This window comes from Mustela erminea, chromosome 9 (assembly GCF_009829155.1).
Source record: "Mustela erminea isolate mMusErm1 chromosome 9, mMusErm1.Pri, whole genome shotgun sequence".
Lineage (NCBI taxonomy): Eukaryota > Metazoa > Chordata > Mammalia > Carnivora > Mustelidae > Mustela > Mustela erminea.
In genome coordinates, this window is record NC_045622.1 from 62,508,174 (window position 1) to 63,084,889 (window position 576,716).

Genomic DNA, 576,716 nt, shown 5'->3' on the forward strand with positions numbered 1-576,716 from the left:
TTCCCCATATGAATATGAGCATGGTATACTTGCTGAACTTTTGACTATCTGAAGGTTTCTTCCTGTTGCTGTCAGGAATGGGAAAATAGCTGAAGACAACAATCCTTCTCATACACTTTTTTCCCATCAAAATTATAATATATTGTTCCATTATTTCCTGGTACTTAGCATTGCTGAAGGGTAATATGAAGCTGGCCTTAGTTTCTTCATCTACAAACTTTTCTTTTTTGTGTAATGCCAGCTTAGTTTATTCCTGAATTTTAAACACAGTGACTAAAACAATACATTTGAGTCTTTAAGACTATACAGACACATGTGCTACATAAAGTGAAAATACCTCTCACTACTTTGTCCTTCTATTCCCCTCTCATAGAACTCCTCCAAAATAACCTCACTCCTCAGCTTTAACTACTCGAACAGTTGGTTATGTTTTTCTTCCAAGCTTGCTTCTATATATTTATATGAGTATATAGTTTCTTTTTTTCTAAAATGAGATCATATTCTTATAACAAGGTGCCTGGAAGAGCAGAACTTCAAAAATATTTTAGTAATAGAAGCTGCCAAATTCTTCTTTGTATAGATGGACACAGAGGTTCACATTGAAAGAGATTTTCTTGACCTACTGCTAGAATGCTCTTACTTGATTTTGTAGCTATTAGAAGAGTAAGCACTTGCTGCCCTAGGAAAAAGAGACAATTTAGAGACTTTTGTGTGTTTGCCAAGGCTGCCTTTTCTAAGTGTTCTTAAGTATGTAGACATCTCTGATCTTTGAGTAGAAAGTGGAAAATTTTACATAGGAGCCATGAAGATGCCCCAAAAGAGAGACAAATTCCTCAACCCCTTCCCATTCAAAAGTCAACATTCCTAAAATCTCAGAGATGGATTAGGGTGGTCCCAACCTAGCACAAGTGTCCCAAAGTAAACAAGCGAAGAGGAAACTTTGAGTCTCTAGAAGATTATGAAGAAGTATGAGATCTTGAGATATATGTAGCCCCAGCAACATGTCAGGAGGCTAAGCCAGCCCAGAGCATTCCAGCCAGTGAAAGAATTGTAAGAATGAAGAATAGCTAATATATTTCTAGGAACAATGATGTCTGCTATCAAATTTGAGTGTATTTCCTTTACTGACTAGAATTACCTTCTAATGTCTCTAAACCTTCAGCATAAATCTGTTCTCTAAAATAATCTAATGTTTGTGGTACTTTGTGGTTATGAAGGAAGAGGAAAAGAGTCTATGCAGACCCAGAAACAAAGAAAAGCTTTCAAGAGCAGGCTGTGATGAGGCAGTGGGATTCAGGATGGAACATAACATCAGAACATAATAAGCCCTCCCTGAAAATCCAAGGGGCAAATACCAGTGGCAGAGGTACGTGCACTTTGTACAGTTTTAGGATGGCTGCATGAACCATCTTTTTTGGACAATAGAGTAAGACTTGAAAGATGGAGAATTTGGGAAGTACAGATTGCAAAGGCTTGAGCATAAATAATTCCCAGCTGGAATGACCCTGCTCTAAGGGGCGCGTGGGTAGCCTCTAAGATGGACACCAGTGATCCCCACCTCTTGGTATTCATACCTTTGTGGATATCCCTCCCCTTGATTATGGGTTAGATTTAGTGATTCACTTCTAGCAAGTAAAACACAGCAGAGGTGATGGGATGTCACAATTAAGACGAGGTCACAAAAAAAACTGCAGATTTCAGCTTAGGCATTCTCTTATTCACTCACTCTGAGGAAAGCCAGCTGTGAGATGCCCAATGGAGAGGCCCACATGTCAAAGAATTGAAGGAGGTTTCTAGCCACTAGTTAGCAAGAAACTCAGGCCCTGAGTTCAACAGCCTGCAAGGAATTGAAGCATGTGCACAACCACATGCATGAGCTTAGAAAGGGATTTCCCCCCTTCAGATCTTCAGATGAGACCATGGCCATGACCTGCAGCTTGACTACAACCTCACAAGAAACCTTGAGCCAGTTAAGTTGCACCTGGATTCCTGACCTACAGAGATGGTTAGAAAATGAGCGTTTGTTGCTTTAAGTTCCTAAGTTTTAGGGTAATTTGTTATGCAATAACAGATAATTAATTCAGTGGGAGAAATAATCAAGTATATCTGACACATAGTTGATAAATTTGGGAGAGGACTCTGATTTAGAATTCTGAATGGAATTAAATGTTTAATAGAGTCAGAGTGTAGGAAACCCAATGATATGTTCAAGGATGCATCCTTGTATAAAGCAGCATGCCACAGGATATTATACCAAAGCTTCTGCTTTCATGATTCCACTTGATTTGTAAGATATATATGTAAACCTGTCTTAGAACAGACAACTCTAAGGCTCAGGAGGAGCCTAGCAAGACAACCCTGACTTGTCTTCCCTTCCCTCCCAGTGACATACCCTGTAAATAGAGAGAGTTACGCAGGAATACTGTACAAAAATCTAGTAGATCCCAAGTAGAGCCAATCGCCAGCATGTAGAGAGGGCCTTGAACGAGGAGAATCCAAGAGGTCCAGGGAATTCACCTACCAAAGATTGCCGAAGAACCATTTTCCTTGGACCTCTCCCCACTCCAGCCATACACAACAGTGTCCTCATTAGTATAGCTCTTTCTGGATACTTTTAGGGAATTCAGGCCCCAGGATTCAACATAGCTAAGGGCATAATATAGACAGATGGGGGAGCACTGTATCTGGAGATATCAGGTTCATAGTATACAAGCGTAGAGGCAGAGAAAGCCTCCTTATTCTCATCAGCGTATATTTTTTTTATTTTAGCCATGGGTTGCTGCAATACATTCCCAGTGTTTCCCATCCTTATATTTGCCTTGTTATCATCCTAAAAATCAATCAATGTCTAAATCCATAGTTGCCAAGGTTCTGTTCTATTTTAAATTGTGATTTTATTTAATGTTAACATGATAAGTCTATGTCTAGAAGCTGGCTGTTACAGGCCTGGTTAGTCAGATAGTGTGGAACTGCAGTTCATAAAGCAGTCTCCAGATAGGCTGGCTAGGTTTGAACTCCACTTTTCCTACTTACTGGCTGTGTCACCTTGGACAAGTGACTGAATCTATCCAGGCCTCATGTTCCTTGCTTATAACATGGAGATAATAATAGCACCCATCTGATAGCATTATTTTGAGGATTCAATGAGTCAATGCTTGGAAAGTGCTTAGAACAGCAACAGCTCCACAAATGGGTCTGCTCTCTGTTGGCCATCAGTTTTGTAATAGAACAGCAAATGATGAGGGTGTTGGTGGACACGAAGAGAAACTTTAAGCTTGCCCAGTACAGAGTTCCTTTTGCCTCAGGAGTCATCCTGACCCAGAAACAGCATAAGTGGTATGACAGAAGGCTGTTTTGTGTTCCCTGAAAATCCCAGATTAATATTAACCTCATGGGATAGTCTCTGAAGGCCTAGACTTGGACCTGCTTACACATTAGCCTTGTTGGGCCTTAACTTGAAGATATTCACTCAGACAGAATGGTTTAAATTGAGGGGGATAAGTCAGCTTTTGGGCCTTTGTTTTCTATTTTCTGGTTCTTTCTTTTGAAAACTAGATGATTTATTTTCTTGCCCCTCTGGGAGCAGAGCGGGTCATAAACTGAAAACAAATGTCTGTAGAAAAAAAGAAGTTTCCAGACAGCAGTTCTTCCAACAGATAGAACATTATCTATTCAGTAGAAAAAGCCAAGCTTGCTCACTTACTATTTTTTAATACTCTAAAAACAGCCAAAAACCACACCCCTGAGAGTGGCTGCCTTTCCATGGTCATCTTTATCTAAAGCTTCACAGTGAAGTGACTCATGACTCCAAAGAAGAGGGAATGGAGGCCCAAAGTCTAACAAGACCATGAGCCCCCACCTCCACAGAGCCTTTTCTTTGGGCTAAACTCAGCTAACTTGGAGGAAGTCTTCTGGTTTGAAGTGGGGCAAGGGAATTCTGCAGGACATAGAGAACTCCCTTCCTCTCATGGAACAAACCAGCACACACAAGTGCACACTCCCAGTCTCTCTCATACATCTTGCATGCACACACTACTAAATGTCACATTTACTCTAAAGTTTTATGTATATGTGTATGCATGTATACACGTGCGCACACACAAACACACACACTCTCTCTGTAGTCACCTATAAACACTCATACCTCAAGACACATTCACAAATATGGGCACATACGTGGTGGTCATTTTCTAGGGTGTTGAGTCAGAGAGGATCCTGGAGGGTGCGGAGCTTCTGTCAGTTCAGAAAAGGGAGTTTTTGACAGATTACTATCAAAGTAAAATGGATTCACAGAACCGCTCTCAACTGCTCTCTTTGTAAGGATTCATGAGGGTCAAGTGCTAGGCCAGGAGGAGCTCCCTGCAGGCATTTATTTTTTGTCTTTAATTTCAGTAGTTTGGGGATGCCTGGGTGGTTCAGTTGGTTAAGCATCTGCCTTCTGCTCAGGTCCTGATCCCAGGGTCCTGGGATCGAGTCCTACATCTGGCTCCTTGCTCAGTGGGGAGTCTGCTTCTCCCTCTGCCTGCTGCTCCCCCCACTTATATTCTCTCTCTCTCTCTCTCTGACAAACAAATGGATAAAATCTTTAAAAAAAAAATAAAAAATAAAATAAAATCTTTCAATTTAGGATAAGAAATTCTACCTTTTTCTGAGATATTATAATAGGAGAGAAAGATGAATGTCAGTCCTCAACCAATTAACATGCATTTAATGTGTGGTCCTGTCGGCCAGGCCCTGCCCTGAGATCTGGGACAGAGGGATGACTGAGACATGATTCCTACCCCCAATGTAGTCCAACAGGGAGATGAAACCAACACACATGAAACAGATAATCCAAGGTCAAGGTTATACTCTCAGTGCCTAAAAGGACCTGGTCGTGTCAAACACGTTCATTTTGGCACTGGGATACCAATGTCCAGAACGTCATTTACTTATGGCCACACAACCAGATGTTAGACAAATGCTTCTTGATAGAATTATTCTCTCCATCCCTCTGCACCGTTTTATATATATATAAAACAACTATATATATATACATATGTATATATATATAAACAACTTCACCATGGTTCTGTGTTTTAACTAGGTACCACTATCTGTTCCTTTTCCAGAATTGGGAGGTCCCACAAGGTAAGAGCTGATCTTACACATTTTCAAAGCTCACAGTGACTGACATAGTCATAATTATCCAAAAGGTGCTCATTAGCCTAAAGTGATCTGACATAGTCTAGGTAGTTCTGCTGTTGGCGCAAGTCTGCATGCATTACACAAGAAAGCAGCACAGGTGGGAAAGAACTGAATCTTGGGCACATATTCAAGGTAGAATACCTCAAAGTTGGCATAAAAATTACAGCCATGTTTCCAAGCCTTTCTGTTTTCTTACCGTTTTGACCTCAGGTCTTGTGTGATTATATGGACAAAGGTAATGCATTTTTATTTCAGCCAGCAGGAAAAGGTCAGGATCCTTAGGGTGTTTTAGACTCTTTATATTCACACATAGAATTGTTGAAAGGTTTTGATATATTTCTCCTAAGGGTTTTTTTCAATTAGCAATAATCGCGCCTCGGATAAACCTCATTGGCTACGATACTGCCACTGCGCAAAGCTCTCCTAAGGGTTTTTTTGAAATGATACCAGGTTACCCAGTCATCGAACATTTATTTCAACAAGAATTTTTTAAAATCATCATGCCAAACACTGGGCAAGTTGTTGGCTACAAATTTGCCTGGCTGAATTACTGAACATGTACTTTATGCTGAGAAAAAAAATGATAAAACAGCACAGTGTTGTATTATTTTCCCAGGTCTTCTGTAACCCATTGCTATAACCAGAAATGACAGAAAGACAGCAAAAATGTATTCTCTCACTATTTTGGAAGCAGGAAGTTCAAAATCAAAGTGTTGGCAGGGCTACACTCCACCTGGAGGCTCTAGGGAGAATCTTCCCTTGCCCTTTCCTTGCTTCTAGTGACTCCTGGCAATTCCTTGACCTTCCCTGGCCTGTAGCTGCCTCACTCCCATCTCTGTCTCTGTCGTCTTCTCTTTGTCCTCTCCTCTTCTTAGAAGGAGTCCCCCCACTAAATACAGTGTGATTTCACCTCTAGATCCTTAATTGATTACATCTGCAAAGACCTTGGATCCAAATAAGGTTACACTCTTGAGGTTCCATCTGGGCATGAATTTGGGGAGACACTATTCAATAGCTGTCATTGCACTTTGCTTTCTTGGGTCTGCAGTGACAAGACTGACAGTGAAAGAGATAGCCATGGAGGGAAGCTTCACTTTGATTGCATGAACTAGTTCCTGTCATCTTGCTTCTGGTTCTCCATAGTCTTACTCCCTGTCCTACATAGACCCAGATCCAGACTGCTCACCTGGAATTCAGATTTCTTGATCCATGTGACTCTTTGACTCTTTCTCATGTGCTCCAAGCTGTTGACCCATGCTGTCCTGAGTACCCTGGCCCATCTGGATTTGAGTGCTGCCTGTCATCAACCACCTTTTTTCATTTAACAGTTATGCACTGGATCCTTCATAAGAGTCAGACCCCGTCTTGGAACCTGGATTCTCAGCGATGACAGACAACGTCCCTACCTCATGAGTAATGAGGGATAGAAACAGGGAGAAAACAAGCAAACAGATACTTGGCACCTACAACAGTTTCTGGTGCTTAGCAGGTGTTCAATAAGTATTTGTGATTTGGTAAAATTAGCAAGATAATTTCTGATAGTGATAAGTAATAAGGAAATAGATGAGTGTGAAATAAAGCATTTAAGTAGGATCAACATGGAAGGCCTCTCGAAGAAGGTGATGTTTAAGCTAAAATGTTAAGAAAAGAAAGGAGCCAGCTGAGGACACATGTCTGAGACAGAGGAAAGAGTAAGTGAAAAACATCACTGAACTAAGAACAAACTGATTGTATTTGGGGACAGAAAGAGAACAATGGATCTGACTACAGAATGAGCAAGGGGGAGACTAGTACAAGATGACATCAGAAAGGTAGAGGCAATTCTGCTCAGTTCTGTTAGACACTATAGATCAAACAAAGGAGTTTGGATTTTTAATTTCCACTGCAGTTGGAAGCCATTTGAGGCTTAAGTAATGAATCGATGTGATTTAATTCATGAATTAAAATGAATTAAAAGATCACTATAGCTGCTCTGAGGAGGAAGGATTGTAGAAGGCAAGACTGGAAGAAGGGAGAAGAATGTTTTAGCACTTAAACAGGTTATAGGTGTAAAAGATACTGATTCCTTCAGTCCCAAGTGTAACCAGGAGAGGATGGAGCTGGCCAAAGCCACAGGGTTGGTCTGTCTACAGTCAAGACTCATACACTAACCTGAGCTTACTGGATAAATAGCATCATTTTCCATGTCTGCCACAATGCGGAAAAGATTGGAAAGCACAGCACTTATGAACATTTTTCATGTTTTCTGATCATCAAGCTCGTTTTACACACTCTTACTGTGTTTGGAGAATTTCCTGCTGTGGTGACCAGCCTCCAAGATGGTCTCCAGTGATTCCCACATGCTGTGATTCACACCTTTGTGTGGCCCCCCACACTCAGTACCAGGGTTTGACTTGTGTAACTAATAGAATAGGACAGAAGTGATTGTACATCACTTCAAAAACAAGGTTGTGAAAGACTGTGGGTTATCTCTTGGGCTCTGTGTCTCTCTTAGGTAACTCGCTTTGGGGTACCCAGCTGCCATGTCTTGAGAATACCCAGGTATTGGGCCTATCCAGCCCAAATTCCTCTCCCCATCCCTGACTCTATCTCTGGAGGCCTGTGTTCAAAGGCAACGCCATCTTTTGCATTTTAACTTGCATCTGTGTTTGAAGTTCCATCGAATAGATTCACTTTAAGTGAGTTGCACACCCCCTCCCCCAACTGAGCCTAAAAACTACTGAAAATCAAAGGAAAATAGGAACGTAACTGAGGGAGAAAAAAATACTTAAAAAACTTGTCTACTTTTTCTTTCTTGAATAATATATGTAAGATATTTCTCTCCAAAATGGCATAGTGAAAGGCTAATAAAAAAAAAAATCACTCACAAAACAAGCTTTGAATAAATCTTTTAACATTCTAAGCCACTTTAAAACAAAAAATAAACAAGACTACCTCTTGCTATTTTATTGAGTCAGTAACCTTAAAGTAGTTCACAAATAACATTATGTTGATTAAAATAGAACTATTTCAAATAGGACAACAGATATATAATGACCCCCTTTTTTTTAGATTTCAAAGAAAATTAAGGCATATGCTTTTATTTTAATCAATGCAAGTTAAAGTTATGATGTAAAAGGTACACCTCTTCTTCTAATTAAACCCTCAAAGCCAGGCAGCCATCCACAGTTCATTAAAGTTCAGATTTTGCACAAAACCTTCATTATCTCAACTTAATGAGTTTCCTTTTCTTTCAATGCATTGCACTCTCACAGAAGATGTCTGATTTCAAAAGACCTTTTAAGAAATATGAAATAGGGGTGCCTGGGTGGTTCAGTCATTAGGTGTCTTCCTTCAGCTCAGGTCATGATCCCAGGGTCCTGGGATCAAACCCCGCATTAGGCTCCTTGCTCAGCGGAAAGCCTGCTTCTCCCTATCCCACTCCCCCTGCTTGTGCTCCCTCTCTTGCTGTATCTCTCTCTGTCAAATAAATAAATAAAATCTTAAAAAAAAAAAAAAAAAAGAAATGTGAAATAACCCTCTCACTCTGGCTTACTGTTGTGCCTGGACGAACCTGAAGAATTCCAACCTTTTCCTGAAACACATACTCTTTCATAGGGAATAACGTGGCTCAAAAGGGGGAAAATAGCTTATTTGCTACATCCATATATATCTAGGGAGGCTGTTTTGTACTGCAACAGAATCTATTACTTCCTCTCCTGGCCAAGTCCTGAAAAGAGTTCCTCTTTTTCAAACAAGAAAACAGAGATTATTTAACACACACACACGCGCACGCGCACACACACACACACACACACACACAACATGTATTTTGGAGACCCACATGAAAGTGAGAGAAATAAGATGATAGAGAAATAATCAAGTACTGCCCGGGTACAATGAGGAAAAAAAGTATTTGTGCAGTAGAGGACAGTAATTATTTTGCACCTATTGAATAGGAAGAAAGCTTATGTCTGGTTAGTGGAAACTCTTAAAGATTTATTTATTTATTTATCTATTTGTGAGAGAGATTGCTGGGGAAGGGCTGAGGGAGAGAGGAGAAAGAGAATCTCAAGCCAACTCCAGGCTGAGCATGCAGCGCCACGTGGGGCTCGATCTCACCGCCCCAGAGAGCATGACCTGAGTCGAATGGTTTGTGGAAATTCTTGATGCAAATTCTGAACTTTGATACATTACAGATGGAAAAGTTGAGGTCTCTGCGACTGAAAAAAAGTGATTCTAATGCTGATGTGAAAGGCAGAAGTGCAGGAGAAAAGTAGTGAGAGAATGCACACGAGGGGAAACCCAGTGACATGCACTCAGACTATGGTGGGATCGATTTTATAATCAGGTGGGAGTGGACTAGCAGAATAATAGGAGATCAGAGAGTTTTGCTTGTAGTTTAACATGTAGTTGCCTGGGATTTAATCAGTTCTTTAGTCAGCTACATGTAATTCATTATACACTGTGGATTTGGTTTTCCTGTCATTGTCCAAGGGGATCATAAGAGTCTCCAAGAATATACGTAAAACTTGAAAACTCCTGTGAGGCAGTTTGGATAAGAAATTCATAGGGAGGCATATTGTGTGACAGTTAGATTTTGGTCTTTGGAGTCTCCCCAACATGGGTTTGACTTTTCATTTAATCCTTTGCTAACTGTGTGACCTTAGGCAGGTGACTTAGACCTCAGAGTTCTAGGGTTACCATCTCTAAAGTTAGGACTATAACAACAACTATTTCAATGGTTGTGATTCAGTTAAGCCAAGTGCGTGAAGCACAGCATATAGTATATGGCATGGAGCAATTGTTCAGGAACCACAATGCCAGGTCTGCTTTTGGCCTTTGGGTTCATTAAGCTTCAGGACGTGGGCTCTGTGCTCTCACCTGGACCCAGTGTCCCCCCCTGCGGAAGAGGACAGTGTCCAAGGCAGGGCTCAGGAGTCACCCAGTGCATCATGACTACAGACTAGCTTTATGACCTTGGGCGGCCACTTAAATTCTGTACTTATGTCTCCTCACTTGAAAAGCAGAGATAGTTAATAACAATGCCCTGCTCCTATGCTTGTTATGGAGATCATATGAGCAATACACTTGGAATATTTTTTAGAGTGTCTGGCACATAGCATGAGCTCGAAAAACTATAGTAAAAATAATGTCATCATTATAAGAAAGTTTTGAAGGAGACCTTAGGGATTCCACATTCTAGGCCTCCTGACAAAAGCTTCGCAGGATGGACTCATGGAAACAAAATGAGGGAGAAGAGAATGAGGAGCAGGTGGGTTAGAGGAGGGAAAGGCAGACGGGAAAATTTGCAATAGGGATAACTCAAAGTATAAGCAGCACCAAGGGTGAAGTTTTAAATAACAAATAAAAGATACAAGAAGAAAGCTTAAGTATGGAAATTTTTAAAAAATTTTTAAAATTTATTTTCAGTATAACAGTATTCATTGTTTTTGCACCACAAAAATATGGAATGCTTCACGAATTTGCGTGTCATCCTTGTGCAGGGGCCATGCTAATCTTCTCTGTATGGTTCCAATTTTAGTATATGTGCTGCCGAAGCGAGCACTAAGTATGGAAATTTAATATTCAACCCGGAAGTTCTCTCCAAAACCCCTTGCATTTAGTGAGCACTCAGTAGACATACGATTAATTGATCGGTTGATTAAATGTGTTTAACACTGAACTTTGCAGCAGACAACCCGAAGCTTGGTTCTTTGGATAGAGTGAGGGCTGAGAAAAGTGTACCTTCTTATGGGCTTCTGAATAAGGCTAAAGAAACAATGAAATGGATTCCCTCCCTCCCTCTCTTCTTCCTCCTTCCTTTTCTCTCTGTGTCTTTGTATAACTAGAGCTTTTTGTTCAAGCCATTTATTGCTACCAAAGATCAAGAACGGGATTGTTGAAACTGTTCCTTACACGCTTAATGCTTACATTCTTGTTCATAAATATGCACATTGACCCCTTTTCTTAATAAGCAGGCCCTTGAGTGCAGGTCAACCTATTTTTAACACTGAAGATGAAAGGGAGTTTAATGTGGAAGGCAAGGAAAAGTATTGGCTATTTGGAGTCTTTTCTTCTGACACCTCTTTAGCTAGTTGGCTATTTCACAACCACTGTGACACAGTCTAGCCAGTTTTGGATTTCATCATCCTTTTCTCTCTTTCCAGCATCCACAGTGACTCCAGCAGTTTCCCAGACTTGTCTAGGGTGAGGGACATCAGCCACTTTGAAAGGGAGCTCCAGGGACACAAAAACTATTACACAAAAATTACTTGGTGGCAGAAGGGACTTAGGTGTGGCCTTTTGTCAGTCATCAGAAATCTGACCTCTGCTCTCTCCCCTGTCCTCATTCAGAAAAGATGAACAAATGTAGAACCACGAGTGTCTACTAAAAAGAGATAGCAGAGGAGTGCCAGGCCCTCTGACCCGGAACATTGCCTTCTGTTCCTTTTAATATACTCCTTTTATGGTGCATCTTTTAAATACTGAAGCCAATAAATCTCTACTTTCTTTAATGTCAAAGAAATTGGAGTTATAATTTTGTAACCGGCAATCATAAAACTGGCAAGGAACGGCACAGCTCAAGAAGGAAGAGTAAAGCTTTTGAACATCCCAGCGCAACCTGCCAGTTGGTGCAATGAAAGCGGACGCAGGGGCAAAGTCGGGCTGCCCGATACAAAATCTGCTTTAATTTCATCTCTCAGGAAAAATTCACTCCAAACAGGGCTCACAGATTTAAAAGGAGATTGGTGCCCAAGTTGAGAGAATGCTTGTCACAGGACATGATTTCGCTTCCTGTCTCCTGGTCTAGGTGATTCACAGTGCAGGCTCTAAACCAGGTGTGAGGATGATTCCTATCAGGATTAATTAAGCAGGAGGTCTGGGAGTATTTCATAGGAGCAGTAATCTCTGGGGAATAGAACAGGCTCTCCAAAAACAAGTGCCAGTTGAATCTTACTTCGTTAGAGGCAATGACCTGGCATGGGATGGAATCAAACAAAAGGCCAAAGAATAGGAAGTTCTGCCATTAGGAATGCTGAACTATTTCCCAAGAACAGAATCTGTGTCTTGGACACAGGAGTAAGGATATGGTCTAAGAGCAGCATGAAAGACTTACAGATTTAAAAAAATATGTATTTCCTCCCAGCTTTATTGAGGAATAATTGGCAAGTGAAGCTGGAGGGGCAAAGAGATAGGGAGAGAGAATCTCAAGCAGACTTCACGCTGAGCACAGAGCCAGAGGCAGGGCTCAGTCTCACAATCCTGAGATCAGACCTGAGTGTGTTTAGTTAGCATCTAGTACATTGTAGTAGATGCACAACAGCAACAATACAAACATATGTTAATTGAGCCCGAATTATGTGGCAGCACTATTCCAAGTACTCTAAGTATGTAATCTGTATAACAATTCATTAATGCATGTATTGGTATTATCTGAAGAGAAATCTTACGCACAAAAATTTTAAATAACTTCCGCAAGTTTCCAGAGTAACTATTCCCTCTAAATCACGAATGTCTCTTTACCTGCTACATCCAAAGGGCACTTCTTAGTTTTTGTCACTGTAGGTTCTGTTGACAGTTGTTGATACTGTAGATCACTCCTCCATCAAATGTTCTTCCTCTTTTGGCCCCCATGACTCCCCTCTGTCCAATGTTTTCTTCATCACTGATGCTTTTCAATCTCTTCCTTACTGAGCCACATTTTTTAAATGACAACGATCTCTCCCATTTTCCAAGCTCTCCTTGCCTGGAGAAATCCATCCAACATGACAACTCAATTTCTATATTTCTATGGATGATTGCCAGTCTCCCCTCTCTCCTAACTCTAGGCTTCCAATTCTAAGCATTTTTCATTACTCATCACATATGACCCAGGTCAGTTTGTGAAACTTCTGGTCTTTCATTCTGTCTCATTCCATTGGGTGCAATCTTGTCAGTTAATACTTGAAATATTCTTCAAATTTAGATGTTCTTGACAATCAGCTACATGCTGATTTAGCCTGATCTAGGCCCTCATCATATCTTGCCTGGCTTATCAAAGTGCTTTCTTTACTGGATTTCCCGTTTGCAGTTCCTCTCTGAAGTGGTCATATCAGTGGTATATTTCTGCATGCTTGAACACACACCCTTGTCCCCATCATGACTGTGGGAGCCCTAGCATCCCACTCTCTGGTTCCTCCTCCACTGTTTTTTCCATCCTTTCAAGGACCAGCTTCTGCTCTTCCTCCTCCAAGGGTTCCTTTCAGCTGGCTTCCTCACCTTCCTAGTTTTCCCAGGACTGAGAGTTTACTTCTCTCTTCACTCTCTGGAGTTATCTTTATAACTCTGCATTTTCTCTGCTGTTCTAATATCGGATCCTTGAGGCCCCGGCACCATTCGCAGCAGGATTTCAAAGCCTGTCTGTTGGGTGAACACTCTGTGGCATCCTGAAATACCTTACTGCACAGTATGATTTGCTGTGAGGTGTCCCTAGCAACAGCACGACCTATGGCTGAATGCCAGCTGTAGAGAGTCCACGGTAATCATTTGTGTAGGGCCTGGACACTAGTTTTTCTTTTTTCTTAAAGCTAATTATTATTATTATTATATAATTTTATATAATATATTTATATTACCTGATCTATGATCTAATATATAATGTTATATATAACATTATTTTATATATATATACATATAATATATAATTGTTATTATTATTACTATTATAATAATACCTTACCCTGCCTCCCCAAGTCTGAACTTGGGCAGGTGATGCCTGTCTGAGTCTCAGGTTTTTCATTATTAAAATGAGGATAAGTTATATAGACCTTGCTGGGCTATCAAGGGAATTAAATGAGATTACATATCTAAAAGACTGTGGCAGGGGCACCTGAGTGGCTCAGTGGGTTAAGGCCCCTGCCTTCATGGGGCTCTCCACTCAGCAGGGAGCCTGTTTCCCTTTCTCTCTCTCTGCCTGCCTCTGCCTATTTGTGATTTCTGTCTGCCAAATAAATAAAATCTTAAAAAAAAAAAAAAAAAAGACTGTGGCATAGTGCCTCGAACCCTCTCCTGTCCGCCCCCCCCCCCCGCCTCCCCAGGAGTTCAGTACTTCGAAGTTATTTCTGGGCTTATTGCCTGAGATGCTGAAGAGGTGGGTGTGCGAGAGGTGCCCAGAGTTCCCTTCCAAAAAGCTCGGATTCTGTGATACTCTAACTTGGTGGTTATGAGAGACGCGTTGGCAATCCCGAATTTCTAATCAGTTGTTTAGAAAACCAGCCAGGATCCTTGTCCCGGCGTCTTTTTCCAGAAGCCAATATTTGACCTTAGTTCTAACGAGCAAGCCTCCACCGTCTCCAGAACACCGCCGTGGTCTAAAAGGTCCTGCCCTTGGGAAATCCTTCCTTTGTTGGCAGATCTCGGCGCCGAACCTGCATTTGGGGATCTAGCACCCTTAGGCCCATGGTTTTTGCCCAGACGGCGCTTTTTCAAGTTCGAAGCCACCACTCGGTTCTCCAGATCGGGCGGGTGTGGTCCAAATTGTACCTCTAGCGCCACGCACCCGACGCGCGCTTTGAACACAGGCGGCGAGGGACGGTGGTGGAGGGGTTGGTTTGCCTGAGAACGGAGGGGTGGGCTGGCGAGAATGCCCGGAGAGCGCCTCGCTCCCACTCTCCAAGCCTGGGCGCAGCCGCTCTGAGCGCCTGGTCCGGAGCCGAGCCCCGCGCTCCTCCAGGAGCGGGAGAGCGCCCCCCGTCCGCCGCTCGCCCGGGAGCCAGGCCCACCGGGATCCCGGCCCGCGGCGCGCGCCCCTGACCCAGCCCCGCCCCCCGGCGGCCCGTGTGGCGGGCGGGGCGCCGGGAGAGAGGCGCGCGGGGCTGTGCGGCGCCGCCTCCCCTCTGTGCCGGGGGAGGGACGGAGCGGCCGGGCGGGAGAGACAGAAAGCCCGACCGACCGGCTGCGGGAGAGCTGCATGCAACCGGTGGGAGGCCGGGCCAGCCGGGGAGGAGGCTCGGGCCGTTCCTCGGCGGCTCCCTGACGGCGAGCGCGGACGGCCCGGAGGCGGCGGCTCTGAGCTGGCAGGCGGAGGGTTGTCTCCCGCGCCCGCCTGCCCGGCGCGGTCCGAGGATGCGGGGGGGCGATGCCCGGGGCCAGGGACGCGCTCTGTCACCAGGCGCTGCAGCTGCTGGCCGAGCTGTGTGCCCGTGGGGCCCTGGAGCACGACAGCTGCCAGGATTTCATTTACCACCTGCGGGACCGCGCCAGACCCCGGCTCCGCGACCCAGGTGAGTGCCGCCGCCGCTGCCGGGCGCTACCGGAGAGCCCTGGGCTGGGAGTTGGGGCCGCACCGGGGCCTGAGGCAGAAGAGCGACGCGGACTGGGGCGAGGAGGGGGGTGGCCGCCGAGCTAGAGGAGGGGATCAGGAAGCGGCGCGCCGTGGCCTGATGCTGGACCCCGGCGGGGACCCCGGCGGAGGCCGAATCCAGGGGGTGGGGGCTGGGGCAGGGCTGGAGGGACCACGCCCGCCACCTGCGCTCGGGTCTCCGGGGCTTCGGGGGGGGGCGGCTCCCGAGCTCCGGGCTCTGAGCTCCACTTCCCTGTTTCTGCGCTCCGGGCGAGGGGAGGCCGCGGCCGTTTCACCAGCGGTGGGAAGGGGGACGAGGCCGGAGGAAACTCTAGGAAGTTGGGAGTTGGGGACGGCCCCGGCTGCGGCTGAATCCCGCTGGGCGCTCCTCACCTTTGCTTCGGAGTGCCCATTTCCCTTCCTTGGTCTGGGGTGGGAAGGGCGGGGCGGGATCTGGCTCTGGGCCGGCAACCAGGAGCTCCGGGTCCTGGGCAGCCGGGCCTGAACCGGTTCCCAGCGGGTCGTTTGGCGTGGAGGCGGCCTGGGCCTGGGCGCCGCCGGACACACCCGGCTCGGTGGGCTGGCTGGTCGTGGCCGGGGGACCTGCAGTTATCCCTAGTGAAAGTTGCATAGCTCCTAACTTTGGAAAGTTCGTTTATTTTGGCATTTGACCAATTAAGGTTGGAAGAAGGAGTTTTAGTGGAGCCATTTGCTTTCCCTAAGGGCCCTGGGTCTCCTGCATCTCACCCACTACTGGTTACTGGAAGACACATTGCTTCCATACGTTTACTTGAGATTCTTCTTACCTGGAGAAATCATTTTCTCGAATATTCTCTCAACCTAAAAAAAAAAAAAAATACTATGTTAAAGATGGGGTGAGAAAATGGCCTTTGCCCCTGATATTCCTGTGTATAAATATTGGAAATGAGCTATTGCATTATCCAGGACAAATTTGCCTATATATTATATATATGTTATTTAAAGTCTACTTACAGGAAGGATAAGTTAGGGAATTGTTTGATTTATAAAGAGATATACACGGAGCCTGACTTAAATAACATTTCCTTGATAGCGTATTCAAAATGGGTCTGTGGGGTGAAGAGAAATCATCTGCTAAAAGTTGATATCAGATTTTCCCTATTGGAAATCTGTTTCTCTATTGAAAAAGAAAGATTATTGTTTCCCATTGCCTGTGGTTACATTAATTAGGTTTATCGGATAATCCCTAATGTGTTACTTCAAAGTGCAGAATTAAGTCAAGAAATAAATGTTGATCCCAAATGATCTCCCTGGAGGTTCAATGCCCAGCCTTTGCGTGACTCATTGCTGGCTGTGATGTGCTGCAGAGGCCACACATAGGAATCAGAGCTCCTTATTTTATCAGCTGGGAGTCCTGGATGATTCCTAAGGGGGCAAAGTTTTCTCCTGAAGCTGCAGGAACAAGAAAATTATTCAGTATGCTTCACCCAAAGCAAATGCTAGTGTTGAAATGTCCCACTTCCTTGCCTGTGACTGCTCCATAAGTTTCCATTGTTATCCCACATAAGGGAATAGTTGCTTTTTGGCTTTAAAAGAGAAGATGAATGAGGCCTCTTGCTGAGTCTCCTGTTTAACACTCTACATCTTTTTGGCCGATTTTATGCCTCTGCTTCTTTTCATGCATGGGCTGGATTCCATGTTCTTGGGCTTTGCTCAACCCTTGTAACCTGGCCACCCTTGAGGAAGAGTCACAGGAAAAAAAAAAACTCCTTGCAAGAAACAAATCTGATTCCTTGGCTGAGAAAGAGCCACAGTTAAGAGAAAGCCTTTTGCTAGTCTTTGAGTTCCCGAAAGCACTGTCCTGCTTTTCTCACTGGGACACAGTGATTTTTTGATAGCCTGTGCCCCTCTGGATCTTTAGTTTGGGTTGGAAGTAGCCTGTTCATGAGGCAGGAGTGGGGAGCACTGTGAGTGCAGGGTGAGAGGGGCTGAGGCCAAAATGCACAGCCAAAGTGCATCCTCTCTCCCAGGGCTCTTTAGCTCAGGCCAGAATCTCTCCTCACCTCCCTCCTTCCTCTTGCCTGCAGTAATTCCTACATTACATGCCTTTATCTCCATCCCTCTGATGCTGTTTGATTGTCCAAACCAAGAGTGGCTTTCCTTTCGAGCCCTAAAAGCTGAGTGGCTAGAGTAGTTGCATTGCACAACGATATGCATGGTGCCATGCCGCTGGCTCGTGTGAACCAGAATAAGCCCACGCCACAGCCCTGGGACATGGGTCCCTGGCACACATAGTCCTCTCTGGAAGTGGATGACTTCCTTTTCTGCAGAGGAACTCACCTGAAGGCCATGTACCAGTGCTGTCTGTCCATTGTCCGTCCATGTCTAACTCCGTGGTAGTTCAGTTTTCTCAAGCTCAACTGCAGAACTTTGGCAATAAAAGAAGAAAATGGACATAATTCCCTGTGGGCAGCAGAAGGACACTGCATCTAGGATGCTTGTTCATTTTTTCAGAGGTGGACTACCCTGGGGGAACAGACCAGTGGGCTTTCTGGAAGGGTTATCCTCTGCCCAGGTTGTTACGGTGCTCCGAGGTGGGAATACAGCCCCTAGTCTTCCCTTAAAAGAGGATTTGATGAAGGGGCAATTTTTAAAAGTGAAGCTGAGTCACAATTGGAACTGGAATGCCTCACCCAGCCTTTCATCTGCACCAACTATGGAAAGTCAAGTGCTGATCTTTAAGCTGAGTGTGGGCACTTTTTCTTTTTCCATAGGGAGCAGTTAGAATCCAACATAGTGTTTTTATGTTTTTTCATGTATTGGCAATGTGGGGCATACACATGCTAATCCCAGAGTATAGCCTTCATGACGGAAGAGCAAGGACAGAGGTCCTGAGATGGGGTTGTCCTGGATGTGATTTAAGGAACAGTGAGTTTAAGGGTGACTTGGGAGAGAAAAAGATTGAGAATGACTAGAAATGTGGTTGAGGGCTGGAGCGGAGAGATCACGCTAAGCCTTGTCAACCTGTAGAAGGACTTGGGTTTTAGTCCCAGGAGAAGGAAGGGGTGGAGAAGTGGCAGCACTCTGGCTGCTTGCTGAGAAAATGCTATTGAAGATCAAGGACAAAGACAGAAAAACTTGTCAGGAGGCTGTTATAGTGATCCAGACAGAGTGGAAAGTGGCTTGGCCAGCGCTATCTTAATGGAAATGGTGAGAAGTAATTGGGCTGTGCACACATTTGAAGGTAATAGTGCAAGCAAGGATTTGTTGATGGAATGGATGTGAGGGGTGAGAGAAGTAGAGATAAAGAAGACTCCAGCACTCTTTGACCCAAGTAACTCCATTTACTGCAGAAGGGAAGACTTCAGGAAGAGCAGAGTTGGGAGTGGGGAAAGAGATGAGGTTTCTATTTTAATTAAAAAAAAAATGCTTTTGTACGTATTAAATGTGTGATGTCTCTTAGTTAGTTCAACAGTCACCTGAAACATGAATGTTCTTTCAATCAGCAACTGGTCTGTGCTCACATTTTGTAACTGGAGACTTCACACTCTCTCCTCAAGAGGGCCAAATGATTGTAGGACAGCATTTATTGTTAGAAGATTTTTCCTGGTATGGAATGAAGAGCTCTGTTTAACTTCCACTCGTGGACCTTGGTTGCACTCTTTTGCAGTTAAAAACAATGTGTTTTTTTTCCCCTTTGGCTATAAGGAGATAAAGATTTTAACTTTTCTTAACTTCCCATTTCCACATCTGGAAAAGGAGGAAGAATTGGATCATATGACCTCTAGGTTTTCACCACATTTTATTATTTTCCTTGGTAAGGCTTTTCTTCTGTAGGATGCCAGCCATATCTGTGCCAAGTGTTTTATGTAGGTCATTTTATTTAATCCTCATGATGTCTTCCAAGACCTCGCTGCTCCCAGTGTTCGTCTGCAGGCCAGCAGCATCAGCAGCATCTGGGAGCTTATTAGAAATGCAGACTCCCAGGCCTCACCCAGACCTACTGCATATGAACCTATGTATTCACAGGATCTCCAGATGATTTGTAGGGATGTTCAAGTTGGAGAAATGTGGCTGAGAGAGATTTGTATGTATGGGTGAAAACTGAAGCTCAGAGCAAAACTAGCAGCAAGGCCGTGGGTTCCACAGGTTTGAGTTTAAGTCAAAGTAGCTTCTTAGGGAAACCCATCACATGTGCTAAGAATCTGAGAGTTACTGTCAATGAAAATTTCCTAGGTATTTTTTCATAAGAGCCCCCTTTAGACCCACTTTGTCTATTCTGTTCTTCTATAAAGGATTTAATCTTTAACTGAAGGTTAAATTCTATGTAGTTATGAAGACTCAGCTTAGTTTATAGGTTATGCATTTTTTTGTTCAGGATACTGGGTTTATATTGGCTTTGTATTTCTAGAGATTTTTCTTCATTTTTCTGGTCTGGGTGTGAAGCAGAGCCTTATGGCTCATCATTAATGACTCCTCTTTTCAAGTGGACTTTAACCCTTTTAGGAAAGCTTTTTCTAGACAAATGGTTTTCAACCTGGGCTGCACATTAAAAACATTTAGGGAGCTCTGTCAAGCAAAAGTAAAACGAATGAAAAGCTACCAATGACTGAGTTTTATTCTAGACAAATTTAATCTGAATTTCTGGGGGTAGGGCCTGGTATCTGTATGTTTTTTAAGTTCCTCTGTTGATTCTAAAGTGTAGCCAAGTAGAGGACAGCTGTCAAGACCATCTAGCAAAGGATGAAACCACCTAGTCTTCTCAGCTCATCTCATATCTCTTTCCTGAAAACTTGGGAAAGATGGCATCGAAAGTCCGGGGCCTTGTAACAGTTATTAACACACACCGGCCGATTCTTAACTTTCTTTTGATAATATTACTCCAAATTTTTATTTTGAATGTTCTATAAAAATATAATGAGAATCCATTATGTTCACCTGACTCGGGGGGGAAAAAAAGAACTGAGAAAATTGTGTCCAGATAGTATTTCATTAAAAGACCAGAATGTGGAACTTTCACGAATGTCACCTAGTATTGAATTAGAATGAAATCATTTATTAGAAGATGCACATATAAAATAATAATTAAATATAGTTCTAAGGAAAAATCTTCAAAAATAATCCTCAAGACTAAATACTAGTCTTATTAAAACTTTCAAAGATAGTCAAAAGAGAGTTAACCTTAAAACACTAGGTTTTTTATGAATAGACATTGGGATGATTATGCACAATGGGATTAATTTTTAAAAATTAATGTTAATTGCAGTCAGGAAATAATCTTCTAAGGAACGAGTGGCATATTGGATGCACAACATGTGAAAATAATTTGCATTTACTTCAGTGACATTTTAGGGCTTCTTCATAAATATTTTATTTAAACAAGTGTGTTTTCATCTCTGTGGGACTCTTCTGCATGGACCAGTGAGTGGTTTAGTCATGAGGTAATTATCAAGAGGGAAAAACAAAAGCAAACTGTGGTAAAAGCATTGCAGGCAGCCCTGTGGCCAGCTGCCTCTTTCAGAATAAACAATCAAAAGCACAAACTTTTTGATGTGGGCTAACCTCTTAAGGAAATATTAAGCCAGTACCTAAGGGAAATCACTTAAAATTTCCTATCATTGCTAGAGCGTAGCCATTGCTTTCACTGTGAAACGTATTGGCACTTTTGTGTTTGTGTGTGTGTACGTGTGCTCTCCTATATGATTGGCCTGCAAAAATTCAGATTCCTTTCTTGACTGAGTTACTTGAAGGGACTAACAAGCACCTGCTGAAATGTATAGAGAAAGAGGAGGAGCTTAGCAAGAAGCATAAGTGGGAGTTGCACTCTCACTTTTAGAAGGAAAAGTATGGAGTGTGCGTTTCTACTTCCTAAATGAAATCACAAATTAAGCCATACTGTGCATCGTGACTTTTTCTTCTAAGTGTTTTATTGGGTTCTAGAAACGGCTTTAAACCAAAGCAGACCATTAATGACTAGGTTTTGCAGATCTTGAAATATTCACATGTCCTTGTGCATGTACTTTATCACACAAAAACTTTTATATCGACATTGATGGAGCTACACCTGAAGGGGAAAAACGAAAACTCACCCAGGAAATCCAGATGACAAAGTAGAATAAAACAAGAGCTTTAGAGTCAGAATCTGATCCTGCTCTTGATAGTGTTATGACTTTGAGCACAGTATTTAATTCTTCAGTTGATTCATCTATAAAATGGGAGTGGAGGCTGCTGTAGCAAGGTGCCCAGACCAAGTGCTCCAGAGACTTTGGTGGCAGTGTTGTCATCTGTCACTCTTTCCTCTTAGCCGTGGTCCCTGCACATGCATAGGTCCCTGCACATACAATGTTTTACCCATTTGTAATCAGACACAAAAGTTTCCATTCTACTTCTTTCATATGCTCATTATCTTGTCACTGCTCGTGAGCTGTATATCCCTAGGCGATCTCCGTGTCTTAGTTTCCTCATCAGTAAAATGGATTGCCAGCAGTCAGATAAAATATAAGACTGCCCTGTTCAATTTGAATTTTAGATGAGCAATATTGCATGGGATGGATGTAAACTAAATGCCTGTTATTTATCTGAAATTCAAATTGAACTGTGCACTTATATTTTTATATGCTAAATCTGGAAACCCTATTTAGTACCTATCTCATAATGCATGTGAAATACTTACCATAGAGGTGGCTGCGTGGCCCAGTCAGTTAAATGTCTGACTCTTGATCTCAGCTCAGTTCTTGATCTCAGGGTCATGAGTTCAAGCCCCACACTGGGATCAATCCTGGGTGTGGAACCTACTCAAAAAAAAAAAAAAATTACCATAGTACCTAGCACATAGTAAATGCTCAATAAAAACTAACCATTATTACTATTATTGTATTTTTTCCATGATGAACAGTCATTGTGAAATTTTTAGGATAACTGTTTATCTATATTTCTGAAGAGTAGGTAAATCTTTTTCATTTAATCATGTTTTGGGGGCATTTCCAGCTTCTAATTTTCTATTACCTAAAAATACTGTGATGTATCTGTGGTATGCTACTCCGTTCGGGAAAATTTCTTCCCTTCCCTTTACCTTTCTTTTTTCCTTTTCCTCCTATCCTCCCTTCCCTTCTATCCTTCCTTCCATCCCTCTCTCCCTCCCTCTTCCCTTCTCTCCCCCTTCCCTCCTTCCCTCCCTCTGCCCCTTCCCTCTCCCCTCTCTGCTTCCCTCCATCCCCCCCTTCCCACCCTTCCTAACTTCTTTACTTCCCCCCCTCCCTTCCTTCCTCTCTTCCTTTCCCTCTTCCCCTTCCTCTCCCTCTTCCCCTCCCTCCCTTCCTTACTTCCTTCTCTGGTCTATGAAAAAGAAACTATATCATGGCCCCAGGGCCTTGGGGCTTTGGCAGGAGGCTACCCTGCCAGTAAAAGAAGAACCAGTGAAGGGGCCTTATTTGACCTTCTTCTTGGGGTGCAGGGAGTTGGTGTGCCCGCACTTCTTCTTGTGTGACAGTGCAAAAGTGCAGGTTAGCCCAACACTTAAGGCAAATCATCTTGTGGCAGTTGTATTTCTGGGCCAGCTGGCAGAGGGAAAGCTCAATGATGCCATCCTGCAGGCCAAGCACCAAGTGCAGGGTGGACTCTTTCTGGATACTGTAGTCTGAAAGTGAAGCCATCCTCCTGCTGTTTGCCTGCAAGAATCAGATGAGGCTGGTGAGGTGGGATGCCCTCTTTGTCTTGGATTTTGGCATTGACATCCTCAGTGGTGTCACTGGACTCAGCCCCAAGGATGATGATCTTGCCCTCGGGGTCTTCACAAAGATCTGCATCTCAACATCTGCCACAAGACCATGGCCACCAACCTGCACCTTCACCTCCTTAAAGAGGAAGAGGTGGAAAATTTCTTAATGGTAGGTTATCAGCAATGGGTTCAAATTGCTTTCCTGTATGTTGTCAACCTTAAAAATAGATGCTTCCAGTTATTTCACCAGCAAAAGATGGGTTTATTCAGGAATAAAAGAGAATTGACATCTGGGACGAACAAGCTTTGGAAAAACCATAGGAAGTCTGGAGAACAAAGGTACACTTTCTAAGGAGGGAAGGTGTCAGTTGGGAAGGCTGTTAGAAACTCAAAGTCCACTGGAGTAAACTGGGTTCCAAGTGCTGTGGCTTCTCATTGGCTGAGCCATTGAGTGGGTGGGAGGATAGGAAAGCATGTCTGCGTCAGCTGGGACAGTAAAGTAGCATCCATGTGCAGGGTCAAGTCCATCTCTTCCTATTGGGTCTGCTGTCAGTTAAGAGTGGTAGCGTGGCAGGGTGTGGGAGCACCCTTCCCAAACCTCCTGACTCCATTTTAGGAAGGTTTCCCACTATTAATTTTCACAAGATTTATGCCAACTATCCCTGCTACGATTCAACAATATATCCACTAGCGTTTAGGTGGTGGTAATAATGTGAACAAAAACTTGCTAATGTAACAAGTTTTAAGTGACTAACTGGTTCAATTTGCATTTTTTTTTTTTTTTGCTGGTTGGTGGTGGGATTGAATATTTTTAATACTTTAAAACTACGTATATTTCTTATGTGAAATTTCTGTGTTTACTATCATGCAGCAGTTTATTTTTTGAGAATCTTAATGTTTTTATTGCTAATTTGCATTATTTGGAATATAAATATTCTGTCAGGTTAGCTCACAGAAAGATTAGGTCACTGTACAGTAATGAGCTCTCATTGCCTGACTACAATCAATCTTTATACTAGACTGCCTTTTAAAGTTTTAAGGGTGCTTCAACAAATAGGGATTCATTGTAATACTCTTTTTTGCGGGGGAGAAGTTAAGCTTTAATTGAGTACTGTTGAGAATTTAGAGTTTTTCATATTCTACCCATGAGGGCAAAGAAAAAATTGACACAGTGTAACATTCTTTCCAATGCAAAGTACTGCCTTTTTTACGTGAAATATGAAAAAAAAATTAATATAACTTGGATCTCTTTTTTTCTATGTTCTCTTTCCCTCTTTCCAACTCCTTCTTCCCTCCTAGCACTTAGGAAGCCTTACGCTAGCCACACTGACCAGATCACTCTTTTCTAATTATAATTAAGTTAAATTAAGAAGACATTGGATTGCCTCATAATTGCCAGGTACTAGGTTAGGCATCAGTAATTCAGAGATCCATTAGACGTGGTTACTGCCCCTATGGAATTGAGATAAAACAGCAATTAAAATTAATAAAATGAAGACAGGAAGGGAGATATATATGGGACACAGTACAGGGAAAGAGAAGAGAAGTAGTTAGCTGGCTTGAGTGGATTTGCAGAGGATTCCTAAAGAAGTTGATTCTTGGGTGGAGCCCTTTGCCTAGAATGTGTGGGTGGAAAGGACATTCTAGGAATTTATAAAGGTCCTATGACAGAAAGGATGGATCTTTGGTAGTAATGGTAAGTGAAGTATGTGTTGGGACTGTTGAGGGATGAGTCTGTTCAAATGAACACTGGTCAGATCGTGGAAATCTTGTATGCCACTGTCAAAGTCCTACAGAAGACATAGAAATCGTGAAAGAAGTACAGTTTACTGAGTAATGAGTTTAATGAGTCCAAAGGACCCATTCTCAGCAGAGTACTCTGGGAGATTTCAGGATGAGGGAAGTTCTGTGAGTGCACATCTCAAGTCTTTGTGGTTCCTTGAGAAACAAGAAATAAGCTTAAGTTGGTGGTGATGATGCTCTTCCTGTCCAGGGGAAGTTGCTGAGAGATGAGAATCACTGAATGGGAGATCACCTATTTTAGATCCCCAGTCATGTTAACCTGAAACTCAGGTATAATTACCTCACATAATTGCCTTTAGCAAGTTTAGTCATCTGGTTCAAACATCTGGGCTCCAGATATAATTTCAGACGACGCCAACAGTGACATCTTGCTTCCTCGTCTGTTTATTTAATAATGAAAAAGCAAAGTGTTCAGTTGCATTGCAACTACTCGGTTTGTGGATATGCACAGTCTGTTTTCTCTGATGTTATAGGGCCCAGGAGGGAGTAAGCATGGCAGGCCTGCCTTGTGCCTACCAAGCCAGGCTGTGGAGAGGGTTCTTTATTTTATGTACAGAGGCTGCCAAGTAATGGGCACAGCAGACCCATTGAAGGGTTTTAAGCTGAAAGTGAAGGTAAACAGATTTATCTTCTACTAATTATATCACTCTGGAGACAAAATGAAGGTTGATTGGAGAGATCATGATTGGAGATGCCATTTTCTTACTCATCAAGTGATTTGATTATTGAGTATCTCCTGTGTGCAAGGCTCTGTTCTAGGTAGGGTACATATCTACATACCTAGATACAGCATTGTACATATAGTATGGAATCAAACAAAATGAAAAGCTTGCTCTTGTGGAACTTGCATGTTTCTGAAAGGAAAATGATAATGCATAAATAAATTAACTAATTACATAGTATGTTAGATGGTAATAAATGCTAAGGAGGAAAAAAAAAAAAAAAACATGTAAAGAGCACAGGTGTGGGGACCAAAATGGCATCACTGAGAAGTTGATGAGTAGAGGTCACAAGGAGATGACAAGGGTAGGGCATGCACATGTCAGGGGAAGAACATTCCAGGCAGGGGAACAGCTTGTTTAAAGGTCCTGAGACAGGCACATGCCAGGTTTTAGCCAGGGGCAAGAAAGAGAAACATAGTAGGCGAGGTTGGAAGGGTGATGGCAGGGTGATCATAGGGCCCTCTATGCCATTGTAATGAACATGACTTTTACTCAGAGTAAGATGGGAAATTAATGGAAAGCAGAGCAGTAATAATAGCTGCCTTAGGAATAGAAAGGATCACTCTGACCAGACTGTAGAATACTAAGGGTGGAGTCAGGAAGTGATGTGACCTTATAATCATTTATGTGGGATATGATGGTGACTCGGACCAGAGTGATGGCAGTAGAGATAATGAGTAGTGGTCAGACTCCAGGCAGCTTGAAGGTAGAGCTGACAGGATTTACTAATAGGTGTTTGTAGGGTGTAAAAGAGAAAGACTCTTTACTAATAGGTGGATGTAGGGTGTAAAAGAGAATGACTCCTAAAACTTTGGCCTGAGCAAGGGAGTAGAGGTGTAAGAGATTTAAGTTTGAGTGGAAAGATTAAGAGCTTAGTTTTGGATGTGTTATGTTGGAAATGCTTATTAGTGAATCGGTTGGGACTACAGATTAGTAAACTGGATAGATGAACCGGGAGTTGAGGAAAGATGGCTGGACTGCTGATATAAATGGGCGCATTGTAGGCATTGAGATGACATTTAAAATGAGTCTGGCTAGAATGATCTAGGAAGACAGAGGAGAGAAGAGGACCAGCACTGAATTCTGCAGCTCTCCAATACTAAGAGGATGGAGACAAGTTGAGGAACCAGCAAAAGAAAACTAATAAAGATGAACCAGAAAATCCTGGAGTGTTGACCTGAAAGCCAAAATGAAAAGCCAAGAAAGTGGTGTATCAAAGAAAAGGGCATAAAAGTTGTGTCCATGCTGCCATTAGGTCAAGTAGAATGAACACTGAGTACTGAGCCATATGAGTACATAGGGGCCATCGGAAGTGATTTTGATAAGCAGCTTTAGTGAAGAAGCAGCGACAACAGCCTGCTTGGAGTGGCTATACGAGGAATTGACTGGCAAAAGTGGGGCATATAGTGAATATAGACTATTTCAAGTTTTTCTGTAGATAGCAGAGAAATGAGTAAGTAGTTGGTAAGGGAAATGAGATCAGAGGTTTTTTGTTTTTATTTTTGTTTTAAATTGTAAAAGAGAACATCACTAATGTGATGGGAATGATCTAGTGGAAAACAAAAACACATGATATAGGACAAAGGAGGACAATAATTGAAGCAGTATTCTTGAGTGGGTATTGAGATATCCTTCCTAGGTGCTCAAGAAAAAAGGGTAGCCTGTAGTTATGCATTTAGGAGCTATCAGCATCGAGATGGTATTTAAAGCTAAGAGACTAGATGAACTTACCAAGGCATGAATGAAGATTAAAAAAAGAAGTCAAACCTAATTAGAGGTTAGTGAGATGAGAAGGAACCAACAAAACAGACAGAAAAAGATCAGCAAGGACAGTGGGAGAAAAATCAAGAGTATGGTGGCCTGGAAGTGCAGAAAGTATTCCTGGAAGGAGGAAGTGATCCTTCTTGTGAAATGTAGTTGAAAGGTCAAGGAAGATGAGAACCCAGGACTGATGATTACATTTAACAACATGTAGCTTCACTGGTGACCTTGAACTGAGGGATTCTGAAGGAGTTGTGGGCAAATGGTGTCAGTGATAGTCTGGCTACAGTCTCTTTAGGAAAAAATAAGAAAAATTGAAGAGAACATATACTACATTTTTGAGTTTTATTGTGAAAGAAAAGGGAGGAGAAAATAAGTCAAAAGATGGTTTTTAAAGAGAGGAAAAAATAATTACATATTCATAATTATGTAATTTGTAATTGGATGCTAGAGAGAAGTTAAAAATCATGCAGAGGATGTCTCCTCAGGCAAGGGAAACAAAAGCAAAAATAACCTATTGGGATTCTAACAGAATAAAAAGCTTTTGCACCGTGAAAGAAACCATCAACAAAACAAAAAAGCAGCCCACTAAATAGGAGAAGATATTTGTGATTGATATATTTGATATTGGTATTTATTGATATTTTGATGCATCCAAAAGTAGATGGAGAACTTATGAAGCTCAATGCCAAAAAAACAAAAACAAAACTGAAAAAGTCCACCAAAATCTGTGAAAATAGGCAGAGGACCTGAAAGACATTTTTCCAAAAAAGACATCCAGATGGCCAACAGATATGAAAAGGTATTTAACATTGCTTATCGTCAAGGCAAATGCAAATCAAAATCACAATGAGATGTCACCTTACACCTGTCAGAATGGCTAATATCAGTAAGATAAGAAATAGCAAGTGTCGGCGAAGTTGTGGAGAAAAAGGAACCCTCATGCACTATTGATGGGAACGTAAGCTGGTGCAGCCACTGTGGAAAACAGTATGGCAGTTCCTCAAAAAATTTAAGATGAATTACGTACGATCTAGTAATTCTAATACTGAATATTTGCCCAAAGGAAAAAGAGACACTTAGTTCAAAAAGATATATGCATGCCTATTTTTATTGCAGCATTATTTACAACAGCTAAGATAGGGAAGCAACCCAAGTATCCATCCATAGATGAATGGATAGAGAAGACATGGTACACGTACACACACTGAAATATTACTCAACCAAAAAAAAGAATGAGACCTTGATATTTGCATCAATGTGGATGGATCTAGAGGGTAAAATCCTAAGTGAAATAAGTGAAATAAGACGATGGCCAGGTGATTTCACTCATATGTGGAATTCAAGAAACAAATGAACTAACAAAGAAAAAAGAAACAGAAAAACAAAGTCTTAAATATAGAGAACAAACTGATGGTTATCAGAGGGGGGGTGAATAGGGGGATGGGTAAAATTGGTAAAGAGGATCAACAGGACCCTTAATTGTGATGAGCACTGACGAATGTATAGAATTGTTGAATCAGCATATTGACTAATGTAACAGTGCATGTTAATTATACTTCAATTAAAAAAAAAAAAGAAAGAAAATGATGTAGGGGATTGAATTTCCTGAGCAATGTACTTGAGTAGGTGGGTCTTTCAACAGTACATTCATTGTCAAGGAGTCAGAGCAGAGTATATGAGCCCCGGTGGGCAGATATGGTTTGGAGATCATAAAGAAGTTTGTCTTACGATTGCTCTTCCATTATTAGTGAGAAGGAAGCAGCAAGGTTACCAGCTGAGAGTGAGCATAGGGTGGGAGGTAAAAGTAGGAGAGGTGTAAATGAAAGGCCAGAAGATGGGAGAGTGAGTGGGTCAGAGAAGAGCAGTGTCATTGCCGGGCATCGTTAAGGGCCCACTTGAAGGTAGTGATCTTGAACCTAAAGTGACATCCACCACCACTATAGGCTTGCACGTTTTCCCCCACATGCACCTGTGTTTGTGCAGGCATGAAGAGACAGTGGTTGTGTTTAAGAAGGGTCACACTGATGTAGGACAGTGAGAGAGGGGCAAAAGAATTGAGGGATTATAGAATGGAGGGATTGGGATGGTTGACTCTGAAATCTCATCTGAGTAAAGAGGGAGAAGTGGACATGTGGAAGTAGTGAAGAGTTGGTGGGATTAGAGGCTTGTAGGCCCTCTGGTGTGGGATGATTATTGGGAACGCAGAGAAGAGGAGGGTCTGCAGTGGCTGGTATAACCAGGTCCAGGGTGTGATTGTGGAGTGAGGTCCTACGGTAGCATGAAGGACAAGTTACTGAAGGAGACAGGGATAAGAACAGAAAGACTGTGGTTTTGGAAGTATTGAATTAACCACAGGTTAAGATGAATGTAGTGCTGGAGAGAGTGACTACAAGCCGGGAATGGGGGTAGGGGGAGTGGGAAAGTAGCCTGAGGAATGTAGACATCTGTGACAAAGATGGGCCGCAGTGGTGGAGTGGTACAGTGAGGCCCTATGAGGTTCAGAGCTGGGGATTTTGGAGAAATACCAGAAGTAGTAGACTATTAGTATTTGTCTAGGCAGAAATGTTGAAGGAATGTTTTAAGGTGAAGGAGTTGGAGACAAGAGGGTTGATGTAAAACATATTTAAGGGGTAAAACTAATCAGTATACTGATACGAAGTAGAAGGATCCTAATTCTCCGAGTTTTGGCATAAGCGCCTGGGAGGATGGTCATGTACTTTATTAGGTTTATGACAAGAAGTTGAGAATGGTTTTTAAAAAAAAAGTTTTTTTTTTAAAAGATTTTATTTATTTGGGTGGGGAGATTACAGAGAGAGGGAGAAGCTGACTCCCCACTGAGCAGAGAGACAGATGCGGGGCTTGATCCCAGGACCCTGAGATCATCATCTGAGCTGAAGGCAGCTGCTTAACCCCGACTGAGCCACCCAGGTGCCCCTTGAGCATGTTTTATGGGGGAAAAAATAAGATTAATCTTAAATGTATTAAGTTGAGGATGTACAGGAGATCTGATGCAAACATCCAGGACAGTTGACTGGTGGACCTTAGGGAGGAAGGCACTAGAAATCAGGGAGGGTGAGGATTGGTTGAATGCTAAGGCTCCTTCCAACTTAAAGGGTTTGGGGAAGTGATTCTCAGTTCCAGCTGTGCATCAGAATCAATTGCAGGAACTTTTGAAGACAATTGCGCAGTTCCTGACTGACTAAATCAGAATCTTTAGGGGTGATTCCTAAAGTACCCTTACACATAAGTCTGGTGTGCATTTGGGGTTGCAAATGACATGCATTTATGGTCTTTATGGATTGAAATTATTTTTTACAACCCCATTGTCAAAGTAAATGCTTCAACCATCCATATAAAACTGTTACATTAGGCAAGGAAATCCAAACATGGAAATGCTTTTACTATCTATCATTGATCCTTCTTTTTTATTTTTTTTTTAACCACAGTGGGAGTTATCTCAGATTATATTAGTACAGCTGCTGTTGGCACAACTAATAATACATTCTATAGAAAATCTAGCCATAGGATGTAACTGTAGCACCCTGGTACTAACTAAAATCATGGTCTTCTTTATTGCTAGACATGTAATGTGATTACCACTTATTTTTAACTTAGATAGCCATACTGTAAATAAGCTCTCTAAAAGCTTGAGCTAGGCTGTGAGCTTAGAGAAGACCATGGTGCTTGATTGCTGCAGTCTGTCCCTTGTTCTTGCCAATATGTTCCTTTCCTATCAGAAAAACCTGGGGAACAAAGAAAGAGGCATAAATGAAGGGCTACATTTGAACCACTTTTAACACATTATGCTGAAAATCTCAGGTCAAACCTATTTTCAATTGTGATTTTTTTTTCAAATAATATGAATGCGAATTGATAGCATCGCTGAGCGAGCTCTAAAGGCTTCCCCGGTTATTTCAGAAGAAGGAGACTGTTGTTTGCTCTTCTGTAATCTGTTCCACCACGACTGCTACTTGAGATTTAATGTCACTAATATACTGAATTTATAGGTCATCCTTCTTCTGGGGCTTTTAAAGTACTTTGTGTGTATTACTTTAATTTTGAGGTAGCCAAAACTCATCATGTTATGGAAGCTATTTCAGAGAGAGTCTACAAAGAGAGCTAGAAAATCCCCCAAAGTATTTCTTTTTCCTTTCCTCACGCTGTTGGGAGAAGCATCCTTTGATTCTAACTCCAAACTGCTTCCGAGGCCATTTCTGTGTGGATTACTACAGGCTTCTCTGGGGGCATTGAATCCCCATAGGTGCAGTTTGAGAGGATACACTCAGTAGGCCAATAAAGATTAAAATCACAGCTCTTTTTCATTATATTCGGGGTTTTTTTTAATCTTTTAATTTTTATATTGTCTTACACGTCAGTGACTCAATCACAGTGCTCTTCCCAGTGCCTCAGTATGTGGGAAATGGAAAGTTGAATTGGATAGATTCATGAAAGGAGGGCCCCATAGCATATGTCTTTATAGTAAAAGGTGATGTTTTAGGGCTTGCACTGACAGCCCTAAGGACAGTCATCAGATTTGATCTGGGGAATGGATGGAAGTGGGTGTTAAATAGTGGCCTTAATGATGCAGCTTAGAACATGGGGAAATGTCAGAGGAGGATCAGAGTTGGATGTCCACTACCTGATTTTTAAATGTTCAGGAAATGGTTTCATTGAAAATCTTAAAATAGCAAGTGCAAGACATCTGTGGATTTTTTAAAAAAGATTTTATTATTTATTTTGCAAGAGAGAGAGAAAGAACAGGAGCGGGGGGTGGGGGAGGGGTAAAGGGAGAGGGAAAAAATCTTGAGGAGACTCCAGGCTTGGCATGGAACCAGATGTGGGGCTGGATCTCACAACCCTGAGGCTATGACCTCAGCCAAAATCAAGAGTCGGATGCTTAAATAATTAAGCCACCCAGGCACCCCCTGTAGATTTTATGTTATCTTTTTTTTTGCTCTTTTTCTAAGGCCTCATGCTAATCAAACTAACATTCCTGTAATAAACACACTGCAGGGTGCCTGGGTGGCTCAGTGGGTTAAGCCTCTGCCTTCGGCTCAGGTCATGTTCTCAGGGTCCTGAGATCAAGCCCCACATTGGGCTCTCTGCTCAGCAGGGAGCCTGCTTCCCCCCATTTCTCTGCCTGCCTCTCTGCCTATTTGTGATCTCTCTCTCTCAAATAAATAAAATCTTAAAATAAATAAATAAACACACTGCATATGACCTAAAATTCATCAAATAAGACTTATGTTAGCTTGGTAATAACTTCATAAACAATGGTGAATAGCTTCATAAACAATTATGATATATCAGTCATTAATTTTTAATGAATGAAGTCATATTCAAATGCATGAAGTATGTCCAAATTTCAGAAGTTAGAAAGGTCAGAATTATAAAGAGAGACTATCATACTTCTCCAATAATAACACATCAATAGATAAAAGAAGTGGATAGAAATAATGCCACTGAAAGTTTGATTTATGTGAAATACCAATGGAATTTTCTAGTTACCAAGAGAGAAAAAAAATGTTCATGGGACATTTTTTTTAAAAAAAGTGTCAGTAACATAATAAAAGGTGTTATTATTTTTAATTCCAAAGAATTAAATTTTATGGGACATATTTATAGACCATAATATAATAAAACTATCAATAAGTGTGTAACAAGTCACAATACCTCTGGAACCCTAAACAGCTGAACACTGAACTCTTTCAGAGATCTCTTTAATTAAGAAATAAGATATGGAAACTAAAATTATAGACATTGAAAATATGGAAATGAAAGCACATATGTTAAAACTGTGGAGTGCAGCCAAAGCTGTATTTAGGTGACAATTCATAACTTTCGTTTATTGTAGTAAATAGAGTGATAGAAAATGAATATACCAAGCATTAAATTTATGAACTTGGAAGTGGAAAAATAAACTAAAAACATGTAGCAACAAAGCATTAGCAAAACCATAGTAAAAACCAAAAGAACATATTAATGAATTAGTAAAAAATAAAAAACACAAACAAAGGCAGTATTAATAAGCAAAACCAAGATGTGTTTTTTTAAATATACATAAGTAAATATTTTGCTGTTCTGACCAAGAAAAGAATGTGAAAACACAAATATAAAATAAAGGGGATGAGAAGGATTTTAATAATAGATATAGAAGATATTAAGAGAAAATGCCATATATGCCAATTATGTGGAAGTCATAAACATCTTAGAGCAGGCATAGAAAACTTTAGAAGAAACTGAAAGGTGATCAAAGAGCTATTCCCCATTAAAAGCTATAGGTCCAGATATTTATATAGGGTCAAGTCTATCAAAATGTCAAGTAATGCATCGTCCTCTCTTATGTTGGAACCATAATAGTCATTATAGTCATATAGCAATATTCATAATAGTCATTGCAAATTTGTTTTAAATTCTCATTATAAAAAAATACTTTACTTGGGCACAAGGATTAAATAAAGGTCACTATCACTTTCACTGTCCAGAAAGAGTCACTGTTAACTTCTTTTTATTAGAAGTGGGATTGCTATATCTAGGCTTATACACTTTAAATATTTGATTAAAAAAACTATCAAGTTGTCCTCTGGAAAGATTTAACAATTCACATACTTTTAAAACTGTTTTAACCATAGAAAAGATACGGAAAGCATTCCAATTAATTTTATGAGGCTGATATAAAATCTATCAAAGACAATAGGAAAAATATCCTTATTCACATAAAAGATGAGTTAAGCACATAAATGCCCAAGAGCTATGTTAAATAGCAGAATAAATACAGCTTTGTATTAAAAGCATGATATACTATAGGGGTACCTGGGTGGCTCAGTCAGTTAAGCATCTGAATCTTGATTTCAGCTCAGGTCATGATCTTGGGGTCATGGTATTGAGCCCCATGTTGGACTTCATACTGGGTGTGGAGTCTGCTTGGGATTCTGCCCCTCCCCCTCCCCCCTGCCCCATGCATGTGCTCTCTCTTTAAAAAAAAAAAAAAAAAGAATGATGTAGTATAACCCAGTGGAACTTTTTGCTTTGAGAATACAAGAATGGTAAAGTACTAGGAAACCAATCACCTATTTCTATACCTGCTCTGAGATGTTTATAATTTCCACATCATTGGCATATATGGCATTTTCTTGTAATCTCTTCTATATATGTTATTAAATCCTTCTTCTCATTCCCTTTGTTTTATTTTAATATAACTATTAAGTAATATTACTGATATAATTATATAATTAATAAATTATTAATAGTTGTGATTATTTTTTTAAAGGATTTATTTAGTTATTTGACAGAGAGAGATATCACAAGGACGGAGAGTCAGGCAGAGAAAGAGAGGAGGAAGCAGGCTCCCCGCTGAGCAGAGAGCCTGATGTGGGGCTTGATCCCAGGACCCTGGGTTCATGACCTGAGCCAAAGGCAGAGGCTTTAACTCACTGAGCCACACAGGCACCCAGCGATTATTAAATTATTAATTAATAATAATACCAATGAGACATAATAGAACCTGATGCCAGATTTCATTCTGAGCTTTTCATATAATAATTCATTTAACACAGCCACCTTGAGGTAGGTTCTAGTGCTATCCCCACTTTACGGAAGAGGAAGCCAAAGTGTGGAATAAGTGGTTTGTCTCCCTCTGCACAACCAGTAAGTCATGGAGCTGGAAACTGAATGTGAAGTCCACCCTGTTAATCCTTATGCTGTGATGTACAGAATCTCATTTTGGGTCCTCAGTGCTGCTTGGTTGTTCTTACTTGTCATCAGCCCTTTTCCTTGCCCTTCTCTCCCTCCTCTGAAGCTCTACCTCTACTCTCAATTTCCACTTCTCAGAGAAAGTAAAGACTAAGCAAAAACAAACAAACGCAATAGAACAGACATAGAGTGACATGGCATTATAGTATTTGGTAAACATGGCATTTCAAATCAGTGGGGGGAAGAAATGGATTATTCAGTAAGTGGTGTTGGGAAAAGCACTGTATTTCTGCTCTATTATGCAAACTTGTCATGTGTTTTAAATTTTTCAAAAAATAAAATCATTAAAATTCTAAAGGAAAGTATAAGATAACTTATAATCAGGATTCTTTACAGGTGACAGGAAAACATTAATAATAGTGGCTTAAATACAGAGGGTTCATTTAAAAAAAAAAAGTACTTATTTATTTTAGAGCCAGAAAGAGAGCATGATCAGGGGGTTAGGCAGAGGCAGAGGGGGAGAGAGAGAATCCCAAACAGGTAGGCTCCATGCTGAGCATGGAGCCCATCTTGGGGCTTGATCCCATGACCCTGAGATCACAACCTGAGCCAAAACCAAGAATTGGATGCCCAACTGACTACTACCCACTTGCCCACACACAGCTTCTAACTGAAAGTCACCTCATGGGCTAAGATGGCTGCTGGAATTCCAGCACTCACATTTACATTCCTGGGAGAGACAAAAGAGTCCACCTCCAGCCCAAGTCTGCTCTTCTTAAGTAATCTTTTTGGAAGTCCCTGTCAATCAATACTTGTGCTCTCATCTCTTGATCAGAATTTAGTCACATGGCCATACCAAACCTGGGAACGTAGTCTTTTGGTGTCAAGCCAAATGCAATTTAAGTTTCATTGTTTTTGGGAAAACGGAAAAATAGGTATTGGGTGGCACCTACCAGTTTCAGGCATTATTTTAGGTAGTTGAAGCCTTCTTTAGTGTGACCCCAAAGCCAATAACCATAAAAGACAAGCTTGACAGATTTTGGCAAACACAGTAGCAACAGTATTTTCTTTTGCAAAAAGCATTATAAACAAAATAACAACAAGCCACAAAATGAGACAGAATAATTGCAACGAATAACATGTAATTAATATTCTTAAAATGTAAACAAAAACTTGATTGCCTGTTCCTTTTAGAGAGAAAGTATCAATTTTTTGGTTCTTCTTTAGATGTACATTATAGACGAGATGAAACTCAATCTTATGCCTACTCTTTTAAGAAACATTTTGGCCGAGGAGAAACTTTTTTTTTGTTTGGCGTGTTTTTATTTTAATTCTCTGCCTCTCAAGGGATAATACTAGAGTCCTCTGTTTGATGCTACCCTCTATTAATACACATACATTGCTAGGCTATTTGATTTAGGGCAGATTCAGCTAGATTACCTGAATGCTCAATTAACTGCTATGGTGAGAATTATCTGCTTTCAGAAGGAGAAAATCAAATCAGTAGCCATTCTCAGTTTCGTGCTTCATCAGGAAGTGAATTAAAGTGAAACCATTAGTGGTCATTTTTCTAAAATCTTCTAATCACTGAATTTCAAATCCTAGAAAAAACTTTGCATGTTTTTAATGATTATTACAGACTGGAATGTTTTTACTGAGTTCAGGACTGAGGGGCATTATTAATAATGGCAACAATAATTCTTCGCAGCTTTCTCTTAATATCTTCTGATTAACAAGCAAGTTGGAGCCAAATGATTTCGGCTATTTGGTATCCTTGGTAACCACTGTTAGATGATGAATTCAATCAGTTAAAATTAATTTCTTGTGAAAATCTGCTTCTAGGAGAAAGTATTGGCTTTGATATTTAGATGCACAAGAAATTCGTATGTGTATGTGTGTATCTCATCAGATATGGATAATGTCTGATAAAAATCTGCAAAGCCAAGTAAATTCAAAAAGTGGGGAAGATGAGGGAAGCCTGCAAGGGTTCTGCCTGTAAGGATTCTGCTTCTACCTGGAGAGGGACGATTTAAAATGAAGGAACCTGAAGCATAATAGCCACAGTGTGAGCTTTTGTTCAGCTACAGGAATAAGTAGCCTTCTTTCTCTCGTATCCATGAATGGTGTCACGACAAAGCTATTTTACTGTTAAAGATGTTTGGAAAAAGGTAGAGAACAGTTTTTTCCCCCCACATAAAATAATACAATATATATTTTAGCTCCAAGCACATTTTTAATGTCAATTTAGGAAGAATTTTCCTTTGGTCCCGATGGGTACCCTAGCTGAGGCCTATAGCTGCTGCAACTCACACATTTCCAGAAAATGTACATTTTGAGGGTATTGCTAGAACATGGAGATGTGGTGCCGGACCATGTAGCATGGGCAGGATCGCTAGTTATTATGATAACAGCACTACCACCACCCCATATTTGGAGCCTATAGCATGGGGAGGGGCTAGCACAACCACATTGTAGAGATGGGACCTAGGCCCCTGCAGGCCACACATTTCCCTAGAGGAGGTTGAGGAGGAATGGATGGTCCTGAGATCCATTCCATATCAGATTTTGGCAAGTGCTGACTTTAGGACGGTCTGCTTGCTCTCGGAGGATCTATGTGAGAAAGGAAGGAAGAAAAGCAGAAACTGAACTATCACAAGGTAAATTGCAGTTTCGTTTAAAAAATTTGCTGCTGGGGCCCCTGGGTGGCTCAGTGGGTTAAAGCCTCTGCCTTCGGCTCAGGTCATGATCCCAGGGTCCTGGAATCAAGCCCCTCATTGGGCTCTCTGCTCAGTGGGGAGCCTGCTTCCTGCCCCCGCCTGCCTTTTTGCCTACTTGTGATCTCTGTCTGTCAAATAAATTTTTAAAAATCTTAAAAAAAAAAAAAAAAGATTTGCTCCTTAATTTTTTTTTTTAAACCTTCAAATCTACCTTTGTTCTACAGTTAAATGTTAAATACTTCCTGGGTAGTGCATGTGAAGTGGGTTCAAGGACTGCTTCAACACTTTATATTTGTATAACTTGAAGATAGTTACCTTACTTCTTGGTGCTTCAGTTTTCTTATCTGCAAAAGGAAGATAGTAATGTTGGTAGAGGGGCTCTAATATATAAAAGAGATCATGGATTTGGGGCAGGACTGGCCTTCAGAGCTCAGAAGGTGTTAGTTCCCTTATTACTCCCCTCTGGAAAGACCTGTGTGAACTTCATGAAAATCTGTACAAGTGACTTTGATGCCATCCTTTCTTTTTGCCTTCTTTTACTTGTTCCATTAATCTCTTTGTTTTCCACTTACCTTCTGTGCCTTAATCCATGAGTGTTTTCTCTCCTTTTTCTTCTTCTTATTCCCCCTTGCTTCATTTTATGCTCCAAACTTGTTTTTGGCTTTTTTGTGCTGCTTTTCATAGATGAGGATGTGATGTAGTTTGGCTAATCATTCACTATGTTTAACACCAAATTACCCTGTGCTGGATGCTGTCCTTGGTGCTGGAATTATTGTGCTTGAGAAACATGTAGTCCGTGGCCTCAGGGAGAGGACCTTCCCGTGGAGGATATAGGCAAGTCAACAGGCAATTACAGTTTAGTGCAATAAGGGAAAGTGTGGTGTGTTACGGAAGCACATAGGAGGAACACCTAACTCAAACTTGCCAGGAGTGGTGTCAAAAACAGCATCTCCAGATAAGAAGTAAATAAGCTCTGACATGTTATGGAAGTGTGAGGCTAAGCAAAGCATTCAGAGCAAGAGTTTTTAGGGAAGAAAATAACATGTGCAAAGGCTTGAATACTTGAAGTATGGAGTGACCTTAGGGAGTCTGAATGAGTTTAGAGTTGGTGGAGTTGAATTTGGGAGCTAGAGTGGGGCTATATGAAGAGAGATAAATTCAAAAAAGTAAGTAGGGCTCTAGCAGGCCATGTTAAGTATTGAGATTTTATTCTAGTGGTAATGGTGATCTATTTAACAATAGAATCTGTAGGGCATGGAGTATAGTGGGAGGTAGGTATAAAGGAAGTCTGAGGTTTCTGAATTAGGCAGCTAGGTTATACAAAATGCACAAGAAGGAGCAGGTTGAGGAATGTGTGTTGTGATGTATAGTAAATATTAGTTATAAACATGGGTCTGAAATGAAAAAGTGATTTAAAATCTTATTTTGAAATTATGGTACCGATCATATTTGTTATTGCCAGCAGTTTTCTTGTATCTTTTTGTATGATTCTGGTCCTTCTGCCTGTCTTTATATTTTGGTATGCACAGCTGGGTAATAATGGCTCAGTTATATGTATCCAAGCAGGATCCAAGTGTGAGAGCATAGCTGTGGTGGAAGAGAGAATCCAGTACACACTTTCTGTGAAGGCAACTAGAATAAAATAGAGAGGGTGCAGCCCCTGGGATCATAAGAGTTGCTTACAGGAACTTGGAGGTTGGCTTCTTTAAAGAAGCAGAAATGCCATTCTAAGTGAGTCCCATGGCCAGAAACATGGACCGATGGTGGCCCCAAGGGAAGTATATGAATGAGAGTTTGGGAGTAGATGATAAGTGAGGTCTTATCCTGCCTAAACTCAACCTTCAAAATGAGAGGTGTTTTGAAATCAGCTAATTTCATTTAAGAAACAACTGTGGTTATGTTATTGCTAAATTTATCTAAAGATGCTTAGAATCTATTTTTATTTCTGGCCTCTGTGTCCTTTGAGATGAAATCCTATGTAAGTTTATTACCTGCTGAGCTGTGTAGAGCTGCCTTTGATTAGTTAGAGCCTGACCTCTTCTTTGCTTTCTAGTGCTTCTCTTTTGCTTCTGATACTTCAGAATTTGTTGGCCACATGCATGTTTCTATAATTTACACCAGTCCTGACTGTATAATCTTTGGTCATACCTTTGTAAGTTCATATTTTTATGATGTTACTTTGTGTGGTTGTTTTTTTCCCCATACAGGTGGGTTCTCATTTCCATCACTACTCAAGATTTCCCTTCTACACCTCCCACATCCCACCTGATACATGGAACTGGATCTGACCTTGGCCTCAGGGGCTGATGCCATATGGTATAAATGGAGGAATGAGGAGTTTTCCCTTACAGAAGGCAGCACCACACATAAGGCCACATTCTCAGGAAGCCCAGGCTTCCCAAACCCTTTCTCCTGGCCAGGCCTTTCCACTGACAAACATCATTTGTTACGTTTTGCTTACAGTGTCTTCCATTACACCCACTTCCTCATACATATTTGGGAGAACTTCCCAAAGGTTCCTATAGTCCATGGGAGTGAGGAAAGCTAGGTGATCTAACAGCTCTATCCTGGTTCTGTGAAGTCCAGGGCATGGGCTGGAATGAGTTCTTGGGAGGCAGGACTGCACAAAGCCAGCTGGCAAAGCCTGAATGGCCTCTGTTCCAGCTTAGGGCATGCCCCTGGCCTGCCAGCACTGCCCCAGCTGATTTCTCCAGACTTAACAGATTCTGGAATCTCCCAGTGTAGATATTCTCTCTGCTGCCTGTCCCTTCTCCATATGACCTCTCTCTCTCTCTTAACAGCCACAATCTCCTAAGATGCCTTAACCTCGCTGAGTTTCCTTTTTGTCTTCTGCAAACCCCCATCTTCCAGTTTCCACACCCCCAGTCCTCTGAGGCTGCTCTTGCTACAGTCATCAAGGACCTGCTGATTGCTGATCCCAGTGGCCACACTGCAGTTACTGGAATGATGCTCTTTTGGACATAGTGTTCACTGCTTCCTCCTTTCTTGCATTTTGCAACACTGAACCCATTCTTCTCTTCCTCCTTCATTTCATGGTTTTTTCTACTTCTGTTTGCCTTTTAACTATTCGTGTTTCTTAATTCCTAGCTTGGCCACTGCTTTTCTCACTTCCTGCATTTTCCCCAAGTCATCCCCTCTACTTTCAAGATTCAACAGACTCTAATATGCTGGTTGCTCCAAATCGACTTCTAGCACAGACTCTGCTGAGCATCAACTCCGTGTATTTCACTACCTTGGACCTTGGATGTCTCCATCTGGATAGAAGAAGGTCACCTCAAATTCAGCATGTCCAAAACTGGAGCCATCACTTTGACCTTTACACTGATGCTCTTCCGCCTGGAATATGCATCCCACTGGTCCCTTGGGGCTTACTATTCTCTTCATCGAGACTCTCTGCTCATTGAACTCTTCTCACAAACACCCCACATCTACCTATTCCCAGACATTTTTTCTTTCAGAGCACATAAATCTGAATTGATATGATAGATTTACTTTTACTTGTTTAGTGTTGGCCTCCCCCTATTAGAATGTAAGCTCTCTTTTTCTATGTAGTTCAGGATTATATTTGTAGGACCTGGACCAATTTCTGGAACATAATAGGTACCCAGATACTGAGTGAATGAATAAATGATCCCTCTCCCTCCATCCCTGCTCCCAGACTGATTTCTGTATTTTTTTTTTTTATCTTGATGGGTGACACCACACCCATCCCTTCTCACTCAAATCAGAAACGTGGATATCATTCCAGAAATTTCGTTCACTATTACCACATCATTGCCTTCCTTTATCCAACAGTCAGCAATTCCAGCTAGTTGCTCCAATCTGTCTTCCAAGTCCATTTCTCTGCCACTTTGTTTTAGGCCTCAGACCTCCCTCTTGCATTACTGGAGCATCTAATGTGCTTCCTGCCTCTGTTGTTAACCACCCAAATCTAATGTCTACTGAAGCCAGAGTGGTCTTTCTGAAAAGTAGATCTGACCCTGCTGCCTTCCTTTGAAAAACTCTTCATTGGTTCTGATGAGCCACAGGATCAAGTCCAAGCTCCTTGGCAGGACATGTGAGAGACCCCTCCACTCACACAGTGTGCTGTCCCTTGCCCTACACAAACAGTAGAGTGTGCCAGGCAGTTTCTTGCCCCCTTACTTCAGCTGTCCTCTTAGCCTGGAATGACTCTCCCCTTCCCTTCTAGTGGAGTCTTTAGCATCCTTCTGTTAGCACTCAGCTTTGGGTCTCTTTCGTGTGCATTCTCTGTGCTCTTCCCACTATCATGGTACCTACACTTAAAACATTATCTGTCCATGTATCTGCCTCTTTCATTTGATTGAGAATGCTTTGAAGGAAAGAACTGTGTGTTATTCATCTTTCTGTTCCCCTCTTCTAATCCAGTGGCTGAAGCATAATAAGTACTTGATGAATACTTGAATAGATGAAAGAAAGAACGAATAACCTGTCAAGATGTGTGTTTTCTGGCTGAAGTCCAGTCATTGTCATCAAGTGATGGCACAGAATTGCATTTTCAAAACCTGAAAAATATTAGAGTAATATGCAGGAGGGGCTTCGTCTTGTGCTTTGTGTTACAGAACGTTCTCCTTATACTTGCTTCTCAGAAAATGCCATGTCTTATATTCCCTGTTGCCCTATTAAGACCCCAAATCAACAATAACCAAAAAGAAAAAAAAAAAAGGCCCCTGGAAGATTACATCCATTCGTTTCTGTGTCGTATGAATCTGAAGGGTTTTCTGAAACAAGAATAAAAGGACACTTTTTTGCAGGGGTGAAGTAATGGTGTTATTATAACATATATTGTGTCAGCCACATGAACATTATGGGTTAGTGGACAATTTCTCAAGGACTTAGAGTATGCTTGGCTGAAAGTTACTATTCCATCCCCTAGAGCACATACTGGATTGGAGTTTTCAATGTGGAAATAAATGTTTCTGTTGCAGAATTTTATCATCAACTTGTTGGAATTCATGCCCAGAATTTTTTGAGTTGAACAGTTCTGTGTCAGTGGCACGGAGAGATTCACCAAGAAAGGCAGTGTGCCAATGATACTGTAAACTCATTCAGAGCTAGGAAACCTGCACATGACTTAAATGGCAGAGGAAAGTCAGTCCTAAACTGAGGTAAGCACTTAAATCTGCAAGGTGGTTTTAAAACTCTGTTTTAGTGAGCCCTGAGATTCTACAACATGGTCTTGGCTACACTTGGACCTAGGGGTGAAAGGGAAGCTGCCCGTCACTCCCACTGCACCAGAACAGCAACACTGGTATCTGGTTTATAGAGGGTGGTTTGGAAATCAGATTTCCCTCCAAATTGTACATGGCTTGATTTGGCTGGGCTTGTATTCTATAACTTAGTAAAAATTTCAAGTGCACAGAGCTAGGTATAATTTCATGTAGTCAGATTCCAAATAGCTTAAGAAGAATGAAAAACATAGAAGAGCTCCTAGATTCTCACATTCTAACTTCTAAAAGTAGAGGAAAAGGGGAAGACCCCACCATCTCACTAGGGCCAGTGAGCACAAAATTAAAGGGGCCGGGCAAATACGATCCAGGAATTTTAAGGAGACATATGCCAACAAAGATGTTTCCAGGAATGCTAGTGGCAAGAATGAATCGGTATTTTGGAAACACCCAAGGAATAATCTGAAGTGTATTATTTTAATTTATGTTCAAACCAAGAAGGAAGACATCTCCCTGCCTGGGGAGAGGGCGTAATAACAGATGCCAGGAGACATCCAATAGAAGCAGAAGCCATACCAGCAGAGAGAGCCGGGCAGATGGCCCGGGCCTCACAGTGGAGGATATGCGGAATCTAGAAATTCAAGGCTTGTGAGTGTGGTGTCCATTTCTGGCAAAGTCCTAAGCCAATTTAGCAGACGGTTTGTGAGCACCTTGCAAAGAAAGGTGCCCCAGAATTGGCTCTATTAAAACCAAGTCATAGTACTCTTTCTGTGCATTCTTTCTTGATAGAATCACTCTTAACTTCAGCAAGATTTTTTCCTGACGCTGCTTATGACACCCAACACAAGTTCTTTTTTCACTGAGAACAAAGAAACAGAGTTGGGGGAAGGGTGTGTAAGGTGAGGCTCCTCTCTGCTGTGGAGAAAAGCCAGAGAGGCAGAATGATACTGCCTTGTAGCCAGCTTGACAGCTAGTAAGAGTCTGCTTGAGAAAGAGTGGGGAGCTTTGACAAGCTGTTGTGTCCAGAGTGCCCCTAGCACTGCATTACTTAAACAGGGAGCCGGGAGCCATCTGCCTTCAGAGATACTTGGCCATGCTCATTTAAATGTAGATTCCTGGGCCTCACTCACAAACAGGATCTTCAGAGGCAGAGCCCAGGAATCTGTACTTTTTTTTTTTAATTTATTTATTTGACAGAGAGAGAGATCACAAGTAGGCAGAGGCAGGCAGAGAGAGTGGGGGAAGCAGGCTCCCCGCTGAGCAGAGAGCCGGATGCGGGACTCTATCCCAGGACCCTAAGATCATGACCTGAGCTGAAGACAGAGGCTTAACCCACTGAGCCACCCAGGCATCCCAGGAATCTGTACTTTTAATTAGCTGCTCAGGCAATTATCAAGTGCACATAAATTTCAGAACTATTGCTTTAAAGATAAGCTCATCTGCTGTCAAGAAATTTATCCAGTTAGAGAAGTATAGGGATTTTTTTTTAGTTGTTTTATAAGCAGATTCCTTTTTTGTATATGGTTATGACCCAGAAATTTCCAAACTTCCTCTATATCTAATTGCCCAGGGTCAGACCCAACTCAGTTGCCATCTGGTGATAACCTGTTTATGCTGCAAAAGTAGGGCTGATGAAGAAAACCTTTTGAGCACTAAAATAAGAATTCTGTATTAGGTAAAGACCTTATGTAAAGAGCCGTGGGGGCATCCTTGAAGAAACTTAGCTCTGTACGATTCCTTAAGAAAGTCTCCATGATGCCTGAGTTGGGGTGCTGCCCTATATATAATAACCATTGATGCCCAGATTTAAAAATATTTGCATAAGTATATACACATACGTTTATTATAAATGTTACTGATATTAAGGAAGTACAGCACACAATTCATGATACATATTATACTTTATTGATTGCATTACAATCGATTCTTCCAGAATGCTCTCTGTGATTTTTGTCAAACATCCGTATCCATAGCAACCTTTGGTTGCAGTTGACAAATGAGTGTGGGTCCAACATGCATGGTGGTTGATCAAGTAAGATTAAAGTGAACAACAGTGACACATGTCTTAACATCACTCACTCCTCAATAACCAGAGCAGCCTCTTTGTTGAATCAGGTAACAGGCTGAATACTGGAAGAATGTATCTTTAATCTCTTATGCTGTTCACAGTGTAATGGCTACAAACGTGGCACACTTTTAATCTCTATTATTGACATTTTCCCATTACTCTCTGAAATCTAGTCCATTAACAAAATAAGAAATCAAGCCCTGATTTTTCATGTGTGAAATCTCCATGATGTGAATGTATTTCTACCATGATCCATCTCAACCTACCAGTATGACATCACTGAACTCAGAGCTGGAAGGCATGAGCAGTGGCACATGGTTATATAGGATTTCCACCATACGGATGCAATATAAGTAAATAACCTTGGGATCACAGAAAATAGTAAATGGGGTAAAATGAGTAGGAAATGGCAACTTGTGAATACTTACTCTTTTGTCGTCAATCTAATTTACACAATTGTAAGTTTACGTCACTTAATTTTAAAATAATGGCTATCTTTAATAAGCAGCTCTCAAAATCCCTGAAAATTTGACAATTGGCCCTTATGAGCTCTGTGAGCTGGCTCTAGTCTCCTGCTGAATAGGGGCAAATTATCTGAACCCACAGATCTGTTACTTGGTTATATTCCTGCATTTATGCAGGAGTACAGACTACACACTCAGGTACCTTTTCATATTTGCATAAAACGCAGGTCTTCTAAGCCAGAGCATAGCAGTAACATGCCTGACAAATGTGTCCCGCCCCTGGGCATCAGAGTGAGAAGGAATTCCTAAACAGATGAGTTCAGATCCAATAGAACAGGTTTCCCCTGTCATGTCTGGGAAACTCTATGACTCATGTTCTTTGCCAGCTTCGCGTTTTGCATCAGTAGATATTCTGACATGTAAGGGTACCTCTCTTGTGTTGCATCCTGCTGATTCCAGCAAAACTGTTTTTGATATTTTGACACTCTCCAGTCAGGAAGACCTTCTAAACCCAAGTATTTTATGATATTATTTCTTTCTTTTCCATTTGCTTCTACACCTGTTCTCTAAACAGGCAGTCAGTTCATTATTAAATCTGATGGTGGGCTGGCTGTGGGCATTAGAGTAGATTTTTGGAGCCATTTGCCCAAAGCCAGATATAGAATTTGTTTGTAATTTGTAAGTTTTTGGAACTGGAAGTTTGAGGCTATCTGCCTCAATATCCAAAGATAATTAGAATTTGAGCTGCACTTTTACCTAAGTTCTTATTAAAACTGACAGTGCTGTGCAGTGCTGTTTCTTTGATAGAATTTTTGGATAGTCAGGGAGAAAGTAATATGCCTCCAGTGCACAATCATATACTTTCTTCCTGCTTTCTCACTGTTACGCTTACAAGCACATTGTTGAGTAATTTCATCCTTCTCCTCAAGAGCATTTCCTGAAGTCCGTTTCAATTTCCCACTGTAGGGACCTAGGCTCTATCAATATTTTCTGTACTGACCCTTGTAATTATGGCACTGGGACCTACTTAAACAGACGTTTGCCTAACAAATATAAACGCAAAATTGCTTTAAGTTGCTAATTTTCTTTCCTGCTATGGATATTGGCTATATCATCCGAGAACCTGGCTGCTACTTTAGTCATAAGACTTCTTCCTCAGGCTCTCAAATACGTCAAGTTAAAATTCTTAGGTCACCCCACAATTCTTAGCTGGAGTAAGGAAGTGTCTCTCCTGTAAAAGTTTACATTTACAAAATGAACAAAAACATTTTTTTTTCATATAAAAAAAAAAAACATAAGATGAAACCCAGCAATCTTCTGGCTGGAGGAAGACCCCAAACCCATTTCACAGTATTGACACCATCTTTCTATTTTTCTCTTCAAGCCAAATCCATGTTCATAGATGCTTTCTTCCTAGGTGCGCAGATGATTCTGTGGTTCTGGTTCAGGGCAAAAAGTGGAACCATGACCGGGGGCTTCTCTAAAATACCCTTTGGCCGGGTATGTATCGAAGTGTGAGTTCACAGAGGCAGGCAGGTAGACAGATGGCAGGCTAGGCACCCTGGGCTTCACGTGCAAGATGACAGGCAGTGCCTAATTACAGCTCCTCCAGGGCGCACCTCCCAGGCACTGTGCGCAGGCGCTGACCCCGGGACTCCTGGGCAGCCATCTGGGTCCCCCACCCCAGTGTTACCTGGAGGCAGCTCTGTGGGAAGTTTCGGAGAGCAGAGATCTTCCCAGGTGCTTCTGTGTGTTTTTGGCATCTGTTTCAGTTGAAATAGAGCCCCTCTGGGTCCTTAATGATCCTTTTTCACCAGAACTGGGAATGTTTCAGCTTCCTAATTTAAAGCATATTTGCTTAATTAGTGCTACATTTAACTTTTCCACATTTTATTTCCAGTTTTTAATTTAAACACATATATTACTTAGATAATTATAATTAAATATATATATGCATACACACACACACACACACACACACACACACACACACGTTTAAAAGTGTTTCAAGAAACCACACAATACTTGGAAAAAAGAGAAAGAAAAACTTTATTTCTTACTTGTGGGTCCTCTCTCAGAGGTGACCATTTTACAAATGAAAAGGTGACTCTTTACAAATTTTAGGTTTCCTTCACAATGTAAATAATATACTTGTGCTTCAGTTTTTTATTTATCAGTTTTACAATATATGTAGACAGGGTGAGGGATTTTTCCAGTCCCAATTTTTATTTTTTACTATGTTTTGGATCCTTTTACTGGTTACATGTTAAGTTCTAAAAAATATTTTAATTTCCGTCCCTATTATATCAACCTTAGACACTGTTTCCGAGTCCTCTGCTTTCTAAGTCCTCTGCTTTGTAAATTGGCCGGCTATCATGCTGTTGTTACTCTGTGAAGGTAAAATTCTTACATTCTGTATTGTAATCATGAAGTCATCCTTGTTTGGGCCATATGTTACTCCTAAATATTACATACCAACAAATTGTTTTATGGTACATTTGAGGCTTTCTTAACCAACTTCCAATTGTCTGGTTGGCTGGAATTATCAGGGCTTTCCATTTCTTCTAGAAAACATTTCAGTAAATACCATGAGAGGCTGAGTGCTCTGAGACAGCAGGCTTTTCACTACTATTCCTGTTTATTTCGGCTTCCGTAAATTAAGCTGAATGCTTCCCAGGAAGCGGTTATTTTTGTTCCAGAACTTGTTTATTCTAGTTATATTTATTATTTCAATTATGTAATTTAATTAAATCTTACATATGCTGGTGAATTATGAATACTAATGAATACACAGTTTTCTGTGAAAACTGAATCAAATGCTTTCTAAGGCTTACTAAAGGTGAGTCATTTTTTTTAAACGCTTGCGAAGTAAGAATGGTGGAGCCACTGTGAAAGACTGAAAACAGTGGTAAAAACCGAGGACTCCTCTCTCAGATTGCCTCGCAAATACCTTTAATTTCTTATTCTACTTTAACAAACTTGAGTTGAACACAGACTGTATTGTGCGTTATTTGTGATGTAAGAAAGAAAACACAAAACTATAATCCAAGGACCCATATTCAAAGAAAAGAACTTTACCCTTTATCAAATAATTGATGATTTAATAGCTTAAGTTAAAATAAAATTTTTACATTAAGATTAAATATTTGAGGTATGAGGTGTTTTCCTTTAACTGACTTTTTCAGTTAACTGGCACAACCACATGAGCTCAATTAGCTTGTCATGTTAGTGGAAGTGCAGTGACTGAGTAGCCATCAGCAAGCTACCTTTCTGTGTGTAGGTTTCCTCATCTGCTACACTGTGGTAGTTGTAGGGTTTCTGTAGTTACCAGTGAATTAGCACATTGGGGATGCTTATCACAGCATTGGCCCTTGCTAGGCACTCAGAGGTGGAGCGATTGTTAATTGTTATTGTAATTTTGTGATTTTTGTAAAACTTAGTAACACTGCTTCTTGAAGTGGGATTGGACCTTGGAAAGGGAAACACAGTTTTCTGTTAGTCTTGTGCCACTTGAAGAATTTGATTCCTTGTATCCAAAGTGTTCAGTTATGTGCCATCTCTTTTTCACAATTTTGTCATATTTTAATTGCCTTGATATTTGACTGTTACTACCTTTTGTGACATTTTGTGTTTATTACACTATTTTATAGTATTTTCTCTCACCAAATACTTAGGATAGTATGTAAATAAAAGGAAGCATTTTTCTTCACATTATTATTAAAAATGGGCAGCCTCTTGATTATATATGTGCTATTGGAACCTACTTTCTTCTTGATGGTATTCTTCCCAGGAGTTCCTGCTCTCATCTAGAAATATTCTTTCTTTCTTTCTTTCTTTTAAAATTTTATTTATTTATTTGACAGACAGAGATCACAAGTAGGCAGAGAGGCAGGCAGAGAGAGGTGGGGAAGCAGGCTTCCCACTGAGTGGAGAGCCCGATGTGGGACTCGATCCCAGGAACCTGAGATCATGACCTGAGCCGAAGGCAGAGGCTTAACCCAATGAGCCGCCCAGGCGCCCTAGAAATATTCTTTCTAACCTAGACAGAGGTGATGTCCTGGGACCCCATATCACTGGCACTTGAAGGGTAAGGACACTGTTTGTTAGTTTCCCTACTTTCTCCTTTTCGAATTCCCTTTTTTCCCCATTTAGTTAGAGAATATCCTCAAGTAAATTTTTCAGAAGATGGACATAGGATATAGATATTGAATCCTTGCATTCTAAAAATGCTTTTATTTTGCCCTCATTTTTATAGATGATTTGGCTAAGCATACATTCTATAATTTCTCTTGGATATTTAAAGGTACTGTTTCATGGTCTTTGTGCATTACAGAACTGCTTAGGTGCCTGCTTCTAGATCTCTTCATGATGTTCTCTCTAGCCTTGGGGTTTTGAAATTTCATGGCAATGTGTCTGAATATATGCCTTTTTTCATTCATCTTGCTCAGCATTTTCTGCGGTATTTAATCCAAAACCATATGTCTTTCTTTCACTCTGGGAAATGTTATTTTTATGAGAATTTCTTTCTCTTCATTTTCTCCCTGGGGGGGCAGGGCCTCCTGGATTAATCCTCTTTGTTTCTCAGCTTCTCTGCAGCTTTTTCCTTTCTGTTCTACACTCTTATTAGTGTCTTGGAAGGCAAAAATTTACATCAGAATAGTCTAGTGTGGGGAATCTTTTGTTTCCTCCACTCACTTCCCCATACTTTTCTACCCTTATGTGACCCTTTCACCGTAATTTTCCACATTCTCCCTCTCACCTAATCATGGAATTTGAGCATGGAGAAAGAGAAAGATAACTCAGTATGAGTTTACTCAGGCCGTTGGGTTTTATTTCCACATCCTTAAGGGTCCAAGCTATCTTAGTCCATTTGGGTTCCTATAACAAACTACCATAGACCAGGTGACTTATAAATAATGGAAATTTATTTCTCACAATTCTGTTGTCTGCGAAGTTCAAGATTAAGGTGTAGGCAGAGTCAGTGTCTGCTGAGGGCCTACTTCCTAGTTTATAGATGGTCATCTTTTCACTGTGTTCTTACCTGGTGGAAAGCACTAGAGAGCTCTTTGGGGTCTTTTTTATGAGGGAACTAATCCCATTCATGAGGGCTCCACCCTCCCAAAGACCCATCTCCTAACTCATTGGGTGTTAGGATTTAATATGTGAGTTGGGAGTACACAGTCTATAGCACAAGCCACCCCTACAACCTATCTTAAGGGAATTTTGAGACTGACGATCAGCCAGACTTTTCTCTTCTTTCAATGCCCATATTAAATTAATGGTTCTTTTTATAAGTCAGGAGTGTAAGGTTCAGAACTCTGTGATCAACATGAGTCAGAAGGGGTTTTCAGCAAAGTCCACTTACTTCTTCCCAAGATAACATTGAGTAATGATTAGATATAATTACCCACATTGGTTTCTCAGTTTGGTGGTGGTTGTGGTCTCTATCCTTACTTGTTCAAAGATCTGAGCAGAAATTGAGTCACTCCCCATTTTGGAAGAGGGTCAAGCTCATATTATAACCTTCTTCACCTTGAGATAGTCTGCATTCTTATTTTAAACCTAACTTGTAATGATGATATCTAATTGCAACTTTTCCTTTCTCATTTTGGGACAATGAGATAGGGGCCCCCTTCTAGTTTCCAACAAATTATAAGACAGCAAACATCTAGAATTTTCCAAAATAGTATGCAAGTTATAAAGACAACCAAACACTTTATGCTTTCATTCCATTTCCTTATATATTTTATAAGTTATTTATGGAAGTGGAATTGTTTAGGCTCTGATGTGCCACATTTTCCAAGTGGTATATAGCAGTCCATATGTTCACAGTGGAAAGAAACATCATGACTTCATGGCAAGTGGTAAAGATGCTTCCCAGACTTGATTTTGCAAGATTGTTGAAGGCTCTTGTGACACAGACTCCAGAGTCCTAACAGTGGGAATAAGTGAGTGAGTGCTAGGGCTCTGGGAAACTGTGGAAGGAACCCCAAAGTGTGGGGTCGGCGATACTCCATTAAGAGTATTTTGGCAAAGGATTTGAGAGAAACAGTGTGCCTGGCTACTACTGGTATTTAGTAAAGCTATAGAGTTAGATGTATTTGTTAGGAATCTAACTCTTCTTCAACCAGCTCCTGGCCTAGTAGTTCTTGTACTTTTATGGTAAGTTCTCATCCTTTCTGATCATTTCAATAATTCTTATTTCCTTTTAACTGATTATTCATATAAATACCTCATGGGCTTTGTGAGGCAACTTTAACATTTTATACCTAGGCCTGCTGGACCATCGTCCTTTCTCTACTAAGGGATAGGAACGACTCCTATCCTCCCACTTCTTGTGTTTTCCTATGAGTCTCCCATGGGGACTATGGTAGATGATAATATCCCACTTAGAATGAGCTACTTCCTTCGGCTCTGCCATCTTTCAGCTGAACCTGGTGCTCGTGTCATCCCTCTAATGCATACTTGGTGCTTTTGCTGTTTCCATCTTCCATTGCTGCCCCTGTTTTCCTGGCATTGGCTGCCTGCTAATATCTGCTGTGTCCATAGGACTCCTAGTGATCTAGCCTCAATTTCTTCTACCCCTTTCTGTGTGAGAACTGTGCCCTCTCTACTTGCTATTTAGAATGTCTCCTACACTCATGTTTTTGGTCTTTAGGAAAATACTTCCTCTATCTCAAGCCCTGTTTGTACAGAGTGTCTCATGGTGATGCTGCTTGGACTGCTAGGGATATAGATAGGATGCTGACGAATGCCTGAGAAGTGGGGGAAGTCCTATGCAGCTACAGGAGGGTCCATTCCCTCCAGGGTCTGAGGATCTGGAGAATGTTAGCAAAACACTTACATGTGGCCCCCTTTCCCACTTAAGTCTTTGAAGCATTATGTGGTCTGGCCCCCTAGGCTTTCCCCTTTACTTAGCATTTGGGTAGCCACCAGCCTGTGCTCTCTGGCTGGCATTGTCTTTCGTTCCCTCTGCACTTTTGGGAGGTGCAGAGCCTGTGAGTGACCAACTTTCATTAAAATGAAGCAAACTGTATGGTTTGTCACAGAGATAGAAAGTAGAGCTGTGGTTGCGGGGCAGGGGGGATGGAGAAGTGAATGGGTGGTTATTGTGTAATGGGTACAGAATTTCAGTATGAGGTAACAAAAAGTTCTGGAGATGGATGGCGGGATGTCTGTACCACAGTGTGCGTGTGTGAATGCCACTGAAGTGTGTGTATGAAAATAGTAAAAATGGTGAATTTTCCATTATGTAGAATTTTACCACAATACAAAAGAATATACCCAATATAAGAGAAGTGAGAACTACAGAAATGTCTTAGGAAAAAACGTCTGTGCCTGCTTATAGCTGTAGTTCTGTCCATTGCCTATTAGGCAGAATTTCTGTGACTCAAGGAGAGGCAGGCCTAAGGAGATCATTTTTGAGAAGCATTGATGTTCTTTGTATCTTCCAATTAGAATGAAGAGTAACTGGTATTGAAATCTAAAGTATTTTGTTTTCTTTATAGCCAGTGCTTTTTAGAACAATTACTACATTTTTGGGTTCTATACCGGTATTATTAATCATTCTGATGTTGAATAGGTGCCAATTTCTATGCACAGCTACTAATGAAAATGAATGATTTAAGAGAAACCATCTTCATTTCAGCAGCATGAAATATTTACTGAAAGGAAACTGACTTAAAAACTATAATTTGTAGAAAATTACCTGTTACCTACAAAGACATGAGAGCCCATGCTTTTAACCAGTTGCCAATCATGTAAGCCTGACTGTGCAAGCACAGGCAGAACCATGACCTGGGCTGTGCATTAGGGTTTCAGATAGAGAGGGCCAAACTAGTAAGTAAGCTTAGATGTTGGAAGAGGGCCTGTGTTTTTAGCCCTGGACCAGGGTTCTAGCCAAACAGAAGGGGGAAAACAAACAAACAAACAAAAGATAGGGAAAAGTTGGAGCCAGGAGTTCGCTCTCCGTTCTGACTTTAAGCAGCCTGTGGCTTGGAACTGTTTCTTAGGAGAGGGGATACTAGGGTTAGTGTTGCCCTAAAAGCAAGCCTATCTGGAGACATTATCTGGATTTAAGAGTGGCTCCTGAACATGTAGTTTCTCCGGCGCACTGTGGGTAGGTCGCTCTACCCCCAGCTGCGTAATCTCTTCATCAAGGCAGCTCCATACCAGGCATTGGTGAAGTTCTGCATTGAGGTCTGTCTGTAGAGCCCATGCTCTTTCCATCGCACCGTACTGCCTCTGTGGAGTCTTAAATGTTCAGAGAACATGAAATATTGTACCATTTTCAATCACGATGAAAAGGTTATCTTAATGCTCGCTCTATATATACTGAAACACACGACTTCTTTGGCAGTTTCTTTTCCTGAAGCACATTTTTTAGTGGATATAAAAATGGAAATGATACACAGCTTAGAGTTTTATCATTCATCAAACATTGAGTGCCTCCTGTGTGCCAGACATCATGCTAAGTTGTAGAAGAGACTTTAGACGTAAGATCCCTCTCACTTCAAGGATGTGAGATCTGGAAGGGCTCTTCCATCTCATTGCATCTCATTTTATATATTAGGAAACTTGGGCCCAAATATGAGTTCAGGTTCCCTGAGGTTACTCAGGTGACAAGAGGTGGGGCCTAGAATAGAAAACAACTCATTCTACAGCATATCAGCCTGCGTCCCAGTGGAAATATGCACCGTGGTCAAACTAGGTAATTTGAGGAGAGCTTAATAAGGGACTTTTTTTTTTTTAAGATTTTATTTATTTATTTGACAGAGAGAGCGATCACAAGTAGGCAGGGCGGGGGAGGGAAGCAGGCTCCCTGCTGAGCAGAGAGCCTGATGTGGGGCTCCATCCCAGGACCCTGAGACCATGACCTGAGCCAAAGAGAGGGGCTTAACCCACTGAGCCACCCAGGCGCCCCTAATAAGGGACTTTTTAACAAAGGCATGGTCAGGATGCAGGGAAACCAGCAAGGGAGAGTACAGTACTCTATGGCTTGAAATAGCAAGGAGCCATTGCCACCCAGGGGGCCTGAAAGAATCCATAAAAGGGGCTGTGGCTTTTAGTTAGAGGGACACATGCGGCATGGAAACCTAGCCGGAAGAAGGCTGGGGAAATAAAAACTGTCTACATTCTCTCCTCACCCTCTGATTTCCTCTCAGGGCCTCCTCTGGGCCAAACTCAACAGAAGCCAAGGCAGGAGACCTCCTTCCTGGATATAGTCCATATGGGTCAGCTTCCACGTCCCAAAAGTGAAGTAAAGAGAGAAGATGAATTTGGGGTGGCAAATGGAAGATGCTTTCTGATGGGGGAACCCACTTTACCTCTGAGTGACGGAAGAGGTAGAGTAGGGGAAAAGTCACTCCTTGTGGGAGCCAGGAATGGAAAGAAGCATTCTTGTCCTAGCATTCCACTTTGCTTTATGAGGTTTTTCTAAAGGCTGGTTCACAATGGTGGTCATCAGCAACCTTTTGATCTGGTACCACAGGGTTGGTGAGAGATTTAAATGCTAGTTGGATCAATGCAAGACCAGATCTGGGCTAGGAAATGACGGGGACTTCGAGGAGGTTTGGAAAGGGGTCCTGTGGGTGGTGTGAATTATCGGGTCAATGCAGCAATGCCAGGCTGGAGAGGAATCTCAGACAGCACTATGAGAGCATCTGGCAGGTGTTTAGACATATGCCGAGATACCTAGCTTTCAAAAGAGCCAGGCAAGCAGGAACTTCTCCCCTCACCCCTTTTAGAAGTAAAAAAAAAAAAAAAAAATGGCCCAGGAGAGGGTGCAGGCAGCTCGGAGTCTCATAGAAGGTAAAATAAGTGGACCTCAGCTCTCCAGTTGCTCACCTCTGTGCTCATGCTCTGGATGGGCCGGGGCTCCCATTTTCCACAGACACAAACCAAAAAGGGTTGCTGACCTCTTTGGCTTGTGCCCAGTCCCCACACATGTTCTTGAGTTCAGTTTCATGGTGTTCTTTTCAGGCAAAAAGTCCCTATTGCCTAAAACCCAGCTCATCAGATTTTCTATTATTTTGCAGGAATCTTAGTACATCTGTGTGTTTCCAGTTACTCTGTACAGGCCAGAATCCCATGCTATGGAGAAAACTGTAGATTTGCAGGCACTTGCAAGTGAAGCTACGGTGGGTGGTAAAATATTTTCTTAAGTAGATTTTGTTTCCAATTAAATCATTTCTGTAGAGAGTAAAAAGAAACTGGGAACCCAGCAGTCAACCTGTTGATAATTCCCGAGCCTTCCTGTGGTGCAAAAAGTAGGAGCTCAGGTACACCAGGATGGGAAGGGCAGGGGTACCAGAGGCAGAACCCAGCTGTGGGTGTTGGCGGCTGCAGCCATAGCATCCTCTGAGCAGCCCCTGCCCCATGTGGCCGGGGCAGAGGGGGTGATGGCGGTGTGAAGAGGAGCTGGTCACACTGAGGAGGCTGCACTTTGCAAATAGAAGGTGCAACAGAAAGTGTTCCCTCAGTGCTAATTTTAGGCCAGCTGTTTAGTTCACACAGGCAGATAGGATCGTTGGGGCCACCTTCTGAGGAGAGGATTTGAGGGCCAGAGACACAGTCTTACTAAATATGCCCCACCTTTTGTATCAATCACAGGAAAATGCAGTTAATGCCAAGCTCTATGTTCTGATTCATTTTACTAGTCCACAGGCTTCTTGGGGTTAAGGCAGCGAAGGGCTCCGTTTATCTGGTTCAGTACCTTAATGATGGCATGGCCCCTGCAGGCCCAAGTTAATGCTTCCTAATCCTTGCAATTTGCACCATGAGCTAGCTAGTGCTAAGAGAACCTCCTGTCTGCTGGGATGATGAAAAGTAGGAATAGTCCCAAACCATAGCCTCCAGTTGGATTGCACCCATTGGCTTATGGTCACTAACGGGAATTTTTATAATGGCCTTAGCTCTGGATACAGACATTACTGTGAACTCAAGGTCATTTGGCATTTTCACAAGAACCACAGAATATTAGAGCCATGCCCAGGACCTTTATAAAAGATGAGGAAGACCAGAGAGAGGCAGTGACTTACCCAAGGTCACAAATTATAAATGGTGGCAAAGCAGGTCCTGGAGCCCGTGGAACATGGTGGTTCTTTCCTGAGGCCTCCATGTACAAGCTGAGCACTTGTGTCCTCTACAACATGGGTAACCATACACAGAAACCCTGGCCTTTCTTCTGGTGAAGTCTTTTGGCCACAGGGCCAAGTGACCTGAGTTTGGTCTTTGTATAAGAGAAGTGGTTATAAGTAGGACTCGGTTCACTCCTCTTTCATGGTAAGCCTTTTCTAAAACCCAGATTGGGCTGTGAATCCTCCATGTTTGGGCTTCAGTAGCACTCTGTGAATCATGAATAGCATTGTGAAAATTCTTTTGACTAGTGGTTCCCTGAGGACGAAGGCTCGTTTTATTTATTTTATACCCTGGTTTAGTCCTGAGCAAGCACTGGGTATTCAATAGGAGCTCCTTTTCTTGTCCTCGGTAATTCAGCTCATTAAGCATCTATTAGGCACCTGATGTTTGCTTGTTGCTGGCCCATTTCATGAAGCTATAGGAGGTCTCGCTATTTATTAACCAAGCTGACCACTTTTAGGCTTAAGAATAAGACTGGATGTGGAGTGACTGAATCCTGAAAAAACAAGAAACAATTTATTGAGTGCCAGGACCTTTGTAAGCACTCAGGACAACCCCAAGAGGTAAATACTATTATTATCCCAGTGTTACAAAGAGAAACAAGATAAGGAGAGTTTTAAGTAAAGTTACACCACTGATGGGCTGCAGACCTTGACCATGTGATTCTAGAACACGTGCTCCTAACTACTGTGCTATGATGCCTGCAGTATAATTAAAGAGAAAAGTCTGCAAGATTGCATTTCCCAGGGGCACCTGGGTGGCTCAGTGGGTTAAGCCGCTGCCTTCGGCTCAGGTCATGATCTTAGGGTCCTGGGATCGGGCTCTCTGCTCAACAGGGAGCCTGCTTCCTCCTCTCTCTCTCTCTGCCTGCCTCTCTGCCTACTTGTGATCTCTCTCTGTCAAATAAATAAATAAAATCTTTAAAAAAAAAAAAAAAAGATTGCATTTCCCAGATAACTTAATTGCAGTCATTTACACACCAACACATCTAATTGTAGCCTAAAATCTATTATATGCTTCTCATCAAGACTCCTGAGGATCTCCATCCGGAAGATGCCCCCTGGGCTAATGAGATGTGTACTCTAAGTCCCCCTTCACTGGATAACTCCAGAATGCTCTGATTTTTTAACACAACAATTTAACTATTATTATTATCTTTTTAAATAGTAGAGTAGTACATGTTCATTGTATTAAGGTTAAAAAGGCAGTAAATAACGTATTCAGATGGAAGCCTCACGGTCACATGGAAGGGATTATTGGTGAGGGAATTCTCATGTGGGCTGTTTGGGTGAGCTCTGAGGTTTCTTGCAGTACAGGGTTTCCATGTTGGTTCCATTCCCTGAAACACCTGACAGTTCCTCCCCAGCGCTGACTGGTGTCTCCTGTTTCCTCCATCTAATCACATCACTGCTTTCCCTACCAGGCACCGGGTGATGGCCTCCAGTTCTCTGTGGTCTGACTGTCTAACAAAATTTCCCAGCGTTATCTTTATTAGGCCCTCAAGACACAATTGTTTAAGGATTAGGAAGGCGTCTTGTGTTCCAAACCAGTACCTGTGTGCATGCGTGTGTATATCTAGGCACTCTGTAGATATATGGTCTGGTCTGCTCAGTGCTATCTGTGTACCATCTGCATTAGGTTGGTCTGAGATCTGAGATGCTGATTAAAAATGGAGATTAAAGGTCTTCACCCTGGACCTGTTAAAAACGAAAGTCTAAGACTAGAGTCAGGGATCAACATTTTTCCTGGCCAAAACCCGTTTTGTTTTTTTATTTTTCATTAAGAAATTGTCAGAAGTAGAGAGAAAAATGTAAAAAACTCCACATACTCAGTTTCAACTGTTAACCCGTGGTCAGTCTTGTTTCATCTATAATTTGAAACAAATTTGAGATACAATTTGAGTGTTTTTCTATGTATCTACACAACATAACCAGAATGTAAGTGTTCTATCTAGAAAGTAATTAACAGTAATCTCTAGAATCATTGCATTTCTGGTTCAGATTTTCCTTGTCTCAAATGTTTCTTACTTGTAGACTGTTTTGGATGCTGAATCACATAATTAGTTATGTTTCATTCTCTTCTCTGACAAGTGGGATGTTGGGAGACAATTCTGTAGCCACTTCTGGCAACTTTACCAAACTCCACGCATGCTTTTTGGCTATGTATCTTGCTCCTGACTTCAACTTCTTTTATTTTTCTTCACTCCTAATTTTCTCACCAAGTTTATTTTATATTATTGTGCTGTGTGTGTGTGTGTGTGTGTGTGTGTGTGTGTGTTTCTTCAGGATTTATTTATTTTAGAGGATGAGAGAGAACTCTCATTCACACATGAGCAAGGGGAGGGACAGAGGCAGAGGGAGATTCTCTAGTAGACACCCTGCCAAGCACAGAGCCCATGCGGAACTAGATCCCACAACCCAGATCATGACCTGAGCCTCCACAGATGGAGCCATCCAGGCGCCCAGGGCAATATATATATTTTTAAGCTGCCTCTGATCCTTTTATTAAAAGGTAAGTTGTATGTAGATGAGCATATCAGTGACCTTGAGCCCCTTGCCTTACTTCATTTTGCACCAGTCTTTTAAGCCAGGTCCTATCATCTGAACTTCTGACCGTGACTTTCCTCTTTTTTACGGCCCACTCCATCTCAGGCCCAGTGCTCAGCACCATTTTTCTGGTTCTGATCTTTTTTGCTTCCCTCCTCAGTTGTGATCGCCAGCTTCTTTCGCCTACCCTGGAAATACCACATTTTGTTCATCCTGAGCCTGGACTGGCACTTCTGTGTCCTCATTGTCCATTTCCTCTGGGCAGGAAAGGACTAGACACAGACACTCAATCTTTAGGTTCCAACATAACGTCTTTGAAAATTCTAGTCCTCTGGGACAATGCGAGGTTGGGAGGGCAGTTGAAAGGAGAGCTTGGGACAGGAAGCCTGGGGTGGGATTGAAAACATCATCCCTTTCACAGTTTTGCCCTGAGCTGTGTTTGTTGAAGTAAGAAACAGAGATGGGGCCAGCCTGACATGTGAGAGACTAGGAGAGTGGTTCTCAATCTCTGGTGCCTTGTGTATCCTTTACAAGGCTCACACAGGTCTGAAGCGAACTGGCAAAGTAAGGACAGTGGAATAGTCTTATTCATAAAGTTCAATACAGTATTTTAAGGGAAGGCCATTTGTTTTTGATGTCAAAGTGCTCTTTCTTTTCTTTCTTTTAAAAAGGATTTTATTTATTTATTTGACAGAGATCACAAGTAGGCAGAGAGGCAGTCAGAGAGAGAGGAAGGGGAGCAGGCTCCCTGCTGAGCAGAGAGCCCAATGCAGGGCTCAATCCCAGGACCCTGGGATCATGACCTGAGCTGAAGGCAGAGGCTTAGCCCACTGAGCCACTCAGGCACCCCAAAGTGCTCTTTCTTGTATGACGTGATCATGATAGTGAACGAGTTACATTTTAACATCAATATTAGCAAAGTGAAAAGTTGATAAGCCTGTGTCAGTCCTTTGATATTTTTTTCATGAACCAAGAAGTCTGAACAAAGATGAGTAGACAGGGATGGATATCTTTTATAGGTTTAAGTTGGAAGGAAAACTGTGCTAAGGACATAGAAGTTCATTGTTAAAACGATTATCAAGATTTTAATTCATTTGTTCCTTATATATCAAGGAGCAGAATTAAATAAGGACTGTTTTCAGAAATGCTTTGGGATATCAAAAGAAATAAAATCTTGCCATTTGCGACGACGTGGATGGAACTAGAGGGTATCATGCTTAGTGAAATAAGTCAATCGGAGAAAAACAACTATCATATGATCTCCCTGATATGAGGAAGTGGAGATGCAACATGGGGGGTTTGGAGGGTAGGAGAAAAATACATGAAACAAGATGGGATCGGGAGGGAGACAAACCATAAGTGACTCTTAATCTCACAAAACAAACTGAGAGTTGCTGGGGGGAGGGAAGTCGAGAGAGGGGTTGGGGTTATGGACATTGGGGAGGGTATGTGCTAGGGTGAGTGCTATGAAGTGTGTAAACCTGGCGATTCACAGACCTGTACCCCTGGGGATAAAAATACATGATATGTTTATAAAAATAATAATAATAAATTAAAAAAATTAAAATAAAAGAAAAAAGGGAAAAAAAAGAAAGCAGACAAGTCAAAAAAACCCAAAAAAACAAAAACAAATTCTTTGGGATTAAAGACCCAAGTTCACCAGAATGTACTTAGCCATATATGCATTACATACTATAGTAGCTTGAAAAATCATTTTTTTCTTCTTTGTATCACTTGTTCTTTATAAAAAGTTAATATGGAAGTTAAGTCCGTTCTAATTTCATCCCCACAGAAATGGCTTGCTGAGTCTCTGCATGGTTTTTAATGTAAAAATAAATACTGTGGGGCGCCTGGGTGGCTCAGTGGGTTAAGCCTCTGCCTTCGGCTCAGGTCATGATCTCAGGGTCCTGGGATCAAGCCCCGCATCAGGCTCTCTGCTCAGCGGGGAGCCTGCTTCCCCCCTCTCTCTGCCTGCCTCTCTGCCTACTTGTGATCTTTCTCTCTCTGTCAAATAAATAAATAAACCTTTAATAAATAAATAAATACTGTGATTGTGAAAATATCGATACACACAGGTCTATCAATTACAGACCATATATCTTGTTTCCCTCATTTTGGAAGGCAACCTTCAATCGTGCCTTCTGCTTCTTGCCTTTTTCTGCCTCTTAATTTCTGAAATCTTTTCTATTAATTTTAATTGCTAGAGTTGAATTTGCATTCTGTTCTACCATTGCACTTTTGTCTTCCATGCTTTGTCTATTACTTGATTCTAAGAGTTGAAAGTCAATCAATGGTTTTCATGTTATCATGAATATAAAATTTTATTTAGTACAGAACCGAAAGGTGTACTGTGATTATTCTTCCTTTTCCCAAAGAGTTTCCCTCATGGAATTCCTAATTTCTACCCCCCCATTCAAAGACAAATAATGATGTCAGTAGAAGCTAAACTCTCCATAATGTTGTTTATTTATTTTGAAATACTCTTTATGTGAGGAGGCCTCCTCTCTCCAGCCCTGTATTCCTGCTCCAGGCTGGACTGGCCCCTCTCTAAGTGTGCCGCTCACCTCTCATGCAGTGCCGTCACTGGTCTTCCCAGTGGAGTTGCCACTTCTGCTATGCACTCTGTCTTCTTCTCTCTTGTTTTCATCTCATACATTTATCCTCAAGTAACTCCCTATGATAGGTGCATAGAAAGTAATCTTGCTGCTGTTTTCGGCCCTCATACTATACTGACACTATGATTGGGTATAGAATTCTAACTTGAGCATAAGTTTTCCTCAGAAGTTTATAGGCATTATTCTGTTATCTGGTGTTTTTTGGGGGTTTGTTTTGTTTTGTTTTTAAAGATTTTATTTATTTATTTGACAGAGAGAGAGATCTCAGGTAGGCAGAGAGGCGGGCAAAGAGAGAGGGGGAAGCAGGCTCCCCGCTGAGCAGAGAGAGAGAGAGAGGAGGAAGCAGGCTCCCCGCTGAGCAGAGAGCCCGATGCAGGACTTGATTCCAGGACCCTGAGATCATGACCTGAGCCAAAGGCAGAGGCCTAAGCCACTGAGCCACCCAGGCGCCCCTGTTTTTGTTGTTTTTGTTGTTGTTGTTTTTATGAGAAGGCCAGTACCAGTGTGGTTCTAATTTTTTCGTGTTCATGTTATTTTTGTCTCTCAAGCTTCTGTCATTTTTTTCCCTAATTTTTTTTTGTTCCAAAACTTCACAGTAATGTTTCTAAGATTTTATTGTACATGCTCAGTGGACTCCTATAATTTGTCCTTCAGCTCTAGGGAATGAAAACTTTTTTTCATTGATGGTTTTTATCTTTATTTTCTCTGTCTTCACTTTCTGGAAATCATAGATATTAGACCTTCTGAATGCAAGCTCTATATCTCATATCTTTCACTTAGTTTTCCTGTGTTGTTGGTCCACTTCAGGTAGATAGATGATCCTTGACTTTATCCTCTATTACATTTTTTCCAATATATATCTTTTATTATAAATCACAATATTACACTGAGAAAAAGGATTGGGGATGTGATCCTAGAGAGATGATATGAGGGACAGAGAGATGAATCAGGAGCTAAGGGAAAACAAATGCAAGGATTAGCTTTTCAGTTGGCACACAGGCAAGCAACTGTTTCTTGTTCTTCTGCAGTCTTCTGAGAAGCCTGGCATGTAAGAATTGTTCATCCAGGAGACAAAAATAAAAAATATTTCTTGATCAGCTCCCATCACTAGTAGGACAAGGGTGGTTCCATGGGCAGCAGCTCCCTATACACATCTGCAGAGTGTCCAACTAAGTGGTCCATAGTCTACTTAGCATCTCCTCTTAGAACTTCCAATGTATCATCTCCCCTTTGTTGGTCATGGTTCCTGAATATGCAGTTTGCAATTCTCCAGCCAGGAGTTAAGCTTCTTGAGGACAGGAGGAGGCATGTCTTCTCTTCATGCTTCTCTGCACTATACACATACTAATTAGTGGTTAATTCATTGAAGTTCAACAATAGGCCAAGTAGTTCTCAGAGTATACCCAGACCAGTAGCAGCAGCAGCAGCAGCAGCACCTAGGAACTTGATAGGCAGACCTACTAAATAGAAACTCTCTGCCCCCCTATGAAATTTTTTTTTTAATTTGAAAGAGGGAGAGAGAGAGATCACAGGCAGAGAGGAAGACAGAGGGGAGGGGGAATCAGGCTCCCCGCTGAGGAGAGAGCCCAATGCAGGGCTCTATCCCAGGACCCTGAGATCATGACCTGAGCCAAAGGCAGAGATTCAACCCACCGAGCCATCAAGGCGCCCCTGAAATTTTTTTTTTTTTTTTGGTTCAGTTAGCCAGCATATAGTACATTAGTTTTTGATGTAGTATTCAATGACTCATTAGTTGCATATAACACCCAGTGCTCATCACAACACTTGCCCTCCTTAGTATCCATCATGTGCCAACCCACCGTCCTTACCCCCCTCCCTCTATGAAATTTTTAATTTGTTTCAGCAATCATATTATTTTACTTCTAACAACACTATGTAATGGGACACCTGGGTGGCTCATTCAGTCATTAAGCGTCTGCCTTCAGCTCAGGTCATGATCCGGTGTCCTAGGATCAAGTCCTGCATCTGGCTCCTTGCTCCATGGGGAGCCTACTTATCCCACTGCCTGCCACTCCCCTTCCTTGTACTCTTTCTCTCTCTGGCAAATAAATAAATAAAATATTTTAAAAAACCAGTATCTTATTCCTCATTCATTTACTAGAAGTCTACTCTAGTGTTGTGGACCAAAAACCTTCTGGAAACATCCTGTGAATGAAAAATTCTTGTTTCCTCACTGATTTATCTGTATTCTCTGGGAATCTCTTTTTGGCTTCTATACATTGATCTGAATGCTGTAAGATTTCCTTACATGGCTGGTGATTCTTTGCAGCTTAGTTGTATTTAATAATGAGGCAGTAGAAAAGCTAACTATGAGGCTTTGTAACTGTGGGCAATATTTTAACAGGCAAATCTACTTTAAGGGGATTTAAGGGGTTATGTTTTTTGCAAGAATGTGGAGGATTTTGCTTTTGGGTACTAATTCTCGCACTAGTTGCCTTGTTTTCTCCCTAGACAGATTTAACAATATTTTATTGAAGATTATCAATGCATGCCCATATTTTTAGCTCTGTATCTCAGTCTTAGCTGCTGCCATACTGGAAATGTCTGTGTCCTAAGGCTGAGTTCAGTAGGTCAGGCCTACACCCTTAGGTATATTGCGGTCTGCATCTTCTGCTGTTTCTCTATCTACATAGTCTTCCAGAAAAGTTTTTTAGTTTGTTGATTGTCTTATGCTGTACTCCTTGTGATTGTTGTTTATATTTTTTAATATATGTCCTATCACTTAGTGTGATTCTCAAGGAGAGGTTATTAATATATATCAAATGTACCATTATGAATCAAAGTTCCCCTTAAGTATTTTATATACATAATTGCACCCGTACTTCCTTTTTTAAAAAAATTGTGTTATGTCAGTTACCATAAAATACTTTGTTAGTTTTTATTTTATATATATAAGTTTAGGATGCACACTTGAATTTCTTTTTTTTTTTTTTAAGATTTTATTTATTTATTTGACAGAGAGAGACAGTCAAAGAGAGAACACAAGCAGTGGGAGTAGGAGAGGGAGAAGCAGGCTCCCCGCTGAGCAGGGAGCCAGATGCGGGACTCGATCCCAGGACCCCGGGATCATGACCTGAGCCAAAGGCAGACGCATAACAGCTGAGCCACCCAGGAACCCATCATTAGTTTTTGATGCAGTGTTCCAAGATTCATTACTTATATACCTGTACTTCCTTATTAATATCAAGTTGAAATATTGATAATCTCTGCATGCTAACAATATAGGACATTCAATTTGTTTTTACTTCCTTCCTCCTTCTGCCTTCTGCCATGTTTTGTTGGAATTGGTGGAATTTAAGTTGTGTGTATAGCATCATTTCTTTGCTCTTACATTAAACTCATAACCTCATAACCAACAATTATTTAGATTTAATGCACTTTGTGTTGTTTTCTTTGCTTATCACTAATTTTTGTGATACACAGTATGTAACTATGTATCTTATGTAGTATGTCCTTCCTTTCTTGGGTTCTCTATTCTTACATAAATTTTAATTTGTTCATTTGGAGAATTTCCTTAGATTTAATGCAGGAAAGGTTTTATCCTTAAAAAGGAGAATGGTTTATTTTCTGAGTCATCAACTGCTTGAAAATGCTTTTTTCCCCTCTTTTGTGATAATGTGGCTAGCTGTAGAATTCTAGGACTATGATCTTCTTTTCTTAGATCAGGTGGGATCTCAGACCTGTCTGATTCTGATCACTACTGCAGCCATACTTCTTAGTTTTAGTCACAATTTTATTTATCTCACTGGGTATAAGAATTAATTTGCCTCTTGCATTGATTTGTTTAATGCCAAGGGCCAGTTTATTCTGAATGCTCAGCTTTGCTAACTTCTTTTGCGCTGCTCCTTTGTCCCATGACTTTTCTTTGGTTGTCAGTTTATGTGTTCTTCATGGCCCACCTCAGTTTAGGGGAACAACTGCTGTTCATCTGTCCCTATATAGTGGATGGATGCTTAGCCTTGCATTCATTGGACAATAATATTTGCTGTTCCAAAACAAGTCTTGAGCTTGCATGGATCCCTTAGGATTATAGGTATATAACTGGGATATCTGTTGAGTGTAGGGAAGTCATGGTGTCTTGGATATGGTGTTGTGGGTCTTGCCACACTATGACATGTCTAATCGCTACACCTGATTGCAGGGAGAATAAGAGTTCTGACGGTCAGTCCTAATGGCAGGGTCTTCTATGCCACATCCTCCCTGAAGGAATGTCACCCTCTGTCAGGTCTGGATAGTTTTCATGCACAGTCACCTTAAGCAGCAGCACCTCCAGGGATCTGGATCGGAACTGGGTTGCCATTTGCCTCCTTTCATCCCCAAATAACCATCTGGTTATTCTCTTGGCTCTTGGTCAAAAGAACTAATCATACTTTCCCATTTTTTAGAAAATTTATCTTTAGAATAATTATTTTTTGATGTTACTATTTTCTTTCCTTTTTGTTATGAAGTATGCCATCAATGCCAAAGAATATATATAGTGAATACATATGGTTTCAGGATCAATCATAAAACAATTGGCCATGTACCTACCCCCTAACTTAAGATATAACTTCTCTTCTAAGCAGAACTATTATGTGATTCTGAGCCGATTCTCCTTCTCCCTTTCCTAAGGTCGTGAGTCTGAGGTGGGTAGTAGCTACCACTTGGTTACTCCACAGCAGTTTCTAACACTTTGTTCTGAAGAAAGAGAGAAAAGTGTCCAGAGGGTACGCTGAGTTGTTTGCAAAATAGAAGCCCAGATGATTGTGTTTAGTGGTTGGTGTGTCTGTGTTGGTCACCGTTGGTTTCTCCAGGAAGGTATTCCCTGGCCCATTGCTAACCCACAGGGCACCTTTGTGTGAAAAAGAAAAAAATCATTTTTGCCATTTGCCAGCAATTCTCTGTAATACCTATATGCACAAAAATCGATAATGATTATGAATGTGAGTAGAGTTTGCAGGCCACAAGCATAAGTCATGGTAAATGTAGCAGGTGGCTACAGGGCTCCTCAGGTGGGTATCATCAGACATTTACTGAACGCCTACTATGTGCCAGGCATTCTTTTAGTTGTTTGGCATTCAGTGCTGAGATAGACAAGATGGTTGCTCTCATGGATCCCCCATGCCTGGACTTAGGAGCAAGCTGGTTTTTTGGGTGCACGAGCTTGAGAGTCACCTAACAAGCTGGGGTCATTCTTGAGTTGGGTTAGAGCCCTGTGGTTACTAGCAAAAGTGGGCGTGTTGTCTATGCCATGTTAACCCCGGGAGGTTATGTTGTACCAAGGTGATGAGTCAGAGTGACCATATGCTCTGCTTTACCCTGGGTACTGGGTGAAGTCTCCTGTCCCAAGCAGTCATTAACATCACCCTTTCACTCTCTCTTGGTTTTTTTTAAAGATTTGTTTAGAAAGAGAGGACACACACAAGCTGGAGGGATGGGGGTGGGCAGAGACAGAGGGAAAATGAGCCCAATGCAGGGCTCGATGCCACAACCCTGAGATCATGACCTGAGCCAAAACCAAGAGTTGGATGCTTAACTGACTGAGTCACCCAGGTGCCCCCACCCCTTCTCTCTCTTAAATGTTTCCCAGCTTTGGGCAGTGAATTTATATGGTCATGTGTATTAGTCATATTTTTCTGCCATGGTAACAAACGCCCTCAAAATGTTAGTGACTTAAAACTTCAACTATTTAGATCTTGCTCATGGATCTGTGGATCAGTTGTAGCTCTGCCCCAGTCTGGGAATCCGGTTTAAGTTTGGTCCTTATTCTGGATGTTGGGCCTGTGCCACAAGCCTTCCCATTATAGCACCTAAGTTGGAAGACTGAGCTTTGAGATTTCTTTTCATGGCAAAAGGTGGGATCCAAGAGTCCCTCTAACTAGAGGCAGCATGGACCATATCTACTCTTATTTTATTGACTAGAGCAAGTCATAGGGACAAACACCATCTAGGGATTAGGATTGATTCTCCTTCCTCGGCATAAGGGGTGCTGTGGTGGGGGAGAGCCTCTATTTGGTGAATAACAATGTGACGAGCACATTGCACTTCTAAACCCTACTGCTCTCCAGCGTGCCCCAACTCCAGCCTTTGCCAGTATCTTGTAGCAGTGTCTGTGTCAGGACAGCGCCCAAGAGATTGACAGGACACAGATGAGTTTGGCCTCCCTTTGTATTACAGAATGTTTTAAGGGATTTCAGTATGGTGTGGAGCCTGTTTTGGTTTTAGATTTTATTGGACAAGGTGGAGTTGATGTTTGCTGTGGCAGCCTGATTAACTGTGACAGGGTCTCCTCCCTTCTGTGTCCCTAGTTCTACCACCTGTCCTAGAAGTCAGCACTGAGAAATTTGCCACTCTCCTGTATGAGCCATCAGGACCCAGAGGAGCCTGTGGCCAGACCATGCCCTCTCCCTACCTCATGTTGGGGCTCCATGAGGTGTGATTTCTGGGGCCCTTTACTTTGCTCCCACTGAGGCTCCTTCCTGTCCCCATCCCTGCCCCTGCTGCTCTGCACCTGGGAGTTTTAATTTTTATTGTCTCCTTAGTGTCCCTTCATTTGCTCATGTTCAGTGTTCAGTACTAACTGGCTTTTCCTTTAAAACAATTCCAGGGGCGCCTGGGTGGCTCAGAGGGTTAAGCCTCTGCCTTCGGCTTAGGTCATGATCCAGGGTCCTGGGATGGAGCCCCACATCAGGCTCTCTGCTCAGCAGGGAGCCTGCTTCCTTCTGCCTGCCTCTCTCCCTACTTGTGATCTCGTGTCTGTCAAATAAATAAATAAAATCTTTTAAAAAAATAAAAAATAAAATAAAACAATTCCAGAAATTCCTCAGTGCTATTGGCTTACGGATGGATTGATGGAACCCATCCTTGTTTTCTATTGTTGGATAGTTTGCTAACCCCCTTGCAGTGGGACCTGAGGAGAGAGAGGTAGCAGATTTGAGCTCACTGAGCCATGTGAAACTCCAGTGTTGTCACGTAGAGATGGAATACTACTTTGCCGAAAGGACAAAGACTGATGGGGAGGCATGGGGGAGATACATTAGCTCTATCACCAGCCCTGGCAGCTGGCATTCTCTTGAGAGCAATTTTTCACGAAGAAACTGCTTTATCATTTCATAAGAATGATGAAGTACCCTCAGAGTTGTGTCAAAAAGCACATGGATGGTGGGTGGTCAGCTTGGCTCCCTAGTAAGTGACTCGCAGTCAGGGCTCCCATGCATGCCCCAGCAGGAATACCAGTTGTCTCGCGTCACGGATTGTTGGCATGCTGTGGATAACTGATACTGTGAAAATTAACTTATTCCTAATTCTCCCCTTCGCAAGAATATGGGTCTGTGAAGAAAGCGTGGAATGTGGCTGTCACGTTCCCCCTTGTAGTATCTCCAAAACTAGTGCAGTGCCCAGCCCATAGCTGGGAAACTTGGGCTGAAGCAATGCCAATGCTGATGGTGGACAGTAAAGGCCAAACCTGGGAGACCCCTCGGAGCTCCTGAGTGTAACAGAGCACTGTAAGGGCAGGTGGGAGTGTCCTTGAACAAAAGGGCTTTCCAACCACCCTGGTGCCAGCAGCGGGTTCCTGTTGATGCCTTAGCCTTCCCGGCCTGGCTGTTGCATGGGGCGGAAGCCTGGAGGAGGCCGGACTTTGTTCTGAGACTTAGGGACACAGGCATCGCACCGCCACAGGCCTAGCTGAGGCTGCACAGTCCAGCTAACAAGTGCCCAGGTTGCCTTGCTGCAGCCACTCACCCGCACCATTTTGGCACCTGCCTGCTGACCTCCACAGGCCTGCCACGGTGTTTATTTGAATGTGAGATTTTTTTTGGCTGCTAAAGCTTATTACTTTGCTGCTCATGCTGCCAGTGGGAAATGCCCCTTGAGAGCTGTCCTCCAGTTTGTGACTGAAGGGAGTTGACATTATGAAGAGCCCAGGTCCTTGCCCCTTGTGTGGGGTGACCGAGGTGTGACGCTCGCCCTGGAGGTGTCACCTCCATCAATGGTAACTGGCTTGCGGAAGACCCCTTTGCTGGCTGCCTTCCCTGGACTGCTTCCCTACTCCCCTACCTGTGTTTTCTTCACCTTCTAAATAAACCACCTGCCCTTGAATACTTGTCTCAGGGTCTGCTACTAAGAAACCCAAACCCTCATGGTCAGGGGCCTGGGCCCCTGGGCCCTGGCTGGGACGGTGTTCTTGAGGCTTCAGAGGGCATGAGCTTCATTTTGCTTAGACCCTTCAAAATCAAGATCAGAAAGAGGAAAAAAGCACTCTAGTTTCTCTTGTTTTAGAAAACTGTTACTTAAACAGTTCCCAAATTCAATTCTACAGCTCTCTGAAATGACCGCTGAAACTGCCCTGCTCACAAAACCTCAGGGATTTGTATTGCCGTGGTGTAGGCTCTCAGTGACTTGGGGGGCATTCCTGGTCTCCCTGGATATACCCTGGATATACTTAGACTGTTCATTGTTGAAATATTGCCTGCATGTTACATACTCTGTGCTGTGTGTCTGCCTCTCAGTCTCCCTGCGCCAGAATCAGGTGACCCTGCGGCCGGCTCGTGAGGGGTGTAGGGATGAATGGGTCTTTCTACCCACACTGTGCAATGGATTGCACAGGAAGAACTATCACACTGACCTTTGATCTTTGCTTCTTTGCAGATATCTCGGTGAGCCTGCTGACCCTCGTGGTCACTGCCTGTGGCCTCGCGCTTTTTGGCGTGTCTCTCTTTGTGTCTTGGAAACTCTGCTGGGTTCCGTGGCGAGAACGAGGCCTGCTCTCTGGTAGCAAAGAAAACAATCGGGAACCTCTTAACTACACGGACACAGAAACCAATGAGCAGGAGAACAGTGAGGGCTTCCTAGACCCTCCCACCCCCTGCCCGGACGCCTCCATGAAGATCAGCCACACCTCCCCTGACATTCCCCTCTCGACCCAGACCGGGGGCCAGGAGAACTGTGCCCATGGCGTCCGTGTGCAGCGCCAAGTCACAGAGCCAACCTCGTCGGCCCGGTCAGTAATACCCCTTTCCTTTCTGAATGCAAGGCAGGGACCACTCGCTTTCCTCTCTTGCCAGTAGTAGCACTGATGAGCCCCAGAGCTTGCAACCTTTCCCACCTCCTTTCAGTGCCAGAGACATAAATATGGGAAATCGGGGTGCTTCTTCTGCTCCAGTGAGGTTCCTTATCTCTCCTGAGCTCTCTAAGTAGTCTCCGCTTAGTCCATAATAACAATAGTTACATTGCCAAGACTTGTCAAGTTTAAGAACTTCATGTGCATTATTTTATGATAGTCTACAACTTTGCATGAGATGCAGATGTTAACATTTTCATTTCACAGAAGAAGAAACTTAAGTCAAAGAGGTTAAGTAAAAAAAGTCATGTTGGCATGCACTCGGGTTTTGAACCCTGATGCAACCAACACCAGAGCCTGAGCTCTTAACTACTCTTCCTGCTGCCCTCCTAGTGCTATTGAATTTGTGCTCCGTGCTTCTGACCTAGCCTAGCTGTCTCATACAGGTTGTCTTTGTGGTCTGCAGAGTGGCTGGAGGTCTTTGTCCATCTTCAGCCTTTGCAAGGCCTAGAGTACCCAGGCCGAGGGTCACTCTCTGTCAGTGGGCCGGATGCCCTGTGCTTTATGCAATAGAGAAATCATGTAAGGCAGTGATAAAAAACAAGGGCTCTGGGGTCAGTGAACTGGCTTTACTTACATGCATGACACTGGATATAGTACTTACCTCCATATTTCCATTGCCTCTTCTGTGAGAGAGGGATAGTGAGAATAGCAGCATTTGGGTAGTTTTAAGAATGAAGCAGGAACATGCACATCATACGCTTCACATGGGCTGCACCTGGTACATGCTCCGAAGCCTGAGCTGCCATTTTGATTCCAGTACTTGATTTTGTCCTGATCATTCTCACTGTGACTGGCTCTCCCAGGACTCAGATGTGGCACAGACATGGTTTTGAGGTTAAACAGCCAATTCTGAATCTGGATATAATATCCAATATCATTATATCCAATATCTGGATATAATGATCTACTTTTAACAGGAGATTTCAGGAAGAGAGATACAGGACGCAGCTTTTTCTAAATGAAAATCTTTGAGCCATAGCCAGAGGCAGAGCACGTCCCATCGTTCGGAAAGTATGAGTGTGGTTTGGGGGCCTCTTGAAAAAAATCTTTTTTATTTGTTCCTGAGAAACAGAAATAAGATTTTACCCTCTTTTATGTTAATCGAGTTTATCCTAGAGTCTGCACATTCACATTAAGTGGGATGGAATCTGACAGTTTATAATTTAATTTTTCCACAAACCTATTTTAGCATCATTTCCAAATCTGAATCAAAGAGCTAAACCTAAAATATTCCTCTGTGAGGAAATGGATGGTTGTTTGCCATTTGATTTAGAAGAACTTCTCAGACTTTATCACTAGGATTTCTCTTTAGATGTAGACTTAAATATAGCTAGAGCTATGTTTGATGCTGTCATGGCGTTCGCACAGGGGAGCAAATTCGGAACAAAATTCCTTCAGTATTTCAACAACCAGAGGCTTTCAGGTGGGGCATCCATAAAAAGCATCTCCTATTCGGTTTTCTTCTGCATATTTATTTTTCTGATCCGTGTCCCATCGCAGCAAGGTGATAGTACTGTGCTCTTGTTAGATTATGGATCTGAGGTCTCTACCATAATTCTGATGACTTGATAGCAGTCATATCACTCTTATTATCACAATATTTATTTTAGAAAATATGTATAAGTACTCTATAAATCAAGAAATAGATTTAATTTAAAAATAAAAACTGCTATCTTCACCACTGATTTATGGAAATTGAGTAGAAGGAGAAAAAGATAAAAAGAGGAAAGCAAAAGAATGATCCCTATAAAATGAACTTTACATTTAGATTTTTGGAGTCTTGTAATTATCTTTTCTGATAACCAAATCAAGTTTAGTAATATCTGACCATAAAGAAACTAAACTCTTTCTAGCTACATTTGACCTAATACTAATAATTTGCATCATTATGCATTTAAAACATTCTTACCTAAATTGCTACTGACCCAGTGTTACGGGTTATGTCTGAAAATATATATCTATGATTCATGGTCTCCCCATAATGAGTGGTGTATGGTCTTCTAATTCTTTAGGGATTGTGTTATGTTATAATCAAACACAAAATCTTTTTTACTGATGAAAGCAGAGAAATGAATGAAATTTCCTTCATGTTCCAAAACATTTTTACATTCTTTTTTTAGTAACATTTTTGATACTGATTTTGGCAGGGGGAGGGTTCTCTGTGCTGGGATGGCTCTCAGCAGTCTGCCCTGCTAGTTCTTATTTCTTCCTTTTTCACCCCCTCATGATGCTCCTTACTTCCTCAGTGCTCTCTTTCTTTCTTACTGCTTCCCTCCTGCAGCCATTGTGCCTTGTCCCACGGGGCCCAGGACACCCTTGACCCAGAGCACCTAAGGCTTAGACTCTCCATTAAGGGTGTCCCTGCTGTCCCTGTGACCCATCGGCATAGCTTCTGCCACAGCACTGACATTAGGAAACTCACCCTCTCCTGGCCTCTTGAGCTTGAATATGCGTGCTTCCCACCAATGTCTATGCAAGGCCCTAAAGATGGGCGTTGTTTTTATCTCCTTGGAAGGCTTCTGGTCAGGATGACTTTCTGTTGTTTTCTCAAGATCAGTCATGTTAACATTCTCTTTCTAGTTGGCTCAGTTATTATTAGAACCCTTCGAAGTTCCTGTTCATTCTTTTCAATTTAGATGAAATCTGTTCTGTGTAATATCCTGGGAATACGGATTTTTTTTTTCCCCAGAATACTTCAATACCAGAACCTTTTAAAGATCTCTATTCCAAATCTTAAAAAATCCCTGGGTCCTCAAAATGGAAGGGACTTTGACAGGCAATCTAAGGCATTTCTTGATTCATATCCCAAGATGGGACCTAGGTAACACTTCGGTTTTACAAAAATTTCAATTACCACACTGCCATCTTTTTATCAGGCTTGTTAGGGTCTGCACATTATTGCCACAGTCTCCTTCTGTCAGCTCTCTGCCTCAGTGCCACACAGCCTTACCTTGGCGGACACGGTCTCACTAGGAAGCTTTACCTGGGAAAGCTCATCGCGTTCCAGCTGCACTAGCCTCTCTCTCAGTGCCTTCAGTATCCCTGTATTTTCACACCTTGAGGCCTTCACACACGAAGTTCCCTCTGCCCAGAATGCTTTTCCTTTTCCTCTACAGCTCTTTTGCAGCTTTAATATCCCACCTAAAGCACCACCTCCTCAGAAAGATCTCCCCGACCACCCTGTCTGAGGGATGTGCTCTTTCCTCTACCCCTTCCCACTCTTCATTCTCTCACAAGCTGCCTTGCTTGCATTTCTTCACAGGATTGAACTCTTTTTAGTTTTTCTTTTAAGATTTTATTTATTTGACAGAGAGAGAGACAGCAAGGGAGGGAACACAAGCAGGGACAGAGGGAGAGAGAGAAGCAGCTTCCCGCTGAGCAGGGAGCCCAACCTGGGGCTCAATCCCAGGACCCTGGGATCACGACCTGAGCCAAAGGCAGATGCTTAACAACTGAACCATCCAGGTGCTCCTGGATTGAACTCTTCTAACTCAATGATTATTTGTTGGCTTGTTGCCTCTACCCCCTCTCTCATCTGTGAGTTCTGTGAGCTTGGAAACTGCATCTTCTTTGTTTCTCCCAATATATGTAACACCTAGTGCAGCCCCTGGCATAGAGCAGACTTTTTGCATCAATGACTTACAAAATACCTTCATCAGTATCCAGCCACTAGTCTCGTGTTCTGCTGACAAGAATGGCATAAGGCAGCAGTATAAACTGAGGAAGGGCCTATATGGAATGAGGTTGGTGGAAAGCCTCTTGTTTCAGGTCTTACCTTCATTCAGAGCCTTACACATAGACTTTTGGCCTTATCTCTGAACTAAGCAATCCCTAGAGTCACAGAAATATTCTGACAGAGTTGAAAGAAGATGACAATCATTGCATTTTAGATTTGGGTCCCATTGCTGGCCACAACTTCAGTAAGTGGTATGCCTGTGTATGTGCGGTGTGTTGAAAACATTGGTTAGATGAAAACATTTAAACACAACATTTTTTTTTAATTACCTCTGAGGTATTTCTTCAGGCTTTAATAAACTGATGGCTTCAAAAATGGAAGCTGCTTAGCTCTCCCTCAGCTCCTATGAGATTCTGAAACTTGATGTAAATGTGCATTTTCTCTACTGGGATTTAATTATTGGAAACTGTTATGTCCTTGGCATTTATGTATTTACTCTAGACAGTTGTATTAAGCATCTTCTACGTGCAAAGTCTTCTATCATGTACTGGTAATAAAGAGATTAAAAAAATACAGCCCTGACCTCAAAAGGTCCATAGCCTAGTTGGGGAAATAGACAAGAACATGAAGTGCTCAAATTGTTCTCATAGATTAATTGGGCGGGAGCGTCTAAGATGCTTGGGACGGGATGAAGGCTGGCTATAGAGGCTGATTCAGGCCTGTAATGTTGAGGCCTGAACTCACTGGAAGCAATGGGAGTGGAGACAGACAAGAGTTGTGAGCTACTTTTGAGAAGGTATTGGTGGACACAGGCTCTTAGAAATAGGGAATAGAATATTAGAAGTGACACCAAGAGTTCAAACTTGTTGAATTTGGGTAGGAGGTGTAGGAGGAAGCAGGTCATGCCTCAGAGTTTCCGACTACACTTGACTACACACCTCCATTGGCCAAGGTGTGATGCTTAAATCTTTCTTATATCATTCATTCCAGAAACTTCTAAATCCTGTGCTAAGAAAGAACCCCATTTCCTTCTGCCCTATAGTCAGTTCACTGCATCTGCCCTGTCCGAGACTTCCTTTTCCGTGTCTGCCTTTGGCTCAGGACAACCTAACTCTCTCCTCTCTATCACCTGGGGGCGGGGGGGTGGGGGGTCCAAGAAGGGAAACAATCCTATCCCTATTGTTTCCAAACTTCCCTGTCTTGACTTAAACCTCATGAAGAAAGCCATGTGGTTCTGAAATCACAGTTTTCTTCTCTCTTTCCTCTCCTTGAACCTCTAAACTCTGTCATCATTGGTGCCCCAGAACCAGGGAAGGGATAGGCCAGGTTTCACCTCTGAGATGGGGTCACTGAGGTGATGGTGGATAGAAGAGCCCACACTTGCCTGTAGCTGCATGGGAGACCCAGAGGTGGAAGGGATGGTGGGAATGATGAGCTTTGGCTCTCACACACAGCCTGGATGGAAGATGTAGGCGTATGTGAGGAGAAAGCTGTGGGGGCAGAAGAGTTGAAGATCCTATCTTGCTGGAGAGCTGGGAGCTAATGTGGAAACTTTACTTAATTTCCTATGAGGTCAATAGCATCATTTCGGAGGCTGATAATATGAGGCCAAGTTAAGTAGCCAGGCTTGGTGAGAATACCATTTCCTTCATGACTGTTACCCCAGCCAGGGGCCTCTGTCTCTGTTTGTGTGGCTCCTTAATATTTGGTCAGTTCTTATCCTCTTCTGACCTGCTATGTAGTTGGTGTTTGACTGTTTTATCACACCCCTGGCTAGCCAACTCCTTGCAGGCAGTAGGCTTTGCCCCTCTGGACCTTCCATCCTACCTGATTCCTTGCTTTGCACATTCCTATTTGGTGAATTGTGGTATTGTCCTCTTTCTTAAAACCCAGTGGAGGTAGTGGGCTTTGGGGTCATGGTTCAGGGACCAAGACTTTGTTTGGGGACTCAATGTGTGACCCCTGGAACTGGTTAATTCAAATTTGAGGAAAGGAAAGGAGGAAAAGCTTTTTGTATCTGGGCTCCTGCCTCTGCTGACCTGAGGCTGCAACCAGTGAGGCTCAGATTCCTTTAGGCATTAAAGTGTTTTTGAGTTTGTTGTGGGAAATCTGCTTTACAGATTTTCTTAATCATCTTTGAAATTCGGCTTTCTCCAGGCTCAGCCACCAGTCTTCCAACTCAGATCTGGGACAGCCACATCCAACGTTCAGCTCTCTTCCACAACAGGAAAATGTCCTCCACATGCACTAAGCGGGGATGGGAGGTGGGTAAAGCTGAGGGTCTCAGCCCCAGTGCCCGGCTTCTCTAAGACAGTGTCAGACGTGACTTATTTCCAGAGGACCCCGTCTCTTGGCTTTCCTTTTCGCTCCCAGTCTTTGGAAACCATTCCTCCCCCTTCCTTTCATTTTGCACATCAAGTCCTGAGAACACCAAAATGCTGGATTCCCCAGACCCACTCAGACGACTTCTAGCTTCAGACACAGATCCCTCCTTGTCATACTCTGTGACATTAAAATTCCAAACCCTTGCCCTGGGGCCTCTAGTTTACTATAGTCAAAGGCCACCTCCATTGACCATTTTAGAACCATCTCGCCTGAGTTGGCAGGAGCCAGATCAAAACGTTCTGGTCCATATCTATCCTCTCTTACTTCATACTTTTTAAAAAATTTTTTATTAACATATAATGTATTATTAGCCCCAGGGGTAAAGGTCTGTGAATCGCCAGGTTTACATACTTCACAGCACTCATCATAGCACATACCTTCCCCAATGTCCATAACCTGACCACCCTCTCCTTACCGTCTCTTGCTTCATACTTGCTTTTCCCGCCTGCTTCCATGTGAGCTGCCTATGAGAGCGATTGGATATTGATTTTCCATTTCCTCCCCTTGCCTTCCCATCCCGGGGGCAGCCCTTGCTCATGTCTCAGTCCAGAGAGAGGCAGAGGTTACGCAGGGAGGTGGTGAATTACCCTGGCTCTCTGACTGCTCTGAGCTTCTCCAGTCTGCTCGCCCACCCCGCAACTCCAGTAATCCCTGACTCTCTTCTGAAAGGAAATTGAAAGTGATTGAAAGAGAGCCCCAGAGAGCGAGAACTGTCATGGCCTGTTACAGTCTGCTGTCTGCTTTAAGCCACCGCCTTAGAGTGGGATTCAACTGTTTTCCTACTAGTAAGTGTGACTCTGAATGGAGGCGGAAGTGTTGGGAATGAAACTAGTGATGGAAACCATTTGGGAGGATAATAATGTTCATATCTTTGCTTGATTTTTAAAAAGAATCTTCAGCTCTATTGGAATTTTGAATGGAAGCATCCTGTGCAGTTGGGATCTTGTTTTGGTCTTTGAAGTAAGATCTCTTCGTGATGCCCTCCCCAGTCCACCCCCTCAGCCCCCTGGCAATCCACTATGGTTAGGAGGAGCAGAGAACATGAGACTGATTTCTGTTCAGATTTCTTGTTTAGAAGATGTACAAGTAAAATGGAATATGTTCTATTGCTAAGCAGTCAGGTTCATGTATTTTAAAGATTTTATTTATTTATTTGACAGAGAGAGATTACAAGTAGGCAGAGAGGCAGAGAGAGAGAGAGAGGAGGAAGCAGGCTCACTGCTGAGCAGAGAGCCCGATGTGGGGCTCAATCCCAGGACCCGGGGATCATGACCTGAGCTGAAGGCAGAGGCTTAACCCACTGAGCCACCCAGGCGCCCCTCGTGTATTTTAAATTTACAAATTTTAATTTACTCGGCAGGCCTAGTCCTACAGATAGGGTTAAGACAAAATGTTGCTGTGAGAAGACTAAAGTCAGTACTCAGAAAACCCAGAGATGAGTTGTTATGCACAGAGAGTCTGCTCAGCACCCACCTTGGGAAACAAGTGGTAGCCGAGTGGCAGGCTCTGGGTCTAGCCTTGACACAGGACAGGTGTTCCGTCAGACATTGGCCCAAAGAAAATATGTCTTGTAGGCCTTGAGAGAGTACTTGAGTATTCAAACAACATCACTAGACAGTTCTGGAATGGCCTCTTGTAGGCGGGAACTGACACCAGACCCAAGCATGGCCCTTGTTGGAATCCAGCCTGGAGGGAAAAGTCAATAGCAGAGGCCAGAATGGGCCCCAGCCCCTTATGGGCTCTTCATAGGGCTGGGCGCTGACCGCTCCCTGCCAGTCCCTTCTGCCCAGATATCCTAGTAGAGTGAGACTGGAGCTCTGTTTCAGCAGCATAAAGGGTCAGTGTCTGGACAGGGAATGGCCGAGCTGTACTAGCAAAGGGGGCCGGTTTTAGGTGTTTAACAGCAACTCCTGCTCTCCCCCCTCCCCCAAGAAATCATATGATGCTGAGAAGACTTAAGATGGTGGATTTCTTTGTAAGAAATGAAAATCTGACAACAGAGACTTTCAGACCACATGGTTTTTGCACATATGAGAATGTACGTGCCTGGGTGTTTCCGCCTGCAGTGGGCTGTGACAGGTGCACCTGACAGCTCTGTGGTGGTTCCTGTTGTACCCGGTGGGTGAGGAGTAGCCAGGAGCATATTTGAGGATGAAGAGGAGTGTTCAGCATAACAGTGTCTATATCACAAACATGTTTGGGGGTCTAGTAATGCCATTTTACATCTTTGTTTCATAAAGGAAAAGAAGACAAACTCAAATGTTTTCTCTGCCTCTCCAGTAATTTGTCAGTCCCTCAGAGACAGCCTGGCTGTCCCCTTCCACCTACTGGAGAGAGGCTACTTTAATTAAGGCTATTGAAAGAGAGCAGAAGATACAATACAGTGACTCTGAACTCTGGACTGAAAACAAACACAAATAACATTAAAAACATCCTTGCATCTAATGACTCCTTCTCTCAGTTCATGAGGACTCACACAGGTAAGGTAGGTTTCAAAGAGAATTCCAGGGAAACCACTAACCCAAAGCAATAAGATTATAGGGTGAAGAGTAGATTCTGTCAGCAAATATTTAATTTGCAAATATCAGTTTTCAACCTTCTCTGAATCCCTATGTACACTGAGGGTAGCTTACCTTTAATTTTTATACTGTTCGTGTTTATGACAGAAATAAAACCCCTCCCCCTGATCACTAATCCCCCACGTGGTGTGATGGAAACACTGTCACGGAGCTGCCATTTGTACCTGTCAGAGCCAGCGCAGTCCGCCACAGGCAGACACAGCCTGTCACACACATTCTCACGAGAGCAAACACTATGCTCTTGCGTTGAAATGCTTTGATTTGAGCCAGCAAGAACTTACTTACTAATAAAGTTATAAGCCAGTGACAGGAAATTCTATGTGATTTTAGAGATGGATGCATTCTCCCTAAGACAACAAGTAGCTTAGTGTTTCAGTTTCAGGATGACATTATACGTAAAGGTGGACAATTTTATTTTTAAAGCGATTTGTACAAACCTTTCCATTCTGCTGGCTGAATGAGCTTCTTTAATGCCATATTCTTCTTGAAAGTGCATTCGACCTTTAAAGCACCCAAGGTCATGTGTTAGTGGGTTCATTTCCTGATACCAAGCCTCACTTTTGAGCTTCAAGCCTTGGGGAGCAGCTTACTCACATTGATGAGCATTTTGAATTTAGGCCAAAAAAAAAAAAAAAAAGCCAGCAGATCTAAGCTCTTAACAGCACATAACAGGCTACCTACATCCCAGGCACAAGTTTCTGAAAGAGCTGTGGCTAATGAGGTCATAACTTTGTTCTCTCTTGCTCTTCACTCAAGGCATAATTCAATCCGAAGACAACTCAACCTGTCAAACCCGGACTTCAATATCCAGCAGCTTCAGAAACAGGAACAGTTGACTGGAATTGGTCGAATTAAACCAGAGTTATATAAGCAGAGGTCACTGGATACTGATGATGGGACAAGGGGTAACAGCAAAGCCTGTGGGAAACTGAATTTCATTTTAAAATATGACTGTGACTTAGAGCAGCTCATAGTGAAGATTCACAAAGCTGTCAATTTGCCTGCCAAGGACTTTTCCGGGACTTCAGATCCTTATGTCAAGATCTATTTGCTTCCCGATCGGAAAACCAAACACCAGACTAAAGTTCACAGGAAGACCCTGAACCCCGTGTTTGATGAAGTGTTTTTGTTTCCAGTTCCCTACAATGACCTTGCGGCCCGGAAGCTTCACTTCTCTGTGTATGACTTTGACAGGTTCTCTCGCCATGACCTAATTGGCCAAGTGGTGGTGGAGCACTTCTTAGACTTGGCCGATTTCCCCAGGGAGTGCATCCTTTGGAAGGATATCGAGTATGTCACCAACGTAAGTCCAGCATTTCTCCATCCTGGGGGCGGCTTCTCGGTCCGCATGCAAACAGATTATTTACACCTTATTTATTGTGGGGACGAAGTATAAAATTCACATCAGTGTCTGGATAGCTGTTGTTTCAGAACTTTCTTGTACCTTCCCAGAAACAGGTCTTTAACAATATTCATTTTAGAAGTTCCCAGAATTATTCATGAAAACAGCATGAAGCATAACATTCTCTCTTCTCTGCTTTCTAATTCTTAGTTCTTCCTTAATTGGCAGGAGATATTATCTGCCCTCCTTACCACATTTTCTGTAGAGCTTTCTTAGGTTATTTGTGCTAAATGGATCCTGGCATCCTATTAACTGTAATCTGCAGCTACGAGACCGTTGCCAGACTCTCTGAGAGCATTAAGTCCTTGAGCATGTTCCCAGGTCAACTCAGCTGCATTTGCCATGATCAGATCTTCCTCTTTAATCCCAGAAGTGAGAATGGTTGCAGAGAGTTGGCACCACATTTTTAAGCAGAGAATCAAAACGGTAAGGAGTTCAGTCTGAAAAGATCTGCAGATATCGACAAAGCTTATCTATGGAAGGTCACATCCAATCTAGAGCTCAGTAGTGAGGGCAGAAGTGCTATGAAGTAACACCACATACCCATGTTTACATTTTAAATGAGATCGCAGTGGTGATATTATTACTCCATTTCCATCCTTCTCACCATCCTGCACATGTGTATTGACACTCCTTATAGAGAAGAAAGAGGGACCCTCTTAGGTAACTGATATTTTACTTTTTAAATTTTATTTATTTGAGAGAGAGAGAGAGAGTACAAGCAGGGGAAAAGCAAAGGGGGAGGAAGAAACAGACTCCCTGCTGAGCAGGGAGCCCCACTTGGGGCTCAACCCTAGGACCCTGAGATCATGACCTGAGTCTAAGGCAGATGCTTAACCATCTGAGCCACCCGGACGCCCCAGTACCTCTGATATTTTAAAGCCACTTTTTTCTTTCCTCCCATCCAGATTGCCTCAGGCAATTCTGCTCACATGTCTCCTAGAATACAAGTCCTTCTGAGGCCAGGATAATTTTCATTCTCTGCCTTGGCATCCAAAGGCACCAAGCACCACAATCCTTCCTCAGCTCAAATGATGATCCAGCTTGAGTTTGGAGTCCAGTCAGGGAAAGGCTCCCTTTCCGTTCAGGAAGAGAACACACAAAATCTCTGCCCAATGGCCAAATCCTCATACTAGTACTTTCTCACGCTTGGCTGCCTTTGCGAACTGGGGACTCACCTGCACTTTGGCTGTTCCAAGAGACGCCTTCTCTTCACGTGCCACGAGATCCCGGTGCCAGGTGTGTCCTGCTACTCAAAGAAGCAAAGTTGTAGCATGGAGTTTGGCTGGCCTTTATCATAACGACGAGGAAAGGAAAGAGAGAGCTGGAAAAGGCGCAGGGAGCAGCAGTTGATGAAAGTAAGATGATTTGGGAGATTGGAGAAGGAACAGATCTCGTCAATCTTGTAAAGGTTGATATCTGTAAATCCAAAAATGGGTGCTGGGGAAAGCAAAGACTGTTTCCCAATCCCAGTTGCCAAAATCAGGAGGTAACAAAATGGGCAGACTGCGTATACTAAGATACGAGGGGCTCAAAAAGGAACTCGTTTCCTGGAGCAGTTACCGAGTCCCCTGGGAAATGAGCTGAGATACTGCTGGCCAACAAGGATACTCCTTGACCGGGGTTGGTCACACAATCTGAGAGGACATCCATTTATATTGTTTGACAAATGGATTCCGCAAAATCACTGGAATGATTATCACAAAGCTCAACAGGGATCCTGCTGTGAGCGGACTTCTAGAGACTTTATAGGCAGAGCAACACTGAGTGGTGGAAACATGTAGGCCAGTTTCCAGGGGATGAGAGTATAGAACAGCAGCCTGCAGAGACCTCCAGGCATTGAGATGGTGGCCATTTTAGCACTCTCCCGGGAGTAAAAGTGCCCATGTCTGTGTTGGAAAATCCTAATTTCCACTGAGTTGAGGAGACTGTAGAATTATTTATGAGGAGGAAAACTGATACAGGTAAAGGCTTCAAAATTCTCAGCCCTTTCCTCAGGAGAACAACAAATATTTTGAGCATTGATCTAGGCCTTTGGGTTACCAGCAGGAGAGGGCAGGTTCTGAGAATGGAATTTCAGATTATTTTATAATCTGCCATATAGTTGTTGTTTATTGAAGTATAGTTGACAAATAATGTTAAATTCATTTCAGGCTTCTCATTCTTGTGAGAAAAAAGCTCACAGTCTTGTGAGAAAAAATTTTAAAAACGACCGTGTAGTTTTTAAAATTCCATTTTCAAAATTATTATTTGAGGCTATTTTGATTGTAACTTTGTATAGGGACTGAGCATGAAGGTCTGAGGCTTGCCAAGTTTCTGTTTTTGTAATATAGCACTAGGGCGCACCTGGGTGGCGTAGTACGTTAAGGGTCTGACTCGGTTTCAGCTCAGGTCTTGGTCTCAGGGTCATGAGATCGAGCCTTGCTTCAGTCTTTGGTCTCAGCACACAGTCTGCTTTAGATTCTTTCTCCCTCTGCCCCTCCCACTCAATGCTCTCTCTCTTTCTAAAGGAAATAAATAATCTTTATAATATAGCATGTATACAACACAATGTATATAATGGACAGGAACAGATTAATAAGGGAATAATTAAATGAACAGGCATGAGCCCACTGTTCATCTGAAGAATAGACCAGAACCAGTACTTCTGCTGACCCTTGGAATGTCTTCCTTCCTCTCCTTCCCTCTAGGTCCACTCCTGCCAAGCGGAAAGCACTATTCTGAATTTTATATATATTGTGACATATTTGTAAGACAATACAGTGTTTGGTTTTGTCTGTTTCTGCTTTTCATAGCTCTTCTTTGACTTCTTTTTTTCAGCCCACTTTGATTGTGACATTTAACAAGAGAGATAAGTAAATCGGTGGTTCATGTGTCTTCATTGCTATATAATATTCCATTGATTGTAGATGACAAATTAGCTTTCTCGTATTGATGATATTTGGGTGCTTATTTGTTTTTAATAATTATAATAATACTCCAGAGAACATTTTTGTGCACATCTCCTAGTTTACATATGTAATAATTCCTCTAGGATGTATCCCTGATAGAGGTAAGGTGCACACGTGTTGGACTTTTCTAGGCCTCGCGGACTTCCTTTCCACAGCAACTGTCCAATTTCATCCTCCCTCTGGTGAGGTACGACAGTTCCTCATGCTCCACATTCTCACCAACCCTTACAGTTGCCACACTGTTTAGTATGTGTGTATGTGCCTGCCTGTGACATGATAAGTAATTCATATTTCCTTGGTTGTCAAGGTTGATCATCTTCGGATGGTCATCCACATTTCCTTTTTTGCACAATGCTTATTCAGCACCTTTTCCTCTCATTTTTTTCTCCTTATTGATTCATATATGTTCTTTGTATAGGCTGGAGGCAAATCCTTTGTTGGTGATGTGTATTAACAAACATCATCTCTCAATTTATGACCGTATCTGTTGATCAATAGAGGGTCTTATGTTTAATGTAGTAAAACATAACAAATTTTCCCTCATAAGTTAATGCTTTTGTGTCTTTTTAAAGAAATCCTTCCTTACCCTATGTCATAAAGATATTTCTCCTGTGTTTTCTGTTAGAAGTTTTAAAGTTTTGACTTTCCTAATTATGAATTTAGTCCACCCAGAATGAAAGTGTTTGTACAGTGGAGTGCAGGCACCCTGTGTTAGCTCAGGCTGCTGTAGCAGCATATCATACACTGGGTGGCTGAAACAACACGAATTTATTTCTCTTAGTTCCAGAGGCTGAAAAGTCCAAGACCAAGGTGTTGGCAGATTCAGTTCCTTGGGAGAGCTTTCTTCCTGCCTTGCAGACAGCTACGTTGTCAATGTGTCCTCATGTGGAGGAGAGAGAGAGAGAGAGAGAGAGAGAGCGAGCGCACATGCTCTCTGGTCTCTTTCTCTCTCTCTCTCTCTCTTTTTTTTTTTTTCATTTTTTTAAAGGTTTTATTTTTAAGCAATCTCTACCACCAACATGGGGCTTGAACTTACAACCCTGAGATCAGGAGTTGCACACTCCACGACTGAGCCAGCCAGGCACCCCTTTCTCTTATGATGGCACTAATCCCATCATGCAGTCCCCACCATCATGACCCCATCTAAACTTAATTGCCTCCCAAAGGACCCACCTCCAAATACCCTCACGAGTTAAGGGTTAGGGCTTCAATACGTGAATTGTGGGGGGAGGTGGTGGCACAAACATTCAGTCCCTGATACATCCATGCTTTTCTCTATGGATAATCAATTTTCTGACATAGTTTTTTCAGTAGTCTGCAGTGCATGCTTTGTCCTATATAGGTTTCCATATATGAAGAGTCTGTTTCTGGAATCATTTTTCTTTATTTTGTTCTTTTTGACTGTATCTAACTATAGCACAATTTGCAAATGACTGTCGCTCTATGATAAGGCATAATATCTGAAAGAACAGTCCTCTAGCCTGCTTTTCCTTCAGTTCAGTCTTGGCTGATACTTGACCTTTCACGTCAAATCAAAGAATCAATGAATCAAACCATCAAATTAATAATTCTTTCTGGTATTTGTTTGGAATTGTATGAAGTCTGTAGATTGATAGGAAAATTTTGCATGTTTTATGATATTGAGTCTATTTATGAAAAACTAAAATTCTTTCATTCTTTCATTATGATTTTCTTCATGAGGATCTTGCATATCTCTTATTAGATGTATTGGTAGTTGCTATAATTTTCATTATTTCAGCTACAGCTGACCCTTGAACAACACGAGTTTGAACTGTGTGGATCTACTTACACATGCATTTTTTTTCCCTGCATAAATACAGTCCAAGACTGTAAATGTATTTCCTCTTTCTAATGATTTTCTTTTCTCAAGCTTATTTTATTATATGAATACAATATATAATACAGGTAATATATAAAATATGTGTTAATTAACTATGTTATCAGTAAGGCTTCTAGTCAACAGTAGGCTATTAATAATTAAGTCTTGGGACGTCAGCATCCCTAACCTTCACATTGCTCAAGGGTCAACTGTAGCATTTTTTGTAAAATTACATTTCCTAACTTCTGCTGCTGTATAGTAATGCAGTTTAAATTTTATATATTTATCTTCAATTTGGCAATCTTGCAAAATTCTTACTAATTTTCATAATTTGCAGAATCTTCTGAATTTTCTTTGTAGCTAATTAGACATGTGAATTGTAATAGTTTTGTTTGTTTTTTTCCCTAATCTTTATGCTTTTATTTATTTTTTAATTTAGTTCACAGACTAAGATTTCCAATATAATACCAAATAATAATTTATGGTAGTAGTCATCCTTGGCTTATTCCTACTTTTAAGTGAAATGTCTTTAACATTTTCATGGAGTACAATTTGGCTGTAGATATTTTGTGGATGTCTTTATCATTTAAGAATATATCCTTCAAAAAAAAAAAGAAAAGAATATATCCCTCCATTTTTAGTTGACTAAGACTTTTTATTATAAACATTTGTTTTGTCAAATGCTATAATCCTGTGAAGCTTTTCTCTGCTTTATTTTTTTTTTTTGAGATTTTATTTATTTATTTGACAGAGAGATCACAAGTAGGCAGAGGCAGGTGAGGGCAGGGGGAAGCAGGCTCCCTGCTGAGCAGAGAGCCCTATGCATGGCTCAGATCATGACCTGAGCCAAAGGCAGAGGCTTAATCCACTGAGCCACCCATGCCTATCTGCTTTATTTTTCTTAAAAATTGTATTTATTTATTTTAGAGATAGACAGCTTGAGTAGGGGGGAGGAGCAGAGGGAAAGGGACAAACAGACTTCACACTGAGTGTAGAGCCCAATATGAGGCTTGATCCCACGAACCTGAGATCATGATCTGAGCTGAAATCAAGAGTCGCGTGCTCAGCTGACTGAGCCACCCAGGTGCCCCAGGTTTTTCTCTGCTTTAGCTTGCTATGATCCTGTAAGGTTTTTTTCTCTGCTTTAATTTGCTGTTTTATTCAATATATTGATCAGTTTTCTAATTTTGAAACAATCTTTTATTCCTAGTATGATTGAAACAGGCTTTGATGTATCACCTGTTTTATACATTGCAAATATGTTGTTTAGATTTTTTTTTTAATCTGTCCTGATGAGTGATACATGTCATTTACTTTCTCATATGGTCCTTATCTGGATCGGAGTCAAGGTAATTCTTTTTTTTTTTTTTAAGATTTTATTTATTTATTTGACAGAGAGGGAGGTCACAAGTAGGCAGAGAAGCAGGCAGAGAGAGAGGGGGAAGCAGGCTTCCCGCCAAGCAGAGAGCCCGATGCGGGGCTCGATCCCAGGACCCTGAGATCACGACTGGAGCCAAAGGCAGAGGCTTAACCCACTGAGCCACCCAGGTGCCCCAAGGTAATTCTTGATTTATAAAATCAGTTGAGAGATTATTCTGGATACTTTAATTTTGCTCCTCCTTGGTGCTACTAGTGGCTTTGGTGGGTTTTGTTTATTTTTCTTTGAACTAAAAAGAGCTCTTTTAGTCTCTGGCTTCTGTTTAGGTTTAGGAAGTTTGCAAGGGAGGAGAGTGAGGTTGGGATATTTATTCCCCTAGATACCCTCCTTAGGGTATCTGTGGGCTGGCAATAACCTTAACTGAAAGCCACAGTTCTGAATATGTCATTATTTTGCTGTTGTTCTTAGAATGTTTTTCTGGGTATAACAAATGGGGGGCTTGAAACTCTCAGCTGTTTTGATTTTAGAATTACAAAGCCATCATTCCATAGCCCTCTAACCTCCAGTTGCTTTTGAGGAGCTGACATTTCATAGAATATTTATTCCCTTGTAATTTTTTTCTTTCTTCTTGCATTCAATATCTTGCTTTCCTTTTTAGTGTTCTGTAGTTTAACGTTGCTAAGTGGTTATTTCTTTTTATTTATCCTGACTGAGATTTATTGGGATTCCTGAATATGAGATTGTTTCTTTTGATCATTTCTGGAAAATTCTCACCCATTTACTTTGCCTAATATCTTTGATAGTCTTTGTTTCTTTCAGCATACTTTCAGGTCCCTTTTTTATTTCTTTTATCATTCTATACATAGTCATTTTTATGTTCTTTTACTCTTAACTCCAACTTTGCAGCTCTGATTTTTTTTTTTGTTTGTTTTTTCTGTTGACTCTAACTCATCTTGCCTTATTGCCCCTTGTATTTAGTGATTTGTGATTGTGAGCTCATCTGGCTTGGAACTTTGTCAGTGGAAAATTTCAAGCTCTGGGTTTAAAGTGCATTCCTTCAGAGATGATTTGTGAGTTAACCAACATGGAACCATTCTAAACTAAATTTTGAGCTTGAGGATTTGGGGGCCACAGAGAGGTAGGGTGAATACAGGCTCCTAATGTGTAATTGCAGGCTTGCATTAATGGTTAGAAACTGGCAGGGGGGAGACTTTTTTCCCCTGCTTTATCTAGACCAAATCCAGCATCTACTTATGCAAGGGGAAAGTTCTTGTTTGCTTTTTTGCTCTGTGATGTATTAAAAATGATTTTGTAATCCAGTATTTTTACCTGGAACAGTTTCTGTGAACATCTCCCCTCTTGCTGGAAATACCATGTGCTATATTATATTGCTCAAAGTTTGTTCAAAAAAGCAGTTTTTCATTGTGCTGAGTGGTAATCTGTGTATCATAGGTTTGCCTTGTGATTGAATAGCCAGAAAGATCCTTAGAGGTCTTGTAATCTGAAATCCTCCTTTGGCACATAATACTGAGGTGTGGAGGCGTTTAGGAGATTCAGCCAAGGTCACACAGCTGAGTAATGGCCCAACAGGAATTAGGACTAAGGTTTTCAACAGCTGATTCAGTCAATTCATGAAAAGATGTCTCAAAATTATCATATATGCTGGTTTACTTCTCTTTACCTAGCTAACTCCTACTAAGCTCATAGATCCTAGCTTAAATACCACACTTTCTCAGACCTGGACTAGGAGGGTAGGTTTTTTGGTATTTGTTTCCATGACCTTCTGTACTTTTGTCATTCCTCTTTGCACTTTCTTGTATATATTTGTTCGATTTCATTTCTTCCCCATTAGACTATTCTGTAAGCACATAGACCATATCGGGCATGTTCACTACTATGTGCCCAACCTCTAAAATGGTGCCTGGAAGTGAAATAATTAATATGCACTTACTGAATACAATGCAGCCCCTTAGGAGGGACTAATTTGGTGAGGCTCTAGGGACTGACTTAGTTGGGTAGTGTTATGCAGTGCCGAAATCCATAAACTAATCTTTTCGTTTTTAAAAATTTTGTTCTTTGTTTCTCCAAGGAGATTATAAGTTTTATAAAAGTTAGCAGTCAAATAAAAGCTAATCCTCACACCTTCCTGTGAAGGAACAAAATGGCAATTATTGAGTATAAAAACAGTAGTTTAATTAAATCTCTCAACTGAAGCCATACTAATCAGTAATAGTGTGATGCATCTCTGTGGGACATGTATCAGTCAACAAAGAGAAGATCGCATCTGGGGGAAATTCAGAGTTGGGAGAGCTTGAATTTAGCCATCTGGGTGAATGTTGGTTGTCATGTCTGAATCTTGACATTTTTGTATACTCCAGTCATCACTGACTTCCTGGCGAATAGGCATTGAGCATTAAGGATTCTCTCTTTCAGTGGCACTCTTAGAAACTGATTCAGAGACCTTTTCTGGAAACCTGTGACCATCCCAGCTAGACTCTAATTTGGGGGAGCTGCCAGAGTTTTCATGTAGTTCCCTCCATGCCAATATGGACCCTAATTCAGTTTCCAATAGCATAGACTCTCTTTTAATGTTAGGAATTTTAAAACTTTACATTTCCATCAGAATTTGACTTTGTGGGTCATTGCAAAGTCCTGTATTTTTCAGTGGCTGAGGGAGGAATTTTCCTGTCCTGTCTTCCAACTCCCTGAGGCCATTTTTAGACCTGAAAGAGGTGGATACCTGGAACCACTCAGGAGGAAATATAAGTATTCAGGGAGGCCAGTCGAATGCAAATGGGGCAGGCAGTCTTCAGTTACTAAAGAAGTTTATGTATTTAATCCTGTTTCATTCCACTGCACCCTTAGTCCTGCAGTACTGTCATGATTGTATGGCTATGTCAGATTCAGTACTAGATATGTAACATCTGGCTGGTGGGGGTGGAGGGAGTAGAGGGGGACCTGATTTGTAGCATTTGTCTATTTCTATGATGTATATGCTCCTAGCAGAGCTGATTTCAAGCTACCATTGTGACATCACTGAAGGTGGAATTGGCAGAAGATGCTCACTTTGGCTTTTGCAAGCTGGTGCCAGTTAATAAAAGCTGGCTTAATACAACTCTGCATTTAGGGCTGAAAATACTAAGACTTGTACAATGGATCCTAAGGGAACAGCAATTTGAAAAACCCCATAGAAAGCCCTAGTTTCCAGGTGATGACGTGGAAGCCACCTTCCTTCCATAATGAGGATGTGGGTGGAGTCAGCCTTCCTCCCTAGGGTCTCTCATGAGCTGAATCATCGTGAAAATCTCTGAATCCCACCCACGTGTACCTACAGCCATGTAGTGACTGAAACAAACTTCATTTCTTGCTGCCAGACATTGCTCTGCAGCTATGGTGGCAGCACAAACAGGGCTGGTCTTTGTGCTTTGCCTTTTCAATGTCTGGGGTTTAGGGCTCCTGCTGCATTTCTGGAAGAGGATCATAAAGAGGTTTCTTAAAAAAAAAAAAAAATGATGTTAGCTATCCCCTTAACATCAAGATTATTCAGAAGTAGTGGGAAGTGGTAGAACTGTAGAGAACATCTGAAGGAAACAGTTATTAAAACTGCAGGTCTCTGACAAAGATTTAGATAGGTTTTATCCTCACAGAGGGCAAAGCACTTGCTTTTTTACATGACATATATGACACATACAAGAGTATATAAAATGTATATGTATGATTTAAAAATAATAACAAAATCTATATCCATCCATCCAGAATTTAGGTCAAGAAAGAGAACATTGTCTATCTCTTTAAAGCTCTCTCTGTGCCCTTCTTCCATCCTCCAGATTACCCCAGCGATAATTCATAAACTGAATTTTATTTTATGTTTATTTATTTATTTTTAGAGAGACAGTAAGCAGGTGGAGGGGAGGGGCAGAGGGAGAGAGAATCATAGGCAGATTCCTTGCTGAGTGCAGAGCCCAATGTGGGGCTCGATCCCACAACAGTGAAATCATGACCTGAGCCAAAAATCAAGAGTTGGACACTTAAACTTAAGACCAAGCCACCCGGATGCCCCAATAAACTGACTTTTATATATATACTTCCTTTGTTTTTAAAATCACTTACCACATAAGAATAGGTTGTTCAGTTTTGCCTATTTTTGAAATTTATGTGGAGAAATTATATTGTATATATTCTTCTGCAAACTGCTATTTTTATTATTTTTGTTTTGAACCATTTATGTTTATGTAGATACTGTACTTTTTTTTATTTTGGTCAGGGATGTTTTAGCATTCCATTGTGAGGTGTACCACCCTTATTTATCTAGTCTCTTGTCAATGGATATTAGAATTAATTTAAGTTTTTCCTATTTTAGGAAATGCTACTGTATGTGTGCTTTCTGTACATCCTCCTGGTAAACATGTGCAAGAATTTCTGTTAGGATCTATACCTGGGAATGTAGTTGCCAGATAAGGAACATTCTATCTCAAAGAGGTTTGACCAGCAACAGTGTTTGAGCCCATCTTAGTCTACGCTCTCTCCAACACGTGGTATTGCTCCGCTCTCTAATTAATTGACCACAGATTCTTTTACGCTGACAGTTATTCCATGCATGAGTAAGGACAGTTTTGTTTTTTCTTTTCCTTTTGATTTTTGTCCCCACACCATCCCTTTTGCTTGCTTTATTGCATTTGCTAGGACTTCCAATACAAAGGCCGATACAGTGATCTTTGCCTTGTTCCTTATCTTAAAGGGAATGCTTTGAGGGGCGCCTGGGTGGGCTAAGCCTCTGATTCTTGATTTCGGCTCAGGTCATGATCTCAAGGTCATGGCATCAAGCCCTGCTCGGGCTCCATGCTCAGTGTGGAACCTGCTCAAGATTCTCTCTCTCTCTTCCTCTGCCCTCCCCCAAAATAAATAAATATTTGTTTTTAAAGGAATGCTTTGAATTTCCATAGTAAGTAGGACTTTGGCTACAGGCTTTGAAAACCTGAATGAGTATTGAATTTTATCCATGAATTTTATGAATTTATCTAGATGATCTTATGTTCCTTTCATCTCTTAATGTGATAAAGTATATTGCTTTATTTTCCAATTTTGGTAAAAATTTACGTTTCTATGATAAATTCAACTTGTTCATGATGTGTTAGTTTTCATATACATAGATATACATAAATATATATGTGTTCAGTTATTTGGTTAATATCTTTTTTAAAAAAATATTTTATTTATATGTCAGAAAGAGAGAGTGAGAGAGTCAACGAGCAGAAGCAGGGGGAGCAGCAGGCAGAGAGAGGGAAGCAGGCTCCCCACTGAGCAGGGAGCCCAATGCGGGGCTCGATCCCAGGACCCTGGGATCATGATTGGAGCCCAAGGCAGATGCTTAACCTACGGAGCCACCCAGGTGTCCCTTGGTTAATATCTTGTTAAAGATTTTTGCAACTAAATTCATGAGTGAGATCATCCTCTGATTTTATTTTCTTGTGTTCTGTTTAGCTGGTTTCATGATCAAACTGAGTCGATGGACCACTCTCTCTTACTGTTCTCTTGAGGAATTTGTGTACAATTGGAATAATCTTTTCTTTTGGTGTTTAGCAGAATTGGCCCACACAACCTTCTGGGTCTGGTGTTTACTTTGGGGAAAGTTGATTCCATTACTCTGTTACTATACTACACAAATTGTCTATTTCTTTATAAATCTGATTTAGGGATTTAGATTTTTTCTGTGTTTTAAATGCATTGATTTGGAGTTATTAGTAATTTTATCTTTCTATTATCTGCCTCATCTGTGGTTAGGTCCTTTTTCTCATTTCTAATATTAACTATTTTCTCCTGTTCTCTTTTTCTTTGATCAGTATTGTTGAAGGTTTGTCAATTTTTATTAGTTTTTTCTAAGAACCAATGTTTAGTTTTATTACTTAAATTTAATTTTTGTTTCCTATTCCTTCTTTTGGCTGTGATTTTTTTTTAATTCTTTGGACTTATCCATTTATTTCTTATTTCTTCACTTATATCTTTAGGTCAGTGACTTTCAGTCTTTTTCAGCCCATTTTATTGAGGCATGATTGACGTGAAAAACTGAACATATTTAATGTCTGCAACTTGATGGGTTTGAGGATAAGTATGCATTCATGAAATCATTACCTCCATCAAGGCCATTGACATATCTTTCACCTCCCATAGTTTCCTCCCACCTTCTCTGTTCTTATTATTATGAATAGTGGTAATAGTATTTTCGTGTAGCAAGAATATCAGTGTACAATCTACCCTCTTGGCAGATGTTAGATGTGCAGTACAATGTTGTTAGCTACAGGGGGCCTATGAGAGCTCCAGGGCTGATGCATCTTGTGGAACTGAAACTTTAAATATGCGTTGAAGGCTCTAAATTTCCTTCAAAGTACTGCTTTAAACTGGGTGTCCACAAATTTCGATATTTACCATTGTCATTATCATTCAGATCTAAGGGTTTTCTAATATCAATTATGGTTTTTTCTTTGATTTATATATTTTACTTCAAAGCATGTTTTTAAAATTTCACATTTAATAGTTTTTTTAAGTGTTAGTGCTCTAACTTAATTAGAATGTGATCAGATAATACAGACCACATTTTGCATATTATTTGATATGTGTTGAGATTTGCTTTATGTTCTCTATTACCTCAGTTTTTATAAATATACTATATGTGCTTGAAAAGGTTATACATTACTCATATCCATATCCTGATTGATATTTTTTTCTAACATACCAGTTATTGATAAAACATGCTTAGAAATCTACTATGATCATAGATTTTCAGTTTCTTTTTATAGTTCTATCAGTCTTTGCTGTGTGTGTGTGTGTGTGTGTGTGTGTGTGTGTATTTATATTGATAATATTGGCACTTGTTATATTTTTCTGGCCATTTAAGCCTTTTATCATTATTTGGTATCTCTTGTTACCTAAATAAAAAAAAATTTGCCTTCTGGTATTTATAGAACTATAAAATCTTCTTGTCAGTTTTTTTTTTTTTAAAGATTTTATTTATTTATTTGACAGAGAGAAATCACAAGTAGATGGAGAGGCAGGCAGAGAGAGAAAGAGGGAAGCAGGCTCTCTGCTGAGCAGGGAGCCCGATGCGGGACTCGATCCCAGGACCCTGAGATCATGACCTGAGCCGAAGGCAGCGGCTTAACCCACTGAGCCACCCAGGCGCCCGACAGTTAGTTTTGTCTTACATATTTTTTTCTGTTCTTTTACTTGTGAATTTCCTATATCCTTATATTGTAAATATGAGTACTGTAAGCAAGGTAAAGCTGGATTTTAAAAGATATGTTCTGAAAATCATTGACTTTTAACAAGTGAGATTAGTCTATTTATGTCACTGTGAATATTAGTAGTTTGGGGTTATTTCTACTCTCTTATATTACACTCATTTTAGTCCTGATATTTTTTCCTATTTTTTTAAAAGACTTTATTTGACAGAGAGAGAGAGCACAAGTAGGCAGAGCAGCAGGCAGAGGGGGAGGGAGAAGCAGGCTCCCTGCTGAAGCAGGGAGCCCATGCAGGGCTCAATCCCAGGACGGGGAATCATGACCTGAGCAGAAGGCACCTGCTTAACCGACTGAGCCACCCAAGTGCCCTCCTATTTTGTTTTGAATTAAGTTTTCTTCCTGTTTCATTTTCTTCCTTCCACTAACTTATAAACTATACTCTCCATTTCTGTTTGTTTAGTATTTCCTAAAAATTGTAACATGTATGGTTAATTGAATAAATGAAGAAGTAAATCAAAATTATACTTCTTTCTTGGAACTCTCAGCTCCAGTCACCCCCATTCTAGCTAACATGTTATTATTTCCCAGTGTTTTTTTTTCTGTCTTGCCTTGCTTTTTTACCCTCTCAGTTAGACACTATAATTAATGTTTCATATAGTTAATGATTATTTACATTCATCACATATTCACCACTTTTGTTTGCCATTTCTTCAGGCTTTCCCTAAAGATTATTTTTCATATTTAGTACATCCTTGAGATATTGTTTCAGTAGAGGGTCTGCCAGTGTTAACTCCCTCAGTTTTCATTTTTTTGAAAGTATCACTCTTTTGCAATTATAATTGAAATAAAAATGAGTAGACATGTTTTTTTGTGGATAATTTTTTTCTCAGCATTGAATCTATTATTTCCTTGCCTCCAAATTCCTGGGTCTAAGAAATCAGCTGCAATCTAATGTAATATACCTTTCTCTTTTCTGTTTTGAGACTTCTCTTGGTCTGCAACTTGATGACAACATGAATGTTGTGGATTTTTTATTAAAAAATTATTGTTTAGGGGCACCTGGGTGGCTCAGTGGGTTAAAGCCTCTGCCTTCAGCTCCGATCATGATCCCAGGGTCTTGGGATCGAGCTCTACATCGGGCTCTCTGCTCAGCAGGGACCCTGCTTCCCTCCCCCACCTCTCTACCTACTTCTTATCTCTGTCTGTCAAATAAATAAATAAAATCTTTTAAAAAACTTATTGTTTATCTTGCTTAGGATTCACAGGGTATCCTGAGTCTGGGGATGAGTGCCTTATCAATTCTGAAAATTCCCAGCCACCATCTCTTCCAATATTGTCTCTCCCTGACACCTTCTTTCTTTTCCTCCTGGATATAGATATTTTTAGACCTATCACTCTGTCTTTTATGTTTGTTTTGTTGTTTACTCTTTTTTTGTATTACTGATGCATCCTAGGTAATTTTTAAAGATCTGTCTTTCAGTTCAGTAAATCTCTCCTTAGCAATTTCTTTTTTTTTATTTATTTTTTTATTTTCAGCATAACAGTATTCATTATTTTTGCACCACACCCAGTGCTCCATGCAATCCGTGCCCTCTATAATACCCACCACCTGGTACCCCGACCTCCCACCCCCCGCCCCTTCAAAACCCTCAGATTGTTTTTCAGAGTCCATAGTCTCTCATGGTTCACCTCCCCTTCCAATTTCCCCCAACTCCCTTCTCCTCTCTATCTCCCTATGTCCTCCATGCTATTTGTTATGCTCCACAAATAATTGCCTCTCTCTGCTTGACTTATTTCACTCAGCATAACCTCCTCCAGTCCCGTCCATGTTGCTACAAAAGTTGAGTATTCGTCCTTTCTGATGGAGGCATAATACTCCATAGTGTATATGCACCACATCTTCCTTATCCATTCGTCCTTTGAAGGGCATCTTGGTTCTTTCCACAGTTTGGTGACCGTGGCCATTGCTGCTATAAACATTGGGGTACAGATGGCCCTTCTTTTCACTACATCTGTATCTTTGGGGTAAATACCCAGGAGTGCAATGGCAAGGTCATAGGGAAGTTCTGTTTTTAATTTCTTGAGGAATCTCCACACTCTTCTCCAGAGAGGCTGCACCAACTTGCATTCCCACCAACAGTGTAAGAGGGTTCCCCTTTCTCCACATCCTCTCCAACACATGTTGTTTCCTGTCTTGCTAATTTTGGCCATTCTAACTGGTGTAAGGTGATATCTCAATGTGGTTTTAATTTAGCAATTTCTTGTTAGCTATAGAATGATTCCATTGAGTCTCCCAGTTTATTAATGCAGTTTTCATTCCTAGCAGCTTTGATTTCCAAAGCTTTGGTCATTTGTATTGTCCTCCTTCACACATTTGATATCTGTTTAAAAATCTTTTAAGCTTATCAATCTACTTATATAATACTTTCAGACAATTATAAAATAATATGATTCTGGACATCGCTTCTGCATTTGAGACAAAAGAAAAGCATCAAGAAGAAAGGGCAGTACTTGCTACCTCTCAAATTTTCCATTGGGAAGGGAAGGCTTTCTTAAAATTCACGCCAATGTGATTTATTTTTTATTGGCCAAAGCTGAGTCAAAAAACCATATTCACATTTAAGAATGGTATTGAAAAGATATTTTTAATTTGAAAATTGAAGATATTCAATTGAAAAGATATTTTCAATTTTTTGTCTTCTATGCTGGAATGTGGCCAGATTAGGAGGTTAGAAATTAAGTTAGCCAGTCTAAGGGGTCTGCCCCCATGGCCCAGAAGGAGATGCTCAGGAACCTTACATTGAACCTGAGTGTGAACTGCAGTAGCCCATTTATACACAGTGGGATCCACAATGAGGAGGACAGGGCTCCTGGGTACGCACATGGGGACAGTACCACAGCCCAAAAGAGATAGCAGGGTACTGATATTTTCCTCTACAAAATCTACCCATATTTTCATTACTTTACATGGAACTTGGAAACGAGAACATTTATAGGAGGAAGGAAAACACATATAAAAAATCTCTGTGGATTTGCATGTGAAGGTTTATAGCAGCTTTATTCATAATTACCAAAGCTTGGAAATAGCGTAAATGTCCTTCAGTGGGTAAGGAGATAGAACATGACATCCATACAATCCTATTCAATAATGAAGGGAACAGTGTGTGCGGAATCTCAGATGCGGTGTACTAAGTGAGAACAGACGGACTCAGAAAGCTCCATGCTGTATAATTCCATTTATATGATATCATGAAAAATGCCGAACTCCAGGGACCGACAACAAATCGTTGGTTTCCAGGAGTTGGAACAAGGAGATGGAGTGACTACCAAAAGGGTGACAAGAGGGAGATTTTGAGAACTGATGGAGCTGTGCATGGTAATTGTGGGAGTGGGCATAAGCCTCTGTGCATTTGTCAAAAATCATCCAACTGTCTAGCAAAAACAGTGAATTTTACTGTATTTAAATTAAAAACAAATTAATAAAAATTTAAAAATCACCTTTGAGGGAGAATATAAGTAAGTTAATGAGTGGAAAAAATCTGCTGAAAAGTCAAAAAAGGTAGAGTTTGAAGATACAGAGAGAGTGGGATGATCATTAGAACAAGGTTCCTGACAAGGTAGGAGGCAGAATCCAAAAGACAGGTACAGGGGTTGACTTGAGATAAACACAGAGGCATCATTTTCTTCATCACAGGGGTTAGTGAGTATGGGAGCAGAAGCAGGGAGGTCTATAAAGTTGGAGATGTGTAATGGAAGATAAAGCATAAAAATTGTTGTGCAAAAGGAAGGGCAAGGGGTTTTCACGTGGAGGACCAGGATTAAGCAGCTGGTTACCACCTGTGGGCCGTGGGAAGGTTTCAGGAGCAATATCACAGCCCGGCGAATGAGAAGACCAGGATCCAATAGCAATGAACATCCAATTCCCTCCTGCTGTTCCAGCTTATTCTCTCTAATTGCTCACTCATGTACGTGTTCTGTATACACACTGTTCTCTGTCTGCAGTGACCTTTTCTTCTGCTCCTCTCCTCTGTTCAACTAAATGTTACTCGACTTAGAACTCCTACACTCCACCATCACCTCATTAAGTAAGCCCTCCTTATATCCACTCAGAACCGATGAGGTGTCCCTTGTGTGTTTGTGAAATATCCATTTTGCACCTCTTCATGGCCTTGAACCCATTCAATTTTAAGTGTCTGTTTATCCTGGCCCACCCCCGTGAAACTAGTTGCCCCTGAGGACAAAGTCTGTGACTCTGTCTTTGTTTTGCTTTTGAGTGAAAAAAAATGGATAAATGAACGAAATGAGGATAGCTCCCATTTAGTGTGTGTATCTTACGTAGGGATTCCAGGGATTCCCTCAAAGCAGAGGCTGGGAGGGATTCCTATGCAGGTGGTTGTTGAGGCACTGCTCTCATGGGAAGGGAAGTCTGTAGGGAGGTCAGGGGAGCAGGGGAGGCAGAGGCGAAGGTCTGACCACAGGCAGCTATGGAGCATAAGAGCACACAGAGGTGTCCCATCCTGAGCCAAGGGGAATGGGCTGCCTTTAAACCCTGGACTAGTTTGTTATTGGGTGCAGGCCATTTCTGGGGAGAGGGCATAAGTTCCAGTCTTTTTAAGGTGGCTGCCTTCAGCTGAGGGAAATTCTCCCAAAAAGGATGCAGCCATGAGCTGTTAGCAGCCAGCAGTCACTGCAGCTAAGAAATGGGCGCACCAGCCTGGTGAAGGGGATCTGGGCAAGACGCAGGGGGTCTACTGCAGTGTGATAGAACAGCACAGGGGGAGAGGGCTTGTGGGGACACAGGAGAAACCCCGACTGCCATGATCTCTGAGGAGGGAGATGATGAAGGAGAGAGGGGACCCTCTTCTTCCCATCACCCCACCCTGTGTGCTCTTTTTGCAGCCAAGAATCTGCTTGCTGCCTGGGCAAGGGTACCAAAGGCAGGTGTCTGCATGGTGAGCTGGGCGCTCCTGAGAGGGAGGCAGCTTTTCAGGAAGCTGAAGTGGACTCCACTTCGTCCCCCCTTTACATAGTCCATGGTTGAACATGCAGGACTACTTAGTTCAATGGAAATCTTCTGCAACCCTGAATAACTAAAGGAAAAGTTAATGCAGTTGTCAAGGGGCGGCAGTTTCATCCCTGAAGAAAGGTGAGGCTAGTCAGGTAGAATGTTCCTCTGGGACTGCTTTTAATGATTTTCTACCTGTGGACGCATTAGTGTCCAAAATAGAAGCCAGCTCCTGACGGAAAGCCTTATCCCATGGATTGGTGTTTGCTTGCTTAGAAATGAGTTTTGAGCCTTTGGAGAATCAAAGCAGTCTGTGGTATTTACAATACAGCCTTACTGTCCAGCAGCTAAGTGTAGTCTAATTCTGACAGATGGCTCTCAAGGGAAATATTCTTTCAGATTGGATTATGCTTCCATCTGAAATGCTCTAATTAAGGGGAGTCTATAAACATGGTGGGGGAGTGAACGGGAGGGGAAGGTAGGCTGTTTCTTAGGAAGCTGTTTTGGAAAATGGCCATGTTTGCAATCTTTATCTTTCCAGCCCCACACTCGGCTACCCTGAGAGTCTATCTAGGCCACTGCTTTGCTAAAAAATGTGGTGGTGCTGGGTCACTGGTCAGCTTTCAGCAGGAGGCTGTGACTTCATTTCCTGCAAGGTCCTGCCTCTCTTACCTCATCTCCCTCCTATTTCCTTCATGCTTTGTTAACTGTCTCGTTAACTAACTTTGAAACTATTTTGGGGTGTAACTTTCAGAGTAAATGTATCATTAAAATGAGCGTGACTGACTTTTTAAAAATCTCAACTGATCTATCAGTTCAGCTGTGTCAAACATTGCAAAACTTTCTAATATTTTGATTTTAAAGTATTTAATACTTAAAAATAGTATTTAATACTTAAGCTACTCTGTCATTACATTATCTAATTCTTACCAATTTGAGACTTCAGTAATTACAGAGAAAGTATACTTGGCTGTCAGACAGGATGGATTGCGTGTGTGTGGGTTGAGAAAAATCTAATTTGGAACTCAGGGTGTGAGTTCTTGGTCTGTTTCATTTTTCAACAAATGTTTTGACTACCTACTATGTGCAAGGCAATGTACTAAGCATCAGGTACTCTCTTGGAGCTTTTGGTCTTGGGAGATGGAATATGGGAGGAAGGGAGAGTAAACTGAAAATTATAGAGACAATTGATTACTTACATGTGTGCTTGGTGCCACAAAGGGGACATAGGCAAGTGTTACTTTCAAGACCTAATTCATCAGTGCATCAAAAAAGGGTGCTTAGAAGAGATACCATCAAAACTGCAACTAAAGGAAGGTTAGGGGTTCACCTGGAAAAGGGCAAAGTCATAGGAAAAAGAGCTGGCTGGTGCAAAGGCCCTGAGACAGAAACAATTTGGCAAGTTTCATGAGCAGAAAGAGAAGAGTGGTTAAAAAGAGAAAAACAATGGAAAAGAGACTAGAATTCAGGCAAGAACAAGTCTTTGGGTCTTTATTTTATGAGTAATTTTTTTTTTGCAACAAAAATAATTAATTTATGAGTAATTTTTGAAGGATTTTGAACAGTGATGCGACACAAATAGGTTTATATACTTTAAAAAAATCACTCTGGCTACAGCACAGAGAATGGACAAGAGGATAGTGGGGAAAGGGTCAGGGTGCTGTAGAAGGCCAGGAGGGAGACGGTGATTTCTCCCACCAGGCCGGTGGTAATAGAGGAGGAGGAAAGTAGCATTCTAAGATTTTTTTAAAAAATAGTTTTGTTCCACAAGTAAGTGAAACCATATAATTGACTTTCTCTGCTTGACCTATATTTCACTCAGCATAATCTCCTCCAGTCCCATCCGTAAGGAATAACATGCAGGACATTAGGAGAAGGAAAGGGAAAGTGAATTGGGGGAAATCGGAGGGGGAGACAAACCATGAGAGACTGTGGACTCTGAGAAACAAACTGAGGGTTTTGGGGAGGGTGAGGGATAGGTGAGCCTGGTGGTGGGTATTAAGGAGGGCACGTATTGCATGGAGCACTGGGTGTGGTACATAAACAATGAATCTTGGAACACTGAAAAAATAAAAGAATAGGGACGCCTGGGTGGCTCAGTGGGTTAAAGCCTCTGCCTTCGGCTCAGGTCATGATCTCAGAGTCCTGGGATCGAGTCCTGCATTGGGCTCCCTGCTCAGCGGGGAGCCTGCTTCCTCCTCTCTCTCTGCCTGCCTCTCTGCCTACTTGTGATTTCTGTCTGTCAAATAAATAAATAAATCTTTTTAAAAAAGCAAATAAATAAATAAATAAATAAAAGAATAGTTTTGTTGCAGAATAATTGGTCTACAATGAACTGCATAAGTTTGTTGACATGCATATATTTTGTGAAACTGCTGCCCCAATCAAAACAATGAACATACTGTCACCCCCAAAACTTATCTTACACAGTTTGGTAATCCCTTCCTATGTCCCCTCCCTACTACCCATCCCCCATGCCCCAGGCAACTGTTGAGCTGGATTCTGTCACTATAGGATAGTTGGGATTTTCTTAGAATTTTATATACAGAAGAGCCATATAGTATGTTCTCTGCTTTGTTTGGCTTCTTTCAATCAAAATAATTATTTTGAGATTCATCCATGCTATATGTAGTAACAATTCGATCTTTTTATGGCTGAGTACTATCCTGTGACACAGATATACTGCTATTTTTCCATTGCTTCTTTGGATTATTACTGGATTATTTGGGTTATTTTCAGTGTGAGACTATTACAGATAAAGCTGCTCTCAGCATTCATGTGTTTTGTATGGGCATATGCTTTCCTTTTTCTTACATAATCATATAAGATTAGAATGGCTGGATCATATATATGGTAGTTAGATATTTACCTTTTAAGAAGGTGCCGAACTGTTTACTGAAATGGTTGTACCACTTACATCCACACCAGCAGCGTATGAAAGGTCTTGCAGCTCCGTGCTATACCAGCATTTGGTAGAACCGGTCTTTAATTGTATGCATTCTAACAGGTGTAAAATGGAATCTCACTGGGGTTTAATTTGTATTTCCCTAATGATTTATGATGTTGAACATCTTTTCATATACTTATCTACCATCAGCTTATCTTAGCTGATGAAACGTCTGTTTAAATCTTTTGTCCATTTTTAAATTGGGTTATTTGCTTTCTTATTATTGAATTGCGAGAGTTCTTATATATGATGGATGCTAGTCTTTCTTTTATCAATATATGATATGCAGAATTCATTTTCTTTCATAAATTCATTTTCTTTCGAGCTATAGCTTGTGTTTTCATTCTCTTAATATTGTCTTTTAAAAGGGAAAAGTTCTTAATTTTGCTCAAGTCCATTTTGTCCATTTAATCTTTCAGGGAGCGTACACTGATGGACATGTCAAAGAAATCTTCACCTAATTCAAATTTATGCAGTCTGGTTTTCTCCTGTTTTCTTTGAGAGGCTTTATGCCTTTAGCTCTTACATTTGTGACTATGATACATTTTGAGTTAATTTTTATATATAGTGTGAGCTATGAATTGGAATTCTTTTTTTTTTCTCTATATGGTATTCAACTGTTCCAACACCATGACGAGACTGTAATTCATGTATATTAACTGCCTTTTTCACTTTTGAAGAAAATCAGTTGATCAAATATAGGGGTCTATTTCTGGACTCAATTCTTTTCCATTGTTTATTTTTTTCCAATTCCACAGTGTTTTGGTTATTGTAGATTTTTAAGTCCCGAGATCAGATAATGTAAGCGCCCAATTTCATCCTACTTTTTCAAAATGGTTTTTATTATTCTAGTTCTTTGCATTTCCATATGAATTTTGTTACCTTTCAACACACACACGTACGTATAAAACACTGTTGTAATTTTGATTGGAGTTTCATTGATTATAAAATCAATTTGGAAAGAGTAGACATCTTAAAAATACTGAGTTTTGCCAACCACAAATGATATATGTCTCTCCATTTAATACATCTTCGTTAATTTATTTCAGCAATGTTTTAGTATACGTCTGTGGAGCCCTCTCTTTTCATCTTTCTTCTCCCAGTACTCTAGCTGGGTTGGTCTTTCCAGGTTCCCAAGTGCCTTTCCTCAATGCTGAGAGTACCTGCATCCAGGTAGTGAGCTGGACTCATTGTAGGATTCATCTCCTCTTTTTCCTGTCACTCACGTATCACTTGTCCTCATGCCTGGTGTTCAGTGTTTTGGAAATCACTGTTCTGTATACTGTGTCCAGATTTTTAGTTATTTAAGATGTGAAGATAAATTCACTTCCTGTCTCTCCCTCATTTTCTCTGAGACTTGAAGAATGGCCATAGTCAAAATGATTTTCTGGTTTCCAGAGAAAGCAACCCCCAAAGAAGGTGTTGCTACTTATGGAGACAGGAATCATTAGACAAAGAATTGGTATTTATATTTTCTGCGTTGACAAGTTCACGCATGACATTCCCAGCATGTGCACTTTGTACCACCAGTGACACATTAAGTGCAAGGCGTACTGTGTATGCTCCTTAAGTCATAGAGGGTGAGGGAGTTAATAGGAGAATCTAGAGTGAAGCAGGGAGAGTATGGGACCAGTTCCTGAGACTTACCGTGACCTGCAGTGGGACAGCCAAAGAGGGAAAAGGAACACTGGTTGGTTGTGTCACAGAAGTCACTACATGAATGTTCCGAGGAACTGGGAGTGGTCAGGTATGTCAAAAGCTGCCCCGATGTCAATTAAGAAAGGACCAAAAAGAACCCATTGGAGTCTGCATTAAGAAATATTGGTGATTCTTTTTTTTTTTTTAAAGATTTATTTATTTATTTGACAGAATTAGAGAGAGAGAGAGATCACAAGCAGGCAGAGAGGCAGGCAGAGAGAGAGAGAGATGGGGAAGCAGGCTCCCCTGCCAAGCAGGGAGCCCGATGCGGGGCTCGAACCGAGGACCCTGAGATCATGACCTGAGCCGAAGGCAGAGGCTTAACCCCCTGAGCCACCCAGGTGCCCCGAGAAATATTGGTGATTCTAGTAAGGGAAGTTAGCAGTAAGGAACAAAGCCAGCATGGAGCTGGGAGGCCCTGTTTAAATAGCTCTGTGACTCATTTGCCTGCAAAGAAGAGAGACTAGAGCTAGGGTGGTTTTGTCAAGATGGAAGGGACCCTTGAAATGCTGGCAGGTAAGAGCAGGTAAAGAGGAAGAGCTTCTAGGTGCAGGAGAGCGAGGGTTTGGATGTGTCTTTTCCACGTGATCTCTGTCCACGGCTCTTCGTTGGCCATTCTGGCATGGCCGTGAGATGATTTGGCCCGCATCTTTGCTTTCGTGTCTCAGGAAAGCAGCGGAATCCGCAGTAGTGTGTCTCAGAGGGCACCCTCTGCAGCTGGGTGAGGCCTCTGTTCCCTTCGTCCATGTGTCTTGAGGTCAGCCAGGCAGCCTCAGGCAAACCCAAATCCAGCGTGCAGCCTCCAGAGGAAGCTGGTCTGGCTCCTTCCCTCTCTCTTTGGAGGCCAAGGGGTCTTCGTCAGTGTGTCTGAAGAGGAGCTGACACCAATGAGCCAATGCCACTTCACGCAAATATTCCCCTCAGAGTAGGGTGACTCAGGGCCAGGCACTGGGGGGCCATTGCTGGTCCTGGGGAGTCAGGAAAGTAGCAGCCGTGCGGTGTTTCCACGGAGGCCCGGAGGGAGAGGTCTCACTGTTCTTTTACAGTGGACAGCAGCTTGCTGAAGGGATGGAGGCCCCACAGGAAATTTTGGAGTCTTGTCATGTTGAGCCAGAGATCCACAGCTCAGGGAGAGCAGAGCATGAGAGAAAGAAGGGCCCCAGGTCCAGGGAAACTTTGTTTTCCAACAAGCATTGGTAGTTAGGCTGGATGGCAGGCACCAGGAGGCCCACGGAAGCTGAAGGATAAGATCGCAGTCTGGCAGAGGCCAGGTCTGTGGCATCAGAGAGGGAAGCCATTCCAAGAAGAAGAAATTCACCTCTAGCCAAAGTCATTCCTCTGTCATCTTGGAAGAGTGAGAAAAAGGAAGCAAGCGTATTTCCTAATGAGGGACTTTTCTTAATACCTGGGGTCATATTACTAGGTGCTTTCAGAATTAAATGGGATACTCTCTGCATAGGAGTCTTCCATAAGATTGTGCTTAATAACTATAGCTTAACCACACTCTTCTGGAAAAAAATAGGGATTTCCCCCCAAGGCCTACACAAGCTCCAGCAAGCCACCTGAGAATCTGTGTTAGCCTCTATACCACTCTCACCGGTCTCTATTAATATGTTCCCAAAAAGAAATGTCACCAGATGGCCCTGCAAATGTCACCTGGCCATCAGCATGGCTGCACCCAAAACAGGCAGGCATCAGAGAATCTAATCCATTGTTCATTTTCTTCATTTCAGGTCAGTTTTGGATCCTTTCCTAGGCATTTAGTATATTGTTAACACACTGGGTTAGACAGTAAGGTCCATAACTGTGCTGCTATTAAAGAAAATTGCTTTTGCATTTAATGGAGGAGGGTTCCAGTGACTCACATTTTGGAAGAACTCCTCTCTTGTTAGCATTTAATGCCCGGTTTTACTGCCCTCTGCTTCATGAACTGTGTACTCCCTCAGCATTCTTAATACCTTGAGCTATTTTTAGCATTTAATCCCTTTCAGGTATCAGAGCCACCAGACCTGTTTTGTTTTTCTTTCTTTCTTTCTGGTTTTTTTTTTTTTTTAAGAAGAAAATCCTTCTGTATTTTCAGATTGTGGATGGGTGGTTTTTAGAAATTGAGCTAGTCCTTCTTCAAAATGTTTTTTTCTTTTACCATCTCTTTAGATTTCATACCCAGCCACGGACATCAGATCGGGTCTGGTCCTGGCTGTTGTCTGCTTATTTCTCAATTCTAGCAGTTATCAAAAAGTAACTGATGTCAGTTTGATCCTGGAGAAGGGAAGAGAGCTCAGCTCTCCACAACTGAGGAGCGAACAAAGCACACTGGTTGGGGGGCAGGAGGAGTACAGCAGACCTTTTGTGCCGAGGGGGCCCAAGCCCTGATGTGGTTTTGAACTCATCACAACTTTTGGAAAGTCTTGTAAAGGGGTCAGGAAATTCACAAGTGGGTTTGGAATAGGAAATTTCCGGCGGGTTCCTGCCCAGCATCACCACCATGTACTCTCCTTGGTGGGGTTGTCAGCGGATGGGAGGAAGAGAGGGGGAGTTACTGGTTAATGGGTACAGAATGGGATGACGCAGAAGTTCTGGACATGGGTAGTGGTGATGGGGCCACCTTGGGCACATACTTAACACTACTGAATTATACGCTTACAAATGGTTACAATTGTTGGTTTTGTGTGATATGTGGTTTTTTGCACTATTAAAAAAAATACAGAACAGCAACACCCATCTACCAGCATGCGAAAGAGACTGAGGAGAGCCCAGAGCAGACTGGGCTGCCCTTCCCTGCCTCAGCTGGGAACTGGGACAGTCCTGCAGCGGGGGCTGCTCCAGCATGCAAGGGGCTCCAGGAGGTGCAAGCTGGCCTTTCCTCAGCTCCTGGGACCTGGCTCATCACCCATGGACACTGGTCCTCACAAAATTCACTCTTTTTATGTCATTCTCTTCAGATTCTCACTTGTCTCACCACGCCATCCATGAAGTCTTTCTCCTGGGTGCTGAATATACAAAAAAAAAAGCAAAAGTCTTCATTAAAAAAGGTTTTTCTTTCCCAGAAATCATTGCAGTGCTCAAGGGACAGCTGCACAGCAGTTTGAACCCTTCACACTCAGTGCTTACTTGGGGGCTGATCCCCCAGCAGTTTCCAAATGGGAGTGGGGAGAGGGAGGGGACAGGAGAAGGGAACTCGAGTAATGCATGCGTCCTAGCCTGCCAGATCCGGCTTCAGGGCTTTCACGTTTCCCAACGAATTTTCAATACAGTGAGATAGGTGTTATGCCCATTTTACAGAAGAGGAGATTGAGCATAAACGAGTTCATTACTTGCCTAGGGTAATTACACAGGTAATAAGGGGCAAAACAAAATTTGAATATAAGCGTATTTAACGCCTGTGTTCCAAAACCTATAGTTTCCATTATACCACACTTCCAAATATCTGTCCCAGTGTAAAAATAGGCATTGAACAATGCCTTCTCAACTGTGGAATAAGAATGCCCCTGTATCCTGATTTGCGTCTGGCACACTTATGAGAACTGCTAGCATTCCTGGTGTTTTCGTCACAGACCCCCTCCACCTCATGAGTCACTCATGCCGGTGGGACCCACCCCCAGCACCTTGTCTCCCAGTGTCGTTTTTGATGAATAGATGATATGCCAGAGCTTGAATAAGAGCAGGCTGGCCAGACAGATTTCCAGAGAAGTAATCAATAAAGGACGCTAAAACACTTTGGTGGAGGAAACTATTAATCAAAATTTCTCTCCAGGAGAATCTTCAACATAGTTGGAACGAGCAAGACAGTAAGCCACAGAGGGAGAGCCCTGACATTCCCCAATAGCCCCGACTGCAGGGAGTGCTCCCTATCCTGTTTTCTGATGGTGTCGAAGAGGTATATAAACAATACCACTTTGAAGGACAGCACATCACTCTTGCCTGAGCTGCCCACACACCATGGTCTGTTCCGTAGGCTTAGACATCTGCCTCGAAGACCTGGACCTTCAAATTTCCATCCCGTGGCCTGTGCTGACCTTCTGTCATCTTCCTTGTCTTTCATTCCATCCCTCCTCCCTCAGTGCCCCCCGTCTAGCTCCTTCTACGATGTTGATAGTGATATTGTTTCCACTACCAACTTTCAACCTGAGAGCTTGATTTTTCCAAAATAAATGAGGGCGGGGCACGAGGTAGAGAATAAACACTACATGGAGTGTAGTGGCTGACTCAGTAGGTAGAGCATGTGACTCCAGATCTCAGGGTCATGAGTTCAAGTCCCACATGGGGCATGAAGCCTGCTCTAAAAAAAAAAAAAAAAATTATTTTAAAAAAAAGAAATAAATACTATGTGTATTTTGACACTGCCTAAAAAGAAACAGATCAACTTACAGCTTTTATAAACCTGTCTAAAAATGTATAAAGCAACTGTTTTTAGAAGATTCCCAGTTCTGACCCTGTCTCTATCCCTCCTCCTGTTTGTGAGTGATGATCACTTGGAAGTGGGGTGTAAGATGAGGTAAGTACCCACTTGGTAATAAAACCAGTGATTTTTAGGATATGACGCTCTTGTCTTAAAAATATCCAGATCAAAATGGCCACCTTAAAAAGTCCTGTTCCTGTATGAATAGCCAGAGTTTTAGAAATAATCTTTAGTGATTTTTTTTTTTTGCACATTGAAACAAATAAAGTGGTATGTATTTCCTATTTTTAATAGTTGAATATGATGAACTTTGTTGGGGGAAGAAACTAATAGTTCCATAGTTCCTAAGACCTGTAATTCAAGCAAATTATTATCTGTGTGTCATTTGGGGCAATGGTTACATTTTCAAGACTCTGCCATCTATGCTAATTGGCCAGGGATGTGGCTAGCCAGGGTCAAGCTCCTGCAGCTGGTGCAGGAGGGCCCTGTGGCTTTGGGCAGTCTATCTGATGGCAGTCCCCTAATGTACGAGGCAGTGGTGATGCTGGCCTACTTTTGAGAGTAGCTCCTGAATTCTGGGCTCCCCGTGTGGGGGCTGTGTGTTGGATGGGAGCTCCAGACTGCTCATTCCCTGCCCAGACCCTTAGCCTGTCATCATTGATTTTATGGGGAAAGAAAGCATTTCCTTTTGTAAACACACCAGCGTCTTCAATAAGATGATGTAATGGGATTAATGATGCACTTTCCAGAATGCTCATCGATTCTGAAGATGGAAGTGGAAATTTGAGATGAGGCTAAGCTCTGTTTTGTCAACAATTGGCCACTCTGTTAAGCAAAGTATCCTCAGACAAACAGTGGGCTTAGTTGAGAGATAGGCTGGTATTTGAATACCCAGGATTGGAAAGATTCTAAGTTACAAACATTGCCAGGAGTATGACAGGTCTGAGAATGAGCAGAAAGGGAGAAAAAAATAATGAGCAAACAGCACTCCATGCCAGAGCTTGCTATATGGGTGAGCTGGGGTGACTGGCTTGTAAATGTGTTTTCCAGGAAGTAAACCTCATAGGAGTAGTGGGGACAGGATGGAGTGAGGGGAGCAGAGGGACCACCAGACCTTGTTTTTCTTTGCAGGTCTAGGTCTGCCATGAGCTTGAGGAGGGCCTAGTTGGTGAGCAGTTATGTGGCTCTTTGGCCAAATCCCAACTGACATGACAGGCTGTCTCTGAGTGTCTGGGAAATGTGTGTGTGCGAGACATGCTGTGAGATTTTTACCCAGTAGAGCAATCTCTAGACTTATGACATAAATGATCTCAAAGGAAGTGGGCTTTTTCCTTCTTAAAGATGTGCAAACACAATCTCAGAGTCACAGGAGTTTCATACAAGTGTTGTGTAAGCACTCAGAGATGAAGAGATAAGGTCTCTCCAGTACGACAACCAGGTCTGCACAGCTGCCCTGAATGCCTGTACAGGGATTGAGAGACTATTTCCTTAAACTCATCAGAAAACTGTACAACAAAATTCAAGCTGACAATAATAAGAGCATTTTGTTAAATGTGCTCTCGCCTTGTATCCTTAGAGGAAGTGAGTTTAAAAACAAGACCCAGACATCATAGTTTAAATTTTGGGAACACCTACTGCCCCTGGCTCATTATTACCCGAATAATAAAAGAGAATGGTGTACGGTAGATATTGATGTTATTTAAGAACCATTGGTGATGATGGATATGTTTGTGGCATAGATTGGGGTGATAGTTTCATGAGTGTATACTTATCTTCAAACTTATCAAGTTGTATACATTCAGTTGTTTAGGTTTTTTTATGTCAAGTGTACATCAATAAAGTAGTTTTGCAAAGAAAAAAGAATAGTAACTCAACCATCAGCGGGTCTGTGTCATTTTCATCCAGCCCTGTGGGGAATTGTGTAGACTAGTGTGACATGTGTCCCCGTGGTTGTTGGGAGGGGTGAAGTGCACCTGTGCGACACTGAAGGCACTGTACAGAGCAGGATTCATACGGGTATGGCACGTCTGCGGAGATCGCTGTGAGCTACAGAGCTACGAGAGTAAGCAGTACCACAGAGTAAGTCGTTTGGCTGTGGTCTCTGACAGGTTTGACTGGCTGAAGTACACTGAGGTTCAAGAATAAAATATGAGAATCTCTATATTATCTTTGTGGTTTCTCTTTTTTGCTGTATGTTTATTATATAGAATTTGTTGGAATTTCCTGCATGTAAGTTATACATAAGCAAATATACATATGTGGAGGATAATTCCCAAAATTCTTTAATACTGCATGTGCCAGTTATAAATTTATTTCCTCCCAACTCCAAATTCATCCTTCATCGCCTGCTCTGGAAAAGTAAATTGGAACCTTTACATATTTCACTTTTACCACGAGGCAATGCTAAACTCTGTCAGTAGAGGGCGCTGGGCAGACAATGCAGGAGGAAGGGGTTTGTCTTCCTAGGTCAGGGGTTCTCTTCTCAGGCTCCCACCAGGTGGCCGGGCTTCTGAAGCACCCAGCTCCTGCAGTGTGAGCTGCAGCCTTAGCGCCCTGGTTCTGTAGTGAGAGCATCTGCTTCATCACCAGGCTCCCAACACAGGGGTCCTCTCCAGCACTCAGGGGCTAGCAGCTTCCCCTGGCAGCCCTCAGTTGGTTTTGTAGCAGAGAGCCTCACACCTTCCTGTGAACAGTTCTTCCTGGTGCCTGGATGGCTAACTCCTGGCTAGTCCCAGAGATTGGATACCCCATAAGTTCTGCTGGTGCAGCTCCACGGCGACTCTCATTCAGTGAGTGACAGCTCTGCCCTTTCCAACAATGTCTGGGACTCTTCCTTGAGGGTAGGAAGGATCTCATCGTTGGGTGCTCCAACTCAGCCCTGGGGAAATGGCTGCTCCTTCTGTCCGCTTTTCCCGTGTTCTTGAGTGTTATCTTTCCTCCTTGCTAACCACTCCCTCATTACTCCAGTCCTCTGGTACAGTTAGTAATTCTGCATATTAAACTTTCCCTGCCCAAATGACTGGATGGTTTTCTCTCTCCTGTCTGGACCCAGACTGATAAGTGCACTTCTGTTAGTTTAAGAAAAAAGGGACCTTCACTGCCAATATATGTTTTCTTATTTATCAATTATAGTCATGTACTATTTTACTAATTTTCATAAATGTGTTAAACATACACAAGAATTTTAGTAAGACAAAGATGAAATATTATATTTTAAATTTTGTTTTTTAACTATCTTGTTAATTATAATGGCTTTTATACCATCTTCATTAGATATCTCAGTATAGATCAAGCATGGTTAATCATTAATAATTGTAAATAATTATCTACCTTTCAAATAATGTTTCTGATTGGGATTGAGAGAGGCTGCCCACTTCCATCTTTATATTAAGTCTAAATTGCCTCCTTATCTCCTTTCTAGATCATTACCTATGTCACTCTTTTGCTTCAGACATTTCATTGACTCCCCACTGCTCTTATGATAAACTACAAAACCTATCTGTAGACCATTTGGGGAAGGCATTGTTTCCAAACATGTATGTCCCCGGGCCGTGGTGAATCTGATGGTCTAAAGTCTGGCAGGACCAACATGTTTCTTCTTCCCAGCCTTGTCACCTGCCCCCACTGACTCCGCAAACCAGGGTCAGGAATGAACACTTCCTCTGATCAGACACATCACCCCTTCCTCAGTTCTGAAAAGCTTCTGAGTGAGTCATTCAAGGTCCTACTTCCTCGTGCTCTCAGCTGAATGGTATTCTTATCTGTTCTCCCTCTTTTCAGTGCGACTCTCTGCTTTCTCTCGGCGAGAAGCTGCCCATGTGCTGGGCCCACAGTAATGCTTTATGATTTGTTGTCAGAGGCGGTGGTGGTGGCCTTTGGCATGCAGGGGCTGTGGAAAATACCTCCGTTGTCTTGGCGCTAACACTGCTGCCTGGGAACACTCTCTTAGGTTGCTCCTCTGTAAGTGCCATGGTCACCGTTTCTCTCTATGTCTTTGTTTTCTCAGATGGAAGAGATACTAATCCTCGTATCTACCTAAGGAGTTGTTATGGAGAACTAATGAGTTAGTGTTTGGGCTGGTACCTGTATTAGAGTAGACATTTCAATAAACACTAACTTTTTTTCAAGGGCCACACCAAGACAAAAGTACCTTTCCACAGGTTTTTTCCTTGCTCCTCTGCCTCTACACTTCCACACCTGACCCTACTCAAAACCTGAAGGGGCACTTTGCTCCTTCCCACCACCAGATGCCTGCTCAGCTGACGCGCCGTGGGACACAGGGGTCCCAGACAGCCTCCAGGTGTGCTGACACGCTGATTTCTCTCAGCTTCTGGGAGGCCAGATGGGTTCCCCCCACCTGGAGGGTTTACTCTGTGGTGCACTACAGATAGAGCTTTCTTGGTTTGCCACAATGCAAACTATTAGGGAGGCACCATTTTAGGGTTACCTTCTTATCTTCTCCTATCTCTCCCATTATTCCTTTCAGCCCAACTCAAGTCCCACCTTTCCTGTAAACTCTCTCCTGCCTTCCTCAGCCAGAAGGAATAGAGTATCCATCTGGGGCAGATTACCCCCCCTTCTCTCATGTACTTCTACCACCATTACTGCCTGATCCCTCAATTAGACAATTGAAGAATATCCCACTGCTGCCTTGGGACATCTCTTACATGCATATCTGAGGTTAGAGAGTTGGGAGGGCATAGTGAGATGGATGCGATTGACTTGGGAGATCATCTGGCCAAATGATACCCAGACAGAGAGGAGCCTTATCAAGAATCAGTGGAATTGTTCAGTCACTTGGAGCTGGAACTGGAGTGCCAGGGTTCTCATAACTTGTCCACAGTTGTGCTGTTTACATTCCTCCTGCTGTGTCTTCTCTCCCATTATCTCAGGAGCTGCTTGGGGGCCCATTCTTTAATGCCTTGTGTCCACCTGGGCCGGGTCCCAGAAATGTATGAGTCGGAGCTCATGAAATGTATCTTACAGAACTCTATTGGTTGCACCCAAGTCATTTCCTTGGATTTTATTTGGGAATCAAACTGAAATCATTCTGTTGGAATGGTGATTTCTCTTATGCTCCTCAAGTCTCAGGTCTGGGCTGAGATGACTGACAGTGTGTTTGAGCTTATCCAGGAGCTGAGATTGGTCGCTGAAGTTCACGTCACAGATGGTAATGAGCTTGGTGGAAGGATGGAAGAAGCAGTCCTGTGAGGCCAGTTGTCTGGATCCCAATATAGTTCCAGCACAGAAAGAAAGACTGAACTGTTTGGTGAGTGTACTGTGTGCATCTTCAAACTTGAGTCATCTTTCTTGTTCTTGAAATTTAATTTTAGTCCTTTTGCAACTCTGACGATCAGCATCTAGATTCTCCCTTGGGAGAAATGGCCACTTTTCTATTTCAGTGATCTAAAAGAGCAGCATGCATCCAGCCTATAGCCTAACCTGAGCTGGTCTGGGGACTTGCTCTCTTCCGCTCTTCTGTCCCTTCTTCCCAGCATGGCTCTGACTCGATGTAATGCAGCCCCCCCACCCCCCGGGGAAGGAAGAAGAGGATGTTCTCACCCCCTGGACTCCACTAATGCTACCTTCCTCTTGTGATCGAATTACTTAAGCCTATAAGTTTTTCTTGAACCATCTAAAATGAGTCCTTTATAGACAACTATCAACATTTCACAGTAACTACAATGAAAAGTAAATTACAATAATCAATACTTAAAACTCCACTTGCAGTTTCTGTTATTTGGAGAATCATTATCTTTAATTCACTTTTTTCCCAGCTGTACTATGAAAACATGATAATTCGTCCATGCCACACTAATCTGTTGGGTGATTACTGTGTGCCAGGCACTGGGTTGCCCTATCTGAGGGTCTCTGCCTTCATGGTGTTTCTACTGGGAGGGGAGGGAGGTACATATTCAGTAACTAACTACACAGATGGCTATTTAATTGAAAGTGTGAGAAATGGCACAAGAAAAACTATCAGATACTCCAAGAACCAGGAGCAAGAGGGCAGAACTTGGTCTGAGGCCTGAGGGAAAGGTTTTGCCAAAGAAGTAGTGTTAATGCTGAGGGCAGAGTGTGAATCAAAGCTAACCTGAAGAAAAAGAGGAAGAAGTAGTTCTGGAAAGAGCATTTAATGATGAAAAAACAAGCCATGTGAAGTGTTTGGCATTTTTTTCCCCTCCCTGAAACAACAAGTAGAAAACCTACTGAAGGATTTTTAAGAGGAGAGTGACATGAAATTATTTAGCATTTTAAAAATAACCCTCAGGCTGTTATGTGAAGAAGAGACTATAAGGTGTCTAGGGAAATTGTCAAGGACTATATTGGTATCTTCTTAATGTTGCAAGATTACAAAAGGGAACCAAAGCCTTCTCATTTGGAATACAGGACATGAATACCAGCATCATAAGAAAAAAAAAGCAATATTATGCTTATACTGGCCTTAGGACCTAATCATAAAATTTTTTTTCATTATTGGTATTACTAAACTTTGTCTCCCAAGCAAGGTAATACAAATGAATCATAATTGGGTGAGGGGTCCTAAAGACAAGAAGCCATGAGAAGTAAACCCCTGAAATAATGGTTTTCAGATAAATGGATAACGAGAGACCCCAACTTATTCCTCCTACATTTTTAAGGGCACCTTGGCAGGAGCTAACAAAATCAAAACAACCCAAGAAAGCCACTTAATCCAGGACCTGATATCATGGCCTGAATGGAGGCAGATGCTTAACCAAATGAGCCATCCACCTGTCCCTCCATTGTCTTTAAACATACAGAAAAATGCAAAAAACAGATGTTCATATGTCAATATCTTGCCATAATTGATTCTGATATTTTTATAGTTATAAAACAGTATAGACATAGTCAAAGTCCTGCCAACCACCTGACCTAACTGCTGAAGTTGGTGTGTGTATTTTCTATGCATACTGTATTTTACTATGTGATTATGTCCATAAATAAAATATTGCCACATGTTGAAATGTTTTACAAGTAGCATTACAATTTGTCTGTCTCTTTGTAACTTGCTTTTTTCCTTCTAATATTATTTTCTCAAGGTTTATTTCACACTGGTACTTGGACATATAGATGATTTAATTATTATTTAGAATTCCATTTTGTGAATAAATTAGTTTGCTTATCCATCTTATGCCTGATGGATAGTTGAATCGATTCCACTTTCTACTAAAAAAAAAAAATTCTATAATGAACATCCTTCTACATGTCCCTTTGGGGCATTACTGGAAATGAAATTGGTAAGGGTTGGGTAGACACATAATATGGTTTTATTAGGTATTTAAAAATTGCTTTCCCAGGTAGTTATCCCAATATATATTCCCAACAGAAAAGTATAGTTTTCAGTATCTGGATATGGTCCCCAAAATATGGTTGATTGGTTAATTTTGACAGTTGTAACTCATTATTTTAAGTTACGTTTCCCTATATATTTGTTACATTTATATGTATTGTCATTAGGATTTCTTGCAGATTGCCTAATCATATAATTTGGCCATTTTTCTTTTAGAATTATTTTTGTTCGTTAATTGTTTGGATTTTTTTCTAGTTATAAATCATTTTTCAGTTATGCGTGTTGTAAATACCTTCTCTCATTCTAAAGCTTAGCTTCTAACTTTGTGTGTTCTATCTTTTGCCTTACAGAAGCCTTTACTTTTAATACGGTCAGAATTATCTCTTTATTCCTAATGGTCTGCAGGTTTAGACTGCTTTCAGAAATCTTTCTTTACCCCCCCAGCTTTATAAAAAGAACCTTTTAGACTATCTTCCAAACTTTTTAAGTTTTGTGCCTTGCAGTTTATTCTTTGGACTATGTCGATTTTCTTTTATGTGTGTAATGTGAGTGTTCTCTGAAAGAAGTCTTTTTCCATAAAGATATCTATATCCATTATTTAATGTCACAGTAATGTTACATAACAAATAACCGCAAAACCTCAGTGATGTAATTATTTTGCTCCTAAGCTCGACTTGTGCTGATCAGAGCTGGGCCTCGTGGGCCTCGCTCGTGGCTGTGTTGTCTGCTGGAGGCTGGCTAGGCAGCTCTGCTGATCTTGGCTGGGCACTTTCACACATCTGGGGCTTCTGTTGGGAGGACAGTATTTAGCTCTGCTCTACCTGGTTCCCCAAGCTCGTTCTCCCAGCAGAGGCTCAGGAGTAGAAGAGAAGGGAGAAGCACATAAGGTCTTTGGAGACCTAGGTTTGGAACTGACATGAGGGCACTTCTGTATCATTTTATTGGCCAAAGCAAGTGGCAGAGCCAGCCCAGATTCAATGGGTGGGGAAATAGACCACCTCTTTATGGAGGAGTTGAAACCCGACTTAGCCAAAAGTATATGCAGAGAGTGATAGAGCGTTGGCGCCATTTTTACAGTCAGTCCACCATAAGGGCCACCTGTCTCAGCACTGTTTATGAAGAGTCCATCCTTTCCCCATGAGTCTCTAAGTCTACTTTTGACATATGACAGATTCTCAGACATACTTTGTTTTTATTCTGGGCACTCTTCCCTCTTCCATCAGTTTATATTTCATCGATTTCCATAGCATTTTAGTAACTGTTGAATCCGGCAGTGTGAGTCTCCTCCTACTCAACTCTGTTCTGAATTTTCCTCTCCTCCCTCTTACGTGGATAGGCTATTTTTAGCCTTTCATTATTCCTTAAGAATTTTAGGGTCAACTTATTCAGCTTCATGAAAAACAGTGTAGACATTTTTTATTTAAATTGTATTGAATTGATATATCAACTTGACTAGAACTGACATACTTACAATATTGATTTTTTTTCTACCCTTAGATACTTTATTTCTCCATTGGGTTCGATGTTCATTAATTCATTGAGAAAGTATTTATTGAGCCATACTGTTTAACAGGCACTATTGCAGAGATTTACACAGCAGAGAATAAAAGTGAAAAGAGTACTAACTTCGAGGACTTTATATTCTAGTAGAGGAAAAATACAATAAACAAAAAATACATATGTTGGGAGGTGAGGGGTAGCATGAAGAACTAAAAATGGTGTGCAAAGGAATAAAGAATGACAGTAAGGTTAGTACTATTTTATATAGGTCATTCTCTTTTTTTTTTGTCATTCAGTAATAATGTTCTCCTTAAATTTTTTATATGGTTTATAGATTTATTTCTCAGCACACCATAGTTTTTTTATGCCACTGTGAAAGTTGTCTTTTAAAACACAATTGTTTTAGCTGGTGAATGAAAATGCTATTGATTTTTTGAATATTGATCTTATGTCAAACAAACTTTTATATTTGGTTATTAGTTAAATGAGTTTACAGACTCTCTTTAGGTTATAATTTTAACACAACACAACTTTGTATCTTTTCATTCTTCCTGCTAGCTGTTTCTTGTATTTGGGATATGGTTCGGGCCTCCTATATAGCATTGTACAGAAACAGAGCAGGGATTCCTTTCTTTTCTTCTTGAAGGGAGGCTTCTAGCATTCACCAGTAAGTGTGATTGGTATCAGGGAGTGTCTGATAGGCACCTTTTATGAGACTAAAGATTCCCAGTTTGCTTACTAGTATTTTTTTCGTGAATGACTGTTACATTTTAGTGTTTCTTCAGAGTCTGTTAAGATGATAATACTGTTTTCCATATGTCACTTCCATCATTGTATGTGGTGGGTTATAGGATTATCCTGTCTATAGGGTTATTCTTCTTGAGTGCTGGTGATAAGCCCAACTTTGTCATGATGGTTTTTCCTTTCATATATTGCCTTATTTTGCTCTCTTATAATTTCTTTACTGTTTTTGCAGTATGTTCATTTATGTTCATAAAGGCAGTTGCCTATTATTTTCCTCTCTTGGACTGTCCATGTCTGGTTATGATATCAAGATTATACTGGCTTCACAAAATAAATTGGACGAAGTTTCTTTGTTAAATCTATTTCTAGAAAAATTTGTGCAAGATAAAGAATATTGATTCTTTGAAGATTTGGTAGAACTTGTCAAATTATCTATCATAGAGGGCTTTTTGAGGTAGACTTTAAATGACTGATTTGATTGACTTGATGGTTATTATTTTTTCAAGCTATTCATTCTTGATTCAGATATTGGTACTTATATCTTTCTAGATAATTTTCTGTTTAATTAACTTTTCAAATTTCTGGGCATCAAGTTGGTCGCAGTATTCTCTAAGGTTTCTAAAAGTTTCTAACATAGGTATAGTTACGGCTTTTTTAATGATTTCTAACATTAGTTATTCTTTATATCTATCTTCTTGGCCAACTTTGTCAAGGATTTAACTGACTTGTTAGAGTTTTCAAGGAGCCAGTTTTTTATTATTAATCCTTTTGTCTTTATTTTTGGTATTTCTCCCCCCCTCCCTTTTTGTCTTGTGTTTGTTTTTGGTGTGGTTAGTCTGTTATACTTTTGTGGTGTTTGGTTGCATCCTATGAGTCATCAGTTCAAAGTAGCTTCTAATTCCCATTATAAAACCTGTTTTGACTGGTGAATTATTTAGAAATATGATTTTTAAATTTCTAAATTTGTGGGTTTGTTTAGCTTTTTATTGTTGATTTATAACCTTATTGCATTTTGCTCAGAGGTGATTTGAAGGATATCAGTGTTTTGGGTTTACTGAGGTTTGCTTTGCTGCTTTATATGTGGTCAGCTCTGATAACTCTTCCATGGTTCCTTAAAAAGAACACATTTTCAACTTCTGGTTTCTGGTTCTTCATGTGAGGAACATGGAAATTGCCTCTCCATCCTGACAATAAGTAAAAAGCTGAACCAACTGAAAAGCATCACCAGTTCTTTTAGAATCTAAAAGAGAGGTGAGGATGCAGGGCAAAACCCCAAGACTGGGGAGACCAACAGGCAAGTAGAGAGCATAACAACTTCTGATGTAAGAACTCACTAATGGAAACCACTGCTGGAACTAGTGCCAGGGTAGGAAAACCTGATGAATTGCTAAAGGCTCAGTGTAGACAACTCAATACTAAAAACTCCAGGGGATCCAATCACAATGGAACTTCACAAATATGTGAAATTTACCTCCAGCTCAACCAGGTTTCCATAGTAAAATATCAGAGAAAAATCTCTTCCTGCTTCTGGAAGGCAGAAGGGGAATAGAACCATTTTGAACTGTGCCAGGGTACTCTGTTTTACTTAACAAGACCTGCCCTTGGGAGAAAGTGTTTAACCAGAGCCTAACCTGCTGGTATATTATCAGAGCCTAAATGACTGGGGGGAAGGATATTATGCAACTCCAGTCAGTTCTAGCCATCCTCTCCCCCCTAAAGATGGGAGAAAAAACAAAATTAAAAACACTTGTAAGGTTCGCAGTCCAGAGGCACAGGCTCGTTAAAAGGCTGAGCCCTATTCATAGAACTATAGAATGCTTCCTCTCCCCCCACAACTCAGTACCACATGACTAAAGGCCTATTTACAGCAGTTCTTTTTATCCAGTACATCATGTCCAGCTATCCACAAAAAATTACAAGGCATACAGCAAAAGGCAAAAAAGCACAACTTGAGGAGACAGAGCAAACTATCAGAACCAGACATGGCAGGGATGTTGGAATTGTCAGACGGGGAATTTAAAACAACTATGATTAATATGCTAAGGACTCTAATGGGTAAAATACAGAGCATGCAAGAACAGATGGTCAGTAAGCAGAAATAGGAAATGCTAAGAAGTAACCAAAAATAAATGCTAGAGATAAGAAATACCATAACAGGAACAAAGAATGCCTGTGATGGACTTATGAGTAGACTGGACACAGATGAGGAAAGAATCTCGGTGCTTGAGGATATCTTAATAGAAACCTCTAAAACTGGAAAGCAAAGAGAACAAATACTGAGGGGGAAAAAAGAACAGAATATTCAAAGACTTTGGGACAACTACAAAAGGTGTAACATACATGTAACAAGATTACCAGAAGAAAGAAACTGAAGAAATATTTGAAACAATAATAACTGAAAATTTCCCCCAAATTAATGTTAGACACCAAAACACAGATCCAGGAAGCTCAGAGAACACCACACAGGATAAATGCTGAAAAACTACACTGAGGCATGTCACTTTCAAACTGCAGAAAACCAAAGATGAAGAAAAAAATCCTGAAAGCCAGAAAGAAAAACCATTTTAACCTATAGAGAAATAAAAGTAAAAACTACCTCAGACGGGTTTGGGAGGGAGACAAACCATAAGTGACTCTCAATCTCACAAAACAAACTAAGGGTTGCTGGGGGGAGGGGAAGTTGGGTGAAGGGGGGTGGTGTTATGGACATTGGGGAGGGTATGTGCTTTGGTGAGTGCTGTGAAGTGTGTAAACCTGGCGATTCACAGACCTGTACCCCTGGGGATAAAAAATATTATATGTTTATAAATAATAAAAAATGAAGAAAAAAAAACTACCTCAGAATTACTCTCAGAAATTATGTAAGCAAGAAGAGAGTGGAGTGAAATATTTAAGGTGTTGACAGCAAGAACCACCCACCAACAATTCCATACCCTGGAAAATTGTCCTTCAAAAGTGAGGGAGAAATGAAGACTTTCTCAGACAAACAAAAACTGAGGGGGATTTGTTGCCAGTGGACCTAGCTTGCAAAAAAAGTTTAAAATAAATTCTTCAGAGAGAAGGAAAATAACATAGGTCAGAAAATTGGTTTTGTATGAAGAAGGGAAGAACATCAAGGAAGAATTAAGTGAAGGTAAAATCAAAACTTTGATTTTTCTTATTTTTCATTGATCTATCAGATCAATTCACAGATAACCATTTGTTCAAAATAAGAACTATGTAATTTATTGTGTGTGCTTCTGTATAAAAAAGTTTTCTGCTATTATTGAATTCAAACTCCCATATCTCTTGGATCAAGCTTATTAATTGTATTCTTCAAATAATTTGTACTTACACATAATTTATTTGCTTGGGTTATCATTTACTGAAAAAGGTATGTCAAAATGTCCTACTATGTTTATGAATTTGGTATCTCTTTCTGGTACATATATGCTGGTTCAGCATCATTATATCTTCCTGATGAATTGGTCCTTGTAGCATTATGTCTGCTGAAAACAAAATCAGCTGCATGTTATGGAAAACCAGCTAGAGTGTCTTAGTGACAGAATATAATTTTTCTCAAGAAGTAAGAAATCTGATAATAGATAGCTCAGGGCTGGTCATACTATTTAAAGAAGTTTCCAAGGACCCAGATCCTTCTAACTTCCTACTCCACCTTTCTTAAAATTGTACTTTCAAATTTGTAGTCACTGAATGTCTGCTCAACCTACAGTATCAGCTCAGCATTACATATAAGAAGATGATAGAAAGTTGAAAGACAAGTGTCATTCTTTTATATCAGGAAAATAATAGCCTTCTCAAGAGTACCATCCAGTAGATTTCCGTCTATACGTTCTTTGCCAGAAACGATCACGATCATCCCTTGCTGCAAGAGTCCAGAAAATTGAGTATTTTTAACTGGGCCCATTGCTGCCTCAAACAAAATTGGGGTTCCATTAGTCAGGAAATGGAAAGATTGCATATTTGGTAGAAAATCGTCTGAGTATGCCATATTTGCTTCATCCCTAATAGTGTTTTTCACTTTAAAAGAACCTTTGTCTAATATCATGTGAACTTTTGGTTAGTTTTTACCTTGCATATATTTTTCATTTCTTTGATTTCAAAAGTAATATGTTGTTACGTCTTAGGGATGTCTCCTAAATAGCAGAGAATTAAGTTTTACTTGAAAATTTAATCCACATACATATATTGCTATTATTTATATATGTATGAATTTATTTCACTGTCTTACTATTTTTCACTTTCTGGTTAACATGGTTGTAAGTTTTTGTTTGTTTGTTTGTTTGCTTTTTGCCTCCTCTGGCTTTTTTCTTGTTGTTTATTGAATTGACCACTAATTTGTTGTCCACTGTACTTTTTGGCACCAGTTACTTCTATTAGGCACTGAAAACATCGCCCTTCTACCCTTTTCTTGTTTTCCTCGAACATTCTACCAATCACCAGTTTCTGTAAATCTCAGTTTCTACATTTAGCTTGAATTTCCATTGCTACTACCTTGGCCCAAGCTGTTATCATCTCTCTACCTAGTCTCCTAATTGGCCTCCTGGAATCCCCTCTTGCTACTATTTCTGAGTGATTTCACTGAACTAGATAGAGAAATTAGTAAGAAAACAACTAACCTAAATTCTCCCAGCTCACCCACATGGCACAATTGAGTAATTTTAACACCAGGAAGTCATAAAAGGAAAATGATGATCCTTAGTTTTTTCAAATTAGCATCTAGGTAAATGTTGATGTCATTTATTGAATGAAGAATACTAGAAATGTTTATTTTCGCTTTTGTTTCCTTTCCTTTGGAGACATATCTTGAAAGAAGTTGCTGTGGCTGATATTGAAGAGATTACTGCCTATGTTCTCCTCTAGGATTCTGATGGATTCCTGTCTCACATTGAGGTCTTTTATCCATTTTGAGTTTATCTTTGTGTACGGTGTAAGAGAATGGTTGAGTTTCATTCTTCTGCATATAGCTGCCCAGTTTTCCGAGCACCATTTATTGAAGAGACTGTCTTTTTTCCACTGTATATTTTTTCCTGTTTTGTCAAAGATTATTTGCCCATAGAGTTGAGGGTCCATATCTGGGCTCTCTACTCTATTCCACTGGTCTATGTGTCTGTTTTTATGCCAGTACCATGCTGTCTTGGTGATCACAGCTTTGTAGTAAAGCTTCAAATCAGGTAACGTGATGCCCCCAGTTTTATTTTTGTTTTTCAACATTTCCTTAGCGATTCAGGGCCTCCTCTGATTATACAAATTTTTGGATTATTTGCTCCAGCTCTTTGAAGAATACCAGTGGAATTTTGATCTGAATGGCATTAAAAGTATAGATTGCTCTAGGCAGTATAGACATTTTAACAATGTTTATTCTTTTGATCCAAGAGCATGGAATGGTCTTCCATCTTTTTGGGTCTTCTTCAATTTCTTTCATGAGTGTTCTGTAGTTCCTCGAATACAGATCCTTTACCTCTTTGGTTAGGTTTATTCCCAGGTATCTTATGGTTCTTGGTGCTATAGTAAATGGAATCAATTTTCTAATTTCCCTTTCTCTATTTTCATTGTTAGTGTATAAGAAAGCCACTGATTTCTTTTTTTTTTTTAAGATTTTATTTGACAAATCACAAGTAGGCAGAGAGGCAAGCAGAGAGAGAGAGAGGAAGAAGCAGGCTCCCTGCCGAGCAGAGAGCCCGATGCGGGACTCGATCTCAGAACCCTGAGATCATGACCTGAGCTGAAGGCAGAGGCTTAACCCACTGAGCCACCCAGGTGCCCCAAGCCACTGATTTCTGTACATTGACTTTGTATCCTGCCACGTTGCTGAATTGCTGAATGAGTTCTAGTATTTTGGGGGTGGAGTCTTTTGGGTTTTCCATATAAAGAATCATGTCATCTGCGAAGAGAGAGAGTTTGACTTCTTCATTGTCAATTTGGATACCTTTTATTTCTCTTTGTTGTCTGATTGCTGTTGCTAGGATTTCTAATACTATGTTGAACAAGAGTGGTGAGAGTGGGCATCCTTGTCGTGTTCCTGATCTCAACAGGAAGGCTGCAAGCTTTTTCCCATTGAGGATGATATTTGCTGTGGGTCTTTCATAGATAGATTTTATGAAGCAAAAGCGAAAATAAACTTTTGGGACTTCATCAAAATCAAAAGCTTCTGCACAGCAAAGGAAACAGTCAAGAAAACAAAGAGGCAACCCACGGACTGGGAGAAAATATTTGCAAATGACAGTACAGACAAAAGGTTGATATCCAGGATCTATAAAGAACTCCTGAAACTCAACACACACAAAACAGACAATCATATCACAAAATGGGCAGAAGATATGAACAGACATTTCTCCAATGAAGACATACAAATGGCTATCAGACACATGAAAAACTGTTCATCAGCACTAGCCCTCAGGGAGATTCAAATTAAAACCACATTGAGATATCACCTTACACCAGTTAGAATGGCCAAAATGAACAAGACAGGAAACAACATGTTTTGGAGGGGATGTGGAGGGAATGTTGGTGGGAATGCAAGTTGGTACAGCCTCTCTGGAGAACCTACACTGTTGGTGGGAATGCAAGTTGGTACAGCCTCTCTGGAGAACAGTGTGGAGATTCCTCAAGAAATTAAACACAGAACTTCCCTATGACCCTGCCATTGCACTCCTGGGTATTTACCCCAAAGATACAGATGTAGTGAAAAGAAGGGCCATCTGTACCCCAATGTTTATAGCAGCAATGGCCACGGTCACCAAACTGTGGAAAGAACCAAGATGCCCTTCAACGGACGAATGGATAAGGAAGATGTGGTCCATATACACTATGGAGTATTATGCCTCCATCAGAAAGGACGAATACCCAACTTTTGTAGCAACATGGACGGGACTGGAAGAGATTATGCTGAGTGAAATCAGTCAAGCAGAGAGAGGCAATTATCATATGGTTTCACTTATTTGTGGAGCATAACATATAACATGGAGGACATGGGGAGATAGAGAGGAGAAGGGAGTTGGGGGAAATTGGAAGGGGAGGTGAACCATGAGAGACTATGGACTCTGAAAAACAATCTGAGGGGTTTGAAGGGGTGGGAGGTGGGAGATCGGGGGAACCAGGTGGTGGGTATTATAGAGGGCACGGATTGCATGGAGCACTGGGTGTGGTGCAAAAATAATAAATACTGTTATGCTGAAAATAAATAAAAAATAAATTTAAAAAAAAAGAATACTAGAAATGTGTTTAGAGTGGTAGGTCATGAATTCAGTTTTGTACATAGTGAATGGGAGGTGTCTGTGGGCCATCCAAATGGAGATGTTGGGTAGGCCCTTAAATGTGTGGGTATAAAACTGAAAGGTAGGGTTGACCTGAGCATATTGGAGGCAATGGGAAATCTAGAAGGAAGAGAGTAATCCTAGTACCAAACTGTGAGAGCTTTCTTTCTATGTTTAAAGATCCAGTGGAGTAGAAGCCTTTCCAAAGGAAACTGAAAAGGTAGAGTCAGAAAGAAGGAAGAAAAGCAGGAAAATTTAATGTTGTCGGATCCAGGAGGAAGTGAATGCTTTCACCAAGAGTATGTGGAACGTTTGTGACAAATGCCTCGGAGAGGTCAAGATGAAGATGGAGAAATGTCCACTGTGGTTGTAGATTTCCGAGAGCAGTTTGGAGAGAGCCCTGGATGCGTAAGCCAGGTAGAGGTGGGGTGAGGAGCAAGTGGCAGGCAGATAAGGAATTGAAGCTATTTTGTCTAAACAGCCATTGAAGGGGTTGGGCCAAACAAAAAAGTGGCAGGCAGTAGCTGGGAAGAGGGCCATGTTTTCAAGGAAGAGATTTATTTAGGGCACCTGGGTGGCTCAGTCAGCTGAACGGCTGCCTGCAGCTCAGGCCATGATCCCAGGGTCCTGGAATCTAGCCCCATGTCAGGCTCCCTGCTCAGCAGGGAGTATGCTGCTCCCTCTCCCTTTGCCCTTCCCCCCATTTGTTCTCTCTCTCAAGTAAATAATATCTTTTAAAAAAGGATTTATTTTAAAATTTAGAGAGTATGTTTACTGATGATACATGGGATGCATTAGAGAAGAAAGGGGTGAAAAATGAGAAGAGCAGAGTTAATTTATTAAGTTTTTAAAAGGGCTTAGGGGTGTGGAATGTGAGTCCTGCCTGATTGGGTGAGGAGCCTGGCTTCCAGCTCAGGAAGGAGGATAAAGATACAGAGGTCTTTGTTAGGATGTTGAGGGAACAACCTGGGGGGTTGTCTATCTAATGACTTCCCAAGATGTAAGAAACAAAGTCATTTGCTGATATTGAGGTACAGGAAAAGTTCAGTGGTTTGAAAAAGAGTAGCAAGCCTGATTGACTGGTAAATAATAGCTTACGCTCAGGGTCATGTATTCTAATAATCACAGAAACCCAGTTAAGCATCTGACTCTTGATCTCAGCTCAGTTCGGCTCAGTGCCCTGAGTTCAAGTCCCACATTCAGCTCCGTGCTGGTCATGAAGCCTACTAAAAAACAAACAAACAAACAGTGCTATTACCTTCCTCGAGATGTGGAAACAAATATTTAATAATTGGCCCAAAGTAGATGGCAGAGCTGGGATTGAAGCCTGATCTGTTGGCCTTGCAGCTGACACTTTAACTTGAAACACCAGAGAGTGCGGCCCAGACAAACCGACCCCCGTCCAGTTTTCCCTGGCTCGTTGGAATTCTCTGCTGTCCTTCACTGGCCTGTTCATAGTTCACGTGGATCCTTAGGATCCTTTGTGACCCAGTTGAAAACCCTAACCTGCGCGAGCAGGATTTGGCGTCTTCCGTGGTTACATTTATTTCTGTTAAATGTAAGGCATCACAAGGACTAAAATAGAATTTGGGGTCAGATTCCTTCATGGCTGGGGAACTCTGCAGCTGTGACAGATGGATGAGGGAGCAAATGCTAGCGGGAGAAAGGGAAGAAAAAAGATCTGTCCTAAACTGAACATTCTAACTGGACAGCGAGAACTTGCCTCCTGGAACGGGTTTTCTGGATTTTATTTGTTTTTGTATGGGATTTACATTAGCCCTTGCTCTGTGTCCTGGGGTGTCAGAGTGAGTATGCTGTCGAGGCCCCCAGGCTCCCTCACCCAGGCTACCCTCCTCCCCTCTCAACCTGCTTGGGCAGTGAAACCCTGCAGTAATCTTTCCGTTCCCAATGACACGGAGAGCTGTGATAATAGAGTGTATGTAGTTTTTGTCATCAGGCTTGTGGAGAGAAGAAAAACTGAAGAAACAACTTAGAAACCATCCAGATGGGGGTGGGAGAAGGGGAACAGATGACTTGTGGGGAAAACAGATACCCCAGTCTAAAAAGTACAGCTTTTATTCTTCTCCCATGTTATGAGGAAAAGCACGTTCTCTGGTTTTTTTTTTTTTTTTTTGGTCAGCCAAAAATGAAAAAAAAAAAATTCACATTTCTCATTTTGTGTCTTTGCAAGCCTAAAAATATTTTAAGACTTTATAGTATACCATGTTCTGGTAATGTTTGCATCGTGTTTAATTGCTGGTTGTATTTTATTTGCACTTCCAAGCAAACGGAATGGGATGAACTCCTCATGGTCTGGGGACTCTAATTCACCTGTGCAAACCCCAGATTCTAGTGCCTTGTTCCATGTTTGACATCTCATAGGTGAAAACTTTTTTTTTTAAGTAAATGAATGAATGAGCTAATTATACTTCTCTTGCTGAGTATTCTCACCAGTTTTAACTGGCTTCTGATTCTCTTTGCTTTCTCTTTACTGACATTTTCAGGGATTTTTCTCACCTGTTTTTAATTTTTGCTTTTTTTAGTTGTTACAGTTTTTAGTTTATATAGACCTCACAGGTTTTCATAATTGTATTATTTCCTAATCTAACAGGCAAAGTATAGCATGATGATTTTGATATAATTTGTGTTACAATATTCATGAAGGTGAACATCATTTTATACATTATACAAACAATTGACCTTTTTTCCCCCCTTTGTGACTTGTCTCTTTTATTTGTTTTTTTTTAAAGATTTTATTTATTTATTTGATAGACAGAGATCACAAGTAGGCAAAGAGGCAGGCAGAGAGAGAGGAGGAAGCAGGCTCCATCCCAGGGCCCTGAGATCATGATCTGAGCTGAAGGCAGAGGCTTAACCCTCTGAGCCACCCAGGCGCCCCTCTTTTGTTTGTTTTTGTATGGGGTTTACATTAGGTTTTTTTCTTAGTAGTCTTTAAGATCTCCTTGAAAATAAAGGTGTCAGTCTTTGTTTGCTTTTTGACCTTAGTAAATATTTATATATTCACATATACGATGTTCTTCTACTGAAAATTCTGCATTTGGAGATATGCTTCAAAAGTGCCTCCCGTTTCCGCCCTCATTCCTGAGATTACGAAAATCGCTGATACCCACAACCAGAGGCATCCAGGACGTATGAAGCCGTTTGCCAGCTCCTGTTCCAAAAGCTTTGCACATGCTACCTACCTTCTTCAATTCATCACAAAAACCCTCTAAGGCATATGTTCTTATTGGAACTTATTTTACAAATGAAGAAATTGAGGTACGAAGAGGTGAAGTGACTTGTTCAGGGTTACATAGTGAGTGGCAGAGCCCGTGGAATCAAGCGCAGACAGTCTCACTCCAGAGGCCACAATCTCAACTGCACTCTCTACTTGAAATTTGAATCCACTTGGAATGAATTTGGTGTGCATGCAAGCTGGTGATCCCAAATACTTTGTCCCAAATAATTGGTTATTTCAACCCCATCTAGTGAAGCCAACATTTCCTAAACTGTCAGTATTGTCATATAACAAAAACTCATATTTTTAACTTTTGTACAGTTTGCACCTTTGAGCCTTATACTATACTGACATCACTAAACAGGTTTTTGTAACCCAGATTTGACATTGAATACATCAGCTGATAAAGCTCTTGAAAACAAGTGGCATGGCTGAAACAAATCAGTTTCAGCAGTGTTTCCATCTTCATTTCATTTGTGTATTTAATAATTGTTTAAAAATTGTATATCATCTTGCCCTTATTTTGAAGCCAGATGCAGGAGAACATATATTGTATGATTCCATTAATATGGAATTCTATTAGTATGGAATGTCACAGAAAAGACAAATCTATAGAGATTCAAAGTAGATAAGTGGTTGTCTAGGACTAGGGAGGTGATAGGGAGTGACGAAATATGTGTGAGGTTCCTTTTTTAGAATGATGGAAATGCCCCAAAATGAGATTATGGTGGTTTATAGAATTCTGTAAATGTTCTAAAATTTACTGGGCTTTACACTAAAAAACAGGTGAATTTTATGGGATGCAAATTATTTTTAGCAGAGCAGTTAAAAAAGAAATGCAAAAACCTACACACACATACACACACGTACACACACACACACACACACAAGATGGGAAATTGAAAAGTGCTATTATTAATCATAAAGTATAACCCTCAAAATGTAATAAAATTGGGATAAGTATGGAAATAATAGAATTTGAAAGCACTTCACTGTTATCCTCAAGCACATGCTTTCTTACACTTAACCTGTTGAGTCTGGGATCTATTGTGAATGAGAGAGAATATTGGGATCATGTTGTTAAAAACTGTGCTACTAAAGTAATGGGTGATTAGGGTTTAATAAAATTTTTAGTTCTTAGAGAATAGAAACCCCTTTATAAACAAATATTCAAATACATTTCTGGAATTTTGTGCATTTGCATCCCCTATGATTAATGAGATAAGTATGCACCCAAGTAGGGGACTGCCTAAGTAGTTGGTCTATTTTTGTACTTTATGGGTCTTTTTCCCACTCATTTTCCCTTTTTTGGTAGCAGTATACTGGTATTAGAATTACAGTCTCTCTTCTTTTTATATTATTTTTTATTTTTTAAATTAACATAATGCATTATTTGTTTCAGGGGTACAGGTCTGTGATTCATCAGTCTTACATGTAGAATTACAGTCTCTTAATTGTATATTTTACAATCTAGTAAGACAAATGTCTCCTTCTTATAAATGGTGAAAAGATTGGTTATTTCATGGATATAATCTTGCAGGTAATCCTTTATATGATTTCAGAAAGATGTTTAAAAATTGAATTGCGACATTGCTGTGGGATTTACTTATGTTTATGTACAATTTTGGTATGAATGAGCATCGTTATAAATTTAAATATTCCCATCTGGGAACATAGAATATCTCCATTTACTTTAGAATTTTCAAAAAGTCATTTAATAACATTTTGTAAAATTTCTTTATCTGGATTCCTTACATTTCTTTTTAAGATTGTTTCTGTGTACTTCACATTTTTGCTGCCTTTGAGAATGGGCAATTTTTCATTTTCAAAATCTGTTTCACTGGTATATAGAAAAGACTTTTTAAATTGAGATATAATTTACATTTGATAAAATGCATAGATCTGACGTCCTCAGTTTAATGAGTTTTAGTATTTGTGGTCACCCACGTAACCACCATCCTCACCAAGGTATAGAACATTTCCATTGTTCCAGAAATTTCCATCATGTCCTGTTCCAGTCCCCTACCCTAACAGCAGCCAATTTCTGATTTCTGTCATCACAATTTCCTGTTCTTATACTTAATAATTTGTGTAGGAGGGAAATTCTTTTGCTCAACATAGTTTTTGATATTTAACCACGTTATGGAGTGTATCAGTAGTTCTCTCGTTCCTTTTTTTTTTCTTTTTTTTTTTAACTGAGTAATATTACAGTGTGTGAACACACCAGAATCTGTTTATTCATTCTTCTGCTTTTGGACATTTGGGTTGTTTCTAGTTTGGGTGTGTTTTTTTTCTTTGTTTGCTTTTGTTTTGGCTGATATGAACACAGCTGTTATGAATATTCTTGTGTAAGTCTGTGGGTAAACATATGTTTCCTTTCTCTTGGGTAAATACCTAGGAGTAAAATTGTTTAGTCATAAGGTAGATATATGTTTTATAAGAAAGGCATATAGTTTCTTCGTACAGTGTTTTATTTTGCACATTTCACACCAGCAGTGCATGTGAAATATCACTGCTTTATGTCCCTGCCAATATTTGTGGTGTCGTCTTTATATTTTAGCCATTCTAGCAATGGTGTTTCCTTGTGATTTTCCTCTAGGACTAATGAAATCAAGCACCCTTTCTAGCTATCCATGTATCTTCTATAAAGCTCATGTTTTAGCTTCTTGCCCATTTTTATTGGGTTGTCTTTTGCTTTATGGTTTTTACGTATATATTATTATCTACCCATTTCATTAGTTTCAGTAGTTACTCACATGTTTGTCGTTGATTTCCAGCGAAGCAATTGCATCTTCTGTGAAGAATCATATTTTCTCCTTTCTTGTAATAATTTTACCTTTTGCAAATTTTTCTTACTTTATGGCATTGGTTAGAACTTCCCGAACTATTGACTAGCAGGAGTGATAGCTGGAATTCTTGTTCTGACCTTGAATTCAATAATAGTTCTCATGTTACATGATTGTTGTATTAGGAATGGATATTGAATTTTATCTAATACCTTTCTGTTGAGATGCTTCCTCTTTAATCAGTTAATGTATTTACTAATTTTAAGACATCCATGCATCTTGGAATATACCCTACATTCCCTATTAATGCCCATAGCTTTTATTCCTTAATATTTAGGATTTTTCAACTGTATCCATATAAGAATTAGCCTATAGGTTTGTTGGTTTGCTCATTTATTACTGTTTCGGTAGAGGTGTTTGTATCTTCTGTGCATTTTTGTCAGATGTTAGTCTCAGGCTGATACTAGACTCAATGTAAGAGTTATTTTCTCCTTTGGAACATATTTTTAAATAAAACATTTACGTATGTCACATTTTCATTCCTATCCCCTTACCCATTTTACCCTTGAATGAGTTCCTTAAGCTCACACCTCCTCTTCCCATATTGTTACTGGCCAGTGCTGAACTCCAGATGTTCCCAAGCCCCCTGTCGACGGGCTCATGGTCGGACCGCCTCACATACAGGCTTCGTGGTGTCCTTTGTACGGGCTGCCCTGAGTCACCACAGCTCATATTGTATTTTGGAATGAGTTCTCCTGTACTAAGTCAGAGAGTGTTTATGACAGCACTTAGGGCAGTGGCAAGCTCAGCTCACACTGACTCTGAACCATGAAATAGATTGAATCATATGAAATTACTAATAGCCCATCATTTTTTACCTACAAAAGTGGAATTTTCACATAATTCAATGTAATACCTGGACACCCCTGCCAGATATCTCAGAGCACCTGGAGGCTGGGGAAGCCTTCACCTCTTTTCTGTTGGAGAGTGTAGAGGTGGATGTCTGTATTAGGTATGATTGGGGTCCCCGGTGTTGGGAAAGGTTTCCTGATGAATATTTTCAAGGTTTTTATTTTTTTACATTTTCCTGGATTCCCCTAGAGAGTTATGTTTTGATCTTTTAGGCCCCTATCATGGATCTTTTTTTTTTTTTAAGATTTTACTTATTTGTCAGAGAGAGAGAGCATACACAAGCCAGCAGAAGCGGAGAGAGAAGCAGGCTCCCTGCTGAGCAAGGAGCCCAATGCAGAACTCGATTCCAGAACCCTGGGATCATGACACGAACCTGAGACAGCAGCTTAACCAGCTGAGCCACCCAGATGTCCCTATCATGAAACTTCTTAAGCAAAAGGAGTTATCCTGTCATATCCTACAGCATCTGACTAGATGAGTAGCAGAAATGTCAGTTTCACAGCAAAAACAATGACAATTCCATAACCAATTAAGCCACTTCTTAATGACTAAGGATACCTTATAAAATCCAAGATAATCTTGGGAAATAAGCTAATGACAATGGAAGCTTAAATAGCATAGGTTTCAAGCTTATTGCAGTGGCCTCCTAACTGGTCATCATGATTCAGTTTTGTCTCCTTGCTTCATGATGTTCTCTACACAATAGCTAGAATGATCCCTTTAAATTTATTTATTTATTTATTTAAAATTTTTTCAGTTTATTTATTTATTTATTTATTTTAATGTCCTTAAATCCTAAATTCCATTTTTTTAAATTTATTTTCAGCATAACAGTATTCATTATTTTTGCACCACACCCAGTGCTCCATGCAATCTGTGCCCTCTATAATACCCACCACCTGGTTCCCCAACCTCCCACCCACCCCCGCCCCTTCAAAACCCTCAGATTGTTTTTCAGAGTCCATAGTCTCTCATGGTTCACCTCCCCTTCCAATTTCCCCCAACTCCAATTTCTCCTCTCTACCTCCCCATGTCCTCCATGCTATTTGTTATGCTCCACAAATAAGTGAAACCATATGATAATTGCCTCTCTCTGCTTGACTTATTTCACTCAGCATAATCTCTTCCAGTCCCATCCATGTTGCTATAAAAGTTGGGTATTCGTCCTTTCTGATGGAGGCATAATACTCCATAGTGTATATGGACCACATCTTCCTTATCCATTCGTCCATTGAAGGGCGTCTTGGTTCTTTCCACAGTTTGGTGACCGTGGCCATTGCTGCTATAAACATTGGGGTACAGATGGCCCTTCTTTTCACTACATCTGTATCTTTGGGGTAAATGCCCAGTAGATCCCTTTAAATTTTTGGCTGATTCCTATCACTTCTGATGGTATTGATAACCTTCTGTGGCTCCTAGAGCCATAGCATTTTAGAAGGATATTTTATGTGTTTTCTATCCTGTATAATTCTTTTCATACCTAGGAAATTCTTGTAGCATCTGTGTGTCTCCTTTATCCAGCTAGTAGATCAGGATGTAAGTGTTGTCAAATGTGGGTCGAGCTGTTGGAGAGGTGTTTTTCTCTGAGCTTTCCCTGATAGAAAAAAACCTTCAGTCAAGGTCACTTCCCTCTCTTTCCTTTGTTCTCTTCCCTTCCTGCAGAGACGACTGATGCTCATTCACTGATACATTGTGCTTAGTAGTTCTGGACCTACTCTGTGCCATACAGTGCTCTAAGAGGTGTGGGGGTGACACAGATAATGAGTTAACACATACTTCAGACATTGTGCTAAATGTTTTAAATACATTCATAGTTTTTAAGAAAGAGGTGATTATTACTGTCTGTATTGGAAGTACATCTGAAATGCTTTCTAATTACACCTATATTTGCCTTTATTATAACAAAATCTCTTATTTCCCTAAAGAGTTTTAAGAACATTTAGTGGATATGGAGGGAAATGGTCTGATGCTTGTGCAATGAAGGAAAGGCAGATCCTCTTTTGCTAAAGCCTCATTTGCCCTAATTCTCAAATAGGATTCAGTCAAGGTCACGGCTCTCTCTTTTCTTTTTTCTCTTCCCTACTAGCTGCAACGGCAGGAGTCCCTCCTTATAAAAGGTGAAGGTCAGTCCTGAGGAGAGAAACCTTAGGTTCTGGAGAGTTGTATTTCCCAGTTCAGCTCCAGCGTGCTTCCTCAAGTCTCACTCCACTGCACAAGAAAGGAGAATTCGGCCACCTTCTCCTTTACCAGCCTCTAAGATCCTCTTGGGCTAGGCAGGGGCTTTCCATTTAGGAGCTCTGTAGGCTCTGTAGTCAGGCTGCCTGGGTGGCGCAGGGCTCCAGCACTCACTAGCTGTGTGACCTTGGGCCGATTACTTAACCTCTCTGGCCTAGGGTTCTCTTCTGTCAAATGTCTTAGGAGCCCTGATAAAAGTAGTAAAAGGAAGAAGATATAGCTCCTACTTTCAGGATCTCACAGTAAAACACAAATATCTCTAATTTCATGCAGTAATAGAAATATGGACAAAGCCTTCCCGAGCAGAGAGCACAGGCTTAGAGGGACCTGAGGTTTGCACAGTAGGGATTACTTGCAAGCTGGGTCTTCAAAGATACAAAAGAACATTTTACCAGCAGAGAAGGGAGCCGTCATTCAGGAAGAAGCCACAGCACACAAAGGCATGAAAGGGTAAGGTATGTGTAGGGAGTTAAGAATAGTTCAGACTGATTGGGGAATTGGACATGTTAGGGGAAATAACAGGAAAGCAGCTGGAGAAGTCATCATTTACAGGATGGGCTCAGAGCATCTGGAATTCAGTGAAGGTTTTAAGCAAGGAGTAGAGTGATGGGATCTATGTTTCCATGGAGGATAAATCAGAAGAGGTAGAATTACCCCTGAGGCATCTTTCAGAGACTGATGCAAAAGGAATAGAGAGGAAGTGTTGCAATCAAGACACATTTTGAAGGTCAAATAAAGTGACTTGGTGACCCATGTACCAAACTCCAAGGAACAGTTGATGGGGACAGAGAATAGGTGGGATGCCCAGTGCCCGTCTCCAGTAAAAGGTTAAAAACACCCAGGTCCTATTGTGATTTTCTCTGGAGTATGTCTCCATCTGTGGTAGAATAAAAGTAATATGTTTATGACTATTCATACCATTGAGCATGTTGGTTTCATTCACTCACTGCTACGCTTCTCTTTAGAGGGCATTTTTAGCAGAGAATCCCATTCTTCCATCCCCAGTAAATGCGAACTCTTAATTTTGATGGACATTTTCAGGATGACAAGGATGTTTGGGATGCAAGGTAAATGCATAATTATCTACAACTCATCTTAATGTTTTCTTTTCTCCTGAAGCCGGTGATAACCCATCGTGGCAGTCAGAGCCATCGCATGAAGCCCAGGCTTCCACGGATGCTCTGATATTCCAAAATGATATTTGTGCTTTAATAAGAACATATTTTCATCTCCAGTTACTTCTGGGTTTTTATTCCTAGTGAGAATTGCTAGATCTATAAAAAGTCTTTCAGAATAAATCATTTTACATTCAAATTTAATGCTAAAGCCTTTTCTTTGGCCCTTTAACTTCTGAAATCTGCTTTGTTTTTACAGAGGACAGTCTTTGATTAGACATGCTGTCTGGGAAGATAGGAGCATTTAAAAAGTCATGTGCAAATCTCAAAGAATCTATTAGGGAAGCATGTTGAGAAATAATAAGATGCAGGAAGACTCCAGTACTCAGTATTCCTATACTAGGTGCACCAAGTCTTGGAACTCACCTTCTCTTTCCCTCATCCCCCTTTAGAGTGTACATGTTCCTAAGATGCGCAAGTAAGCTTTATTAGTCAACAGCCATTGCTACTCCCAGCCTCCAGTTTTTTCTCTCAAATACAATTGCACACTCCACCAAATCCTGTCTTCTTTCCTGTCTTCTTAATCTCACTTCTGGTAACACAATTGCCTTGCTCCAAAACTTTTGTCTCTCTTGCCTATCAGTTCATGTCTGATATCAGGGAATTGCAGGATATCAGGACTGGGAAGGGCTTTACATTTGTTTAACCCCATCCGCATATTCCATTCTTCTCTGAAGCAGAGAAACTGCCCAACAGGAAGGGAATTTACTACTTGCAGAGATAAGCAGACTGTGGTTTTGCATTGTGATAGAGATGAATACATCTTCCCACTGCTTCCACTTTCGGGTCCTAGTTCTAATCGTTGGAGCCGTTAAGAATGAGTTTAGTCCTTCTTCTATGTGACATGACTTCAAATGTGTGCTGACGAGAATCTTGTCTTTCTTGGAGCTTTGAATCCTTTCCTTAAAGTTTAAGAGCTCCTCTTTGCTCCTTCTATAATCCCGACCCTCTCCCATGTGGTTACTCTTCTCCCCATCTTCCAGGTGATTACATATCTCTAAAATTGAGATGCCCAGAACAGAGTTAATGTTTTGGTCATGTGGTGGCTGGTGTAGACCCTCCCTTTCTAGACTCTCTCTATTGATGCGGCCCCAAACAAAATCAGTTTCTGGTAGTTTTATCACATTTTGATTCAAGGTACGATTAAACTATTCAAGATTTTTATTTGCATATAATTTTACCTACTTCAGAGGTTGCATCACTGACTTTGTAGGCCCTCAAATAATTTATCTTAACAAATTTATATTGTTAGGCTTTATTCATCTCACTTAGCTATCACGATTTTTATGACTCTTGGTTCTGGGCTCCAGTGTTCTTATAGTGCATATAGTATCATGCCCAAATTCTAGGTCTTTTTCCAAATTATTGATGCAGTAATACAACTGGATAATACCCAATTGTTGGATAATTAAACAGTATCTTTTGGTATGGTTGTCCAACTGGGTGGGAATTCACCTTGTTCTGCTAAAATCCAGCCTAAATGTATCCAGGTCATATACCAGGGGATCGGGAGAAACCTCACCAGATGCTGTGCCGAGGTCCACTTTACTCAGCTTATGAAAGTACACAAATCTGGGAGCCTAGTGGCCCAAATCAAAAAAGGAAGTGATGTTAGTCTGCTGTCCCCCATGTTTAATGAACCCAGGAAGAGTCTATGAAATTTTAGGACCTCTAAAACCATTCATTTAAAATAAATCAATCCCAAGAAGATGAGATGAGCAGCAAGTTTACTTTCCCCTGAAAATGGCTCAACTCTTTACTTTGGACCTATGGCTTCCCCGGCTGCCAGTTAGGACCCTGCCGCTGCCTGTGGTGAAGCTCCACCCACCATCCCAGGTGGTCAGCCCTAATAGAGCACAAGCTAGTCACCGAGTTTTTCTTTTGTCCTCTAGTGCTGAGGAAAGCTGAGCACCCAGTAAGCCCTCAGTGAGATATTGAAGAGAGCATCTGCCGAATCGCCACATCTTCCCTGGCTCTGTGAGGGTGTGTTTGGAAATATGAAAGACTCAAATCTCAGCCATCAGTCACTTGAGACAAGCCGGAGCTCCCTTTTTTTACAGGAGGGAAGAGGTTGCTGAGATTGAACTATTAACATGTTTCTCATCATTAAGTTTTCCCTTGTGCTGTTACTGTTACCAGTCCTGTCTGCCATTGCAGCTCTAGGGTACAGCTGCTTCCCATGTGGTGGAGGCGTGGTGGGAGCTCCCCAGCCACAGGTCTACTCTAGATGCCTTTGAGGGGAAGCGCCAGTCACAGGGGCAGGTAGGGAACTGCAGGGTCCTCTCCCCTGGGGGGACCAGTCCTTTCCTGAAGCCGTGTCCAGGTAGTCACCAGCACCCCAGACCAGACTGGGAATCCCAGACTGAGAGTCACGTCTCTGTGGGGACGGGAGGATATGTAAGCTGACCGTGGAGGCTTCCTCCCACCTTGAGCGCCTGTGCGCCAGGGGAAGCATGTGCTCTGGGCGTAGGGCAGCCATCCAGCCTCAAGGACCCGCCTCTCCTTTTGCCTTTGCTGTTCTTCAGTAGTTCATGTGAAAGAGGTGATGGTATCCTAGAATAGGAAGTGTATGGAGAAGGAGAAAATTGGACAGACTCTAGATATTTTGGGAGGGAGAGATAACATGACTTGCAGATGTGGGAGGGTGAGAGAAGAGGAGGAATATAGATATGCTGACTACCAGATTGTGAGCTTCAGCTTCTGGAGGATGTTTTTACCAAACTGAGATGAAGACGACTTGTGGGGGGAAGGCAGGGGGCAGGGGAGGGAAGGCAGCTCCATTTGTGAACTGTCAAGGTCAAGATGCCTATTGGGCAATGAACTAGACATCTAAAGAAAGCACATGGATGTATGAGTCCATAATGCTGGGAAGAGCCTGGGATGGAGAAAATGTTGGAGTCAGCCGTGCAGAAGGTGCGTTTTAAACCGGGGAGCTGGATAAGATCAGATAAGATAGTGATACTGAATGTTGTAGTCAACCGTGAAGTGCTTTACACATGTACACGTGATGTTATTGTCCCATCCATTTCTAGCTGAACCAACACTAGTCCAAGTAAATGCTGTCTAACGCCAGGCCAGTCCTATGGAATGTGACCTGCAGTCCTATGAGGAAGCCATTCAGAAAAGGAAAGGGAGGGGGCTGGCCACAACCCCTCCCAGCACCCAGGGAGGGCTGCTGGGTTCACTTGCGCCCCAGCACTGCTGAGAGAGCCTCATCCTCCAGGCTTACTGCCAGTGCAATTAATCATGTTAATATCTATAAATAAAGTGTAATCAACAGTTACTTTAACAGTGCATTGCTAATTATTGGTAGGATCTGTCACTGGAAAAGGGTGTTTTTGCCAATTTTGTCATGTCTGTGGCAAGTATCAGGAATACAGTTGGAGTTTCTGAGAAAACAAGATGATCAAATCATTAGCAGCTTTCATGTTACAGGTGGGGCAGGTTTGGACCATCCATGTGATTATTACAGCTGAGGATTAATAACCCGTGAGAGAAATGTTGCAACTAGGATTTCCTCTCCACTTGGTAAATGATGATTTCTTGCTGCTGTGTCTCACAGGGACTCTCTGTAAGAGGCTTTCTCAGGGAGTCGATGGTGCTGGAGAATTTGGGGCCTTTGTCATGATCCCATGGTGGCTCACGGGAAATATGACCCAAAGGCCCCAGGGAGCTAGGCTACTGAGGCTTAGCAGCTGGCCCAGGACCCTTGCACCAACTCTTCATTTGTGAGTCAACCCATTAATTCAAAGAATACTGACCAAGCTCCCGCTAAGTGCTGGCCACAGGGAGGGGTAGGTGAATGGGACTTCTCCTGAAGAGTACACAGACCCCCAAGAGTAAGAAACATGTGATCAAGGACAATGGTGGTAATAGTTACCTTGTATTCAGTACCGACTGCATACACCTGTTTTCACATTTAATCATTTTAACAACCCTGTGCTTTAGATATAACTTCCGGTCTCCAAATGAAGAGACTGAGAATAGAGAACTGAGATGCTGAGAAATTAGGTAGCTTGCCTAAGGTTGCATAATGGTAAGTGAGTCACTGAGACTGGAACTCAGCTCCCATCAGCTGCTCTCTGCCCTCAGGGCCTTTAACATACCAACTACGTCATCTTCTTTATGTTTATACCTTCAGTCCCAATTCCCACTCTACAGAGGCAAATACCTCAGCTGCTTTAACCATTTCTTTTGAAATATACCTCCATATATTTTTAAATGCTTTATTTTTAGTTTTAGCATCTATTGAGTTGTATTACAGAAGATGAGTTCACTACACGTGCAGACTCTTCCCCATCTTCTCAAAATAGTGATTAAATTTGTGGAGGTAATTATGTCTATGCCATTATTTTGTAAACCTGGCTGATAGCTGAACCATGTAGACTGCTGTGGATTATATTCTTTTTTTCCCCGCAGGAGCTGGTCATTTGTATCTCCAGTCTGGCTCTTTCCCCTGATCGCCACACTCATACCTAACTGGCTATTTGGCATCCCCTTTTGGATCTCACATTTAATGTACAAAAAACTGAGTTCTTGATCTCTCCTGTAGCCCAGTGCCTTCTCCCTCTACGTGCAGAAATGAGGGTTAATAGAAATTCCACTTTTCCCTTAATCAGGCCTAAAATATTGGAATCATCTTTGACTCATCCCTTTCATCAATTAATCTACTAGAAAGCCCTCTTGTTTAATTTCAAAATCTGATGACTTCTTAACGCCTCCACTGCTTTCTCTGGACCAAGCCACACGACCTCTCACTAACTGATGATAACCTCTTAACCCAGGGCCTTGCTTCCACCACTTCCCCCTCAGACTGTTCTCAGTGCAGCAGCCTGGCAGGCCTTGTGGAAATCAAGTCATATGGTGCTACTTTTCTACTTTAATCCTTTTAAGGGCTTCCATTCTCACTCAGAGCATAAGCCCGAATCCTTTGATAACCTACATGATCTGGTCCCTCACAGCCTCTCTCATCTCATCTGCTTTACTCTCTTCCCTTTTCCATATCTCTTTTTCCTTCCTCAGAATAGCAGATCACATTCCCACCTCAGGGTGCTGGCACCTCTCCCTGGTCTGTGTGGAGTCTTACCAGTTACCTGCTGCTCACTTTCTCGCCTCTTTTCCTCAAGTCCTTACTCAAAAGACATGGTATTATGTAAGCCGCCTGCTTAATATTCTATTTAACTCCTCAACACTACTTAGTCCCCTTCTCTACTTTTTTCTTTTCCACCTTTGATTCTATGTGTGTGTTACATGTGTACTTATGAACGTATGCGTATAGTTTACTTTGCTCCTTTTCTAGCTTCACAAGAAGTGCAAGCCTCATGAAGGCCAATGATTTTTGTCTGTTTGGTTCAGTAATATTATCATATTACTCTCCAGCACCCAGAGAGTACCTGGCAAATAATTATATTCCATAAATGCTTATTGAATGGAAAATAAATGAATTAACTGGGCTTTTTAAAAAAATTTTATTAATTTTTTTCAGTGTTCCAAGATTCATTGTTTGTTACCACACCCAGTGCTCCATGCAATACGTGCCCTCCATAATACCCACCACCAGGCTCACCCAACCTCCCACTCCCCTCCCCTCCAAAACCCTCAGTTTGTTTCTGCGAGTCCACCGTCTCTCATGGTTTGTCTCCCCCTCCGAATTCCCCCAACTCATTTCTCCTCTCAATGTCCAATTTCAACTTCCAGTGTCCTCCCTATTATTCCTTATGCTCCACAAGTAAGTGAAACCATATGATAATTCACTCTCTCTGCTTGACTTATTTCACTCAGCATAATCTCCTCCAGTCCTGTCCATGTTGGTACAAAACTTGGTATTCATCCTTTCTTTTTTTTTTTTTTTCCACTCTACTGTTTTTTTTAATTTTATTTTAGGCATAACAGCATTCATTATTTTTGCATCACACCCAGTGCTCCATGCAATCCGTGCCCTCTATAATACCCACCACCTGGTACCCCGACCTCCCACCCCACCACCACTTCAAATCCCTCAGATTGTTTTTCAGAGTCTCTCATGGTTCACCTCCCCTTCGAATTTCCCTCAACTCCCTTCTCCTCTCTAACTCCCCATGCCCTCCATGCTATTCATTATGCTCCACAAATAAGTGAAACCATATGATAATTGACTCTCTCTGCTTGGCTGATTTCACTCAGCATAATCTCTTCCAGTCCCGTCCATGTTGCTACAAAAGTTGGGTATTCATCCTTTCTGATGGAGGCATAATACTCCATTGTAGATATTGACCATATCTTCTTTATCCATTCATCTGTTGAAGGGCATCTTGGCTCTTTCCACAGTTTGGCGACCGTGGCCATTGCTGCTATAAACACTGGGGTACAGATGGCTCTTCTTTTCACTACATCTGTATCTTTGGGGTAAATAACCAGTAGTGCAATTGCAAGGCTGTAGGGAAGCTCTATTTTTAATTTCTTAAGGAATCTTCACGGTGTTTTCCAAATGGCTGCACCAATTTGCATTCCCACCAACAGTGTAAGAGGGTTCCCCTTTCTCCACATCCTCTCCAACACTTGTTGTTTACTTATTAATTTTGGCCATTCTAATTGGTGTAAGGTGGTATCTCAATGTGGTTATGATTTGAATCTCCCTGATGGCTAATGATGATGAACATTTTTTCATGTGTCTGTTAGCCATTTGTATGTCTTCTTTGGAGAAGTGTCTGTTCATGTCTTCTGCCCATTTTTTGATATGATTGTCTGTTTTGTGTGTGTTGAGTTTGAGGAGTTCTTTATTGATCTTGGATATCAGCCCTTTGTCTGTAGTGTCATTTGGGAATATCTTCTTTTATTCAGTGGGTTGCCTCTTTGTTTTGTTGTCTGGTTCCTTTGCTGTGCAGAAGCTTTTGATCTTGACCATTCTCTTACACCATACACAAAGATAAACTCAAAATGGATAAAAGCCCTCAACGTAAGGCTGGAATCTATAAAAATCCTAGAAGAGAATATAGGCAGTAACCTCTTGGACATTGGCCACAGCAGATTCCTTGGACATATCTCTAAGGCAAAGGAAACAAAAGCAAAAATGAACTTTTGGGACTTTATCTAGGTTTTATTTGCTATATGAGGGTATGGGTTTCCATGTGCCTGTCACTCATTCTTCCCAAACTCTGTCAGCCATTTAAATCTCTTAAGACACAGATCAGGTTTTATTTCTTACTGTAGAGGACAGCTTTTTAGGGGTATAGAGCAGAGAGTGGTATGGAGAGGCAAAAGAAGATAACCAATATGTAAAACAAATGTCCACACACATGAGTCAGTTCCTGAGCTCTCTCTACAACTCCATTGGTTTGTTTACCTTACACAAATGCTACACTTGTCCAGTCCATTCTGGACACCAGTCCAGTAGAAACTTATTAGTTTTACTAATAAGTAATCCAGTAAAGTATCCCAATTTGTTCTTCAAGAGAATCTGGACTGTTTTCGGACTTTGCATGTCCACATAAAATTTAGGATTACTTTATTAAATTGTAATTTGATTGGAATTGCATTTAACGTGTAGACCAGTTTGGAGTGTATCTTTATAATATTGAGTCTTCCAATCTATGAACATAGACTATCTCTTCATTTATTTAGATCTTCCTTAACTTACTCAGTAATACTTTATCTCTCTTCTCTAAAAAAAAAAAAATTGGTAATTTTTTGGTAAACATATTCCAAGGTATTTGGTGGGGGTGGGGGTTGATGCTATTTTAAGTGGACTCGGTTTTTTTTTTTCTATTATTTTAGCTTTTTTTCTGGCATATTAAAGAAAATTTAACTTTGTTTACTGATCTCGTGGCCATTAATCCATGAGTCACCAATAAACATGCTTATTGATTCTAATAATTTTTCTGTAGGGTTTGTTGGGTATTTTACACATCATATCAGCTAACAATAATGACAGAATTAATTATTTATGGCAAAACTTTATGCCCTTTATATTTTTTACATGCTTTATTTCACTGCATTGTCTAATACAATGTAGATGAGAAATAGTTATTTGTCTTATTCCTAATTTAATTGGGAAACTTTCTACATTTTACCAGTAACTACACCATTGCTATAGCCTTGTTTTTAGATTCCTTGCATCAAATAAGTAAATTCCCCTTTCATATATGGCTTTTATCACAAATGGATACTTCATTTTATCATATTTTTCTACATTCATTTAGATAATTATGTGATTTTTTTTTCTTTATTCTGTTATGGACAATTTTTTTTAAATTTCGTATGTTAAATTAACCTTGTGAATTTGAGATAAAACACATATGCTAGTAATGTGTTATCATTTCATGTTTTTCTGCAGTTCATTTCCTAATATTTTATTATTATTTTTTTAAATCTCAGTTCATGAGTGAAATTGGTCCGTAATTTTGCCTTTCTTGTAATGGACCTCTCAGATTTTGGTACCTAAAATTTTATGGCTTCAAAAATGAATTGGGAAGTTCTATTTTCAACATTTTGAGGAACCTCCATGCTGTTTTCCAGAGTGGTTGCACCAGCTTGCATTCCCACCAACAGTGTAGGAGGGTTCCTCTTTCTCCACATCCTCGCCAGCATCTGTCATTTCCTAATTTGTTAATTCTAGCCATTCTGACTGGTATGAGGTGGGATCTCATTGTGGTTTTGATTTGTATTTCCCTGATGCCAAGTGATATGGAGCACTTTTTCATGTGTCTTTTGGCCATCTGGATGTCTTCTTTGCAAAAATGTCTGTTCATGTCCTCTGCCCATTTCTTGACTGGATTTAAAAAATTCCCCAGTGAACCCAAATGGGCCTGAAAGGTGCTAAATTACAGATTCAGTTTCTTTAACAAGCAATAAAAATTCAGTCTTTTATTCTTATTATATTTTATAAATTTTTTGATTTGAAAAATTCACCAATTTGTCTAATTTTTTGTCTAATTTTTAAAATCTGTAAGCATAAAGTTGTTTATAAATTGTTTTTTGTCTTTTTCATGTTTTTAGTAAAGATCTATAGTGGTGTTGCATTTTCAACCATTACATGGTTATTTGTGTTTTTTTAATTCCCTTGTCTTCCTCTTTTTTGTCTGTCTTGAAAAAAAGGTTAGCAATTTTCATTAGCTTTTTAAGAGCTAACTTTGGCTTTGTTTGGCTTTTTGACTCACTTTAAATATATTTGTTTTTTAGTTCATTAATTTCACTCCTATAGTTATTATTTCCTTCTTTCTACTTTGAATTTAATTTGTTGTTCTTTCCCCAAGTTCTTCAGGTAGATGCTTTGATCAGCCTTATTTTGTTCCATGTTATGCATTTAAAGCTAAAAATTTTTCCTTAATCTGCATAAGGCAGATTTTTAAGCATTTATGTAGAAAAAATCCTACCATTCTCTTCCTAGTGTTTCTCCTTTACTCTCACACAACTACCACGCTCATGACACCTCTGACACAGGACATGTGGAGTTTTCCCACACCAAACATTTCTATGACACCAACTTGGTACCCTAAACTTTATCTCAATTCTGATACTATCTACCTGGAGATAGCGTCAGATCCCACATGTTAAGGACTCAGGCTCATGAGATTGCTTTCCACTTCAGATGCCAGTCACTAGTGGGTCCCTAGGTTACTCACCACTCTGTCCAGTTGGCTACAAATCAGGGATTCCCATGGACTCTCCTCTATTGGGATTTGATTATTTGCTGATCAGCTTGTACCATTCAGGGAAATACTTACTCACTTTTACCAGTTTATTAAAAGACATGATAAAGTAGACAGATGAACAGCTGGATGAAGAGATACACTGGAAAGGATCCTGGAGGGTCTCGAGCATAGGAGCTTCTGTCCTTGTGGAGTTGGGGTGTGTCACCTTTCTAGTATACGGATATGTTCACCATTTTGGGAGCTGTCTGAACCCAGGCCTATTGCATTTATGGAGCCTTCCTCACGTAGACATGAACACTTATGGACCCCCTTCTATCCCACTCTCCTCTGAAGAACAGGGGGTGGGGATGAACATTCCAAGCTTCTTACCATGGCTTGGTCTTTCTGGTGACCAGCCCCCTCCCAGGAGCCCAAATAGAGTTGCTTCAGTAGCACAAAAGATGCTCCTAGTTCTCTTTATCACTTAAGAATTTACAAGGATATCAGGAACTCTGTGTCCCAAGGTGTCCACAGACTGAATATATGTCTCATTTTATAAGTTGTAATGTTACAGCAGTGTACGTATTTTGAAATGTATTATTTTCGCTATTATTGAGTTCAATATACTTCTCATTTTATTGTGATTTTTACTTGTATCCATGGTGTATTTGGAAGTGTATTTCTTCATTTTCAAATATATAGAAACATTCTAATTATCTTTTTATTGTAGATTTCTAGCTTAAGTGCATCATAGTCAACCTTCATCTTACCTAAGGTCTCTGCCGGGCCCTGCTGTTCATTAACCTCCTTCCAGAGTGTCTTCCATTACATCAACTGTTGATCTCTGGGTTATGGTTGGGTACAAAAGCATTGGACTACAAACACCTCTCCCTGTTCCAGCACAGAAAAATAAGTGTGAAAAGGCAAGTGGAAATGAGAACACTGTGTGCCTTCAGTAAAGGGTTTACTCAAGTGAGCTTGGGGTACTCAAACCCTACACGTTTTAAAGAAAGGACTGCTCTTTACTGGTTCTTGAGAGATAATCTCTAAGCCCTTAGAATATCCTGCCTGATAAGAGTTCTTTATATAAAAGACCTTGGGCCACACCAGATGTTTTATGTTAATGATACAATAATGGTGAACACCTGTTTTTGTTCACCTAGGGCCCTGAGCCATGCTTTTTGACCTCTGATGAAGGGAATAAAAACTGACTAGTTAAGGTCAGTCATGTGGACACTCTTTGCCACCCACAGTAAGAATCTTGGACATCAAGGTTTAGGTAAGTGTCCCAGTTGTCAGTATTTGATATGTGTTGTCACACATCAGGACTGGGAAAATTAAGTGCTGTCGGTGTGACTCGACTAGGAGATAACAACTGGTTTCTCTTGGACTCCACCCTTGTATCTTTTTCCTTTGTTGATTTTAATCTGAGTTGTTATGCTGTAATAAACTGTAACTGAGAATAACAGCCTTTCTGGGTCCTAAGAGTCCTTCTATCGACTCATCAAACCTGAGGGTGGTCTTGGGGACCTCCAGTACAGTGATACTCACCAGTATTGAGGAAACCAGTATCAAAAGTCTGTTGTTAATGATTCTTGTTGCCTAACTGCATACACTTCTATAAAGTCAAAGTTCTATAATTTTGGTGATATTAGTATCATACAGGTAGTCTTAAGGAACAGGTCGTCAGAATTTCTATCTAAATACATCAGATGAAAAATATGAGATAACCTCCTCCCTCTTGAGGCCCCTTATAAAATAATAGTAAAGGAACTATGAAGGGCATAAGCAATAGAAGACTTTTGTTTTTACCCTTTAATTATAAATATAGGCAATTAGGGATATCTTAGGAAAACCACCATCATGGCCCAAAGTAAACAAATAGATCATCTGATCACTGGAGGAAAAGACATTAAAAGGAGAGAAAGAATTCTAATTAACATGGATCGCTGAGGACCTGGCAAGATCAGTGAAAACAAGATATCTAAACATCTTTTGGGGAAATTTCAGAAGGTGTAAAGTACAAAGTAAAAGTACAAAGTGACAATCTTAAAATCTCCTTGAAAGGAAAAAAAAAAATAAATCAACAAAAGAATGGCATCAAACACCCAGCTGGAACATGAAGTACATGGGAGACATTGTGACAATGTAAAATGATTCTAAGAGAAAATAATTTTAACCTAAAATCTGTGCCCAGCCAACTTCTTTTAAGAATTAGAACACAGTAAAGATTATTTTAGGGGCACTTGGGTGGCTCAGTGGGTTAAGGCCTCTGCCTTTGGCTTGGGTCATGATCTCAGGGTTCTGGGATCGAGCCCCGCATCGGGCTCTCTGATCAGCGGGGATCCTGCTTCCTCCTCTCTCTCTGCCTGCCTCTCTGCCTACTTGTGATCTCTGTCTATCAAATAAATAAATAAAATCTTTTAAAAATCCTTTTAAAAAAGATTATTTTAACTATCTGCGAACCATTCCTGGAAAAAAAATTCTCCAGGACACACTCAAGCAAAATGAAAAATGTATCTCAAAAATGTATCTCAAAAGGGGGGAATGATGTGGGTTTTAAGATCCCCACACTTTTCTGCAGTGCAAAACTGCAGTTTTGCAGTGAGCAAAGAAATGGAAATACTTTCATCATAGTTGAAACAATTGTTAATTTGGCTGTGAACTGTAATAAAATAGCAAGACAAAAAACAAAGCAAAACAAAAAAAAATGTATTTTAAAAGACAAAAGCATAATTAATTAAATTCTGGGAAGAAGAAGATTTAGATACAAAATGAACAAGCTTGATTTAACAGACACATAGAAATTCAGCCCTGGTAAATGGAGAATAAGCATTGAGCACATTGAGCACTAGAGAATGGGACAGGAGTAGGAAAGAATAGCAAAATATTTCAAATGGTTGAAATCATTAAGGCATAGTCTCTGAACTCAAGGCAATAAAAGTAAAAGACAAAAGTAGAGTCCTCTGCAAAATGTGTCTTTTCAGAATTTTTAATGCCCATTATTAATTTATACATAACAAACTAACCAATTTTAGGTGTACAAGTTTTGTCACATGTATACAGTCATGTAACCACCACTAGAATAGAGACATAGACTATTTCTGTCACCCCAGAAGTTTCCCAGTGCTCCTCCAATCAGTCCCCTCCTCCCAGCCCCAGTCCCACGTTCCCACAGATCACTTTGTATCACTGTCATTTGGCTTTCCCCAGAATGTCACATAAAGGGAATCATACTGTGTTGCCTTTTGTGTGTAGATCCTCTCACTCAGGGTAACACTTTTCGTGGTATATTCATGTTGTTTCTCACATTAGTAGTTTTCCATTTGGTTGCTGAGTAGTATTCCATCGTATGAATATACCACACTTTGTCCATTCACCAATTGATGTTACATTTGGGTTTCTTTTTAGTGTGGGCTCACAAGTGTATACAACTTTTGGATGGGTGTGTGATTTTGTTGCGCTTGGGGAAATAACCAGATGTGATATTTCTGGGTCATTCAACAAGTGTATGTGCAGCAGAGGGGAAACCACAAAACAGTTTTTCCAAAATGGTTTTAAAATTTGCATTTCCAGTAGAGCTCGTGAGAGTCCACTGTCCTGCATCCTGGGCATTATTTCATACTGTCAGTCTTTCATTTTAGCTCTCCGAGTGGGTGTGTAGTAGTATGTCACTATGGTTTAGTGTAATTTTGACAAAGTGTCTGTTCAGATCTTTTGCCCGTATTTTCATTAGGTTTTCTCTCTGAGTTCTAGGAATTCTTTATGTACCCTGGATATAAGTCCTTTATTGGTTGTATGTTATGCAAATATGATCCTTTAGTCTGTGGCTTACTTAACCTTTGCCTTTCCTAAGAATGAGTTTGAAAAGCGAAATATTTTTAACATTAATGGAGCACAATATATCAGTTTTTTTCTCTGATGCTTTGTGCTTTTTATGTCCATCTAAGGAATCTAATGCAGAGTCAAACTGGGTTCTCCTGTGCTTTCTTCTAGCACTTTCATAGTTTCAGTTCTTACATGATCCATTTCCATCAAATTCTTCCATGTCACGTGAAGGAAGATCATACTTCTTTTGTTGTTGTTCCAAATAGATGTCCAACTATTCCCCCACTATTTTTTAAGAAGAGTATCATTTCCTCATTAAATTATGTGGTTTCTTGGTAGGAAATCACTTGGCCATATAAACAAGGGTCTAATTCTGGCCCCTTCATCCTGTTCCATTCATTAGTATGTGTGTCCTTTTGCCAACACCTCCTTGATCCTTGATTACCGTGGTTTTATTCTGTGCCTCATAGTCAGGTAGTGTTAAGTCCTTCAATTTTGTTTTTCTTTTCCAAAATTATTTTGATTATTCTGGGTTCATTATAGTTCCATATACATTTTAGAATCAGTTTGTCAACATCTACTGAAAGTAGGTTGGTTTTTGATTGGAATTGCACTGAATTTACAGATTACAGAAAACTGGTATCTTAACAACATTGACTCTCTTGATCTATGAATGTGGAATATCTCTCCATTTATGTGTTTCCTATCTAATTTTTCTCAGCAGTGTTTTGTGGTTTTCATTGTACAGGTCTTATACATAATACGCTAAATTTGTCTGTGAGTATAAATGTAAATGTATTTTGGGGGCAACTGGGTGTCTTAGTCAGTTAAGCATCTGACTCGATTTTAGCTCAGGTCATGATCTCAGGGTTATGGGATCAAGCCTTACATCAGGCTGTGTGCTGAGCGTGGAATCTGCTTAAGATTCTCTCTGTCCTCCCTCTGCCCCTCCACGCTCACATACTCTCTCCCAAAAAAAATTTTTTTGAAATAATAATAAAAAAATAAGTAAATAAATGTACATGTATTTTTAAATTTCAATTCTGAAGTGTTTTGTTTCTAGTATATAGAAATAATGTTGCTTTTATATTAACCTTGTTGGCCTTGCTAAACTTGTTTTTGTAGCTTTTTATAGATTTCTAAGGATTTTCTCCATAAACAATCATTGCATCGGCAAATAAAGCAGTTTCCCTTCTTCCTTTTTAAGGTATATATCTTTCATTTCTGCATTATTTCACCGTCTGGACCCTCTAGCTCAATGTCAAATAGCTCAATGTGAGAGTAGATGTCCTAGCCTCATTCCCTAATTTAGGGGAGAAAGTCTATCATCATTAACTTTAATGTTAACTGTAGTTTTTTTTTATAGGTGTCTTTTTAATAGAAAGAAGCCCACTTCTATTCCTACTTTGCTGGGAACAACTATCCTGAATGGGTATTGACTTTTTTCAAATGATCGTTTTGTGTTTGTCATTATGGTTTTTCCTTTATAGTGTGTTGATATGGTGATTTACTTTGATTAATATTTTCAAATGTTAAGCCAAACTTGTGTTCCCTGGATAGATCCCACTTGTTCAGGATATATCTCCTATTTAATCTGTTGCTGGGTTTAATTTGCTAAAATGTTGTTAAGGATAATTGTGTCTGTGTCCATGAGGATGCTAGTCTGTAGTTTTCTTATATCTTTGTCCAGTTTTAGTCTCAGGTTATTGCCATCCTCGTAGAATGAGTAAGGAAATGTTACCACCTCTTCTGCTTTCTAGAAGAGCTTACATAGAATTGGCATTATTTTCTTCTTAAATGGGCTTGACTTTTCTTTGTGAGAAGGTTTTTAACTATGATTTCAATTTATTTAGTGGATATAAAACAATTCAGGTTATCTATTTTTTTCTTTAGTATGGTAGTTTTTTGACTTACAGGTAATTAGTTCATTTTATCTCAGTTGTCAAATTTATTGGGATAAAAATGTTCATAATGTTTCATTATTATTATTTTAATATCTGTAATATCTGTGTAGATGTACCCAATTCCATTTTTATAATGATTTCCTTTATTCCTATACATTCCTAATTTATAATATTCCCTAATTTTTGCTCCTGATCATCTTTTTTTTTTTAAGATTTTATTTATTTATTTGAAAGAGAGAGAGAAAATGAGAGCACAACCTGGGGGAGAGGGAGAGGGACAAGTGGACTCACTGAGCAAGAAACCCTATGCAGGGCTCCATCCCAGACCTCCAGGATCATGACCTGAGCTGAAGGCAGACACTTAACCGACTGAGCCACCCAGGGACCATCTTGATCAGTCTTACTAGGATGTTGGTTTCATTGATTTTTCTCTAGGTGTTTCCATTTTCTGTTTGTCACTGTTTTCTACTCCTACATTTATTGTTTCCTTCCTTTTATCTATGTTGTGTTTGACTTTCTCCTGTTTTTTCTGTTTTTTGTGTGTTCTTTTTTTTTTAATATTTTATTTATTTATTTGAGAAAGAGACACTGAGAGAGAGTATGAGCGAGGAGAAGGTCAGAGAGAGAAGCTGACTCCCCGTGGAGCTAGGAGCCCGATGTGGGACTCCTGGGACTCCAGGATCATGACCTGAGCTGAAAGCAGTCGCTTAACCAACTGAGCCACCCAGGCACCCTTTTTTGTGTGTTCTTAAGTTGAAGATTGGATCACTATTTTGAAAGATACCTCTGTTTGAATGTTAGCATTTTTAAAAGACTTATCTATTTATTTGAGGGGGGGTGGGTGGGGTGGAGGCAGAGGGAGATAATCTTCAAGCAGACTCCCACTGAGCACAGAGCTTGCAGTGGGGCTCACTTTCCTGACCCATAAGATCATGACCTATGCTGAAATCAAGAGTCAGAGGCCCAACCAACAGAGGCAGCAGAGCTCCAGAAAGTAAACATTAAATGCTATACATTTCCCTATACACACTGCTTGTCTGTGTCCTACAAATTTTGATATACTGTATTATCATATTCATTCCACTCAAATTAACTCTTAATATCCCTGTGGGGTTTTTATTTGACCTGTGAGTAATTTAGAAAAGTATTATTTAATTCCCAAATATTTGCAGATTTTCCACATAGCTATGATTGCATTCTAGTTCATTTTAGTCTTATTTGGAACAGACTTTGTATGATTTTAGTCTTCTTGAATTTAATGAGAATTTTTTTTATGACCCAGAACATGGTTAATCTTGGTGAATGCTTGGTATATAATTGTAAAGAATATGTTTACATGGCCTAATTGTTTTTAATCTTTTTAACTTAGCTTTGTCATGATATTTTAAGTGGGTTTCCTGTAGATAGCATATACACTTGGGTCTTGCTTTGTTATACCTGTTACTTTTTTAGTGCTTACTATATTATTTGACGTCTACATCTAAGAATATGTATTTTGTTGTTATTAGATGGAATAATAATGGGTAAAGTAAATGACAGGTCAGGTTAGTTGATATTATTGCTCAGGTTAGTTGATATTATTGCTCATTTTATATCCTCACTTCCTTTTTGCTTGCTTGTTCAGTCAGTTACTGATAGGGCAGTGTTGAAATCTCCAACTCCACTTGTGAGTTTGCCTATTTCCCTTCTTAATTCTCTCAGATTTGTTTAATGTATTTTGAATTTTTGTTGGTAGATTACATACAATTTAAGGTTATGTCCTCTTGATGATTTGACCCTTCCTTCCTGGCACTATTCCTTGATTTTAAATATTCTTTGATATTAATACAGTCACTAAAACTTTCTTTTGGGTAGTGTTTACATGGCCTAATTGTTTTTAATCTTTTTAACTTAGCTTTGTCATGATATTTTAAGTGGGTTTCCTGTAGATAGCATATACACTTGGGTCTTGCTTTGTTATACCTGTTACTTTTTTAGTGCTTACTATATTATTTGACGTCTACATCTTTACAGTATTTTATTTATTATTTCCTTTCTTCTGCTTACTTTGTTTTTATTTATCCTTTTTAGTTTTTGTTCCTTTTTTTCTTCTAATTTCTTAAAATGGAAGCTGAGGTTATTGATTTGAGATTTTTCTTCTTGTGTAATAGAGACATTTTGGTCCTATAAATTTCCCTTTAAAGGCTGCTTTAGCTGCATTTCAAAAATTTTAATATGTCATGCTTTCATTTCAGTTCAGTTCAAAATACTTTCTAAATCTTCTTTTGATTTCTTCTTTGAGCCATGGGTTATTTAGAAGTGTGATTTAAAAAAAAAAAAAAAAGAAGAAGTTTGATATTTAGTTCAAAATATTTGGAGATTTTTCCCGATACCTGTTTGTTGCTGATGTCTAATTCATTTCCACTGCAGCCAGAAAATATACTTTGAATCTTCTCAAATTTCATTGGTTTGTGGCCCAGAATATCATCTTTGTTGTTTTGTGTTCTGGGTGCCCTTGGAGAGAAAGTGTATTCTGCTTCTGTTTGGTGAGTACTTTTGTAATGCCACTGGTTATGCCGAGTCAGTTGATAGTGTTGTTCAAGTATTCAAACCTCTGACTTGTCTATCCTCACAATTCTATCAGCTTTTGTTTCGTGTATTTTGAAAATGTGCTATCTGATGCATAAATATTTAGACTTTTTATATGCTTTTCATGAATTGACCCCTTTATCATAATAAAATGATCCTTTTTGCCCTGGTAGTATTCATTGCTCTGACCTATACTTTGATATTAATATACTCACCCCAGATTTTTTTTTATTAGTGTTAGTATGGAATATCTTTTTTTATTCTTTTACTTTTAATCTACTTATATCTTTATATTCAAAGTAATTTCTTATAGAGATGAGAAAATTGAGTCTTGCTATTTTACTGAATCAATCTTTGCTTTTTATCCGGATGCTTAGATCATCTACATTTAATGTATTTGTGGAAATAGTAGGTTTAAATTTACCATCTTATTGTTTGTTTTCTATTCCTGTCAGATTTGTCTCTTCTAATCTTATTCTCTTTCCCTTTCTTTTCTCTCTTCTTTTGGATTAATCTAATATTTTTAAAGCATCTATTTTATCTTCTTTTTTGGCATATTAGCTATACATCCTTTTAATATTTTAGTCATTTCTTTTGGGTTTATAGTGTACATATTTAACATACACAGCCTAACTTAAAGTAATATTATACTATGTGTGCTATATACAGTACAAAAACCTTACAAATCTAGTTTCATATCTTCTCAACAAATAATCCCAATAAAATGATAATTCCTCTATTTCAGTATCAATTTTTCAATCCCAGAATGATCCCTAAGTGGCCTTGCTTGGGTTCCATATTCATCCCTGAATAAAAAACAACAGACATGGGCATGACTATTTTGCTAAGCCTGAATTCCTGCAGCAGATGGAATTGGAAAGGAGCTCATCAGAAGAATCTAGGAAGAGGAATAAAAAAGTGCACTAATTAGGGTTGCTGGGGGGAGGGGGTTTGGGAGAAGGGGGTGGGATTATGGACATTGGGGAGGGTATGTGCTTTGGTGAGTGCTGTGAAGTGTGTAAACCTGGTGATTCACAGACCTGTACCCCTGGGGATAAAAATATATGTTTATAAAAAATAAAAAATTTTAAAAAAAAAGTGCACTAATTAGACAAAAACTAGAGCTATCATAGACCACTACAGGCAAACATATCACATTACAGATTGGCAGGTGGAAAATTCACTCACCACTTGCTATAAATTCCCAATATATTTTGCTGACAATACTGAACTTGGCCACACAAAGCAGGAGCAAATGAAGCATTTCTTTACATGACATTTTCTTTCCCCTTATCTCCCCCAGGGCACACAGCCACCAGTGACAGTCTGCATATCTGATTTTTGTCAAGCAAAAAAGAAGCGAAATACTCCTCTACCCTTTTATATTTGACTTTTATCAGCATTCTAGAAAAAATTTTACAATATAAGTACCTCTGTGTAAGGCAGTTTCTCAACCTTGAAACTATTGACATTTTGAACCAGATAGCTTTATTGCAGGGAGGGGCTGCCTCATACATTGTAGAATGTTTAGCGGCATCCCTGGCCTCTACCTGCTGGATGTTGGAACACCTGCCTCCCCAGATGGGACAGTAAAAAATTTCTCTAGGTAGTGCCAGATGTCCCCCAGGAGAGCAACATTTGCTTCTAACTGAGAACCAGTGGTTTACGGGAATGTTGGCAGACATCGGGATCTATAAGTTCTTGACCCCAAATCAACATCAGCTGGTGGGGAAAAAGCAAAATTAACATTAGGTGCCATTTCAATTCCTGTTCCATATCCCTGCAAGCTCATCTGTCCTTAAGGGACGGAGTGTGATGTTCCCCCACTGCTAAAATAGCTCCCAGCACCTGGAAAAGAGCAGTGCTCCACCATCACAACCATAGCCAATGTTAAAAGAATAAGGGAGTGAGTGGATGGATGGATGGGTGGATAAAAAGAAAAATAGAGATTATTCACAGTGTTACTCTGGGAAAAGGAGTGACATTGATGGTATATATACATAAAAAAAAAAAAGAATATTATTCAGCCATAAAAATGAAGGAAATCCTGTCATTTGTGACAACATGTATGGACCTTGAGGGTATTATGCTGAAACATACCAGTGAAATAAACCAGACTAAAAAAGAAAAAAAAAAAAAAAAAGAAAAGAAAAAGCATATTTTTACCGTTTCACTAAAAGTTTCTGTACTTGAATTTTATCATTTTTACTTGTATGGCTTAGAAAATCTTAACTGTTTTATTATTTATTTTAAAGATTTTATTTATTTATTTATTTATTTGATAGAGACAGTGAAAGAGGGAACACAAGCAGAGGGGTAGTGGGAGAGGGAGAACAAGCAGGCTTCCCTCTGAGCAGGGAGCCCAATGGGGGGCTTCATCCCAGGACCTTGGGATCATGACTCGATCCCACCCAGGCGCCCCTTAACTATTTTATTTTTAAAGCACTTGGAAATCAAATCAAGCATTTTGTCTTTGGTAACTTAATTTGGTCTTTAATTTTGGGTTGTTGTTGTTGTTTTTGGAAGTACGAATGTGGACTTTAGCCCTAGTTGACCTTTCGAATACTATATCACAAAGTCTGAAGCTTGATTTTTTTTTTTCTTTCAACTCATGAGCAAAAGAGCCATACTGTGAGTATTTATTAATGGGATTTATCTTGGGAAGAAAAAGTCACTCCTGTTTTCCTTTGTCAAACTCAGATTTTTCTGGGCAGGAGGAGGAGAGGGGGTGGTGAGGTAGATGCAATGAATAGGCCCTGAGGGAGGAAAGGTGTTTTGCCTTTTCTGCTTAAGGCAGGCAGGAGAAGTCAAAGGGCAAAGGAGTAGGGCAGGGAGTATAGAAGGAAAAATAATTTGTAGGGACAGCTGTTGTTTCTCTTTTCTCCCGGGCCACCAGCAGGAAGCTGGGTCAGATCCTCCCTCTTCAGGGAGAGCAGACACCCATCCTGTGATGGGGAGTCCACCAGCATGAAACGATCCAGTGCCTGTCGCGTGTGACCCCCCCACTCCCATTGAATTCTTGTCTGTCCACCTCACTCTGCCCCAGACAGAAAGGCCCAGCCACCTGGGTCTCTTGAGGTCTGGGCTCCAGGATCCAGGAGAACCTGGCCTGCCAAGTGAGGTCATTTATTTACACAAGGCAAGTGACACACGGAGATGCAGAGCAATCCATCTGCCTTAGCGACCAAGCAGATTCCCTTTGCCTCATCCTCCTGCAGAAGCGGTCAAGGCAGGGAGGTTGGGCAAGGTGACCTTCCAAAGCTGAATCTTGGCTTCTAAAAATAGAAGCATCCTTGGAGAATCAAAGAGGAGGGGAAGCTGTGGATGTTGAAGGCAAAACCCAGACTCCCCAGAGCGTTGTCAGGATGAAACTGTATTAATTAGACACAGGCACCCAGCTTGATAACATTAGGTATCATAGAAATTGAAACTCAATAAACTGGCTTCCCACCTCCCCCCTTTCTGGTAACACTCTCCTAGGGCTAAAAAGGAGAAAGAAAACCATGTCTTCTGACCTACTTGAATGGCTATACACTGTCTGAGGTGATGTCTTCCCCCTCAGAGGGCAACAGGGGCTCCAAAGGGACACCCCAAGAGAAGGCCAGAGCTACAGTTAAGTGGGAATCCCCCGACCTGTCCCAAGGTCAGCAGCAGAGGGTCACCACCCATCTCCCTGGAGGGAGCCCACACAATTTTGTGTGAAGCTGGACATGGGCAGGGCTGGGTGAGTGTTTGCGTTTGGATGGCGTGTGTGGTTCTGCAGGGCCCTCATCTTGAGCCGGATGGTAGGGATTAGATATTTCAGGGTCTAGAGGTGCTGTGTGTTGGGCTACACACCTAGTGTGTGACCAGGTTGTGTGCAGTGCTCTGGCAGGTGGAAGGTTGTGTCCGTGTGTGTCTCTGTGTGTGTGTGCATGCACATGCGTGCATTTGCAGGAGTGTGTGGAAGTATTATGGCCGCCCTGGGGGTGCTGTGTTGGGGAGTGTGGAGGGCTGTAAGGGAAGGCGACATAGGGATGGTGATTGTTGGGAGGACTTTGCTGACTTGATGTGGGGCCTGTGGGGAAAGCTCGGGGGATGGGGAGAGTTCCCTAAAAAGTGGGGAGGAGCTGGGTGGGGTCCTGTTTGAGAAGCTGCAGGAGGCCGCATGGGGCTGTGTACAGAGGGTGTCTGGGCTGTTGGTGGGGCCATGCAGTCCTACAGAGCCTTTCTTCAGGCAGCTTTGTCCTGGGGGCCCTGGGGATTGTGGCGGCACTATGAATGGAGCCATGTGGGGGGCCATGTGGGAAATAGTTAAGGCTCTGGGGGCTGCATTCAAGACTGCAGGGACCTGTGTGCAGCTGCAGAGGGCTGGGTAGAGGGTGATAGAGGCCCTGAGTGGGCTCCACAGCCTTGCTCTCTGAGCGTGGGCTGGACTTCCGTAGGGGCAGGACCCCCAAAGTCCAGGCATAGGTTCTCCATGGGATTGACATCAGGGAGAGACAGCGGGGGACTCACAAGAGGAGCAAAAGGAGAAGTGCTTCCCTTCCAGTGCTGCCCTGTAGCCATCCTTATGCACCCCGGGCTCAGACACTTTCTAACCCGTCCCTTTTTGCTTTCTCAACAGGACAATGTGGATCTTGGAGAGTTGATGTTTTCCCTCTGCTATCTTCCAACTGCTGGCAGGCTGACCATTACCATTATAAAAGCAAGGAATTTAAAGGCAATGGACATAACAGGAGCCTCAGGTGGGACATTCTCAAATTCAGACTGCCTCATAGGGTTCTAGAGCCTTACAAAGTCTCTGGTAGAGTCGCGAGGTGCATGGAACCAAACTACCTACGTTTAATCCTAGCACTAGGCTGTGTGACTCTGGGCAAGTCCTTAACCTTCTCTGCATTTTGGATATCCCATCTGTAAAATGAGGATAATACTAGTATCTGGCTCATTGGGTTGTTGTAAGATTAAGTTAATGCACATAAAAGCGTAAGAATAGTATCGGGCACATACTAAATGCTACCTAATGTGAATAATCATTATTATTCTCTCTTAGGTCTTCTTCACCATAATTGTGAAGTGGTCCTACAGTTTGCACATGCTGATAGAGTTTATCTAACTGGGTCTTCCCTCTTATGTAAGCAATCACCATCTCAGGCCTATGGAAAATGAAAAAAACAATCTTATAGCCTCATAAAAGACTCATCAATGAACAATGTAGTTTGGTATTGCCAGTGAATCAAACATGTACATTTAAATTCTAAACCATAACAAAAAATGCCCCTATATGCAGCTCCTATTTTACAACCTTCGCAGGGGTTCCCAAAATGTGGTCATAAAACACCCAATCCACTGGTTGTTGATCACAGAAATCAAAGGACACTGGATGCAATGTAGTCTGCTTATTGTCCTCTAGTATTTTTCCCAGAGGAAAAAAGATGTGGCCCCTTCTGGTCCTTTGAGTCCCTTCTGGACAGTGTATGGGGAGTCAGTAGTTGTGCAGGTGAGGAGAGAGGGACTGCCCCACTGAACAGAAGGAGAGTAAGGGGGAACCAGAAAAGTCTCACTGGAAGCAGGAAAGAGCCTTGTCACCTGTCCCCCTCTGCCCATGTTGCACCACAACCAAGCCATTGTCGTTTCTTTCCCTGCCTTGCTGCCGTGGGCAGCTCTGCAATCCCCAAAGTTCTCCCTGTCATCTAGGTGTTCTCCCTGTCCCTTTCCCAAAGACACAGTGTCTAGGAAGATTCTCTGGGGTGGCTCAGAGTTCAGGGCCTGCAGCCTGTTTTCCTCTGTCTTGAAAATACTTTTGCGTCTCTCCCCGTTAAAGCCAGGCAGGCCTAGCTGGAACATTTTCTTATTTGATAACAGATGTTTTCATGCTCTTTTTAAATTCCACACACTTTGAGGAGACAGAGTCCTGTACTTTTTCTTGAATGAATGCCTTCATTATCCTAACTCTCGTTGCTGCCCAGGCATCATATTAATTAAAATCCTCAAACTGCAGGCCCCAGGCAAGTAAGGGAGTTGAGCACTGCACCATCTGTGGAACCCCACTGTGATGATACTGCCCCCTGAACCCACATCTATCCTCACAGTCCCCCCGCTTCCCCTGGTTGTACAGATCCCTATGTGAAAGTATCGCTGATGTGTGATGGCAGACGACTGAAGAAGAGGAAAACATCCACCAAGAGGAACACTCTGAACCCTGTTTACAACGAAGCCATAGTCTTTGACGTCCCTCCGGAGAACATTGACCAAATCCACTTGGCCATAGCTGTCATGGACTATGACCGGTGAGATGCCTGGAGCCTTCTCTCAGGGCGCGTCTGCTGCACCTGGGGCAGGGAGGGCAGGGGCGAATGGGGCCGCAGATGCCCAGCTGGCATCCCAGGCTGCTGGAAATAAGTCAGGGGAGCGCCCCAGGGAAAGCTGACTGACAAGGAATCAGCATTTTCCAAACCATGCTGAAGAGTCCTATTACCCAAGTGCTGCTTTACGGTCCCCCTTTTCATTTCTCTCCTTCCCCATCCTCTCCTCCTTCCATCCTCCTCCCCTCGTCATCCCTGCACACTCCCCAGTATCTCACGCTGGGAAACTAGGGCCCCACAGGTCTTAATCTTCTCCCGCGCAATCCTGCCTGGCCTTTGTGGGAAGATTCCACTCAAAATAGCAGAGTGATTCCTTTAGCCACACCACCAACATTTCTAAATACATAACTCTGTTATTTTTTTTCCCTTCTCCCAGTGTGTTTAATAAAGATCATTTCCATCCACTTAAGTCTGAAAGCAAACAGAAATGTTCTCTTGAAAATGCTAGAATCAGTATGGATGACAGGGTACATTAAAATGTATAAGATGCTCGACTTTCTAATTAATACAGCACAGGAGAGATATTTATAGCTTGCATTGTAGCCAATTGTGTATTTAAAGGACAGATTTGAAAAACAGTCATTTTAATATGCAAAGGAAGTACCAACAGGGAATTAGACATGTTAAACCAGTCATTAGACTGAAATGCAAAGTCTCTTTTTAATTGGAAACCTCCCACGTGGTCTGGGCACAATTATAAAAAAAAAATCATTCTAACTTCGAATATAATCTTACAAATATTATTTGCAGCTAAGAATTTTCCCACATACTCCTGAAATGTCAGTAAGGCAGCTTCAGCACCCCCAAACACTCTTGCTAGCAGATGCCTAGGTCAAGCAGAACTGTCTCCCAACCCAGGGAACACATGGCTTAGCTCAGCGGCCCAGGGGTGTGACAGCCCACGTCAGGCAATAGACCTTATCCTGTCTTCTCTGCAGGAAACACAACACCAATAGTGTCAGCCCACAGGAGGGGCCATTGCCCACCAACCGTGGAAAGCTAGGCCAGCTTTTTTCAAGTGATTGCCAAGTTTCCCGCATCGACAAATCTGATTATATGAGCTCTGCTTCAATTCAATTCTCAGTAAACTCATGAATCTGCCTGGAAAAATCCATGGCAGAATTCATGGGGCTTCTGCATGCAACTGATTTTAATGAGTGTGGACTTGAATATCCTTCACACTCCCCTACCCACGTCTCACCCTTACTCCCTACATACAAGTAGGAGAAAAACCACTCATCTTTGCCGGAAGGAAAAAGAAAGCCCATGAGGTTGGATCCCAAAGAGTTAAAGGATTTCATTCTAGTTAGTCAGACGACTTCTAACCAAAAACTGCTAAGGGGGAAAAACTGTCCCAAGTCAGGGATGTACCCTGAAGTTTTCAGAAATATTAACCCTGAAGTTACAGGAGCTCAGTATCATTCTATAGGAGGAAATCAAGTAGGCTCAAAGAAGCAAAGATGGGCAACCAAAGATGGACAACCAGAGTTGTCATCCTTAGCATGTATCAGGAACAAGCTAAGTCATTCCAGTGTTACAAAAGCCAAGGTGTGTCATGGCCACACTCTACTCTTCCTCTCTGTGCCCCTAAGTACAATACCGGATCCCAAGTTCTATTGGCTGTTGAGCTTGTCCTATAGTTTTAAATGAGGGAGGGAAAAGAACCACCCTTCCCCTCATTCCTACTAGTTTCATTGAGTAGCTGTTGCTCTTATATACCAGAATTTTAAGAAAAAATTATTGTGGGCCATTTTCACAGTGTAGGTCATAATGAGATCATCGGCGTGTGTCAAGTAGGCAACGAAGCTGAGAGGCTGGGCAGAGACCACTGGAGTGAAATGCTGTCATATCCTCGGAAGCCCATTGCACACTGGCATTCCCTGGTGGAGGTAAGAACCTACTCCCACATGTTGCACTTTGTGGAAGAAGAAATGCTTTGCTATTGACATGCAGGGGCCACCATAAGTGTGAGTGTACCAGGGTCTATGATCATCGATGGGTTTCTCTGGCTGCCTTTCCTGCGCTGTTGGAAATTGCTTTCAATCTAAGGTTAAATCTATGCGCCCCACCCATCTAGTAGGTTTTGAACATTGATCACTCATCCCTTTGTTTGTCTTCAAAAATGATCGGGATTCTCTGATTCCGTGTTGTGGCTTTGGGTTGACATTTGGAAGGTGTCTGCAAGATCTAGGTGAGTGTGGAGTTTCAGGTTGCCATAGGGAGGTGTATGCGGAGCATCAGAGAGAACTTGAAACTGGGAGAGCAGAGACCCAGATTCCAAGACCGGCTCTAGCATTAACCTGTGATCCTAGACAAGCTGCTTAGAATCAGTTTCAACTACATGTGACAAAAGTCCCAAAAACAACAAATGCAATGGAAATCTCTCTCTTACATTTAAAAAAAAAAAAGGGGGGTGGGTCCAGGAATACCTGAGTGGCTCCGTCTGTGAAGCATCTGCCTTCAGCTCAGGTCTTGATCCCAGGGTCCTGGGATCGAGTCCCACATCCGGCTCCTTGCTCAACAGGGAGCCTGCTGCTCCCCCTTCTTGTGTGTGTGCACTCACTCTCTCTCTCTCTCTCTCTGACAAATAAACAAATAAATAATATTTAAAATAAAATAAAAATTTTTTAAAGGTCCAGAAGAAGGCAATCCAGGGTGTTACAGTGGCTCTGTGATCAATAGAGACCTAGACTTGTGTCTTTCTGCTTCACTGTCACAGTACAGGTTTGTTTTTGTTTTTTGTTTTTTGGGGTTACCTCATTGAATAACATGGCTGCTAAGCTCCAACCATGACATATCTTCCAGGTCACAGAAAGGTGAAAAGAGACAAAAGTCAAAAAGCACACACATTTTCTTTTAAAGGAATTTCCTTGATGTCTCCTGCAACACATCTACCTGTATGTAACTTAGTCACAGAACAGTCGTATGGACACATGTGGGAAATGTATGCTTTTGTTGGGTGGAAATAGGCCCAACTGAAAACCTGGGTTCTGTATGGAGGGAAGAAGAGAGGAGTGAATCCTTGCATACAGTGAGTCATTATTCTGCCCCATACCTTCCTTCATTCACTCACCATCCCCTTCCCTGTCACTTACTTCTCGTTTATGCTTCCCCCATCTGTCTTTGCCCATTGACTCACTCTCTTATTTATTTACTAACTCATTCTCTCAAAAACAAATCGCATTCATTAGGTAACATTTGTGAGAGTGAAATGCCATATTGGATAAAGAAAACAGATGGGAATAAGAAACCTTCCTCCAAAGAGCTTATAGATACCAGAGAGGCAGAAGAAGCATGCAAACGGATCATTACAATGGCCAGTCATAAGCATTAACATCCACATCAGGTGCTACTGGAGTGCAAAGGAGGGAGGTGAGATTGTCCATGTAGCATCCTTCCTCCTGTTCTTGGGAAGGGAAGGGCAGGGAGCCCCTGGGAACCTAGACTCCAAGGAGCATGGGTTCCAGGCTGAGAACTTTCCTCTTATTCTCCCAGAAGTCAACCCGAGCAGCCAAGACAAGAGCCTCATCAGTATGGGCTCTGCTGCCATTGAGAGTCAGGAGAGCCAGGCTGAAGTTGGCTTGCTAGGCAGCTGTGGAGAGGCTGTGGGCCTGGGGAGGAAGGGACGGTCTCCTTTTGTTGGAGGCGGTGCTGGGAGGAGAAGAGCAGTGTAGGCCTTATGCACTGGTCTAAGCTTCAGGCCATTGGGTGTATTCAAGCAGCACTTAAGGTCCCCTAATTTACAGGTCCCTGTGGATACCTCTGCCCTGGGCCATCAAAGCTAGGACTCTTTCTTTCCTGGATTCAAAATTAATCCCTCAGGGAGACCCACTATCCCTGTGAACCACCTGAGAAGTAACTAGGAGAGGGATGCTGACCCAGCTGCCCCTTGCTTGTCCAGCTCTTGGTGGGGCTCTCAGAGGAGACCGTGTAGGGACTCATAATCACCTCCGTCTGCTGGTAGCATGGCCATCTGAGCAATTATAATAGACTTTTTGCACACTTATAGAGTCTCTGCTGACTTTAATTCTTGCTTGTAATCTGGAGGGTCTCAGAGTGTCCCAGAGCTCTCTGTTTCTCAGGACACAGGATGGGAAAGGAGTGGGGTTTAGGGGTGTGGTGTGGGGCTGAGACAAGAGCCCCAATTTGGTGCATAGGCAGCTCCCTCTCAACACCCTTGCTGGGGAGGAAAGAGAGGTGGGGCATTGCACGTGAGCCCCGAATGGCCATTCACAAATGGTACCCAATGGGAAGTCTAGAAAGCACGCTTTGGAAGCTGCCTTGGCAGCTGAGGAAAAAGCACTGTCTGGCTTTGCAAACCTAGGAGATAGTCCCTAGACTCCGAGCACTTGGCGTTTCACAAATGTGTGTGTGACAGCTGTGTGAGTGAGAAATCCTTGCTTTTGGGGTTGAACCACCGAAACTTGGGGAGTCATTTGTTGCAGCACATAGAATGGCTTTAGCTGGCGTGATGGGGTTTTTTCACCTGCTGCCATGGAACCACGTGCCCAGGTACCTTTGGGAGGTGAGAGTCTCTCTGTCCCACGGCATCCTGTCTCTTCAAAGTACGTGTCCCGGACTCCATATCCATCCCCAGAGCAGAAGCCATACTTTCCCTCTTAAAAATAAAGGTGCAGCTAGCAGAATTGGGGCACTGGTACCAGCTGAGATGAAAAGCAGGATTGGAGGTCACCACGCCGTGTGGACAGCTGTGAGGATGGAGGCAGGAGGACTGGAGCCCGAGAGTGGAGACGCTCACTGGGATGGGCCTGGGTTCATATATCTGTGCTGCCGCCCACAACCTGTGGGTTTCTGTTGGACTCTCAGTTTTCTCATCTGCACAGTGGCCACAATAGCATGTATCTCCCAAGGGGGGCTATGAGGAATAAACAGTCTAATGGCTAGATGGGGAGCACAGTGGTGGGCACATAAGAAACACTCCATGAGGTTCTCTGTCATGGTCATTATTATGTGTGTCCCACCTGGGGAGGGACTGCCATGTATCCTCATGGGACTCTCATCCACAGTGCTTGTCCTAGAGCATGAAAGGGAGGCTGAAGTACCCCATCCCCGGTATCCTGAGGAGCCATCACTTCAGAACCAGGGAAGGGGTCATTTGAGGCGTGACTGGACACAGATGCTCCTACTGAAGTTCTGTTTCTTCTCCTCTCTTCTTAGACACTCTACAAATATTTAAATGTTCTGCTTTGAGACAAAAATAGTGATTAAGTCCCAGTCCCATGTGTGTGCATGTGTATGTAAGCATGCAGGTGTGAATGAATGAGAGAAAGGGAAGAGAGAGAATATGGGGTAGTTAGGATTTAGTATAGAGGGAGGCTGAGCTGGCAGAAGCTCCTCACTGCTGGGGGCTGAGGGACCAGGTCAGGGCTGAACCCTGAGCCCTGCAGAGATCTGGCAGCCGACTCCAGGCTGCCTCCAACATGCCCTGACCTTGCCAGGGCAGGTGGCAGATGGAGTCTTCAAAGCCACTGAGTTAAAAAATCCATTTCTCTTGCAGAGTTTCTGGATGGCTTCACTGCACACTCAAAGGTCAGCCAATACAGCTCCCTTTACTGTCCATGATGTCAAAGGCTTGGGAAGCAGTGCAGACTCCCCCAGAGCTGGCTGCCCGGGACCTGGGGGCAGGAGTAGCCCCTCTTTAGGGCCTCTTGGGAGGGGACCGAGCTCTTGGAGCTCCCATCGCAGCCCCCTCGCCGGTATATCCCAGAGAAGGTGGTGTTGGCCTGGCCCCATCCCAGCACCTTTCCCATCCTCCTGTCTGTGGAGCTGGCCTCCATCATGAACCCCAGCAAGAGGAATCAAAATCGTTCCCAGTTTTCATCGCTTCCCACCATAGTGCCGCATAACCTGTGTAGTAACGAGTGGGAGGCCCAGACACAGACACTATTGGGCTAAATAAAATTTTACTTTTCTAAAAGAGTGAGAAGACAAATATCCAATCAGAATATAGAGTGAAGATCAGCAACATTATCCTGACTGGCAGAGAGATAAGATTCTAAACCCCAGAGTCCTACTCAAGCTGTGCTTAGGTGTGGATAAGTCTCCTCTTTTCTTTTTTTTTTTTTTTTTTAAAGATTTTATTTATTTATCAGAGAGAGAGGGGGAGAGAGCAAGCACAGGCAGACAGAATGGCAGGCAGAGGCAGAGGGAGAAGCAGGCTCCCTGCTGAGCAAGGAGCCCGATGTGGGACTCGATCCCAGGACACCAGGACCATGACCTGAGCCGAAGGCAGCTGCTTAACCAACTGAGCCACCCAGGCGTCCCTAGTCTCCTCTTTTCATGCTCAGCATCTCATACATATGCGTGTCTGAGGTTAATGGGGTTCTGCTCCCGGCTGGTCTGCTGGTCTACAGTGCCACCGCGCTGAGCCCAGGGCCCCCAGCGACTCAGAGTTAAACAGTCCCATACAGCTGAGGGTCGGAGGGACAGGTGTGGCTTGAACAGTACTCAGCAACCACCCTCTGCAGCCTCCTTCAAGGGGTAAACTTACAGCTCTAGATCTTAAGCAAGCATCAGTTACCCAGACTCCCCTGGGAGTTACACGAACAGGCCCTTGAACCAGCTCTAGGAAGTGTTCATCAAGTGCCCAGCAGAGCCTGCCTGGAGTCTTTGAGGTACACACATTCCCATTTGATCACCCTGGTTGGGTCTCCCCCGGCCTGCTTTGCCATTGGTCAGAGGTCATAGAAATATAAGCCAGTGCCTGAAGTGAAGAATTAAGAGGCTTTAGCGCTTTGGGCAAATTGTTATTAAAAAAAAAAAAATTTTTTTTTTGAGGAAACAGGAGTGTTTCTCCAGAAAGAGGAGGGATTGACTGGAAAGACCTGAGCAAGAGATCAGGTTCTTATCAAAGGAGTTTGGGTCTTTTGCAGGGCTTGGGTGCCAGTGAGGACTAGACCAGCAGAGAAGGAAACTGAGACTGCTTGTGGGGAGTTGGGGGGAGGGAAAGGTGGATTGTGGGCTGAGGGACAGGACAGAGAGAGCTGGAAAGTGCTGCCACTCAGAAGGAGCTGAGGCGCCTATAGCAGCCCCCTCGCAGGTCTTTGGAAATACCATGAATCCAGTTCTGATAAGTAGGGAATGAACTGAGGCTGGCGATCACATGCTTTGCCTTCGGAAGGGGTGGCTCAGGAACTGGGGCCGTGAGCATGAGCCTAATGGTGTGTCAGGGGCAGTAATGGAGGCAATAAGGAGTGGCACCTGGAGGGCTACATGCTAGCACAGTCTCTTCCCCATGTTGTGACCCTCCTCTCCCCCAGACATAATCCTACAGAAGCTCTCAGTGTCTCAAAACAAGATGCTTGGTCTGGGTGGGAACTGAGAGAACAAGGAGCCTTTAAAGTACATGAAAATAGTGTACAAAAATGTAAATTTCTTTATTCTCTAAAATGAATACTATCCTGGTAAGGAACAGGAAGTAAAAAAAAAATCGTGATCTTGCTAATTAATGTTTCTGGTCTTTTCTAGATTATTTCTCCCTGGCTTATTTAGTCAAATGTCATGTTCAAATTCTCTACCATAGCTTTTTCCCTTCTTCCTCAAGGCCTCTTCTCCTTCATCATTCCCAAGCTGGTGTCCAGGTGTAGGGAAGCCCAGTGGCAGGGGCAGACTGCACGCCTTCGTCTCACTGGGGATATCGTCCTTCTTGTCTTTGGCCATCAGATGCCACTGTCACTGTCTGTGCTAAGGATCTCTGTTCATGGAACTTGTGACCTGTCCTCACAGCACAAGCCAGGCATGATTGCTTCTTGGGAGTATGGCCCCTTCAAGACTAACCCAACCCAGATTTGGCTCTTACCAGCCCTATAGATCTCTGAGGTCTGTCTCTCACTTGATGCCTGGCCTAGGAAACCTGGGAAGTCTTTGCAGGCCTTGGTATGGGGTCACTTCCCCACTTGCTGGGGAACCCTGCAGCCAACAGTCACCTCCTTTCCACACCCTGCAAGCATCGGGGACACATGGGAGCTACAGGAGTCTTGATGACACTACAGGCACCCTCTGCATGCTCATTCAGTTATGTCACCATTTATTTTCATTTTTCTTTTAAGATTTTATTTTTAGATAGGCTTCATGACCAGTGTGGGGCTTGAACTCACAACCCCGATTTCAAGAACCACACAAATCTACCCACTGAACCAGCCAGGCACCCCATGGGGCCATTTCTATGTTTTCCTCTGGCCCCGTGTTGACAGAGGGACCACATCTTGGGATTTGGGGCCTGAGGGGTGAAATCAGGACCTCACATGAGAGCCTTTCTTCCCCTCTCCCTATCTCTTCTACCAAAGACTGACTACTTTCTCCTCCCAGCTAGTGGAAACTTCTGTAACTAAACTCATGTGAGTTTGCTCCTTGGTGATTTACAGATGGAGACTACACCCTGGGGGGTGGTCACGTGAAGCAAACTTCATTTGCAGCAAATAAGATCATAGAGCATAACTTCCAAAGCCCTCCCCCACCAAGCAAGGATGAGGAGGTTCTTTTTAGTTAAAGTTTAGGATAAAAAGAAAAATAAGTTAAATAAAGTTTAGGATGAATATTGAGGGGAGCTTTGTCCTCACTTGTAAAAGTGAACACGGGTTGTGCAGACATACTTAGAAAACATGCCTATACATTTCCTGTGTTAGTGAAGCTCGTGTTCCTTCTAGGGGCTGATACGTTGATGTATCAGCTAGTGAAGCAGAGGTAACTGTCAGACAAGGAGAAGGGGCTGTGGGCATGCTCCTGGGCCACAAGAGCAATATAAGCCGACTGGATTCTAGGGCTCCTTATCTTGGAGCACAGAGCAGGGCCTTGCTTACTTTTGAAACAGCACTGGGGGTTTTACCAGTGACTGATGGTCTCTGATATGGTCAGGCTGTTTCCTGATCTGGTAGACACGAGTGGTTTTTGCATTTCTTTCCAATTCTGCCACCTCCTAGGAAGTTGTGCAGGAAGTGGGCTGATATGGTAGATCAGGGAAAACAGCTGGGGACCTAAAATGATTTCTCTTAGGTCACTGAAGCTATATCTTGTCTTTCTTTCGGTGGGGCTGGTGGGGGGGGGCACCTCTGACTCCTTGTGCTTACACATCCTTTATATCCAACATGATTCCTCTCCACTTATGCCTTATGTTCAGACATCCAGGGTTTCCTCCCAACGTGGGAACATTTGGAATTTAGATATATCTCTTGTCTCTCAACAAGTCCTGGCTTTCCAGATTCCTGTTTCATGAGGGACTTGCTGATGATTGACATTGTGTTATTTGCCCTTGGCTTATAGGAATACGTGGCATGGATTCATTGCTTGGAACCACGTGATTGGCAGATGTAACTGCCTCTGTCACATACGTATTGATAGTATTGATGAATGAATGGATGGATGGATGGATGAGTAAATGAAAGAATGAGACATATAGTGAAAGAATCTGGGTTCCTTTAGTTCTAAAGTTTCACAATTTTCCATTCAACAGAGTCCAAAGTAGAAGTCAGTTCAGGGCGAGAAGTAAACGGTACTGATGCTGAATTTGCAGGGGCTGTTCAAATGAAAATGGCCCTTATTAAACTCCAAGTTTTGATTAACTTTTCTCCATTTAGGAGAAGGATATGAGAAGAGGTCATTTCCTCCCTTTGTTCCCACCATTTAAAAAATCAAAATTCCACTGAGTAAATTTAAAGATCTCACTGACTTTTTCCAGTGATTGATGAATTGGGCAGCACCCCATCTGGCAGATGGAAAGGAGCTCTGAATGAAAGCCTTCTCGAGGCAGAAGGAGGTGAAGCAAGCAAGTTGTTCTTGCAAAGAGTGGATTGTTTCCAGCAAGACTGCCTTCCTTTGAGGGGAGAGAGGGGTTGGGCAGGTTACCTCATGAGTGCTGACCAGGTCAGTCCAGATTGACTGGTTAAAGGTCACATCCCTGGGATGTGACCCACAACCTCTGGGAGAGGTTGAAATTACAGTTAGGTTAGGTTTTAAGTCTTAGTTTGCTGATGTGGGGCTTTTAGCACAACTGACTCCATTTGGGGCCTATTGTTTCTTTAGTTGTGTTTTTTTAACTGCCATCTGGTGATAATTTTGAGTGCAATTGAGAAATATTCAGAACAGTAATGAGGCACCAGAGTAAATCATGAAAGGCCCCTCAAGCTGAGTAGGTAGCTGGATGCTAGAGTACTTCAGAGTCTTCTTTATATAAGAGACAGAGGAAGCAGAAACACCACAAAGACATCTATGATGAGTGGTAAACAGGTGAATGAGAACTGATCGGGAGGGACAAGGACGTGAGTCCATAGTTGGCTTTTCTCACCAGGGAAACACGTTAGCAGTGGTTTTATACAATGTAATGATTCGCTCCATGTGTCTGTGATGATAAAAAAGAGGAAAAAATAGCAGAAAAATATTTTTAGACAAAATAAAGGACTTTTAATTCAGATTGTTTTTCAGAAAATAGACTATTTTTATTGGTGAGATTTAGCATGCTAGTATCCATAAAACCTGTAGGGTCACTGAAGCAAAACCAATTGCAAAGAACATGAAGATATCCTACATATTTGGGATCTGAAAAACATTAACAAACCTTTTAGAATCTGTGCCAGTTGTTACAAGCAGCCAGAATGTCGCTGGGACAAGTGGGCATGGTTAGTGTTAATGGGGCATCGGAGTTCCAGCTGGTGAAGGAAAATAGTCAGCAGACAAAGGCAAGAGCACTCCGTGGCTCCCAAGCAAGTCTTCTTTCTTGTATTGAATTAGCTATACCAAACAAAAAAAAGAAAGAAAGAAAAGACACCAAATATTTTCTTACCTTTAACTGGGATGCAAACTCAGCATTCTTCTGAGTATCTGTAGAGATAGTAATCTTACAAAACATGGAAACATTTGGGAGCAACTCTAGAGATATAGGAGATAATAATGTGTTAGAAAATAACATTTTCTGCCTGAACAAAAAGTCAACTGCATCTTGACTCTCCTCTCATTCAAAAATGATCTCACCCCAGCAGTCACTTCCCTGGAGTGCATCTGCGGCACATTTGAATAGTAATTAAATCAGAAAATGGTTAACAATGGGCTTGGACCTTCAGCAATCTTCCATCCCCAGAAATCGCATTCAGAGGTGATGGTTTATACAGTGGGCCAGTGGGCCAGTTCTTCCCCCCTGCAGACCAATGCGCTAGAATGAATGCCTCTTGCCAACTTCTGAAAGAGGGGATAAAAGGGAATTTCCTGGGTTAAGGGGCCTAGAGCAGGGATAGTGCATCTTGGCAAAGGATGGCGGGTGTCTGGAAGGCCACTGAACGTGGAGGTCTGTCAGGAGCTGCGCCCATTGAATGCTGCTTCCTAAATATCACGAGATCACCTGTTTGGTAGGGCAAAGCTGAGTTTATTGCTGCTTGCCTGGTACAGAATAGGGGAGCTTGGGTTGAACTGGGTAAAGATCAGGATGTGATAGTTTAAGTAAGCACAGCAAGGTGAGGATTGTGAGGCCAAGATCAAAAGAGTTTGGGGGTAGGGGTGTCTGGGGGCTCAGTTGGTTTAGCATCCGACTCTTGATTTCAGCTGAGTTCATGATCTCAGGGTCGTTCATAAGATCAAGCCCCACCTTGGACTCCACGCTAAGTGTGGAGGCTGCTTAAGAGTCTCTCCCTTCCCCTCCTACCCCCTCCCCACCAGCCTACACACTCACCTGTGAGCTCTCTGTCTCAAAGAAAAAAAAAAGAAGAAGAAGAAGAAGAAGGAGGAGGAGGAGGAGTTTTGGAGTATAAACTTGTCTTTTGATGCTCTCTAAGGAAGAACCAACCAATGGTCTTTTGAGAACTCCATTTAATGAGCAATGATATTATTTGCAAGTTTTATCTCACTTGGCAAAGGTCTCTAGGAATAGTAAAGTTGTGTTAATGAAGACAGTAGAAGAATAAAGTAAGTTAATATAGAGCATATTCTTTAGACAGTTAACTGTCTTGGGGTAGATGGCTTTAATTCTCATACCCCAAGAGTAAGAAGCAGGAGAGCTGACAAGGATTTTGCCCAGTTCTATAGGTGCCCACAGACAGTGTGAACATTTATTAATTGCCTGCCCAACATCAGCCCTTCTTTCTGACAGCTCTGATTCTCACTGGGGATTTTAGGGAGCCTGACTCCATCCTTGCTTCTAGTGATGAAACTATGACCTGTTCCCAGGCTAAACCAGTCAAGCCAACCATGGGGATTAGCACTGCATAAACTGATTCAGTCAGAGAGCATTGGAGAACATTTGGTGTGAGTGGTTGGACATAGATGCTATCTTTCCTCTTGGATGTAAACTAAGAAGCATATACCCCAGCAGCAGCTGTGGCCCTTTGCAGCTCTAGAAGATCCAGGCGTAGGGTGAGCTCAACCCCATGGATGGCAAAACAGAGAGATAAAAAGAACGCAGACCCTTGATCCTATGGTTGAGCTGCTGGATCAAGCTTTTCCTGAATATAGTATTACCTCTGACCTCTATGAATATGTAAGCATATAAATTCCCTTTGTTAGGTAAGCAATATGAGATAGGATTTCTGTTGTCTGAAACAGAGACTGGACTCTGGTAAACACCCACCCTACTCCTGACCCATTTTGTGTTCCCTTGGAATGAAGAGAACCATTCTCGAAGCTGCCATGAGATCAGCTCTTCTGTCTTGCTCACTGTGGTATGTCTAGGACCTACCAAAGTATGTGGCACATGGTAGGCATTGAGTGAAGTTTTCCTAAGGAAACATCATCAGTGTTTTGTTGATTAGCTCATCTCTTGAAATAGTTATAGCTAAAAGAGAGACTCTCCACTCCTAATAAGGCACAAATATTACTGTATCAAATTAGGGGGAGGGTTGCCTGACTTTGGCTCAGGTCATGATCCCATATTGTGTTTCTTGCTCAGTAGGGAGTGTTTCTTGCTCAGTAGGGAGTCTGCTCTCCCACTGTCCTCTCCCTCTGTTTCTCCCCCAGCTCCTCTCTCTCTCTTTCGCTTTCTCTCTCTCTCTCAATTAAGTGGATGAGATCTTTGGAAAAAAAAAATTAGGGGGGAAACTGCTTTCTTTTTGTATTTGTATCCTATTTTGTAAAGGGAAATTCAAACTCCGTGTGGACCTGAAGGACCTGTTGGCTGCTCCGTAGCAACTGGTGGCCCCTTGGGTTGATAAAGGCACAGTTGTTCAAGGGTGAAGAGCAGTCCCATGCCTGTCGTTTCCCATTGATGTCCCTATCGTGTGCTACAATTCCTCTGTGAAGAATGAAAATAAAAATCTCTACTCTTTTAATAACAGTATTTTAGCAACTCTAACATTATCGTCTAATCCCATTCTTAATTTATTTTATTTTTATTTATGAGCTAAAGCTCAGTTATATGTTTAAAGCCTGTGATCAGTGGTGGTAGAATTAAATACTTTTCCCCATTTCAAATCAAGTTCAGCACATGAAATGTGATGACATTGATCATTCAGATGCTTGGAAATAAGGAAATGGGGGGGAAACTCACTGAGTAATTACAAAATGCGACTTTAACTCTAAGGTTTAGGGTGCGGTACCATGAGTTGTGCTCAGACTATTAGAAGGAGAAGCAGTTATGAATGAGGTAGCTGAGGATCTGTGTGTGCTTAAATACTGTACATATTGATGGTAAGTGTCCAGATTTAGAAAGTTTACTAGAAGGTCATAAAGCCAATCAACAAAATGCCATTCAAAGAGATTCAAATTGACTAAAATTAAGCAATGTAAACATTTGGAATTGCCCTTCCTAATACTAGTGCTTAATGAAGTCCCTGAAGGGGGTGTGGAGATGCATATTTGGAGTGTTTTTAGTTGGTCCTTACCTGCATTCTCCCTCTCTGTTGCCTGGAGTCATGGTCACATTGAGGAGCAGAGCTGAATGGAACAGGCAACACCTATTTGCAGGGGAAGATAGGCATGGAGCCTGTAGGGTCTGTAACTAAGATTGCAAGGTGGAGTGACCAGTGCTCCCTTCTTAGTTCTGGAAGCTTCCATACAGGGGTCATAAATGGAGCCCCCCTCCGGGGGTAGTGACTGTCGCTGCAGATTCAACCTCTTCCAAAGAAGCCAAGAGTGAAAGCAAGGATCAGGATGGGCTTCTCTTAGAATGATGGCAGAGCTCTTCATGGAAAACTTTTAGAATTGAGATAGGATGCAAGCAGGATCTCAGCTTGGCAGGGTGGGTCTATCTGGGGTGAAAGCGGAGGGTGTGGGAGTTTGGCTCCGCTCTGCACTGAGGTCCAGGAATGTGTTGATACTTGAAGCCCTTGGGAGATGGCATCACAGGACCTTAAGGCACATAAGGCAGCCACAGAGCTGCAGTTCTGCCTCTCCCCCTGGAGCCGCAGGTGAAGCCAACAGTGCATTCGTAGGTGAATAGTTGGAAGTGACAGAATCTGATCTCTCACTTGCATTTTAAGTTTTTTGTTCCTTCAAGTTGCAAAATGGCCGCTCCCAGGACTGGCACTAAGGGCTCAGATCCTACTTAAAGATAATGTGACAGTTCCATTGCTTCTCAAGTATGGTGTGAATGTGGGCATGCCTTGTACAAAACCTTTTATCAGGATTAAGGATCCAGGGATCCTTGTAGGGAAAGAAATAGTAACTCAGGGCAGCCCTACACTCTCAGGACGACAAGGGGAAATCTGGGATCCCGCTGTCGCACACAGAGTCCAGCAGACTCACAGCCGGCCCACACAACGCGCCCGCTGCGCCACTCCCATCCCACTGCTGTTCTCCCACGTCAGTGGGCGCCAAAGTGTTAATAGCGAAGGCCTTGGGAAAGCTGTGCTTTGTTACAGGGAAATAGCTTTTAGCTCCAGCTGCCGCTGCCAGAGAACATGCTTGAAAGCAAGAAAGGAAATAATGGGCAAGGAAAGGACTTCTGAATCACATGGGAGTCTTCAAGGACTACTCAGCCCAGAAGATGTTCTTCTTACTACTTTAAGCCATTAATTCTCTAAAGCCCCCAGCACAGATGCAGCAGCTTCCTTCACTGTCTGCAGATGGTGTCGGAGTTCATGGGAGCCCAGGAGACTGCCTCGCTGCATAAAGGACTTCCTCAGTAGCAGGAACTAGGAAAGGCATTAAGAACAGGAGCAGTACTGGAAATGCAGTGCTGAGCCTTGGGTTGTCGTCAGCGAGGATGGCTCTGAGCTTATGAGAGTCCTTGAGCCACCACAGACAGAGACTGCTCGAACTCTTTGCTCAGTGAATCAGCTGCAAAGACCAGAAGGGGACTCCAGGAGCCAGGGAGTGCTGGGGAATCAGGGCTGTGAAAGAATAAGCAGATCAGATCAGACTCAGGCTTCACCCACTCACATCCAAGGAGAGAGTTGGGAAGGTTAAGGGTGGCACCTTCCGCCATCCCCACCCCACCATACTAGGAGAACATTAGGTGGCCTCTTTTTTTAAGGATCTGGATTGCTGAGTGGGTCTTACCTGCTGAATAGCTGTTGAGTGGGGTGGGATAGGTTGGAAAAGGGCCCTACATGTGGTTGAAGCAGCTCAAAGAAGAGTAGAGTAGGTCTTGGGGAGAGGTTTGGGGGGCTCACTGGAGAGTCCATGGAAGTTTCTACATGATTCTAAATTATTTGTAATCCGCTCTTTATATGCACCTATAAATGTGCAAATTTCAGAAATTAGTTCCTAGCAAACCCAAAGGCTTCAATGAGTTGTTTAACACAGGGCTGTCCAGTTTGGCAAGGTTTGGTTTGGTTTGGTGAATTATTTCCTGAAGTCAAATCTGATCTGGAAACTGAATGAGTAAAACAGATACATGTAAGCGCTACTGTGGTTAAACAGACAGAAGAGGCAAAGAGCAAAATCATTTAATCAAAGAGGAAGGCATGGCCAGTTCCACTTCCCGGTGGGCTAGAGGGCTTGTGCTGCATTACTGGGGTCTAACAGGGAGGAGAGCCTGATGCCAGCTTGGCCATTTAGAGCTCTGGTACTCTGCACCAGAGCAAATTACCTACTCCCTCTCAGGTCAGCTTCCTCCTAGGCAAAATGAACTGCCTCAGTAACCGCTGTAGCAATTAAATGATACAGCATAGATGAACACGCCCCGCGTAGTCTCTAGCAGGGAAAGATGCTCAGCGAGTATGGAACAAGTGGGAAAACACAACCCCACCCAGCCTTTCAGTTCCTGGTAGTTGCTGAATATCTTGCCGTGCTCAAATAAGGTAACTGGTCCTAGGGATGTTCCAAGTTGTCGTTTCTCTGGCTTTTGGAATTTCCAGTGCTTTGTAGAGACTTCAATGTCAAGAACACAAGGGGTAGCACCATATTTCAATAAGCTCCCAATTTTTCTAGAATAGAGCAGTGGCCTCAAATCATCTTAGCTAATTTAGAGTAAGGAATACATCTTATATCATGACCTACCAGATATAAAACTGAAATAGAAGTTTCACGAAATACTACACATGTGATGCATTTTTTGTAAAATTGTTATTATTAACAAAAGAATACTGGTCACAACCCATTAAACTGATGTTACAACCCCACAACAGGTCACAGTTCACACTATGAAAAATGCAGTACAAGATATGCATGTTTAGCCACTGTGATTTTGATGTAGTGTGGGAGTTTTAGGAAGGAAATGCAGAATCATAACCAGCTACATGCATTTTTTTTAAGGCCATTCAGAAGACTGGGATTTTAGGCTTTTTGTCATATGTATTTCTCAGGAAACACCACCATTCGCTGGCTTTAGCGTCTCTGCATTGGATGCTGCAGGCCTGACTTGGTATTGCCTCACGTACGTGTGTGAACAGACGGGTTATTTTTAATCACAAATATTTAACCCTCTGGTTTGGCGCTGCACTAAGCCTTGCAATGCTTTAAACAGCACAGAGATACTACCTGTGTGTTTATAACTGAAGAAGATTGTTATGTAAAGCCACAGAAGGAAAGAAGAGGCGACTCTTGTTAGATAAGCGAGTGGCTGCTTTGAGAGAGTTTCCTGAGGGTAACTGTGTCCACATGGACTCCTTCACCCCTGCTGGGTGTGGGGTACTGTCCTAAGTGCTAAGGACCCAGTGCCCACTTTTAAGGAGGCTGGTGGGGGAGTCTGGCAACAGACTGTATAATCGTTGTTTTCAAAATGTGGAAGGGAGCGTGGATGAGCGTCCCCAGCCACCCACTGGAGAAGGCTGGCCAGAGAGAGATACGCTGGCCCACTGGGGTGGGCTCCACAAAGTGAGTAGGGATCTTCCTGCTGAGCAAGGAGAGGAAGGACCACTACATTCAAAGTCATGGAGATGTTGATGGTCAGCTGGTACCTGGGGCACGGGAGTTCAGGATGGCTCACACACAGGGTCCATGGAGGTGGAAATGAGGCTGGAAACAGAGGGAAAGCCGTGTTCATCCATGATGAGAAATTTGAACTGTCTGCTGTAGATAGTAGGGGCCTTTGGAATGATTTTAAAAAGAGCTGCAGCTTACCCAAATCCGTGCTTCGAGAGAATCGTGCCGATCATCTGGAGGAGCATGGATGAGAGGGATGAGGCTGGGGGAGACTGTGGGGTCCAGGTAAGCTGTGCTTGTGCTCAGGCCTAAGCGGGGCGCAAATAAAGGGGTGAGTGGGAAGAAAGTCTTGCCGGGGTTTATGGAAGGCCAGAGAGAGAGAGGAGTTTGGGGTGACACCCAGGCGGCTCTGCTGACCGGGCAGATGCAGAATGGTAGAGAAGGAAGAGGGTGTTGGGGGGCAGGTATGAGAGGGTGGAGCGCTGACAAGGAGAGAGAGGGGGATGAGGGAGTTTCAGTACCTGTGCCGAGAACAGTGACCTTTGATACAGGGCATTCTAAAGGATGCTCCTCTGTAAGATATCTAGTGTTCACCACTAAGTGACTTCAATTTTAACCATCCACTCCCCTTCCCCTCGCACAGATGCGCACGCACACTCATGCACGCATGTGCACACTGTGCTCCCACCTCCTGCCCTTCTCTTAGCAGACAGCTAGTCAGATTCTAATCTGGACCCAAGGCCGTGGGAAGAAGGCAGGGTTGTTCTCCCAGTTTTGAAGTGAAAATGCCTATGCTCGTAATCTGCTGAAAAAGGTTAATTAACAATGTTTATTCTTCCTATCCAAGAGCATGGAATGGTCTTCCATCTTTTTGTGTCTTCTTCAATTTCTTTCATGAGTGTTCTGTAGTTTCTCGAGTACAGATCCTTTACCTCTTTGGATAGGTTTATTCCCAGGTATCTTATGGTTCTTGGTGCTATAGTAAATGGAATCGATTCTCTTTCTGTATTTTCATTATTAGTGTATAAGAAAGCCACTGATTTCTGTACATTGACTTTGTATCCTGACACGTTGCTGAATTGCTGTAGGAGTTCTAGTAGTTTGGGGGTGGAGTCTTTTGGGTTTTCCATATAAAGAATCATGTCATCTGCAAAGAGAGAGAGTTTGACTTCTTCATTACCAATTTATATACCTTTTATTTCCCTTTGTTGTCTGATTGCTGTTGCTAGGACTTCTAATACTATGTTGGAACAAGAGTGGTGAGAGTGAGCATCCTTGTCGTGTTCCTGATCTCAACAGGAAGGATGCAAGCTTTTTCCCATTGAGGATGATATTTGCTGTGGGTCTTTCATAGATAGATTTGATGAAGTTCAGGAATGTTCCCTCTATCCCTATACTTTGAAGCGTTTTAATCAGGAACAGATGCTGGATTTTGTCAAATGCTTTTTCTGCATCAATTGAGAGGACCATGTGGTTCTTCTCTCTTCTCTTATTAATTTGTCCTATCACATTGATTGATTTGAGAATGTTGAACCATCCGTGTAGCCCAGGGATGAATCCCACCTGGTCATGGTGGATAATCTTTTTAATGTGCTGTTGGATCCTGTTTGCTAGGATCTTGTTGAGAATCTTAGCATCCATATTCATCAGTGATATTGGTCTGAAATTCTCCTTTTTGGTAGGGCCTAGAGCAATCTATACTTTTAATGCTATTCCGATCAAAATTCCACCGGTATTCTTCAAAGAGCTGGAGCAAATAATCCTAAAATTTGTATGGAATCAGAAGAGACTCCGAATCGCTAAGGAAATGTTGAAAAACAAAAATAAAACGGGGGGGCATCACGTTACCTGTTTTCAAGCTTTACTATAAAGCTGTGATCACCAAGACAGCATGCCACTGCCATAAAAACAGACACATAGACCAGTGGAACAGAGTAGAGAACCCAGATATGGACCCTCAACTCTATGGGCAAATAATCTTCGACAAAACAGGAAAAAATATACAGTGGAAAAAAGACAGTCTCTTCAATAAATGGTGCTGGGAAAACTGGGCAGCTGTATGTAGAAGAATGAAACTCGACCATTCTCTTACACCATACACAAAGATAAACTCAAAATGGATAAAAGACCTCAACGTGAGACAGGAATCCATCAGGATCCTAGAGGAGAACATAGGCAGTAATCTCTTCAATATCAGCCACAGCAACTTCTTTCAAGATATGTCTCCAAAGGCAAAGGAAACAAAAGCTAAGATGAACTTTTGGTACTTCATCAAAATCAAAAGCTTCTGCACAGCCAAGGAAACAGTCAAGAAAACAAAGAGGCAACCCACAGAATGGGAGAAGATATTTGCAAATGACAGTACAGACAAAAGGTTGATATCCAGGATCTATAATGAACTCCTCAAACTCAACACACACAAAACAGACAATCATATCAAAAAATGGGCAGAAGATATGGACAGACACTTCTCTAATAAAGACATACAAATGGCTATCAGACACATGAAAAAATGTTCATCATCACTAGCCGTCAGGGAGATTCAAATTAAAATTACATTGAGATATCACCTTATACCAGTTAGAATGGCCAAAATTAGCAAGACAAGAAACATGTGTTGGAGAGGATGTGGAGAAAGGGGAACCCTCTTACACTGTTGGTGGGAATGCAAGTTGGTGCAGCCTCTTTGGAGAACAGTGTGGAGATTCCTCAAGAAATTAAAAATAGAACTTCCCTATGACCCTGCCATTGCACTACTGGGTATTTACCCCAAAGATACAGATGTCGTGAAAAGAAGGGCCATCCGTACCCCAATGTTTATAGCAGCAATGGCCATGGTCGCCAAACTGTGGGAAGAACCAAGATGCCCTTCAATGGACAAATAGATAAGGAAGATGTGGTCCATATACACTATGGAGTATTATGCCTCCATCAGAAAGGATGAATGCCCAACTTTTGTAGCAACATGGACGGGACTGGAAGAGATTATGCTGAGTGAAATAAGTCAAGCAGAGAAAGCCAATTATCATATGGTTTCACTTATTTGTGGAGCATAACAAATAACATGGAGGACATGGGGAGTTGGAGAGGAGAAGGGAGTTGGGGGAAATTGGAAGGAGAGGTGAACCATGAGAGACTATGGACTCTGAAAAACAATCTGAGGGTTTTGAAGGGGTGGGGGGTGGGAGGTCGGGGTACCAGGTGGTGGGTATTAGAGAGGGCACAGATTGCATGGAGCACTGGGTGTGGTGAAAAAATAATGAATACTGTTATGCTGAAAATAAAATATTTTTTTTAAAAAAAGGTTAATTAGCCTGAGTTTTAAGCCTCAGGTCCCTTGAGGAAGAGCATGTCCAAAAGCTCTGAGCTTTACCATCAAAAGCTCTCCCTCAATTGAAGGAGGTTGCAGGTTTTCCCAAGTAGGTGGTGTATCAGTACTGGGGGATCCCAGCTTGACTGTGAACCTACTGTGAAGAAAAAGGCTGTCTATTCATGGCTGAGACTTCTAGTGCAGCCCTCTCCCACTGAGGCCTCGAGTGAGGGCTGAATAGATAGTTCTGGAACAGCCATCACCAAGGGGCTCAGATAGATGGATGTCCTCCAAACAAGGAGTGGGTAGGGGAGCAAGGACTGGAGAAAGCCCAAGGGGACAGAGTAGCAGTAAGGTAGTTAGTGTCAACCTGGTGTCAGGACAAGCCTTGGAGCAGGCCAAGACAAAATTTGGGCCATTAGCAAAATCTGTTCAAGTCATTGTCAAATTAAACTTGATGATACTTTAAAATCATTCCTTACTACTATGCCTCTCTCTCTGCTTTGCTTCAAATTTCTCAAATATCTTGAGAGAAAGAAAGCTCTCTTTGGCTCCTTACGCATGAGTTGGTTGAGCTGACTACCCTGAGTTCTTATGTCTACATGTCTCCTCTCCTCAAGGAGACCAGTTTCAGCAGAGTGGTGGTATCTGCTGGCATCCAGCCTGGAGACAGTGGAGTTAATCAACACAAACAACTCTTTCATGTTTCTTGGCTGAAATGGGAAGGCAAGAGACTGGCCAGTCACTAGACAACAATGAAGGCTTTCAAGAGTGAGATTTTCTTTTTCAGAAGCAAGAATCTGAGCATTTTTATAGGCAGAGGAAAAGGCCAGTGGGGAAGGAAAGGTCAAAGATACAGGGGAGAGAAGGGATGATGGATGTGTGGGCGTTCACCTGGAAACACATGGTCCTGGGCCTATGCCCAGCTCCCCTGGCAGAGCCCACAGATGCTCCTCCCTCCTGGCTTGGCCACAGCATGGCTCCATCTTGCCTCAGTGGCTATGGAAGCAGATGTCACTCCACAGGCAGGGCTAGGAATAGCTTTGTGCAGAGCACCCAGGATTTAAGCAGTGCCCCTTTCTACCTTCCCTAATGACCAGCACTGAGGCCCAGATGACGCCCTGGCTCCTCTCTTCCTGGGTCTTCAGATCCCCAGGTGTCCTCTGTATACCCCCTGTGCACTTCCATGTCCTGAAAGCAGCTCTGCCCTTTCCAACCTGGCTCCACCTGGAAAGGGCCTCCTTCTCCACCTCTGATCCTGCTGAGCCTTTTGCCAGTGTCTGGACCTTGCTCTTATTCTTCTGTCAACTTTGATCAGATTATCTGGAACAGCCCAGCCTCTTCACCATGCTCTTTTCTTCACTTTGAAACTGACCCTTCAGATAAGCTGCACTCAGTCCTCCCCCTGTCCCTCCCACATCCCCACCCCTGACACTTGAATGGGTGTGCCACACCTCAGCCTAGCCCTTGAAGCAGAAGCTTCTTCTTGCTAAGTCCTCTTGTCCTGGCTCTAAATCACAGCCCCACCTCCATTCACTTCCAGCAGGCCCTGCTGTGGACAGTCTTTGAGCATTTATTCTAAAGTCCTAAAGGGCTCAAAGTTGATGCAAGAGGCTGCCCCTCTCAACTAAGAATAAAACACTTGCTGTGCCCTTTGGGCTTTAAGCAGATGAACTCAGAGACACTGAAAGAGATGAAATAGCCTGAAATATGTTCTAAGAACCCAGCTTAATAGAGAAGACCATGTTGCAGGAGAGAATGGAAGAAATCCCACAAGCAAGTGGAGGCGCGGAGGCACACACACATCATACAAGGGGGGAGGTCATTCTGTCTCTGGGGTTTCCTGATGGTGCAAAACCTTCACCTAGAATGTGAATTTAACCCTCTGGGGAGGTTCTGTGTTCCAAAAAACAAGGAGAAGGAGGCTACGGGGACCCAGTGCCAGAGTTGAGTGTGGGCTGATAGAGAGGAGCGTATTTGATCTCATGTAGCCTGTGCTGATGCCTGTGAGGCACCAGGGCTCAGTGGGTCCTCCCTCCCAAGGCTGCGGAGGAAACATTGATGGGAATGGACCCCCTGGCCAAGCCACAGGAGCTTTGAACAAGCAACTGTAAGTCAGAAGACAGGCTAGGAAGTGAGAGGTGGAGCTGTAAGCCAAGATTAGAGAGACCAAGCAGCTGGACTTCAAGGTTGGAGGTCAGGAAAATGAAGCAAGGATGGGACACAGAGCAGGTGGGAAGCAGAGCCTGGCAAGGGAATTGCATTGAATATCTTACTCACAGTGCCTGCCCCATCTCAGCCGCCCCTGCATGCACACACAGCTCCATCCCTACTGTCTGCTGAAGAAGAAGTCTTAAGCACCACAGTTTGGCCACAGATGCTGGGTCAAGAAGGGCACATGCTCCCAGCACCCAGCCTATGGGCTGCCTAGTAACCTACGACATGGTCACATGATACCCAGAGTGGTTTGTGCCCATTAGATACTGCCAGTGACCCTGCATATGTCAAGAAAAGGAGGCATCAGCAGGGCTATAAAATAGAGGCTTTAGAGGTCTTGGCAGGCCATGGAAAAACCACATTCTAAGTGCACAGAAATTGTAGTGAATAGAAGTATATGTTTAGTAGAAGATGAAGAAGCCATTCGGTAAAAAGAGAACAGAGCACAGCTGAATTCAGTTCATAGTGGACCAGAGTCAAGATCCAGAAGTTGTGCTGAAGAGGTTCTAGGAGTTACCTTGGGCCCAAAACTCCTGCTCAACTGGTCATAGAATCATAGGACCTCTGCCTACCAGGGTTCCTGCTCTTGATCTTCTGTGAGAATCCATTCCATTACTGCCTCATGAGTGTTTTCATGATAAATCACCACCACCACCCCTGGCTAAACCTTTTTATTGAGCTACCTTGAGTGAACCTTTATTCCTTGCAACTCAAAGACTCAGCAGAACATGTAAGCAGACTTAGGGCTGCCCAAAAGTACATTGGGCAGATGTTGGATTTGGACTCTCCCTCAATAGAGAAGAAGCTAGAATGATTAGAACAATCACAGGAGAAATGAGATCTATCCCACTGAGAGAAGCCACAGTTTCCAGAAGAGAAGCACAGTTGAAAGAGAAACCCCAAGAAATTGAGTGTGAAGAAAACTGCATGAAGGGAAGCATAAAAAGACCCTGCTTGGTAATTCCCTGTCCTGAGGCAGCTTCAGATGGACCCAAACAATCTGATGGCAAGATGGCTTCCTGATCATGAATAAGGTGTAATAGAGAGTCAGCAGAGACTGGTCAAATTTACTGTTTCTTATGAACCATAGACAACCCACTAGGGCCAAACATGGATACATCTTCAGAGATAATGGTTTTGGGGTGGGAAAATGAAGGACTTGAGAGCGTAAGTGGTATTTTCCTTACTTCTTTCCCTTGCCCTTTGGAACTCTGGTAGGAATGCCTCAAAGATGACGAATGGTTGCCTCACAAAATCAGGCTGATACTTAGATGAGGTTGTGAGCCAGGGTTTAACATACCAGAAGAAATCATTTTCAGCCAAGAATGCAGATTTTACAAAGACCTGGGGGAACTAGCCGTTGATTAGCTAATCCCATCAAGAGGATTTAAAAGTGACTCCAAGGAGGAAAAGGGAAACAATATAACCAAACAGATAATATACCAGACTAGTCCCTGGGTGATATTAAGCAGGATGTGGGGAAAAGATTTTTGGAACCAGGAGTATCAGCCATATGCAGAAAGTGAGATCAGCAGGCCAGCCCTGAGTGACCTCCAGCGTTCTAATGTATCCCACACCGAGAACAAACATAATAACCCAGTGCAAGGGCCGCAGACATGTGGGTACGGCAGAGACCACTTAGAAACGGGCAGGCCCGTGTGCTGCAACCAGCTGGAAAGCCATGTACCTGAGGCCAAAAACTCATGGAGAAGGATACATGTGGAGCTTAGCAGAGTGAGCCCACCAAGGGAGGGTCACAGCTAGAGAGGCAGCGCTCTTCTAATACAAATCATTACATGAGTGCTGACACAGAATCTCTTCATGAGGGAGAAGCCCACCAAGGAGACAGGTCCTGGAAGTCTTCTTCGGTTAAAAAACAAGAAGATCTAGCAAGCTCTGGAGTTAATTTGCTGGCAGAATGTATCAGAAGACTTTGGAGGTGAAGAACAAGATCCTGCCACAAACTGAATTCAAGAGACATGGATCATGTCAGAGCTCAGGGACTGTCCATTCCCTCCGGTGGTTAATGACAAGGTCAGGAACTCTGGTTCTTTCCAGGCTGCTGTGCAATCTTCGCTTTGTTATCCATCTTCAGGTTGGTGGCACGATGGAAGCAGCTCCAGGCATTGTGTCCAGACATAAAAATAACCACAGGAGAATGCACTTCTCTCTTTCTTTTGGGAGCAAGGGGAGAATTCCTTACGCCCTCAACAGACTTTCCCTGCACATGTCACTGGCCAGAGGAAGCCAATTTTTGAATCCGTCACTGGTAAAAGGAATGGGCTTAGGTGGGCCAAACAGATCAAACTCCAGAGATGGGTCCTCTTCCCCAGAGATACATGGGTACGTGAGGAGAAATGGAAACCTGGCAAACTCAGGGTTCACTTAGGAGGGAGGAAATTAGTGAGGAGTGGGTGCTCAGCAGGGAATTAACAGTGTGCTTCATAAGACATCTTCTCATAAATGTAGACCATGAGTTCAGGTCAGAAAAAATGTATATGAAAGGAAGAAAGAAAGAAAACGTAGAAAAACAAGAATTCCTTGGCAAAGTAGGAGTAATTAGGCCCTTGGGGAAAGTTACTGTATCATCATTGAGATCAGGGTAGTAAAAGAGATTATGTTTGGATATGGTCAGATTCTAGCATCGGTTTTCAAATGAAGATTTTCAAAAACTCAGAAAAAAAAAAAAAGAAGGAGGCATTTTCAGTTGCTGGGTGCCTAGATAGAAGAGACTCTATATATTGGGAAAGCTCTTTACAATGCTTTCTGACTGTGTAGTCACAAATGATAAGAAAGGAAGGACTCAGAGGAAGACATGCTTCCTGACGTTCCACATGGACATGGACAAAGGCTGACAAAAACTCTTAGGGAAGGTGCACTCCTGTCTTTGTATTACTACCTAGTCTCTCTCTCTCACCACCTCACACAGTCCTCATTCTTCTGCCTCTCCACTGCACTTCCACTCTCTAGAAATACAGACTTCACTTGTCTCACCACTTCCCTAGAGGGGCCCGTCCCAGACCTGTACTTAGAAATCAGGTCTTCTTTCTCCACTAGGAAGCTGGGCTTCATCCAAGAACCATGGACTTGACCCAGGGCCACTTGTTTTTCACACCCAGACACTTGGAGGTATTGTGCAGCAAATTTGTTTCCATGGAGGCTTTGGTCAAAAAATCTAAGGTTATGTGCCTCTTCATATTCTCCCGGGCTAAGGACCTCCCAAAGCCCTTGACACTCAGAGCACCCTGAAGGGGTGTGTGTCCTACCTCCCACTTGGGTTAACTGGCCATGTCACACAATCAAGGCACAAAGGCCTTCCCTTGATTTGGAGGACAGACACTGTTTTCTACCCTCAGGCAGACTCCCTTCATACTCACAGGAAACACCATCTCCTTGTTGCCCCTGAAGGAATAGATGCCCCTGAGGTCCGCCCACAATAGCATAGGGCTCCACTGTCCTGGAAACACAGCATTTTCTAGCCACGGTGGGTACCACAGCACAGCAAATCAAATCTGTAACCCACGTTTGCTGGACTAGCAGCCCGCACTGAGAACCTCTCCAGGTGAGAGGCAGTCCTGTCAGGCAGCCGTGGCTGGTGCCCCCACCTGCTTTCCTGTCACATCTCTGCACGTGCCCTCAACACGCTGTGCACCAGGGAAAATCGAGTGAGACGAGGAGTGCTTCCAATGGTCTGGCAGTCTGTGAGTTCCCACACCTATGGGGGATCTTCAGAGCATCCCTCCACACAGCCCGGTCTGGTTTTGGCCCTTTCCTCCTCTTGTTCCTGAGCCCAAACCAGCATGGGAGGTGGTATCAGGCCTAACTTTCAGGACACTTGTCACTTTAAGAACCAGAGCCCCAAGAGTAGGTCTGGAGCCCTAGGAGCTGTTCTGCATGGGGTTCATGCTGCCAGCACTGCGAGTCTGGACTGCTTCCCTTGGGATCCCGCACATAGCTGCTCTGTCCACATACCTCTATTCTGGCGCCGACCCCCCTAGTCTCTCTCGACACCTGCTCAAATTGGTCTCCCTCCTTTAGGACACTGGCTTCATTGGATTTTAGTCAGCAATATTCTCCTGTATTGGTGCTTCCAAGTGTCCCCAAATACTCATATGAATAATAGAACTTTTGCCTTAATGCCAAGTGATCCCCAAAGGGTAAACCTCCCTCTTCAGGGCATCTGCCATCAGCTCTGCTGCCCTTTGCTGCCCTCCCCTGGCCATCGGCGACAGTGCAGGAAAGCTTTCAGCGCTCCCATGGCTTTGCTGATGCTCTTACTCAATAAACACTTATTTAGGGCCACTCTGAACTACGCAATGTCTAGACACTGAGGATTCAGCGATAAAAACACATGCACTTTCTCTCCAGGAGCACAGACTAGTGAGGAGAAGTAGGGAGAAAAAGAATGGGAATGGGTGTATTCTAGTGGACCCCTGGGGAAGCCTGGATTTGTTCCTCATTCCACAGACTCCACTGCTGGGAACCGGCAACTGACACCCCTTCCCCTTTAGGCCTGGAATTGGGGACCTTTAACCTTCCTCCAGTAGTAGAGTGTGCCAGTCCTGTCTGCCCTCTTCCCTAGCATGTGATGGTTTGTTTTCATTTATAAACCAGAGATTTCTGAGCATGTGCCAAGCATTCTGCGCTAGGGATAAAGTGGGGGAAATGCTAGCCCCATTCCCCATGGAATTTAGAGTCTAAGGATATAGACACAAGTGAGTAATCAGATTGTTTGATAACACTTAGTGTAAGCGTTACCTTTTGCTGTGTTCTGCCCTGTTCACATCTACTAAGAGTCCTGCACAGCAAAGATTGGGTATGGGATCCATAGTTTGGGGGCAGAAGGAATGAACCAGAGAGGAGCACAGCCTGTGCACACAGTGAGCATCTCGGGAGGTGCTGAATGCTTGACAAAGGCTGCGGACCAGAAGCCTGAGAGCCAAGCCCTTTGCCTCCAACTGTCTATGCTGCAGCCAGCAGCTCCTGGTCCTCCTTCTCAGTTCCGGGCACCCACCTTTTCATGACACGGTCTTGTCCCCACCCTCCTGGTCTCCTTGGGCAGGTCCAGATGTAGTGAGATCTTTATCACATTCCTGGTCAGGTCAAGGATAATTAAAGCAGGACGGGCCACCATTGCAGGAGTGATGTCTGTCTGCTCTGTTCGCCTGTGAATACACAGGCCTTCATGCAGCACCTGGCCCACAGGAGGCACTCCCCAGTTCTGCGGTGGTTGTTGAATGAGTATGTGAATTGCACTTAATTATCCCGGCAGGAGCTTAGCTTCCGCAAAGCAAAGCATTTAGTCATGATTGGACTCATTTGATCAGTGGAGACGGCCATGCTGGTTAATCCAGACCTGGATTTATAACCTAATTTGGTGTTTTGGCCTCCCGCAGGGTATAGCCGGTGCTGTAGGTGTAGTTTGGGGCCAGGGGTGCAGAGTGATTGTGAGAACACATTCCCCAGGTTCGGGAGACCAGCCTTTCCCTGCAAGGGCTGTGCTCCCTTGGATGAGTCCTAGGGGGCCCCTGGGCTGCTCACAACTGACTTTCACTCCGTCTGCCAGGGGCTTCAACACATTTTGCTTAAATCTACAGCTGGCTTGTAATTTCGGCCTCAGACAGTAATTACATCCGCCAGGGTTCCTTGGAGAGATAATTACAGAAAGGATTCAGCACATTCATTTTATCTACACACTTAACCATCAATTAAATCATTACCGCCTAATCCTGTTCCAGAGTCTAGAAATGTTCTGTGAATGTATAATTTTGAAGGCATGAAGTTTGTTTTCAGATGGTTTTAAGTGAAAAATTGCCCAATTTCCAGAGTGAATAGAGGCCTGTGTGTGTGCCCCCCCCCCCACCCCGCCCCGGTGGAGGCAGATCCAGGGATATTCTGGTCCCACCCGGGACCAGGACCTCTGGGCTGAGTGGATATGAGGGCGACGCCCAGCTCTGCCTTTGATCTGCCATGGAGTTCCTGATTTTCTAGAGCAAGATTACTACAGGGACCTAGAGGTCTGCTGCTCGGGATAGATGGGAGGGTGGCTCATATTCCCAACAGGCTCCCAGGAAGGATATTTTGGGAGTCCTGGACTCCCATCCACTAACTGAAGGCCAGGATTGAGGTCTTTTCACTGGGGGGATCCAGGAGAGCATGGTATAAAAGACACAAGCTTGAGAGTCAGACCACTGGGCTCCTGTTTTGGGTCCACCGCTTCTGAGCTGTGTGTCCTTGAACATGTTTCTGAACCTCTCTGAGCCTCAGATTATTCATCTCTATAACGGCACAGTAATCAACTTTCCCAAATGGAGCAGCTTGAGACTTAATGAGACAGTCACATAGTATGTTTACTTAACACAGTGTCTGCCCTTAATGGATGCTGGGTAAATTTTGATAATTATTTTACTTAACATACAAGTATGTCCAGGGGAAGGAGAGAAGCAGAAGGAAAAACCAGATTGTCCAAAATGTGCTCCCTCTAGGTCCAGTGGCCTCTGAGAGCAGGTGGCCCAAGGCCTCAGGCTGTGCTTACCAGCTGGGGCTTCACAGCTATGCCCTCAGGCTTCAGTCTCACTCTGTGGTGACCCATTGTCAGGAGCTCCTGATGGCAGCCTCCCTCTGTGCCCCTTCTGTGCTGATCCTGCCCTTTCATGGCTCCCACTGGCTCTCAGAACGAGCCTGCTTTTTTCCTACATCTCTAAATGCCCTTTTGTGTCTCCTATAGTGAGTTGGTGAGCTCACCATTGGACACAGTCATGCCCAAGTTTATGTTTTAAGCCACTTTCTGTTTCTTCTATGCCACACCTAGAAGCTTTTGTGGGACAGCTGAGGCCAGAGAGATATTTCTTTTAATAGGCAGGGCTTTCAGGCCAAACCAGCCTTTGAGACTCTGTACCTAGAGCAGGGATCCCAGTGGCGCTGTGGGCACCACAGGGCCCTGGGGATGTCCCTCATTTAGAGGCCGATGTTTTCAGACTGCTGCCCCACTCCTCGCCAGCCTCTGGGCTCAGCCCGCCCTGCTCTTCCATGCACAGATGTGCCGTTTCTCCTGAAGTTGCTAAAAAGTCTAACTCATGTGGTCCACAGGGCACTGACCACAGGGCTGGCTTTGCTCCCAGCGTAAGCAGCAATTACATGGCAGCCCCAAGCTGGGAAGCAGCCCCAGGCGCAACACCATCCAGGTGCCAGACTGGCTGAGGGGGCACCCCCTGATCCACAGCTGTACAGCCAGGACTGCAGTAAAGGGAGAAGCTCCCAGCCAAGGATGGCTCGGGGCGAGGTGTCCAGTCCTGACATTTACAGATGATCGTGCTTATTATTAAGAGGACACAAAGTGAAGATTATTTTTTAACCATTTTCTAGAGTTGTAAGGATTAAGTGAGTTGATAAATGTTTTATAAGTTTACAAATAAACTCTTATAAGAGTACCTGATGCCTAGTGTATTCTCAATAGACATGAATTATTATTGTCATTATTTTTTTTAAAAGAGTTTATTTACTTGACAGAGAGGGAGTTGCACACAAGCAGGAGGAGCGGCAGAGGGAGAGGGAGAAGGAGGCTCCCTGCACAGCAGAGAGCCTGAGGCAGGTCTCCATCCCAGGACCCTAGGATCATGACCTGAACTAAAGGCAGACGCTCAACCCACTGAGCCACTCAGGCACCCCCATTGTCTTTACTGTTAAAGGAGAAGCCAGGCTCCACGTGGCTTATACAGTCCTGGCTAGAAACACTGGGCCAACCCTGACCCTCATGCTTTGGGACCCGTCGGAAGGGCTGGTCCTCCTGTCCAGGAGTGTCTAAGCACAGGGTCCTCGCAACAGCTTCCCGATCCCTAAACTCAGCATTTGGTATCACAGGCACCACAGGGTCATCCCTGAGGAACCTGGATCCTGACACTGCCCAGAGGGAGAGAAGGAAAGGCCTTCCCTGCCCATCTTCCCCCAACACCGCCCCTCACATGGCCTCTGTGTGGAGTTCCTCAAGGAGAATCAGGAGCGGGATGTTCTGTAAACTCCCCGTCCAGGAGCGCGAGGCCAGTACCTCCCAGCTTCTTTTCCCCTCTTCCTGGGTAATGTGAGGGGATGGTGCCTCGCCTGCCTCTCCGTCTGTGAGCCCACCTTGACCTTGGTCCCTCTCCCAGGCCTCTTACAATGACTCTTGAATAATAAAATGACTATCCTGTGGACAGGAAGGACCCAGTCGTTGAGAAGAATGAGGGGAGGAAGCATAGGGCATGCCTTAACACTAGCATCACCTGGGATGCCCACCCAGGGTCCCAGCAGAAAACCTGACCATGCCTGCAACACAGTTGTCCTCCTGGGGCCAAAGGGCACACATATCCTGGTGTCCTTCTGCTTTGGCCTCTGGGGTCTGGTCACGTGAAGTGTATGTGAGGCTGCAGGACATGTAACTGGCTGATGGAACTGGGCCATTCAGTGCGGTGGGATGTTGTGTTTTGGGGTCTGACCTGACCAGTGTCGACCTTGTACCCAGAGCCCCCTTCGAAGCAGGAGACAGAGGCAGCCAGCTTCCCTGTGCTCCAGTGAACACATCGGGAACTTGCCTGCCCTCAGCGGGTCTTGCCCTGGCACCTCACCCCAATTCTGTCTTTTCCTCCAACTCTCCCAGGCTTCCAGGGAAAACACCAATTCCTGAGTGTGCACACAGAGGCCTTCACACCCTGGCCCCTCTCTCTCTGCCTGGAGGCCCAGGCACTCACCGCCCCTTGATGTTTTATGCCCAGCCACACCACACAAGCTGCTTCTAGGATGTGAGCACAGTGCTCTGTGATGTCCCTTTGCTTTTTCGTGTGCTGCTCCATCTCCCAGGGATGCCTCCCCAGAACTTCCCCGTGAACAGGTGCTTCCTTCGGATTCAGCCCACGCATAACCTCCTCTTCTCATATCTGTACCTTTGTCATAGTTCCCAAAATGTGATCTCACCGTTTCGTATTTGTTTTCCGGAATAGGCCATGAACTCCCTGAGAATGGAGTGGCTCTCATTCGTCTCTGAGTCCCCAGGATTCAGCAGAGAGTGGGTGCTTGGTATTGGCTGGCTGAGACAGAGACAGAGGGCCCAGCTTTGCACGTGCTCTGGGGAGGTGTCCATGCCTTCCCTGGCTCCCAGGCTGGGTGTCCTTCATGGCCAGCCGCTGCGTGGTCTCAGCAGACGCCAGGGTTCCACATGAACCCACTGTAGAGCCGAATGGAGAAGCCCTCCCTGGCAACATCCCCTGCCTGGCTCCAGAGTGTGGGCTCTCCCTCTGTGGAGGGGCTCTCAGGGAAGGTCTGTAAGGCCTACGAGGAAATACAGTGGGGCATCAGGGCCCCCCCAACTCCAGGGCAGCTCACACTTCGAGATAATCTGGTGACTTGGCTCAGGAGGCAGCGGAGGCAGGAGGAGATGGAGAGGTGGTGGGTAGAGGCTGTGCCTTTCAGGAAGGCATCCAAGACCATTCTGCCAACAGCCCCAGCCGGCTAATGTGTGTCCTCAGCGGGGGACCTGGCTGGAGGCCGGGACGGGGGGGGGGGGGGGGGGGACATGTCATTGCCTTCAATGGCACCTGTGAAAAGGGTGCCTCCCCCCCAAGGCGGAGACCTGCCCTGAAGAAGAAAGCAGCCTGTGCATGTGCTCGCGCTAGCTTCAGCAACTGGACGGGCCTGAGTTACCGCACTTTCATGCTGCGAGATCCCACTTCAGGCTGTGCTGAAAATGGCAGCTGTGCCCATTGTATCTCCAGCGCTGTGTCGTATGTGGTTTTGTTTTCCAGAATTACTGAAACCATCTGACAAATCGGCAAAATCTCTGCTTCAGCGTGTTGAGACTCTCAAATAACTCACCTTTTATGAGTCCTCCAACATCATTTTCAGGGGGCACAGTGAGTTAGAGGCCCCTTCCCTGTAGCTTTTCCAGAGATCTGAGCCACTGTCCCCACCCTGACCCCAGCCGCCGGCTGTGGTTCCACAGTGGGATGGGCTGGCACTAGCGTGGGACCCCCACCTGGACTGGTTATTGGTGCAGGGCGATGGGCAGAGGGGCCTTCGCCATCATAGAATGAAGGGGGATGGCCAAGGATGTTCCTGGTGGTAGCAGGGAAGGGAGGTCGAGGGGAGGCAGGAGGCCTGACAAAAAGGTGGAGGAGCAGAGGCATCGGGGGCAAGAGTGCCACCACCCAACTCTGAGAGCCCGGGGTCGCACAGGCCTAAACTGCCTTCTGCCGAGAGAGCTGCAGAGTTGTGGCTCCAAGGGAGAACCCATGGCAGGGAGGCAGGTGGAAGACGTGAACAGAGAGTCAGGGACGTAGATGACGGCACGCGCAGAGCACCGGAGGAGGGCTGGAATTGATTCAAAGAGGGCGTTCCTTTGGGGAAGGAGAAATACATGGCAGGAGATGGGGGACAGTGCGGAGAGGTGAGCTGACTAGACAGTGGGGGCAGAAGGCAAAGGAGAGAGGCCTGACAGGTCCAGCCCCAGGGAACAAAATTTGCCTCCCCTGGCAGAAGGACCAGGCTGTCCTGGGGTGGGAAGATAAAGTCACAACCCCCCTCAGACCACTGCCCTCCCAGAGCTATTCACGGGGGACTTGACCTGAGCCATCTCTCATCCATGCATCATTCATCACCTGGTGTTTGTGCGTCTTGGGTCTAGTGTGCCCGTGCCCTTTCCACCACCTTAAACCCTTCCCTGCCTGCCTGACCCCCATCTCCCCTCCTTCTGCCCTGGACTGTGCTCATGTAAGCTGTTTGTCACTGTCCTGCCTTCTCCCTGGACTGGTCATCACCCTCCTAACAAGCGGGCGTGCCTTGCCGATAACACGGTGCCTCAGATGCGGGATAGCATCCTAAGAGCTCCCCTGCATCGAGCGCTGACTCTGTCCAGGGCACTGTGCTCAGCACGGTACGTGCATCATCTAATCTCACCCTCACTCTGGGAGGTAATCAGTATTATCGCCCCAGACGAAAACACTGAAGCTTGACTCAGTTTTCCAGCCTCTGGAGGCAAAGAAGTGGTAGAGTGAGCATCCTGAGGCAGGCAGTGTTATTTGTCCATCATTTCGTGCCCTGTCTATACTCTGCGAGGCTCTTACACTCCGGTTACTCTGGAGGTGGGCCTCTGACTTGCCTTGATCAGTAGATGGGGTGACAGCTCCGAGTGAGGGCTTCAAGAGGCAATCCGTGTTTCTACTCATCCCCTCGAGCTTTTGGCTTCTGTCAGGGAATTACCAAGGTCCTGGCACGAGAAGATGCAGAAGCAGAAGCAGACCTCCACCTGGCTGGGGCCAGATCTGGCTGAGCCCAGCAGAGCTGCAGCCAGCCCACAGACCCCCGGGCAAGAAATACATGTTCATCGTTGCAAACAGCTAAGACTGGGGAGTTGACTGTTACCACGGCAAAAGCTGACTCGTACAGATTTTTCTGATCGCATTCAGTGCTTAGGAAAGGCTCTGTCTTCCTTTCCTCATCAAGTTGAATCAGGCAGCCTACAGCTGTTCCAGTTGCTTTCTTCTTTCTCTTCTTGTGCCCTCTTCCTAGAAAAAAATCTGCACGTGCCTACACATAGCAAAACTCTCAAACCCACTTCTCTGCCTGTCAGCTCGGAAGACGCAGCTGTGGCTGTCAGAGGCGCCGCGCCTGCGCATCGTCAGCCAGTGTATGGGTCACACAGCTCTGCTGCTTCCCAGAGCTTTGTCCCTCTGTGCTCTTAGCACTCAGCTCAGTTAAGAATGTAGAACTCAAACAATGCCAAAGAACTTCTGCAAAATTCTTCTGTTTTCATCCCGCTGGCACTAATTCCCTCTCCCGCATGATCTCACATTGCCAAATGATTTGTCATGAAAGGGGTTTTTTTTTGCTAATTTACTTTTGGCTGTGTTGCTTCTGCCACTTCTTCCCCACCTAATCATCTGCTGACCATAATTTTCAAAAACCAGTAGGACACGCAGTGAACAATAAGCAGTAAAACTGATTAACTGAAACCCTTAAAAAAAAAAAAAAAAACTAAAAACTAACGGGAGACTCTTTGTAGCCATCATGTGATGTTCTATGGGGTTTTTTCCACAAATGTGTTTTTAAATGTTGTATCCTGATGAGACTACACTTCGTAGCAGCAAAGACTTTATTTCTATAAATAAGAACATGATTTTCTCTTAATGTGAAAGGTTCTGAAGTGTGAACTTCTGTTCTGCTTCTGCAGCATTCCTTCTGACAAAAGGACCCCATTTTCCTCAAGGACCCACCCCACTCCCTCTGTGCCTGTGCTCTGGGGGGACATAGCCACACCCTCCACTCCAGGAGCACATCTGTGGTGCCCCAGGCTGTGGCTGGTTGGTGCATTCCGGCTTTGGTTCAGGATGAGGACATGACCCGATTAAGGCCCAGGGATTTTGCTGGAACTGTCAGGAAGAGTCACGTCTTCCCACTGGGCCTGGAGCTGTGAGGATACAGGTGTGGCATCACTACTGCTATGTCGCCATTGCACAGAACCTGTCCCAGAATGGAGCAAAACAAAGCAGAGCTGAGTCAGGATGTGGAGAAAATGAACATGGGTCCAGGTGACCTTGTCTGAATGTCTGGAGGGAGGGAGAGATGGAGAGACAGCCTCAGACACTGTAAGGTCATCTTGATGTCACTCAGCATCTCAACACTCAGCAGCTCAGGGTGGAAGTGACCAGCACCTGACCAACACAACAAGGTGAAGAGAAAAGTGACAGCAGGTAGCTGGAGTGGGGAGCCTCAGATGGCGGTGCAGGAAGGGTAGCCGACAGGGCCCAGGCCACAGGGGCAAGTTTCAAGATGGACAGAGACAGGCAGAGTCCCTGGGCAGAAGCGGCAGCCTAAGACTGGGGCCAGACATTGACCAGTGAGAACAGGGCCCCGCTGAGCAAGTAGGTGGCCCTGGGACCTGCAGGTGAGCAGGGTGGCCCAGCTCAGGGGGTGCTGCAGGGGTAAGTCAGGGGCCCCCCCTCATGCCTCTGACTCGGGAGGTGCAGGCTGCTACATGGAGCCTGGGAGCCCAGGGCACTCGGCGTGTGGAACGGTGCCAGTGCCAAGCGTCGTCCTCTTTTAGTAGATACTCATTACAGGTCAGAGAAACCAAGTAGAGCTAGCTTGGGATTTTTTGGAAAGAGAGGGAAATTCTTAGAATTCAAGAGCAGAAATGTGTCTAAGTTCCAGAAACGTCTGGGTCTAGCACCTGGAAACCCTTGGGAAACCAGATGACATTTATTTTCTCTTTTACTCTGCTCTCTTCTTTTTACCTTTACTACAGCACTCCCTCCCACCTCCCCCTCTCTCTCTCCGTCCCTGTCCTCTGCTACGTCCCCCGTCCACACGTGCGCACATACACATCTCCGTCTCCCTCCGTATCCTCATTTCTCTCCTTCCCTCTTTCTTTCCCTTCCCCACTTTCTCATCGCAGATCTCTCACTCCCCCACGTGGGTGGGGTGCCCGCTGTGGCCGGGACAGCTGAGACCGTGGGGTGCAGGTGGGAGAGGTAAAGGGAGAGCTGTGGCTTCCAGGACTCCCTGCTGCAGTGGGGGGCACAGCAGGTGATAGGAGAAGAGAGAGTGTTGTCAGCGTGAGCCAGGAAGACCCTCCAGACCCTGTTCCTCCAATCCCCAGGGGCTGGCCATCAGCATATTTATTATCAGTTCCCACAGCAGTCTTCGGCTGTTCTGATGTCTGCCCTCCCGCAGTTGTCCAGCCAGCGTTCCCTGAGCACCTGCCACGGGCCACATGCTGGTCCTCACACTGGGATTGCAGCCTTGAGAGTGAAACTCGCGTTCTGGCAGAAGGAGGCAGACCAACCACAAACACATAAACAGAAATAGGTCATGATGAGTCCAAGGATGAAAATACACCAGAGAGATGTGATGGGGTGAATGGGGCCACCTTGGTGTTGGGAAGTGACACCTGGGAAAGAAACCTGGGACAAGAAGCAGACAGCAGAACAAAGACTTGGGAAGAACAGAGAGGAGGCCGTGTGGCTAGGACACGTGCATCTCAGCGAGTCTGGGTCCAGGGCAGGAGGGCGGCTGCCCCTGTTCCCCTGCCCCTCATCAGGAGCCCCAGGGGCCAGGAGTTGAGCTTGATCTCCTCTGCCTGTCCCCTCTGCCAGCTCATCGCATCTTCCAGGCCGGGTGCTCCAAGCAGAGCTGAGAGCTCAGCTTCTCCACAGGTAACACCAACCCCTAATTCACCCAGGAAGAGCTGCCTCTCCCTGTCCTGGCTCCATCCGCCATCACTTTCCCCCCTTCTCCCCGTGTTTCCAGCGGGGAAACCCCTGATGCAAGTCCGGGGTCCTCCTCTTCGGCCTGTCTGAGCCCCCACACTTTGTGTCCGCCCTCAATGATTTCCCTTCCCCACACGGCTTGGCAAGTCCCTGTCTCGAAAGTCCTGCTGCGGCTCATCCTTCCTAACCCCAGCTGCACTCTGGGTCTTTCTGCTGGTCCTCCTCAGAGGTCTCAGACCTGCTTCTCAAGCTGCCAGCCTCTCTTGTGCTGCTTACTCCCAGCCTGAGCCCAACCCTTCTGGAGTTCCCCAAGGCCCAGCTAGTGCCCGGCTGCAGCATTTAATGAAACTTTCCTAAGGGCTGAGGGTGACATGAGTGTCTGCAAGACAAACAGATCATAGGAACCTGAAAATTCGCTAGCCAGGGAAGGCAACATCTGCCTCAAGTCATAGCTGTCCCTGCCCCTGGGAGGCTGCCCGCAAGGAAGACACCACTCAAGATAATGATGTCCTCCTGTGATGTCAGCCTCAGGCCAAGATGGGTTCTGGGCTTTACCTGATAATCCAAGTCCCCCAAGAGACCCCTACCCCCAGGAGCTTCTCCTCAGAACCTCACAAACACTCTCTAGGTGCAGCGGGGAGCTGGGGTGAGGGAGACACGAAGCTGAGGTCAGCAGTCTTTCCACTCACCAAGAGGTGAGTGTGCCCGGAGGGGCTCCTGTCTCTAATTCCCGCAAAGGCCCAGTGTTAACAGCATTGTGGGGAGATACTTTCCATGGCCCACTGTCAGTCAGATTTTTCAGAAGAGAACAGACACTCAGATAAAAGAAAATTGTGCTGACAGGGTTTTTTTTCTGACATTGTGGGAAGCTGAGATGAAAAGTTAATGGTAGAAATAATGCCCCAAAATGTTGATATTATTTATAACTTCATATAAGCCCTCTAAATCCTTGGGGGAAAGAAAGTATCTTCTATCATATCCTCTTTTCTTTTTTTAAAAAATATGTATTTTATTTATTTGAAAGAGAGCATGAGCAGAGGGAGAGGGAGAAACAGGCTCCTCGCTGAGCAGGACGCCCATGGTGGGGCTCGATCCCAGGACCCTGAGATCATGACCTTGGCCAAAGTCAGACGCTCAACTGTCTGAGCTACCCAGGCACCTTTATCATACAGTCTTTTCAAACAACAAACACATTTGAGGATCTCTCTCTCTCTCTCACACACAGGAAAGCAAGTTGCAAATATTACATTTTTTGAAATTACCACATACCTAACTGACTTTTCAAAATGAGTTTGTGTTCAACCTGTTAGCTGTATTTATTCCATACATCAACCTTCCAGAGTTTAAGCTTATTCTGAGAATTTCTCCCAGGAGGAACACATCCATACTCACGCCTAGAGAAGGGAAGGGGAGCATGGTGGGCCTGGGTAAGTGGAGGGGGTGCTTGAGGCCGCTTTCTCTCTCAGGGCATCACCACCAGCTACGGAAGCAGCATCATCAGCCCTTTGGCTGTTTCCTTCTCCTTTTAAGCCACTCTCCTTAGGAAGAGAATTCAGATGTTACCAGTTCTCTCTCCTTCCAAATCTCCCACAGGCTGGCCATGGCTATTTATGTTCCCTAAATTAATTTTCTATTTTTCACCTTTTCTCCTGATGTGCCCTTAACCGACAGCACCTTTCCTCCCTTCTTACCATATAAATGCCACGGAATCCTCAGGGTTCAGTTGAAATGCCACTCCTTTGTGAGGCCTCGGTGAACGACACCCCACTTAGCATGAAGTACTCCCAGGATACTCTGATGGTGATTCATATTGGTCGCTTACTGCCTCTAGCTTTTTGCTTTACAGTGAGATTCATGTCTTCTCTCTTGACTGTGAAGCCCTTGGGGTCTGAGATTACGTTTCCTCCCCATGCTGAAAAGCAGGGGCTTTCATTGTTCTCTCAATTGATGTATTTAGCTGACATGAGCTCATTGCTGGACCTTCGCTACAGATGGTGACTGAACCTTTCCTCTGTGGTCCATAGAAAAGTTTCTAGCATGTGATCGTCAATAGGCAGGAGGGAACTGGTCGGCGTGAGTCCCAAGCGAGGGTTGAGACACCGGCAGTCTGCATCTGGCTCTTCAAAGTGTGTAGAAGCATCCAGAGGAGGGGGCAAGCTACCCACACACGCACCAGGCTGAATGCGCCTACCTACCATTGTCAGGAAATGAGAGCTAGAGGATACTGGAATCTTGCTCTTTAGCCAGAAAATGCCTACCATCCATAAGTGGTGATATCCTGGAGTTATGGTCATAGGTGAACAGATTGAGCCTCCATTTTATTGTATAATAAACACTGGTGAGTTGGGAGGCAGATAGATGATTCTTCATTGTCTCTTTGGTATTTATGCTTGTAGCCCTTCATTATTTTTCAGAGCTCCATTTGTCCCTTTTTAGGAAATGCTGAATTTAAATACTCTGGTCCTATTTGAGAACAAGCCAAACAGACTTATCAGGAGCCAAAGCCAGCCGCCTCCTCCCCATCTTTACTGACCAACACTTGTGTAGGGCCAGCGTGGATGAGGACTCTGAAGGCAAGAGGGATGCTTCAGCTGCTCCTATGTCACTCCACCCTGGGTTCCTGCTCTCCTGTGTGCTCTCCTGTCCAGCCTCTGCCCTGTTTGCAGGCTCCAAGTCCTAAAACACAAATCTGACCATGCTCCTCCCCTACTCCAGTAGCTGCCCTTTGTCCAGACCAAGATCAGGTTCCCTATCCTGCCATTCCTGGTCCTTGGTGACCCTGCCTCCATCTCTTCCTTGTACTGTATTTTGAAGCCATGCCCAATTCCTGGTGGTCTGCTTCATGCTTTTCATTCACCCATGCCCTTCCTCCTGCTTTGACTTCTTTTCATGCTGTCCTCTCTGCCTCTTTGCTTGGCCGGATCCAGCTCATCTTTTAAGCATCTCCTCAGTTATCACCTTCTTCAGGAGGCATTCTGCAGATCATCCTACTATGAGTTCAATGTCTTCTGTACATGTTCTCTCCCACTGGTACCCTGGGCCTACCCCTACCATAGCGGTTGGTGCCCCTTGATATTATCCATGGTCGTGTCATCCACAGCCCATCCAACTGCTCCTTGAGGATAGCAATTAATATTCATTGTTGGTTTAACCAGTACCTGGCAAAATGCCTGGCACAAAGTCAGCGTTGAATAAATTCTTGTTGGATAGAATTCCAATTTCTTCCATCTTACAACTTAGGAAGTGATAGTTGATTTGTTAGATGGACTCTGCATATCATATTTTCAGAATTATAGCTACAGTGGTTCTGTTAATGTATAAAAATAACCCAGGGCTAGCTCACTCTGAAAGCCAATGAAGTTCTATTTTCTTGAAGAGCAAATGAGCTCTACCTTCCTTCCAGCACACAGTTCTCCAAGTGCAAGTCAGCACTGTGAGAATGACCACAGTGCCCAGTCTTTGTTCAGATGGGATTTGTGGCAACAAAAAAGCCCACACAGTTCTCAAAAGGGACTGGGCAGGGAACCATCTTAGTTTAAAAACTGGTCAGAAGAACCATGACCATATTCTCCAGAATTTCTTCATGTTTGGGCTCCTCATGCTAGCTGCTTATCTCCACAATCTTTCAAGATGCCTCTTCACACTATTTGCATCATTCATTATCGATATTATGGCATTCTGTTCAGGTGGTGCTCAATCAAGTTTCCTTTGAAACAATCACCTTGCAGAGGGATGGGGCAGATTCAGTCATTTATTTATTTATCAACAAATATTGACTGAGTACCTATGATGGGTATACATCTATGAGAAAAAATAGACAAAAATTCGTGCCCAAGTTGAGTTTATATTCTAGTGGGAAAACCAGGAAATAAGCATTGTAAATGAGTATATTATGTGTTGTTGAAGGTAATAATCACTAACTAATGAAAAGAAAAATACAATAGGGTAAGTAAGGGGGACCAGAAGTATCATAGTGGGTTTTTTGTTGTCGTTGTTGTTGTTGGTTGGTTGGTTGGTTCGTTGGTTGGTTGGTTAGTTTTTTTTAAAGGGGAGAGATGATCTTCATAGACGTGTTGTAGGTCTCATGGAAAACTGAAACATTTGAGTAAACAGTTGAAGGAGATGAGGGAGGAAGCCACGTAAATATGCAGGCTAAGAGGTGGAGAGGTGGCCAGTACAAAGACCTTAAGGACATTTGTACAAGGAGTCCTGAGAACGATGTGGGGGATGCAGAGTGAGGTAGGAAAATAGGAGATGAGATCAGGAAAGTCAACAGGTGTGTAGGGCTCAGATTACATAGAACCTAATAGATTTTTCTTTTATTTTATTTAGTTATTTGACAGATGGAGATCACAAGTAGGCAGAGAGGCAGGCAGAGAGAGAGAGAGGAGGAAGCAGGCTCCCCGCTGAGCAGAGAGCCCGACTCGGGGCTCGATCCCAGGACCTGGGATCATGACCCAAACCGAAGGCAGAGGTTTTAACTCACTGAGCCACCCAGGCGCCCTGAACCTAATAGATCTTTATAAGGACTCTGGTTCGTAATCTGAGAGAAGAGGAAGCTGTTGCAGGATTTTATAGAGAGATGTGACATGACCTGAGGTTACAACTGATTCCTTTGATTCTGTGTTGAGAACAGACTGTAGGGGGCAGGGCTGGAAGTGGGGGAGATCACTAGGAGTCTACTGCTGTTATCCAGATGGAAACTGTAGAGTCTCGGACTGGTATAAAAGCGGGGTAATGATGAGAAGTGGTTACATTCTGTATACATTTTTGGAAGGAGACCGAATAGGATTTCAGGATGTAGGGTATGACAAAGAAGTGGAGGATGATTTCAACGTTTTACGCCTGAGCAGCTAGAAGTGAGCTGAGGAAGACAGAAGGTAGAGCATCTGTGCAGGGCAATCAGAAGTTGGACCTACTGAGTTTGAGGTGTCTATTGGGGCTATCTATATGGAGACATCAAGTGGAAGTTAGATGCAAAAATCAGGAGTTCCAGAGAAAAGTCAAGCTGATGTAAAGATGGTTGACATATAAATGGAGAAGAGAAGAGGTCCAAGGACTAAAAACTGGGACTGAGAAGGAGAAAATCACTGAAGTTGTAAGAAAACTAGGAGCGTCCAAAGACAAGAGAGAAGATACTGTTTCCAGGAGAAGGAAATGATCAGATCTCAGATGTTGCCAAGAGGTCAGATAGGATGAGGACTGAGAACTAACTTTGAGTTTATCCATGTGCTGGATATTGGTGACATGGGATACTGGGTTGGTGATGTCCTCCCAAAATTCTTATCTATACAGAACCTTTTTTGGGAGTAGAATCTTTGCGGATACATTCAGTTACATTAAATTGACATCATACTGGATGAGGGTGGGTCCTAAATCCAAAGACTAGTGTCCTTAGAGTAAGAAGACCATGTGGTGAAGACACAGAGCCAACAAGGGGAGTGCAGGGCGATGGGGGAGCAGAGATTCCAGTGTGCGGCTACCAGCCAAGGATCGCCGACAACCACCAGGAGTCAGGGGGAGGTGAGGAAGGATTCTTCTGGAGAGTCTTTAGAAAGAGCACGGCCCAACTGACACCTTGAATCCAGACTTCTGGCCACCAGAACTGGGAGAGAATAGATTCATATTGTTGTAAGCCACCCAGTTTATTATATTTTGTTATGAAAACCCGAGGACCCTGATGCACTTGGTGCCTTGACTTGGGCTGCTGTAACAAAACAGCGTAGACTGGGGCTTACACAACAGGCATTTAGGGGCGCCTGGGTGTCTCAGTGGGTTAAGCCGCTGCCTTCGGCTCAGATCATGATCTCAGGGTCCTGGGATCAAGTCCCACATCGGGCTCTCTGCTCAGCAGGGAGCCTGCTTCCCCTCTCTCTCTCTCTGCCTGCCTCTCTGTCTACTGTGATCTCTCTCTGTCAAAGAAATAAATAAAATCTTTAAAAAAAAATTAAAAAAATAAAAAAATAAAAAATAAAACAGGCATTTATTCCTCACAGATCTGGAAGCTGGAGGTCAAAGTCAGGGTACTGGCATGGTTGGGTTCTGGTGAGGACTCTTTCCCTGACTTGCAGATGGCTGCTTTCTCCCTGTGTGCTCACCTGGCGGGTGGAAAGACAGCAAGCACCAGCTCTCTGATGTCTCCTCTAAGGGCTCAAAGCCCTTCGTGAGGGTCCTACCTCAGGACCACATCTCACCCTGGTTACCCTGTAAACGTGCCATCTGCAAACACCATCACATTAGAGGTTAGGGCTTCAACATATGAATTTTGTGGGGTACAAACTTCATTCTATAGCACTCGATAAAGCAGTCATTTTACATTTCTGTACCTTGATTTCTCATCTGTAAAATGGAGATAATAATAGTATAACCACCTCAGAGAACTGTGGTGAGGAACAAGTGAATTAATAGATGTAATGGTCTTAGAATAATTCATAGCACTTGGCTATTACAGTGATTGATAAATCTCATCATTTTGTTTTGAAATTAAAACACTCATTTTCACTTGTTCTTTGTTTAATTCTCAATTAGCTCATTAACTGGACAGATTGTATTTCCCTAAACTGTTAAACACTAATTTCACACTTAATCAAATTCTCTTAAATGTTCTAAATTAAAGGAAAAAACCTTATAATCTAGCAAAGAAAATTCTCTTAATATTTAAGCACTGTTTCAGGAATCGATTGGCTAAATTTCCTAAACATTTCAAACTGAAGCCACAAATTTAAAGTGTGATTATGTCCAACACTACAAACATCCAAAACAGTAGGTGTTAAACAGAATCATTTTCAAGCACTGTTAACTCCTTATTTTTTAAAATAAATTTTATTTTTTTTTTTAAGCAGTTTTAGGTTCATACAGAAAAACTGAGTAGGAAGTATGGAGAGTTCCCAGGATGCCTGGATGGCTCAGTCATTTGGGCTGCTGCCTTCGGCTTGGGTCATGATCCCAGGGCCCTGGGATCGAGTCCCACATCGGGCTCATTGCTCAACGGGGAGCCTGCTTCTCTCCCCACCTCTGCCTGCCCCTCTGCCTGCTTGTGCTCTCTCCTTCTCTCCCTCTCTCTCTCTCTGGCAAATAAATAAATAAATAAATAAAATCTTTAAAAAGAAAGTATAGAGAGCTCCCATATAACCAGGGGTTCCACATACAGACATCCTCCCTGCTATCAGCATCTCCCACCAGAGTGGTACAGTTGTTATAGGCAGTGAACCCGCATTGACCTCTCAGTATCACCAGAAGTCTGTAGTTTACATCATGGTCCATTCTTGATGTTGTTCATGTTCTGAGTTTGCACAAACACACACTGACATGTATCCATCACATAACAGCATATGTCATACAGAGTATTTTCACTGCCTTTAAGATTTTCAGTCAAGCATTATTAACTCTTATAATGCGAATATATTAAAAAAATCTTATGCATAGAGATTAAATTACCTTAAGCATTTCAGCATCTTAGAAAATAAATTTGTAAACTTAGCATATTGGATTTTCCTGAGCATTTAAAGGTTAAATAAATGTAACTAGTCAAGTTATCCTAAATGTATCTATTAAAATCATAAATCTAGTAGTTTTTACTATATCATATTATTAAGCACTTGCCTTAAAAACATAAAACAGAATTTTGATCACAAACATGTTATTGCAAATTTAAATAAGTAAATGAATAACATAACATAACATAACCTACACAAAAACATTATTACTTCACATTTAGAATTCTTGTTTGTTTGCCTCTCTCTTGTTACAAAGTTAATTTTCCCAAGAGCAGGAAGAGATTTATCAGTTCTTCAGTAGCAACTGAGACTACAGATGGATGACCCCTCGGAGGTCTGAGTCCCCAATTACAAAGGGAGGATACCTGTGCATAGACATGGGAAAGGGCTGGATTACTCCCTGGAAAATTTCACCAGAGCTGTGCATTCACAGGGCAGGTCCCTTCTTCTAGTTGGCTTCTGCCAGGTGTGCTGTCAGTGGGAGATAATACCAGCCTTTTTTGTGGGATTTCATTTCACGATCCAGTGCCTCTCACATATTCTAGGAACATTTCAACTTTCACCCTGACCCAATTGTTTTTATAATTTTTTTCCTTTTTTTTTTAAAGATTTTATTTATTTATTTGAGAGAGAGAGAAGGATGGAGCCCCAGTGGGGGAAGGAAGATGGAGAAGCAGACTCCCTGCTTAGCGCGGAGCCCGATGCAGGGCTCGATCCCAGGACCCCTGGAGCATGACCTGAGCCAAAGGCAGACTCTTAACCAACTGAGCCACCAAGGTGTCCCTACAGTCCAGCTTCTTGATGAGACTTCAGTTACTCTCTTTTCTTGCTCAGTGTCCTGTTTTTCTGGTCCTTGACTGACAAGCACAAGCTCTTCAAGAGTAGGGTGCGTGGCAGTCATCTTTGTGTTTCTAATGGTCCACACATTTGCCTGGTGCTCAACAAATCTTTGCAGAATGAATTAATGAGTAAATGTAATAAATTCTAAGCTTGGAGTAACAAACTCCAAATATACAACTCCACCAGGCAGAGTAATTGTTGCCTTGCAGCAATTCCCTGATTTGCCCCTCTGAAAACTCTGACAGCACCCCCTGCTGCGAACCTCTTTAATGACCCGTCACAGACAGCCACTTCTTGCTTGTTTCTGAGGAGCTTCTCAGTATCAGTATACATGTCACACACACCAACACTCACTGCCATTCCCCTGAAGGTTGACTTGACAGTGGGTCTTAGTACACTCTCCTACACAGTCTGGACTATTCCGAGTTACTCTCTGAATTGAAAATCCTTTTTGGAAAGATGCTGTAATGGAGTTGGGGTGGGCAATAACTTGCCATCCTGGGCATGCTCCTTAAAGCGTACATTTGGAGCCATAAACACACAATGGCAGATGCCGGCTCTGCTGTTCTCTACCTTTGCTATTTGGCCTTTCTCGGACTCAGCTCTGTAAGAACGTAAGTGTAGTGTCCATCACAGAGGTCCAGACGAACATCGAACGAGATCAGCTATGCATCAGCTATGCTCTTAGGGTAGAGCAGAGTGTCCGAATGCTCCACACAGAGAAGCTGTTACCCAAGTGGATCTCCTTTTCCAGCTGTCGCCCCAGTCCCTGACTGACAGTACAATCACATTCGCACTTCTTTAACGCAATTCTTAAAGGGATGAGGGGCAATGAAGAACAAAGAATGCCCTCTTTGGAGAAAGAAAAAGAAGCTAATCAGATTCTAAGTGGGGGGAGGGGGGAAGGGAGGGAGAGAGGGGGTAGGCATGAGGATTCCTAATATATTTTGCAAAACTGGGTTAAGTAATAGTCAACAAAATCATGAGACTTTTTATGGTTTTTAAATAAAAATTGAAAATATGAGTGTAACAATAATGAGCCCATATAAGAGTGAATCATGTAATGAGTCACTTCAATTTCTGACAAGCTTCTTAGTTCAAAGCCCTTAGATACTTCCTGTAATCAAAACCCATTTTCAAATTCACAGGAAGATATTATCTAATGATCCACCCAATCTTTTCATGTTCTTAATTTGGGGTCAGTTTCATTGGCCTGTCTCACATCAGCTGTCATTTTCGTGATCGAAATGCCACTTCACATTACAGTTTTCATTGAGACTGTTCTCATCTTTGGTTTCAATTCAATTTAATTCAAACGGGATCTGTATGTCTCCGGACAATTGAATTCACTTCAGTTCCCCTCTGTTCTGATAAGATTGTAACCACTATTTCCTATTGATGCCATTGAAGGTCCTGATGCCTTCCAAACCCCTGGCGCTGCCTGGGAGGTCAGATAACAAGGACGCTGCTGCTTCTGCCCCCTGAGATGGGTCTGGTGCCAGCCCTGGAACCAGCTAGGCCAGGCTTCTGGCCACCAGTTGACACCACCATTGCTCTCTCTGGTGCTGGGGCCACAGTCTGTAACCACCCCATCTCCCCACCAAAACCCTACTGGATCAGTGCTCTTCTGAACTCTAGAAAATCTTTCCTTATACCTCAGTTTACAGGAATCTTGGCTGAGAAACAGCCCATTCAGTTATAAGAGTTTGGAAAGGTGTTGTGATTTGCTTATTTTTCTGTTTGTTTGTTTGTTTTGTTTGTTTTTGGTTGGGTTTTTCTAGTATTTCCCCCCACAGAAGACAGAAGGGGTTGGGCCCCAGCACACTTTACCCATGCCACACTCAAAATTGCGCTTCTCCTGTAACAACTACTTTTTTTCATACCTGAATTGTATATCTGACATGCCCTAGGAGAAGTTCATTTCCAAGAAGCTTCTCTTTCAAGACCCCTGATAGAGATGACCCTACCCTTCCACCAGACCTTGAAACTCCTTTGTCTTATCCTCTTGTGGGCTGGCAAAAATATTCTAGAGTCCTGGTGTCACTGTCTAGAGTAGGAACACAAAGGATACTAGGACCAGCCATGATCAGAGCCCAGAAAATAAACCCAGCTAAAGAAGAGGGAGACCCAGCTGAAGAAGAAGAGAAGAGGCCCCTCCACACCATTCCCAGGAACTGAGTTTGATTCCAGCTAACTGCATGTACAAGGAAACTCACCAGGTGAGCAAAACCCACCTATGGAGGTCAAGTCAGAGCTGTACTATAATTTGGCCCCTGGCAGCATGGTCTCTGCTAATGGTAGCCCTGGGTATGGAGACTGGTAAAACATTGGCTAGAGTAACAGCCCAGCCATCTAAGCAGGCTTCAGATAAGGCCAGAACACATCAGGTACAGAGGTGGTCCCTAAAGCTGGGAATTTGGGGAAAGCCCTACCCAAAGCAGTGGGAAGGACCTGCTCAAATGGAAAGAAGAAACTAAGGTTAGAACAGGGAAGACTGACGTTGTGCGTAGAGCTGAGGGTGCAAATTAGGTACACATGCAGGTCACTCGCTGGTGCAATCCAGAGAAATGGAATAATTAAGTTGGAAGCCATAAGAGGGCTGTGGCACCTGCTGCATGTTATTGGCTCAGAATGGTGTTGCTTAACATTGTTTCATCTGATTCAGAGTACCTAGAAAACCAAGGCAGAAGCTCAAATGTATAGACGGGACTTACAGAGTGAATTTAGAAATGATGTAATTGCTGAAGCATAAACTTTGAAGTTAGACGTCTTAAGTTCAAATCCCAGCTCTGACACTTAGTAACAGTGTGACTTTGGGCAAATTAATCTTCCTGTATCTTTGTGTCCTCCAGTAAAAAACCTCATAGGTTCTCTGTGAGGCCCTTTTAAGGATTTGTAAAGTTCATATCCTATCATGATAGGAACTGACACTGAAGGAATAATAGCAGCACAACGAACTCTTTGGTGGGGCTAAGCCTGTGGACATTTTGCCTTCCCAGACAAGAAGGACTGAGGGACTGACAAGCTGGGCCTGCAGATAGGGGTCTCACCGCTGAGAGAAGGGGCTCTGGGAAGATCCTGCCAGATGTGGGTCGGGGGTTGGTTAAGAGGGCAATTCTGAGGGTGCTCCAGAACATTAGCTGGCCTGGGAAGGTCATTTCGAATCCCAATAGAAGACAAATATCCATTCACATTTTCCTTCTAGACTCTAACATTCCCCTTCCCACAGCCAGTGGCATACTTCTGAGTCGAGGGGTACAGTCAGGTATGCCTGTCCGTCTTCAGTGTCCGCTCTGGCTTTCGTTAAGTTGGAGCCTCACGTGTGAGCATTTGATCTGTGAAATGCAGTCCACCGATTCCAGTTCCAAAATGTTTGCGGCTTTCCCGTGGTTAATATATATCTATTTGGTTATTGCTGTGTCCTTGGCAGTGACTCTGGTTTTCTCTCTGGGCTGGCAGCGTTAATACCTTTAGTCTGTACTGGAACGTGCCCTGAGTTGAAATTAAATGGATGCTGCACTGAGTGTGAAACAGGAGAGATCCGGCTGCTCTAATGCCGGGCTCCACTGGAAGAGCCCATCTTCACAGCTTAGAAACCAGGAATGGGGGTTGCGCCCCACAGATACCCCCTCTCCGCTCCCCAACCTTATGTCCTCCCCCTCTACTCCTCATCCCGAAGCCTGCCTGTTCTTCTAGTGAGCCATACACTTCGCCTGCCTTTGTACCTTTGTGCGGGCTCTTTCCTCTACCCCAAATGACCTTCCTTTCTTCTCTCCTGATAGACTCCCTTTCAGCCTAAATGGCCCAGCTTGACTTATCTTTGGACCTCTCTATGGACCTCCTCAAACCCTCTTCCTTCTTTGCTCCTGCGCATTCTCTGCACGCCTGTTACTCAGCTTCTCACCTTATAACTTCTCCCCCGATAAGCCCGTTGAAAGTGGGGTATGTGTCTTACACGTGGCATCTCCAGCATCTCGAGGACACTGTGTCCCCAGCATCTTTCACAGTGCCTAGCACTTGTTAGCTACACATTAAAAATATATGCATGATTACTACAGCTTTACAGTATATCTTGAAACCTGAAATTCTGATACCTCCAGCTTCATTCTTCCTTTTCAAGATGGCTTTAGCTATTTGGGGTCTTCTGTGGTTTTATATGAACTTTAATATTACTCGTTCTAGTTCTGTGAAAAATATTACTGGTATTTTGATCGGGATTGCACTGAATCTTTAGATGGCTTTGGATGGTATGGACATTTTAATAATATTAATTCTTCCAAACCACGAACACTGAGATATCTTTCCATTTGTTTGTGTTGTCTTCAGTTTCTTTCATCAGTGCTTTCATTTTCAGAGTGCAGGTTTTTACTTCCTTGGTCATGTTCATTGCTGGATCTTTTATTCTTTTTGGCGTAATTATAAGGGAAGTGTTTTCTAATTTCTCTTTCTGCTACTTTGTTATTAGTGTATAGAAATGCAGCAGATTTGTGTATATTAATTTTGTATCTTACAACATGACTGAAATAATTTATCAGTTCTAATAGTTTCTTTGGTGGAGTCTTTAGGGTTTTCTATATATGATATATCATCTGCAAATAATGAAAGTTTTATTTCTTTCTTACAAATTTTGATTCCTTTTATATCTTTTTTTTTAAAGATTTTATTTATTTATTTATTTATTTATTAGAGAGAGAGAGAGCGCGCACAAGCAGGGGGAGTGGAGGAGGGAGAAGTAGGCTCCCTGCTGGCCAGAGAGCTCAATGTGGGGCTGGATCCCAGGTCCCTGGGATCATGACCTGAGCTGAAGGTAGACACTTAGCTGACTGAGCCACCCAGGGGCCCCCTTTTATATCTTTTTTGTCTAATTGCTACAGCTAGGACTTTCTTATTATGTTCAGTTAAAGTGGTGAGAGTAGACATTCTTCTTTCTGATCTTAAAGGAAAAGCTCTCTGTTTTTCACCACTGAGTATCGTGTTAGCTCTGAGTGTGTCAGATATGGCCTTTATTATGTGGACGTATGTTCTCTCTAAGCCCCAAATGGTATGGTACTGACACAAAAATAGACACATGGTTCAATGGAACAGAATAGAAAGCCCAGAAATGAACCCTTGCTTATATGGTCACTTAATCTATGACAAAGAAGGCAAGAATAGACAAAGGGCAAAGGACAGTCACTTCAGTAAATGAATGCTGGGAAAACTGGACAGCTACATGCAAAAGAGTGAACCTGGACCACTTTCTTACACCATACACAAAAATAAATTCAAAATGGATTAAAGACCTAAATTTGAGACTTGAAATCATAAAACTTTGAGAAGAAAACATAGGCAGTAATTTCTTTGACATTGGCCTTAGCAACATTTTTCTAGATTTGTCTCCTCAGGCAAGGGAAACAAAAGCAAAAATAAACATTGAAACTACACCAAAGTAAAAAGTTTTCGAACCATCAACAAAACAAAAGGCAACCTACAGAGTGGCAGAAGATATTTACAGATGATGTGTCCAAAAATAGGTTAATATACAAAATATGGAGAGAACTTATATAACTCAGCACCAAAAAACCCCTGCAAATAATCCTATTACAAAGTGAGCAGAGGACCTGAATAGGCATTTTTTCAAAGAAGACATACAGTTGCCCAACAGGCACATGAAAGGATGCTCAACATCACTCATCATGAGGGAAATCCCAACAAAACCATAAGGAAATACCACTTTATGCCTGTCAGAATGGCTAGAATCAAAAACACAAGGAATAACAAGTGTTGGTGAGGATGTGGAGAAAAAGGGACCCTCGTGCACTGTTGGTGGGAATACCAGCTGGTGCAGCCATTCTGAAAAAAAGTAGGCTGGTTCCTCAAAAAATTAAAGATAGAAATACCGTATGATTCAGTAATTTCACTAAACTCCAAAGAAAATTTCAGAATTCCAAAGAAAAATGAAATACTAATTTGAAAAGATATATGCCTCCCTATGCTTATTGCAGATTTATTTACAATAGCCAAGATATGGAAGCAGCTCAAGTATGGAAACAGCTCAAGTGTGTGTACACACACACACACACACACACACACACACACTAGAATACTATTCAGCCATAAAAAAGAGTCAAGCTTGCCACTTGTGACAATGTGGAGGATCTAGAAAGCAAAGCAAAGTGAAATTAAGTCAGACAGAGAAAAATAAATACCATATGATTTTCCTTATATGTGGAATCTAAAAAAACAGAACACATGAATAAACAAGTGAAAAAAAGACTCTTAAATACAGAGGACAAATTGGTGGTTGCCAGAAGGGAAGGTAGTAGGGAAATGGGTGAAACAGATAAAAGGGACTATGAGATACAAACTTCCAGTTATAAAATAAAGAGGTCATGGAGATGAAAAGTACAGCAAAAGGAATATAGTCCAGAATAGTAAAATAATGCATCCTGGTGAGCATGGAGTAACGCATAGAATTGTGAATCAATATGTTGTACACCTTAAAGTAATATAACCCTATATGTTAATTATACTTCAATTTAAAAAATAAAAATATATATATATGGATGAAAACCAAAGCATTCTTTTTGTTTCTTCTTCCTACAGAAACGATGACTATTGGTAAGAGGATTCTTTGTGCCAAGGACACAGTGGGACACCCACCTTACAAAGATCTTAAGTAACTTTTCCCATCCAACAACACCCGGACGACTCCAGTGACCAAATGCTGAGCTGTAACCACAGCAATAACTGGCCCTTTTTCTGGATTAGGTTTGGTGAATGTGAATGGTCTGGCCATCTTCCAGTGGCCTAAGGTGGTGTGCTACGGGGGGAACATGATAGTCATGGCCAAGAACCAAGGTCGGACTACGGAAGAAACCACCTGATGTAGTGGGAAAACTAAGAGTACCCTGGAGTGCTAGGACTCTTAGTGACTAACATGAGGCCCTTGGTGATGGGGTCACAGCACCCGCCCTGGCAGCGTCAGTCTGACACGATGTCATTTGCTTGAATGCCCTGGAAGGACCGAATCTGTAAACATACATCCAGGTGCTAAACAGGCAGCAGATCTAATTCACCCTGGACTACCTTTGAGCTAATAACTGTCTTCAGAAAATAATTTTACCCCAAGAAGTGCTCCAGCTTTGCAAGGAATAGCCCCAGGAGAGTAAGAGGAGAAGCAGGCTGTTCCCCCGGAAAAAAAATCTAGTGCAAGGAGGGCTGATTCACAGCAAGTTCACTGCCCCCTCCCATGCACATGGCAGAAAGTACCAGTTGACCGTAAACCTTTCTTGTGCTAAACCCACATTCTGAGGAGTCAGAACCCCGGGCAGTGTTTTCTAGATGGTCAGCAGCCACTTCCCGGCAACTGCTGTCAATGTTAAAATGAAAGTTACCTGCCGTCTCTGTTAGAGAGGCCCGCGTCTCAAGGGCATAAGCGTTCTGGAATACCCTTTCCCGGGCATGGTTGTCCATGAGGGGAACAGCCGCAGGAACAGGTGTACTGTTGTATGAGATAAGTTGACGGAGAGGTAACACAACCCTCCCCCTGAGGAAGGCACAGCTTTGGGGCCTTCTTGGCCTCTGTGCTCTCTGGGGTATTTCCATATGCAGCAGCCCGGAGCCATTAGCCCTGGGCAGCCAAGACAAGCTTCCTTTCACCTCCAGACACATATCACTTTCATAGCACTTGGGGAACGGAAATACCTACAAGAGTGAAGGTCAAGGGCTCTCCCCGGGTATCTCATTCATTACTCAGCTTCCTCTGTGACCACATCAGCCAGCCCACTGCCAGCTCTGCTCCTCATCCTCATTGCTTCTGCCTCCATCCAAATGAAACCAAAGGCCTTAGCGTACCTTGGGGCAGGGGAAGAGGGGTGGCTGTGACCTAGTGGTCCTCTCTCTCCCATTATGGGTGCAAGGTACCCCAACCACACATTGCACCACTTCTCCAAGGTAACATCCTAGGAAGCTCATTGTCTTCATTTGAATTAACATTTCATTGTGGGACTACCTGGGTGGAAGCAGGATCATTGCCTGTCTTCAGAAAGTTCTTAGTGCCGCAGCTGCCTGGTGAAAGACACTGATCTCACATCTAAAAAGGAAAGGGGCCTTTGGTTGTGTGAGGCAGTGCTACCACACTCCAGCTTCCCGCGTTCCCCAGCCTGCCTAGTGCATTTCATCTCTGATTGGCTTTCTACCACCGGCCTCCAAAGAGAAGCCAAGGTTCTGCCTATATCTGACCATATGAGAAGAATTCATCTTTCCTTGCCCAGAGTTCCACCCTGCCTCTTCCTCCCCATCACACATCCTGCACCATAGCAGTGTTTCGAACCAAAGCATGACAGACTTGTGCCAGCAGGACAGCTAGCAGAAATACTGTCTCTAGAGCCAGGCAGATGAGCCCAGAAGAATGGTCCCCAAGAAACAGACTGGCCCCGAGAGATATCAGGCAGCCATCCCAATAAACTTTGAGATGTCCTTGGCACTGAGAGCCTGGGTAGGAGATCCTGGGGCAGCTGTGCCTATTGTTCCCCCCACCCACCCCCCGAAGATCTTCCTGCCCAGAGAGCTAGCAGCCCTGGATACTACTGAGCATGTTACTGGCTTGTTGGTACGAAACGGAAGGTGGCTTTGTAGGGGCAGCAGGCAAAGAAGCCTGTTTACATGGTAGGCAGGTGGCTTTGTGTCTAGAAAGCTTTGCCTAGCCAGTCCAGCTGTGGCCAAAGGCTGTTTTTGAATTTGAACTCCCTGAGCCCATCTGCAATTCTGCCTCTGTTCTCTTGCATTCTGTTTGGTTTCCCTTTAGTTTCCTAGTAAATGTTCCTTTTGAAACATTCCAATCTTGTCTCATTGAACTTGGGGGGAAGGTGGTTCTTCAACATCTTTCTCAGGATGGAGAAGGAAATTAACATGCCTTGAAAAAATGGAAATGGCAGTGAGAGGGTCAGATCTTAGGAAAAGACCGTGGGGAGAGCTGGTGCCAAGAGATGAGAAAGGCCAAGCGTGTGGACCCCACCCAACCCGCCCTGATTCTCAGCCCCTTTCTCACACTGCCTCTGTCTTTAAGTTGATCTGTCTTGGATGCACGAAGCTGCCAAAGCACCTCCCCAGCCTTGCCCTGGGCACATCCAATGGGTGATCTGATGTCCAGGAAGTACACTGCCGCACGACCAGAGGAGGAATAAGGGAGGGGTCCAAGTGTTTTCTAGAGCATGGTTTCTAGAGTTTTCAAAATGCTCCAACAATCATGACCCTGAATGGAATGACTTAGTCCTCAGGACCATCCGTAGAACTAAATTTCATGTGAAAAGAAGAAAGTCTTGTGTGTTCTCACACTTCAGATGAGGAGACTGACCAGAGAGAGACATGGAAAGCTCCCTTCAGGGCCATCCTGTCCTGCACCAGAGCGCCCTGCGGTGATCTGTTGCCACGTAACAAAGTGTAACAAAGCTTACTGATTCGGAGGGAAAGTTACTATCCTTCATGGGTATGTAGGTTGGCTGGGCTTGGGTGGTCGCTCTCTCCTGGAGTCTCATGGCTGCTCTCAGATGGCAGCTCAGGCTTCATCTGAATGCCTGGCAGGGTGAAATATTCCAGATGGATCCATCACTCATAGGTCCGTCTCTTTTTCCGGGATGACGGGAACAACTGGTTGCTGGTTGTGCATCTCTGTCCACGGGATTAGCTTGGGCTTCCTCATAACATGGTGGTCCCACGTGGTCAGACTGTTGCATAGCACCGGCTTCCCCCAGAGTTCACATTGCAAGTAGTCCCTGTAAATACTGCATGGTTCTCCTCAGTGACCTTCCAAGTAACACAGAGTCATCCCTGCCACACACTGCAGGTCAAGAGCAAGTCATCACATCGGGCCAGCATAGATTTGGGGGAAGGGATTACGCAAGAATGGAATATGAGCAGGTGTGGCTCACTAGGGCTGCTTTGGAAATAGCAGGAATGGGGGTGGAGGGGGAGGTGACACAGAATCAGAGGGCTTCCTGGATAGCTGTCACTTTAAATCCACATGTGATCCTTAACATGCACAAGGCTGCGGTGAGTGGGGCAGTAACAAGGAGCAGAGGGGGCAGGGCTATCCACGGGCCCTAAAATAGAGCAAAATCTGAAGAGAAGCAGCTGGTTCTCACTGATACAGAACTAGCAATGTCACAAGACACTTTGGAGGAAAAATACTATCCTCATTCTACGCAAAGCTCAAAAGCTTAAGTTGGATTGCTTTTCTCTCCTTTCATCTCTAAGCCAAAGGGACCCAGACCACAAAGGCTGTCCCCTTACATCATTGCCAGACCCCGTCAGAGGACGGATTTCTTTGTGCAGGCGGGGTGAGCATTGCTGGACTGTTAAAAAAGTGTATTTATCAATAAGAAGGTTATTTATGGTGAATACCACTGCATCTTACAGTTTATAACTCATGGTCTTGCTTTTTCTTTACTTTCTGAAAATTCAACTGTTATTTCAAACAGCAAAGGTAGGGGAAAAAACTACTATCTTCTTGGCTCAATACTAAATTTTTTATAGCTCATAATCCGGTAATTATCAATTGCACTAAAGCTATTTCCAAAGCAGCATCTGATAAATTAATACTAATAGTTTTGCCTATTAGGTGAACATCATCTCAAGACACTGATTTTAGCATAATTTAGATAAAATTCCCTTTGCATGGCTGCAGTATCCAGATTTGAATTTATCAAAGAAAGGCAATTTCTCTAATTTACCAAACTCAAAGCTGTGAGCGAGTAATTAATACCTTAAAGTACTTATGTTCAGGGCTTCACAGGTGAGCTTTTTTTTTTTTTTTAAGATTTTATTTATTTATTTGACAGAGAGAGATCACAAGTAGGCAGAGAGGCAGACAGAGAGAGGAGGAAGCAGGCTCCCTGCTGAGCAGAGCCCCCCCCCCCCCCCCCCCCCCGCCGTGAGGGGCTCAATCCCAGGATCCTGAGATCATGACCTGAGCTGAAGGCAGAGGCTTAAGCCACTGAGGCAATCCAGGTGCCCCTACAGATGAGCTTTACAGAAACTGGTAAATAAACCTTCCAGAAGCAAGTGGGCTTTATTTTTTTTAAGGTTTATTTGTTTATTTGAGAGACAGAGCAAGAACAGGAGTGGGGAAGGGAGGGGCAGAGGGAGAAGGAGAAGCAGGCTCCCCGCTGAGCAGAGAGCACAATGCCAGACTGCATCCCAGGAGCCCGGGATCAGGACCTGAGCCGAAGGCAGCCGCTTCACCAGCTGAGCTACCCAGGTGCCCCAGAAACAAGTTTTTTAATCTTCATTTCAAAAAAGTAATGATTTTGAAAATATATTTCCCCCTCAGAAGCTTTTAGAACTGAATTAAAGATTTAAAATGTAAAATAAATTTTCTGGGCACCTGAGTGTCTCGATCATCGGGCTTTGCTTTCAGCTCGGGGGGTGATCCCGGAGTCCTGGGACTGAGGCCTGCGTTGGGCTCCCTGCTCAGCAGGAGGCCTGCTTCTCCCTCTCCCACTCCCTCGGCTTGTGTTCCCTCTCTGTGTTTCTATCAAATAAATAAATAAATAAACTTCTAAAGAGTTTCCAACAATCATTACCATAAAAGTGTGCTGGAAAGTACGAGCAAGAGAAGAACCCGGTGAAGAAAAGCAACGATGTCAACTGCATTTCTTAAAGGGAAACCGGCGCGCCCGCCCCATCTGTATGTCTCCCAGCTCACAGTGGAGCTCTGCTAAGGACTCGCTAGGCCCGCTGGCTCCAGCGACATTCATGACCTTTCTGGACCAAGCAGCAAATCTGCATTATGGCCAACATTATGGGTAGTATCTTCCAGCTATGGTCCGTGTTATCTGGATGCAAAGAGCAAATACAAAAGTCTTACTGAGAATAAGATGCAGGCAGGCCTAGGCCAAGCCCCAAGGAGAGAATCGGTATGTCCTGGCTTCTCCTTACTAGACAGGAAGAGGAGCTGCTCTATGCTACTTTTCAAATTAGAACTCAGGGGTTGAAAGTACTTCAACCAAAGTAAATATTTTTCCAAAGTAGGTATGGCTTTATCTTGCTCTCTGTGAAGTTAGGTAAAACTCTATGTTGAATAGCCCTGGTAGGTTTTGAAAAAAAAAAAAAAAAAACTGTATTTGTTTGAGTAGAATGAACCAGAAGACCTGTAAACTTTGCCTTCCAGTGCTTTTGTTGAGGTGCCGCTGGTCTTGCCGTGTTGGCGAGAGGTGGCTGCCTGCCTGACCTGTTGCCCCAAACCGGGCTCTTAACACCTGCTGCGGAAGCCTGCGTCTGGTGAGCCTCAGGCTTATGGCAGCGGTCCATTCAGCAGCTCCCACAAAACCTCTGGGGCTCCTGGGGCGGGATAAGGCCATCTGGGCAGCCACTGCCACTTGGTTTTGATTCTCTCCAATCAGACAGGTGGCCCTTTTGTCCCCCAAAATGCAAAGCCCAGAAGAGTGTACCATGTCACCGAACAGAGTAACAAGGACAACCACTGTGTTTGTGAGTGTGTGTGTGTGTGTGTGTGTGTGCATGAGTGCAGGGGAGTGGGGACACACATCTACAGCCAGCCCAAGTGCAGCATTCTTAATTTTTTCCTACATTTTAAAGTTTGTGGATCTTGGATTTTTAAGGAGAATAAAGATGGGATTTCAAACAGTGTAAGCAGTGGACTTAAAAGTAATCCAAGGGGTATATCCGTGACTTTACAGAGTTCCAGAAAACTTGGGTAAATCATTCAAGCACTTACTAGATCTGGTAGGTCAGATACTGACATTTGGCTGAACGGCTCTACTACGTCGTTTCCCTGCCCAAGGAGAAGCAGCTGCGGTGGGTGTCTTCTTAAGGACTGTTCCTGTGTGTGAAGCCTCAGTGGGACCCACTGCCCATCTTGGGCCCTTTCTAGTTCGGAAGAAGCAAGAGTCTGCTGGGGCAGGCTCAAGAAAACCTCAGCGCGGTCTTTGTCTCCTCATGGAAACATGGTGGGTGGGTCCTCGTGGATGAAAGCCTTTTATAAATGAGGGAAGAACTCAATGACCTTCTTTGCTCCAGGGAATGTAAAATCACTAGTTTGGGAAAAGCAGATTTCAGGCGTGAGGTTATAATGATATGAGGGTTAAGGACCAGGAAGAAAGGTTAACTAAACTTTTACCTGCCTCTTGAAACTATTCTACTGCATGATCTCACCACTTTGGTTCTAACTATGAAACATTTGCCTTTTGCTGGTGGACAGCAGTGGTAGGGAGCCGCTGGCCTTATAAGATGCAGAAGGATCTCAAATTGGTTATCTCCCAGTGCTGTGCTGGTTGGAGACAGCCCTGCCCTGTAGGGGGACTGAGGATCTACCCCGTCACTGACGAACACTAACCCCCAAGCCTCACCTTCCTATTACATTCCCGGTCCTCAAGGATTCCTGCCTAGACCCTTGTCAGTCCCTGTTGCAACCAAATTAGACATACCTGGGAGAGGAAGAGTAGTGCCCTGGCTGGTGTTCTTGGCTCCTACTCTCTGGGCTTAAGAGGACTTCGGCAGTTCTCAAAGAGCTCAAGCACACAACAGAAATGTGACACGGAACTTTTTGCCTTCACCCAGCCTCTCACTGATTTTTACTTGGTGGTGCACAGGATCCCCACTGCACATGAACACACACACACCAGCACAAATACAATTATTGTGCAGGAGCATTCAGAAAAGCCTGGTGCAGAGCTTCCTGCCCCTCCCAGGCAGAAGAAAATGATTGAGGAGAACATGGCCCCATACAGAGCTGGGAGACTTGACCCTGACATCTCTGCAGCAAGGAGCTCTCTAGGTCTTTGAGAAATTGCATGGAAATACCAAAGCTAAGGCAAGACCTCATAAGTGCGCTTGCCCACCTAGCATAAGTAGCCCAGTTCTCTCTCAAAAGCCTCTTACCTCCTTTGATACCCCTGACCCTTGGTCATAGCAGCTCTCTGCTCTCATTTTATGCAAGTGTCTCCTTGACACTCATCTCTGTAAGCCAATCTTCAGCCAGGAAAAGCATCACTGTGGATAACACCACCTCCCAAGGGCCACGATATATGGGTTCAAGAAAGGATCGTGTCAGAGACTCTAGCATCACATGTAGGATTTGTCAAGGCTACTGTTTGGGGGGAAAGATCGCCATTCATGAGTAGTACCATGGACCCTTACACAATGCAGGGGTAAGGATATTGACACCCTCACACAGTCGAAATGCACATCTAACTTTTGGCTCCCCCAAATTTAACTCCTTGTTGCTTACTGTTGACCACAAGCCTTACCCATAGCATAAATAGTTGATAAATATATTTTGAATGCTATATGTATTATATACTTGTGTGTGTGTGTATGTGTGTGTGTGTATATATATATATACATATATATATATATACACACAATGAAGTAAACCAGGGAAAAGAAAATGTTATCAGGAAAATCATAAGGATGAGAAAACATTACCATACGGCAATGTAAAAAGCCCACGTATAAGTGGACCCACCCAGTTCAAACCCATGGTGTTCAAGATCAGCTGTTGTTCAGGGATCAGGAACACTGAGCAAGGACCAAGAGGTAGCATGATGTCTGGGAGCCCCGGTCTGGGGCTTCGCCCCTGCCTCTGAAGCTGAGGACACATCTGTAGCTCTCAGCTTCTCATGTGAGGAAGTTTTAGACCAGTGTGTTCTGTGATCTTCCACCTGTGGTCTGCACACCTTTGTAGCGGGGTAGGGCCTGTGCTCTCCTAGATGTCTATTGCCCAGAAACCCAAGGGCACACTGGCTCTGGGAGAGGGTTTTCTCTGCTTTCCAGAGTCCATGGGCTCTCTCCGCACTCCTCCCATAGTTTCTCACTGGGTCTTCATTTATGACAATGATGTGAAAGGAATTTGACTTCGAGAATTACCTAAATCCCTTCTAATGATCAGTGATGTCTAGCGTGGGTCCTAACAGTTAGACTGGCCCTCCAAGCAGAGGAAATTCCATTTTGGATTCCGTACCTGTAAAGAGTCTCTCAGTATACTCCAAAGAACTCATTAGAGTCCCGTGTGTAAGCCGGAGGGAGGAAGAGGGCAGCAGCCAAGCGCTCCCCAGAGGAAGGGGCTTCTTGATGAAGAAACAAGTGTTAGAGGAAGAGGGACAGACAGTCTGGATCCCTTGGTTCTCTCTCAGGGGCAGGAAAGAGGGAGAATGCAGAGCACCTCTTTCCCTGGCCTACATCTTGCAGCAACTGACTATAATCCCTCGCCTCAGGCTGTGATAAAGATCTTTACCCCAGGAAACTCCTGCATTTGTCCACAGCCCCTGTGGCTGAGCCCTGTGCTCCCGATACCTCGAGACAGAGGTGTCTGGTGGGGGTGGGGCCCCAAGAGCAGGAAACTCCCTTCTCCAAACCGCAGGTCACACAAGCCAACATGGCCCACTCACCGAGCGCACCTGGGACTGGCCTAAGATGTGGATTTCTAGGGCCTGAGGCACTATTGACTGCAAGAACGTTTTTTAATATAAAACTACTCAGTCCCTTCTATTGTTTCAGTCAATCTGATCGAGAATATAAAATTTACTGGGGGGAGGTGGTGAGGAGGAAGAAAAGAGAGAAAGCTTACGGGCACTTTTTGTAGATGGAGTATGTTCCCAATCAAATATAAAACGGAAAAGGACTACCGTCTTAGCCATAGTCCGGTAACTGCCTAAAAAGTGTCTGCCCTCTAGTGGCTAAAGCCTCAAACAAATATTTTGCCCAAAACTGACTCACTGTTTGCACCTAGAACACTGAACTGAGACCAGCCAAGCAGGTACTTGGTGGTGACAAGATGTAATCCCTCAGTGTTGGGTCCTGGGGCTCTGGCTCCAGTGGACCGAATGTTCATGGGTTCCAAGGCACTGAGACCTGTGCCTCAGAGACCGAAGGTAAGTCCTATGCTGGAGGAGACACGGAGCCTGGGTGAGACCCAGCTTTCCCACACATGCTGACCAGCCCTGGCCCCGGGGGCCTGCTTAGTAAGGAGCTCTGTGCAGGTGACCATCGGGCAACATGACGTCATCTCCCGTCCAGCAAATTTTCTAGAGCTGCATGCACAGCTCTCACAACACTAGAAGGCACTAACCACATCCCCTCCCCATCACTGGTGCTCACTGATCTGTCCCCTTCCTGCAGTCCACCCATCCCCCACTCCCAAGCTAAGGGAATGTGGGCAAGTCTTCAGGACTCTGGACAGAGATGTGTTTACCAGGTGGTCAAAGAATAGGAACTCCAGATAGGCGACCTGACCCCAACCAGTTTCACCAGGCACTTGCCTTGAGCCGGGCAAGAGCAGACATTCAGCCTCCAGTGAGAATCCGTTCATAGGTGCGTATCAAAAGCCAAACCAGAATGATCACCAAGAGAGGTTTTGGAAGTCCTAGGAACTCTGGTACATATGGTTTAAATAAATCACGGGCATGTAACGTAAAGCATAGAGACTATAATCAGTAATATTGTAATAACTCTGTATAGTCACTCATGGTAAGCAGAGTTATCATGGGGATCACTTCCTAGTGTATAAAAATATCAAGTCCAGGGGTGCCTGGGTGGTTCAGTCATTTAAGCACCTGTCCTCAGCTCAGGTCATGATCCCAGGGTCCTGGGATCGAGTCCCACATTGGGCTCCCTGCTCAATGGGGAACCTGCTTCTCCGTCTTCCTCTGCTACCCCCCTCCCCTGCTTGTGCGCTAGCTCTCTCTCTCTGTCAAATAAATAAAATCTTTTTAAAAAATTCAAATCCCTATAATATACAACAGAAACTAATAGGACATTGTATATCAATTATACTTTAGTTAAAAAATAGCAATGGGTGCAACAGCCACAAAGCAAGGCTGTGAGCATTCCACCAAAGGAATGCTGGGGGCACCCTCTCATCCGGGGCTGCAGGAGGCAGGGCCAGCCTCTCCCTGTCAGGCTGCCTGAGCAGATTCTGGCTAGAAGGCATTTCCAGGAAGGCATGGAGGAGTTGGGGCCGAAAGACCAGAACCAAGAAGACTGTGCTCTGAGTAGAGTCAGGCCAAAAGTGAGGGGGGGTGGTAAGGAGAGGTTAAGGGGGTGAAGGGGTGTCTCGGGAACTTCTCGCTCATGTCAGATGATGTCCATCATCGACAAATGGCAAGGCTGGTGACACAGCAAAGGCTGTATGGGGACAGAAGGTAACTAAAGGTATATTTGACAATGATTGGAGATTCCAAGGAGATTGGAGATTCATATATGACTTCATTTTTTGTTATCTTTATGGGGCATTCTAGGGAGTTCTGTCCTGACTCCCTACATTCTAACATGAATCTCTAAGGATTTTTAAGTGATTCCTCAAATATCTCATTATCCACTAGAAACATAGCAACTTACTTCAATAACCTCTTACCCCAGAATTCTCAGTCAGAAACTTTTTAATGTCAAATTTAATTCCCTTCTATAGTATCTCTCTCTCTCTCTCTCTCTCTCTTTTCTTTATTTTTTAGAGAGTGAGGGGCAGAGGAAGAGGGAGAACCTTAAGCAGGCTCCATGCCCAGTGCAGAGCCTGATGCAAGGATGGATCTCACGACCCTGAGATCATGACCTGAGCTGAAATCAATGTCAGACACTTAACGAATTGAGCCATCCAGGTGCCCCTAGTATGTCTCTTTTTTAAATCCCACCCTGCAACTGCATTTAGTCCTTATGCAATTTCACTCCCACCTCCTTCCTTTCCATGTAATCCAAAGGTATGAAAAGATGAAAGTAGCAAATAAGTAGGAAATGAATCTGTCCAGGCGAAAACAGCAATCATTAAGAAAGAGGTATGAGGCGCCTGTCCATCTCTTGGTTTTGGCTCAGGTCCTGATCTCAGGGCACTAGGATCGAGGCTTCATCTGGCTCCACGCTCAGCGCACAGAGCCTGCTTGTCCCTCTTCCTCCCCCTGCTCACATGTGTGCAGTCTCTCAAATAAATAAGTAAAATCTTAAAAAAAAAAAAAAAGAAAAGAAAAGAAAGGAGGCTGTTTCAAGTCCCCTACACACCTGCCATTTACAAACAACTGTGATCCTCACAACTGAATCTTTAGTACTGAAAAGTACTGACGTTTTTTAAAAAACAGCTTGGTATTTCAGACCCCTCCTTCTCCATTCAGTGCCCCTCCTCTTAGGTTTTGAGGTTTGATTGTCCTTACCAAGTCCTCCCCATCACATCCACAGTACTACGTAGCTTATAAATCTGATACTTTTGAGAACTTGGTGTTTATAGGTATGTGAAATCATCTCGCATCTGTCCAGTTTGCTAAGCCCTAGAGAGCACTGAGGACTTCAAAATAATAGAAGATTTGAGGTCCATGCTAAAACCCATTCATTAGGCGGGCTTCTATAATGGAGCTGAGGTTCTTACATTATCCACACAAAATTCCAAGTGTCTTTCAGAGAGGCTTTCAGGTGATGGGACCTAGCTGCAAGGTGGGAACAAGAATGATTTAGACAAGGGACAAGTTCTGGAAGAAATAGAAGCCCAGAGCAAATATATCTGTTTTTCAGGAATTAGTCTAGGCAAAGATGTATGTCCTAACAAGGATCTAAGACTGACTAGGAGACATATGGCAAAGACAAGCTGAGTAGCCGGAATTGGGTCCATAAGAGGCATGGTTAGTTCTGAGAGGCAGCCTCGCTAGTAAGAGCTAAAGGGCTCTCTGTGTGCCTACCTCCCCACTGGGAATGTACCTCACACTTACCCCTATTCCTTTGCCAAAATTTTAGTCATACTAGGATCTTAATTTAGATGTAACTTACTTGCACAGCCTTCCTGAGCCTGGGAAATTTAGACTTGATTGAGGAGGAATTGGCAGACAGTCAGTGCTCCTAAGCAGAGTATGACATAATGAGATTTGCTCATTGTGTCCATCATCCTGCCTGCAGTGTGAATGATAGACCAAAAGGGGTCAGAATGGAGTCTGCTGTAGGCAATTTTAAATCTAGCCATCAAAATGGACCCCTCCCTCTATTTCCGCAAAAATATAGAAACAAGAACTTGGTGGACTTGAGCCATTGATGAAAATTCTGTGTGGACTATCAATAACTGCATAATGGTGCTAGGAAATGATCATGGTTAGATTCCCTAGGAGACAGACACTAAGGCCAACTTGTGTGCAAGACATTTCTGGAGGTGTACTCAGTGGACAATACCTGTAGGGGAATGCATTGTAATTGTCCATCTGTGTGATTGTCTCCCCTCCTAGACTACATCCTCTGTGTGGTCAAAGAATGTGTCTGCTGTGTTGGTCATCATATCCCTAGTGCGTGTATAATCCAGTGACTGGAATGTAATAAGCACCCCCAAATGTTTATTAAATAAATGAATAAAAATTAGCAAATTAAAAAAAGCCCTACTGGGCGCCTGGGTGGCTCAGTGGGTTAAGCCGCTGCCTTCAGCTCAGGTCATGATCTCAGGGTCCTGGGATCGAGTCCCACATCGGGCTCTCTGCTCAGCAGGGGACCTGCTTCCCTTCCTCTCTCTCTGCCTGCCTCTCTGCCTACTTGTGATCTCTCTCTCTGTCAAATAAATAAATAAAATCTTAAAAAAAAAAAGCCCTACTAAGGAGGTAACAATAAAAAGAAGAGGGAATTTTTGATATATATTTAGGTGACAAAATTAACAGGTCTTGGAGGCTGATTGACTAATTAAACAAGAATGAGAGCGAGGAAGAGTCTAGAATAACTCCCACATTTCTGCATTTATATGTAGAAAGAAGATAGTGCTCTTTCGGGAGAGAGATAATGCAGAACGGAGTTTAAGTTGGAGTAAAAAGGGAAATAGAAACAGCTCCAGTTTGAGATATCTATTCCATATCCAAGTGCAAACGTCCAGCAGGCAGGTGAAAATGGGATTTGGAGCTCAAGCAGTAAGCCTGGACTTGGCAGTCATCGGTGTCTCAGCCAGGATACTCCTTATCAATTTACTTCCTGCCAAGAACATCCTGTGGACCCGTGCAGAATCTTTTTTCCATTTTGTCACATGTTGCCCCTTTCCACAACTCAGCATGTGCTTATATTAGTTTGTCGGAGCTGCCGTAACAGCAAGAATTTATTTCTCAAAACTAGGGGCCAGAGTTCAAAGATCAAGATGTCAACAAGTTTAGTTTCTTCTGAGGATTCTCTCCTTGGCTTGCAGATGTCTGCTTCGTCCTGGGCCCTTACATGGCACTTCCTCTGTGCACACCGGACCTCTGGTGTGTCTCTGTGTGCCTGGATGGCCCCTATTTTAAGGTCATCAGTCAGATTATATTAGGGCCCACTCTCATGACCTTGTTTTAACCTTTTTAAAAGCCTCGTCTCCAAATACAGTCACATTCTGAGGTGCTATGGGTTAGAACTTCAAAGTAAGGATTTTGCGGATGGACCAAGGTTAGCCCGTGAGAGGGCGGTATTTCTCCTCACGGCACTGCCCCGGAGGCTGCCAGCCCACACCCTCTCCATCAGAGAGCACCAATGTCCAGAGGAGCCTTCCCCCTCACATTTCTAAGATTCAGTCTTCAACACATTACGGAGACAGATGAGAGAGGGGCTAATTCTGCCAGGGATGCAGGTGAGGTGGTGGGAAGACTTTTGGGATAAATAAGAGGTCACTGGTTACGAAAGGGAGAAACATTCTAGGCTAAGAGAAGATACCGTGATGTTAAACTTCAGAGGGAGTCTGGAGACACTTGGATGTAGCAGTTGAGGAGGTTGGATGTGGGGGAGGGTAAGAGCCAAAGCAAGAGGGGTTGGCTGAGGTCACGTTTTAAAGCGCTTTCCTCTTGGCATAGAATCAGCCAATGCTTTATGTGAAGAGACATAGACAGGGAATTAGAGGCTGCTCTGATCACTCAGGCAGGAAACAATGCAATTACTTGCAAAAGGCTGGAAGGTTGAGGATGCTGTTGAGGGAAATAGATGGTGGGGGTGGGGGCCAGAATGGGGACTAAAATACAAAGAGGAAAATATGGGGGAAAGGAAAGGAGAAGGAAAAAACAGGAAGCATCGTGGTCAGCTCTGAATACTGAATTCTCATATCCCAGCTGGTATTCTGTCTAGTTAATCCTCCCTCAAGAAGGCAGAGTCCCCGCGTTGGCAAGCACTTCTCTGTGAACTGGAGGATGGTGGGGCAGAGGAGGTTCTGGAAACCAGGGAGTCTGTTCATATAGAGGCACAGCAGCACAAGAGCCACCTGTGATGAAGGTGGCAAAGGGTTCCAAGAGGAGCTGGGAAGCTGCCTGAGATCAGCCTCAATGGACTGACCGGGCTGGGCCCTGACAGGTCTGGTTCTGACTCGTCATTGAGGCCCGTCAACTCAGGACCGGGCCTACAGATCAGGACTAGTGACCTACATCCAACCACACTGAGGACAGAGTGGTGGCTGTCAAGGGTTCAAGTTTCTTCTCTCAGGATGGAGAACCAGAAAAGCAGAAGGATCGGACACTTAACAGAGGAGAAAAGCAGGCTGTCACTGTGTTTGGTCACTGTCTTCATAGTGAGCTTATGACAGTGATCAAGGCCAGAGGTTAAATGTAAGGAAGACGGAAGAAAGAGCCAAGCAAATGATTTTATTCCAACTGTAGGCTAAGGTGCACCAAGCCTTTTTTTTTCTATCCATTGAGTAAGGCCTGCTCTGAGTGAGAATGGCCATAGCTGGCCACTGTCTGTCAATCAAATCTGTGATTATCTCCAAAGGGAGTTTAATCTTTCTTTATGAAACTTCTGGTCACAAGAACACGAGGGTTTCCACGCATCCATCCTAATGGGCTCAGGGAGCCAGCTGTGGGCTTTGCTGTCTCTGGGACCCTAAGAGTTAGGCTCTCCAACTAAGACCAGGGACGGACAATTAGTGTGGAGAGGTCAGTGCCCATGAAGCTGGCGACTGAAGAGAGATTGGTGTGGGCCTGAACCAGAGGCGGGCAAGTAAGTGCCTACCAGATGGGACTAGAGGGCTCAGACCAAGCACACAGCAGAGATGGGAGGGCAACAGCCATGCTGGGCACAGCCCGAGGACTTCAAGCTACAGCCACGACCTCCCACTGCCTCCTCACCTACTCGCTGTAATTCCTTAGGCTTCCTTAATCTTGAATGTGCACTTCTTGTGAAAATAATGTAAGCATGCTCCACAAAACTGAGAAAACGATTTTCCACAATGCTGCCCCCCCCATCAAAAAAGTTGGTTGTGATACAATCAGAGTTTTCCCTCTGTTGGACCTTATCCATCTGAGTTCACCATCTCAACGCTAGGGCTTGAAGCATTCATGAATAAAATCAACCAGGGCTCCTTTAGCTGAAGATTTGGTTCCAAGATGCCAGGCACAAGAAGTTTCTGAAAGAGCATTCTCACTTGGGGAAGGAGGCTGAGTCGGGCAGTATTGTTTCTGAGGATTTAAGAGGATGGCTCAGCCGAAATTCACCTCCTTTGGGGAATGGTTCAAAGATGGTTATGGGAAATGGAAGGAATTAACCTTTGGGATAAGGAGCCATTGTTTGCCACCTTACTAAGGGATGGGGGAGGAACAGTTAGGGGCCAAGGTCATGTGAAAGACAGGTAGAGAGGAACATTTATCTAATGGAGACAGGGACTTACAAATGCTCCCAGAAAATTCCATCTTTTAGTGTCTCTTGCGGGAACCAAACGCAAACCCGGATCTTCTGACTCCTTGCCAGAGTTCTTCCCATGTCTCATAGATGCCCCAACCTTACCCACTTCGGTAGATGAGTGAGAAAGAAACATGGGTATTCTGAACCCACCCAGGGAAGGAGAGATTGAGATCATTAAAGGCCTGGACAGGCCTTTTTTTTTTTTTTTTTTTAAAAAAAAGGAAGATTTTACCACTTTGCCCTGGGGATGTGACACATGTCCAGCTGGCCCAGGGCCTGCAGGAACCGTGCAGAAACCATGTTCTATGAATTGCTGGCCTGTGGCTGCAGGAAGAGGATTCTGCTTCTAGAGACTGAGAAAGCTCAAGGACGTCCTTAGAAAAGGAGTTCCATGTGCTGAAGGCTTGGCTCTGGAGGCATAGCTGTGTAGATAGCTACTGTTGGGCCCCTTAATGCAATTCCTCTGAGCTCCATCTTCCGATTTTTCAGCTATCAGCCTGAGGGCAGTCAGGCCTGTGGCTCCTTGTACCTCTCTCCCCAAGGAGCAATCAGCCCTGTGCACTGGCTGTTCAGAGACAGGAGTGTAGCCAAACTTTCATTTTTTCCCCCTTGCTGTGCCTTTAAGAGCTGCAGGAATGCAAAGAGTCCAGAGGAGGGGTGGGGTCTCCCAACAGGACTTCTGGGAAAAGGATCCTGGGAATTTTTGCCAGAAACTAAACTGAGATTCCAACTCAGAGAAGTTGGGGGTGGTTCGTGTTGGGTCAAGCCTGTGATTGGACTGCAGAGTCCACTAGGGAGGAGGAAAGCCGAAGTAAAACGCAAAGAACGTTTTACTCCCCACCCTCACCTCCACCCCAATGCATGCTCACCCAGGCCTACAAGAGGGTGCAGCTACTAGCCTGGAGAGGACCCGTCCGTGTGTGTGACAGGTGATGGTAACAGATGGACCCAAGGAGCTCTCTACCCCAAGTCGACCTGCAAGGCCTGCAGGGACTGGCTTGCCAACAGCTGGACTTGATCACCGACTTCTAAAGTGAGATCACCCATCTGGGGAATAACAAGCAGGCTTGGCTTTCAGGCTGTTTTTAGAGGATTTTCAAAGCAGTGGCTAGAAAGCAGGAGACCACCTGGATCCTTGGCTTTTCTTTAGCACAACAGAGGAGATCCCACCCCTGGGCAATTTGCAGGACAATGATGGCCCTTCCTCGAGCCTCTGCTGTCCTAGTTCTGTTCCTGGCAGCTCTTCTGCCCCCAATCCGGCGTGCCCAGGACCCGGGCATGGTGCACTACATCTACCAGCGCTTTCAAGTCTTGGAGGTAGGTGGCATCTGTGCACCTGATCTGGGGTGCATGCCTGCCTGATAAGTCTCCTTATCTTAGCCCAGCTTCCCTAGCTACCGGGATGCACGTTCCCCACATGGTCAATGCCAAATACATGGCCAGTCTCGCCTGTGAGAGTTTTCATAGTCAAGTGGTTCAGAGCACCAACTCCAGAGTCTAGGCTCTACCACTCCCCAGCCCTGAGCAGGACTTCACTCCATTTATGGATTAATAAATTAATCCATACTTAGGACGTTCCCTGGCATGGTGGTAAATGCCCAAAATGTTATTATTCAATAGTTCAACTTTTAAAATACAAAAATTAAAAATTTGGGGTCACTTTTTATTCATGTTCTACCATATCAGGGTGGTAAGCAAGTTTTCACTTTTCCTTTTTGTCTTTTTATGATAAAACATGAGGCCACCATAAAAAGTCATGATGTTGCACCAAGAAGCTACATCTTCGCTTCTTTGCAGCACCGCGTTTGGGTTCAGAAATGAGTAGATTTCAGCTATGTCAGATAGAGAGAAATTGCTGGGATCCCTCCTCCAAGTGCCGCAGCTGGCGCTTCATTAAAATTTGTAAAAAACCAACACTTTTGCTACACAGACAGGCTCCCAGGGACAAATGTAACCCTCTGCCCAAGTTCTTGACATACTACTCCTGGTGATTGTCTCATATTTAATTGCCTTGCTTTTATACAAGTTAAATTTTGATAAATTATTTATCTTCTTCCAAAGATACTTTTTTCCCCCAAAGACACTCTTATCTGCAATGTTTATTTCTATATTTTCTTGAAAAATTCTGAAGTCCAAATTAGTTGATCATCTGGTTAAGTAAAATAACTTAACAGAGCAGACTGAATGCATTTCCTAACATTGCTCAGGCAACCAGCTGAGACCTGGGGGCCGGGGAGGTGATGTTCTCAGGATGGTGGCTGCCTCACCTGTTGCCTCCTCAGACAGCTCCTCCCCAATGTGCCTCCTAGAAAGTGCCAGAATTATGTTCAACCGAGGTCCCTCTGCAGTTAACACCGACTTATCCTGAGATAAGCGCCGGCCAGATGCCTGCACGTTTTCCTCGATACCTGAAATCTGGTGTTCAGACAAAGGTATAAAGTACAGACAAATACTTTGATGGTTATGAATGTGAATTTGAAAAAGATAAGGAAAAAAAATGAAAAAGATAAGGATATGGTTTGTATAGATTTCCCCATCCTGGTCAGGACCTGGTGGGGAAGTCAGGTCCCAGAGGGCAGTCACTGATGACCAGTGTGGACACTTACAAGCTGACACAGTCCTCTCGCCCTGAGGGACTTGTGTCTGAGGGGTACTAAAGAAATAAGAGGATTGATTTAGGGAGTTTCTCTGCCTCTCTCTCTTTCTATCTTTCCCTCTCTCTTTTCCTTCACAGTGAACAGTATTCCATACTACTGTTTGGAGTTGCAATTTTTACAACTTTTGTGGAGAGCATTTTGGTAGACTGCCAAATGAGCTTTAAGAATATGTTCTCTTTGACCCAGCCACCCCATTTCTGGTCTCCATTCACTTTATTCTTTCTCTCAGTAAATATTTATGAATATGTGTGCTAGGCCCTGTGCCAGGTGCTAGGGATGGAGCTTACTTCTGGAGATCCACCCTAAGATAATAATCAGATAAGTACACAAAGACATAAATACAAAGATTCTTTTTAGCATTGTTGAAAAGTCCATAAATGTCCATCAAAAAGAGTCTAATAGAATAAATAGGACATCAATGCAATGGAATTCTGTATCATTAAAATTATTGTATAGCTATCTATTAATTAGTATTGAAATATGTTCACAGTGTATTAGCAAGTGAAAATGTTACAAGCATTATAGTAAAATTGCATTTTAAAATATATACTTATATATGTATGATGAAATGCATGGGAAAACTTTTAAACACTGACACACTAACAAATCAGTGGTATTTTGAACTCAGGGATTACAGGTGATTTTTATCTTCCCCCTTACAATGATTTGTAAATTAAAAATCTTTCTCAATGAATGATAGCTATTTATATTACTTGGCCAATTTAAATAATGAACAATAATTTATTTTCTGACTGAAGCAAGGACTGGAAAAATGTACCCAAGCAATGAGGGCATACATTCAAGACTTCCAAGAGTTCTCCAAAAACATCTCCGCTATGCTGGGAAGATGCCAGACCTACACAAGTGAGTATAAGAGCGCAGTGACTAACCTGGCCCTGAGAGTCGAACGTGCGCAACGGGAGATCGACTACCTGGAGTATTTGCGAGAAGCTGACGTGTGCGTGGAATCAGAGGACAAAACCCTGCCGGAAAAGCTCATCCAAGAGGCGGAAGAAGAGAAGAAGATCCGGACTCTGCTGAATGCGAGTAAGAGAACTCTGTCTTTGATAGCTCTTCTAGGGACTCACACTCAGAGACACAGATGCAGCACAGATAGGGGTCTGGCAAGTAGGAGAGTAGGAACCCGATGTGTGGTTTTGGGTGCAGGTGCTAGGAGGGAAACCTTAGCAGGGAACAGGTGTCTGAAGGAAAAATCACTCTCAGAGAGCAGCTTTTCATTTCAGAGTTTCTGAAGGCCCCATGGAAGGTCAGAGCTTCAGTGTCAGAGATCAGCCCAGGAAGGACATTTCCAGATAGACCTTGGTTTGGAAGAGGCATGTGGTCCCAGATCCTTCCAGAGAGGGTAGAAGTTTGGTGGATTCTCCCAGTACCCTGGGAGTAGGGAGTGGCTGCAAATGTGCCAAGAAATAGTCTGAAATTTTAAATGGCATCAGCCAACCCTCAGAGCTGGGGACTGCAGTGAATTATTAATGTGTGTGTTGTCAGGATGGTGATATTTAGAGGATTTGTCCTAATTGGTGATCCCATTCAAATCACTTCCAGGCCATTAAGAATAATGGTTAGGAGCTTGAATTCTAATAACAAGTTATCATGTAAGAAAAACATAAATGAGAAAGGATATTTCCTGTCCATTTTAGTAAAACAATGAGGGAGACAATTCACCCAGCTCAGAGTCTGTATTCTGAAATGGTTTCATTGCAAATAGGAAAATTTTATTTATATGTTAATTATGTCTGCCCCAAATGCAAGAAACTCCATCGGGGAAATAAGATAAAAGCTGAGTGCGCTTGTTGTGCTAAAGGTTTTGTAGATCTTCTCACTGTAATCCTGATAAGAACTCTATGGGTCATTATAAGAAGGAGGGTGTCCCTAAATGAGATGACACTTGATCTGCATTTTGAACAAAGTGTTAAGAGAAGAATGAGCAGAGGGCACATGAGGTACGGGCAAAACCTACTGAAGGTGTATGAGTACGTAACCCTTAGCATGAAGATCTGTGGATATTTTGAGTGGAAGCCCTGTGGGGCAGGTACATTTGGAGAATAAGAAACAAGACTCAGGAGTTCAGCAGGACCCAAATAATGAAAGGCCTTGCATGCAAGGCAAAGGGGGTTGAATTTGACTGGAAAAACAATAAAGAACCACTAAACAATTTTTAGCAGGGGCATGATGTGAAGGAAGTAGGCGAGACTTGAGAAAGACCAGTTGGGGAGCCTACTATAATTTTGGGGACAAGTGATGGTGTCTGCATTAAGTGTCTTTGAGATGGAGAAGGGCAGATGGATTTGCGAGCGACTGAGAGTTGGAAATGCCATGGCTTAATGACTGATAATTAAAAGTGAAAAGTGAGTGAGAGGAGAAGTCCACGATGCTTTCCAGATTTTTGGCTCAGGTCACTAGGTGGTTGTTCTCAAATATGTTGAGATAAGAAACCCAAGAGGAGTTTTGGAGCACTTATTACTCTACTATTTTTTTCCCAGAATACTTATTAGTTTGAAATCTTCTAGTTTATTTATTTGTTCAGTGCTTATTTTCTGCCTCTCCATCTATAAGGTCAGCTCTGTGAGAGCCTGGATCCTGCATTTTATGTTCAATGCTGTGTCCCAGTACCTAGAGTAATGTCGATGGTCAATGCATACTGGTCATTGAATAACTAGGTAAAGAAATGGATGAATAGATGGAGGGAGAGACTATCAACACAGACAGAGGTGTTATTAGGTTTTCATAGAAAAGAGAACATCTTAATGCTGAGGCAGAAGGGGCCTATCTGAAATATGAAACAGTTGACCAAGTTGGTTGAATGAGTAAATGATTCTTTTTGGCTCTGACATTGTCTTGAACCTCTGAGAGGGAGCAGATAGGGGGTAAGCTGGGGTGAAGAAAGGAGGAAAAGGTGAGGGTGATCCAGCAGAGGATGAACAGAGGCTGCCTAAAAAACTAATGGGAGGAATTGAGTACCAATGTGGCCTGAGCTAGAATGTGCCTGAACTTTTATGCCAGGGGGCAGGCAGGACCCAAGTTCTGAATGGTGGTGCTAGGTTAGCTCCCTGAGCTGCTCCTGGTCTCTGGACTCGCTAAGCCCCTCAGGCTTGGGGTTGCCCCTTTCCATTCAGCTAGAGCTCAGCAGATGTCCTGATTCAGAACTTGCTGCTCTTTCAACCCCTGACCTTCCAACACTAGAGGCCTGAAATATTCCTTCTCCCAGCTCCATGGTGAGTGAGTACTTTGAACTTTTCTGTGATTGCTCCTTCTATGCCTGTTGCCTCGGAGCCCTCATTTGTTGATTCATTGGTTTAAGACTCAACAAATACTCTTGGCCCCCTCCTACTGGATGGGCCATGTGCTATATGGTAGGGATGGAAGTGTGAGCACATCATGTCTGCACCCTGCCCTGGCTTTCTTACTGCTCCTCTTGCCTCTGATCTTGCCTGTTGCCTGCTGTTACACAGACCTCCCCACAATACAAAATTAATCATATTACTCCTCTGTGTTGAATTTTTTTTTCTGTTCCCCATCAATTACCAACACCAAAAATTCCATTCAAATCTCTTGGCCTTTTATATAGGAAAGGTCCTATATAAGAACTTTATAAGTGACCCAAGTTGATTTTCAGTTTCTTCTTCTCCCATAATTTACCCACATGCAGTTGCAATTAAAAAAAAAAAAAAGGAAAAGAAAAATATATATATATAGTTCTTCTCACTTTCTCACTCCCCCTTTTTGACTGAAGAATGCTGTGAATTCTCAGTGAATCCCTCCTGCCAGGCAGATTGGCTTCTAGTGCTCCCAGAGTATGTCCCTAAATCCCCCAAGGGAGCATTCATCCTCTCAACCACACATATCTGTATGTATTTACTCCTCGACCAGACCGTGAACATATGGACATCTTCATTTCTGCATTCACAGAGTCTGGGTCAGCACAGCCCTTGGAGGAGGCTATAAAAATTATCTATAGAGGAGATACTGATGGCAGAGTCCCCTAAGAGCTTAGTTTAGGGGAAGACAAACCTGTAAACAATCACAACCTTCTGATCAGTATAGATCTATTATTTTCAGAGGCTCTCTGCTCAAGGATAGACTTTTCTGTACTTTGTATGCTGTGCCCATCCCCCACTTTTTCTTGTTTGCCATTTGTTAGTAATTAGATCTACCTTAGTGTTCTAATTCCAAGTAACAAACTACCACAGATTTAGAACTTTAAACAGTGCATATTCGTTATCTCAGAGTATCTGTGGGTTGGGAGTCCAGCCAGGCACACCTCACCTAGACACTTTGTCCAAGGAGGACACAGTCAGACATTAGCAGGGCTGCATTCTCACCTGGAGCTCAGGGTCCACTTCCAAGCTCACTGAGGCTGTTGGCAGAATTCACTTTCTCAGGTCATTAAGGCCAAGACCCTCATCTTCTAGAGGCTGCCCATCTACGCTGGCAGCTCACAGTGTGACTGTTGCTTCTTCAAGGCGAGAAGGAGAGTGTCTCTCTTTAGGAAGCACCGTGTCCCTCTTAAGAATTTGCATCTCATGTAAGTCAGGTCCACACCTAATAACTTCCTTTTTGGTTAGCTCAAAATCAGCCGGCTTGAGACCTTAATTTTATCTGCAGAATCCCTTCACTTCTGTTTTGCAATGTCACCAAATCCTGGATGCTAGCCTGTCACAGTCACAGGCATTGCCCGCTCTCAAGAGGAAGGGATTATGTAGAGCAGGTACAGCAGGGGAGGGAATTTGGGAACTCTGCCTACCTCCTGCTCTCATGTTCTCATCTGCTAGGCCCCGCTGCTACTAGTTGCCTGTACTCATCTTCATCCTACAAGGCTCGCATCTTCCTGTAGTCTATCCTTGGCCAGCAGGGACTGAGCCAGCTACAGAGCTCCTACTATAATCCTTAAGACTCAAGTCAGCTCCCTTGTCTGGGCAAACACCTTGGGATTACAGGCCAAGGAGGGGTTGTCATGTCATAGGGTTTCCTTCTTACCTACATACTGTCTTACAAAGAGAGTTTCTTTGGAAACCCTGGAGAATGGTGCAACTTTCTTGGGAAATTCGACCTTGTCTTGGGAGATTTCCAGAAAATTCTGACATCACTAAATGTGTTGCTTTTGGGGCACCTAGGTGGCTCAGTTGGTTAAATGTCCAACTCCTGATCTCTGCTCAGGTCTTAATCTCAGAGATTTGAGTTCAAGCCCCACTGTTGGGCCCCACATTGGGCTCCACACTCAGCATGGAAGCTACTTAAAAAAAAAAAAAAAAAGATGGTTTGCATTTACTTCAGGAATATTTCTCAGTCAACTAGGAAGGGTCAGATACTGGGGATGGTAAATAAAATAGACCTGCTCTGAGCTGTTTTCAAGTCTTTAGCCTTTATTTAGAGACAATCCCCAAATGACATTCACATGAGGGCTGCAATCCCAGGGTTGTTCTGAGGTTAGGTCAAATTCTTAAATCTTTTTAACTCTGACACACACTCTCTCCTCCTCTCTCCCTTACCCCTGCATCTCTTTCTCACACACACACACACGCATGATTTAGAATGCAGTGAGTGAATAGTACTGCTACACAATCTGACTTACATTTAAAAATCATTCCAAATCTTTGGCACTCTGTTATTAGTAAAAAGAAATTTTACGTTGCCCTTGGCAACTTATGGCAAGGCACGCTGCCTCAGACACCCAGATTGAGAATTTATCCAACTAACAGTTTTTCACAGATTCCACAAGGCTGTGTTCTTGGGTGGATAAGATTATTAACCTCTTTCTACTTGTAAATAGCTTAGAAGAAAAATTCTAATGCAGTCAAAACAAGCCATTAGAGCAGATTTTATTTTATTTCCTGTTTCATTCCAGCTCCTTTTATTGCAAGGGTGCACATAAGTGACCTCAAGTAACCCTCTGTCTCGTGAATTAAATAACTCCTATCGTTTGTTAGATCATCTTTCAAAAAGAAAGTCTGTTTGTTGCTGCACATTTAAATGCCTGTGGGATCCATTCAGGTGTTATAAATGTGCCTGCCCCATATTCAAAGCCATTAAAAGCAAAACAGAATAAAAAATAATATACCCACTGGAAGCCAAATAAAACATCTCTATGAGTCAACTCCCAAGGTCCACTGTGTGCCTGTGCATGCGCACGCACACACACACACACACACACACACACACACACAGTAGCCAGAAGTTGCTGCATTCTGGGGCCAGCAACGCCAGAGGCGTGTGTAAAGCTTAGCCTGTCCTAGCTCCCGCAGAGTCCAAGAGGTCACTGTGCCGGGTCCAGAAAGGCCTCCGTACACAGCACTTCTTCTGTTTACTTATGTGACAGGCCTGCCGTCTAGGATACCTCCAGTCCCATCACTATGGATACTACTAGAAGGTCCCCAAGTTATTTTAGCTGATGGCTTTTGGCTTCAAGTTGAGTGAACACCCATTCCTTCTCTCTCTCATTCATTCATTTGCCCCCCGATTCAACAATTGTCTCCTGAATTCCAGGTCTGTGTTGGTATTGTTCGAGGCATTCGAGATGGAACATGGAATAGGGTGACATCCTTGTCGTCAAAAACTATAGCCAAGTGGGGAGCCCATCTAGACGAAGCCAGGGTCACAGCCAGAGTGGCCAGTGCTCTCGAAGTAGCAGGAGTGGGGAGTGGCATTAAGTAACCAAGGGAGGCCAGGGCTGCTGTGCAGTGGTAAGGAAGGGACTGTGGTCAAAGCAACCCTCAAGCTGAGTTTTCATAATGGAAAAGAACGGATGAAATGGACAGAGGAGGAAAAGATGCTTCAAGCAAATGAAATGGCCTGTGGGAGCACAGGCCTAATGACGCCTCATGTTTAGTCATAGAGAGCAGATGAAGGAACCGGACTGAGCTAAGCTCCTCTGTGCTGAGTCAGTGCCTGCAATTTTGCATTGCCCTTTGCAGCTTGTGGCAAAGCATGCTGCCTCAGTCACCCAGATTGAGAATTTATCTAACTAACAGTTTTTCACAGATTCCACAAGGCTGTGTTCTTGGGTGGCACTGGCTCAATCTATCTGACGCCTCTCGGCTAACTCAGGCCAGAGCTGGGAAGCACACTGGGGCGGGCTGCCTTGGACATAGGCTAGCCTCTCCCATCGTGCTGGGCACGGTCGAGTGGCAAGCGCGGGTGCGTCCGGACTCAGCGGGAGGTTGGGGAGGGTCATGCTGGCCACAGTGCACAGAGCTGGCCAGCAGCGGTGGGGTTGGGGGGGATAGGTGTGCACCAAAGCTCGGGGTAGGGGTCAGAGGTGCCATCTTCAGGACGGTCACAATGGGAGCCCTCTGTGCCGAGACTCGGGGCCTGCAGCCAGGAGGCCCAGCTGTCTGTGGTTTTGGGGTGGGACACTCTGAGGACCGCGTCCATCCCCTTGGTCTCTGTGTGATGATGATTCCCACTCACAGACTGCGTTAAATCATTCTTTAACATCCTGGCCAAGAAGGGTCCATGTTCTTCCCTCACCTCCTTGGTTTTTAATTCCCTGCCTTTCCTTCATTTACTTTTAAAGTTAAAACACTCCTCTGCATCCCCCAAGATTCTCTCAGTTAGTAGAGAAGTTCCACACACCCACCTTCCTGGGCTAGAAACCTCAGAAGCCTCTCTTTGGCCCTCATCTGACGAGTCCCCACATCCAGCAGCTCTTTCCTTGTACACAACCCTCAAATCTCCTCTTTCCATCTGCGCTGTTCTCTCATCCACTCCGGCCCCGATTCCTGCAGGAGCCGCTCACCGAGCTTCCTGCCACCAGGCTCTCCCCTCTCCAGGGGTCTGGCCTAGATTGCCCACCAGGGTTAGTTGACTAGAGTTACTACAGCATTGCCTTAGCAGCTTTGACAGAAACCTCAACTTAGAGGATAAAGCAAACCCCACAAAATGGCATAAAGAAAGCCCTAGCTTTCTTTAGACCCCCAACCTAGCTTTCTTCGCTTTTTTTTTTTTTTTAAGATTTTATTCATCCATTTGAGAGAGAGAGAGAGTGAGAGAAAACATAAGAGGGGAGAAGGTCGGAGGGAGAAACCGTCTCCCTCTGGAGCTGGGAGCCCGATGCAGGACTCGATCCTGGGACTCCAGGAACATGACCTGAGCCAAGGGCATTTGATTAACCAACTGAGCCGCCCAGGGCCCCCCCCCTTTTTTTTTAAGATTTTATTTATTTATTTGACAGAGAAAGAGCATGAGCAGGGGGGAGGGACAGTGGGAGAGGGAGAAGCAGACTTCCTGCTGAGCAGGGGGCCTGATTCAGGACTTGATCCCAGGCCCCTGAGATCATGACCTGAGCGGAAGGCTAACGCCTAAGCAACTGAGCCACCCAGGCGTTCCCCCGCCCCCCACCTAACCTAGCTTTCTTAAAATATTTTATCATTCTCCACAAAAGTAACACCTGCTGATTAACTAAAAACTATGAATATCATCTGCACTATATTTACTTTATTTACCTCTATGTAATAAGAGATAACATGCCAACAGCTGAACACAGGAACTTCGAGTGTTTCTCAGCCCCTTGTGTCACTGGGGCCTGTCCCTGTCCACCCGCTGCTCTACACCATGCCCGATGTGCTATTCGGAAAACAAAATGCAGTTCATGCACCCCTGCATTATTCATGCCATCTTCTCCAAGTCTCTCACAGTGCCTGGAACAGAGTGGAAATCAAAATTCTCTGACCCTGAGGAACAGTTTCTTAGAAAGTAGAGGGAGCTATTCGCCGAAGATTGCATTAAGCCCTTTTGTCTGTTCCATTGTCCCCAGCCTCTTGTCCGATGAAGAAACTATGGTGCCCAGTGTTTTACACGACCCCGTCTGCCTCCCACATGCCTGCTATGTTCAGAAGTGTGCTCCCTCAGCCCCAGACACACCAGATTCATCTTGGCCTCCATTTCTGTTCACTATGCCCTCACCCCCACTCAGTTTCCTGTTGCCACAATAATGCAACATAACAAACCCCTCAGTAACCTTGTGGGTTAAAACCATAATCATTGATTATTTCTCAGGAGGCTGCAAGGCAGCAAGGCAGTTCTGGGCTGGGCTGGGCTGCTCTCGGTTCCCCAGAGGCACATGGCCCAAGGGACTGGCTGAAGGTAGTCTCCCCTGGGATGGCTTGGATCTCTTCCACGTGGTCCCTGCTCTTTCAGGAGACAGACTTGGGCTTATTCCCATGAAGAAGGCAGACCTCTGAGAGAGAAGGCACAAGCACACTAAGGTCTGGTCACTTGTACTGAATTCTTACGGCCAAAGCAAGTTCTAAGACTGGCTCTAGGGCCCACCCTTCCAATAGGACCTTTGACAGCATCTCATAAGACTTTTGGTCCTGATGCTCCTGGAAATAATCATTAAACAAAATCCATTTTTACAGAGACAAGTTTCTATATGGAAGCAGTAAATTGGGCATTAGTGTGACTGATGGTTTTGAGGCTGCCGCAAAGTTCAAGTTCAAGAAAGCAGGCCCTAGACTTTGAGACAGGCTGGTGAGAACAGGATAAAGTGAGATTTACTGCACAGGAAAAATGTGGGCACAATGTCAAAATGACTCTGTTTTCTAACCAGGCAAATGGGAGAATGGCAGGACCACACCTAGAAATTAAGAACGTTTCTATCCCTTTTAGTTTGGTAAGAATAGTATTACAGGAAGAAAACAAACAAAAAACACTATGCAAAAACAAAACAAAACAAAAACCCACACACAGAGAAAAACTTTTAAATGAAAAATAAGTTCAGCTTTTAAAAGAAAAATAAGTAAAAACAAAGAGTTCATAATTATAACCTTGGAATGCTTACATGTTGCAACATTCTGATAATTGATTCAAAATGGAGCGGTTTGGTCAGACATTCCTCAGAACACTGCCCACTTCACTGCCTCCCTTCCCATGAGTATTGACCAGCCCGCATCCTCTGGGATAGTGTTCTTAAGCTTCTAGTTTTAGGAACACTTTACATTTCTCGAAATTATTCAGGACCCCAAAGAATTTTTCTTGATGTAAGTTACATCTATTGATATTTACCATATTCATAATTACTATAGGAAAATTATAATACGTGCCAGATGCTATTTTGGGACAAGACATACAGCAGTAAAACAACAACAACAACAAAACCAGACACCTTGTGGGGTGAACATTCTATTGAGGGGAGTCGAACAATAAATAATTAACAGATAAATTTAAAATATATCAGAGAGAGGATGATAAATCCTATGGAAGGAAATCAGCTAAGGTGTGGGGATTCTGGCAGCTGGCCAGCACCCAAAGGAAACATGGTAAGGAGGTTGGCTGTGTCAGGTTCCAGCTACAGGCACCCTGTGGTTGGAGTCGGCCTGACTCATACTCCCAACTCACACATCTCCCACATACTCTCCTGTGAAGTTCTTAACTTGATGCGGAGGAGCAGAGCCTTGCAAGCAACGAGCCATATTATCAAATCTGTTTTCTTTCTCACAAGCAGCTGCTCATCGCCAACAAAGGGAAGCTGTCAGGGCACCATAGTGGGGACCATGGAAGACTTTGAGTTTAGCGCTGGGAACCTAGACAGAGCTCTAAAGTAGATTTACTAAAGACTTCCATATGACTCACCAAAGTCAAGCTATAGAGCACTTACTATATTCCAGGCCCTTTTAAGGCCTAGATTCACCGTCCTGCCAAGCCAAACCCTCCCATGGCTCACCGAAGGCCATTTCACACAAGCCAGGCTTCCTGCCTGCCTTCCTGGCACGCAGCTACCCAGGCTCTCAGGAGTATGCAAGGGCACCTGCCAATATCTGCACCTACCTTTTGCTGTTTAAAATCTGATTTCTAAGCTGACAGAGCGTGAGTTGGGATAGAAGTTGGAACACCAATACTGCATTCTCTGAATCAAATTGATTCTTGCGTTTGTGGACAGTAAGCAGTAAGAGATTAGATGGGAAGGATACGCATGGTGGATCCCAGGCACTCTGGATAAAAACATAAATAAGACCCAGCCTCTGTCAGAAGTGTTTACAAGGAAACAGAATGAGTAAGCAGTTCTGATTCAGCAGGATAGCTGCTCTGGAAGAGACCTGCATGGACTGCTTTGCACACACAGGAAGGAGCAACTGATTGCTCTGCAGGACCAGAGAATTTTGTTTTGAAGGATAAGCAGACGTAGCCCAGGTTAGTGAAGGGGAGCAAAGGAAAAATATGGGCAAACTCTAACACTTGGAAAAGGTCATGGCAGGTTGGTGACCGGTGACCAGCCAGGTGGGGTGGGGATGTGCCAGGAGGAGGTCAGATGAAGGACCTTGAGTGCCGTGCTGAGATACTTGAAACTTATTCTGTGGACAGAAAGTACAAAACAGCCCTAATTTCTACAACACATTAAGTCTGCCCTCACAATTTCATTGTATTAGTGTGAAGCTTTTATACTTAATTGCTACTCTGAGAGCAGCCATCTTGGTCATTCCGGAGCCTAACATTGTACCTGTCACTTGATAGGTTGACTAATGTTTATTAACATGAATACAATCCAGGTAGTTGAAAAAGTCAACTTTAATGGCACAGAATTTCAAGAAGCAGTCAAAATACTCATGGTTTTACAGTTTTTCTTTGTTTATTTTTAATGAATTCATCCTTCTTTTTCCCAAGCAAACCTGGGCTCCCTCTCTGTCATTCCATCACCCTCCTCCTTGAGGGCTCCCACCATCTAACCAGTTACTAAGACCTGACCCCTCTTTTCCTGAGTATTTCTTCTTCTTTTTTTTTTTTCCTCCAAGATTTTATTTATTTATCCATCAGAGATCAAAAGCAGGCAGAGAGGCAGGCAGAGAGAGAAGAAGGGAAGCAGACTCCCTGCTGAGCAGAGAGCCTGACTCAGGGCTCCATTCCAGAACCCTGGGATCATGACCTGAGCCAAAGGCAGAGGCTTTAGCCCACTGAGCCACCCAGGGGCCCCTGACTATTTCTTGAATCCATACTCATTTTTCTTTTCTTTTTTTTTCCATACTCATTTTTCCATGTCCATCATTATTTGGATTGATCTGGATTGTACTTACAGACTCTCTACCTGTTTCCCGGGGGCCCCTTCTCTCCCACCTCAACCCCAGTCCATTGTCCACCAACATCTGGACCAATGTTTCTAAAACATAACTAGAGGGCAGTTGAGTCACTCCCCTATAGAGGGGCAAGTCTCACCAGGATTGGAGAGTTTTTCCCTTTAATAAGGGCAAAAGTATTTAAAAATTTCAAATAAGTGATATTTGTATATGAAGTCACTGGGAGGCCTTGGGCCAAATCCTATCCTCATTGCCAAATCCTATCCTGGTCTGTAGTTTTGCCTCAGGGAAAACAAGAGATTTGCATTCTTTGGTTTGCCAGTGGAACTTTGCTTGCCATTGTCTCTGTTAAATAATTTGCATCTTGACTGAACTCAAAGGTTTTAAATTTATTTTCTTTCTCAACCTTTTCTCCTGCTAATTCTCTCTCTTTCTCTCTCTCTCTCAAGAGAAGCACAGCAGGGAGTTCTATTGTAACTCAAACACAAGAAGTATATTTTCTTCTAAATCCAAAAGAGGAATTTATAAAATTATAGACTCTCAGCCCTGAAGAAACACTAGAGAACATCCGGCCTAAACCCCTCATTTGAGGGCTAAGGGCAGATTGACCGACGGACTTGTTGGGAGACAGAGAGAACCAGAGACAGGGTTCAGACCATTCAGGTCTCTGACTCCCAGCCCCAGGTTTCCTCGGCAAAGGCAGGATAGCACAAGGAGAAATTCTGTGTGTCCGTATTCTCAGAACTGTCTCTTCCTAATCAAAACCATCTATCAACACTCTTTTTTTGTTTTTTCTATTTCTCTAAGGATTTTGCATGTAGTAAGAGAGGAGTAGATGGAGAAAGGAGAATGGGTGTTTTAGTTTCTGCTGTATATTAAATGAACATTTTCTCACTTGTGAGACATTGTATGTGCCTTGTTCTTAGACACAGTCCCCCTCGGTAGCTGGGCTGTAAGCTCGCTGACCCTCCTCGCAGAGGGATGGGCCTGTCTCTGGGGGCTGGCTGGAGCTTTCCTGGCCAGCCCTGCCCCCAGGTTCCCACTGAGCTCAGAGGACCCATAACTGGGTAACCTTCCAAGGAACTTGTCCAAGCCTTTTCTTTTCATTTGGAAAATGGAGATTAAAATATTCACCACTTAGGCACATTATAAGCACTTACTTCAAGTTGCTGTAAATAAAGTACTTCTCACCGTGCCATGCATATTGTATGTATTTGTAGATATTTATTAACTTCTCAAGCCTTTGTGTTTGTTCTTCAATCAGAAACAGCTTCTGAGCTTCTCTCCTGGCCCATGGGCCCCTCCTCTTCCCCATTAGAGACACCGCTGAGCAGTTGCAGGCCTAACCCCTCCTTCCTGCAGCCTCTGCCCACTCCTGCCATGTGACAAGAACCTTGTGTCAGATTTTTTAATGAAATAATGGATTTGAAAGTCTCTTAAAAGCTTTAAAGTACTTTACAAATTATTATTTACTTAAGACAGGCCTGTTGTCAGAACTCCAGATGCACAGCCTAAGGAGGCTCTAGGAAAACATCTGTTTGAATTAAGCTATTTTCTTCATTAATTCAATAGATATTTATTGAACCCACAAAGCACTAAGTTAGGCAATCAGGTACAATAGTCAACATGAAGACAAAAGTCCCGCTTTTGTGGAGCTTACAGTCCAGTCCAGTGGGAGAGAAGGACAATAAGCTAGTAAATAAAACAGATGACAGAATTGCAGAATATGGACAGCAATCTCCAGGAAATGAGAAAGATGTTGTAGTAGACCATTTTAAATTTCCATGCGGTCGTCACAGGAAGCCCCTCGGGGAGATGACACTGAAACTGAGATTTGAAGGAGGAGAGGAGCAGACTGTGGGAAGATCAGGGAAGAGAGCCCCCAAGGCAGAAAGAATTGCAAATGCATGAGCCTTGAGGCAGAATCGAGCTTGGCGTGCTCCAAGAATAGCAAGAAAGGCAGGGTGATCAGAGCTCAGTGAGCAAGCGGGAGGAAGTGGAGGATGAAATCCCATAGACAGGCAGCTGCCCTGTCCTGTAGGTAGTTCAGGGCAGGATAGGAGGTTAGGATTTTATTCCAAGAGTGACAGGAGAATGGGTTTAGCAGGTCAGCCACATAACATATGTTTTTAAAATGATTAATTCTCCTGCTTTGTGGAGAGCATATTGTCGGTAAGCAAGAGTAAAACCGGGGAGACAAAGTGGTCTAGGCAAGAGGGGAAGATTCAGGGAGCACAGGGATGAGTGGTGGGAAGAGGAGGAGAGAGACATGTGAGCATTTTAATTTAAGTATAACATAATTTAAAGGTTCGTTTTAATATCAGAACTTGCTGGTGGGGGGGGAGATGGAGAGAAAGGAGTTAAAATGACTTCTAGCCAGATGTGTGGGTGGCTTAGTCTGTTAAGCATCTGCCTTGGGCTCAGGTGATGATCCCAGAGGCCTGGAATCAAGTCCCACATCAGGCTCTCTGCTCAGTGGGAAGCCTGCTTCTCCCTTTGCCCCTCCCCCTGCTTGTGCATGCGTGTTCTCTCTCTCTCTCTCTCTCTGACAGATAAATAAATAAATCTTAAAAAAAAAAAAAAGACTTCCGGGAGTGCCTGGTGGCTTAGTCAGTTAAGCATCTGCCTTCAGCTCAGGTCATGATCTCAGGGACTTGGGACTGAGTCCCATGTCAGGCTCTCTGCTCAGCAGGGAGCCTGCTTCTCCATCTCCTTCCCCCTCTGTACTCTCCTCTCTCAAATAAATAAATAAAATAAAATCTTGAAAAAAAAAAAAAGAATGACTCTTAGGTAAGAAATGTGGTTGATGGTTTATACTTAAAATGAGAAGAGTAGGGAGAAAGAATTTGGGGGATAAGAGCAAGATTTCTGATTGGACAGGTCAAGTTTGAAGATATCCAGGTAGAGACACTGAGCAGGCCATTAGATAAGTGAATTTGGGACTAAGTAGACATCCAGGTAGGATGTCATTCCAGAGGCAAATTCCAAATTCATCATTAGTTAGAATTTATCTGTATGCAGAACCATCAGATAGACTGAGGTGGCTCAGAGAAGAGATGTGAGGACAAAGCACTTCCTCCTTGAGTGGGAGAGGAAAAAGAACCCAAAATGGATGCCAAGAAACAAATCCAGAAAGGTGGGAGGAGAAACAAGAGGAAGGGTGTTCCAGAATCTGGAGAAAAAGGTTTCAAGGGGAGGTAGTGATCGAGTAATCAAATTTTGCTGTGAAGCTGATTAGGATATCAGACTGAAAACTGACCCTTGGATTTGGCCAAATGGAGGTTGTTGGTGACCTTGACAAGAACTGATTATGTGGAGTAGGTAGGGGAGTTTCGAACAGCAGAGTCCAGAAGCCCAATTAGAGCAGCTTAGGGCATAACTGGAGATGATGGAACTCCTCAACAGAGGGTGTCATTACGAAGTGGAAGAGAAAAACAGAGCCACACTAGAAAGTTCTGTTTGTTTACTGAGGGGAAAGGTCTAGGAGGGCAGGAGAGACTATTGAAGTTAAGTCCTTGAAGGTTATAGGAGATGAGATCCACTGTAAAAATAAAGGGAGCGGGAGGGAAGGCAGAGAATATGGGTTCAGATGCAATTGGTTGTTAGATTTGGTGTTCAGAAAACTCATTCATTCATTTATTTAGTAAATATTGACCTACTGTGTGCCAGGTGCTGTCTTAGGGGCAAGACATACAGCGAATGAAACAAATGAGAAAAACTCATGCTCTCATGACATTTACATTCCATTGAGGGGAATCAAGTGGTAAATATGTTAACAGATGCATTTATAATATGTCAGAGAGAAGTTAATAAGCACTATGGGGAAAAATGAACTAGCTGGAGAAGAGGGCTGCCATTTTTTATGGGGTGTTCAAGAAAGGCCTTAATGATAAGGGACTATCTGAGAGCAGGCCTAATGGAAGTGAGGGAGGAAGCCAGTACATATCTTGGAAAGACGGTTCCCAAGCAGAGGGATCCAAAAAAGTGACAAATTCTTGAGGCAGGAGTGTGTTCGGCACCATGTGAGGGACAGCAGGCCAGAGTGACTGAAGTGCAGCGGGTGGGAAGTACGGTAGGAGAGGAGACCTGAGAGGCAGTGCCGGGGCAGCTCACATGGTCTGGAAGGTGAAGACTTGAACTGTACTCTGAGTGAGAATGGAAGTCACTGGTGAGTTTTGAACAGACATGCGACATAATGTAACTGACATTGCTAAAAGCTTACACTGGCTGCTGTGGGGAAGGCAAGGGAGCTGAGGATGAAGTGTGGCCGCCCTGAGGGAGGCAATTGCAGTAATGGAGGCAGGAAATGAGGCACTTCTTGGCTTGCTTCTATTCTCTCTGTGAAATAAGGGGTAAGATCTTCATACAGGAGATAAGACGGTATGATGGAGGTCTGAGGAGAGAAGGTCTGATAATTGTGGATGATGACTTGATTAAAGGACTGTGATAGAATTGCCATCCAAACAGCTGGCAGTAACAAGTGTTTGCTACGATGCTTGTTTACCTCAGAACCTTTAGGGCATCTCTGGCTCCGCCCCTCTCCTCTTCATGTCCGGTTTCTCTCCCTTTATCCTGCTTCATGTCCTCTGACTCTAGAGAGTCCCCAGTTATCCTGGAGAACCCAAGCATTTAAGAAGAAGAAAATAACAACCCATGGGCCCATCCAGCTTCTGATACCAAAGCCTTTGCAGAGACCTGAGGGAAACCCGCAGAGTTCAGTGCTCCTGAAGTGTTACAGACCTGGCATCCCACCCCCACACACTCCAACAGTCAACAAGAGAGATCCATACTGTTCCCATACAGACCTCAGCAGGCTTTGAGGGATACCCATGGGGTTCCTCATGCTTCTAGTAAGCCATCCCTCCCCACCTCCATTGACACTGTTCACCTTACAACAGACTGTATAATGGGGCCGCCCACACAACAAGTTCGCCATCAGAACTGGTGACCCATCTTTCCTGAAATGTCCAGTAGAACCAGTTTCATCCCGGCCCATATCCCTCCTTAACTTGGACACCATGAGAATTCCAAGACACCAGGGTCATCTGGAAGATAGCGTATTTTAGGGCTAGGTGTAAATGGCTTCTACCACTTCTGTCCGTGTCCCACTGGACAGAATACAGGTCAGCGGGTGCAGCCTAACTACAAAGAAAGCTGTGAATATATAAGTGGGGAAGAGGAAGATGGAATGGCATTTGGTGAACACAGACACTGTCTCTGCCATAAACAGAGAAGAAATGAGTAGAAGGCATGCATGGAGATAGTAGTGACCCAAGGATCAAGGGAAACAAAATCTTCAAGAAAGAGGAATTGATCATGCTGTGGGAAAATGAAGTAAGATATGAACATAAAGTTCTGAGTTTTCAGTTAGGAAGTCCTTAGTGATGCAATGAGGGGTAGTTTCTGTGAAGTTACTATGAAGTGAAAAATGGGAAGTGAAGTAGACCCAGAGAGCGTAGACCACTCTGGAGGAGAAACTACATAAAATGATAGAAGGAGTGAAGTAACTAGAGTGGTGCCTAATTGAGGGAGAGGTTTTTTTTTTTTTTTAATATAGGCAAGGTGTTTATAAGCTAAGGAACGAGCAGTGGAGGAGGTATTAAAGATGACAGAAAGGTGGCAGTTCATCTAGTGAGTCAAGAGGAAGCCAGAAAAGGGTGAGATCAGAGCATAAGTGAATGTCTTAGCGCTGGACAGGAGGAATGATGTGACCTCTTCTAGATGTGTGGGAGGGTAGCCAGGGTAGGAACAATTTAAGAAAAGTTTATAGTGAGGGGCAGGAAGTTCAGGGACATCATGTCTAATGGTATTTATTTTTTCAAAGGAGTTAATCTGCCGTTAGGGAAGAGACTGATGGGGTAGTATGTGTGTATATGGTTGGGGGGCGGGGACCAATTGAAGATACCTGCTGTGGTAGATAGGGGTTAACTGTGGAGAGAGCGGTATGGTGCTTAGGGCTCAGCTGAGGTTGGAGAACACTTACGTGTAGTGGCATGTTTGTGAGGTTTTCTCCACACCACTGTCTGGGACAGACCCAGATGTTTGAATTCATCCAGGACCAGGGGTTTTTGTAGAGCAGTTATGGTGGAATAACGAGGGGCTGGAGGGTGAGGGTCCTGGTGAGAGAGGTATTATGGGTGATAGGAAAGGAAGCTGAGAGCCTGGGAGAAAGTAGAGGTCAAGGGGCAGGAGGGCATGAGGAAATGGAAGAGCAGAGTCCGTGAGAACAAAGAAGTGAGAAATGGAAGGGTAAGGAATTATTGCAGAGGTTGGCATATTAGAGTTTTACATTTCTAATAGGGAACAGTTCCGGGGAGATGGGGCGGGGGGATCCAGAGTATGGAGGTTGGGGAGTGGTTGCTAGAGGAGCTTGAAAGCAACGTGCTGTGGAATTGAAGAAGTTGAGGTGCTCAGACCCTTGAAGTGTGTGGGGTAGTGTCCCAGAGAGCTCTCAGTGATTCAGACTAGAAGGAGTTGATAGCATGAGATACAAAGAAGGGAGGGCTTTTGCATGAAGATAGAGAAGCTGGAGAACTGTAAAGCCCCCCCCCCTTTATCCCCCACTTCATCTTCCTCCCCCATTTGAGACCCTTAAGATCCTGTTTGGATCATAGAAATACTGTCCTAATTGGTTTCCCTGATTTTCGTTTCTCTCCCATGTATCCAGCATACACACAACTGCCAGCTTAATAAATCTTGACCATGATTCACTCTTGCTCAAAAAACTCAGTAGCTCCCTCCCTGCCTATAGAATAAAATCCATATTCCTTAGTCCCACCCTCAATGCTCCAGCACAGAGCTGGTTTCAATCCACTGTTTTGTTTTATGCATCTAATTTGAGGTAAAAGCAAGTATTTAGTTTATATTGGTTTCAGTGCTGTACTACTTTACTAACACAAGTCATGAATGTGCTTTTATGAATTGTGAAGAATGTTCTCCCTGCCATGTCAGAATGGTCCCTATTAAGGGTCAATGCCAATGTAGATTATCCGCTTCCTCAAATGACAGCACCATTCCCTGTCCTTTTGTAAAAAAAAATCCACTTTAAACTTTCTATTGTAGTGAGTCAGGTACCTATAAAGCAAGAACCATTGCTAATTTATCATTGTACCTCGGAACTTTTGCACCCCAGCTCATAATACCTAGCTCAGTATCTCGCCTTCTGTAGGTATCCAGTGTCTGCTGACTACATGCATGCATTCATGAATAAATTAATGAATGGATAAGTGGAGTTCTCATAATGTTCTAATAGGATTAAGGGCCCAAATCCTTCACTAGAAGGTGATCTCCTCAACATTAGGGTTGATATTATATATATTTTTTATCTTCAATACTTACTTAGCATGGTTCTGGGAGCATTGTAAGCTAAGTCCACAGTAGATAGCTGGTAAAATCTGGACAAATGGAATTGAATCAGGCAGCTTTACCCCTAAGTGATTCCCACTGTGTCAACTCCAAGAAGGTGAACAGGGTCTCTGACCCAGCAAAGAGCTGTTTATATCCTGACTTGAATAAAACGTTGACTCTTATCATTGGACAGCGCTCCCTTAACAGAAACACATTTATTCATTTAATTCTTTGATTCTTTAAACCATACCATAAGTTGTGATTGATCTGTGTGTGATAACTTTATTCTAGACACTGAAGGAAAAAAATAATCTGTGAGAACAGACACATGAAAAGATGCTCAACATCACTTATCAGGGAATTGCAAATCAAAACCACAAAGAGATATCACCTCATATCTGTTAGAATGGCACGTATCAAAAAGAAAGAAATAACAAGTGTTGGCAAGGATGTGGAATAAAAATGAAAGCCCATCTACTATGAGTGGGAATGTAAATTATTGTAGCCACTGTGGAAAACAATAAGGAGGTTCCTAAAAAAAAATCCAAAATAGAACTACCCAATGATTTAGTATTTCCACTACTGGGTATTTAATCCAAAGAAAACAACACGAAATTTTAAATAATACATGCATCCCTTTGTTAATTGCACCTTATTTACAACAGCCAAAACATAGGAGCAACTTATGTGTCCATCAATAAACGAGTGGATAAGAAGATGTGGTGTATATGGAATGTTACTCTGTCATAGAAAATGCAGTCTTGCTGTTTGTGACAATGTGGACAGACCTGGAGGGTGTTAGGCTAAGTGAAATATGTTAGAGGAAGATGCTATATGATTTAGCTTATATGTAGAACCTAAAAAAAAAACAAACAAAAAGACAACAGAAACAGACCCTAAAATACAGAGAACAAACTAGTTGTTGTTTTGGGGGAACAAAATGGGTAAAGGCAAGTGGGAGGGACAGGCTTCCAGTTACAAAATGAATGAATAGGGATAAAAGGCACGGTATAGGGAATATAGTCAATGGCATTGTTGTCGTGTTGTATGGTGACACGCGGTAGCTACTCTTGTGAGCAAGCATAACATAGATGTTGAATCACTGTGTTGTACACGTGTAACTATTGTAACATTATATGTCAACTATTCCTTGATAAACAGGAAATACAAAAGTAATCTGTGAGAAAAGCAGACATTTCGTATCCATAAAGTACCTCTCTTTTTTCTACTGTTTGGCCAGGCTGTGACAACATGTTGATGGGCGTAAAGTCTCTGAAAATAGTGAAGAAGACTATGGATACACACGGCTCTTGGATGAAAGATGGTGTCAGCAGTTCTCAAAAGGTTTATTTCCTAGTTGGATCCAGAAACAAAACTGTTTGGGAATTTGCAAACCTGCGGGCTTTCATGGAGGATAGCACCAAGCCAGCCCCACGGAAGCTAATCCTAACACATTCCTGGCAGGGAACGGGCCAAGTGATCCACAGAGGTTTTCTGTTTTTTCACAACCACGGGACTCTCAATGAGATCATCAAATATAATCTGCAGAAGAGGACTGTGGAAGATCGAATGTTGCTCCCAGGAGGGGCAGGCCGAGCCCTGGTCTACCAACACTCCCCATCGACATACATTGACCTGGCTGTGGACGAGCATGGGCTCTGGGCCATCCACTCAGGGCCAGGTGTCTATGGCCATTTGGTTCTCACAAAAATTGAACCTGGCACACTGGGAGTGGAACACTCATGGGACACTCCATGTAGAAGCCAGGATGCTGAAGCCTCCTTCCTTTTGTGTGGGGTTCTCTATGTGGTCTATAGCTCTGGCGGCCACGGCCCTCACCGTATCACCTGTGTCTATGATCCGCTGGGCACTGTCAGTGAGGATGATCTGCCCAAACTGTTCTTCCCCAGGCGGCCAAGAAGTCATTCTATGATCCATTACAACCCCAGAGATAAGCAGCTCTATGCCTGGAATGATGGAAACCAGATCATTTACAAACTCCAGACAAAGAGAAAGCAGCTTCTGGAGTAATGCAGTACAGCAAGGAGGGAGAGCACTGAGGCTGTGGACACTGCTCTCTGGGACACGGAGGCCACAGCCCCTTTGCAATACGGTATCCCTCTGATCACATACAGGGATAGAGCCTAGAACTGGGCTTGTGTATATATCCTCCCCCTGGATGTTGTGGCCTGAGTTATCGTCCAAGAGTGTAGATAAGAGTCTGTCATTTGGAAATTTTCAACTTCCGTGACCCACCCAAACCTCCTGGCTCTCAAGGCCCTCCAAGTGCTGATCCAGCTTACGTCCAGACTTTCCCTTACCCCTACAACCCCAGCCCCTTCCCCTGCCAACTATTAGAAACATAGCCCACTTCCTAATACTCCTGGCTCCGTCCTGGCCTTTCCTGACACTCTTTCCCCTTTCTTAAATGCCTATTGGTATTCTTCCTATTCTTCACCACCCAGCTAAAGTACAATTTCCTATAATGTTTACTCTCTAGGTCCCCCAGCTCTGCCCCTTTACCAAGCTGAAGAGATACAAGAGGAAAGTAAAACCGCTCACATTTGAATACCACTTGCCAGTTCCAAAGTGTTTGCTCCCATGTGCATCATTTAATTTTCATGCCACCCTGTGAGACGTGCAGAAGAGGTCTTTATACTTGCCATTGTAGAGATGAGAGAAGTCTAGGTGAGCCATTCAGAGGAACACAGCCTCAGAATGAGAATAGGGCTTGAAAATACTGCAAATCCCATAGTCTTTCCATTGCCGAAGGGAGCATCACATGTGATGTTTGTTCACCCAGCATTTTCTAAGCAATACACTCAGCATCTCATCCTAAAAAATCATGGTCTGCCCCCTGCGGCCGGTTTTCATGTCTGCACAAGACGTTCTGGAAAGCCTTTCCAAAGCTACTTCGTCCAGAAAACCAGCCTACAGCCTAAGGGTGAGGACCCCACCTGTAGCCTCATCTTGTCTTAACTTCCCCTCTGTCTCTTTACTTGCTGGAAACACAATAAAACTGACACTAAGCAAATAAGCCTCATCAGGGGAGATTTGCGTGTGTGCCCTCAGCAGACAAGCTGGCAGGAAGCGCTCAGCTCCCCAGCACACCGAGACCTGGGGAGGGAAAGCTTCTGGAATCTGGACGGAAGCTGGGTCTTGGGCCAGTGACTCCCTCACAGCAGGCATGCGAAGTGGCACGGGTGACAGAGGACAGCTGTGCTGCTGCAGAGGGGCTTCTTTAAATCTTTCCCACGCATTTGTCCACTTCAGCCCAGTGTGGGTCACCCGCGCGGGCTGTGGTGCCAGTCCGTGTCATGTGCTGAGGCCTCTGTATTTCCAGGTTAGTCACATGAGACGGCTTGTTTTGTGTGCTCACAGCTGTTTTGCCAACTCTGCCAAGCTCAGGGTGGGACCACAGGCAATGAAGAGACGTTTTTCTCCCAGAGCATTTGCGTAGAGATTTGGCAGAATGAAATCTCTCACCCCGTGCTTGCAGCACAATTACCCACAGTTCTAGAAGCCCCGCAGCCCCCATCTGTTGTGGAAGGATACAGGTATGGATACATAAACATGGCCATGCGGCCCACTCCAAGGGTTTACAGACATCGTCTACCCTGGGGGGTAAAATAACATGACCTATTTCACCGGAGTAAGCCATGTGGGCTGCCTCAGGGGGAGGGTTGAGTGGGATTCTTGGTGAGTGGAATTATGTGTGGGTCCCGCACTCAGATTTCTTTATGGGCCCAGAGGAGGGTTGCTTTTTGTCTGCGATACATCTGGATTCGACAGTTCTGAAGAGTACCCTGCCTGCCACTAGTGACCCACCCGGGTGCTTTAAATTCCTGCAGGTAGAAGCACGTTTTCAGGTCAAGACATTGTCTCCCTGTTAATGAGCCACTTTTTTTCCGGGGAATCAGGGCAGGACAGCACGTGGGCCCACAAGCACCATTTCGGGCTTCTTTCTGGTGAACTGTTCAGCTCTGGGGTCGCTTGTCAGATCTTAGGATGAAAGTCCCTATGACCTATGACAGTGGTTCTTAAACTTGACTGAGCATAAGAATCACCTGAGGAACTTTTAAAGATCCCAATACCAGGCCATACTGCCAGACCATTAAATCAGAACCTCGGGAGGTAGGACCGAGACAGCCATAGTTTTAAGCTTCCTCCCCCCAAATGGTTCAAAAGTGTGAAGAAGCTTGAGAGCCAGGGACTTAGACCATTTTTAAAGATAATTTTTATAAAAAGTAGTTGTGTAGTTCTTAGAACAGATTCGCATTTTCTAGGGGCTATGGTTCGGACAGTGTGTCCGTTGGGGCAGTAACCTGTGGGATTTGGAAACACCCATGAACTCATGTGAACCAGAGCGCCTAGGTCTACAAAAGCCTCTGCTGCTATTTTAAGGAAGTGAAAGAGAACTGAAGGGTGTCCTGCTGTAACACAACTCTCGTGGGCCCCAGCCTTCCTCTGTTGGCTTTGCCTTTGGTCTGCTTCTGGCCACGTTCCTACAGTGACCAGAGTCTCATATTTGCTGTGGTGGCTTAAGTTCTGTTCGCACGTAAAAGTCTTCCGGGCGCTCTGGTAATTTCAGACAGCCAGGGTAATTTGAAAAAAGACGTGTCTTGTGGAGTTTGTCCAGCCTGTAAAAATGTAGATTAAAACTGAGGCCCCGGCTGTAGTGACTCCTGCCAGACCTGGGGACTGTGCCAGACAGAGTCTGCTGTGTCAATGCCATCTGCGGCCCACAGGGATTTTAATCAGCTGAACTGAGCAACCTGTCCTGGGAGGCCCAGGCAAGGCAACAACCTAGCAGTACAGTCAAGGGGGATTCAGGCCATACATTTGGGGAAGGCGTTGGACTGAGTCTCCAGGGTCCAGTCCTGCCCTGATTCTAGAATTCACTCCTGTTCCAGTGGTCCTAGGTGCCAAAGCTTTTCTCTGGTCTGGGGAATGCCGCCTTGGTGCTGAGCACCGGGAAGTGCTTCTTGTCCTTAGCTGTTCCCAAGACCCAGAGCAAATGTCTTTGGTTGGGGCTGACCACTAGGGGGAACTCCACTCCAGATAGCGGGGTTCAAGCGCGCCCAGACGCTAGCTAGGTTGACTCAGAGCCTTCCAACCGGTTTTTTTGTAAAGACCGGGAACGAGACAGAGTTCGGGCCAACCTCAATTTGGACTGCGTCGCACGCGTCGGCGCGGTGAGGGGCGGGGGGGGGGGCTCCGAACACCCAAAGGATTGCTGTTCTGAGTACGCCTCTAATCGGTCTTCCTGTGGCTTTTCTCTGTTTGCAGTTCTCGATACAAATTGCTTTTCTGTTTCCTTCTTTCCATTTTCTACGGCCGGGGAACGACGCTGACGGGCTGGAGAAGCCCAGCCGACTGACAGCACCAGCGCTGGGACCCCACCCGTCGGTCTCCCCGGGGCCGGAAGGGTGCAAGAGAGGGAGGTGACAGGAGTGGGGCGGGCCGATTGGGGCGGAGCCTCCTGGGAGGAGGGGCTTGCGGACTCTAAACACGTTCCAGGGGGCGGGGCCGCGGCTGGGCAGACGGGGCGAAAGCAGGTTCGAAGGGGCGGGGTTGAAGAGGCAGGTCCCAGAGGAAAGGGAACCGGTGGCGGACGGGTCCCTGCCTGCTGCCGCGCCGCGGGAGAGGAAAGGGGATTTGAGGGGCGGTCCCAAGGGAAGGAGGGCGGGAGAAAGCCTGCGCTCCGGGACGAGCCTCCCGTGGGTCCCGCCCCCGTCACGTGGGCTCCAGACCGGGCCGCTGCCGCTCGGTCCGCTGGTTGGTCGGTCAGTTGGTCGGTGGGTCATTGGCCTGCAGCTCGGTTCTCGCCTCTCATGTTCGGAGGTGGGAGGGACACGGGAGCGGCCCGCACACCTGATCCGCCCGGACAGGAGCCCTGCACCCAGGTCAGTGGGCTCTCCCCACGCCCCACGTCCCCTGCGCGTTCCAGACCGGGAGCCCCCGCGGGGGCATCGCCTGGGGAACCGAAAGCCCCCAGATTCAAGAACCATCCGAGGAGTGGGAGTCAGTGCCAGTGAGGGTCCCAGAGCGTGTCCCAGGCGAGAGAACAGGAACCCTCTTCCTCTTCCCTGGCCAGAATTCTGGGAGGAGGGTATAACTCCTGCGGATTTGCTCCGAATTTCCACCCAAACCTGCCCGGAATTTACAGACAGTCCGCGCGCCCTTGCAGGTGCCAGCTTGGCCCTGGAGATGCGGGATGGCCAGTCCCATTTCTGTGCGGTATGTCAGCGAAGCACCGGCGTAATGTAGAGAGCCCACGGTGGTCGGCCGGTTTAGGGTCTGTTTGCCCAAACATCTCTTCGAGTGTGTTCAGATGCAACGCCTTGACTGAGACCAACTCTGTAATTGCGAAAACGCAACGTGCCCCAAATCTCAAGCCACTGCGTCCCAGTAGACTGCCAGATGGGGAAGGTGCTAGTTGAAAGTGGGCTCCTCCTCTCCCTCATGACATCCCATCTCCAGACCTGCAGTTTTTCTTCAAATGAAAATAATGATTCTACGTTTTGAAAAAGTAGAATTTCCAAAGTTTGCAGGGGATTGAAACAAGGATTCCAGCTAGTCTTTAATCCTCTTAAAAAACAGACCCAGAATATTGTATTTCTACCTATAGAGCAGCTGGTTATGTCGTATAGGTCCATCCCTCTTTGCATATTTCTAAGTCCACATCCTATCTTTCTCTTCATCTGTTTCTTTCCTTTCCCAGTTCCTTAACTGATCATAGTACAAATCTCAAGTGTTTACAAATTTTATGTTGCATTTTGTGAAGTTAAATGCCCAACTACAGAAAGGTAGTTGACTGTGCGCAAAATTCATCTTCAGTATGTTCTGTCTTTGATTAGAATATAGAAAATATAGAATATAGCAATATATAGAATATATATAGAGAGAGAATATAGAAAACACAAAATAGCATTTAATTTAGAGATTGTTTTTCTTTGGGACTTGAGAGGCAGCCCATTAGTATTCTGCTTAAAATCATATTTAAACGACCTTGAAGTGGGAAATGAGAGACATGAATTACTCATTTACTCCATCCATCCATGATTTTATCAACACATTTATTATTATTATTTTTACTTAGAGATTTGATGATGTGCCAGTTATAATTATTGTATTATATATTTTGTGTTTAATATTTATATTTTTATATTATCTATAATATATCACCTAATTATGTTATATTGTAATATAACTATATTAATATAATATTTATATTAATGCATTTGTTGTATATAATACTGAGGAGACAAACTGAGAATCATGATCTCTGCTAGGACAGCTGTGGCAAGTGTGGTGGCTCTAAGACTGAGCAGAATGAGTGAGATAAATGCAACGAGAGAGGGAAGAGGAAAGAGTTGTGGCAATTCCTATCTTTCTTTTTTTTTTTTTAAGATTTTATTTATTTATTTGAGAGAGAGAAGGAGAACAATTGGGGGTGGGGAGCAGCAGAGGGAGAGGATGAAGCAGGTTCCCCACTAGGCAGGGAACCCAGTGTGGTACAGTCCCAGAACCCTGGGATCATGACCTGAACGGAAGGCAGATGCTTAACAGACTGAGCCACCCAGGTGCTGCAGGAATTCCCATCTTTCATCTGACCAGGGAAGATCTGGGATAATTTCAAGAAGTGGATGACTTGTGTGATGGATTTCTCCTGGGAGTGAAAGGATTTCTCCTGGACGGGTGTCCCCAGGCAGAGACGGGTAGAGCGTGGTGTGGGCTGAGAGCTGTGCAGGCAGGCAAACACCAGCTAGCCATGAGAAGTGGCAAGTGGCCCAACTGGGTTCCCAGGGTGAGTGCTGGGCAGTAAAGCTGGTGACAAGGATGAAGCATGGCCCCAGTGGGCTTTGAAGGCAGAAGTCCAGAATTGGAAAACATGGTAGCCAATGAGAGATTTTAAGCAAGAGATTGACTGATGGTTCTTGGTGAGCTTCTCAAAGTCCAGGACCTTGGTCCTTGGCCATCGTAACCCATGGCCTGATGTGGAGAAAATCCAGGAAATATTTGTGAACTGAAAGATCAGGCAACACCTTAGAGCTGAGCTTCTCAACCTTTAACAAGCTTAAGAGCACTAGGGGATCTTGTTCAAATGCAGATTCTGACTCCTAGGTCTGCCAGTGGGATCTGACCTACATTTCTAAAAAGTTCTAGGGTGGTGCCCTTCACTGTCTCTGGCAAGGATTAAGGGCTGTTGTTTGCAAACCTGGGGAGCTTTTAAACTATTTGGAACGAAGTGGGTCTGGGCCTGGCGTGGTGTTTCCAAGTTTCCCCTGGGGATTCCAGTGAGGGCCAAGGTGGGGCCTGCTCAAGCCCACTGTGGCTGTGCTGTGGGAAGGAGTGGGGGTGGAGGGGGCAGGCACAGGGAGGGCGGTCTAGTTAGGACGTTGAAGGTCAATCAGGATAGAAATGGGAAGGCCTTCTATTGGGCCTGAAAGAGTGGGACAGGTAGGAGAGACTCTAGAGAGATGGAATCTATGGCCAAGGGTTCAGGGAGTGCTGGTGTCTATTTTTAGAGTGACTGCACAGCTTGTAGAACTGAGGAGGGGGAAATAATTCTGAGAGAATTCAGCTTTGGAGAAGAATGGCATGCCCTTGAGGCTATAACATTTGTTGTAAAATTTGGAAATTGGTTTTGACGTGGCCATTGAAAAAAATTTTTTTCCTGAAATACAGATCTGTTCATAACACTTCCCTGCTCTACATCCTCTGGTGGCTCCCCTTTTGCAACACAGGAGAAGGAAAAGCTAGTATGAATGCAGCTAACGAACCATCTAAACATTTAGTAAATTCCCAGACTGCGCCCCATTCAAGAAGTGACCCCTGGTGGGGGGGCGGGGGAAGATGTAACATTGTCACCACTTGGTGTGGGCACAACTAGACTGCAAGCTTTTGGCAGCTTGGTGTCCTGAGTCACTGTTTTTCCTGCTTCCTCCTCAGAGCCATTCCACTTTGTTTCCTGATGTCATTCTTTGGTTTCAACACTTGGTGGCACCTCTGGGTCTCAGTTTTCCAAGAATCCACAGGTGGTCTCAGAAGGGCGGGCTGTGTCCCTTTTAAACTCCGAAAACCTGGTCTTAACTTGCCCTTGGGGATCTTCACGAAGTCCATTCTTATCTCTGACACACTCAGTAAAGAATCTAGGAGATGCTGTCCTAGAGCAGTCGTTTCGCTTCAGACCCAGATCTCCTTCCGGCCTTGCAATTTTCCAGGGTTCTGTGAACTGTCAGTTTGTCTTCAGGAAACCCATGACTTCTACTTAGTACTCCAAGGTAATTCCTATTTTGGGGTCCTCTCAATTCTTGCTTTCATTTCCTCTTGTCTGTCACATCCATGCTTATGCACACAGAGATGCAGGCTCTTAATCACCATGTTCCACGTGGTGCAGTCATCTGGGCCCTGGAATATACCTGTGGATGGAAGGTCTCCACAAGATGGGGTCGGATTGCCTCCTTGGTAGGATAAAGTGTAGCATCCTTGTCTGGCACTGAAGGCCCTGCAAAGACTGGCAGTACTGTAGCTCACAGCTGTATCCCCACTGTTCCCCAAACTGAGTAGCTCACCAGTTTCTGTCTTATGCGTCTCTCCATCTTTGCACATGCTATGTGCTCTTCCTGGAAAGGTCTTCCTGGAAAGGCCTCACTCTGTGAGATGAATGAACTCTTATTAAAACTTCAGGATGCAAATCAAACCCTTGAAACCCCTCTCTTCTCCCATCTCCAAGGCACTTGGACTCTTCTCTCTGGGGCGTACATAGAGAACTCAGCTGTGATACGTAGGCACTTCATTTGCATTATCTCTGTCCACACCTGCTCCAGACTGCGAGCTGCTCCAGGCCTGCATCAGTCCTTGGGTGCAGCCCTACACTTAGCAGATGTGCAGGAAGAGTTTGTGGTAAACACAGACCCTGAGCTGGCTGTTTTTGCTGTGTTTGCCCTGGAAGAGGCGGAAAGGGGTAGGCCCTTTTGCACCAGAGATGAGGGAAGAAGCAAGAGGACAACCTGAAAGTCTGGGACAGGCCCAGTGAGGAGTGGCCCATAGGGCTAGAGTCAGAGGGTGGGGTGGGGAGGGGACACTGGGCGAGGTGAGACTGGAGTCAGGCTGGGGTGAGGTCATGGAAGGCCTTGAACTCTGCGGCTAAAGAACTGAAATTTTAATTCCCGTGACCCTGAAGGTCTTTCAGTGTGGAAAAGACATGGAGAAATCTCTGCTTTCAGGACGATCCAGGGCTGGCAAGGGCAGCATGGAAGGACAGGAAGCAACCTCCTGTGGAGTATGCTGTCGGAATAACCATGGAGGTAGCTTAGCATGTGAATTAAGGCAGTGGCAGTGGAGATGGAGAAGAATCTTGCCAAGAAATCCTGCAGGATTGAGTGATTGGATTTGAGGGAGCGGGAAAGGCAGCAAATGGGACACTGACACTTTGTGCTAGTGTGCTGGGAGAAGAATGAGGCATTGTCAGTAGCATGAGAGCATGGAGGAGATTCTTGGAAGGGGGAAGGGAAGTGAGGATGGTTAGTTCCTTTTGGAATCAGAAGAGAAGTGGGTACTTTATTGCATCATATATATAGACACACATTATATACCCACATGGATGGTGAAGCTACCAGAGGAACCTATCTAGGGTCACCTGCTCCTGGTGGTAGAACCCAGGCTGCCTGGCCCTCTGGCCTGGGGCTTTATCCTTTGGAGCACCATGAGTTGGCCAGAGTAGAGCTGCCAGAAGGTCCAGATGGAGATTCAATTAGGCAGTGAAAAACAGGAAAGAGACCAGGTTTGGGGTGAATTCAGTCTGCAGAATAGCTAAGCCTGGAATCTTCCAGGTCAAGGACTCAGAAGAGAAATATCTGTGGTGGCCAGGGCCAATGTAGGTGTGAAGGCTCCTGAGTCCTCTCTGTCCTGTGGCCCAGGCGTGTGTGGGCTATTGGGGAGCAGGGAGTGCTTTATGGCATGGACACCCACACTTGTTAGTGCTCAGTGTGGGTGATATGTACTAAATGGATTTTCTGGGAGTACACCCACCCCCTCTCAGTTCTCCAGAAGGATGTATTCTAAGACCCAAACCCTTTTTCAAACCCTTGGCAAATTTTAGGGACCCATCCAATCAGTCAGTAGAAGTTGGCTGTGGTGTGGTAGAGTGGGGGTGGTGGGTGGCTCTGAGCACAGGCGCTTGTGTAGGGCCTGCGTCAGGGATCCAGATGGTTGGTGGAGGGCCCTAGCTGTCCGGTGAGGGGAGAGGACCTTATCTAGAATCTGCAATACTGCCTGGAGACTCTGTGGCCGGAGGCTGCATTTCCTCTCCTCCTCACCTTTCCCTTCCACACCTTTCTGCCTGGCGGTGCTCCTTTGCCCCCAGCCTCCCCGGGGCAGATTCTGCCTTTCCTATGGGTCAGTGGTCACCTTAGTTTGATGAGACAGAGCTGGGTTAACGCACGAGAATCACTTAGAGTATTGCCTGGTGTGTGGTCATTGCCAAAGGAAAACGAAGACAAGGAGTGCTGGAATTCAACCTAGAGGGAAAATTTGTCAAGCCTCGTGGCTCTTTGGAACTATACAGCTGCATCTGGGAAGTTTCTGCCTTATCTTGTTTTGAGTTTTTGTTTTTTGCTATTAATTTGTTTATTTTTACTGATAGAAAAATGTATGCAGAGCTGCTCATCCACGGTAAAGGACAGCTAGAGATTGCAGACTTGAGATCTGGGTTGTCCGTGTCTCAGGAATGACTCATGCAGAGGTGGGTGGGTGGAGGGCCTTCTGACAAATCTCCAGAACAGCTTGTTAACCCAGGTGAGGCTAAGGGGAGTGATGGTAGCCTAGCCTCTCCCCTCCGGCCTGTAGCTGCCGAGCAGGTCCCATGTGGCTCTGCTTGGGGTGAATCTGTTTCCTCCTGCTGATGAGGACAGGCAGAGGGAAGGGGCGATCCGGATCCTGGGCTTGCTCTCTGTCTGCCCAGGGATAGCCATGGCTTAATGGTTGCTGGGAGTGTCCTCGGGGCACAGAGTGCAGACTCCTGCCCTGACTCTCAGGCAAATGCATCAGTCCACGGCGGCGACTTCTGTGCGTGTTTGGAATATACTAGTTGCATGTAGCTGGGCCTCTCAGCTGGGCAGGGACGGCTCTGACTGGGAGGGCCACTCCTGGGACTGCACTGGTATCCAGAGAGGTCTTAGCAAACGTCTGCAACCTGCTTCTGGCAGAAAAGCCCGGAAGACTGCCAAAAGGAACTCCTGAGGCTGACAGACCGTATGTGCGTGCATGCGTGTGCGTGTGTGTGTGTGTGTGTGTGTGAGAGAGAGAGAGAGAGAGGAAGGAAGGAAGGGAGGGAGGGGGAGAGAGAGGTACTCCTGTAGGAGCCAAGAGGCCTATTGTCAGAATTGGGGAAAAGAGACGGGGCAGAGCTTTAGCTCAGGCCAGAACTCCAAAAATGAGCTCCCTTTCTTTCCTACATGTGCATGTGGCACCTGCTCTCTTTCCAGGGGCAGTGCTTTCCTTCCCTCATTTCCCCTGACTCAAGGAGCTTTTGGCGGGAATAGCTAGCTGGACACTGCACTGCTTCATGAAGACAACAGAGGTGTGGGTGCACGGGGGGCCCTCAGAAAGCTGCCTCCAGAGGGAGGAGAGGGGGAGCGCCCCGCTTTGGTGGATTTTACAAAGGGCTTGTCTCATGAGGTGAGTGATACTACTCCCATCATATGGGAGGGAAATAGGTGCCAGAAAATTCAAGTGTTTTTTTTTTTGTAAAAACAAACAAGCAAAAAAAACCACTCCAAGTATTAGATTTAATTTATTGTTGAAATTGGGATACTTTTGAGTGTGAAAGGAGGCAGACAGATGCTGAGCTGGGTGGGATGTGGGGTGGCAGGACTGTCTTGGTCATACCAGAAGTGTGGTATCTGGCTCTGGATTAAGTAAGTGACCAGGGCGGGTAATGGGAGGCAGGAGAGGATCAGGGAGAGGGGGCTGCAGTAGGAGCAGGGTTAGAACTTGAATTTGGGCAAGAAAGGCAGATTCTTCTAATTCAACATTTTACCAAAGCAGAGGAATCAATCTTGGCTCTGACACCTGACCTTGACGGGATGTCATGAAAAAGTTTTATTACATAAGCTCTTCCTGTGATCAGCCAAGACATCTGGTTCTTCGATGCAGTGCGCTCACACAGTAACAACCACCACCACCCCGTGTGTCTGTCTAGGTTTTCCCTGCGCCAGCTCACTGGGCCCGCACAATGCCTCAGGCAGGGATTATTGTCTTGTTTCTGGAGATGAGGAGACGAGTCTTGCCTACTGCCCCCAGCCTCCCAGCATGGCGGGCTCCCACCTTCCTCCACCGTGAGGGCCTCCCTGATCTCCGAGGACCCCACTTGCTCAAGTGTGTAGACTTCGAACCATACAGCCTCCCTTTCAAGGCCACTCTTCACGGACTTGCTGTTGCTACCCTGAACTTTAAGTTCTTCATCTCTTCAATGGGAACAATAAGAAGCCTGTTCCATTGGCTTCTGGTGAAGATTTTAATGAGGTGATACACGTAGTGTTGATTGTGGATTGCAGTGCTTGGCATAGCCTACGTAGTCAGCAGTTGGGGTTGTTATCATGTTGTCCTCTTCTCAGGAAGCCTGGAAGAGAATATTTTGTCAAGAAGAGTGACATATCATCTAGAGGACTCATTCTAAAATCTCAGGGAAGGAGCATTCCCTGGGCCTCTAGGTGTGACTCAAAAGGACAGCCATGGTGGAGGTGAGCTGGAAGTCCAAGAGGCAGAAGTGCATGACTGGTGGGAAACAGCCTGGTTTCAGATGGCTGGTCACCAACGTACAGCACAAAGGCAGCAGGGAAGACTGAAAACCCAAACCAGCTCAATGAGATGTGGTAGGGGGAAGTGCATAGTCCTATCTGTAGACTCCAAAAATCAGTGGTGTAGGTTTCCTACCTGGCCACATGGAAAAGCCCATAGAAGTCAGCCTGGTTCATTAATAGAAGTCCTGGCTTTAGACCTCGCTAGAAGATCATCCCTCTTTTTTCTGCACTGGCCAAGACTGGACACACCACATTCTGGGAGCAGGTGGAAGAGGGGTGTTTAGTGCCCCAAAGCCGGAGTCTGTGTCCTGCAAGCTTTGAAAGGACCTAAGGACTGATAGGAAGACACTGGGGCTGTGATTGTGATTTTCAGCTTGGGGACAGAGCCATCTTGTTCTGTGTTGCTCAGAGGGTAGAGTTGGGGGTCCGTGGTGGGGACGGCAGAGGGAATTAAGGAGGAGGCAGATTTCAGTTCTTTGTGAGAAGTTTTGTGGGGTAAGAAATTCTGCATAACTCAAGCTTATCTTGAGGGCAAGGTCTCAGAGCCTGTGTTGCAGTCTTACCTCAAGAAGGTGTTGTCCAAGTGGTCTTCACTAGAGAGAAGTTTGCCAGATTGCAGGGGAGGCAGGGTTTGCTGAGAGCTTGAACTGAAAGTGCGCAGGATTGTGGAGATGGTTGGCTTCTGAGGTGGAACGAAGGCAGGAGGCTGGGAAGCGTGGTCCCAAAGTTGTGTAAGACCTTCTCTGGCCCAAGTTACAGGCTGAAGTCCTGCTCAGTAATGGCCTGGGAGAGAGGAAAGGCTCTGAGGAAAAATGGTTTTGTGACCTGAAACTCGAGGCCTGGGATCCCGAAGAAGTGATTATACTCTGTATATTCTCTGCGGATACCTGCCTTGGCCCAGCCCCCTCACTGGGGCTTGAAGCCTCTTGCAGACTCAGGGTCACCCCTTGAAGATTTCAAGAACACAGCATCCTGGTATCTGAAGAACCCGGGCCATGTGGTCTGAGGCACTGGGATTGCAGCATCGAAGAAGGGATGGTGGATATAGGAGAGAGCCATCTAGGAAGGCAGTGGGGACGACACTGGGAAGTCTGACTGTCTGTCTGCAGTCTGGGCCCCAAGATTTGCCCAGGAAGGGCTGTGGGCAGTGGGGCCTTATTCAGCTAGGCTGAGGTTTCGGGTGGGGTGCGGGGGTGGAGGAGGGAGAGCGCTGTGGTTAAGCCACGTGGATGCCTGAGGGGTATGCTCTCCTGGCCTGGGTGGCAGGGAGGGAGGCCATGGAGGCCCTCAAGTCAGAACCGGCCCCCTGGATCCAGGGCAACTCCCCCTTTTAGGAACAAAGGTGGAGCCTAGTTCTAAGTGCTCTGGAGCCAGGAGACTCGTGACCTCATTTAATATTTCAGTCACCGAATGATTTTTGACCATCTGTGCTGAGGACTGCGGGAACCTGAGATAAGTAAGACATGTCCACTGCTTGGGTCCAACTTCAGGATTGTACCCCTTCCTCAAAATCGGCAATGCTAACCACAGAGAGAACACGGGGAACATTCAGAGAAGAGGTTGGGGCACTTGGTTTGCTGAGGAGGTAGCCTTTGAGATGTGTCTTGAAGGAAACAGAGGGACCAGAGACACCCCTTTCTCTGGGTCCAGGGTATTTCTAGCAGAGGGGACAGCAGTGGACAAAGAAAACCAGAGGAATCGTAAATTAAAGAGCATATGTGGACAACAGCCAGTGGTTTGGTTTGGTGTAACCAAGGAGTGGGGTTATATAAGGAACTGGATATTAGAAATCATCATTTATTAAGTCCCCACTGAAGAGGAAAATGACTCAGGAAAAGTGACTTTTCCCAAGGTTCTCCAGCTGGCAGGAGGCTGAAATAAGACTTGGGCCCAGTCTACCTGATCCTCAAGCCCATGTTTTTTCCATTCTATCTTGCCACCGCATTGAAAGGTCAGATTATTCAGTCTTAAGTTTACCACAAAGATCAAGCCTTCATGCTGGGGCAGGAAGCCACTCGGGCTGCACGTGTCAGATGACATTAACCTGTGAGAAGCGCTTGGTGGACTTGGCCAGATTAAGGACACGTAGTTAGCCCCAGTAAATATATACGTACACACAGAGAGACCTATTTAGAGATAAATTTCTAAAATAGAGGAGGTTGCATAGTGTCGTAGAAACTGTTACTTCCTGAGCTCTATAGGCAGTTGCTGATTTCCTGGCTGAATTCCACGCACTCAATAAAGTATATTAGAATGGGGCAAGATAACCTGGGATCTTCTCTAATTTATACAAAATGCTTCTTGGCTTTAGCTGCTCTGTCATTAGTAACAGGTTGCTTACAGCCCACCTCATCTGCTGGGGACCTGATCAGTAATGTGGACTGCCTGGCTGGGGACCCCAGAGTGTCGGCAGTAAAGGGGGTACTCTGGGGTGGGTTGGAAAGGTGGGGTGAGGGATGGGAGTCAGAAGAGCCTCCGCAGGAACCCAGGTGGGGGTGTGGGTGGAGAGGAGGGGCCAGCACAGCTCAGTAAGCGGGCAGAGAGCCTGCCCGTGCAGGAGCATGGAGTGGGGGCTGGGTGCTGCTTGAAGGAGAGCATTGTTTCCACCAGGCATGTTCAGGCTCTGAGCAGGTGGGTGCTGGTAGTGGCTGCCCGCTGAAGTTGGGGTTCTTCCTTACCTTGTAAGCCATAGAGCCAGCCAGTCCATGTTGCTGATCAGGTCTGCCCAGAGCCCCATCCTGTGTTCAGCGTGGCTGCCCCTCCTCCCTGCAGCAGAGCTCAGAACCCAGATCTGGCCCTGGCAGCTGCACCCTGCTTCCTCAGGGTGGACCTGGGTCCTTCCGGCTGCCCAGTGGGATGCTTCCCCTCAGCCCAGAGACAAGAGCCTGAGAAGACCACCTCAGGGAGGCTGGGGTGCCATTCGGGTAATATCTGAGCTGCAGTGACTTGGGATCTCGTGTTAATGGGACTGCAGGTGAGACAAAGCTCTCCCTCCGCATCCTCCCTGTGAATCAGGAGCCCTTTGAAAACTGTTAAGAGCTGCATCAGGGTCACAGATCCAGTACTCAACTGTCATGGATATTTGTATTTGACAGAGAATTTTAAATAAATCTTGTGACAGTTGAATGAGGGATGGCGTTCATGACAAGGTTTCTGCAGGCTACAGGAGACAAATCTCTTGTTGCTTCACTGTGACCTGCTGTGTGTGTGCAAACCTTCCCCAAGTGTCTCCAGGGGCAGTTGCCTGCTTGGTTGTAGGTGTCCTGGAGTGTGATGTCCACGGGGAGCAACGGTGGGGCCTCTCTGGGACACCAGTACAGCTTGACCATCTTCTGTCTCTGACACCTCTGAGTTAAAGGGGCTCTCTTGATGCCAGTGCCCAGGGCCAGGGGCTTCCTGCTCCACGAATGTGGTCAGGAATGGCCCTTCCTGTCCCTGACCCCTGGAGCTTGGCTTTAGCTGTAGCCTTTGTGTTTGGGGTCTCCCAGATCTGCCTCCCCGCTCGCCGGCTCTCTCCCAGGTGCCTGCCCACAGTGGCTTGTGAACATATGCCTGCTCACCGTCCCTAAGTGGGATGCCCAGGGACCCCCGATGCAATGGCTGAGGAAGGTGCCAAGGGGCGGTACAAGGAAGCACATGATCAGAGCAGTAGGAAACTTTCTGCTCCGGAAGAGCTGGTGGCCTGGACCTTCCTTTCAGATACTGCTAGACAGACACTGAAGGCCCACAGCAGGGGCACTGAGTGTGGAGCCCCGGGCTGCCACCTGGGGGGCTGGCTCTGAGGAATTTGGTAACTTCTCAAAGGTGGTCAGTGTCATATATTTTTCCCCCTCATTCCCCCTCACCCCATCAGGGGTCTTGGCTAAATCCATCTGTTGGAATACTGCAGTTAGGGCCATATTCTCTAAGAGGGAGAGGCGAGCATTGCCTGTTTACGGGGCCAGGCTCCCGGCCAGCTGATTTACTCTGTCCTCTCTGCTAACCCTCTGACCCACCCAGTGTGAGGCAGACATTATTATCTTCGTTACACAGTAACCTGAGAGGTTAATATATATTACCCAAGGTCAAAACTAACCTAGCCGTGAGTAGCAGAGCCAGGATTTAAGGCCCAGTCAGTGTGACTGCAAAGCTTGGACTCTCTCTCTTGCCTCCTGCTCCAGTCCTTGGGGGTAAGGAAAGGAGTACAGGAGTTCAGGCTCAGAACAGGGGTGGGTCGGGAGGGGGGACTCCTGTTGTGCTTCCTTCCCCTGCTGGGGCCCCTTTCTATACCTTTCGCCCTGAGTCTCAGACCCTGCTCAGGTATCTCCCCCGGGAGAACAGCCCTGCTTTGTGGACAAGAAGTGTGGAAGATGGAGAGAGGTCCCCAGGAGCTCTTGTAGATGCTCCCACTCCCCTGGGGTCAGATTGACAGCCGTCTAGGAGAAGACCTTGTGGGCCTCCAGAGAGGGGAGACCCGAATACAATGTAATTCTCTAGCCAACTTGTCCTTGATCTGAGGGACTATGTGTGCGAATGGGGGATTCCTGGATCACTTTTCTTGGGAAAGTCCCTGAATCACTCTGGCCTAAGTGCTGTCGGGGGAGGGAAGCAATCCTGGTGCAGATGTCTTGTGATGGGTGAGCTGAGCTGAGGGGCTGGGGCCTGCCCCTCCTTCCCCCCCTTTGTCACAGACTGGAATTGTTGAACTGGGTGGAGGCAAAGATGGCTGGGCCCAGGGTGCTTGGCTTCTTGAATGAGGCTCGACAGGTAGCTGGTCAGGCTACGGCATCTAGAAGGGTTTCCTTCTTAGAGGTACCAGTCTGGCCTTGCTGGTGGCCTCACTCCCTGGGCATGCCTGACACAGGGCTGACTTATAAAAAGATAAATAAAGGACTGTTAGAGACTCTCCATACCTGGATGTTGTTTAAGGTCTGAAGATGCAAAGCAAAGTCTTCCTCAGACTTCGAGGGAAGGGAACAGGTCTGGATGGTAACAGAGCCCCACATCTCCGGACAGGAGGCTGCCTTGTTGCAACAGGTTGGTGCGGCCAGGATCAGACTGGGGCATGCACTAGCCCTCTGGGCCTGCTGCAACAAAGCTCCACAGACTGGCTGGCGAAACAACAGAAATTGGTTCCCTCACAGTTCTGGAGGCCACAAGTCCAAGATCAGGGTGTCAACAGGGTTGGTTTCTTTTGAGGCCTGCCTTTGGCTTGTAAATGGTCACCTCACTGTGTCCTCCCATGGTCTTTCCGCTGTATCTGTCTGTGTCCTTATAAGGATACCAGTCAGATTAGATTAGGGCCCACCCCATGACCTCTTTTTAATTTAGTTATCTCTTTAAAGAACTTACTTCTAAATAGAGTCACGTTCTAAGGTCCTGGGTGTTAGACTTCAACATAAAATTTGAGGAGGGGGATACAATTTGGCCTATAACAGGGTATTTTTCAGAATCCTCAGTGAACAAGCCTCCATGTGCAGTGAAGGAGCACTCGGTGCTGGTCCTGCCAAGGAGTGGGAGAGGCAGGTAGGCTCAAGGCAGCCAGTGGAGAAGCTTGACTGGCCTCTTGCAAAGGCTCAGCTCCATGAAGCCCAGGCTAGGCAAGTTCCCTGGTTGTCTGGGCTCTCTAGCAGCCATGGGTTCTGTGTGCTGTCTTCATCTGGCTCCCACATGGCCTCAGCCCTCCACTGAAGACAGAGCTGCTAATACCCTACTAATAATACCCTCCAGCCTGGGCGTGCAGAGGAAGCCCCCTTCTCCTCTGACAGAGGCCAGAGCCAGGCTCTCGTTGCCAGCACACACAGCCTGACTTCAGGAAAATTCTTTGTCTCCTACTGGTCTAATGCAAAAGGAAAACTATTGCATTGATTCCAAATTAAACTGTTTGACAAGTGTTGAAATGAAGGTTCAAAATACAGAATAAATTTTGATTAATCCAGTTCATGTTTATCCAGAGACTGCCAAATTCTGGGGTCTGTATTCCTCGCCAGGCAGCTCGGGAGGCTCGTAGGAGGTAGCTGGCTACAGGCTATCAGGCCCCTGAACATTCTAGATGACAAGAAAACTCGCCAATTCAGATGTGTGTGTGTGTTTTTTTTTTCTTGTTGCCTAGCATTCGAAAATAATAGAATAAGGAGAAATGCCTGGTTTTATCATCTGTTAGGGGAAGTTACATCCTCTTCTCCCGTTGTTTCTGTGGAAATATCCTTGAGTTCATCCGTTGTCTCTCAGTCATGCCAGGGCCGACCATGGCCAGTCCTCCTAGCCTCTGATTGTCAGGCCGCAAAGAGAGGGGCCTTATGTGTAGAGAGAGTGAGAGGGGAGAGGCTGCTGTAGACACCCCCTACCCTTATTCAGAAAACTAGCCAAGGTCTCTCTTTCACACACCCTTCTCCCTTTGCCCTCCACTCAGCGCTCACACTTAACATTTTGTGTCAGCCAGCATTTCCTGAGTGTCTGCCTTTGTCAGGTTCATTGCTGGGCTCTGAGGATAGAAAGGCAAATAGCATATACTCCCTGCTCTCAAGCATCTTAATTTTGAAGGGGAGACAGACATACCGAGGATTTGTATAACCAGAGCTGTAAGTGGGATGATAAAAGTGAGTACCAAGTGTGGCAGAACGAAAGGGAAGCACCAACACCTTCAGGCCCCAGGGTAATGGTGTCCGGAAAGGCTTCCTTGGGTTGATGCCTGTTGAGAAGGCCTTAGAATATGTGAGATCTGAAAGTATGGCTGGAGAAAAGCATCCCACACAGGAAAGAGAGAACACAGGGAAATTCTTCTGTATTTAGGGAGTAGGAAGTGGCTTGGGGGGCTGAACTGAGAACATGGTGAGAAGTGCAGTTGGGAGGGTCAGTCTCACAGGAGGACTTGGATAGCTGAGCTATGGAATACAGCTTTGTTCCTGAAGCAGTGGGGAGCCATGGAGAGTTTGGGAGCAGAGGAGTAGTGCCATCGGCATTACGAAACATATCCTGCCTGCTCAGGGAAAGATGGGTTGAAGGAGAGTCAGCCAGAAGCAGGAAGCCTAGAGGAGGCAACTTTAGCAATGGGAGGGAGAGATGATGAGGGTCTGAATGAGGGTGGGCTGAGCATTTGGTCAGGTGGTAGGTCCTTTAGGGAGCCTGAATGGCACTGCGGAAAGGGCAGCGTCTGTGTCACCAGGAATTTAGGTTCGAACCTCAGTTCTGGTTCTGTTGGTCCCCAGCAAGGTAAGGTAGAATCCCGTGCCCTGCTCTGGAAAAGCTCAGATCCCTAAGTGCTAGATTTAAAAAAAAAACAACGAGCAACAAAAAGCCCCTCTGTTATAAAAAAAAAATTCAAACACACAAAAGTAGAAGGAACCGTGTAATGAATCAACTTACTCATCAACCAGCTTCAACAATAAGTCCTTGGTTTTTATATTTCTAAGGGATAATTTTTTTTAACGATTTCTTTATCTCTGAGAGAGAGGGAAAGGGAGAGCAAGTGCACATGAGCAGGAGGGGCAGAGGGAGAAAGAGAGAGAAATAATCTCAGACTCTGTGCTAGCGCAGAGCCCGACACCGGGCTCCATCTTACCACCCTGAGATCACAACCTGAGCCAAAACCAAGAGTCAGACACTTACCTGACTGTGCCACCCAGGTGCCCTTGTAGGAGATAATTTTTGCAATGAAGCTTTTTGAACATATTCAAGCCGAGGCTACATTGGAATCATTTCTCTGAGTCTGTCCTCAGGTTGAGGCATTGAAATGACTTTATGTCCATTTTTTCCTCCTCGGAGGTAAAATTGTGCACACGTGTGTGTGTTCTCTGTTGTGAGAAGGGAAGTGAGGGCAGCTTTCTCTGTGTTCTGGGCTGAGGAAGTACACTGCTAGCAGTTCTTATCAGTGGGTAAAGTTCTGTCTGCCAGGGGACAGGTGAGGTGTGGACGGCTTGGGAGGGCAGTTGGCAGGGTTGGACACCCTTCTTATCTGCTCACTGAAGGATGCTACAGGGTCGTCTGCAGGTTGCTGGGAAGCCGGGCTCCCAGACAGAGGGCACTGTGTGGATGGTAGGGGTGTTCCCCCAAGCTGCTATGGGTCCTCCTTGCTAGAGACGAGATGGTGCACCAGTCACCAAAGAGTGCACAGTGCACAAAAAGAGTGGGAAGGGTGGGGCTGGGCCACAGGTGCTGGGTTCCTTCCCCCATTCCCTCTGTCAGGTACTTAGCTGCCCCCAGGAGGCAAGGTCAAAGAAGGAGAATGTCAGCCCTATTGCATGTCTCCATGGCAACAGGAAAGAACCCGATGGAGGTGTAAGCATGGGTTGTGAGCCAGCAGAGGTGCCCGTGGGCAGGGTGGAGTGGGAATGCTGTCCTGGAGAAAGGAGAATCGCCTTGAATGAGTTTTGATGGACAGAGACTAGAGAAGGGACCTTTATTTTTATTTTATTTTATTTATTCTTTTTTTTTTTTTTTTTTTTGAGAGGGGACCTTTAGCTTGAGAGACAGTGTGAAAAAGGCACGGCAGAAGGAGAATGCTTGCTCTCCTATGGCTGGACTGTCAGGAAGTCATAAGAATGCAGTTGGAAGTGGCCAGGCTTGGTGAGGAAGGGCTGCAGAGTGGTAAGAACTTGACCTTAGAGTTGGACTGCCTGGGTTCAGGCCCATCTCCACTGCTTCCAGGTTGTGGGATTTGACCAGTTGCTTAACCTCTGCAAGCTCCAGTTTCCTTTTCTCTAAAATTTGGATAACAGCAGTTACGAATATTGAGGTAGGAGACACCTATCCATGCTTAGCTCAGGGCAGAACGGGTGTTTATGAAGTAGCAGCCATTATTATTACCATCGTGTGTCCAGGACAGTTTGGGGTCAGCTAACAGGTGTCTTAGATACCAGACTCAGGAGTCTGGATTGCTGTGAGAGAGGCCAAGTATGGCTCAGGTGAGAGGAGGCCCTCCAAGGCTAAGATTCTGATACCTGGATATAGGCTGGGTAGCTAGGGGGTTGGGGGGAGATGGAGCTCCCTGCCCGGAGCAATCCATTGGCACCTGTTTGCTGTGGAAAGGCCAGGGAGGGTCCCAGGGGAATGCGGGGCGTGCAGGTCAAGCAGACCAGGAGCTACCCCATGGAGAGAGGACCACGCTGAGAGAGTTTCTGATTGTGCTGCATCTCTGGGGCTACTTAGAAATGGCCAGAAGACTGAGGAACATTTGGATACTTCAGTCTGGAGCTTACCAAGGTAGTCTGGTGTTACTAGTGCTCAACATGGAGATGAAATACAGATTGCCCAAGGATCGACTGCAGAAGAAACAGGAAGAGAGCTGAGCACAGAATCCAGCCCACAGGACATTTCGTGAAGGGGGAGGACCTGGAAGAACCCATAGAGTGTTTTGTCCCAAATGCCCAAGGAAGAGTACAGTGGGGGTGGGTTTTGGGTATGGATGAGAAGCCAGGGAAAACAATCCCTTGCTGCCTGTCACAGGAGTAAGAGTGCACGTGGCTTGGCGGGGGGAGGGACCGCAGCAGGGCACTGCAGTGACCTCATGGCAGGAGGTACCAGAGAGAACAGGAGGTGAGTGCTTTGTCAGGGAAGCCAAGGAGAAGCGTGAGATGGTACCCGAAGGAAGTGTTTTAGGAGAGCAGAGGCTTTAATGTTTGTGTGGGTCAAGAGGAAGGAATGGGAGAGGGGAGAAAGACAGATTAAGTTTAGAGAGGGAACCATGGAGAGGCTGGGCCTCCCGTGGGGTTTGATTAGGGGAAGTCTGAGGAGGAGAGAAGGGGAAGGGAAGGATTCTGTTTCTCACCAGTAAAAGATGTGGTAGTGCACTGAGGGGAGTCAGGTAGGAAGGGTGTGCCAGATTAAAGCTCTCCCTCCCCAGGCAGGGGGAGATGGGGGTGATTCATGATTCAGAGGTGCTCTGAGCTGGGGAGGTGCCTGGGTGGGTGTCAGGAGATGGTCCTGTGTGTTGATTGCTGACCTGTGGCAGGGCCCCATCCTGCTGTCCAGAATGACGGGGTGCTGAAGGAGAAATGAAGTCAGGGGAGGGTGTGGGAGGGCTCCTGAGGTAGTCGGTGGAGGGGACAGGCTGCCATGGCCTGGTTCTTCTCAGGGAGAAGGTCCTTGCATCCTGCTCCATTATTGCTGGAAAAGGATGGGAGGCTTCCTGGCAGTGACTCCCATTGCCTGATGTGTAAAGGCCAAGTTCTAGGAGGGGTAAGGCGAGGGACCCTTCATAAACTGGTCCTAACCTCATTTGCTCTCACTCTCTTCCAGTTCTCTGGTCATGCCAGGTTATAGGTATACATGAGTGTGTACACACACGCACACACACACATGCGTGCGTGCACACATCTGCTCCCCAGCATACCTTAGGGTATTCACACTACTTTCTCCTTTCGCATTTCTGCATACTGTCCTCTCTGATGCTTTCTGGGGTCACCTACACTGCACTTGTCACTCCTTCCTCCTGCTGCCTTGCTCTGAGTGTGCTCAGCTTCCCTCCCACCCCCCCGGGGGGGGGGGCACTGGGTGCTGTGTTGTTGGACGCATGTGTCTTTCTGGAATCCCCGGGGTCTCCCTGGTGCCAGGCACCTAGCAGCTTCCCTTTGACTGTCTGTCCGCTTGAATGAGTGCGTGTCACATTGAGCCTTACTGTCCACAAAATGATCGGCAAATGGTCGATTTTTGAAGCTCATCTTCTCTTCGCAAGTCACTTCCATGGAAGATTTTTACCTATGACTTGCCTGTTGAGCTGGTGACATTGTCAAGTTGACATCCGCACTGAATTGCCATCCGAACTTCATTTTAGAGACAATGGGAATTTCAGGGAAATGATGTTTTTCTTCTCTCAAAGGAGTATTATGACCACTTTAAAATTGGACCATTATTTTATGCATTTCTGAAGTCGAAGTTGGTAAAAGCCAAATTTTGTTGGCTCTGCCATTTGGACCCAGATAGAGGCCCGGGTCTACAAGCAACGTCTACATTCTAATTAACGTGGATGAAAGATGAAAGAGTTTGGGCCCTTGGTAGATCAATAACATTCATTAATTTCCTCTTAGCATCTACCACAGGGTCTTACAGATAATGGGTACAAATTGTATTTGTTAAATGGATAAATTAATCTATATATGTGTTGATTTTTATGGATCATGCATTTTTATGACAACTGTTTTCTGTTCTGTGTTGTCTTTTTCTGAGTAAAATATGATCTTGTAACAGATTGAGGGGGTTCAGGGGGTTCATGGGCACACAGTCCCCATGAAGATACTAGGTGATGGGCCAAGGTAGTTATTAGCCCCAGTGCCCTGAGCCCTGTCTGTTTGGACATGGAGACCAGCTTCCCATCTCCCAGCCTTCACTGCTCAGAGCAGATCTGCAGGGTGAGACGGTGTGGTGGGGCGAGCAAGCAGGGACCTGGCTGACGGACAGACCGGACTCCACAGAGGGCCTATCAGCAACCATGTGACCTCAGGTAGCGTCTTAACATCTTTGCATCTCGGCTCCTCTTTTGTAAAATGGGCCTGATAATTATAATCTCTCCATCATACGATGGCCAGGAAGATTAAATGAGGGAATGAAGACAAAATATTTTCACAGGAGCTGCTGCTTCTGTCGGCCCAGGGAAACCCTCTGTGAGCCCCTGTAGCTGGCAGTGTTTACACACAGGCAGAAACCAGGGTGCAAGGTAGCGTGCCATCATTAGCTGGCTGGGGGCTGGCTCGGGGCTGCGAGGCAGGCAGCGGGATCTTCTGGCATGTGGTGGTGTGGCTGAGGCGTGGTCCTTCATATCCCAGCCTGGAAGGGGACACTCATTTATGTCCACTCCTTAGACTTCCTGTTTCTGAGACTCTCAGAAGGAAGGGAAAGAACCTTCCATCCCAAGTTCTCTAAGTGGCTGTAGTGAGCCCCCACCATAGTGAAGATGCAGATGGACTTGTCATAAGCACAGTGGTAAGAGGCATCTTGGTGGGGGCTTGGTGATGCTCTGTCCCCTGGACACTGTCTGGCTCCCCAGCTCCCTCTTCCCAAAGGCACAGATTCTGGCCTGCCTGCCCTGCTCCTCAATCCGTCTCCTCGTTGGAGTACCTGCCTTTCTTGTCTTCTGAGATCTGCCCAACCTTTCCTCAGCAGGCCTGGGTTGAGGCCTGTGGCCTTGGTCACTGAGATTACCATGGCCTCAGTCACTGACATTGCTGTGCCCTCTTCAACACAGTAAGCTCTCGAATTGGGGAAAAGGACCATCTGGGAGGCAGAATGTCAAGAGCAGAAATGGGAGGTGAGAACAGTCAGAGGAAGGGGAAGCAAGTGTTTAAAAATATTAAGCAGAGACCTGGATGGGAACCCAACATCAGCTCTTTGGTGTTCCTGAAGCCCAGAAGGTCCAATGTGCTGTTTGGGCGTGAGCCATGACAACCTCACGCTGGCTCACACCCGTTTCCTGGCCAGACCCGGTGCTCCTCCTTGTGGGCTGGGCTCGCGGTGTCTCACGCTCATGTCTTTGAGGGTGGTGTTTCTCTGCAGAAGCTTGCCCTTGCGAGCAGGAGGGAGGATGTTGGCCTGAGTCTGAGGGACAGCTGACCTGGGAGGAAGTCCGGCCTCACGGCACCCGGAGGTGAGGTTGTCTGCCCCGATGCTATTTGTTGCGTTCTTCTGAGGAGGGTGTTGAACTGTGTGACCGAGTCCCCTCCTAGGATTGCGTGTTGGTGGAAGGGCTGTTTGGGGTGGTGGAGCCTTGTGTGAAGGGCTGTGGTTTGGGAAGGACGGCTTGAGCCTAAGTAGAAGCATCTGGGTTTGGCTGTGCCAGATAAGCTCGGTGGAGGAGCAGTGACATGTGACAGGGCTTGGGCTAGGTTTTCAGTGGAAGGGCCAGAAAGAAAAAGGACTCCTTCTAGTGGGTTCCGTGGAGCTGGGCTCCAGCACAAATGTTCTTAGGGATCTTTTGGAACTTGCCCAGTGGGGAGGGGCTGGGAATGCCCAGTGCCCACAGCTCACTAACCTGGCACTTTGGGGAAGAAAGACTCTAAGCAGGAAATACTGCCTTCGCCCCCCGCTGGCCCTGGCACCACCAGCCAGGCTATGCCTGGGCTCCGGGCCCTTCAGGCTGTTCTGGTCCATCTCCGCCTCCCAGTCTCAGCTTCCCTGGCTGACCAAACCGAGCCGCCTGACCTGGGGTGTTTAGGTAGCAGTGAGAAGTCTGTGTGTGGAAAACATGTTCACAGCCCAAAGCGTCAAACACCAGACGGATGTTTGGTATCAGAAGTGACTGACACTGTGATTCCACTGCCACAAGGTCAGTGGCTTTTTCACCTTCAGAGGCTTTCTAGTCTCTCTCCTGGGTGGATTTTCCTGAGGCTGCTTAAGCTTCTGTTCCCTAGATCAAGAAATCCAGGCTCCGCCTCTTCCCTTTTATCAGACTCACATATTTGCTTCAGGCCATCAGCAATTCCCAGAGCGGCTTTCTCAGCTCCCTGACCCCTGTCCTGCTCCACTGCTCTGTATTCTGACATACCACCCTCTGTTCTGATAGAAAGTCAACCTCTGTGGCCTTGTCCTTCAGGCCTGCTGCAGAGACGGTCTGTGGGCCCTGCCGGGGGTGGGGGGGTTCCTCCTCATCAGGCCCTTCCCTTTGAGGGCAGAGACCTCCAGACTGGACAGAACCTCAGGCCTTGGGCCTTTCAGGGCCCCTGGCACCCATGGAAGCTTCTTAACCTCCACTTTAGACCTGCAACCTCTTTGTTTCATCCATGTTCTCCTTTGTGGAAGGGGACTGTCCATCCTATACCTGTCCCATTGTATTTTGGAAGCAAATAACTTGTTTTAAGAACCACAGATGGAGAGGAATTTTGCCCCTGGTCAGCTTCAGCTGTCTCCCCCAGGCACTGTGTGTTTCTGTCTGTCCCTTCACACACATGAGGTGGAGCTGAGCCCTTGTATTCAGAGACACTGCCCTGCCCGCCGAGAGCTTACCACTGAGACAAAGGAGTCTCACACATAAGTGGCCAGCGCTCTAGAGAGTTCCAGGTGTTGTGAGGGAAGTCTGTCATGGGCATGGAGAGGGGGAGAGAGCAGTCACTTCCATGTGGGGGATGGGAGGGGGTCCCTAGAATCATGACACTGGGATTGGGCCTTGAACGAGGAGCGGGAATTGAGCAGGTGGAATGCGGTCATGGGCTAAAATGTTGCATGTTGAAGGGGCCTTACAGCAAAATCAGGTGGGGTGAAATGGTTAGTGCTTGGGAAGGGGCCAAGTGTGGCTGAGAGAATTATCGCTGCTGTGGTTGTGAACTCCCAGCCAGCTATGTGCAGAGGACTTCTGCCTGCATTATTACGAGTCCCTGTAATCCCAGAATATGTATATTTTCACCTGCGCTTTATAAATAGGGAAAATGAAGCTGAGTGAGGTTAAGGAACGGGGGCCAAGGACATAGCCCATGACAGGAGGAGTGTGGGTCCAAATGCAGCCTGACAAGAGTGCCTGCTCCTGACTACCTCGTGGGTCCTTCACTTTCTGTCTGGAGTGCGAGCTGGGTGAGCAGTCGTACAAGGCTGGAGTGCCTCGGTGAGGTTTGTGGAACAGCCCTGTGCGCTTGGCTGCAGGGCGGAACAGGAGGCGGGTGTGGGAGTGAGGCTGTAGGTAGGAAAGACAGTCAGGAAGCCATGGTTGGCATTCTGGTGGGAGATGGTGTGGCCTGAAGCAGGGCAGGAGAAGGGAGGGACGTGAGAGGGAGACTTTGCTGGGTGTGGAGACCCCCCGGATGTGGATGAGAGGCGGGAAGGCCCGGCGTGACTCCCAGGGTTCCAGCTTGGTGACTGTGGTGGGGCATCACCATGGTGGGTGGGGAGCATATTGGAGAAGACCATCTTTTGGGGCCTGCCAAGTGTGAGGGTGTGGAGAGGGAAGTGGGTATCAAGTATGGGTCAGGGGCACACCTGTCTCTCAGCCTTTGGTTTCCCACTGACAATGAATAGTTTTATCAGTGAATTTGTGTAAATGTCCTCAGGGCTTACAGAATGGGGGTGCCCTGGGGGTGCCCTCAGGGGCTGAGACAGAAAGAGTGTCGGGGGAGATGGCTCTGCTATGCCTCTTTCCTCCCTTTCCTGAAAAGAAAAATAGAAGGGGAGGTCACGTTTAGGTAGGCAGGGTCAAGTTTGGTTTCCTGGAAGAACTGGCTAGAAGAGAAGATGGGAATTTAGCGAGGAAAGCTACTGGCTTGGGTGAAAAGCAGGAAAGCAACTGGTACAGTCAACTAACTATAGTCTGTCCCCTGATGAGAAGACATTTGGTTTGGGCAGAGGTTGGCCCGGTGTGATGGAAGTTAAAGTTGCAGCCCAGGAAGTTGAGTCCATGTGGCAAAAGGCATGAATTCTAGAGGCTGATGCTGAGCCCCGGAGACTTTCTAAGCAGAGAGTGCCTGGTCGGAGCTGTGTTTGCCTTCTCTCTCCGGCTCTTCAGCTTCATTCAGTATCAGAGTCACCCCAGGAGCTAGGCAGGATACAGACATCAGGCTGTCTTCTGCTTCAGTGAGGCTGGACCTCTGTGCTTGTGTTGTTGTCCGGTGACTGTGATGAACACCAGTGTTTGAGGACCACTGAGTCAGGTGACACTTTAGCGCAGGATGGGATGGACAGGGCTGCCTGGAGGCGGCAGCCAGGTAGGAGGCACTTGTGGGAGTCTAGGGTGAGGTAATGCAGGGACAGGTGAGGCCGTGGGAGCAGGCGAGATCACCCCTGCAGCGAGTACTGGGAGAGAGACCGTCTCTGGTCTGACTCAGCGGACGTTGGCTCTCCTGATTGCATACTCTCCATCCCGAACCTTCTGTGTAATTTCTAGGACAGCACTTTCTCAGTTCACCTGGCTGTTCTCCTCTGTCCCCTTTGTTGGTTCTTCTCCCTGATGGCTTTGTTGAAGTGTTCCAGAGAGTTCTGGGGCCTCTTGCATTTCCTTTCTTCTTCCTTCCCTCCCTTCCTTCCTTCCTTCCTTCCTTCCGCTCTTCCCCCCACCCCACCCCACACACTGCTTAGGTTACTTCATACAGTTGTTTTAAATTCCATCTCTATGTGGAAGGCTCCCAAATTCTCTCCAGCCAGACTTAACCTCCAAACATCAGACTCATAGTTCCAAATGCCTTACTCAGTGTATCTTTCTGGGTGTCCCCTTAGGCATCTTTTTTTTTTTTTTAAGGATTTAATATATTTATTTGCGAGAGAGCGGGGTGGGGGCATGTGTTAGGCAGGACAGAGGGAGAGGGAGAGGTAGACTCTATCCCAGGACCCTGGGATCATGACCTGAGCTGAAGGCAGATGCTTAACTGACTGAGTCACCCAGGCACACCCCTGCCTCCCCAAACCTTAGGCATCTTAAACTGAACATTTCCAGAACCAATCTCCTGACCTTTTCCTTCCAGTTGCTTCTGCAGCCCTTCCAGGCTCCCGGAGACTCAAGACAAAAAGCTCATGGTCATTCTGACTCCTTTCTCCCATGTCCACTCTGTCAGTATAGCTTGCTGGCTTTGCCTTCAACTTATATCAAGACTTAGAACATTTACCACCATCATTCTGGTCCAAGCTACCTTCATCTCTCACCTGGCTTTCCTGTGTTCACCAGTGCACTGTACCCCCGACCACCCCTGTCCATTTTCAGCCAAAGTGTTCCTTTTTGTAAAGGTCTCCCATCCAAGTACTAACCAGGCCCGACCCTGCTTAGCTTCCGAGATCAGACGAGATCGGGCGCGTTCAGGGTGGTATGGCCGTAGACCCTTTTTGTAAAGGTATTGTAGACCCTCCCGTGTTCACAACCCTCTACTGCGTTCCTGTCTCAGAGGTAAAGTGGAAGGATGGTGTGTGTCTTCAGCCAAGATGCCTAACTTTTTGCTCATGGGCAAAGTGGGAGAGTCCCTAAGTGGTATGTGGGGCTTACGTGAGTCAGTGGTGGATAAACTAGCGAGTAGCTACAGTCACTTGTGGGAGAGGAGGAAGGAGCACGCACCGAGTCTCTCTGTGCCAGGCACACCACGCATATTACCTTTTTAAGTCATTTTGATTGTTTTTATTTTGATCACTAGGATTATCTACACAATTTAAACAGTCAAATGATTGTACATGATTTGTTAAAACAGCTGTTGTCTCCCTGCCTACCCATCCCCATTGCTCTTCCTCTTAAATTTTGAGTATTTTTATCCATATTGCTGAAAAGATGCTCTTTCTGCTGCTTTGTTTTTTTTTTTTTTTTTTCAGTTGTCATTATCTAGTGACTTCTGAGCTCGCACTCTAGGAGGTGAGGAATCCTGGCTGTCTTTCCAGCCCCACCCCATTGCCCACCAGCCTGATCCATCCGGGCACTTCGGGTTAGACAAGGTCTGGGGTTACTTTTGCTTTTTGGTTTCCGTGCAGTTCTTTGGTCACTTGCTTGGTTTTCTGTTTTCTTATCAGTGAATTAAACAAATTCCTTACTAGTTATATAAATCCCCTCTGCATGTTCTCATGCATGAGGTGTCTTGTGAATTTTATGTTCCTGGAGAAATCTCTCCCTGAGCTTTGGGAAGCTCTCTAACATGGACCAGCTGCCCTTTTACATTGCTGCAGAGCCGTTGACCTTAGGTCTCCTGTCACTTCTCCGTGTCCTTGTGAGCTTATGGCTTTCAAAATAAATTCTTCTACTGTTGTTGCTGTGGATAGCTAAATTAGACGTTCAGTTCCGTCCGCTGTATTTCCCTGAGGTTGATCTTGTTTGCTTTCACTGGTAACAATGCAAGTTTATAGATGAGACCGTTGAGTCTGAGAGGGTTGTTCAATAATTTGTCTAAAGACCCACAGCCATTATACCGCAGAGCGTGTGTTTTAACTTGAGACTGTGGCTATGAAACCTATGTTCTTTCCTCTTTGTGCTCTGAAAACAAAGGTGTTATTAGTTGATATGGGATGTGATCGAGAACGTTGGCCATCAATTTCCCTTGTATGTCTTCTTTCATCTTCCTTTTTTTTAAATACTGAAAATGGTTTCTTGCTCTCTTATCCCAAAATGATAAATTCCCTGTACCCTGTTAAGAAGCTGTCTCCCAAGCATAAGGATAGCAAGAGGTATTTCTTAAAATAACCATTTAAAAACAGCTCTGGTTTCTGGGAAACCTATAAATTGTGGGGAAAAGGCTTTGGTTGGTTGTGATATGATGATGCGTCTTTACCACTTGGTGGCCATGTGGGGAAGGAGGATGTGTGTGATGAGTCTTAAGTTTGGTGGTGGTAGGTTCTTGGCTGAGGGTTCCTTCCCTAAGCCTTGCCTTCTACTTGGGGGGACACCGTCCTCCCTCACCCCTCCACCTGGGTACAGCTGCCGAAGAGTCCAGTCCCAGCTCTGACTCAGCTGTGCCCATGGCATAGAGACCTTGGTTGGAGGAGTACGGATACCAGCGACTCTGGATCTGTTCCTGATTCCTTCCTTTGTCCAGGCCATGGGCAGCCTGCCTGAAACACTTGTGGCTCTAACCACTTTTACTGAGAGAAAAGTACTTTATAAAATGGAATGGAAGCTTGCACTTCAGCTTGGGTGGGATAAGTCAAGGTTACTTGCCCGAGATTTATCTTAATCTACAATTACTGCTAATGCAGTATCTAAATTACCGCCCGCCTGAGAGTGCATCAGATAATGGGTGGCTAATTGTGACTTACTTTCTAAACTTCAGAACCCCTAATCCTGCACCGTGATCAATGTCCAGGAGCCCAGCTGGCCTTTGTGTAGTGTAGTTCCGTGGGCTGTGACATCTGTCACCAGACACTTGTCATTCCAAAAACATGGCTGTCCCGTATTGGCTGCAGCTACAGAGTCCTTTTCTCCTTGCTGGTCAGGTTCTGTGTTAGTGGGACACTGTCACAGGTAGGATGGCAGCATCTAGAGAGGCCTGTGGCTGAAGGGAAGGGTGAATGGTACATAGGCTACACATTTTCTTAACCTTTCCCACCTCTTCTTTATAGCCAGAGCTGATCTCTTGGTGAGAGAAGTCTGTCTGCTCCTCCACCATCCTAGGCAGGGCCCTATGAAGAGTCCAGGTGTCCAGAGAAAATGAGAGCTGGTTGTGGCCACTAGAACAACTGTCACTGCACTGAGGTCATTAAGAGCTGTCATCCTCTGCCTGCCACTCTCCTTCCTGGGATGCCACAGTGTGCCCTGGGCACACTGTCTCTTTCCCTGGCGTCCGTGCTCTGTCAGGCCCCTGATTGGGTCTCCTGTCATTGGTAGAGAATGTGATTTCACTTCTACCTCCCCATCACCGGCTTAGAGCTTGTCCTGCTTTTCCCTTGGTCCTTTGGACTTTTCCCCAGAATGTGGCTCTCTCCCAGCTGCTTTGGGTTGTCACCTCTCACCTCGCTTCTCTCCAGGAGCATCCAGGTGTCCACCTTCTAGAGCTTCATGGACTTAAGCCTCACATCCGTGATGAACCCAGGCTCTCAAGAGAGGTGGAGGGAGGAACAGACACTGAGTGGTGCCGCCTGACATGTTCGCCTCTGAGGCCCCAAGTCCTTGAGGGCCATGATTGTACCGTCACGTGTTACAGATAGGAGCTTTAACCTCGACAGTGGTCACTAGCGGCCAGACTGGGAATGATTGGCAGCCCTGTGGCTCCCCTGTTCTGATGAGAGTGTCTGCACTCACAGATGGGGGCTGGAGGCCTCACACTGATGGCATGTTTGACCCTTCCAAGGTCTCTCTGTTCCCCACACCACTGACACCTCACAGCTGCCCTATGACAGTGGCTGGTGGGGCCCCTTTTTACCCACGTGTCCTGCCATCATCTCAGACCCAGCAGGTCTAGAACTGAGCTTGTCAGCTGCCCTAAACAGGTTCTGGCTTCTGAGTGCTCCCAGCCCACTGGCTCAGGCTCCCGGGATGTATATATGATACACCTTTGACTCACGTTTCACTTCACACCACTCCCACAGGTCCACCCAACTTGCTGTTCGCCAAGTACAAACTCGTCACTGGGCAGAAGGCCATGCGCCTCCTTTTATGGCCCTTCTGTTGCAGGGGGACATGGCCTGGGCCTTCTGGGCTGGGCATCTTCCAGCTGTCCTCTCCCTGTCACCCTGGTAGTAAGGCCCCCTGTGGGGCCTGTCTGTTGAAATAGGAGACCTTTCGTCTCAAAAACCTGTCATGTTGACATCTGAGGACACTTGAGGTATTGTGTACCAGCATCTAGACCCCTGACGTGGTGGTGTGATTCCCAAGCTCCTCTCATTCCCTACCCTTGTCACACTTACGTAAATTCCGTGGAAGGTTTTGACTCATCACGAGCAGCTGGCTGCCCCAGTAGAATCTCGTCAACCATTTTGATATTTGCCAACTCCATCCTGCCCTTACATGCTTCTCTACTTTTCCACCCCCTCTGCCTGGAATAGCATTTCTCTCCCTTATCTTCTGAGAAAGCTTCTACTCATCCCTCAAGACCCAGGGAAGCTGCACACCTGCCTCAGTCAGCATATATCCATACTGCGTCATAATTCTTTGTTTATACTTTAGCCTTCACTAGACTGCCTGGTCCTTGAGGGCACAGGGTTCAGGGGACATTGGTGGAATGTGCCTACCCATTTACTCACAAGGATCCGCTCATAAGCTTCCACATGCTGGGCACTCTGCTAGGCACGGGGCACATAGGGTGAACAGGGCAGACAGAGTCCCCCTGCCTCCATGGGGAGAGCGAGCAAGTAGAGTTGGCAAGAAAGCAAGTATATGGACGAGATATTTTAGAATAGCTGCGCTTCACAGGGGCTGCTCGAGGTGGAGGTGTTCAAGGAAGGCCTCTCTAGAAGACACATGGGAACTGAAACCTGGAAGATGAGAAGAAACCAGCCATGCAGAGAGCTGGGAAAGCGTGCTCAGGGCTGAGGGGATGGCAGGTGGAAAGTTACAGAGGAGGTCTTGGAGTGTTTCGGGGCAGACAGGAGACCAATGCTGCTGGAATGTGAGCAGTGGGGAGAACAGTATGGGGTTGGCCTGGCCAGAGTCCTACACTGCCTGTTTCATAGGTCCCCAGGAGTGAGCAGTTTGGATTTTTCTTTCGAAGTAGTAGGAAGTCCTTAGAGGGAAGTATTTCAGACCTTCAGTATCTCTGAACAGGTGGGCATGTGTCGATTATTGTCCTGCTTCTGCTACCCATTCCCGCCCCTGCTTCCTGTTTCCTGCTCCCTCTCCTTTCTCCCCACTCCCCCCAAGCTTGCTTCTGTTCAAGCTCTGAGATCTGCACACTGCATTTGGGGTCTCCAGCTGTCCTGGCTGCTGTTCTCAGCAGGGGCAGCTCTGTTCCTTGCTGCAGCCTTGCCTGGTTCTTGCCACAGCCCTGAGGTGCCCATTAGGCTCCCACCTCCTCTGCAAGCTCCCATTCTCATTCCCGAGTTGATTGTGCAATGATTCTTGGCCTACTGAAGCCCAGTGCCTGTTCCCGAACCTTTCTTGGCCTTTGCTCCTATGAATCACTGCCCTCCCCCTTCACACACATCATTGGTTATCTCTCTTTGCCATGCAGGGGAATCAGCCTCTTGGACTTACCTGGGTTCTTCCTCCCTAAGCCTACCCCACTGAGTTTAAAGTCTCCTCCAGTGAGCTCTCTTGGCCCAAATACATCCCGAGATTATTGCCTCACTTCAGAAACAAAAAGGAAAACAGCTAGCTTATATTGAGCACTTCCTATCTGTAAGGGATGTATTAGTATTTTCTATGAAATAGTAATTCCTCATTTAGTCATGACATCAACCTGGTGATGCAAGTGCTGGTATTATACCCATTTTACAGATGAGGATACTGAGGCTCAGAGATCACATAGTAAATGGCAGAGCAGTGTTTGAACCCAGACTATTTGAACTGCTGCTGCCTGGGACAGTCTCCTGTGGTTCTTTGTGGTCCTAAAATCTTCATCCGCACCATCTCCAAAGCCACTTTTCTGTGTCTGCTCACTTTACTTTCTTCTCTTTGAAAGTCCGTCTCTACAGGGAATATGAGCAGAGACGCTCAGGACCCCCTGTTTCCTGACCAGTGCCATCCTGGGGTAGAGTAGCCCAGCTTCTGTTCTCCATAGTGCTTATGCCCATTGGGCACATGCACGGCTTTTGCTAAAGGAACTAACAACTCCTGCCTTCAGTTTATAGACATGAACTAGGTAGGGATTGCAAAAACTATTGTCAGTCTCTCCCTGCCAGCCAGGGAATGGGTGGGAAGCAAGAAAAATGAGGAGAGGCTGCAGGAAGGCAGTTCAGCTGAAAAACCTTTCATAGAGGCAGAGTTGACCAGAGATGGCACAACTGCCATCTTCCCCGTTAGATGGGAGAATCAGTGGGTGGGGGGGGGGCGGTGGCTGCACTGGGTGTCCTTGGAGATGCTCTTCAGTCGTGAAGAGATGGGATGCTGTACCCTGCGTGGTGTTGGGTAGAGTAGAACTAAAATGGTAAGAAGGGCTCCAGGTTCCTGGGACAGAACTCTCCCCATGACACTGTGCTGGCAGCCTTCTGAGGCCAGGCCCTTTGGACAATCTTGAGAATCGAAAGTGGTGGTGGAGGTCTCATCCCAGATCACAGCTACCCAGCAAAAGCGTTGCAGGTGCCAGCCTAGGGCAGCCGGGAGATAGTTTGGTGCCTGGGGAGACTGTGGTGATCCCTGCTTCCGCAGGGAATGTCCTCTGGGGTCACTTTCCCTGACTCACAGGGACGCTCCCACCCCCCCCCCCCACCCCCCACCTCCCCACGCCCTCGGCTCTCCCCCCGCCCCCGCCCCGTGTTGGCTGCAACTTCTGGAACCTGGGACTCAGTTAACTGATTCTCTTAATTTCAGAAGTGAGTGGGATCACATGCTAAAGGTTCATGGAGACAGAGCACTCGTGCCAGGAGGGCAAGGTTCTGGGGCTGGCAGAGTCGGGGGGTTCCATGCTAGGATTCTCATGAGGGTGTGCAGCGTGACGATGAAGGAGGGCTTGCCGTCTTGCAGGCATCCTGTGGACCTCTCTAACTTTTCCTTTGTTCTGTGCTTGCATCTCCAGTAGGAGAAGGAGGAGACCGAGGGGCAAGGAGTCATGGCTTCTGATGCCAGCCATGCGCTGGAAGCCGCTCTGGAGCAAATGGACGGGATCATCGCAGGTACGCGCAGGGAGCCCTCACAACTCACAGCTCACCCTCCATCCTAGAGGAACCATTTTCTGTCCTCTGACCTTCCTTCTCACAGCTCACCCTCCATCCTAGAGGAACCGTTTTCTGTCCTCTGACCTTCCTTCCTAGCACAGTGAGAAGCCCCTTGGTAGAGGGGTTGTGTTTCATTGTGTATGCCATCTGTTTGTGTAGGAGTTCGGGCTCATGGAAGTTTTTGATGCCTGGGTGAGGTTAGGGCTGCCGAGACAGCATGGGCACCTGCACGGTGGCAGGCCTTGAACTGCGACGTGGCGTGGGTCCCGGCTCTATGGCAGTTTGGCTGCAATAAGATCACTTTTACTGTAAACTGGCCAGAGCACATGATGGTTTATCATAGTCGAGCTGAAGCAAAACTCAAAAGTGGCGACTTGGCTACCTGAGTGCCTGTGTCAGCTCCCTTCCCCAGCTGGTCTCCAGTGTGTTTGGGACTCAGGAGGTCGTGTGGTGTCAAATCACCTCATGACCTAAAGATTGTTCTTGGGGTGCCTGGGTGGCTCAGTAGGTTAAGCATCATTTTTTTCTTAAGATTATGTGTGTGAGAGAGAGAGAGATAGGTCACGTGTGAGTAAGGGGAGGGGCAGAGGGAGAGGGGGAAGCAGACTCCCCTCTAAACAGGGAGCTTGACATGTGGCTGGATCCCAGGACCCTGGGATCATGACCTGAGCCACCCAGGCACTCCAGCATCAGACTCTTAATTTTTCAGGTCGTGATCCCAGGGACCTGGGATCCAGCCCCATGTCAAGCTCTGTGCTCAGTAGGGAATCTGCCTGAGGATTCTCTCTTTCCCTCTCCCTCTGCCCCTCCTGTCCTGATTTCCCTCTCTCTCTTCAGTAAATAAATCTTAAAAAATAAAGAGAGAGAGAGAGAGAGAGAATGCTCTTTATGCCATATTGTATCTTAAACCGATCATAACTGACTTAACATTCACATTTGCCAGTTAGGAATACTCCCTAGAAAAGACCCAGAAAAACTGGTTAATTGGAAAAAGGCTGCCAGTGAGCTGTTTGGGCTCTTTAACTCTTCCATAGTGGGAGCCCAAGGCCATATTGATTAGAATAAACCTGTCATTGGAGATCTTTCCTGAAGATCCCAGGTCCTCTTTCTGCCCCTAACCCAACAACAAGTCAGTAGCCTGATTTGCCATGCCGGACATGCTTCTTTGGGATTTTGCTCTTCTTCGTGTAGAGCTTCAACTGGAGGAGGCTGGGGACCGGGGCTTAAGCTGAGTGTGGCTAAAGCCCAGGATGTGTGTGTGGGTACCTGATATTGCCCCTTGCCAGGCATTTGCTGTAGCTTCTACCCTGCAGAGAGAATCTGACTCACTGAGGGTTCTGGGTCTTGGTGCCTGGGATAGGGGTGGGATTGTGTGTTGAAGATTCCTTGTGTTTTTTGGGTCCCCTGCAGCCAGGCTGCTTGGCTCAAATCCTAGCTCCACTGCGAGCTGTTTACCTGACCAGGCTTCAGTTTCCTCATATTTTAAATGGGAGTAATAATAGTACCCACCTTAGAGGATTGCCGTGTTTATCCACATAAGGTGCCGAGAACAGTGCCTAAGCACTCTAAAATGTTAGCTTTTAATAAAGTAACAAGAGATTGAAAGAAATCTTTATTATGTTACATCCTCTCTAGGGACATGGTAGAGTTCTTATTATTTATTCTGGACCTCATCTCACCCATTTGAGTTTTGGGTCTTTCATTGAGTAAAGGCTTGTGCATGCCTTGCTAGACTCACGCAGGGCTGCAAGATTCATGCATAGTCTTCTGAGTGGTCTCTGCCCTGTTCTGGCCCTCTACAGGCTGTCTTTCACAGAGCAGCAGAACGATCTTTGAAATGTACATCAAATCACAGTATTCCTCTCTCCAAAACTCATCCGTGGCTTGCCATCTCAGGATAAAATCTGAAGTCCTCAATGGAGCCAGCACTTTCAGACCCAACCTGGCCTTTGGCCGCCTTTATGACCACACCTCCTACCACTTTCCTCCTGACTTATCTTGCTTAAGCCTGCACAACAGCTGTCTCTAGACCTTTGTGCTTGCTACCCCCTTCACTGGAATGCTGTCCTCCAGATACTGTTCTATCTGATCTCTGCCACCCAATCCCATCAGAGAGGTCTAACCTGACCCTCCCTAATTAGCATCCCCCCCATCACTCTGTCCTCATATCCTGTTTATATTTTTTTACAGCACTGATCACCACCTGACCTATTACATTGCCATTTGTCTCTTTGTGTATCGTTGGCCTCCTTGTGTATGTTGGCCTCCTGCACCAGTTTGTAAGTTTCACTAGGACCAAGGCTTTGCTGCTCCATCTCTAGCACCTCAGTAGGTCTGCAAGCACATATTAGGTGTTCAATAAGTACTGTCACATACACATTGTATCTAACTTTGTGAACAGGCTCTCCTTCTCATTGGTTAGGCACCAGCTGTTCATTTCTACAGTGTCTTCTTCTCTGGTTGTGCACTGAATTTCGTTTATTATTTTCTCTGGTGCCTTTCACTGATTCTTCTGGGCTCACCAGTTACTAGTTTTGTCTGAAGATTTGGTGATTGGAATATCCTGTGAACCATCTTTCAAGTAGTAATTGTCTCACACAGACATTTGACAGGAGCTGTTTGGCAGATAACTGAACATTGAGGTAATTAGTGAGTGTCTGGAGGGTATATGTTCCATACCATTTGTGATGACAAGAATGATAATTTTTTTAAAAGACTTAAATATTTATTTGAGAGAGGGAAAGAGAGAGCACAAGTTGGGGGAGGGGTGGAGGGAGGAACAGACTCCCTGCTGAGGGGGCCTGGCTCAGGACTGGATCCCAGAACCCTGGGAATATGATCTGAGCTGAAGGCAGATGCTTAACCAGCTGAACCATCTAGGAGCCCAGGAATGATAATTATTGAATGTCTTTGTATAGGAAAATCTTCTGCAAGATTATTAATACCCTCCTCATATTCAAGGTGTTTGGGCCAAACTGGACCAAAGAGCTTAAAAGAGTTTTTGTGGTTGTTAGTGTGGACTGTTGGGGCTTGAATCCCAGCTCCGTCACTTAGGACTAGCTGTGGGATGTTTAGGCAGACTGTTTAATCCCTATCTGAGCTCAGTTTTCTCATATATAAAATAATGGTATTCGTACCTATCTAATATTATTGAGAGGATTAAATTAATGCAAATAAGGCACACAGGAAGTACTCAGTTGGTATAAGTTACTATTTGTTTGGTTGAGATTAGTACTGACATGATTTTTATCACCCAAGGTCACAGTGCTGGTAAATGTCAAAATTTTGAGTCTAGGGCCATCTGAGTCCCTTCAGGGCTGCTTTCCTGCCTGCACTGGTGTTATGATGATGTGTAAGAGAACCCTAAGGGCTCTGTGGGGCCATCTGTAGGGAAGAGTTAACTGAGAGCGGGGTCAAGTTCTGTTCTTGCTGTATACCCTAGCCAAAGTGACTTTGCTCTTGTCTGTCTTACACATCAGACTTCCAAGTAAGGGTTCCTTTGCCAGAAGGGTGGCAGCCAAGAAAAGGTTTGAAAACTGCATCACCGCGTCACGATGCCACCAATCCCACGGAGATGACGTTTTTAGGTGAACATTTACAACATCCTTTCTGCATTTCTGCCCTCGTGTTAATTTGAATGATGTCCAGTGATGCCGAACTACCAAAACACAATTGCTTCTGCATCTGTTAAGGTGCTCAAAGGAGTACCCAAGGACTGTATTCTCTCACTTTCTGAAGACACAATGACCACTTATTTCAAATGGAAGGAGTTTTTACAGGCCCCCTGCACACCCTGGTAGCAATCATTTACACAAAAACAACACAGGATCCTCCTAAAATGGACACCGTTCCTTCAGTAATGATGGTTCATAGTTATAACAGTACAGAATGAGGGTTTCCCTTTATTTATTACTCTGTACTATGATAGGCTCAGTTCCACTTTCGAAACTCTTTCCAAAAAGAGTACATGTAGGGCATGTGATATCAAGATTTCTGTAATTAAGTCTTCAAGGGGGGATAAAAGGTGTCATGGTGGCCCTTCAGGCTCCCAGTGGCTCTGGAGGTATGAGGAGAAGAAAGGTCTTGCAAGCAGAAACATGACTAGGAGATGAAACTCCTCTTAAAGCTGAATTCTTGAAAGCTGAATGAGTGTTTCCTGGGTATGATGATACTTGATTGGCACCCCAAAATTCTATGCCAGAAAGTTGGAAAGAGGTGACTTTAAAGAACCCAGCCCCTTGTCAGAATGATTTGTTCCTGGTACAAAAGACTGTTGTTAGCTTCCAGCAGGATGTTAACCTTTGCTCTTGCTCCTGATTAATCCCTGCGGTTTGGCCTGCAGATCATACCATAATTGAATTACACTCTTGACAATTGCAACTGAACTGAATATATTGCTTAAGTACATCCTTCTAGGTAACCCAGAGCGACTGCCACATCTTCTCATTTTGCGTGAGGCTTAATTTGTTGGCTAACAGGTTCAGTGACTGCTCTGTAAGGCCATTTCTGTGATAGTACCAGAAAATCCCGTGGTCAGGACACAGAGGACCACGCACCCCTCTTCACTAGCAGGAGGTCACGCAGACAGTCATCTGCAGGCTGTACCCACTGATGAGAAATGGTCAAAAGGAACCTGTTAAAAAAAGAGGTTGCTCTGGGCCTTTCTGCTAACTCTGATTTGTGTCTGGGTGGGGTTTTGTTGTTGTTGTTTTTAAAGATTTAGGTTGGGGGTAGAGAAAGTTCTGGTCAAGACTGAGATTATTCACCTTGGCTGTTGAATGACTTCAGCTGTGACGTTAAAGGCTGCTGATGAGTCCATGCTGGGAACATGCTCTGTTAACTCGCCTTGTCCAAGCCCTCTCTGAGCAGGGTCAGCACCCAGTGGTCATTGGTAAGGGAGGGGCAGAACTGAAACCAGCCTGTTTTCCATTCAGGATTCAGGCTGAGAGTGCTGGGCTCCGATTCTGACCCAGGGACGGTCAGAGGGGAAGTTTGGAGGTGCCCAGTGGGCTGAGGGGTCAGAGACTAATCTTTATGTAACGAAATCAAAGTGGACCAGGGCGGCAAGCGCTGTTCGACAACCTTCATTTTAAGTTTTCCTCTCCCCGGCAGAGCCCCTCCTCCACAGCTTCAGGGCTGCGTGGCCTCATTTTCCATTCTCTGAAGGAGTTTGAGTAAAATTGGCATTATCACTTCTTCCTTCCGTACTTGCTATAGTTGTGGGTATAGGAACTGACCTTACAAAACCAAGTGGACCTGGTGTTTTCTTATTGAAACATTTTCTTTTCTTCATGGTCATCAACAGTGGTTTTAATTCTCAGTGGAGTTTTGTCAAGTTATATCTATCTAAATATTTGTACATTTTACTGAGATCTTTAATTTTGTTTCTTGGGGTTTTTTTTAATAGACTTCATTTATTTATTTGAGAGAGCAAGCACGCGCATGCGTGCAAGCATGCCAGCGCAGGTGCAAGTGGGAGGAGGAGCTGAGGGGGTGGGAGAGAAAGAAGGAAAGAATCTGAAGGGGATTCCATGACCAAGGGGGAGTCGGATAAGGGCTCCGTCTCATAACCCTGAGCTCATGACCTGAGCCGAAAGAAACCAAGAGTCGGATGCTTAACCTACTGAGCCACCCAGATGCCCCAGCGTCTTTAATTTTTTTAGCATAAACATGGCTATCATATATATATATATATATATATTTTTTTTTTTAAGATAGATTTATTTATTTATTTGAGAGAGCACATGTGAGCATGTGCACACTCTTGAGTGGGGGGAGGGGCAGAGGGAGTGAGAAAATCTCAAGCAGATTCCATGCTGAGCGTGGAGCTCTCTTGGGGCTCGATCTCAGGACCCTGAGATCATGACCTGAGGTGAAATAAAGAGCCAGTTGCTTAACCTGAGCCACCCCAGGTGCCCTAGCTGTCATATTTTTTAAAGGTCTGCTACACTTGTTATGTCTCTGTTTATATTCCTAATATTGCTTAATTGTACCCTTTATTTTTTTTTTGTCTTGCCAGAGTTATCCTTTTTTTTTTTTTTTTTTGAGAGAGAGAGAGAATGTGAGGGGGAGAGAGAGGATTTTTTATTTTAAATATTTTATTTATTAATTTAATAGAGAAAGAGAGATCATAAGTAGGCAGAGAGGCAGGCAGAGGAGGAGGGGGAAGCAGGCTCCCTGCCCAGCAGAGAGCCTGATACAGGGCTCAATCGCAGGACTCTGAGATCATGACCCTAGTGAAAGGCAGAGGCTTAAGCAGGCTCCATGCCCAGTATGTGGCCAATGCAGGGCTCAGTCTTATAACTCTTAGATCATGACCTGAGCCAAAGTCAAGAGCTGGACACTTAACCAACTGAGGTACCACCCAGGTACTGCTTGCCAGAGTTATCGTTTTGATTATTATTTTCAAAGAACTGAATTTTGCCTTTGCTGATTAGTCTCCATTATATATGGGGGATATGTTTGTATATATTATTTATTATGTAAATAGATAGTAAATAGATAAATATGTATATTTGTGTAGGTTCTCCAGAGAAACAAAACCAATGTGTGTGTGTGGAGAGAGAGGGAATTTTTGAGAGATTGGTTGACAGATTGATTTTAAGGAATTGGCTGACATGATTATGGAAGCTAGCAAGTCCAAAACCTATAGGCCAGGCCAGCAGGCTGGAGATCTGGGGAAGAGCCAGTGTTGTAGCTCCAATGTGAAGGTTATCTGCTGGCTCAATTACTTCTTCTAGGGAGATCATTCCTTTCCTGTTACAGCCTTCCACTGATTTGACAAGGCCCCCCACATATGGCAAGCCACCTGCATTAGTGAGAGTATACTGATTTTAATGTGAATCTTGTCTAAAAAGTACCTTCACAGGGGTGCCTGGGTGGCTCAGTGGGTTAAGCCTCTGCCTTTGCCTCAGGTCATGATCCCAGCGTGCTGTGATCGAGCCCCATATGCAGCTCCCTGCTCGGCGGGAAGCCTGCTTCTAACCTCTCCCACTATTCCTGCTTGTATTCCCTCTCTCACTTTGTCTCTCTCTGTCAAATAAATAAGTAAAATCTTTAAAAAAAAATCTAGAGGGGAGCCTGGGTGGCTCAGTGGGTTGAACCTCTGCCTTCGGCTCAGGTTATGATCTCAGGGTCCTGGGATCGAGCCCCATTGCTGCTCTCTGCGCAATGGGGAGCCTGCTTCCTCCTCTCTCTCTGCCTGCCTCTCTGCCTACTTGTGATCTCTCTCTCTGTTGAATAAATAAATAAAATATTTTTAAAAAATCTAGAATAACGTTTGATCCAATATCTGGGTGTGTGGCCTAGCCAAGTTGACACATAAAATTAACCATTACTGTATCTATAGATAAATTTGCATTCTGTAACTGTACTTACTATATTTGTATTTAACTTATTTGAATGCTTTTATCACTTTTTCTTTACTTACTTAAATGTATCTGTACTCTTTTAAAAACCAAATTAAAAAGCCAATCAGTAATAGATATTTTCACCTGGCTGCTAACTTCATTGTGTTGTGGTTAAGTGGTCTCTAATACATATCCTTTGAAATTTATTGATCCTTGCCTTCTGGCCTTGATTATAACGGTGTCGGTGGTCCTTACTCTCCCATGCATGCGTGAAAGGTGTGTGTCTTCTCCCAGTCATCAGGTGCAATGTCCTCTGTTTGTTCGGTACATGCACTTTGTTTAAATCTTTGCTACCATCACTGGGTTTTGTTGTTGTTGTTGTTTGTTTTGTTTTTTGTCTGCTTGAGCTTATCAGTTTCTTAGAAATCCATATTCTACTAAATGGTGGATTTTGTCTCCTTATAATTCTGCATATTTTGCCTTATATTTTGAAGCTTTGTTTTGTATTATATAAATACACATTTAGAATTTGTACTTCCTGGTGAAGGCTTTCATCATCATATAATTACACCCTGCATCTCTAGCAATGCTTTTTGTCTTTTTTTTTTAATGATTTTATCTTTTTATTTAAGAGAGAGAGAAAGCATGATAGAACACAAGTGGGCAGGGAGAGGCAGAGGCAGAGGGAGAAGCAGGCTCCCCACTGAGCAGGGAGCCCGATGCAGGACTCCATCCCATTAGGACCTGAGCAGAAGGCAGACACTTAACCAACTGAGCCACCCAGGTGCCCCAGTGCTTTTTGTCTTTTAAAGACTGTTCAGTTTCACGTTAATCAGTCCATCCCAACTTCCTTTTGGTTACTATCTTCTTGGTATTATCCTTCTTCCATCCTTTTCAATCGCAGACTTTCAGTGTACCTTTGTCTTAGCTGTAGTTTTTGCCAGAGGGATAGAGATGCATTTTCAATTTTTTTTTTAAGATTTTATTTATTTATTTGACAGACAGAGATCACAAGCAGGCAGAGAGGCAGGCAGAGAGAGAGAGAGAGAGAGAGAGGAGGAAGCAGGCTCCCTGCTGAGCAGAGAGCCCGGTGCGGGACTTGATCCCAGGCTCCTGGGATCATGACCTGAGCCGAAGGCAGAGGCTTTAACCCACTGAGCCACCCAGGCGCCTGCATTTTCAATTTTTAACCAAGTTAACAATATCTGTCTTTTAACTGGTCGGTTTAGTCTGTATATATCTATTTTGACAATTCATTTGACTGTTTATCTACTTACTGTCTGATGTCTACTTGTCTCACACTTCCCTGACCTCCACCCCTTTTTTATTGTTTTAAAACATAAAATTCGTTGCATGTGCTCTTACTCCAGAGTCAAGACCCAGTGTCCTCCTGTGGGGTGGGCTTCTCTAGTTGACTGAAGGTAGTGCCCTTTTGTAGCCCAGCTCTGCAGAGCTCTCCCCTCCGACCTCTCCCTGTGCTCAGGCCTTAGCTTTGTTCCCTGTCCCCCTTGAGTGGCCTGTGGCCCAGGTGATAGGCCATCAGGGAGTTGGCAGTGGTGCACAGGGCAAACACCAGCTCAAATGCTCTCTTAGCCCCCAGGTTCTGAGCTCTGAAGATTTCCGTCAGTTCGGTTGCATAAAAGAGTGTGTGTGCATGGATTTTTAAATTTGGGGGTGTTCTTGGAGGGTTTTCTCTGTACAACTAGTTTGCTCCTGCCTGCCCTATTTCTGCCATAATGCTGTCACCTTCTTGGCTCACTGTCCCCTTCCTCCATCTTCAGAACCCTCAGTGGCAGGTGGAGTCTTCAGGTCATGTTCCTCTGACCCAGTCAGTCTTCGGGCTCCCTCTTCTCACTTAAGAGCGCATGTGAGTAGCAATACAGGATAACTGCCCTGTCTCAAAATTCTTCACCTTAGTTGTTTCTATTAAGTCCCATTTGCAGTGCGAGGTAACACATTCATAGATTTCATGGTTAAGGACATGGTCGTTTTTCAGGGAGTAAGGGTGTCATCATTTCGTCTACCATGGTAATCGTTAAGTAACATCCCATTAGTCCCTTCCTTGGTTTTAAACCAATTAAGGACTAGACATAGTGGTCAAATGGAAAGAGAAGTAGTGGCTTTATCTTAGTTTTACGCATTAAGAAAGTTAGTTTGACCTGAAGACCACCCTCAGGATCTTAAATACCAGACATTCTACACACACACTTACACAGGAAATGGAATTGAATCCCCAATGACAGACCTCCACCTTGTGGAGAAGAGCTGGCCTGAGAGCTTCGCCAGAGGACAGGGCTTGTATCCAGGGATGAGCAACTCTGGGGAGAGGAGAGGCCCCCTGTCAGTATTCCTGTCAGAAGATTTGTTCCTCCTTTGAGGAGAGGTTGAGTGAGGGGAGGCAGGGGCAAGGCCACAAATGTGGCTACAGTGGCGTCCACCCTTCCTTTGCACGGAAATAGGGAGATGGGAATAGTCATTGAGTCATTGAGTCAATGACTTCAATGAGTATTGAAGTCATTGAGACTTCCTGTGTGGCCTAGTCTATGGTCAGCTTTTTTTTTTTTTTTTTTAGCTTTTTTTTTTTTAATTTGAATATATTATTGAATGTATTTGAATAGCTGACATGCAATGTTACATTAGTTTCACCTGTATAACATAGTGATTCAAAAGTTTGTACCTAACGCTTTGTTCTCCATGGGTATAGCTACCATCTGTCCCCATACATCTCTGTTACAGCATCATTGACTAAATTCCTTATGCTGTGCCTTTAGTTTTGCTGGTGACTTGCCTGTTACGCAACAGAGAAGCCTGTATCTCCCCCTCCCCTTTACCCATTTTGCTCACCATCACCTTCCCCGCCCCAGCAACCATCAGTTTGTTCTCTGTATTTACAGGTCTGATTCTGCTGTTTGTTTATTCATTTGTGTGTATGTTTAGATTCCACATATGAGTGAAATCATATGGTATTTATCTTTCTCAGTCTGATTTATTTCACTTAGAAGAATACCCTGTAGGTCCATCCATGTTGTCACAAATGGCGTGATCTCATCATTTTTATGGCTGCATGCGATATTAATATATCACATTTTCCTTATCCATTCATCTCTCCGTGGACCCGTGGGTTGCTTCCGTATCTTGACTATTGTAAATAATCTTACAATAAACACAGGGGTGTGTATGTCTTTTTGAATTAGCGACTTTGTTTCTTTGGATAAATACTCAATACTGGAATTACTGGATCATATGGTATTTCTATTTCCAATTTTTGGAGGAAACTCCATACTGTTTTCCATAGTGACTACAATTTATATTCCCACCAATGGTGTATGAGGGTTCCTTTTTCTCCACATCCTCACCAACACCTGTTATTTCTTGTCTTTTTTTATTTTAGTCCTTCTAGCACATCTGTGGCCAGTTTGGACAAAAGTGCTTCACATGTGCTTGAACATAGTGCACCTTGTCTAGTTTTGCGGGGCAGAGGTCTCAGTCCTTTGCTGTCCTGGTCGATCACCGCCGTATTTATTATTTGCTATTTAGGTCTGCTTGATCTGCCATTTCCCAGGTTTGATGGTCACAATGTGCTATCTTTTTTTCTTTTCTTTTTTTTTTAATTGCCATAGATTCCGTTTTCAGAATTTATGTGTCCAGGTGCATCTGTGAAAAGGCCTGGATTTCCCTGTGTGGCACTCAGGGCTGCTGAGTTGTGCTGTCCGATCTACAGGCTGTGCGCGTGGCTTGTCCTTACTGAGAATACTGGGAGCAGTCCCTTCCTTCACTTCTGCAACACAGAGTAGGATTAGTCACTTCTTGAAGATTTGACAGGGCTAACTGATAAAAACATTGGGCATGATACTTTCTTTGGAAAAAAGTTAAATTGTGATTCAAATGGTTCAACAGATGACAATTTAAATTATTCTTTACAGGACCATTCAGATGATTTTTTTCTTGGTTTTTATAATTTCATCCATTGATTTTGTGTGTGTGCGTGTGTGTGTGAGACTGTTTTCCATAGTTTGACCCAATGCTCTAATATATGGAGTCCTTTGCTATATCTTTTTGAATACTTTATATTTCAGTCGTTCAGTGTCATAATTTTTGTGTGTGTGTCTCTTAATAACATCAAAGAATGGGATGTATTTCTATTCAAATTTGTTAGTTTAAATAGGTGAGTTTAATGCATTTATAATAATAATAATAATTATTATTATTATTTTAAAATATTTTATTTATTTATTTGACAGAGAGGGAGATCACAAGTAGGCAGAGAGGGAGGCAGAGGGGGAAGAGGGAAACAGGCTCCCCAGAGAGCCCAATGCGGGGCTTGATCCCAGGACCCTGAGATCATGACCTGAGCCAAAGGCAGAGGCTTTAACTCACTGAGCCACCCAGGCACCCCTCATACTTGTATTTTTAACATGTCTCCTGACCATGAAGGCTGAAGATAAGTATCTTTAAAGAAGAGGAGTTCTTCCTCATTAATATACCTTACTCTTAGAAGGTTTTGATTTCTACCACTGTCCTGTCGTCCACTTTATTTTTGTGTAGTATTCCAGCATCATCTTGATCATATCCTCCAAATTCTTGTGATTTTTAATTAACAGTGTTTATTTTGCATAACAAAATAGTTAACAACTGCTCCGACATAATCAGTTCTTTTTATGCTGTACCTTGCTTGGTGCAGTTTCCTTTTTCATGAAGGAAATCCTTAAAAAGTCCATCAGGAATAAATTGCATGAGTCACCGTCACTTAATCTTGAGTTCCAGCTTATCTCGTGCGGGTTACAGGTTGTAAATAATGCTTTGTGGTTGTTGGGATTTATTGCCCGCGAGAAGTCTGTTGACAAGGTAACTGTAGACTATCTGCCTTTTATCTCTAGTTGTGCTTTTTTGTTTTTTGTTTGTTTTGATTGTATTTATTTATTTATTTGTCAGAGAGAGAGAGAGAAAGAGAGCGCCCAAGCAGGCAGAGTGGCAGGCAGAGGCAGAGAGGGAAGCAGGCTTCCTGCTCAGCAAGGAACCCTGATGCAGGACCCGATTCCAGGAGCTGGGATCATGACCTGAGCCAAAGGCAGTGACCCAAACGGCTGAGCCACCCGGGCATCCCTCTAGTTGCCTTTTTTTTTTTTTTTTTTAAGATTTTATTTATTTATTTGACAGACAGAGGTCACAAGTAGGCAGAGAGGCAGGCAGAGAGAGAAGGGGAAACAGGCTCCCTGCTGAGCAGAGCCCCCCGATGAGGGGCTTGATCCCAGGACCCTGAGATCATGACCTGGGCCTCAAGGCAGAGGCTTAACCTACTGAGCCACCCAGGCACCCCGCTCTAGTTGCTTTTAAGTGTCCTCTTTATCTTTGGTGTTCTTGAGTTTTACCGTGTGGTTTCTAGGGTGGGTGTGTTTTGACATGTATCCTTTTGGGGACGCAGTCTGTGTCTTCAAAATTAGAGGACGCAAGTTTTCAACTGTGAGAAGTCCATAGGGAAGTCCATAGCGGTTTTGTCTTTGTTGCCTCTGCTTCATTCTCCACATTCTCTCACACCCCCACTCCCATAATTCTCTTGTCTGTTCTTTAATCTGTCCACTTCACTTGAAACTACAGTGTTGCATTTTTTTTTTTTAAGATTTTATTTATTTGTCAGAGAGAGAGAGAAAGAGCACAGGCAGACAGAATGACAGGCAGAGGCAGAGGGAGAAGCAGACTCCCTGCTGAGCAAGGAGCCCGATGTGGGACTCGATCCCAGGACGCTGGGATCATGACCTGAGCTGAAGGCAGCTGCTTAACCAACTGAGCCACCCAGGCGTCCCCAGTGTTGCATTTTTTGTTTTGGTTTCCACTTGGTTCTTTTTCAAGTTTTTGTCTTTCTTCCTCATGCTTTCTTATTCTTTCATTAAGGTTTCTGTTTCTTCCTTTTCCCCTTTAACCGTGTAAAACTTACTGTATATGCCTCAATAGACAAGCATTCCCAAATAGACAAGTACGTACTCTTAATATTGATTGATTGGCTTAGACTCATGTGTATTTATAAGTACTTACATAAAATAATATATTTATGAATTTCTTGTCTTGGTGGCACATTTTTAACAGTTTTATTCAAGCATTATATTTCTTTCTAACATGCTATTTCTATCATGATGAACGCTACCTTTTGAATAATTTTAGCATTCCAGAGCAGTTGCAGAGCATTTGCAGATGTTAATAAAATGTAGATCCATGTTTGTAGGGCCAATATAGGACGTAAGAGTCTGTATTTCTGCTGAGCTCCCAGGTAATGCTAGTGCTGCTGATGTGTACCAGATTTTAAGTGGCAAAGTCTTAGAAAACATTATTTTTAAGTTGTTTTAAATACAGCACTTCTAAAATTCACATATGATACTGTCATCAGATATTTCATTTCATGCCCAAGAGCCCCCATCTAAATGATTAAATATCATTGAGTACAATTTTAATTCCAGTATAGTTCATATACAATGTTATGTTAATTTCAAGTGTACAGTATAGTGATTCAACACTTCCATACATTACCTGGCACTCATGATGATAAGTACTCTTAATCCCCATCACCTGTTTTACCCATCCCCTTCATCTGGTAACAACTGGTTTCTTCTCTATGGTTCAGAGTCTATTTTTGGGGGGTGCCTGTGTGGCCCAGTCAGTTAAGCATCTGCCTTCAGCTTAGGTGATGATTCCAGGGTCCTGGGATCAAGTCCCACATCTGGCTCCCTGCTCAGCTGGGAGCCTGCTTCTCTCTCTGCCCGGTGCTCCCCTTGCTTGTACTCTCTCTCTCTCTCTCAATCAAATAAATAAATAAAATCTTCAACAAAAAAAAGTATTTTTTTGGTTTGTCTCTTCTTTCTTAAATTCCACATATGAGTGAAATCATATCATATTGGTCTTCTCTGAATGACTTATTTCACATAGCATTATACTCTTTAGAAATATCTATGTTGTTGCAAATGACAGGATTTCATTCTTTTTTATGGCTGAGTAATATTCCATTTTATATCAGGTTTTCTTTATCCATTCATCTATTGTTGGATACTTGGGCTCCTTCCATAATTTGGCTATTTCAAATAATTCTGCAAAAAACATAACAGTGCGTGTGTCTTTTTGAATTAGTATTTTCAGTCTTAGGGTAGATGTCCAGTAGTGGAATTACTGGGTCATATGGTATTTCTATTTTTAATTTTTTTAAAGACCCTCCATACTGTTTCCCCAGTAGCTGCACCAGTTTGCATTCCCCACCAATAGTGCACGAAGGTTCTTTTCTTTCCACATCCTTGCCAACACTGTTGGGTTTTGTGTTTTTCATTTTAGCCATTCTGACCAGTGTGATGTGTCATCTCATTATGGTTTTGATTTATATTTCTCTAATGATGAGTGCTGTTGAACATCTTTTCATGTGTCTGTTGACCATCTGGATGTCTTTGGAAAAATGTCTGTTCATGTCTTCTGCCCATTTTTTAATTGGATTATTTGGGATTTTTGGTGTTATGTAAGTTCTTTATATATGTGGATACTAACCCTTTATCAGGTATGTCCTTTGCAAATATCTTCTTCGATTCAGTAGGCTGTCTTTTAGTTCTGTTGAAGCTTTTTATTTTGATGTGGTCCCAATAGTTTATTTTTGCTTTTGTTTTCCATGCCTCAGAAGACATATCTAGAAAACTGTTGCTATGGCCAATCAAAGAGGTTACTGCCTGTGTTCCCTAGGATTTTTATGATTTCAGGCTTTCATATTTAGGTCTTTAACCCATTTTAAGTTTATTTTTGTATATGATGTAAGAAAGTGGTCCAGTTTCATTCTTTTACATGTAGCTGTCCAGTTTTCCTAGCACCATTTGTTGAAAAGATGGTCTTTTTCCCATTGTATATTCTTGACTCCTTTGTCAAAGACTAATTGGCCATATAATCACAGGTTAATTTCTGGGCTCTCTATTCTGTCCTATTGGTCTATCTGTCTATTTTAGTTTCAGTACCATCCTGTTTTGATTACTACAGCTTTGTAGTATAACTCAAAATCTGGGAATGTGATACTTCCAGTTTTGTTCTTTTTCAAGATCACTTTGGCTATTTGAGGTCTTCTGTGGTTCCATACAAATTTTAAGATTATTCCAGTTTTGTGTAAAATGCTCTTGGTATTTCTATAAGGATTATACTAAATCTGTAGATTGCTTTGGGTAATGGACATTTTAACAATATTTATTCTTCCAATCCATGAGCATGGAATGTCTTTCCATTTCTTTGTGTTGTCTTCAGTTTTTTTCATCAGTGTGCTATGGTTTTCAGAGTACAGGTCTTTCACCTCCTTGGATAAGTTTGTTCCTAGGAATTTTATTATTTATGGTGCAATTGTAAATAGGATTGTTTTCTTAATTTCTCTTCCGCTGCTTCATTATGAGTGTATAAAAGTGCAACAGATTTCTGTATATTGATTTTGTATCCTGCAGTCTTACTGAATTCACTTACCAGTTCTAGTAGTTTTTGATGGAGTTTTTAGGGCTTTCTATATATAGTTTCATGTCATCTGCAAATAGGACCATTTTACTTCCTCCTTAACAATTTGGATTCATTTTACTTCCTTTGATTTCTTTTAACTGTCTGATTGCTGTGACTAGGACTTCCAATACTATGTTAAATAAAAGTGGTGATAGTAGACATCTTATCTTGTTCCTGACCTTAGGGGAAAAGGTCTTAGTTTTTCACCATTGGGTATGATGTTAGCTGTGGGTTTTTCATATATGGCCTTTATTATGTTGAAGTATATTCCCTCTAAACCTACTTTGTTGAGGGTTTTGGTTTTTTTTTTTTAAATCATGAATGGGTGTTGTACTTAGTGAAATGCTTTTTCTGCATTATTGAGATGATCATATGGTTTTTGTCCTTTCTCTTACTGATGTGATATATCATGTTAATTTGTGAAAATTGAACCACCCTTGGATCCTAGGAATAAATTCCACTTGATTGTGGTGAATGATTATTTTTTTAAATATTGTTGGATTTTGTTTCCTAATATTTTTTGAGGATTTTTGCATCTATGTTCTTCAGAGATACTGGCCTGTAGTTCTCTTTTTTTGTAGTGTCTTAATCTGGTTTTGGTATCAGGATTAATGCTGACCTCATAGAATGAATTTAGAAGCTTTCCTTCCTCTTCTATTTTTTTTTCTTTTAATAGTTTGAGAAGACTAGGTATTAACTCATCTTTATAGGTGTTTGGTAGAATTTACCTGTGAGATCATCTGGTCCTGGACTTTCGTTTGTTGGGAGTTTTGTTGTTGTTGTTGTTCTTGGGATTTTTTTTTTAAGATTTTATTTATGTATTTGTCAGAGAGAGTGAGCACAGGCAGACAGAGTGGCAGGCAGAGGCAGAGGGAGAAGCAGACTCCCTGCTTAGCAAGGAGCCTGATGTGGGACTCCATCCCAGGACGCTGAGATCATGGCCTGAGCCGAAGGCAGCTGCTTAACCAACTGAGCCACCCAGGCGTCCCAGGATTCTTTTTTTAATACTGATTCAATTTCATTGCTGGTAATCAGTCTGTTCAAATTTTCTGTTTATTCCTGTTTCAGTTTTTGGAGGTTATATGCTCCTAGGAATTTATCCATTTCTTCTAGGCTTTCCAGTTTGTTGGCATATAATTTTTCATGATATGCTCTTGTTCCCTTTGTCTTTCTATTGTGTTGGTTGTTTAACTCTCCTTTTTCATTTCTGATTTTGTTTATTTGAGTCCTTTCTCTCTCTATTTCCCTCTTTGATGAGTCTGGCTAAAGGTTTATTAATATTATCGATGTTTTCTAAGAACCAGTTCCTGGTTTCATTGTTTTTTTTTTTTTTTTTTTTTTTTTTTTTTTTAGTTTCTGTGTTGTTTATTTCTGCTCTAATCTTACTGGGTTTGGCTTTTGTTTGTTCTTTTTCTGACTGCTTTAGGTATAAGAGTAGGTTTTTTTTTTTTTTTTTAAGATTTTATTTATTTATTTGACAGACAGAGATCATAAGTAGGCAGAGAGGCAGGCAGAGAGAGAGAGAGAGGAGGAAGCAGGCTCCCCGCCGAGCAGAGAGCCCGATGTGGGGCTCGATCCCAGGACCCTGGGATCATGACCTGAGCTGAAGGCAGAGGCTTTAACCCACTGAGCCACCCAGGTGCCCCATAAGAGTAGGTTGTTTATTTGAGATTTTTCTTGCTTCTTGAGGTCGGCCTGTAGTGCTACAAACTTTCCTCTTTGGACAGCTTTTGCTTTATCCCAAAGATTTTGGACTATTATATTTCCATTTTCATTTGTCTCCACGTCTTCTTAAATTTCCTCCTTGACCCATTCATTGTTCAGTAGCATTTTATTTAACTTCATGTATTTGTGTTCTTCTCAGACTTTTTCTTGTGGCTGATTTCTAGTTTCCTAGTATTGTGGTTGGAAAAGAAGCATGGTATTACTTCAGTGCTTTTAAATTTGTTGAGATTTGTTATGTGATCTATTCTGGAAGATGTTCCATATGCACTTGAAAAGATTGTGTACCCTACTGTTTTCAGATGAACTGTTCTGAATTTATCAGTTTTAGCTCCATCTGGTCCAAGATGTCATTCAAAGCCACTGTTCCTTGTTAGTTTTCTGTTTGGAAGATTTATCCATTCATGTAAGTAGGGTGTTAAAATTCCCTACTATTATTATATTACTCTCAGTTACTCCCTTTATGTTTGTTATTAGCTGCTTTATGTATTTGGGTGCTCCCATGTTGAGTCCATAAATATTTACAACTGTTATATCTTCTTCTTGGATTGTTCCCTTATGAGTATGTGATGTCCTTTTTTTCTTGTTATAGTCTTTGTTTTAAAGTCTCTTTTCTCCGATTTGATGTGAGTATTGCTACCAAGGCTTTCTTTTCACTTCTATTTGCATGAGAAATGCTTTGTATCCCTTCCCTTTCAATCTGCATTTGTCTGTAGGTCTGAAATGCATCTCCTGTAGGCAGCATATAGATGGGTCTTGTTTTTTATCCATCCTGCCACCCTATGTAGTCCATTTGCAAAATAATTATTGTTAGGTATGAACTTATTGCCATTTTGTTACTTGTTTTGTGGTTGTTTTTGTAGTTCTTCTCTGTTCCTTTATTTTCTTGCTCTTTTCTCAACAATTTGCTCACTTTGTTTACTAATATCCTTGGATTCCTTCTCTTTATATTTTGCATGTCTTTGATTTGTGGTCAACATCTTATACCTATAGCGTCTGTATTAAGTTGATGGTCACTTAAGTTTGAACCCACTAAAAAGTCATTTTTGAAAAGTTTATCTTTCACATATGTGACCCTATGACATACATACTTTGTATGAGGGAAGATAGGACTGTGTGTTACTGCAGCATAACAGCCTGAAAGATCACTAGCTTGAAACAGCATAGTTTATTTCTTGTTCATCTTCTGAGTTCCCCCTAGATCTGCTGGGAGCTCTGGTCCCTGTCATCCTCTCTCTTAGACGTGGGCTGATTCAGTCTCCACCATTACCAGAGGCCAGAGCAGAGAGAAGAGATATGGGGAATCATATACTGGTTCTTAAAGACTTTGATATTTATTGGCCAAAGGAAGTCATGTGGCCTTAAATAACTTCAAGGGGCAAACGCTTAATCCCACTATGAGCTCAAATAGAGGAGAAGCAAAGCATCTATAAATAACCCTAGTTATTACCGCATACCTACTTACTTGCCTTTGAAAGTGATAATTAAAAGGCTTCCAGTAAAATTCTGTGCTTCCATTTTATGGGGTCTTATTTCCTCTAATAATTACTAAATCTGTATTAAGCTTTAGTGTTTTTATCTTTAAAATAAAAATTCCCGGTAACCTCCCTAAACATCAAAATTCAGTATCGATTGTGGAGATTTGCTGGTGCAGTGGTTTCAGCTTGGGCTGCACACAAGTCATCTGGGAGCTTTTTATTCTTCCAGGTCACACCTCAGACCAATTAGAACCTCGGATGTGGGGCCCAGGCATCTGTAGTTTGTAAAACTCAATATGCATACAAAATTGAAACCTTTTGTGCTAATCCGTCTTTCCCCAAAGAGTGCCTTATTGTTCAATAAAGTGACAGAGTGCCCCCAGAGAGAAACTTTATTAGGGTTTGAGTATAAGGTGAATTGCTCTTTTCCTAGAAGTAATTTGGGGTGTAACACCTTGTCTCTTTTATATTTTGTGTTATGTGTTATATTATCGTCTCTTTTATCTTGCTCCATTATCCTCACAGGTATGAGGGCATATATCTTCTTCTTTGTTGTATCTGGCAGTTCCATTTTGATTTGGTTCCCTCTGTGGTTGTAATTTTTCCATAGGAACTAATCATCCAAAGGGAATGTGTGGAGTATGGAATTGAATCTTCTGGGTAATTTTTGCCTTTGCTAATGCTGGGCCCTAGGAGTTTCACCATTCCGGACCCTTTTGTGAGCCTGTGTGTTGATGTAAATTGCAAAACAAAAGAAGGGGGGATTATGTACTTTATGTGTACATACATCACATACAGAAATAGGCACAGAAAAAAAAAGGCACAGATATACATGTGTACACACTCACACACACCCCTTGAACAGTGGGGAAGCATCCCAAGGCTTTAGGGCAGGGAGGGCTCCAGGGAAAGGAAGAGACTTGTCCAACACCACAGCGTAGCAATAAGGTTAATGAAAATCTCAGTCTTCCTACCTACCCCTGGTCTGACTGGCCTGACTGATCCTCCATGAATGAAGCTGTGCATGTTGGAGCATGTCTGGGATGGTCAGGGATCACTCATCATTTCCTTGGAGACTGGGGTGGTGGCAGGGATGGGGGGATCTTACTCTATTTCGGTCCGTTTTCTTCCCTGAAGCCGGCTGTGGCCCTTCCCAGTCAACTCTCCATTGGATTTGCAGGGCCCAGAAACTGCTGAGCACACACCAGAGTGTGGGTAATGGGCAGTTTCCCAGCTCCCCAGAGCCATGGACTTGTTTGTGGATTGTGACCCACAGTTCCCTCTATCCTGTGCTTTCAGAAAGCAAACCAGCAATCAGATAGTAATTGTTTCCTTCTGTGTGGATTTTTCCTTGCGAGGACTGCCGTGGCAACTAGGAAGCTGGCTCTTAGAAGGGTGGAGGGACCTAGATGTAGACGTCAGGCCTGCCGTGTAACTGGGCCTGCGGTGGCCCTATTTCCCACATTTTCCAGCAGGGCCCTGATTCCCGCTGGCCTTATAAACAATCTAAGTACCCTAGAAATTCCACCACCGACCCCGTATTTTCTGAAGTGTGTTTTATTGCGGAAAGAATCACAGAAATCCTTTGTCAGACTGTGTCACCCCAGTTTTTGGTCTGAAAAATAAACCACTGTGTTTATGTAAAGAAGACTTTTTGTTTGTTTGCTTAAATGGTGAGGTTCAGAAAGGCAAAAACAAGTCTTGTTTGGGACAGTTGAAATTAGAGCTGACCCAGTCCAAGCTGTCTCCCTCTCTTAGCTGTTCCTCCAAGCAAGCGTGCAGAGCCAGATGCCCCTTCAGCATCTTGGGGGGTTGGGGGCAGGAGCCGGGACCCCAAGAAGTTTGCCCACTAGGCCAGGGACCCTGGCCTCAGAGCTTCACAGCCCATGATGTGGGGATGAGATATGGATTACATGGTCACTCATACAGCTGTGAAGTGGGAGTCTATAAGGGGATGTAGAGATCCCCCAAGTGGGAAGATCTAGAAAAATTCCAGTCTGCTAGAAGCTCACCAGTGCTCACCAGAGGTGGCACTGCGTCACTCTGCGACACCGTACAGGGCCAGCCCAGAGTGAGGAACTGCTGTGGAACAAGAGGAGAGGAATGCACATCCAGGGAGGGGACCGTGCAGACAGCCCTATAGCCTTAACTTAAAGTAAGGAATCTAAAGGCAGCAGAAAGGCTGCTCATTGTTTTAGCAGGGATGTTTTGGCTCCTGATCAGGGCTGGCTATTTTCACCCAATTATCTGGGGCTCTTAGCTTCTATGCATCACTCTGGCTGGGCAAGTTGTCCCCTTGGTCCCGTCTCTTTCTGTCAGGCCCAGTCCAGGATTAAAGATGATTTCTGCCGAGTCTGCTGTGTGAATGGTTCTGCCGAGGCGGAAGTGGTTTTCTGGGCTTCCTGTCCATCTCTGTCCCCTATCTCCTCTCTCTTTGCCTTTTGCCAGTTCCTTGCCCATGGCATCCACCCTTCTTACCAGGTTCCCACCTCTTTCTTGTTCCAGGCACTCAGACAGGTGCAGCAGATACCAATGACCGTGGCTGTGAGCCTGCGCGAGCCTCGCCGGTCTCCCACACAAACCCCTTACCAGTGCTCCATCTCGTTGAGGACTTGAAACTGGCCCTGGAGATGCTGGAGCAACCCCAAGAGAGAGCAGCCCTCCTGAGCCAGATCCCGGGTCCCACAGCTGCCTACATAAAAGAGAGCTTGGTGAGTGGGACTGTGGCCTGTTCGGGAAACCACTGGGGAACATACTAACCACATAATGCCAGGGTGTTCGGAATGGCCACACTGCCTGGGGACTATTACCTCATCTGTGCACCTTCCAGGCGCTTCTTGCTTCCCATCTGGCTTTGGCCAGCCAGTCTTTGGCCTCCCCTGCAGGCCAGCAGCTTAAGCCACTTGGTCAGCCTGCCTGTGGGCACCAGTCACGCTCTCTGGGATGGGGGACATCCAGGGCTGGAGGAGAGCAAGCAGGACAGTTCTTTCCTGTGGGATTACAAGTACAACTTGCCAAATTATGATCCCCAGATGGGGTCCCTATCCTCAGCTGTCCCCCCTGCTCCTTGTCTCTTACAACAGTTCCTCTCCTCACCCAGCCCTTCGTTGCTGCCCCTGCCCTTCAGACCTCTTTGCCCTGGTACGCTTTGTCCCTGGAGCAGGATGCAGGGTTCCTGAGCCCCCTCCTGCTCTCTAGGTCAAGGCTGCACATCTGCTAGTCTCTGACCGAGGCAGATGAGTAACCAGAGCTGTAAATATATGGCTTTGGTGACCTGTCTCCTTCCCCAGGGAGACCAGCTGGTCAGCTCTAGGAGCCTCTCGATATTCGGGAGTGGGGTAAAGTGAGGAGCTTGCCCACTGAGGAGGTATCTAAGATCAACCATTCCAGGGCAGGAGGGAGGAACCTGGGAAGCTTGAGGGAGCATGGGATTGCCTGAGCTGAGTTTGAGGATGGAAGCCAAAATGCAGTCTTCCAAAGCCAGAGCCCTGCAGACTGATTCCAGACGGGAAGGTACACACCGAGGGGGGAAGGCAGGCATGGGCACTGAACTGGGAGGTAGAGGTTGATGTTGGAAACCAAGGAGGTTGGGATGTCCTTGTCCAGAGGCCAAGTCATTTGCAATGAGACAAGTTGCATGCCAGATGTCTAGCAGGCTCTCTGTTCAGGAGTCCCCCATCAATACAGTCTTCTACCCGAGCCTCCCTCTGAACGCTGAGGAGTTCCTCACTGCATTCATGTGTTACTCAGTATTTTCAGTACGCAGCCTGCCTGCCTCGTGTTCTGTAACATACCTACACCCCCGTGGAGGGAGAGTGGTGGCCTCCCAAAGATGTCTGTGTGCTAATCGCCGGATCCTGTGAATGTTACTGTACACATCAAGGGGAAGGTAGCTGATGGAATTAGGGTTGCTCCTCAGCAGAGTTTAAATAGGGAGAACAAGGGGCATGGATTGCCCAGGTGGGCCGGCCCAGTGTCGTCACTGGCATCCTTAGGAAGGAGGTGGTGAATCTTCGGTGTGGGACCCATGGGAGTCAGGCTTTCTGGATGGAAGCAAGTCAGGAGCCCAGGGTCTGGGGGCTAGGAAGGTGGCCCTCCCCTGAGCCCCCAGCCAGGGAAGCAGGCCTACCAGCACCTTGGCTGGAGCCCAGCAAGACCCCTTGGGGGCTTCTGACTTCCAGAACTATGAGACTGTATGCTTGCCTTGTTGGAAGCCACAAGGTTTGTAGTCCTTTGTGAAGGCAGTGGTAAGGAATACAGCTGGACGTTGCCTGAGGAAGGATGGGGAAGCCCTCAGGATGGGGCTCTGGTGGGCCTGTTGCCATCTAGGTTTGAAAACCTCCTCATGTCACCCCCAGATGAAGACCGTCGTTGGTGGTCTCTCAGACTTGTGCCATGACCAGACAGAAGTCTGCATTTGCTCCTCCACCCACTTTTCCCAACCTGCGGTTGGCTTTCGTTCTCTCTCCCGTCCCAGGCCAGAGGGGTCTCTGCCTCCCTGGAGTTCCCTCAGGAATTCTGGCTGTTCCCATAGTTCCCGCTCCCCGAGGCTGTGCCTGGCCTCTCTCCAGTCCACTCTGATCATCTTTTGCTCACCTGTGTGGACAACTGAGCTTTCTAAGGCCCACTGTCCCCCGGGTGTGGACTGTGGACACCCATCCCTCCCTCCATTTCTGCTAGCCTGACTGACTCCGGCTGTAGTATTTAAAGGGAACTTGATGACACATAAAGAGAATTGCTGGTCCTTAGCTCCTCCACCTGTAACCCTGGGTCCAGATGCGTTTTAGAACGAGAACATAATAAACTTCAGAAAGGTGAGTGCATACATCTATACCTAGGATATATTCTGTCTTGAGCAGGAATGGGTTGACCTTTCTACAGTAAGATGTGTGAATATCCACATGACGTGGGACAAAGACTATAAATCTGTCAGGCCCAGTTAGACTGCCAAATAAGTTTGGCACCAACATTATCTTTAAAAAAACAAAACAAAACCTTTTGGTCTTCAGAGCTTTGGAGGTTTCAGAATGGCAGGTAAGGGACAGTGAGCTTATATTTGGAATGTTCCCGTGTAGAAAACAAAAATTTCAGACCAAACTGTTGGATATTGGATTTCACTGCTCCCCATATCCATCAGCCAGAATTCTCCTAACGTCACTTGTTGACTCTCTCTGTCCTTGGGCTGGCCTGTCACCATGTGCTGGGGGCCCACTGGAAACTTCCACAGCCTCCTCCGCTGTTCCGTGAATCCTTGCCTCAGGCTGCAGAAGTTTGGCATCTGGTTTTAAATGTCCCCCCTCAGCTTTCTGGGGACATTTACCATCACAGAACCAAGAGAGTCACTGAAGCGGGTTCCCCAGCAGAAGCCCAGTCTGCCCAGAGTTTGGAAACAGCTCGTGGTTTTACCCTTGGCTGTGTAGTTTACGATGATGACGTACTTATATGGACATGCCTGAATTTATGCGACCGTTTCTCTAATCCTGACATTTAGGTTCTTCTTCCTCTTTAACCACTATATAGCTTTGCTGCAGAGAATGTCCAGAAATATTTGTCTTTTTCTCTGGATATTTCCGTAAGATAGAGTCCTAAAGGTGGAATTGAAGTAGAGTTAACAGACAAAATACAGGATACCCCGTTAAACTAGAATTATAGGTAAGTGATGGATAAATCTTAGTAAGTTTGTCCCATGCAGTTTGCTAAGTCTGGCAACTGTAACCCACGGGTATTAATATCTTTAAGCCTTTGGCACATTTTTTCCAAACCACTTTTCAGGAAGATTTTACTCATTTATATTTTCACTGGCAGGGTTTGAGGCCTATCCTGATCAACAACAATCACTAAGATTAAAAAAAAAAAAAACCAACAAACAGTTTTACTAATTTCTTAGGAGAAAATGTCTTTTTACCACTTTTGCATTTCTTTGCCTAGTGGGAAGCTAAACATTTTTTGTTTTTTAATTAGTATTCTTCTGTATGGTCTCCAAAGTTTTGATCTCTACCCCATCTGGAAAAAAAATTCATTTCCATTCATTCATATTTATAAATACAGTGTTGTCCTAATATATGTAAATTATAAAATATAGCCCCACATAGAGATTTTTTTTAAGGGCCAGGTTAAAAAAATAACACTAATACTTCCTTCCCACACACTCAAGAAATCACCTTGGGTGTCCCTACCACACCCTGTTCATATTCTATGCTCTTCTCTCCCCTTCCTGTTAGAATTTTAGTGCTTTTCGTATATACTGACCTTTTTAAAGCCCTTTGCATTGTTCGTGGCATTTTCTTCACTTTGTTTTCAAAATGCTGTTTCTGGTGCTTTAAACGGATTGTAATTAACTGTCTTTCCTGTGTGAGTTTCTTGTTTTCCTTTTATCCCTAGAAGTGCCTTTTTTTTTTTAAAAAAAAAACCTCAGATCAAATGATATTCACCTTTATCTTCTCCAGTAAGATTATGGTTTGATTTATATCTTAGGGTTAACTTGAATTCACCTGCAACATTTCTTAGTGTGTGGTGTGAAATAGGAACCTAATTTCTATAACTTACTAAAAAGATTCTTAAATATTTTTGATCCAAAGGCTGTCATCCTTGTTAGTTTTTCAAAACGTGTTACAGAAAATTACTTATATTAAGATTTGTAGATCTCTTTTGAGGTTCTGTACGGTGGTTGGGGGAAATGCCTGCCTTTGGAGAAAGTTTCCTGAATGTTATTGCATTCAGTGTCTTTTAGAGTAATTATGGCCATCAGCAACCTATGAATGGTGTACTTTTAGGGTGGGTCAAAAGTTCATATAAACATTCCAGGATACCAGGACAGGATGTGAAGTTTTGAATCTGGACAGAGACAGCCTATCTGTATATTGGATCTTGCAGCCCTAGTTTATAATCTGGGGGCATACACATTCCATAGTAGGTCAGACCTATATGGAAATGGAATTCAAAGTAGTGAACAGATCCACCAGTACTTTTTAATTGGTTTTAGATTGGTCCTTCTAGAAGACTTGAAATTGTGGTCTGTGGACCAGCAACTTTGCCAGCGCTGGTAGTTTGCTTGCTGCTTGGTGTCTTTAGAAAAGGGCACAATATGGGAGCTGCCACCCCCCTGTCCCTTTACCCACTGAACCATCTCGCAGTGATTCATATTGTCATTAAAGTTTGAGACACACTGCTTTATACCTCAGAGACTCACTTAAATTATTTTTTTTTAAATGCATGTCTTAGAATAGAAACTAATAAGGCAGCTGGAAGGATCAGGCGGGCAGGGTTCATATCTGTGCACCCCTTGAATGTTTGTGCTCTACTCCTCTTTGGTCAGTTGGCTTTGCCATATCCACCCCCACCCTCCACCACCCAGTTACTGCCTGTCCTCTGTTGGCCTGGTGTGGTCCAACTCTGCCTCGTGATCTTTCTGTCAGTTGGTGTTTTTTCTCCAGGGAAGAGGCATAGCCTGTAAAAAGGTTTATTTGTCACTAACAAGATACCGAGGAGTTAGGCGGTCCCAGGGTCAGATCAGTGGCTCTGGGATGACCTCAAGGTCATCATGGGATCGCTCTTCCCATCATTCTGCCATATCATCCTTGGGGGTTGGTATTTCCTCAGGGGTATCGCTTAACAACTGCAAGATGGTGACTGCAGCCCTAGGCAGCATGTCCAGAAGTAGGGCATGTCTTGTCCTGTGTTTTTTTTCCAATTAGAAAGGGAACTCTTTTTCTCTGAAGCCCTGCAGCCGACTTCCAGTATGTACCCCAGGTCCAGATTTGTTCACTTGTGCAAACCGTAGCTGCAAGGGAGGCTGAGAAACAGGTATTGGCACTTTGTCCAAAAGGAGTCATGACAGGAGGGAGGGGGCATGAATGGCTCCTGGGAACACAGCCCAGAGCAACTGCCACATGGCCTTTAGACTTGATTTGTCTTCTTGTTGACAAATTCTTTTTGTGTTTTCTCTCCAGTGTTTATTCCGTGTGTGTGTGTGTGTGTGTGTGTGTGTGTGTGTGACTTATATTCCTGAAGGAGAGGATCTAATTGGCTGCCTCCTAATTTTCGAGTCAAGTCCTCCAGGCCTACAAACAGCTGTTAGGTGCAAAAGAAGTAGAAATTAAAGACCCTGCATTTACACACAACTGTGGATTAGCTGCCCTGGGGTGCGTGCGGTAGAAGATGCTGTCTTCGTGCTATGGGCCCTCAGACACTGATGTCAGCATCCAGGGTACATGAGGAGAACGGGTGCTGTGGAGGCAGAGGTGGCTCTGGGGGAATGGTTGGTGTTTTCATAGGAACAAACAACAGATGAGTCTGGGCCCTGCCTTTGTCTCAGGTGGAGGAGGAGCTCCCGGTCCTAGTGCATCCCAGACAGCTTGTCTCCCTACAGTGGGGCTGTCTTTCCTTCTGCCAGGGGCTGGCAGGCTGGACAGATGACAAGGGGCACCAGCGAAGACTCTGCCTGGGAATAATTAGCAACAGGCCAGACTCCTAAAGACCCAGTGCAGCAGACTGCCCAGGATTCAGTGGTGCTGGGTTGTGAGTAAATCTCCAGAAATTTGGGGCCTAAAATAGGGTCTTCCCTTCTTTGGCAGGCAGTAGGATGAGGAAAAGTGAGCTCCAGGTCCAGCAAGGTGTGTGTGTGGGGGGGTTCTCTAGGCTGGGGACCCCCTCTGGGCTTCAATGAGGAAAGGAACCAAGTGCCCAGATTCCCTTGTCATGGAAGTGGTATCTGTCTGGCTTGTCACAGGGAATTGATAGAGTGGTTGGGAGCTTCTGATAAGGTTCTTCTGTAGGGAAAGCGTCCCGGGGTCCAGGGTGAGCCATGCGGCCTGACCGGCAGAGAAGCTTCTATAAGGCTCTCCTGTGTGAGCTCAGGAGAGGAAAGAGTCATCCTGCACCTTGGGTAGACTGGACCCCGCTCAGGGTCAGTACTAGAGAGAGTGAGGCTGAGGCCCAGGGTGAGGCTGAGGCCCTGGCTGCGGGGCCGAGGCCTCTCTGCTGTGGTGGGCACTGAGCTGAGCTCACGTCCCTGCAGCCACCTCCACAGCCTGTGGCGGAGTGCAGACAATGCCCTCAAGGAGAGCATAGCCATTTCTGGTCAAGAGCCCCTCAGTCCCACCAGATGGTCCTGAAGGCCAGAGAGGCTAGGGATGCTCATCCATGACCCAGACATACAGCACAAGCAGGGAGATGCTGGTCCATTCTGGCCACATCCCAGAATCTGGCTGGACCTTGAGTGGGGCTTTTCCAGAGCCCGGAAGGGGTGTCATGTTCCTCCACGCCTGCTTGCTTGGCTGGATGGAGGCTGGTTGGAGAACCAGGGCTGGGCTGGGAGTAGAGCTCAGAGACAGACTAGTGTTCCAGCTTCCAGTGGGCTCAGCAGGGCTGGGTACAGCCAGGTAGCAGCAGGCTGGTAATACCTCGGTCGCTGGGTGATATGCAAGAGCGATCAGAGCCAGCAGTGTTTCCAGATGGAGCAACTCAGGGGCTTCTGTAACCTTTCAGTATAGATGCCTCCTCTCCTCCTACAAAATGCTAGGTCTAGATGGCTGTTCAGTGGCTTTGGTGTGGGTCAGGGGAATCCTGCATAAAGACCTAAGGCTTCAGGGTCTCAAGATGAAGTCCAAGGAAAGGCTGGCAAACCCAGCAGCAGCAGAGTGAGGGCAAGTCAGGGTAACCCAGGCTCTGGGGTGAGGGGAAGAGGTGGGCAGGAAACCCACAGCAGGACCATATGCCACGCCCCTCTCTGCAAGCCGGGTTCCCAGAGTGGCTTGGCCTCCCAGCAGGAGCCCTGACTTTCCTCCACAAGAGTGCAGGTGTCCTGGATAGGGTGCTTAGGCAGCACCGAAGCACGCTGAGGCAGAATGGGAGGTAGGGATGAGTTAAGAGACCTGTGGCCTGCTGCTTGCATGTAACTTTGGATGGGCCTCTTCCCTCCTCGGGGACCCCATCTCCCTACTGGAAGTGACCACTGCTTTGACAAGATCTGGCCGGGCATTCTGGTCCTGTCTTCGTGGTCAGCACCAGCCATTGCCTTCCCCCAGCCAAGGCCTTTGGGTTTCCAGAGTAGAAACAGGTTAGGGAGCCTCTCTGGGCACAGCTGCCCCGTGGTCTGAGCTTGGCGGAGGCTGACCTCTCAGGACCGCTGAAATGGGGTGGGGAGCGACATCCTCTCTAGCCTGTGTACTCACCTCTGACCACCTGCTGTAGCTTCAGGAGCCTGCGGTTCCCTTCTTCACTAGTCCTTCACGAAAGAAAGTGGCCCAGGCCCAGGAGGGCCACCCCCTCATTGCTCCAGTACCTTGTCACAGATGGCTGGTTCCTCAGCTCCCAGCTCCTCAAACAGAGGCCCCTGCCAGTCCTCCCAGATTCAGCTTGCAATCTTTCATTCTGGCCAAAGAAGCAAATCTGTTTACCATATTGAACAGTCAGAGGAGTTTCAAGAAAAGGTAGGGAGAAAAAGCTGTTCTATGAGTTATGAACTGTGAGCTTGTTTCTCTTCTGCCATGTGTGATTTCTCTCTGTATCTTTGTTCCCCACTTGGGGCCTTGAACAAAAGATGGATCAGGGTATATGCATGTTGGACGTACTCATTTTGAAAAGTTAGTGGCAGTCAGAGGGAGAGTAAGACTCCTGCTGAGCAGGGAACCAGTGGGGGACTCGATCCCAGATCCTGGGATCATGACTTGAACCAGATGCAGACGATTAATGGATTAAGCCACACACATATCCCTTCCTATGGATTTTGAGAGAAGGGGAAATTTGGTGCTTACATTGTAAGGGGAGAAAAAATAGAGCTTATGTGAGCCAATTCAGTGTGAATTTCTTGCCTTTCCCTTGAGTGAGAGCTGAAAGTCCTAGGTATGGGCACCATCCTCCACTTTTCTTCCTCTTCTTCTTTTTTCCCCCCACTTGTGCTTTGCTCCCCAGGGACTCCTTGAGACTTCACCTGAGCAGGGCTGGGGTGCTAGTCCGGTTCTTTGTTCCTGTGCAGTACTGGATTAAACCGCTAGGTGGCAGTCAGGGATAAATGCTAGAAAGTCTAAATCCCAAGGAAGAAGGTGAGGCTCTATGTAAGAAAAAATAGCTTTGTTTGTTTCAGTTAGAAAGATGACCTAAGCTCCCCTAAAAGCTCCCCTCTTAGGGGAGCTTAATGAAGCTGCTGGACAGTGTACCTGGCTCAGTTGGGAGAGTTCTTTCCCATTTTCCTGGGAACCCACTGGAGAAAGGGCAGGCCTGAGAGGTCACTATTGTTTGTGCTGGGGGAGAGGAAATGGGAGGGCTGAGGGCTGCTGCTGGGAGCAGAGACCTGGTCTTCATTGTCAAGGCAGAGAAGACCTCTCCAAACCCCTTCGTTCCAGTGACTTTTGCTGGGGCTCTATTAGGATGACTCCTTCCATTCCAGGAGGCATTTCCTGGCCATCAGCTGCCAGGCCCTGCCCTAGAGGAAACCTGTACCTTAGATTTTTTTTAATACATTTTTCCTGGCATAGCAGCTCGGAATGGGGACCCTGCAGCTACTATAAACTCTGCAGTTTTTACTTTCCTGGATGTTTGCACATGCCGCCTCTCCCACCCCCACCCACCCCCGCCATTAAACTGTACCCTCCTAAATTCTAGAGGTCTGGCTCCTTTCAGACCTGACTTGAGGATATGATTTCAGTCCCTAAGAACCAATGTTTATAAATGACCAAGAATGTGCAAACACTGGTAAATGAGCAAATAAACCCTTCCCCACTAAATTTCCTGCTTCAGGTCCAGGGGACATGGTGGCTGATGTTGCCAGGTTAGCAAAGCATGGGGTCTGAGCATGTAGACACCCACCCACCCTGCATCCACCAGGAACCTTCTGCCCTTTCAGGCACCTCTGGGAGGGAGGGAGAAAGGGAGGGAGGGAGGAGAGCTCCGAAGGATTCGAACTTCCAGGCAAACTTCAATACCCTGTGCTTTAAGAAACTTCTAAACATGGTTTCCTAACCTTTGACTATACAAATACAAGATCTTCAGATATAAGCATCACCGGGGAGCTTGTTAGCAATGCAGTTTCAGGTCCCATTCTCAACCTTCAGGGTCAGAATCTGCATTTTTACAAGAACACTCTCAACTCAGGTGATTTGTTTTAAACGGGGAGGTATTGCCCTGGCCAGGGGTCAGCAGCCTATGGCATGTGTTTGGCTCACTGTTTATTTCTTATGCCCAATGAGGTAAGGATGATTTTTATGTTTTTCAGTGATTGAGGAATTATGAGCATATTTTATGTGAAAATGGTCTAAAATTCTAATTTCAGTGTCCACAAATAAGGTGTTAACATAGCCACACTCTTTGGTTTATATGTTAGCTGTGGCTGCTTTTGCATTTCCAAATGGCAGAGTTGAGTATAAATGAGACCATATGGGCTACAAAGCCTAAAACATTTGCCATCTGGCCCTTTATGGGAAAAGTCTGCTGATTCCTGCTGATCCTTGTCCCAGCTCCTTGTGGTGGTGGGTTCCCATGCTTGTGCCCCATGGGGACTTGGGCTCCTTTGGCCAGGATGCTGCTTACCGTGAGCCCAAAGGATCAGTGTCCTTGGGCTGGGCCCCTCCCTGTCCTCCGCTCTCCCCACTCCCCAGTGGCAGACCCACCGTGCACCACACCTGTTGAAGGATACAAACCTGTATCTGGTATTCCAGGGCTATCTTGACACCTGTCACCATGGCCCAGAGCCCAAGGCTCGGGGCTAAGCTAGAGCTCAGGGTGCAGGTGTCCGGTCACAATGGCACGTGACCCATGAGACCCCCTCTCAGTCCAGAGTTCTACCCAGTTAGATGCCGCTGACTCCTGGTGGGGGTGTAGAACCTTAGGAAGCCATCCTCAGTCCTCACACGTATGTGAAACTCTAGCCACAAAGGTGACTCTCCTGGGGCTCCCTGCTAAGCCCTGGGATGAGGAGGGGGACAAGCTACCTGTGTTTCCCAGTCCAGACCTGACTACTCTGCCCTCTTCGCTGTGTTTTTAGGCCCCAGATGCTCAGGCACTCAGTGTCATGCCCTTTGCCCTCAGCTGGCTACCTCATGTTCCAGATGGTACTTAGCTGAGTGTGGTTGCTGGGGAGTGATTTGCTTTTGGGAAGGCCCCAAGGGCTTTTGGGGTCACCCTAATAACTCCTATTTGTGTACCCCCTGTGATTCCTGAGAAGGCACCTTAGCAGTGGGTCCAAGGCGGTGTACTAGATAGGAGGCCCATCCCCCACCTTCCTTTAAGGGAAGGTTAAACCTTGCAGATTAATACAGCATAGGCCAGATAAAACCCAGGCTTGTAATTCTTTGGGAGTCACGGATCATTTTGATAATCTGGAAACGTTGTTTTCAGAGAAATAGTGATTTATACATCCAAATAGTATTCTGCTCCTAGGTCTTTTGGAGTGTTACTCTGTGAATTTTTTAGTTGAATTACAACCCCCTTTTAAAAAAGGCTGAGGTAGAAATTGCTACTTGAGGATACCATAAAAATATGTCAAGAATTTAGCTGCTGCTTGTCTGGATTCCTCCCTCCTCTTTCCCTTTCTCCACCCTCCGGCCTCACATTGGTCACATGTGAGGTGAGTTAAGAGATGAACATCAGGGGTGCCTGGGTGGCTCAGTGGGTTAAGCTGCTGCCTTTGGTTCAGGTCTTGATCCAGGGGTCCTGGGATCAAGCCCTGCATCGGGCTCTCTGCTTGGTGGGGAGCCTGCTTCCCTCTCTCTCTCTCTCTCTCTCTCTCTGCCTACCTTTCTGCCTACTTATGATCTCTCTTTGTAAAAAAAAAAATAAATAAAATCTTTAAAAAAAAAAAAAGAGGTGAACATCAGTTCCATCTTTTCCTCTCAGTGGAGCATCATTACCCTAGGGAAACAAACCTTTAGGACCCATGTTCTCCCAGTTGAATTTTAGGCTTGCCTTGCAAGTCTTACCATGTGAGCCTCACTCGTTCACTCAAAGAATGTTTCAGTTGGAACTGGCAGGCATGGAGGTCAGGGCACAGACACATACATGTTCTCCAGTCTGGTGCAGTGCACAGACCTGTCAGCGGTCCATGGTGGTTCAGTACAACAGGACAGGTAGTGAAGTGCAGGGGGGTGTGGCTGCTGGGAAGGGGCTACTACCGCTGGAGCCAACCCCACAGGCAGGTGGGAGCTGGCAAGGTTGAGAGAGGCCACCACACTGCTGCCTTGTCCTTTCCCTCCTCCTCACACCAGAACCTACTAAAAAGCACCGAGCCATGACCACGGGGAGCAGGGGCTGGAATTGTGCCCTGTGTCTCCCCAACCAGCCCCCAAACCCACTCCAGAGGCCTCTTCTTGCCTAGGGCCCCAGAAACACCTTTACCACATACCATGTGATGATTCTTTATTTGCTCAGGGCAAGAAGTCGGTTTCATTTGCCTTGGACGCTGGGCAAATGCATGTTGATGAATTCTTCCTTAGGCTTTTCCAGACGTTCAGACAGGAAAAAAAACAAAAACGAAGCTTTACCTACCCCTGCAACCTTACAGACCTGTTTTCCCCAACATATCCTACCCTAGTTCTGGTCAGGGGAACTTCAACCAGGTGGGGCCCAGGCCTTGACTGAACTGGGCCAGAGGCGAGAAGGGCCTAGAGCTCAGCGCACGGACAGCAGAGCGTGCTTTTCCTTTCCAGCCTCTGATCTGGGTGTGCCTCCAGGAATTTACTCCTCCCCTCATGCCAGCTGCTGGCCAGAGCTCCCCGGCTGCCGCCTCTGATCTCTGTGGACTGGGCCAGCCTGCTGGTGACTAGGCTGCCAGGCCCAATTCTGGGCCGTGCTGGATTTCGAGGCCGTGCTGAGGGGCATAGCGACACCCAGTAGAGCCTTCTCTTCAGGCTAGCATTTCAGGAACACCCCCACTCTGGGGACCCCCTAAGGGCACCAGGAAGGCCCCCACCATCACAAGATGTACATCTGCAAGTCATTGACGGCAGCGGAGCCCAGAGGTCTTGTGTGTAACCACAGTTCCCGCCATACCCACATCAAGGATCGCTTTCATAATCACTCTAGCCAAAGGCCGCACGTTAAGGGCCAGGCGAGGGAGAAAAGCTGTGTTTAGGGAAGCTCTCAGAGGAGTGGGGGGTGAGTGGAGGTGAAGGGCAGCCTTGTGGGGGAGGAGGGGCAGGCAGGGATGGGGAGCCCACCCTGGAAGGCCAGCCCAGGAAAGCAGACACAATTCCCCATCTCCACCAGCCCCTGCCTTTCTAGGACTCCAACCCAGACCCTCCCTACATCTCATGGGCACCCACTGGAGGGGGCCTCTCCTTCCCCCTTCCCTGGCTTCTGAGGCAGCTAAGCTGGAGTGGGGGATAGCCAGCAAGGCCCGCCTCGGGCTCAGTGGGAGCTGTACCCATCCTGGTGCTAAATGTGCCCCAGGAAGGCCTGGCTGTATGGGGGGGCGAACAGAACCCCCAGGCCAAACTCCCTCAGTGCCAAATGTCTCCTGGGGAGTAGCAGTTCGCTCCTGGCAGACAGAGCCACCAGCGCCAAAGACAGCGGGCCAGCCACCCAGACCGGAGCTGGTTCTGAATGTGTTCTTTTTTGGGAAAAAATGGCTTTCCTCAGGGCTCAGGCCGACACCCGCCTGGAAAAGGGGTAGGCGTGGGCTTCGGGGTGGGGGTCAGGCTGTGTGTGGGAACCAGCAGCTCCTCCAAGAGCAGCACTTATTTTTAGTCTTCTCCCCAGTCCCAAATAAACCGAGAGCAGCTGGGAGCCTGTGGGTAAATGCAGAGTGGAGCAGAGACAGGAAATCGGGGTCTCTTGGTAATGAGTTCCAGCCACTGCAGAAAGGGGAAGCCAGACGAGGAATTTTCTTCAGGACTGTTTCCCTCTGGCAGACTCTGGTATTATCACCAAAAAAAAAAATGTTCGTGTGTGTGTGTGTGTGTGTGTGTGTGTGTGTGTGTGTTTACAACTCCTGTCCAAGTCTGTCTTTTTCCCCTACCTTTTTTCGAGGTTTGATTGCTGCTCAGGCTCTGAATCCCAGAGCTGGTGCCTGCGTGTGTCTGGGGGCGGAGGGGGAGGACACTGGAGCAGCACAGTCTGGTCTGAGCCGTTGTGTATCTGAAACTGTTTAGGGAAAGGCTGAAGGACATGGGCCAGGGAAGTGGGGAAACTTGAACACAGCTTGACGTCCCGAGGGGGAGGGGGCAGAAGCAAGGAAGAGGAGAGAATCTGGTCTCTAGCCAGAAAAAAGGGCTTTTTCCACCAAGGAATCTAACTGCTGACATGGGTGCCCAGCATGGATGGGGACATTGATGTTTACAAGCATTTTGCGTGGCTGAAGAGGGTAAGTGACTGGCTCCTTTGGAGTGAGTGGGTCTCCCGGGAGATAAGGGCTAGAGAGATGCTGGGGGGTGGGAGGGCAGGGCTAGTATTTGTCCAGCAAAGCCCTGTGATGGCCAAGTTCTCCATGAGAATCTAATTATAGGCACTAGGGGAGAAAACAGTCAGCTGTCTTTGTTTCTCCACTGACATTCTGGTGAATGAGCCTCTGTGCAGAAAGGCACGGAGGGGTGAAGAAAGTTCGTTAGTTTAACTCGGGCGCTTAAACAGTTGGAGGCTCCAAACGCTGTGACCAGAGAAAAGTGTCCCACTGCCTTTGGGTCTGAGGACGCAGAGAGTAAGCTGCTGCCTTTCAGATTCAGACCTCAGTCTCTGCTCTGATCTTATCTGAGGCCGAGTGTTAGCTGCTGTCAGCCAGGACAGCTTCTGTGTTTCCGGAGGAAGGCTCTTGGGGAGTTCTCTTCTGACCGCTCTGAAGCCAGGGGTTTGGGTTGCAAGTTGTTTATGCCCTTTCTTTAGGAGGTGAGCTCAAGCGTGTGGTGTGAGCCACGAACGAATGAATGAATGAATGTTGGGGCTGGAGTAGCATCCGTACTCGCCAAACTCGGGCTCTTTCCTCCTTCGCAATCATCTTTAAACCAGTCAAGATGGTTGTCCATTTTATTTTCACACAGAGGCTGAGTGTTTCTCAGCAGCAGGAAGGGCAAAACAGCTGACAGATAAGAGATTGGACGTTGTAAACGGGGAGGGACAGGATGTGTCCAGCTCTGAAGGCCCCCGATCGCCACCCCCAGACGAGGGGATGTTGGCTTTTGTGTGCACGCTCTGCGGCACGCGTTGAGCAAATATTTATAGAGACGGGGGTACTGGGCGAGCAAAGTGGAATCCGTCTCTGCTCTTGGGGAGCCGCTGTCCGATGTGGCAGGCCGAGGTTACCGTCCCAGCAGATAAAGCTGAAGCTACAAATTAAGTGCAGAGAGGAGAGGGAGCTGTTACTAGGAACCATCGAGGAGGAGGAACGAGTGAGGAGGAGCGATCAGGGAGCCCTCCGAGCAAGGAATGCTTCACCGAGACCTGAAGAGTAGGAGCGAGTCAGGTGGAAAGTGGGGGGAAGAACATTCCAGGCAAAGAGGCCAGAGTATATAAAGGTTCCTAAAGCAGGAGGGAGTTGGGCAAGCTTCAAGACTGAGAGAAAGCTGGAGTGGGTAAACTCCGTGACAGGGGAGCTGGCCGATGCCCAGTCACTCAGGGCAGCGGAGGATAAAGCTTGTGGGGGACGTGCTTTGTGTGACAGGGAACTTGTGGACTGGGAGTGACCTGGCACACATGGGGGGATCCAGTTTGTATTTTAAGAAAATTACTCTCTCTGTGATGTGGTATATGGCAAGTGTGTGATGAAAGTAAGGCAGCTGAACAAAACTAGAGCTTTGGGGACTCGCCGGGAGCCGCTGGCGAGTGCATTTAACCCTCCATTTAACAAAGCCCGGTAGAGGCTGAGGACCTCATGCTTGTTATTGTTAGAACTCCTCATGGTGCAGCCTGGCCTTGGACCCTGCTTTCTGTCTCCCAGTCCAGTTCTCCTTCCTCCCCTCTTTTGCCAAATATGTAGAAAACTATTGGTTTAGAACCCAGCCGAAATCCTGTCTGTGCTCAGCCCCTGCCCAGCTTTGGGATGGGGGCACTGTGGCCAGCAGAGAGCGCATTGAGGGGACCAGACATTTTGGCAAAGGTTTGTGTCCATTGTCTCAAGCATCCGAAAACCTTCACAGGAGAATCTGGGGGAAAATAGGTGAGAAGTGCTCTTCCCATCACTGAGTCTGTTTTCCTAGCTCCAAATGAAGCTTTTAAATTAGGAGGTCTTCCAGCTGTGATGCATGTGGGACTATCGGTGCCATGTCCCACTGGCTTGAACTCCACACCTCGTTCCCAAGTTCTGTCTGTAGAGGAACTGATTCCACACATGCTGCGATGTAGGCGGGCAGCTTGTTCTGAGACCCAGGCTGGCCACGCTGGCTCCTGTGCACAATGCAAGTTGGATGCGGGACGCTTGAAGCAAGGAGACCTCAGAAACCGCTGGGATGACTCCTAGCAAAAAAAGATAGTTTTCTTCTACTTTTAGAATGTTAATGATCATTAGAAACAAAGCACAAAGTGTTGGGTATGACCTGGGAAGAATAATCAGAGTATCTGTACCTAAAACACTACTGCCAGATTCTTCTTTTTTAAATCCTCTTTAAAAAATCCCTTTATCCTGTGACCCTGGTCCTAAGACCGCAGGACTTGCCTGTAGTCTGGGAATGAAAGCCCAAGATCAGCTGCCTGCTTGACCTTTGAGAGTTTTTGCAACCCAGCCTCAACTTACCTTTTAAAAAAAATATTTTATTTATTTACTTGGGAGAGAGCAAGTAAGAGCATGAGAGGGTAAGTCAGAGGCAGAAGCAGACTCCCAGTGGAGCTGGGAGCCCAATGCGGAACTCAATCCCGGGACTCCGGGATCATGACCTGAGCTGAAGACAGTCCCTTCACCTGAGCTGAAGACAGTTGCTTAACCAACTGAGCCACCCAGGCACCCTCAACTTACCGTTTGAATCTCATCCTTTATATCTACTCTGAGCTCCGGCGTGAGCTCCCTCCATTTTCTAAGCTTATGTCCAATGTCCTCCCTGTTGACACCCACTTCATCTGACTCCATCAAGGCTCTCGTTTGGCAGCAGTCCTCTGCTGACCCCATCCCTGCCATGGGCTCCTTGGCTGCGGGTCTTCAGTACCTCCTGTCTGCGGGGCTCATACCTCCCTTCTCCCGCTCGTCCTCCAGCCGAAGTGGCTTGGAGAGTGGGTTTCTCTAGGCCCGATTTTGAAGGTGCAAACACTATTGCCTTCATTTTTCCATGCAGAAGGGGAGACTCTAGAAGAGATGGATGAGGGGTGATCTGGTGTACAAGCTAGAAGCCCTTGCACTTAAGACCAGCCTGGGAGGGCAGGGTCTCAGAGCAAGGCCAAGTCTTTGAATTTGGGGACAACGGGGGAGGTGCCTGTGGGCAAGGAGGCACCGAGTAGCAGGGAAAGCATTGGCTCAGAAAAAGGGAACATTGTTCTGTGGCCTTTGGGGGATGGGATACTGTGTACTATTGTAATTAAGAACATGCGGTTTGAAGTAAGGCCTGCACTGGAATCTTGGCTTTGTCACACTTACTAGCTACGTGATCAGCCCTGGATTTCTTCATCTCTAAAATGAGGAGGGTATAGTACCTGCTGCATACAGGTGTTGTGTGAATCAAGTTAGCTAACATCTGTAGAATGCTTTGCATAGGAACATGCCTATGCAAAGATTCGCTGTACCTATGAACTGCTACTGACCATTGTGAGGGAGGTGGGAACCGAAGAGAGAACCACTTGGGTTCTCTCCGGTGGCATGTGCTATGCCATTCTTTCCTCTGGCTGTCCCCCACTTGCTGCATGCCCCGTCAAGGTCTCAAACTGAAGATCTGAAAGAGGCAGCTGTGACCTGGCCCACGGGGAGTAGCCAGAGCCAACTTGGTTGTGGCTACTGAGTGAAGGCTGACCAGAACTGCTCCTCCAGCTCCCTCTCCAACAGAACAGAATCCAGGGACAGGGTAATCTGCAAGCATCTAGAAGGCCTTTGCCTTTCAGTTGTCTGGTTCCTTACTGACTCACAAACGACTCACACCTGCCCTGCTTTGAGATCACTGGATCCAACCCACGATGGTCAGGAAAGAGTCTCTAAAAATAGCCCCAGGCAGGATCCGTGGGACCCACCCAGTGCCCTCAGCTGGGCTTATTTTCCCAGGGACAGAAATCCCACCACCATCAGCATCTTCACACTCTTGCTGGCTGCTGGCACATTCAGTGTTTAAGCCAACTTCCAGGACACAGTCACAAAGAAAAAGGAATTACTGTGGATCCCCTATACAGTGAACTTGGGTTCTGTAGTAGAGTGTGGAATAAACTCAAGCTGCGAATGTGAGACTTTTATTTTGTGTCCTCTGGTACTCAAATGGTTGACCCAGTAGCCTGGGCCAGCAGAGCTGTGAGGACTAAGAGGCGCACAGGCATCCTAGCTCCAGACCTTGACTTGCCTCGCACTCAGGTTGGACTGCTGTGCAAGGGGGAGACACAGGCAGTGGCCTCTGAAAGCCATTCCTACTTGGTGACGGCACGGATCCTGGATCAAGCTCCTTAGGCTCATGTCTCTGCTCCGTGTGACCATGGATGATTGATTTAACCCCCAGGAGTAAGTCTCCTTGATAGTAAAATATGGATGAATAATTTGATATATGTAAAGTGCTTAGAAAATGCATTGTAAGCATTTGTTATGGCAGTGATGATCAGGATCATCACTGGCATCCTTTGCCCCATCGTGCTTCTGGGTGGAGAGGTTTTCCAAGACCACGAGGAGGATAGCAGCAGGTATGCCTACTCAAGGGTTCTAGCAGTTTCCAGTTTCCTCCAGGTACCTCCTGTCTTTAGCCAATGTACCCGTACCGACATGCCCAAGCATCCTGTCCCTCAGTATAATTGAGGAGCTAGAATTCCACCATCTCTGACCTCTGGCACCTGTGACTCCTGTCTGTCAGCCTCTTGGAGAGGCCCCCAGGCCTCTTTCCCAGCAGGGTTTAACAAGGTGACATCATAGCAGAGCCATTTGCTAAATAGCTTGTGGACAGGGCAGAACAATGCAGCCGTTGGTAGCAGGCTGGCAGCCAGGCTTGGGGATGCCAGACTCCTCCCTGCATTCTTCCCTCTCCAGTCCTCTGTGTCAGCCCTTTCACACCTTTCCATCTGTCCCCAGCCGTAGGCTTCCTTCTCAACTGACTCAACCGACGGTCACCACCTACTTCACTAAAGGGGCGGTGGGAGGTGATGCCACCCATAGATGAAGCTCTCCTCTTCCCTCCCCTTCACCACAAAATGTAACTGTGTTCACAGCCAACATTTTCAACTTCTGTTTCATGGGCCAAGGCTATCTCAGGATCCTGTCCTCCTGACCCAGTCTGGTTCCGCTGCCTCTTGTTCCTCTAAATCGCAGCCCCGCCTGCTCGTCCCTATCCTTGGCAGAATATGCTTTTCCTTCATTCTTAGGAAAAAAAACAAATCAAGACTGTCTTTGACCTTCTACTTGCCTCCACACTGCATAATAACTTGCCTGCCTTTCACCATCAGGAATCTTGGAAGAGTAGACTGAAAACTCACCATCTCTGCTCTTTCCTCATAGCTCCCAACCCCACTGTGCACTGGCTTTGTCCCTCTTGACCTCTCTCAAATTCCTTCTACAATGTTCTTCCTGCCTCCTGTTCCCAAACAACTTTTCCTATCCATTTCCTCAGAATTCATTCCAATTTGGGACTTTTGTGTCCCAAGGACCTGTTCCTCACTTTGGCCCTCTACCTAATCCCATGTTTTCCACCTATGGATCTTTCTCTCACACTCATTTGACTACTGGCCCCTCAGCAGGAGGAGGCACTGGGCATTTACTTCTAATGTCTCCAGTCACAGCACCCTCTCCACCCCCAACCCCAGCACCCGATGCTGCCCTTCTGTCCCCGAAAATGCTTTTAATACCAAGGAGCCAATGTGTCTGTTGGTATTGGCAAGATGAGGAAAGTGAGCCACTCAGAGAACCTCCTGTTTGTACTCTCTTCCTGGTCTTCATAGCCTCCCTTCACAAGATAACCAGCACACTTAGAGATACCGGTTCTCCTGCAGCCCAGCACTATAGGTTCCTTACGGATCCAGCCACCTTGTCAGGAGAATTTAGCAGGGACAAAGCTTATCCAAGGCTATAATTTAGGATCAAGACCTTGGTAAACCAAATGCATTCCTTTCATTCCAGATCTTCTTTAGGATGTTCGGAACCTTCATGTACATCACACCAGCTCCTTGTCTAGGGAGCTTCTCAGTGATGGTCTTCATGGTATCTTTCGTTTTCTGTGTTAGTCTGGGAAGCCAGAGTGTCTGAAGGGTAATGATTATCATGGTTTTATGGATGACTTTCTGTATTGGGAAGACTTTCCAGAGACGCTGTTCTTCCATTCTCCTGGGGATATTCCCTTGTAGCTTTCAAAGCTGGTTCACCATAAAGCCTCTTCTCCCCTGAGGGTATAATTGATTCCTCCTCTCCTATGCCACTGCTACTGGCTTATTCTCTGACTGTATTTATCATATCTCAGGGTCAGACTGTAGAGCTTTTTGAGGGTAAGGACTGAATCATTTATTCAGCACAGAGCAGCACCTAGTAGGTATTTAGGAAGATTTGAGTCATTGAATAGATAAAGGAAGAACAAGTGATTACACGTACTTTAGTCAACTAAACTGTTCACTACTTCTGAACTTGGCTTTGCTTTCCCCTAAAGGTGGTCATTTAGATCATTTGACAGTTCTGCTAGCAACACTTATATATAATATATAGCAACTCTGATATATAATTGAAACCAAGAGGTGGAAGGTATAAAGAGGTCAGGGTCAGGATAGGTGTCTCTCGTTGGACTCCTAGTGGTTAAGGATCTGATTGCACTCCACTCATACTGCATTTGGAAGAAACTTCTTTCAACTCTGTGCCAAGGATAGTAAACTGGCTTGACTATTCTTTGCCTAGAAAAGTGGAACGGGTCCTGGGAACAGTTGTTTTTATAAGCGCTGCCAGAAAACCCTGTAACTCCCTAAACCAAAAAATCTAGGGAGATTTTTCTATTTACGAGCACTACCATTGCTCATACTGCTAGGTTCCCCGATACAGAACCTAAACTATGTAACAGGGATTGAGTATAGCTTCTGTGAGTCACTGATTAGATATATATATATATGTATATATATATATATGTATATATACATATATATATATGTATTTGGTCCCCTTATTATTTTTTTAAAAGATTTTTATTTATTTATTTGACAGACAGAGATCACAAGTAGGCAGAGAGGCAGGCAGAAAGAGAGATTAGGGGAAGCAGGCTCCCAGCCCAGCAGAGAGCCCAACGTGGGGCTGGATCCCAGGACCCTGGGATCATGATGTGAGCCAAAGGCAGAGGCTTTACCCACTGAGCCACCCAGGTGCCACTGGTCCCCTTATTTTTAAGGTCTGCATTTTTCACATTTCTAAGAAGTTTAGTATGTGAGTGGTACTTCTGAGCTTGAAGTCTAGCCTTAGCAACTGTGACATCTCCCCTATGCCTGGCAGCCATGGCTCACTTGAAATTGGTTTTCTGGATTTGATAAAAAAAAAACCCTTGACCAGGCACCTTGGAAGTACTACACATTTTCTCTTGTTTTCTTCTTCCCCTAAAAACACACATCATCTACGTTTTTAATGACTGAAGAAGGGGAAACCATCCCAAGACTTACCTAAGACCAGGGCTTACCCTGGCTCATTGTTCAAAATCTCCATGTATTTACAAGCAAGGGACCCTCCTATAAAATGATCTGACCAGTTAGGACAGTATATGAACTGTGGCCAGGGTCCCGAAGGAACTGGCATTCACAGCTTCTTAGAAGCACTGAAGGAAATAGGACTTTACCTAGTGAAGACTGTAGATCTTGATATCAAAAAAGGGAGGGCAGTTGTGTCTTGGGCCCCAAGGCGGCAGCTCTGAGAAGTGGCTGTTGGCTCCGAATAACACCAAGATGGCTAGAGCTGTCACACTGGAGAGCCGATTGCCTTGGACCTTTCCCACACCCCCTGCTTGCATACCAAATGATACCCCTCATGTGACCTCTTGTCTGCCCCACTTGACTCTTCTGGAACCAGGCCTTTCCCTATGTTCAGAGAAGTGAGGTGCTGACTGGAAGGTCCTCTAGCATGTACTGGAAGGGGAATGCTGCAGAAGTAGCCTACCCCACATCCCTGAGAGTAGACAAGAGCATGCTTGGAGGGCAGAGGCTAGCCAGACTGTGGATGAACCCTCCTGGGGTTTCTGCATGGCTTCTGGCCTTGGCATTAAGCACTTCATCCAGAACTCCGCAGAGACCTAACATGGCTATCCCTTGGCCAAGCTACAATGGAGGGGCCAGGCCAAGAGTGAGCAAGCGTCATGGAATCTAAGCAGCCACTAGAGTCAGAGGGTGATGGTTCTGAGGAAGCCACCAGGGGTGATGTGGCTGACACACTCATGTTTAACTTCAGTTGGACTTGACTTCCAGATTGGAACAGAAATAAAAAATTTGAGTTTTATGATTGGTCATTAATTAGCTCTTGAAATTCTCATTGTGCTCGTTTATAATGTATGTAGCACATACTACTTAGAGCATTAGTAAAATGCTCACCAAGAAGGAAAAAATGTGGTCCTGTAGATCTGACTCAAAACATGGGCATCTTTTCTGGGACAATGGAAAAATGAATGCGTCCTCTGCTGTTTACTCCACAAGCATGATTCCAGAGCTTTTAGGTAGCAGTGGGTTCTGTGTTGTCACTTAGGCATTTTTTTCCCCTCCCAACCTAAAAATATTTTGTTTTTTGTTCCTTGGGCTGTTTGTACAGATCTTTACAGATACTTCATAGGTGTCCTGATCAAAAACATTGCCTTTTTGTTTTCTTGCACAAAAAAAAGTGAGTTAATTAAAACTGTCAGTATAAGGGAGGAAGTGCTTCCAACTGTACTTTGGTCTTTTGGCTTAAACAATGCTGTTTCAATGATTTCCATATTTCCACAATCATTCAGAAACGGGAAATACTAGTGCATCCCTCTTCAAAGAACATCCTGTACTTGTATTCCCACACATTTTTGTGATTAACGACCTAACTGACCCTCTGCATTGATTGCTCTGTGAGGTAGAACTTTCTCCATTTAAAAGCTGGGAAGGCCCAAAATGAGGGATTCTAGCTGAGATCACACATGGTTAGTATAGCCCTACCTCCTAGCCATTCCTGGCTGTCCTTCTGCAGATGTCCTACCTGTGTGGCAGAAAGCTGTAGGAATTCTGTATTTGCATATGGAAGCCCCACAGCAGAATCTCCAGGGATCCCCTGCCTTGAATTCCAACTGGGTAAAGGGTGGGTGTAGGGGACCCACAGCTCCTGGCCTCCCACTCCTAGACTCCACATTTGTCCTGCTATGTAAGACAGGTCCGTCTTTCAACATAGCTTCTTAAATGGTGGTTAGGTGGTTTCATGTTATCACCCTTCATTTAGTCATTTCCCATTCATCCTCTTAGCCCTCCTTAACCTTCCTGTTTATTGCTGTGTTTTCACTTATTTTTGTATCTCCCCCCAACCATCCCCCACCATGCGTGCCCAGTGGATACCCATGGGCCTCATGCATCTTGTAACATTCCCTGCCTTAACCTTCTTGCTCTACATGGAGAATCATGGAGGCTAACAGGTTGGGGAGAAGAAGTCCTCCATTTCCCACATGAAGGAGACTGGGTGCCATTTTTATCCCAGTATATCCCATGCAGACATGCTCTGTGCCACAGAGTAGATCCCTGTTGGCCCTCAGCAAGGATCCTCATTTTAACTACAGTTGGCTCAGAACTGACCATTCTTTCTTCAGCTGCCAGTTCAGAAAATCAACAGTAGGCAGAATTTCTTTGTAACTTTGTAACTGTATTCTCTCCAGATAGCAGGAATTCTTTCTTGTTGCCTAAGAAGTAAGTTTCACTCAGTTGCTTTATCACCCTTTGAGATAAATGCATGGGCCAGGGATTTTGGATTTTGGATTCTGGCAGCAGAAACTTGGTTTGAACCATTGCAGATTAGAGGCAACCAACAGGAAGGGCAGAATTGCATTTGCTGCCATAACCACGTGCCTTTTCTCCCCTAATGAAATCCCTCACCTTCAGCTGAGGAGTGTTGGCATTCAACAAGGTAATTCTAAAATAATCCTCTTCATGGCTCTGTGCTCAGTGGAGATGGTGTTTTATCATGGTCTGTGCCTTTCTATGGGACTGCAGTTTTCAAGGTATCAGTCTTACCTAGATTGCAAAGATCTGGCTCGGTGTGTCAGGAAAAGCATAAGATGGTGATTCTGCAGACCTGTGTTTGGGACATTGTCTCCATTTCACTGCTGTTCAATACCTCTCGAAAGCTTGCTAGAGAACAGTGGTGATTTTGGTAGACTGAACAAGAGGGGAAGGTGCTCTGTTACTCTCAAGTAGTGATTTGGGGCAAGGGAGGTGCCTTTGTGCCAGGCACACTGTACTACGGGGCAGCGTGCCTGCTGGGAGAGGGTGTGTCCTTCAGGCTGCCGTGGGAGGGAGGAAGTACCAGGATCCAACATTGTTGGTACTCAAACAGTGCTTCTAGATTTTAAAGTGTATTTTATTTATCAAGAAAATATTTGAGGGATGCCTGGGTGGCTCAGTGGGTTAAGCCGTTGCCTTCGGCTCAGGTCATGATCCCAGGGCCCTAGGATCTAGTCCTGCATCGGGCTCCTTGCTCAGCAGGGAGCCTGCCTCTCTCTCTGCCTCTGCCTGCCTCTCTGCCTGCTTGCGTGCTTTCTCTCTCTCTCTTTCTGACAAATAAATAAATAAAATCTTTAAAAAAAAAAAGAAAAAGAAAATATTTGAGCTTCTTACAAAAATTGTTATGGTTGAAATAAAAGCCCACCTTGACCAAACCTCCTGTCCCCAGCTTTCCATGGCCCAGACACTTCCCCAAGAGAGAGCACTATTATAGTTGCTGTGTAGCCTTCCAGACTCTGGGTCAGTTTATTTTCATTCATATGTCATACACGCATGGAGCCCCACAGTATTGTTTTCTAATGTCACTTTGTATGATTCTTTGGATCTTGCTATTTTCACTATCCAATATGTCTTATATTTTGGAATGTCACAAACTATCCATAATGTGGATGAACCATTGTTTATTTTGCCACTGCTTTGTTTTTTTTTAAGATTTTATTTGTTTATTTGACAGAGATCACAAGTAGACAGAGAGGCAGGCAGAGAAAGGCGGGTGAAGCAGGCTCCCCACCAAGCAGAGAGCCTGATGCGGGGCTTGATCCCAGGACCCTGAGATCATGGCCTGAGCCAAAGACAGAAACTTAACCCACTGTGCTATCCAGGTGCCCCTAGCCATTCCTTTATTAATGGACAGTTAGGTTCAGTATTTTCAAACCTTATTTTCAGTGAAATTTCGTACAATCCCAATATATAAATTTTTATATATTATCCTCAATTAATTATATATATATATCTTCAATTAAGCCGTAACAGAAAACTTACTGATTCAGTACGTAGTCACTTAGGCAAAATACTGTTTATGCCTTGTTCTTACACTTTGTGCCTCGGTTCCCTTTTCTGCAAAATGGAATCAAAATAGTACTCCTCTCACAGGCTTATGGGAAATATTAAAAGAGTTAAGGCATGTAAAGTGCTCGAAACAGTACCTGGCGATGTCGAGCACTACGTAAGAGCTTGCTGTGTATCTCCATATTGGATTGGTCTCCGTTGAATTTCTTGTGCCTTTGGCCCAGACGATCCATTAACCTTTGACCTATTTAGAGGACATCCCAAGAAAGCAGTGAGTTCTGCTGGGCCCCCTACTGTGAGGTTAGCATCATAGATGTTGGTTGTCTACCCCACTGCATAGGGTATCTCTCTGAAAACTTTGAAGCCTGTCCTTTCTGTAGGAATAGTTAGATTTCTCCTAGGCCATCATTTTGACTGTATTCACCGTACTGATCTGGGCATCTTGTAACTCACTGTGCTTTGCTTTTTCCGCTGGCTGCTAGAGTAGATCCAGATTTTTTTTTTTTTTTTAACTACGGTCTAGCATCTGTTGGAGACTCTAATGGCATGCATTTGTGTATTAACTGAGCTTACAATATCAACTTGATTTGAGGTCAGTTAGTAAAAATAACTGTGTCTCTGGGTGACTGTACGGGTATACCTGTAACATGAGGGACGTCCTGGGTGCCATTTGCCTGAGGCACAGCAGTGTGGTGACTTGCTGGAGTCTTGTGCCAGGAGTCTTCCCTTTGGGCTTCTCTCCATGACCACCCACAGAGAAGTGGCAGCCAGCAGTGCTGGGCGGCCCCTTACACGTGCTGACTGTGGTCCTGGGGCCGGACACGCACGGCTTCCCCTGGGAGCCTGGGTCCTTTTTTCATCATCATGTGAGTTGTTCCACAGAGAGGCTCTTGACCTGCTGTTAGCAATTATTTTCCTCTCCTTTAAGGGTCTGAGAAAACATGGGTGATAATTATATCCTCGCTTACTCATCAGAGTTTGACTGTGTGAGGAGCAGAATTAATGTCACAACAATAAACTGCCATCCTCACAAAGAAGTCATTTGTGATTGTGAAGGCCCTTTGTCTATGGTATGAAAGAGCTTCCATAACAATGAACAAGACACAGACTAGAGAGCGGCTGGAGCCCAGGGCAGTGAGCACTGTGGCCTGGCACAGCCGCCCTGGGAACCAGCCCCCGAGCAGGCCCTCCCCCTGCACCTCCAGCAGCAAGTGATTATCAAGTGACGTGCCAGGCCTTGAATGTGGTACCTATTTCTCAGTCCCTGTTTCTGTCCCAGGACTAGGACTGGCTCTGCCCCTGCCTTTACTTGGTGTGCACTGGGGAAGGGGTGGGACAAGGGAAGGAAGGAGTGCCCTTGGCAAGCCCATTCTGAAGGTTGGAATGTAGGGAAATGGGCTCAGAAGGGGGCCACCTCCAGGCCTCTGTGCCTGGGTTCTTCTCTGACCCACTCCTTTGCACAACCATGATTTGCCTTTGGAATGGAGGATACTGCCTCATAAACCTCAGAGCTTTACTTCTCTGGACCAGCCCAGATTATGATGATTGTCACTTACCCATTTAGCAATAAGACCTGCTTTTTCAGGTTGCCAAACCCCTGAATGGCCTACTCTGGGCCTCTGGGTTTCGGCCTTCCATTAAGCGTGGAGGGGGTGTGGATGGCATTCGGCCAATTCAGGACCATTGGCAGCCACCTCTCTCCCTCCTCCCTGCCTGGAACCAGGTCAGACACACCCAAAAAGTGCCTGCAGCCTCCCGTCTCTTGCTCAGAGCATTTTATAAATCCTGCTCTGCCCCCCAGCCCCCCACCCCACCATCTGCCAGTTCACAGCTTCTCCCGCTCGTCTGTTTTCCAGCTTCTGGTTATTTCGTTTCCTGTTAGCTCTTTGAGATCCCTCTGACTGTCACTTGGGTTCTTCTCGGATATTTTCACCTTTTCCTGCAGTGTTGGAGCTGAGACAAGCAAACACACTGCATGCCTTGCCGCTGGGTCCCCCATCCTCCATGTTTCCCACAGTGCTCCAGACGGGCCTCCGTGCTGTGAGCAGAGCCTCGGCTCTGGAGAACACTGGCGTGGGAGTCAGGAGAGACTGAGATCTGTGCAGGACTGGTTCCCACGTAGTTCCTTGACGAATGTACCAGCTCCCGGGCCTCCTCGAAGAGTAGACTCCTCGCCGTTGGGGCCTCTGGCGGGCTGGGCCTCCTCCTCCACCAAACGCAACCCGACATGCCCAGTCAAGTGCAGCACCACTGGGTCTGGAGTTCCATCAAGGCCTTCCTGGCCAAGGGTGAGGTCATCCAGGGGCTGGTGTGGCCAGCGTTCAAGGCACACCTATCAGTGGTCCTGCTCATAGTAGTTTTGAAATCCTGTGGTTTCCTGTTTAGGTAGGTGGTTTTGCACATGTAACCAGCGAAGCTGTCCTCACAAATTGCATACTTCATTTGGAAACTGGGAAGATGTTTTTCCAGCCTTTTAAGTACATAGTTTTTTTTTCCCCCTTTTAGTCCCAGGTAAATCACCAAGGTGCTGCTAATAATGAAACGTACCAGGAACGCTTGGCACGTCTAGAAGGAGATAAGGAGTCCCTCATTTTACAGGTGGGTCCGCTTTCGTGGGAAACAGCTTATCTTGTTACCTCCAGCTCTGTACGTACCCTGAGTGGGAGGGAGGCACAAGAGGTTTTTTCTTTTGGATCTATTCTCTTTGAAAGTGTGTGTTTTTAAAAAGACTCTTCCTGAAACTAAACAGAAAGTAACTGAAGCCACAGCTCAGCTGGAGTTGGCCTTGGGGCTGTGAATGCATTCATTTATTCATCTTGTACTGTTTGAGCACCCACTTCTTCTATACACTGGGAGCTCTGTGGCCAGGCTGATAAATGAGGCCCTGTCCTCTAGGAGCCCAGAAGCCTTGTAAGGGAGATAAGATGTGTCTTCCTGGCTCTAATAAACCAGCCATGAGTGATACGCACATAGGGTTGATGCTAACTGGATTAGGCCCAAATCATCTGGAGCTGGATCCAGACTGATCCCTTTGAGGCCAAGTCCCCTGGGGCTAGTAACACGGGCTCATGAGTCTTTGAAGACTTTCTTGCTTCAAAGAGAGGAACTCCAAAACTTTTTATGGAGAAAGATAGTCAAGGAACATTTTCTGTTCTCAAGACTCAGGTTCCCTGGCAGGACAGAACATTGAGCCTTCTTATGTGAGGTTTGTCTCTAACAGGGGTTCTCCACTGTCTTAGCTCTCAGATGTGTAAATCTAGCATTTGTACACTGTCAGACACTGTGATTATTGATTTGGAGAATAAGAAGATGACTGTTCCAATATTGGCTCATTAAAAAGCTTTTGAAGGGTAGTAGTGAAACGGGATGGGGGCAGGTAGGGTTCTGGAACTCTTCGCAGGCTGTGGGCTTTAGCTTAGTGCACTGGAATGAAGCGGCTGCCATATGTTTGGCTTTTTTCCTTCTATTTCACCTTTCTACTTCGTTTTATGAATCTAAGAGTAAGAAATGATTATTTTAGGAACTTAGGAAAGTCAAAAAGAGTTTTAACATTTTGACCTTTCTTCCTTGACATTTTTTTTCCTGTCCTGCCCCATTTTTTAAAAATTAAGCTCACACCAAGTATACAATTACATAATTTTGCCTTTTCGGAGATTTTTTTCTCCATAATTTGCTCATTAAAAAAGATTTGAGTGCTCACCCCTTGGCAGACACTAGTTTTAGGTGCTAGGGTTGCAGTGGAGACAAAAATAATTCAGCTCCCTGTTCTTACAGAGCTTGTGTGTCTGTGTGTGTCTATGTACATGTGTATGGGTTCAAGTAGATACAATAAACCAATATGTAAAATGTTTCTGGCAGTGATAAATACTATGGAGAAAAAGAAAGCAAGGTGAGGATTGTGTAGTCAGAGAAGACCTCCCTGAGAGGGGGAGTCCTGAAGGAGGCTAAGGAGGGAGCCCTGCAGATGCCTGGAGAAGCACATTCCAGACAGAGGAGGTAGTCTGTCCAGCGCACACCCTGAGCGGGGACAGTGCTTGGTGTGTAGGAAGGAGCAAGCAAGGGCCTTTGTGGCTGGAGTTTATGACCATGAAGAAGTCTGGTGGGGAGCTGCCTTCAGAGAGGTAGGAGGGGCTGGGTTATATGGCACCTTATATCGCATGTTACATCGCATGTATCTTGAGGGATGTGTATAACTTGAAAGTCCATCCCAATGACACGATTAATCAGAGTGTCCAGTTTAAATTTTTACAGCAAACAGGGTGATCTCGCAGACTTTTGAAACGGGAAACTTCGTGGCAGAACTAACACGTTCCTTTTTAAAGGAATTTAATTTAATAAAGGAGTCCTGTGTGATAATGTTCTCTTTGACATTCACAGTTTTTTGTTTGTTTGTTTTAAAACATCCTGACTCCTTGGATAATCCTTATTGCAGCAGTCCTAACACAACTGGGAACCTGCTAATCATGGAAGTCAGAGGTGGATCCTTGTGGTTTCTGTTCCAGCAGCTTGTGACCAGACTTTCAGAGCTGCTCTTAGGTGATCACTCTGTTTTGTAGTGGGCCCCCATGGAGCTGCTAGGCCCTCAACTTGATAGAACCTCTCGCTTCACTTACAAGGCAGCTTAGCCAGAATGAATTAATTGAAGCAGTTGGTCCAGAATGTTTTTCCTGGGTCTACTTGTAGAGGAGCAAGGCAAACCACACATAACAAAATACTTTGTTTTCAGAGTAAATTAAAAAGAAACCCCAAATCTTCTGTGCTCACTTCAGCAGCATGTGTACTAAAACCAGAATCTTTTCTATCTTCATGAGAATGTAATTTTTTTAAGGTAAAGCTTTTCCCCCCTCCCTTTTTTACCACATCTATATTCCATCCAGCGCCTAAAATTATGGCTAGCATGTGGTAGGGACTCAAAACGTATTTCCTTTTATTGAGTAAAGGTCACATTCTAGGATCTTTATACATTTGTCCCAATTTTCTGGGCTTCTCCGTAGTCCTTCTGAGTATTCAGTTTTGTGAGGACACTGTAGCCCTGTATATCCTGAGTCATGCACAGCCAAGCTCTACAGGCTATGGAGCGCAGGAGACCTCAGATCATTCCTCCGGGTAACCCCAGCGCATGACTCCGAGGTGTGGTGCGGACAATATGGGTTAATCCTCATAATCAGATTAACCATCACACATTCCTCCCAAACAGAAACTCTGGAACCCAGGGAGATTTGAAAGGCCACCCCAAAGAATCTGTACTCTTTTGAAGGTAGGGTTGGTAGTTAAAAAAGGCCAGGCCTGCTGATAGTGTTGGGTCACGAGGATTGAACACTCCACCACAAAGGTTTGTTTTTCACATGGGCCCAAAAATGACAGAAGGTGCCTGTTTTGGGGACTGTACATGGAATATTAGCACACTTCTTACCAACTTCAGGAATATGTTCCAGCCATTCTTTAATCATGTGGGAATATGAAAATGAAAGGCTTAAAGTGGCATTAGTAGATTTCTTCCCTGTAAAGTGAGCTTTGTGATTGATAGTCTGTTCAAACAGAAGTGAGTAACTCCTGCACACTCCAGCTATCATTACAGACTGAGAAATCGCTTAGGATAATCTATATGTAAATGGCCACGACTCCACCACTGGTTAAAAACCCGAAGTGTGTAAAGGATCTCAGTTTACCGGTCACTGATTTCTCTGTTTGGGGAGGCCACTCATTCTCTTTCTTCGTCTTCCTGCTCTGAGGCGCCTTTTTAATAAAAAGGAGGATCCTGGAGCAGTTTGCTGAGAGCAGGCTATGGAAATCCTCTAGGTATGTATTGAGGACATAATTTCAGTGACTGATATAAGTGGATTTTTATTAATTCCAGTAGATATTCTGTGTGATTTTTTTTAGGTGGAGGACTTTCCCGCCGCTCTATGCGCGTGGGGCTGGTGTGTGTTATGACTTAGAGTCAGGTTTTGGCCTGTGAGGCACAAACACCTCCCCGGAGCCAAGTTCTGTCAGTGCTAATACATGCCCTTTACATCCCACATTCCTTAATTGCTTCAGAAGCCCCGCCTGATAGGTGAGCAGTCATCACACCCTGAAGAGAGAGGGAAGGTCATTGGCTAGTCTCCCCAGGAGCTTGGCTTGCCCTTCCACACGAGGTGGCAGGAGCCCTGGCAAGCCAGCCGAGATATGCCTGGAGGTCCAGACTGAGTGAGCTCGGTGAGCCGACTGAGGAGCAGGAGGCCAGCCCGGAGGCAGCGCGCGTGGCCGTGACTGCTGGGTGTTTCTCTCTCGAGTGCCTCAAGAGCAGGGAAACGCGGCAGCGTCCGTGAGGCAGTGGCGAGGTAGGAAGGCAGCTGGAGTTTTCTTCATCCAGAACCCTCAATCCTCCCCCTGTGGCGCGCCGCCTTGCCAAAAAGGAAAGCCATCTTTACGTAAGGATCAGCAGCCTGGTCTCACAGCCCCAGGTGAGCCGTCTCTGCTCCTCCAGCATTGCTTTATTTCTTGGGACAGGTGAGTGTCCTCACAGACCAAGTAGAGGCCCAAGGAGAGAAGATCCGTGACCTGGAAGTGTGTCTGGAAGGACACCAGGTGAAACTCAATGCTGCTGAAGAGATGCTTCAGCAGGTAAGGAGGCGGGGGCGCGGAGGGCGGGGGCGCATGCGCGTGCGCAAGCCTCAGGTTCTAAAGCCGCTCCTGTGGGAGTCCCTTTCTGTGTCCAGGTTACTGCGCTCACTGCTTACTTCCCCATCCTGCCTGGAGGTGGGCTGGGCTGCTCCATGTGCGGTGTTTATACAGCAGGCGAAACCAGCCAGGAACTGAGAGTTGCAGGGGAGGAGAGGGAGGGAAGGACTGGCCTGAGAGGAATAACCTGTTGGGCAGGTTAGACAGATTCCCAGGTGGCACTTTCTCCCGGGGTTCGGGTTCAGGGGCCAAGTCACCCTTCTCTTCTCAAGGCACAGCTTCACAGTGGGTGGCATCTGGGATTTTAGAAAGGCAGTTCACTTTCTTCTTTTTCTTTTTCTTTTTAGGTTTTATTTTATTTATTGGAGAGAGAGGGAGATAGCGAGAGAGGCAGGGGAGCACAAGCAGAAGGCAGGGAGAAGGAGAAGTGGGTTTCTGCTGAGCAGAAGGATGTAGGGCTGGATCCCAGGCCCCTGGGACCGTGATGACCTAGCCAAAGGCAGATGCCCAGCCAACTGAGCCACTTAGGCCCCCCGGTTAGCTTTTCTCCTGCCTCTTCCCATCTCACTCTTGCCCTCCCACTCTTGTAATCTTCTTTGATAGGATTAAATTCATAAAGAATATGTTAATGTTACCTAGTGGTTATCAAAATGAAAAATTGACCTGTGAGAACAGGTCAATTCAAATAAATTCAAATAAATCTCTTCAGTGCCTTGTTTCCTTTTGGTCCTTGTTGTCATCAGATGTGCGTATAATTTACAAAGCCCTGTTCACACCACAGATAGAGTTTAGTCCTCTGATTTTGTTAGGCTTCCAGTCAGCGTGAAGTTTTTTCCATTTTTAAGTCTTGCTGTATAATTTTCTTTACTATCACTTAGAAGCTTTTTTTTAGCTCAAAGTATAATAATTGTTTTTCTACTCTGAAGTAGTTTTTCCCTATTTAAAATGATGAGTTGCTGTTTTTAGGAAGGGGTGTTGAATTTTTATTCAGTCTTTTCAGAAACTGTTGAGAAGCTAATTAGAATTTTGTGAGAGTTATCAAGGTGATCAGTCTGGTGTCCTCGAATCATTCTTGCATTTTCACTTATTTTGGGAAATAGACACATAAACTTCAGTCATGGTTTATGCTTTGTAACTCCTGCTGTAGTACTTGGCACCTAGAAGGTGCTCACTAATTATTTAAAGAATGACAGTCCCTTAACATGAAGGGGTTCAGTCAGATAACTGCTTTCAATCTTTCCCCCAAAGCTCTTAACATTTTTTATTGTCACGATCAGCGTTCAAGTCTTTTCTTGGTTGAATGATAATGAACACAGGCTTTGAGTTTGACATTTGGTCTTAAGATAAATGTTTTGGTTCCCATGTATTTCTTAGTTTTGAGTACATTTGAAGAACTTTTTAAGAAAAGTTAGTATTTCTATGCAGATGTCTTTAAAAAAAAAACAAAAAACAAAAAACTAGTTCCAACAACTCAGAAGCTGTTTGCTCTCTAGTTTGCTTTCTTTTCAACTCTGATTAATAAGTTACCACATTCTTGGCTCTGTTTGATTTTTCTTCTTTTTTTTAAGTTTTTATTTATTTATTTGCCATAGAGAGATCACAAGTAGGCAGAGAGGCAGGCAGAGAGAGGGGGGGAAGCAGGCTCCCCACTGAACAGAGAGCCCGGGTTTGGGGCTCAACCCCAAAACCCTGAGATCATGACCTGAGCCAAAGGCAGAGGCTTAACCCTCTGAGCCACCCAGCCGCCCCCTGATTTTTCTATTTATTTATTTATTTTTTTTAAAAGATTTTATTTACTGATTCGACAGACAAAGATCACAGGTAGGCAGAGAGGCAGGCAGAGAGAGGAGGAAGCAGGCTCCCTGCAGAGGAGAGAGCCCAATGCGGGCTCGATCCCAGGACCCTGAGATCATGACCTGAGCTGAAAGCAGAGGCTTTAACCCACTAAGCCACCCTGCCGCCCCCTGATTTTTCTATTTAAATTGCATGCATTTCTCTTGCTCATCCTATTCCCTGAAAATCTCAGTCTCAGTAGGAGTTGAATTGAGTTTATTTTTTCAAGCAGTATCTTTCTTTTGAAGGCCAGGAAAGAAAATAGCCTGATGGAAAGATCTCTAATTGCGGGAAAGCATTTTCACAAAGAGTGATGGGAGAGCCTGCTAGATTGTCAAGGCCGTGTAAGCTGTGGATTTGAGATAGAGGTGAGGGAGATGGGTGATAGTGTTACAGAACCCCAGGCAGAGACCAGGAAGATTTGAATGTGGAAGGCAAATGTGCCAGGAAGGTGTCAGAAGGTTGATGTTTCAGGAAGACAGTGCCTGGTGGGTAGCCACGTAGTCAGGGGTCAGAGAACAGCTGTGTGTGGTGCCTGTACTACCTGACCACCTGTCCTGGCTGCTCTTCAAGATTGTGCCCCCCTGTCAGCGTCTCTGTGCCAGGGGACCTGATGTTAGTCCCAGCACCACCTGGGCAGGCTGTCTTGTCCTTCTAAGCATCAGCCCACAGACTGGATTTTAGACTTCTGAAAAAGTTTTAAGCTCAGATACTTTTGATTTCTTATTTATTCTAAATCTTTTTTGTGTTATGAGTGAGGTTCCAGGCATGGGGTTTGTGTGTGCCAGAGCTGGATGTTGTGGCCCGGTAGATTTTGAAGTGCAGTAGGTCTTATTTATTACCTCTCAGGTTTAAAGATCTTCCCGAACTAACCAAAGTTATTATTATTTATTAAATTTTATTTATTTACTTGAGAGAGAGAGAGAGCATGCATGTGCACACACAAGCAGGGGGGAGGGGCAGAGGGAGAAGGAGAAGCAGACTCCCCACTGAGTAGAGAGCCTCTATATGGGGCTCAATCCCAGGACCCTGGGATCATGACCTGAGCTGAAGGCAGACGCTTAACCAACTGAGCCACCCAGGCACCCCTAAACCAAGTTATTTTTATGCTCATCACTTTCCCTGTGTTCTTTCCATCTTTCAAGGATAAAATGAAGGGAGTGTGGAACACTCACTTTTGGCACATTCTGGGTTCTGGTCATAGGACCCATTTGAGCCTCAGCTCCCACTCATGTGTCTGCTGGTCTTGGTGGCACCTGGGCTGGAGATGTTTGAGTTCTCCACTCCAGATCCCCTGTTGAACAATCTGCTGCACATGCTGACCCTTTCCTGAAATATGCTTGGTGCTCTTTGAAAAGGCACCTAACTAACTCTCCACAGTGCTGAGGTGGAGCCGTGGATGGGCTGGGACCCCATTACACACGTGTCCTGGGAACTGAGGGTAGGCAGATCCTGGACTGCAGGGCTCTTGGCTTCTGGTGATAGGAACAGGAAGGACTCCCAGCCCTGAGGCAGAGAAGGGAGGCAAACAGTTGCCTCTTTTTGCCAGCCCTCAGAGACTGTTCCTGCCCTGAGCCAAGTCCAGCCTCTTGCTCCACTGCCCAAAGCTCTCTGAACAAGGTCCTTTCTCAGTCAGTGTGGAGCCTTCTGAACTGCCTGTTGACACTGACACCCTTGGGGACTCTGTTCCTGGCCACACTTCTCCAGTGCATGGAGTGGCCTTGTCTGCAGGAGGCAGCCGCTACTTGCCTGGAGCTGACTGCCCACGTAGGCCCAGTGCTGTTAGATACTCTAATTTTTGACAAAAGGCTGGGAATCCAGATTTTTTTTTTTTTAAGATTTTATTTATTTATTTATTTGTTAGAGAGAGAGAGAGAGCGCGAGCGAGCACGTGCACACACATTTGCACAAGCAGATAGAGGGGCAGGCAGAGGCAGAGAGAGAAGTAGACTCCGCGATGAGCAAGGAGCCTGATGCAGGACTCAATTGCTCCCAGGATCCTGGGATCATGACTTGAACTGAAGGCAGCGGCTTGACTGACTGAGCCACCCAAGCTTCCCTGGAAATCCAGATTTAAAGATAAGTCTTTCTATTTTAAAAACCCTGGCAACTAATTTAAATGGGAGACAAAACCCCTACATGTGGACCACATCCCGCATACCTACAGGCCAAGCCGGGCCCACAGACTTCTAATCAGCAACCACTGCTCTAGACTCCACCCTCTCTACTGGCTAGAGTGCTTGTGGGACTTTCAGAACCCAAACCCAACCACCATAGCCCCAGCCCTGTGCTTACTCACATAGGCTCCAGCAGCCCCACCAAGCCACGTCTCCCCACAGCTGTTTGTTCCCCTCCCTCCAGGAGCCCAAGATTGGAGAGAGTTAGCACCTCATCCAACTTGTGAGCCGCACACTGCTCCACCCACCCCTGCTGGGTGCTGATCTCTCAGTTCCCATCTGTCTTTTTCTATGTATTAATCCATCTGGTCTCCAGAGGGAGGGAGCGTGAAGACCTTGGGGTTAGACAGACCAAACCAGGGCTGGTCCATGTGAGCAACGCTTAGATGATGGACCCATCTGAGGGCAAATCCTTGTCTGCAGCCCTCTGCAAGATTCTGGGTGCAGCTGTGAGCATCTTTGGGGACTGCCTCTTGGAAGCACTTACTCAGGTATGGTCTCAGACTCACTGAACATGTATGGATTTCCCAGGGAACCTTTTCCATTAGAAAGAGTCCTTTTCCAAGAAATCTATAAATGGGTCTTAGAGAGACCACAGACTGGATTTGTTTTCCCAGGTCTGGGTTGTCTGGGCCTACGGGCTGACCTTCGCCTTCTCTTCCCTAAGCAGATCAAGGCATTGCCTAGCAGTGTCTCTGAGGGCTGCACTCTGGGCTTTCCAGAATTAGCACCCCAGGAACACAGACATGAAGCAGCAGTCTCCTTGTCATAGCTAGCTCAGACTAGCAACAAAATCTGTGTTACAGGGCAGGTTCTGCATGGCCTGCTGATGCAGTGAGGTCCCTGGTGGCTTTTTCTAAAGTGGCCTCTAGAGTCCTGCCCAGCACACTCCTTAGCCTCTGATCTTTCTCCAGAGGATGATGACCTTAAGGAAGAAGCTGATGTAATGTAGTGGTTAATAGAATTTACACAGAGCTGGCAGTGAAATGAAGTGCTTTCTAGGGACTAGCCATTTACAGATGTAGTCAGTGTCGAGCAGAAAAGAGGATCAGTGTCAAAAAGGAAAAGGCTAGGGGAGCCACATGGGGAGGAAGAAAGGATGAACCTCCTTGTGAGGACACACTCCAGCTTTGGAGTAATGTTAAAGGACACCAGCCTCAATTTCAGTCCTACCACCCGACCTGGAGTCCCAGGTTTTAGGCAACCTCATTGGGCTGCCATTTAGGTGAGGTTTGGAGAGACAGATTTTGGCATTTGGAGTCAGCAGACATGACTTTCTATAGACTCACCTCTTGCCGTTGATCTGGGAAAGTCGTCAAACTTGGGTTCTTATGTATGGAGAACAAGGATGACAATATGGGCTCTACATTGCTCACCTCTTAGAAGTGGAGTATGGCTATTTCAGTTTCATTAAAAACAGAACTATCTTGGGCTCCTGGGTGGCTCAGTGGGTTAAAGCCTCTGCTTTCGGCTCAGGTCATGATCCCGGAGTCCTGGGATCTAGCCCCATGTTGGGTTCTCTGCTCATCAGGCAGCCTGCTTCCCCCCTTTCTCTGCCTGTCTCTCTACCTGCTTGTGATCTCTTGCTCTGCCAAATAAATAAATCAAATAAATCAAATCTTAAAAAAAAAGCTATCTCACAAATCATCAGTTTTAAGACATTGAGTGTGGGGATTTGGGAGGCCAGGATACCCAGTTGAGTGTGGGATAATGGGTCCAGTACACTCCCAAGGGTCATCAGCACCTGCCTAATTTCCCAAGAGCACCTTTAAGAAGGTATTTCTGTCTCACAAGGAATATTAAACAGCTCTGTACATGATCCTGTGAGAGCACAGATCTGTGTTAGGAGATAGGACACTTGAGGCACAAGTGAAGAAAATGCCAGTTATTTGCCAGTTATTCCCTAAACCTACCCCCCCCCCCCCCCCGGGAGATTTCTGAGGCAGAAATAACTGCTTTCCTCCAGTTTATCTTTGATGTCGCATCTTGGTACCACAGCATGGAGTGCTTTCCCCTCCTTTCACAGGGTAAGGGGACTGAGGTTCAGAGGGATGGTTTCATTAGTGGGGACCAAGTCTGGACTCGAACCCAGGTTGACTACAGGCACTTCTCAGCAGTGTTATTCACAAAACAGCTTTTTGGCATTGCCTAGGCCTCTTACTTCAAAGGGCAAAGGGACACATGTTTTCTTTCATGTCTTTCCATGGCCCAATCTTTCATTCTGGTTTCAGATTGCCGGTCTGGCTCCAGTCCTCTGTCATTGGTCAGTAACTCCCTGGGTCAAGTTCCACACTTAAAGATGGAAGTAATTGCTTCAAGATGTGGCCTTTAAGGAGAGGATAAATTGAAAGGCCATTTCTTTTTTATCAGCTCCAGTCTCAAACTGAGCTTTGGAAAAAGGAAATGACGTTTCTCTCTGAGATGTAAGCTTTTATTCCCATCTCTGGGAAAGATGTATTTGCCCTTCTGGAGGAGGTTACTGGTAGTGGTGAAGCGAGAGGGGTGAGTGATACTTCTGTTCATTGGGGTTTTTTTTTTTTTTTTTTTCTGAAAGTTTCATGACCTAGTTCTGTGATGCTTCATAGTAACAAACACCACCTGCCTCACATAGCACCTCCTCCTCTTCGTTTGCACTGTCTTAAAACAGTTGGGAGAGTGGAAGCTAATGCAGGTTATGAAACCTATCCCCCTTATCTCTAGCTCCCTCCTTCCCTACATTTCACCTCTCCCCAACATTATGGTAGCTGCATGATTCCAAGAGATTCCCAGCCAGATCCACCCTGTAGATCCGAGCAGGGACCAAGCCTTGCCTTGGTGCTCCAGACAAAAAGGCTGGATCCAGAGATAACTCCAGTCTTCAGGATGAGAGATGGGGATCCAACAGCCTTTCTCTTAAGGCACAAACTGAGTAAAAGCAGCTAGCAAAGGAGGATGGAAGAGAGAAAGATCAGGAAAACCGGAAGGATGAGAGGGAAAGTAGTATCTTAGACTGTTAAGTGGGTGAAGAATCAATGGTTGAAAGCTGAGAAGTACAGGTTGTATCTGAAAGTTTGGACATTGGTCCCCAGAACCAGATCTGTTTCTGTGCGCTACCTTCTGAAAGCAAAAGCTGGGTTGCAGGAATGCAGACATCTTGTGGAGAAATGACGTGAAAGTGAGGAAGAAGAGGCAGCAAGGGTAGATTCTTCTTTTAGAACTTGGCTGTTAAGGGGTGAGGGAGGGATTGGAGAGAGAGTACATTCATACCAACAGTGCACAGAGAGCATGCATTTGGCTAGCGAGAGCAGAAGGGAGTTGATGGTGGTTGCTTCAGGGGAAGGCAAGGTCAAGAGGGAAAGTTCTTTTGAATGTCAGAAATTTGATCATGCTTATAGCCTGAGGAATGGGAGCTGATGGTGAAAGAGATTAAATGCCTGTCAGAGTGGATGATTAATAGTCCTACCCTAGTGTAGCACAGACTGGGTGGGAACTTCCTCACAGGCAGGACAGAGGTGAGGGAGAGCGTAGGACCAGGTGAGTAGGCATCCTTCAGAGGGAGAAACCGGACCAGGACTCTGAGATCACAGCCAAACACTAATGACTGACCAGGGAGGTAACTTGGAAGCCTTGGACATCAGGCTGTGTGGAGATGGCATGAAGTCTGGAGAACAAGAGATAGTCAGCAACAGGAAGGTGGGTGAGATGGGGCAACTCCAGGGCAAACTCCAGAATCATTGTGTCCTTGAACATATGCTTTTTATGTGCAACCTGGAAGCTTACTGGGCTTCAGAGTGGTTCTTAAAAGTGAAAGAACTCAACATGAAACATGGACTTGCTTGCTCTAAGCGTGGATTTAAGAGATTTGAATAAGAGGTGTTTCTGGGAAACTTTGAAATAGAAAGGATATAAATTCAACGAATGATCAGATTATTTTTAAATATCTTTTCACTAAACAGGAGAGGTTATTTGAGAAGAGGGAGAAACAGTGGGATTTGTGGCTGGAGGAGAATGGGAAAGATTTGGACGAACCAACCAGAGACAAATGCAAGGGTGCCAGGTGGTCTTGGAAGATCAGCTATCATTAGATAGCATAAATTTGTATGGAAACCAACTGGCATCATTAAGTGTCATTTAGCAGCAGTTTTCAGGCCATGGAGACTAGAAAGATAGCCAGAAGACTTTGAGGTTTGGCATGGACTGGTCTCTGGTAAAGCAAATGCACTTCAGGTCTGGGGGCAGGGATGAGCTGGATGAGGAATTTTCTGATGCAAATGTGATACAGTTGAAATGACCTCAAGCTGTGGAATGGATAAGGAGGCAATTATTATTTAAGGAAGTTGATAAAATAGTGCCCACAGAAGAAATTAAAGATTATTCGAGTTACTAGTTGGGAAAATTTAAGGTCAGTAGACTGTGGCCAAAGGAGACCATTTCAGAGCTGAAGATTTTAGAAGCAGAACAAATGCGTTCTAGACAAAGGTGAAGGCCAAGTTGTGATAATCCCGGTGAGAAACTGAGGCAAAGCAGAAGCAAAGCCCATTGGCATTGTGGTCAAGAAAGCTGAAGCCAGAGTGGATATGGGAAGACTCACAAGAAACAAAAAAGGATGTTGAAGTTACAGAGGAAATGGAATGTGCCCAAACTAGGTAGAGAAACTGTTGATCAAAAAACACAAAAGCCCTGAGGAAAGTGGGAGACTGTCTTGGGTTCTGGATGTCTGGAAGAAATTGCTGTAACCGAATGGCACTGCCTTAGAAGAGGAGGGCAGGTGTAGATGGTCAGTAAGGACAGTAGTGGTCTAGAAACAGGGAAAAATTGTCCAGTAAGTTGGTTTGTCAGAGCGGAGTGGACTGAGCTTGAGATGACTGGGGAGGTTAGGGCATAGGATGTCCAAGTCAGGATTCAGTTTATGCTGGAGGGAGAAAGAACAATTGAGAGTGTAGGGTAGTTAAACCCTCTTAGGACACATATGATAGAGTATTTAGCATGTACTAGTGGCTGGAGGCCATGTGAGCCTGGAGATGGGAGGTGGATCTGGACTGGGATGAGCTTGTCCAAGGCTGGTTTTGAATTCAGGAAGTAGGACAGTACTTACTGATGACCAGGATGAGGGGTGACGGTAATGAAAGGTAGAGGCATATGCTAACAGATAGACTTGAGCGTAATCGCTAATAACTGGAATGTGCACGTGAAATGTTAGTGTGACGAATTGGAACCCCGGCATGACCAACTGGAAGGGCTACTGGCCACTTTAGGACGACCAGTTAGGCTATTATCCTCATCAGCTGGAACATTGGTGTGACCAATTAAAACAGCTAGAGGGATTCTGGCAAGAGCAGAAATAGAGTAGATTCTTAGTTTTCAAGAGAGATCTATTCTGAGGCTTTTTTTGAATCCCACCAACGCACTGTCATGAATGCTAGTTAGTAGACAGACTGCAGCTTACGATACTCAAGCACTCAGTGGGCTTTGTTTTTAACGGTCATATCACTAGGCCTTGACATCTGGTAGATATTTTAAAACATATTTGTCGAGTAAATGATTAAAGTCTCATGGAAGAATATTTTCTCAGTTGTTGGTACTCCAAAGCAGTTGTCTCATGGACCCTGATTTGTAGAGTTGTTTGTCTGTCTCTTTGCCTCGGTGGCTGAAAAGCTCATACAGGCAGTATGGTCCACCTCTAGGAGTCCACAGAACTTTAGGGTAGGTGTTTTTTTGTTTTGTTTTGTTTTTTGTTTTTTGTTTTTTACCAATGATGGCTCCAGCTTTAACTTCTTTTCCTACCTGCTTTAATTCTATGATTTTACATTTTAACTCAAATTGTTCATTTTTCAAACAGTCTCAAATCATTTTTGGAACAAAGCAGGTATATGAAAGGATGGGGAGAGAAACACAGTGAGATGGTGGAGGCCGAGGGGAAGGGGGAGGAGTAAGGGGGAGGTAGGAGTGAGTAGGTAGTGTCGGGGAGATCGCATCTTAAGATAGTCTTAGTACCAGGCCCTGGTAGGAAGTATGCGCTCAACCAAATCTTGGCAATTTGAGGTGCGCCTGGGTGGCTCAGTCGATTAAGTGTCTGCCTTCAGTTCAGGTCATGATCCCAAGGTCCTGGGTTCAAGCCCCACATGGGGCTTCTTGCTCATCAGGCGTCTACTCTCTACTGCTCACCACACTTGTGCTCGCTCGTGAACAAAAAATCTTTAAAAATCTTGACAATTTGAGTGGCAGTTTCCTTGACTGAGTGAATATTTGTTGATTGGCTTTTTTCAGCATGTATATTGTTACTTCCCTTAAAAATTCTTGGACTTCTTCCTTTGTTTGGGAGACAATGTGATACGTTAGACAGAAATGAGTTTTGGAATCCAGCAGACTTTGGTTTGAAAACGGACTCTCCTTGCTGTTTTTGAGCGGTATGTGTCTTCAGTCAAGACAGGCCAATGTCTGAGCCTGGTTGCTCATCTGTTAAATTGGGATAATATTTACTGCCCCATCACTAGGAAGGTTTATTGAGAGCATGTATGCAAAGTACCCAGGGGGGTCAGGCACAGAGGAGGCACTTACTGAATCTGTGTGTCTTCTCTCCTCCCCCCTCCAGCGTTACCCATATTTATCTGGAAGACTCCTCATGACCAGTACCCTTTAGTTCAGGCACTGAGTGTTGTTGCCTCTGCCCTGTACACTGGTTTCAAGTCGAGCTGAAACGAAGAGCTGGCCTCTTCCGCCCTGTGCTCAGTGAGCTCATTTTGCTGAATTTCCTGATACTCCTCCCCTCAGATCACCAGATAGATAGTTTGTAGCATGGCTTTCTGAGACCCTGAGGGCCTTTGCCTAGGGAATCCTGTATTCCCAGTTAAATCTCTGTCCTGATTTGGTTTGTGGTCTGAGGACAGTTCAGGATATGTGAAATCATAGCTGTAGATCACCTTTCTGGTACTAAGGTTGGGTTGCCCAAGAGAACCTAAAATGTTCACCCTGTGACAGGATAGTGTGTCTGTTCTGGCTGCTCATTTGGCTGGTTAGTCTCCAAATTGCCCTATTGTAATCTTTAGCTGGGAACTGTGTATCCAGTATCTACCACGTGCCCAGATTTGGGGGCTTTTGGACCATTGCCTTTTCCCAATGGAGAAGTGTTGCCCCGGACGTTAGGAATGCTCATGGTTTTTGAGGGCCTACATAATCCCTAGTAGTTCCCAGCAGGCATTTTGTCTAACACCTTTGTTTTTTGTCTTATTTATGCTTATTACGTGTATGTATCGATGGCAGGCTGTTGTCTACTACTGTTCTGGTGACGGCAGGTCTTAAAACCTCCTCTAGCCTGGCCTTACAAAAAGGAAAGATTCCTACTTAATCCCTTAGTGGCTCAGAAAGCTCAATACCACATAGGCTAGGAAAAATCCATATCACATACATAAGATTCTAATCATTCACTAAATACTCATCGAGTATCTGCTGTATGCTCTAGCTCCCTCCTAGGCTCATTGTAGTGAACTCTTACAGTGAAATTTGTTCAGGATGTGGGCTAAACATTGAGCCCAGGAGATGATTTGGAATCCTTGATTTTGAAAAATATATTGTTGATGTAAGCTTGATTTCGTTTGTTTGTTTGGTTGGTTGGTTTGTTTAGATTGAGAGGACCTGTTGGTTTGCTGTAAAAATAGAGATAGAGAAAATGAGGGTTTTTTTTTTTTTTTTAGCAAACCTGTCCATTTTTCTGTACTTGGAAATAATGGTTTCTAGAGGCAAACATTATTATTATTATTATTATTTTTTTTGAGTGCTATAGTCCACATCGTTTCTCAGAGCACAATGGGTAGTGGCAGGGGCTGTGCTCTCCCTGAATGACCCAGGAGCAGCCCAGGTCCATCCCTACTAGACCTGTGGTTCCCATGTAGCAGTCTCAACTCTGTTGTCCAACATATAACTTAGAGATTGCCTTCTGCGCTCTGGATGGAGCTGCAGTTGCCTTGTTGCCAGGGAGGCTGTGATTTTGAGATCTGGGTTTGCTTGCAGGAGCTGCTAAGCCGCACATCTCTTGAGACCCAGAAGCTCGATCTGATGACTGAAGTTTCTGAGCTGAAGCTCAAGCTGGTTGGCATGGAGAAGGAGCAGAGAGAGCAGGAGGAGAAGCAGAGAAAAGCAGAGGTGAGTGTGATATACCAAATTCTGGGGGGCAGGGGGTGGGATACGTACTGTTCTAAACTCAGAGCAGGGGAAGCTGGTCTAATGTGGACTCAGGCCATCTGGTCAACCCCAAGCCTGGCAGCCAGAAGTGTCTATGCACAAGAGACGCAATGATCTGTTAATACCAAGTTATCAGGTTTTGCTGTGGCTGCAAATTTCAGCAGTGCCCAAACCACCCAGTTTTGGCTCTAAGGCTTTATCCTCCCTCAAGCTGCTGACAAGGATGGAAGGGAAAGCAGTAGGTGGGGAAGGGTCAGATGAGATGTGAAGGGACCCAAGATGTCCTCTGTGAGAGCCAAGGTAATGACCATGTACTGGGATGAAGTCTGCTGCCCAGTAGGCCACTAATCCCATATCAGAGGTGCACATTTCACAGACCCAGGTGGAACCCTTAGATTATGTGCTTCTTTTCTCCTAATAGGTCATAGGAATGAGCCCATGCAATGTTTTCCTGCATTGTTCCCGTTTTTGTTTCAGGCCCCATAATGCCATTGGCCAGAGCATGCCAGACTCCTTTTGGGGACGAATGTCTTAGATAAATTCTAGGCTCAGAGCTGCTTCTGTTGAGAGAGAATATCCTGTTTTAACCTTAGATAACCACCTTCCGTGTACCTCTACCTCTAAGTTCCTGTGTTTGTACCTGGCAATGTAAGATGTGGAAAGAAGACAGGCTTTAGGTTTAGAAACACCTTGGTTCAATTACGGACCTACCTGCTTAGTAAGTCTTTGAATTTCATTCAGCAAGCTAGCTGCTTAATTTCTCTGAACTTCAATTTCTTTACCTGTGCAATGGGTAACTGTGGGAAGTCCAAATCAAATCACAAAAGTTAAGTCCCTGTCATAGTATCTGGCATGATATAGGTATTTGGTTTATCTTCATGCACATGCACATTCGCACTTGCGCGCGTGCACGCGCGCGCACACACACACACACACATTTAGGAAATCTCCAAAATCTAAAAATTGATCTAATTCCTTTCTATTAAGTACCACCATTGTGTGCACTGAACCTGCCCTATTGCTGTGTTTACTGGGAAAACACTGGTGATAGAAGACACTTGTAATAATGTGGGCAACTCTATGCATTGCTTTTGAGAAGTTGCTCATTGGTACATAGTGTTGCCAAAGGAAGAACTCTCCATTACACTGAAGACAGTGTCTTCTAGTGCTTAAGAGTACAGGCCCTCCAATCAGATCTTCCAACTGTAGCTTTGAGATCTTAGGCAAGTCATGTAACCTCTGCTTTTCCTCTGTGCAATGGAGAGAGTAATGCTTGGGATTTCCTGGCTGATTCTGAGGAGGGAACAAGACCTTGTGTGTGTAGTCCTTAGCATAGTGCTGGACACAGTAACATAGAGCTTTTATCTATTACTTACCTATTGTCATTAAGCATGCTGCAGATGGCAGTGTAGATTGAGGTATATTGAAAAACTACAAAGTCACACAGATTGAAAGCTTATCTGGGTCAAGTGTTAGTTGAATAGACTTTGCTTCTTAAATGCAAGAAAAGGAAAGAGGGAAACTGAATTTTCTCCAGGTTTAGAGGGTTTTTGTTTTTGTTGTTGTTTTGTTATTGTTATTGTTGTTGTTGTTGTTGTTGTTGTTGCTTTTTAACTAGTGTTTCAAGTTGTGTGATTACATGTGAACATACATTGAGGCTCTGGCAACAGAATTCAGTAAACTCTGAGAAGTCTTAAAGTGTTAGAGATAACTCAAAACCACTTAAAATTTAAAAGAATAGGTAAAGCTGGGGGTTATTAGGTCACACAACTTGACATGTCTAGGGTTTAAAGTCCCATACCACTAGATCCAAGTGACCTCTGGGTGCCATTAAAAATCAGCTATGGTGTATGGCTTGGTTCTGCTGTAGCCTTATTCTCAGGAGGTCTCAGGATGGCCCTCAGCAGCTCTAGGTCCTGCCAGCCAGGCAACCTGTGCAGAGAGAGAGTCTCTTTCTTAGAGGTCCAGCAAAAGCCCCCAGATTACATCTCACCCGGCCAGTTTGGGTCACATGCCTGCTTCTGAACTGTAGGGAGCACGTGGGTGGGTGTGAGTCCATCTCGGAGAGAAGGCAGAGTTAGTACCAACCTGGGACAGCTGAGTTCCTTTCTGGGGAAGACAGGGTTGAAGGAGAGCTCCTACTTCTGGGCCAAGGACAGCTAAAGCAAGCAGTCATTTTGCTGTTTGCTTTATTTTTTTCTTTTCCGAGGGATTATGTTTCAATCCGAATTCTTTGTTTTTGTGTTCCACTGGGCTATTATTCATGCCTGAGACAACATAGACCCTGAGCTTCTGGCCTCAGTCCTGCCAGATAACAGCCCTTCCCAGTTGCTAGTACAAACATTAGGTTTCTACGTGGAGGAATTTTTTTAGGCTGTTCCAACCTGTGATATTCTGTGAACAACCACATGACTTGAAACGCACTTCTCCTTCTTAGAATTGAACGTAATCCTTCCTGGTAAGCTCAGAGGCTCTGCCACGATTTGCATTCCCTGGAGCCCCAGAGGCTTAAAACCCCGGGGTGGTGGGGGGTATAGTTGCCCCTTGTCATGCACGTGGACGTGTTAGAAGGGGGCATTTAGCTAAAGCCTCCAGAAGCTGTATTTACATGAATAGGGACAATGCTGCTTCCCAGCCTCCACTGCTGCTGGTTTTTTTCCCAGTGAATATACTTAGCCCAAGGCCTCATGGCTTGTGGTTTGGAAAGGCAGGACCTTTCTCTTTGTTTTGTTTGTTTTCTGGGGCAGCAGGATCTGAAACTTCTCCATATAGTTCAGGCTTTATCCTCAGATTCCATTTTATGTTTCAGTGAAAATTGAAAAAGGATGCTGTGAACCAGAGCATTGCAGGCTGCTTCTTTCTGTCTGGCTCTGGTTCCTCCGGAAGCCTGTATCCCGCTGCCTCTAGAAAGGTATGGAAGTAATACTAGATGGAAGTGATTCTAAAAACCTGAGGACTTTGGAGGTGCAGGTTTCTTGTCAGATTGAGAGCATCCTGGCAGCCAGCCTTGCTTAGGAATCTGTCAGTGAGATGTGGGTGAAAACCAGGTTTTCTGTTTACCTTTACTCACCACTTCTGCAGTGTTTCTGGGTCGTTTCAGGAGACCCAGGCTTGAATCAGTTAGGTTTACTCCTGAGAAGCAGGACTGCCGAGGAATGGCTACCATGGAAAGTAAATAACAGAATTGGGAGGATGGAACATAGAAGAGCCAGAGGCAAAAGGAACCCTCTGGGTGGCACACTGTATCACAGGCAAGTCCTTCAGGAGGCATCTTCCTTGGAGCAGGAAGTCTGGTTTCCCCCAAGCCCTGGAGATGCAGGGGGGCCTGCAGCTAGATCCCTCTGTGGGATCCAAGAGGGCTGTGTGCTGTACCAGAGCACCCTGTCAAGAACGGAGCAGGGATCCAGCAGGTCCTGGAAAGCCAAGTCAGCCCAGTTGATCAGGTCTATACACAAATATGAAGAGAACCAGAAAGAGTCTTTAGGATTTCTGGCAGAAGACAGAGTGTCTTACAGCACGGGTGGTGGTGTCGTCCTTCTTCCTTCCTGTGGTTAGCACCTCGGAAGGGAGGGATTCTGATTTCTGAGCTGGGACAACCAGAGGGATGGACTTGGAGCACAGAGCAGGGGCTAAGAAGGTGGTATTTGCTCTGGGACGAGCTGGCATGAGCAGGAGTTTTTATTTATTTTGATTTAGGGATTTTTATTAACATGGGAAATAGACACTCCAGCAATTCAAAAATTAAGTGTTCAAAAAGGTATATGCAGCAGAAAGTCCCCTTCCATGCCCCCCAAGCCCACCATCGGGAACCACAGTGATCAGTTTGTTTGTGTTGGTTTATCTTCTCCCAGAGTGGTGCACCGATGAGCAAATTTGCAGATTTTATGTGGAAATACATATGTACACACACGTTCTCTCCCTTGTTCTTATGCACATGCCCACTACTCGAGACCTTCTAATTTATTTATTATTTTTAAAGATTTTATTTATTTATTTGACAGAGAGCAGAAGCAGGGGGGAGCAGCAGGCAGAGGGAGAGGGAGAAGCAGGCTCCCTGCTGAGCAGGGAGCCCGATGTGGGGCTCCATCCCAGGACCCTGAGATCATGACCTGAGCTGAAGGCAGAGGTTTAACTGACGGAGCCACCCAGGTGCCCCTAGACCTTCTAATATGGCATTCTGGGAGTTTATTTCATATCAAGTATGTTTTTCTAAAAATGTATTTATCTTTATATCTGCATATTATTTCATTATCTGACTGTACCCGAATTTGTTTGGCCTGCCCTCTTTTGATGGACACGGAAGTGGTTGCCCAGTGTTCGTTACTACAGAGAACGTCACAGAGAACGCCTCTGTGAACGAGCTTGCATGTGTGTGAGGATACTGAGGTGCAGTCGCTGGGTCGAAGGCTACATGTACAGATAATATCTACATGGCAGATATTTCCATGTTGTCCTGTGGAGCATAGAGGTTATATTCCCATCAGTAATGTGTAAATGCCAGGCCAGTATTAAATTGAGCATGAAGCCAGAGAAAGAAGAACTACGTAAAATTGGGAGCGAGCTTAACAGCTGGGAAAGGGCTAGGGAGGACCATGATTATGGGAGGTGTCCAGTGGCTTCACATAGAAAAAAACCGTAAAGAAGAACTTTGATGGTTAGCGAAGCAGGAGTAATAAAGCCAGCTGAGGGTATGACACACAGTGGCAATTAGAACCTCAGAAATGTCACCTGGACTTGTTGACGCAGGACCCAAGAATGGGTGTGCCCTGTGGGGGAGAAACAGACTTGTTAAGAGGGGAAGTAGCCCAGCCCTGAAGAGAGAGGATTCGAAACGTCAGTTGAAACTCTGAGCCCTGGAAAGTAAGGCATGGGTCGGTAGAGTGAGGGCAGTGTCCCAGAAGTGTTGGGGTGCACCTCACAGTCTCTCTGAGCCGAAGAGGAAGATGGGTGCACCCTGACATAGATCCCCAGACACATAAAGGCGGACAGCAGTGTGCACAACTCCCAGAGATCTCCTCCAGCTGAACACTTAAGTACTGGAGAGGTTGGTGTTTGGTGCCCCAACCCCTTACTTGTTTCAACCCAGGGGATGTGTGCACAGAAAGACACTAGGAAACTGCCACCCTGGCTGTAATGTCACAGCAAAGGAGACACTAGTGTATGAGGGCAAAGTGGGTGCCTTGAGAGAGAGAGAGTGGCCATCGTGCTGTGGGTCCATGACAGGGAGGGAAAGCTGGGCATAGCCACAAGTGCCCTGCAGGCTTTGGAAAATCAGACCTTTGAAAGTTCAGAAATACCACAGCAGATGACTCAGGAATATTGAACTTAAAAATAATGTGATTTCTGACCGTAATCTCCCAAATGATACCGATGAAAGGAGAAGCTTAGAGGCACCCTGAGAGACCCTAGTATTCAAATAGGCTCATATAAAAGCTGGAAAGGACCAAACAGAGTGCACCTGCATGAGCAGTGCCAGCAAAGGCAAGCCCCAAACAAAGGACAGTGCTGAGGATAGGGGAGAGGCTTTTTGTTAAAGTTACATTCTCCATTCTCCGGAAGATCAGAGAGAGAGTGGGCTCCATTCTCCCAGTGCCTCGACCAGAAAGAACTCAGGGCAACTGTCCCCAAACTGCCTGCTGTAAATGAAATTTGAGGTATCAGGGAAATCAGGTGAGCTGCTAGCAAACTGGAAGTGAACCATTTTCTCCTGTACCTCCCCCACCCCCCACCAGACGGCAGAGAAAGTGAGCCAGGTCCTGTGAAATTTAGTCTGTGGAGGCTGGCGTTGACCCTGTGATAGTTTGTGGGAGGCAAGGATATGAAGTAGGAATGGTGTTCGTTGAGAGGACATTCCATCCACTTGACCTCATGTGTTGGGCCGGGAATGCATCGCGTAGGGTAGACCGGGTAAACGCACACTCTGCGAGGCATTGCACACACACTACTCAGGGAGTCCTGTGGGTGAGCTGGAGGAAAATAGCACGGATGCTAAGATGCTAGGTAGGCAGGTGATAATAGTACCTAGAGACCATCTCTAGTAGGATTTACTGTACAGGGTGGTAGTCTTCTGCCCTCAGCCTTCCTGTATTTAGCATCTTAAATGTATAATGTGGAAGCTGATCTAGAAGGTCTTGAAGCTCTGATGATGTAAAGCCAAAGAAAAACCAACTGGATCAGCCGACACTGGGATTCATAAAAACCTGCATAGACTAGAGTGATAGCTAGGTGGGCAGAAAAGGATAAAGAGTTCAGAAGAACCTGAGTTGTGGATAATCACTAAAAGTAGGGAAGGGAACACTTCAAGGTGGAGCCAAGCAGCTTGAGGATAGGAACATGGCTCTGATTTGACCAGGAAGAGGGCCCTGAGGAAGTGAGGTACTCCTCATGGTAGAGACAGAGCTTGTCTGCCAAGAGGCGGGAGGCAGGAATGAATGGGGTGATGAAATCAGGCAGCAGGTCTTGACTCTTCATCTGAGAGGTTTAATAATAGGGAGAACAAAAGAAGGAAGAGGGCAGTGAAATTCTAGAACCTTCTATAAGAGAGACAAGCAGGTCTAAAGATAAGAGTAGGGCCAGTGCACAAGGGACTAAATAAAGATTCTGGAAAAGAGTGAACATGCCGGAGAGTACAGAGCTGCTGGGCATTTGTTGTCCACTATCAATGTCATGGGCCTTACCTGTGTCCCGTGACAGTTAAGTGTTTTCCATTGTTCTTCCTGTTCCTTTCTTAAGGATCGAATACTTGGTAAAGGAGAAACAGTGCAGGAAGTGAACTCACACATCTCTCAGATGCCCTGCGTGTGCCAGGCCCTGTGCCAGGTGCTTCACCCAGGGCTCACTTGATTAACCCCTCACAGGAACCCTCTGAGATCAACCCTCATTTCCACAGAAGTGAAATGAGTTTGCAGCCTGCACACTTGGCCTGCATCATGCCGGAGCTCATCATGGTGTAGCCGCCCATAACTGTCTGACCTCCCTTTTTGGGGGAGGTAAAGACTTGCTGTTACCAGGAGGGGTGGCTTTTGACTCTGTCCTTGATTAACCTGCCATCCTTCCTTCTGCCCCAGGGCTCTTGGTTAGAGGGTTAAATGTAAAGTTATTTTATTTTTAAAAATTTTTTTCTAGGTAAAAGTCCCTTTTCAAATTTTTAATTTTTTTTTATTTTTTATTAACATATACTGTATTATTAGCCCCAGGGGTACAGTCTGTGAATCGCCAGGTTTACACACTTCACAGCACTCACCATAGAATTAAAAAAAAAAATTTTTTTTAAGATTTTTATTTATTTGACAGAGAGATCACAAGTAGGCAGAGAGGCAAGCGGGGGCGGGGGGGTGGGGAAGCAGGCTCCCTGCTGAGCAGAGAGCCTGATACAGGGCTCGATCCCAGGACCCTGAGATCATGACCTGAGCCGAAGGCAGAGGCTTAACCCAGGAGCCACCCAGGCGCCTCTAGATGTAAAATTTTAAAAATTGCCTCCATGCTAATGACTTGCCAGATGCATCTCCCTTTCTCCTTAGTCTTGCTTTTATCCATGCCTACCTTTCCTCTTATGCCTCATGGTAACCATTCTAAATCTGTGCCCCTTCTGTTTCACTGCTATGTCCCTTGAGAAGGCGACCTTGCCTGCTTTACAGAGATCAAGGCCCTTGGACGATCTCCCTCAACTTGCTGTTGCTCATGTAAAGACTACCTGGGCCCTCAACATTCCCTTTGTGCTTAGCAAATCCCCCAACCTGGGCTGCCTGTTCCAGCGCTTTTCCTCCCTCTTAATTCCTCGTGTCCAGCTTCTTGGTCCTTAAAGTAGTCCTTGGAACCTACCTGCTAAGTGGTTAAAGTAAAAGTCTCCAAAAGACTTGGAGACTTCTCAGAGAAGAAGCATGAAAAAACTGAATGTAGACTGTCTTTTCCCCATTGAGCCCCTCCCTGTGGCGTCCAAGTCCATGGGCAGTAGAGACAGAGCTGGTCTATGATGCCTAGTGGCTCAGGCTAGTCAGACAGGAGGGGTTTAGAAGCACTCAGGGACAGTCAGCTCTCAGACACAAAGCCTCAGCAAGGGATTTGGAAGCTAGTGGCACACACAGCACAGGCCAAGTCAGAGCCCAGTGTCTGTACTAGGACTGTGGATGAGAACGCAGAGGGCAGGTATGGCCCCAGCCCGATGGTGTATGGCCCATCAGAGTGCAGGGACCAGTAACAGTGGCACTGGGTGGAGGTCTGAGGTCCAGGGCACTGAGGCCCAAAAGGGTCACCTTGATTTCTCAGCCCAGTCCTCTGGCCTTGGTAGGAAAATGCCTTGTTAGAGAGATGGTCCTGGGGGAGGATAACTGGTGCTATGTGGGGGTCATCTCAGGGGGGCTGGCTCACAGGGAGACTGGCTGGGAGGCCAGGGGGCTGCTTCTGCTGCCGAGGACTGTAGCACAGTCCAAATGGCATCAGCAGAGAGGAAACAGGTGCCTTAGCCTGGTGCCATCTTAGTCCGAACTGCCACTCAGACTCCATTTCCCATCTACGCTGGGGAAGGGGATCTACAAAACAAGGTATGGGTGGGAGTTTTCCTTCTTAGACACCATTGTCATTGGTGAGTATGAACAGTTTCCTTCTCACACACCTGGGCAGTTCCCACAGCACCAGTGGCAGACCCCAGTACCAGATGCCAGTGCTTAATCAATAAAGCGGGGTGGGGAGACCTAAGGTGCTTCATTGGCTGCCACCCCATCCAGCCCATCCAGCTCATAGCTTCCTCCAACCTCTTGGGTTTCTTGCTGCCACCAGTGGCACCGTCATCTACCGTGTTACCCAGACTCATGGCTCACTCGCTTGCTCCTTTACTCCCACCTGCGGGCAAGGGGTCTGGCAGAACCAGCCCCTCTACTCCCTGGCAGCCCTGTGTTTTATGGGTGTTGGCACTTACAGCCTGTCGTGATTATTTGTGTATCTCTCCCTCCTCACCTGTGAGCCCCCCTCATTACTGTGGCCATGGGTCTTTGTCTGCACGGTGACTAGATGTCTATGGGCCGGGAAAAGGAAAGCCCCATAGAGCGCTAGCCGGTGCTATTCATCATTGAATAGGTATGAAGTCCAGGAATTGCGATTATTTTTTTCAAATTTGCCATAAAAGGCCAACATGTTCTTGAGGCTACAAAAGGAGTGTGGTCTGGAGTGGGAGGCAAAGGAGGAAGGTTTGGTAGAGGTGTGAGGGAGAGTTTATAGAGTCGGACGTGTTAGCGTGTGTAAGTGTGGCGTGTGCTCATGGGGGTGGGGCACCTGCAGCGTGTGTAAGAGGGGATGGGTCCGTGCACGTGCCTGTCTCTGCTGTCGCCAGGCCCCGTGCCTCGCTGTTGATGTGCTAGGATGCCCCCCGCCCCCCACTGCTGCCGTGTGGCACTGTGGAGCTGCTGGGGGGTTGTTCAAGTTATAAGACAGCCCTGGCTCTGGCGTGGGTCTCCGGGAAAATGCCATGTCTTTTGGTTCCTGTGAAGGAAGTGGGTGGTCACCCCTGGGGGCCGCCTGCTGCTCCCCATCTGCCTGCTGCCTTCTTTCTGGGCCGCTCTCATGAGGAGGAGCTTTGCGTCTGAGAGCCGACTGGCCCTGAGTCTGTCTGTCTTCTCCTTTCTCTTCCTTCCTGCAGTCAGTTCTGAATGTGATCAGTGAGCTGCAGGAGCAGATGTGTAGTCTGCAGCTGGACATCCACAGGCAGATCCAGGAGCGCCTCTCACTCAGGAGGGGTGTCCCTGACGAGGTGGCGCCCGAGGATGGCACTGCCGAGCCCCCGGCCTGCAGCCAGGACTGCGCCTATTGGGAGGGGTCACCTGTAGGAACCACACCTAAGTATATCAGCATGTGTGTGCGGGCATTTCACAGGGGGAGGGGCTGGGGTTTCTCCTAACCATAGGTGCGTGCAGTGGCTTAACATGGCTGTGCTGTTACCTCTGGGCTGAGCTCTGGGACCCTCACTGAGCAGGGTCTGAGCAGGTGAGGTCCGCTCTCCAGTGGGTGGTGGCACTCGTCTTCCTCAGGGCTGGGAGTGAGGTGTGTCAGATGCTCTGAGGGATGGGGCATTCACGCAGCAGGAAGCCTCCAGAGTCCCCTTCCCAGGTGTGATTCAGATACTGCTGGGCTGGGAGGTTGATTAAAGTTCCATTTCATGGATTTCTTTAAGATTTTATTTATTTATTTATTTATTTATTTGAGAGAGAGAGAGAGAGAGTGCACGCACACAAGCTGGGCATTGAAGGGGAGTCTGAGGGAGAAGCAGGCCCCCGCTGAGCAGGATGCCCGATACAGGGCTCAGTGCCAGGACCGCGGGATAATGACTTGAGCTGAGGGCAAACATTTAACCAACTGAGCCACCCAGGCGCCCCAGGATTTTTTTTTTTTTTTAAAGAAAATAACAGCATCATGAAATAATTCTTTCAAGTTTATTTTTAAACAAGTTGATCCCTAGTGAGAAAATAGAACACAAGTTTCCATTTGCTATGACAGTGAGGTCATGATCTGAATGTCTAGGAAAGGGATTTCACAAACTCTGGGCCCTGTGGGATGTATCTGACTGGTGTCCTGGACTTGGCCCCTTGTACTAGTGGGACGGTGTCCTGTGTGTCCTAGCTGGGCCTGGTGATGGAAGCTGCGTGGAGATGACCTGTGCCTCCAAAGCCTGCTGTCAAAGAGGACTGGAAAGTCCGAGGGAAGGTCAGGGTCACAGTAGCCATGAGCATGGCAGAGGGTCTGCCTCAGCTCTGTAGTTAACCACAGTCCATACTCAACCATGGAACATGTAAAAACTTTACCCAGACTCGGGCATGAGGGGAGAAGCTTGGGGGCAGGCTGGGGAGCGGTGGGTGAGGTTGGGGGGAGATTTCTTCCTACATTAAATAAATGATAAGAGGGAAAAAAAAATGAGAGTCCAGATATAAGTGTGGATTTGTATAGGGAAGTGCTGAGAAGGTACTGGGTTTGCCCCGTGTTGAGTGGGTCACCCAGGAAGATGGCTAAAAGAGGCTAAAATTCACACCAGTGCTTATAGCTACTGATGGGCGGCAGACAACCTAAAAGAGGAGGTTGTGCCAAAGAGGTCACCAGAGCCTGGCCACATTATGCTGTCTGTGCTGTGGTGGTGGCCTCTCAGGCAGGGCCAGAAATGTGCTCCCAGAACCATCCCCGATAAGCCACCCATCCCACCAGGTGTTTAAGTCTAATGCCGCAGGTCATGGCTGCAGTGATCTTTGCCTGGAAGGCATCTTTTTTAAAAGGGCATCAACAAATGTTTTCCCTAGCTGCGAGAAAATCTTGATGAATTACCCTACAAAATTCAAGGGTAAGTAAGCGGTGTAACGTTTTGGCGGACTGTCTGAGCTCCAGGTTGGTTAAATGCTGAATTGAATTTCACATGTTCATTCATCAGGAGGTAAGGCACACCTGTGTGCCGCAAGGCAGCGACGCAGACTTGGGGTTAGGCAAGCCCCTTCCAGAAGTTCACAGCATAGGAGGAATACTAGCTGTTTGCAATCATACCAGTAAATGTCTGATTGCAGGTGATGGAGGAGAGCTCCAGGGTGCCCTATGGGAGTGTAGTAAGGGGGCCTGAAGAAGGGGATGGTCGCCATAGCTTGGCCTCGGATCCCTGAGGATCAGCGGGAATTAACAGCTGCAGACAAGAGGGAGCGGTATGTGTGAAGGGCCACGTCAAAAGGGGAACTACAAAGTGGCCAATGTGGTTATTGCCTGCCTAGGGAGAGAGGCGAGGGTAATATCAAGGGGCCGGGCGCCGGGTCAGGCTGGCCAGCCTGGGAGTTTTGAGGAGCTTCGGAGTTTCGAGAGAATGCCAGGACCAGAGGCATGCTTTGATGGTATTGTTCCCCTGGATGCTGTAGGGGTCAGGGCCTTCAGGAAGGGCAGGGTGACGGAGGAGCAGGCTCTGGTGACACTGCCTGGGCTGTGGACGCGAGTTCCTAGGTTAGAGTAGTGGTGGCCGAGCTGGGGAGAAAGGAGAGACTCCTTTCCCTGGAGGTGGAATTCGCAAGGCTTGGGGTTGTCTGTGTCTCCCCGTCTTGGGGGAGAGTGAGGTGCCAGGAATGGGCCCCAGGTTTCTGGCACAGGGAATAGCTGCATGGAGATGGAGTTTTATGGGACGCAAATGTCTACAAGGGGCCATGAAGTGTTCCACCCGGGCTGCGACCATCGTGAGATGCCTGCGGGGAGGTGTTCAGTAGGGAATCTCTGAGAATCTGGAGATCAGAAAGTCTGGAAGTGAGATAGGAACCAGTCAGCAGGACCAATCCACTGTTAAAGAAGCCTCGGTTTGGGACAAGGGAGCTTAGCAGCATCATCTTTGCTAAAGGGGTAGTTTAGAGAGCAAGGGCCTCGTAGTCAGAAGAAACAAACCTGACTCACCACGAGCAAGTTGTTCAATGATCCCTTCCTCATTGAGCAACCTTCAGTGGCTCCTTACTGGACAAAGAATGGCATCTGAGCTTCTTATATCCTCATCCAAAGCCTTTCCAGTAGGGCCCCACCTTATCTCTCTGGCCTCACGTCCCACTGCATGCCACCCATCCTCTGCCCCAGTCCAAAGCCCATCCCCTTTATCAGTCTCCTGCATCCTTCCTCTGCTGGGTTGTCTTCTCCCTCCCTCCTCTCAAGTGGACCCAGTTCCCTGCCCAGGAACACTCACACTGGAGCTATATTTGGCATTTGGCCTCTTAGTGTCTTCTGTCCTGCTGGTTGTCCCTTCCTCTCTGGAGCCTTCCAGGATCATACTGTCCTCTCCAGGTTCCTTGACCCCCCAGCACAGAGGGATGCTCCTACCTGGCCTGCTTCCCGCTACTTTGTCTGCAAGAAGCTGCCTCATTTTTGCATCTGTGTTGCTCTCGCTCCCATATCCTAGCTGTCCTCGCCCCCCCACACTTGGGCATGATCTGGGTGCACCCTGCAGAGGACATGGATCAGAACAGGTTCTAAAAATAACGTTTTCTCTTCCTATGCCTAAAACTCCCTGGCTTCTGTTTTCTAATGGCCCAAACAGCTTTTCCCGGAACAGGACCATGGTTCAAGACTCGAGTTGTCGCGCGGAGCATGACGCAGGAGTTCCTGCCCCTGGCATCCTGTGCATGAGCCTACCCAGGGTTGTCGATCCAGGGGGCATCATGCTCTGTCTCCATCAGAACTCTTTCCCCCTCATCCCTCCAGGAGTTACTGCAAGAGCTCAGGCACCTCAAAATCAAGGTGGAAGAATTGGAGAATGAACGGAATCAGTATGAGTGGAAGCTGAAGGCCACTAAGGTACGAGGCAGTTACTGGTGCTTTGGGGGAGTGGCTGAGGGCCATTGGGGAGGGTCTGTGTTCGGGCTCAGGGTTTGCAGTAGCCTGAGCTGGAAACACGCAGATTGACACTACTGTGCGCCCACACAGACAGAAGAACCAGAAGGCGATTTTCAAAGGGAAAGCCCCCTGGGATTAGGCGCTGCTGGAGCAGCTGAATCTCCTTCCTCTTGCTGTGTCCTGTAGCACCCCTAGGCTGACATGGGACCAGGAAGGGGCTATGAGCAAGTGAGAAGTCTTAAGGTAGATGAATGCCAATGTTAATAGGGGCTGCGTTGTTTTAAATGTAGCAGTCCCTTTAATGATGTTTTTAAATAATGTTTTTAAAATAGGCATGCTGTATTTTTACCTTCAAATGCTTATTTTACCTATATAAATATACTTTGACTGTTGTTCTAACTAAATCATGTTTCTCTTGAACTAGGGAGCTAGGCTACCCTGGGGGGCGGGGGAAGGGAACAGACCTGGAGTGACATTCTTGGGTAAGGGAGCTTCTGAACGCACCCTCTATTTCACTAAGGTCTCTGCAGCGCCACCCAGAGGTGTTAGCCAGATTGACATTTTTACTTCTTACTAGGGTTTTAAAAAATCCTTAAGAATTTTCTTCACTTCTAGTTTGTACTTTTATTTTTTTCTATAAGTTAACTTTTAATGATTATAAAAAAGTACTTATCATAGGGGATTTTTAAGCCATAAAAAATGAATAAAGATCACTCCCCACCCGACCCCCCAGCCCTAGGAGCTACCATTTGTAATATTTTGTTCTAGGAATTTCTCTTTTGGGAGGTCTCTCTCTTTCTGTCTCAGTTTCTAGTATTGACCACTTATATACAATGTATGTCATGCTATTAGAACTCTGAATGTGATATTGATGTCTGTATAATATGTTGTATGAAATTATTTTCTTCACCATTGTATGGATGAGAAGGCCAAGGCACAGAGCAGTTAAGGAACTTTCCCAACATCTTACCAAGTCAGCAGCAACCATAGGCAATCCGAACCTGCTTATCTACAGCCCTGTTTTTATCTAAGGGGACCTTTGTGTGTATGGTGCTTCAGTCATTTTCTCAAAGAGCCCAGAACCTATTGTCATAGGGCTCCACTCAGGTGAGTCCTGTCTCAGGGAAGCCTCCAGAGTTGTACATACCACCTATTAAAAGACCAAATAACTCTTTTTTGGTCACCTAAGCTCCTTGCCTTGGCATATAACCCTTTGAGATACGATGGGTTATTTGGTAACTCCTAGGTTTGTGCACTTCCTGCATGCCAGAAGGCATCAAGCCCTTTGCCCACCTTTTCTCGTTTGATCTATGAAATAAGGTAGTGAGGTCTGTGGATTCACTATCCTCATTTTAGTGGTAAGAAAGCCGAGGCCCAGAGAGGCCAAGGCCAGGTTCCGATCTGGATCTGTGTCTTTCCAAAAACCATGCTCTCTTCCCTATAAAATCTTGATTCCCTACAGTAAAAGCCTGTACTCTTCTTGAAAGTTCTCTTCACTTTTCTGCATATAATGTGTCAGTCCCCGTAGGCCATTCATTTTCCAGTGCGGCAGCAGCAGGGCCTGCTCCCTAGGTTTAACGAGGCCGCATACCTGCAGGGAGCTGGCGCACCCCCCTCCCCGGCACCAGTATGCGTGCCTTTGCCTTGGACCTCTTGGCCACACAGCTGCAGCCTCAGTGGCTGTGGCAGGAACGTCCTTTGCCCTGTGGTCAGGTAGAAATCTGTGGGTTGTGGTAGACTAGGGTCCCCCAGCTGTGGGGACGCTTGTCATTTCTGACCTATTCTGTGGAATTTGACACAAGGGAAGTTTGGCCCAGGCACTTAGTCTATAGGGTTTTCAGTAGGTGACCTCACCCAGAGGCAGGCCTCAGAGAGAAGAGACCTCCCTGTGCCAGGTGCTGGGCTCTGCCTCCATGGGCTCACGTCACTGACGTCCATCGTGGCTCCTGCAGACAAGCACTGGGCATCCAGATTGCTGACAGAGACCAACTCTCACTCCGACTGCAGGGAAAGGGGAAAATGGCTGTATAGGAGGTACAAGAGAGGTTAGGAGACTATCTCCTAAGAATAGTATAGTCCTTGTAGAAGTGAGAGGAGTTTGGATTGCAGGTCTCAAGGCTAAGGTTTTTGGAAGCCATGGACGTTGGTAGTGGTCAGCCATGGGCATTGAGGCCCTCAGTGAGCCAGGGAAAGCAATGGGTCTCAGCAAGCAGTTTGACATAGCGAGGCTTGGCTGTCTGGCCTCTGCGGGTCAATACCACAGAGCAGAGGGCAGTGCTCCATAGGACAATTTCGAGTAAGGAGATCCTCCCCCTTGCTGCCTCCTTGTTCTCTACATGGTCATCTCTTTCCCTTTTGGGGGATATCAGGGAAGGTTTATTCAGGGACCCTGAGGTGGGCTCGGGGAGCCCTCACCCCGTGATAGCGGCCTCACCTGTGCTATTAACTCCAAAGCACGCAGGCCACAGTGGATAGCAGCTGGCTCGGGAGTGGGTGGGGTTTGTGTCCCGGGTACCGGTCCTGGTGTCTCCCCAGAAGCAACACGCAGGGATATTACTTCCTCCCATGGTTTCCTGTGAGGAGCGAGTGAGGCCTGACGTGAGTAGTCAGCAAGCACGGAGGCCCAGGCAGAGTGGGTACTCCGCCAGTGTGTCCTGAGACTAAACACAGGCCTGTGGGGCAGAGGAGCCTCCAGAAGGCTCAGGGCTCATCTGGTTCCTTGAAATTGTTTGAAGGTTAACTCCAGCCCCTGTGGGAAAGGACGGCCCATTCCATGACCTTGAGGCATGACAGGGATGTGACTGGGCTCCCCCCGGGGAGAGATAGCCAGAGGACTGGGCTCCACTGTGTGTTGACTGGCTCTAGAGTTAGTCCTCACCCTCTTTCTTTGTCTAGTTTGGTGCTCAGAGAACTAGGTGGTTATCCGCAAGGGAAGGATTACAATGAGAGGAGCCACAGTGGCAGCATTTATTGAGTACTTACTGTCTACCAAGCATGAGGCTAAGTTGTCCGTGACTATTATCTTTCTTAATCCTCACCACTGCCCTATGAAGTAAATGCTGTTTTCCCCATTTCATACATGAGACAAGACTCGGAAAGTTTAACTTTCCTAAGGTCACCCAAGTAGGAAATGAGAGAATCCAGGTTTGGCTCCAAAGCCAGTGTGCCCCGTGGGATGGGACTGACACCGTTCTGATCTTCTCATGAGTATGGGAATGTGTGAATAATCACACTTACTGTTAAATGTGTGAAATTTAACCTGCTCTGCTTAGTAGAGATATGGGAACTGCCCAGTACAACAGTCCATGTACATGTGAGTATGAATGTGTGTATGCGGCATTGTGGCTGTGCTTACCTGTTTTATTTGCCACAGTGTGTCTGCTCGGTGCACCTGAGTGCTTGTATGTGTGGACACGTACGTGAGCGTGTGTGGGTTCCTGGAGCCTGGGCAGAGGCCGTGGCTATGCCTGAAGGGTGGGAAAGTACTTCCAGGAGGAACCCTTGGCTTACTCTTTGTCTGCCAATAGTGGTTTGATTTCCACTGTACTTCCTGGATGAGCTGGGAAAATGGAACCTTTGTGCACTTGTCACAGTAGTGTATACCCATGGCTTTGTGTGACTCTTTGGGGAGAAGGAAGACCACAGCCAGAAGGAGACTGTCCATCAGCAGCTCTCCCATGGCATGCCATCCCAGCTCATCAGGCCTCCATGGTGACTGGGCCACCTAGTCAGGTGGAAGGATACAGGGGACCAGCCCGAGCTGTGGGCATGGCCAAATGGGCCCGGAAGAATGCGTTCACGGGGCAGAGCGCCCCCTTGTGGAGAGAGCAGTAAGCGTCCCTAACTGCTCACCTCTGCTGCTTCTGTCCCTGACTGCCCCGCAGGCTCTAGGACCTATTGGTCCTGGGCGGTGAGAGGCTTGAGGCACTCCATCATAGTCTGGTCGTCCCTCTGAGCTCCCAGGGACCCTCTGTTGCTCTTTCAGGCTGAGGTGGCCCAGCTGCAAGAGCAGGTGGCCCTGAAGGCTGCCGAAATCGAGCGTCTGCACAGCCAGCTCTCCCGGACTGCGGCCCTCCACAGTGACCATGCAGAGAAAGGTAACCGCTGGATGGTGATAGGACATGGTTGGCCCTGGGCCCCGGGCACATGTGTCTGTGAGTGGGGGTGTGTGTGTGTGCGCTTGCTGTGTGTGCCTGCATGCATGCAAACATGTCTGAGCGAACAGATGAGCGTGCGGGTGAACGGGCCTGTAAAGCACAGCTGTGTTGTGGACTCACAGCAGTGAACTTCTCAAGTGTAGTCTGATCACGAAGCTCTGTGCAGCCCCCCTGGAGCTCTTCCTTCACTTGACTGGAAGGACTTCCTTTGTGTCCTCCCCACAGGGGAGACTTCAGTGATTCAGTCACTTGTAGATGCCTGCCTGATACTCATACCAGGCCCTGAGGGCACAGAAACAAAGCAGTTAATTCTCATCCTATAGATCTCAACTCACTGTTGCCCCTCAGACCTATTCTGGCCACCCTACCTTAACGAAATACGCCCCCACCCCCAGTCCAACTTTTCTCTAACTTCCATCCTAGTACTTAAATGTATCAGGGCTGCACTGGGGGAAGTCCCGTGATGAAGACTATGGTTCTCGCTGTGGGGCCAGGTCTGTGTCTGTTCTCGTTAAGACTGGATCCACAGAGCCGCACACAGCATTCAGCCCTGGTAGGCTCCTAAGAAATCCTGAGTGAGTGGAAGCATAGTGAATGGACCGTGATAAGTTCAAGTCCGCTGTAAAACGAGAGGGTGAATCCTCAGCTCCTCTTATTCACACCTATTGAGTGTTTACAGCTGTTTACCTGGAGTACAGAATGATCACACACCTCCTGACTTCTCCTCCACCACCAGGCTGCAGAGCGATGCTGGACAAGGTCCGGTAGCCTTGGGGATTGGCCCCACTGCTGGGTCCCTGGTCAGCCTTTGCGCAGCTGAGCCTGGGTCCCTGACTGGGGTGGGGAAGCCACGCAGCCCTGAAGCCAAGACTCGGGCTGGAAAAGAAAATTGGTGACCCATATGTTCATCCCTCCCCCAGCCTTTCTCAGTCTCTTCTCAAGAGACTTTGAGCATGCCCCCTACCTGCCAAGGCTCAGGGTGGAGGCTAGGGCCCCCTAAGATATCCTAGCTTCTCCGCGATGCTTGACCTGCATAGAATGCTGAGCCCCAATTCGAGGCCAGGCAGCCTTCCCCCGCCACCCTATGCTTCTCTGCAGTCCAGGCCTTCTAGTCCGTCATCAGGTAACTCTTGGAGCTGGTCCTTTTGTCATTTGCTGCACAGGTTGGGTTCTGCCCAAAGCACTGAGGTTTGCCAGTCTTCATATGGGGCTTACCGCCCTCCTCCCACAAGTGGAGCTGCAGAGTTGGTCTTCAGCTGCCAAGAGCCTAAGATAGTGAGCAGGCACTATCTACTTTCCTCTGAAAATGAATCCCTATGACTATGTACACAAAGCCCATAAATTTACTCTTCCTGTTCTTGTTGCAAGTGGGATGCGTGTACTTAGTTCCCTTGTCTCCTTGCTTTGCTTACGTAGTCGTCCCTGTTCCTTTTTCAGTAATCAGTTTAGGAGTGGGGACAGGTCCTTGTTTTGGAACTCCCAACTATGTGACAATCCCTAGGCCTAAATATTTAGCAGAGAGACCTCCGGCTCCTTTAGGCACTATCCTTTGGCTCTCCAGAGGACAGTTGGGGAAGAAATCAAGAGTCCCTGTTAGGCCCAGAGGGAGAGCAGGCCGTGGGTGCTCCACACAGAGGCACACTGGGAAATTCTGTAGGCTTATGAAATAAGATAGTTTTCCTTAACTACAGAGTTTGTTTGAATATATTTATAGATGTGTCTAAACATTTGTTAGTCAATTCTGACTATACCATTTTAAATGAAGCCAAGTACCCACCAGCTCTTTTACATAATCGTTTTTTTCTCATCTTCATTCAGCTGTGGGCTCTTTTTTTTTTTTTTTTTTCTTATTTTAAATTCACCTTTGCTACAGTCCATGGGACTGTAGGATTTTCTCTAAAACTAGTTAGCAGCCCAGGTGCATGCCCACTCAGGTAATCAGCAATAAATGTCTGTATTCTTCCGAGATGTTGATTTTGAAAGATTTGGGGGTTCTTCTGTGTCACCTTTGAGTAAATGGCATTTTGATTTTTCCCCACTAACGTCTATAAAGAGAAGATAAAATACTAGGCTCTTTCATTCATTTAGTAGTCCAGCAAATGTTTAATGAGACTGACTATGCCAGACATCATCACAGGCTTTTAAAGAAATAGAAGAGCCTGTGTGCGGTTGATTCACAAGGAAAGTATCAGCAGCTTAGCATGTGGGGATGTCTGTCTGTCTTTACATAGTTCTTCCTACACCTGAATTCTTTTAGACCAAGAAATTCAACGTCTGAAAATGGGGATGGAAACTTTGCTTGTTGCCAATGAAGATAAGGTAAGATGACCGTCATGCAGGCAGCCCTCTCTTCCTCTGCTAATGTCTCTGTCTGTTTGGTCCCTTTTGGTCTCTGATATTCTGGGCAGGGTCATGCCCATTAGGCTGCTGACCCGGGAGAATGGCTTCTGCCTCTTAGAGACGGAGCCTCGGCCACCTGTTTTTGCCCTTGATACCTAGGAACTTGGCCTAAGTGAAATCAACCAGAGGCAGATTAAAGTGGTACCTGTTCATGTAGGTGTGGGGGAAAAAATATCACCACAGTTATTGCCAGTGTCATAACTGCTTAGACTCCCGCTTAGACACCAGTCTCCTCTGTGCACTGTCTGGTGCAGACTCATCACGGAGACACTAAGCAGCATGCCATGTGCTTACCCCTCACCTTCTGTCCTTCACGTCCGATCGCTGTATAATCCTAGGGGAGCCCCCTCTGTAACTAAAGAGCACCTCCCTGGGATGGATGTCAGCTCTGAGGATCACAGCCCTGCACATTACAGATGAGGACACTGAGATTCAGAGCACTTGAGTCTTGTCCAAGGTCAGGTCACCGTAGGTAGTGTATCCAGGGTTCACCCCCCCCAAGTCTGTCTAGGGCCAGAATCTGTGTGACCTCCCAAGTCCCCAGACCTCTGCTGAAAGAAATGATCTCCTCTGGGAGATTTCATCTGTTGTACACAGAATCTCAGACTTCCCAGGAACAGGTGAGGGAATTGGGGATAAACACACCAGCTTTATTTTAATCTTTTTTTGCATGGAGCTCTTGAGGACAATAGTTGAACTAGGAGACAGATTTCTAAGGCTACCTCAGGAGGGGAGATAGTGATTGTTCTGATCCGGAACTGTTTAACCCCTATAAGGACTGTTTTATGGCTAGAGATTGAACTCTTGGCCTTTGGGTAGAGGCCAGAATGTTGGGAGCGGCCTAGCAGAGCACTGAGAACCCAGGCGCTATGGGAAGGAGGCTGGATGCTGACCTTTCTGTTGAAGCGTTCCTTAGGTTCCCTGTGGCATCTCTTCTCCGTGTGCCCAGAACACAATGTGGCCCCCGCCACCCATGAAATCTTCGGAGGGGCCAGTGGTGGTGTTCACGTATAGTCTACTCTCCCATTGTGACAGGACCGTCGGATAGAGGAGCTCACGGGGCTGCTAAACCAGTACCGAAGGGCGAAGGAGATGATGATGGTAACACAAGGTGAGGGCAAGGAGGGCTCTGCCCTTTTCTCCCAAAGGTATTTCATCAACTGGGTTAAACCCAGGGGCATTTTGCCAGAAGGGTCTTCATCTTCATTTGGAGAATGAAGCTGGTTAGCTGAAGCTGGAGAATGAAGCTGCTAGAGAATGGAGCTGGTTAGCCTGTTCTGGATAGGGGAAGTCGGCAGCTGTTGTTTTCTAGAAACTATGTCCGACGGTGGTCCAGAGCTCCCAGGGACTAAGCAGATCTTCAAGAAAATAAAGCCGTCAGTGCAAGCCCTTGGGAATCTCCATTCTTGGAGATCAGCTGTGTGTCTTTCCAGCATACCCCTTAGGGGCAGTAAGTGCAGTCAAACCTGGACCAATAATTAGTTCGGTACCCTCATGGGGGATTAGAGCTTGCCCACCTCCAGAGGAATCTAAAAGCTCCCCCACTAGATTGCCAGGACACTCGGGGAGCCTCCTTTAAGTCCCTGGGTACCTGGGTTCCCGTAGGAAGGCACAGGGCTGGGAGAGCTATCCATGTTTCGTATTTGCTGCCCAGGGTGAACGAACCTCCCAGGCAGCATTAGTGTTTGTCTGAGCATAGCAGGCTGTAGGCCAGGCTGCCTGCCTTACCCTTCATGCCGCTGACCTGGGCTCCTATCACAGTCCTGGGAAAGCAGCTACTTCGGAGGAGGGGGCTGCTCCGAGGGCATTCAGAGACCTTCCATTCTGGCTGAGCTTCTGCTGGGCCTGCGCACACATCATTTCCCTGTATTCCCTCTTCTTTGGTATTTGGGGTCTAATCAGAGCCTGATTGCCTGTGGCCAAGGAGAGAGAAGGTTGGGGAGGAATCCTAGGGGTTTCTCTATGTTCCATACATGAGCTTTGCCCTTGAGATGACCCTCATGACAGTCCATCTTCAGATGCCCTGAAGAATCTGAGTCACACTCTTAATGTACCTTTATGTATTCCTTAGGCTTTCTTTTTTTTTTTTTTTTTTTTTAAGATTTTATTTATTTATTTGACAGAGAGAGACCACAAGTAGGCAGAGAGGCAGGCAGAGAGAGAGAGGAGGAAGCAGGCTCCCCGCTGAGCAGAGAGCCCGATGCGGGACTCCATCCCAGGACCCTGAGATCATGACCTGAGCCGAAGGCAGTGGCGTAACCCACTGAGCCACCCAGGCGCCCCTTCCTTAGGCTTTCTTAAAGAAGGAGAAAGACTGTTAGAATTTTGTGTTAATTATGGGCTTCTGAATAACTCCCACAGTAGTGATCCCCTCTTCTGCATTAATGCTTCCAGGGCCTTCGGAAAGAACTCTTTTAATCAATGAAGAAGAACTCGAGGGAAGTTTCAGAAAGTGGAACAGTGCGAATAAAGGCCCTGAAGAATTCTTTAAACCAGAGGTGCTATGTTTCACCCATGATGGGGGTTTTTGGCAGGCCCTGGGAGCTTACAGAGCTTGGGGGGTGATCTAGTCAGGTACCTGTCAGGTATAAATCTTGACAGGTGAGAAATTAAATAGATGGAGTGGCCTCCACGGCCCTGGGGAGAGCACCGAGGGCGGGTAGGGGCCTAGGCACTGGCCTGTGTCCTGACTGGGTGGGTAGGCATCATGGACGCTGGACTTGCAAAGATGGGAACTCTCAGTCCAGTTCCTTGTTTCTTTTGTCTTTCCTCTCTGGGGTATAAGCAGAGACCGAGGGTGGTTTGCTTTTATCTCCCCCCATTTGTCCAGTGTCTGTAATAGTGCCCGCTGCCCAGGAGAATGCAGATGGTTGTCGAATGGATGAGTGTGCCTTCCTCATGGAGGGGAATAACTTCAGCTACTGCAGGGATCCGTTCCTATTTCAGACACCCCCTCCAGCCGCTGTAACCAGCAGACAGATTTTCTTTGTCCTACACAAATCTCTCCTCATTCAGATTAGACACAAATAAGCACGTATACTCATAGATCCAGATCTCAAGGAAAGAAAGGGCTTCGGCTCAGGGTGTAAAAAGCTCATGAAACTCTAGAATGGCCAAACTGAAGAGGATCTTAGGGGTCTAGCTCAACTCTTTTAATTGAGGGAGGCACTAAAATGTTACCAAGTGACCCAGTTATCAAGTCAGACAAACATTCCAGATTGCTGGCAATCGTACAGAAGCAGTGATGGACACCCAGTACCAATGTGTGATAACTGCAGTGAGCTCTGTACATGGCTCTCACCTTATTTCTTGTTACCTTAATGACACCCAGCTGGGATTCTTACTTTATTGTGAAGCTGAGGCTCAGAGAGGGTAATTAATCTGCTTTAGGTCCCACAGCAGCTAGATGGCAGAACCTGGAAATGGACGCATGTTTATTAGACCAAAAGGTCTAAAAAAGTATCAAAAAGGTACTTACCGGGCTCTAGAGAAAAAGTATCTTTGCACTTAGTACAACAGTGAAAGTGTCAAACTGAGTCCTCCTTAGATGCCACCTTTAGCTCATGTTCGGTCTACCTGTGATTCTCTTCCCTTTTTGCCTTCTCACTAAGCCCATTCTCATTTCTCAAGTGTTCTCCCCTCTGAAGCCCTCTTCTGAAGTTTTCCTTCCTCCCATCCACCCCTCGGTTGCGTTAGAGGTGTCATTATCATAAGAACGTCTGCACTGATCTTTTATCTCAGCTGTCTGCCCGTTTGCTATGGGGAACACTTACTCACACCCAGCATGGGGCCTGGCAGGCCATGGAGGTGGCTCACGCTTGTTGAGTGCATAGGTCCATTCTAGTGCTTCTCGTCACAAGCACCAGACATCAACTCTGGCTAACTTACACCAACAAGGCATGTTTCTGAAAGGGTGCATGGTGGCTTCCTGCAAGAAAGAAAAAGCTAAAGAACCCAGCTCAGAGAGGGCAGGAGTGGCAAGGGTCCCCAGGGGTTCAGGTGTCAGGACTCTCCTGCAGGGATATGGGGGCAGGTCTGGGGAGGAGGAGCAGGTTGGCCTGGGTTTCCAGTACTCCTTCCTCCTGGGCATCCTGAAAGAGCAAGTCACCTGAATCAACACAGTCAATGTGGCTGTACCTAGGGGAGGAAGTGGGACTCCTCAAGGGGAGTTGTCCAAAGGAGAAGGGATGGTAGGTGGTCTCCACACATTAAGTGTCCCCTACAGTGACTTCGTTTCTTGTGCAGATGCCTCCAAGATGTAGCTCTCCCACCGTGGGGCCGCCTCCACTACCACAGAAATCACTGGAAACCAGGTAGGTGTCCTGACTATGTCCCCAGAGCTGCTGTGTGCTCAGCCCACCCTTGGGGCTCCTGCATGGCAGGGATTGGCCGTGCAAGGTGAGCATAGCCACAGATCCTAGTCACACCTGCCCTTCCACTGAGCAGTGCTCCAGGCCCTGACAGTGGCCACAGTGTGGCCATGGAACAGTCACAAACGTGCCTACCTCCCCTAGCCACGGAGGAGCTTCCCTTCCCATGGGATAAGGAACTGGGCCATTGTCACTGAGAAAAGACCTGGCCAGAGGTTGGAGCCTCAAAGGAGAAGTGGCTGTAGGTCATCTGTGCCCATCAGGGATTCCTTGGGGCTGAGAGCATCCCGTGTTGTGTGTCTTATTTTCAACAGTCCACTCTTGAAAGTCCTTCCTGCTCTTAGGAGTCCCAGAGCCCTGTGACAGTCTGGCTTCTCAGGGAGAGCCATTTCTCCTATAGGGAGGTTGGTTCTGTTGCTTTGGGGAAGCTTCACATGAGCTTATAATGACAATGAGCTTATAATGGGCTGGCCTGTGGGGTCACCTGGTTGCCACTGATCTAGTTCCCTCTAAAATGAACCTATTTCTAGCTCCCTAGGTCAACAATTTAGAACATGCTTCCAGGTTAGGCCCCATGTAATGGAGATACAGAGGCTCCACTGCCAAGAGCGGAGTGTCATTCAGTGAGGCATCTGGGGAGACTGGCCATATGTATGATGGAAGTTTCCCCAGAATGGTGCTGAGGCTCCAGCTCCTACGTTCTGGACCCCACTTTCTATAGAGCCATTGTTTCCCTCAGCCTTTAGCCCTAGAGAAAAATGCCAGTGTCAAAGACTGCAATTGGTAGTCACTTTGCACAATAAGAAATTTAGTTTATATATGAGTTCACTTAGGAAAAAGTCAACAGTGATTAACTCACATTGACCAGACTCACAGGAGACCAATGTACTAAGAGATTTTGCTTTACTCATATAAACTGAGAAGCATCACTGCCAAAGAGACTTGTTACAAGGAAACTCTTGTGACCCCTGGTGGCATGGTCTCTTCTCTATATAGTTGGTGCCCTTCTCTGCAAAATAACCTGAAAAAGCAAATTCCACTGAGCAGACTGATCAGGACAGAGCTGGAGCAAAAGCTTGGAAAATCCTAACAGGTGATGCTTTGGAGCTGTGGCTGGCTGATGTGCTCACCTCCACTGTAATGTGGCACAGCTCCTTCCTCCCGGGGTTATATCTTAGACTCACGGATGAGGCCATATCGGCACCTCTCCTGTCTTTTGACTCTGCCGAGCTTCTTTCTGACTATAGACCAGTTAGCTCCCATTGATGTAATAGAATTGAGTGTGTTCTGTATTTTCAAGGAATGTCAAGGCCTTTTGATTTGGGTTTAAATGATGCTCTCATGCCCTCAACAATACATTGTCTGACCAGGCTGCTCCGTGAGATGGGCCAGTCTCCTGTGTAGTGGTTGTGATGAGAGAGTGACTTTTTCCTGACCTTGACCCTAAACCCACTTAACAGACTACTGGTAAAACACTTGGTATGTCCTCTGCATGAATGACACACCACCTTGTCCAGTAACTGTGTCTTTGTTCGCTTTCTTTTGTGTTTTTCCAGAGCTCAGAAAAAACTCTCATGTAGCCTAGAAGACCTAAGAAGTGAACCTGTGGACAAGGTCAGCCCCTTGTAACTCTTGAGTTCCTTACAGTGCAGTGCTGGGACACACAGGTCCCACCTTGTAGAGGCCTTTCTGAAGCTGATGGAGAGGCAGGAATTACATGAACATTCTGAGAAAACCAGTCAGGTGTGGCCCAAGGCATCCCAGAGGAGGCCAGGGCATGCTGCAGGGAGTTGATGGACAAGATGCAGAGGTGAGCGCAGGCAGGGTTTGGGAAATGGCGGGGAGCAGGAGAATGTGAGTTCAGAGCCTGAGTTAGATCAAGCCGTCAAGGTCTTGAGTCCTGGGCCTCTGTTGCAGGGATTTTGAATGAGGAATTAAGTGGATAAAGTTGATGAGCCCAGGAGTGAGTTACAGGATAATTTAGGAGATTGGAGAGGAAGCTTTTTCAAGAGTCTAGAGAGATGTGAGGAGGGCTTTGTGCCCCTTATTCGAGGCTAGCCCTTGACCATGTGGGTGTCCCGGGTACTGGAGTGTAGATCACAGGTTCTCGGGCATGGTCACTGGAGACCAGACTCCTCTGTTGAGAGAGCACCTTTCTGGAGCCTGCTGTGTTCAATCCCTTGGTCTGAGCAGTGTACCAGCACTGGTAATTACAGAGGACACCCCTGAAGACTGAGGCTGGCAGGAGCCACGGGGCCCATTCAGTGGCTCCGGCCCTGTGGTCCTGTGCTTCTTGCTCTCCCTGGTCAGATTGCTGGCAACTACCCAGAACATCTGTCCACAGGTTGGACAGTGACTTGTGTTTCCTCCGTGGATGGTGATTACCTAACAGAAAGCTGGGGAGGGAGGGGATGAGCCTTGCAGCTTGAAGCAGGGAGGTGGTCCTGAGCTGTCATTTGTGACTAACACCGGTCTCTCTCTCTGCACATGATTGAAACCCTTCTTGCTGCTGCACAGTGTGTCAACGGGAACCAGCTCTCCCCTGGGGTGGAAGCCAAGGTACGATAACTGCCCCGATCGTGCACTCGTGGTTGTCTGCTGGAGTTTTCACGGAGCAATTTACAGCTTTGTGCCTGAGAAATAGGTGAATCATAAGGGATAAGAGCACAGGAGGAAAGACAACGCTTCCTTTCCCGTTTCTGGCTTACGTGCACCGTGAAGTGTGATTTCATCTCATTATCTGTGGGATGGGATTTCTTTCCTTTTTTTTAAAAGATTTTATTTATTTATTTGATAGAGATCACAAGTAGTCAGAGAGGCAGGCAGGGAGAGAGGAGGAAGCAGGCTCCCCGCTGAGCAGAGAACCCCATGAGGGGCTCGATCCCAGGACCCTGAGACCATGACCTGAGCCGAAGGCAGAGGCTTCAACCCCCTGAGCCACCCAGGCGCCCCAGGATGGGATTTCTTATTGTCTCTTCCATTTTACAGGCTCAGGAAAGCTCATCTTTAACATTGTGGATCTGATTGCTGGGAAGGGGAAGGTTAGGGTTCCCACACACAAGCTGGAGGAGCAGGACAGCTATCATCCTTTCTGTGCTCACATGTCAGGGCTAACCATGGGCACACTCAGCCACCGGGGCATCCCCTAATGTTGACGTCTGGCCCTCGCTTTCTGTGCTGGAGAGCTCTTCACATCTTTCCCAGTCCTAGTAGACACACCTTCAGGACTTCCCCAGAGCATGTGCCCATAGATCCTGGCTCTCCCTCTGGAGCCCTTGGAATGAACCAGCCTCCTCTTCTCCTGACTGCTCCTCACGCCCTCCTCTGAGCTGAACATCCTCTTCTCCAGCGTGTGGATCACAAGCCTTTCAAGTTCCCATTCATCCTCTTTAGGGTCAGCACCAGTTTCTCTGGCTCGTGCCATGGACCACACATGAGCCCGATGTTCTCGATGGGGTCTGATCTAGAGACTGTGCTCCTACAGCCTGCTGTCTCTCCAGGCCCCAGGCACGTGATATTTCTTGCGCCTGTGCTTATCTGCTGTCCTGGCGTGCTCAGCCCGAGGCAGGAGTTGTTCCCCATTGAGAAACAATAAAACAGGTTGTGGGAGGCTGAAGGGAAAGCTTTGTCTGAGTCAGTCTTACACAAAGCCTGTGTTCTTGCCGCCTCCAGTGCACTTCCTCTCTGTTCTAACATGAGGCAGCTGGGGTTTCCATTCCCCCACAACCAGCCGCATTCTTCTGTTCCTTCTGGGTCCTGCCCTGACCTTTACCTTTCCCAGCATTGAGTCCTTCCTTCCTGGCTGTCGTTCTTGGCTAAACAGAGCTGAGAGCCCTTTCTGTCACCCTCGATTCTTTCTGTTGTCTTATAGGCCTGCGACATGCATGCTTGGGTTAGGTTCTGTCCTCTTTCCAATCCAGCTTCTGTCCCCTTTCCCATTCAGTGAGCACTCCGTACAGCCCACATCGGTGGCCTCAGTGGTCTCTTCCCTATCCTTGAGTGGGATGGTGCATGGGTGATGATGCAACTGGAAATCTGGTTTTGAGAGCCCTTCCCCACTCCTCTATTTCCTGTGTCATGGGGAACCTGGAGTCACAGATCCTTAAACCTTTCAGACATTGCCTTCCCCACACTCAGTGCTTCCAGCTTTAACTGTGCATCAGAGTAATCTGAAATGCTTGTTAAAAATACAGACACTTGGGACCTGGGTGGCTTAGTCAGTTGAGCATCTGCCTTCAGCTCAGGTCCTGATGCCAGGGTCCTGGGGTCAAGTCCTGCATGGAGCTTCCTGCTGAGCAGGGGGCCTGCTTCTCCCTCTGCCCGCTGCTCCCCCTGCTTGTGCTCTCTCTCTCTCTGACAATAAATATATAAAATCTTAAAAAAAAAAAAATACCACCACTTGGGGTGTGCTCCCAGAGGGGTAGATTCACAGGACCAGGTGCAACCTGGGAACTCTGTCTTTGCAGGTGTCCCCGGTGACTGTGGGGCAGCTGGCACAGGGACTGGCATTTATAAATTGTTGATCTGACCAGGTCTAGTGTCTGCCTCGTGGGTCGTCATGAGCCTAAAAACCATGCCGTCTCCCCATCTGATTATTTCTGCTTCACCAGCTGGTTCTTTCAGACTTCTTGGAAGTTTAGTCTCCTTTTTTAGCCCCACCTCTCCTTTCCAAGCCTGTTCATAGGGATTAGTAGTTGGCATTCACAGGGGTTAGTAGTCCATGTTCAGTGAACGAATCAGATTTCAGACAATTTCAAGGATGCGTATTTTTATTTAAGCACACTGAATTCAGAAATTCGTTGGATACCTGGCTTTTAACTAAATGAAACTTCAAGAGATGTCTCAGTCATTAAAGTCTCCATTACTTCTCTGACTTGTCCATTTGGAAATCAGAATTTTTGTATTACTTTTCTTCTGGGCCCCATCAAGTTATCCACAGTAGATTTCCTTGGTAAAGGAAAAATGGAATGAATTTTCTCTCTTTATTCAAATGCATTTTCTCTCTTTATTCAAATGCATTCCACTGGGTTTCCCTTAGGTTTGTGGCCTTAGGGGCCATTATGTTCTTCTTTTTAAAAAAAAAAGGGGGGGAGCGCCTGGATGGCTCAGTGGGTTAAGCCGCTGCCTTCAGCTCAGGTCATGATCTCAGGGTCCTGGGATCGAGCCCCGCATCGGGCTCTCTGCTCAGTGGGGAGCCTGCTTCCTCCTCTCTCTCTGCCTGCCTCTCTGCCTGCTTGTGATCTCTCTCTGTCAAATAAATAAATAAAATCTTTAAAAAAAAATTGCAGTGTAGTTAACAGACAGTGTTATACTAGTTTCAGGTGTACAACATAGCAACTCAGTAATTCTGTACGTCACTTGTGCTTTTCGTGATAACTGCACTCTTATCTCCATCACCTATTTCACCCTCCCACCCACCTCCCCTCTGGTGACCATCTGTTTGTTTTCTGTAGTGAAAATCCTGTTTTTTGTTCTCTTTTTCACTTTGTTCATTTGTTTTATTTCTTAAATTCCACATGGGAGTGAAATCCTGTGATATTTGTTTTTCTCTGGCTGCAGTGTGCCCATCCTGACCAGCTAAGTGCAGTTCTTTTCCCTTTATGTGACCTTGTTTTGGGTATCCTTTTTGTGGCTAGGTTGTGTGCACAGGCCCATAGCACTGGGGCTGAGTCTTATGCAGACCAGGATCCTCAGTTCCTAAGGGAATGGGTGGTGTGTTGCCCCGCCCCCAGCGTGTTTGCTCTTGTCACCTCCCCTGTGTGTACGCCCCTTCTCACTTGTCTTAACCTGGTGTTTTTCAAGATAACTGTTACTGTAATATATAAATGTAACTTACATATGACATATTGCATAAATATATATATACCAAAGCAGTAGTTGTACCCTTTACTGGGACTCAGGTCTGTTAATTCGAAGTGCCCAAGGGATCATGGGTGGCTGTTAATTCATGGCGAGTCCGAGCATCCGACCAAAGGGCAAAGCCCCCCTTTGCCAGACACTTCCACTTCCTGTTTAGGGTCAGTTGCAAACAGCCCCAGATTTGGTCCTGACTCTGTCCCTGTCTCATTGTGTGGCCCTTGGGCAAGTTTCTTTCTCAGAACTCTGGTCCCTTTTCTTTGCAAGGTCTTTGAGTTGGGCTAAGTGACACGTGGCTCTTGGAAAGCTGAGTTGTCTGTGCATCCAAACATTTCCTAACTGGGTTTGAGTCTGAGGCCATAAAGTTGCTTGAACACGTGTCTCTCTCTCTCCGTCCAACAGGACAACCCTTTCCTGGTGGAGCACAAATACCCCACGTTACCTGGGAAGCTTTCCGGAGCAACACCCAATGGAGAGGCTGCCAAGTCGACTGCCACTGCCTCGAAGCCCGACCCCGCAGGGAGCAGCCCGCTGCGGCTGAGTGAGTGTCCAGGCCCTGGGGGTGGCGGCCACACTTTCAAAAGTTATTGCAAAAGTCCCACGCCCCCTACCACAGCCCACAGTTGGGGGTTGGTTGGGTGGGTGGACAGGAAAAGGTGTCCTTCTGGGTGGCCTCCCTGACCAAGACCGTGGCTCCCTGTCTGGGTACATTATTTCCTTTGGTAAGCCCTGTAGAACGCCAGAAATCCAGGCTGTGAGCCCTCCCTTCCTTTCCACAGTCGCTCCACCCCCATTTGCCCTCTTCCAGTCCTCCTCTCTTGGCCCTCCGTGTCCTTCCCATCATTCCTCTGTTCCTTCCCTCTTGGACCCCTGAGTGCATCCTTCCTGTCCCTCCCTCCTCCTCCTTTGTCATCCTGGTCTCCCCCCCGTCTGTGCCTTCCTCCTGCAGCCCCTCTATTACCGGTAACATGATATTATGCGCTCGTCCAAGGGAAAGTGTTTCCTTAGGGAAATGGAGTGGCCAGTGGGCGAGGATATCCATCCATAGGTGCCCTTTTGGTGCTTAGGACCTGGAACCGTGGAGGTCTTCACTGCTTTTCACGCAGAGTAGGCCATCTCTCCTCAACAACAACAGGTCACTGGAGTGTAGGAGGGAACATTCTGGTTCCTGCAGAGCCCGCCCTCCTCTCCTCCTCATCCCTGTAAGTTCTCTGAGCTAGCCCGTGGGCTGGCTTCTGCCCTCGGCCAGTTCTGCCTCTGGCTGCAGGAACTCCAGACAAGCTCTTGAAATAGTCTGTCCTGGTAACCCTGAGACTCTGGACTCGCAACAGCTTCAGGGCATTCTAGACTGATCTGAGGGAGCCCTGGCGCCCACATGGGGGCTGCGTGTGCCCCAGTATGTCAGCCCCTGCCACTCTCCCTCCGTCTCCCTACCCGTGTGTGGCAGCCTCGGCCTACCAGGGAGTGGCCCCGAGAGTATTCGATCCCCTCACGTTAGGCCTCCTCTCAACGTACTGACCCTGGGGTCCAAGTTCAGTCACTGTTCCCTCCCTTCTTTTCTCATGGGATTATTTTTCTTTCTGTTTGAGTTTTTCTCTCTTGCTCGATGACTCTTCTGTTTATTTCTTTGCTTCCCTGTAACTCTGTTGGGCTGGACTTTGGCCTCTCTTGCTTCTTCATGTGGCTTCTCTGCTTCTTGATTGGCTGGAGATCGTGGCCGGAGTGTCAGTGCCCCGGTATTAGGTACTGTACCCTTCCAGGTGAGGTGGAGAGTGAGATGCCCTTGTGTCCCTCCCCTGACACCCTCCCTTCTGGAACATTCAGCCACGTGCCCTCCTGCCTGCAGCCCTGCATCTCCCTTGGGGGCAGGAGGAAGCTCCTTATTGGAGTTACCCACCAGTACTTGGGCCCCCAAACCTTTAGCACTTGAAGACATTACCTCACCCCAGTTTGGAACACTAACCTGGCCAGTCCTCAGAGAGAGAGCGCCTGGAGTGTGCCTGAGTCCCCACTGGTTTCTGAGAAGGAGGTGTGACATTCTGCCCAGCAGGCAGAGCAGACTCTTCCCTAGCCCCACTGAAGGATGGCCCTGGCCTGGGGACAAGGTTTTGAAGGTCATGTTCCTTTTTGTCCTTCACACACCATTCCATTCTTTCCATCTCAGGAGACACAGAAAGTGGCTGGGACGACACCGCCATGGCCAACGATCTCTCATCCACATCCTCGGGCACTGACTCAAGCCCCCAGTCTCCCCTGACCCCAGATGGTAAACGGAGCCCCAAAGGCATCAGGAAGTTCTGGGGAAAGTAAGTTGGTGGTGATCATAATTACATTGCTTAGAATCAAAATTCTTCTAGAACGGGCAAAGAACCACATAGCCCCCAGTTTAATTAGATGTTGGAGCAGCACTAGAAACAGGCCGTTGGAGGGAAGAATTGGAGTTCTCTTTGAGGGCACAGAGGAGGAGAACAGTAAATGTAGCTGTTACCTTACCTGCCCTTCACTCCCGGCATCACTCCCTCCCACGAACCCCAAGCACATTCTCTGCAGCTTTCACCACATGTACTTTGGGAGAGACAATGCATGAGACCAACTTCTTCCTTCCATGGGGTCAGTCTGTGTCTAAAGAAGGACTTGCTGGCCCCTGGGAAGAAACGGGCTCCTTCCCCGCATCAGTCCTCACTTGGACCCCACAGGGTGTGCTCCAAATCCCAGAGGCAGAATGAGAATTGAGGCTTGGGTCTGGGGAGCTGTCACAGGCCATGATCCTTGATCTCTGGGAGGCCCTGGGCAGCAGTGCCATGGAGAGTCCGGGTTCCAGCTGGTGTGGCCCTGCATAGGGGCTGGTGCCCTGCCTGCGTGCCCCCAGCTGCCCCCTGACACTCTCCACGGAATCCTCTCTACACAGGATCCGAAGAACTCAGTCCGGGAACTTCAACACCGACGCCCCAGGGATGGCGGAGTTTCGACGAGGTGGGCTCCGGGCAACTGCAGGGCCAAGGCTCTCTAGGACCAGAGACCCCAAGGGTCAGAAATGGTAAGGCTCCCTCCAGTCCATCAACAGAGAACTGTGAGGTCTTGGCCACGGGGCCAAATGCTGCCAAGACAGAAGGCAGAGCTTCTCCCCGTCTCCCACTTGGCGCAAGCAGACATTGTTCATGCTTTACGGGCATACTGAGGTAAAGCCAAGAGGCCCCACTCCAAGCCACCATGGGTGCTGGGCCCTCAGCAGCTCTGCATGTGTGTGATTCATTCGCCTCAGGGCCTTGGCGTGCGGGATTGAGAAACTCTGGAGCAAACTTTGGGGCATAGATTATGGAACCACAGACCCGACTTGGAATGTCCGCTCAGCCACTTCTAGCGGCAAGCCTTAAAGCAAGTTCTGTCACCTCTCTGCACCTCAACAAATGAGTTTCCCCATTTGTGAAGTGAGGAATCAAAGGAAGTTTATTATAAAGTTCTTAGGAGGATCACTTCGATGCTGCCCATCTAACCCAAGCATCAGCAGTCTGCCACTCACGGTCGACCTCCTCCGGTAAACGTTGAGAAGGGGCATTATCCCCCGCCACCCGAGCAGGCCGCGTTGCCATTAGGCCTCCTAAGACAAGGCCCCAAGCTTTGCTGAACGGTGTTAGCTAAAGGGCGTGGCAGACAGTGTGTGCCACGGGAACTACCTGGGAACTTTTGCAGGAGTCTCCCATCATGCCCAGACAAAAAAGCGTGAAAAGAAACTAAACTTTCTTGGTTTGTCCTGGCTGTGCTGGGGTTCCTCCGGTTCCTGGCTTGACCTGGAAGGCCCTGGTAGACACTCTCCAGTGAGCAGCTCTGCTCCCTTTCCTTAGACCTCCCTCAGGCCTGCCCAGGCAAAACGGTACTCCGGGGCTTCAGGAAAATCCCTTTCCATATCCTCAGATCCCCTGTTCCCATCAGACAGTTTCTACAAAATATTATCTCTAGTAACTCTCTCCTGAAGTCTGAGTTACTCAGCCAAGGTCAGGCTTCTGAGCATCTTCCACAGGATTGCATTGTGACACTTTAAATCTAACCCAACAGTGAAAAGTAATGTTTAACTCTCCTATTTAATTCCTCTGAGATTGCCATCTACCCATGCCAGGAGCAAGTGGTGAGTAAGATGTGCACAGCTCAAATACCAATCCTCAGAAACAGTACAATCGAGAGGAGAGAAGCACGTTTCCCTAAAGCAGCCTATTCTTGGCGGACCTCACCCCCCACCCCCCCGCCCCCGCCCCTACTGCCCTGAGAAAGGGAACCCATGGGCACACCCTTCTCTTCCCCACCCAGCCAGCCCCAGCTTTCTAAGCTTTCCCGGTGGTTGGCTCTGGTGTCAGACACAGGCCTCCCCAGATCCACTTGTGCTTTTGATGGGTGTCAGCAAATGTGTTCTCCAGGTGCCGTGCAGGGAGATGTGAGGGTGTGTGCACTTTTCGGGTCCGAGGCATTGGTGTTACAGGTGTAAATGCTCGGTGAGTGGTAGCTTTTGGAGGCGAGAGAAGGCAGAGACCCATTCAGAGCCAGTAGAAAAGCGAGCCAAAGAAAGCTTATATATTCCACAAGAACGCTCTAATTTCCTAGCAGTTTTTTAAAATTTAGACGCAAATGTTTCTGATTTTTCAGAGATGAAAAAAGTCTACAGTCAGCTTGCATGATTAACCTCAGCTCCAATTCTGGTGATTTCTTTAGCATTGATTCACTGGCAGGGGTATAAGAACTTTCTCTAAGACCCTTCAGCATTTTTCCTTAGTGCTCGACCGCATGGTTAGGAGGCCCGTTTACCTTCTGTCAGCCATTTCAGGTTGGGGTAACCAAAGTCAGGAACTTCTCTGATGAAGGAAAAACTGCTTCCAGCCACAGGGCTCCTTGGTGTGAATGTTTTTGTGCTTTGTTAACCATAACAAGGATGAGAAAGGGAAGAGAAGGCTGCCCTGAGGAGATTGCTGCATTTATGCTAAAGTGCTTGTGGTAAGGCCTTGCATTCACTGGTGGAAAAGAATGGCCTTTCTTACTTGTCAGCGGAAATTTGATATAAACTAATGGCTTCTCGTATTTATAGATGTTTAGGTAGAGCCTTAAAAAGTCTCATCACTGGGGTCGCCTGGGTGGCTCAGTCAGTTAAATGTCTGCCTTCAGCTCAGGTCATGATCTCAGGGTCCTGGGATTGAGCCTCACGTCGGGCTCCCTGGTTAGCAGAGAGTCAGCTTCTCCCTCTGCCCCTCCCTTCCATGCTCTCTCTCTATCTGTGTCAAATAAATAAGATAAATAAGATAATAAATATGATAAAATCTTAAAAAAAAAAAAAAGTCTCATCACCAATATCCCTGTAGGAAAAGTACTTGGTTACAGAAAGTCTTCAGCCCCAGTCTCTTTTTTTATTCTAATGAAATATTTCTTTCTTTTTTTTTTTTTTAAGATTTTATTTATTTGACAGAAATCACAAGTAGATGGAGAGGCAGGCAGAGAGAGAGAGAGAGAGAGGGAAGCAGGCTCCCTGCCGAGCAGAGAGCCCGATGCGGGACTCGATCCCAGGACCCTGAGATCATGACCTGAGCCGAAGGCAGCGGCTTAACCCACTGAGCCACCCAGGCGCCCCATGAAATATTTCTTTTTAAAATAATCATATTTGTGAAGCACCTGGGTGGTTAAGCTTCTGCCTTTGGCTCGGGTCATGATCCCAGGGTCCTGGGAGCCAGCACCACATCAGGCTCCCTGCTCAGCGGGAAGCCTGCTTCTCCCTCTCCCACTTCCCCTGCTTGTGTTCCCTCTCTTGCTTTGTCTCTTTCTGTCAAATAAATAAATAAATAAACTTTAAAAAATTATGCTAAAATAATAGTATAGTTTTCCTGATTAATATTCCAGTCAGCACTGCTACACAGAGTGCCTGTCACACTCACAAAAAATTACGTTTTATTGTTAATTTAGTTTGCAGATGTTTGTCTGTCTGCTCTCCGTGTATTAAGACATGAAGCTATGTCTAGTAATGGTGATAAACTGTGTTTTAGGCTTGTTACAGAACTTTATTTTGTGACACTTTGACATATGAAATTTTTATGTTTATATATAATGAAGTTCATGAACTTTTCTTTTGTGGTTTTGTTCGTGTTTAATTTTTTCAGTGATTTTTTTAAAGCTGTGTCTGAATCCTCCGTTTGGGGGTTTATTTTGGTATGTGGTGAGAGGTATTTTTGTTTTTCCAAGAGAAAGCAGCAGCGGATAATGTTGAAGTCAGCCGGATTCGATCCCATGGCTGGATCTCATCTCCGTGCAGCGATGATTCCTGAGCTGGCCCCCTGAGTCTGCTGCCCTTCAGGACTGTAGCTTTATGAGGGGCTCTGGTCAGACTCTCTTACTGCCTTTTTTCCGTATTCATGGCGTCAGGTGTACCCTCAATGTGAGCAAGTCTAAGCTTCAGGGTCCTTTGCTTGCACCCAGGTGTCTTGTAGGATATGGAGAGAGTCCCATCAATGTGCCGACAAAGCCATGTGTTTTGCAAAACTTTTTCAAGTCAGGTATTTTAATCCAAGCAGTTTTTGACTGCTGACTGTTCACTGCAGACTTCCCTCCATCTACACACTGCCTTCTGTCAGCTGATACTGGACCACCGTGGGCATTTGGGGGATCTTGCCAAGGGGGAGTTGAGTTCCGGGTTTCCATTTAGCTTGGATTTGTTGGGGTGTGTGTCCATGGTGTGTGGTCACTTCATGTTTGGTTGCCTAGCTGTCCTCTGTAAAAATCACTTCCAGGATTTGTGCCACCTCCCAGTGTGCCCATCTGCCCAGTGCTCTGACACAGAGATGCAGAGCTGGCGGTCACATCCCAGTGTGAACGTGTCCTTTGGCTCTCGCTATCAGAAGTCTGGGGCGGTAGAAAAGAAACATTTCAAATGTATAAAACCAGAAGCTGTTCTGTGAAAACTTCCCAGTCATTAGGGCTCCGAAATCCCAGGCAAGGGCTTTGCTTCTCGTGGATGCTTTGTCAAAACAGAAGTTCTCCCTAGTCAGAAGTGCACTGACTGATGACATGTATACAGTTATAAATGCACCAGGTGCTGTCCCTCGTTCATGGGGATGGCGCATCTGATAATCTCTTACATCATTTTAACCACAATTTGGGAAGAAGTTTTGGAGCATGTCAGTAAAGCAAGTGGTTTGGCTGTGCCTGGAAGGTACCTTCTCTATCTTCTCTGAATTGCTTCGTTGCCTGTTCAGCGATAGCCCTGGGAGACCCCAAAACTGAGAGAACCTAGCAGGGGCAGGCAGGTGGAGAAGCAGGGTCTGCCACTGTGGGAATAGCACTGGTGGAGGAGGGTGGAGACCATTTACAAAGAAGGACGTGGGAATTCTGTCGAAGATGAGCACTAGAGCTCTAGAACTCTTGAAAAGGTGTACAAGAGCGAGGTTTTCAAATTATGATCTCAGAAACACATTTTTCATTCAGAACTGAAATACCCCTCTGATATATTGAATATGTATTTTTACCAATTTCCAGAAGTAAGAAATGGAATGACATCAAAAGCTAATAGAATGTGAAATAAAAGTGACAAAATGAACATTTGAAACTGAAAGTGTTCTGGCATTAAGACAAACTGGGATGTCTGAGTAACACAGTCAGTTAAGTGCCTGCCTCTGGCTCAGGTCATGACCTCAGGGTGCTGGGATCAAGCCCTGCATTGGGCTCTCTGCTTAGTGGAAAGTCTGCTTCTCCCTCTTCCTCTGTCCCCCCAACTCATTCTCTCTCTCTCTCTCTCTCTCTCTCTCCCCCTCCCCCTCCCTTCCGCCCTCAGATAAATAAATCTTAAAAACGAAAGAGTAGACAAACAATAAGAGACTTTTAACTGTAGGATAAACAGGTTGCTGGAGGGGAAATGGGGGGGATGGGGTGACTGGGTGATGGACATTAAAGAGGGCATGGGATGTAATGAGCACTGGGTGTTACAGACGAGAGATGAATCACTGGACTCTACCTCTGACACTAATAATACACATATGTTAATTACGTGATTAAAAAAAAAACCCAATGTCTCAAAAAAAAAAAAAAGAATAAATTAAAAAATTCCAGATCAGACCAAAAGCAGTAATTCATTAAAAGCAAAAGATAAATTCCAAACAAAAATACTGAATAGGAAAAAAAAATAGTGAATAGGTTCCTAGATTATTATTTATATAAAGTGAATCTTATTAAACACACTGGAAAAAGCTGAAAATTTTGTGATTTAACTTGATAGAATACATTGACAAAGATAACAAACTCAAAGATATTTCTGGAGTTTGTGATGGTTTTCAGTGTGATTAAACTTGTAATATTTTGTGATTTCTCATTCTAACTAAATTATTTGTTCCTAATTCCATATTCAGATTTTGTACTTTTCTTAAAGCGGTTCCTCCAAATTTTACAAGTTCCAGGTCTCCCAGAACCTGGATCTCATTACTCCAAGTGGCCAGCATTTACCCCTGGATACCTAGAATCATGCTTTCTTTTTCTTTTCTTTTTTTTTTAATATTGAATTTTTTAAATTTTTAATTAATTTTTACGATTCTAGTCACTTAACATTTTATTCACTTATTTTTTAGTTTAAATGCAATTAATTAATATATAATGTATGATTGGTTTCAGAGGTAGAGGTCAGTGTTAGAACCATGCTTTCTTGTTGTTCTGGTCTTTTAACTCTTTTACCTTAAGAACAACTCAACCAGGCATTCCCAAACAAATTTTTAAAAAGATTTTATTTATTTATTTGAGAGCGAGAGAATGAGCGAGTATGCAAAAGCCAGGGCAGGGGGCGGTGTGTGTGAGGGTCAAAGAGGGAGGGAGAAACAAAATCCCCACTGAACAGGGAACCTGATGCAGGGCTTGATCCCAGGACACTGGGATCATGACCTGAGCTGAAGGTAGATGCTTAACCCACTGAGCCACCAAGGCACCCCCCCACCCGCCAAAAATAATTTTTTAACTAGCGTGTTAGGGGTACTCTGTTGGAAGGAACCTTACAGATTATCTAGTTTTCTACATGCCATAAATCCTGGTTGGTTTTTCTTCAAGTGAACATAAAGTTGTTTTACCAGCCTTCCCTACCCCAGACTCCATGGAGGTTTCGAGTGTGCTGTTATATTCACACTTAAATGAAAAATTGATGTCTTTAAGAACGGATGGCTTTGTAATTGCCAGTCATCCTGTCTGGGAACATGATCTAGCCCTTGATTTATTCATGACTTGATGTTGCTCAGTTGAGGGTAATCGTCGCCACCTCCCCCTGCTCTGCTCCCATCCCCGCACACACATACATATGACTTGGGCATTGTTTGAGAAAGCAGCTCCTAGACATTTTATAATTCTGGTTGCCGTGAATCGTATTTTTAAAAATTTTCAACAAAAATGTTAGTATATGTGCTACTGATTTTATAAGTCATATAAATACGACTTGCGTGTTTTGTAAGGAGACCCCTTACTGAGCTCGTTTGGGTTCTCCAAGTGGGGCAGCAGGCCCATCATCTGAAAAGAGTGGCTGTCTTTTACTTTTACCTTCTGTCCTTCTTCTCCCTTCTTCTACTGGCTGCACTCTCAGACCCGTGTTCTTAGTCCTGATCAAAAATAATCTTTATTGACTTTAAAGTGAATGTCTCTAGTGTCTCATTAATAAGGCGTTAGCTGTTTAGAAGGGTTTTATTTTTTTTAAATGTTAGAGAACTAACCCCCTTTTCCTAGTTTTCTAAGCATTTCCCTAAAGACAGCGTTGGCCCATAAAAATCTGATTACCCTCATAACGGGGCACAGTTCTGGCTTGTGGCTTGTGTGCCTCGTCAGTGGACGGATGACCCACATACATGGCCTCCTGAGGACCACACGCCTGGCTCGTGCTCACAGTCCCTGCAGACTCGAAGCTCATACCAGGTGTTACCACAGGAAAGTCTGGAGTCCACTATAGAGGAGTGTTGACATGGAATTTCATGCAGCTCGATCCCATGATTGGGATTATTTAAAACACAGTTGCCTTTTTTCTGAGGTTCTGCTGTGCTCAGATACAGCCTCAGGCGCTAACAGGGCCCTGCTATTCTCTTGCCCCCCAGTGATGCCGGCGCCCCCTTTGCCCAATGGAGCACGGAGCGCGTGTGCGCCTGGCTGGAGGACTTCGGCCTGGGCCAGTACGTGATCTTCGCTCGGCAGTGGGTGACTTCTGGCCACACATTACTGTCAGCTACCCCTCAGGACATGGAAAAGGTAAGAGCTGAGCCCCGGGAAGGAGGTTCCCCTTTGTCCTCAAACCAGTATCTGGGGCGGTGAGGCCCCCACTTTTCCTTCCTGCCCTTACACACACACACACACACACACACACACACACACACACACACACACGGTGGGGGGCAGGGGAGGAGGCCGAGATGTCCTCTGTGACTGCATGTCGATTGCAGGGCACTATGCCTGTATCTGCTGCCACACACACCCCCATCAGCCTGGGAGACTATCTCTTCCCAGACATGGCGCCCTCTGAGGGCCAAGCTGCCAGCCAGAAGTTCACATCTGTCTGTGTCTTTCAATTTCAGGAGTTGGGGATTAAGCAGCCTCTGCACAGGAAGAAGCTGATTTTGGCCGTGAAAGCCATCAACACCAAGCAGGAGGAGAAGTCGGCCCTGCTGGACCACATCTGGGTGACACGTAAGGATGGGCAGTGTGCATGCATGCATGTCCCTGGCAGCTCCCGAGGGAAAACAGCCTCTGCTGGGAATGTGTGCCTCCAGAGCTGGCCGTCCTTGGGAAAGGCACACAGGGGAGTGAGTTCCTTACGGGGAAGTCAGATGGACCTGCAAGATGATTGTCCATTACTTTTTACCTGCATTCGCAGTCTCCCATTCTTATGAGCCCGAGCACACCTGTTTCTTCTGGTTTCTGTAGGTTGGCTTGACGATATTGGCTTACCACAATACAAAGACCAGTTCCATGAGTCCAGAGTCGATGGGCGAATGCTACAGTACCTAACTGTGGTGAGGATTTTCCCTTTCAGGGCTTCCATGGTCTATGTGAGCACTCAGCCCAGGTATCCCCCTGGTGCTTATTCTAAACTTGCTTTCACCTCATCCCTCTTCTCTTAAGGTCTTTAAATAGTATTGTTGGTCACACAAGAGGTCCAGGGTAGCACAACCATTGAGCTAAGAGAAGCTGCTGGGGTGTCCATTGTGCACTTTCTAAGATGCGGTAGACTTGTCTGTGTGTGGTCTGAGAAGGAATCTGAAGGGTCTCGGTCACCTTGGAAACTCTGGCTTATCAACCAAAACTTTTCTGTTCCAGAATGATCTCCTCTTCCTAAAAGTCACCAGCCAACTGCATCATCTCAGCATCAAATGTGCCATTCATGTGCTTCACGTCAACAAGTTCAATCCCCACTGCCTGCACCGGCGGCCAGCTGACGAGGTAAGGACAGGATCATACCTATCCGGGGGCCTAGCCTGGTAGCCCTGTGTTAGGATACCTGCACGGTTAGGTGTGACAAAACAAGAATGACCTCAGAACAACATGGCTGCATTCTGAACCAGGTTGCTTGGGATTCTTTCCCTTGCTACTGCTTAATGGTGCCCCAGACACCCCCTGTTGCCTGCATTTTGTGCCCCACAACAAACACTGGGCCTGGGCCTCTAAGTTCCCACCGCGCTCAGGGAGACCCGTGTTCGGGGCCAGAGGTGGTAACGACAAGTCTTTAAAGCCATCACAGTGACCAAAGATGATGAGCAAGTGGTGCAGAGGAGGAGGGGAAAGCATAATGGGAAGATGGGGTCAAAGTGGACAGAGGGGAGAAGAGCCCCTCAGGAACCAGACATTCCCGATCTCCCTACTTGTAGCTACACACTTAGCTGACCTCTAGCCCCAGGTGCACAGGGGATGGTGAGCAGGTTTTGCTAGAAAAGAGTGAGCCTGCATAAACACTGCAGCTCACTTCGTGGAGAAGTGCCTGGTCATGTCCTGCTGGCTGCAGAGCTCTTGTTGCGCCCCAAAGCTAAAGGCTTGTCCATCACACCCCATCTCCTGTACTCTTGGGAACTGAGTGTACCCGTGTTGTAAGAGTAACTCCTCTTCCTGAGGGATCAAAAACTCCTACCTCCGCCTTCCGTCTCATGTTTTCCCTATTCAGCAAATAAGTTTTGAATGCCTTCTGTGTGTCAGGCACAGTGCTGAGCATTTTGAAGCCCAAGATGCCACTTGGGTCTAAGTGTCTTAAAACATTTGGCTGCTCCCAGGAGATCTTTTGTCTGTAAAACACGTGACTCGTAAATGATAGTCCTCTTTCAAGTTCTGTTGAGTCACTGAATGAATGACTCTGTGCCTTCATTTACCAGTCCCAACCAGAGAATTAGGGAGTCACAATTAGGGTTCTGGAATCAGAGATTTCAGTGTGGAAGATCTTGCAAGACTCTGTGAGAACTCTCTCTCTTGGAAACCAGGAAGGCTCTCTGGTTGCTGGGCTAGCTGCCTAGTTCTGTGGGCATGAGGGCTGTCTTCTGGTCAGGCATCTGAGGCAGGCTTGTTCACAGGGGCTAGTCCCACAGGGGGCCACAGGTAGGGTCTGTTAGACCTAACTTTCTTCCTCTCCCTCTTGCAGAGTAACCTTTCTCCTTCAGAAGTTGTGCAGTGGTCCAACCACAGGGTGATGGAGTGGTTGCGATCCGTGGACCTGGCAGAGTACGCACCCAACCTTCGTGGGAGTGGTGTCCATGGAGGCCTCATCGTGAGTGGCTCTTTAGACTAGCCCACCTGCGTCATGTAAACTGGGGTAGTCAGAACCCAGTTTTTTCATAGCTAGACATAAATCCTGGTAAAAATATTGACAGCCCTTGCATCAGTTGAAATCTCAGAATATTTGATAATTTGCAGTTGAGAATGATTATACTTCATGGAAACAAGATGGTTTCTGGAAAGGACTTCCGGAGCACCAAATCCAGAGGGATCCAGGACAAGTGGGTTGCATCAGTCAGGCCTTAACAGAGCTCTCCACCTGCTCCTGGAGGAACGCAGTGGCTGGGGAGTGAGGGGTTGGCCACCACAGTGTAACTTCCTGCTTGCCGCAATATGGTCATGATTGTTCCTCAGATCTGTCAAGTGGTAAAGTCAGTGGGGCAATGAAGGAGGGGTGGTTTGGACGTCCTCCAGAGCAGAGCAGACCCAGGGAGGCAGGCTTATCCAAGAAGCAACTGTGCTCTCGTGGTCTGTGAAAATGAGGCTGTCCGCCACCCAGTATGTTAGTGCCTTCTCCGAGCCAGGCCCTGTGCCAGGCAAGCCGAGGGGAGCGGCATACAGGATGAGCGGATGAGCTCCAGCCCCTCTCTGGAGACACCCCCCGGCCCATGAAGGCCTGTTTCTCCATGTCCCCTCCTAGAGCCATCTATAGTCATCGCTGGGTGGCTCTGTCTGTGTTTGTTTCTTAGATCCTGGAGCCACGCTTCACTGGGGACACCCTGGCTATGCTTCTCAATATTCCACCACAAAAGACGCTCCTCAGACGCCACCTGACCACCAAATTCAATGCCCTGATTGGTCCCGAGGCTGAGCAGGAAAAACGAGAGAAAATGGCCTCACCAGCATACACACCACTGACCACCACAGCCAAAGTGCGGGTGAGTTGCTGGGTCCTTGAGGGGCCTGCCTTCTAGCACTTGTGTTGTACTGCAGCGGGCTGGGTGCCCGGAGCCAAACTGGCAGGGTCCTGGGGCACACGGATGAGGAGGCTCTCTCAGGTCCTGTCCTCTGAGCTTTGGTCTCCTCGTCTGTTTCGTTTGTTCAGTTCCTGCTGTACCCGAGTCCAAGGAAGAGAGTAGAGTTTTCTGTGCACACACACCATGTCCAGGAAGCATCTGCTCTCAACTAGCTAGTGCTTGTCCTCAATCCCAGGGATGCCTTGACTCATCTTTCAAGCAGATGAGTTCATGATTCTGTGTTCTGTTCAGTCAGGCTCATCTCTGGGCCAGTGTCATGGCCGGGGTGGGCAGGGAGGTGTCTTCCTCAGAACTGTCCTGCCAGCACAGTGCTCCGATGGCCTCGTGTTGGGAACGTGGCCAGTACACAGCTGTCCAGGGGTCCCAAGGTCATACAAGCACCAGCAGCACACCCTGGGACTCTCTGAATCCCACAGAGCCTATGAGAAACTGCCTGAACCACACTGTCCTCAGACCATGTCCTTCTCTGGCCCACACCTCTGGAGGGCATGTCCCCAGCAGCACGGTGATGCCTGGGTCTAGCTACAGTTCATGCACGGACTGCCGTCTCCAAGGGAGCAGGGCCACACGTGCGTCTGGGGGAGACCATCAGATAAGGTGCCGCAGGAAGCTAGAACAAGCAGGAGGGGCTGCCTAGGGCTGTCCAGTGCGGCCTCCCGGGGCACGAGGCACTGCAGGCCATAGAGGCCGCCTCTGTGTGAGGCAGTTCCTCCAGTTCCCCCTGGGGAAGGTAGAAGGTCACTCGTGGGCCAGCAGGACTTGAGTCTCTCAAGTCACACAGTCTTGGAGAGGAGCAAGATTCTCTCTCCTTGCTCAAGATTACTTACCTATTGGCCTCTCCCTAGAGAGGAGCTCTGCTTTGTTGAGAATTTTTCCAGCAGTTATCTAAGAATTTTTCCAGCAGTTGTTTAGCTTCTTCCTTTCCTCCTTATGAGTCCTGTCTGCACCCTGACTTGATAATCCCCTTCTCCTAATCATGCATTTATTGTGTTTTAGCCAAGGAAACTAGGATTTTCGCATTTTGGCAACATAAGAAAAAAGAAATTCGATGAGTCGACGGACTACATTTGCCCCATGGAGCCCACTGACGGTGCTGGTGACAGTCAGAGGGCCTACAGTGGCTACCAGGGCCTCAGCCCCCTCGATGGCCCTGAACTGGATGGGCTGGACCAGGTGGGACAGATTCGCTGATGGCCTTGTTACCATCCTGTCTGTGCACCCTGAGAGCTTCACCGTAACATCGCGTGTGTCCCCACAGAGCTGCGCCTCACCCCCCACCCTGTGCATGCCTCACAGAGAACATTCCGGCTGCTGTGTGCCCCCGGGTAATGGAGTGGCACTTTTGCTAAGGGGCCAGGTTTTGGGGAATCTTGCCAAAATGGACTCGGGAGGAAAGACGCAAGGATGCTTGTACATTTGTAGTAACTCTCAGTGGCCATCTTCAGCACTGGTGGAAACACATGACCCTGGACGTGGGTCCAGAGACTACGGATGATCCCCAAAGGCTCGGCTCTTGGGCCCCTCTGCTGGGCTTCCATTGGGGGGCAGTGTCAAGTGCCTTAGGCCTGTGGCCACAGAGTCTTGGCTGAGACCCCAGGGATGGCAGTGACTGCATCCCTGTGTTGTGCCTTACCCCCATGGGTGGTCGCTTCTTTCTGGTAATAAAGACAGTATTTATGTAGAAAGCCAATAGCACTGCATATCTTTAACCTCACTGGGTGGGGAAGAGAGCTGGGCAAAGCTGGAGATGGAGTCCTGTGACAGCGGGTGGCCCTGAGCCAGTCCTTGGCCAGGGGCCCGCTTGGCATCTGCCAGGTGTCGTGGACAAGGGACTGAAGCACGGAGGGACCCCCATGTCCTCTAGAGGAGGTGTGGGGCCTCTTCATTTCAGGCTGCACCTCCCTCGGTGAAGCCGTGGGGAACCTGGTGCTCAGTGACCGTCGGTCACATCTGTCATGCAGACCCCAGAGTCAGTTTCCGTTTCAGCGGCGTGAACCTCCTAGAGTGCAAGAAAACGGCCCCTTGGAAATCGCCTCTGTTCTTCTCTGTGGTTTGTCAGCCTCTCTGCTGTTGACCTGGCTGGGCCTGTAACCGTCGTGGGGGCTGGTCTGTTGGCAGAACGGGAACAGTCCTGCCTCCTGATTTAGAGGCTGGCTAGCTGATGATGGCTCTTCCAGATGGGCCTTGTCTGGACATATCTTGCCAGTCTGGGTTCCTGCTCTGAGATTCCGGTTTCCCCGGGGCAGGGTTTGGCCTGCTGGGTCCCCCGGGCCTCATCTGCAGGGTATTAGCTGCCTCGTAACCGTCTGGCGGGTAGGAGCAGGGCTTGCTGGCTCCCTTCAGGACTCTGATTCTGTCCCAGATGCCGGCAGTGCTCTGATTTGCTTCTTAAACTACCAGCAGCCCCAGGGACAGCTGGTAACCCCAGACCATGACCTCCTGAGCCCCCCTGAAGTCAGCCAGTGAGAACAGGATAAGGTCTCTAGTTGGCATGGCTAGTACTTGATCCTAGTACCTGGGACACTGAACAGCAGGTGCTCTTCAGGGCTGGTTGCAGGACGTGGCTGTCATTGAGCTGGCTTTGTCCCTGATTTCCTGGAGTGTCCTGGAGAGAGTGTCTCTGCATGCACCTGTTTTCAAACCCTGCATGGAATTAGTATCACTGCATTTCTGTGTAGCCCCAAGCAAGGCCTGTGTCCCTTTGTGGACCTGTTTTTCACACCTGGAAAATGTGGGATGATATTTGAAGCCCTCAGAGGATGCTTCTAAAGCTAGAATGTCTACATAGGCTTAGGGAAGAGGGAGAAGACCAGCATTATCTGAGGGTAGGAGGGGAGGCAAGGAAGAGGGAGGCTCCCGGCAGCTTCCCAAGGATGCCCATAACCTCCACTGGGGCATTGGCACATGGGGCCCTGTCGTCCCTGGAAATTGTTGGTTTATTCAGCATGCTGAGGCCTTCATCCCTGCTGCTTTCTGCTCCTAGAACTAGCTGGAGCCCTGAGCATGTGTGGGTGCCCGTGTCCCGTGTCCCTTGCTCCCTCAGTGTTGGTGTCAGGACAGGCCTTGGGAGAGTGTGCACATGGCTGCGTGGGATACTGGAAGCTCTGGCCTTCCCAGGGACACAGACAGCATGTGCCCTGCCCAGCTGTCATTCCTCAGGGCCTGGGCCCCCTCCTTGCCCACTCCCCCAGGACAGGACTTGCATGCCGTCCCTGTGATCACAAGCGGACTCTGTCCACGTGTGCTGACCAGGCTGCTGCCCGTTTTACAGATGGCCCCTTCGGAAGGCGCTGTGACGCAGATAGGGCTCCTCTCCCAAGACATTCACCGCCTCACGGTAGGATTCTGACCTTCTCTCCACAGTAGGCCAGGTGCCAGTGTGGCCCCACGAGTCTGACACTGTGATACCCACGGCCTGAGACAACCCCCCTACATACACACACCCAATCCCAAGTCTGTGTCCTAGCCTCTGCTAGGGATTCGAAGGGTGGTGCTGAGCACTGTGGCCGGAGCTGGAGCCAGAGCTAGCCTGCTGCTGGGCCTTGAGCTGCGAGGGGCCCTAAGGAGGGTCACGGGCCTTGAGCCGAAATCAGCTAAAGCATGCCAGGTCTCAGTCCTCTTCCCAGGCTCAGAACTGGTGAGTTCATCTGAGAACCAAGATGCTTAGCAGTTCTGCGTCACCTGCTTCCTCAGCCCGATGCCCGGGCTTCCTCTCTGACTTGGTGGGCATTGCATGCACTCTCTGTCCGTGAGACACACGCATTTCATGCCATGCCTCTGACTTCACGGATATCGTGGGCATGTGGACACATCCTGTCATCCTCATGGGGACAGACTGTATCATGAAGGGACAGAATGGTGTCAGAGAAAGAAGCCACTTTGGAGTAAGGCCAGTCTGGTTCAAAGTGCTGCTCTGCCTCTTACTAATTCTGGGACTCCAGGAGAGTCATTCTCTTTCCGAGCCCCAGCTTAGTTACCTGTGAAGCGGGGCACTTAGAGACAAGTGAGAACTGGCAGTAAAAGACCAGCCACAGAGATTTGCAGTGTGGAGGCCTTGTACCTTCCAGTTCCCGTTACTTCTGGATGGTCCCATCACTGAGCCCACTGGCTGTGGCATCTGTCCATGTTGAGGCCCCCCTCACTGTCCTTTCCTCACTGATCTGTTGAGGGACACAGGTCATATCCAAGGTCATATCCAAGGACAACATGGAAATGGAGGGAGGGTGGACTCCCTGGGTTGAAATGGGATCATTTTTATTCTTTTTTTTTTCCCCTTGGCCCACACAGTGAATGCACCCAACCTTGCCCTCATCAGCATTAATAGGCCTTGGGAGGTCTTGAAACAGTAGCTTCACCTTCACTAAGATATGAGCAGTAGTACAGCCTGTTCTGATTCCGTATATGGGGTCCCTGGAACCCCGTGAACTTAGAGAGTGCCAGTGTCAGGACCACCAATGTCCCATTGCTTCCCATGCAGCTGCCGCAGGGCAGCCTTGACCAAAACCCTATTCAACTGCCCCTTGGGCTGTGTCCTTTCAGACTTTGCTGAGCCAGGACCAGCTACTGAACGACTCTCGCCTGGCCGCTCCCAGCTCCGAGGACTGGAGATGACGTTCTTCGTGGCCAAGAGCCCAGAGAGGCATGCGTGGGGGTCTCAAGTCTTTGCGCCAAGGGGGAGCTGGCACGGCCACCTGCAAAGCCCAGCCAGGCTAGCAGGACACCTGGGACGTGCGTACCGACAGGAGTGAGCAGAGCGGTGAACGGATGTCCGGGAGGTGGTCCTGGGGGCCCTGTGTCTTCAGCCGTGCTGTGCTCTTCACTGTAGCTTTTATACCTTTTGTACTTTTATATGTGGACTGCACCCCACTTCTGTGGGGAGGGCGGTGAGATGTCAGCACAAACTCAATGGCTCATGCTCTTCCTGGTGACTTTTGGGAGGTTCTTAACACCAAAGGGGAAAGGCAAGGAGTTCATAAAAGCTCTGCTGGAAGAAAATTCTGGAAAAAATATTCTGACTGTCCTGTAGTGGCTGAGCTGGCTGAATTGACAGGGAGTCCCCCCTGGCTGCTTCCACATGGTGGGGGGTGGGGGTGGGGGGTACTTCCTTTACAGGGCCAGGTGAGCACCGGGAAGGAACAGTGGGACTCCTCCCATGGCAGCCCTGACTGCCCTCGTCAAACCCTCCTCTGCAACAGGTTGTCAGTGCTGCTGGGCTGCCTCAGGTCTGAGCAGAGGTGTCTGCATCACGCACACACACAGGGGCACCCTCACCTTAGCTGACCAGCAAGCGCAGGCCCCCCAAGTACTGGTGTCTGATCAAACAGCTCCCCCTAGTGGATGGTCCTGGCACACCCCAAACGTTGCCACTGGCTCTGGCCATCTCCCCACACAGCCTGTTCCCTCTACCCCTGGGGGAGAGGCCCCATGTGCCCCCAGCCATACTCTGCCTCTCTGTGGCAGCTCAGGCCTCCTCTCTGCTTTCCAAAGCTGGTCTCTTGGTCCACCTCCTCCCCAGTTGGTCCTCTCCAGAAGTTCTCTCCCCTGTCCCAGAGTAGCCTTCCTAAAGCACTGTGTTCATCCCGTTACCTTTCTGCTAAGAACTCCTGAGTTCCAGAATCAAGAGGAGTTCAAAAGCCTTAGCCAGCCCCCACATCCCTTCTGTATCTTCAGCCTCACAAACTCACTCTGTAGCCTGCGCCATTGTCTTTCCCTCGCTGTGAGATGTCGTTTTCCTCTGGTCCCCTTCACAAGGCTGAGCTCAGAGCCAGCAAGCCACTGCTTCCTTCAGGAAGCCTTCACTGATGCACTGGCATTTCCTGCATCCCACTGTGCTGTCAGTCCTTGAGCCAGAGCCCTCCTGGCTCCCCCTGTTGTGTGTCTTTCTCCCTTCGCATAGCCACGCTCAGCACAAACGCTTGGAGCACTCTCCCGTACAGACTGGAGCAAGAGCCAGCCCCGGACCCCACACCGCTTGGGGACTCCCTGCGTGCCGTGATGCCGTGCTCCATCCACTCGCCCCTTTGTACGTGTGGGTTAAGCATGTTCCATGCCAGGCTGAGAAGGGCTGGGGATCTAGGTATGAATGTCAAGGTGCTTGTCTGAGGGTGCTGATGGTCTAGTGGGGGTGGGGGGGACACCTCTTTCAAACGCGGGTGTGCTGAAAGGTACAGCTGCTCCGATAGAAACTAGTTGTCCTTTTAAATAGAGGGCTGGAGTAGCGGATGGGAAAGGCGGTGCTACTTGGATTTCTGAGATGAATCCGGTTCCCTGAGTGTGCCAGAGGGGAAAGGGCTGGTAAGATTTGTGTTAGAGAGAAGTACAGAGTGAGCTCGTACTACTCATACTGCGCCCATCGGAGTATCTTCTCCAAGTGGGAATCTGCTGAGGGTGTACTGAACACACACATGGGTGAAGGCTCCTAGCTTCTTCCCCCTCAGCCCCCCACCCACTACACCCCTACCTGCCTCCTGTGAGACCATCCCTAGGCAGGGCACAGCTGCACTTCAGTGAGTTCTCTAGAGCTGTCTTACCCTCTCCTGTACCCCTCACACACAGACACACCCCCAGTGTCACTCGTTGCAGCAACAATGCTACGATGCCAGTTTTTTGCAGAAAGGGAAGAACTTGGAATTAAGCACCCAGGTCTCAGGCCCAGCTTCCCTGCCTCCTGTTGAAAGGACCTGAGGATAATAACTTTGTCTAAGAGCCTCACTCTCCTCATCCCTAACTCAAGAGAACAAAATCCCCGCAGAATCTCTGGCTTGTTACAAGAATGATGTGAGCTGAAGTGCAGGACGGGTTCTACCCAGCCCCAGGTATCAGAGCAGCACGTCAGCCAGGCCGTGGACAGCCAAGGCTGGGTGTTCGCTTGCATCACTTGTGGGGAGCAGTGGGAAGGAGTTCAGGAGTACCTCCTGGAAGCTCAGCCCATCTGCACATTCAGAAGCTACTGTGCTAAACACCCACACCCCGCCACACCAGAATGTGGCCTGGCATTTACACAACGCAGAGAAAACCAGGGCCCTTGCCTCCATCTGCTGTGCAAAGCACAGGGAGCCTAGCATGGCTGGAGCCCGCCTACCCCAGTGGATCTGCAGCTGCCCTCGTGCTTTTTAACACCGTTTCCACTTCAAGTGTCTTCCTACAGGAAGGAAGAGTGGCCTTCTAGTCCATCTGACCTTTAAAAACAGAACACTCTGGAGAGGGAAGTTCAAGAGATTACTGGGAGTTTATATGACCGCACTTGGATTCTTCTGGAATTCTGCCCCTGCAGTTCTGCCAGTTCTGACCTCCCTTGGACATCCAGAAGACCGTTCACATGGAGGGCTGGTCTAGCAGGCCCCCACAGAGCCCCATTTCCTGAGCTATCTGCTTCATCCTGAAGTTTCTTTTATTAAACTATGGGGCAGGGATGCAACAGAATTCCCTTGAGCCTCCCAAATCAGGAGGCCTCAGAAACCATCTGCCTCCAGCCCCTTGAACCCATCTTAGGCCCATAGCAGAACGAGGAGCCATGTGCCCAAGGATGCATAACAAGACACTTGTAAACACATCCCAGTTTAATGTGGTGAGGCAGAACTCACTCTGAAACAGATGAAAGGGAACGGGCAAATGTGCTAGAAGCAAGGGAGGTATTAGTAAGTGAAAATCATATCCTTGGTATAACCCAGTTTCTCCAGGTTAGGGTGAGCAGCTGTCTGGATCAGGGGCAGCGGGCCACACACCAGGATGAGCGTGGACTGCCCAGGAGGAGGGAGGTGCTCCTTGATCATGTTGGCAGTGATGTAGCCTGAGCTGTACTTCCAGCCTGAGATTAAGCAGAAGGAGAAAAAAGCTGTGAGGCTGCTGGGTGGATCCCCAGACCCCAAGCCTCCTACTGCATCCCCCCATCAAAGAGGGAGGCAAGGCTGCTCTCCAAGGCTTAGAAATCTGCTCTTGCTGTTCCCTACAAAGAGGCTGGAAAGTCAAGGACATGGGAGACCCAGGAAGCTGCCTTCAGTATTGACCCGGGATCCCAGGCTCACTGCTGGGACTCTGAGTCCCCCAGCTACCAGCTGATGCGCAAGCAGGGGCAGGGATGGAGAACACAACAGGGAGCCAGGGCTGGGTAGGGTGGAGCAGGTCTGGGGTTTGTGGTCCTGTTGGGGGACGCCCTCTGCTGGGCAGTGAGCTACATGACAAGGTGGGCACTGCCGGGTGCTGTAGGAGAGGCAGCATGAAGAGGCAGGATGCAGGCGGTGGCTGGGTGCTGGCCAGGGTTGCCGTAGCCACTTGGGGCTCGCCATGTGATGACTGCTATCTGGGAGAGTTTGGGTGGTAGGGGGGACAAGGGGTCCATGGCCACGTGTGTGAGGCCTGCAGGATGCTGTGTCAAGTGTAGTGTGGGGTGGGTGCTCAGGGTGACCCAGTGATTGGGTGTCCCTCAGAGTCCCTCCTGAGGTCAGTGTGCTTATGGACTGCTGCTAAGATATCAGACACCTGCCCTTGACAGCTCTTAAAAGCAAGCCGTCCCTGGTCCTCTCTCCCTCAAGTTCCTCCTCTTCCCATGCAGGGACAGAGCTGAAGGTCTCAGCTCCCAAGCACAGTTCTACAAAGCAAACAAACTCGGACTAGTTCCTGAGGTGGGTCAAGGGTTGGAGCTAACCCCCAGGGGGACCATGGGGATCGTACCAACAGGAGGCCTGTCCAGGGTGTACCATAGGTCGAACTGCTCCGGGTGTGTTCTGGCAACTTCTTCAAGCTCCTTTCTCACCAAGATATCCTCCTCTGTCTAGAAAAGAAGCAACATGAGCAAAGCCCCTCCAGGAATGTCCTGCTTGGTCCCCACCCTGAGCGCACGGGTCAGCACATTTCTTCCTGAGCTGTGTCGTCCCGTCCCGTCCCGTCCCCCCCCCCCCCCCCCCCCCCCCCGCCCCCGGCTCAGGCAGGAGTGCTCTCATGCCAGCTCCTGGGGCAAACAAAGGTTCCGCTTCAGCTCCCACACTACTAGTCCTCCCTCTTGTGGGCGGAGGACAGGGGAGGCTCCCGCAAAGGTGGTGACTGCCCTCCAGCTGGAAGGCCACCCAGAGTCCCGGCAGGATGGCCTCACTCAGAGGTCCCAGCCCACCATCCTGCCCCTATCCACACCGAGCACCAGGCAGGGCTAACCCAGCTGGAAGGAGCTGAGTGTGGGCTCAGGGTCTTGTGCAGGGAGAGCAAGGGGTGAAGGCAGTAATGTATGAGGTAAAAGCACCGGAGAGCTAAAGTCAGGGAAAGCAAGGGCTGGGGCTTCATTTGGGGAAAGGGAGCCAAAGCCAAAAGGAACTCGTCATAAGCTCAGAAGTACCTCAGAGAGGACCTTGATCTTAAAACTCTTCATGATTTTTGTGCCAGAAATTCTACTTCTGGGATCCTATTTAAGAAAATAATCTAAAAGGCATTAAGCCTAGGATTATCATTCATTTTATCCTTTACAACTGTGAAAACTGAAAACAATCTGAATGCAGAAAGTACAGTAAATTATAGTACAACTTGATAGAGACTGATGAAAATATTTATAAATAAGTTTGATGAGAAGAAAATGCTCATGTGGTAATGTTGAGCGAAAATAAAAGTATATAAATGTAATTGCAAATACATGGCATGTACAGAAGAAAGAAAAGAAGTATTTATAAACTTCTGTATTTTCTGAAATTTCTACTGAGGGCATCTAAGACTTTATACTCAGAAAAACAGAATTACATATGAAAGAAGGAAAGCTTAGTTCAAAACAAGGCTGGGGAGGCAGAAATAAAAACAGAAGCAAGTGGAAAACCAGGCCTGGACTTCGCTGCTTGGGGAATGCCCCCTACCACTCGCCCCCCTCGGCTGAGCATGTGCTCCTCCTGCAGCAGAGGCAGCGAGAGTTCAGTCGGGGAGGCATGAAGGCAGACACCCCATTCAGCAAACATGCTTCCTACCCCTTCAAGCCTAAGGCCGACTCAGCAGAACTGACCTGGTTAGCAAAAATGAGGGACATCCTGGTCCTGTCGCTGGGGTTCTTGGTGATGTGGCGAATGAGCTGCAGCATGGGTGTAATCCCTGGGACAGGGGAAGGTGGGACACAGCTAGTGGCACTCCGTCCCTCTCCGATGCCCAAGACTCCTGGTCTGCGGCCCCCTCAGCGGTCTGCCTCAGCCCCAGGCCTACTTTTCTCATGCCTGCCCCCAAATTCAAAGTGGAAAACCACCCTTCATTTCAGTTTTCCCTTCTAAAGCAACAATAAATCGAAAGCCCTTTCTCATGTTCATGGGGCAACACAGGAGCAGCACTGGCTCTGAACTGTCTGATTTCCCACCCAGCTCCCCCCCGCCACGACTTGCTCTCTGAGCAGGGTGTGTCTGAGCCCTTCGATGTCCCCATGTGTACAACAGAATGACAAGTTAAGTGTGATCATTTTACAAGCGCCTGTGATGGTGCCTGGCACATTGGAGGTGTCCTTACACATCTGTTCTCTTCTTCCAGACATTCATTTTCAAAAGATGGGGAGAACTGGGCTTGATCTGGATCCTGGAGCCCTTGGGGAGACCATGTGTGGACCTGCTCAGCTCAGTCTCTAGACTCTTCCATGTTCGCTAGCATGTTGGGTCAGGGGAGGAGGGCACACGGGGTCCATTTCCAGGCCTGTCATCAATCCTGCACTCCCATCTAAAACAGCAGTAGAAGGTTCTCCTCTAGGTCAGATGACTCCAAAGTGAGAAGCGTCTCAGGGCCCCCCCACCCCGTGGATGAAGCCCCAGAAGCCACTCACCTGTGCCCCCAGCGATCATTCCCAGGTGACTGACCAGCTTCTTTTCAGGCTCACTTGTTTTGTATGCCTTGATTGAAAAGTGCCCTAGAAACAGAGGACCACTCTGATTTCTGCAGCTTTTGCCTGAGAGCTTGTAAGAGATCACAGGCTTTCCTCGGGACTCCCAGGAGGCAAGGCCACCCAAGGAAGGGGCCACACTGTTCGCAACCAGAGAAGCGGGTCAGGGCGGCCCCCTCCACCAGCCCCAGGGTCTTGGTGCACAAAGTGGAAACCAAGCCGAGGACTCGCTGGACCTTTTCTTCTGAGGGGGGAGGGAGGTGCCGTGGAGTTAAATGGAGCGTCTCAGAGCACTCTCAGCCACAGCCTGAACAAACAAGGTAGTGAGGAGTACCTGGTAAGGACGAGAGCGGCTGCCAGCCATCCACCCAGACAGCCATCCACCCAGACAGCCAGCCATCCTTCCACTGCTCAGCCGTAGCAGGCACCCTTTCTGCATCGGGCATCGTGGAGAGCCAGATTGCATGAGGAAACACCCCAGCACTCCCCTACCTTAATGAAGCTTACAATCTCATCAAGTGCGTGTGTGGAGTGGGTGCTTCAAGGACAAGTCCACGGGACCCACTCCCCAGAAGTGTTCTACAACAGGAGCAACCACAGGAATGTTCTTCCTTCCAGCGCGAGTACCTGGCTCAGGGTAGAACAGGCGACCATTGGGCCCTCGAAAAAGGATGGTGTCCCCAATTTTCATGTTCTCCAAGTACTGAGTCATCTTCCCCCCTTCTGGATAATTGGGGTGCACATTTTTGAAGTAGATCTGAAAAAGAAGGCAGCCTGGTTCGTACCCTCTCAGACCTGAGGCCACAGCTGCGAACAACTCAAAATTCCATTTGCTACTGGAAGCCTTGCAGCGAAAGTCCTCTGCACTCAGAGTTGCTCTAAAGACCCCTGAAGACTTCCCCACAGCTTCACTGTTACATGACCCCGCTGGGAAGCCCTTCCCAAGACATGGGTTCCTTCTCTACCTGACCACCTTTCCTAGGCCTGGTAGGGAAAAGCAGCTGGATGCAGTGGGCACCACTTACCTTTATAATCAAGTCCACAAAGCCTCGGTCATCATCGCTGGACACCGGCGTGTAAGCCCTGACCACCAGAACACCATCAATCTTGGCCAAGAGATGGACATAGTTCCCTACAGAAAAGGCATCCCATGTTCAGTGTAAGCACAGCCTTCCGAAACAGGACATGGGGTTCCCATAAAGGACTGAGCTTCAGGGAGGCAAGTGCCCAGTGTGGCAGGATGCTTAGCAGCAGGGCCAGGCAGGGAAGGGGCCCAGAGCCAGGATGCCAGGGGACTAGGCCTGCCCTTGTCACTCTGCATACTACCCTGGGCAAGTCATTTCACCTCTCTGGGTGAGTGGGCATGATATGCCTGCCCTCCATCCCAGTGGAGCTGGGAGCTTCATGGGAGTGCCTGCCTCCTGCGTCAGAGTCCCCCATGCCACACAGAGAACTCATTCAAGTCAGAGGCTGAGTATTAAAAATCACAGAAACGTGTGCTTCCCTTTTAAGGAAAAATATGTCACCGTCACAAAGTCGTTTCTTCCTGAATGGGGTCGATCGCTGGGGTCTATGAATGAACCACAGCCCCCATCACCTGCCTCCTGTTGCCTGGCACAGGGCCAGCCCTCGGCTCACGGGTCCCAGGATGTGGACACCACAGACCAAGAGTTCTACAAGGGCTATTGTGTATTCCTGGCTCACAGCTCTGCTTGAGGAAGAGTCAAGTTCTGGGCTGTGGAATTCTGCCCCTCCAGGGTAGAACTGAATGGACCAGGTATGGCCACAGACCTGTATGGATTAGGACTAAATCCCAGTGTCACAGGGTGGGTGGGGCCGCTCAGGTCGCCCCTGGATCTAAAGTGGGACAGTTTGGTGACTACAAGAATAGTGGTGTGGGCAGGAGCTGCCCGCAGGAGCTGCTGGGAGACAGAGGCAAAAGGAAGCTCTGGGCCATCCGAGGGAATGAAACCATATGCAGGAAAGATGGGGTGGAAGGGCGGCGCTGGAGGAACGGGGTCCTTCTAGTTGCTGTGGAGTGTAAGCCCTGCAAGGCCTCGGGTCTCTGAGGAGGCCCTGAAGCCTGAGATGCAAACACTCAGGGTTAAGAAAGGACAGACTCTATACTGGAATTAAACTGAAGGGAAAGAAGAAAGGACAGGCTCAGTGACTCTGCTATGTCCCTGCTGCCTATCAGGGACACTCAGAAATAAATGTCTGAGGCAGCTTCCTCCTGCGGACAAATGTGAACCTGGAGACCTCAGAAAGGCTCTTCCAGATGCAGCCAACCTGGGCCTGGCCTTTTCTCCTTCCTGGAGAAAATTGGGCTGCCCTGGTGGGCCCCTTTTCTCACCTGCTTCGATTCAGCTGAGCTGGGAGGCCCTCACAGCAGACTCTTCCAGAAGCCTCTAAACTACCTGTCCCACTAACTCTGCCTATACCAGGGCGAAGGAGAGGCTGGGTCATGGCAGAGGCTCAGAAATTCTATTTCTCATCATTTTGCATTCTTTTAGCCTTCTTGCCAACAGGGTTGCCCCCACAGGCCAGGCAGAGGGCAGGAAGGCAGGCTGGCACCCTGCTCCTATGGGTGGAGACAGGAAAAGGAAGAAGCAAGGAGGCTCGGGGGCCAGGTGGGCTGCCTGGAGAGTAGTTTCATGACCTGCCAGAGGAGAGGTCAAGGTGTTGTCCTACGCACACAGGACAAGTAGGCATGGATTAGGATTAGGGTCTCCATCAGGCTGGCAAGCAGCATTAGCAGTCTGTTCAAAGCTCTGAATCCACAGGCTGTGGACCTAGCAGACGTTTTCCATCTCACTAAGACTGACTTGGGTCTGCTGGTGTCTGCAGACTAGAAATGGGTAACTTGGAACTCTAGGCCCGCTAGGGCTGATTTTCACACTGGGTCCCTCCTTGTGTGGGTCTGAGGTCCCTGCTGAAAAGACACCCTGTGTTGGATGACACTCCTGCCTCTCCACACGTTCTGGGCCTTTCTCCTGACTCTAGAGGACATCAGTTCCTTCAATACCTCACTTTTACACAGCACTTTGCACTTTCTCATTTTTCACACCCATCAAGTCACTTTACCTTCACAACAACCTAAGCAGCAGGCAGGTCTAGGAAACTCCCATTTCATAGACCAAGGCTCAGAGAGGTTGAAGGACTTGCCTAAAGTTGCCCAGCAAGGAGCCTGTGATCAGATCTTGGGCCTGCTGATCTAGATTCACTTCTTTTCAGCGCTCACTAAGACATCACTTCTGTGTTGGCCCAAATCAAGCAATGAGAAAGGAAATGGACTGCCCCCAAGTCCATCTCTCTACATTTCTGAGCTTACCTGTCTCAGGAAGGGTATCAGGGTAACCTCCACACCCCAGCTGAGTTTCTGAGAGGAGCAGATTGCCTGCAAGGCCCAGTCCTGGTGATGACCCCAAACCCCACTCACCTACAGGAAGCCCTAAGACATGATCTGGTGAGGGCAGTCCAAAGCGGAACCTCCGCGTGTTGTGGGTGATTTGCTATAAAACAGAAAACAGAGGCAGGCTCTGTCAGCTTTCCAGAAACTCCAATGCCTGGCAAAGGAACTCTATTTGGTATGATCCCAGCACACACACACACACACACACACACACACACACGATCCCAGCACACACACACACACACGCAGAAGGATGCAAACTGGAGGCCAGTAAATGCCTCTCCCACTGCCCTGCCTTCCCACCAGCACATTCCCCACCACTCTTGTCTTCTCTCTCGCAGGCTGACCCCTCTACCTCTTTCTCAATCAGGGGCAGCGGGTACTTGGTTTCAGAGTCCCGTAAGGTGATATGTCTTCTCCGTAAGTTCATGTTCCGCAGCGCCAACAGGACCACTGTGACTCCAACAATGGTGATAGCAACGAGCAGGGTCGAGTCCTGGCCAGACACAAAGTGAGCAGAGCACCTCAGGTCCCGCATGCTCAGGGCAGGATGGTGCTTGGGCACAGAAGCAGCTGGCTGTGCCCAGAAGAAATCAGAGGGAAAGGTAATAAAACAGAACCCAGGGTGCCTGGGTGGGTCCGTCAGCTGGGCGTCTGCCTTCAGCTCAGGTCATGATCTTGGGCTCCTGGGGTGGAGACCCACGTGAGGCTTCCCACTCAATGGGGAACCTGCTTCTCCTCCATCCCCATGTGCATGCTCTCTCAAATAAATAAATAAAATCTTTAAAAAAAAACAAACATAAAGCAGAATGCAGGCTGACCCTATGGTGGACCTGGAGGATAGGGAGGAATGAGCTGCAGATCAGACAAGGCCAAATGGAATTAATGTCACCAGGCCCTTCCTACCCATCTGCCTCCAACCTGGTACATCCAGGGGTGCCAGTCCTAGGAGTCCCCTCCTTGAGATGATGGTGCTGCTGCGGCTTTTTAAAATAATAATAATAATAATAATAATAATATATATATTAATATAATAATATATATATATTATTATTATATATATAATTATATTATATATTATATATTATATATATTATATGATATATACGTATATATAATATATATATAATTATATATATTATATATACGTATATATCATATAATATATATAATATATAATATATAATATATAATATATATATTATATATACAATATATAATATATATATAATTATTATTATTATTTGAGAGAGCGTGATGGGGTGAGGGTAGGGAGGGAGAAAAAGAATTCCAAGCAGGCTCCACTGCCTGAGTCTGATGTGGGGCGGGATCTCAGTCTTGGGATCTTGTCGGAAGCTTAACCAACTGAGCTACCCAGCCCCCCCCCCCATGGCAGTGCTTCTAACCCACAATCTAAGATGAATGTCCCAGTCCCCAAAGGCAGAGCTAAAGGGGGGGGATAGGCGCTGTGTCCCCCAGCAGCTTGTTGCTGCCGACCACTAGGCAGGGGATGGGGCTCACCAGCACCACGATTCCCCCAACCAGGTTCGGGCGGGTTGGGGTGGGGTGAGTACCTCCGACTTCGGAGTGCTCCTAATCCCTCGCGCCTCGGGACACACCAGCACCTTCCAGGCAGGCGAAGGTGGCTCGGCCACTCAGTGGCAAGTGCAGCCACTTGCGCGGGCTATCGCCCCTTTCCCCAACCCCGCCCCCATCCCCCCAACCCCGCCCCGCGGCCCGCCCCGCGGCCCGCCCCGCGGCCCGCTCCGCCAGCCCCTGGCCCGACCCGAGACGGCCCGGGCGGGACCGGACAAGGACTCCCGGGCCCCGCTTGCCGCGGCGCCACGCCTGCCTGGTAGCCGCTCGGGCCGCCCGGCTCCCGGTCCCTCGAGGCCCCGCCCGGCCCCCGCCCTTGCCCTCGGCCTCGCCCGGCCTCGCCCTCGGCCTCGACCTCGGCCTCGCCCGCCCAGCCGACCCCGGACCCCGTCGGACTTCCGCGGCCTTTCTCCGCCGCGCCCCGGGCACCCACCCGCAACGAGACGCCGAACATGTCGTCGAAGTGCCACTGGCTGCCAGGCCGGGGCGCGTCGGGCCGACTCGCGGGAGGACCCGCAGCTCCGCCTGGCTGACCGGGAAGCCTCGCAGACGCGCGGGCGGACGCCGGGAAAGGCGCTAGAACGGCAACGCGCGCCGGCGGCTCCTGCACACCGCTCCCCCCAGTAACTCCTCCTTGCTCCCCGCTCCCCCCTCCCCGCCCACGCGGCCCGCTGAGTTCCACTCCCACGCCACTCGCGCCCTGCTGCGCCCTGCCTGCGGGGTGACACTGCTGTGGGGTCCCCGTTCCTAGCGGCCATCTCGTGGCCCCCTCTCCATCGTGCCCTCTCCCAGCACTCTCAGAGCAGCCTGGATGCAGAGCTTCCTCTCTGCACGTGGTCCAAAGGTGGGAGAAAGGGAGGTGCATCCTGGTGGGAGGAGGGGATGCTGGTAAGAGAAATGGGAATTTAGGCCAAGTCCGAGAGCACAGGAATATATTCCTTCAATGAGCATAAGGAGCTCCTACTGTGGACCTGGTCCAGCGCTTGGGTGTTTGCCCGGGTGGGGGTGTCATGGAGATAAGACATTGGTTCAGAGCGCTCATTCACTCATTCATTCTCTGTTGGGAGAGAGAGATGACAGGTACCCAACACTAGACCAACAGGAGGCAGAATGGCAGGCATCAACGGTAATGGGGGTTCTTCGCCAGCACATTTCAGAACCTTGATAGTCCTCCGGCCCCCATCAGTTCTCCCCTTGCGAGTGGCAACGGTGAATCCCTGCCCCTGGGCCCGAGAGAGGCCAAGAGATAGCCAGCCATCCCCAGCCCCCATATCCACACCAGCACTGGCACCTACTTGGTGAACACCTGCCCTAGTCCTTGCAGGTACCAGGGTATTATTGTAAGCTATCTTAATTATTGACAGGCTAATAAATGTAAAGTGATAGCTTGTGAACCGAATATCATTACCTGAGAGCTGAGGAGGTTGAACATCCTTCATATGCTTATGCCCCATGGTGGGTTTTTTTTCTTTTTTTCCCTGGGGGGGTGGGTGGGAAGTGTCTGCTCATGATTTTTGCCTCTTTTCTCAGGAGTTGACTTTTTCTTACTAATTTTTAGGAGTCTTGTATGTATTAGAGACCACTTATTTGCCAGTTAGATCAGTTACAGATATTTTCTCCTGGTATGCAACTTCCTCTCTCCCTCCCTTCCGCTCTTCCTTCCTTGCCTCCTTCCTTCCTCCCTCCGTTCCTCCCCTTCTCCCTCGTCTCTCTCTCTCTCTGTCTTGATGAACAGCAGTTTGTGATTGCAATGTAGTCAAATGTATCAATCTCCAATCATTATTGTCTGTTTGTATGCCACCTGGAACTGATTTCTGTATATGATGCAAAGCAGGGATCCACCTTAATTTTTTTCCATGTGGATAATCTGTTGTCTCAGTAAAATGTGTGGATTTGCTCACCTGGTCAATAACCTACAATATCACCACTGTCATGTACCAGCCTTCATGTATGGCTGAGTCTGCTTCTGGTCTCTCTGCTCTCTTTTGATCTCTTTTCCCAACCCCTCTGCAATACCATGCTGCTCTAATTACAGTCATTTATTATGACTTTATATCTCCTTCTCATACATTCTTGGGGTCTCAGTTCAAATATCACTTCTTCCTTAGAGATGCCTGATCCAATCCCCCAATTTAAATAGATGCACACATTATATTCTCTTCGTGGCTTTTACTTCAGTTTGTGATTATACATCCTGTCTATTTCATTGTTAAATGGCTGACTCTCACATTAGTCTAGATGTTCCATTGTGGCAGAGGTGTTTCTCCAGGGCTGAGCACAGTGACTATCACAAGGAAGACAATAAATAGATAACAGATGAAGGAGGAGTGAATTCCTCTTTGCCCTGCCTCATTTAGCACACTGCCTGGAACACATAAGCTGCTCCAGAAATGCTCAAGAGAAGAACAGTCCTTTCCGTCAGTGTCCCGCTTTTTGCTTAATCTGTCTCCATAAGACATGTCGGCAGATGACATACTATGTATCTTAACTACTTGCTTACTCCTCCTCTCCCTCTACTGCAAGGTAAGCTACATGAGATTTTTTAACAGATTTTATTTATTTAGTTGGCAGAGAGCGAGAGACCACAGCAGGAGGAGCAGCAGAGGGAGAGGGAGAAGCAGGCTCCCTGCTGAGCAGGGACCCTGACGAGGGGCTCGATCCCAGGATGCAGGGATCATGACCTGAGCCAAAGGCAGATGCTTAACTGACTGAGGCACCTGGGCGCCTCAGGCCTTGCTTTGTTTTAACTCCTGTTGTTTCCCAGGCCTCAAAACAGTGCCTAGCAATTGGTAGATGCTTAATAAATATTTTCTGAATGAATGAGTGAAAGAGTGAATGAAGAACGAACTTAATTTTCTCCCTCTGGTTCAATCAACTTTTTCTTTTTGGCTTTGGAAGCATTGGGCACCTCCATTTTTCCTGTGGCTCTTAACAGTTGCCTCTACCCCCCCATTCCCCTTTCTCTTTTTCCCCTCCATGTGACCAGAGAGGCAGCGACACACCTCCCTTTGTTACCCTTGGAGCAGGATAAGAGACAGGCACCTGTCTGGCTCTCACCGATTCTGAGAAGGCAGGGCTTCCCCTCTCTCCTCATGCGCCCCTTGCATTCCCATGTTCTGCCTGGTTTGGCTCATGTTTTACTATTCCGTGAAATAGACTGTGAGCGCAGGTCTCACTCCCTACATCTGCCGCTTGGTAATTGGCAGAGAGGAGACACTCAGCAAGAGTTTGCTGATAAAAGAAACAATGAATGTGTGTTGTCACTGTTTTAGGATGTATGAAATTCTGCCCCACAAGACAGTTTCTCGAGTGAGGGGATTGGCCGCCTTCACTGCTGAGACTCCCCTAGCGGGGACTGATGCTGTGGCCAAGTCAAAGCTCTCTGAGCCTTTGCTCTCTAAACAGTGTCTGAGCTGCTGTGGGCTTTTAATTAGCTGTTTTTTTTTTTTTCTTCTTAACCTTAGTAGTGATTTATTTCCATTTTACCCCTGAACAGATGACCACCCCTGAGGTCCTATCTATTAAGCCTATGTTGTGGTAGGTTGAATAATGACCTTCCCCAAATAGGCCCACATCTTAAATCCCAGAAGCCATGAATGCTGGCTTATATGGCAAAAGGGGCTTTGTTGCTCTGAATAACCTAAAGATTTTGAAATGGGAAGACTATCCTGGATTGTCTGGTTGGGCCCATTGTGATCACAATAGTCCATATAAGAGGATGCAGGAGGAGACAAGAAGGCAATATGATGTGTCCACAACCAACGAATGCAGGCAGCCACTAGAAGTAGGAAAGTAGCAAGAGAAAGGATTTCTCCTGAGGGCCTCTGGAAGGGACCAGCCCTGTCAATACCTTGACTTTAGCCCTGTGAAACTGATTTCATACTTCCGGCTTCCAAAACTGTAAGAGACCAACACATTTGTGCTGTTTAAAGACCGCAAAGTTGTGGTAATTCGTGATAGCAGCAATGGGAAACTGATATACTAAATGAACTATTATTTTTGTCTCATTGGGCTTATTTATTTATACTTGGATTTATTCCAGAAACAGCTTTCCTGGGATTCGGATCAGAAGAGCCAGTAAGTGCTCCTCCCCTCTGGTGTCCAAGCTCTTGTTGCTCTGACTGTGTGGCTTCTTTCTCCTGCAAAGCACCTCCTTCAGCCACCTCCTCCTGCTGCTGGCCGTGTCCTCGGCTTGTCCTCTCTGCCAGGCCCCACGAGTGGCCCATCCACTCCATCCCTTCCTTCTCGCCCTGGCTCTAGCCTGTCCTTTGTGCATTGTGCACAAATGTCATCCTGAACAAAGGGTCCTGGTAGCCCAGTTCGGGCTTGGGGATTGTCCTCGGTTGACTGGGCTGAGCTTAATGAAAGAACACTGATGGAACACCTCACCCACTCCAGCAGCAAGTGCCATGACCAAAGTAAAAATCTGACTTGCATTGGAAGTTTCCTTCTTCAAGGATTTTAAATGAAAGGGTATTGATACCACCTGATCAGAATTCCCCACTGTGTCTTGCAGGTGGGTGGAGAACGAGAGAAACACTTTGCACTGTGGACCGTTTTCAACTTCGATTTGTATAACAGAAATGTGTCATGGGACACCTTGCACACACTTGGTAATTGGGGGCGGACATGGGCCTGATGGAGTAAGATTGTATAAAGGTAAGAGTCTTTTTTTTTTATTATTATTCAATTTTTTTATTCAATTTTTTGGAATTTTTTTCAATTTTCAATTTTTATTTAATTTTTTTATTATTCAATTAGCCAACATAGAGTACATCATTAGTTGTTGATGTAGTGTTCAATGATTCATTAGTTGCGTGTAACGCCCAGTGCTCATCACATCACATGCCCTCCTTGATGCCCATCACCCGGCTACCCCATCCCCCCACCTTCTGTAAGAGTCTTAAGACATGGGGAATGAGCAGAATTTGCCAGAAACAGTGTCTTTGGGAAGAGTCAAAAGAACAGCTTGCAGAGTCCTCTGCCCCTTGCCCTGCCGGCACTCAGGGGAACCCCCTGACCAGCAATGCTACTGAAGTCCCTCTACCCTGTTTACTTACAGCAGTGGCTCCACTCTTCCCAAATGGCCTCCATCGTGGCAGGGGCTGGGTTAGAGCCTCTAGACAGCACCAATTCACCAGCCTGGACTGCGGGGACAACCAAGAGTAAGTGGGACAGCAAATGTAGTTTCTAGGACAGGGATCCACCTGCTTAGAGGGAATGGGACTGGGAGCCTCAGACCTGTAATAGAGGAAAGGCAGGCCTTTGGGAGTGGAGGGGCAGAGACAGGGTCAGAAAATGTCCAGAACTAAGACATGAAGGGAGGCAGGCCCTTCTCCCATTTGAACACAGCCAGGACGTTGGTCCCTCACCAACTTCCGGAGACACACAGTGTCTACTAGGTGCAGACACAAGGCGGGTCTCCTTACAGCCCGGGGTGTTCTTTACAGATGCCTGATTGGGGCTAGTGGGGAACATGTGAGTCGGGGCGCATTGTTTAGGGTGCAGGATTCGGTAGAGGGCTGTCCCATGTGTCTGTGGTTGAGAAATCTGTGGCCTGAGCCGTTGTGTTATAGCCTGTCCTGCAGAGAGACAGTATTACCATGATATATGTATGCAAGGAGTCTGAGAAAAGGAAATCAGAGAGCCTGACTTCACCACCCATCTGGGCAGAGAACTTGGTTACTGAGCTTCAGTGTCTTCGTCTGTAAAATTAGGGTCACTAATACTACTTTTCTCTCAGATTTGCAGGAAATAATGCATATAAAGGGTTTGGCCTAGAGTAAATAAAAATGCTAACGCTTACTAGCTTTTCCCTATTGTAGTCGCTGGAGTTAGGGACCTGGGAGTCATTTTTCATATGCGCGATTTTTCCTTTCCTCCATTTCAAACATAATTGGTCCCCTGAGCTTGCTGATTCTGTTTTTCCTCCCGTCACTCGCTGTCCCCACCGGAGCTTATTGGGGCTCCTGCGTCTGCGCATCTCCTCAGCTGTTTCCGGCCTCCGCTCTCACCCTGTTGACTTCCGCCGGATGAACTTCTCTTTAACACAGTCTGATTTTTTTCTCCTCTGCGCTCAAATGTCAATCATCCCCATCCTCCGGCTACATGACAGAGTCTAACATTCTTTCTAGCAAAATAAGGCCCTTCACAAGTGGGACCTAGCCTGTGATTTTAAATAATCTCCCTTCAATTCCCCCTGTCAAAGACCCAGCCGCACAGAACTACACTGTTCACCCCGAATATCCCTCTGCTTAGTCTTTCTGATCCTTTGTTCGTGCCTGTTTCCCTCAATGGAATGCCTTCCCTTCTCTGTTCACCTGAAAAACTTCTGATTCTAGTAAGACCAGCATAAGTGTCTAATCCTTAACTAAGCCTTCCCTGATACTTCTAGAAGTCATTAGGACTTCTCTGTGCTCTGTGCTCCCTTGACACTAATGCTCGCATCTGTTACAGTATCTCCCTCCTTGTACTGAGGCAGCTGAACGGGCTTCCCAAATCCTATGCAAGAAACCAGGGACTGGGTGCTATTTGTTTTTACAAGCCCAGAGCCTAACTGCAAGTCTGGTGAGGGGACAGTGCTCCGTGACAACTTGTGCGTGACTGTATGAAAGCATGAGTGGAACAAGTGATGGATCATACAGTAGGGAAGGGCGGCCCCCTGCAGTGGAACCAGCCCTGGTTCTCCAGGACGGGCCACGTGGGGGTAGGGGGGCAATCTCCAGGCTTACTTGAATGAGGTGCAGGCTCTGCCTCACTTAGCAGTTGTGTGGCTCTGTCACTTTGATTTTGTAAACCTCAGTTTCTATTTCTGAGCATGGGGTAAGCGTCCTTGTCTTTTTCATGCCACACAGGCAGCGTGAGAAGCAGCTGACAGAAGGTATGTGAAGACGGGGCCTGTGAAGGACCACAGAGCCGTCATCTTCCAGGGACCCCATGTGAGGGTTCATCACAGACCCAGATGACAGTCCCTACCCCGTGGCTGTGCTCACCCTGGAGGCAGGCAGCCCTGGGCCTCTCTCAGGCAGACAGGTTGACGGACACAGTGGCCAAACTGAAGCTGACTGACGGGCTGCTGTGGTGGCAAATCGTATTCTATGGTGATGAGTAGGAGGCAGGGGGAGTACAGTGTGCTTGATGGACCTTTTCCGTCAGACAAAAGGAGTCTTAACTAGACCCAGTGAAGAAGGGAGGCAACTGGAGCTCGGGTGGTTGAACTCCCCTCCAGGGGAAACCACCTGAAGATGGAAGTCGGGGTAAGTGATCGCCACGTGGGATGGCGGCTGACTCACACTTGGGTTGCAAGTGCCCGGCATGGCACCAGGTGAACGTGGCCTCAGGGAGGATTTCCTAAGTCACTATTATTCATTCTATAGTCTTATTGGGGCTGGGAACAAGGAAAGACAAATCTGTAGGTTTCCAGAAAAAGAAGAGAGCCTCCATTGTGAAGTTAGACACAAGGGACAAACTTGGCATTGGCTCTTGAATCCTATCCATATTTCTCTAATTTATAAAGGGAAAGAAAATTCAGTCCAGATCCCATACTCCATGCCCGAAACTTTCTATGGCCAACTCTGGTGAGCACTGTAAACCTGAAAATGGAGTGGGGCTGCGACAGTCACAGTGACAAGCTGGTGGCCAGGCTGGCTGGACAGAAGGGAGGCTCCCAGGGCTCGCACTGAGGGGAGACTTGGCCCAATCACAGTTCTTGTATTCACCACTCACACAGCGGCATGCTGTTCCCTGGAAAATGAGAGGGAAAAGAATCTCAGTTATGGCCTCATCAAAATACGTGGGGTTATTTAGGAGGTGGCTCTCCAAGGGGCCCTGGGATCAGAGGGATAGCAAGGTCACCATTTTGGCCATCGCACTGAGAGCAACAGCCCACCCTTTCAGCAGTACAGCAAGGCTCTAGAGAATGTCCTCTCTTCTATGTATGTGAAGGATTCTAGGGCTCAGAAACATGAAGCAATCTGTGTGGCGTCACGCGATGAGTTAAGAGTTCTCATGGGAACATAATCAAGTCTTGCAGCTGCTTGATAATGTAATCAAGATTTCATGACATCTGTAATGTCAGCCCAGACTGTGCCTGTCAGTCATCTGCAGGAACTGCCTCCGAGGCACGGTCCCCAGCCCCGACCTGCTGGCCTGTCCAGGTCAGCTGAAGTGACTCCGCAGGGTGCAGAGGACATAGGTGCAGTAAAATAAGCTATCTGTCTTCTAAAATAAAAACATAACCTCTGTAAAGTGACCAAACACTGAATAGTTTATTTTTAAAAAAAAGAAAAAAAAAAGATTTAAGCAAGGAGCAGGAGTGCCTGGGTGACTCACTTATTAAGCAACCGACTCTTGATTTCGGCTCAGGTCGTGATCTCAGGGTCCTGGGCTCAAGTCCCAAATCTGGCTCTGCTCAGCATGGCATCTGCTTGTCCCCCACAATTCTCCTCTGCTTCTCTCCTCCGCCCCTTTGCCTTGGGCTCCCCCCCACCACGCTCTCTCTTTCTCTCAAATAAATAAATAAATAAAATCTTATATAAAAAAAAAATTTAAGCAGGGGTACCTGGGTGGCTTAGTCATTAAGCGTCTGTCTTCAGCTCAGGTTATGATCCCAGGGTTCTAGGATCGAGCCCCGCATCGGGCTCCCTGATCAGCGGGAAACCTGCTTCTCCCTCTCCCACTCCCCCTGCTTATGTTCCCTCTCTCGCTGTCTCTTTGTCAAATAAATAAAATCTTTTTTAAAAAAATGTAAGCTAAAAAAATATAAGCTAAAATTAGGAAATTAGAAAATCATGCAAATCCAGAAGGTATTAATTATTAAGGAAATGTTTTGTACAACTCAAAGCAAGTAGTAGGAAAATCTGAATGTTATAGCAATTAGTAGGAGATTATCAAAAAATTATCAAAATTGACTGGAAGAGAAATTTTAAACCTAAAAGCCAATAAGAATGAAGGAAATTGTGAGAAAGTTTCCTTTAAGGCTTCAAGGAATAGATGCTTAGTATATGTAATTGTATGACATCATTATAATCATTCTTTTGTTATACATCATATGCAAAGCTTAGAACAAGAAGGAAAGTTCCCCAGTTCTTTTCATGAAGAATACTGATATCAAATTCTGACAAAGGCAGACAATTAAAAAAAAAGCTATAGGTCAGAGTTTTTAAACATGTTGGTCACAGGACACCTTTATACTTTGTATATATGCGGCTGAAGTGAGCATACCTTTACACTTTGAAAAAAAATCACTGAGAATCCTAAAGAGCTTTTGTTTATGTGTTATATTTATCAACAGTTAACTATTAAAAATTAAAGCAGAAACTTTAAAAATTATGTATTTGCTAATTTATTTAAGATAACCATAATAAAAACATTTGGCAATAGCATAAATACCATGTTTATTCAAATAACTACATTTTCCAAAACAGAAACTCTAAATAAGACTCACATTGTTGCACGTATTTTTAAAACTGTTTAATGTCTGGCTAAATAGAAGACAGGCAAGATGTCCTATCTGCCTTTTTTTTTTTTTTAAGATTTTATTTATTTATCTATATGAGGGGGCAAGATTGGGGATAGCAGGGTAGAGGGAGAGGGAGAAGCAGACTCCCGGCTGAGCCAGGAGCCCCATGCGGGGTTCCATCCCAGGACCCTGAGATCATCACCTGAGCAGAAATCAAGAGTCAAACACTTAAGCAACAGAGTCACCTAGGCACCGCCTATGTGCTTTTTATATTCAGTCTGTCGAGTTACCACATGTGTGGCCCCTGGAAACACTGCACACTGTGAGAGAATGAGAGTAGACAGGAAGAATGATGTCTTAGCATTACTACGAAAGTAGTTTTGACCTCACAAACCCCCTAAAAGGATCTTGGAGGTCCCCAGACATCTAAAGGCCACATTTTAAGAGCCTCCACTATCAATCAACTTCAATTATGGATGTGGATACAAAAATCTAAGTAGAATATTAAACAGAACCCAGCAGTACCTTGAAGATGAAAGTACCATGCTCAAGGGGGATTCATTTCAGGAATGTAGGAATATTAGGAGATCTACTAATTAAGGATTTAAGATACTAATCAAAGGACAAACCATTTAATCACTTTGAAAGATGCTAAAAAGTATTTCACAAAATTTAATACTTTTTCTGATCACAAAATCCTTGGGAGAGCCATGATAAAATGTATGTAGTTGCCAGCCTCAGGTTTAATTAAGATAAGCTAGAAGCACAGTATGAAGGGGCAGAACTTTCCTGAATACTCAGGAGCTCCAGTTCTGCCTAGGGAGGTGGATTGCCCATGATGGTGGTGGAAGGACTGGGAGCAGACCCTGATGGATGTCAGTGGTGGTGGCTGAAGAATTAATGATCAGCCAGCTTAAACCATCAGCTCCCCGCCTGTTCCACAGTCTAGGTGTACTTACATCCTGGTGCAGCAGCGGGCAGCAGTGACTACCCAGGTCTTCCCAAAGATGCTTCCTTTGCAGAAATGCCAGGTGGCAGTCTGCAGGCTGACCTGTCTCCTTGCCTCCTACAGTCTGGCTGGAAAGAAACCTGGAAGGGTTGGGGGAAGTACCTCTGCAAAGGCTGCCTGGGAAGGGGCCAAGGAAACCCATCTTTATTTCCCATGGCTCCTCCTCACCATCAAGCCCAGATGGTAGGCTCTGAGCACCTGTCTTGTGCCAGGCACTTTAACAGACACCTGGGAGTGATGAGAAATGCTGATTGTATTCTAGACAGAGAAAAAAATACATATGTTACCAGAAATGGGTATTTCACCCAAGAGTAAAATATTGAGCTCCCCCAAAGGGTGACTGCTTTCCTGACGTCTACTACCATATAGTAACCTTGAGCGATTTTAATTCACGTAAATGGAAATCATACAGTATCTGCTCTTGACTTGTGCACCTAATTTGTACATGTAATTTTCATTATTAGGATATAAATTACTTGAAGATAGGAGCTATGCCTTGTTCCTGTTTGCACCTCCTCCCCTCTGCCCTGGACTCTGGTATGGAGATTTGTACAGAGAAGGCATCAGGTGAGAAAGAAGCCAATCTGACAGGATGGTGACAATGATCAAATATAAGTGAGGGATCCCCAGGAATTCGCTGTATTATTCTTTCATGTATTCTGTAGATTTGAGAAATTTTAAAAAAAAAAAACTGAAGGACAAAATTGCTTACTGAATGATTTAAATAATCTGGGTTGGGTGTGCTATTTATTTTTTTATAAAGATTTTATTTATTTGTCAGAGAGCGTGCATGCAAGCACAAGCAGGGGGAGCAGCAAGCAGAGGGAGAAGCAAGCTCCCTGCTAAGCAAGGAGCCTAATGCAGGACTCAATCCTAGGATCCTGAGGACATGACCTGACCTGAAGGCAGATGTTTAACCAACTCAGTCACCCAGGCATCCCTTACATGTGCTATTTAAAACAGGGCACATGTGGGGCAAAGCCCCTGCCTTCGGCTCAGGTTATGGTCTCAGGGTCCTGGGATTGAGCCCTGCATCAGGCTCTCTGCTCAGTGGGGAACCTGCTTCCCTTCCTCTCTCTCTGCCTGCCTGTGTGCCTACTTGTGATCTCTCTCTGTCTAATATATAAATAAAATCTTAAAAAAAAATAGGGCACATGTAAACTCTTTTTCTTGTCCTTCTTAAATTTTTATGTATAAAGGAAAAGGCCCTAATGGGTGAGTTCAGTGACAGAAGGAAAGTCTCTTTTATTGAGGTCTTACTTCAGGGGCTGCCTGCGGATTATTTTGCTTTATTCACCGAACATTTATTTGGCACCTGTTGTGTTCTGAGCACTGTAGTAAGTGCTGGGCACAGAATGATGAGCAAGTCTTGCAGAGCGTTGTAATGAGACTCCTTAGGAACCGTCATACCTGGTTTCAGCTGGGAAACATGGCTCTGCTGAGTGCACCCCCGGGGGTCAAGAGAAGGAGCCCCTGCAGCCACACTTTACAAAGATTTTCTACCTAAGGCATCCGTGCATCACGGGGTCTAAGAAGCCAGAACAAAAAACTCAGATTGCTTTCATTCCTTCTCACTAGCAGAAATACTCTCTCTCCACACTGTTCTATGTTCTGTGTCAGTTTATAAAACTTAAAAAAAAAAAAAAAAGATAAGGCGCTCCCATTTTCTCTTGACAAACTATCAAACTGACAAATGATACAAGTCTCCCTGCCCCTCCTCTGCTTGCTCCGCTCACCATGTTGTCCATGTGGACCAGGCTGTGGCATGTGGATGTCGGTGGATGTCACGGAACAAACACAGGGAAGAGAAGGCCCGGTGCTTCTCGACGCTCACTGGCGTTCACACGGAGTGGGATACTCACTCACTTTTCTTAGGGACAGATCTCGTGAGTCAGACCGCAACGTGGCACTCAAGTTAGCCATTTCCACTACATGAATTGATTTAGACAGGGGTCTTGCTTCTCATGACTGGAAATATTTTGGTGTTGCTTTGAGCAAAATGACGATGTCCGTCCCCTGCAGCTCTGTATGATGGATTTTTGGATGTGTCAGCTGGGCTAAGGCACAGCCTTGGGTTATTCCATTAAACGCCAGTCTAGGTGTTGCTGCAAAGGGATTTTGCAGCTGTAATAGAAGTCCCTAATCTGTTAACTTTAGGTAAAGAAGATCATCCTGGATAACCTGGGTGGGCCTGACTTAGTTAGTTGGAAAGCCCTTAAGAACAGTGCTAAGGGGTGCCTGGGTGGCTCAATCATTAAGTGTCTGCCTTAGGCTCAGGTCGTGATCCCAATGTCCTGCGATCGTTTCCCTCATCAGTCTCCCTGCTCAGCAGGAAGCCTGCTTCTCCTCCTCCCATTACCCCTGCTTGTGTTTCCTCTCTTGCTGTGTCTCTCTGTCAAATAAATAAATAAAATCTTTAAAAAAAAAGAAAAAAAAAGAAAAAGCTGACGCCTTGTTGGAGGAAGAGAAAGCAAGTCTGCCCCGGGGGGGATAGTACCTTCAACCTGTGCCTGTAGAGTTCCAGTGTCCTGTGGCCTTCACTTTCTAACTGTCTGCTGGATGGATTTAATTGCTTAGTCACTTCCCATTCAGCCATATTAGTCAGTTTCTGGTGCATTGGCTTGCTAGCCCTGCTGTAACCAAGTATCACACACCAGATGGTTTAGAAGAACAGACATTTATTGGGTCATGTTCTGAAGGCTGTTGGTCTGAGATCGAAGTGTTGTAAGGATTGGTTCCTTCTGAGGCTGGTGATGGTGCCTCTCCCCCAGCTTCCGGTGGTTTGCTGGTGACCACTGGTGCTCCTTGTCTTGTAGACGATGTGTCACCCAGTCTCCACCTTCCTATTCATTTGACGTTCTCTCTGTGTGGGTGTCTCTCTCCACATCCAAGTTTCCCCTTTTATAAGGACAGCAGTCGTATTGGGTTAAGGTCCACACTAAGGACTCCATCTTAACTTGACTACCTCAGTAAAGACTTTTGCTCCAAATAAAGTCACATTCTGGGGTACTGGAGGTTAGGATTCCAACATATCTTTTTGGGATTCTCGGGTTGAACCCTGGCTAATAGGCTCTGTGGGTATTTCTTAGTCACATTCCCCAAAACAGCTTACCAGAAGCACTGTGGTCTTTAGGTAGTACATTCCATGTCTCCAAAAACATCGACTGGTCCTCTGAGATGGAGATGTTTAAATCTGAGTGTAAGCATACACAGTTGCTCAGATCATGCACACAGGGCTAGCGTTTGGGACTTACCAGAAAATTATCATTGTTAGAGTTCTAGGGCATCTCAGTCTGCTGGACTATGGGTATTTTCACTGAAAAGTGCAGAATTTTTTAAAAAATATTTTATTTATTTATTTGACAGACAGAGATCTCAAGCAGGCAGAGAGGCAGGCAGAGAGAGAGGGGGAGGAAACAGGTTCCCTGCTGAGCAGAAAGCCCAATGCAGGGCTCCATCCCAGGATCCTGGGATCATGACCTGAGCTGAAGGCAGAGGTTTTAACCCACTGAGCCACCCAGGAGCCCCAAAAGTGCAGTATTTTAACTGTAACCTGAATTTGCCAGAAGCAGCTGCTTGTCTAACAAGAATGAACAACTTGGGGACGGACACCTGGCTCTGTAGGATTTGGGTGGAATGCTCATGGATGTGAGGACCTGGAGGGGAGTTGTGTCATCCATGTGCCTAGGGACTGGGGGTTGGTGAAGACATTTCACATTTCCAGGCCTCTGTCATGTGTCACACACTTGCTCGTGGCCACGCATACCTGATCTGATTAATCCTCCCTATATTCTAACAAGGCGTGTATTCTTCTCCCAGGGTAACGCGGAGAAAATGAGTCTCAGGTGACTCTCAGATCACACACCTAATGACAGGCCATGATTCAGACATAGTGTCGGTTCTCGTTCGTCATGGATTCCACATTTGCAAATTCACCCACTGGGTAACGTTTACTTCTAACTCAGAAGGACTGGTGTTTTCATGATCATTCGATGATGTACGCAGAGCAGTGGAAAATTTGAGTCTCCTGAAGCACATGTCCCCAGGGGAGGTCAAACGAGGCAATGCTCCGCCTTCTTTGTTTAGCTCTTATCCTATAAGCAAGTGTCCTTTCTGTGGTCTTTTGAGTGCCATGGGGGGTTGTTTGTTTGTTCGTTTTTGCCTTTCTGTGCTTTTTGTTGGTGATTTTGTGGTTTGAAATGGCCCTAAATGTAACACAGGTCTGAGGTGCCATCTGGTGTTCGTGAGTGCAAGGAGGCCGCGATGTGCTTTGTGGAGAAAATATGCCGGATAGACCAGGTTTGTTCGGGCTGAGCTATAGGGATCCTAGCTGTGAGTTCAGTGTGAATCAATCAAGGAGACATAATGAAGAAGATGACTTCAAACAGAAACACCCATAAAACCAGAGCCTCCCAGGAACTTAACCCCGTACTTCCGCTCAGAGCCGTGGTTCAGTAGTACTAATCTGCGATTCCCGGTGACTTTATAGAGCTGAGCTCCTGAAAATAACCAGAACCTGCTGTATCCACTCCTGGCCACAGAGGCTGCCCTTTCCTACCACATTATGAGGATGGGAATTGGGAACCAAGCACTGATGTCTCAGTCTTCTTACCTGTTTCAGGGATGAAAGACACTGTAGCCTGAAAACCTCTGAAGGTCACATTTTCATCTGACTGGAAGCTGATGAGCATTACCCCAGAGGAGCTCAGCACGGGGTCAGGGGCAACAAAGCCGCACAACCGAGCTGGAAAAGCCCAGACCAGGCAAGGCGCGGTCAAGGGCCCAGCGGACAGACATGGCATAGGAGAGAAAAAAAGGTTGTCCTTTAGGTAATTGTTGAGAAATAACTTTTTTGGTGGGTGTCCCAATTCGTTTTCAAAATAGAAGGGCAGTTTTCTTCTTTTTAATAGGTATTCAAGTCCAGCAATGCCTCCGTTCTGTGGTCTCCCACACACGTCCGCTAGAAATGCCACCAAGGGAACCGGTTTGAGCCACAGGGCTTAGTTCAGTGGCACTTGCCCCTGCTGACCCCTAGAGGCCTCTCTGGTCCTCCCTCCTGCTCTTCCGGCCCTGACCTGGGAGAAAGGGGAGGGGTCATGAACGCCCAGGGAAGCAGGGAGGGGACACAGGGCAATGAAAGAAGCGGAAGCCACATCCTTTTTATTCCCCAAAAGGATTTGCTCAAATGCAAACCGGTCCAAAATGCCAACCGGGGGAGCCTCGGCTCCAGGGGGCACACACCTATTTCCTCCTGCCCTTCCACATCCCTGTGCACGGTCACGTAGTCCGAAGTGCAGTCCCCGCTTTCCTCTACTTCCAGACTCTGAAAGGAAAGCTGACAAGACTCCGTGTTACATCCAGAGCAAATTATATGAGTGAACGACCTGATTTCGGGTAAGCAGAGAAATTTGGATTGCTCAGCTTGCTTTGGGACGGGAATGGGGGCGTTCATTAGTAGGTTAAATTACTTAGGAAAATAGTCTATACTACAGACTGCTCCACTCCAGGCACGTCTCAGCTACCAAATACGGGCCAGGCCAACACAAGGGTGGGGGAAAAGGACATCTGAGTGGCTCGGTTGGCTGAGCGGCTGCCTTTGGCTCAGGTCATGATCCAGGAGTCCTGGGATTAAGTCCCATGTCAGGCTCCCTGCTCAGTGAGGAATCTGCTTCTCCCTCTGACCCTACCCCCTCTTGTATACTCTATCTCAAAAAAAAAAAAATTATATATATATATAGAGGGGGGGAGCATAAATATTTGAGCTCCCTAGCCCCCTCCTACGAGGAGCAAACAAACAGTAAAGAACAATCTGAACAATTTGCTAGCATCTGAGGCCTTCAGTTGACTGAAGGGAGGAGCAGTGGGAGATAGGACTGATGCCCCACAGATGCTGGGGATTCAATGGAGCTTGAACACTTGACAAGAGACACAGAGGGCTGCATGGAGGGGACAAGGTGGAGGTAAACGGTCACTAGTGGTGAATGCGGGCAAACGGGAAGGAAAGGGTCAGAAACAGGGTTCATTCAAGCATTTTGAAATCCTTACTGCGATGCTTTCTGAAAATGGGCCTTTTTCTCTCGAGTCAAATGGTATGTACATAGTTATTACTTGTAGTCCTAATTTACCAGTTCCTCTTGGAGGGGTCCTGCAGGACGACTGCAGGGGTGACAGCATCACTTCACTGATCAGTACACACGGATCGAATGGGTGGTCTTGAATCCCTTCTAGCTCTGACACGTTCAGATTTTCAATGAAATTTTGTCTTCTTCCTCCTTACAGAAATCCACTCATAGTTCAACTTCTTTGCTCCATCACTTACCACAAAGCTTCCCTTAATTCTGCTTCCTCCTGAAATATTCTGTTTTGACGGTTTGGGTTCCAGAAGCTTTGAGGAAGAGGAGATCTACACGTTTCTTTCCTCTGTGTCTTCTCCTACTCATCAGTAAAACCTGCTCTGAACATCAGACTGGCTGTTCCAGGTGCTTCCTCTCCCACCTGCAGTCCATTGCTCAACTGTCAACCCAAGTATTTTACCTTTTTTCTGGGGATGAGCTGCTGCTCAGTAAATGTTCAAATGCGGAGTCTTCCTCTTTAAACTCACTTTCTGTGGCGAATCCAAACTCTGGCCCACACCTCTGCATGTTTGCTTGTTTGGTGTTCTAAATGAAAGCCTCCATTCTCTGGACTGTCCTAACTCCACACCTGCTCCTGAGCCTCAGGATTCTGTTTGCCTTTTAAATATATGAGAAACTAGAGGTCTTGCCCATCCTTGATCCTCCCCCTTTATTTTCTACTTTTTCTCTCCTTCATACCCTCTCATGCTTTCAATGATCATTTTAAGAGAAAGAATTCTCAATCAATGTCTATGTCTAGCCTCATCCTGATTGCAGTCTTACCTTCAAGCACCAGGTGGCGTCATCTCTGCCAATGGCCCGCCGGTGCTTAATGAACAACCACGTAGCCACAAACGCTACTAAGCAAATGCAGAGTAAACTCTGCCTCATGACATTGAAAACTCTCTGTTCTTGGAGCTCAGCCTCACCTTCTATGGCCCCTCTTCTACGGCCCCTCTGACACCGGCCTATCCCTCAACCTGGTCTACCCTGGCTCCTCCGTGCTTGCTCTGTTCCCTTTGCATGGAAAGCTTGATGTTTGGGGCTTTATTATCATTGGCTTTTGATAGCCATTACTTACAAAGCGTTTTGTTAGCAGTTTACTGAATAAAGAAGAAATGCTTGTTTCTAGAAGAGACTAGAAACTGATTAAACCTGTTACCGGGTACAGATGAAAGACGCCCACCAACGGAAAGTAAAGCACGCTATTGCCATCCAGTGGTAAATGTGGGTAGTTACAGGGAGAATGGGCTGGTCTGTATTCAATGCCTGTAATAGAGAGCCTTGTATGGCAGGGACCAGGGATATAGCAGTGAATAAACCCGATTTAAAAAACACACACGCGGGGCGCCTGGGTGGCTCAGCGGGTTAGGCCGCTGCCTTCGGCTCGGGTCATGAACTCGGAGTCCTGGGATCGAGCCCCGCATCGGGCTCTCTGCTCCGCAGGGAGCCTGCTTCCTCCTCTCTCTCTGCCTGCCTCTCTGCCTACTTGTGATCTCTCTCAATAAATCTCTCTCAAATAAATAAATAAAATCTTAAAAAAAAACAAAACACGCAACCCACAAAAACACGCACAAACACAACAAACCTAATCTCTCATGATTTCTGTGGGGATATCAGAGCAAAGTCAAGGGTAACCAGAGTCAGTACCTTAATTAGGTAGCGTTTGGGGGCTTGAAAAACCCAGTTACAGCTGGCCATGTCACTATAGTCTTCAGGATAGTGGAGACTCTGTATGAGGCCTTCTTCAAAAAGGACAGTAAAGGAACTGCAACCTGAATCTGAAACACAAGGGGAAACGTCCCAACGACGGCATGACTCAAGCAAAGAGGAATCCTCTCCATGCTCCCTCCTGTCTCCCACAAAATGATACAGGCGCTGATCCTCTCAGGGGGAGCCAGCATGAAGGAAGATGTCTGTGACTGACTTTCCAGGACTCATTCAGCCTTCTCAGCTGATGTGCGACAAACATGAGTTAGCAGGACTGTGGAAGGAGCTCTCCCCGGCCTCGGGGTCCCCGCTCCCAGTTCCTACAGGGCCTCAGACTTCTCTAGATGGCCTGGATAGTGTGGGATAAAAGTAAGTGGTCTTACCAGGCAGGTAGTTTGGTTTCAGAGCCTTATAGGTGAGGTTAAACCCAGCTGCCTGATCTGTGGCATCAGAGATGAAATTCAGCCGTAGGGAGTTGGAGCCGACAAGAACGGACGAAGCGAGGCTCTTCCCACAGAACTTGCCTGCAACACAAGAAGCGAGAGTCTTGGTTCAGAGTCTAGGAAACATTACCCGTCAGGGGGCTCAAGGAGACCTAGACTTGTCATGGTAGGACTGGATTGTCTAAGCCAGGGTTTCTCAACCTTGGTACCACCGACGTCCTTGAACCAGAACATTCTTGGTGTTCAGACTGTGTTGTGCATTATGGGAGGTTTTACAGCATCCCTGGTCTCTGCTCGCCAGATGCCAGTAATACTCCGTCTAGTTATGATGACCAGAAACACTGTGAGACATTGCCAAGTATCTCCTGGGGGGCAAAATCCCCTCCCGTCAGGAACCACAGAGAACTCCTCCATCTCTGTTTCTTGCCTTAGTGACATTTGCCTACGCATGGTTTCCCATTGGTGTTTTCCTTCTTAGCTGGACGATGCAGTCCAGGTCATTTGCATGCCTAGGAAAGCAACATTCTCCCTGTGATGTGTCTGTATTTTAGCCTGAGGGGCTCCAGGCCTGGCACATGAATCTAGGAAGTTCAGTTCCCCGGAAAGCAGATGCAGCGAACTAAATGTCTCAGCTTCAGTTCCTTTCCACTGTCCATCCTGAGTCTCAGACTTGGAGACAGGCTGCACAGTGTTTAGAAATGCCTCAGGGCCAGACGTACAGCATTCATGTCCCATGAAGCCCTCCCAGCACAAACGTCCATTTTAATGCGAAAATCTGCTCACCCATAAGTCTGTCATCTGTGGAAGAGATGGAGAGGTAACTATGGTGACAAGACTCTGCATCCAAGTGGGAAACACCGAGCAGCACATGCATTTTCTCTGGGGCCAGCAGGGTCCAGACACACCGTCTGCAGGCAGATCCGTGAAGAGTGTCATTTCTAGACAGAAAGTGGCTGTCATGGTCATAGACAGACTGGGCACAGTCAGACTGGAGGCGGCGGTTGGGGGAGGGATGGCAGGGGGCTACTTACTGCTGGCTCTCATAATACAGGAAGGGGCTTTCCGGGAAGTGCAGCTCGCCCTCAGACTCACGGAGCACACGACCCTGCTCGCTGCATGGGGCTGGGAGAGAGAGCTGTGAGAAGCAGGGTGGCAGTGGGGGCTAGCCTTCCAGAACCCGGCAGACACTGGCACCGCCTGGTTCTTCGATATGCATGCTTCCTCTTTTGTGAAATCTTTCCTGGCCGTGGCTTCTGCCATGCCTTATTCCTCTGGTCTTTTTATATCCTGCTTAACCTTCAGATTCGATGATTTCTTCTCCTTCACTCTTCTTTCTCTGGCATCATAACTCGATTCTATACATACATGTATTTCATTTCCCAGGTTCTTTCCTTTGCTCTCATCTCTCTCTACACAAGCCCTCTTGATGGGTCTCATTCCTACCCTGAGTTTCAAGCATTATTCTACTTTCCTGAGCTTCAGATGTGGTTTTTCAACCATCTCCTAGATATCCCCTTAACTTGCTACAAATGATCTGCAAAACTGCTTCCTCTTTTGATTAGATTACTTTAAAAAAAAAAAAGAGGCTTGTGTTTTGTGTGTTTTTTTTTTAAATTTTAGAGAGACAGTGTGTGTGAGCAGGAGGAGGAGCAGAGGGAAAGAGAGAAACTTAAGTGGATTCCAACTCTGAGATCACCTCCTGACCTGAAATCAAGAGTCGATGCTCAACCAGCTGCACTGCCCAAGTGCCTCCTGATTAGATTACCTTTCTTTCTTTCTTTTTTTTAAGATTTTATTTATTTATTTGACAGACAGAGATCACAAGTAAGCAGAGAGCCAGGCAGAGAGAGAGAAGGAAGCAGGCTCCCTGCTGAGCAGAGAACCCGATGTGGAGCTCCATCCTAGAACCCTGGGATTATGACCTGCGCCAAAGGCAGAGGCTTTAACCCACTGAGCCACCTAGGCATCCCTGAATATATTACTTTGATAAGCCCTTTGCTTTATCCCTCATGCTTGAAACTTTGGTACCATCCTTGGTTCCTCGCTGTCCCTCCTCACCCTTCAATAAAGTGACTACCAGGTTCCCCTTCCTCTTGTTTCTGTTCCCATCCTTTCATCCTCTGGCCCTTGCCCTAGGTCTCTGGCACTCCTGTGTAATCTCAGAAGGCGCAGCCAGCCTGCCCCCTACCCGCTGTTCTTATACCACCGAGTATTGCCCTGATCTAGTTCTCTAATCCATCAACTTCCTATTGCTGAGTAAATGCAGACTTTTTTGACAGGCATCAAAAGTTTCCACCACTTGGTCTCAATTTATTTTCAGATCTCCCTCATGGAACCCCATCAGACACACCCCCACTTCAGCTGCTCTGACTGAGGCACTGGTGTCTTTTACCCACTGCATATGCATATCTTCATCCTTTTGTATCGTCTTTCCACAAAGATGATTCCTTGAGCTGCAATATTTTTCTTTATGTGTATCCTGTTTCCACCTAACAATATTCTACTTGTTCTTTGTGGGGTGTTTTGTTTTGTTTTGTTTGCATGTGTATGATTTAGCCTAAAAGGTGTTTGTGCTCCAAAGCCACCTCTGGCTTTTATCCCCAGCCACTCATTCCTCTAGTTCTCGGGGTACTTCCGCCTCCATGGTTCTTTGTAGATGGTTCCACAGACTCACAGAGCCACTGAAGATTTGAGCTAAAGCTGCCTTAGAGACACTGGTCCAGAGTCTTCTCTTGATGGATGAGGAAACTGAGGTCCAGAGGTAGGAAGGGGCCTTCCCAAAGTTACAGAGCATTCATTGCAGACTTGCCACGTAACCCTGGGGGAGACTCTCCTGTATCCTTGTGGACACTTCCGGGTAAGGCGTGTAGCTCACTGGGCACATCTGCACCACCTCACTTCCCTGCCCCAGAGTCCCTGACGCAAAGCTAGGATTTGGCAAACGTTTGCTGAGTTGAGATGCAGCTCTCAAGAAGTGAAATGGGAGGGAATCAAGGCTCCTTCTGGGCGATGGCCTGCTCCAACTGGCAGGGAATGGCTGTGGGTGCCCCAAGTGTGGGTAGCTTTATACCCAGTTAGCAGAGAGAGCTCTAGCAAAGACTTTTGATTATAAAGGGAGCCTATATTCAGAAATACTAGGTATTACCTCCTGCTCCTCGTGGAGCAGGCTGTGAGTGATACCCACCTCTGGAGCTCTTTCTCCGCTTCCCTAGGGACGAAAAAGAGAGATGCTGGTCAGGGTCTGTGTGTGGTATCCTGCACAGCATTTCAAGAAGTTATCAAAATACCTGGCTTCAAAGTACAGACATTTTAAAGTCAATATGCAACTGAAGAAAATCTAGTCTGCGGAAAAAAACAGAAGGGGTGAATTGACAAAGCAGGACAGTGGCCTTGGTGTTTTAATGAAATTTCGCTCTGTTTATTAAGTGGACTGATTAAAAAAACAGGCCGTGATTAGCTTGGAGGTTATACGGAGAAAGAGGTTCTCCGACCTACTTCTCTCCTCGTTCATGAGAAGGGAGGCTGGAGATGGAAATAAATGACCCACAACCACGAGAGAGTTGCTGGTGGACCTACAACTGGAGGGCTTGGAAGCCCGCCATGGGACCATACCCTTGAAAACAGACCCAAGTTCTTATTGAATGAATTTGCATTAACCCCTTTGGGACAGAATAGAAGGCCTATTGACGCTGAAAGCTACCAGTTAGAAAACAATGAAGTTGGCTTTGGAGGCAGAAAGGATGTTTCAGTTCACTCCCTGGTCAGTCTAGTAGAAGGGTGTATACAGACCCTGACCTTTTCAGACTCACGCAACACAGATCTGTGCCAGGCCTTCTCAACCACGGCATTGCTCACATTTTGGGCTGGATCATTCTCTGTCATGAGATGCCATCCTGTGTGTTGTGGACGCTTAGCAACAGCCCTAGCTCCTACCCATCAGATGCCAGCGGCGCCCCTCCCCTCCATGGTGACAACGAAAAATGTCTCCATTGTCCTCTGGGACGCCAGAATTTCCACTGATTCATAACTTACTAAATCTTGCTAGCACAGTTGAGAAGTGATGGAAAACACATTACCAACTGATAGTTTCAACTAAAGGTAAATTTGACAAAGCCTAGGATGGACGGAACCATGTTTCTTTGAATAAGTGTCTGCTACACTACATACCATATTCTACCGTTTTAAATCTTGGAAACGTCACAGTTCTTACACGCCGCACTAAACACAGAAGCAGGGCCTGTCTGCTCAGGGGTCCTGACGTGCCCGGTCGGCTGACCTTCTCGCCGGCCCTGGCTTCCCGACCTCGTGTGCTGGCGTTATTACCCGTTCGGATGTGTTTGTGGATCCAGGGAAGCACTTTTCTAAGATCTGTGAAGATCCCAGGGGATCCTTGTTCATCTTTCCTCATGTTGTTTCTCCAGCCACGGCCACAGCCTAAACCCCAGGAAGTCACACCGGCCAGAGTCCAAGTCCCCTCCTTGTTCCGGCACATGAGGGAACCTCCTGAATCTCCCTGGAAGGGGGAAAAGCCTCTCTTACCATCACTGTCCGGTCTGCGCTCACTCTTTCCCCCACAAAGATGCTAGATGAGGATCAATGACACCTCTTCACTTCTAATGATTAGGACTCAGGGGCCCAGGAGAATAGCCCAGCACAATTCACATTAAATCCTCAAATATCCCTTGAACCTCTAAAAGGGAAAAAGCCAGCCAGCCTTCAGGGATACAGAACTCTAAGCTCACTGTTGGCATTATCTCTTGTTATCTGGTCTTTTGGAAAAAATAGAAGACCTCCTCTGAGTCCACATTCCCTGGTAAAAACAGATTGTATAAACTGTTCCTTATTTTGACTTGACTTCCCTTGTCACTCCTGACCCTTCTTTCTAGAGTCCAGTCTTACTTACAGCCTTCTTTTAGCCTGTCCCCTGATGACAAAGCTGAGGGAAGCCCTTCCTGGGACATTTCCACTCCCACCTACCTGACAGGCATCTCCTCCACCATCTGGGAAACCTGTGCACAGAAAGGTGCGCCCACTGAAAGGTTTCTTTAGGGTTAACAGAGCTGCCATACACTCGTCCTGGGTCAAAATAGGCAGGTTGACTTCCTGTAAGACTTTCGAGAGAACGCCATCTAGAAAACACAGAGGGGAGAGGACCAGCAAGGCACCCTCGCCCTTCCTGAGTTGAAGATGCCCACACAGGTTTGTATCTTTTGGAAAGACCTGAAATTCTAAGGACAGTGGATACACTCTTTTAAAATGTTTACACAATTGTTGTTTAGAAAATAGATGAAAACTGTATTTTCTGATTACCCACCAGAAAGTTCTAACATCTGATTAAGAGAAGTGGCATAGAAGTGCTTACCTTCAGCCGAGCGGCCCCAGCCTGCAGTTGTACAAATAAATCCAGCCTCAAATCGTTCCTTTGGCTCTGGAAGACACATGGGCCCCACAAACTGGCCTGAAGAGAAAGAGCAGGCAGGGCTTGTCACATCCACGAAGCACAGGGAACCCTAAGTCATTCACCAATTGACATCTAGGTGGTTCCCCGACGATCTCGTGAGAGTTGTGTTATCTGTGCCTCCAGGGGTCACTTATCAGACAAAGAAAGACTCTGTCCTGACTCCACATAATCCTATATCTGAGGCCACAAACAAAAAGGATTTCACACAGGGGACCCTCCACCCCAAATCCGTCTTGCAGTACATAGCCCAGAACTGTTGGACATAACGTTACGTAACATATGTTGTAGGGAATGTGCTATGGAGCAGAAGTTATAGAGAACATGGGATAGATGATACACAGTGAGCCTCAAATGTTTACCGAAATGGAAGGCACCATCCATCTTCAAAAGAGCAATATCATAGTCCATTGGCTTCTTGATGGAGAAATAGGGGTGTATGATGATGGTTTCGATGGTGAGCGTTTGCTCCCCTGGATCTATATGGCTCAAGTCATATTCTCCAGCAGTGACATTCAAAGTTGTTGCACTATTTCTATGAATAGGAAGCAGTAAAACGAACAAATTTCATTTAGCCTCTGAGAACTCTTGTAATGGTTGACAATCTGGCCTCTTTAAAATGACATGGATGGATAATGTGGATGTGAGGATGCTGAACAGAGAAAGTGAGAATGATTCCATCACTACTTCTAAAAATGTGAAGGTTCCCAATTTAAGTGGGGGGGGGGAGCTAATCAAGATTGACCTCAAATGGAACCAAGAATATGATAAATCCAATACTTTGCAGTGTTATCCATAAAACGTCTGAAAATGCACATATATTGTAACTAAGGGGTTACTCAGCTATAATGGATTTTATTCAGCTACCCTAGGTGGTTGGCCAGGTCTCGGTATCAGTGATTCTCTGAGAATGATTTGTGATCCCTCCTACGTAGGCTACTTTAGTGTCAGAGATCTAATGCTTAATGTATATTATGAAAAACATAATGGCCTCATAACTCTGATATGTCAGAGATCATGCACACTCAAGGCTTGGGACTGGTTGAAACTATGAGAGGTAGGGATCTTCTCCTTACCTCCTTCACCTTTGTAATTCAGAGACGGGGTGTGAGATGGGAAAGACCATTCTATTTCCCTTCATCCCGTAGCAAAGTTATCTGAAAGGTACTTGGTAGGATGCGTTGAGGTGGATTAAGAACTTTTGAGTTTACTCTCTTTGGGGACCGACCCTTCATTCCCCAAAGTGATGATTTTATACAGAACTGGAAAGGGTATCCTTTTCTGTTGGTATATTTCCCTGACTCTTGGCTACATTGGGTGCCTAACCTAATACACAGCATCTCCTTAGCCTAATCCCTTGGCACACTGCAGTGAAATTATCAGCTGACTCTTCTATGGACTGTTAACTCCCTGTGGGGGACAGGAATAGCATCTTACTTACCTTTGTATCTTTGGTACCCACCAAAGTGTCTAGCACCTAGTAAATACCCAGGGAATGTTTGCAGCCTTGAGATGAAAGAGGGCAAATATGGGACATGACCTTGATTGCAGCCTAGTGACTAGCAAGAACACTAACAGTAGAAGGTTTAGAGCACACAGGAAATTGGATAAAGGATGGAAGTTGTTAGATCGAAGCTCAGTGAGGCAAGACCAGTAGGAAAGCAGATGTGGGAGCCTACTTCTCATTTTACTGGCCTCCCTGTGTTTTCTTTTATCATTTTTTTTTTCTCCAAATTTTTATTTTAATTCTAGTTAGCTAACATAGAGTATAATATTGGTTTCAGGAGTAGAATTCAGTTCTTTTCTCAATTTTTAAAAGATGTATAATGAAAGATTTTTTTTTTCACCGAAATGTAAGAGAAAATTTTCACAAGTGTATCTTGGTCACACTTGTTTTCACTTAGATATTATTCTTTAATTATTTCCAGTCATATTTAAGTAAACAAAGTATTCTACTCCTGCAAACAAAGTATGTTTTCTACTGAGTTGAGAATCCTTTGGTCATGCCACTGAGCCCTGTTTGTGTTATGCATTTCTGTTATGTTCCTGTGCTAAAGTATACATCACACATTTTCATGCTTTAATAGAGTTATTGCTGCTGACTGCAAAGGAGAAGGAGGGTAGTCTGGCATTTATCCATGGGCTAGGCCTTCCCTACCTGTTTGCAACGCAGTGAGCAGCGGTGATCACCCACTGTGCAGAGATGATGGTCCCACCACAGATGTGCTTCTGCCTTCGTTTCAGGGACACCTGAATTGCAAAGAGCCTAAGTGGGAGCAAGTAAATGCCTTGGGACCACCCTCCACCCCCCCAAACTTGGAGACTGAACATATTCTGAAAAATAGACCCAGATGTCTTACAAATATTAGAAATTGTGGACTGTGAAGGAGTAAAACCCATCCCATGACAGCTCAGAAGGAAGAGCAGTGTTGGAACCAGAACATTCCCAACCCCGGTCTGTAGGAGAGGTGGTTAATTTGAGATGGTTGGCTATAAGGGTTTAATACAGTTGATAGTAAAAACTGTTGGTATTCATTTATTTTCATAAAACTATTGACCCAGACTGTTATGCTAGCAATATAAACAATTTCTGTGAATGAAGAGAAAGAAAGGAAAGTATAAGATATAGCAGAGTCCAGAAAAACTGTTTTAGGAGAAAAACAGCAGAAGGCTGAGAAAATCTTTCCACACATGCTCCAATTCCTTGAAGCCTCTTAGAGAAATAGTCAGTAACTATAATTTTCTCAAGCTCTTAACTATTTGACCTCTATCACTGCTTCAACCCTATTTTTAATCTGCTTCTACCAACTGATTGCTTTTTTACTTTTTTTTTTAAGATTTTATTTATTTATTTGACACAGAGAGAGAGAGAGAGAGAGAGAGAGAGAACAGCAGGAGGAGTATCAGGCAGAGGGAGAGGGAGAAGCAGACACTCCACTGAGCAGCGAGCCCACATGGGCCTCAATCCAGGACCCCGGGATCACAGCCTGAGCCAAAGGCAGCCGCCCAACCAACTGAGCTACCCAGGTGTCCCTACTAATTACTTTCTATCTCTGGTTTATCCTGTTCATTATATTTGACTCTAAAATGCTTTCAAGGTACAAGTAAATGCTTTCGATTTCATTGTCAGAATTAGAGAAGAAGACATTTATTAGAATTGTCACTTTTTGACCAAAAATTATTCAATGAACAATTGAAAAAATTTTAATAAAGAGTAAAAGTAAGTAAAATTACTGACTCCAACTTGAATATGAACTTCTAAATTGATTAGTCAACCAGTTGACCAAATAAGCAACTGATCAATTAACTCTTCAACCAAGTAATTAATTCATCAGTCAATCAAATGACAATGACTCAACCACTGAGTCAAACTACTAAACATAAATTCAATCAACCATCCATTACTAAATATCCACTGACCAAAAATTAATGGGACTGCCTTAAAGTAAAAGTTAAGAGCTATTACTCACAAAATTAAGACTCAAGAAAACAACGTGGCTCTCAGGATAAAGAAAGTTGGGAGAATTTCAAAGATAGTAAATGGGACCACCATAAGCTAGAGACAGATGCACAAAGGCATTCTGATGACATGTGAAGACCAGGAGGTTAGATTGAGAGAAAATTCTTAGGATATCAGCTAAGGAGGCAGTATTATTAGGATATATTAGGATATATCTAAGGAGGCAGTATTCTTCACGATTGCCTAAGAGGTCCTATGGTACAGGTATAAATCTCCAAACAGAAAGTAGTTGTATAGATATGACACCTTTGACTTCCCTGGTCATCTTTAACTATAATGAGGTTATTATATTTGTTGAATCAGAGAATTTTTTTTATTGTAAATTTAAGAGTTTTTTAGTTTATTGAAGTGGGATTTTTGTCTTAGGGGCTGAAAGTTTGGGGTGGCATTTCCAGTTTGGGTGGCAAGTCAATAGTGCATGTAATTATCCTGAGTATACGTTTTCTGGAACTCAACGGATGGACATCATGAGAGACTTGGATCCTGGAACACTCATGAGATCTCTGCTGATGAGTTAGGCAGAAAGGAGTATACTAATGAGCAACATGTGTTTCTGGGACATCCATTCCTGAGAAAGCTCATAGACTACCCTCCAGAGAATGTTCCCTGAGACTCACCTGCCAGGGGTAGGAACCCTTTTCTACTTGGCTTCCCCCAACAATGCGACTGAAAATGCTAAGGTAATTCCCAGGCTGTGCCTTCACCAAACTCCGCCCACAAGTGGGAGCTGGGAATGAGAGAAGACAAAAATTTAGTGATTAGGTAGCTCCTAGAACTGAGGGATACAGGAAACTTCCCTGAGCACACAAAAAAACCCTGCAGGACGTGACGCATGTGAAAAGATTACAACACGGCTTTGTGTTAACTATGGGATTTGCTGTGATTTGTAGAACGTGGGATTGTTCGGCTTTTGTGACCGAGAACAGGCATATCACGAAGTCTTTCTACTTTTCCGATATAAAGATTAAGAGCCTCAGAGGTAGATCTCCACTGGGTCAGCAGGAATGTAGCCCCTTTGCTTCTGAGCTGTCCGGCCCCTTAGGGACTCCTCACTGTGCTTCTATGGCATTTATCACGTGCCTTTGTGGTTATTTCTGTGTCTTTCAACCCAACTAGACTGTGGGCTTCTCAGAGATAGGAAGTTAATCCCAGAAATATCTAAATTCAAAATATCGAGAACAGTCCATGATGCCTAGAAGCTGCTTGGTTAATTGGTGAAGCAGGTGATGCCACACTCCGCCTTGGACTGTGACTGTGTGTCCGTCTTCTCTGCTCCACCCAGGGGACTGAGTCTAAGGCTGTGGTCCATGCTACCCGGCACACGGTCAGATATTCATTCTCTGTGGAAGTAGAAAGTGGCAGGTTGCTCAAGAACAGTGGAGTGGAGAGAAGACTGTGTCTCGACTCACACACCAGGCCTGTATTTGGCCAGGCAACGGGCCTCTCCTTTTTGTGGAGAGGACTCTATCCCTGAAACAGTTGCCTTTACTTATTTAACCTCAGTGGTTTTTTTGACTCCTCAGCTAGCAGGTGAGCTGGGTTATCCCTCATCCTTATCCTTATCCCTTATCCCTCGGCTTAGGCATCACCTCAACTGAGAAGTCTTCCTTGATTTCCTCAAGGCTGTGTTAAGTTTCTCTCCCGTACTGTGTAGTGCTCCTTCCTCCCTGCTTTTATAGCGTGTGCCGTGCAGCATTGTGATAATGAGTAGTTTGTCTGCCTCTATACTACACAAGGGGAAAAAATACCTTATGTTTTATTCATCTCTGTATTTCCAAGGTTTGGGATAATTCCTAGCATATAGTAGACACTTAGAAAAGTTGGAAGGATGAACGATTTTTTTTTTTTTTTTTGGAGAACATATCCTGGAGAGCATAGCTATTTAGATTTATATGTTAAAATACACAAAGCTCTTACAAATAACTTCTTATTTAATCCTCCTTCTCTGCCTCTGAATCAAGCACTGTTGTCCCTGCACTACAGATGAGAAAATGAAGAGTTGAAGAAAAGCACAGCTGGGGCGCCTGGGTGGCTCAGAGGGTTAAGCCTCTGCCTTCGGCTCAGGTCATGATCTCAGGGTCCTGGGATCGAGTCCCACATCGGGCTCTCTGCTCAGCGGGGAGCCTGCTTCCTCCTCTCTCTCTCTCTGCCTGCCTCTCTACCTGCTTGTGATCTCTGTCAAATAAATAAATAAAATCTTAAAAAAAAAAAAAAAGAAAAGCACAGCTAATGAACAGCAAAGGATGGATATGACACTGGCCCTTTTGATTGAATCAAAAGCTTATTTTCTAACAGTTTAAGTTGAATGAATCATAAATAAATTAGACACAAAACTTACAATTTCCCAAACTCATTGAAGCAAAAATAGAAAACAGGATGGTTCTTGGGGCTGACACAATTCCGACTATGGAGAAGCCTGTCAAGAACTGTTCTCACCTTATGTTACTTGAGGGGAAAAAAAGACCATTCATAATACACCACAGTAAACATACTTAATATTTCCCAGTAAGATCATTTTCCAAAAGATTACAAGTGCTTTCAAATACATGTTGATTTCCAGAATTTGCTCATGCAAAAGGATTGTGTAATGTGTCCTAATGAGTGAATAACCCCAGTTTTCTCCAGATCAATGCCATTTGTGCAAGTTGTTCATTCCATGAATGTTTTATGCAGTTTCATATGCCGATTGCAGGAGACAAGTCCAAAATAATTACATGAAAAATAGATCCCCCAAATATATCTGCTTCTGTTTTCTCAAAGGCACATTTAATAGAGTAATGATGCCCGTTGCCAACAAAGGTTATTCCTTCTGATGAAGGTAGTTACAGAGTTCATTTGGAACTTACCTCTGGGGAGAGGGAGAATTGCAGGTTTACCTTGTTCCAAACAGAGCATTCCAAGTAGTAAAAACAGCTTATTCTTGTTCAGAGGCATTTTGAGACTCAGAGTTTTTCCTGGAACTTTTAGACTAAAGAAAAAACCACATAGAAAACCTGTGAGACCAGTAAGAAGCCAATTTAAAAGAAAGTTATTTATTAACCAAGACTTGAGTCATTCAACCATGTCCATATGATGTTTCTGAATGTGGTTTCTTGCAAAAATCTCTGCAAAATGTGGGAAGTCAACCACAGAAGCATAATCTTGATCGAGCAATATTACATGTCCCATTACACCCACATCAATATGTTTCCTCCCTCAAAGTATATTGGCTAGCCAAGTAGTTGGTGTCTAAAGTTTCATCTGCAAATATTACTTGCTTCTTAGCATGTAGATTACCACTGTCTACAAGAGGACTGAATATCAAAGTTGTCCTTGTTTACAAGGTTATGCTACATGTTTGCCAACAACCCATCAGAATATGGGAAAACATTTTTGTTTCTCTTGTTTTCCAGTTGTAAATGGGTGGTTATAGCCATGTGTTAGAGAAGGAGAGGGGAGGAGAAGAAAGATAATTTGATAGCACACTCAGGAAATGAAGCTAACAGACAATCATTTAGGATACTGTCTGTAGGGGCATTTGTGAATCTACATTTTCTCATCATTTTTTTTATATTTATAGAAGGCAAACACTAAATCCGCTTCACCTCTATACTTGGTAGACAACATGGCACAGGGAGGTGGCTCTGATTATGTGCAAGTCTTTCCCTTCTTTGGCTGAGTTCTTGGCACATGGTCAGTGTGGGAGAAACACGAGTGGATTCACCAATCCCGCCTATGCCCACAGAGGAACATGAGATTTTTCTGCCAACTTTTCAAATTATCTGCCCCAAAGAGCAAAGGTCAAACCAAAAGCCTTTACCTTCCTTGTGACAACTTTTGCCCTTGTACAAGATAAGTCGATAAAAATACATCTCATGCAGGGGCACCTTGGTGGCACAGTGGGTTAAGCATCTGACTCTTGGTTTTCGACTCAGGTCAGGATCACGGGGTCGTGAGATTGAGCCCCATGGGCTCTAAACAGAGGGGGGAGTCTGGGACTCTCTCTTCCTCTGCTCCTCCCCCTGCTCATACTCTCTCTCTCAAACAAATAAGTAAATATTTAGGAAATACATTGCATGCAAATAAAATAAATGCAGAACAAAAAAGGAAGGACATGCAAACCTCCAAGCATTTTCACAAATACTTTAATCCAGAAGCTGGAAAATTTTGGCCATTGGTTTGGGGACTTCTGGTTGATACCATAAGAGGTAATCAATCAAAGTCTAAACAAAAATCAAAATCTCCATCTTTTTTTTTTTTTTTTGACAAGGGATCTTGCAGTTCCTATTATATTTTATCAATGACTTTCCAGGGCACTTTTACTAGGAATATGGCCTTCTTGGCTTTAAGTCATTATATTTTGTTGTTCATTGTGTACTACTCCTGTAAAAGTTGAAGGAAGACTTAGATTTGCCTGGGAGGCACCAGGGTTGATAAGCCCCAAGTAGGTATGGAGGCTCCTCTAAACCTCAGAGCCTTTCAAGCTTTCAATCTCCTGTCAATTTCTAGCATCACAGAATAAAAAAATTTTACTTTAAAATGAAAAATGATGAGATCTCCCTTGCCCATGAGAGTGGCGCACTCAGAAATGTCATGGGCTCTTGCTTTTTCCTTCAGTTCAGAAGACATTTAAGTTCTCGTATCAGCATATTCAACGCATATCACAATTATCAGTGTTAGCAAAAGACTCTTTCCCAACGTGAACCTGGCCATTAAAAGTTTTTAATCCAAACTCTGACCCCTTGCTGCTAAAAGTTTTATCTTTAAGGAGATGGTATCAGGTCCGGAATACTAAATTTCTGTAAGGCTCCGTCCCTAAGCCTCCTGGCATTCCAGGGATTATAATAACTGCACATTGTAGTTACCTGCAGAAAGGGATATACTGAGGTGTTGCTTGGGCTGGTAGTATAAAATCAATTTTTAAAAAATTTTTAAAATTTATTTTCAGCATATCAGTATTCATTGTTTTTGCACCACACCCAGTGCTCCATACAATCCGTGCCCTCTCTAATACCCACCACCTGGTTCCCCCAACCTCCCACCCCCCGCTGCTTCGAACCCCTCAGATTGTTTTTCAGAGTCCATAGTCTCTCATGGTCCACCTCCCCTTCCAATTTCCACCAACTCCCTTCTCCTCTCTAATTCCCCTTGTCTTCCATGCTATTTGTTATGCTCCACTAATAAGTGAAACTATATGATAATTGACTCTCTCTCTGCTTGACTTATTTCACTCAGCATCATCTTTTCCAGTCCCATCCATGTTGCTACAAAAGTTGGGTATTCATCCTTTCTGATGGAGGCATAATACTCCATAGTGTGTATGGACCACATCTTTCTTATCCATTCGTCCGTTGAAGGGCATCTTGGTTCTTTCCACAGTTTGGCGACCGTGGCCATTGCTGCTATAAACATTGGGGTACAGATGGCTCTTCTTTTCAGGACACCTGTATCTTTGGGTTAAACACCCAGTAGTGCAATTGCAGGGTCATAGGGAAGCTCTATTTTTAATTTCTTGAGGAATCTCCACACTGTTTTCCAAAGTGACTGCACCAACTTGCATTCCCACCAACAGTAAAATCAATTTTTTAAACATAACTGTAGTTTCTTTCTTTTGGAAGGAAAAAATATCTCTCTTGGGAATTTTAGACCAAAATCTGTACCACATATGCCTTTGGGGTTCAAATTTTACTGTCTTCCTCTTCTGTAGACCTTCAAGTCAAGAAAACAGCACCACAGTTTATCCTGAGCCAGTGATACAGAAGAGAGCTAGCGGAAATAGAAAACGAAACTTATTTGGGCAGAGTATTATGAACCCAGCCTAGATAAGAGTAACACAGACCAGCCCCACTAAAAAAAGATGTGCTCAAAATTTGAAATTATAAAAAAGCAAACGCAAAAAAAAAAAGAACAGAAAAAAATAAGAGTATGTGCAGACATATCACAGAGCAGATTTATACCATCAAGAACTTCAGGTAATAGAATGATCTAACAGACATTATAAAATATTGGTTAATATTTTTGAAGGAATAGAATAATAAACCTCAGAAGGGTTTTTGTTTTAGAAAAGAGCATAGAAATTTGAAAAAAAAAAAAAACAAAAAACAAAGAGTCTAGAAATCAAAAATGTACTCAGAAGGGGCACCTGGGTGGCTCAGTGGTTAAGCTTCTGTCTTTGACTCATGTCATGGTCTCAGGGTACTGGGATTGAGCCCCACATCAGGCATTCTGCTGAGCAAGGAGCCTGTTTTCCTCTCTCTCTCTGCCTGCTTCTCTGTCTACTTGTGATCTCTGTCTGTCAAATAAATAAATAAAATATTTTAAAGAAGTGTAATCAGAAAAAAATAGATTAAACAGCAGATTATACTTAACTGAAGAAAGAATTAATTAGCTGAAATATAGCTCTTAGGAATTACCCAGAATCTCTCTCTCTCTCTCACACGCACACACACACTTTTATATACACACACAGATACAAAGAATGAAGAAGTACAATTTGGCAGTATATATCGAATTTAAATTGGGCAAAGCTTTTGACCCAGTAATTCCACTTTTTAGAGTACATCCAAGAGAACTGGTATATAAGCACAATGAAGCATTGGCGGAGTATAGCTAAATAAATACTAATTAAATACTTGAATACCATGGATCTTTACAGAGAGTGAAGGAGATTAATACATACTCACATGGAATTTTTTGAGTACAAGAAAGCAATTTCGGAACAATACAAACAGTAACATCACTTATGGAAAACCCTATGGAAATCAGGAACAAGAAAGAGATTCTTGGTTATCCAAGGCAGGCTGGGGCTAGAGATAAATATGAGGTAGGGAGAGGAAGAAGTATCTTCAGTGATTTCATTTCTGTCTATTTCAGGAGTCTGGGGGTTTGGTGGGGCCATCTATGTGGTAAATGGGAAATGCCAATGCTGAAATAGATCATAGGTCAGTTTCACACAGAGAAAAGCACCCTGGCTTTTGTTGCAGCTCCCTGAAGTATGACTAACCATGAACCACAGGACAGTATTCTAGAAAATAGTTCTAGGGACCTCATCATGGCTCTTACAAATATCACAGATGACCAAAGGATAGCACACATTAATTGTGGTTGGCCCAAATCAAGTTTCAAAACTAATTAGGTGTTTGCCATTGTAATACCTATACCAATAATGAGAAGCATAAGTGAAGCCCCTGAGACCTCAGTGAGTATCTCAGCCCGCATAATGGTGTAGGCAAACCTAAATGCACCTCATTTTCTCAATCTCCTTGGATTTTCTCCCACTGGATTTTCAGCGGAATGTTTACAAACTTGTGGATATCTGACACTGAGGTCAAGGTATCATACTCTAGACAGTCCTAACTGCTGCATACATCAGCCCTGCCATTCAGAAATGACTCCTAGAATTTGTCCCTGTCATTATATTTGACCAGCAGGTAACATTCATTCTTGTTATTGATTTGTAAACATGCTCTGCATTTCTCGTAGAAGCTAATAGTGTTATTGTTTGAAGTAGATTCTCACTTATGGATTATTTGTTTACTACTATCTGTTGCTAGGTGTATTAGCATGCACTATCTCCCTTTAACACAGCAATTGTGAGTTAAATATTATCTTAATTTTAAAAATAAGGATATTGAGGGCGCCTGGGTGGCTCAGTTGGATGAGCGACTGCCTTTGGCTCAGGTCGTAGTCCTGGAGTCCCGGGATGGAGTCAGGAGTCAGGAGTCGGGCTCCCTGCACAGCAGGGGATCTGCTTCTCCCTCTGACCTTCCCACTCTCACGCTCACTTGTTCTCATTCTCTCTCTCTCTCTTTCTCTCAAATAAATAAATAAAAATCTTTTTTTTTAAAATAAGGATATTGAGTCTCAAAAGGGTTACGTAACTTTTTCAAGATCATCGGGCTCGTAAGTAGCATAGCTTAAATTTATCCCCAGATATTTTTGTTCTGAAATCTTATTTTCATTGCAGCAACTGTACGTCATGTTTCCCATATCCTATTTTGAACTTATTTGAGTCTTTCATGTATAGATTTTCTTTAAAAAATATAAGGTTTGTTTTAGATTTGTGTCATTTAAACCTCTGACACAGTCGTAGGACTAGTTAATGAAGCTAGCGATTTAGTATTCTTATAATACTGGATCAAGCTAATTTATCTGAAAAACTGATCAAATCACATTGATCACAATCATCACTGCAGAGGATACAGTTTTTCATAGTAAAATTGACTAAGAATAAGGTACTGATAGTTATTTACCTGTATATTTCGTAAAAAAAAAATTACGTTAGGTTTTTTTAAAGTAGCAAATACTCCATTTGGAAATTCAGAGGACTATACAGGGTGAACTGTGTTCCTTTCAAAAACAATTACATTTCTTCTCTCTCAAGGAGCGGATTTCTCATATTTAATAATACTTCCAAAATATTATTTGATATTTGGTAATATTTTCGATACTACTTGCCAATTCTTTTCATTGTTTGGTGCTTGCTTTTTCGGTGATCTGGCTTATTTCTTGCTGGGAACCTGGGATGCAGGATTGCAGGGATGCTGGGATGCTGGCATGACCTCGAAACTGGAAGTGGCTGCAGGTTAGTTGGTCTTCCCTTTAAAAAGAAAAAAAATCCTGCGTTAGTATCATCTTCCCATTTCCTTGGACTCAGCTACAGATTCCCCTGTAACCTAACCAAATATTTCCCTATTCTGTCCACTATGCTTGATCTTGACCACTGCCCCGCAAGCCAGCACCACATTGCACCAAGACGACTACAGTATTCTGAAAGGTCTTTCTGTTCATTCTCTCACTCCTCTACATTAGTCCCCTTAAAGTAGCCAGAGTTATCCTGTCATTATGCAAATCTGATCATGACATTCTCTTTCAAATTTTGCACTATCTTCCCATTGCACTTAGAATAATGTTTAAACTCATTATGACTTACAAAGCCACAGGTGATCTGACTTCCGCCTAGTTCTTGGGTTAATCTTGTATCACTCTACCCACCACATGGGCTTGGCTGTTCGTCCAAAGTGCAAAGCTCTCACTTCGGGGCCCTTGCAATTTGCAGTTCGCACTGCGATGCTCTTCTCTACTCTATCTTAGCATGGCTGGTTTGCTTGTATTGTTTATGCATCATTTAAAATATCTCCTCCACAGAGAGGTGCCTCCGGACCAATTTAAAGATTTTATTTATGTTTTGATTTGAGAGACAGAGAGTGTGTGAGTGGGAGGAAGGGCAGAGGGGGAAGGAGAAAGGCAGAATCTCAAACAGACTTTGCACTGAGTATGGAGCCCAGTGCGGGCTCCATTATGACCTGGGCTGAAACCAAGAGTCAGACACTTAACTGACTGAGCCACCCAGGCAGGCACCTCCTGGTGAATTTTAAATGAGCCAGCAAAACACGATCAAATCACCCTAGATTAACTCTCGGCACAGTACTTACCATTGTCAGTAATTATCTTACTTATTTACTTTTCTTTTTTCCTTTCTTTTTGATTTGTATGCCCTCCGCAATAGAATGTATGACACAATAGAATGCAAGACAAGATGGCGTGTCTTCTTGTTATTTAGTAGAAATTCACACATACCTAGAAGTCTTTGATAAATAGAAAGTGTTCAAAAATATATTTTTTAAAAATATTTTATTTATTTATTTGACAGAGAGATCACGAGTAGGTAGAGCAGCTGGCAGAGAAAGAGGGGGAAGCAGGCTCCCCGCTGAGCAGAGAGCCCGATGTGGAACTCAATGCCAGAACCCTGAGATCATGACCTGTGCTGAAGGCAGAGGCTTAACCCAGGTGCCCCTCGATAAATATTTTTGAATGAAAAAATAATTTGTGCTTTTTAGATCTTTTCCAAATATAGTAGATATCAAATACTCTGATATTTGATTTTCTTCCTTGGACAATTGCCTGAATCCTATGTACTATTCAACGGATAGTCATCAATTAGGAAACAAAATATAAGGTCTAGTTTTAAGCTTAGTTATCAATAATGTGTGTGATAATAAAATTTTCTAATCTCTGTAGGCCACAATTTACCCACTCCTTATCAGAGATGAAGTTGGAATGGAAGGACAAGAGAGTGGGTGTACTAAGAAAATATAGTATAATGGGACATCTATGTAGGCTCACTTGAAGTATGTGGTCACAACTTAAATGAGACCCATCAAAGCATTTGTATGTTTTTCCCCAGACACAGTTTGGTCTAAGAGGGCAGGTGTAGAGTAAGCTGAAAATTGCATTTAGCCAGAAGTCACTGTTGTTAGATGAGGGCAAAAAAGACCAAAAAGGAAATGGAAGTGCGACCATGGGAATGATTATAATGATGGTTTGTGGGCTACTCGGAGAGTGAATTATGAAGAAGTATGTGGGGAAGGCCTGAGAGCCTCAGTTTCTACTCTGCAGCGTATCCAACCCTTCCCTCCAGGGCCTGCACAGCTATTAAAGCACAAGGTCCTTGGTTGTGGAGATTGGCGAAGGTCTAGAGGGTTGCTGTTCCTTTTTTTTTTTTTTTTTTTTTTTTTTTTTTTAAGATTTTATTGTTTTATTTGTCAGAGCACTTGAGAGCAAGAGCGCACACAAGCTGAGGGGAGTGGCAGGCTGAGGGAGACACAGGCTCCCCACTAAGCAAGCAGTCTGATGGGGTACTCGATTCCAGGACCCCGGGATCATGACCTGAGCTGAAGGCAGATGCTTAACCAACTGAGCCACAGGCGCCCCTAGACAGCTGCAGTCCTGCTTCAGCTCATTGTGCTGATCACCAACTCTCCCATCATTTTTGGTTGGTTGAGATTTCCTTTTTTACATGAAATCTCACTTCTGCATTCTGAACATGTTTCTTGATATGGAAGTTAGCAGTTTACCCAAGTATTTTGTTGAGAGTGTTTTCGGATATTTCATGTTCACAGTGTTGCTTAAAATGAAAGTCTGCTTTAATTTTAATTTTCGCATTCTTAATGATTAAACCCCTTGTTAACTTTGTTAGGTGCACAGATCTTTGATATTCCTTACATGTATGTATTACTGTCTTGCTCTCACATAGCTGGCATAATATAAGCATGGAAGCATTGTGTCCACATATTCTATGTGTATTATTCATATAGGATTAGGAAATGTATCTTTTTGTTAGGTCTGTAGAGTACCTGAGGGACAATTAATAACCCAAAGTTGATTTATTTCTCTTCCTGTTCTCAGGATTAAACCCTACACACAGCTTCCATTTACAGCCAGTCTATAATTATATGCACCAGGTAAAGTGATGTTATGCTCTTCTAACAAATCAACCCTGGAAACTCAGTGTAGTCTAACATAGCACAGATTTATTTTTTCACTTCTAGCGTATTTCCAGTTACCCTCTGTTTTCCACACTCCCTCAAATCCCAGGCTGGTGGGAGGTACCTCTACCTTCTAGTTGTATCATGTAGAATATATCACTGTGGAAGAGGAAGGGAACATTGTCCACCAGTAACTTAATTTGATCTAGAAGAGATGTACTGCATTTCCTGAGCTAGCCCATTTGCATGTACTATTCACAGTCGCACCTAAACCACAAAGGGGCTGGGAAGTGTGGTCTCTGAGGTGAAGGAGATAGGAGCAAATTGGATATTGCTAAACACTAGCTTAAGGTCAATCAGCCTGACTTTTTTGGTTCTCATCGGATTTAAGTGTTCACTCAACAACCTGAACTAATCAAATGATGCAAATGTGAGTGTTAACTGTGCTCTGATCTGAGTCACTAGTCTCTTTGTATCTTTGGCCTTAAAGTAATGGACATTAATAGTCTCAAATCTTGCATAATGTAAATATGTTTGGAAACATTTTGTAGAGTGTAAACTAGACAAAAGGGATCTGTGTTTTGATTTTTTTGATGTCTGTTTATTTAATTTCTACATACAACATAGGGGCTCAAATGCCTACCCCCAAAATCAAGAGGCTCACACTCTTCTGACTGAGACAGCCAGGTGTCCTGGTTTTAATTTTTTAATAGGGTGAATAGTAAAGTAAATATGTCACCTATAAGATCATTTAACTTATCCTTAATACACACTGGTTTTTATTTCAATAGGCATCATTACAAATAAGATGGAGACCGAAAACCACACAATGGTGATGGAGTTCATTATGGGGTTAAAAGAGGATCCTACACTTTGTTCTGTCTTCTTTGTGGTTTTTCTAGGAATCTATGTTGCTACCATATTGGGCAATATCAGCATAATCATGTTAATCTGCAGAAGCCCTCAGCTTCACACCCCAATGTACCTTTTCCTCAGCCATTTGGCCTTTATGGATATTGGGTGTCCTACGTCAGTCATGCCCAGTATGATCGTAAATTTCCTGTCGCTGGTTGCATAGCTCAGCCTGGCTCTGATGTTATCTTTGGAATGGTGGAGTGCTTCCTGCTGGCTGCCATGACCCGTGATCGCTATTTGTGGGCATCTGTTCTCCACTTCTCTACTCTACCCTCTGCCTTCCAGAGTCTGTATCATCCTATTGGCTGTTCCCTATCTGGGGCGACGTGTGAATGGGTCATCATTTACTGGCTGTTTATTGAGCTTGACTTTCTGTGGGCCAAATAAAATCAACCATCTCTTCTGTGACCTCCCACCATTAGCAAAACTTTCTGGTACCCATATTTATGTTGCTGAAGTATCTCCTGTTGTCTCAGCTGGGTCTCAGTCATTGTAATCACACTGGTCATCATAGCTGTTTCATATCTATACATCCTGCACTCCGTCCTATGTACGCATTCCCCCGAGGGAGGACACAAGGCCTTCTCTATTTGTATTTCTCACCTCAGGGCAGTCACTTTGTTTTATGGGACAGTCACATTTGTCTATGTCATACCAAAGTCAGGTCACTCGTCTGACCACATTAAAGTGGTGTCTGTGTTCTACACAGTGGTGATCCCCATGCTGAACCCCTTGATTTACAGTCTGAGAAACAAAGTGGCGAAAGAGGCCATGAGAAAATTGATGGCTAGAAGACATCGGTTATTTTAAAAGAAATTCAGTATGATTCCAGAAACTGAAAAATGATAGTTTTCAGAACATATGTGATAGATGCTTATGTTTTCCATTAGCCTTATCACTTTATGTGAAGAACTATCTTAAACACAAAATACCAGTATGTTAACAAATGTCAACCTTAATTTATAATTTTCTGGAGTCCCAGAATATTTCATGAAATTCAGCTGGGTTCAAATTAAATATGTACCTTTCAGGGTTAGGAGACTTGGGAAATATAATTTCACTTTGTCTCTCCTTTGTTCATTGTTTACAGTCCATGATTAGAGAGTGTTTTCTTTTTCTTCTGTTAAGTTCTATATTTTTAAAATAGCGTCTTGTAAATTAACATCTTAGAAAGCATCATGTATTCAATGGAAATGCAAACGATGGTAGTGTTGCCAGTCTGGGTCACTTTCTCCTGTCTTATACCAGGTTATCATAATCTTTTGAAATAGTTATGCTGGAGTCTTGAAAAATTTTATTCCCACCTAAAATAAGACAGACCTAAAGAATTTATTCTATAGTTTTGTCACCAAGACAGCTCAATCCAGGTAACACAGAAGGAACTCTGAAGGCTGAGTCTCTGAGAGCTCCTTCGAGAATTCCCAGTAGTTTTTGATATTTCTCAAAGGCTTGAGTGCAGACACTTGTCTTTGAACATGTGCTGACAAGCCTTTGAATAGTAGGAAGAACTGCCTGGGCGTGGTGCTGGGGAGGGGGCTACGCCCAGTGGAGCTTGCTTTCAGCAAGCCAGTTGGCATTTCCAGGGTATAAAATTATGGATTAAGATACCCAGGCTGCCGCAGGCCTGAAATATACCTTCCATCCTTCTTTGTAACATCCCGCAAGGTGTTCATCGCTGCAACTCTGTCATGGCTTTATTTCAGGGGCTCGTGATTGAGCCTGGAGAGTTTTCAGCCTCCTTAATTACCTCCCTACCTCTAGAACCTTCCCTATGACTTCCGATTAATCCTGTTTCAAGAGTAAAATAGCATTTTCCAATTATTACGAAAGTGGTGTGTGTCACATGAGTCCTAGAGCAAGAGTATATTCTGACTCCCCCCAGTTCAATGTTCCCGGCAAATAAATTGGTGGCAGTGTAACTCTTTGCAAATAGTCAGGGATATAAAGACCGTTACAGAAGGAGCTAGCTTGAAGAAGTCCTGGCATCTCGGTTCTCTGATGGATGGAGTTATTTACCCACAGTTTTTAAAAAAGATAACGCCAAAGAATCCCGGACTAGTCACAGATTTTATAACAAAGTAATCAGGCAGTGTTCCTCTCATCTCTCTGGACCTATTATGTTCTGCATTTAAAAAATATATATTTATCAGCGATTTGTACATCTTCTTTTGTGTAATGTCTCTTCAAGTCTTTTGCCAATTTTACTCTCATATTGTACTTTTCTTATTGATTTGTTCTTACTGTAATCTGTATACAAGTCCTTTGTCAGATTTGTACATTTTAAAGTTACACTTCCATTCTGGTTTGCCTTTTGGCTCTCTTAATTGTATCTTTCAATGAACAAAGGGCCACAGAGGACCCCCAAACAGCCAAAATAATCTTAAGAAGGAAGAATAAAAAACTGTAGGCATCACACTTTCTGATTCAAACAATATTGCAAAGCTACAATAATCAAAACACTATGGTACTGACATAAAGACAGTCATACAGCGCAATGAATAAAACAGAGAGCCAAAAATAAACACATCCGGGTGCAGTCAAGTCATTCTCGACAAGGGCACCAAAAATACTCAGTGAGGAAAGGATAGACAGTCCGTCAATAAGTGGTGTTGGGAAAACTGGATCTCCACATGCAAAAGAATGAAATGGAACTCTCACCTTACACTGCACATAAGAATCAACTCAAAATGAATTAAAGACTTATATTTAAGAACTAAAACTCCAAGAAGAAATGCCCTAGAGGAGAACATAGGGGAAAACTTTCTTGTTATTGTTCTTGGCAATAATTTTTTTTGGTATGACATTGAAATCACAGGCAACAAAGACAAAAATAGATAAGGACTACATCAAACTGAAAAGCTTCTGCACTGGGGCACCTGGGTGGCTCAGTCATTAAGTGTCTGCCTTCAGCTCAGGTCATGATCCCAGGGTCCTGGAATGGAGCCCCACATTGGCCTCCCTGCTCAGTGGGGAGCCTGCTTCTCCCTCTCCCACTCCCCCTGCTTATGTTCCCTCTCTCACTATGTGTCTCTCTGTCAAACAAACAAATAAATCTTTAAAAATAATAAAAAATTAAACAATAAAGAAGTTAATTTTTAAAAAGTTTCTGCACAGCAATGAAAACAATCACCAAAGTGAAAAGGCCACTATGGAATGAGATAAAAATATTTGCAAACCATATATCCGGTAAGAGGTTAATTTCCAAAATATGTAAAGAACAATCGAATAAAAACAAGTCAATAGCAAAAACACTAGTAGCTCAATTTAAAAATGGCCTAAAGACTTGAACGGACATTTCTTCAAAGAAGACATAAAAATGGCCAAGAGGTACAAAGAAAGATGCTCAGCATCACTAATCTTCATGTAGATGCAAATCAAGACCATGATGAGATATTACCTCACATGCATCAAGCTGTCTACTAGCAAAAAAAAAAAAAAAAAAGCAAGTGTAGGTGAGGATGTGGAGAAAGAGCAAACTTTTGTATATTGTTGCTGGGAATGCAGCTGCTATGAAAAACAGTATGAAGTTTCCTCAGTCAACAACAGAACTACCATATCATCCAGTAGTCCCACCTCTAGATATCGATCTAAAAGAACTGAAGTCAGTATCTCAGAGATTTTAGCACTCTCATGTCCACACCGGCATTGTTTACAAGCGCCAAGATATGAAAGCAACCTAAATGTCCACTGACAGATAAGTGCATAAAGAAAGGTTGGCATCTATACATACAATGGAATATTATTTAGTCTTTTAAAGAAGGAAATTCTGTAATATGTGACAGCGTGGATGAACCTGGAAGACGTTATGCCAAGTGAAATAAACCAGTCACAGAAGGGCTAATACTGTAGGACTCCACTTTACGGTGTACCTAAGACGGTCACTCACAGACTCGAGAATGGAATGACGGTTGTCAGAAGCTGGAGCTGGAGTGAAATGGGGAGTTGCTAATCAACAGGCACAGGGTTGCAGTTAAGCAAGATGAGTAAGTCCTAGAGATCTGCTGTAGAACATTATACTGTAGTTAACGGTACTGTAGTGTGCACCCAGAAGCCTCTTAAGAGGATGTCTCATATTAGATATACCACAGTAAAATAAAAATCTTAAAAAGTAGGTCACTCATTTATTCACTCATTCATTTTTTTTTTTAAACGGCTATGTATGAGGTACTATACAATGTTTGTTTTTTTTTTTTTTAAGATTTTATTTATTATTTGACAGTGAGAGAGAGAGAGTGCACAAGCAGGGGGAGAAGCAGGCTCCCTTGAGTCCCGATGCAGGGCTAAATCCCAGGACCCTGGGATCATGACCTGAGCTGAAGGCAGATGCTTAACCGACTGAGCCATCCAGGCACCCCTTCTATGCAATGTTCTAAGAAGAAAGTGTGGAACAAGGCAGACATGATCCCTCCCTCATGGAAATGTAGGAAAGTAGGCAAAACAAAACAAAAACAAAAACAAAAACGAAGACATTGAGCAATGACTTACACTAGTGTCTACATAAGTAAAGGTGTAAAAGTGCAGAACATATTTCAGGGTTCTCTGAAACTACTCACTGTGACACTGTAACTTAGTCCAGGGTGTCAGAGGACACTTCAAGGGTGAAATATATTTAAACCTGAGATCTAAGATGACTAAGAATTAGTCTTCCATTGGAAGGGTGTGGAGTGGTGAATACCATCATAAAATGGTTTGTAGTTGGGTAAAGATAGAGATAGAAGTATGTCTACTTTTAGGTTTTAGCATAGTATCTAATGCATAGATTTTCTAAAAATTGTTTAACACTAATTCAGCAAACATCTATTTAGTCCTATATTCCCAGCATTACACCATTTAAGAGGTATGCAAAATCATTAATCATAAACACTGCACTTTCATTCCAGGGAAAGAACAAGATCTTCCACCTGTAATGGTACTAATCAAGTGATGTGAACAGAATGTTGGGAGAGGAACAGGAATGAAGGGACTTTAATTCTCCCAGATAGGATCTGGAATGTTTTTGTGGAATCAGTGGTACCTGTTTCTATCATTCATCAGCCATAGTCGGGCTTCCTTAAAACCTAAAGGAATAGTATCTTTCTAGGACAGAGGGAGTCTCACAGCATGCCCATTTCCTAATTTGCTGGATTTGAGGTGTTTGAGCTGTTAGGCCCTCCTAATGTGGATTATCAGGTTTAGCTTTGTTCTGAAGGTCATTGATTGATGGATTTATTCCCAGAATCAAAGGAACCTGACTTTCAACCTTAGAGAACATTCTGCTTTGTGGCCATGGTTCAAGAATAGAGCCAGAGTAGATTGCAGCCATGTATCTTTGACAACCTGCCAGTCTATGTGGCATTTGTAGATGGCAGAGTCCTAAGAAAAATGTTAGGGTGAGCTTCATTGTTTTATTAGAAAGCTTACATGTTGGTGGATCAAAGTTAGCAAAGGGGAGAGAGAATAGCATGTGTGTGAGAAATGTCTGCCACCAACAAGCATGGTGTGTGTGTCAAGTGTCTTAGGACAGATCCATGTTACATGAGAAAAATATATGTGATTTTTTAAAAATGTACATCACTTATGTTGAAAATAATATTACAATTCCAGTGGATTCATGTTTGTAAATTGAACAGTACTAGCAAACACAAGTTATCTCTAAACATAGGTGACATGAAAACCTGGGCCACTCAACATAGTCACATTTCAGAAATGCCACAAAATGTCACAGCCACATTAGTCATCTTGATCTAATAATCAACTGCAATGATAGTAAAATGTTATAATTATTTTCAATTTGAGTTGAATGTTTAATTTTTTCATTTAAAAAATAAGTGGAAACACAGAGTATGTGTTTCACTCATACACTTTTATATCATCATGTTTATGTGTTATTTCTCTGTCCCAATAGAGGTGCACATTAACTTCTCTATCCCAATGGATTCTCAATGTAGTTTTCCAAAACAAATAAACTAATTAATTTGTAATTACATTCAGTGAAGTAAGTGATTTGGGCCTTATCTCAAATGACACAAGCTTCACTTAAATATGGCTCTGCCGTTCAGTGACCATTCCTCAGAGCCTTCCCTAGTGTTGCAGTGGACGTGTTACTACTTTATCCTTGCTCCTTTTTAAGGACACAGAAATATTTGAACTCTTACATGTACAAGAAATTGCGAGTTGATTATTTCGAGTAAATTATTAGTAACTGAGCATTTGTTTGTTATATACACAGTGCTGGGTCTTTTCATTCAAATCGTATCATTTTTAACACAAGAATCACATGAGGTATGTATCATTATTTCCTTTTTTACAGGCGAGGAAACAGAAGATCCACAACTTCTTGTAACGTGACTCTGATTTCATAGACAGCAAGAGGCAGAGCTAGAATCTGATCCCAGGTTTGTGTGGCTGCAAAATCCAAGGTATTTCTGCACATCCCTTTGTCTTCCCTGATGTCATTCATATCCAACTTTGGAAACATTTCTGTCTTTCATCCATTTATTTTTTTCTCAAAAAATTTATTTCAGGTTGAGGCTTTGTCTTATTAAAAATGCCAGAATATGAGAATTCAGACACATAATCCTAGTACTGTTCATACTGTAGGATGTCATTGCCATGATTCACATGTAACATTGAGTAAAAGGTGCATGGTTGCTGGTAGTTATGTATGTATGTTTCCTTCATTCTTCATCAGATAGAAGCTCTTCAGGAAAAAGCAAATTATTCAGAAGAAAGTGTTGGTCTTTAAACTAGAAGAGTCATGGAGATGACTGAATGTAACTAATATATTCTCTTCTGCTCTTGATCATGTGCTCTAATTTGAAATAAGGGAATATTATTCTGAAATGTTAATCTTTCTTTCAATCCAATTTCCTAGCCTTTCTAGCTGGCTACTTGCATCCATATTTCTCTAACTACCCTCTCTTCCCATCACGATTATATGCTCCTACTTCCTATTTCCTTACAGTTGCTTAATAGAACTGATGAAACCAAAACTTACTACTGCAGGTCCCCAAATGCTTCAGTTTACTTTCCAATTAATCCAGTCTGTGAAAATACCTGGACTCTTCTTATTGCTTCATGTAATCTCAGAAGGATGAAAAAGTGTGTATAAGAGATAAGTCCTGGAAGATTTTGCAGAATATTCAGAATTTAACTCATAACAATAGTAAAATTTCTATTTGGTCCTTTCATCTTGGACATAGACACTTTCCAGCCCTTAGTACCAATTATAACTAAGGATGCAATTTTTTTATTCCAGGAAAATGATCAGGTTAAGAAAGAGATGTCAAAGTCAACTCCATGTTTTTTGTCTAATAATTGGATAGATGGTAATAATATCTACTAAAAAAGAGAATCCTGGGGCAGAGACACATTTGGGATGGGGGTAGGAAATTAAGAGCTTGCCTTTCCCTCATCATTTTGGTGATTTACAGTTTATGTTGTTACCATCAGTATTGGTGTAACACCCTTTTACATGTTTCTGGTACACATGGGGAGGACTTGCTCTATGGTATACAAATAGGAATAAAATAGCTGAATTCCAAGATCGTTGAGTCTTCAATTGTAATATTTTCATGGAATTTGAGAAGAAAATTCATGTGCACAAAGCATTCTAAAAGTGAGGCAGAATTACCATTCAGAAATGATAATTGTATGGTTCTGTTTAGATATCTACATTAAATGTGGGGTAATTTCAACCTGTTTAACCTCCTCTGGTTCTGATTTCAATAGGCACCATTAAATGGGTAGATGGAGACTGAAAACCTTACAGCAGTGACGGAGTTCATTATTCTGGGGTTAACAGATAACCCCACGCTATGTGCCATCTTCTTTGTGATTTTCCTGGGAGTTTACATAGTTACCATAGTGGGAAATATCAGTATAATCATCTTAATCCGAAGCAGCCCACAGCTTCACACCCCGATGTACCTTTTCCTCAGCCACTTGGCCTTTGTGGACATTGGGTACTCCACGTCAGTCACGCCAATCATGCTCATGAGTTTCTTAAGAGAGAAAACGACCATCCCTGTGACTGGCTGTATAGCCCAGCTTGGCTCTGATGTCACCTTTGGGACTACAGAGTGCTTCCTGCTGGCTACCATGGCTTATGATCGCTATGTGGCCATCTGCTCTCCCTTGCTCTACTCCACCCAGATGTCCCCAGTGGTCTGCTTCCTCCTTTTGGGGGCTTCTTACCTGGGCGGATGCATGAATGCTTCATCATTTACAGGCTGTCTGATGAACCTATCCTTCTGTGGACCAAATAAAATCAACCATTTTTTCTGTGACCTCTTCCCACTCCTGAAGCTTTCTTGTGGCCATGTTTATATTGCCGAAATATCTCCTGCCATCTCTTCTGCATCCGTCCTCATCAGCACACTGTTTACCATAATTGTGTCCTACAGCTACATTCTCCACTCAATCCTGAATATGCGCTCTACGGAGGGGCGGAAGAAGGCCTTCTCTACCTGCACTTCCCACCTCACTGCGGTCACTTTGTTTTATGGGACAGTTTTGTTCGTTTATGTGATGCCCAAGTCGAGTTACTCAGCTGATCAGGTCAAAGTGGCATCTGTGATCTATACAGTGGTGGTCCCCATGTTGAACCCCCTCATCTACAGCCTGAGGAACAAGGAGGTGAAAGGGGCCATGAGAAAACTAATGGCTAAAACACACTGGTTCTCCTGAATTACGTCAGATGTGAATCCATAAATAACAAACCAATGATTTGGGGGAAAATTTTTGCTGGATACTTTGATGATATTTATCATTAACTTTATCACTTTGATAGTGAAGAAGTCCTATAAATATAAAAAGCCATTGCTGACTTCCATATAGAAAATGAAATATGTGATTAACAAGGAAATCTGCTTCATTCAAATTAAGTATGAACTTTCCAAGGTAAGAATACCTTTGCAAAATAGTTCCATTCATCAGTTGTGAGTCCTATTTAAATAAAGAGAGCTATTTCCATCAAAGATCAAACTTGATTGAATTCCATCTTGTTAAATAACATTTGGCAAAAAACAAAAACACAAAAACCTTGTCCCCAGCTAATGGTTATATTGACAAGTCAGGCTGTTCAGGTCACTTCTTTTAAAGATACTGCCCTGGGGCACCTGGGTGGCTCAGTCAGTTAAGGGTCTGCCTTCGGCTCAGGTCATGATCCCAGGGTCCTGGGATCGAGCCTCATGTCGGGCTCCCTGCTCGGCGGGAAGCCTGCTTCTCCCTCCTCCTCTTCTGCCACTCCTCCTGCTTGTGTTCCCTCTCTCCCTGTGTCTCTGTCAAATAAATAAATAAAATCTTTAAAAAAATAAAAAAAAATAAAGATTCTGCCCTGCCTTCATCAATGAATATTTAAATTTTTGGAAACACTGATGTTGGTGTCTCCGAAAAGCTTCTATTTTCACTTTATTTAAGCCAAAGTAAAGATCAGGATTCTTCCATGTGGCCATTAAGAGATCCAACCCAGATAACACATAAGGAACTTCGTATACATCTCACGAACTCTTTTTGCAATGTGAGTCTCACCAGATGATTCTAGAGTAGGACTTCAAAAGCTGAAGTTTCTTTGGAGGGGGAGACTGGGATATTGGGACTTTCTTTCAACAATAATTGATAGATAGGAGGCGTGAGATTATGGTTCAGGCGACTAATATGTTTGCCACACATTTTATAATGTCTCTCAGGGAGGTGTCCCCTGTCACTGCTTCTTCCACTGACCTTTTTGAAGGGGCTTATGGTCCAGTGTGGTATGTCAACAGCCTCTAAATCGATTCCCTTCCTCCTGTACTCCTTTCACAATGATTTATGATTAATATTCTAGCTAACATATTTTATTATCAGCATAAGAATAATGTCAGACAAACAAATTCTGTGACAGGTTGGAGGGACCACTTTACAAGCTGACCCGAGTTCTTCATGGATCAGATCAAGGAAACCTCCTCCTTTTCTGCCTGGAAGCCACTCTGAAATTTCTCTGGTCCTATTTCTCCATTTATGCCTCAAATTTACTTGCAGCAATTATGGGGTCTGTAAGCCTAGTAGTGCAATAATTTGGGGGCTTGCATCAGCACAGGCATACCCCTTTGCAAAGAGAGGGCCCCTAAAGGTATAACTTCAGTCTTGGAAAGGCATCCTGGGAGTCATAGTGGGAACTCTGAACTCTGGTGGCTGAAGTTTTTTTTTGCTGTTTCTGGAAGTCTTTGTCTTCATCTTTCCTTTTGCTTTGCTTTTCACCAGGGTATATCCTCGGCCCTCTGCTCTGCTCCCCCTCCCCATAATCCCCTTGGGTGATCTTATCTTCTCCCATGAGCCCAGCTGCCCCCTTTGTGGTGACAGAATCCCTACACACCCTTCCTTGGAGTACAGATGAACTTCTTCACCCACCTTTCCCTTTCCCCCAAGACTCTCAAACTCAGTGTGTCCTGACTTGAATTTGTCAGACATCTCACAAAACTATTCCTTCTCTTCTGGTCCTTTCTTAATAAGTGGCATCTCTTTGTAAGGCCTCGTACTGCAAGAGATCTGGGGTGACCATCCCTGCACACCCATCAAAATAGCCTGCCTCCCTCCGACCCTTTTCTTCTGTCAGAGGGAAGACATGTTGCATATGGACCGCTTCCTCATCCAAGCTCTCCTTTCTAGGCGCTTAAAGACTCTCCAGTTGATTATGGTAAGTTCATGCAGAGGTTTTTCCTTCCTATTCAATAATCCAATCCCCCTGATGTAGGTGGTGTGGTGTGTGGCACTGTTCCTCTTTTATGGGAGAGGATACACATTGGCACCTATTTTTTTTCCCTCCCAAATTCTAAATGAGGAAATGGCACATAGGAGAAGGCATGTGGGAGAGCAAAATATTAACCTGTACAAATGAAGATATTAGAATACCTTCATATTTGAATATCACATATTTGTGGACACAGGTGTTTTCGTGTTCTAAATCCCAGAACTTAACACTCTCCTCTCTGTCTCTGGCAATATTGGAAACACTCAGGTCTCCCCAGTGAGACTGGGTCTTTCCCCATCTGTTTACAGCATGGCCAAGAGTAACCCAGAGCACTGAGGTCAAGCTCACTCCCAAGACAAACAAGGAAGGGGAAAGGCTGGGCTTGCTCTTCTGCTTGAATTGTGTCCTTCAAAAATTCGTATGTTGTTTTCCTAACCACCAGTATCTCAACGTGACCTCATCTGGGAATAGATACAGATGTTACAGATGTAAGTAGTTAAGATAAAGTCATATTGGAGTAGGATGGGCTTCTAATCCAATATGCTAATATCCTTACTTACAAAAGAAAAAAAATAAGAATTTGGACACAGACAACACAGGGAGAACCTCATGTGAAAATAAAGACAGAGAAATAGGTTATGTTTCTATAAGCCAAGAAACTCCAAAGATAGCCCACAAATCATCAGAAGCTAAGTGAGAGAGCTAGAACAGATCTCACAGCCTTCAGAATGAACTAACCCTGATGACACTTTGATCTTGGACTCCTAGCCTCCAGAACTGGGAGACAATCACTTTTTGTTGTTTAAGCCACTCAGTTCATGGTGCATTATTATAGCTGCTCTCACAAGCTAACACAACTAACTACATATCTAGTATTCCCCTCCAAACTATCAGCTAATTTACTACTTCTTGGGGAGGAGGGAGTGAAGGCTAAGAAGGGTATGTTATGCTAATGGATAGCTCTTCCAAAGTGGGACAGAGAATATTAGAAATGGGAAAAAGCATTTTCCCCAAAGAGCACATCAAAAAATAAAGATCAAGACTATCCCTGTGCAAATAATCAAAAACTCCTTTTGTAAGAATTTTTTTTGTTGGGGGGGGTGAGTTTCCTGATGACTGTAGACTGTAGATTGTTACTTAGAAGGCAGAGATATGAACCAGGAGAAGATTTTAAAGATCCTGAGCAGTTGGGTTGTTAAAAGATTTTTAGTCTATAAAAATTTCAGGAGTATTTTCTTCTTTTGGAGTGGATTGGGACTTAGGAAGTCACTGACATTCTTCATACTCCGTGAACCATATCTGTAGCAGAGTATTAGAGCAGATTGTAGGCAAAGAGGTGAGAAGTAATTTGGAGGTGAGGAAATCATTGCATACCATGATTAGGATGGTGGTTATAGAAGCCTTTACATTTGTCAAAAGTCATCTACCTATATATTTAAATCGTGTGTATGTAAATTTTACTTTAATAAAGTTGCTATTTTAGAAGATTCTAGAAGAGAGTACTCCTTTCTTTCTCATTTTAATCTGAGGCTACAGGCAGTGGCAACAGGATTACCATCTACCTAGAAATGGAGGCCAACACTATTTCTTAATTAGTTATCAAAGCTGTTCCGTCACCTGTTGTACCTCCTCTAGTTTCCCAGATATTTATTCTTTTTTGTTCCTTTCATGCCTTTCTTCAACACTGTGCCTATACCAGCACTGACTTTCTTTCTGCTTAAACAATTCTATTATTTCTTCTTTTATTACACATTTGCTGGTGATGATTTTAAAGTTTGGGGTAGGTGCATTTATTTTTGGTCACAAAGAGTCTTTGGTCAACAAGAGTCACAAAAAAAAATCTTTGTTTTTTTTCACTTTTTACATGCTTTTATTTTGAAATAATTACAGATTCGAGGAGCTGCAGTGATAGTACAAAGAGGGCCTGTGTACCCTTGATGCAGCTTCACCCCAGGTTACTAATGAATCAAAACAAAAACCAAGAAACGGACTCTGAGAAAATGTATTAGTATAGTTCTGTGCACCTTCATTATTTTTTTTAAAAGATTTTTTTATTTATTTGAAAGAGAAAGACACAGCGAGAGAGGGAACACAAACAGGGGAAGTGGGAGAGGGAGAAGCAGGCTTCCCACAAAGTGGAGAGCCCCGTGTGGGACTCGATCCCAGGACCCTGGGATCATGACCTGAGCCTGAGGTCAGGTCCTGACCTGATCATGACCAGACGCTTAATGACTGAGCCACCCAGGCATCCTGTACACCTTCATTCTTGAAGATAAGTCTGTTTTGGGTAGAATTCTAGGTTACCAGTTATAAATCTTGGAGCACTTTTAAGATCCAATTGTTTTCTTGTTTCTATCATTTCTCTCAAAAATTCAGCCATCAGTCTTCTTCCCTCTCTCGTCCTCTTTTTCAAAAGGAATATGTCCTGTATGTCCCCCTTGTTGGGGAAATCATCGAAAAGATGTGACTACCTATGAACCCAAGAGCTGGACCCAGGCATTCAGCAGCTCCTGGCCTCCTCCCCTGTCCTTGGAATGTTCCTGTTGCCTCTCCTGCTCCCTGAGCCTGCTCCAAGGACACAGCCTTGAGACGGTAACTGGTATTGAAAACACCTGTGTGGTCTTCGTGGCCTGCGTGGTCTGCATGGCTGCACCCAGTTAAGGCCTCTTTACAAGCTTTAAAGGTTTGGCTGGTAGGTGGGGGGATGCATTCGCCGTCTTGCTGCTGCCCAAGACAAGCCTTGAATGTAAGTTCCCTTTGCTATTAAAACTGCCACCTTCCAACCCGGAGTGGCGCCTCACTTTTTGGTTTTTCCCTGCCCTGTGTGTAAGAGGGCTGGTTTCAGATCATACATGGGAAGCTCCAGGAGAAGGTCGCAAGCCAACACCCCAGAAGTTTTTAACATTTGCTTTTGGCTTCTGGGGTGTTGGCTTGTTATGATTTCCCAAAGTGCAGTTGTTCTACTTACCGTGTTTGGAAGATGCAGGGTTTCTTGAATTTGTGGCTCACGGTCTTTCATGTCTGGAATATTATCACTGAATATTTCTTCAGAAAGTTCTTCTACTTCTCCTTTTTGCTTGGACTTCAATTGCACATGTGTTAAATCTTTTCACAATTTCCTGTATAGCTCTCATTCTTTTTGTATTTTTTTCTCCATCCAGTAACATGTATGTTCTCTACTGACCTATCTTTCAGTTTACTAATCCTCTTTTCTGCTGTGTCTAATCTACTACAAATTCATCCACTGAATTCCTAATTTATTCTCCATTTCTCAGATTTAAACTTGGTACTTTCTGTTTTTTTCAAAAAAATGTTTTTGTATTCAGTTCTCTGATGTGAGTCTTCATTTTATTCCTGTTTTCTTAGACATAGTTTTAATATTTATTTTGGAGTACCTGGCTTTTATGCATTTGATCCTGGCAAATTATTGGCATACCTTGTTCTTTTGTTTTTTGAATGATGGGCAATATGGATAAAAAGTTGTAGAGGATAAAAATGAGATTATCTTCCTCAAAATGTGTTCAATTTTCTTCTAGAAGGCAGATAAAGCACTGGATGAATCTCTTTGAAGAAATGGAATTTTAGTCCCCAAAAGGGTCATTCATGTAACGAAAGAACTCCGCGTCTCCTTGTACAGTGTAACTCCTGGTAAAACAGTGTCGGTTAGGTGCTATGCTGTGTTGGGGATGTTCTGGCTTGGCCTTATTTCTTGGATACGGTAATTACTCCTCACATCTGGTCTTTCAGGACTCCCAAGTAGAAGCATAAGATGTGACAGGTTTTCTCTATCTTTAAACAGGCTGTCTATCAGCACTTCCAAATGCCAGAATCTGCTGAGATCTTCAGCCTCCCCCAGGCAGATTGCCACCTGATGTTTTGATCTCTCACATGCAACTTGGAAGTTGTCAATTTCCTTAAAGAGAAATTACACATAGAATTTCAGGCTCAAGTCTCTTCTGTCTTCGGTTGCCTGCCCTGTTGCTGAAAACCCCAGGCTATAGCTTTTTGCTCAGTCTCCATTCCTGTTGATATCACTTGGCAAATGCTTTTATTTGTGAGGCTCCAGGAAGAAGTTACTGAGGAAATGACATTAAACTGAAGCATAAAGGAAAATGGGAGTAAGGTGGTCATTGCTAGCTGGAAATGCAGTTGCAGAAACAGGTGGGTGAAAGGAGAGATGTGGGAGGTTGAACTAATTATCTTTAGCTCAAAGTACAGGGTCTGGTACACAGCAAGCATTTAACAAATATCTGTTGGTTAAACATTAATTCTAATTCAATGAATATTTATTTGGTCTCTTTATTCCTCACACTAGATTATGAACTGAGGAAAGGAAGTTGAATGAATCGTGTGCTTTTCTTTCAAGAAGTTTGCAATGAAATATTTCTTAAAAATCCAATGGTTTCTACCCACATAGTAAGAATAAAGTGCTAGTTGCAATTTTTTTAAACTTTAAATTTTTTAAGGTTTTAAAATTCTTTAATGTATATATTTAAGGTGTACAACATGATTTCTGACATAAATATACATGTGAAATGATTAATGCAGTCAAGCTAATTAACATATCCATCTCCTCACACCTTTTTGGGTGTCGTGAATGTTGGGTCTGTAATCAAAGGAACGAGATTGATACAAAGCAAAGGTCAAGCAAAGCTTTATTTCATGCCAAGCATTGAGAATCAAACTGATCCGTCAGGGTCATCTCTTACAAAGAGGTGACCCTTCCCCACCTCACAGCCTAACTTTTATAGAGCAAAGGCCATGTGGTTGAGCCTGGCTACACACAGGTGGCCAATAAGATTACAATTTACCCTAGTAGATATTTGAACTAGCCTATCACCTTGGTCAGAACTGGGCGCCCAAAAGTTGGGGCCCACTCTCCCTGATAGCTAAGGAGACAGTATACATGCTCCACCTGGCCTGGCCTGCCCTTGTATCTGGGCTTTGCAAGTAAGTTCCTCTGGGAGGGGCAGGGTCAATCTAAGTTTACTGCATAGGGTCAATCTAAGTTTACTGCATAAACAACAAAATGGCTCCCTCTGGCTAAGTTGGCCCTTCATTCACCACTTTTCTTTGGAGATTAGTCAAATCTTTGACTTTTCAGCCAGTTCTATGTTCTCCCATTGTAAGGGGTTATATTGAGCATGTAAGACTAACATTTTTATCACTCTAATTTTCTTTTTTGTACAAATGACATTAGGGCATTTATAATGCGGAGGCCAAAAAGTAAAGTTAGTGCACGGTCAGCTGATGAGTTAGCCATTCACTGCTTTGTATATATAACCTTTTCCATTTTTCCTAATTCTGTTCATCTAATTTCCCACCTATACTTTACATAAACAGATAACAATAGGAGCCACAATACACAAACGGTTAACAATAGGAGCAACAATAAACTCATAGTCTTTTGAGTCTTAGCTTTTGTTCATGGTCAGCGGGGTCCATCGGCTGCAGTTTCCATCTCTGGGGGGCATCCTTGTCCTCAGCTCTTTTGATGTGACCTGTGTGAATCCAGGCCCTGATGCCTTCTACTTTTATTGCCTTCCGCGTGGTCAGGATGACAGTAAACGGTCCCTTCCAGCGAGGCTCCAGGTTTCCCACTTGGTGGTGACGTATCCAAACCAAGTCCCCAGAATGGTAGGGATGTGGCTCCACCTCCATCTCCATCCCAGTGTGGGCAGCTCGGATTCCTGCGTGGGCTTTTTTTTTAGACAGCCTGTAATGCCTGCAGTGACTGGAGTACAGACTGATCAGTCATTTCTGCTATAGCAACCTCTTGTAGCCGAGGGCAGAGCGGGAGGAGGGGCGAACATTATTCAAATGGGGTCACCTTGTTTAAGTAGGGTGTATACCGCGCCCTGAGGAGGGCACAAGGAAGGAGATCTACCCATCCACCGCCAGTCTTCAGAATTAGCTTTGTCAAGGTCTCTTTAAGGGTCTGGTTCGTTTTTCTCTACTTGCCTGGAACTCTGAGGCCGGTAGGCACAATGTAGTTTCCAATTAGTGCTTACAGACTTGGCCAGTGCCTGTGAGACTGAACTCACAAATGCAGGGCTGTTGTCTGACCTGATCGTGAGAGGCAGCCCAAACCTAGGAATTATTTCTTCTAATAGCTTTTTGGCTACCACTCCTGCCATCTCATATTTGGCGGAATAAGCCTCTACCCAGCCTGAAAAGGTATCTACAAAAACTAACATATACTTGTGCCCATATTTTCCAGGTTTCATCTCTGTAAAATCTATTTCCCAATAAATTCCTGGTTCCTTGCCTCTTTCTCTTTTCCCTCTTCCCATTCTAGTTCCTCCTGCATTAACTGCCAGGCATTGAGCACATCTATCAACTACATCCTGAACCATATGCCCTAATTTAGAAACCTGGCACTGCTTGCCTATAAGCTCCTTGAGTCTGCCTGTCCCCAGATGAGTACCCTGATGTATCTGGTCTACTAACTTCTTACCTAGTCTTTGAGGAAGAATTAACTTTTCTGTTTTAGTCTTAGCCCAGTCCGTTTCATAGTCCAATTTAGCCCATTTTTGTAAATACTTTAAATCTTCCTCTGAATAGTCTGGTTTTTCTGGTAGTGCTGGAGCCAGGAGTGTAACCAGCTCTTGCACTGTCTCTTGGGCTGCTTACTTTGTGGCTTGATCTGCTAATTGGTTTCCTTTTGAAATCAGATCAGTCCCCTTTTGGTGTCCTGGACAATGCAGAACGGCCACCTCTTTTGGGTCCCAAATAGCCTGGAGGAGAGCCAATATTTCTTCTCTGTTTTTAATTCCTTTTCCTTCTGCTATTAATAGGCCCCTTTCTTTATAAATAGCCCCATGTATATGGAGAGTAGCAAAGGCGTACCTGCTATCTGTATAGATGTTGCTGGTTTTACCTTTGGCCATCTGCAGTGCCTTAGTGAGTGCAATCAGCTCCGCTTTCTGCGCTGAGGTTCTGTGTGGCAGAGCTGCCATCCAGAGTTCCTGCTCAGGGGAAACCACTGCAGCCCCCGCATACCTCTTTCCATCAACCATGTAGCTACTCCTGTCTGTGAATAGAGTCGTCTTTGCATCCGGGAGGGAAATGTCTCTGAGGTCCGGCCTTATTCCTGTGACTTGGGTTAGGACCTCCCTGCAGTCGTGTGGGTGGTCAGCTAGCTCCTCTGGTAGCAACGTGGCTGGATTTATCACCACTTGAGGCTGGAAGGTCACTTTTGTTTCGTTGAGGAGGAGGGCCTGATACCCTGTCACTCGGGCATTTGTCATCCACTGATAGTCCAGAGAAGGCCCTCGATAGTGTGGGTGGTGGTCAGGATGAGACTTTGACCCAAAGTCAATTTACTTGCATCCTTGACCAGGAAGGCCATGGCAACAATTATGCGGAGGCAAGTGGGGAACCCAGCCACTACTGGATCTAGTTTCTTGCTAAGATAGGCTACTGGCCTTTGCCAAGGCCCCAGAGTCTGAGTCAAAACTCCTTTGGCCACCCCTGCTTTTTCATCCACATACAAGTGGAAGGGCTTGGTAATATCTGGGATGGTCAATGCTGGGGCACTCCGTAAGGCTGTTTGTAATTCCCAAAATGCTCCTTCTGCCTCAGCTGTCTACTCTATCATAGTGAGCCCTCCTTTTGCCAGTTTGTAGAGAGGTCAGGCAATCTCCGCAAACCGCGGTATCCACAGCCTACAGTAGCCCACCATCCCAAGAAACTCTCTCATTTGTTGGGGCGTGGTGGGGCAGGGTTATTGAATGATCACCTGTTTCCTGGACTCAGACAGTGAATGCACCCCCTTGTGGAGATAAAGCCTAGATAAGTAGCGTGGCTCTGACAGAGCTGTGTTTTCCTTGCTGACATCCGATATGATTTTTCCTGTAGAGTCTGTGAGAGAGCTTTCACCCCTACCCTCCCCCCCCCCCCCCCCCCCCCCCCCCCCCCCGGCAAACATGACTCATAGTCCTCAGCAGCTATTAGTAAGTCATCAACATACTGTAACAGAGTGACTCCTGGGTTGGAGGTTCTGTACTCACGCAAACCCTAGTGTAGGGCTTCGTCGAAGATAGTGGGTGAATTCTTGAATCCTTGGGGAAGCCTTGTCCAGGTGAGCTGGCCTTGGAATCCTTCCTGTGGGTCAGACCACTCAAAAGCAAAGAGGGGCTGAGACTCCCTTGCTCAAGATATGCAGAAAAATGCATCTTTGAGATCTAAGATGGTATACACAGTTCTTTTCAGGCCCAGGAGGGAGAAGAGGGTATAGGGTTTAGGCCCCGTTGTGTGGATATATTCAACCCATTTATTAACTTCCCGCAAGTCCTGAACGGGCAGGTACTCCCCAGTCTCCGCCTTTTTGATGGGCAGCAAAGGTGTGTTCCATGGAGAATTGCAAGGAACTAGGATCCCATCTCCTCGGAGGCGGTTAATGTTTTCTGATCCCTTGCTTTGTTTCCCGGGGGAGGCAGTACTCCCGGACACGAATAGCCGTGGCCATTGCCTTTAGTTGTACCACCACTGGAGGCCATCCCTTGACCAAGCCAAGGGGCTTCCCTTCTGCCCAGACTTCGGAAAACTCCATTAATGGTGTTTGGAGAAGGCTCCCTTCTCTTGTCTCCTGTGGTTCTGAGACTGGCTCATAAGTAAGGTATGCATCTACTGCTGCCACAAACATCTGCACAGTGGGTTGTCTCAAGGTTACAGTCCTATCTCCTTCTGAGAACTGAATACCAGCTCATAACTTCTGGAAGAGATCTCTTCCCATCAGGTTATATGGGGTATTAGGGAGGACCAAGAGTCGATGCTTGACTACGCCTGAGGCCGAATTTAAAGTCCTTTCTGTTGTCCACTTATGTCTTTCTGTGCCATTCGCCCCTTGTACCCAGACTTCCTCTCCGGATAGTTTTCCCATAGATTTAAGTAATGATGAAAATTGGGCTCCCGTGTCCACCAAAAAATCAATTGATTTCCTCCCTCCACTTCAATTTTTACCCAAGGTTCGGGGAGGGGCTCCAAACCATGGCCCCTTCAGTCTCTGGAGGCCAGCATGGCTGTCTTCCTTTCGGGGCACTCCCCGGCCCAATGTCCTTTTTCCTTACAGTAAACCCACTGATCTGAATCTAAGCCTTCCTGCCTGCCTTTTCTGTGCTTAAGCTTTTCCTTCCATTTACCATCCCCTACCTGCGTTTTCCCTTTCAACTGACCTCTTTCCCCCTGTCTCCTCCCCACCTCATGTAATACTAAAACCTTAATCACTTTTTTTGTCTGTTTTTCATCATCCTGTGCATCCCTGTTGTTAAACACCTTTTCTGCTATGCCCACTAACTTGGTGAGATTCTTTCCTTCAAATCCTTCAATTTTCTGAAGTTTTCTCCTTATATCTGGGGCTGAGTGACTGGCAAAATCAAGATTCTCTGCCCTCTGATTTTCAGGTGCCTCAGGGTCTTTCAGGCTATACATCTTTTTTTTTTTTTTTAAGATTTTATTTATTTATTTGACAGACAGAGATCACATGTAGGCAGAGATGCAGGCAGAGAGAGAGGAGGAAGCAGGCTCCCCACTGAGCAGAGAGCCCAATGCGGGGCTCAATCCCAGGACCCCGGGATCATGACCCGAGTTGAAGGCAGAGGCTTTAACCCACTGAGCCACCCAAGTGCCCCCGGAGCTATACATCTTATAGGCTTCAACAAGCCTTTCTAGGAAAGTTCCTGGAGACTCATTCTTACCTTGAGTCACCACACTAATTCTAGATAAATTTATGGATCTCCTTGCAGTTGCACAGAGGCTTCCCAGTAGAGCCTGGCGGTAGAAGCATAGGCTCTCCTTGCCTTCATCAGAGTTTGGCTCCCAGTTGGGGGGTTCCTTCTTGCAGTAGTCCTCCATTCGCTGGGGATCAAGGTCCCTGCCATGTCTCTCACTTATCACCTTATGGGTTTCTTGCATGATGTGATCCCTCTCTTCTGCATTAAAGAGAGCCATAAGGAGCTATTGAATATCCACTCAGGTGGGCTGGTGGGTAAGAAAGACAGTCTCCAAGAGACTAATTAAATCCTGAGGGTGGACAGAAAAGGATTTGTGTTGGGCCTTCCAGTTGTAGATGTCAGAAGAGGAGAAGGGGATATAGGTTAGGTGGGGGTGCCCTCTCCCATCCGGTAGAGCAACCTCACGGAGAGGCAGCATTGACACCGATGGAACCGGTGAGGTAGAGAGGCAGAGGGGGATAGAGGAAAGGGGAAGGATCAGGGTGGTCTTTCTGCTCTGCTCTGTGGTCCCATAGGTGGATCCCGACCGTGTATGAGGTGGACTGGTAAGGGCTTCTTGGGGCCGAGAGTCAGGTTTAGGGGACAAATGGGGGGGGTGGGATCCCACATCCTCCACATCCGATGGAGGTAGGACGGTCTCCTTCCCTGGTTCCCCCTCATCTTTCTGTTCTGGTTTTGGTGATCTGACCTGCCTTAGTGGGAGAGAGATGGTTTTGTTAGCAGGGGGAAGGTGAGACTTGAGCCATGACAGTGGCTCTTCTATCAGATATCGCCAGGCCATGATGTACGGTATTTGGTCTCGATGGAGATCAAAGATGTTACTCTGGGCAGAGTAGATCTGAGCCAAGGCAAATGTTCCTTCTGGCAGCCACCCTGTGGAGAAAACGGGCCACTCTAATTGGCAGAGTGTTTTTAGTTTTCCCGGGTAAACCTTGTCACTCAACTAGGTGGCTTTACCTTGATAATCCTTGAAATGCTGGAGAAGAAGACTTAGGGGTGTCACAGGTCCCTTACTCCCCACTTGCCCCATTTCTCCAAGCACAATAAACAACACAACGGACAACAAAAAGACAAGACAAAGACAACCGCAGGCCCAGCAATCCTCATCCAGAGCCTGCTGCTCGTGGGGACTTTCTTGGTCCCCTGCAAACACAACAAACAACAGACAACAAAAGGAAAAGACAAAGACAACCGCAGGCCCAGCGGTCCTTACCCAGAACCTGCCACCACCAGTGGGGACTTTCTTGATTTCCTGACCACCTAGGGGGACTTGAACCCCCTGATGATCTACCAGTGGAGGGATGGGGCGTCCCCACATCTACTCCAGCCCTGGGGAGCATGGCTGCATCCAGCTTCTCCCTGTTAGGCTATACCCTGGAGCTCTGCAACCAGACAGACAGACAGGATCCCAAGATCTTAACCTCTGGAGGCTTTACTCCCAAAATTCTGATGCTGGCTCCATTCTCCTCATTTGATCCCAGAGAGCCCCCAATGTTGGGTCCATAATCAAAGGAATGAGACTGATACAAAGCAAAGGTCAAGCAAAGCTTTATTTCACACCAAGCATTGAGAATCAAACTGACCAGTCAGGATCGTCTCTTACAAAGAGCCTCACAGCCTAACTTTTATAGAGCAAAGGCCATGTGGTTGAGCCTGCCTACACACAGGTGGCCAATAAGATTACAATTTACCCTAGTAGATATTTGAACTAGCCTATCACCTTGGTCAGAATTGGAGCTCAAAAGGCGGGGCCCACTCTCCTGTAGCTAGGGAGACAGTATGCATGCTCCACTGATTGGATGTCTTCACCTGGCCTGGCCTGCCCTTGTATCTGGGCTTTGCAAGTAAGTTCCTCTAGGAGGGGCAGTATCAATCTAAGTTTACTGCATAGGGTCAATCTAAATTTACTGCGTAGGGTCAATCTAAGTTTACTGCATAAACAACAAAATGGCTCCTTCTGGCTAAGTAGGCCCTTACAGTGAAAACAACTGAAATTTATTTTCTTAGCAAATTTCCAGTATAAAATACACAATTAACTATTAACATATAATGCTGTGTTTTACATCTCTACAACATACTTATTCTACATAATGGCAACTTTGTACTCTGAGTAATGTCTCCCCATTTCTGCTACCACCCCAACCCTGGTAACTACTGGCAGGATTTCCTTCTTTTTATGGCTGCATAATATTCCACAAGTATAAATACCACAACTATTGACATGATTGTGTGGTTTTTATCTTTCATTCTGTTAATGTGGTCTATCACACTGATTGGTTTGCATATGTTAAAACAAACTTGCACTTTATCCCACTTAGTCAAAATTGAAACTGAAACAAGGAGATGAAAAAGTTTAAGATGATTAAATGAGGAAATAGAGACTTTCATGCTAACTAGGGGACGTTTGTGAAAATGGGATGGTAACATATGTGAATGGCTGGTCAGTGAACTTTTAGCCAAATTTTAATTCAGTGTTAAACAAAAAAATGGGATCCAGAGACCCAATAGGCTCTTACACCACCTATAATCAATGAAGCTGTGATGTGAATCCCAGTTACAACCCCTTCAGGAGCGCTCCTCACCTTTCACTCTAGCACAACCCCATGCTTCCTCTCTTGAGACTCTTCCTTGCAGGGTTCTCTCCCAAGATGCATTGCTGCCATTCTGGAATCTTCACTCCACCCATCAGCTTTACAGAGTTTGTTCTCTACTTCTTCATTTTAACTAATCCTTGTTGTCTGAGAAGGGCACAATTGTTTCTCAGCTCTGTCGAAAAGAAGTTGCTCACTTCCTACTCTGCATGCACCAGCAACAAGCTGATATTTTCCTAGCTTCTTACTGTATTTCTAAGTCATTTGTTTGAATATTTATGATAAAATATTTTTCTCATTGACACCAATCCTATCCAGCTATGAAACAGTATACAGTTGACCCTTGAACAAGGCAGGGATTAGGGGTACTGACTTCCACATAGTCAAAAACCACATGTAACTTTTGACTTCCCCTAAAACCTAATTGGGGTGCCTGGGTGGCTCAGTTGGTAAAGTGTCTGACTTCCACTCAGGTCATGATCTCAGGGTCCTGGGATCTAGCCCCACTTGGAACCCCACAAGGGACCCCACACTCCTTGCTTAGTGGGAAGTCTGCTTCTCTCCTTCCCTTTTCCTCTGCCCCTCTCCCCTTCCCGTATGTGTACACGCACACACACGTACTCTTTTTTTCTCGCTCTCTAATAAATCTTTTTTAAAAAGTCAATTAACACTATTTTGTATGTTATATGTATTATATACTGTATTCTTACAACAAAGTAGGGTAGATAATAGAAAATGTTAAATTAATAAGGGAAGAAAATACATTTACAATACTGTACTATATTTATTGAAAAAATCCCTATATAAGTGGACCCATGCAGTTCAAATTTGTGGTGTTCAGGGGTGAACTGTACTATTGTCCTTGGTTGTTTACTGACAATCAGTTTCTTCTCATTTGTTAGCAAATTGCCACCAGCCTCTTGATCTTTTTCCCATCTTCGTCCCTCAGTCCTCCAACATTGACAACTTCACACCATGTGGCTATGCCACTGGACAGTATGACCTCAAAATGCCTAGACTCCTTGCAGTAGCTAACATCTTGCATAGTCCACATGAGAACCTTACTGCAATGACCTCAATTAGATTCTCCAGTTATACATAGCACCTTCCACTTCTGTGACTTTCAAAAATTAGAAGCTTTGATTTGTATACTCTAACTCAAATAGCATTTGAATTCATTGCTTTTTGAGGACTCAGTTAATTGTGAAACCATCTAGCCTACTCCTTTGCTGGGGTATAGAAGGAAGAGCTCTCTGACAGACTTTTCTATATTATTCCTGAAATCTCATATGTTAAAAATATCTCCTTTGCAGTAATTTTCATCTGGTTTTTTTTTTCCAGAAATTCACCCATTCTGATCTAAGTTTCCTTATGTCTTTGAATAGAGCTAAACAAGGTCTTTCTTAAAATTCCTTGAAATTTCTCTGTATTGTGGCCTTTCATTCATTTCAACTTTAAGACTTTGTAGTTTTTCCTTTTTAAAGTAAATTAGTGATTTTCCTTCTCTCTTGTTGGCTTACTCTCCCTCTCTTTCATTTTTCCTTCTTTTCCATTTTGGTAGAATTTTTTCCTTCCAGAGGCAACAAAGGTTATGAAAATTAGTTTTCCAAACTGTTTTTCAATATGTATACACATGCACATATATGCATGTGTATATATGCATGTATATGTGTATATGTACATGTATGTGTAATAACATTTCAAAATATTTTTCTCATTTTAAAAATTTTAAAACTATGTCTGGTTTTGTAGTAAGAAAGGAGTGTGACCAGGGTATATCAGGCAGTTAGGATGCACTTTAATTGCTTTGTACACAAAGTGATTATTTCATTGGAAATACTCCACTTTTCCACTTTTATTTATCAGCAGTCTGCACATTTTTAAGTGTTCAGTGTTCTTTTATTCACCATCTGAGGGATGAGCCTATCTGTCTTGCCTAATACCTTCCTTAGGGCCATCTGCATTTCTTTGTTTCTGAGACTGTACACGATGGGGTTAAGCAGAGGTGTCAGCACTGTGTATGTGACAGCCATCAGCATGTCCTCACGGAATGAGCCCCTGTCCTTGGGCCTCAGGTAGACAAAGCCAGAGAATCCATAGTGTATGCACACCACGGTGAGGTGAGAGGAGCACGTGGAGAAGGCCTTATACCTCCCCTGGGCAGAGGGCATCTTCACAACTGTGGACACAATGAAGATGTAGGACATCATGATGAAGACAAAGCTGCCTGCCAACACAAAGGCAGAGAGCACAAAAATAGCCATTTCCTGACGGAAGGTGTAGTCACACGCAAGGCACACCACAGGTGAGATGTCACAGAAGAAGTGCTCGATGATGGAGTCACAGAAAGACAAGTTGAATACAATGATGACGATGCACAGAGAAACCAGAAACCCAAGCATCCAGGAGGCCGTGATGAACCGAAAGCAGATCTTATGGGTCATCAAGATGGGGTAGTGCAGTGGGTTATGAATGGCAGTATAGCGGTCATAGGACATGGCAGCCATGATGAAGCAGTTATTGCCTCCCAAGCCAAAGAAGAAAAACATCTGCATGGCACACCCAGGAAGAGAAATGGTCTTGCTGTCAGATAGCAAGTCCGTTAACATGCGAGGGATGACTGCCATGGTGGTACAGGTTTCTGAAAAGGACAGGGCACAGAGGAAAAAGTACATGGGGGTGTGAAGGTTGTGACTGAGCTTGATGGCCACCATTATGGACACATTTGCAGCTAGGATGGTCATATGAGAGAAGAAGATCATCGCAAAGAGGGGACCCTGCAAGTCTGGGAAACTGGAAAACCCCCACAGAAGGAAGGTGCTCACTGTGGTGTGATTGCCCATCATTCAATAGGCTCCGTAAATTTCTCCCACAGATGTCAACATTCTTGAGGTCAAGACTCAGAAGATTGTAAAAAGCACTGAGGTCTCCTGGCCTTTAGTCAATGGCTCTTTGGCAACAACAAGAAAACTCTTAATGAGAGAGCCAGAGAAATGGGAGGTAAATCCACCTGACTGAATTCGAGGTCAGAGTGATGAGAAGAAAGATTCTAGTAAAGAATCTGCATAAATGCCCTAGAGTGGTGGAAATACATTCTGGAAACCCCTGCATTTACCACCCATTTCTGTCTTCTACAATCAGAACCTGCAAGGAAGAGGGAAATAAGGAAGAAAAAATGCCTGTTTTCTCACCTATAGGAGTATGAGAACTAACAGGTATAAGGTGTGTGTGTGATCTAATCCTAACTTAGCACACAGAAGTACCGAACAACATTGACTGAATCAACACAACTTTAAGAAGTAAAAGATTTTGAATGGCTTCCAAACATTCTTGGGATCTCTAGAATTGTCCCCAGAAGACACTGGCTGCTTGGTTAACAATTATGCCAATAAATGAAATTACCGTTTTGAAATTTGTACTGGTTTCCTATTTATGACATTAAGTTGAGACTAGAAGTGTTCAATAACTGTCTCCCATTCAGGCAGATCTTAGAGGTGAAATGGTTAGGGAGAGACTGTCCCATCCTGGATGGCTCATTTGTGCCCATGATGTTCTAGTGAATTCTTTAGCTTTCAAGGAGACTTTCAGGACATTTTCTAACTGATACACTGGGCGAAAGGCTGCTTGGCAGCACCACTCTTATTAAAACTCAAGTTCCTCAGCTTGTTTTCATCACTTCTTAATCTATCCACTCTGGGTGTGAAATGACAGGAAGGAAGGAACCCAGGGACTTCACATATGACGTGGGGTTTGGTTTTCAGGCACTATTGTCCAGGAAGGAAAGGAAAACATTGAGAAGGCATCAGTGTGGAGTTGAAGGTTGGGGAAAGAATGATAGAGACACACATTTTGTAGGATCCACAAAGCTTGATGAAAAAAAAAAGGAAGAAAATATACCTTCAGCTGAGAAGTGTGTATGCTCTTTATGTACTGAACTACTGGGCCAAAAAATTACAGGGAGGCAGATCAGGCAACCAGCATTAGCTCAGCATCTGAAATATGCTGGTCAATACGCCATGCATTTGATAGAATTTTCTCTCCAAATTTCTCCCAACAACACTTTGTGGTAGGTATGTTGATTCTGATGTTATAAAAAATTGACACTAAGGTACAGGTTGCTTAACTGACTATCCAAAGCCAATACATTAATTCCACAAATATTTGATCAAAGAAAACACAATTGCCGTAACTGCTCCTGTGATAGGATATCTGGGTCACCAGGGGAGCATTCTGGAGATTTCCATATCCTCACTAGCATTCATCCCAAATTTCTGGCAGGTGTTTCTAAAAGGAGAAAAGAAAAAACATCAGGAAAAGTTCACATGTGTAGATTTTAAAATTCTGACTGTGATTCTATTACTTTCTTTTTTCATTTGTGTTGATTATGAATCCTTCTCTCCTCCTAATACTCAAGGGAACTAGGGATCGAGAGCTTGTCAATATGGCATCAGACCCATTACTTCCAGTTACTCTCCAAGGGCAGAGTTTGAAGGAGATGTTTTCTGGCCTAGGGTTTTGTGATCCATTCACCCTCCTTGTGCTGTACCACTTCTGCAGACTGAAAGGGACTAACTGACTTCTTTTCCTAAAAACCCCTTTCCTGGTTTATTCATGCCCCCAACCTTGCTAGAGCTCTGGTGGATTTCAGATGCCTAATTGCTCTGAGTTAGTGGTGAGACCTATAAGAATTTGAGGCTATTTCTTGACATCAGCCACCTGGAACACTCTTTTGTCCCAGACCATGTCAAAACCCTGCACTGTGGGTACTCTAAATCAACCTACCTCCTAAGATGTACCTCCAGACCATGACCAGTCTGGGGAGTGCTGAAACCACTATGTCACTCATCACTCCCCACCAGCTGAAATGAGAATTTTTCTGGCAGCTACACTTAATTTGTGCCCATAGGACAATGTTCAAAGGTAAGTATTTATAACCAAGTGTTCGGAAAAGTGCATTCAATTTTCTTCCAACACAATCAGAATAAAAGTCAGCTTTAAGTCTGGTTTTCTATAATTTTCAGAGAAGATACTGGTATTTTTAATGGGAAAATAAAGGAGTGTTTTATTGACTTATAGGTGCTAATTCTGATAGGAAATTTAATAAGATTTACATAAATTAGAGGTTCATAGGTTTATGTTTTCTCTTGTGTGTGTGTGTGTGTGTGTGTGTGTAGCCTCACCAAAAGAACTGTGTGTGTGTATATGTGTGTGTGTGTGTGTATGTGTATATATACTTATTAGATCCACCAAAGAAAAACTTGTTTTTTTGTTTTGTTTTTTAAAAATTTTTAAAAGATTTTATTTATTTATTTGATAGAGACCATGAGAGGAGAGAGATCAGTGGGAGAAGCAGACTCCCTGCTGAGCAGGGAGCCCAATGTGGGACTCGATCCCAGGACTCCAGAATCATGACCTGAGCTGAAGGCAGTTGCCTAACCAACTAAGCCACCCAGGTGCCCAAGAAAGACTTGTTTTTAAAATATCACAACTGTTAAATATGAAGCCAAATGGTCACACCATTAGGTCAAAGGGAAAAAGGTGTGTAGGGTAAGGAGGACACACAAAGAATCAAATTGTCAGTGGTTTACAGGGAAATATACAATTAGCTCATGGGCAAAATGTGGAAATTGCAAGACTTTATAAATGTTTTTCTTTACTTTTTTCCTGATTAATTCATTTGATACAATAAAATCAACAAATTAGCTTTGAAATGAAACCCAGAATTATCCTGGAGTCTACTTTGTAATGGGGGAGGGGATTGAGCAGAATTAAAGGGACCGATGTTCAAATCCAAATTCTGCTTCTATTCCATTCATATGCGCAAGTAACCACTTTTCTCCTCTATAACATGACCCTAAATCTACCTCCTTGAGGGGTTACAGCACTAAGCCTGTACACTTATCAGATAAGCGCCCAGTAGCTGCTAGTTCCTTTCCCATTTGCTAAAACATCACGTGGTGTAGAGACCGCTTTCCCGGCTGGGGCTCAGCAACACGGGCTCACAAGTTACCTGTGACACTGTCCCTGCTCTTCTGCGTAAGCTGCGGTATGAAGTCGTCCCTCTCAGGCTGCACACTTGCCTTGGGGTGGAGTTTGCAGCCCTCTTCTCTGCAGCTTTCTAGCTTCTCCTTGCTTCATCTGTGTGCTAATTATGTCAGGGATAGGAAAACAACAGCATTTATTCCCCATCCAATTGTACCTTTAGTATATTCAGTACCTTTTAACTGCCAATTAACCCTCACAGCTACTTTGTTATTAGTGGGTAGAATGCAATGTTCATGATAATAGAAATATAAAATAAAATTCCTACCTTAGGGGTGCCTGGGTGGCTCAGTGGGTTAAGCCTCTGCCTTCAGCTCAAGTCATGATCTTGGGATCCTGGGATTGAGCCCCGCATCGGGCTCTCTGCTCAGCGGGAAGCCTGCTTCCTCCTCTCTCTCTCTCTCTGCCTGCCTCTCTGCCTACTTGTGATCTCTGCCTGTCAAATAAATAAATACATTTTTTTTTAAAAAAAGAAGAAAACAGTAAGCTGTATGAGTAACTTATGTTTTTGCACAGTTTTCTACATTTCCTTCTCTCATGTCATTTAGGGATACGTATTTGAGGCAATTTGCCCTTTGAATGACTGTGACAAGTTCACTTGGTCTGAAATTACAAGGTCTCTTATAACCACAGGGTAGCATCTTCTCAGTGCCTTATGGTTGGAGTTGAGTTTTCCATGTACATTCCAAAGAGAGTTCTGTGGTCACCTGAGACCATTACCCCTTGAAACGACTTGGAGTTTCTTGCTTCCCAGTAGATACCGGGAGGATTGTTCTCTGTGGACCTAGAGTTCATTGTGATGTGAATGTCGAAACAAAACCTTGTTTTCATTTTGATACAGCATAGTGATTATTCAGAGAAGTTTGCTCTTATTTATGTGAGAAAAACAAATTAAGTATTTGAAATTTAACTTGTTCAGATACATTTTGGAATATGAATGATTCCCTCAGGTATTTTACTTGCTACTCACTAACATCATTTCCATAGTTTTGACAATATGCCAAGTCCCGGAGGTCCTCTGTCCTGTATGCAGGGCTAGGGAGAGAGCCTGTCATATAGGCTGCTGTCTAGGGAATCAGTCAGAAGAAAGGTAGGGAAGACGATGAAGGTAGAAAGATTGTTGCGAGTGCTTCCTCATGAAATACCTCTTCTGTAGAAGACCTTGCTGAAGAGGAAAATCCCCTGTAATCAAAGCCTCCATTGACTGCATTGGCACTCAAAATTTTTTCCCAGTATTTCATGAAATGTTTAAAACCATGCTGCAACAATTATCTTGTCAGCATCTGTGTCTCCAGGACCTACATTGCTCTGAGTATCTACTCTTGTATCATAAACAATCCCAAATTATAGTGGACTTAACTGAATTCCTATAGACTGGGCTCCATAGGGATAATAGACACACTGAACATCCTGTTTACTCTAATCTGGGTGTTGACAGTTAGCTGTTGTCTGAGACCTTGAATCAGAATGCAGCCTTTTTGACATGTGCATGGTGACTGGGGTCTCTGGGTGAGAATTCTGGGACAGCCAAGTGGATGCCGAATCAACTCTTGGGCCCTACCTCACTGATACTGTGTTCTTTTCATTCAGACGGCCTTCAAGTAACACCTGGGTTCTAGGAGATGAAAAGAAATTACAACACTTGATGGGACAGTGACAAAGTTCTAGAAGAGCATGTGGGAGTGGAATTATTACTGCCATCATTTTTGGAAAACATCTTACACCACACATTAAGATTTTACTATATTTGCTTCATCACATATCTTTTTGTACTTTATCCTCCTATTAATCCATCCTGAGATCTATGTCAAAGGGAATTGCAGACATCAGTATACTTCCTCAATACTTTACACACACATCAGTAACTAGAGTTCAATACTTCTTACATGTTTTATTCTGTGCAACTTTATGGAAATTTACATAAGGTGAAACATACAAATCTTAAATGTACAATCACCGTGAACTGAAAAATGCATCACGCTGTGTAACTCAAACACCTCTCATTACATGGAATACGAACATCAGCCTGGGAACTCTCCTATGCCCCTTCCCAGTGAGTCCTAGCTTCTCCTTATAGAGACACCCATGTCCTGATTATTCTTTCACCACGGCTTCTAGAATTCTGGTTCTAGAATGTCATACAACTGTAATCAACCCTCATACCCTTTTTTTGGTAAAATTTCATGGTTTTCTTTTTTTAGTATATACAAATGCAGTGAATTTTCATATGGTGATTTTTGTATCCTGCAACTTTACTGAGTTCATTTGTTTGTCCTAACAGTTTTTTGTAGAGTCTTCAGGATTTTCTGTATATAAGATCATGTTATCTAAAAACAGACTGCTTTATATATTTTTTTCCAGTTCTGGTGCCCCCCCCTTTTTTTAAATCTTGCATAATTGTTCTGGATAGGACTTCCAGAACTGTGTTGAAGTTTCAAGATTAGATATCTCCAACTTGTTTCTGTTTCGTTATTAAGTATCACATTAGCTGTGGGCTTATCATACATGGTCTTTATCATGTTGAGAGATTTTATATTATAAAAGGATATTGGGGCACCTGGGTGGCTCAATGGGTTGAGCCTTTGCCTCTGGCTCAGGTCGTGGTCTCAGGGTCCTGGGATGGAGCCCCATGTCGGGCTCTCTGCTCAGCAGGGAGCCTGCTTCCCCCTCTCTCTCTGCCTACCTCTCTGCCTACTTGTGATCTCTCTCTGTCAAATAAATAAATAAAATCTTTTAAAAAAGAACACTGAATTTTGTCAAATGCTAGTTCTGCTTCTATTGAGACAATCTTTTCATTTTTATCCTCCATTATTTTAGTGTAGTGGTTCAGATTATCAAAAGAAAAGGCAACCTATGGAGTGGGAGAAAATATTTACCAACCATATATCTGATAAGGGATTAATATCCAAACATATAAGTTACTCCTAAATCAATAGGAAAAAAAAAACTGATGAAAAATGGTTAAAGGAACGGAATAGACATTTCTCCAAGATGACCTGCAAACAGCCGATAGGTTCATGAAAAAATGTTCAACATCCCTAATCAACAGGGGCATGTGAATCAAAGCCACAATGAGCTATCACCTCACTCCTGTTATAATGAATATTCTCAAAAAGACAAGAAATAACAAGTGTTAGGATGCAGAGGAAAGGGAATCCTTGTACATAGTTGAAAGGAATATAAATTAGTATAGCCATTATAGAAAACAGCACAGAGGCTCCACAAAAAATTAAAATAGAACTACTATATAAACCAGAAGTCTCACTTCTGGGTATATATCTGAAGGAAAAGAAATGAATATCTCAAGTATCTGCACACCCATGTTCATTGCCACATTATTCACAATAGCTAAGATATGAAAACAACCTAAGGGTCCACTGATAGATGAACAAACTCACATATCTACATAATGGAATATTATTCAGCTTCCAAAAAAGGGAAATCCTACCATTTGGAATACTGTGTATGAACTTGGAGGACATATGCTTAGTGCGATAAGCCAAAGACAGAAAGACAAATATTACATGCTATCTCTGTGGAGTTTAGAAAGTTGAACTTGTGAAACCAAAAGTAGAATAGTGGTTGCCAGGGGTTAAGGAGTAGTAGAAATGGGATGATATTGGTCATAGAGTACAAACTTATAGTTAGTTAATGTACAACATGGTGACTATCGTTAAAAATAACATATTGTATACTTGAAATTTGCTAAGAGTAAATCTTGAAAGTTCTCATTACAAGAGAAAAAAAGTATAACTGTGATGTTGGATATTAACTAGACTTATTGTGATGATCATCTCACCATATATACATATATCAAATCATTATGTTGTATACCTGAAACTAATGTAACATTATATATTAATTATCTCCACAAAAAATAACTAAGAAAATGGAAAAACCCAACATTACACCTAGAGGAACTAGAAAAAGAAGAACAAATGAAACCCAAAGTTAGGAGGAAGGAAGGAAATAACCATGATAAGAGCAGAAATAAACAAAATAGAGACCAGAAAAGCAATAGAAAAGATCAATAAAACTAGGATCTGATTCTTTGAAAAGAGAAACAAACTTGACAAATATTTGAGTAACTAAAACAAAAAGAGAGAAGACTCAAAATTAGAAATGAAAAAGGACATAGCACAGCTGATACCCAGACATAAGACGTAAGAGATAGACTACTATGAACAACTATACACCAACAAATTGGAGAACCTAGAAGAAATGGATGAATTCTGAAAAAAAAAATACAACCTACCAAGACTGAACAGGAAGAAATAGAAAATCTCAACACCAATAACGACTAAGGAGAATGAAGCAATAATCAAAACCTTACAGCTAAGAAAAACTGAGGACCATATGGTTTCACTGATGAATTCCACCAAACATTTAAAGAAGAGTTAACACCAATCCTTCTCAAACTCTTCCCCCAAAATGAAGAGAACAGTCCTAAACTCATTTTACGGGGCCCACGTTACTCTGACACCAAAGCCAGGTGAGGACACTACAGAAAAGAAACCCAGTTCAACAGCATGTTAAAATCATTACATCCCAGGGCAAAGTGGAATTTATCCCTGGCATATAAGAATGGCTCATATATATATTATATATATATATATATATATATTACATATATATAACTAATTTTATATATATATATATATATATTTAATTTTATATATATATATATAAAATAAATGTGATATACCACATTAATGAATGAAAAAAATCTCATCACCTCAATGGATGCAGAAAAAGCATCTATAAAATTCAACATAGATTCATAATAAAAACTTTCTGAAAATTGGGAATAGAAGGAATGTACCTCAACATAACAAAGCCCATAAATGAAAATGACAAAACCCTAGCTAAAATCATACTCAATGATGAAAGATTGAGAACTTTCCTCCAGGAATAGGAATAAGAGCAAGATGCCCACTCTTAGTACTCCTTGTTCAACATAGTACTGGCAGTCCTAGCCAGAGCAATAAGGCAATATAAAGAAATAAAATGCATCCAGGGGTGCCTGAGTGTTTCATTTAATTAAGCATCCAGCTCTTGATTTCAGCTCAGGTCATGATCCTTAGGGTCATGGAATCGAGTGCCACATGGGGCTCCATCCTCAGCACAGAATCTGCTTGGGATTCTCTCTCCCTCTGCCCCTCACCTGCTTGCATGTGTTGTCTCTCTAACATAAATATATCTTAAATAAATAATAAAAGAAATAAAAGGCATCCAAATCAGAATGGAAGAAGTTTTATCACTACACATGACAGTTTTACTGTCACTGTTTTTAGATAACATGATCTTACATATAGAAAATCCTAAAGACCACCAAAGAACTATTAGAACTGTTAAATTCAGTAAGTTGCAGGGTACAAGATCAAGGGTTTTATACAGAGAACTTTGAAAGATGGTACTTATTTTTTCTGTTTTTAAGGTTTATCTATCCATTTCAGAAACAAAGCACATAGGAGTTTGGGGGTGGGGGGTGGGCGGTAAGGGGCAGAGGGACAGAGAGAATCCTGAAGCAGACTCCCTGCTGAGTGCAGAGCCTAAGGTGGGGCTTGATCCCAGGACTCCAAGACCATGACCCCAGCCAAAATCAGGAGTCACCTGCTTAACTGACTGAGGCATCCAGGTGCCCCGAAAGGTGGTTCTTACAAAATCACTGTTCATTGTTAATGATTTTTCTATCAGTCGGCAATACAAGAAAGGAGGGATGGAGGAAAGAAGGGAGGAGTGAGGAAAAACGGGCTGAGTGAGGGCTGAGAGAAGGAACCAAGAAAGGATAAATGAAACCTGAGAAGAGGAAGGAAAGAATCATGAAAAAAATTAGGAAGACTTACCTCTGTGTGACTTACTATGGGAGGCGATGGGTATGTTAATTAACTTGATTTACAGAGATTATTTCACAATGTATATGAAAGCATAACGTAATCAACTTTAAATACACACAATTCCTATGTGTTCATTATACCTCAGTGCTGAAAACAAATCCTAGAGAAAACCTGGGAATATGGATGATTTAAATTTCCTTCAGAGATTATTTATTTTTGCTTTAGGCAGGCATTTCAGGCGAGGCCGATCACGTTAACCTAAAATAGTATTGAGATTACTGGGAACAGGGTTTCAGACTTTGGGATGGTTTGGTTTCCTCTTCCTTTGAGTGTTCCATTTGAAAGCTGAGGATTTTTACTAGCACCTTCCCTCCTTGTTTGACCCTGAACTACAATTTCCCCAGCCTCTCACAGCTTCAAAAATCTGTTTGGCTTATCAACAAGTAATCTGGGTTATATGCTTTTTAGCCCTTCAGACATTAGTTTTCATTTAGCAAATTCCTCAAGATGAAAAGTGATACAGAATGGTGAGCTCCCAGTAAGGGTTTTTGTTTTTGTTCTTGTTTTTGCTTTTGTTTTTTCTTTCCAGGATCATGGACACTCAAGCTATTTTTGCTTTTGTAGCTCTTGAATGCCTAAAACGTTTTTAAGGAGGACACTGTCCATTTCCCATCCCTCCCAAGAGAGCTCTCCCAGTGTGAACTTTTAGCACAAACTTCCTTTGGCTATAATTCTCCTTGAAATTCTTATTTATGAGCATTCATGAAGCAACGAATATTCTGAACCTCATGGATAAATACATTGTGACTAGAATCTGGCTGAGTGCAGCCATAGATATCAGCAGGAATGGCTTTTCAGAATGCCTTGGTACCCGTGTCTTCCTATGCATGCTCCCCATTTTTGAATTACACTTTTTTTCTTTTAAGATTTTATTTATTTGACAGAGACAGCTGGAGAAGGAACACAAGCAGGGGGAGTAGGGAGAGGGAGAAGCAGACTCCCCGCTGAGCAGGGAGCCCCAGGTGGGTCCTGGAATCAAAACCTGAGCCAGAGACAGAGGCTTAAAATATGAGCTACCCATGAGCTTTGAATTACACTTTTTGAGATCATTGTCCCTTCATATGCAGATGAACATGCATAATACAGCGTTCTTCTGTACTCTCAGCCCATTAATTCCTAATGGGGACATCTTGCAAAACTGTAGTACAATATTGCTATTGACATTGCTATAACTTCTTTATCTTTTTTGTAAACAAAGTACTATTACAGTCTGTGTCTATTAATTTCCATATCTGCAATCTTAGGGGTTTGGTTTCTGTTGTTCATTGTTTGCACTGGCTCCCACGCCTACTACTTTGTTTCCTTTCTTGCTAGTCAGTATCTTTCACAGTGTGCTAGTCAGTGTATTTGAATAATTGTTGATCAGAATCATTGTGGCTTGAGTTGTTTGCTTATTCAGTTCACCCTGAGCTACCACCTGTCCTTGACCATCTTATATTCAAGTGCAAGGCTTGAGACTATATCTCTAGGGCTGAAAATCTGCAGGACACATGGTCATTTCAGATTTCCCTGTGTCCTGAGGTATACGTGAGTTGTATCATTCAGAACAGTCACCTGGACACATTCTAGGTTTGCACTTACCATCTCATCCCATAAGAACACTAAATCCTCCGCCTGAGTTGGTAATACTTCCCTTTGACTTCTTACATTGTCTCATGGCAAAAAAACATTTTTTTAAAGATTTTGTTTTTTTATTTGACAGATAGAGATCACAAGTAGGCAGAGAGGCAGGAAGAGAGAGAGAGAGAGAGAGAGAGAAGAGGAAGCAGGCTCCCCGCTGAGCAGAGAGCCCGATGAGGGGCTCCATCCCAGGACCCTGGGAACATGACCTGAGTTGAAAGCAGAGGCTCTAGGCCCCTGAGCCACCCAGGTGCCCCGCAAAAAACATTTTTAAAATAAGGATCTTAAAAAATATTTTTAACTCTTACTATCCACACCCAACATGGGGCTAAAACTTACAACCCTGAGATCAGGAGTCACGTGCTCCACTGACTGAGCCAGCCAGGCACCCCAAAAAGCATTTTGAGTGTTAAGTTCTCAGTTTCGGGTGAGGCAATTTCTTACTATCCTCTAGTGTGGTATTTAAGAACTATTTAACATTTTATCATCTATTTTCATTGTGCTCACCATTGGATTGGTTAAAATGATTAAGGCTGCCATTGCCCCAAAGGTAAATTATATGCATATGAGTGGGAGATTAAGCTTGCACATATGTGCACAGGGAGCTATACTACCTGACAAGACAAGAAACGTCCTCACCTCCTCTAAGTCTTTGCTCAATGTTATCTTCCCACTGAGACAATAGCATTGACTCCTCCCAGCCCCTGACATATTAGTCTTCCTTAGTCTGCTCTCTTAGTCTGCATGGCTCTCCTAATAATCTGAATTACCACTTGTTTGTGTCATTGCCTCTCCCATGATATAAGAAAATTCCATGAGGGCAGGTTTCTCTGCATACTTGCCACTTACATTCCCCATAGCCCAGGACAATCCCTGGAATATAAGCTCATTCAATACAATTTTTGACTGCATGATAGAACAAATGACGAAAGAGGTGATGAATGCCCTATGAGTTTTGTCAGCATAACGATAGATACTGTGTCTGAAACACCACAGAGGGGGCACGAAAAGTAAATATGTTTGTTGTCGGCCTATAAAGATGGTTAAGTCTCTACAGGGTGCAGTCAAAAATTCAGAAGAGAGACAATCCATTTCTGTCCAATTTCCTGACCAGAATGGGCTTGACCATGAACTCACTTTCAAGATTTTATTCACTCCTTCTCCCTAAGGAAGCCATGAAGCCTGCTCATTCCCACAGAGAAGCCACCTGTTTTAACCTGACATAATTCACAGGTCAGTCAGGGCCATCCCACCCTCTTCTCCTCTGGGTATCCCCACTTGGTACCCAGAGGAGAAGAGTGCACAGGCTAGAATTTCATGGGTCCACAAAGCCCATCCTCAGCAGTTAACCTTCCTGCAGGAAAAACCATTCCACCTTTTCTGTCTGGTTTTGTTTTGTCATTTCTTCTCACAGATACTCAGTCACACCTAGAGTTATCACACTCATTACAGGATAAAATATTATTCAAAATGAAGAGTCTAAAAGGTTTGGAGGTACAATAACCCTAACTTATGACAGAGAACAACATTTGAAGAAAATATGTGAATTAAATTTTAAAAGGCTTTCAACTGATAAGGTTTTTGTTCATGTGAATCAATATGGGTTTCTACTTATGAATTTAATTAAAGTAACTCACTATTGCCCTCTAATTTATAATTTGATATAAAATAAATCCACCCTCTTCATTTACTAGAAAGCTTCGCATCAGCTAATGGTATATGGACCTATGTATTTAGATCATGGATAATATTTCCTTTTATTATTATGGTATATTATTATATCCAAATAATAACAGATTTCATTAAGAAATTATTTTCCTGCCAAGCTCTCTTCAGAGCCCCCTTCATTTTACTGTTCTTGAGGCGGTAGATGAGGGGTTCAACATGGAAATCACCACCATGTCATGGTCCCATAGAACAGAGTGACTGGGGGCATATAGGTGGCTCAGTCAGTTAAGCATCTGCCCCCAGCTCAGGTCGTGATCCTAGAGTCCTGGGATCGAACCCCACATAGGACTCTCTGCTTATCAGAGAGAATGCTTCTCCATCTGCCCCTTCCCCAATTGGTACTCTCTTGCATGCTCTCACTCTCTCTCTCTCTCTATCAAATAAATAAATAAAATCTTTAAAAAAGAAAAATAGAGTGACCCCTGTGAGGTGGGACATGCAGGAGGAGAAGGCCTTGCTGCATCCCTCAGTGGAGCACATCTTGAAGATGGTGACGAGGAGACGGATGTAGGAGACAACTATGACACACACCATGACCAAGATGATGGAGCCAGCGTAAATGAGAGGACAAAGGCAGGCATACTGCTATCAGAACAGGAGAACTTAACTGAAGGAGCAAAATCACAGAGAATATGGTTGACTTGATTTAGGCCAATCTCTACTAATCAGAATGAGCAAGTAGGAAATGGAACACCAGCAATGTGAGGGAGCAAGTGCAAAAGGACCCATAGACAAGACCGTCCATCTCTGTGACTGGCAGCGATGGGTTGGGGTTATAACTAGTCCCCCAGGAAGGAGGAATCTGCAGCAGCGATCAGAACCTGAGGTTTATATGTGATTTATGTTTAATTTCAAGTGTGCATAGCAAAGTACATACAGCTCTCATTCCTGCATATGCACTGGGACTGTCTTAAGACAGGTTCTTCAAAAACAGAGCCTTAGACAGCAATTCTTCTGCAAGTGGTTTAGTGAGGCGTGATCTCCAGGGAAAACTTACAAGGATAAGAGAGAAGCAGGAGAAGCCAGCTAAAGCTGTGGGCTCTGCTGAAGGGTGGCTTCGTTCTGATCCCACAGGCTGCACTGGAGCCTGGAATGACATTTTGGAGGTGTCCTACCCTGCCCCAATAGCGTGTGTTTGTCGCTATTGTTCCTAAATCACTGTTTCCTTCCATTGTTGGCTACGGGTCACCCCAGGGAGTAAGGACACACACTCCCTGACAATTCCAGTCGGTTATGTTCCCTCAGTGGAGAGCAGTTTTCAAAAGAGTATGGCTGGGAGCATCAGCAGTTAGTTCTCAGAGAAGCCGTTCACTGGCTTGGCGAGAGAGATCTAAGAAAGGCACAGAAGGGTCTGTACAGCTTTAAGGGTCCCGTTTTACTGTTATCTACAGCTCGCTAGACTGTTAGGTCACATCTGTTAGCATTGAAGTTCTGGAACGCATTGGAGGATGTCCAAAGCAAGTGCCTCCCCTAATAGGATTCCTTTGTGAATGACCTTAATTTTCCTCTTGGGTTTTAACCTTAGACAAACAAAGGTCTTCTTGGTTAGGTGGCATTTGTTCCAAACCTTGAAGAATGGTGAGAGTTTGAACAGGTAAACTCAGGAAAAGAGATTTTCAGAAAGAATAGACTTCAGAATAAGGAAAGTGCAGCATTTAATTGGGAGACAGTATACTGACTGGCTTGCCACAATTACTGAGGGTTACGACAGTAAACATTGGAGAGGACTTGACAGCACATTAGGTGGAAAATAGTACAGTTGGTGGAGGCCACGCCAATGAGAGAGGCACGAGAAGCCCTTGTGAATCTCCTGAAATGTCAGTGCAGTGACTAGGGATTTTCTTTCACAGCAAAGTCCTCCCCAGTTGAGTGGCCTTGGGGAAAGAAATCACAGTGTCAATGCTGCATGTTCATTTTCTTCCTACTCACCTTCTTAACATTTCCCTGGGCAGTAGCTTCTCAAGACCTGCCATTCCCTTGCCCTGTGTTTGGAGCAGAGGATATCTGAGGGACTTGGCGCATTTTCAGAATTATAAAATAATGATATTTTACTTCCTGTAAAGTGACTTCCCCTGGGGGAGTATCTACATCCCAAGATACATTTTTTAACACGTTGAGTTTCTGTCATTTTGATTGTCAAAGAAGAAGAAGTACAAACATCACTGGAAAGTCTATACGGTAGGTCAAGATTTAAAAGCCTTTTTGAGAACATCATACTGGGTATTAGATCCACAGAGCACAAGACTTCTGGTGTCTAAAGCAGTGGTCTCCAGATAATGGTCTCCAGTGATGCAAGAACTCTCATTAAAATCTTGGTGGTACTGAGTGACATCCTTAAGGAATAGAGAAGACACAGCGTTTTAAGTGATAGGAGACTCTAATGCCAAAGGGGACAATCACTTGAAAACTTATCCCTGAATTAGGGGATACATGAACACATAGGAAAAACTGCAGAAAACCATACTTGAATTGCAAGACTGTACATTCTTCCTCCAGCTTAATACCTTAACATTTTTAAGGACTGGGAGGTGATCTTCCTTCCGTGGAAGGTAGGAATTTTAGAGTTGCTATACTCCTTACAATGAACATTTTTCTATATTCTCTAATAATTACATATCCACGTTGTTAATAGCCTGTTAGATGGTATTAAACTGTAGCCTCGGAAAAGCTGGAAATTAAGAATGTTGTCAACTCCCTACTCCTGGTAGAGATGGAATTCAAAAAACTCTGCAGGGGAAGATTCAAAGTACTAAAAAAAAAAGAATAGGATAGTAAACTCTGGGTAAAATCCAGGTTAATAAAGAGGGTAAGGCTTGGGAAAAACAAACAGAAAGACTGAAAAAAATGGACAGGCATCTTGCTTTCCAGGGTCATTAGGAAGAATGGAAATAATGCCATGTTGCCATAATTGATCACTACTGTACTAGAATATAATGAAAATAAAAAACCAGAATTTACCATCAACATACATGAAAGTATCATGAAAGCCAAATGTTTTCAGCCCAAAATGATAAGAAGTGTTGTGCAGAGTACATACGCACTCACATCCTGGACTTTTCTCAGAGAGGCTTGCAAAAAACTTGGAGTGAGTATGAGCAGAAATGGGCTGTTTTCATAAGGCTTCTCTATCGATACTGGCATGCCCCTTAGCAGATGACCACGTATGTTGGTCAAATGTGATTCAGTATTGCAGTAAATAGAGATCACGTCTAGAGTTCACAAATGGTAGTTTCTTTCTCCTAGACTTTTGGCAACTACTTGTTAGAGTATGGAGAAATTTTTTGTTTGTTCACCTCTTGTAAATTAAAATAAGCAAGAATGTAGAAAGCATCTATACATGTATTCACACTACTAGGTGACATTATTATTTGAAAAAAATTATTAGAGAATGTGTGCATGCAAGCTGTGGGGGGTGGGGACAGAGGAATAGAGAGAATCTTCAGACTCCCCACTGAGCATGGGGCTCAACACAGAGCTCGATCTCAGGACCCTGAAATCATGACCTGAACTGAAATCAAAAATTAAATGCTTAACCAACTGAGCCACCCAGGTACCCCGCAACAGGTGACATTATTCTTAATATCTGTGTAGTGAGCAACAAACCCTCTTCAGTACCTGTCCAAACAAAATAAATACTAAATCGATTGAGTAGTATATTGATGAACATACTGAAAGTAATAATCATGGAAGCTTTCCAGAGAACATACTGTTCCATTTTTTCCTTCAGATTTTGAACTAATCTTAGTAAAAACTATGCATTCGTGAGGCTTATGCTACAGGTTGGGGGACATAAAATTTTAAAATAAATCTCTGCCCTAATTCAGGAGTCAAGCTAAAACACTTTTTAATTTAAAATTTAAAACAGACCTTCCTGTCATCGCAATAAAATGGGATATAAATCTAAAAGAAGAAATGATCAACATAGGCAGGGAGGTCTGGGGAGGCTTCAGAGGGAAGAGACATTGAATTGTTCGTTCATGAGACCTCCGTTTTCAGCAGGCATAGGAGGACAGGAAGAACCTTCTAAGTGATAGAAAACAGCATGTGCAAAGTAGAAGAGACTTGAAGGACATATTTTTTGGAAACAGTGGGATGTTCCCCATCTATTGACAGCAGGAAATGAGGCTGGACAGGTAAGACCTTGGATGTCATGCTAGGGCACTTTCAGTGAGAGAGGCTTGATGATCAACTAGCTTTTATTATCATCAAGTGGGTCTCCAGACTCCTCCTGCCTTGCTGTAAATATACTGTGTGTGCACACCAAGAGCTGTATCACCCTCAGCAAATCAAATAACTCGCTAAGCAATAGTTTCCTCCCTATAAACATGGTTATAATAATAGCACTTATTTCTTAGGATAGCTGTGGGATGTAGGAGGTTATATAACTGACTCAAGCAATAAAGAATAGAAGTTATTGGAATTATCTGGTGTGTAAGAAAAGGGTATCTAAAAGTCTACACTGAAGAGATGTAGCATGATTATAGATAGGACATAGAAAAGCTGGTGGTAGTGGGTGCCTGGCTTGCTCAGTCGGTTGAGTGTCTGACTCTTGGTTTTGGCTCAGGTCATGATCTCAGGGTCCTGAGATCAAGCCCCATATTGAGTTCCAAGCTCAATGGGAAGTCTGCTTAAGATTCTCTCTCTTCCTCTTCCTCTACCCCTACCCCTGTGTGCGCGCGCTCTCTCTCTCAAATAGAGGTGCCTGGGTGGTTCAGTCGATTAAGCACCTGTCTTTGGCTCAGGTATCAAACTTGCAGTCCTGGGATGGAGCCCTGTGTGGGGCTCCCTGCTCAGCTCCAAGCTCAGAGAGCTTGCTTCCTCCTCCCCCTCTGCCTACCCCCACTCATGCTCCCTCTCTTTCTCAAATAAATAAAGGAATGAAATAAATATTTAGAAAAGACAAGCTGATGGCACTTGAAGGATAGAACTAGAAGAAGAAAAGGCAGGGATTTTACATAAATTCAAATGAGAGGTAGAAGAGAATGCAGGAAACTTTTTATAGTTAGGATCCTAGAATCTAGAAAATGCAGGCAACAAGAGAGGAGGAAACCAATTAATCTAAGCAAGGGCCTGAAAAATGAGTAGAAGTCTGATAGGAAATAAACTGCTACAGGGGCAGGGGAAACAGAGGCAGGGGGAGAACCGTGTGAAAAAGCACAGCAGCGTGTGGACCAGGATATGCATGGGAAAGGGAGGGTGTAGCTGCCTGGCTGGGTGTGTAGAATGAGATAACAGAACTGAACCGGGAGCAGTATTTAGGGACAAGTTGTGATGAGGACTCGGCATCATACTGGGGGATATTGGATTTCCTCCTATATGCAGTGTATAGCTCTTCATTATTTTTGACACTATCAGTGACTTAACATATCCTGTGTTTAGGAATCTATCATGTGACGACGGGCTGGTGAATGAAATGAAAATGCAACAGATCTGTGACTAACGCACAACTACACAGGTACCATGTTCATCCTGTGGGAAAGGTCCAGGCCAATAGCAGGGGAAATCAAAGCAAAAACAAACAAAAAACCCAAAGATGAGGGCAAACAGACATCTGGAATTTTGGAAGTGATTTATTGGTAAAAAGATGAGGAAGGAGTCAAAATGGGTCTAATGGAGGCTCTCTGATGTGTAAAATGCAATCTGGAAATACAAGAGGAAACTCTGACATATGAAGGGAATACGGTCAGGTCTGTAACACATATCTTGCATTCAACACTTACCAGAGACTCTGGCCATGGAAATGTGCAAGGGAATATTGGAGATTCATTTTTGGTAGTAGCAGAAATTGGAGAGTCCTACAAGGTGAGTGGTAGCTAAGAATGGAAAACATTTCCTTTAGAGGTGGATAGACAGGAAAACCTTCAGAGGAAAAGGAGCATGATACGGTCTCAAAGACAAGCCGTATGGATCTAGGTTGAAGATTGAGCAGGTGGATGAGTTTGCCAGGTAGGTCCTTCGTGTTGGCTGGGAGCTGTCCGCCATGCTGTCCTCTCCCCTGATCTTCCTCTACTGATGCTGTACTGGCATTCTAGTCTCCATGTAAGCACGCCACCTTCTCAGAGAGGGGCCTTCTCTGACTTCGCAGACACAAGCAGTCATTCACTCTCCCATTACAGATATCCTGTGTGTCTGGTTCCACGTTTCCCATCTGTAAAAATGTCTGGCACATCATGTGCATTTAGTCCGTATGTACTGAATGAATTCATGGCTTGCATGGCCACTTACCCCTTCTGTACCTTGTCATCTTTTTAGAAATCAGAATGACAATTCCACATAGACTTGTGAGGATTATATAAGACAGCTCTATCGAACCCCAGCATATTATAGGTATTAAGGGGGTGCTGGTTATCTGGCCTGCCTCCTCTTGTATTCTTTGTCCAAACTACAATGCAAATAGAAAACAGTGACTCTTCAACCCTCAATGTATTTGTTTTCCTCTTGTCTTCTTTTCTTTTCTTTTATTTTATTTTTAATTTTTTATTTTTTATCTTATCTTCTTTTATTTTTAATCTTTGTAATTCCTACAGAATAATTTCCAGTCAGGGTTTCTCTCTTTGTCTTGTACACTCTTTCAGTTTCCACTGCTGATTATTTACTATTTTTCTTTCCTTTCAGCTTTAACAGTGAAATTAAATTTCTGTTGAGTGTCTTCCTATCAATTTTCTGTCCTCACCTCTTTCAAGATCAGATGCTGAATGGACAATCTAAATAGAAATATGATTTGCCAGGGTGCCTGGGTGGCTCAGTGGGTTAAAGCCTCTGCCTTCGGCTCAGGTCATGATCCCGGAGTCCTGGGATCGAGCCCCACATTGGGATCTCTGCTTGGCAGGGAGCCTGCTTCTTCCTCCTCTCTCTTTCTCTCTGCCTGCCTCTCTGCCTACTTGTGATCTCTGTCTGTCAAATAAATAAATAAAATCTTAAAAAAAAAAAAGAAATATGATTTGCCAAACTGACCTGAAGTATTTGAGTTGATTCTATTCAGATCCGCACTTCCAAGTAAACCACATAACGAGTATACCTGCTAGAAAATGTCCTGGATGTTTTGCTAAAAACTCGAAAGTTGTCTAGAGCGTTATGACCAGAATATGACATTCTAGAATGAGATGGTACCTTCAGAATCATTTTGACTTCAAACTAGATCATTATATTAGACATCTGGGAAAAATTCCAATGAGAAATTCTTAAGAACTTGAAAATTATTGATATGTATCAAGAACTAATGACATTATATATCTCGAGTTCCAAATACTGCCATGGATAGGAACCTAGCAGAAGTTATATGTCGCATTCATTTTTATGGTCTAGTCATTCCTACAGTTATCACTTTTGGAGTTGCTTTGTGCTGAATCACTAATGAAAAAAAATTGCATTGACTTCCCTAAATTTTTAAATGTCATGTTCATTTTAAAGAATTTAAATGATTAGATTATATTGCTTATTTAATCTGTAATTTATTAAGCACTCCTAAGTACCAGGTTACCAGTAGATCTCAAAAAGCATTTGAAAATGTAGCATCACAAAATCCAGGGGCTGAAAACAAAACAATGTTATTTGTGTTTTTCTGCTTACATGTAGATCCTGACTGGAAGATAGATAAGAGTGCTTTTGTGAGTAGAATCCAAGAAGATATTTGGTCTTTTATACAGATTCTCATACTAGCATCACTCTCATCATGCTGACTCTTCAACTTGACTTCAGTTAGGTGGATCCAAAACGCCCCTTTCTCAGGCTCTCCCATGAAAGGTTGCCTGAAACTTGCCCCAGTTCCCTTAACTAAAGTCTAGGTGACATCTGTGCTGTGGCAGCTCTTTACAATCATCTCAGAGTTTTAGCCTCAAGAAGCTCTGCGAGTTTGGAAGACAGTTGCTGCCTGCATCCGGAAGATGGGCAATCACACCACAGTGAGCTCCTTCCTTCTGTGGGGGTTTTCCAGTTTCCCAGACTTGCAGGGTCCCCTCTTTGCGATGATCTTCTTCTCTCATATGACCATCCTAGCTGCAAATGTTTCCATAATGGTGGCCATCAAGCTCAGTCACAACCTTCACACCCCCATGTACTTTTTCCTCTGTGCCCTGTCCTTTTCAGAAACCTGCACCACCATGGCAGTCATCCCTCGCATGTTAGCGGACTTGCTATCTGACAGCAAGACCATTTCTCTTCCTGAGTGTGCCACGCAGATGTTTTTCTTCTTTGGCTTAGCTGCAAATAACTGCTTCATCATGGCTGCCATGTCCTATGACCGCTATACTGCCATTCATAACCCACTGCACTACCCCATCTTGATGACCCATAAGATCTGCTTTCAGTTCATCATGGCCTCCTGGATGCTTGGGTTTCTGGTTTCTCTGTGCATCGTCATCATTGTATTCAACTTGTCTTTCTGTGACTCCATCATCGAGCACTTCTTCTGTGACATCTCACCTGTGGTGTGCCTTGCGTGTGACTACACCTTCCGTCAAGAAATGGCTATTTTTGTGCTCTCTGCCTTTGTGTTGGCAGGCAGCTTTGTCTTCATCATGATGTCCTACATCTTCATTGTGTCCACAGTTGTGAAGATGCCCTCTGCCCAGGGGAGGTATAAGGCCTTCTCCACGTGCTCCTCTCACCTCACCGTAGTATGCATACATTATGGGTTTGCTGGTTTTGTCTATCTGAGGCCTAAGGACAGGGACTCGTTCCGTGAGGACATGCTAATGGCTGTCACATACACAGTGCTGACACCTCTGCTTAACCCCATCGTGTACAGTCTCAGAAACAAAGAAATGCAGATGGCCCTAAGGAAGGTACTAGGCAAGACAGATAGGCTCATCCCTCAAATGGTGAATAAAAGAAAACTGGACACTTAAGAAGTACTGATAAATAAAAGTGGAAAGTGGAGTATTTCCAATGAAATCATCAGTTTGTATACAAAGCATTTTTTTTTTAAGATTTTATTTTTTATTTGACAGAGAGAGAGATCACAAGTAGGCAAAGTAGCAGGCAGAGAGAGGGGGAAGCAGGCTCTCCGCTGAGCAGAGAGCCCAATGCAGGACCCTGAGATCATGGCCTGAGCCAAAGGCAGAGGCTTAACCCACTGAGCCACCCAGGTGCCCCTGTACAAAGCATTTAAAGTATTAACTAATTACCTGATATATTCTTATATATTCTGATATCTCCATTTTTCCAGAACAAAGAGTGTATAGTTTTAAAATGTGTGTAAATATATGTGTGTGGGGTATATACATATATACATATGAGCATGCTTAAAGAATCCAAACATGTTTTCTAACAGTATTTTCATGATAGGAGTCTGGTGTTCTAAGAATTTTCTGACTAGCCCTGTACCTTGAATATTTTCTCCTACTTTTTTGGTTTATAGTTTATAATTGTACCCTTTATATCTAGGTCCATGTTTTATTTTGTGTTAATCCTACGGAAGGTGTGAGGTTTATGCTGAGGTGCTTCTGCCCTCCATGGGTGTCCCATTGCTCAGCGATGTTTGTTGAAGGGCCTTCCTTCTTTCACTGGATTGTTTTTGTACCTTTTTAAGAAAAATCAGTTGGGCACACTTGTGTAGATCTTTCTCTGGGTTCTCTAAGCAGCCTCTGTGATTTGTGTGTCTCATCTTCCACCAGTACCACCCTGTCCTGATACTACAGCAAGTAGTAAGTCTTACTATCATGTGAAGTGATACTTTCCAACTTATTCTTGTCTCTCAAAATGATTTTTCATATTCTAAAATATCTCCTTTTTAGTAATATAAGCATTTAGTGCCATAAATTTCTCTCTCGGCACTGCATTATCTGAATCTCACATGTTTTGATATCTTGCTTCTTATTTTCATCTGTTGTATGTATAAATACTGAAGTCCCAGGTCTTTTTTTTTTTAATCATTTATTTTCTGTTTAGAGAACTTCCTTTAGCAATTAGTTAAGGTAGCTGTGTTAAGAGTAAATTCTCATTGCTTTTTTTCATCTGAAATGTCTTCATTAGTCCATTTCTGAAGGCTACATTTTTCCAGTCATAGATTTACATTTGACATGTCTTTGCTTTTGGTACAGACAGTCTCTCACTTGTGATTTTTTTTTTTTAAGATTTTATTTATTTATTTGACAGAGACGATGAGAGAGGGAACACAAGCAGGGGGACTGGGAGAGGGAGAAGCAGGCTTCCTGCTGAGCAAGGAGCCTGATGTGGGGCTCGATCCCAGGCCCCTGGGATCATGACCTGAGCCCAAGGCAGATGCTTAACGACGAAGGCACCCAGGTGCCCCCACTTATGATGGTTTTGACTTGTGATTTTTTGGCTTTACAATGGTGTGACAGCAATATGCATTTAGTAGAAACCATACTTCAGATTTTGAATTTGGATCTCTTCCCATCACTCATGATGCTGAGCAGCAGCATGGAACCACAACTCCCTGTCAGCCACACAACCAGGACAGCTAATAACTGATGCAAACACAACTGTTCTGTACGTACACAACCATTCTTCTTTTCACTTTCAGTACAGTGTTCAGTAAGTTACCTGAGATAGTCAACCCTTTATTATAAGATGATTTTGCATCAGATGCTCTTGTCCAACTGTAGGCTCACGTTAGTATTCTGAACATGTTTAAGGAAGCTCTGTAGGTTGGGTGGATGAGCTGTTGAGCTGTAGCTGCAGGCTGCATGTCAGTGTGTGTGTTCAGCTTCCTGTTGAGCGCTATGGACACAACTCCAGTAAAATGCTCCCTGCAGATGGTTGAGATGGAAGTCCAGCTGCCCACTCTTCCCTGATGGCTGTTAGTGATAATGTCACCCTGGCTACATGCCTTCTTGCCCCCAAATAAGCTCAGCTCCTTGTTGGGCTCCACTGCCACTAGGGGAGGGGAAAGTAGAGAGCTGGTTCACCCTGCCCTGTCCTCGCAGGGCGTGGGTGAAAGCTCAGCTCGATGGGTACTTTCCCAAGTAGGGTTGGAGGCAGGGGCAGCTGAGTACCATTAGCCCCACCTCATACTCCCTCATTAAGTCTCATCCTGCCAGGTGACATGGAGGCTCATTTCCCTGCTGGATCCAACTGACATCACCCAGGCAAGAGAGTGGGTGGGGTGAACATAAGCAACATGCTTGGCCTCACTAAAACCTGGGGGTGGGTGGCAGGTATGATTTTCTGTAGGTATTTGTCTGGAGTAAGGTGGGTATGGCCAAAAGCATTTCTGTTCTGTTGAGGCCACTCTTTTCCAGTTCTTCGGCTAGGAGAAACTGGATTTTCTTAGAGTTTTTTTTTTTTTGTCTGTGTCCCTTGGTGATTCTTGATTGTCCCTGTCCAGGATATAGGGAAACCCAGGGACTCACTGCTGTGTTGTTACTCAGGTCCCAAAGTCCCTAGGAGGCTTCCTTCTTCTTTATACCTTTCGAATATTCCTATGTTTAATTTTTTTATCTATAATGGATTTTTTGTGTTTGGCGTGTGTTCGCACGTGTGTGTGTGTGTGTGTGTGTGTGTGTGTGTGTGTGTAAAACAAGAAGGGGAGGACCTGAGAGGAATGGAGCTACTTCATCATCAGTGGGACCAGAAGTCTATGATTTCAAAAATTTAGAGATATTTTTCTACATTCTAATTTATTTTGTGCAAGAAATTTGGTCATTAGACCAAGCTAGCCTGATCTATCCAACAGAGAAATCTCTACCCTGAACTCTGAATAGTAAGGGTTGACTGGAAAGGAATGTGTCTGGGACAGATGAAATTCTCTAGTGGTGAAGCTGTCTCCCAAGAGCCCCTCAGTCCAGCCTATCAGAGAGTCTATGCCTTAAAAGAGGGCAAAATATTAAGAGGATATTTGGGACCTTGAGCTTTCACCTAACCCTACATGCCTCAGTCACATCTTCTATAAAATATAGTTAAAGAGAAAAAAAGCCATCATAATATTATTCTGAGGATTAATTGGGTTAATATGTATAAATCCCTGAGAACAGTACCTGGAATGCAGTAAATACTGACATAGTATTAGCTCCTATCGCTTACACTGGTAGTACTGGTACTAGTCCTCTCACTAACATTTGATTTCTAGATCTTCTAACTCTCCAGCCAGGCAAATACATGAGGGAGACATTATTCAGCAGAAGGTGATTACAGTACTTTTACTAAATGAGGCTGGGATCCTAGTTGCCGATCTGTGAACCAGTGTGGAGGCAGTGACGGAGCTGTGCTGAGCATCAGTTTGTATAAAAGCCTGTCACAACGGGAGCAGGTTCTGACCCGAACACTCGGTCACTTGAGTCAGGCTGAAGCATTCAGCAGATCAGTGACCAGGATTCTATGGCAGCAGACAGTGATTCATACCATAGCAAAAACACATTCAGTCATCCATTCCCTTATTCATTTTTCATTCATTTATTTCAAATATGCATTTATGTTATTGTGCATCCATTAGATGCAAAGAACAAAGACAAAGTGGTAGCTATGGAAAGCTTTCAGCACTGTGAAGAAAACAAATATTAAGTCTATAAGTGCACTGAATGTTCTGAAGAAAACAGAGTTCTATAGGTGTACTTAATTGGTTCTGGAGCCTCAAGAAGTCTTCCCAGATAGAAAACAACACTTGGGTTGGTATCTATAACATAAGATATTAGCTTATGATTAGCATAAGATATAACATAAGACGTTAGCAAGGTAAGGGGGTAATGAATTCAGGGAGAGGTACTCTCACTGCATGTGGGAGGGTCCTGAGGCAGCAAAGACTACGGACATGTTTAAGGATTTAAAAGAAGAAGTTATTTGGAGACCAAGGGAAGACTGGAAAAAGATAGAAATAGAGCAAGGACTGTATTCAGGACTCTGAGTCATTTTAAGAATTTCTCTCATTTTGAATGATACCAAACATTTAAAGAAAAATTAATAACGATTCTACTCAAACTATTCAAAATATAGAAGAAGGAATGTTCCAAATTCATTCCATGAGGATAGTATCATCTTGATACCAAAACCAAAGGTATCACCAAAAGGGAGAACTACAGGCCAATATCTCTGTTGAAAATGATGCAAAAATCCTCAACAAAATACTAGCAAACGAATCCAAAAATACATTAAAAAAGTCATTCACCACATTTAAGTGGGATTTATTCCCAGGATGCAAGGGCAGTTCAATATTTGATTATCAATCCACATAATACATCACATCAGTAAGAGAAAGTATAAAAACCATATGATCATCTCAATAGATGCAGAAAAAGTATTTGACAAAGTACAACATCCATTCATGATAAAAGTAGGTTTAGAGGGAACATACCTCAATATAATAAATGCCATATATGAAAAAAACCACAGCAAACATCATACTCAGTGGGGAAACAATGACAGCTTTTTCCTCCTAAGATCAGGAACAAGGCAAGGATGTCCACTCTCACCACTTTTATTCAACATAGTACTGGAAATCCTGGCCACAGCAATTAGACAACAAAAAGAAATAAAAGGCATCCAAATTAGTAAGGAGGAAGTAAAACTTCCACTATTTGCAGGCGACATGATATTACATATGAAAACTCTAAAGACTATGCAAAAAAAAGAAAAAAGAAAAAACCTACTAGAACTGATAAATGAATTCAGTGAAGTCATAGGATACAAAATAAATGCGTAGAAATCCATTGCATTTCTATACACTAATAATGAAGCAGCAGAAAGAGAAATGAAAACAATTCCATTTATAATTGCACCAAAAATAAGATACCCAGGAATAAACTTAACCAAACAGTTCAGAGATCCGTATTCTGAATACTATAAAACACTGATGAAAGAAATTGAAGACAACACAAAGAAATGGGAAGACATTCCATGCTCATGGATTAGATGAACAAATGTGAAAATATCTATGCTTACACTACCAAAGCAATCTCTATGAAAATAACAACAGCATTTTTCACAGAACTAGAACAAAAAATTCCTAAAATTTATATGGAACCATGAAAGACTCCAAATAACAAAAGAAATCTTGAAAAAGAAAAGCAAAGCTGAAGCTATCACAATTCCAGGCTTCAAGGTATATTACAAAAATTGTAGTAATCGAAACAGTATAGACACATAGGTCAATTAAACAGAACAGAAAACACAGAAATAAACCCACAATTATAGTGTCAGTTAATCCTCAACACAGCAGGAAAGAAGATCCAGTGGGAAAAAGACAGTCTCTTCAACAATGGTGCTGGGAAAACAGGACAGCTACATGCAAAAGAATGAAACTAGACCACTCTCTTACAGCATACACAAAAATAAATTCAAAATGGATTAAAGACCTAAATATGAGACCTGAAACCATAAAAATCTTAGAGCATAGATAATAATTTCTCTGACCTCAGCCATAGCTATATTTTTCTGGATGTCTCTTCAGACAATGTGAACAGAAGCAAAAATGAACCATTGGGACTACATCAAAAGAAAAAGCCTCTGCACAGCAAAGAAAAAATCAACAAAACTAAAAGACAACCTACTGAATGAGAGAAGATATTTGCAAATGACATACCTGATAAAGTGTTAGTTTCCAAAACATGTGAAGAACTTATAAAACAACACCCAGAAATTAAATAATCCAATTAAAAAGTGGGCAGAAGACATGAACAGACATTTCTCCAAAGAAGACATCCAGATGGCCGACAGTCATACGAAAAGATGCTCAACATCACTCATCATGAGGGAAATGCAAGTCAAAACTACAATCACCTCACACCTGTCAGAATGACTAAAATAAAAAACACAAGAAACAACAAGCATTGATGAGGATGTGGAGAAAAAGGAACCCTTAAGCACTGTTGATGGGCAGGCACACTGATGTGACCCCTGTAGAAAACAGTACAGGCATTCCTCAATAGTTAAAAAAAGAACTACCCTATGATCCAGTAATCGCACTACTAAGTATTGACCCCCAAAATACAAATGCACTAATTCAAAAGGATGCATGCACCCCTATGTTTAAAGCAGTATTATTTATAATAGCCAAATTATGGAAGCAGCTCAAGTGTCCATCAATACATGAATGGGTAAATAAGAAATGTATGTATTCCAACATACATATATATGTTGGAATATTACTCAGCCATAAAAAGATTGAAATCTTGCCATTTGCAATAACATGAATGGAGCTAGAAAATATAATGCTAAGTGAAATAAATCAATGGAGAAAGATAACTATCATATGATCTCACTCATATGTGGAATTTAAGAAATAAAACAAAGGAGCAAAGGAAAAAAAAGAGACAAAGCAAGAAACAGACTCTCAGTTCTGAAGAACAACCTGATGGTTACCAGAAGGGAGGTGGTTGGAGGGCTGGGTGAAATAGGTGATGGGGAGTAAGGAGGGCACTTGTTGTGATAGGCACAGTGGGGTGCATGGAATTGTTGAGTCACTGTATTATACACTTGAAACTAATATAGCACTGTATGTTATCTATACTGGAGTTAAAATTAAGTAAATAAAATTTACCTTTTTTCTAAACTCTTTGGAATATATTAATGAAAGAAGAAATCTATTTAGATTTACCGTCGTGGTGGTTGTATAGAGAATGAATTGGAAGAGTAAAAGAGGGTAGAGGAAAGCTGATTAGGGTTGTATTAGGATTCTCCAGAGCTGCAGAACCAATGAAGAAATGTATATATGAATATATAAATACATATACAGAGAGATTTTAAGGAAGTGGCTTACATAATTGTTGCAGTTGGCAATTTCAAAATCCACAGTGCAGTCCAGCAGACTGAAAATTCCATAAGAGTTGATGTTGTAGTCTTGAGTTCAAAGGCATTATCCCTCTTTTTCAGAGGACCTCAGTTTTTTTCCCTTCAGGCTTTCAGCTGATTGAATAAGCATTCCACACATGATGGAGAATAAGGTACTCTACTCAAAGCACAGCAATTAAATGTTAGTCACTTCTAAAAATACCTTCACAGCCAAGACTGTTGTTTGACCAAACAACTGATCACCATAGCCTAGTCAACATATAGAATGAGCTACCACAGGAGTTCTATTGCAAAATAAATGTATAAGGAGGTAGTTTGAAATACAAGTGTTGACAATGAAAATGAAAAGAAGTAGGAAGTAAATATTTAGACTCTGAATGTATGACATTTTGTGACTGGATGCAGGACTGTGAAGGGAGAAGAGAAATCAATTTCTCTCAGGGTTCAGAATCCATAAACTGACTGAGGGGCCTCTTGCTGGGATACAGAATATTGGAGGGAGGAATTTGGGGTAGGAAATGATACCTCTGTTTGAGATGATCTGTCCTTGAATTTCATTAGACAAAAGCACTTTGGTTTAAAACATTAAAGAGAGGACTGGGGAAGAGAAATAAGGTGGTAGTCAGTACATAAAGATAAGTTAAGCTTTATGGAGGAAACACAATCCAGTCCCCTCTAACTTCCTTCATAGGATGTGAGTCTGCCCATGAACAAGTCACTTCAAGAGTTGTTTGTTCCCTTAGGCCCTGAGAAGTTCAGGAGTCATGCTCACTCCCACAGAGAAGACACCTATTTTACCTGATGGAAGCATGCACAGGTCAGGAACATCCTATCCTGTTCTTTTATGAGGTCCCCTTCAACGAGGCTGGAACCAGGGATGGGGAACAAATGCCAACATTTCTGGGTCAACAGTATCCATTCCCAGCAGATAACTTTACTGCAAAAAATGTTTCCAGTAGTTTTACTGTCTGGTTCCACTTGGTCATTTCCCTTCAAAATGTATTCAGTCATAATAATTATGCTCATTTCAGGTTAACTTCTGCTGAAATGGACTTAGTCTTAAAGGTATGGAGGTACAATAACCTTGATTAATGCAGAGAACTGCTTTTGAAAAAATAAGAAGAAAACTTATAAAGGATTTTTAGTTGATTAGGTATGTTTTCATGTGAACCAATTTGTGTTCGTAATTTAAATTAATTTTGTTGGTGGTAACTTACTATAAGCCTGATTTACAAATTGGTATCAGAAAATCCACCCCCCCGACTTTAAAACCTCCATGCTGGCTGACATACGGACCGACATATTTAGACCACATATATATAATTTTTAGACATACTTAGACCACATAAATATAATTTTTATTATTATATTTATGGTATTTTATCAAATACTATAAAATAAAATGTATTTTATTATTATATTTATATTATATTATTATATTTAATATAATATTTATAATAATATATCATTTTATTATTTATATTTATTATATTTATAATAAAATATATTTTATTATTATATTTATGGTATTTTATCAAATACTATATAAAAGCTTCACTAAGAAAATATTTTTCTGGTGAGCTCCCTCTTCAGCGCCCCCTTCATCTCACTATTCCTGAGGCTGTAGATGAGGGGGTTCAACATTGGGACCACTATCAGGTAGAACACAGACACCACCTTGTTCTGGTCAGTTGAGTAGCAGGACTTGGGCATCACATAGATGAATGTGATGGTCCCATAGAACAGAGTAACTGCTGTGAGGTGGGACGTGCAAGTGGAGAAGGCCTTGCGGCGTCCCTCAGTGGAGCGCATCTTCAGGATTGTGGCGAGAATACAGATGTAGGAGACTGCTATGACACACACAGTGACCGCGATGATGGAGCCAGCCGTAAATGAGGGGACAACAGCAGGGATACTGCTATCAGAACAGGAGAGCTTAACTAAAGGAGCAAAATCACAGAAAAAATGGTTGACTTGATTTGGTCCACAGAAGAGGAAAAATGAGAAGCAAATAGTGAAAGAGGAAGCATTGAGAAAACTACCTATGTAAGTCACTGTGAGTAGGCGAACACAAACTTGTGTGCACATTTTGGCTGAATAAAGCAATGGGTTGCAGATTGCCACGAAGCGCTCATATGCCATGGCAGCCAGCAGGAAGCACTCACTTGACCCAAAGAAAACAACTGAACCCAGCTGGATGGCACATCCAAGATAGGAGATGGTATTTCTCTCCACCAAGAAGTTTACAAGCATGTTGGGTGTGACAGCAGATGAATAGCCTATGTCAGCCAAGGCCAAGTGGCTCAGAAAAAAATACATAGGGTGGTGAAGCTGCGAGGAGATTCTGATCAGAATGATTGTGCTAAGGTTACCAGATATGGTCACCAGGTAGATGCAGAGGATGGTCGGGAAGAGGATGACTTGAAGGACAGGGTCATCGGTTAGGCCCAGTAAAATGAACCCTGTCACTGCAGTGTGGTTCCCACCCCCCAAGGAATCCATGAGACAATGGAGCAGCTCCCCAAATGAACCTGTGGTGAAAACATTATGGGAGTTATAAATTTGATGGCTTCATTTTCGTTAATACACAAAGACGTTATTATAAACAAGCAAATATTTAAACTAAGTTTGAACTAATTCTTTTTACTTTAAAAAATTTATTTATCTTACATAAAATTTTAGAGTAAAAAATGTGTTTATATGAGTATTCTGTATTTTAAGAATTGTGTTCAGCAGAAACTAGGAAACCCTCGAATAATATACCCTTTTCTCTTTATGTTATTTATAAAATGTGTTCAAAGTAGCTTTAAAGCTAAAGGTTAAAAACATAAGATTTACATAAAGAACAAAAGGAATGGTAAGCCTAACAGAAAGGATAAAAATGTGTATAATAGCCTATATTTAAACATTTTAATGGAGTCTTGAGTAATAGCTAACATTATTGAATGCTTACTAAGTGGTAGGCACAGGATTAAGAATTTTGTATATACAGTTCCTTAATTTCTATGAACTAATATTAAGCATTTTAATGTGATTTATAGATGAAGAAACTGACCTTAAAAATATTAAGTAATTTATCTAAGTTTACATAGCACGTGGTAGAATCAAGATATGAATCCCAGACAGTTTGAATCTAGTTCATTCCTTCGGTGACTATGCTATAAACAAAATTAAATAATACTTAAGATGAAGCAGTCTCTTGGAAATAGGTGGATAACGAATTAACCTTTCTACTTGAGGATAGCTAACATATAAAAAAAGGTACTAGTTAATCACAAAGTTCACAAAATCTGTAAAATAAGACCATTTCTTAAAAAGGAGAAATATGATTTTCTTGATAGGACAAGGGGAAAAAAAAGGAATTTCAAATTAAGGTTATAAACGAAAAGTCACCTATTGTGAATTTATTATGTACATGTAATATTTACAATTAAAATATTGTCTTATCAAGGAGATTGATGTCAATCTACTAGGCAAAACATTATTAATATCTAGGACATAATTAAACTACATTTATTCAAACAAAATCATTTTCTAATGTAGCAATGCTTTCTCATTGGAGAATTCTAGAATAAAATAATTTTATTTTGTTATGGTGTACAGCTGAATAAACTTCCTGCCTGAGAAATTAAGAAGTTTCCCATGTCCAACCAGTGAGTGGCCAGATGGAATCTCATCTCCATGTTTTCTGGCTTTATATTCTAGACTTTGTCCATGGTATCTGCTTGTCTGTCAGCTAAAACGTTCAGAACCATAAGGAAGACTTTCCACAAGATATTTACTATCAGCAAGTCCCCAAAGCCTCTCAAGGCTAGTGAATTTATTAGCATTATTGCTGAGTTCCAGGTTTAGATGGTGTAAGATGACCACATGCATTTCTGGTCCTAGGAGTGGATACATGATGAATCCTGGTACCTGGAAGTATGCCTGTTTATATGCACTAAATAGACCATAGGTTAATTCAGCTCAGGTCCCTTGTTAGCAGATGGGTTACATCTGCTCTGTTTCTTCACGACAACTTGAGAGTACAGATACAACTTTAGAGAATCATATGAAGTCACAGAAGCCAAAATCCTACCTCTTGAAATAAGAATTCATTCATCCTAGAGCGAGAAATTCAGTCATGGTTATTTGGCAGTTGTGCTATCTTATATTATTGTTTGTTTTGGGGAATAAATCTCTGAAGATTCTAGTGATTGAAATGTGAATTTAAAAGCACCAGGGATCATTATCACATTCTTCAGTAAATATCAAGCAGTTCCCTTCACACAGACACAACTAAACTTTAAGGGTTCTGTCAATTCTCAAGTGATCTCTTTATTTTTTCTTTTTATCTAGGTATTGGTGCACTTTTGTTTGATAATTATTGGAAGTGTAATATAATAAATTATGGTTAAATATTGGCTCTAAGTGTACTTTGATATTTCAGGTTAAGGAATGCTAAAGATATATAACTTGAGTTCCATTCATTCAAAATGTATTCATTTTCTGAGTATTTTATAATGATATAGATAAGGTACTCCATTAGATACCTGGGGTAATGGGGAAGGGGGGAATGTCATGTAAAGCTGAATTTTAAATAACATAATTTTTAAACAAGTGTACATTCTTTTCTAGCAAAAAGTTTTAAATGAGTATCTTTAAAACTGTGTATACATAGGGAACTACGAAGTAAAAACATGTTTGGGATGACTTTCTGATCAGACTTAGCCTGCGTGCCTCAAAGGGATGACTACTGACCGGCTAGGGGCTTATCCGACTAGAAGGATGATGGTAGAAACAGCTGTCTTCAACCTGAATACTCAATCAAATTCCCTTGCTAAACCAAATTGTAGAAAGTCATATCTTACTTTCCTGATGCACCCCTGATGGATTTTCCAGTAATAATACTAGCCAACCTTCATTCAGACTTGACTCCTTACTGAGCACTGTGCTTGATTTTTTACTTACATTTTCTCTTTTAATCCTCATAATAATTTGGTAAACAAAGTATTTCCATTATTTTAACTTTACCAAGAGAGAACTATGGCTTAGATTAAGCCACTCGTCCAAATGTGCTCAAATGATAAAACTAAATCCTGGTTCAAAATGCAGGTCAGACTATGAGCTAGAAGGTGTGCTCTTAACTGGAACTGCTGTCTAGTCAACTTCAAGACTTGAGTGACTCTGTGATTACCACTAGTTCCAGCCAGTCCTTGATTCAGTTTTCTTTCTCCCCTTAACAATGCCTAATTCCCTAAAACTGGCCCACGGTCAGGTCCTGAGTGATGGAGTTTTTAGAATGTTGGTGAGGTTGGTGGGGTCTGAAGCCAAAAGCCAAGAAAGAGTTTTTGAGACATATTTAGTGCAAAATGATGGTTTTATTAAAGCTTGGGGACAGGACCCCTGGGCAGAAAACACTGCTGCCCTGGATTGTGAGGAGAGACTGATTATATACTTTGGGGTCCAGGGAAGTAAAGGTAAGGGAAGTTCCAAAAGGACTTTCATATGCTAAAGAAGACTCACAGGATACTGGGAGCCTTGCTATTGTCCAACTAAGATGGTTTTCCCTTCTAGCAAGGCATTAACATTAAGACAGTTGGGAATTTCCTGTTTGTCAATGGGCTGCAGGTAATAAGGACATTTGTTTTATCAACATTTCCTCTGCCTTTATTTCCCACACCACTGAGCACCAGGTAAGTACTTGGGATCCTAATTTCTGGTCCTGTTGATGTGGTTTAGGAATATAGGTGAGGTTCAATGGGGTGGGGTCCAGAACTTATGACCAAGAAAGTGTCCTTGAGATGTCTTTGGTGCAAAAAGGTGGGGTTTTTTGGTGTTTTGTTTTGTTTTGTTTTTAATGGTTTGTAACTTGTTTAATCTTTTTATAATTTTTTTTAAATTGTGTTATGTTAGTCACCATAAAATACATCATTAGTTTTTGATGTAGTGTTCTGTGATTCATTTTTTTGCATATAACAATCAGTGTTCCATGCAATAAGTGCCCTCCTTAATACCCACCACCAGGCTCACCCATATCCCTACTCTCTTCCCTCTAAAACCCTCAGTTTGTTTCTCAGAGTCCACAGTCTCACATGGTTCGTCTTTGATTTCCTCCAATTTCCCCCAATTCAATTTTCCTTTCCTTCTCCTAATGTCCTCCATGTTATTCCTTATGCTCTACAAGTAAGTGAAACGATATGATAATTGACTCTCGCTTCTTGACTTAATTCACTCAGCATAATCTCCTCCAGTTCTATCCATGTTGATACAAAAGTTGGGTTTTCATCCTTTCTGTTGGGCTGAGTAATATTCCCTTGTATATGTGGACTGCAACTTTATTCATTCATCTGTTGAAGGGCCTCTTGGTTCTTTCCACAGTTTGGTGACTATGGCCATTGCTGCTATGAACACTGGGGTACAGATGGCCCTTCTTTATCTTTAGGGTAAATACCCAGTAGTGCAATTGCAGGGTCACAGGGTAGCTCTATTTTTAACTTTTTGAGGAATTTCCACACTGTTTTCCATAGTGGCTGCACCAACTTGCATTCCCATCCACAGTGTAAGAGGGTTCCCCTTTCTACACGGTCTCTCCAACATTTGTGGTTTCCTGCCTTGTTAATCTTTGCCATTCTAACTGGTATAAGGTAGTATCTCAATGTGGGTTTGATTTTAATTTCTCTGATGGCTAATGATGATGAAGGTGGTTCTACTGAAGCACGGGGATGGGACCCATGGGCAGAAAGAGCTGCTGCCCTAGGGTTGTGATGGATGGCTGATTATATACTTGGGACTTGGGGGAGGTAAAGAAAAGGGAGGTCTCAAAAGGATTTTCATTTGTTAAAGACTCGCAGGATACTGGAGGTTTTGTCATTGTCCAGTTAAGGTTGCTTTTCTCTCTAGCAAGACATTAACATGAGGACAGTTGGGAACTTCCTGGAGGAATATCACATTTGTCCCACCTAGGAGGTGGGGGTGGGAGGATTTGCGGGGTGACAGCTTGTGCTTTGTCCTTAGCTAAACCTTCTGCTGCCTCATCATTGTGTTCATCAATAACCAGCTCTTGTTGATTTTACCTCCTAAGTTCCTATCAAATGTATCCACTTCTTTGCATTTCAATGATGTGGAAAACAAGGCAGAAGAAAAAACTTTAAATTTCCTTCCTACCTACAGCTCCCTGACAAGTCCTTGAAATAGGCAGAGTAGACATTCCTCCAGGAACTCAGCCACCTCTGTGTTAATACTTTGCTAAGGGCAAAAGGCAATCTTCGCCCAACCCCCAAGATCTATAAGTCTAATTTAACATATAAAAATTCCTGTAGAAATTTCCTTTATCTCTAAGCACCCCAAGATATGTGTTGGCAATCATCTCCCCAGCCTGTGGCCCACCGATATACATCTGAAGGGTCTCACTGATGGGGTTTGGGAATATAGGTGAGGTTGGGTGGGGTGAGATCCAGAGCCAAAGACCAAGAAAGAATTCTTGGGACATCTTTGGTGCAAAATGGTGGTCTTATTAAAGCACAGAGATAGTGGGCAGAAAGAGCTGCTGCACTGTGGTCTGGAGGAGGGGCTGATTATTACTCAGGAGTTGGGGAGATGAGAACAAAGGAGGTGTCCAGAAGGACTGTCATCTGTTAAAGAAGACTCAGGATACTGGAGCCGTGAATATTGTCAAGCCAAGGCTGCTTTTCCCTCTAGTGATGCGCTAATGTGAAGACAGTTGGGAGCTTCTTGGAGTAATGTTACATTCCTCCTATCACAGTCCTTGTCAGTGGGCTACAGGTTCAAAAGAAATTCAATTTTATTTACATTTTCTTCTGCCTCAGCCTCCCTCAATTTCATGGAGGGGAAGGTGATTTTAGGGCTCCAGGAAACTGAGTTATGGATCTTTGAAAGTTAGGCTATTAGTAAGAAAGCTTTTTCCTTGTAAATCCCTGAGACATTTGCAAACTGGGGGAGACTCCTGGCCTGCAGGACTGGGATCTCTGTCAGTGAACCATTTGTTCTTCCTTTAGAGCAGCCAGGAGTGCTTGAGGAATGTCCCACATATCACATGGGGGGTGGGGAGATGGAGTGTAGGGCGCCAGCTTCTGCTTTGTCTTCAGCTATCTTTTGCTCCCTCATCATCATGACTAAGATTTCATTAGACGTTAATAAATGACTTTTTCCCAACAACAGCTAGCCCCCTCAGAGTCCTGGAAACCTTGCTTCCAAAATTCTTCAGAGACTTACGCTCTCCCTGACTCCCTCCCAACTTGAAAGTATATAATGGGCTATCCCTCATGCCCCTCCTGCAGCTCTTACCACCCACAGGTCTGTCCCCATGCTTTAATAAAACCATCTTTTTGCACCAAAACCATCTCAAGAATTCTTTCTTGGCTGTCAACTTCAAACCCTAAGGTCTTTCCTACATCATCAACACTGCAGTAGTTGTGCTTATTGCTTTTCCTTTTTTTTTTTTAAATTTATTTATTTGACAGATCACAAGCTGGGAGAGAGGCAGGCAGAGAGAGAGAAGGGGGGAGCAGGCTCCCTGCTGAGTGGAGAGCCCGTTGAGGGGCTCCATCTCAGGAGCCTGAGATCATGACCCAAGCCGAAGGCAGAAGCTTAACCCACTGAGCCACCCAGGTGCCCCTTTATTGCTTTTCCTATAAGCACATTTGCCTTTCTGCACAACAACCAGAGGGAATTATTTATTAAAAGGATTTACTATTATTCATTTTTTGAACTATCAAATAATTGAGCCCTTAGTTAAAGTGGCTCGTAAAGAAAACAATGGCCCACTGACCAGGTCTTCACAAATCCAAATTCCAATTTCTAACAGGGAAACATTTTTGACTCTTTAAACTAGTTCATGTTTAAGATACCCCAGTGTCTGTAAATAAAATGCTTTCCTAAAGAAAAATTAGGATTTCTTCCTGTGTTTTGCTTGTGATGAATAATAAGAAATATATGTTTGGTCTTGGTCTTGGTTTCTAGGACAGAGTTCTTAAAACCTTCAGAATTTCCTAAGTGGTGAGAGCAACCAAGGAGCCTTTTGTTGTGTTAATGAGGTGACTCTGGGATTGCACGTTGGGATGGGTTCTGTGTTGGGAGTGGGGGTTGGGGAACAACCATGCAATAAGAGGAGTGAAACTTCCAAGTCCACCCCCTGATTTCTGGGGAAGAGAGAGAGGCTGGGTATTGAATTAGCCACTGTAAACAATCAGGCCCAGGTAATGAAGCATCCATAAAACCCCAAAGGGAGGGGCTGGAGAGCTTCCAGATTGGTGAACTCATAGAGATTTGGGGAAAGTGGTGTGCTCAGAGAGCAGGGAAGCTCCACACCCTTTCCCATGCCCTGTGCATCTCTTCCATCTGGCAGTTCCTGAGTTATATCCTTACATAATAAATCAGTAATGTAATATATAAAATGTTTCTCTGGGTTGTGGGAGCTGCTGTAGCAAATTAATCAAACTTGAGGTAGGGGTAGTAGAAACCTCTAACTTAGAATCAGTCAGCCAGAAGTACAGGTAACCACCTGAATTTGTGACTATTGTCTGAAGTACAAGCAAGGGTTGTAGGAACCTCTACCCCATAGCTGGAGGGTCAGACACACAGGTGATATCTGGGTTTGGGACTGACAGTGGAAGTTAGGTCATGGGGAGGAAGGGGAGGGAGTTTTGTGGGACTGTGCCCTTAACGTGTAGGATCTAATGTTATCTCCAGGTAGATAGCGTCAGAACTGAGTTGAATTGTATGACACTCAGTCAATGTCCAGAGAATTACTTAGTAGTTCTGGGGAGGATACTACCCACCCCCATTGGAATTAATGACTAGAACCTTTACTGCTATTTTCCCTATTTATTTAATTTGAACATAATTGTTATAAGGAGAAAAACAGTGGTTTTTTCCAAGTCTGAGAATTACCTCAGATATTACTGGTTGAGTTCCTTATAACAAGGTCAGAACAGAATAATCAAGGGTGATCTTTAAAAAGGGGGGGGCACCTGGGTGGCTCCATGGATTAAGCCTCTGCCTTCGGCTCAGGTCATGATTTCAGGGTCCTGGGATGGAGACCCATATCAGGCTCTCTGCTCAGCAGGGAGCCTGCTTCCCCCCTCCCCCCACCTGCTTCTCTGCCTACTTGTGATCTCTCTGTCAACTAAATAAATAAAATCTTAAAAAAAAAAAAATCAAGGGTGAGATACCAAAACAGAATAAATTTAGTTCAATATTCTGCAAAGTTAAAACAAAAATTAATAATTTCTCACAACCGACAAGCAAGTATCAAGTTTGAAAGATATATAGCAATAAACAAGTAGAGCTAAAACAGAATCTCACCAGCAAGTTTATTAAAAGTAAGCATCTCAACTTTATTCTAGTTAAGTAAGGAATATAAATCTTGGGGTGCCTGGGTGGCTCAGTCATTACGCATCTGCCTTTGGCTCAGGTTATGATCCCAGTGTCCTGGGATCAAGCCCCACATCAGGCTCCCCACTTGGTGGGAAGCCTGCTTCTCCTTCTCGCACTCCCCCAGCTTGTGTTCCCTCTCTCACTGTCTCTCTCTCTGTCAATTAAATAAATAAGATCTTTAAATAAATATATATAAATAAAATCTTTAAATATATATATATAAATACGCCCTCAAAATAGGTCCTTAGTTCACATATATGTGAAAAATATTTTTCCAATGTTTTACTTGTATCTATACAAAGTTATAATGGAAAATTCAGTGGATTTTCATCTCAAAGTCTATTGTTACTTAAAAATGCAGTTTCTTAATCTTTCAAATTTGCAGCTATTGATACAAGCCCTGTGGTTATAACTCTAATCAAGGCTGAATTAAATAGCTTAATGGTTAAAATTTTTATTTCTACAGCTTGTACCATTTTTCTCATTGGCCCTAAGTTCTTATGTAGTCCTCAACTGACACTCTGTATACCTCCACCATTCATATTAATATACACATTCATATATGTTCCACTCCTTCCATTTTTCATGATGTTGGACTTAGTAATGGATACTTAGGTATATCAAAAACATGAGCAACAAAAGAAAATATAGGCTAATTTGCTATATTAAAGTTACAACTTTTGTACTTCAAAGGCAACTATCCATCAGCGGAGAAATAACACAAAGAATAGGAGAAAATATTTGCATGTCATATCTGATTAGGCCTCGTAGCAAATTATAAAGAAATAGCACTTACAATTCAATAACAAACAACTCAATTCTTAAAATGATTTTATTTTTAAGTAAATTGCACCCAGTGTGGGGCTCAAACTCACAACCCGGAGATCAGGAGTTGCGAGCTCTATTGACTGAGCAAGCCAGGCACCCCACCAGTAACCCAATTTAAAATGGGCACTGCGGGCCGCCTGGGTGGCTCAGGTGGTTGAGTGTCAGACTCTTGATTGCAGCTCAGGTCATGATCTCAGGGTCATGAGATGGAGACCTGTGTGGTGGGATTCTCTCTCTCCCTGTGTCCCTCCTTCTCACTCTCTCTCTAAAAAAAATCAAATAGGCATTGTTCTGCTTCTGGAACCCTGGCCCCCTCACTGCTCCAGCCATAACAGAAGCTTCTGTGACTCACTGTTTTCCACTAGGACAGGAAGAAAGAATGTTTGCACTAAAATTAATATACTGCTACTACTACTATGATGTTACTCTTAGTTCTTATTATCATTATTATTCAGTCCTACTAGTATGGTGGCTCTGAAGCCAAGGCTTTCTTACCTTATTGCAATTATAAGCAAAGACATTTGTGAGCTCATTAGAACAATTACTTGCCTCTGATGTGGAAGTTGTTTTCCTGAAACTAGACTTTGGGTTTGGATTAGTTGGCGCAGAGTAGATGGTTTTAATGACTCCTCGGGGAACCGGGCAGACATTGCTCATAGTCAATTTCAGAGACCACACTGAGGCTGAGGATTCGTTCAGGGATTCACATCTCCTATATTTGGAACTGAAGCTGAGGTGCAGAACTGAAGACTAGCCCCAGAGACCTAGTTGGTGAGACTCTGTCTCTGCCTATCTCTGTCTCCCCCAACAGCTCAAGGTAATACATCTGCAAGGCACAGCACTTCTCCCTGATAATGGGGACATTAGAGCAGCAGGGCATGTCATTAATTCTTAACTCTCTTTCTCTCTCTATTATATATACATTCTTAACTATATATATGTATTCAATCAGAAATTATGAATACTAGAGAAATTCATCTTCTCCCACTTAGAGGCCTGAAACTCCCTGGCTCTTTGAAATGAAACAAATCTGGCATTTTTAATAAAAATTCTAAAATCTCTCTTAATGGCTTTAGGGATGACTGGTAAGTACTGTCTGAACCTGAAGCTTGCCCTACCACTGAAAGGGGCCATCTGGGCAGGTTTCATTCAGGAATCAACACACGCTTGGAAACAATCACCCATGTCTGCTGTTTTCTGGCAAATGTACACGTACTGACTAAGTGAAGGATGAGAGATATTCTAGGAAGGGTAGGATCTAGGTTTCAAGCAAATAGAATCTGACTTATAGTGAAGCTAGCTAGAAGAACAAAAATGAGGCTAAAGAAGACATTTTTAAACTCATATAAAAAGATTACTTTTGTGGAAATAGCCCATGGCCAAAAAGATACTGACTCTCTTACTAGGTTGTTGGACAGTAAAACAATTATCAACATCTTCACATTCGGTCGTCACAGATGTCTTACTCTGTCCTGTTTTAGCGGATTGCTTTTCTCAGCTGAATTCTAATAATTAAGGAGATGAGTGTTTCAATTTTTGTTTTTCTTGTCAAATTACACACAAAGTATATTTTAAGCTTGTGCATTTACTGATTAAGTGCTTGGGAGAGAAGTATCCAAACACATAATAGTACAAACACAAATGCAAAAGCAATATGCAATGTGCAAAAACGGAACTTGAAATTGGGCGTAACTAAGTACATGGACTGAAGCGAAAAGGTTTTCTTATTTAACTCCATGTGTCTGTGAATAAGCTAAAGTGATTCTGAAAATAGAATGGAGACAGTTATAGAGCTGAGTATGTAACAGCAGCTTGGCAGCATGAATTAGCTACTTACTGCTCTATCGTAGATATTCAGTTGATCAATAAAGGACGTTTCCCACATAAATTGGTGTTGAAAGGAGTAAGAAAGAAAAGGATGTGAGGGTTCAGTCTAGCAATGAATATGCTTTGAGTGTCTATCCGTGGGGGAGGAGGATACACCTGGAGTACCAAATGCCAACATTCTATCGGATTCATTCGGTCTCTATTCATCTCACATTATGCTTTAAGTCATATGAAGATGTCAACAGTGCCCATGCCAGTTGTGCCTTAACATCTTTTTTTCAAGTTTGAAAATATATTTCTTCTATCTTTCACAACCACGTAATGATTTGGCTAGTTATAGAATTCTTGGCTGGAAAGAAATACTTTTACTTGAGTATTTTGAGCCAACGTATTGTCTTCCAGTTTTGAGCAGAGCTGTTGTGAGGTATGTTGGTGCTTTCTAATACCGTTTTAAAAATCTCTCTTGCTCTCTCTTTCTAGAAAGTTTTTAGGATTTGAAATTTTATGATGGTATAACTTGGTGTGTGACTGCTTTTACTTACTCAGCTGGGTAACTGATTTTTTTTAAAAGATTTTTACTTATTTATTTGATAGAGAGAGATCACAAGTAGGTGGCGAGGCACACAGAGAGAGGAGGGGAAGCAGGCTCCCCACTGAGCAGAGAGCCCCAGGCGGGGCTCGATCCCAGGACCCTGAGATCATGACCTGAACCAAAGGCAGAGGCTTTAGCCCACTGAGCCACCCAGGTGCCCGGGGTAACTGATATTTTAATATCTTCTTGGATTATAAAAAATCATGATATAGCATCAGAATTCCTTCCATTGAGCATTTTAGACCATCCTTTTACCCAGACGTTTTTCTTCTTCAGAAATCAATTGCTACAGTTGGTCTCTAGTGTAGGTGGAGTATTATCAAAATGTATGCCTGTCGTGGTGTAATTCAAGGAAGCAGTCAGAGAAAATAGGATTTAAAGAGAAGATCCATAGGAGCAAATGTCATTAAAAAAAAAAAAAATCATGTTCAGTGTTGTTTGTACACACTAACACTGTGGGATTTCTCTGTATGGAGCTGACACCAGAACTGTGCCAAAGGAATGCTATTTACATCTACTCAGTCCCTCTGTCTATTCATTGTTTTCCTCAATGTCTGATGTTTTCTCATTCCCCACCTTTCTCCAGAAGAAAAAAATTCAAGGACAAAAAAAATGACTGAAGAAATTCAGTGCACCAGACCCAAACACCTCCTTCATGAGTTTCCAGAAGATCAAGAACATCAGAGTTCCCTTTTTGTGTTTTTCTTAGCTTTGAATGTCATCGTCCTGGCATGGAAACGAGACAATTCTGATACCCCAATTTGGTTGGAATTTCCTTCGTCTCATGCACATTTTAGGCTGCAGGGGGCGCTGTCTTCCCCTCTGCATTCTACACAGTCTCCTCTTACAGAAAACAACCATTATCACCATGGGCACCTTTACACAGATTAATTTCTTACATGCTCTGCTCACCAGGGATGATTGTCTCTTGGCCAGAGTATCCTATGGCGAATCCATATCCACTGGCCACCTTATGAACTGTGCAATCATGGTGTCTAAAGAAATCCAAAATAACTTGCTGTCCAGGACTCCCTTGAGTTCAAGGGCCCATGTAATGGTAGCCTCTCTACTGCTGCATACTGACTGGCCCATCATCCATCTCTTGTCTTACATAGCTACACGGACTCTAGCTCTTGGATGTTAGGGATTTGGCACAACAGAGAACCAGCTTTTTTGTTGTTATGTCTCTACAAAGATCCCCAGGGCTACTAAGAGTGTTTTCATCTCCCTCAACCTGGATTTAGTCCCAATGACTCTCCCCACTGAAACCTTTTTTAAGCTACATTTTCGATTTCTCATTCCTGGGTCCATCCAGCTTCCTTGTTTGAAATTCCAAAACAAACTGGCGCAAGCCCTGTCCTGACTTGGACCAGGTGACCAAGGGCAGGAACATGTTTGAATCAGTTGTCACATGCCCCAAAGCATTCTTAGGGAAGGAATTTCCCACAGACAGTACCAAAGAAAAAGACTGTTGAATGGACTTCAAAGGAAAGCAGTTCTTGCTGTTAAGAATTAAGTTGAACTGGTGCCACATGCCTTAGAAACTGGGATAATATGAGTTACAAAAATAATTATTTATCAAATGCAGGATATCAAAATGTTTCATGAAAAACAAGAGTAACCGCCCATCTTAGAAATTTTGCTTAGTGGTTCTTTATTGTTTTCTCAAATAAAAATTTTCTTTATACTGCTCCTTTTTTTCTCTGTTGCCTTCTGTGGGGATCTCTGGATGGTAAATACAGAAGGCATTCATTTCTCAGGTTGTGTAACATACCTTGTTTATTTGGAGCTTATGTAAGTGTAAACAGCAAAAATCCGAATTACTCTCATCTGCAGGCCTTGCTGTCTGAAGGAAAATACATATCAGATTAATTTTACTTTCCAAGAACTCGGTGTATCATTTTGCTGCAAAATAATTTTCTCTCATAGCACATTACTGAACAAATCCTACAGGTCAGTATGTTGATGTCACTCAGATCAGTCACGGACAGATGCCCTCCCTCAGGCATCCAAAACGCAATACCCCTAGTATAACTGCTGCCCAAATTAGCTCTTTTCTCAGATCATAAAGAGGCCTTCCTTAAGCCAGACAGCAAAACTGTTTCATGGGAAGTCACAGCATGAGCATATGACTCACAAATACAAACACAGTAAATACAAGAGGGAAGAAGCCTTTCTTTACTCTGCAGGTTGAGCTTTTCCACTCAGACAATAACACCCACCTTTCTTCCAGGCCTTTTTAAATTTTGGTAACATTTGGACAGAATTATAAATAAACATTCCCAGTTGCTGAACTTACTCTGCACTATTAAGATGGGGACTTTCCACCAAGGAAAATCTAAATGTGTAATTAAGCCTCAAACCAAAAGCAACAGCGGCTCCAAGGCAAACATGGTAATTCAGAGCACCCACCAACTCACCGTTCTTCACAGCTGACTGAGTTCTTGGTTGTGGGAGAACAAAGTACTAGAGGTTTTGAGCTACGCCTCCAGTTACCGCCCCAGAGAATGTTCGCTTTTAAAGTTTGTCCCCAGCTGAATGAATGAATTGTGTACCTTCCTTCAACTCAAGTCCTTCCTAAAAATTGCAATTAAATCTCATGACCCAGGGATTCTTCAAAATACCTTCCCCTTCAGAATCTCACTCCTAGATCTAGAACTTCTTTCCCGGTTGTGCTGAGGAATGGAGCACATTGTAAGTTCTGGCCCCAAAGTGCCATGGCTAGTTTCCCTCAGTTTTGTTGGTATCAGTTTCTCTCCTAACCTCCCTCCTGCTGGGCACTTGCTCAGACAAGATGTGTCATCTGCTTTCTGCAAGAACAGACTTTACGAGGCCTAGCCGTCCCCCCCACCTCTCCCTCAGATATTTAATTCCTATAACTAGCTCATTTGAGAATGAGAATTTCCATAGAAAAACCAATTCTCAATAAAAGGCACATTGATTATCATTTGACCGTGGACTAGATGGGAGTTATGACAGGAAGGGCAGTGGTTTAGCTGACTCTCTGCCTCTGTCCCTTACTCCAGCCCTCATGACAGGCCTTCAGTCCCAGGGACTCTCAAAATAGAAGTCCTATTGCTTAATGTCAGGATAATCTGCTTGTAATCAGATACAGCGTTTGCAAAACGATGGACTTCTTCAGCTCAGGAAATCAAACCTGCATTTTACTCTATACCATCTATGGCCTAGAAACTCTCTCCTCCAGACAGAATGAAAAGTCATACATCTACCTGCTACAAGTTACTTAAAATGGCAAAGCTGACTGGGAAAGGCCACTGGAATCATGTCTCTGTGTCTGACACAAGCACATATCTCTTCTAGCTTCCTCCTCTTTGGTGTGAAGGAATGAACTTGGGAAATGCTGAGAGACAGCAAATGCACTTTCCAGTTGGAGACCATTCTCACCTTAGCTCCCTCGCTTTGAAGGCCAGTGTTGAGGGCAGTGTTCTTTGCAGCCATGCTTTATGGGATGGGTCACATCTCTTCAACTAATGGCCTAGAGGTCTAGGTTCCAGAAACTGGAGAACTTCCCTGGACACATTGGGTGTACTGATTGCCCCAATTTCAGTCTGGTGGGGAATTGGGAAGGGAGAGAGAAAGGGAAGGAAGCCTATGGAACCATTAGAATATTTAGTTGCTGACCTGGCTTTGAATATGACTTTATTCCTTAATTTGGTTCAACAGGAAATATATAGCCAGAGGGTAAATGAAGATGCTTTTCTCTTTCGTTGTCTGTTGTTATAAATATGCTAGCCAAGGCCACCTTTTCTCTGCAAACGAAAATGTCCCATATGTGCATCCTAGGCACATAATCTTTGCATAACCTTACACTTTTTTCTATAAAGTATTTGCTGGGCACCTGCCCCAGCCACAACTTCAAGGCCACCCACTGCATACACCCTGCTAAGGGCAAGAAGACAGTTCCAAGTATCACACCAAAGGTTCTGGACTTCAGAGTCATCCTGAGTACACACACTAAAGCATCAGAATGCAAGCCATCATTAGTCACCAGGATGATGCAGGGATTTTACTCCCAAGGGTGGCTTAAATCAAATGTAAAATATCTCCTAGAAACTCTGTATATACTGTTCCCTTGGTACCCAGGAAGCTCTGAAATAACAAGAGATAACAGACTCATTACGTTTTATAAATACTCGCAGGTTTGTCGGTATGGAACACAGAAGCCAAGTCTCCCAGTCAGATATGAAGAAATCTGTTTGTCTCACTGGAAATACTCGAAGTGGACGCTTCCAGAACGTTGGAAATCCTGACTGACTCCTGATAGGTGCTTGGTAAGTTTTATTCATTTCCAAGGCTGCTATGGGAAAAAGTACAAGGCAGGCAAGAGAAGGGTTTCAGGTCTGGGACTGTGAAGAGGACAGGGCGTTAGGACAGCCATGCGTTGCTTCCACCTGAGAAGCAAATGCGGAAGGGTTGATTGACTTTTACTTGGAAAAGCTGGGATTTTTTGTCAGCGTGTTATTCTCTTAGGAAACCATAGCACAGGCCTGATAAACTCACAAAATCTCTGAGATCACAAGCAGATCACTGAATGAGTAAAACTTTCTCAGAAACAGATACTTAGTTTTTAACCAGATTCTCAAAGTAGTTCATGCGCCCCTCCCTTCCCAGAGGTTAAGAAGATTTCTTAGGTTATTCAACAAAGTTGTTTGAATTGTTCAAACACAAACCAATACTCTTGAATAACACAACCAAACACAAACCAATACTCTTGAATATATTAGTTAAACATAATAAGTTTTAATGTACCCAAACAGACTAAGAAGAAAAATTACTGAACCCATTTTAAATTTTCTCATAGGAATCTAAGTTTGCAAGTATGTGTGTGTGTGTATATATATATATATATATATATATATATATATATATACCATATCATAAAGGAATCATAATGTAGAAGCAGTGTAGTTTAGCCTGAGGACTCCAAAATCATCCTACCTGGTTTCAAATTCTGGCTCATCTACTTTCTCTACTTTGTAAATTTGGCAAAAATTACTGAATATTTCTGTGTCTCAGTTTCCTCATGAGAAAATGGGGGAAATGGTAATTATGTATTAAATAAAATAATGTATAAAGTAGAATGAATGAATCTGGGCACATTAGAAGTATTTAAATAATCACTGGTTATTATCACTAAGTTTGAGAGTCATCAATCAGAATGCTCAGTAGTTTATTTTTTAAAGGAACCATAAGTCTTTTCTTAGGTAGAAAATTACAAGTCAAATACTTATTATGAGAAATTCGTTATTTTGTTTTTCCTGGAATTTATCATCAGGCCTAGTTATATTCTAAGAACTGACAGACTAAGCACTCATCAGTAAGCCTTAAACTTAATTGCCCATGAAGACAATCAGAATCTATAATGGGTTGAAAACTGTTAAGAAAGAGCATTCAATTAGAAGATTTTTGAATGCAAAAAAAAAAAAAAAAAGCATTTCCATGGGATAAATGATGAATAAATATTTTGCTTCTCCAAAAGAAACTTTTTTAAAAATCTAGAAATTAGGATGCATTAACCATGTCTTAGAACCTGAACAGGCAAATGTGCAATTATGTCAATGATCACTAACATAGGAAAAATATTCTGTCATGCAAGAGCTGATAAATACAGCTAGTGTTGGTCCACCGGCTTTTTGGGTCTTTCTAGAGTTACCAACTTGTTCTGCATCACCGTTAAGTAAGAGCCATTATACTTTGAAGGGAGGCAGGGAGTCTTGTCCCATTCTAGAAATAAGTATAAAAACATGTCCTCTTGCCTTTAGAGGGCATAGAATCCAGAACAACAAAATTTTACTGAGTAAGATTGCTTATGTGCCACTCCTAAAGATCTCAGTGTTTGATTTTGCTGGAAATCATTACTGAGACAAGTAAGACCACAGCAAAATAGGCTACGTTTATTATGAGTAACCCAGGAGTATTAGAAAGGTCCATATTTAAAAAGCTCCTTACCATTTCCTGATATGAGCTAGCCTGGACATCTTCCAGCACCTCAGACAACCACTCCTTTCCCCAGACCTTAAAGATATAATTTTCCCAAAGATCTGTCCTTGAACCCCTACTGTTACCTATTTCTCTGTCCCTGATTGGTCTCATGGATTCCCACAACTTTTACCATCTTCTGTCCATTAATGGCTCCCAAATCGATATTGCTAGCTGTGCCTGTGTGGTAGCCATCCACCATTCCCTCAGACTGAAGTCAACACTCTTCCCTCTTACTCCACTCCTAGCCCAGAATTTCTGTTTCTACTAAAAGCATTACCTCACAGTGACTTGTATAAATACAGCGGTAAATCTGCTTCTTTTTCTTCTCCTCAGTATGTCCTCAACTTTATTGGTGCGTGCGTGTGTGTGTGTGTGTGTGTGTGTGTGTGTGTGTGTATTTAAATTGTGTCAGATTCTTAGGAAAGAAAAAGAGACAAAGTAAAATTTAATTGAACTATCAATTCTCAGGTTATCATTATCCTGGTCTCTCAGACTTAAAACTTGAATCTCAGTCAATTGCCAAGCGACATAGACTCAGCCTTTGGGGTATCTATTTGCCCTAACATCCTAGCTGGTGTCCCTACTGATGGCGCCCTCCCTCCCTTCTATCCACCCTGCCCGTGCTCCCAGAGTAACTCCCTGAAAGCTTAACTCTGGTCAAGTCATTCTACTGTTCTGATGTTTAATGGGTCCACATTCACTACTGATCTAGTCATTAAAATCTCCCTGACGTGGGAAGTTCTACCCAATATGGCAGCCCCACCCCATCAGTTTGTTTCTCACTCATCTCTTTCAGATGTACTGCTCTTAACAGAAAGGATGCTCACAGTCTCCTCAACATGCTCTGAGCTGCTCTGAATCAACTCTTTGCTCAACTATCCCTTACTAAAATGTTCTCCTTGAATCCATCTTTCACTAATTGAGGTTCTTTCCATCTTCCATGACCATCCCAGTTCATTCCAAAGGCTGCCAAACTCCTCAGAATGGATGAGGCCCTCAGTTATCTAGCCCAGAGGTGCATTTACTTACGGGCAACACTACCCTTAGAGCCAAACAAAAGGGACCCTGCCTTGGCCACATTCTTCAGGGCAATCCTGAGCCTCTTCCTACTGTACCATACTCCATGGGACAAGGCCAAAGGGGTGTGCCCCCCCAAACCCCCATTCATCCTATCCTTCCCTTCTAGACCATCTTTCAGGTACCAAGACCCTTGCCCAGATGGCCCTCAGAGTTTACAAGAGTCTCTTTCCCAGATCACCTTTATAAGAGTAAACCACAATGCTAATGTTTACATACTCCAGGCTTAAGAAAAGCCAAGGGATAGCTCTTCGCAGGGGTGTGAACAGGTACATCATGTGAGCTGGCAGGTTCGCATCCGCAAGGCACACCGTGGGCCAGAAGCAGGTTCTCTCACCACCTCATCCCGGCATGAACTCCAAGGATTCTGCCTTCCAGGTCATTATAAAGGTATATTTGTTGAGGAGGAGAGCTGGAACATACCAATTTGTTATCTTTACGTTTAACTTTTACTTACTACGGTGTAGATACGTAGGGCCCCATTTGTTATTCTTGCCCTGGGCCCTGCCAGTGTCAATGGCAGGCTTGCTGCTAGAGAGTCTGTATTTTACCCACACCAAATACAGGCAGTTATTTAAAGCCTTGTCTTTCTCAAGCACCAGTTGTGTTGTACAGGCTACCCGGTAGGTCTATGTGCCTGAGAGCCCCCTTGTGCTTTTGAAGCACTCTTTACAATGTTGGGAGGTAAAAATTTGATCCCAGGGTTCTGGGATTGAGCCCTGCATTGGACTCTGCTCAGCGGGGAGCCTGCTTCTCCCTCTCCCTCTGTTGTTTCCCCTGTTGTGCTCTCTTGCTCTCTCTCTCAAGTAAATACGTAAAATCTTAAAAAAAAAAAAAAAAAAAGGTAAGACATGCTACCTTTGTCACTATTTTTAATATTAATCAGGAAGGACTAGCCAATACAAGTTGAAATGAGAAAGGAATGAGAGATGCTATACAGAAATGAGGGAAGAAGTTCGTATCCTTTTCATATTATATGAATCTATATTTGAAGAACCCAAAAGAATCAACTACGAACTATTTTTAAATGATAGGAAACTGTAGTAGAGAAGATAGTTATAAAATTAATTTATAAAAATTGGTAGCTTTTCTATATATAAAAAGTCCCAAAAAAACCCACAAAATGAAAAAAAAAAGCTTCCTTTACAAAAAGATACATTTGTAAATAGACTTCAAAGAAATATATAGAATGTTTATCTGTAAAGTTTAAAGAAAACTTTAAAACTCTATTTAGGAAAGTCATTGATAAATGGCATACATACCTTACTCAAAGAAATTTTGAATGCAAAGCTGTCAATTCTCAGCAAATTAACATGCCAATTCAATGCAATCACATTCTAAGTGAAAACAGGATTATTATTATTTTTTGAACTTGATAAAATAATGCCAAAGTTCATCTGGAAAATATATATGTGAAAATAGCCAGAAATTTTGTTATCAGTTACTAAAATCAATACTGCAGTATTACATTTCAATGTTTGGTCCTTGTTCTAGAAGAGACTACAAAGAAAATGAATCAGAAATCAACCCAATTACTTATGAATGTTTTACTCTATGATAAGGCTGGAGTTTTAAATCAACAAAATCAACTGGAAAATTGTTACAGTAACAAATGGCATTAGAACACCTGGTTAGCTATTTGGGTAAATAAGTGAAAAGAGTTGATTACCTCATTCTTTATATCAACATTAAACTCCAGATAGAACAAGGGTTGTAACAAAAAATTAAACCCGATAGCTTTGCGCAGTGGCAGTATCATAGCCAATGAGGTTTATCTCAGGCGCGATTATTGCTAATTGAAAAAATTAAATCTGATAAAGCTCAGAATAGAGAAAGAGATAATTTTTAAAATAATTTTTAATCAAAGAAAGCTTATTTAACTATGTCAGAATTCAAAACAAGATTGATAAAGTTGACACCAAACTCTTTAAAATTTACCATGTAGCACAAAGAAAAAAAATAACACACCAATGTTGAGTGACAAACTAAGAAATAATTTGCAATACACGTAACAAACAAATGACTGCTTTCCTTAATAAACAAAGAGTCCATGTAAATAAAATGCTTAGAAGACCCACAACCTAATGGGAGAATTATCAAAGGGACCGGACTGAGCAGTCATGAAAAAGAAATACACATGCAAATAATTGTTTGAAAAATGTTATTAACTCCTGCTCATCATTTTTAAAAATCAAGATGACACAAGTTGCCCAGAATTCACCATGATGGTGGCAAAGGTTTGAAACTTGATAAGATCTGGGTTTTGTGGGAAAACCAGCATTCTCATACAGTGTTGTTGGGCATGTAACTTGGTGCATCTTACCTGGAGGTCAGTTGGTCAGTCTCCCTCCGAAGAGAAAATGGTTGGCCTCTGACTCCTCTGAGTCTCTTTTGGCAGAATAAAGCCCTATCGCTAATGACAGTCTGTAATGCTGGGATTGTAAAGGCACATTTCTGTCATCTGCTACTGGAACAAGGAGGTAAGAAGCTTTTATTTTCAGTCTAATCATTTTGAAGCCATATTTCTTCTTTTTCTAACAAGAGAGAGAACAAAATGGCAAGAGGCAATCAGACCAGAGTGACGGAATTTGTCCTTATGGGATTCACTGACCGTCCAGAGCTCCAGCTTCCCCTCTTTGTGGTGTTCTTGGTAATTTATCTCATCACCTTGGTAGGAAACCTTGGCATGATCCTGCTCATCAAGGTGGACTTGAAGCTCCACACTCCCATGTACTATTTCCTCAGCCACCTGGCATTCATCGATGTTTGTTACTCATCTTCTATTGGGCCCAAGATGCTGCAGAATTTATTGGTGAAGAAAAAAACCATCTCCTTTTCAGGCTGCTTTGCCCAGCTGTACTTCTCCAGTGCTTTTGCCACCACTGAATGCTTCCTCTTGGCCACAATGGCCTATGACCGCTACATGGCTATCTGCAACCCCCTGATCTACACAGCCATTATGACTCAGCGGGTCTGCAAGGAGTTGGTGATAGGGGTCTACACCTATGGCTTCCTGAACTCTGTAATACAAACAGTTCTGACTTTCCAGTTGTCCTTCTGCGACTCCAACATCATCCACCACTTCTACTGTGCTGACCCCCCTCTCCTGGCCCTCTCCTGTTCAGACACCGGCAACAAAGAAAAGCAGCTCTTGATCTTCTCAGCAGTGAACCTCACTGGATCCCTCCTGACGGTCCTTATCTCCTACATTTGCATCCTCTTTTCCATTATAAAAATCCAGTCTTCCGAAGGCAAGTGCAAAGCCTTTTCTACCTGCGCCTCCCACCTCACTGTGGTCATCATCTTCTATGGGACCCTGTTCTTCATGTACCTGCAGCACCCCAAGGCAGGGGATTCATGGAAGTCCAACAAAGTGGTCTCTGTGTTTTATAGTCTCGTAATTCCCCTGCTCAACCCTCTGATCTATACCCTGAGGAACACAGAAGTAAAGGACACCCTGAAAAAGATGCTTGAGGGCAAATAGCCATAGCGAGTGAGTTGGCAGGACGTAGCTTTGGGGAGGTAGGATATGCTGACACAGTATAACCAACATGACTGAAATTTAGCAGGTCCACTGACATGCAGTCCACCCAGTTGGGAATTTTCTGTAAAGACCAGAAGTACCAGGCCACTTGCTTGACATGGTAATATTGAATCCAACCAGTTATCGTGGACTAATCAGAATCTATTTAACAAGCTACAGAGTTAACAGCTACATCCTTCATATGTTGAAAAAGAAGTGGCTGACTACCAATTAGGTAATAATATGAGTTTTAAATTTTAAAAAAGATCCCCAAAAGCAACATTCTGGGTGCAACTATAAATTACCGAACCTGAGTACAAAACCCCACACATGAATGTCTGTGTTATTAGAAACATTTTCCTGTATAAACATTTTCCTGCATAAAATGGCCTATATTATAGCAAATCACTTGTTCGTCTTGAAACGTATTTCTTCATAATATACTACGATAGGTGATAGTTCAGTTTCAAGACCAGATCGTGAGAAGCTTAGTTAATCTAAATGTAGTTGAAATACTGCATGTTTAAAATGAACAGTAGATATAATGGTATTATAGCAAAAATGATGGGAGGAAAAAATAGAAAAACTATTAATCAGTAAAATGTGGGGGATTTTGTTTGTTTAATTAGAAGTGATAAGGTTTAGGCTACTTTCAGAGACAAAGTGGTCATTTATTCAACCGCCAGAGTTTAATTTTTCTCTAGGCTCTGGGAAGCCCAGCTACAGTGCAGCATAGTGGGGAGGCGGGAGGGGGGTAGTCCTACCTGATCTCAAGAAAGGGAAACGGGAGAGTCTCCGAAGAGAACCAGGCCAGAGCATGTGTGTTTCTGATAAATGAAATTATTGTCTTAAATAATCTGAATGTTCTAGAGAAATACTTTCGTTTTGCAACAGTTTCCATGTTCTTTATTTCTATTTTCACAGATCTGACTGTCCCACTTTCTTAGAAATCTATATAAATCTATAAATTCTTGCTGTTGTTGAGGAGAGGAGCAAGAAAAAACCTCCTTTAATTTTTTATTTAGGCAAGAATAGGCGCATTCTATGATCTTTCCAAGACTCCGTTTTAATATTTCATCCAAAATCATTCTTAAGATGTACAAATCTGCCATAAACCATTATATTTTCTCCCTACGTTGTTTTCAAATGTCATTATTGTTTTGAATTTTTTTAAATAGCTAAGAACATATATCACCAATCAATGACATAGAAATTTAAAATTACTCAAGAAACTAAGGGATTCCTGTTGCCCCCAGATGAACACTTCAGATACGATGGTGCCATCTTTTATTTTATTGCTGCTTATGATCTAGTAATTTAGAAAAATAAAAAGAGTTAAATGTATAGAATGTCTTTTACTTAGCTCAGAAAGCTTTCTGGAGACTTAAATTGGAGGCTCCCCGAAACACTTGGGGATGGGGTGTTGGCCGTGATTAAAAAGAAATCTAGTACCAGGGTTAAAGAACAAAGTGAGAAAAGGTGTGAAGCAAGGCCAGGATGTTGAGAGCTCGCACAACAGCGAACAAAAGAGGAGCAGCCAAGTGGGCAGGATGATGCTGAAGGATAATATGAGACAGATTACTGAAGCACGAGCTCCTGGAGACTAAAAATATCTGTTCACTTTGTACCCCAACACCTACCACAGCTCTGTCTGCTGAACCAAACCGAACTCTTCTACATTTATTCCTGATTCCAGTGGGTGGGTGGACATGCTGCCCAGCAATGGTCCTGTGGCTGGAAAGTAACAGAGGGAAGGGAGTTAATGCAGTCATGGCAGGAACAACATTCTTCAATATCCGCACCCGCTCCCCCAAGAGGCTAACATCTTTAAAAAAAAAAAAAAAAGATTTATTTATTTATTTGAGAGAGAGCAGGAGGGAGGAGGGGCAGAGAATCAGAGGGAGAGAGAGAGCCCCAAGCAGACCCGGCACTGAGCCTGCAGCCCAACTCGGGACTCCATCTCCTTACCCAGAGATCACAACCTGAGCCAAAACCAGGGATTTTGACTGCACCACCCAAGCGCCACAAGGGAGGCTAATGTCTTTAAGGCAGGAACACATACAAATGTAACACAACCTGGCCAGTACAGGGGATGCATTGGGGAAGCTGGTCTTTTGGGAAGATGGTAATAGCTAGAGTTGACAACCGACTGTGACAGGCAAGGAACGGTTACCATAGGAAGAGGTTGCCATTAATTGAGATAAAGAAAATGAGCAAGTACCAACACTCAGATGAGAACTTTATGTTTCCAATAAAAAGCCATACCCATTTCTTTCTTTCTTTCTCCCTCTCTCTCTCTCTTTCTCTGGCACACTTTTTTTCTTTTTTTTTTAAAGAGAGCACCTGAAGGGTCAGAGCGGGGGTGGGGTGGGTAGGGGATAAGATTGGAGGGAGGAGCAGAGGAAGAAGGAGAGAGAGACTCCTAAGCAGGCTCCACCCTCAGCACAGAGCCTGACACAGGGCTCCATCCCACCACCCTGAGATCATGACCTGAGCCGAAATCAAGAGGACACTTTACCAAATGAGCCACCCTGGTGCCCCATGCTGTATCCCGTTTCGTGAATATTTTTGGAATTACTTCCATGTCAGTTTGGTTTAGAAAGAGAAAAAAATAGTAAGTAGATATATGTTTTAATACATGTCTCTTGGCAAATGAATCATACTCATGTCGTCAAAGGACTGCTTGGTCTAAGGGTGAATGTCATCAGCTCTTCAGTTCTTTTTAGAGAGAACTCAAGACAATATGTCAAAATGCTTTCTCCATTATGCCTTCCCAAATGTTGAAAAGAAAAGTCTCAGGTACAGAATCCAATCAATTACTGACATTAAAAATATATATATAGCATGCTATACATGTCTGTAGTATTAAAATGACAATATTTAAGCCATATGAGAAACCAACATGAATATGCATCTTTGTTCACTTATATAGTGAGGCTCTTTTAATCAGTACTCATCTTAATTATACTAATTTTTCAGCCCCAAATAAAAAAATATCTTAATATGTAATGTTACCAAAATAAAAATGTTTTACTTTTATTGGATTTTTAGAGTCTAACATTTCATTGAAAATGAAAATAATAAAACTGTTCTCACATATAAATAAAATGTAAATCCATTTTCCTCATGGTAATCCTAAAAATGGATGTTATTTGGCAACATTCACCACATAGGCAGTTGGCATTAACAAATGTAATATGTAACTAAACCATAAATAAAATGCATAAATATAAATTTATACTCATTTGCATATAAATTCTGAATTTTTAATCAGCTTAAATTTAAATGCTTTATTTCTCTTCATTTGGTACGCTACTGATTTGTCATACTTAGAAATAGGCCAAAGGATTTTTTAGATGTTGATCATGAAAAGGGAAACATGAGAAGGCAAATACTGTTCATTTACTTTTGTATTATTTGATATATAATAAGTATTTCAAAAACTGAAGAATTTAAAAATCTCCTATGTGTGTCCCCAAATACTCAACTCTGTCTGGATGTACAATCCTAGCATTCTTTGGAGAGTAAGGTAGAGTAGGAAGATGTTAATTCAGAGCTCAAGAGTGGTTCCTGCCTGCCTACAATTAAGGGGCCCATCCACCAGAGAGACAGGGAGCCAACTTGGGGAGTTGAGGCTCCTGGGAAGGTGACAGATTAAGCCCTATTCTTTCAAGCTCTTCTTTTTTTTTTTTTTTTCCACAAAAATACAAACATTTTAAAAAGAACTTTCATCTCTGATAAGAGCATGCAAATTGCAGCAAGGAAAAGGTAATCTTTATTTTTAAAAAACAAATAATTCTGACACCTTTATAATAGCTGACCTGTCCTAATAGTTACCAGAAAATGAGAGTCTGTGTCCTGAAAGAAAATGTTTTACTCCTACGAGCTCCCTTGCTTTGCTTGGCTGCGTGGACCACTCTGGCACCTGGATACTTGCCCCCTGAGGCTTCTGCCCCTCCTTTCAGTCAGTCCTGTTTGCCCTCCGCAGGGAGCATGGCACAAGGAGAAGGACTAAAACAAGGAACCGGCCAGGTTTGCACTCTCCAGCCCTGCTCTGCGTCTCTTCTGCTCGGTGCGCCACACCCCTGTAGGTTTTTCATAGGGACAAGAGTAGGTTTTTCATACGGCAAGAGTACAGAGAGCTCCTAGTTTCATCTCTTAATTAGGTTTTCATTCCCTCTTCAGTGTCTTTCCTCTTAAACCCGTTTTTCACTCTCCTAGTTGCTGTCATCTCCTATTTTATCTGAAAGCTGGTATCTTAAATAGTATCTTTCCTTATCATCTGCCTTAGCAAAAGTAGAGAGGAACTTCCCTTACAAATCTTTCAGAGGCAGAGTTTAAATGAATGGTAAAAGTAATACAGCAATGGTAAAATTACAAATGCAATAATGTAAAATTAATGGTAAAATTAATGTTGTCATAATGTAGCAACTTGGAAAGAAATTCTAATTAATGCTATTTATATTGAGGGGAGTCATTTTTATAAAAAATGTTAAAATATCTTCCACAAATGTTGGACTATATTTCCTTCTTATATTTACCACACACCACAAATAGTTCCTAAGGTGTCCAGAGGCACAAAATAACACTGTGGCCTTTAATCTAAGAGTATAGTACTCTGTTCTGCTTTAACTGATTAGGTTTTAAAGGGCTGTCTGCTAAGCTTTGCCATCCTGGCCTATTCATGTTCCCAGGACATTAAATTATTAAGTTTATCAAAAGGAGGCCATGCCTATGTGATCACTTCACTAAACCCGTAAGGGACTTCTGATCACACAGTGTAAATTCACGTTTGGGGATAGGTGACACCTGTCAGCATGCCAAACTAAATAAATCATGCTGAGGCCTGAAACAAATGTATGCTCATCAAAAAACAAACAAACAAACAAACAAACAAAAATGTGGTCTTGGGGTGCCTGGGTGGCTCAGTTGCTTATCACCTGCCTTTGACTCAGGTCATGATCTCAGGGTCCTGGTGTCCAGCCCTGCATCGGGCTCCCTGCCCAGCAGGGGAGCTTGCTTCTCCCTCTTTCTTTGCCCATGCTAGTGTGCTCTAGTGTGCTCTCTCTCTCTCTCACTTAATAAATAAGTAAAATCTTAAAAAAGAAATGTGATCTCAAAAAAGCAGAGCTTCAAGGCCTGTAGCATTGCTGGGGGGGCAGGAAGGAGGAGGACGGAGATGGAACGCAGGGTCCTCACTTGAGCCCCAGGTCTGCTCTGAACCACAGTATCAGTCAAGTGGGCTGGCCCATCCCAGTCTTGGCTTTCATCTAGAAAATGGGGAAAATCATCTCTTGCAGGGTTACTCTGGACCCAAATAGTACAGGATATGCTAAGGTATATTTTAAACATTTAAAAGTATAAAGCTTTTATCTTTAATAACCAGACTCCCACTTCTGATAGTATTCAACTTAAAGAATCTTTGATTTGAAACAAGTATTTGGAAAATTCTTACCTGAAAAAAATGTCTCTACAAAGCATGGAACTTTGCAATGCATCCAATAATGGATTTTTTTTTTTAATTTCATCAGCTTGATTGGAAAACTTAGTACAGCCCATTTCCAATTTCCAGGAGCCTCAGCCCTAATGTCTATTCTCAAGTCAGTGACTTGGAACATGGACACCCTGTCCATGGAAACACAGTTGCATGTGGCAACAGACCATGAAAGTCTTCTTAATTCATCATGAATCTCCACTGACATTTCATTGACCCTGAACCACTCCAGGTCACGTGTTCTCATAGAACAGAGGTCTGACGTTCCAAATTGAGCCAGTAGGAACTGCTCTACTACCCATGACAGCTAACTCTGTGGAAGGCAACATTCTCATGCCCAAGACGGTGACTGCCCTGGGCTGCTCTGGCTGCACCCCAGCCTCTGAAAGAACAGCTAGAGGTGAGCTGCGGGATGGAGGCCAGGCTGGTGGTGGGCAGTGTTGGGCTCTCACTCACTTTCTCCTGCTCCTTTCCCTCCTCCCCTGCTTGGACTAGCAGTAGGCCTGGAAGAAGTTTCGAGGAAACAGCCCCACAGTTCCCATCCCACTGAAGCCTCTTCCCCTACAGGTTTCCCTCCCAAGCTCCCTACTTTCCCTGCAGGTTGCCGGGCTGGGGATTCCATCTCTTCTCCAGGTGGAGGGTGATCAGGGACCTGGGACAGGGAGGCTCTAAGGCTGAGCAGGAGGGGAGCGCTAGGGAGCAACTGATGTGCCATTTCTCAGACTCCGTGGTGGTGCTGGCTGTTGCCTTACTTCTCTGAGGAAGAGAGCAAAATCTTTCAAGGACTGACGAACCATCCAGGAAACAGCCTTTTGCCTATGAAATACAGTAGATGCTCAATAAAAGTTAGCTGAATTTTGGTTTAATCTACTCTCTCTCCCTTGCCCTCTTCGTCCCCTTCTCACTCTCTCTCACATGCACACACACACACACACAAACACACACACACACACACCACCATCACCACCATCATCATGTCACATAGCGGCTCTGTGGGGACCATAAGCTCAAAATCTTCACGATCAAATCATCATCATCTTCTACTTCACAGCCAACTTCAGCTTTTCATAGTTTTGGCACTTTCCCCCAGTTACCTGGCTCAGAAAAATTATTGTTACTCTTGACCTCTCCTTTTTCACATTTCAAAGAAGAAGCAAGATTCAATCTCTATTTATGCATCAGTACAAGATTTCTTGCATTAATCCTCTTCCTTTCATTCTTATTACTGCCCTTATCATTATTTTATACCTGGACCTCCCTATGGCTTTGCTTCTAACAGCCCACCTCAAAGATCCCTGTAGATTGCATATGTGTGAGTTTAGTGAGTGATATTATCAGCACTTCAGACCAGTGGGGAAATGATGGATTTATTAACCAATGAGAGCAAATTAAGCCATACACATACTTTTTTGTCTTATGCCTTATACTAACATAAATTTAGTATCAAGCTGATTTTAATATAATAAATGAAACTTTAAAAATACTCAAATAGGGGCACGTGGGTGGCTCAGTAGATTAAGCCTCTGCCTTCAGCTCAGGTGATGATCTCAGGGTTCTGGGATGGAGCCCCACATTGGGCTCTCTGCTCAGCAGGGAGCTGCTTCTCCCTGCCTTTCTGTCTACTTGTGATCTCTCTCTTTGTCAAATAAATAAATAAAATTTAAAAAAAAAGAAAGAAAAAACTCAAATAAAATATAGATGAATATTTGTTAGTCCAGAAATAGGAAAAGCCTTTCTAAGAAAAGAACTAAGGGAAGAAATTATAAATATAGGTGTGACAGTTTTGGTGAAAACAAAATTTTAAGTTTCTGCTGTACTAACCAGTAAACACAAACAAACATCAAGTAGGAAAATATTTATAATGTATATATGACAGAATTAATACAGGTAAATAAGATAAATCAATAAATAGAGGATATGAATAGAAAACAAAAAAACATAAATAGCCTAAAATATGCAAAAGATGTTTAGTTTCCTTAGTAGTCAAGGAAATACAAATTAATACAATAATGAGACCATTTGTCACCTAGCAGATTGGCAAAGATATTAAAGAATATCAATAAGCAGGTGATAGTGTAGGAAAAAAGCCATGCTTGTAGGCTACTTTGGGGAGTGTAAATTGGTATAAAATTTCCTGAGGGCAGTCTGACAATATTCACCAAAAGACTTAAACACCTTTTTGATCTAGCAACTTCTTATATGAGACTTTATTTGATAAAAACACTCCAAGACTGAAAGAGATTATGCTGAGTGAAATAAGTCAAGCAGAGAGAGTCAATTATCATATGGTTTCACTTATTTGTGGAGCATAACAAATAGCATGGAGGACAAGGGGAGTTAGAGAGGAGAAGGGAGTTGGGGGAAATTGGAAGGGGAGGTGAACCATGAGAGACTATGGATTCTGAAAAACAATCTGAGGGGTTTGAAGTAGCAGGGGGTGGTGGGAGGTTGGGGTACCAGGTGGTGGGTATTATAGAGGGCACGGATTGCATGGAGCACTGGGTGTGGTGCAAAAACAATGAATACTGTTATGCTGAAAAGAAATAAAAAATTAAAAGAAACACTCCAAGAAACATACAAAATCTGTGTATTTTATAATTTACAATAATAATGTTTATAACAGTAAAATATTAGTAGCAATACAAAAGTAAATCAATGAAAGGTTAAATAAAGCAATAGCGATATAATAACATATAATAATGCATCCATTAAAATAATGTGAATATATTTTCTTTTTTTTTTTTTTAAGATTGTTATTTATTTATTTGACAGACAGAGATCACAAGTAGGCAGAGAGGCAGGCAGAAGGAGAGGAAGGGAAGCAGACTCCCCACTCAGCAGAGAGCCTGATGTGGGGCTCGATCCCAGGACCCTGAGATCATGACCTGAGGGAAAGGCAGAGGCTTAACCCACTGAGCCACCCAGGCGCCCCATGAATATATTTCCATTAAAATACTCATGGTATATGTATGAAGGCTTTTAAATTTTGCATATGACATCATTTCATTTTTAAAAAATTATGTGAAGTGGGGTGCCTCCGTGACTTGGTTGGTTAAGCATCTGCTTTCAGCTCAGGTCTTGATCCCAGGGTCCTGAGATCAAACCCTGCATCAGGCTTCTGGCTCAGTGGGGAGCCTGCTTCTCCCTCTCCCCCTGCTTGTGTTCCCTCTCTCCCTGTCTCTCTCTGTCAAATAAATAAAATCTTTTAAAAAATAAAAAATTAAATTAAAAATTATGTAAAGTATGTAGAGATTGCTACATATTGCTAGTAGTGGTTGGTATTGGTTATTTCTAGGTGAGAGAATCCCAGGTGCTTTTTGCTGATTATTTAGAAATTAACAAGGCACCTGAGTGGCTCAGTCAGCTAAGTGTCTGCTTTCGGCTCAGGTCATGATCCCAGGGTCCTGGGGTCGATCCCTGCACCAGGTTCCCAACTCAGCAGGGAATCTATTTCTCCCTCTCCCCTCCAGCTCATGCCCTCTCTTGCTTTCTCTCAAATAATTTTTTTAATCTAAAATAAATAAATAAACAAACAAAAAATAAGAATTCAAGATAGAGTCTTAAACATTTAGCCAAGATTCTATCCTACATATTTAATTCCAGTTACCTTCCTAGTGCCCAGTATGAAGCCCAGAGCAGGGAGCCAAGTTAAAGGCTGCTGCCACATTCTAGATGTCCAGTGAGTAAGGAGAGCAGAAAGGAGGAAAAAAGAAGATGGTGAGGTTTCCCATAGGTCTGAGAGGGAGGCCCTTGGCCCAAAAGGGACATGGTTTAGCAGGAAGATGCTGGGTATTTAGACATGCCACACAGAGCCTTGCTCATAGCAGTAATCAACATTTCTTTAATGAATGACTATGGTTCCCTGTGACCCTTATTATAGTTTCATGTGTCAGTACTCTATCAGCAATATTTTCCAGGGATTCCAAGAAGAGACTGAGAGAGGCAGTTCGAGGCAGTAAAGAAAACACTGAAATGGGAATTGAGAGATCTGTTTTACCCACCGGCTAGCTATCTGTCACCTCACCCTTTCCTCTACCTAGGGATCCTCTTGTTCCACACTGGCACTTCAATGCCACTTTTTCAGAGAGGTCTTCGGTGACTTCCAGATCTCAAGAAAAAGAAAGAAGTCCCTTCCTCCTGTTCTCACTTGTCTAGTTTTCAGGGTTCCGCTGACACCTAGGAAATCACAAGTCTCTGCCCTTCTTGTCTGGACTTGCCACTGACGTATTTAGTTTCGTTATTGTGAAGAGGGCACAGAGGAGCCTACTCAGGATAGCAGGTATACTGGCGCCAAAGAGGTAGCCCGTTCTCAAGGGTCTTAATCCCAGCACTTACCCGTCCTTGGGCTCTCCATGCTCTGCTGGCAGCACTGAGCACACTGCCTACCGGGGTTTATACCTGCCGGCATCTTCACGCCAGCAGGTGTAACTAAAGCAGAACCCAGAGAAGCGAAGGGACATATCCTGGGTCACATAGTGTGCTGATGATGACGGTCAGATTCTACTGTGGGGGAGGACTGATCATCTGCTCTTACTTACAGAGGCTCCGGGTCTGAGGCCCTCCTGAAAGGTTTTACAGCTTTATTCGTTAATTTTTTTCACTTTCCTTTTAAGAAAAACAAAATAAGAAACCTAGTGATGTGGCAGGCATGTTATGGAAGCGGCGGCTGAATATAGCACAAAAACTGAAAGATGGGGCTGGGTTTGGGCCCCAGACTGCTTCTGGGGAGTGCAGAAGTGGGCTGTGACCTATTGTTTCTCATACGTGGACTGACCTGTTCCCCTCACTGCTCTCAGGCGGGAAGACCAGCGCTGGGAACACAGGAGAGGCGAGGCCCTACCGGCCTGGCTAGAGGCGCTTCTCAGCCACTACCCTCGCAAAGCACAGCTTTCCCTCTGTAGCTTGTTTTTGTCCAGACTGTTCTTGGAGACAAAAATAAACACATCTGAGCCTGGTGGTGGTTATTACGGAGGGCCATATTGCATGGAGCACTGGGTGTGGTACATAAACAATGAATTTTAGAACACTGAAAAAATTTAAATTTAATTTAAAAAAAATAAACACATCTGTAGGCTTTTTTGAAGGCTTTACATATTCTCTTCCAAGGAATATTCACTTCAGGCTCTTTATGGCAAGAGGTGGGTCTCCTCTTGTGGGCTGTTCTGGTAAATCACTGCCTCAGAGTAGGCATCTGAGCCCTATTTTTCTTTACACATCCAGATCCTCTAACTTCTTAAGCTACAGGATCAAATTACTGGCATGATTCAAAAAGCATTAGAGTGGACCCAATTTTTTTGACAATTTAAATCCCATTTAAACCTCTCGGTTTTGTAGTGAAAACCAAATTTCGAGGCATGATATTTGAGTCCTGAACAATTGCTAAAATTCTGTAATAAAAAGAAAAGAAAAGAAAGGAACAGTCTCTAAGACCTTACAAATCTTTGCTTGTTTAGTAAAGCGGCAACAAGTAATTTGTAAACCACAGCAGAAAGAATAACTAGGAATGAAAAAGAAACATTTTAATTAAGAGCCTTTAAAACATTTAAAAAAAAATAATGTCCCCAGTTACCGTACCTTAAAACCTTTGCAGAATTCAAGTATAGTATGATAAAAATATTTTAAAATATTGATTTAAAATTTGAGTTGAACTGAACTGTCAGATATATGTAGCCTTCTAATGCATTCAAGTCTAACTTTCTAAACCTCTTGAAGCTTTTTGAAAAACATCTGAGGCACTGTCACCGGCAGCCCCGTACACGCATGCCCTCACTATACCTTGAAGGTCTGGTCCTCAGATTCATACTGTGGTATAAATGGGGGGAGTCTGTCAAGTCTGACTTTTAAATAAGTTGAGAAAATGGGCTCTTGCAACTTTCCCCTGGGATTTGGTACTAATCCTGCTATTGAGAAAATTATGAGGACATTATTAGGAAAGTCACAGCACTTGCACCCTCTTTTTTTTTTTTTTTAAGATTTTATTTATTTATTTGCAGAGATCACAAGCAGGCAGAGAGAGAGAGGAGGAAGCAGGCTTCCTGCTGAGCCGAGAGCCCAATGTGGGGCTCAATCCTAGGGTCCTGGGATCATGACCTGAGCGGAAGGCCGAGGCTCTAACCCACTGAGCCACCCAGGCTCATACTTGCACCCTCTTGAAAAATAGGAGTGTCGTGGTCACCCATGCTGTCCTGTCTTTATCGCCTCTGTAATCTCGACATCAAGTCAGAAGTTATTTCTGCTTTTGGTAAATGGTTTTATTTGTGTGCCTTTCTTCCTTATAAAGGCAGTGACAGCCTAAACCAGCCCTGCAGAAATAATGCAACAATGAAAAGTTAGGCCAGGCCAAAAGAAAAAGACCCAGTCCCTCCCGCCCAGGCCTTCTCCACTGCACCCACCACCTAGTATGAAATGGATGTTGACACGTCTGTTGCTCCCACTGGACCGTAAGCTCCTTGAGGACAGGAAATGATTCATAATCTCATCTGGATGCTCAACTTCTCTCATTTGTGTTGCTGTTCACTTCACCCTCCACTCATGTACGGTGGCCCCAGTGCTTACTGAATACTGCACAGGATTCTTTGTGCTACAGAATCATGTGCCATTTAACAGGAGACTGTGTCAGCAGTGGAAGCAAGAAAGTTGTCAGTGCAACCAAGAACAGTACCATCTAAAAACCATCCATGGGAGAGGGGCCCTGTAGATCCAACCCAAATACCAGGTCCTCCTGATTAGACAAAGGATGCTTCAAGATACCAGGACCTCCTGACATTTGATGCTACATCACTAGCAGAACTCCCCCATCCTGATTCCAGGCTTAGGGGAGGGGAGGCTTTCCAGACCACTTGAACTCCCGTGTCTTATTTCTCTTATTGTAATTGAGTAAGGTGGCACTTGACCGTACCCATAAGTCTTTTGTGAGCTTTGTAAGGACAATTTGGGATCCCTGAAGCCAATCAAATTTGGGACAAAGAGAGAGTTTCCGTGCAGGGGTGATAGTGAATTTGCAAGTTGGCCCCTTCTGGATAACACACCTACCTCCAAAAGTATTCTATTTTGCATGTCCTCAGGCATGTCCTCGAGCCTGAGTGGATAGGCTGAATTGGACAGGATCCCAGACTGCGAGAGTTTCTTGAATGAAAAATGGAGGAAATACACCCTGTGTGCTACAGTGGAAGATTGCACGGGCACAGTGGGAGCCAAAGAAGGGAACCATCTCTTCTACCTCGGTGTGGGAGAGGAGCCGTCTGCACTTGGGGAGAAAGGTGTGTTTCCCATACACATCCTTCAGGATTAGGACAGCATTCATTAGGAGACAACAGGGACGAGACACTAAAGAAAACATAGGGAACCACTGAAATTATCAGGGAACCTTGAGGTTGACTGGCTTTATTGACTAAATGATGTTTTTACAAAGCTGACTGAGTGTAAAGGCTAAGTAAACTCAGGAAGCATTTAGAGTTTTTATGTATAATAAATACATTTTTAGAGTCTCCAAATGCCTTTATATTTTGAAGTGTCTCCTTTATTAAGTGAATGGGGGACCCAGCAAAACAAGAACGTAGAATTCTTTCCCCTAATGCAGAAGAAAGCCACAGCACCCAGGTAGGCTTGGGGTCAGGAGTCAGCAGCTCCCTGGCTGGAATAAGGGACGGGGCTACACTGTGGATAAAGGCCCTAGAGTCAGGTGGCCTGAGTTTAAATCTTGGGGCCACCACTCACATAATCTCTCTGTTCCAACTTCATAACATGGGGCCAACTATAGTACCAGCTGCATAGGTGTCCTGGGGATTCTGTAAGAGAATATGGGTAAAGTACTTGGGACAGAGCCTGGCACGTGGAAGGCACCCAGTCAGTGCCCACTGTACACAGAAGGGGGGCCACTGGCCTGGCGACCCTGCAGATTACAGAACACGAGGTCAAACAGTTTAATGCAGGGGCTTCTTGCCATGTCACTGCCTGGGGTTCTTTACAGTCAGAAAATGGAGTGAAGGCGGGTAATGACAGGTAAAGAAAGGACCAGGGTGAAAGTGGAAAAATAAGAGAAAAGAATCAAAGAAAAAGGAAATCGAAGTGACGGTGAGAACCATCTAGACAGAGAGGAAAGGTGCAAAGGAACCCACACTTACTCTGAGAGGGGCTAAAGGTGACAGGGAAGGAGCTGCATGGTGAGCTGGACTCTAGAGAAGCCTGGGTCTTCAACCACACCCACGGGCCTCAGTTACGCGGTGTTCCTTTGTCTGTACTTCTCAGTGTTCTGCTTCATATTGGAACAGTTACCCGTGCCCATTAGAAAATACTTGGAAATACCAGGAAATATTTTAAATGATATAAATGACCTCTAATCTCATCAGCCCAGAAGCATGCACTGTAAATAATATTGGGTAATTCCTTCCACTTCTTTTTCCCCTAAAGTGTGTAGATAACAGAAAACTAAATTGCTGTCTCTACGTGCAGCATTAGATACAGTGAGCTGAAAGGATTCTCCGCAGATGAGCAGGGCATGTTTGGAAGGTGACAGGAAGCCGCTGTCTCCAACTGGGTGATTGTTTAGGGAAGCTGTCCCTGAAGAGGTGGCCTCTGAAGAGAACTCTTCACAAAGTGAGTCACGAGGGTAGCCAGAAAAAGAGTGTTCCAAGCAACAGGGGGAACAGAATGTGTGCAGGCCCAGAAGCAGGAGTGTGCTGACATGCTGGAGGAGCAGCAAGATGGGCAGATGGGGGTCAGTGGAGTTAGCAAGAATGAGCGCCACAGGAAACGAGATGGAGACCCAGCGGGAGGGCAGGGCATGGAGGGCCTTGTACACTTGGGAATGATTCTCAGTGAGCCGGGAAACCACTGGGAAGTTCTGAGCAAAGCGGTGTCCAGTATGTGGGCATGTGGGTGCCACTGGCATGACTCAGCTACCTGGTACAATTCATCCCACCCCCTTCCACTACCGACCCTCTTCTTTCGCCACCTGCTTTACATGTCTGTCCCATATTCCATGATTTCTACTTTTTGACCTTCTTTGGATTAATAATTTCTACATCTTCATAATGACTGGTGGCTACAAAGCCCCATGACTCCTTCTCCATCTCACTGGTTTAACTTCGTTGCCAGCCTCTCTACCCCTGATGATGTGCTCACGAGGGTAGCTGCCATCTGTCCTGGTATGATGCTGTTTGATGTCACTATTTTCCTTACGCTGTGCCTTTTATTCCTGTGACTTATTCATCCCATAACTGGAAGCCCGTATCTCCCCCTCCCCTTCGCCTGTTTTGCCCATCCCCCACACTCCTCCCCTCTGGAAACTATCAGCTTGTTCTCTGGATTTATAGGTCCGATCCTCCTTTTTGCTTATTCATGTTATTTTTTAGATTCCACATATGAATGAAAGCATATGATATTTGTCTTCCTCAGTCTGACTTATTTCACTCAGTAATACCCTCTAGGTCCTTCCATGTTGTCTCAAATGACACAGTCTCAGCCTTTTACGGCACGGCAATCTACTCTGTGTGTGCGTGTGTGTGTGTGTGTGTGTGTGTGTACACTACATCTTCCTTATCCATTCATCTGTGGATGGATACAGGTTGCTTCCATTCCTTGGCTATTGTAAATAAGGCTGCAATATACATAAGAGTGCATTTATCTTTTGAATTAGTGTTTTTGTTTTCTTTGGGTAAATATCTAGTAGTGGAATTACTGGATCATATGGTATTTCTATTTTTAATATTTTGAGGAAACTCCATACTGTTTTCTACAATGGCTGTACCAGTTTGCATTCCCACCAACAGTGCACAAGGGTTCCTTTTTCTCCACATCTTCTCCAATGCATGGTTTCTTGTGTTTTTGATTTTAGCCATTCTGACAGGTATGAGGTGATATCTCATTATGGTTTTGTTTGCATTTCCCTGATGCCGAGTGATGTTGTGCATCTTTTCATGTGTCTGTTAGCCATCTGTACGTCTTCTTTGGAGAAAAGTCTGTTCAGATCCTTTGTCCATTTTTTAACTGGATTGTTTGATTTTTTGATGTTGAGTCATATAAATTCTTTATATATTTTAGATATTAACTCTTTATCAGATACATCACTTGCAAATATCCCCCATTCACTAGGTTGCCTTTTTGTTTGTTAATGGTTTCCTTCGATAAACAGAAGTTTTTTTATTTTAATATAGTTAGTCCAAATAGGTTATTTTTGCTTTTGTTTCCCTTGCCTTAGGAAACATAGCTATAAAAATGTTTCTATAGCCAATGTCAAAGAAGTTACTGCCTGTGTGATCTTTTAGGACGTGTTTATGGTTTCAGGTCTCACATTTAGGTCTCTAATCCATTTTGATTTATTTTTGTGTATGATGTTAGAAAGTGGTCCAGTTTTGTTCTTCTGTGTGTAGCCGTCCAGTTTTCCCAGCAGCATTTATTGAAGAGACTGTCTTTTCCTCAGTGTATATTCTTACCCCTTTCATCACAGATTAATTGATCATATAATCATGGGTTTATCTCTGGACTCTCTATTCTGTTCCATTGATCTGTGTCTGTCGTTACACTAGTACCATACTGTTTTGATTACTACAGCTTTGTAGTTTATCTTGAAATCTGGGATTGTGAAACCTCCATCTTTGTTTTTCTTTTTCAAGATTGCTTTAGCTACTTCGGGTCTTTTGTGACTCTACACGAATTTCATATTACTTGTATTATTTGTTCTAGTTTTGTGAGAAATGCAGTTGGTATTTTGGTAGAGATTGCATTGAATACGTAGATTGCCTTAGTAATATGGACATTTTAGCAACATTTTTTTTAAAGATTTTATTTTTATTTTCATTTTTATTTTTATTTTTTTAATTTTTTATTTTTTATAAACATATATTTTTAACCCCCGGGGTACAGGTATGTGAATCGCCAGGTTTACACACTTCACAGCACTCACCCAATGTCCATAACCCTACCTCCCTTGTCCCAACCCCCCTCCCCCCAGCAACCCTCAGTTAGTTTTGTGAGATTAAGAGTCACTTATGGTTTGTCTCCCTCCCAATCCCATCTTGTTTCATTTATTCTTCTCCTACCCCCTTAACCCCCCATGTTGTATCTCCACTTCCTCATATCAGGGAGATCATATGATATTGACTTATTTCGCTAAGCATAATACCCTCTAGTTCCATCCACGTTGTCGCAAATGGCAAGATTTCATTTCTTTTGATGGCTGCATAGTATTCCATTGTGTATATATACCACCTCTTCTTTATCCATTCATCTGTTGATGGACATCTAGGTTCTTTCCATAGTTTGGCTGTTGTGGACATTGTTGCTATAAACATTCGGGTGCACATGCCCCTTCGGATCACTACGTTTGTATCTTTAGAGTAAATACCCAGTAGTGCAATTGCTGGGTCATAGGGTAGTTCTATTTTCAACATTTTGAGGAACCTCCATGATGTTTTCCAGAGTTAAAGATTTTTTTATTTATTATTTTGACAGACAGATCAGAAGCAGGCAGAGAGAGAGGGGGACAACAGGCTCCCTGCTGAGCAGAGAGCCCGATGTGGGGCTCAATCCCAGGACCCTGAAATCATGACTCAGGTCCAAGAATTAGCAACATTAATTCTTCCAAACCATGAGCATGGAATGTCTTTCCATTTCTTTGTGTTCTTTTCAGTTTCTTTCATCTGCGTTTTATAGTTTTCAAAGTACAGGTCTTTCACCTCTTTGGTTAGATTTATTCCTAGGTACCTTCTTATTGTGGGTGCAATTGTACATGGTATTGTTTCCTTAATTTCTTTCTATTACTTTGCTATTAGTGTATAGAAACACTACCAATTTCTGGCTATTAACTTTGCATCCTGCAACTTTAGTGAATTCATTTATTACTTCTAATAATTTTTGGTGGAGTCTTTAGGATTTCTATGTATAATATCATGTCAGAGAATGATAGGATTTTTTAATGTATCTCATCTCAGAGATTCAGTACAGTATGAAGAAAATAAAATAGAATCGAAAATAAGCAAAATAGAAAAATAGAATCTCAATATGGAGAACAGAGAAAAAGCAGTATTTAAATAAATAATTCAGCCATAGGGGTGCCTAAGTGGCTTAGTTGTTAAGTATCTGCCTTCCACTCAGGTCATGATCCCAGTGTCATGGGTTCGAGCCCTGGATCGGGCTCCTGCTTAGCAGGAAGCCTGCTTGAACCTTTCCCGCTCCCCCTGCTTGTGTTCCTTCTCTCACTGTCTCTCTCAGACAAATAAATAAATTAAATTAATAAATAAATAAATCTATCATAAACATAAAAGTCAAACAAGTTGTATCTCAAACTTACATTCTAGTCCTGCCCCCTGTACCAAGATAAAGTGAAGGCTGAATCACAGAGACAAGTAAGGAAATAAGAGCTCCCTCAGATCAGAGTTGTACTTAAAAAATCTGCATGATTATTAAAGCTATTATTATTACAACTATTATTATAAAACCTAGAAAATAAAAAAATTAACTGCACATTCAACTCAAAACAGTATAAAGGAATAAAATATATAAAAAGTAAGGGGTTATGATCAAAGAAGAAAACAACTACAGTATTGTATCATAATGTATTTTCTCTCTCTCTCTCTTTTTTTTTTTTTTTTTTGAGAGGGGAGAGAGAAAGAGAGCATGAGGAGGGACGAGCAGAGGGAGGGTAAGAAAAAGAATCTTAAGCAGGCTCCACACCCAACACACAGTCTGACTTGAGGCTTTATCTCAGGACCCTGAGATCATGACCTGAGCTGAGATCAAGAGTCAAATACTTAATCAACTGAGCCACCCAGGTGTCCCTATTTTATCTTCTTTATGATTTTCTTAACATTCTCTTTTCTTTAGACTACTTTATTGTAAGAATACCATGTATAATATATGCAGCACACAAAGTACATATTAGTTGGCCATGTTATCAGTAAGGCTTCTGGGTAACAGTAGGCTATCTGTAGTTCAGTTTTGGGGGAGTCTAAGTTACATGAAGATTTTCAGCAGTGTGAAGTGTTGGTAATCCTAACCTCTGTATTGTTCAAGGGTCAACTATGGTTTGCAAACAGGAAAACAATATACAAAAAAGTTTTTTTAAAGATTTTATTTTTTACTCATTTATTTGACAGACAGAAATCACAAGTATGCAGAGAGGCAGGCATAAAGAGAGAGGCAGAAGCAGGCTCTCTGCTGAGCTGTGAGCTCAATGTGGGGCTCGATCCCAGGACCCCAAGATCATGACATGAGCTGAAGGAAGAGACTTAATCCACTGAGCTACCCAGGTGCCCCATAACGATGGTTCTTTTATTTAAAAATGCAGTAAATAGGAATGCCTCTAGAAAAATCTAATCAAGGAAAGAGTTAAAATTGAAAAACAATATTACATAAAAGAGACTGTTCAATAGGTACCAAGAGTCTAACAAGAATATGAGAACATAGAACTTGACCTTTGACCCGTGCATAAACCTATCCCACTATTAAAAATAACAAGTGTGGGAGGTGTGCAAGTTTTATTTACATAATTTCCAAATTTATTCTTTGAAGGTAACATAACCTTGATGACTTTACCAAACAGACACAAAAAATGAAACTTTATGTAAATCTCTTATGAATATAGAGCCAAAGTTCTAAGTCCAATAGGAGACATTTTAATTCAACAATGTGTTAAACAATCAACTCCATGATCAGGTAAGGTTTATTTCAAGAAGTCAAATGTAAATAAAAACTGTTAATATAATTAACTATGCTAAGGGAGACAAAACAGTAGCAACATGTTAATTATCATTAAGACACTGAAAGTGTTCCCAAAATGTAAGAAATAATACAATTCAGGAGAGGCAACCTATTGCCTAAGATGAGGAAAAAAAAACTTACTAATACATTTTTGTTATAGTTCATGAATCATAACAAATGTAACACAGGGTTATTGCTTTAAAATATTAAAATTAAATAAATACTGTAGCCTCCCACAATCTCATTTCTTAGAAATTAACCACTACCAAACTGTCATGTGCTTTCCTCGAAGGCTTTTTTCTTCTTCAATTTCTTTTAATTATGTTAACAAATACATTGTTTTAAAAATTAAAATATTCCAACAATATATTGAGAATAAAAGTGGAAGTCCTTGGGGGTGCCTCGGTGGCTCAGTTGGTTGAGCATCTGACTCTTGATTTCGGCTCAGATCATGATATCAGGGTTCTTGGATCAGGCCCCACATCCGGTTCCGTGCAGAGCACTGAGCTTGTTTGGGATTCTCTCTCTCTGCCTCTCCTCCCACTCTCTAAATAAATAATAACTTTTTTTAGAAGTCCTTCTTCTGTATATAAATGTATGTATCTACACACAGAGACATAGCTTAAAGAAACAAAATACATGTAAGATAAGAAGCTCAACATTGAGACCAGAACAATGCCAACAAAACAGTGAGATACTAATTCTCACCCACCAGGTTGACCAAGACTTAAAAATTGTAAATAGGAGCGACTGGGTGGCTCATCCAGTTAAGTGCCTGCCTTTGGCTCAGGTCATGATCCTGGAGCTCTGGGTTCCAGCTATGCACTGGGCTCCCTGCTCAGTGGAGATCCTGATTCTCCCTCTTCGCCTCCCCCTCCTTGTGCTCTCTCTCTCTCACACACAAAAATAAATACAAAAAAATCTCTAAAAAGGTAAACAAATAAATAAAAAATTTAAGAATTTTTGCTGGTGAGACCATGGAGGAAAAGGCATTTTTATTTTCTGGCCAATCATCTCACACTATTTATCAAAGTTAAAAATTCAGTTTTCTTGCACATAAAAATTGTACTGTGAAAAATTTATTCTAAGGAATAAAGCCCTAGAAGTGTGTGATGGCTAATTTTATGTGGCAGCGTGACTGGATGACATGCCCACATACGCACACACGTGCCTCACTCAGGCACCTACGCCTCTGCTTTCCCATTGGATCCAGCCCATGTCAGGCACCAGCAGAAGATTAGAGGATGGGGGAGAAGGAGGCCAGGATATGTGTTCTCAGACTCTGTCTCTGCCCTGGCACCATGGATCTGGTTGTGTCTATTCCCATTACAACTAGCTCTTCTGTTAGGCAACCCTCTGGTCAGCCTTTAGCTCCAGCCTTCACTCGTCTCTGGTAGCTCTCATTCCTTTTTTCCATTTCCTGCCTAGAGGTATAATGCTTTTACTAGTTTCAGGGTGTTTCACCATCCCTTAAGCCTGCCTATACCTTGGTAAATACTACCTTCATTAAATTCACTTCCAAATCCCCATGAATGTGTCTTCTCTTTGTGCAATCCCTTAGAGAGTGGGTGGACCAGGGGTATTCAAAATAGACAAGATACAGTCTTGGTTAGCAAACTGGCTCCTGTACATGTAGAAAGACCTAAAAAGAGAAGCAAACCACTCTACGTTGGTAGGTGGCAGGTTTAGTAAGCATGGGGACTTACATTCAAGGCTTCTTTTTAGCAGCTGCTCAATGAGTATCTACTCACCCACCCACCCACCAGAATCTTAAAGTTTTCATAGGGCCTTAACTAGGTTTTGTTACATATGCCACCCCAGATGGTCTCAACAACACCTTACTCTTTCAAGGCCGTGTCCTTGAAACTGGTTGTTATTGTGGGAACTGTGGGAAGAAGGCACATTGTAAGGACAAGAAAGGGGGCGAGGAGCCTCTGATTGCCTGGGATCTTAGGTCAACTGGCGGTTATGTCCTCTCCATGACCCCCTCCAATATAGGAACTGCAATATCCTTGGAGTTGGTTTGATGAGTTATTCTTCCTAATCAGAACAATCCTTGCTGGAAGCGATCTATCTCCCTAATTCTATGGTCTTCAAGTGACCTCAGAGGAAGTGAATCATTGGGCTCTGGCTCTATCTGGATAGCACTCAACTATTGTTCTAATTCTTACTAATGCCCACTTACTGTAAGCACTGGGAGTCAGAGGGGCTTGCCATTACGACCCAGATCTCAGCTGGGTTCTTCTTATTCTTCAGGACCAAGAAAAGTCTCTGATGATTCAGCCACCATCAGACTTGTAAGTCTCTCAATACTGAAGAGAAGCACACCCAGTTATCATTGTTTTCCTGTGAAGTCCAAGATAATCAACTAAAACAAGAACTAAGTAAGCTTCCTGGTTCCCTAATAGCCATAAATCACTTATCATTATTGATTCTTTCTTCTTCCTAATGTCCCATGACCTATAAAATACTAATATTAGCAAATTTAGTGAACATTACTTGAATCTCTCCACCAGACTCTATTTTTGTTTTGAATTGCCCAAACTATCCAGGTTCTAGCAGCAATCAAGGTCTCTCTACAATAATGGTGACCCTAGATGAAGCCCTGCGGGCAGCTAGGACCGTGAGGTGGTCGACATCCACACCAAGCCTCACAAAGGCAGCTGAGCTCAAGCCCGGCCAGCAGGGGGCAGCAGGCAAAAGATCAAGTGAACTGATAGGTGGAAAATGAGATGTACATACGAGCACATGTGTATGAATGTGTGTGTTTAACATGAGATTCCAACAGGAATACATATGCTTTTCAAATGCCAATGACACGCTTACATAAATTGAACACATATGAGACTACAAACAAGATCTCAATAAATTTCAAAAGATAGAAATTGTATAGGGTGCTGTGTTTCACCAAAACAAATTAAGGCTGAAAATTGGTAATAGAAAACCGAGGGAAAAAAAGGGTTTCTAAGCCCTTAGAAATAAATACCCCTGTTATAAATGACTTGAATTTTAAAAAATATTTTCCATTTTATGGCATAACTACAAATGAGTCATTATCCTCTGAAGAAAGCAATGTGCATCACTATTTGTCCAAAGTGGTAAACCGTTGGTGGTATAGTGGTGAGCATAGCTGCCTTCCAAAGTGGTAAACTGAAGATAATTTTTAGCCTTAACACTATTTAAAAATGAGTGTGATTTATAAAATGAGTTTGATTTATAAAATGAGTGTGATTTATAAAATGAAACATTTACCCAAAGTGCTAGAAAAATATAAAAATATTTATTGCTAATGTAAAAAAAAGAATAAACTGATATATATATAAAGGTACAAATTAGATAAACTACAGAAAATCAGTATACTTGATTTAAAGGGGGAAAAAATACTTCTATGAAATGACCAATAATTGGCACCTCCTGGGCGAGTCTGTCTAAAGAAGTTAAAAAAAAAGAAGAAGAAGAAGAAAAGAAGGAGATGTAGGAAAAGAGAGAAGAAAATGCAAAATCTGAATGAGGAAAAATATATCACCACAGGGGTAAAAATACTTTGCTAGATTCAATATGATGTTATGTACCATTTTGTAACATATAATTTAAGAAACATAAATGAAGGGGGTTATTGTTTATACTGTGTTAGAGCAGTAGTTTCCAATCTTTCTCACATCATAGAATATTTGGAAATGATAATATTAAGGTTATAACGCTGTTTTTTTTTTAAAGGATTTTATTTGTTCCTGGACACAATAGGCATTATGACTCTGGCCATCCCAGCACCTCTATATTTATGGTCAGCTAGTTGGAAGCTCTCTTCTAGAAGTCCTGGACCATGCAACGTACCAAGGTGAGGGTAAGGGGAGATAATAAGGAAGAAAATGCTGAAAGAAAGAAACAAAATGACCAAAATTATCATGTTTTTCAGATATTATTATCTAAATTGGCAGAGAAAAGTATAGGAAGCACCCCAAGAAAGAACCAGAAGCAGAAACATTGGGGGTTATTCAAGGGAACTCTAAACTCAGAATCAATACATACAAGCATGAGGAGGAAACATTAGAGCTAATTATCAGAATGGTTAGTGAGGAATTACCAGTGGTTGGTCAATGCCTTTTCCTTTGCTTCTGCTGAACAGTAGGCCAAAATCTCGTTTTCTGTGAAACAAAAGCAGTTATGTGGGTAAGGGGAAAAGAGACTCGGGACAGTTTTCCAGGTGGGGTGAGAAAACCATGATGGATGGATGTACTAACAATCAAAACAAATTTTAAAACCATTGGCCCAACTCCACGCAGTAGCATGTTCTGTTCCTCCAAACAGATGAAGGGAAGTTCATCAGAAACCATATCCCTAGATAAATAAATTGGAATTTTCAGTCCCAAGGTGAGATGAAAATCAAGAAACATGAAGCACTGGAGGAAAGCTTTTGCTTTGAAAAAGAGGAACCCAATTTTATAAACAGAAAAGATAATACCTAACAACATCACAAAACAAAAAAGATGGTAAAAATTATTTCAATTAATATAATCATATATGTTTTACAAAATCATGCTTCCACTAAATGAGAAATACTTTAAATTATAACCATTGAAAAAAATATTAGAAAACTTATTAGATAAGAAAGAGAATGGGCTGGCTATAGAAGTGAGTAATGTCAAAGAAGGGATGGGTAGGCTGGAAAAGTAAGTCAAGTTATTTGCTCCCAAAAGCAACACAGGGAGACAAAATTTGGGGGAGTGCCTGCCTGGCTCTGTCAGCAGAGTGTGCAGCTCTTGATCCTGGGGTTGTGAATTCGAGGCCCACTTTGGTGCAGAGGTTACTAAAATAAACATTTTTTTTTTAAAAAAGGAAAAGATTTGGAAAACATATGAGAAAAGTTGATATATGAAAGATATATCCAGAAACCCAAGGCTTTATTGAGAGGAGTTCCAAGGAAAAGCAAATGAAGACAATGGAGGAGGTGAAACAGTCAAACTTTAAGAAAACCCCATACAGCTGAAGAAACACAGAGTCTTTAGGTCACAAATTCTCCCTGAATAGTAAGCGTGATGGATGGAGGTTCAAATGCAGATCTCATGATAAAGTCCAGAGTAGCAAGAATAAAGGGGAATGCTACAAATTTTTCTTGAGAGAAAATATAATTTCACTCTGAAGAACTAAAAGGAAAAAAAATCCACATTGCTCTTCAGCAACACATTTGTTTCAAGAACACAGCAGAGTAGCATGTTCAAAAAAAAATCTGAGGAAAGCTGCTTTTGTACCTAAAGCTCTGCATCCAAATAGCACATAGTAGAGATAAAGAATAGAGCATTTTCAAACATAAAAGAACTCAGAAAGTTTATTGTTCTCAGAATCTTCCTGAAAGGGCTACTCAAAGATATACTCCAGGTATACCTGACCAAAGGAAGGTCTCTCTCTCCTTCCCTCTCTCCCCCCGCCTCTCTCTCTCTCTCTCACACACACACCAAAATGCTAAGTAAGAAACAAGTAAACCATAGAACTCAACCCAAGTAACCAGTGCTGCAAGCAATCTCAACATGGCAGATAATAATTCAGGGTGAGGGAGGGGGTTTGGGAGGAAGGAGACAAGAGCGTGCTAAGGTTTTAATCTTACTGAAGGAGAAGGCTATGGTAGATAGAGATGTTGGTGAATGATGGATCAATCTAAAACCCAAGTTGAAAGTTTTAAGAATTTAACTCATTCAAAAATGTAACTCACCAGTTTACACTGGGACGCAAATTAGTACAACCACTTTGGAATACAGTTAACCATTATCTAGAAAAGTTGAAAATATGCATAATCTAACTGTATGCTTTCAACAATCACCTTATTTGTTCTGTGTCTATTTTAATTCGGTTGTGTGGGTTTTTTTTCTTAATTCTGGAGATCATCATTAAGAACCGATACCTCTCCTCCTAGAAATATCACTTTATTTCATGAGAGAGCATTTCAGGAGCTCTCTTCAGCTCCATCCCAGCGCCTTATTCCTCTTCACCAATCCCTCAGTCTCGGTCGTGCCAGTATTATCCTACTCCCTCCCCAGTCTGTCATCCCTGTCCCTTCTGCCAGCACCCCACTCACTGGGACAGCCTCATCCGTCAGCTGATGGGAATGTCTGCATCCACGCTGATTCCCTCTTAATTCACTCTCTACTCCACAACTTCCCAAAGACATTTTCAAAACGCAGTCTGTTCATGCCTGCCCTTAGCTTAAAATTTTTCAGTGTCATTGGGGTATACAAGAGACTTCAATTAGAGCTGAGGTCATATTAGCCAAAGCATCCTCTAATGATAAGGCTTCACTTAATTTGGTCGTGGTTCCACGAACAGCTTTTACAGTCTTCTCGGTACTCCATACATGAACTATTTCTCACGGGAGAAAAACAGCCCAAAAAATCTCAAACCAAACCAAATTCAAAATCAAAGCAAAGCAACAGAACTTTTTCAGTAACTTCTTTAACACACCAGTAGGGTCCTATATGCTTGGCTCCCGCTACCTCTCCAGTCATGAATCCCACACTCGACTTCCTTGGGTTCTTTTCCTGGGATGGGCGGCCTGCTCCGCAGAGCCTTTGGTGTTTCTGCTCACAACACTCTTCCTACCTCCTGCCCTCCACAGATTTTCTTGCGATTTCCTACTTAAACTGCAGATATTAAGGCAAATATCACTTTCATAGATGTCTTTCTTGACCTCTTCAGCAAGAAGTGTGTGTATGTGTGTGTGTGTGCACGTGCACATGTGCATGTGTGTGCATGAGCGCATGTGTGTGCTCATGTGCACACGCATGTGTGTCTGTGTGTGATCATTGGTTTGTATTATATATTCCTTCAAGCACAACTTGACTTGGAACGATATGCACATTTGTGTGATTATTTGATTTATGTCTTTTGTGATTTACCACGAGCCCCACATGGGCAGGAACACAGTACCTTGGCTCCATATTTGAGAGTCTGACACAGAGGGACGCCTGAGTACATAGTAGTTGAATAAAGAAGTCAGTGGGACCTGATGAGCATAGGCAATGGTCAAAAACTCAGAACTTGGGATTAGAGGAAAAGATCCTCTATTTCCACTTTTGCTGCTTATCCTTGGACAGCGTCTGTAAGCTGTCCACAGCTAGATGTCCTCCTGTGTAAAAGGAGGGGCACAAGCCACAGGATCGTTAAGAGCATTAACAGAGGGCTCAAGAGCACTCCCGCAGGCCCAGCTCCTAGCAGACACTCCAAAGTGTGACTTACTATATTTTCATCCTTCTTTATTTTTCTTCTTCTATTGCAAAATCTTCACATCAAGATATTTTCTCTGTTTGCTCACATGCTTTTCAATGTGATTTGCTGACCTTTCAAGGTCTCCTGAAACTTCCATTTCAGGCCCATCTATAAAGCATTTGAATGACACCCAGTGACAGGAGATGACAGCACTACCATGGCTGGGGTGCAGAGCGGGGGCGCACAGGCTGCAGCCCCAGAACGGACTCCTTCTGGGGCTCACAGAATGTGTCCCTGAGGTGGGGGTCTCTACGCTCTGCTCTTTGTCTTTTTTTTTTTTTTTCACCTGTATTGTATTCTCAGGGGTTGTTTTTTTGTTTTTGTTTTTGTTTTTGTTTTAGGGAATATAGAGCTGTGTTTTGCTTGTAGATTTGTTTTGTTTTTACCTTAGATTCATGTGCTTGTGTTAGACAAGTCTGAAAGCCTGGAAGAGTTAGCTAGGGAAAACTGTTGCTTTCTCCTCGGAGTTGAGATTGGCCAAGGTGTCGGAAATTCATGATTGACTGAGGCTTGGTGAAATTTGGCCAACTTCTCCAGGATCAAGCGTTTGTGAGTCTGACTTGTCAGCGGTGACAGAAGGGGCTCAGTGAATGGGAACATCTGGATTTAAGTAGACTTTAATTACATCACACACCACTACTCTAGACCAGGGTTTTAACTCTGGGAAGAGGCTTCAAAGTGTGGCTTCATTAGAAACGCAGGAATCATTTTAACCTAATTGCTCCCTCATCACAGCTTAAAACTGACACCTAAACCTTTAAGAATAAACTCATATCCCTGGTTCCTGACACTGTTCGCCCTTGGTAAACGTTCCCAGAGGTCCTGAACACTATTACTGATTTCAGTAAATGTTTTCATGATTTCACTGTAGAGTTAATGTTTAACAAGTTCCACAGGAACCAATTTCCTGCTTGAGGAAACTTCCTTACCAAGTTCCCTAATTATTCCCAGACAGCCATCACCCTGTGGAATCCAGCTAGCCAAGGGAGGTTGTTAGTAGACCGCACATGGCAGGTACAGTTTAGTTACCAAGGAAACAGATCAGCTGTACAGGGAGCCATATTTGACCAGGAAGTTGTAAGCATGTGTATTTCTGCTGCCTTTTGTTTTCCTTTAACATAAGGGGGATGCCAAGTAAATTAAGGGATATAGCCTTCTCCAAAATCATTGAGAAATTGTCTACAGTGAATTCTTAGGACTACCATTCTCAAACTTTGTAGTCTCAGGACTTTTTTATCCTCTGACAATTTATAGAGAACCTCAAAGAGCTTTTATTCATACAGATTATAGTAATTGATGTTTACTATATTAGAAATGAAAACAAAGACATTTTAAAAATATTTACTTAACTCCTTTAAAAATAACAATAGTGATCCATTCCACATGAACAGAAATGACATATTTTTGAGTGATTAATTTTTTTTATTTATTTTCAGCATAACAGTATTCATTATTTTTGCACCACACCCAGTGCTCCATGCAATCCGTGCCCTCTCTAATACCCACCACCTGGTTCCCCCAACCTCCCACCCCCCGCCGCTTCAAACCAAAAAAATAAAAAATAAAAAATAAATGACATGTTTTGATGGAAAATAATTATATTTTCAAAAAGCATTTAGAAGAGGAGCATTGTTTTTGCAATTTTGCAAATCTCTTTGATGTCTGGCTTAATAGGACATAGCTGAATTCTCAGTCTGTTGTGATGTGATGTATCATGTAGCTTCTGGCAAACTCTACTGTACATTTCTGAGAGAATGAGAGATAAAAGGCAAATAATATCTTTAAAGTAATTTTTATCTCACAGAACTCCTAAAAGGGTCTCAGCATCTGTCAGGAGTCCCCAAACTAAGTTTGAGAACCACTGTTCTAAACAAAACTGCAATAAAATATGGTCCCTCAAGAGTTTATTTTTAAATGAAACAAATAAATGGAGCAAGAAAAAAAAGTTGCAGGTACTAAGATGGAAATATCTGTGCCCTACTCTTGATATTTCCACTGTTTTTGACCATCGCGACCTAGAAGGAGTTCTGGCCTACTGCTGGGATGTTGCCATAACGGCACCAGGGATGGTCAGCTCCTGTTTGTGGGTGATAATCAGAAAATCAGAGAAATAGCCCATCTAGAAGCCCTAATACAGAAACCAAGTTTGGCATATTTTTATTTTGAAACATTGACTTGATAGTCTATAAATTGCCGAATATCACAAGTCTACGAAGTTTATTCGCAAAGGCTAAAATGTTGGCAAAAGAAGAAGGTCATACTGGGGAACAGTAACAACAGAGATTGAAAGAATTTTTGTGTGCAACGAATGCCTGCTGTCCCCTCTTAAGGCCTGGTGGAAAAGTCAAAAATTAGGGGAGATGTGAGGTTTCTGAAAAGAATTACCTTTGTCTAGAACCACAAAGCAACTATTTCTTGTGCCCATATTGTTCACATGGAGTGTCAGGAGAGTTGCACGAGGACCACGTGATGATCCTAGGTCTTGTCTCTCCTGCAAGAACAGTATTTGAGGGCGCCTGTGTGGCTCAGTCATTAAGCGTCTGCCTTCAGCTCAGGTCATGATCTCTGGGTCCTGGGATTGAGCCCCTCTTCGGACTCCCTGCTTAGCTGGAAGCCTGCTTCTCCCTCTCCCACTCCCCGTGCTTGTGTTCCCTCTCTCACTGTGTCTCTCTCTGTCAAATAAATGAAGCCTCAAAAAAAAACTTTTTTTTAAACTGTATTTGATCTTAACCATTCTGCCCACAATCTCTGCTAATGACCTGCTCTGGCACTACAGAGCTAGCCACTGTGGCCCCCTCCAGGAGGGTGCTCCAGCCTGGGATGTACCCTGGGATAACAGCTCAGGGTGTGGCCATAGGAGAAATGCCTGGGACACGTAAGCCCAACTTGAGAGTGTTTTCACTTCCTTTGGTTCCATTATGGAAGATACAATAAAGCAGCGGATGGTCCAAAAGCACGAAAGCAGACATCCAAGAAACATGTGTTCTCATCCTATACAGCCGCAAAATAATCTTGAATCCTTGGACAAATTATTTAGTATTCTCACCTCCTCTGTTAAATGGTATTGTTGTGAAGAATAAAATGAGCTCAACCACATAAGGGGCTTAGCCAGATATGTAGTAAATATCCCATAAATACTAGCTACTTTTAAAATGCAAGTTTGATTTTTGTCTTTCCCCTATGGAACATCCTTCAGTGACTCTCCCATACCTTTCAACACTGAGTTCAAATGCCTTTGTTTAGCTCATAAAGTCATTCACAGTCTGAATTTATTTTCTGTCATTCTTCAAGTCTTCTATGCAACTGTTACACAATTCCGCTCAAGATCTTAAAATCCACCATGTTACATGGGGAGTTAGAGAGGAGAAGGGAGTTGGGGGAAATTGGAAGGGAAGGTGAACCATGAGAGACTATGGACTCTGAAAAACAATCTGAGGGGTTTGAAGTGGCGGGGGGTGGGAGGTTGGGGTACCAGGTGGTGGGCATTATAGAGGGCACGGATTGCATGGAGCACTGGGTGTGGTGAAAAAATAATGAATACTGTTATGCTGAAAATAAATTTTAAAAAATAGTGTTTACTTAAAAAAAAAATCCACCATGCTTTTCAGACCAACTTTTCTCTAGGTGTAGAGTTTTCTTTCTTGTTTTTGCCAAATAACTAACTCTTGTCAGTCTTTACAAACTATAACCACAATCATCTCCTCCAGGAAGTCTTCCTGGATTCCTAGTCCTAAGAGTCTTATCCAGTGAAGTCTCACAGCACAAGTGCTAACCACAGTTCTAACACTCACCACACAATATTGTTAAGGGTTTGTTTATTTGCTTCATCACTCAAGTAATCTCCTAGAAGTTTTGCCTAACATCCCACATAGCAACGGACATATGTTAGGTACCCAACAAATGGTTTTGATTTTATGAATGGATAGTCAAGTGAGATTGCAGACATAACCCACTATTGTGAATGTGTAATGTGTGGGACATGAGATAATGCTTATGGTGATGGTGATGGTGGTGGTGAAGGGGGTAGTGATAGAGGTGAGGATGGAGGTGGTCATGGTGGGGGAGGGCAAAAGAAAGGAGGTGGGAAAAGGGGAAGAATGAATATGACCCTCAGCCTTTCTGCTCCTAAGCCTGACAAAAAAGGTACATCTACACCTATTAAGGACATGAAACTTGCCACTGCATTTGTCGTTGGCCCATATTCTTTGACCCCAGGACTGATGTGATTGCTTCTATTACTTTCTCTGAGTTCACCAGAGATGATACTGGTGAACCACGAACAGGTTTAGCTCCCTGGGCTTTCAGCCCTGAGATTAAAGCAATTATATGCTTGAGCCACTAGACAGCAGTAAGAATTTAGTCCATCCTTTGGCAGAGTTCATAAATCCCTCCTGGAGCTTTCATTCCTATAAGGCTTAGAGGTACCATCCTGACCCTTCTTTCCAGATCCACTTCCTTTATTCCTGATACTCTTCCCCCAGCCTCCTCCTATTAGCTCTTTTGTCCCTGGAATCCCTACGACTTCACAGCTCTGTCTTTCTCCCTCTGGGATCTATGCAACATTTTGTCCATTTGTATCTTTCTCTTCCTCAGGTAGGATCATCTCAGCACCAGGTCCGAGACACACTGATTCAGCACATCTCCTGCTTTTTTGGATTATTTCCATGTAACTTCAGACATTCTAGAGTCTCTTCATCTTAAGAAGACCTTCCCTGAATCATGCATCCCTCTCTAGGTGTTACCCTGTAGCTCTGTTCCCCTAATTCAGAACCTCCGTTCTGAGCCTGACCTGTATATCCCAACAATCAACTTAACTTTGATTTCACACAGACATCCCAAAATTTACTCATCCAAAATTGGATTTCTCTCCCCAAATTCTTAGTTTCCAGTGTTCCCTCTCTCAACAAATGGAAACCCCATGCGCTTTCTGCTTCAACCAGAAATGTGGGTTCATCTTTCACTCTTCTCTCTCCTACCCTCTCCCCCATACAATCCCTTATGAAGTGATGTCAATTTGATTTCTTAAGTATATATCCACACTGCTCACCTTCACTGCTGTCACCCCAGACCAAGCACATCACTCTCACTTGGGCTGTAGCAATTGTCTTCTCCTGCCTGTTTCCACTCTTGAACCTCAATATCAATAATAATAATATCAATAATAAGCCAGAAAGACATTTTAAAACTACAGACATGTCTGTGTTGCTGCTTCGCTTAACTCACTGACCACCTATCATTAGTAGGTGAGTTCAGAGTTCTTGTATCGACAAGATTTTACTTGGTCTAGTTGATGCCTCCCTCTTCATATCATCATCTCATTCCTCCCTCGCTGTACACTCTCCTCCCTTTCCTGGAATGACATTAAGTTCCTTCCCATCCAGACCATCACACACATCCTTCTTTCCACATGGATGACTCTACCCCCTCATGCTGGAGCTGAGCCAGGATAACTCCTACCTGTCCTTGAGGCTCAGTTTCAATGTCATTTTCTCAGGGAGGTTCCTGAGAAAGTCATTCCCAATGCCACTGCTCTCCCCCACAGCCGCTCCAAATCAGATAAAGCCTTCCTGTGATGATCCCATGGTATCTTGTGCTTTTCCTGTTTAACAGTTATCACAACTCTATGTTTTCAGTGTGTGGCTATTTGTTTAGTAGTTATCTCTCTCATGAGACTATCTTGCTAAACTTTGTGCTCTCAGGACCTAGTACAGTTTCTGATATATATCAGTCATTCAACAAATATTGTTAAACAAATAAATGATCTTCAAAAACAATCCCATGCTGCTTTCCAGTCACACACTAGGTGAATATTCTTTTTTAAAAAAACAAATATTTAATTAATCTATTTATTTGTTAGAGAGAGATAGAGAGCACAAACAAAGGGAGCAGCAGGCAGAGTAAGAGGAAGAAACAGACTCCCCACTGAGAAGGGAGCCTGATGTGAGGCTCAATCCCAGGACCCTGGGATCGTGACCTATACCAAAGGCAGCCACTTAACCCACTGAGGCACCTAGGTGTCATAGGCGAATATGCTCTAAGATAACATGATGAAAGCTAAATATGGGCGATAATTTCTGTAGGTCCCAGAATAGAGCCATGTGATCCTTTCAGTAAAGAACTGCAATTTTCAACTCATACATGGAACAGATTTTCACTCAAAAAAAAAAAAAACAAAAAACAGCCCATCTCTTTATTGTCTTCGTAGCACTCAATCCAGTCAGTGCGGCACAATGGGTCTTCAAAACCAATGTGAATTACATTTTAAAAAAGTAATTTGGGGGCACCCAGGTGGCTCAGTCAGTTAAACAGCCAACTCTTGATTTCCGCTCCGGTCATGATCTCAGGATCCTGAGATGGAGCCCTCCATTGGACTCTGCACTCAACGGGGGCCTGCTTCAGGATGGTCTCTGTCCCTCTGCTCCCCTCTGCCCACATTCTCTCTCTCTCTCTAAAATAAATAAATCAATTTTAAAAGTAATTTGGTAATATTTATAAAAGTTTGCAAACTCTCAGTTGCTTTGACCCATTAAACCCATATTATGAAACCTCCTCTACAGAAATTAAAGCCACCTTTTTTATGTGCTTACACCTAGTTTATTTACCATACTGCAAGGGGAAAAATCTAACATAAACACCTATATGGCCACCAATAAATGAAATTTAAAGACTCTTTTATATCCAATATTAATGAACATCATACATTTATTTTTTAAAAAAGAAATAAAACACTAATATATGAAGATACCTCGAATATATAACCAATATGTAGACATCAAGAGGTTAAGCATCACACACCAAGAAATGCAAATTGTTGCCACCATTTATTAAGTAGATTTCAGTCAAACAGTGACCAAGTATCACATGGCTTCTCAGCGCAGTCAGAGTAAGTGTGAATCCACTTTTCTGTGCCACAGTTTCATCAAAGCTTTTTTCATCTCACTGTTTCTCAAGCTGTAGATCAGTGGATTCAGCAGAGGTGTAAGAAGTGAGTAAGACAATGACATCAGCTTCTTGGTTTCTGGGGAGTAGCCAGATTTCGGTTGTAAATAAGTCATATTGGCCGTGCCATAGAAGAGGGTCACAGACGTGAGGTGGGAGGCACAGGTGGAAAAGGCCTTTTGCCTCCCAGTGGCTGATGGCATCTTCAGGATGGCAAAGAGAATCCGAATGTAGGACAAGAGAATCAACACAAAAGGAACCATGACAATCAAAATGGTGCCAGTGAATGCATAGATTTCAAACAGAAAGGTATCTGCACATGCAAGTTCTAGCACTGCTGGGGTTTCACAAGAGATATGATTGATTTCATTGGGACCACAGAAGGGAAAACTGAAAACCCATGATGTCTGCACAGTAGCCACCATGATCCCTGAGACCCAGGAGAACATTATTAATTTCATGAAAACCCTTTTGTTCATAATCATTGGGTAGTTCAGAGGATGACAGATTGCAGCAAATCGGTCATAAGCCATCGCCCCCAGGAGAAAACATTCAGTGCCACCAAAAAAAAGGATGAAATACATCTGTGCAAAACAGCTTATAAATGAAATCGATGTTTTCTCAGTGGACAGGACCACCAGCATTTCAGGCATAATAACTGCACTGAAACTTACCTCTACCACAGACAAGTTCTGGAGGAACAGGTACATGGGCACATGGAGGCTCTGTTCCAAGGAGATGATGACTATAATGATGACATTTCCCAACAGAGTCACCAGGTAGACAACCAAGAAAACCCCAAAGAGCTGCTCTTGGAGTTCAGGAAAGTTAGAAAAGCCCAGGAGGATGAATTCAGCCACAGAGCTTTGATTTTGCCTTTTCATGTCAGTGGTGGAGAGTATTTTGTTTTTAGGGACATTGTATACAAATTATGAAGTCACAGTCCAATAGCTGAGAGTCTACGTCTGCAATTCCCCCCAGATATTCTTGGCTGAAGATGTAAAGAGGAACACGTCCTGACCAAATTCATCTTGGTGATTTTAGAAATGGACAATCACTCTGAATAATGAACCTTCCAAATAAAAAGGAGAAAATGAAGAATGCCAGTTCAGGAGTCTTGTCTGAAAAGGATAAGATATTATTAAAATGCTCTTATAACTTACATGTTATATAGTTTGATTTTAAACCTAGCCTTAAAACAAACATTGATATTTTATAACTGAGATTCCATTCCTATAACATTGCTATCAGAGTTATCTGTTTTTCTCAATTTTATATAAATAGTTGTATTTTAAACTACCAAAAATAAAAATAAAGTATTGAAAATAGACAAAGGGAAAAAGATATCCACAAAAATTTTTCAGACAACCTAATGACTCAAAGATACAGCACAGTTGATTTATATTTATTATAAATATTTATCATTTCAAAATACCAGTACAAAGCTTATTAAATATGAAAAATATATCTAAGTTCAACTGCAGTTGTGGATTCCTGCACAGTTTTCATATCTCATATTTCATTATTTTAGATGATCTGTAAATAGTGTGAATTGCTTCAGGATTATTGATTTTACAAACACTAGTCATGGACAATTATATGGAGATTGGCCTGCAATGGAGATTTTAAGAGCTAGTTCTTTATGACTAATCCTTGTGACCATGATATTTAAGAATCACCCAATTCTGATCATTCTAAACTGATTTAAACATTTCCTGTCTGTCTTTTCTCTCCCTCCTATTTTCCTTCTTATCATTAATTATTCCACAAACACTGATTGAACAAGTACCATTTTCTAGGTTCAGTAATTATAGGCAAACATTGGATCCTCGGCTCAACAAAAAGTGGGAAAAAATACATAGAACAGCATTCCACTGTTATGCCAGTAATTCAGTTTCTATCTATTATACCTTGCTCTGTGTTTTTCCATTATCAGCAATTGACATGTGTGTGTATGTGTGTGAATAAAGGGGTTAGAATTTATATATTGTATGTTTATAATATTTACAGATTCCATATGAGCAAAATCTAACTCCATCAATAAATATAAACGCCAGGAATCCAAGAATTTGTTTTTTTCTTTGCTACATTCACAATGTCTATAATAGTCCCTGACCCATAATTGATACTAAACCAATGTTTGATGAATGATGGAATAAAAAAATGAGGAAATCCACGCTGGCTTTAAAAAAGAGAGTGCCCAATAGAAGAGTGAAACCAACATACAACACTGTTGGCAAGCAGAGGTAATAACAAGGGCCTAAGAGATATTTATGTAAGGGATTTGATACTTCTCAATGTGAAGAGAGTGTAAATAACCAAATCATAACATGTCACCAGTGGAAGGTACAGTCGGTGGAAGGAGAAAGGCATAAGGAGGAAGGGTGTCTTGCTCAAAGCACATGTATTTGATGACACCCTAGAACTTCAATGGAGACTTAATAGCCTTTGTGTCACGTTTGAAAACCAGCGGAAATACACTGTGGGAGCTGAGGAACCCAAGAGAACAGGACACAGCTCATGTCACCTTGAGTAAAGACCAGTAGGACATTAGCAGACAGTAGAAGGCAGCTTGATTTATTTCTAAGTTTGACTGTATCATCCATTCAGAATAAATGTCCAGGGCACCTGGGTGGCTCAGTTGGTTAAGCGACTGCCTTTGGCTCAGGTCATGATCCCAGCGTCCAGGGATCGAGTCCCACATCGGGCTTCCAGCTCCATGGGGAGTCTGCTTCTCCCTTTCAAGCTTTCTCTCTCTCTCTCTCTCTCTCAAATAAATAAATAAATAAATAAATAAATAAATAAATAACTTTTTTTAAAAAAAGAGTAAATGTCCATACTAACCATGCTAATTATCATTTGTGTATTGAAAAGTCTCCTGAAATCAGTAAATTATAGTCACAGGATCAAACACTTAAAATCCATTTCTGATGAGAAAAAAGAATAAAGTGTATTTAGTTTCAAATATTAGGGAGTGGATAGATCTTGAAAATTGGAAAATTTAAAGTGTAATGTAAATAAAATAGAAAAACTTTATAGAATGGACTATAAGCATCTTATAGAGGGGAAAAAAAAAACCCATTCATGACTGGTAACAAGCCACTGACTGCCCTAGCTGCACCTTTTCTCTGGAACTTAGAGACCCCAATGCAGTCTTGCAGAACTCCTGAACAGAAAGATTTAGACAGAGCACTCCCTAAGTAGGTTTCATCTTTCCAGATGAGGAGGTGGGAGAGGCGCTTATACCAAGTTCCCTTCCAGCTGCAACATTCAAAGACTTGATGATTAATATGTGCACAGTACTGGGGCACCTGGGTGGCTCAGTGGGTTAAGCATCTGCCTTCAGCTCAGGTCATGGTCTCGGGGTCCTGGGATCAAGAGCCGCATCAGGCTCTCTGCTCAGCGGGAAGCCTGCTTCCCCCTCTCTCTCTTTGACTGGCTCTAGGCCTACTTGTGATCTCTGTCTGTCAAATAAATAAATAAAATCTTTTTAAAAAATATGTACAGAGTACTTACCTCTGAAAAAAAGAAAAAAGAAAATTCACCAGCATCAAAACCAAGGAGTCTACTTATGGCAATGTGTCAGCTATGTCCAGTGATTCCTGAGCATGGACACATCACTTCAACAGCATCTCCACAATCAGTTGGAGAGGAACTATAAATGGAAAACACACACACACACACACACACACACACACACACACACACACACACAGCAGAATCCCCCCTTTCTTACCTATTGACTCTGTCTCTTGAAGTTTCTCGGTACTGTATCAGAAGTTTTACCTCTACTCAAAAGCCACCTGCTCATACATACAATTCAGTGCTTCAGGGCACTGATTCTAGAACATTATATGACACTGAATCATATGCCCTGTAGAATCCCTCCCTGGAGAATGTGGAATCATGTCATAAACACCTACTCTTATTTTTGCATGATGACTAAAGAGGCTTGACCTTGGCCCCCCCATGAGAACCCTCAAGAGCACACCCCTGGAGCATCACTCCTTCATATTCTTAATGGGGATAAGTATCTCTTCACACAAGAGACTCAGTTCACCATGACATCTCCAGTAGGAGGTGAACACAGAGGCTGACTAACAGTTGTAAACCGGGAAAGAAGAGATCAGTGGTGTGAGAGTGTGAGGGAAAGCAGGTGAGCTACAGGTAGAGGATGATTGGGTGGAATGCACAGTTTGGGCAATGGTGGGAAACCAGCTAAGGCAAGTAGATTGAAGCCTAGTTGGAGACAACTGAATGCTTACTCCCACCATCCAAGAACTTCCAATCATTTGTAGAAGAAATATAGAGCCACTGAAAATTTATGAGAAAAATATCATTAAAATTGATTGTATTTAAAGAGTTTTCAAACTATGACTCCAATGATCTGGACTAGTTGTGAGATTTGAGCAAATCATTTAATGTTTACTGCTTCTATAACTTTCTCCATAAAATAAACATAATGTGATGAATCTCATTGAATATATAGGAAAATCAAGAGATTCAGAGATCTGTCGACACTGGGTGGACAATCAAGGAGACCATTTGGCTCAGTCCACACAGAGTGAAGAGCTGAATCACTCTGCAGATTTGGCTTTGTGCTGAACTGGACATTGTGACTGAATGCAGGTTACCTTTGTCTACTTCTCGCTGCACTTTCCTAAAGCAGGTTCCATTCTCAAGGAAGCTCACCTCCGCCCACAGCAATAAGGCTGCCAACAACACTTAGGGATTCATTCTCTCTACTCTGTGTCCAGTGGGAAATAGAGCCATTATCCTGAGGTAAAGGGATTTTCACTTCCACATTCCAACCCAGGAATCCCTCTCATGTCATTCACCATGGTGGAATTACACCCCATCGTGAAACAGTCCCATGCCCCAGGCAGGGGAATGCTGCCTCATATGTATTCTCTATGATTCATGTCCCATAGTTCCCATGGGAGTTTCTGTCATATATGGTCAGTTTGTTGTGTCAGTGATGGTAACACAGGTGATGTACATGTTATGAGTGTTCATCAAGATGTAGGGTCAGGATCTGTGAACTTCATATATGTATGTTAGGCATGAATGAAAGTGTGTGGAAAAAAATCAGATACATGCAAGCGGGATAAAAAGGAAATTGTATTAATATAAAACTATAATGTCATAGCCAATTGTACTAAATAGATTAGAGAAAGATCAAAATGTGGAAATATTAAAACACCTCCCTCAGAACCCTTCTACACTGTTGGTGGGAATGCAAGCTGGTGCAGCCACCCTGGAAAACAGCATGGAGGTTCCTCAAAAAGTTGAAAATAGAGCTACCCTATGACACAGCAATTGCACTACTGGGTATTTACCCTAAATACAAACATAGTGATCCGAAGGGGCATGTGCACCCAAATGTTTATAGCGGCAATGTCCACAATAGCCTAAAGATGGAAAGAACCTAGATGTCCATTAACAGATAAATGGATAAAAAGGATGTGGTATGTGGAGGAGTCAAGATGGCAGAGAAGTAGCAGGCTGAGACTACTTCAGCTAGCAGGAGATCAGCTAGATAGCTTATCTAAAGATTGCAAACACCTGAAAATCCATCGGCAGATCTAAGAGAAGAACAGCAATTCTGGAAACAGAAAAACAACCACTTTCTGAAAGGTAGCACTGGCGGAGAAGTGAATCCAAAGCGACGGGAAGATAGACCCCGGGGGGAGGGGCCGGCTCCCGGCAAGCGGCGGGGCAACCGCGCACAAAATCAGGACGTTTAAAAGTCTGTTCCGCTGAGGGACATCGCTCCAGAGGCTAAACTGGGGCGAAGCCCACGCGGGGGCAGCGTGGCCTCAGGTCCCGCAGGGTCACAGAAGGATCGGGGGTATCTGAGTGTCGCAGAGCTTGCGGGTATTGGGACGGGAAAGCCAGCTACAGAGACAGAGCCGACAATAAGCTCACAGCTCGGTGTTACCTTGAACCGGTCGCAGGCTCGGTGAGCTCGGAGCGCGGCCGGAGGTCAGGCAGACGGGAGTAACTGGGCGCTGTTCTCTGAGGGCGCACTGAGGAGTGGGGCCCTGGGCTCTCGGCTCCTCCGGGCCGGAGACCAGGAGGCCGCCATTTGTATTCCCGTCCTCCAGAACTCTACGGAAAGCGCTCAGGGAACAAAAGCTCCTGAAAGCAAACCCGAGTGGATTACTCACCCCAGCCCTGGGTAAGGGCGGTGCAATTCCGCATGGGGCAAAGACACTTGAGAATCACTACACCAGGCCCCTCCCCCAGATGATCAACAAGAAACCCAGCCAAGACCAAGTTAACCTACTAAGGAGTGCGGTTTCAATACCAAGGAGAGCAGCAGAATTCCAGAGGAGGAGAAAGCAAAGCACGGAACTCATGGCTTTTCCCTGTGATTTTTTTAGTCTTGCAGTTAATTTAATTTTTTTCTTTTTCATTTTTTTCTCTTCTTCTGCTAAAAATTTTTTAAACTTTTACCCTTTTCTTTCTTAACGTTTTTTAACTAGTTTATCTAATATATATATTTTTTCTTTTTTATATTTTTCTTTATTTTTCTTTTTTAAAATTCTTTTCTTTTCTTTCTTTCTTTTTTCTTTTTTTTCTTTATTTCTTTTTGAACCTCTTTTTATCCCCTTTTCCCCCCCTCACGATTTGGTATCTCTTCTGATTTGGTCAAAGCATATTTTCCTGGGGTTGTTGCCACCCTTTTAGTATTTTACTTGCTCCTTCATATACTCTTATCTGGACAAAATGACAAGGTGGAAAAATTCACCACAAAAAAAAGAACAAGAGGCAGTACCGAAGGCTAGGGACCTAATCAATACAGACATTGGTAATATGTCAGATAGAGTTCAGAATGAAAATTCTCAAGGTTCTAGCCGGGCTTGAAAAAGACATGGAAGATATTAGAGAAACCCTCTTGGGAGATATAAAAGCCCTTTCTGGAGAAATAAAAGAACTAAAATCTAACCAAGTTGAAATCAAAAAAGCTATTAATGAGGTGCAATCAAAAATGGAGGCTCTCACTGCTAGGATAAATGAGGCAGAAGAAAGAGTTAGTGATATAGAAGACCAAATGACAGAGAATAAAGAAGCTGAGCAAAAGAGGGACAAACAGCTACTGGACCACGAGGGGAGAATTCGAGAGATAAGTGACACCATAAGACGAAACAACATTAGAATAATTGGGATTCCAGAAGAAGAAGAAAGACAGAGGGGATCAGAAGGTATACTGGGGAGAATTATTGGGGAGAATTTCCCCAATATGGCAAAGGGAACGAGCATCAAAATTCAGGAGGTTCAGAGAACGCCCCTCAAAATCAATAAGAATAGGCCCACACCCCGTCACCTAATAGTAAAATTTACAAGTCTCAGTGACAAAGAGAAAATCCTGAAAGCAGCCCGGGAAAAGAAGTCTGTAACATACAATGGTAAAAATATTAGATTGGCAGCTGACGTATCCACAGAGACCTGGCAGGCCAGAAAGAGCTGGCATGATATTTTCAGAGCACTAAACGAGAAAAACATGCAGCCAAGAATACTATATCCAGCTAGGCTATCATTGAAAATAGGAGAGATTAAAAGCTTCCAGGACAAACAAAAACTGAAAGAATTTGCAAACACCAAACCAGCTCTTCAGGAGGGTTCCTCTAAGCAAAGAGAGAGCCTACAAGTGGTAGATCAGTAAGGAACAGAGACAATATACAGTAATAGTCACCTTACAGGCAATACAATGGCACTAAATTCATATCTCTCAATAGTTACCCTGAATATGAATGGGCTAAATGCCCCAATCAAAAAACACAGGGTATCAGAATAGATAAAAAAACAAAACCCATCTATATGTTGCCTCCAAGAAACTCATTTTAAGCCTGAAGACACCTCCAGATTTAAAGTGAAGGGGTGGAAAAGAATTTACCATGCTAATGGACATCAGAAGAAAGCAGGAGTGGCAATCCTTATATCAGATCAATTAGATTTTAAGCCAAAGACTATAATAAGAGATGAGGAAGGACACTATATCATAATCAAAGGGTCTTTCCAACAAGAAAATCTAACAATTTTAAATATCTATGCCCCCAACGTGGGAGCATCCAACTATATAAACCAATTAATAACAAAATCAAAGAAACACATCAACAATAATACAATACTAGTAGGGGACTTTAACACTCCCCTCACTGAAATGGACAGATCATCCAAGCAAAATATCAGCAAGGAAATAAAGGCCTTAAACGACACACTGGACCAGATGGACATCACAGATATATTCAGAACATTTCATCCCAAAGCAACAGAATACACATTCTTCTCTAGTGCACATGCAACATTCTCCAGAATAGAGCACATCCTCGGTCCTAAATCAGGACTCAGCCAGTATCAAAAGATTGGGATCATTCCCTGCATATTTTCAGACCACAATGCTCTGAAGCTAGAACTCAACCACAAGAGGAAGTTTGGAAAGAACCCAAATACATGGAGACTAAACAGCATCCTTCTAAAGAATGAATGGGTCAACCGGGAAATTAAAGAAGAATTGAAAAAAGTCATGGAAACAAATGAAAATGAAAATACAACGGTTCAAAATCTGTGGGACACAACAAAGGCAGTCCTGAGAGGAAAATATATAGCGGTACAAGCCTTTCTCAAGAAACAAGAAAGATCTCAGGTACACAACCTAACCCTACACCTAAAGGAGCTGGAGAAAGAACAAGAAAGAAACCCTAAGCCCAGCAGGAGAAGAGAAATCATAAAGATCAGAGCAGAAATCAATGAAATAGAAACCAAAAAAACAATAGAGCAAATCAACAAAACTAGGAGCTGGTTCTTTGAAAGAATTAATAAGATTGATAAGCCCCTGGCCAGACTTATCAAAAAGAAAAGAGAAAGAACCCAAATAAATAAAATCATGAATGGAAGAGGAGAGATCACAACTAACACCAAAGAAATACAAACTATTATAAGAACATACTATGAGCAACCCTACGCCAACAAATTTGATAATCTGGAAGAAATGGATGCATTCCTAGAAACATATAAACTACCACAACTGAACCAGGAAGAAATAGAAAGCCTGAACAGACCCATAACCAGTAAGGAGATTGAAACAGTCATTAAAAATCTCCAAACAAACAAGAGCCCAGGGCCAGACGGCTTCCCTGGGGAATTCTACCAAACATTTAAAGAAGAACTAATTCCTATTCTCCTGAAACTGTTCAAAAAAATAGAAATGGAAGGAAAACTTCCAAACTCATTTTATGAGGCCAGCATCACCTTGATCCCAAAACCAGACAAGGATCCCATCAAAAACGAGAGCTATAGACCAATATCCTTGATGAACACAGATGCGAAAATTCTCGCCAAAATACTAGCCAATAGGATTCAACAGTACATTAAAAGGATTATTCACCACGACCAAGTGGGATTTATTCCAGGGCTGCAAGGTTGGTTCAACATCCGCAAATCAGTCAATGTGATACAACACATCAATAAAAGAAAGAACAAGAACCATATGATACTCTCAATAGATGCTGAAAAAACATTTGACAAAGTACAGCATCCCTTCCTGATCAAAACTCTTCAAAGTGTAGGGATAGAGGGCACATACCTCAATATCATCAAAGCCATCTATGAAAAACCCACCACAAATATCATTCTAAATGGAGAAAAACTGAAAGCTTTTCTGCTAAGGTCAGGAACACAGCAGGGATGTCCATTATCACCACTGCTATTCAACATAGTACTAGAAGTCTTAGCCTCAGCAATCAGACAACAAAAGGTAATTAAAGGCATCCAAATCGGCAAAGAAGAAGTCAAATTATCACTCTTCACAGATGATATGATACTATATGTGGAAAACCCAAAACCTCCACTCCAAAACTGCTAGAACTTGTACAGGAATTCAGTAAAGCGTCAGGATATAAAATCAATGCACAGAAATCAGTTGCATTTCTCTACACCAACAACAAGACAGAAGAAAGAGAAATTAAGGAGTCAATCCCATTTACAATTGCACCCCAAACCATAAGATACCTAGGAATAAACCTAACCAAAGAGACACAGAATCTATACTCAGAAAACTATAAAGTACTCATGAAAGAAATTGAGGAAGACACAAAGAAATGGAAAAATGTTCCATGCTCCTGGATTGGAAGAATAAATATTGTGAAAATGTCTATGCTACCTAAAGCAATCTACACATTTAATGCAATTCCTATCAAAGTACCATCCATCTTTTTCAAAAAAATGGAACAAATAATTCTAAAATTTATATGGAACCAGAAAAGACCTCGAATAGCCAAAGGGATATTGAAAAAGAAAGCCAAAGTTGGTGGCATCACAATTCCGGACTTCAAGCTCTATTACAAAGCTGTCATCATCAAGACAGCATGGTACTGGCACAAAAACAGACACATAGATCAATGGAACAGAATAGAGAGCCCGGAAATAGACCCTCAACTCTATGGTCAACTAATCTTCGACAAAGCAGGAAAGAATGTCCAATGGAAAAAAGACAGCCTCTTCAATAAATGATGTTGGGAAAATTGGACAGCCACATGCAGAAAAATGAAATTGGACCATTTCCTTACACCACACATGAAAATAGACTCAAAATGGATGAAGGACCTCAATGTGCGAATGGAATCCATCAAAACCCTTGAGGAGAACACAGGCAGCAACCTCTTCGACCTCAGCCGCAGCAACATCTTCCTAGGAACATCGCCAAAGGCAAGGGAAGCAAGGGCAAAAATGAACTATTGGGATTTCATCAAGATCAAAAGCTTTTGCACAGCAAAGGAAACAGTTAACAAAATCAAAAGACAACTGACAGAATGGGAGAAGATACTTGCAAACAACATATCAGATAAAGGACTAGTGTCCAAAATCTATAAAGAACTTAGCAAACTCAACACCCAAAGAACAAGTAATCCAATCAAGAAATGGGCAGCGGACATGAACAGACATTTCTGCAAAGAAGACATCCAGATGGCCAACAGACACATGAAAAAGTGCTCCATATCACTCGGCATCAGGGAAATACAAATCAAAACCACAATGAGATATCACCTCACACCAGTCAGAATGGCTAAAATAAACAAGTCAGGAAATGACAGATGCTGGTGAGGATGCGGAGAAAGGGGAACCCTCCTACACTGTTGGTGGGAATGCAAGCTGGTGCAACCACTCTGGAAAACAGCATGGAGGTTCCTCAAAATGTTGAAAATAGAACTGCCCTATGACCCAGCAATTGCATTACTGGGTATTTACCCTAAAGATACAAACGTAGTGATCCAAAGGGGCACGTGCACCCGAATGTTTATAACAGAATGTCCACAATAGCCAAACTATGGAAAAAACCTAGATGTCCATCAACAGATGAATGGATCAAGAAGATGTGGTATATATACACAATGGAATACTATGCAGCCATCAAAAGAAATGAAATCTTGCCATTTGCAACAACATGGATGGAACTAGAGCATATCATGCTTAGCGAAATAAGTCAAGCGGAGAAAGACAACTATCATATGATCTCCCTGATATGAGGAAGTGGTGATGCAACATGGGGGCTTAAGTGGGTAGGAGAAGAATCAATGAAACAAGATGGGATTGGGAGGGAGACAAACCATAAGTGACTCTTAATCTCACAAAACAAACTGAGGGTTTCTGGGGGGAGGGGGGTTGGGAGAAGGGGGTGGGGTTATAGACATTGGGGAGGGTATGTGCTTTGGTGAGTGCTGTGAAGTGTGTAAACCTGGCGATTCACAGACCTGTACCCCCGGGGTTAAAATATATGTTTATAAAAAATAAAAAATTTAAAAATTTTAAAAAAAGATGTGGTATATATATACAATGGAATACTATGCAGCCATCCAAAGAAATGAAATCTTGCCATTCGCGATGACGTGAATGGAACTAGAGGGTATTATGCTCAGTGAAATAAGTCAGTCAGAGAAAGACAACTAACATATGATCTCGCTGATGTGGGGAAATGGAGATGCAACGTGGGGGGGTTGGGGGGTAGGAAAAGAATAAATGAAACAAGATGGGATCAGGAGGGAGACAAACCATCAGAGACTTTTAATCTCACAGAACAAACTGAGGGTTGCTGGGGGGAGGGGGGTCAGGAGAGGGTGTTGGGGTTATGGACATTGGGGAGGGTATGTGCTATGGTGAGTGCTGTGAAGTGTGTAAACCTGGCGATTCACAGACCTGTACCCCTGGGGCTAAAAATACATTATATGTTTATAAAAAAATTTTTAAAAAACACCTCCCTCAATGATTGATAGATAAAATAGACCAAAAAGATATTGAAATGAGGTTATCATAATAAAATATTGCTCTAACAGATGATAATAACAGTAAATATGAGAGCGGACACTTTTTATGCTGCTAAGTTTACATTTTCCTTTCAAAATATTTATGGGATAAAATATGGGGAAAAGTCATGATATAATTGTAAGAAGGATATAGCAACAAATTCAAATATTTGGGGTTAATACACATAACATACTGTGAAATAAAACAACAGAACCACAGCCAAATGCAAAAAAGAAAACTGGAGCCTTGGAAATTTCAAAACACTCTGACGGTATCTCTAGCTAACAGGAAGTTAGAAATGAAATTCAGGCTACTAAAATAACAGTTTCAAATGAAGTTATTGCATTTTCATTTGATAATGTGTCCAAAAACTGAACATTCTACCTTTACTTGGCCTATCACCCTGGTCCAAGCTACTATTGTCTCTCAACTGGATAATTGCCATGGTCAGTTTCTCCCTTCTTCCTTCCTCGCCTGTGCTCAAAACCCTCCAATAGCACACTATCCCTTCTGGTGAGAAGCCAAATTCATATATTAAAGATCTATTTCCCTGTTACTCTTTGAGCTCACTACATCCTGTTGTCCCTTCTCATCCAGCCATGCTGGCCTCCTTACTAGTTCTCGAATCTGACATCTGTGTTCCCCTCTCAGAGCATTCTCCATGCTTTTCCCTGAACATAGACTATTACTCTCCAAAATGCTAACTCCCTTATGTCCCTTGGTCCCAGGGATATCTCCTCCAGAAGCTCCTCCCAAGTCAATGCTCGTGAAAACCAACTCCAACCCCAACTCTACTCTACTCTCCTGACTTATTTTTCTCCACAGCATTCCTCAGCAGAGATGCATCTAAAGAAGGACATGGGAAGGTTAAAAATAAAAAGGTGAAGAAAGATAGCCCAAGATTCTAATCAAGGGAAATTTAGTCAACTATATTATTATCAGAAGAAGCTGACTTCAGAGGAAGAAACTTACTAGGGATAAGGAGAGTCACTTTGTAACGAGCAAAGGTGCAACTGTTTCCACGAAGATATAACAATTAGAAACCTGCAAGTAAGCAATAATATGATAGCAACAATATTATGCAAATATCAACAGAATCACAAGGAAACCTAAA

The 576,716-nt window shown here is 44.1% G+C and overlaps 11 protein-coding genes, 1 non-coding gene and 4 pseudogenes across 26 annotated transcripts; 8 read left to right on the forward strand and 8 right to left on the reverse strand.

Annotated features, from left to right (window-relative positions):
- Positions 1 to 5,488: 5,488 nt before the first annotated feature.
- LOC116600520 lies at positions 5,489 to 5,607 on the reverse strand (annotated as a pseudogene).
- Positions 5,608 to 10,628: 5,021 nt separating this feature from the next.
- On the reverse strand, positions 10,629 to 10,735 carry LOC116600399. The gene has a single exon (XR_004289613.1). It is a non-coding gene; the product is annotated as a U6 spliceosomal RNA (small nuclear RNA).
- Positions 10,736 to 14,999: 4,264 nt separating this feature from the next.
- Positions 15,000 to 214,108, forward strand: SYT9 (synaptotagmin 9). 2 transcript variants are annotated; one of them, XM_032359108.1, is made up of 7 exons: positions 15,000 to 15,431; positions 70,573 to 70,924; positions 80,444 to 80,990; positions 158,215 to 158,335; positions 159,706 to 159,877; positions 161,712 to 161,841; positions 211,876 to 214,108. In XM_032359108.1, the coding sequence occupies exons 1-7, from the start codon at positions 15,287 to 15,289 to the stop codon at positions 211,882 to 211,884; spliced, it is 1,476 nt and encodes a 491-aa protein (XP_032214999.1). In that variant the 5' UTR covers positions 15,000 to 15,286; the 3' UTR covers positions 211,885 to 214,108. The 2 variants fall into 2 exon arrangements, with proteins under 2 accessions (XP_032214999.1, XP_032215000.1); XM_032359109.1 differs by lacking the exon at positions 211,876 to 214,108 and having other exon boundaries at positions 161,717 to 161,805.
- On the reverse strand, positions 22,896 to 23,548 carry LOC116599308 (annotated as a pseudogene).
- Positions 214,109 to 228,549: 14,441 nt separating the features above from the next.
- OLFML1 (olfactomedin like 1) lies at positions 228,550 to 252,930 on the forward strand. Its single transcript, XM_032356273.1, has 3 exons — positions 228,550 to 229,176; positions 231,275 to 231,563; positions 251,127 to 252,930. Exons 1-3 carry the CDS (start codon positions 229,051 to 229,053, stop codon positions 251,915 to 251,917), a joined length of 1,206 nt encoding a protein of 401 aa, XP_032212164.1. The 5' UTR covers positions 228,550 to 229,050; the 3' UTR covers positions 251,918 to 252,930.
- Positions 252,931 to 255,458: 2,528 nt separating this feature from the next.
- Positions 255,459 to 403,555, forward strand: PPFIBP2 (PPFIA binding protein 2). 9 transcript variants are annotated; one of them, XM_032356266.1, is made up of 27 exons: positions 255,459 to 255,792; positions 286,659 to 286,752; positions 308,342 to 308,547; positions 335,834 to 335,926; positions 339,821 to 339,934; positions 351,988 to 352,119; positions 361,790 to 361,972; positions 365,347 to 365,439; positions 369,464 to 369,575; positions 371,893 to 371,954; positions 373,071 to 373,146; positions 374,430 to 374,533; positions 376,281 to 376,348; positions 377,962 to 378,019; positions 378,923 to 378,964; positions 382,664 to 382,802; positions 384,426 to 384,567; positions 385,170 to 385,298; positions 392,341 to 392,491; positions 392,815 to 392,926; positions 393,164 to 393,252; positions 393,557 to 393,679; positions 394,863 to 394,988; positions 395,686 to 395,874; positions 396,970 to 397,146; positions 399,245 to 399,310; positions 400,513 to 403,555. In XM_032356266.1, the coding sequence occupies exons 1-27, from the start codon at positions 255,721 to 255,723 to the stop codon at positions 400,582 to 400,584; spliced, it is 3,024 nt and encodes a 1,007-aa protein (XP_032212157.1). In that variant the 5' UTR covers positions 255,459 to 255,720; the 3' UTR covers positions 400,585 to 403,555. The 9 variants fall into 9 exon arrangements, with proteins under 9 accessions (XP_032212157.1, XP_032212158.1, XP_032212159.1 ...); XM_032356268.1 differs by having other exon boundaries at positions 255,708 to 255,792; positions 286,656 to 286,752; XM_032356269.1 differs by lacking the exon at positions 255,459 to 255,792 and adding an exon at positions 276,149 to 276,250 and having other exon boundaries at positions 286,656 to 286,752.
- Positions 403,520 to 412,463, reverse strand: LOC116598069 (NADH-cytochrome b5 reductase 2). Of its 2 annotated transcripts, none has more exons than XM_032356274.1 (9): positions 412,240 to 412,463; positions 410,566 to 410,706; positions 410,238 to 410,310; positions 407,824 to 407,930; positions 407,426 to 407,555; positions 406,742 to 406,825; positions 405,947 to 406,032; positions 404,644 to 404,743; positions 403,520 to 403,780 (listed from the first exon to the last, which is right to left on the reverse strand). In XM_032356274.1, the coding sequence occupies exons 1-9, from the start codon at positions 412,258 to 412,260 to the stop codon at positions 403,608 to 403,610; spliced, it is 915 nt and encodes a 304-aa protein (XP_032212165.1). In that variant the 5' UTR covers positions 412,261 to 412,463; the 3' UTR covers positions 403,520 to 403,607. The 2 variants fall into 2 exon arrangements, with proteins under 2 accessions (XP_032212165.1, XP_032212166.1); XM_032356275.1 differs by lacking the exon at positions 412,240 to 412,463 and adding an exon at positions 411,812 to 411,920 and having other exon boundaries at positions 410,566 to 410,708.
- Positions 412,464 to 424,964: 12,501 nt separating this feature from the next.
- Positions 424,965 to 442,453, reverse strand: OVCH2 (ovochymase 2). Its single transcript, XM_032360185.1, has 16 exons — positions 442,366 to 442,453; positions 440,137 to 440,246; positions 438,158 to 438,249; positions 436,362 to 436,534; positions 435,904 to 435,999; positions 435,519 to 435,670; positions 434,865 to 435,054; positions 433,726 to 433,749; positions 431,573 to 431,663; positions 431,325 to 431,449; positions 430,482 to 430,622; positions 430,039 to 430,169; positions 427,517 to 427,610; positions 426,888 to 427,019; positions 425,388 to 425,468; positions 424,965 to 425,173 (listed from the first exon to the last, which is right to left on the reverse strand). The coding sequence occupies exons 1-16, from the start codon at positions 442,451 to 442,453 to the stop codon at positions 425,100 to 425,102; spliced, it is 1,794 nt and encodes a 597-aa protein (XP_032216076.1). The 3' UTR covers positions 424,965 to 425,099.
- Positions 442,454 to 451,573: 9,120 nt separating this feature from the next.
- On the forward strand, positions 451,574 to 452,490 carry LOC116600108 (annotated as a pseudogene).
- Positions 452,491 to 459,402: 6,912 nt separating this feature from the next.
- On the forward strand, positions 459,403 to 460,347 carry LOC116600109 (olfactory receptor 481). Its single transcript, XM_032360187.1, has one exon. The coding sequence runs from the start codon at positions 459,409 to 459,411 to the stop codon at positions 460,345 to 460,347; it is 939 nt and encodes a 312-aa protein (XP_032216078.1). The 5' UTR covers positions 459,403 to 459,408.
- A 16,246-nt stretch (positions 460,348 to 476,593) lies between these two features.
- LOC116599836 (olfactory receptor 10R2-like) lies at positions 476,594 to 477,475 on the reverse strand. Its single transcript, XM_032359800.1, has one exon. The coding sequence runs from the start codon at positions 477,473 to 477,475 to the stop codon at positions 476,594 to 476,596; it is 882 nt and encodes a 293-aa protein (XP_032215691.1).
- A 20,408-nt stretch (positions 477,476 to 497,883) lies between these two features.
- LOC116599837 (olfactory receptor 10T2-like) lies at positions 497,884 to 498,846 on the forward strand. The gene has a single exon (XM_032359801.1). It carries the CDS (start codon positions 497,884 to 497,886, stop codon positions 498,844 to 498,846), a length of 963 nt encoding a protein of 320 aa, XP_032215692.1.
- Positions 498,847 to 507,241: 8,395 nt separating this feature from the next.
- On the reverse strand, positions 507,242 to 508,186 carry LOC116600248 (olfactory receptor 502-like). The gene has a single exon (XM_032360380.1). The coding sequence runs from the start codon at positions 508,184 to 508,186 to the stop codon at positions 507,242 to 507,244; it is 945 nt and encodes a 314-aa protein (XP_032216271.1).
- A 15,322-nt stretch (positions 508,187 to 523,508) lies between these two features.
- LOC116599838 (olfactory receptor 1030-like) lies at positions 523,509 to 529,872 on the forward strand. The gene is made up of 2 exons (XM_032359802.1): positions 523,509 to 523,600; positions 528,931 to 529,872. Exon 2 carries the CDS (start codon positions 528,943 to 528,945, stop codon positions 529,870 to 529,872), a length of 930 nt encoding a protein of 309 aa, XP_032215693.1. The 5' UTR covers positions 523,509 to 523,600; positions 528,931 to 528,942.
- LOC116600518 lies at positions 528,124 to 528,251 on the forward strand (annotated as a pseudogene).
- Positions 529,873 to 563,184: 33,312 nt separating the features above from the next.
- Positions 563,185 to 567,127, reverse strand: LOC116599540 (olfactory receptor 10A3-like). Of its 5 annotated transcripts, XM_032359430.1 has the most exons (3): positions 567,036 to 567,127; positions 563,974 to 564,420; positions 563,185 to 563,502 (listed from the first exon to the last, which is right to left on the reverse strand). In XM_032359430.1, the coding sequence occupies exons 2-3, from the start codon at positions 564,181 to 564,183 to the stop codon at positions 563,239 to 563,241; spliced, it is 474 nt and encodes a 157-aa protein (XP_032215321.1). In that variant the 5' UTR covers positions 564,184 to 564,420; positions 567,036 to 567,127; the 3' UTR covers positions 563,185 to 563,238. The 5 variants fall into 5 exon arrangements, 4 of the variants coding, with proteins under 4 accessions (XP_032215321.1, XP_032215318.1, XP_032215317.1 ...); XM_032359427.1 differs by having other exon boundaries at positions 563,185 to 564,371; XM_032359426.1 differs by having other exon boundaries at positions 563,185 to 564,420.
- Between the last annotated feature and the right edge of the window lie 9,589 nt (positions 567,128 to 576,716).

Excerpts from the sequence above, each read along its gene's own strand:
- SYT9 (XM_032359108.1), top strand. The coding sequence starts at position 15,287 with ATGCCCGGGGCCAGGGACGCGCTCTGTCACCAGGCGCTGCAGCTGCTG. Across the intron at positions 15,432-70,572 it reads ACCCCGGCTCCGCGACCCAG|ATATCTCGGTGAGCCTGCTG; the intron begins GTGAGTGCCGCC and ends GCTTCTTTGCAG. Across the intron at positions 159,878-161,711 it reads GCTGTCATGGACTATGACCG|TGTAGGTCATAATGAGATCA; the intron begins GTGAGATGCCTG and ends CCATTTTCACAG.
- OLFML1 (XM_032356273.1), top strand. The coding sequence starts at position 229,051 with ATGATGGCCCTTCCTCGAGCCTCTGCTGTCCTAGTTCTGTTCCTGGCA. Across the intron at positions 229,177-231,274 it reads AGCGCTTTCAAGTCTTGGAG|CAAGGACTGGAAAAATGTAC; the intron begins GTAGGTGGCATC and ends TTCTGACTGAAG. Across the intron at positions 231,564-251,126 it reads CCGGACTCTGCTGAATGCGA|GCTGTGACAACATGTTGATG; the intron begins GTAAGAGAACTC and ends CTGTTTGGCCAG.
- PPFIBP2 (XM_032356266.1), top strand. The coding sequence starts at position 255,721 with ATGTTCGGAGGTGGGAGGGACACGGGAGCGGCCCGCACACCTGATCCG. Across the intron at positions 308,548-335,833 it reads CCTACATAAAAGAGAGCTTG|TCCCAGGTAAATCACCAAGG; the intron begins GTGAGTGGGACT and ends TCCCCCTTTTAG. Across the intron at positions 385,299-392,340 it reads GACCCCAAGGGTCAGAAATG|TGATGCCGGCGCCCCCTTTG; the intron begins GTAAGGCTCCCT and ends CTTGCCCCCCAG.
- LOC116598069 (XM_032356274.1), bottom strand. The coding sequence starts at position 412,260 with ATGTTCGGCGTCTCGTTGCGG. Across the intron at positions 407,931-410,237 it reads TGTCTTAGGGCTTCCTGTAG|GGAACTATGTCCATCTCTTG; the intron begins GTGAGTGGGGTT and ends CCTTTTCTGTAG. Across the intron at positions 404,744-405,946 it reads CCCTCATTTTTGCTAACCAG|ACAGAGGAGGATATCTTGGT; the intron begins GTCAGTTCTGCT and ends CTTCTTTTCTAG.
- OVCH2 (XM_032360185.1), bottom strand. The coding sequence starts at position 442,453 with ATGCCTCTGAACAAGAATAAGCTGTTTTTACTACTTGGAATGCTCTGT. Across the intron at positions 436,535-438,157 it reads GCTCACTGCGTTGCAAACAG|AAATAGTGCAACAACTTTGA; the intron begins GTAGGGAAGGCC and ends TCCTATTCATAG. Across the intron at positions 425,469-426,887 it reads GTCTTTCATCCCTGAAACAG|ATTTAAACATCTCCATCTCA; the intron begins GTAAGAAGACTG and ends GCTTACACTCAG.
- LOC116600109 (XM_032360187.1), top strand. The coding sequence starts at position 459,409 with ATGGAGACTGAAAACCTTACAGCAGTGACGGAGTTCATTATTCTGGGG.
- LOC116599836 (XM_032359800.1), bottom strand. The coding sequence starts at position 477,475 with ATGATCTTCTTCTCTCATATGACCATCCTAGCTGCAAATGTGTCCATA.
- LOC116599837 (XM_032359801.1), top strand. The coding sequence starts at position 497,884 with ATGGGCAATCACACCACAGTGAGCTCCTTCCTTCTGTGGGGGTTTTCC.
- LOC116600248 (XM_032360380.1), bottom strand. The coding sequence starts at position 508,186 with ATGGATTCCTTGGGGGGTGGGAACCACACTGCAGTGACAGGGTTCATT.
- LOC116599838 (XM_032359802.1), top strand. The coding sequence starts at position 528,943 with ATGGCAAGAGGCAATCAGACCAGAGTGACGGAATTTGTCCTTATGGGA.
- LOC116599540 (XM_032359427.1), bottom strand. The coding sequence starts at position 564,183 with ATGAAAAGGCAAAATCAAAGCTCTGTGGCTGAATTCATCCTCCTGGGC.